This window comes from Pseudonaja textilis, chromosome 1 (assembly GCF_049901715.1).
Source record: "Pseudonaja textilis isolate UNSWEBS1 chromosome 1, rPseTex1.2, whole genome shotgun sequence".
NCBI lineage: Eukaryota > Metazoa > Chordata > Lepidosauria > Squamata > Elapidae > Pseudonaja > Pseudonaja textilis.
Window position 1 is genome coordinate 60,575,014 of NC_141990.1, and position 532,599 is coordinate 61,107,612.

Below are 532,599 nucleotides of genomic sequence, written 5' to 3' on the forward strand. Positions count from 1 at the left end.
CTAACACTGAAAGATGCCACATCATACATTTGTGACACAGACGGTTCCCATGACTGCTATCTGCCACTGCCTTTAATTCTTCTCTGGAGTCTTCAGGTCTGAAAGGCTTAAAATGACCAATTATCGCTTTCCCCAGCAAGCTATAAATCTATATTCTTGGGTTTTTACTATATTCAATTTCCTGGGCCTTGTAGGAATGGTAAGATATAAACAAAAGACATCTGGCTGACTTGGCAGTTTCAACTAGTAGAGCATTTTCTGATCTACCAGGAGGTCCATGGGACAGAAGACTGGGGAGTGCTGACTAAGCCTAAGAATCCTTGAAGGAACACATTTCCTGATGAGATTTGCTTCCTGGAAGATCATTTAGTTTTTGCCACCAAACAATCACCAGTTAAAAGGGACCCCAGCAATAAGATAAACTAGATTCCAAAAGTTTGGATTTTTATTTATCTTGAAGTAGTGCAGCTAGCTTGTCTAGCTCTTGCTTTTTAAATTAGAAGGAAACTGACCTAGGCATTTTGGTGAGAGGTAGGAGTCTTACTGTCTGTGAAAGTATATTGGAAGTGGCCTAGTCTGAATGTGCATGTGCTCCGTACTAAAGCATTTATTTTCAGGATAGGTGATGTCCAAAACTGTCACCACACTGAAGATTGTCCCTGAAACAATGTCCTTTTCTTTCCATGGCCAGGTCTTAGGAAGTAATAACAACAATCTTACACATTCTTTTGAACAAGAAACTTACCTGGCAGAATTAGCCTTATCTGCTGAACCATTCCAAAGTGGATTTGCTCAGTGCAAAGGCAATATTTCCAGAGGAGGCAGCTACATGCGATAGCATCACTGACCCTATAGAAAAAACATGAATTCTGCCTCCCCCACCCAGAGTTAAGGAACAACAGTAAGGTCCCTGTTAGAGACCACATCACTAAAGATCAGAGAATCACTGACAAATCATTGAAGGGTGGAGAAAGATAATTGTAATAGTCGATATAATGTTGAGATGTCCCAGAAGAACCTGGAATCTATTTCCATTACTTGCTTGTCTCAGTTTAATATGAATAGCTTCATTTGGAGGATCATTTTTTTTTAAAAAAGTGCTTCCCTCTGAAAAAGGATAATTCCTGCCATAAAAAAGGTGTTTGTGTGTGTGTGTGTGTGTGAGAGAGAGAGAGATGTGGCCAGACAGTTGGGCTCTGCTATGCTTTGGATTCAGAGGGAAGAAGGGGCTTGGAGGGGAGGGTGTGTATATAACATCTGCCAGCAACTCTTTAAACTGATCCCACTTTTCCTAGGATCCCAGAACAGCTGCAGGGCAAGGAAGCCATATGATTCCAGCAGAAGATGCGGTTGCTTTAAGGAATTGTTGGCAGGTCCTACAAAACCTCACTGCTTGCATCTAAGCATCCTTTTGCCCTCGGACTAAAAGTGTTACACAGCCATACAAGATACCAGCTAGCTGGATACAAATTTGATTGCACGTGAATTGTGGAGTCTTGGTTCCTTGCTCACTAGTGCTGTAACCTAGGAATCCCCCCTCCCCACCAATCATATGGGTAAGAGAAAGTTTAAGGATGTTAGTAGACCTTTGGAAAGGCAGGATAAAAAAGCAGAAAATAAAAGGAAATGCTTATTGGTCATTTCTCAAAATTAGAAAAATTAGAAACTGATACTTGTATAGGTTTAAGACATTCCATGTGATTAATACCTGTTATTTTTTGTAAAACAACAACCCTTTAAAATAAGTATTATTACCATTTGCAAGTGAAAATACTGAGGCTTCAAAAGTTTTAAGAATTGTTGCTGCACCTGCTGCAATTATATATACATACTGGTAGGGAAAAATGGTACAGTTAGTAAGCATAAATATTTGGTGGATAGAAGAGAATTCTTGTAGGGAGGTATTCAAGAAGTTCATATTTCTTTATCATACATAATGGGAATGTTTGAGGATCAAATCAGCTCTGATGTTGTATTTCTCTCCTTTAATCTTTCTGCCTGGACAGAAATAAATACAAGATAGATCTTGATTGTTCTGATAAGTAGACCCTTTACAATGGAAGGGTGCAAAATGTAATCAGGAATTAACCTTGAGGTTGTCCTGCACAGCATGAGAGTGAGGAAATAACTATAGCGAGTCACTCATTCCATGAAGCAGTTTGTAATGGTACTGTATTCATCTTGGCAATCTGTTAAGTGTGTTAGGTCAAGAGGCAATGATTTATCCAAGGCTATAAGGCAAGCAGCATCAAGGCTAAGCGGAGGCTTTGGTGTTCCACTATATGGGTTATCACTTGGCAATCTGAGGCATACTTAGCTGGGATGACACCTATTTCATAGAACTCTTTAATGTTGGACTGTTTGCATGTCACAGTCATATTTTGACCTGATTTTTAAAAGGCAAGTTAGATTCCTGCTGACTACATAGGGACACTAGTATTGTTTTTCTAATATGGAAATAATTTACTGTTTTTTCCAGGGGGGAAGAAAAACTTGCATTTCCCAATGGTCTCCATCCAGATTTGATCCTGTTTGGATCCTCTGAAACCAAAATATATCAGATGTTGTCATCTAAGTGGACTTTAAGAAAAGATGCAGTTTTTTTGCCTGATGATATTCCATTGTTTGTTTTTCCAGGATGTTATTTTAAAAAAAATACTTTCCAGGAACATGCTTAGGAACAGGATTGCAATGCCCATGGTTTTGATATAAGTGTAATCCGCCCCCACCAATTATTTTTAGCTGCCATTTTAAAGGAAAGGGTGAATTTTAGTCCATAGCTCCAGCAGATTGGAAAGGGTTAACTCATTATGCATTATGATCTTTATCTAGGGCAGCATTCTTATCGTGCCTGAAATTTTGATTAAAAATAAGGATTCAAGGGATGTAGAAATGAATTTGAACTGTTTCCTTTTTAGTTTTTTTAATTAAAAATTAGTGTTTACTAATTTTTATGTTTTACTTTAGATAGCCCCATCCTATCGTATCAGGCTCATATTTTTAACTTCAGTGTAAATTAGCCTTATACTGCAGGAATTCCCTCCATGCGCAGACAGCAATGAGGCTCTGCCTTGCATCTTTCTACCTGAATGCAAATGAACCTCCAGGAATAGCATACCTCATGCTGCAAGCAAAGGACAATAGTTACCTTGGGTGGGTGGGGAGCAAAACAGGAGAAAAAAAGACAGCAAAATGGAAACACCTGTTTCTTAAAAGGTAGCATAAACTGCCACCTTAGCTAAGGAGGTATGCTAAATTTAAGTTCTCTGTCCCCTATAAGGGTAAAGCCGCTTGTCACTCTGCCAATAGGCTGATGTTGCCCATGTATCCTGCTTGACTGCTTTCATGAGGCATAAGCAGGGATTAGAGAATGAAAGGAGGTCCTGTCAGGTGGAACTGCTATTCATTCCAAGAGCTGAGGGGCTCCACAGATGGGATCCACCTTAAAAAAACTTCTAGCCATCTATCCATATGACCAGAGGAGATACACTCAAAGCAAAATGTTTCATCTACCATATTCTATAGCCAAGGCAACCTTAACAAAGAACCATCAGCTTTCCCATTTCCCTTCAGACTTTTTTTTTTTTTAGTGCTGCAGCTGGTCTGGAAGTTCTCTCTCTTTTTAATAATTATGTCATTATTGCATCCTTCTTTCATTCAGAGGAAAGGAGGTAAGGAGATGCCAGTGCAAAAGAATGGGCATTGAAACAGAAATGGCTTGAACAAGCAGTGTGTGCCTAGAACAAGAAGTCTTTTTATATTGTATATGAAGTTATACATGGCTCCATTCAGCATATTTCCCTCAGTGTGAGCTGCATGCAGAGAATCAGGCATTCATGACCCAGGGATTACAGCATTGGCATTTCCACATTTTCATGTTAAGCCTTCACTGATTTTTTTTTTGGTTCAAAGAGTCTACTAACACAACTGTGAAAACAGAATCTGAGGTTTTGCCTCCAGGCAGAGAGATCCATTTAGACTGATTTCAATTTGGACCCTTTTTCATTATATTCCTACCACTGCATGTCTACTTTTCAGTCAAGTTGTTTAAATTAATTCTTTTGTATCATCGTTTTATGGAGTTGTCCATGTCTGAGAAAGAAAAGTACCTTGAAGGGCTGCTGCAGCCCAGACTTGCTCTGTATTGATTAGGATTTCAAGGAATGATAAGTGAGTCCATTTGGAGAGCACCAAGTTAGGAAACTGCTTTGACACAAATAGATGAAATTAAGCATTCCCCACAATCTGTTGCAAAAGTGCTGTCAGATGAATTCAAGTTACTCTGAAATATACACACAGACAGCATAATCATGCAATGGAAAAATCCAGGCTGAGACATTTTTCTGCCTAAGATGAATGTCAAATTGGTATGTTCTGACTCTTCCATGAACACAAGCCAATCAGGTGAACAACCAACCATAGGATGTTTTGGGGCATCACACTTAAAGTAGACTAGTTTAAGTAAAGTGGGGAAATCACTGTACTCCTCCTAAGACTCAAGATCTATCTTGTAATGAATAGCTAATTCATGAGTAATTAATGTAATGATTCCTGGGGGTGGTAGTGCAATAGTTAGTATGCAGTATTGCGGGAAATTCTGCCTACAGCCAGGAGTTCGATCCTGACTGGCTCAAGGTTGACTCGGCCATCCATCCTTTCGAGGTTGGTAAAATGACTCAAGATTGTTGGGGGCAATATGCAATTCGAGAATGCTGTAAAGCTCTTTGAATTGGTGTAGAAGTCTAAGTGCTATTAACAAGATTGCAGAAAATAAACAAACCTCTCCCATCTATAGTTTGTCAAGACTGGTAATTTACACTGAAAATTATGACTTGATCATTCAAAAGTTGTTTCTTTATTCTACTAGTGAAAAATTCTGGTTGTCCAAGTACTTTGCAGTAACTACTTGATGTAATTCTAGGTGCCCTCCTTAGTCATTAAAATTTTCCAGGACAGTTATTTAAATCAAGACTTCCAATATCAGTTCACCCTTGTTAATCACTATTTTTTACTTACAATGGTATATTTTATTAGGGTTATTAGATCTGGTTTTTTTAAAAAAAAATCTAGTTGACATTAAGCACTCTTTGTTGTCATCTAGTGGTTGACCAGAATTGTACAAACCCAATTTGGTAAGCATAATTTCATCCTTAAAGTGATAATAGCTTTAATATTAAGAGAAACTTCTGCCCCCACCCAAATGAATTTTACAGCTGCAGCAGTTGAAATGAATCTCAGACCATCTTGGAATAGAAGAAAACATAAGTATGTATTTCACTACAGGAAGCCAAAAGGCGAACAATGTTTCATATTAGCAGAAAACAATCTAGCCACAGATAAGGTTTTTTGAGTTCACTTCATTTTAATAAACCGATTCACACAATACATTAAGAGACATCATTTGAGTTTGGCTTGGCATGTTATGTGAATCAAACCACCATAGTTTTTAAACCATGGTTTAGTGTGTAAAGAAAACACAGCCAGGTGTAATGAACCAACGTTTTATTGGAAGGAGGTGAAGACATTTGAGAAGTCTAAAATGTTGGGAAAGAGAAGAATAAGCTGCAAAGTGGATGGACTTTGGAAGGCAAAATTAGGGACAGCATCCTAAAGAAAATCTATATGATCACTAAGTCAGTACTGACTGATGGCACATAATGAATCAATTAAAATAGGATCTATGAGCTCAAGTCAATAAATTTTATAAACCCTGATTTTTGCTTAGATTGCACCTCAGGTTTATCCAGATGTTACGGATTGAAGCACAAATGTTATTGTGTTTAGAAGAAACCCCTGCACTCCCTGTAGCTTTTCCTTGCTTCAAAGGGGTTGCAACTCTGATGTAGTGTTATAACATGATCCCTGCATTTTATGTCTGCATCAAAGAAATCTCCTTGATTAGTAGTTTTAAAAAATATTGTCTGAGGACCCATGGAGTCCCCCAAGATTCTCTAAGGGCTCCATGAAATCAAAATTATTTCCTAGATATTGAAAATATTTGTGAAAATGCAAAACAGTATCACTCATACTTTTCATTTCAACATGAATGGCTCTTTTTTTGGAAAAAAATATGTTAATATATAGCAGCTTTAATATTTTTTATATGATTCAATAAATAAATAGACTATGAATGCATCCATTTTAATCCTGTCCCGTCCCATTTGTCTCAGAGGCACTGCTTAGGGCACTTCTGGGTTGAAAGGATTAGCTAATGACATCACCATTGCTTGGGGGACACCTGTGGGTAGTCCGTTCATATGTCCATCAAGGAGCTGGAGCGAATGACAGGAGCTCATCCCACCATGCAGCAGCCCTGGTCTCGAAGATGAGCTTGTGAACCTCCAACTCAGCGTCATAACCATGTGAGTCACTGCGCTCCAATCCATTTTAATTTTTAATATGTTAAATAACAATAAATTATACTTACAAAAACTCTTTTGGGGTCTTCCATATGTGTGTGTGTGTGTGTGTTTATTTGGGAGGGTATCCCTTTAGAAGAGCAGGATATAATTCAGAATAATCATTCCTTTGCCTTTTCAATATTCTTGCTTCTTTTCTACTATTATTAGAAAATAATAACATGAACTTCCTTCTCTGGTTGATACATTCCCACTTAAACCATGATATATTTTTGGAGATATTTCCTACATTGGTTTCTTGGAATATAGCCCTGAGCTACAGAGCAGCTGCTGCAGTTTTACTTTTGACAAATGAGTCTCTTCTTCCAGAATTAAGCATCTCCCTTCTCAGTCCAACATGTGAAATTTAAGATGTCTTAAATTCACTATTGTCCCCTCAAACTGCAACACAGAAGATCCACCAGATTAACAGAAAATATCCTTTTGCTATTTCAATCTGTCATTTGAATAGTGACAAGGAACATTTATAATGACTCAGTAGACTGATTCTGGCCTTTTAAACCAATGGTTTCAAAAATATACGCTAGCAAATTCCTCAGCTTACCAGAATTTCTTTCCCCAAAAGAATAACAACAGGGATACTCCCTGCTCATGTTCATCAATATTGATCTCCCCTTGGATGATGCAATTACAAGAAAATATTGAAATGATTTAAGAAGATGGCATTCTCATGAGACAAAATTAAAACCTAGGGGCTTTAATTTCTTGTATTCCAAATGAACCGATTATGGCCTTAGCACATGCCTCAAATATTTATAATCACTGAAATTCCTCCACAGACTAATAATGAAAGAATTCCCTGAAGGCATAAATTCAGATTATTCTTATGTCCTGAATTGAATTGACTAGATAGTCCCAACATTAGAAAGCATCAGAATGGAAAACAAATTATGCCTGCAAGATATGCCTTTGGATGCCAATAAACAATATAAGAATGGGTATGCTATCTTTATTATCCAAGTTATCAATTAATGTTGTCTTTTTAAAATAAAAAAAAACCTTTAACTACACTGCTCAAAAAAATAAAGGGAACACAAAAATAAGACATCCTAGATCTGAATGAATGAAATATTCTTATTAAATACTTTGTTCATTACATAGTTGAATGTGCTGACAACAAAATCACACAAAAATTATCAATGGAAATCAAATTTAGCAATCCATGGAGGTCTGGATTTGGAGTTACACTCAAAATTAAAGTGGAAAAAAACACTACAGGCTGATCCAACTTTGATGTAATGTTCTTAAAACAAGTCAAAATGAGGCTCAGTGGTGTGTGTGGCCTCCATGTGCCTGAATGACTTCCCTACAATGCCTGGGCATGCTCCTAATGAGGTGGTGGATGGTTTCCTGAGGGATCTCCTCCCACATCTGGACTAAAGCATCCCCCAACTCCTGGACAGTCTGTGGTGCAATGTGGTGTTGGTGGATGGAGCGAGACATAATGTCCCAGATGTGCTCAATTGGATTCAGGTCTGGGGAACGGGCAGGCCAGTCCATAGCATCAATGCCTTCATCTTGCAGGAACTGCTGACACACTCCAGCCACATGAGGTCTAGCATTGTCTTGCATTAGGAGGAACTCAGGGCCAACCGCACCAGCATATGGTCTCACAAGAGGTTTGAGGGTCTCATCTCGGTACCTAATGGTAGTCAGGCTACCTCTGGCGAACACATGGAGGGTTGTGCGACCCCCTAAAGAAATGCCACTCCACACCATTACTGACCCACTGCCAAACCGGTCATGCTGGAGGATGTTGCAGGCAGCAGAACGTTCTCCACGGCATCTCCAGCCCGTCACATCTGTCACATGTGCTCAATGTGAACCTGCTTTCATCTGTGAAGAGCACAGGGTGCCAGTGGCGAATTTGCCAATCTTGGTGTTCTCTGGCAAATGCCAAACATCCTGCATGGTGTTGGGCTGTAAGCACAACCCCCACCTGTGGACGTCGGGCCCTCATAATACCCTCATGGAGTCTGTTTCTGACTGTTTGAGCAGCCACATGCACATTTGTGGTCCGCTGGAGGTCATTTTGCGGGGCTCTGGCAGTGTTCCTCCTGTCCCTCCTTGCACAAAGGTGGAGGTAGCAGTCCTGATGCTGGGTTGTTGCCTTCCTACGGCCTCCTCCACATCTCCTGATGTGCTGGCCTGTCTCCTGGTAGCGCCTCCATGCTCTGGACACTACGCTGACAGACACAGCAAACCTTCTTGCCACAGCTCACATTGATGTGCCATCCTGGATGAGCTGTACAACCTGAGCAACTTGTGTGGGTTGTAGACTCCGTCTCATGCTACCACTAGAGTGAAAGCACCGCTGGCATTCAAAAGTGACCAAACTATCAGCCACAAAACATAGGAACTGAGAACTGATCTGTGGTCACCACCTACAGAACCACTCCTTTATTGGGGATGTCTTGCTAACTGCCTATGCTTTCTACCTGTTGTCTATTCCATTTGCACAACAGTATGTGAAATTGATTGTCAATCAGTGTTGCTACCGAAGTGAACAGTTTGATTTCACAGAAGTGTGATTGACTTGGAGTTACATTGTGTTGTTTAAGTTCCCTTTATTTTTTTGAGCAGTGTATAATCTTCAAGATTCCTGGGTTGGAGGCAATCAAAGGAAAGTAAGCATATCCTTAGGAACTCAAGCCTAAGAACCCAAATTATATTCTGTGACCCTGGGAGAAATTCTAGTAGTTTTGAAAGCATTTTCACTGGAACATAGCAAGGGACCTTTATATCCTATCTGATTTGGTCATATCTATACAGCACTGATGAATCAATTCAAGATGTTAGTAGTGCATGGGTTCTTTTATAAGTCACCCAGAATTCTGTAATGCTATACAAAAAGTTATAAATTATTCCCTGGTGAAATATTCCATACGGAATTCTATAACACAGTTGTACTTATGGAAAAAACAGTATCTAGTTGAGTTCCTTTTAACTTCTCTTTGAAGTTTCTTGTTCCATATATATTTCATAAACCCAGAGAGGGGATGTTTAAACTCTCAACAACTCACTTTTAGAAAAGCTTGGGTAGCATTAGACATATAATGGTATATTGTGCTGATTACTATATTGCATACCTACACGTATTAAAAATAAATATTTGCTTAATATTGATATACTGATCGAAAGATGGGAGTTGTTATAGAAGTAGAGCATGGCATTCTTATTTTTTGCAGACTTCTTACTTAATTTTCATATAAAACACAGTTTTGTTCCTTATTAAAAAAATACCTTGATGTAAAAAGTTTAACTAGTTTCTGTGGCAAGTGCATTTTGAATGAGCTAGTCATAAAGTAGCATAACAGCAAGCCTTAAGACTCATGAATTAAAGGTATTTAGTTGAGTATTTTCAAATTCTTTGTAGTTTCTTTTGATCTGGTCATTAATATATAAACAGAATAAAACTTCTTCATGATATTGTGGAGATTAAAACTCTCTTCTTTACAGGAACACAAGACAGAAAATCTCAGAAAACCTGCAGGTTTTTTTTTTAAGATGGGGAAGAACTTTAGTCAACTTTGTTCTTCAATTTATCAGGACATGTTCAATAACTATTTAAAAACTTAATAACTAATTTCTTGGATATTCAGAATAAGAAATATTGTTTTGACTTCTGTGAATCTTATTTATTTGTACTTGCTAGATATGCTTCTTAATCATTAGGTATTTTTCCTAAACTTATATAACATAACCATTGAATAAACCTACATTGTAGGAAGCTCACTCAACATTTATATCAGGATTTTGGAATTTTGCTATGTGTGAGGTTTGTTAGTGTTAATAGCTCTGCTGCTATATGTGCCAAAAAACATGAATACCGTTTCTTTCCCCTTCATTTCCATCAAAGACTAAAATGCAAGAAGAAAATCATTTCTGACACTTTCTTTTTCTGTCTCCTTTGACAAATCTCAAGTAACCGAAATCCCAGTTAGCTACAATCTCACAGCAGTTTTTAATTATTTATAACTTAAAGCACCCTACCCTATCTGCTACTCTCCAGATGAATTTACTCCAGCTTCCAAAATTCCCTGCCAAAATAGGTCTTTTAGGTCTGTAATCCCTTTGTGGGCTTGCTGACTGTGAGGAATTATGTCAAATTCTCAAAGAACCAGGTCACCATTTACAAAGTCAAGTTCACTGTTTTACAAAGTTTATAAAACACACACACTGAAATTGAAATTTCTGAGCAAGGCTCAGCCATTGGGTGATGCTCCTAGTTCCTAAGTTCTTCTTTGAGATCTAACGGGCGGCGGCATGCATTGTAACTGGCCTCCTTCCATCTGCTCCATTTGGTATCAATTTGCGTTTGGAAAAGAGCATTTCCAGCTCCCAGCTGTGCAGGCCTGCCTGCCAGGGCAGCACTGATCGGATTTGCAGCTGTGCTTAACTTCCTTTACTGGTTTTTGCATCTGAGTCTTGTTCTAGGATTGAAAGGGAAAAAGAATAGGAAGATGCAAAGGTCTGTAAGGGAGAAACCGTACCTAGTGAGAGAACTACTTTGTATATTTATAGGTTATTGTTTCACTCTTGCATATATGTAATTCTTCTCATCTTGCATTGCCAATTACTAGCTTAGGTCAAATAATTCTGCTAATCTTTCAACACATCAACATTTATTCTTTAGTCATCCAGACACTAGGCAAGTGTTCAGAATAACTTTCATTGCAGAAATAGTCATGACTTATTAGTTTTCTTATGAAAATAATGGATCGAATAATGGTTTTGGATATATATCTGGTTTTGGATATATTTCATCAAATCCTGATAACAGATATGAAATATTGAGAGATGTTTCCCCATGGAGGCACAGAATAAAGTGCAAAGTCCTTATAAATCAATTTAAGAAATTCACAGAAGGGAAGTACTAACAAAATATACAAAATATATTTTACAGTAATTATAATTATTCAGAAAAAATGATGGTAATCTCATGATAGCAAGGTAAAGAAAAACAAAAACCTAACCAAAGTTGACAGTTCTAGTCCTAATTAAAAAGAGTTTAAGTAGTGATCAGTGGTGGGATTCTAATATTGTTGCCACTGGTTTGGTGGGCATGGCTTGGTGGGTGAGCTTTGTGCACACGCACACACGTTGCATGCACGCGACCGCCAAACATGCACTTTGCGCAGCTAACTCACCTCCTGCAAGCTTGCACGATCCCGGTTGCTTCAGCAGCTGTCGCGCGACACTATTCTGTGCCGCGTAAAGCAGCTGCACTTCAAATTCAGCAGAAAAGTGAATATGGGAGGCCGGGCGGGTGGGCCCAACAGCAGAGTGGCGGAGAGAACCGGTTTGGTTTCTGCTCCTCATCACTCCTATCGGCTCGCCAGAACTGGGCCAAACCGGTCAAATACCACCACTGACTGATATGGATTCCTACTTGTTGAATAAGTAACTAGAATTAACACCACACTTATAGAAATATTACTTGCAATATACTTTTCTTGGTAATATTTTCCCTGTTCAATAATTAAAATTACTTTATAGTATAGGACCCAAAAGACTGTCAAGATTAATTTTTTCCAACACACATTGTCTTTGACAACACCGCTCTATGGATTTCTCTGCTTTCTGTGCTCAAATAGATGGAAACTGTAAAGTTTTCAACTGTGGTACTTCAACTGTACAATACTCATCCAAAATAATTTCATTTGATACCTACTTATGTTTTTCCATACCAGATTAAGACTCCCCTCCCCAACATTTCTTTGATTGCTTTAGTAAGCTTCCTGATTCTACTTTTTAACTTTTTATTCTGGGAATTGATGAGTAATCAATGTATATTTGAGATCTAGAATTGGTTTTATGCAACAAAACTATGATAATGTTTCAACTTTGCTTGTTACAGTATTTCAAAACCTTCAGATGTGTGATGAATCTATTTAAACCATGATTTAATAGTGAATAGTCACCACTGAAATGACTCTCCAAATTTATCTATGATGGGAAAATTAAGTAAATCGGGTTATACTAAGAAACCAAGATTTGAAAGCCAAAGTCATTCAGCCTAAACTTTGTACAAGCCTTCTAGTCTAGCAGACTTTGATCCAAAAAACCCAATATCACCTCATGTATTTTGAAGGGAAAAAAGGATAAATACCTCAGTAAAATCCATTTTTACTATATGCAAACGTTTTTGCTGTTAGATGATCATGATTTATGCAGTATATTATATTTTGGGTGTTTAAAGAACAGTAATTGAAGATATTCAATTCAAGTGATGTTGATCATTATTTATCTTGCCTCTGATTAAATTGTCACGGGTAAACTAATAGTATTGACCTCAAATTCCTATCTACTTTCTAATTGTCTATACATGCTGCATTACATTGGGAAAACGGGTTATAGGGGACTTCTCACCTAGCACTTCAAATAAGATTGCCAAGACTTTTCCAAATGGAAAATACAAAATCAATGTTCTGCCTTCTAATAGAATCTAGAATATCTGCCGTTACATACCTCTGAAGTCAAAAGCGATGCACTTTAAAATACATTATAAAGACACTTTCCCTGGTTATCTCTTTTTACAGCTGAAGATTTAATTGTTGGATAACTACAGGTCCCAGAGAAAATGCACTCTCAGAAAAAAAATATCATAGTGAGAGGCCAGGCTATCATTTTGAGGTCTGAAACAAGGAAATATTTTTGCAGCTAGTTAATAAGGCTGTTGTCAGTCCCAGAAAGCACCAGTAGACCAGATCAGAAAATCAAATCCATGGGAAAGGGAAAACTACTTTTGTTGATATGGGCTGTAATAACAGAAGTGTACCAGCCTGATTGTGCTGTATCCCCTTCCTCCTCTCATAATTCAGTGAATTAGGGAGGCATTTGTCTGAGCTCTTCAACATACCACCTATTTGTTTTGGACTTAAAAAATGCTTCAGCTGCTTTAGCCTGGCTAAATAGTTCCTGCATATCTCCATCCAGATCTCTATTATTCTCTACAATACTAAACTATTGTTTGATCTCTCATGTATTTTTTTCTAATGGCTTGATCACATCTAATGATGAAATTGTATCAAGTTGATATAGAAGTATGCACATGATTCTGCTATTATCCTCATTATTTTCCCTATCAGTAAGACAGTCACTGTTTCCTTGTTTCTAAATTGCTTTCATCTCAGCTCTCTGCATTTTCCTTCATACTACTTAAACAATTATTTCCAAAATAATTTTTGAAGGAGAACGAATTCTCTTTCAAAAATTATTTTGGAAACAATTGTTTAAGTAGTATGAAGGAATGTAGTATTTTATTAAAATTTCCATTAACCAATGCATCAAATTACAAGCTTCTAACAAGGAAGACTTATTTTAAAAAATACTTTGAAATAGTATGCATGTGTTTAAGGTAAGTGCATTTCTGAAATGTAGCTACCATGAAATAAATGTTCAATAAGGGCCATATTTTATATTTTTTGTATGCCAGCTTTCCCCAACTTTGTGTCCTCCAGATGTGTTGGGATTACAATTTCAATATTTCTGAGTCAATAAGACATGTGAAAAATACTAAGTTGAAGAAACTAGTTCCGTATTGTGTACATCACTGTGAAATTATTTGCTGAGAAGCTTTGTGTAAATAATCCATCAGAGAAAAACATGTGTATATGATAAGCACATTTAACAAAGAAAAGAAATTAAATTCACGTGTTCCTGAAGTTACAGTGAATAAGCATTGGAGACCTGAAATTACTAACATGTTTTTGCATTGAGGTTGTTCATGCTGTTTCCTATGGAGAAAGGCAGCTTAAGACACAACTACTGTTGTGATAAGTAGGCAAGACTTGACCTGTAATATAAGTACACGATGTCATATCCTGATTATTAAAAAAAAATGCTGTCACCATTTTTAAAACTAGAGCCATATGGTAATAAGAGATAATAAGAGTAGTATGCTACACACACACACCATATTTTTATTTTGAAAGGGCTAAACTGAAAATGATGTGGGAGATCTTGAACAGGATAGGCAGGGCTTTAAAAGGATTAATTGTAGTGTGTCTGCACGTGCATGCCAGAACAATGGCATCGGGAGTATATTTCCCTCCGTATAATTCCTTGTTCGTTTCCTTGGCCAAATCAGACAGGAGAAGCCGAATGAAAAGGTTTTCAATAAGTTGAGAATGGAGAGGGGAAAGTTTCGTCTAGTGCCCTGGTTACCATCTAGCTAAGGTTCCCTTTCTCCTCCTCCTCGCCCCTGATGTTGCTGCCATTTGCATTTTAAGAATACCCAAGCCTGGACTTCCCGCCGTCAAAAACAGTCCCCAGACCCCGCGGTCTGGTCGCTGGATGGTAGACATTGAAGGAGGGGAAAAAAAAAAGTTTAATATTGTGGCTAACGTTACTTTCGGCTTCGAAACAGCCAGCGCGCGGCGAGATTCGGTGGCGTCCCGAAGGCGGAGAAGGCCCGGGACCGTCTCCGGACCGCGCAGCGTTTTTGTACTTGACAGCAGCCGCCACGCCAAAACCAAACCCCGTGGGTGGAATGGGGGGGGGCGTGGAATAAACCCCAGTCCCAAATTGCTCTATTTAGGAGAAACCCCAGCCGGGTGGGTGAGTGAGGGTAAACGGTAGAATGAAAAAGCCCTCGTTCGCTCGTTGCATAGAATACGTGAGGGGAGAAAAACTCTCTCACCCCCGCGCGTGGGTTTGGCAACCTGCTTGGTGGGCGCCGGTTGCCAGTCGCGTCCGAAAAGCATGAGCTTAATTCTTCCAGCTTGAGCTGAGTCACCTTCGTCCCTAACCTCCCGACGTGCCCGCCTGCACCCGACTCCCATCAAAATATCAAGCGCATGAGGCGGCAGCATCTTTCCAGCCCGAGCAGCTGCTTTCCCGCTCGCGCGGACGCGTCCCTCTCCTTCCCGCCCACTTGGGAGGAAAGCAGGCAGACAGACAGACTCCCGCTCCTCGCTGCTAGGCAGTGCGGACTCTCCACTCTGCACGTACCGAATGGAGGCGGTCTCCGCCTCTTTCTTTCCGCGCATGGAAAGTACCGCGCTGCGCGTGGTGGTCCTTCCCTCCCTCCCTTCCCCCTCCCCTCCCCTTCCCTTTCAGTTGGCGAAGAACTCAAGGGTTGGCGTGAGGCAGGCTGCGGAGAAGGCCCCGCCCGCCAGACAAATGCGGGGCACGGGCTTCCTCCCTCGGAAAGCCGCGGCAGGAGAGGCGATTGGCCGCTTCCCATGGTCGTTTCTTTTTCTTCGGTCGTTTCTTCCCAGTTAAAGATACGGAAATATGTTTCAGCTGTGCGAGAAACGGGGTCTTATACCAAGGGTCCGGAGGCGTCTTATTTAATTGCAAGAGGATTGTGGTGTTACGTTCCAGAAGAAATCTTTGCGCTCAGATGAGCAAATTAGACTTTAATAACCGGTTGACCGAGCTGTAGTTTTTGTTTTTTTGTTTTCACTCTCTCTCTCTCCAAACCACCGACTCCCAATACAAATATGCTCTGGAAACATCATTTCTCTGCTCCGTGCCTGTGAAGTTGCCCTCATCTCCTCCCCAGCCCTTTTCGGAGTGAAAGCTGTAGGTTGCCCTTAGCTGTACCAGTGTTAAAATAGGATTTTTCCCCTTTGATTCCATTGGGTCCAGTAGCTTTTGCAAGGTTAAGCTGTTACAGCAGAGGCAAATCTAAGGGGCTGTTTCAAGCTGAAGAAAATATATCCAGGGTCCTTGAATTCCGGATCAGTTGTAGCCTTAGGGGTCCTTTTCTGGCAATGCATCCTTGTCCTAAGCACACATCTATAGTGTACCACAAAATAACACGTGAAAGTAGCTAATTTACACACACTATGGAATAATGGAATTAATCTGTGGCTACTAGATTTAAACTGCTGTTTGTCAGAATCACATAACAGCACCAAGTCTGCTCAGTTGGCAATCTTGTAAATGGTTTACCTCTCTTTGTGCATGGCACACATAATCAAGACAGCAACGTTCAGTAGTAATTTAGAACAGTTGTCATAGAAGCAGGATAGAGATGAGCAGCAGGGCAGCAGAGTTCACACTAGCAAATCAAGGATGTCTGGGTAGCAGTTTAACTCTGCATGCTGCATGCTGTTTTCTCACCAGGACTTTACAGTGTCATTCAACCTTGTCTTGCACCCGTGTAACACTGTTAGCAGCAACAAAGAGAGGCTTAGTATTGTAGCTATCATATTGTAAAGATGCTCTAAATTCCTCTTGAGAACTTTGATTTAGTGAAGCTTCCTTCTCTGTGATCTCAACAGTCAAAAAGGCAAACCTTACTTCCAATAAATGCAAAGTCTTTTCCTTTATATTCCAGTATCTTTTTCTGGGTAGGATAAATACTTACAGTAGGCCCTCAAGCAGTGCATGAAAGCAAAACAGTTTTCAAAATATGATCCTCTCCCTAGAAGCTAGTATTTGGAAGGCCATTGCTCTTGAGATCCATTTGTTCTACATGTTGTTTGCAATGCAAGCGATGTAAGCCTTGTGTTCCCACGGGCCTTGTGGGTAGCACATCCAAATAATGACAACTGATACAACACCAGCTTTAGAACTGGCAATGAGGATACTAAAGTGATGCTATCTTCTGCCTTTTAGGATTAATCATCAACGGTAAAGGGAGGAGCAGTCAAAATAGCTTTTGGTAGAGCAGCCACAAAGGCCTTGGAAAACAGACTCAAATGCCACGATATATTTCTACCTATAAAGATCAGAACTGTGGAAGTTACAGTTATGTAACTTTCCTGTGACACTTTATGGAAGTGAAATTGCACTTTGAAGAAGAAATATAGGAAGAGTACTGATGCTTTTGAACTTCTGTGATTGAGAAGATTCCTGAAAATACCATGGGCAGCCAGGAAAAGAAACAAATGGATCATTAAACAAATCAACTCAGAATTCTCCCTCGAAGCACAAATGACCAGGCTCAAATTATTCTACTTCAGACACATTATGTGAAGATCTATCTTTTTAGACAACACTCTGATGCTGGGAGAGGTAGAAGGAAAGAAAGAGGAAAATGAGGACAACCAACAAGCAAGTTGGATGGACTCACTTCTAGTGGCAATGAATGCACCAGTGGAAGATATGAAGGACCAGGTTACAGGCATACACTCATGAAAAAAGTCTATCCATATGGTTGCTAGGAGGGGTTGGCAGCAACTTGATGACACATAATCATTTTCCTTTGTATAAGCTTTTGTCTTTTGTGTAAGTATACTGTCATATATACCTATCATACAAGCTTTTCCTTATATCTAGAACGTTGCTTCCAAAAAGATAGAAAAACTAGCTGGAAAATTCATAAAGGGTCAGAACTGAGGGTACTTCAATCTCCATAACATCTTGTGAATAAAGGAGAGTTAGGGCAGCCTGAGTCAAGAGAGAAGCTAGAGCAACCCCAGTTAGAGAAGTTGGGCAGATTGCCGTGAATCTTCATCTCTGGGGATGCAACAATGATAACCGCTTATAGTAGGGGTGTCAAAACTCAATTTCATTGAGGGCTGCATCAGGGTTGTTTTGACCTGGAGCTGGGGGTATGTGGCCAGGGTGCACATGGCCAGCTTGACATCACTCCTGTCAGCGCCTATGGTAGCCTGAGTACTCTGCCAGTGAAAATGGGCTACCGAGCTCCATTTTCCGATGCAATGGGCTGGGGTGAGATGCAAATTTTTAAACTACTGTTTCTGTGGGCATGGCTAGATGGGTGTGGCTAGGTGGGCATGGCCAGGTGGTCATGTGACTGGGTGGGTGTGGGTTGTTGTTTTTTTTGCTTACTGGGCCTCAGGGAAGCCTCCTGGGAGCAAAAACGGGGTGCGGAGGGCCATACAGCACCTCCCCATGCCCTGTTTTTTACCTTCTGGGCCTCAGGGAAGCCGCCTGGGTGAAGTAGTACAACAGCGAGGCGGGGGGGAAATCAGCTGGGTGGAGGGGGAACAGCTGCACCACATGATTTAGATTAACTAGAAAGCAAGAAATCCAATGATTTCCTGCTTTCTAGCTAATCTAAATCACGTGGCACAGCTGATCTTCGGAAAACAGCTGATCAGTGGGAAAAAAAGGAATACCTTGTTCTTCAGAGCTATCAGTTTGCCCAAACTGGGCTGAACTGGTAGAATCCCACTCCTGCAGTGGCCTCCTGCAACCCTCTGCCAGCGAAAACGGAGCTTGCAAAGGCTGCCCACAGCCCTCCCAAGCTCCATTTTTGCTGGCAAAGGTACCCTCCCACAGACTGGTCCTTCGCTGTTTCCAGGGTGGCCCCATGAGCCAGATCTAAGCGCTCTGTGGGCTGGATCCAGCCCCCAGGCCTTGAGTTTGACACCTCTGGCTTATAGGGAGGTAACGGGGTCATGGAAGTCCATACGGCCTATAGAACTCCCACCTATGATAATTTCTCCATATTAGAACATGCTAGAACATGATACAGCCAGTCCTCATTTACTGACTGCCTCATTTAATGATGATTCATAGTTTTGACAATGACAAAAAAATAACTATACAGCCAATCATTGATCTTCATGGATCTGTAAAAAAAAAAAAAGCAGAAGTGCAATAGGAAGTGCAGTGGTTTCACAACTGGGCTTACTATTTGTTTCATGACTAAGTTGGTGGTCCCAATTATGGTTACTACACAAGGACTATGTGTACAAGCTTTGATGAGAAGCATTTGAGGTGAAGTCTAATCCACGTCCTTGAAATGCAATGCATATTTGAACTCCATTTTATAGGCAGCTTAACTTGCGCCACAGCAGCTTTTTAATAGACTAAACAAGTGTATTGTTTCATAGCAAGGACAAACTAAAAGGACTCACTTGTGACACAGTGGAAATGCATATGATGATCCTTTCGGCTCAAAACAGATGTTGGTTGCTATAAATAGAATAGCAAGGTAAAGCAAGAAGAGTTGTAATTTTTAGCTGGTGGTGCCTGATGAGCGCATCTTCCAATGAAGGATTTCCCAGAGGCTTAATTCCCACGAGGAATTCTGGGTTCCTCTGGATCAGGTTGCACCCAGACTTGGCTAAGCACCAGAGAATTTCAGGATTTAAGTGGCTGTGAACTGAACGGTTACAGGCCAATCCACATTAGGCATGGAAAATTAGATTAAAAGGATTGGAGTGATGCAAAGTAAGAACAAAAAAATTTGCTGGGCAGTGCAACAACACAGCACAGAGAATGTAGGAAGTTGCTGGCAGATGTTTTCTATCAATGCATAGGCACAATTGAATTTCACCTTCTATTCCATCTTTCTTTAATTTCCCCATCAAATGTGTTTGACTACCACTTCCCAAATAACTAGTCCTCATGGCTGTTATGTACCACATCTGGTGGGCATCAGGTTAGAAACAACTGGAATATGGGGGAAAATCTATTTGTGTGTCTCCATCCTCCCCCCATCCCATTCTTGTTGGAAGCACCTAAGGTGCTTCTGGGTTGAAAGGATTAGCTGGTGACATCACCGTTGCCTGGGGGATACCCAATTGGGGCTCATTTCATGTTCCCATTAATGTGCCTACTGACTTACCTTTCTACTTGCTTTGCTTTAGAACTGCTAGGTTGGCAAGAGCTGGAGCAAAGGACAGAAGTCACCCACTATGTAGCAGTGCTTGGATCTTGAATGTGGGCTTGCTAATTATCAATCCAGCATCCTAAGCATGTGAGCCACCGCTCTCCCCTTGCATCTCCAATGATAGAAATGCATTTCACAGTAAGTGAGGAGCAGTCTGTTCCAATACCCCAAAACTACTATTTATTTTTTAAAATAATATTTCTGATTTTTTTCCCCTGTCATACAAAATAAGGATGGAATCCTGACCATGATGTTAGATCCCAGCTCCCTACCACTTTCCCCTAAGCCAGGGGTGTCAAACTCAAGACCTGGGGGCTGGATCTAGCCCACAGGGTGCTTAGGTCTGGCCCACAGGGCTGCCCTGGAAACAGCGAAGGACTGGCCTGCGGCGTCTCTGCCAGTGAAAACGGAGCTTGGGAGGGTTCTAGCAGAGAGTTGCAGGAGGCAGTTCTAGCCAAAAACGGAGCTCAGGAGCCCGTTTTGCTGGCGGAGTGCTCGGGACACCACAGGCATCCCAACATGAGTGATATCGAACTGGCCATGCCCACTCTGGCCACGGCCATCCCGGCCCTCCAAGGTCAAACACAACTCCGATGCGGCCCTCAATGAAAACGAGTTGGACACCCCTGCTCTAAGCTCAAGTCATAGGAATCTGCAGTGAATCACTTAACATCCAGTGATTTTTAAATACTTCTGTCTGGCATCAGCTGCAAGTGTGTAAGGGCAGGGTTTGCATCATTGTAATTTTTCTTTCACTCTGCACAGGTGAACAGGCCTAGCTGCACACACCTATGGCTCCAATCATTAGACTTAAATGATATGCTTATAAAAGTGGATTTCAAAATCACAAATTGTGATAGGTTGGCATCATTTGAGTTCTCTTGTATGAAATTTCAGAATATTTGCCATGAGGATTATTGGAAAAATGAACAAAAACAGAGCAATACATCTGTTATTTTCAAAAAGAACCTTGTGATGCCTTGAAGAGTGACAAATTTATTACAATTTTTACTTTCATGTAATAGATTCTAATATCTTCAACGTAGCCATGTAACCATTTCTGCAGCACTTCAAGGTACTTGGGGGCACTTCAAGGTATAAAGGGGACTTCAAGGTACTTGGGGGCACTTCAAGGTATAAAGGGGACAAATCAGCAATGGATCTGTGTCCTGAAAATAACTGATAATTACACTAAACAAATAAGTAGTGGGAAATTTTCAGGAACTAAGAAATCTGCTGCCACAATTACTGTACCAGATAGCTTTGATTTTAAAATCAATTATTTCAGGAGACATCAGTACAAAATTTCATACAAGACACAAACACGACAATTCTATAGCAGCTCTTATTTTTGAGATACATGGATTGGCAGAAAGAATACTTTATAAAAAATGCCCCTATACAAGACAGCATTAGATCTGTTTCAAATTTAAAAAGATATTGGAAAAATATATTGATAAATCATTAAACGGACTTTTGGGTGTGTGTGTGTAGGGGAATTTAGAGATGTTTTATAAGCTGTCCATTGATATTGAATCCTTTTTTTTAAACATTATTTTCAATTCTTTGCTGTCTTTTTAAAATTTTAATTTGCTGTCTGTTGCCCAGGATTGCCCTAGTGAGACATGTGGCTGTCTAAATTGGATAGATTAGATAGACAGACAGACAGATAATTTTTAAATGCCCTTTGGCACATGAACTGTGAGAATGTTTAATAATACTGTAGGAAGATTTTCCATTTTCCATCCATTTTCTTGCTGCAACATTTCTTGTGCCGTTAGTTAGTTTAAATATTGATTTTATGATAGAGCCATTTCTATAATAAGCTCATCGGGACTCATTGGGAACAGTAATGGATAACACACAGTCTTTTGCTACCTGATCATCATAAGCTTTCTTTGGAAATTAACTTCTGCGAATAAAGAAATATTTGAGCAAATGTAATAGTTAAAATGTTGATATCAAGTCTGGTCATTATGGTAGTGTGAGTAGAATCAATTTGAAGTCTTGTGAAAGTATTGTCATGGCAACATTTCCTTCCATTCTCTTTTCTATATTGGGATTGAGTACTGGAGGCACATATGGCATATATCAGATGGTGGGTTTGGTTCAGCCTGCTTGTTCTATGAAATAGTTCAACAATCACTGAAGACAGCTATACATTGTCTGCAATTTTGCTGGTTCTTGATTGTATCCTATGTATAAAAACATGGGTTTTCCCCATGATTGTAGTGGAAACTTCACACTTATTAGTATCAATTTTACAGTGCTTAGGATTAATATTATACATATATCAGCTGCATCCAATGTGGCATGCAAATTATTTTTACTATATGAACTCATAACTTACTTATGCAACCTAGCTGTATCTCTCTCATATATGATATGATTCTTACACATATCTAACTCCCCTCTCCAATTCTCAAGGCATTGTTTACTACTGGTGTATATATATAATTTTAATTACTTCCTACCATTTCATTTAATTATGCTTAAAATTAGATTTGTCAGAATTACCATATTATGGGTCAAGGATTATTATTTGTTTTTAACTCTTAAAAGGAATTGCTACAGAACAGGGAAGAGGAAAATATTTTTTTTTCTCATGAAAGAAATTGTCATCCCTAAAATAAAAATGGCTTTAAAAGACTTTCAATTTGAATTGGAGGATGATTCTTGCTAATGTAACACATTGCAATTTGAGATGGGGGGATGGAGATCTTGTTGGAGGAACTCCTAGGGTTCCCCTGTTTGAAACACTTGATCCCTGTTGAACTCTTAATTTGTTCCAAAACAGAAATATTTCTACTCTGGAAAATCTGTGTAAACGTCTGGATTTTCAGTCCTAAAATAGAAGGAAAAGTCAGTTTTAGAGAATTCTGCTAAAGCAATAAACCATCGTTTCTGAAGGACAATGGAATATAGCCTATGTTATCATAATATCTTTTAATCCTGGGCAGTATTTGTAGAACATGCCTTATATTGTTTTTCAGAACGCTGCAGTTTTGGAGAGCTTATTGAAGATTATTATACTTAGAAGCAGCAGTAGGATCCTACCTATTCCACTACCAGTTTGGTGATCATCTTTTTTAAAGGTATAAGTAAAAACATAGTTATGAATATATGGATACATATAAGAAAAAAAAAAAGAAACAATAGGACAGGGATGGTAGGCATGTTGGTGCGCTTATGCACGCCCCCTACAGACTTCTTAGGAAAGGGGTGACGTCAATAGTAGACAGTCTAAGGTTAAAGTTTTTGCGGTTTGGAGAAGAAACTACAGAGTCAGGTAGAGTATTCCAGACATTGACCACTCTGTTGCTGAAGTCATATTTCCTGCAATCAAATTTGGTGCGATTAACCTTGAGTTTCTATCTATTGTTTGCTCTTGTGTTGTTAGGGTTGAAGCTGAAGCATTCATTGACAGGTAGGACATTGCAATGTATGATTTTATATACTATATTTAGATCGGACCGAAAGTGGCGTAATTCAAGGTTTTCTAGTTCTAGAATTTCAAGTCTGGTGGCATAAAGTATTCTGCAACGAGTAGAGGAGTGAAGAACTCTTCTTGTGAAAACATATGGACTACACAACTTGATCAGGGCAAAACAATAGATACAATCTACATAGACTTCTGTAAAGCCTTTGATTCAGTGGTACATGACAAACTACTACTAAAAATAAAATCCTATGGTATCTCTGGACAACTGCATAACTGGATAGAAGCATTCCTGTCAAACAGACAACAAATGGTCAAAATTGGGAGTGTCCTATCAAATTCTGTACCTGTCAATAGTGGTGTCCCCCAAGGCAGTGTTCTAGGACCAACTCTCTTCATACTCTACATAAGTGACCTCTGTGATCATATTAAGAGCAACTGCGTTCTTTTCGCTGATGATGTAAAGCTGTTCAATACCACAGACAATACTGCTACCCTTCAAAAAGATCTTGACTGTGTATCACAATGGTCAAACAAATGGCAACTTCAAATCTCAACAAATAAATGCTCTGTCTTACATATTGGCAAAAAAATCCGAAAATAAAATACAAGCTGAATAGTCAAGATCTTGTTGATGATCCAAGCTCTGTAAAGGACCTTGGAATACTCACCTCTAATGATCTAAGTGCTAGTGCCCACTGCAACTACATAGCCAAAAGGCATTAAGAGTTGTTAACCTAATCTTACGTAGCTTTTTCTCTGGTAATATCACACTACTAACTAGAGCATACAAAACATTTGCTAGACCAATACTCGAATACAGCTCATCAGTCTGGAACCCACATTACGTATCTGATATTAGCACAATTGAGAAAGTCCAGAAATATTTCACAAGAAGAGTTCTCCACTCCTCTACTCGTTGTAGAATACCTTATGCCACCAGACTTGAAATTCTAGAACTAGAAAACCTTGAATTATGCCGTCTTCGGTCTGATTTAAGCATGGTATATAAAATCATACATTGCAATGTCCTACCTGTCAATGAATACTTCAGCTTCAACCATAACAACACAAGAGCACACAACAGATACAAACTCAAGGTTAACCGCACCAAGCTTGATTGCAGGAAATACGACTTCAGCAACAGAGTGGTCAATGTCTGGAATACTCTACCCGACTCTGTAGTTTCTTCCCCAAACCCCAAAAACTTTAACCTTAGACTGTCTACTATTGACCTCACCCCTTCCTAAGAGGCCTGCAGGGGGCGTGCATAAACGCACCAACGTGCCTACCATCCCTGTCCTATTGTTTCTTTTATTTTTCTTTTATTTTTCTTATATGTACCCATTTCATGTATTCATAATTATGTATACACTTATACTTATTATCTTGTAAACAATTGACAAATAAATAAAATAAATAAAAATAAACTGTGTTAATATCAGATACGTAATGTGGGTTCCAGACTGATCAGTTGTATTCGAGTATTGGTCTAGCAAATGTTTTGTATGCTCTAGTTAGTAGTGTGATATTACCAGAGAAAAAGCTACGTAAGATTAGGTTAACAACTCTTAACACCTTTTTGGCTATGTAGTTATAGTGGGCCCTAGCACTTAGATCATTAGAGATGAGTACTCCAAGATCCTTGAAAGAGTTTGGATCATCAACAAGGTCTTGACTATTCAGCCTGTATTTTATTTTCTGATTTTTTTTGCCAATATGTAAGACAGAGCATTTATTTGCTGAGATTAGAAGTTGCCATTTGATTGACCATTCTGATACATAGTCAAGGTCTTTTTGAAGGGTAGCAGTATTGTCTGTGGTGTTGAATAGCTTTAGATCATCAGCGAAGAGAACGCAGTTGCTCTTAATATGATCACAGAGGTCATTTATGTAGAGTATGAAAAGAGTTGGTTCTAGAACATTGCCTTGGGGGACACCACTATTGACAGGTACAGAATTTGATAGGACACTCCCAATTTTGACCATTTGTTGTCTGTTTGACAGGAATGCTTCTATCCAGTTATGCAGTTGTCCAGAGATACCATAAGATTTTAGTTTTAGGAGTAGTTTGTCATGTACCACTGAATCAAAGGCTGTACAGAAATCTGTGTAGATTGCGTCTATTTCTTTGCCCTGATCAAGTTGTGTAGTCCATATGTTTTTGCAGTGTAAGAGCTGCAGATTACATGATAGTTTTTTCCTAAAACCAAATTGTTTATTAGAGAGTAGGTTGTTGGTTTCTAAGTGGAGGATGATGGGTTGGTTAATAATTGATTCCATGACTTTACAGGTGATGCAGCATAAAGAGATTGGTCTGTAATTTTCAACTAGGCTGGGGTCTCCCTTTTTGAAGATGGGGATGACCATGGCTTGTGACCATAGTTTTGGCCAGGAGCTGGTCCTGAAAATTTTTTCAAAGATTATGCTTAGAGGTTTGGCTATGGCAGTGGGTAGCTTTTTTCAGAAGTAGGCACATATTCCGTCCGGTCCAATAGATAGAGATGGTTTTAGATTGCGTAGTGCTTTTTCAACATTGTCTTCTGTAAACTTAATATATATTAGATTGTTGCAGTTGTCTCTGATTTGACTAGGAAATACTGGGCATGATCCACTGCTGTTTACAAATACTGAGCCAAAGAATGTGTTAAAGAGGTTGGCTTTAATAGTGTCGTTGTTGCAGTCTTTGCCATTAGGTCCTTTCAGGGGTGGGATGGACCTTGAGTCTTTTAGTTTGTTGTTTACAAAATTGTAGAAAGAGTGGGTGGAATTGGTGCGTAGAAGGTTTTCTTCTTGTTTAATGTGATAATTGGTGCATTCGGTCTTTATCTGGTGGCATACATTTTTGTATTGGCTTTTGAAGTTGGCAACATGACCAGATTTGTTTTTCCCCCAAAGTGATTTCTTTTTGGATTGAAACTTCCTTATTGTTATGGGTAATTTGTTTTCTCTGGTTTTGGGAGTTGTTAATGGTACATATAGTTTGATGACTCTTTTGACTTCAAGTAAAAATATGTTATAATGGTCTTCTACAGTATTGCATCCAGTGAATAGAAATTGCCAATCAAGGGATGAGAGATCATTGTTTATAAGATCATAGCTGCCTTTTTTGAAGTTATAATTGGGGATTCCATCATTGTGATGATTTTTGTGTGGACGTATGTTGAGACAAAAGTCAATCATGTTGTAGTCACTGTTGGAAAAGGGTTCTTTAATTTGTATTCCGTAAATTGAATTCAAACTATTGCAGAAGATGAGATCGAGGCAATTGTTAAGTCTAGTGTTGTTGGTTACTAGTTGTTCTAGTCCCAGACTTGTTACTGCATTGTACAAGGTTGCATGTGTGGGTTCAGTTGTACATTCGTTAAGGGTCCAGTTAATACGAGGTAAATTGAAGTCACCAAGAAAGATAAAAGGGTGTGGGCAGGATGCTGCCCATGTTAGTGGTGTATTTAGTTTGTTTGCATGTTCAATGTCATAATCAGGGGCTCTGTAACATAGTAAGAACTGAAGTGTGATATTTAAGGACAGTTCACAGATGATGGTTTTAGGAAGAGCAAGCTCCTGGGTAACTTGGATGTTTTTTTAGATGTAGGGACTTTTTCTAAAAGATAGCAACACCACCTCCTCTACAGATTTCATGAACTGATTGGTAAACATGATAGTCTCTTATTGTGGTAATGGAGTCAGGGAGAGTTGCATTGAGCCATGTTTCACAGACAAATATGATGTCGAATTTAGCCATATTTAGTGAGAGGAGAAATTCAGATATTTTGTTTACAAGGCTTCTTACAATGAGTAGCTTGCAATTAAGGCCAGTTGTGATTGGAATAGTGTAGTTAGGGGAGTGGGTAGGGTAGTTTTCCCCACACTAGCTGCAGTGCCAATCAGCTGAGAGGATAAAGAAGAGAAAAGCACAGGGGAAGGTGGGAGTGCTGATCCTGCGATTTTCTCTTCTTTCTCCTGTCAGCTGATCCTCTCAGTTGGTGGGAGGCTTTTTTTACTATGGGTTTGGCCGACTGGGCTGAACTGGTAGCATACCACCACTGCTTAGAACAGAGGTCCCCAAACTTGGCAACTTTAAGACTTGTGGACTTCAACTCCCAGAATTCTCCAGCCAGCTCTAACTGGAGAATTCTGGGAGTTGAAGTCCACAAGTCTTAAAGTTGCCAAGTTTGGGGACCTCTGGCTTAGAAGGTCTAGAATAGGACATAGCTTACAGATGAATTTTGTGATGATGGATAGCAAACTGCCGTATGTGCAGCTGTTTTTTTCTGTTTGTAAAGTATGTATTTATATGTACTAACCAGTGGTGGTATTCGACCGGTTCTGCCCGGTTCTGGCGAGCTGGTAGCAGCGATGAGCAGCGGAAAACTGGTTCTCTATGTCATTCTGCTGTCGGGCCTATCTGCCCGCCCAGCCTCCCATACTCACCTTTATCCACGGAATTTGAAGTGTAGCTGCTTTGTGCAGCACAGAATAGTCCTGCGCGGCAGCTGCTGAAGCGACCGGGATTGTGCAGGCTTGCAGGAGACGAGTAATAACATCTCTGCACCTGTGCAAATGCCTCTGTGCCTGCGCAAAGTGCATGCTTGGCAGGCACACGTATGCATGCAAAGTGTGTGCACGTGCACAAAGCGCGCCCACCAAGCCGCACCCACCAAACCAGTGGCAAAAATATTTGAATCCCACCACTGGTCCTAACATAAATTCTGAATTAGTAAATACGGTTTTTGCCTGCTGCAAACTGTACTCCTGGCAAGCAACTATTTCCTGTCCAAGTATGTACTTATATTTCTGATGAGTGCTGGCAGGCCACATTAAAATGAATGTACTTTATCAAGAAGAGATGACGCTATTTAAAACCCCACCTCCACATATGTAACATTTCCTACAAGAGGGGGAGAAGAATGGAAAGAAAGGGGCAAACATAGTTGCATGGGAGCTGCTGGACCACAAAGAAACCCCACTCCACAAACAAATTGATTTGACTATAAAATAATTTGTGATTTACCTGTCTAAGTAAGTGTGCTAAGGCTTTCAGACACTGCCTTTTGCAGATTAACTGTTTCCCTCGGGGGGGGGGCTTATTTGCTTCCCTGAGACTCCTCTGGGGCTCAGGAGGAAAAGGGACAGAGCATGGGAGGGGCATGCAGCACTCCTGCAAGCTCGTTTTGGGAGCTTCCTAGCCTCAGAGAAGCCTCTGGGGAGCCTTTTTGCTCCCCCAAGTCTCCTCTGGGGTTCAGGAAGAAAAGGAACAGAGCATGGGAGGGGCACGCAGCACCCCTCCAAGCTCCGTTTTGGGAGCTTCCTAGACACACAGAAGCCTCTGGGGGGTGTTTTTGCTCCCCTAAGGCTCCCCTGGGGCTCCAGAAGGCAAAAAATGGAGTGGGGAGGCTGAGCTCCTCCCTCCATTTTTTGCCTTCCTGGGCCTCAGCAAGAGGAATCCCGGCACAGTTGATCTCTGTACAGCTGATTATCGAGAGGGAAAAAAAGAAATACCTTAGGCAAATGTCAGGCAGGCGGGCGGGGTGAGCGAACATCGGGTGGGAGGACGACCGGGTGTGGGGGAGGCGTGGCCAACCAGAACTTACCACCGGTTCAGCGACCCACGTCAAATCCCTGCTACCGGTTCGCCCGATCCGTTGCGAACCAACCTAATACCACCATTGCTTTGTCTCTTCTCCCAGGATTGCAGTCGACAAGCTTCTTTAACAGAATATATGTTCCCTAGTAGACAAAGCCTATTTTGTCACTAGTTGATGCATGCAGCTTGGGATGTGGTTAATCTTAGCCTGGTGGACTCAAGACTGTCTCTGGGATACCCTTATCGAATGAGGAAGAGCAGCATGGAACCTGGTGGCCCAAGCAGGCTTGATCTCATTTGCAAAGCAGTCAGCAAACAGGTGGTTGAGAGATCTGGCAAAGCAAGCCTTCTCCTCCTAAGAAGCTTCCTGGGGAGGAGGAAAAGAGAGAAGAGAAGAGAGGAGGTGGGTATCAAAAAAAAAAAAAGAAGCAGAAACGAGAAACACGGGAAGAGCAGAAATGGAAAAAAAAGGGTGGGAGAGAAAAGAGTTTCCAGACTACAAAAGTGGGACAAAAATTGAATTAAGGAAAAGGGGAGGAGAGAGAGAACATGCCACCCATTTTTAGATTTGGCTCCCCCCGCGGCTGGCCCATTGCCTCTGGCTGAATATTCCCAAGGGAATGCAGCCCTCAACAGAAAAAAAATATCCTTCCTGTTCTTCAGTCAACTTATACTCATTTTGAAAGTGCTGCTTTATTTCCATTATTTCTTTTCTTAGCTTTACCACCGCAACACGGACATGTTTGTGTAGCCACTTACAGAAGTTAGCTTTCTTTCTCTGTGTTGTTTGTTCCCTCCCGGACTGAACGCCTCCCATTGGAATTAAATTTAAAAAGTAGTGAGAACTACTGAAGAACTACTTCTTTTCTCCCCTTTGCCATCCTTAAGAAGGCAGCCTACTCTAGTCCCTTTCTAAATGGCAGCCGGACTTTCTCCTAGCAGCCTTAACAGTCCATATTGTTGAAGACCAGGAAAGGCATGGTTGTATTAAAAGTGATGCCCAGCCTTCTCTACTTTCATTTCTTGTTTGCTGCCACTTTAAAAAATATATAATTCATATCAAGATGTGTGTAAGTGTCTCTCTGTGTGTAACACACAGAGATGTGAGACACCTCTGTGTGTGTAACAAGACAATATAGGAATTATACAGTTATACTCATCTGCCTGGAATCCACACTGTATAATGGACATTAATACAATTGAACGAGTCCAGAGGTATTTCATGAGAAGAGTTCTCTACTCCTCAGCCCGCAATAGATTATCTTATGCCACCAGGCTTGAAATTTTGGACCTAGACAACTTAGAACTATGCCGCCTACGGTCTGATCTAAGCTTAGTACACAAAATTGTTTGCTACAACATCCTACCTGTCAATGACTACTTCAGCTTCAAGCACAAAAACACACAAGCAAACAATCAATACAAACTCAAGGTAAACCACTCCAAACTCCAAATTGCAGAAAATACGACTTCAGCAAGAGAATGGTCAATGCCTGGAAGTCACTACCTGATTCTGTTGTTACATCCTCAGACCAAACTGTCTACTGTGGACCTCACTCCATTCTTAAGAGGTCTGTAAGGGGGGGGGGCATGCATAAGTGCACCAGCATGCCTTACCGTCCCTGTCCTACTGTTCCCATTTATTTGTACTCCTTTATTATTATGTATATACTTATACCTGTTTATACTTATATGTTTAGATCATACTTGTTTTCTCATACATGCTTGACAAACTAAAGTAAATAAATAGAAAGGAAGATGCTTTCCTTGTTATTTACTATTTTTAGTTCTTCAGGATCATCTGTGAAACAGCTGACTTGGCTCTCTTATCCAAAAACTTTTGGCAAGAAAGAGAAGAACGGAAGGAAAAGAGGCAGAACAGGGCAGGCAAGCAGGCAGGCAGAGCTTTATGTCTTATACTGAAACAACCTGCAGGCGAACAATTTGAATGACACTGCAATGGTATCAGCTCCCAGTGGCCAATGACGTACCAGAGAAATGTGGAGTGATCTCAGACAAAGCTCTGAGAAGGAGGAGGAGGAGGAGGAGGAGGAGTGCCCTAAAGCCCTGACCCTCTTCTGGCAGCCCCATACACACTGCTAGGCGAACTCTGGGAGGTATTGTGAGTGTGCAGAAAATAGTAATCTTCATGCACACAGTTGATTGAAGTTCTCTCTCTCCCTCTCTCCCTCCCTCTCTCGATCTCTCCTCTTCCCCAATTAAAAACTTTCCTGACCCTGAGAAGAAGCTGATGTGTCAGGAGCCTGATAGCTGTAGGCAATAACATACAAAAGAAAAAGACTTTAAAGGTTGAACTGCTGGACTTCTGACTTTGCGAATAAAGCTTCGTTTTTTGCTACAGTTAACTCAAGCAAGAGAACCCAGGAACTGTACTAAATCTTGAGACAAGCAGCTTAAGGCTGGGCATTGTGCAGGAATGTGAAGAGTAACATGTCTCCTAATGTTAGGTTTCTCCTTGTGTGTGGGTACTGCTCACTTGTGGCATCAGCATTCGGAAAATGAGTTCACAGTTAGTGTATATAGAGAACAGGGTTAGAGCAGGGGTCTCCAACCTTGACAACTTTAAGACTTGTGGACTCCAACTCCCAGAATTCCTCAGCCAGCCAGGAATTCTGGGAGTCAAAGTCCATAAGTCTTAAGGTTGGCTGGCTGTGGAATTCTGGGAGTTGAAGTCCAGAAGCTTTAAGGTTGGCTGGCTGAGGAATTCTGGGAGTTGAAGTCCACAAGTTGTAAAGTTGCCAAGATTGGAGACCCCTGGGCTAGAGACTGCCTTGCCCAGAATACTCTCTATCCTTGGCATCCCTATTTAAAGGACTCCCAATAAACAGGACTTGGAAAAGCCCTTGCATGAATGGCAGCTTCCAAAAGAATAGGTCATATTAAATCCAGTGGAGCCATGTGATCTCACTAGTTATAAAAGGTAGCATTTGATCAGCATTTTCTGGCTGTGTCTTTTCCACTTTATATCAAAGGGCAAGGTAATATCAGAGCATTTCACCCTCTCAGAACACTCTATTATAGTTCTGAAAATGGCTGCTTTGGAAAAAATGGTATGATGGTTGAGTGAGAAATTGTTGAAGTGACATACATCAAAATGTCTAGGCAATGCTTTTTAAAAAAGCATATTACAGTTATTAATTGATAGAGTGCTTGTAACCTGTCTCATAAAGCCATCTGCACCTGCATAAACAACCTGTTTTTCCCCTTTCTACTTCACCCTAATTTAAATCTACATTGCCAATCTATGCATCTGATGAAATGAACTGCAGCCAAAAAAGCTTGTGCCTATGACCAAAATTGTATTAGTTGTGCTACTAGATTCTTTCTGATGTTGGGTTGCCATAGTCTTAACGTGTCCTCCTACAGCGTAGCTTTTTAAAAGGCATGTCATTAATGGCAACTTTAACCACAGCTGGTTCTCTAATTGTACATGGAATAAAAACCTTTACATGGGAATGGCACCCCTTATATCACTTCCTCCCCCAAAGTCAGGTGGAATCCATCCACATCTTGAACCATATTATTATTACATGCCTTCTTTTCTTTAGGCAGAAGTTTAAAGTAATCAATCAATCAATCAATCAATCAGAATAGAACTAACTGGAAGGGACCTTGGAGGTCTTCTAGTCCAGCCCCCTGCTCAAGCAGAGAGCCTATATCATTTCAGACAAGTGACTGTCCAGTCTCTTCTTAAAAGCCTCCAGTGATGAAACACCCACAACTTCTGTAGGCAAGCTGTTCCACTGGTTATTTCCTCCAGCATAGGACTTTCCTCTGCATCAGGTTGTAGCTATACTGATATTGTCTTTCTGAACTCTAGATATCCCCTGTGAGAGGACTGAATTTACCACAACATGTAAACTCTCAACAACAAAAGGGGCTAACATAATACAGGTAGTTCTTGAGTTACAACCACAATTAAGTCCAAAATTTCTGTTGCTAGGTGAAACATTTTTAAGTGAATTTTTGCCCATTTTATGATTTTTCATGCCACAGTTGTTCAGTAAATCACTGTAGTTTATTTATTTAGCGTATGGTACATGTTAACCAGGGATCACCGAGGTGGCTGCCTCTGTGAAAGGAATTTTATTGGGTGGTGTTAATTTACCCATAGGATGCCTGAATGCCGGTAGACAGTTGGGCGAGGCTCCTTTCTTGTCCCTCCTCAGTTTAATTGCTCACAGGAATCGAACCACCGAGCTTCCGACCTCAGCAGTGCACAGGCCCAACATCTTACCACATGAGCGACCGCTGCCCCACCACTGTAGTAACACGGTTAGATGAAGCAGGCTTCCCCATTGACTTTGCTTGTCAGAAGGTCACAAAAAGTGATCACATGACCACAATCATCATAAATATGAGTCAGTTGACAAGCATCCGAATTTGGATCATGTGACCATGGGGATTCAGTGTGAAAAACAGTCATAAGTTACCTTTTTTAGTGCTGTTGTAACTTTGAACAGTCACTAAATGAACTGTTGTAAATTGGGCACTATGTTTACTACATTTTTCATATGCCTCTGTAGGCAGTTTGAAATTAAGAGTTAAAGTGAGCAGGCAATAGCTGCTTTGCAACATCAGCAAGGACAACCAACGTTCTTCCTCTAGTTTTACTCCTTGTTATCACTTGTGCAGTTACAATTGCAAGACCTGCAGAAGAATGGGACTTGCATGCAACATACACGGGTGGGATGCTACCGGTTCTGCCCAGTTCTAAAGAACCGGTAGCTTTGAAGAGCAGCAGACACCAAACCGGTTCTGTTTGCTGCTGTTTGGCCCACCTGCCTGCCTGGGCTCTTACCTGACTTTTATTTCCTGCTTTTTCAACCTCAGCTGCTTTGCGCGCAGGGGTGGGATTCTACTAGTTCGCACCTATTCGCTAGAATCGGTTGTTAACATTCGAAGCAGTTTGGAGAACCAGTTGTTAGAAGAAATTACTGGCCTAATCCTGTAAGGAAGGCAGGAAGGAAACATTCTGGTGTTGCTTACAGAAACTGCCTCTCCGTTAACCCTTATTACATTCTTGGCAGGACTAGACTTCCTGTCTCAGGAACTTCTCTGGAGTTTTTTCCCCCTCCTTTGCTGGTACTTTGCTTGTGTGGAGTGATCATTCAAAGTTATAATGGCACTGAAAAAAGTGACTTATGACCATTTTTCACACTTACGACTATTGCAGCATCCCTACAATCAGGAGAGACCAGGCGAGGAGATACGTGCCCCGATGTGGGTGATATTGAGTGGGCTATGCCCAGCCAATAACATGACCACCAAGCCACGCCCACCCAGTCACATGATTACCAAGCCACACCCACAGAACCGGTTGTTAAAAGTGTGAGTCCCACCCCTGTTTGTGTGGCACAGCTGCGGTTGAAAAGGCAGGAAAAAAGAGGCTTTTCAAATGCGCACACACGCGCAACGCTTTTCAGCTGTCTGGGCAGCACAGCTTAAGGTTTTTCTACACACACAAAACATAGTTACCGAACTGGTAGTAACACCGGTTGAATCCCACTCCTGAACATACAAGTGAGGCAATTTGTACTGCCGACTCATAACACATTGCAGCCTGAGTTAGGGCTACATTTACAGGTAGCCCTCAACTATATGACCACAACAGAGCCCAAACATTTTGTTTCTAAGTGAGACATTTGTTATGCGAGTTTTGCCCATTTTACAGACTTTCTTGCCACAGTTGTTAAATGAATCCCTGCAGTTGTTAAGTTAGTTAAGTGTTGTTGAGGGAATCTGGCTTCTCCATTGACTTTGCTTGTCAGAAGGTTACTAAAGATGATCACATGACTCTGGGACACTGCAATCCTCGTTAAATCCGATCGGTTGCCAAGTGTCTGAATTTTGATCGGGATGCTGCAATGGTCGTAAGTATGAAAAACAGTCATAAGTCACTTTTTCAGTGCTGTGTTAACTTTGAATAGTTACTAATTGAACTGTTGTAAGTTGAGCACTAACTGTACTGTTCTTTACTCCTGTTTTTTTCCCAGTCAATATAGAATATATCCAAATGCAGCCTTGTTATTTTGGAAACTTAAAGGCCAGAATAGCACTAAGTACAAGACTTATGTCATTTAACAGCTAGCGTTCTGCTGCCCTTTTATGACATTTCAAGACAATTGTCTTATGGGCTGTGTTGTGCCTAATAGGGCTAGTTCAATTCTTCATGCAGCCCAGGGTTGCCTATCTCTCTGTTCTTTAATGATCCCTGTGGCACATGTACCCGGCTAGGTATTTACATATTTATTTAATAAATATTTAATATAGCACCATTTTTATAGATACAATCAATCGTAGTTGAGAATACAATAAGTTATAAGAAGATGGCATTGAGAGGCATGCAATTTAGAAAGCAGACAGATACAATAGGGGAAGAGTAATGTTTAATCTTATCAAAAGAATTCATAATAAATCCATTGCATTACTATGTAACATCATCAATAGCTGTCTCCTGATCTGACATGCTGTCTGATAATTGGAGGCACAGAGAATGATTAATCGCATTCATTTTGGCCCAAACCCACCAGAAACTAATGACCAATTAAAACTGGAAGCATATACTCAATTATTCAGAACAACAAACATCTCATTTCAAATTGATATTGTGCGATATCATTATCTGATGAGGTGGTTTACTGAGGATATAATGAAAAGCAACACTGTTCTAAAGAGTAAAAGCAGAGGAAAAATATTTGCTGCCCTTAGAATTTAGAATTCTAATTTCCCTAATTATAGACAATTTCAACTCAAGATTGCAGTGGGGTTGGCTGACGTTGGATCAGGCCACTTGTAACACCATATAAATGCCAGTCTGTTCAGTGATCTGATGTTTAATTATATGGCCCGAGAAGCTGAAAGCATATTGGTGTAGATTCTAGATGTTCCTGTCACCCAACTCTATCTAAAGAACGTAAGTGTGGGAAAAGTTGTAGGCTGACATCTCCTGAATGAATTTGAAAATCTAATGTATACTAACAGATGCACGCACAGAAGATGAGATCACTATTTCATAAAGAAAATATTCAGCAAAAGGGACTTATAGAATTGGTGGATCTTTATAATAATGGCTGTCTTGTCTTTGCTAATTCCTACTGCTGATTAACTATCAATAAAAAGCAAATTGCCAGCCAAGAGCTGATAGCTCCAATTTTCATCACAATATGACAGAATACACACACACATACTCTATATATCGATATCTATATCAGCTTACCACCTACTTCCATTCATGTGTTTTTAACAGAATATGAAATTAGTGGCTGTTGCCATAGCTTGCTACAGATACAAAGAAATCATCAAGATTCTTTAAAAGTAAAAACTCAGGATTTTGCTGGACTGGTGTCATTTATTAATTTATTAAATATGTTCTTTTGTCATAAGGTGACTATTTGGCTCATCAAGGCAGCTGCCTGAAGACATGTTGGGAAAAGTGTTCTATATTAACATACTTGAGATCCTGCAATCTGTTTGGCCACCAATACAGCTTGCTGATTGGCGCATTTACCCTCTTCTGATTGGACCATAGTACTACCCTACAATTGGTCCGGCTAGACAGCGGGAGATTCAAGGAGCCGTCATTGGCCACTAGCCGCGAGCAGCCGGCAATAAAAGAGGCTGCTGCGGCTCCATGGTTAAGACAGATTTCAAGAACTAAATAAAGAGCTGAAAGTCACACTGGTCTCCAGTCTCTTTTCCCGTGATCCAACAAAAAGGAACTGTGAAACATTGGATTGGAAGCCAGAACTGATGTAAGTACATGGCTAGTTTCAGATTTGTTCAACTAGCCTGCTGTCCTTAAATAGAAGGCTGAAATTTTTTTGATTGCCAGTAATTCAATAAGATTTAATTCTTCAGTGGAAGGGTGGGAATTGGTGTTGGCCTATTACCTCAGAAAGCAAAGCATTTTGGGCTATGCTGCCTTGCAAAAGTCACAGGCTGGATTGACAAGTGATTGATTATCAAGTCCTTGAAAATTAAATAGTTTATATTGAGGGAACTGGAACAAATGTTGTTTATTAGCCATACAATAAGAACATTATCCTAATGACTTTGAATGTGGACAGGCTATAGTCTGGTTTATTAAATCTATAATGCATTTGCACCAATTCTGAAATCCAAAGCCATATGTGGAAACTAAATGGTGGTTGCCACTTTAAGTAGATACAAACAAATCTCTAGCTAGCACAAGACTAGCTAGAGCTGTGGTGCAGGCTACTTCTGCTGACTGCTGGCAGTTCAGTTCTCACTGGTTGACTCAGCCTTCCATCCTTCCAAGGTCAGTAAAATGAGGACCCAGATTGTTGGGGGCAATATAAACAACTTTCAGAGGGCTGTAAAGCACTGTGATGCGGTATATACAGTAAGTTTAAATGCTATTGCTATCCACTTGACACAGTCTAGGTTAGGATACATGTTCAAAGTTTTCTTTATGAGTACCGTACAGCATTCTTGGTGGCAAGCTAACTTGACTGAATGGGAAGAAAACGTTAAGATTCAAAGCATCGAGAATTAAAGAGTTTAGAACAGCATGCCCCTTTTCTTTTATTTTGGTACCATTCCACACTTGATATAATTCAGGGTTGATGTCATTTAGTCAGATAAATTGTTCAGATGGAAGCAAAAATGGCTCTTCTATAGACTTAGTAACCTGGGGGCCAGTTGGTTGGACATTTGTCTCTGCTTGATTAAGAAACTCAGAAGATTACAAACTGGGTGGTTTATGTACCATTGTCAGTTTGGGCCACATATTTCTGGTTGTGACAAACCTATGAGAAAGCAAGCTGGCTGGGAAATCCTGGGAGTTGAAGTCCACACATCTTAAAGTTGTCAACACAGCTTTAGGAGTCTTCTGCAGGATACTTGCTTTTCCTATAATATGCTGGGCACTTTCATTTATTCCTTATTGGTGGCCAAAACTGTGCCTTTGACATTTTTATTTTGTTAAGCCACTGACTCTCCCTAAAACAAATAGAGAGGTGGCTGGGTGGGGAGAAACAGAACAGAAAACAAAGAAATCATATAAGCCACAAAATTGGCACAGTGCATAAGAACTCAACCCCATGTGATATGAAGATACCACAAACATATTAGATGATAAATTATAAAATCAAAAGGTAAAAATTCCCAGAAATTTCATTCTTTTGTAACCTAATTAAAAAGTCCTAGCTGAAGAAAAGGGTTTCAGAAATGTGTTGTGTTTCTCAGCTGTAGCAAAACTGCTTTCTAGTTTCCTTGTCGTTTACTTGAGAACTTCAATAATCTCAACCACCATACTGTAAACGGTAGTCTGATGTGATGCAGCCTTTTTAGGATCTACAGTACATATATACCTGTTGGTGGTCCCAAGGAATGATTAGGAAGTGTGTGGCTGCCATTGTATCTTGGAGGTTGTATATGTTGTGTGTATAATAGTACTGCAATTCTGATCTCGTGAACTGGGAAAGAAGAGAGTTGCAATTGTCACAAGGCTAATTAATCCGGGCCAGTGATCACAATTGCAAACAAGGAGAACAATTTCCTTCTGTTTCTTTCACAGTGTTTCCCTGCCAAAATGCTGTGTATCTTTATTCATCTTTAAAAGTAATTGCTTCTCTTTCACCTTCAGCTTCCTCCCCTTTGCTACGGGGGCCAGATTAATCTCTTCAGATTTGAGAAATGTCCCAGGTTTCAATAAAGTGCTTTAATGTTTGGTTGGTAGGAATGACAGAACAAAATCATCTTTACTTTTCCCTTCAGTTCAACTAAGTAAAGGAATTTTAAGTTTGCCCTCACTGACCAACTTTCCAGAGTTAATGAAGACCACTGACTGGTATATGTGCAGACTATATCACAACCAATAGAAACTAGCAAATGTAACTCATTTTCATTGCCAAACCACCTTCCCCCGCTCAAATTAAATGAATGTGTGGCACACTGGAATAACACCCAAGGGCCAAATTAGCTGTGGAAGGATTGTCTATGCTCTTTGGAGGAAATATAGTTGCACAAAGAGCAAGTTGATGGTAATGGTGGTGGTGGGAAGCTCTTAGTCAGGCAACCACAGACAAAGTGAATAAGACTCCAGCAAGCAGTCTTTAAAAACCTGCAAGCATGTCCTGATTAAAAATAGAATCTAGCTTATGCTCTACTTATAAACCAAGCTTCAGTCTCTGTAGTGATATAGAATCTCAAAACAATAGATGCTCATGGTGACAGAACATAGCATTTTATTTATTTATTTGTTTTGTCAGTTGCTTACAAGATAATAGGTATAAGTATAAACATATTTATGAATACATGAAATGGATACATATAAGAAAAATAAAAAGAATCAATAGGACAGGGACGGTAGGTACGTTGGTGTGCTTATGCATGCCCCCTAATAACGCATGCCAGTAATAAACTGTTCATCAACTTCTATTCATACTCTGAAAGGCTTGGGAGGCTGAATCTTCATTAGCAGGGTTCCTTCCATTTTTTTTTCACTCCTTTGTACTTTCCCATGTCCTTCCCTTTTTTACCCATGGAAATCAACAAAAGAGCAAGTGGGAAAATGCTTCGTACGGAAATCCAAAATGAGACTTGGCATTCTAATCATCTGATTGGTGTCTCTTGAACCCTTCCTCAAACCATTTCAGCTTCTGAGCCATATTTTGGATGGATGTCCCAAAGGTGCTTAACTATAGATTTTCTTGGGGGCTTTTTTCCCTTGAAAATGTTTTGCTTCTCATTCCTGGGTGAGAAGCAAAACATTTTCAAGGAAAAAAAAATCCCAAGAAAGTCCTGCTGCCTTTTGGAAAAGCACCATGACCTGAATGATTGAGAATCTCCATAGACTTTTTGAATGGGTCTTCTGAAGTCTGAACCCCAAAGTGAAGGAAGATAAATCTAACAAATGAACCAACAAGGAAGAAGTTGGGTTTCCCCGTGGCCTATGTAGAACTATTACCAAGCCAATAGGAAGACTTTCCTGATGTTTCATTACTAATGGCTGGAGGAAACCAGTGTTTCTTATTGCTTAGAAGATTAAAGTGCTTTACTAGCCAGTGAGAAATGTGGGCAAAAATGCTTACTACTCCAGGTGCTTCACTTTTGTGTATAACTCAGAATCTGTAGGCTGCTTGTCTCTCCTCTAGACATTACTTTTAAAACACTGGAAGATATTCATGCAAAATCAGCAGACATATATAAAGTTTTCCTTAAGGCCAATCAAACCTCAAATAATAGACGTGTGTGTGTGTGTGTGTGTGTTGTTGAGTTTCATTCTTCTACTTTTGTATAGGAGAAATATAGAAAGACTGGTGGGAAAAATGGAGCTGCTGCACAAGCTGGAGATGTGCTCCTTCTTTCCAACGAGATAAAGATGAGCTACCCAGCATGAAGATATCTGAAGTGTTCAGTTCATCTTCAAAAGTTTGTCTGCAACTTTCTTCTGAGGAGTTTTGTTAAACCCTTCTGCTTTTTCACTTCTTCAGGCCAATTTTCATTTGGTCACTGTAAGGGTGTTGCACTGTTGGGAGCGGTGAAGTTTACAAAGTAAAGGGGCCCATGAAGTTTTCACTAAAACCACTTTTAAAATAAACCCATGATTGTATTTTGTTCAAATATTTATCACACTTTCTGAATCAAGTCCAAGAAGCAAACAAAATATAGCACATGAAAATACAATAAGGCAGAATTTTAATTCATCCTTTAAAATTAAGAGATACAAAAGGGAACATTAAACAACCTGGCAGATAAAACAAGCTCCATCAACAAACTTAGCATAACTAATAAAACTCCCCAAATCACAAAAATAAGTGAGTTTGTACATCGTGGTGAATTTCAGTTGTGAGAGTTTAGCTATTAATGATTTATCAGTTATGTTTTATGGCTGGATACATTGTGTAGGCCCAGCCCCTTGTGGCTTAGCCAGCAGATCATGGCTAATGATTTGCCAATGTAAGATGAATAACAGTGGTGAATTGGAGAGGTTCTTCTAAATTAGTATTGACAATTTGATGACTCCCTTCCAGATTGCTGCTGGACTGTCACTTCCAGAATTTATTTGTATTGAGCTATCTTGATGAACTTTGCATCCAAGGCCATAGGCTGCTTGTAGAGTGTCCAACATCTGCAGTTGATCTTGTATCTGGTTAATACTTTTTTTTATTTATTTGTTTATTTGTTTGTTTGTTTATTTATTTATTTATTTTGACAAGCAATTATAAGACAAGGTATAAGTATAAACATAGTTATGAATACATGAAATGGATACATATAAGAAAAAAAAAAGAAACAATAGGACATGGATGGTAGGCATGTTGGTGTGCTTATGCATGCCCCCTACAGACCTCTTAGGAAAGGGGTGAGATCAATAGTAGACAGTCTAAGGTTAAAATTTTGGGGGTTTGGGGAAGAAACCACAGAGTCAAGTAGGGTATTCCAGACATTGTCCTCTCTGTTGCTAAAGTCGTATTTCCTGCAATCAAGTTTGGTGCGGTTTACCTTGAGTTTGTGCCTATTGTGTGCTCTTGTATTATTATGGTTGAAACTGAAGTATTCATTGACAGGTAGGACATTGCAGTATATAATTTTATATACTATACTTAGATCAGACCAAAGGCGGCGTAGTTCTAGGTTTTCTAGGTCTAGAATTTCGAGTCTGGTGGCATAAGGTATTCTGCAATGAGTAGAGGAGTAGAGGATTTCTGAAAGGTCTTCAAGCTTTTAGCATAACAATCTTGGTCCTGAAGATAATAGGTTTTTAGAATTATGACACTGTCCTTTTTGGCAGTAATAGTTCGATAACATTTTTAAAAAATGAAACATGAGTGTGAAATTACATCACAGGAAGTTTGATGGCAAAAAATTCATAGCATCCACTTTGCATGTTTCATCTCTTCAAGACTAGAGCCTTATTTGTGGTGGTCCAGTCAATATGGTACTGTTGGACACCCTGTGATAAACCTAGTGGAAAGTTGTCCTGATAGCAGTGGCTCTCCATTTAATTTTCCATTTTGTCTCTGATATAGTGTTGGAGAATTATGTACACTTAAAAAGATAATTAGAAAAAACTGTTTCAGATTTTGAGTGTGTGTGATTTCTCTGCAACCTTTATTAGAGAAGCCCAATATATTTTCAGGTTTTCATAAGAACCTAACAGAAAAAAATCCCCACTTTGAAGAATCTGCTTATTAAAGTTGATGAGACTTTTGAAGACATCACACACCCAAACACATGCAGAGCATATAATGTTCCATGGTCTTGAAAAGTTTAAGAAACCCTGTTCTGTTCTGTTTCACAGGCAACATTATCAACAAACTCCTGCCAAACCCTTGCAAGTTTCATAATCCTCGTAAAACATAGAAAACTTCCCAAATTGATTCTCCCTTATCAGCAAATTTGATCTTAATTCATATAGTCAGTTTCACAATTGCTGTAACATATCCAGCTAGGTTCCGCCTCATTATCTTACACGTATTTTTGTCATCAAACCTGACCTTAATCTTTCTAGTCAAGTTTCTAGTCAGATTTGGATTTCCAATCTCTTGCCTTACCCCACCTCCTAGTCCTTGGCCTTGACCTTCAGCCATCCATTCCTTTCTTCCCAAAGTAAGATCCGTGTATACTGCAACTTACAGCCATGGTTGCAACTGTTAGAACATGCCTGGTTGCAAACCTAAAATGTCATGTCATCAGCATTTATTTCATGAAGTTATATGCAAGAAATACGTTTTGATATCTAAATACCCTCTCCCTTTTTTATTTGCTTCTGCAAAAGAACTAATTATTTGCCTTTTCTGTGTCAAGCAGAATGTGGGGACTGTGGTTATTCCAGGGCTCTCCCTAGCTCAGGGGAAGGGGTATGGAGGTGGTATTCAGCAGGTTCTGACCAGTTCTGGAAAACCAGTAGCGGAAATTTTGAGTAGCTCAAAGAGCCAGAAAATACCACCTCTGACTGGAGATTTTACAGTATCCTTCCCCTGCCATGCCCACAGAACCAGTAGTAAAAAAAATTGAATCCCACCATTGGTATGAACTTAACTATTTTTAAAACAGTAATAATCTTTTGTTAGTTAGGTGGAAGCACAGATAGCTTAAGGCTGTGTTTGCTGGCTCTCACCCATTCCAGGTTTGGTAGAGGTAGAGATGACCAGGTGTATTACACTGAGAAACATCTCCATGACTGCTACTTCCTAGCAGTAAGCTATTTGAACCCAATGCACAATTCTTGCTTGATAACCCAATTTCCAGTAGGTAATCCTTCCTTTTCTTCCCCAGCTTATTTCCCCAACTGTCTCTTTGAACCTGTTCAATTCAACTTACTCTTCCAGGGCTTCTCAATCAGTTATTTACCTACCTACTGTACTTTCTCTGCTAAAATTCCTTCTCCTGTCACATCCTTGGCTTCACCAAACACCAGTTATCTGCATAAGTTGTAACCTTATTCCCACTGAATGCACCAAATATGGCTTTCCTTTCAATATTTCCTAATGTATAACATCTCCACTTGCTCTTTCCAACTTTTAAGGACTCCATCTCCCACATGTATCCAATATTTATTGTTATTTTTTGTTTTCTAAATTGCAAAACCAGTTTGAGATTTTTAAAAATAGGGAGCAGAATATCAATATCTTAAGTAAATCTTAGCAAGATTGAATGAAGAGGACAAAAAAGAAAGAGAAGGAAGAAGCAAACAGATCAGGTGTATTAATATAATACATGTGGCAATATATTTAGAAGTGCTAGAAATTCTTCCTATTTTGTACACCACCAAATAAAAAAAGGCCAGCAAAATGATTAACATTTGTTTATAAGGTCACCAAGACTCAAAACTGACTCATTGGTTTCTAATTACTAATATCACATTCATTTAAAGTAATACTTGTTCTTTAAAAAGCCAGCAGATTGTTAAGCACTTCAGATACACAGCACAACTATAAAGGTTTTGTGGAATCTCTTGGAAATAATATTTCTCTAACTAGTCTGTTCTGCTGTTTCAAAGCAACATCCAGTTGTGGAGGAATATGGCCAAGCAGAAATTGGAAAGGTACAGCTACCCTAATCACTTAACAAAATGTCAATTGACAGAATTACACCTCACACATACAGTATATACAATGACAAATTCTATCAACTATTGTAAGTTTGCACTTTTGAAATTATATAGTTGATATACCATAGAATTTCACTCATCCATTTCTCAAATTCTTGATGATTTTGAAAAGCCAGTTTGCATGAAACAACAACAAAAGTGGAATGGAAGTATAGTTTCATTATATTGTATATGTATCAAAAAACCCCAGCCAATTTATCATTTGAAAGTTGATAAATTGAAGATCTATCGCGATATTTCTCAATCTTAGCAACTTTAAGATATGTGGACTTCAGCTCCCAGAATTCCCAGGCAGCCCTGCTTACTGGAGAATTCTGGGAAATAATAAGACGCTGAATATATGAGGTTCATCAATGTCTTTACAATTTGCCCCAGTGGGTTTTTGAGTGTTCGGTTTGATGTGATTAGTCTCTTTATTTCTTGGAACGCTGCTGCTTCTTTCCACCCCCAAACCCAGGCTGCTTTTTTGTCAAGCAGTCTGTGGAGTGGCTCTGCCACAGTTGCCTTCTGTGGTAAGAATATATGGTAAAAGTTAATGAGACCAAGGAAAGCTTGCAAGTCTGTCTTGCTTGTTGGCCTGGGGGCTTCTTTGATTGCTTAATTTTACTGTCTGTGGGGTGGATTCCTTCACTGTCTATTAAATAGCCCAGCAATTCTAACTTGTCAGCTGCTAGTTGGCATTTTTCCTTTTTTACTTTAAGCCCTACCTCTTTGAAATGGCTTAAGACTTCCCTTAAACATTCGTGTAATTGTTCTTTGTCCTCGGCTGATATGAGAACATCATCGAAATATAGCTCCCTGCAATAATCGTTCCATGCTGCTCTGGAATAGACCCGGGGCAACGCTAACCCCAAATTGTAGGCAGTTACATTTGAAAGCTTCGCGGTGTGTTACGATTGTCTGTGCTTCTGCAGTCTCAGTGCTTATCGGTAATTGCTGGTAGGCTTGTGCGAGATCGAGTTTTGTGAAAAAAATTTCCCTGCTCCAAGGGAGTGTAAAAGGTGCTATACCACTGGGACAGGGTACATACTCTGTTGTAGGGCATGGTTAAGTGTGGTCTGGTAGTCAGCACAGAGCACAGAGACCCATCTGGCTTTATGGGTGTGATGATGGGAGTTTCTCATTTCGCATGGTCTATTGGTTCTAGGATTCCCTGGGAAATGAGCTTGTCTAATTGCTCGTCTATTTTTGGTTTAAGCATGAATGGAACACACCTTGCTTTTAGTCTGATTGGGGCCACGTTTGGGTCTAGGTTAAACGAAATAGGGGATCCCAAGTACTTGCCCAATTTTCCATCAAACACCTCCTGGAATTCCTCCATCAGATCATCTTCCCATTCACTTTCTGCGATGCTGTAGATTCTGGTGAAATCGATTCCCAGCGGTCGGAACCACTCTATCCTCAGAAGGCTTGGCCGGTCCCAGTCGACCATGGTTAATGGCAGGATTTCAGAGTGGTTCCAGAAAGTCACTCTGAATTCACCTATCCTGTTCCCTTGATTGTCCTTTAGAATTCTTTGTTTGCTCAGCTGTTCCTTTTTTAGGTTGGGAATTAGACTTTTGATGGTGTCCCACGACACCATTGACAGAAGAGATCCGGAGTCCACTTCCATCCTACATGGTTTGCTTTCCATCATGACTTGCACATGGACCTTTCTGGTGTTTGCCATGCTGGAGTGGCCCACTATCATAGTCTGATGTGTTTCACTCCTCATTGTGGCTGACTCGGAGTTCCATCAGTTCCAGCTGACCAGTTCCGTCGGTTCTCAGGCTGTCTAGGTTCCTAGGAGATGTGCCTTGTCTCTGCCTTCTGCTGTTTGGCTTGAATGCTTGGCATGCCCTCGCAATGTGTCCTCTCCACTCGCATTGTTGGCAGACTGCATCTCTGAACCAGCATTCTGATCAGAGATGATTTCCCTCGCAGCTGGCACACCAAAATTCCTTCCTCTTCTTTTCTCGGCTTTTCTGATGCCTTTCTGTGTGTAGTTGGCTCACCTCCTTGTTGCTGGTCGATCCCAATCCAGACTTGAGGTCCTCATGGTGAATGGTGGCGGTGTCCTTCTTGGGGGGCTGTGGAGTCTTATTCATCCTCCTCATGGCTGCAGCGGACTGCTGGGATGCTTCTGCAGCTGATGCTTCTTTGGTAGCCTCCTTTAATGTTATTTAAGGCTTGGTTAGGAGATGGCTCTGTAGTGTTAGGTCCCTGAGTCTGAGGACTATGTGATCTTTCATTGCCTCGTCCACATTCAGGAATTCGCATGCCCTGGCAAGGTCCCTCAGGCTCACAATGAATTCGTTGATGCTCTCTCCGTCCTTCTGGTCTCTCCGATAGAACTCATGTCTCATTTCCTCTGCTCTGTAATATTCATCATATCACTACTTTCCAGGAACATTTGGAATCGATCGATGTAGGATTCCCAGTCCTCAGTGGTTGGGTCGAACGGTGCAGGTGGTGTATTGTTCCCGGCCATGTTGAGTTCTTTGTCCAGTCGGTTAGCCATGTGTGCGTGGTCCCGCTTCTCTCCGGATCCCACCTTCATTGCCAGTATTAAATTGTGGGTGAGAGATACATGAGAGACTCCAAATGGTTAATTCCTTTATTGCATCATTCAGAACAAAGAACAGCAGCTGCGGCAGCTCCTTTACATGAGAGCTGCTCGCGGCTAGAACCAGTGATGGCTCTTTAATTTCCCACCATCGCGGACCAACCAATCAGCAGAGGCTTATGTAAATATCTAACAGAGCTGGGTGGGTTTAGCCCTGGGAAGATATGACCGAAAGGAAATATAATAATACTTTGTAATTTGCTGAAAGGATACTACATTGAAGACCTGTTTTTGGTTGTTCCAAACTTTAGGACAAGGAAAAATAATTTTATTTTAGAAGGAAAGAAGGAGGGTTCTGTTTGAACATTAGAAAAAATTCTTGCTATTCAAGTTGTTTGAAAGTGTAATCAAATACCTGAGAAGTGATGGCTCCCTTTTATAGAATGTGTTCAAGATAGTTATTTGGATTCCTGCATGGAGCAGTGGGTTATATTTGTTGGCTTCAACAGCCTTCAAATTCTTTGGATAGACAAATGATTATTGTACAGTTGAGGAAATTTAGGCTGGCACATAGCTAAAAAGTGGGGGGAGGGGAAATTCATTACTTTTGTCACAATTGATGGCATGTTTGCTAGGGATAGAAGTCCTACATTTCTTTGATCTGCTGATTGTTATGTTTCCATGCAATTCTTGCTGATTGCTGAAAAGTGATTGTTAAGTCTCTATTTATTAACCTTTCATACAGGAGAGTCTACTATGTTCTGCGCTAGTTATATTATGTCAGAAATAACTAACATCATCAGGACATTATGCCTAATGCACATTTAAAATATTTTTCTTGTGAATTGAATGCAAGGCTGTGAGGCCTCCTCCCTGAAACAACAGAAAATACATTCAAAAACATATTGCCAGAGAATCACAATCCTCCTCTGGATTCAACAGTAGAGAAGCCTTCAGACCCTTAATGTTGGGTAAAAATGTAAACTTGGATGAGAGTACTGAATGCATGTTCAACTCCTTATTAAATTATAATGCAGGAATCAAATTAAAAGTAGTATCCCCCCCAAATGACATGAAGAATCCTATCGCTATTAAGTTTTATAGTTTGAACTAAATGGCCTCTGAAGTCTATGATTCTATGATTCTGAACCTTTTGGGATTTCTAGTATTCTTGTATTCTTTTGTGACCTGGCTCTTTATCTATTTCTTTATCTATTACTTTTTTGTTTCAGATATTCCTAAACTTTTAGTGTGTCCATATTGACTTTTTGTAATGTGGTCCATTTTATTGGGGTTGCTTGCGTTTGTATTCCTTTAGGAATTCTTACTTAATCTTGAACTTGTATTCCATTAGCTTCTTCACCCATAAGATCCTGCTATTATGGCTCTTGATTTATTAAAATCTGCTATCTTGAAGTCAAAGATATGGCCTATGCTCAGTTTTATTTTATTTTTTAAAAAAGTCAAAACCGGTAGCGTTCTACAGACACATTCCCCCACTGCTCCTGCAACTTCCACACCCTCAACTGAGTTTTTCCTGTTAATTAATATCAAGTCAAGGATAACTAATCATCTTATATCATCCTCTATATCTGAAGGAGAAAGTTGTCCTATGCTTGGCAGAACTTGTCTCCCAACAGATGTTCATTATGACTTTAGTGCCTTGTTTAATTTGCAATTTGATTGGATGGGTGATAGTAGACCTTACCAACAGTATTGCTTTTATTTTTTCCCCTGAACTTATTTTAACCCAGATTTTCTTTATAGCATTGCCAAATTCATTTATTTGATTTCTGAGCAGGATATTTTGAAGATAGCATGCAACTCCTCCTTTTTATTGCTTCTATTCCTTTGGGACAAACTGTAACCTTCATTTATGATTCCTTTATTCCAGCCATTCCATTCAGTCTTCATTATATCTTTTAAATCATATTTATCCTCCTGTATTAAGAACTCAAATTCATCTTGTTTACTTCTCATACTCATGCAGTAGTATCAGGACAATGAAGAGCATGAATTGTATCAGCTAAAAATCTTCCTAATCTTCCCACTGAGCAGCAACCCTCACACTTTCAATAGTTTCAAGTTTTTACTTGAAATTTTTAAGACTTTCTATTTCCATTCCATAGGATTCAACTCCCCTAGCTTACCATGTGTTGGTAAAAACATTTGTGGGGAACACCATCTGGTGCAAAAAGTTTTTCATTCAGCGAACGTGGACTAAGTTCCAGAAACAATTTATGTTATCTTAGAATTATCAAGTAGTGCAGCACAAAGCATTGTCTTGGGTTCTGCTCTGTTCAACCTTTCTTTCAATGGCTGGATAAGGGAATCGGGACATTTACAAAGGTTGCAGATGAGAGAAAGCTGAGAGGGATGACTAATACTTTTGCTGAAATAAGGAAGATTGTAGAGTAGTTGACAATCTTGAACAAGGGGGCTGAAATGAATAGGATGAAATTTAACCAGGAAAAATATAAATTTCTACATCTGGGTAGGGAGAATGTAAGATGGAGAAGACCTAAGCTGGCAACAATATATGTGAAAAGGATCTGGGTGCCCTTGTTGATAACAAGTTGTACATGAACTGGTAATATGAGGCAGCTGTTATCTTAGGTGGCAAATCATAAAAGTTATTGTTCAGTTCTACTGTGGCCTCATCCAATCCTATTTGGAGTACTATATTTAGCTCTGGGCACTCAATTCAAAAAAGTCAGTAACAAATTTGAGTTCAGAGGATAGAAAAGAAGCTCCGTGAGGAACAATGAAAGGAACTACATGTTTAACGTTTAGCCACTAGAAAAAAATTATATAAAGAGATACAGCTAAAGAAGGAAGGCTAGAACCAATGGGTTAAACTACAGAAGCAAGAAGGTTCAGGCTAAAAGGATCTCCCTGATTGTGGATTACTTGGTGATCTCTTCACTACCTAGTCAGGTAATGAAATATCTGCAAGCAAACAACCAAGCTTGGGGACTACCAAGTACTCCATAATTCAGATATGAGGTACAGGTAGAGTAGTCCTCAACTTACAACAGTTCATTTAGTGACCATTTGAAGTTACAACTGCACTGAAAGGAATGACTTATAACCATTTTTCACAGTTATGGCCATTGTAGCATTCCTATGGTTACACGATCGAAATTCAGATGCTTGGCAACTGGTTCATATTTATACGATTGCAGTGTCCCTGGGGTCATGTGATCACCTTCTGTGACCTTCTGATAAGCAAAGTAATAAGTAAGCCAGTTTCACTTAACAGCCGTGTCACTAACTCAACAACTTCAGTGATTCACTTAACAACTGTGGCAAGAAAGATTGTAAATTGGAGCAATTTTCTAATGCTTCTTTTGTATATCAAACTATGCGTTCTGCCCGTCTGTTTGCCACCGGGTGAGCTGGCGCTGTCAGGTCACGTCGTATGCCTTGTTCTGCAAGGAATTGTTCAAAAGCTAAAGCTGTGAACTGTGGGCCATTGTCCGAGACTAATACGTCTGGTAGTCCATGCGTAGTGAAAAGTTTCTTGAGTTGTTTAGTGATGGCTTCAGTTGTTGTTGAACTCATGATGCTGACCTCTAACCAGTTCGAGTAGGCATCGACGATGATTGAGAATGTATATCCCTTGGTAGGTCCAGCGAAGTCTATGTGGATCCTTGACCAGGGGCCTCTGGGTGTCTCCCAGTCAAGGACCGGTGCTGAAGAGGGGGTAAGTCTGGACGTCTGGCATTTATTACATGTTTTTACCCATTTCTCAATGTCTTTGTCTATTCCTGGCTACCAGACGTAGCTTCTGGCCAGGGACTTCATTTTTACGATGCCTGGGTGTCCCTCATGTAACATGTTTAGCACGTCTTCTTGTAATTTTCTTGGAACAACAACCCTATCACCCAATAATATATATCCTTTTTCAATTGACAGTTCAGTTTGCCGGGTTCTAAAAGGTTTAAAACTCTCGTTTTTGTCATTTTCTGGCCAGCCACTCCCCACCCAGTTCAGGATTCAGGCCATTAGTGTGTCTTTGGCGGTTTCTCTTGCGATGTCCGATGCGGCGATGGGCAAGTTTGGTATTGTTTCAATTTGCAGGGTGCGTGTGGTGGGAGCTGGGTCATCGTCATGGTCTGGTAGAGGTAAACGGCTCAGTGCGTCGGCATGGGATATGGCTTTTCCTGGTCGATAGATTAGCTTATAGTTGTAGGCTGCTAGAAATTCCAACCATCGCGTCATTCTTGGTGATAAGATGTTGGGAGTGGCTCTGTCTCCTGCCAGGATTCCTAGTAGTGGCTTGTGGTCGGTAATTAAGGAAAATGTCCTACCATAAAGGTATTCATGAAAATGTTTTACACCCGAGATAGCAGCCAAGGCTTCTCTGTCCAGTTGGCTGTAGTTTCTTTTGGCTTTTGACAGCGTCTTGGAGTAAAAGGAGATCAGTACTTCTCTGCCATCAGGTAGCGTGTGGCTAAGTATTGCGCCTACGCCAAAAGGTGATGCGTTGCAGGTGACAGTCAATGGCAGCGTGTCGCTATATTGGATTAATACTGATTTGGATGTTATTAAGTCTTTAATTTGTTGGAATGCAGCTTCTTCACGTTGGCCCCAGATCCATGTGGCTTTTTTATTGAGTAGTCTATGCAGTGGTTCCGCTATGGTTGCCTTCTGCGGCATAAAAACGTTATAAAAATTAATGAGTCCCAAGAATGCCTGTAAATCCGTTTTGTTTTTTGGTCTGGGTGCTTCTTTTATTGCTCTTATATTTTTTTTTTCCGGTGGGGTGTATCCCTGCTTCACCTATAAGGTATCCCAGGAACTCGACCTGATTTGTGACAAGTTGGCATTTTTCTTTTTTGACTTTTAGTCCTGCTTCCCTAAATCTTTTCAAAACTGCCCTCAGCTGGTCCTGTAGTTGTTGTTTTTTATTTCTGGCGATACTAACACATCATCAAAATAGGGGACCATCCCTTTTAGTCCTTGTAGGAGGCGTTCCATCAGACTTTGGAAAACGCCTGGGGCCATGCTGACACCAAATTGTAATCTGTTGCATTTAAATGCCCCCCATGTGTTACAATAGTCTGCGCCTCTGCCATCTCGGGGTCAACTGGCAATTGTTGATATGCCTGGGTGAGATCGAGCTTTGTAAAAACTTTTCCTCCCCCCAGCGAGTACAAAAGGTGTTGGACTACTGGAACAGGATATGCGCTCTGCTGCAATGCCTGGTTCAGGGTGGCCTTATAGTCACCACAGATGCGCACGGACCCATCTGGTTTCATGGGAGTCACGATTGGGGTTTCCCATCTGGCATGGTCAATTGGCTCTAGCACCCCTTGAGTGATGAGTTTGTTCAGTTGCTCATCGATTTTTGGCTTTAATGCAAAGAGGACGCGTCTGGTCTTTAATCAAATGGGAGCTATGTTCGGGTTTAGGCTAAATGAGATCGGGGTCCCACGGTACTTGCCTAAAGTCCCGTCGAATACGTCCTGGAACTCCTTCATCAGGCTTCCTTCCCAGTCTGTTTCGGTGACATTGTTGATTCCTGTCACCTCGATCCCCAACGGTGCGAACCATTCTAACCCAAGCAGGCTAGGGCGGTCTCGATCAACGATTGTCAATGGGAGGACTTCAGTATGTTTCTTGAATTTTATTTTAAAATGTCCCAGTCCTACTACCAGAATTTTGTTGCCTTGGTAATCTTTTAATGTTAGGCTTTGCTCTTCGAGTTCTTTTCTTAGTATATCCGGTATCAAGTTTTTTATTGTATTCCATGATACCATTGACAAGTATGAGCCTGAGTCCACTTCCATTTCGCATGGCTCCCTTTCTATTTTTACGGTTATGCGAACCTTCTTTGCGTCTGTTGCTCTGGCATTCCTGATGATAATTGGTGTGTGTCTTCTTTCTTGTGGAGTTGTTGACTTCTATTTTCTCGGCTCCAACGGCTACCAGTTTGTTTCTCCTTAGTCCTGGTGTGGGGGGGTGCTGCCTTGTCTTTTAGGACTATAGCTCTTTTTGTTTTGGCAGACCCTTGCAATATGCCCCCATTTTTCACAGTGCCTGTAGATGGCGTCCAAAAAACGGCACTCCGAATGCGGGTGATTTCTTCCACATCCTGCACACTTTCAGGTTTTCTTTCTCTTCTTTCGCGCCGGTTCCGTTCTGACTGGAGCCTATTTACCTCTTCGTCTTCGCCCTCGGTATCGGTTGATGAATCGATATCTTCATGGTGGGTGGTTGCGGTAGTGTGTTTCTGGTTACCTTCCATTTTCTTTTCTCTGCTCTGGCTTGGGCTGCTGGCCGTATTCATTTGTCACATCGTAGCCACTGATTTCTTTGCTGCTTCCACTGCAGTTGCTTCAGCGATGGCTTCATTTACGGTGATATTTGGTTGATTTAGTAGCTTGCTCTGTAAGGTAGTGTCTCTCAAACCAAGAACCACATGATCTCTCATGGCTTCGTCCATGTTGAGGAATTCGCATGCTCCTCCAATGTCCCTTAGTGCTGCTACAAAACCCCCAATATTCTCACCTTCTCATTGATCCCGTTTATAAAATTCGTGTCTTCGAATGAGATTGGAAACAACAGGCATGTAGTGGGCTCTCAGCATTCAGTTCAGGTCCAGCCATGCCATCTGTTTGACATCATGCGGTTTTGCTAACGCCTTTGCCATTTTAAAAATGGTCGGTCCGCAGTGTGTCAGGAATACGGCTCTCTTCCTCTGGTCAGTGATTCCTTGTAGTTCGTTACTCTCCAGGAACATCAGGAACCTGTCGATATATGACTCCCAGTCATCTTCAGCTGGGTTGAACGGTGCAGGTGGCGCGTTGTTGCTGGCCATCTCGTCGATTTCTCGGCGTACGTTGCCACATGCTTAGGGTCTTTGTTCGCTCAATCCCACCTTCATCGCCAGTGTTCTATCGCCAGAACAAAGTAGACTGGAGACAGGAGTTGAAATCAGCTCTTTATTTACAGTCAGTAAATTCAACTAAACTCAAGCCGCGGCAGCCTCTTTTAAGTGGCTGCTTGTGGCTCACAACCAATGGCTTCATTTTAAACCTCCTGGCGTTTAGGTGGCCACTCATAATGCGTTGTTAACTACCAATCGCTAGGCTGTAGTGATTGTCCAATCGGAACATAGTATTACGAGTACGTAAATGTCTATATACAACAAAATGGATCATCCCTAAGGTCTCTTCCAACTCTGATTTTGTTAAAAAACAACACCTGTCCAACTGACGCCATTTTGTATAACCAGTTACTGATTGGCTATATTTTTATTCTCATTTCCAATAGTCTTCTATTCACTGAAGCCTCTTGAGCATTTTTGTTTAGATCTTCTGATTCTATGATGATATAATGGTAACAATTTATTGCTGTATATTTGTCCTCACATATATTATTAGAAAGTAATAACTGTCTGTAGATTTGATGAGCTTTGAAAGTTGTTCGGAAACTTATTCTTGATTTTGGTTCCTGGTAGATAACAGCCTACAGTTGGATGGAATATCTTTTTTTCATTCCTTTCAATAGTAAGTCACTATTGTGGCTTCTTTGCCTTGTTATAAAGCACAGCTGAATCCTCTCTGCTGTTTTGTGATCTATCCTCCCATTTCCTGTTTTGCAGTGTCTCTTTTCCTGTACTCTTTAGAGAGAGTATCTCTATCAGCATCAGTTATGTTGTAATGTAGACTTTCCTTTCTTCGTACTAGGAAATCCTTAATTTTTTTATCAGGTAAAGTAAATCTATTCATGTTCCAAACCTTGGACTTTTCCCAAGGATAGTTATAAATTTGCATTTCCTGAAAATATATGCCAGATTGGTTTTAGTTAGAAAGAGGAAAACAAGCATGCTCCAAGCTTTGCAGCTCACAACTCCAGATTCCCATCTTCTCATGTTTGCTTATTAGTGCACCAAAAATAGTTTTTTTTTTTTTTCATTCTCAAATTCTTAAATTTAACCAAGTAAAGGTTCTGGACTTAGAGACAAAATTTGCTTGGGACTTCCCTGCTGAACTCCTTGGCATACTTTTCTTAATTTATTATTTCTATTAAAATTTGATATATGTATATGTATGTATGTACTGGTATGTATGTATGTGTATGTATATGTGTGTGTGTATGCATGCACATTCAATAGTTTTCAAATACACATCAAAGGCTCCTCAGAAATTGAAGGGATCAGATGTAAGATAAAGATAAAAATTACATTAGGAACCAAAGAAGAGGAGAGGCCAAATGACAGCTCTGGCCTTTATGAATCAGCATTTCTCTTAAACCTATTTAATACTTCAAAAAAAGCAAACAACTCTACTAGAAATGTTATTCAATTCCTGGTTGAATTTAAATAATCAACAAATAAGAAAAGGTTACTAAGGAGTAACAGGAAATATTGATATAAAGTCACTAATCTAAATTAGAAAATAATTATGTGCTATTATTCACATGGACTTGCTTAACGAGCAGAAGTCAAGAAGTGACAGAGTTGCAGAAACATGGACAGGAAGAAGAAGAATAGGCAATTAATTTTTATTTTTAAGCCACAGAAGCTTCTGTAAAATAAAAGGCTAATGCCCCAAATTGGTAGGATTCCTGGCTATTACTTGTTTGCCCAATTGTTGAACTGCATGATGCAAATAAAAATGTGTCTGCACACATTGCTTGGGGAATTTGGGAACACAAGGCAGTAAAGAGCCTGTGAAGAAAGCAGTCATGTGCCTTTTCTCTCTCGTGTGCTAGAGAACTTGTAAGTAACAGTTCCTGCTATTCTCCCAGGAAGATTAGGAACAATTTAAACTCAGGGTTCCCCTTTGTCTACACCCGACTAGGCAAAGCAAAGTCTCATGAAGGTAATCAGATGTTTTCCTTGCCTCAGAGAAATAAACAAACAAGATATTCTTTGCCAAGATCAGTTCACCAGTCCCATTTTGCTATGGCACGAAAATAGGCATGTGAAATCTCTGCTTTCTCACAGAAGGGAGTAAACAAAACATTTCAACCTGGTCCCTTGACTTCAGGGCATGGGACTGTAAATTTTCTGATCACTGTGGGAGAAAATACATCCAATCTCCTTAGGGCCAACAGGCTGGCTGGCTGCTTCTTAATAAAGCCCAGCTGAAAACCCCATCTTCCAGAGTCTGGCAAGAGAAGGCTGGAGCCAGAAAGAGGATTCAGACTTGAGCTTCTGGGCCCAAAGACATTGGGCAATTGTTTTAAAAGCAGATCACCTTCCTTCTTTGTATAACTTTGTTTCAAAAGAGTAACATCCAAGTTGGAATTTAGAAAAGAATATGTTTAGAAGTAAAGAGACTAAGATTCATAGGATGTCCCATTGTCACTGCTAAGGGATGTCCTGGCTCAGAGTGAGGGAAGATGTAGTTGAAAAGACACCACATTACATCTAAAGGGCACTACGATGGAGAAAACTAGTGTAGATATTTTTCCCACCTTTGGTTAAATAAAGAAGAGCATTGGCATGAATTTTCAAAGAAACCGGAAAAGGGATCTAGACCTCCTGCAATGAAAATTGTTCTGCCAAACTCACTTCAGTCATAGGAATTCACTGAGTGAATTTGAGCCAGTCACTCTCTCTCAGTCCAATTCTCCCATGGGATTGTTGAAATGGGGAAAAATAGGAGGAAATTGAGTACAATCTACACTGTCTTAAGCTCCTGGAGGAAGAGCAAAGTACAAATCTAATAAACATGCATAATTTGTAACCAGCAGGAGGGATGTATTAAAAATCAAAATAGACCTGATGCTAACTGTAGGAGTTGCATTCACACAGTATTTTATGAACAAGCCATATTGGCATGGTCAACAATGTCGCATAAAGATACAACAGGGAGAATCATTCTATTCCCAAAGCCAAAATCTAATTAAGCCCCAATATTTAACCCCCATTTTACCCCATGATCATTCAAAAGTTATTCAAAAGCAAAATAGCCAATTCAAAAGTTATTCAAAAGCAAAATAGCCAATTTTAGATACCATGCTGTTTATCTTTGGGGGACAAATTAAAAGTAAAACTGGAGATACTACATCTTGTTTCTACTTTTATACCATATGATCCAACACCTCTAAAGCACAAAAGCTGTTTTGGACTAGGTAATATGATGTGTTATTGGAATGCCTAGGCCTTTGGAAACTAAAATAATTGTGGGTGTGGGATGGACTTGCAACTAGGTCTTCCATTAGAATGATGCTATGGTTAAACTTCAGGCCAATCTTGCTTTAAAGCAAATGTCAGCAGTCTAGGGAGGAAAGAATGGTAGAACAACACAGTGGCCAAAACTCAGTTTATTTAGGTTCAGACATGGCTTGAAGATCTCCTGCCCATTATGCATACATGCTACTCTCTTCCTCTCTTAAGACGTTTTATTCCGTTTATACACAATATGATAAAGCCCCAACTGACTCGTGTATAAAAAAATAACTAAGTCAGATGCTAGTAGAGAAAGCTGTACTGTGATTTTCATTGCTGGAGTTGGCTTTGACCTCTTCATCCTCACTAATTTCGGCTTGAGGAAAATTGGGCAGCCTTCCTAGTGGTGCAGACAGATAGCTTACACACTGAACTAAGTGGTCTTTTGTGTATGTGTTTGTGCAGACTTCATTGTTTGCTTGACTGATTGGTCTTGAATACCATTGTATTTCATAAATTCTCCCATTGCTTTATAGCACACAAATAAACAGTGAAGTGTCCTTGGTAATTAGATTAAGAATTAATTAAATCATTTAAAGTTGAATGAAAATGTTCAAGGTATTAATCATTAAAATGATTTATAAGCAGCAGGGGCATCATTACATGACCAACAGACAGAATTACTAAGAGCCCTTCAGAAAATGATTAAAACAATGGAGCAAATTTAATTTTTGGTGGAAGGCTGTTCTGTAGAACTTGATCCATAACAGAGAAATAGCATGGTCTATTCCTACCTTGGGAATGGAAAATCTCTTGAGTGTTTTTCCAAGATAGGGCATATTGGACAGCTTAGTTTTGACTGGACAAAGCAGTCCAGCAAGTATCTTGGCTCCAAACCAGATAGAGCTGTATAGGTTAGAACCATCATTTTAATGGATCTGGAAAACTTCTGGCAACCCATGGAGGGCCCAAAGCACAGGCTTAATATATCCTTGGTAATGAGTAATAACAAGTAACCTGCTGCATTTTATACCAATTGCAGTTTACAAAAAAGCAATGCACTTTATTCAGGATACAGTTTAACAAGCTCTACTGCAGGGCTATCAAATTCCTGGCCTGCAGGCTGGATGTGTCATGCCCTGACCACACCCATGTCCAGTTTAGCAGAGGGGAAAAAAAACTCTGATATATCATGTGACACTGTGACTGCTGTGACAACTTGAATTTGACACCCCTGCTCTATCACATATTAGAACTCTCTGCTCATTATGCTTTTCTGCACCAATTTCCTAGTCAAATGGCACCAGTGATTGTAGGGCAGACATGAAAGACTACTAAGCATCTAACCACTGAGGAATGGCTAGTAAAATAGAATACTGCAAGATGTTATTAGGAAATGATAGACTATTCTATGTTCTAAGGTGCTCAGTGGCAGTACAGATATATCCTTTGCCTCTAGCATTCTTCCATAGTCTTCACGCTTTTCTTCTTCCTATTGTGGGTGAGATGAATATTCTGCCTGATAGATTAGAACCAGAGATGAGTAACTCAGGAAAGCACTGGAGCAAATAATCTCTTGATGCTTTACTGAATTCAAATTACAGACATCATTTCAAGGATTTGGAAATTACACTCTACATTCTTAAGATTAAAGTGGATCTACTTGCATCAACTGTTTGAAAAAGCTTCAATTTATTTATTTCCTTAACACCTGCTTTCAGTATAAGGGTTCAAGTCTGGGATTGAACAAGTTGCAGCAGAACTCTCCAGGCACTAAAGGAAAAGGGCTCCCAATGAGGAGCTAAAGTGCCCAATTGCCCAGGCTACGGCAACTGAGTGTTGGAGAAAGGGAAGAAGTGGGTCACGCAGACACAAATCAGTGGTATTTTTTAGGAGATGAGAGAGCAGCCAGTATGAATCACCGGGAAAGCTGCAAGACCCTTTAAAGATGCCTTTTGCATTGCATGGTCTGGCATCTTTATTTTTTTATTTATTTTATTTATTTGATTTGTCAATCACTTACAAGATAATAAGAATAAGTATAAACATGAGTAAGAATACAGGAGATAGGTACAAATAAACGGGGACAGTAGGACAGGGACAGTAGACACGATGGTGCACTTGTGCACGCTCCTTACAGACCTCTTAGGAATGGGGTGAGCTCAATAGTGGATAGTTTGAGGTTAAAGGAGTGGGGGTTTGAGGATGTAACTACAGAGTCAGGTAGTGCATTCCAGGCATTGACCACTCTGTTGGTGAGGTCGTAATTTCTGCAATCAAGTTTGGAGCAGTTAACATTGAGTTTGTATCTGTTGTGTGCTCTTGTATTGTTGCGGTTGAAGCTGAAGTAGTCATTGACTGGTAGGACATTGTAGCAGATAATTTTGTGTACTACGCTTAAGTCCAACCATAGGCGGCATAGTTCAAGATTGTCCAAGCCCAAAATTTCAAGCCTGGTGGTGTAGGGTATTCTGTTGCGAGCAGAGGAGTGTAGTACTCTTCTTGTGAAATACTTCTGAACTCGCTCAAATGTATTAATGTCTGATATACAGTGTGGATTCCAGACAGATGAGCTGTATTTGAGTATTGGTCTAGTAAAGGTTTTGTATGCCTTTTTCTCTTGCCTTTCTTTTAGATCAGCTAGGCTGGCTGGAGAATTCTGGGAGTTGAAGTCCATAAGTCTTAAAGTTGCCAAGTTTGGAGACCTCTGTTTTAGATAGTCTGTAGAAGCAATCCTCCCTCCCTCCCTGCCACTTCTCCTTCTGGGACAGGGCCTGTGTGACCTGAAGCCCTGCAGCCAGGAGCCCACTGAACCCCAGGGAAACCATCTTCCCTGTTTTCATTATAAGTAGGCCCTTCACACACTGGGTGCTTCTTTCTAGTCTGTATCCACAGTCGACATCTAAGAAGAATTAAGGATGGGCATTGGGCAAGCTGGTAGTGACCAGTTCCTACATTTCATATCTTTAGGGAAGGTGAGGAAATGATGCATAATGACAAGAGCATGTCACGTTCATAGACAATTCAGGATTTTCAGGGATTTTTTTTTCTGGTTTAAGGAAATTTTTGGAGTTTTTGTTTTGTAAACTAATATGAAGTCTGTTTTTGAGGATACAGTTTTTTTCCCTCAAAGTATGGAGGAATTATGCATGTTTCTTAAACTTGGTGACTTTAAGATGTGTGCACTTCAATTTCCAAAATTCTGGCTTTGAGAATTCTGGAAGTTGAAGTCCATATAAGTTAAGTCTGAGAAACAATACATCAGATTGAGAACTTCCTTTTCCAAAGTTCTGGTCCTGTTTTGGGCATCTTGAGAGATTCCGCCTGCTTATAACTTTCAGTCTTGACTGATGTAAACTCAAAACCTGTTGGTACAACATGACTTGTTGCAGGATTCCTCTTCCCAAACTTGGATAATTGATTTCACTTGTGTCTTGCCTGTTTCCCATCTTCCCCTTCCTAATTCACCGTGTATAACTCTTTGTTTTTGTTTTGTTTCATTTGTAACCAGTTCTTCCTGCAAAGAGTTTTAGGGTAATTTACATCTGGCTTCCAGGTGGTCTCTAATCCAGGGACCTCTCAGAACCAGCCCTTTTCCTCCTTAGCAGTTGAATGGCCTCAAAGATTTCTAACTGGCTCTGGAGTTTTAACAGCCGTGTGACGGTGCAGACGTTTAGCAAGGAAAGCTTCCTATGGAGAGCAACTTCCAACTTCAATTAGCAGTTGCATGTCAGGCTGCTGTTAAAGGGGAAGGATCCAAGCCAATACAAACAGCTGTCAGCCCTGACTTTATCTTCTCACATGCTTTCACATTTTTATAAACCCTTTCTCTGAGAGAAAGCAGTTGTGAGAGCATGGAGGGGAGGATGAGGGGAAATGGTAAACAAAGATGGAAGTAATTAAGAGTATAATAAACGAATTGGAGGCCAAAAAGAAAGAGTTAGGAGTATTATGTGTTTGATCAGGGGAAAGCATAACTGGAGAACTCACACAGTCTCAGTCACCTATATAGCATGTATATATCTTCCTCCCTCCCTCTGTGTGTGTTTGTGTGTGTGTGTGTGTGTGTTCTCTGCTGTGGATTGCAAGTGGCCCTGAAAGTCTTGGGTGCAGCTCCACAGACTATCCAAACATCGCCACCAAGATATAATTGTTCATATCCTAGAAATGCTCAGAAACTGATCAATTCTAACTCCCTTTTAGTTCAATATCAAAACATAACTTAAAGCTTTTGCCCTGGCCCCGTCTACTTCATTCTTCTGGCTCCACATATTTTTGCACTGTGGTTCTGTTCAGTAAATCCACAAGCCGAGTCTCCTTGTTCCATATTCAAGCTGATCTATACTGCCCAATTTCTCTCCCCCACCCCAACAAACCAACTTAAAATGGCCTTTCATGTTTTAGCTTGAATTTAGTAGTCTCTATAATCTATAATCTCTACAACCTTGTTCCTTTGGAACTGCTTGTTCCATATTAGCATGCTTGAAACCATGCATTCCCATTGGTCCATTTCAACTGCTACCTGATTGGACAGCCGGGGCAGTTATGATTGGCTCGCTAAGAGTCTGCCGTGATTGGTCGAAACCAAGCGCAGGAGACTTGAAGCAATGTCATTGGTTGCCAAGCCCTGGCGAGCTATATAAGACTGCTATTCTTTTGAGCTTGTTCTAGCCGAGAAATAAAGAGATGTTGTTACTGAACCGGAGTCTCTCGTCTTTATGAGCCTGACCTTCCGAACTTAACACTCCTCTTTTAAGTGGAACATGGAACTATGTTTTGTTCTCCCACTCTCTTGACCTAATGAGCTTACTTCACTCTTCTTCACTTCTGATAGTGAGAAACCCCCCATTTTATACCAGGTAGCAACTGACCTACCCTATTTTCCTGAAGCCTCTAGAAGCTTCAAGGCAAGCATATTTTGTAACATGGCAATCATTTGGTGCCCCCAGGACATAGTCCAAATGATGACAATAGCTTTGCAGGGCAAACAAATATGCCTCACAGCCTATTTATAGACTTTATTCTAGGTTTGGATGTGCTGCACATAGATAACCACACCAAGCTTGGGTTAGGCAATTTATTATATCTCAACAGTCTGGAGAAACTAACTTTTTCTTCTCTCTTTATATAAACACACACTGAGTCTCTGGAAAGCTCAGTTCTCTCTGTCTTCTGTTTCGGTGATTTCTCCAGTACTATTTTCCCCTTTGCTAAACCCAAGAGTGGATGTGGCCAGCGCATGACACATCTGGGCTGCAGGCTGGGAGTTTGACAGCCCTGGTGTATGGTGCTTGTTAGGAAATAGCATTTCTCACAGAAATGATTGGATTTGTGAATGGATGGGGGGTTATGGGAAAAAATAAATTATATACATATTTTCATAGGAGATGAGGAAATATTTGCCTGTATTTGTTGCAAGCAAGATTGGGAGTTACTTCTTTAAAAATTATTTTCTATATCTTTTCTTTTCTTTTGTAGTTTGTATTTCTTTCTTTTCTGATTACAGTTTGTATTATCTTTCAGTATTGTAAAACTCCTTAATAAAATTTATTAAAATAATGAAATAGCTTTTTGCAGCAACATAAAGGTCTGGGACTGTATAGACAGTTATCAAAAAGTTCCTAATAGCAGAATACTGTATGGTATTTGCCAAATATTTTGTTTTTCTACCACCATCAACCACACAATTCCTCGCTATTAGTAAATTCCCTGAAGTAATTGAGTTGAAATCCTAAAAGTATGAGATATCCAGCTGCCTATCCCTAGTAGCAATCACTATCAAAAATGATTATTTGTAATTTTGGAAGGGAAGATTGACATTTTCACATTTGCCCACCAATGTTTTCAATAATAGCAATAGCACTTAGACTTATATAGCACTTCACAGTGCTTTACAGCCCTCTCTAAATGGTTTGTAGAATCAGCATAGTGCCCCCAACAATCTGGGTTCTCATTTTACTGACCTCAGGAGGCTGAGTCATCCTTGAGCCTGGTGAGATCTGAACTGCCAAATTGCAGTCAGCTGGCAGTCAGCAGAAGTAACCTGCAGTACTGCATTCTAACTACTGTGCCACCATGGCTCTTAAATAAGGATATATAAGGAAATAGGCTTTTCCTGAAACAGTTGAATTAAGTGTGGAATGTCGTTTAGACTATGCTGAAAAATTGCATAGAAATGTAGTTAGTTTTTCCTAGTGGGGTGGAGGTAAAAACAGACAACACCATGACTACATAACAGAAGTCCTACTCCCCTTTTATGTGCATTATGTGCATTATGAGATGAGATACATGTATAAATGGAAAGGGCTCTGATTGGGTAGTCACAACCTCCGTTTTGACTTTTTTTGTCATCCTTTCCTCCCTCCATGAATGTCCCTGCTTCTGTTGCTGCAAATAAAGATAGTGTACTTCTGCTCAACTTGGCTGGGTTTGACTAAGCCATTGTGTTGTTTGTTTGGATTTTGTTTAGCATCTTGTGAAATCAGCTACTGTAGTTTCTCAACCATAATTTATGGTTTAACATATTTTGTGAACCCAGTGACTTTTATAACCTGAATGGCTAATATATCAGATTTTATTCTCAGGTTTCACAACTCTTGATGGATCTGTAAAAGTCTGATTATCATTCGTATGAGGAAAACAAAGTACGAAAAGTTAAATAGTCTTCTTTGAATGCAGGACCCTAAGTTGTTTCCTGATTTAGCTAGTCCTTAAGCCACTACTGGCTCCTATGCAAAAGAAACTCTACAATTTTAAAGAGATCAAGTCTTACTATTGCTTTTAGGTATGAGGTTGTGACAATATGCTTATTAAACAAGGGGAAATCCCAGCTCATAAACAAACCAGATTAAGAGTCCTATCCGTTGCATCAATCCAATAAAAGGCTATTCTGATCAACAGTTATGTCATCACTTGTAGTTGAAAGTTCACTGAAATATGGATAGCATGCCAACACCACAGAATACTATGAATCATTGGACCTTTGCACCTCATAGAATGTTTTTCCTCCTCCAACAGGAGATTAGGATATGCTCTCTAAATAACTTTTTGGAATAAAAAACAACGTGATATAGGGAGATATCCTATAGTTACTTTATATATTTGAAATAAACAAATAAGAGAGATAAGTATGGAATTTAATGCATTAAGCAACTTTTGTATTTTGAGTTTCTCTTCTATAATAGGTGACTTTGTCACCAATGACATCACATGACAATGGACTTGGTAGATAACTCATGGCCTCACAGCCAATTAAATGCAATGATACCACTAGAGGGAAATAGAGCTGCTTAGAATCTCGATTCTTTGATTACCAAAGTTAGGAACCACATTTCTAGTCTCATCTGAACAAAAAATAAATATTCTGCAACAAAATGATGCATTGGTCTTGCTATGAAACACAATCATGTCATATAATTCTTGCATCACACAGGAGTGATCCTGGAGCAAGAAAGTTTGTTTTAGGATCATTATAATGACTCAGTGGTATGTAGTAATCAGTGACTGAAAAACCATAATAAGTAGAAAATGGGGATTTGATGTGTTGATTAGAATTGAATGAAGCAAGTTATACTTGATGAGGCCTGAGAAGTATTAAGTTGAGGTAGTTCTCAACTTAAGACCACAATTGAGCCCCAAATTTCTGTTTCTGTTGCTAAGTGATATATTTGTTAAGTGAATTTTGCCCCATTTTACAACCCTTTCTTACTTCAGTTGTTAAGTGAATCACAAGTTGATAAGTTAGCAACCTGGTTGTTAAGTGAATCTGGCTTCCCCATTGACTTTGCTTGTCAAAAGGTTGCAAAAGTGGATGACATGATCTTGGGACACAGCAGCGGTCATAAATATGAGTCAGTTGCCCTTAGAATTCTGAACAAGAGGTTTCCCCTTTCTATGCAGGTAATCCTCAGTAACAACCACAATTGGGACCAGCAACTTGGTTGTTAAGCACAGCGACCCCACGAGCGAAACTGTGGTTGTGCTTATGATTTTACTTCAGCTTTCCTCTGCTTTACAGTCCTGCAAACATTCATAAATATGAGTGGTTACTTTTTCATCACTCTAGGAACTGCAAATGGTTGCAAAATAGGACAACTGCTAAATGAGGACTACCTGTATGTAGTACATTCCTACTTCTCTGTGTCTGATTTTCTGCCAATGAATAAGAAGATACATATAGCCAGCCCAGAGCTTGACTATCTATGAATTAATGTTTGGGCATTTATATTGAGAACTTAAAATTGTTATTCAAAAATCCTCTAGTTAAAGCTGCCAGGGATGAAGCTAGCATATTATAACAGGCAAAATGATTTAATGAAGTGAAAGAAGACTTTGAATTTAATGAAACCCCAAGGCACCTTCCAGTTTTATGATTAGAATCATAGAGTTGGAAGGCACCTAAGAGATTATTGGGTACAACCCCCTGATTACTGCACCATCCCTGATAGATGTCTATCCAGCCTCTTTTGAAAACCTGCAGCAAAATGGAAGTCCCCTAATCACCTTTGTTGCTCTTCTCTGCACTCTTTCTAGAGGCTCAACATCTTTTTTACATTAGAGTCAGACGAGATCAGTCTGGAAGGTCAGAGTGTAAACAGGGCCTTGAAACCCTCATTTTGAGGCAAAGAACTCCCTAGAAAACTAATGACAAAGTGTATCCATTAGAATGGTATTGATGTAAACTTTATTATATACAGCTTGTATATTTGTAAACATGTATAAATATTACAAATACTACAATTTGCTTTGACCTCACTGAAAAGAAACAAACTGCATGAAAAGTGCTCATGCTCTGGGATTTCTTATTGCTCATGAAATTAGGATATGAGGGTATAACACTAAATTCTCTTATGCCCTTGTATTTCTTTCTATGCTTCAAGAGTAGTTCATATATATATAGCAATTATTAGGGGAATGTTTATGTGTTTGACTTAGAAACAGTCAGAAGATATCTGAATTAGGGCATCTCAAAAATAAGACTGAATCTGAATTTGAACTTCCCCTCCAAAGTTTCATTCTGAAATCTAGAAGGATGCAGAGAAATAATAGGGCATTTCCACATATGCACTATTTCACTCCTCTGAATCTTAAAAATGCTTTTTTAAAACTATCTTTTAATTGCTGACCTTACTGCCTTCCTTGCTATGTTGGGGTTTAACCAAGGTCTATTCAACACTCCCTGTAGCTTATTGATCAGGGAGCATAAAAATCAGAATTTATCGAACTCCCACTTTAAAAAGTTTAATACCCAACCTTTATTTCCAATAAAGCCCATACTGACCTCATTCATAACAAATGAAGCTAATATGGGCTTTTATTGGTTATAGAAATGCCTTCAGTTGTTATTGACCATATCAAGCTGCACATATCTCCAGGAAAATAGGAATCGCAGAACATTTCATTGCCCTTGTGAGAAACTTCCTGGTCAGGAAGTCACAGTCCATACTAGATTCAGGTCAGTAAATCCAAACTCAATTCAACCTATAGCAATAGCACTTAGACTTATATACCGCTTTGTAGTGCTTTCCAGCCCTCTCTAAGTGGTTTACAGAGTCAGCCTATTGCCCCCAACAATTTGGGCCCTCATTTTACCCACCTCAGAAGGATGGAAGGCTGAGTCAACCTTGAGCCTGGAGGGATTTGAACTGCCAAATTGTAGGCAGCTGGCTGCAGAAGTAGCTTGCAGTACTGCACTCTAACCACTGTGCCACAGGCGTATTTATAACCTAAGTATTGATAATTTTGAACTGAATACTGTGGGCAACTATGAAAATGACAAATGGTTCATAGTCCAAATGAAATAATCCAGATTCAAGGCACAAATGACAAAGCTCAAATTGCCATGGTTTGAACACACTATTCAAAGCCTTTATTCCATTGAGAAGTGCATAACGTTAAGAAAAATAGAAGGAGAAAGAAGAGAACAACCGGCAGCAAAGTGGATAGATCCAGTTATAGCAATGCTGGCTTCATTCCTGGAAGATCTGAAAGAAGACAGGTGGAGAATACTGGAGAATAATAAAATAACAGAGTTGGACTATCTACCTTGGAGGTCTACTAGTCCAACCTCTCTCTAGTCCTCTCCAATAAGGGGAAAGTCTACTTATATGATTGTTAAGAGAGGGTTATCGTTTCATAGCAAGTAATAATATAGGTAATCCTTGACTTACAACAGTTAGTGACTGTTCAAAGTTAAAATGGCAGTGAAAAAGTGACTTATATAACCATTTTTCACACACTTATTGTTATGTCCTGAGGACTCAAGGAGTTCTCACTCAGGTCCACTCACTTGTGTGGGCGTTATTCCCCCCATTCCCATTGGTCAGTTCTCCCCAGCAGCCAGCTATAAAAGCAGGCTGCGGGGTCCAACTGGCTGCTGATTGCTGCGAGCCAGTTCCAGGCTTGGCAAGCACGGTCAGCCCTTTATTTGTAAATAAAGTACTGTTGCACTCATGCTCTGGTTCAGCCTCTCATTGCTCAAACTTAACACTGGCGACGAGGATGGGATGGCTACCAGAAGCACCTTGCAACCGCTGAGTCACTAGCCACCAATCTACAGCCCAGAGAGAGCGATCGGCTGGCAACAAGGGAAACGCTGATCCGCAGCCAGAGAGAGCGGTCAGCTAGCGAAACAAGCGATCAAAAAGAGCAAACGCAGATCCGCAGCCAGAGAAAGCGGTCTGAGTCAAATAGTTAGAAGCGTCTGTAGCCGCTTGTTAGCCTCGCTACGGGGAAAGTGAAGCGCTGCGAGCCGCAGCCGCTCTGCATTTGGCGCGAAATTCAAACGGGTGTCATTTGAATTTCGGGCCAGTAGGAATCACAGCACAGCGCTGTAGAGAGTCACTAACGCCCACTTTTTTTGGCGCGAATCAAGACACCTCCAACGGCTAGCAGCCAACGTGGTAACCCAGAGAGAGAGAAAGAGAGGGTAGCAAAAAAACCTCTCCAGAGCTGATATCACTTGTAACTCACGAGCGTTCGTAGTCCCAGAGAGATTTCTCCGCAGGTAGCCCAGCCGTTCCAGCACCATGAGTTCCAATCCAGTATTCCCGGCGTTTAAACCAGACGAAGAGAAGTGGGAATCGTATAAGAACCGTTTCAATCATTACATCGATGCGGTCGGCCTGTCGGATGCGGAGAGCATCGGAAAAATCCTATTTCCTAATCTACTGCGGAGCCACCGTTTACGATACCGCTGCAGCACTCGTGGCGCCGAGAGAATTAAAAACGTTCCGTGGTCCGAGTTGCTTGAGATCCTCACAAACCACTACGCTCCCAGACCTTCACAAATCGCCAGGAGGTTCACGTTCCAAATGAGGAAGCAATCAAGTAAGGAGACCATCAACCAATATATGGCCGCCCTCAGAACAGCAGCCCTGCACTGCGGGTTTGGAACATACCTGGAGGACATGCTCCTCGATCAATTGGTTTGTGGGGCCAAGGATCTCAACCTACAGAGGCGACTGCTAGCTAAAAAGACCTCAACCTCGCGCAAGCGGTAGAGGAGGCCCTAGCAGCCGAGCTAGCTACGAACTCAGCCACCGAAATTCAGGGCCCAAGCGCCAAGCTGGCAGCGTTCCCAGTCCATTCCGAAGAGGTGGAAGCGGGGAAGGCCACAACGATGAGAACGATGTCCATCGCCTCACCAATGACAGACGGTCGCAGGTAGGGGCCAAACAAGAATACACCGGTCCACCCAAGCACATCACCCTGTGCCTAGCCTGTGGGGGATCACATCAAAGGGCCACCTGCAAGTTTAAAAGAGCCGTTTGCAACAACTGCCATAAGAGGGGGCACATTGCGAGAGTCTGCCAAGCCCCCCAAAGCGCTGCACAAAGACCCCCGTCCTCGCACTTGGGACCACAGAGGCAAGTATTAAACTGTCGCACGCACCGCCTTGCCAGGCGTACTTGCCACTCTGTTAGTAAAATTTCTCTCTCCGTTTCCCTAGAAGGTAAACCGTGCCACATGGAGGTTGACACAGGGTCAGCGCTCTCAATAATCTCGTGGAACACCCTCAAGAGACTCCACCCCAGCCTATCTACTACCCGGCTTCAGAGATGCCAGTTTGGTCTGAAGGACTACCAGGGGAAGGCCATTCCCGTGATCGGCAGAGGCAAGTTCTTTGTCAGTTTTAGAGCTTTTAAAGGCCACCTACCTCTAGTGGTAGTTAACGGCAATCTACCCACCTTATTGGGGCTCGATTGGTTTCCCCACCTCGGCCTAGGGTTAACAGGAGTCCATGCTGTCTCAACCTCAGACACTGACTCCTTATTCGCTGACTACGCAGATGTGTTCAGCGAGGAGCTGGGGTGTTATAATGGAACCCCCATCTCGTTCACCGTTGACCCCCAGGCAGTCCCAATCAGATTAAAACCACGTAGAGTTCCATTTGCTATTCGACCAAAACTAGACGCTGAATTGGATAAACTACTAAAACAAGGGGTCATTGAGCCAACAGATTTCGCCAAGTGGGAGACGCCCATTGTCACACCCTCAAAAAGATGGTAGCCTGAGAATTTGCTCGGACTACAAGACAACAATCAATAAATATTTACAAGTTAGCGCCTATCCCGTGCCCGTCATTCAGCACTTATTGCATACATTCGAACCGGGCAGTATTTTTGCTAAATTGGACATGTCTCAAGCATATCAACAGTTCCCTGTTGATAACCAAACAGCGGAACTCCAGACCATCGTCACTCACAGGGGTGCCTTCCGATGCAAGCGTCTCCAATTTGGCGTAAGTGTTGCCCCGGGTATTTTTCAATCCCTCATGGAGCGGATTTTACAGGGCCTCCCTGGTGTAGTACCCTACTTCGACGACATCTTGGTCTCGGCCAGGGACAGACCCCAACTCTTCCAGAGAGTGCGAGCAGTGTTAGAGAGGTTCAGACAGCATGGCCTCAAGTTAAAAAAAGAAAAAATGCGCCATTGCCACTAGACAGGTGGACTTTCTGGGTTATAAAATTGACGCCTCTGGCATTCACCCCCTGGAGTCCAAGGTCAGGGCGATCCACGAAGCTCCCACACCGACCTCCAAAACGGAGCTACAAGCTTTCTTGGGACTCCTAAACTTTTATGCATCCTTTTGCCCCATAAAGCCTCAGTAGCCGAACCCCTACACAGATTACTAGACAAAAAGTCACCGTGGCACTGGGGGCACAAAGAAGACCAGGCGTTTAACGCCGTCAAATCACTACTTACGTCAGAGGCAGTGCTCATCCAATTCGACCCCAACCTTCCTTTAGTACTGGCAGCAGACGCATCCCCTTTTGGAATTGGGGCGGTCCTTAGTCACCGACTCGGCAATGGCGCCGAGGCCCCCATCGCTTTTTCTCCAGGACGCTCTCGGCCACGGAGCGAAATTACAGCCAAATAGACAAGGAAGCCCTAGCAGCTGTTGCAGCCGTGAAAAAGTTTCACAAATTCCTTTTTGGCCACTTCTTGAACTGGTCACCGACCATAAGCCCCTCCTGGGCCTACTGGCGGCGACAAACAGACACCTCAAGTCCTCTCCCCTCGGATGACACGGTGGACACTTTTTCTAGCGGCCTACTCATACAAACTTATCCACCGCCTGGGCAAAACTCTGTCCCACGCTGACGCACTCAGTCGCTGCCCCTTACCCGCTCCGGCTGAAGACCCAGCTCCTGTCAATGCCATTTTTGAAATCACCCAGTTGGACCTGCCCATCACCGCCCTTGACATCACCGCCAAAACCAAGGCAGACCAAACGCTCGCCCAGGTGCTCGACTGGGTGAGGAGGGGGTGGCCGGGAGGCAATGTTGATAACAAATTCGCACCCTTTAAGACTCACATGCAGGAGCTGTCCAGTTTGCAGGGTTGTCTACTGTGGGGCACTCGAGTGATCATTCCGACCTCGCTGCGTACCCGAGTCCTGGAGGCGTTGCACGAGGGACACCCGGCATTGTGAGAATGAAGGCGTTGGCACGCAGCTACGTGTGGTGGCCGGGTCTAGACGAGGACATTGTCAATTGGGTAAGTTCCTGCAGCATTTGCCAGGAATCCCGTCCTGCTCCCCCCATCGCCACCCCTACCAGATGGGAGAGCGCCAGCGCCCCTTGGTCTAGAATCCATATCGATCTGGCTGGCCCCGTGCATGGAAAGATGTTCCTAGTGGTCGTGGACGCTTATTCCAAGTGGATAGACGTGGCGCAGCTATCCACGACCACCACACTGGCAATCACCAACGTGTTAACGCGCCTGTTCGTTACCCATGGACTACCCGACTCCTTGGTCTCCGATAATGGCCCACAGTTCGCATCAGTAGAATTCAGCCGTTTTGCAGCCAACCTAGGCATTCGCCACATTTTAACAGCCCCATTTCACCCTGCGAGTAATGGGTTGGCTGAAAGGGCCGTCAGGACCACTAAAGAGGCCCTCGCTAGGTTTGGCAGAGATGACTGGCACCACAAACTCTCACGGTTCCTGATGAGCCAGCACTCAACCCCTGTGCAGTCACCAATAAGTCCCCAGCGGAACTTCTGATGGGCCGGCGCCTGAGGACTGTATTAGATAGACTGCACCCACAATACTGCCCTGACTCTCCCTCGCTTCCACTTCGGGGTTAGACATTTTATGTTACAGGAGCCGATATTCGCAAGGAATTTCGCTGGGGACCCACTTTGGATTCGGGCGAAGTCATCGCCGTCACCGGGCCGAGATCATATAGAGTCAGGCTGGAGGATGGTCGCGTCTGGAGGAGACACATAGACCAACTCAGAAGGCGCCTCAGCAACCTCGCAAACAAGAATCCAGAGTCTCCAGTCGAAGGGGAACCGTCCCATCCGCCACCCAGCCACATCGCACCCAGTGACCAGTCTGCGCCAGCGTCGTTCCGGTCAGCCCAAACCCGGACAACAGCGCCCAGAGAGTTGATCAACCGGATCCAACCCACGAGAGTTTGACTCCAGAAACCAACCCGGTGGTTTCCGAGGATGCCAGTCCAGAGAGAGTGTTGGCGACACTATGCCAGCTCAACCGTCACAGACTGATACCGAACAGTCAGACAATGTTCCCGAGTTGCGCCGCTCCGGGCCCCAACACAAACCCCCCATCTACCTCAAGGACTATGCGTGTTCGCATCTGGGGGGAAGGGGTGTTATGTCCTGAGGACTCAAGGAGTTCTCACTCAGGTCCACTCACTTGTGTGGGCGTTATTCCCCCCATTCCCATTGGTCGGTTCTCCCCAGCAGCCAGCTATAAAAGCAGGCTGCGGGGTCCAACTGGCTGCTGATTGCTGCGAGCCAGTTCCAGGCTTGGCAAGCACGGTCAGCCCTTTATTTGTAAATAAAGTACTGTTGCACTCATGCTCTGGTTCAGCCTCTCATTGCTCAAACTTAACACTTATAACCCTTGCAACATCCCCATGGTCACACAATCAAAATTTAGATGGTTGTTAACTGACACGTATTTATGCCCGTTGCAGTGTCCCGGGATCATGTGATCAGTTTTGTGACCTTTTGACAAGCAAAATCAATGGGAAAGCCGGCAACCGTGTTACTAATTTAACAACTGCAATGATTCATTTAACAGCTGTGGCAAGAACGGTCGTAAAATGGGGCAAAAATTCACTTAATACGGTAACTGTCTTGCTTAGCAACAGAAATTTTGAGCTCATTTGTGGTTGCTAAGTCAAGGACTACTCATACTAATGTTAATCGTACCTGATTTCCCCCAACAACGCTTAAACTCTCTTCCTAGAATTCAGTTGTCAACCCCCTCCTCCTCCTAATCTTTCTTTTGTAGAAGTGTCCTTCTTCTTAAAATTTGGCACTCTTACCTGGACACAATAACCTAAATAGAACCGGCTTGTGTCAGAATAAAGTCACACAGCTGCATCCTATGAGCAGAACAGTATGCTTTTGTTTTGCTACAGCTTTTTTAAAGCTCAAAATTTTTATTGTATTGTCCCTTTTTCCTTATGGGGCATTCCACTGCGGGACATTCCACTGTTTCTGCACTCAGAAACTTCACACATATATAGATAGAACTACACTGGATGGCATTGCCATGGGGAATGATATTCTTTCTTCTCCTGGACCGGTTGATCATCTGGATGACAGAACTTCCACAGCCCAGCAGTGAAGGGATGTTTCCATAAATTTTAAGCCTGGGGGACCAACAAACAAATCACTTTCTTCATTCAGCTCCCGACTGCCATTCTTCAGGTTCCTTTCCACCGGTAATTCAGTGACCTAGTGATGCTGCAAACTAATCCAGCATTAGTTTTGAAATTGTTACGTTGGAACAAGTTAGAATCCTTGGGACCAAGGAAGCCTCCAGTTTCTCACTGAAAATGATACTTGTGAATCTAGGGCATGTGGCATCAATAGCAACGGAGAAGAGTGAAGAGGCAGAGAATGAGAGGGGGAATGTGCCGGGAGGCACGCACACTTGGTTTTACTTGCACAAAAGCATCAAGGCCAGGTGCAGCCCTCAGTAAAGGGGATAAGCACATGCCATCATCGGTTTCACCCCCTGGCAGCTGATTTGGCCAGCACACAGAAGCCTCAGATGACTTTGCCTTTGCTTGCCAGCAAAGCCATTTCAAGAAAGAGATGTGTGTCGTTTAACACCGGTATACATTACTAACTGCACGTACATGCCTCCAACTCAAGACCGTTTTGGCTGCAGTTTGCATCATGGCTTTTCCAACTACATCGTTTCCTCTGCTTCTTATCTGACGGGCAGCAATATGCAGTTTGCCTCCTGCCTCGTGCTATGTCACCCCCAAATTTCCCAGGATGTGATGAAGGGAGACAGCTGTCTGTCTGGAGAGAGAGAGATGCTCAGGCCATCACGACACTGAAATCTCTGCCAAGTCCATGCTTTCCTCCTGCTTGCCTTTGTCTGATCCCGAAAGGGAGGAGAAGGAGACAAGCTTGTCATCCTAAAAGGAAGCACTTTCTCTGGGGAGCAGCTGGGCTGGCCTTGGCCAGGTGTGTCACATGTCTTGGAACAACCTCACGCTTGGCACTCAAAGAACCCACATAGGCTCTGGTGGAAACCTGAACAGTCCATTTAGTCATTAAATTCTGACAGCAGTTCTGGCCTGAACACATTCATTGTCTCTCTTTCTATGCTTTTGCTGTTGTGAGGGCAATGAAATAATGCATTTGCTGGCAGCTGTGACATGGTGACTTTGGAAAGGCTACAGTTCTTACAAAAGAATCCAAAATCTGGGGCAGATATGTTGAATCCATAATTTTTGTTCCAAAGAGCTGTGGCACACACAGAGCAAGCACATTAGGACAGTTGATAGCCATAAATTACAAGCTGGCAAAGGACAAGGTGGAGATCAAGGATGAAGTAGAGATCACCCTGGTAGATTTTGGCTGGGGGTTCCAAGCCTGGATTTAAAATGGACTGGAGCCCACCATCCTTCTACACAAAAATCTCTGTGTTATGTAAATCAGCCTTCCTCCCTTCACTAGCCTTTTCTTTGAGAGACCTGGAGTCCCCACAATTTCCTTTCCCTAGTTGGGATTAATTGTGTTCATTAGGCTTAATCATTTAGAAAGATTTGGGAGGTCATTTTGTTACTGCTAAGGCTAACTCAGAAATCTTTGGGGATGGATTGTGTAGATCATATTAACCTCTGACCTCTGTTAACTTCTCGAATGCATCATCAGGCCTGCCCTTCAAACTGCTACACTCTCAGATGATAGCCATTATGCCTATTGTGCAAACAGCACTGGGTAGCATTTCTGAGGGTTCCTGCATAACCATCCTGCAGTTTCTCTGAATAAAGTGCTTGAATTAATAACACTCCTTTTCAGGGTATGTGACAGGATTAACAGGAGGTGGAATAGTAAAAAAGGATTTTTCAAGCCATCTGAAACACCAGCAAATGAGGCAGGGTTTCTCAGCCTTGGCAACTTTTAAGTTGTGTGGACTTCATCTCCCATGGTGGCATGCCAGCTGGGGAATTCTGGGAGTTGAAGTCTACGCACCTTAAAGTTGCCAAATTTTTAAAACATGTCCTTTGCACAAAGGACGACTTTATGGTAATCGAGCAGTCCCCATAGCATAGACCAGTGATGGCTAATCTTTTTCTGGATGAAATGGCAAAAGTGTGTGTGTGCATGTGTGATTGTGTGTGTGTGTGCGTGACCTTCCCCCCAAATGCAATGTGTGTGCCCCACTCTGCACATACACCCCACCCCATGCACCTGCTCTGCCCCCACACATGTGTGCACACCGCCCCCACATGTGCCCCACCCCCTATGCATGTGCAGCAAAGATCCAATGACCAGCTGGCCATTGGGAGGCACGCACACATGTGTGGTGGAGCTGAACTAGGGTGATGGCTCACGTGCCCACCGAGAGGGCGCTGCATGGTACCTGTGGCACGCCTGTCTGCCATCACGGGCATAGACCATTGCTGCTTCTCTGGCTCCTGCTATCTGTCAACTAGAAGTGACTGTCTCGTTCTACCTTCGTGGTAAGGCTGGCCCATATGGATTTTTGCCATCTGCTAAAAATCTATATACAAGTGAGTCCAATACATTTTGAAATGGATACAGTTTAAATGGGCAGCAAAGCGATTTCATTTTACTCCGAAGAGTCTCCTGTGTCCTCACACACGCTACACCTGCAGATTTTCCTCTTCCTCTGTATCTCAGAAGTTCATACTTGAAAATTGCTTGCCTGTTTTGGGAGCTGCTTCTTTTTTCTTCACCCCTTTTGCTTTTTAGTACAAGACCAAGGAAATTTGCTACCTCGGAGATTGTGGCGTGATGCAAACATTGTTTTCCATATATGTTCCCACTGTCTCTGTGTACAAATATACAAAAATAAATACAGTCAAGGAAGAAGGTCACAGGCTCATCTGTTCAGATGCTCCAAGATGATTGGTCAGAAAGAGCAAAGAGAGATGGCCAATGCCAGCTAACCTTTATGGGCTGTTGCTGCATCACCTGCCCTCCAAATAGCTTTCAGCTTCCCATGCCAAGACTAGCAGATCCTTGATAAACAGTTTATAAATAGCTACCCCAAGCAAAGACGTCACCCCTCTCTCTCTTCGGGCATCCTATTTTTGCAGCTCGTGGCTGTGTTTGTATTCCAGGGCCTTTGCCAGCTTTCTATCACTCATGTCATTCTCCTTCCCAGGAGAGGGAGAGGGAGAGAGGGATGAGAGGGAGCAGAGAGGAAAGCAATCCCCCGCAGAAGAAAGAAGCCCCTACCTTTTTATTTTTTGGCTGGTGTTGAGCAGAGCAAGGCTGAAATATTGCAGAAGTAGGTCCAGGAAATATGCGAAGCTGGACAGGTCAGTAGGTATGCCGAATCTAGTGAAATGAAGGACCAGGGGTGACATGATAGCAGTCTTCCAATAGTTGAGGGGATGCCACAAAGAAGAGGGAGGTCAACAACCTGTTCTCCAGAAGTACCAGAAGGCAGGACAAGAAGACATGGATGGAAACTAATCAAGGAAAGAAGCTACTTAGAACTAAGGACAAATTTCCTGACTGTGGGAACAATCAACCAGTGGAACTTGCTTGCCTTCAGAAGTTGTGGGTGTTCCATCACTGGAGGCTTTTAAAAAGAGGCTGGACAGCCATTTGTCTGAAATGGTAAAGGGCAGGACTGTCAAATTAGCAGCCTGCGGGCCGGATACGGCCCATGTGGGCCCCGCTCACCCAGACTCTGCAAAGGCAAAAAACATCCTGATATGGGCCCATGATACAGCCCATGATGCTATTGGTCTTGGGCCGTGATAGTGAACCTATGGCACGCATGCCGGAAGTGGCACACAGAGCCATTTGTGCTGGCATGCAATCCCCCAGAGGTGGGATTCAATTTTTTTAACAACCAGCTCTGTGGGTGTGGCTTAGTTGGTGGGCATGGCTTGGTGGTCATGTGACTGGGTGGACATGGCTTGGTGGTCATGTTATTGGCTGGGCGTGGCCAACTCAACATCACTCACATTGAGGCACGCATCTCCTCGCCTGGCCTGTCATAATGGTGGGGATGCTGCAATAATTGTAACTGTGAAAAATGGTCATAAGTCACTTTTTTCAGAGCCACTGTAACTTTGAATGGTCACTCCACACAAGCAAAGTACCAACAAAGGAGGAGAAAAAAACTCCAGAGACATTCCTGAGACAGGAAGTCTAGTCCTGCCAAGAATGAAATAAGGGTTAATGGAGAAGCAGTTTCTGTAAGCAACACCAGAATGTTTCCTTTCTGCCTTCCTTACAGGATTAGGCCAGCAATTTCTTCTAACAACCAGTCCTCCGAACTGCTTAGAATGTTAACAACTGGTTCTAGAGAATAGGTGCGAACTGGTAGAATCCCACCCCTGGGTTACCCGGAAGGGCCCCACTGTGCATGCGCATGTGCCACCCGCCCGCCAGTTGGTTGTTGGGTATCTGGCATGCATGTATGGGGGGCAGGGGTGTGTGGGAGAGGCGTGCACATGTGCAGAGATGCATGGGGGGCACGGTGTGTGTGTGTCGCATGCATGCGCAGAGACACACAGCATGAGGAGGGGTCTCATGTGCATGCACAGAGATCCATGGTGTGCAGGGGGGTCTCGTGCGCATGCACAGGGGGCATGACCCCCCCCGTGCGCATTGCCTTCTGGGTGTTGGCACGTGAGAATTTTCAGCACGGGAGCTCAAAAAGATTATCCACCACTGGTATAGGGTCTTCTGCTAGAGCAAGCGGTTGGATTAGAAGACCTCCAACTTTGATGTTGTTTTAATTGTTTGGTTGGATATAGGAGGAAATGTGCTGCCCTCACTGCTATGAACAAAGCGGAATGGCCTGGAAAAGTCACAGGAAAGCGGAAGGAATGCAGATTTTTAGCTCAAAGAGAACTGGGGAGAGAGAGTCAGACAGTAACAAATTTGGTCTGCCCTGGAATATTGACAGCTTCTGAGCTTCATTTAAGGAAGGGGTAAGCAAATGGGGCTCCCTAAAACCTGTGGACATCAATTCTTAAAATTGCTAAGCAAGCCATGCTGACCTAGATGCCCACCTCTGATTTAAGACTTTTTGCAGAAAGCTTATGAAATTTTCATAGAGGGGTTATTACTGCTTTTTTGCATAACTAGAATCAGATTTTATTTTCCTGATCAATTTTTATTCCTTATAAGGACAGCCAATATAGTGAAAAAAATATGATTAATGAGAAAGGAGAATACAATGATGCTTTCCTCTCCCTGCTGTGCCTCCTCCTCCTGAAGGTGGCTAAAATTTGCAAATTCAGACAGTTTTTGCCTGCTTCAGTTCTGTTTAACAAGGCTAGGCTCCTACTATTCTATTACCAGAGAACAAAGCTCATTGAACGTAACTGGTTTCAATCAGAATAGGCTGCATGTATAGAACTATGCAAAATAAACCAAATTGTATTGAAATCTATCAATGTTTTCTACAGAAAAAAAAAGTGATTCCATAGATGGTTTTCTAAGGGCTAGGGAGAAAAATGAACCAGAAAAAAAGTGGGTGGGAATTGAAAGAATTTGCTACTACTTTATTTGATTTGTTGTTTTGATTCATTGTAAGGAGGCTGCAATCTTACACCTGCTTATCTGGGAATCAGCCATGTTGAATCAAGTGTGACCCACTTGGGTTATAAGCATGTAGAAGAGCAGCTAATTAATCACTGTAACAATGCATATCCCCACAAGGGGTCTCCAGCCAGCCTCTGAGACGATTAGTTCAAGTGGACCAAAATGGAGAATACCTTTTCCTTAGATCAAAGCCCACTTGAAGGCTAATTTAAAAGAGACTTTTTTTTGTTACTACCCACTTTAAATTAGAATGTGGTCTTCTAAGCTTTAGGCTGCAAAGGGCTATAATCAAAGCAAAATGAAGTTGACTCGAAGAAACTAGCTGGATATTTTGCTTTAAGCAGGAGTGGGATCCGACCGATGTAACTACCGGTTCGGTGATTTACGTTTTATGTAATACGTGAGGTGTGCAAGCAAAGTATGCTTTACTTCAGTTGAGGATGCTTTGCACAACTGAGTTTATGCAACTCACCTTTGTGAAGACAGGATAGTGTTGCAACTGGCCTCATCAAGGCATTTTATGGCCTCGAAAGATTGACCAACATTCAGTAGCCATAAGAGGCTTTTGTGCATTTATTCTGGATGAATAGCTTCCAATAGATGATGAAGAGTCAAAAGAAGGATTCTGGGTATGCATGTGTTCATGTGCAGAAACTGCTTTCTGATACTAGAACTGTTGCGCAAAAGGTTCGGACTGACATAAAGAGACTGTGACTATTGCATTATACATCCTTGCAAAGTAGCTTTGACGAGGTACCCTGTGTGTCATCATCATTTTAGTCATTGACTATCCACTGCAAGATGAAGGCCTTTTCTGCATGTTTCCAACCAATACATTACTGAGCTTTCTTTTGCCAGTTGGGCCCATCATACTTGCTGATATCCTCCATCCATCTTGTTTTAGGTCTCTTCTGTGGACGCTTTTTATCAAGTGGGATCCATTCTATGGCTGGCTCGGTCTACCTGCCATCAGTTCTTCTTGCTATGTGACCAGCCCATTTCCATTTGAATTCTTTTGTTCTCTTGATGATCTCATATACTTTCATTTGTTTTCTATTCCATGTACAAGTCTTTCTATCTAGTCTTGGCATGCTGAGCATGTATCTTTTCATGGCTCTTTGTACCTGTAGTTTTTTTTAATTGATTGTCAGGTTGGTATACATGTTTCACTATCTTATGATAGAACAGGTAGCACACACTGATCAAAAACTTTTCAGGCATAAAGGGAGATTGTTCTCACCATATGTGTATCCTCATTAAAGCCGAATATTTCCTCAAAGTATTGCATAGCTCTTAAAATACATTTGGATTGGGGAAATCATATCCCTATTTCTGATTCTGAAATGTTGGCAGGTATGCCATTTCTTTGTAAAAATTACAGTTAAAAGAATATTTTTCAGTGATGTGGCTAGGAACTAGCCTCTGCTTTTCATAATATGTCATATTAATGATCTTCTCAGTTCGCCTTTTTATCACATTTTTTAAATAAATTGTTTCCTTACCATTCCTTTAGCTGTGTGTCCTTTTCTTATCACATGATTTTAATTTATAGGTAGTGCTTGACTTACAACAGTTCATTTAGTGACTGAACTTAATGGCACTGGGAATGGCACTTATGACCATTTTTCACACTTATGACCATTGCAGCCTCTCCATGGTCACATGATCAAAATTCAGATGCTTGGCAATGACTCTTATTTATGACAGTTGCAAGGTTCATGTCCCAGGTTCATGTATAGAGGTGGTATTCAGCAGATTCTGACCAGTTCTGGAGAACCTGTTGCAGAAATTTTTAGTAGTTCAGAGAACCGATAGTGGACATTTTGAATAGTTCAGAATACCACCTCTGATTGGTCCTGCCCCATCTATTCTCTGCCTCCCAAGTCCCAGCTGATTGGCTGGGTCTTCTTTTGTTGCTCTGCACAGGAGAACGGAGCTATAAAGTATGTTAGTGGAGTGGAGAGGGAATGGGATTTTACAGTATCCTTCCCCTGGAGTGGGATGGGAATGGAGATTTTACAGTATCCGTTCCCTGCCATGCCCACCAATCCAAGCCACACCCACCAAGCCACGCCCACAGATCCGGTAGTAAAATTTTTTGAATCCCACCACTGGTCATATGATCACCTTTTGACACTAACGTCAATGGGGAAACCAGATTCACTTAACAACTGCATAACTAACTTAACAACTGCAGTGATTCATGTAACATCTATGGCAAAAAAGGTTGTAACGTGGGGCAAAATTCATTTAACAAATATCTTGCTTAGCATCAGAAATTTGGGGCTCAATTGAGGTCGTAAGTCGAGGACAATTTGCATATCTTATTCCTTCTCTACTTAATGGTGCCTACCTAATCAGAGACAATGTGATGGCTAAATATGTATGTAGGTTTTCTGAGACTCTGAGCAATTTTCAAATGCCGGGAAGAAAATAAAATTTTGAAAAACTCAGTGATAGGGAGTGTATAATTGTAAATTATTTTCAGCAATGAATATTTTGTGAATGTGCAAGTCACTATATTTTTATATAAGTTTCTTTATCTATTCTTATTTGACAAGGCAACCTATACTTCCTAACATCAAATCATGTATAGAGCCATGTTCTCCTTATGCAGAGGTGGTATTCTACCGGTTTAGACCGGTTCTATAAAACTGGTTGTTTTGATTCTGCATCGTTTGGAGAACCAGCAAATCATGCCCCTGGCTAGCCCTGTCCCTCTCCACCCACCCCTCCCCTCCCCACCCAGTCAGTCCTCAAAGTATTTCTTCCCTTCCCAACAATCAGCTGTTTAGATGATCAGCTGTGCCGGGATCCCCCTTGCTGTCTTACTGCTTCGACCTGGAGGCTTCCCTGAGGCCCAGGAGGCAAAAAGGGCATGTGAGGGGGGCGTGGGGGGTGGCAGGAGGCGCTGTACCCCCCATGGTCCATTTTTTTGCCTTCCTGGGCCCCAAGCGAAGCTTCCTGAGAGCAAAAATGCCCCGTAGAAAGCTTCCCTGAGGCCCAGGAGATCCAAAAATGGAGTGCTCCATTTTTTTTGCCTTCCTGGGCCCCAGGGAAGCCTCCTGGGGGCAAAAATGCCCCCCTAGTAGGCTTCCCTGTGGGCCAGGAGGCAAAAAATCTGGGGGGTGGGAGTTGCTGAAAAAAAAGAAGCCACACCCACACAGCCACATGGCCCTGCCCACCTTGCCACACCCATAGAACTGGTTGTTAAAAAATTTGAATCCCACCTCTGTCCTTATGAGAACATACATTGATAAGTATATTTGGGCCCTTCAAATACAGGCGATGTTTACAAGCTAGGAGCAGATCTGTGTTCTGAAACATGTAACCATAGACTTTGGTTGAGACCATAATTCTACTTTTTCATCTAAAAGAAATGGGAGATATCCTTTTTGTATGATCACCACCAACACTGGGGTGCAGATGAAAGAAATCCTTCAAAGTTAATGTGCCTCATGATCAATTCATACAACTACTTCAGCACATTATCAGGTGGATGGTGGAGACTGTTGTATAAAGGGAACTTACATGGAATTCTCTATTCATTTCACCACAACAAATGATTGCTTCATTTCTTTTCGACACAAATTTGAAAGGTTGACAAGTGTTATGAACCATGATTGTTGTATTTATGGTGGCAAGCAAGCAAGCACTTTGGTATGACTAACAATTGCAGTGAGTCCACTAACTTGCATTGTAGCATGCCAGAGTGGTTTTAGTCCTAGAATTCTTTGAAGAGTACAACTGGCCTGAGGAAAAAATAAACATAAAACTGTTTCCTGTGCCTTTCAGTTAATGCTATACAGAATTAGAGATTAGAAGCAGGAAAAGGCAGCTCCTCTGCATTTTTCTTCTGGAAGTGATTTAAGAACACCAGAAGATTGCATTTTACTCAGAATTTGATCTCATCTAGTTTGTTGCTATCCATTTTGGGGATATGCAACCTATGGCAGTCTAGATGTTGCTGATGTACAGGTAATCCTCGACTTATGATCACAGTTGAGGGCCAAATTTCTGTTGCTAAATAAGACATTTGTTAAGTGAGTTTTTTGCCCCATTTTATGACCTTTCTTGTCCCGTTTTTTAAGTGAATCACTGTTAAAACCTAATGCAACCCTAAGTTGCATTAACAGAGGGATACAATCAAGATAAGTGAGGTACTAATACCACTCTATAAAGTCTTAGTAAGACCACATCTAGAGTACTGCATCCAGTTTTGTTCACCACATTATAAAAAAGATGTTGAAACTCTAGAAAAAAATAAAGAGAAGAGCAACCAGGATGATTAGGGGACTGGAGACTAAGGCATACGAAGAACAGTTACAGGAACTGGGCTTGGCTAATCTAGTAAAGAGAAGGACCAGGGGAGACATGATAGCAATCTTTCAATATTTGAGGGGCTGCCACAAAGAGGAAGGGGTCAAGGTATTTTCTAAAGCGCCTGTAGGCCAGACAAGAAATAATATATAGAAATTGAACAAGAAGAGATTTAACCTGGAAATAAGGAGAAACTTTCTGACAGTGAGAACAACCAACCAATGGAACAGCTTGCCCTTGGAAATTGTGGAAGCTCCATCACCTGAGACTTTCAAGAAGAGATAGGACTGCCATTTGTCAGAAATGGTGTAGGGACTCCCGCTTGGGTGCGGGGTTGGACTAAATGACCTATAAGGTCCCTTCCAACTCCGATTATCTGTATCATTGTTAAGTTAGGAACATAGTTGTTAAGTGAATCTGGCTTCCCCATTGACTTTGCTCGTCAGAAGCTCACAAAAGGAGCTCACTTGACCATGTAGACTGAAACGCATAAGTAGTCGGTTGCCAAGCCTCTGAATTTTCATCAAGTGACTGGCTGCAATGGCTGTAAGTATGAAAAAATGAACATAAGTTACTTTTTCCAGTGCTGTTCTAATTTTGAACAGTCATTAAATGAATTGTTGTGAGTCGAGGACTACCTGTACGCATCCTACAGAGGCATAGCTCATAGGGAAGAATGTTGCAAGTTGTAATCCAGCGTCCGTCCCAAGGAAGATGTGCCAATAGTCAAGAAAGTTTTGGGTGACAACTCCTATAATCTGACCACTGGCTTGATTGGCTAGAGGTCTATGGTAGTTATTTTAAAACATCATTAAACATTGCCTAGTCTTCCTTTCATTGACAAACAACAGTTTCCTAAGGTTTCAGTCTAGCATTTTCTTCGCATAAGATAGGAGTAAAAGCTGTCACTTTCTCTTTTGTCTGAATGGTATGTGCTCTACGAATAAGCACCATAGTGCTTTGCCTGCTTGTTTTGCGGTAAAGCAATTGTCCTGAAGCTCTACGACTGCGCAGAAATGAATAAGCTCACCCCAAAGTTAAAAGATAAGGAAGACTCAAAATATTTTACAGTTTGGGAAAACTGGTACAATTGGATAAAGGATAGAAACCTGTGAGTAAAGAGATAGGCAAGGGAAAATATGAAGAGGTCATGATAGAGTATATACTAGATATAGGAACTAAGTATTGGAAAACTGTTTGATTAAAACACACTGTTTAAGCAATTAGAAATGTTTATGTTTTTATGTTTATTGGTTATGCATAACTTTTTGGTTTCACATTTTACAAAATGTTTTGTATTATGTATATATATTTTTAATGTTTAATAAAGTTTATTTTTAACATTAAAAAAAAAGAAAAGAAAAAAAGATAGGAGTTCAAGCTGTCACTTTCTCTTTTGTCTGGATAGTATGTGCTCTACAAATAAGTACCACGGTGCTTTGCCTGCTTGTTTTTCAGTAAAGCATTTGTCCGGACAAAAGCTAGTGTGGGGGTAGTGACAGAGTCAGTCTACACGGAACTAGAAGAACTGGAGGACCCCCCCCCCCACAGGAGGTGTGGGGGGTAAAGCGCTATCTAGAAATGAGTATTGTATGGAGAGTTGGCACCAAGTCTCTGGAGAGTGAGGTGGGTGTTCATGTGTGCCAAGAAACTTTGGGGCCAGTGCTGTGTGATTGCTGTGCCATATCTCTCCATCAGAAAGACGATTGTATTTCAGTGCTGGGAAAAGGAAAAAAAAATATATCAGAGGTGGTGGCGATCGTTCTTTGAGCGTAAACCACTCTGACATGGTGATCCTTGGAGAGCATTTGATGTTCTGCTGCCAGGTGCAGCAACCAGCTAAGGGTAATTAGAGTGGAAATGAAACCAAAAAGGCATCCCCTTTAATGGTCACTGGACTGGTTGCTTTCTCGAGCTGGCCGTTCTCCAGAATCAGAAGGTTATTAGAGTTCTTATTTCTATTGTCCTTGGAACGGATTCTTTAAAGCCATCTGTGCGGCGCCCAGGAGGCGTTCTTTGATCTGATTTGTGAGAAGGCCTTTGCCGCATTACCTTCTGCTTCATTAACACCTCTCCACCTCCTATTAATTAATGCAATAGTAAAACGATGAGTGTTACTGACACTAGCTGAAGCCTTCACTCTGAATCTTCTTGCACTGATCTCAGCCAGGAGATTGCCTGAATGAAGAAGTACACGTGAGACTGTAAAAGGGAAAAAGAGGCAGGATCTGTTATGGGGCTGAGGAGCCTGGAGCTCTGGGTAACATGGGATTTTTTTAGGACCACAAAAGTCACAGATTCACAAGGTGGTTTTGTTCCTTACTGTTAAAATGAGCAATAAAACAAGGTGCTAAAATTAAAGAGGCATAAAGAAGAAATTCAAAAAGTAGTTATACACAAGTTCTTATGTTATTGCAGGCAAGCCTTTCTTGTTTGATCTCTTTACATGCCCATGCACATACAGGTAGTCTTTGACATGGCCATAACTGAGCCCAACATTTATGTTGCTAAGTGAGCAGAATGCACCAAGCACTCTTCATTTCAACCCCGAGCTACAAATATTCTCCTTTATTGATGTGAAATATATATTACTCCACTTCAAAATGTACTCACTAACCCCATTCTATGTGTAAACCTTCCATTCTTTTGAGAGAATGTCTAGGCATCTGTAGATATCAGGAGTGACATGTCATGGTCTTCAAATGCAGGGGTCGTGGCTGACTTTCCTCCAGTCAAGATCCATTGGGAATTTGTCTCCCCTTTGTACCTCCAAGAGCCAATAGGACGAGTGTAATTATATTATTGGGAGGAATAGGGCCATTTAAAACTTTTTAATTTTTTGGTAGGATTAATACAAATTCATTCTGATAGAAGCTCAAGTGGCATACATTGTGCTTCTTCCACCAGTTTTTCCCCACAACAAGGAAAGATTGTTGAAGCAGATTAAGCTGAAGCTGACCAGCCCAAAGTCATTTGCTAAGTTTTCAGGACTGAGGGAAAACATGAATTCAGGTTTCCTCCCTCTGGATCTTAACCATGGTTAGAAAATTATTTTTTTTAAAGTCACATTTAAAATTGCCATGGTTTGTGCTCAGATTTCAGCAGCAAGACTGTGAAAGTGTTGAAAGTGCCAAAAAGTATTTTTGTGGTTGCATATGACCCACAATCTCCCCACTGCTCTAATATAGCTTCCTCAACTGTTTAAAATCCTTCCCAAGAGAGAAATAAGTATGAAGGTGTTATCTCAATAATCTTGTGGTACTTTAGTTTCAGCTGAGAATTTCACAATTCTGCCAACTATGCATGTTTGCTCAGATAAAACGGCCGTTGCCAGGGAAAGTTACTTTTATCCATTACTTATTTTAATTTATTTTTTACAAGGGTTTTTTTTTTCAAGGGAGACAAAAGATGTTTCACAAAGCCAAAATACAATAAATAACATTTGGATACAGTAATAGAAGCGGGGTGGGGGGTGGGGGGTGGTGGGGGGAGAGAAAACAGAACTTCCAGGGCCGGAGGAGAAAAGAGGTAAAGGCTTTTAGGCTTTCGGCCAACAGCTATTCTTGACTAAGATGCATATGATCTACATATCTCAAGCATAAACTTTGTGGCCAGCGACTAATTTCCTAGTGTTTGAACCAGAGGTCTCCAAACTTGGCAACTTTAAGACTTTCGGACTTTAGCTCCCAGAATTCTGAGAGTTGAAGTTCACAAGTCTTAAAGTTGTCAAGTTTGGGGATCCCTGGAAGTTTGAACTACTCTAGCAAATTTGTCTGCTTTGAATATATATACTGTATATACCTTCAGGTCAGTTTTGATTCCTGGTGACTGCCTGGTCTAGTCTCAGCAGTTTTCTTAGAAAGGTTTTTGGGAAGTGGTTGGCCATGGCCTGCTTCCTAGGAAGCATGGCCTGATTCCTGACAGAGTGATTGGCTCAAAGTCGCTCAGCTGGCTTTGTGCTGAGGGAAGACCCCCTTCTCTTAGAAGAATGGAATATTTTGAGCAATATTGAAAAGGCAGAATATTATATTTCCCTGGGTGAGAAACACGCTCTTTGAAAGCAGCCTCCGCCTTTCTTAATTGCCCCAGCAGATATTTTTTTGCCCATTAAGACAGACCGAGCCATCCTATCTACAAAACAAAATACCTTCAGCTCCAGGGTGAAGGGATTAAGACATGACCTTTCAGGACATAATAGGATTACCCCACTAAAACACAGAGCTCAACTACATTGCGCAATCTCCTAAGGACATTGCATGACCCTCAGAAACTTCAGCTAAACTTCTCAGACAACCTACAGAGCCAGCTATGACCCCTGCATAGCCCCATGGGAGTCTGACAACAGCCAATAGAATACATGTTCTTTCACAGGAAGCTCAAGTTCAAAGCCCAAGAGAAAGTATAACCCCCTCCTCTCAACTCCATGTGGCCATCTGCCCAGGACTCATGCTTGGTGGTTCTGCTTCACTATTAAACCATCTTTCCAAAAATATGGAAATATGATGAAGTATATTGATGGCTATTTGTGAAGTTGGAATGAACTAAAAGTAGACTTACCTATGCATCTCTGCATTTTGTATGGGTCTATTTGCCTAATTCTGCAATAATGATGATAATGGCAATAGCAGTTTTAGGTTTGCAATTTATATTTCTAGCACAGTCTCCTAAATCTTTTAAACTTAGAACAAAGCTGTGAACAAATTATTCATATGATTGCATCTCCAGTTCCCATCTCTTTCCACCAACATCTGTTTCAATTTTCAATTAATATAGTAAATTGGGAACATTGTGTTTGTTTTAACACAATGGGATTCCTTAATTCCAAGTTTTCGTGATTATTTTCCTAATAGCTAATTTTATATGCTAGGCATTAGAAATGTTTTAAGGTGCTAGGTGCCAAACAAACAAACAAGACAGCAACCCTCATAAGAGCTCAGTGTTCTTACTGCAGAATCTGGCAGCATTATTGTCTGAAGTGAAACATCAATTAAATTTCATCCCAGTTTTTATCCAGTTATTTTTTCCTTCAATTTGCACTATGCAGAGACACCAAATAATTTTCCACATTTTATCCTATAGTGTCTTCTTGCCATAAAAAGTAAGAATTCTAATTTGTAACAGTATATCTATACTGAGAAGAATTAGAATTCTTACTTTGGAAATATTGAAAAAGTGTTGAATATTCTTAACTTATTTTCAGTATATCACAACGTTTTTTAAGAATATCACCTGATATCACCACCAACATCAGGAAACATCCACTATTCTCTAGGTCTGGACTGGAGGTGACTTCTGACAGATGACTAGAGGTGTCATTTGCCAAATTACATTCTAGTCTGGCCTTAAATACGAAGTCAGCTGGGTGACCTTAGGCCAATCACTTCCACTCAGCCCTAGGAAAGAGAGAATGGCAAATCACTTTCAAAACATTGCCAAGAAATCTGCAGGGACTAGTCCCAGCAGTCACCAGGAATCAACACTGTCTTAAAGGAACTGCAATAAAAGAAGACTTACACTATATATAATCCCCATATATAATCCTTGCAGCTATTGAACATACTGTCCCAATGCCCTTAAGCTGCACAAGCAACTAAACCATGCATATCACTATCCCAGCTTGGTGCATTGTATGCTGCTAGTGTTTACAAAAATAGTGGAATAGCTATTAGCATAGTTTTTTTGGCTACATGCTCTGAAACTATCACCACACTTTCTGACATGCTCCAAAGTATATGAATAGGGCAATATTTGGAAGCTCTCCTTATATGCTTAGTGTTAATAGATAATGGACTTCCAGTAAGGGCACAATGAATTGAAGATGCCCCTGAAGGGCTGACTTTATGACTGAAATTTCCCATGAAATGTCTCAGAAGAAAAGAGACACCAGGAGATCGCTCACATATGCTCCATACAGCAGCTCCTCATAAGAGAAGCTAGAAGGTGTCTTGGTTATTTCCATCTCTCTCCCCCTCCCTCCTCCCCCTCCCTTTCCTCTCCTCTCCTCTCCTCTCCTCTCCTCTCCTCTCCTCTCCTCTTTCCACTTCTCTGGCTCCCAGGTTGCCATAGCCTTCTTGAGGTTTAAGTATTTTAGTGTTAATCAGGGCATGGAGGACAGCTATTTCCCTGATACTTTTTATTTTTGCTTTTCCTTAATATGCCCCATCATGTATATCTGTGATGGAACTGAAGGAAGAGATGGGGGGACGCTACTAATAGTGCAGGGATGGGCCAACATATTCCAGAGAGGATCCTAAAACAAGTGATTGCACAGTCCTGAACTGGATGGAGGAGGAAGGAAAAAGTTTGGGGGTAGTCACACCCTTGAATCTCCAAGAAGAATTTCTAATAGGTTAGTTAGTAAGATACAGCTTTAGTCTGGCAAGAATGCGCCTATTAGATGAAAGCAAATAAAGAACTGGACTTGATTGGATCTCACTATGTTTTCTTTGGGCTTAGGACTGACACTGTCTGAAGGGACTAGTGATTCATGAAGCTTTGCTCCTGGCTAATGAGATACCAGACACTTTCTGGAAGGAATAAGCAGAGGGTCTGTATTCCCACAAATGAGTGGGAAAAAGTGATCACTTGACCTGCTGGAATTATTGGAAAGAAGAATCCCTTGAGTCAATGGCTGATTGTGTTACACATATTGTGGGAAGTGGATCATTTCATTGACGTCAGATAGAACAATCCTTAACCAATCAGATGGTCATTTGAGAGAGATTAGATTAAAGCTGAACTCTCTCTCTCTCTCTCTCTCCATTATCTCTCCACCTTTGGAAACAGTCTTCCCTGGGATCTTACTGATGTACACAGAAGGCCCAATAGTTATACCCCCATCCTTTCTGGTCAATTCTAAGATGGTATTTTATGGATGGATCAAAATTGGCATAGAATTTTCTCGATATAGAGCTCTTTCAGTCCTTGAACAAGTGATACCTAAATTGCTCCTGAACTACACCAGTCTTAAAATAGCATCACTAATTTTCCACTCATTGTTTTCATGGTGGTGAGTTTCAAGGGACTGGTGGGTTTTCTGGGAATGGCAGTTTTCAGATTAGAATAGAATAGAATAGAATAGAATAGAATAGAATAGAATACTTTATTGGCCAAGTGTGATTGGACACACAAGGAATTTGTCTTGGTGTAAATACTCTCAGTATACATAAAGAAAAGGTACCTTCGTTAAGAATCAAGAATCATAACATACAACACTTAATAGTCATAGGGTACAATCAACAATCAAATCATACTAGGAAACAGTCAATATAAATCATACGGATACAAGCAACAAAGTTACAGTCCTACAGTCACAAGTGGGAGGGGATAGGTGATAAGGAGTGATGAGAAGATTAACAGTAATAGTAGTGTACATTTTGTAAATAGTTGAACAATGTTGAGGGAATTATTTGTTTAGCAGAGTGATGGTTTTCGGGAAAAAACTGTTCTTGTGTCTAGTTGTTCTGGTATGCAGTGCTCTATAGCATCGTTCTGAGGGAAGGAGTTGAAACAGTTTATGTCTGGGATGTGAAGGGTCTGTAAATATTTACACAGCCCTCTTTTTGACTCATGCAGTATACAGGTCCTCAATTGAAGGCAGGTGGGTAGAAATTGTTTTTTTCTGCAGTCCTAATTATCCTCTGAAGTCTGTGTCTGTCCTGCTGGGTTGCAGAACCAAACCAGACAGTTATAAAGGTGCAGATGATAGACTCAATAATTCCTCTGTAGAACCGAATCAGCAGCTCCTTGGGCATTTGAGCTTTCTGAGTTGGCGCAGAAAGAACATTCTTTGTCGTGCTTTTTTGATGATGTTTTTGATGTTAGGTTTCCATTTTAGGTCATGTAATATAGTAGAACCTAGAAATTTGAAGGTCTCTACTGTTGATACTGTGTTGTCTAGTATTGTAAGAGGTGGTAGTATAGGAGGGTTTCTTCTAAAGTCTACCACCATTTCTACGGTTTTGAGTGTGTACAGTTCCAGATTGTTCCAATTACACCACGAGGCAAGTTGTATAACTTCCTGTCTGTATGCAGATTCATCATTGTCTCAAATGAGACCAATCACTGTTGTGTCATCAGCAAACTTCAGTATTTTAACAGATGGATCATTTGAGATTCAGTCATTGGTATATAGGGAGAAGAGAAGTGGAGATAGCACATAGCCTTGGGGGGCGCCTGTGCTGATTGTACAGGTATCCCATGTGATTCTGCCTAGCTTCACCTGCTGCTTCCTGTCTGTTAGGAATGTCCAACAATTCTGCAGTCTGTTCCTTCTGTTGTGATAGCCAAACGAAACCAAGGATCTAACCTTATTGGATTGTTGTTGCAGACACGGTCTAGTTAGTACCCAGAACACACCTACCTATTGAGGACACGATTTCTCTGCATAATGTTAGCTAGGAAAGGATCAAATTTTCCAGTTAACAGCACTGCTGTTACATTGTATTCAGTTTGGAAAGCTTTTTTTAAGCAAGTCCACATATTAGTCTCCGTGCCTTATCCCCAGTAATGGAATATTGCTTGTTCTCAGAAATACAATCCCTTGTGAGCTATTTATTTTAAAATGTGGAGACATAACTGAAACAACAGAAAATAGTATAAAGGGCCTCTGAAGGCACTTTATTTTTTGAATCTGCTCACTGATCTTCAAATACCTGATGACGGGTCTGAGATTTATCCTGTGATCTTTTAAGTTTGCTGCTTTTGTGTTGCTCCAAACCGGAAAATGCTTTTGGAAGGACTCCTAGAAGCTCAGAAGTGGGTCATGCTTGAGACTTTTGGAGTGGAACTCGAGAAAGGGTTCTTTGCAGGTTTTACTTTATTTTAACTCTCTGTGGCAAATCATGGGAATGTTAGGGATTCTCCTATGCCTGGAAGAGAGGGAATCAGGTGAGCATGTCTCCAATCTTTGCTCCAGGAGATGATACAGGCAACCAAACATGGTGCACCTTGGCAATAGCTTGTCGCACTTTTTGCAAAGTTGTGATAATGTTTCCTTGCTGAGCATGTCCGTACCACCTTTTCCCCGCTCACCCCAGGGCAATCTGTTTTTGAAAGTGGCACAAGAAATGGCCACAAGCTGCATTTCTTATCCCATGAACGATTGCTACAAAGGATCAGCTGAGGCATTAGAGCCATGTGGTTCTAATGTGGTTCATTCGGTTAGAATGCACTATTACAGGCTAACTCTGCCCACTGCATGGATCCTGACTGGCTCAAGGTTGACTCAGCCGTCCATCTTTCCCAGGTTGATAAAATGAGGACCCAGATTGTCAGGGGCAATATGCTGACTATGTAAACTGCTTAGAGAGGGCTGTAAAAACTATGAAGCAGTGTATAAGTCCAAGCACTATTGCATTACCACCAGCATTAAATTATAATTAATGTGTCCTTCTTTGGTACATCAGAATAGTAATGATTGAAGGTCTCTTGTTGAAGAATGGTCAGTTTACCCAAATGTAGCATTTTTGCCCCAGACAAATCGAACAGTAGTTTACCATTGTCATTACATAGTTGGATGAATTTACACAATAAGAATTTTCTAGACATCACTATGGCACGGCATGGAAGAACTTTTCTTCACAGGGAACTGATCATGTTTGGACTAGTGCTGAGTATCCTTGATGGAAACCACTTCCCAGTCCTCCCCTTCATTTCAACTACAGCTTTTTCAGAGACAGAAACTATCTATATTTTCAATTAAATGACATGATGGATGGCAAATTCTACAAGAAAGAAGAATGGACTATAGAAAATGTGATCGGCTTGTGCTACTGCATCTGCTTGTCAGTCAGTAGTCTACCATTTCGACTGTTGCTCTCATGTACTCTCCCCATAACCCACAAGTCCTTCTAATACTTCTTCTCAGCTTCCCACCTGGTCTGTCTCCCTCTCTCTTTTTTTTGAATACCCTTTCCTCGCCTGTCCCCATTGTGTTTGCCCTCCTTTTACTATCTATCTGTCTGTCTGTCTGTCTGTCTGTCTATCATCACCTCTCTGTGTCTCTCTCTCTCTCATCTCTCTCTCAATATCTATATCTATATCTATATCTATATCTATATCTATATCTATATCTATATCTATATCTATATCTATATCTATATCTATATCTATTAAAATGTAGAAGTATTGGGGCCAGAACCAAACCGCATTTATGCTTGGCATCTAGATTTCTACCACGTACTTTTTCCAAACCCTCTAGAACCCTGAAGAATCTTTAGCTTTCCCTTACAGTGGGATTAATCTTTTCTGAAATATTGTGAGGAAGAAAGCCTCCAAGCGGCTATATTTGGGTGCCAATTCTAGGTCTGTGCTTACTCATCCAGTCTTAATGGTACCACTTGCACTATCACAGATTCAAAGGAGGAACTGATCTGTAACTTTCCTTAACATGACAGCATATTGGAGGCATCCAAAGCTTCTGCTTGGAAACATGCTTTATTGTTATTTCTTCCACACATTTGGAGAAATGTTTCCCTTTCTGGCTTTTGCTTCTTCCTTCCTTGCTCTTCTCTCATCAGAACTACTTTAGTAAAATGTTATTTTCCAATCTGACTATATAGATAGTTTTGTGTTCCATATACAAATTCCTCCTTCCATCCTTCCATCCAGCCCATTATCGTTAATTTATTTGCAGCAATTTTATTTTGCTTTTCTACAAAAATATGCAGCAAAAATATGCAGCTAACGCCATGGCTTATGATTTAAACCTCCTCTTTGTACTATTGTTTTCTTATAAATTCTCTTTGCCAAAGCACATCTGAATTTCCATGAATAGTATATACATGCCAGTACAACTGTAGGAATAAAAAGTCATTTTCCAGAGGAGTGGTACAGGAAACCTATGAACTGCATTTCAACCAATGAGGGACAGCTGCCTTCAAGTTGGCAGACTTTCAAGGTGGAAGAGATGCCTTCAAAGCAGGAGTGAAAGAAAGAGAATGGGGATTGGGTATCCCAGGGGTGGGATGCTACCAGTTCAGCCCAATTCTATAGAACCGGTAGCTGTGAAGAACAGCTGACACTGAACCAGTTCAGTGTTTGGCCCACCCACCGGCCTGGGCTCTAGTTTGTCTTTTATTCCCTGCTTTTCCCTCCTCAGCTTCTTTGCGCGGCACAGCTGAGGTTGAAAAAGCAGGAAAGAAGGATTTTCAAATGCTGCGCACCCACGTGGAAAGCTTGTCAGCTGTCCAAGCAGCACAGCTGATTTTTGCAAACACTGCACACACGCATGTTATGATTTGGAGAATCGGCAAATTGCTCCACTGGCTGGCCCCTCCCTCCCCTCCCACCCATTCCTTACTGGGCAGGCGAGCCATCCAACTCGCCTGGTTTGGTAAGTTGCTATTTTTCCTCCCCCCCCAACCATCAGCTGTTCTGCTCTGCTGCGAGATTTAGATTAGCTAGAAAGCAGGAAATCCTTGGATTTCTTGCTTTCTAGCTCATCTAAAAGCAGAGCAGAACCTTCCTTAGCACTGAAGCTTCTACTTTTCAGTGCAGAGTCAGACTCAGGTAGCTGATCGGAGATAGATAGATCTCTAAATGAATCTGTGATTCTGTGAGCAACTCAATCTGCCTGCCTGCTTTGCCTGCTTTGGGATAAAAGTTGCTCCTTTTTAATAAAAAAATCAATATTTACATCAATATTTATATTTACATACAAGCCATGCCCATCCAATCACATGAACACCAAGCCATGCCCAGTCAGCAAGCCACACCCACCCAGTAACATGACTACCAAGCCACACACACAAATTAGGCCACACCCACAGAACTGGTTGTTAAGAAATTTGGATCCCACCCCTGGGGTATCCCAATATGCTGCTGCTTGATAATAATGAACTTGAAAACTTAGCATTGGTCAGTTGCCTAGTCTGTTTTTTTAATTTTTAAAAGTTTCTTTTAGGCATTCTTTGAAAACAAAAATGGCTCCTGGTTACACTTCAAATCATGATTGAAGACAAGATGTAATCTTGTCTCCAAAACTCAGTTCTTATTGTATGGTCAAGCTCTCAATGAAGATTGTGCTGTTCAGCTGCAATATGAGCACCCATTATGCAGAACAGATTCATTCATTGATTCCAAACAAATATGTTTACAAAATATTATATGCAACCTATCAGAAAAACAGATAGACCTTGAAGAGCAAAATCCTCACTGTTTCCATACAATTAACACACATTTTTCTTTTCCTAAAAATGAATATGTAAACCACGGCGGCAACTCATTTTATGAAGACTCTTGAAGTTCTAAATCATGGCCTCAACATTTCATATGTTCTCAGTAGCCTCAGAAATAAAGAACAGACAATTATAATTACTTGGTTCAAATAACCTCCTGTTATTTGATGGTTAGAACTATACCATCAAGTCTCACAGGTTTTAGTTATGTATTTGGTTGCACAATATAATTTAAAATTGAGAGCCCTAAACAATATATATTTTAGAGACTATGAAGAAAATGGCAAAAAGAATATTTCCCTACATGCTTCAGTTTCCAAACTTTCAGAAGTGGTTTGAGTCATCTTCACTTCTACTGATTTGGTGTATAGAAACAAAGAGTACAGCTCATTTCTTTGTCTTCAGTTGTTGTAGATTCTGCAATAACCTAAATTATTCCAGTTCAAACTTAAGGGAAAGGACACACGATTGGATACAGCTGCTATCAAGCCAGGGAGTATAGATAATGAGATAGTAGATCTACCGAATTTGTCTGTAAAAATAGGAATGTCCATAAATCAGGAAAAACTTGTACTTTGAATGCAAAAGGCCCTAGTTCAGTAGCATTTGTATTTTTAAAATATGGATTGTGGAAGCAATGTTGGACTCAAGAGTGTAATGCCATTTAACCTTAAGCAAGACAGTCCCATATATTTATGAAGGCAATTAATTCATTGATTAATTAAATTTAGATGTCATCCACCTTGCTATCCAAAACTGTTTTGGGCTACAGAATGATATGGCTGATATTCCATCACCAGAAGAAATTTTGATTTTTGTCCAAAAATTTACCTACAGCTCTCTGGGGGGGGGGGGGGGGGGGGGGGGGGGGGGGGGGGGGGGGGGGGGGGGGGGGGGGGGGGGGGGGGGGGGGGGGGGGGGGGGGGGGGGGGGGGGGGACTTCCCACCACTTCTGCCCTGACCTCAAGATAAACAGGTAAAAATTACTAATATATAATGTTCAACCTAATGCTTCCATTGCTTTAGGATTGAATGGAAAGGTTGCTCAGTTGGGTACAGAGGAACATTTAAGGTGGTTCATAGTATGACTTGTGCTTCTGCTCATTTAGCTGCTTATGCAAAATAGCAGAAACAATGGAGATTTTGCTCTTCATTTTCTGTCTCATTTTCTGATGTGTTTAACTTGTATATAAGATGCAAACATGCTTTTTGGAATCAATGAATGAATCTGTTCCACAACATGGATGCTCTTATATAGCTATATGGTACCATCTTTACTGGGGAGCTTGACCATTCAGTAAGAACTAAGTTTTGGAGACTAGATAACCAAGAATAGAGTGAAAACAGATTTAATGGATGTGACTAGCTGGGTTCTGTCTCTTTGTCTTTTTTTTTTAATGCTGCTGTTTGTGAAAGGATTTTGTTTTTATTAGATACAGATATTGGCCTCGGCACTTTATTCCTGATCAAAATAGCAATAGCAATAGACTTATATAAAGCTTCACAGTACTTTACAGCTCTTTCTAAGTGGTTTACAGAGTCAGCATATTGCCACCAACTATCTGGGTTCTCATTTTACCAACCTCGAAAGGATGGAAGGCTCAGTAAACCTTGAGCCAGTGAGAATCAAACTCCTGGTAGTTAAACTAGAATTAATTTGACTTTTAATTAATTAATTAATTAATTAATTAAACAAACCAATCAGCAGAATTAGCTTGCAATACTGCATTCTAACAATTGAGCCACCATGGCTTACAGGTAGAGCAGAGAGTATTATTGTTACTTGCACAATGCATTCAGTTTTGAACAAGTACTGTCATGTTATTATGCAAATTAAACACTTGAATTCCCTATGAATAGATTTTAAAAAGTAAAAACTGATGCATGGGAGGAAATGAATGCTAGGTAGAATAAATATGAAATTACAGTGAATTAAACTAATGTATTTGTTGCCAGTGGAAGCCCATGAATTCTTCTAGATCGCATCTATCGACTGTACTGTGAAGGATTTTGATATTCTACCATTCTTTCAATTTCTTTAATCAACCTTCTAATACGGTATAACCAGAAAAACAATCCTGGTTTTATTCATGTGGTGCATGTTTGCCAGTATAGCAGGTCTTCCAACTCACCAGCTTTTAATCTTAGGCTTCCTGTTCTCTTCCCCTCCTTTGCTTCTTACCAGAGGTGCCCCTTGTCATGTGAGCTGGCAGGCTGCAGAAGCTAGCCTTGAGCATAGTTTCTATTTATAGGAATGCATGCATCTGAGCTCCACGCATTATTCTTAGAAAATAAAATGTTGATTAGATGGGGCACTAGTGAGAAAATGGAAAGGATAGTGGTCTAATTTGTTTCTAATTTGCTTGCTGACAATAACCCATTTTCTCACTAGTCATCATTTTATGAATAGACTGCTTCAGTTGGAGGCTACCATTTTATAAGAATCCTCATCATAAACTCCTAATTCTAAATATGATCTACAAGCATATATATATATTCACCCTAAACAAAGAAAGGAGTTTCTGAAAGTGAACAAACCTACATAAAGTAAATCCAAAGGAGCCTAGGACTTAGTGGGTTCAAGATATTTCTATGGCTTTGTTTAGATAAAGCACAAGGAACAATTTTCATGGGCATCGCCCATATGGGTGTGATCAAAATAACTTGTTGAAATACAGCCCCAGAATCAGTAATTATTTTAGGGTTTTGGGTTTCCTCACAAACTTCCTTGGCTCTGTTGTTTGACTATGACCTAATCAAAATGATTTATTAAACCATCCCCTTGCCTTAGCTTGGCCTGATTGGAAGAAATGACAACTGAATAAACTTTTCATTTTCTACACTACATCATGGAATACTTAGCGCTTGATAAACAATGCTTTTATTATTTTTCCTTTTTAAAAAATTCTAATAAATTTAAAGTCCAAAAGATTAAAAAAAAAGTCATGTCCCTCAGCTTTCTGTAATGGGATATTAATGCCATTAAATACAGTAAATCTTAGAAACATAAGTTATGGGTGCTGGCAATTTGGAAGTAGGAGAGAACACAAATAATGGGACGATTAAAAAATTATGATTGCATACGTCTGATTCTAGTTAGTTCTATATGTTAAGGTCCAGATGGAGTGAACTTATCATTTTTGAAGATGTCCAAGTTTTGTTGCTGTGACATAGCTATCCATCTGGGTGAGCTTACTTGAGAGTTAATGGCCCACAAACCAGCTCTGCTTCACTTATTAGGTATGTACGTTCTCTCAAGAACAAGAAGCAGTATCAGTACTGATTCTGGTTAGTCTCTTTTCAACCATGATGCTCCTATAAACTTGCTGTGGTGGCTGATAGATGGAGTTTTATTCCATAGATACACTAGTGTCAAGCAAAACGGAACATTAAACTTCACCCAATCGACAAAAATACAAGAGCCCAATAGGTACTAAAATAGTGCAAAATAGTGCTAATATAGTGTTTTCACAGGACTGAAATATGAAATAACCAAACAAAGACAAAGTAATGCCAAGAAGTGACATATCCCAAAGTTACTCAGTGATATATTGGCAGCCAAAGCAGAAAAAGATCTAACAGGCCATAAACTTCGGAAGAGCACATACATGCGAAAGTTGCCAAGGTTGGAGATCCCTACTCTAAGTTACCTTTCTGTCAGCTCAGCTTCTCTCCCTTGTTGTTGGAAAAATTAGAGAACAGGGTTTTGTATATATCACCTTGAACTCTTGAAGGAAAGGTAGGATGATGATGATGATGATCTCTCTCACTTGACGCTACACTTGATATTTCTCACATGGTTCAGGAATAAATCATTTCAGTACTGCTTCAATGGAGAGCTATTTTTATGCTTTGTGCCAACTGACATTCACATTAAATTTGTGAGCAACTGTCATCAGCATTCTTAAGAAGTCTGACCTTGGCATCAGGAATTGCTAGAGGCAGACATATGATAATGCAAGAAATATGACTGGGGGATATCGGGGATTCTTCCCTTATCACGTTTTTTTGTGGTATGTCTAGCAACACTGAAAAAAATGAGAAAGCAGTAAAGAAAATGAATCCTGTGCTGGAAGTGTACATTGAAAAGGAAACAACACAACATGGAAATACAAGTCAGTTTTCTAGTGAAAAGTTCAGATGCTAAGATTAGACAAACTTTAAACTAAACTAGAGAAGTGCTTTTCTGTTTACATGGCAACTGTGAAGACAGTATGATTTCTCTTTTTATTCTCTTCTTAGAGAATGCAAATGGGTAGAGTAGTTCTAAGACGACACATAATATTTCAAAAATAACTGTTTAAATTATTTTCTAAATTATTACTGTAGCCTTTTGCCTTTATTTAACTGCCCATTTCAGTATGTGAGGGAGAGAGAGCTTTTTTCAAATTGTCCTCAATTAAAAATAAATTATGGTTAACAGTGCTGCAGCTAAGACCATCATTATCTTTTTTTTCTCTGTAGAATGAACTCTTCTGAGAGCAATGTCATTTGATGATCTCATATCTGTCTTTGCTGCCAAAAAATAAAAGACATATACTTTTAAATAGCCAGAATAAAACAAAACTGGGGCGAAAAGTCCCAGAACAGTATTAAAACTTTCCATTTCTAGAGCTTTACAATTCTTTCTCTTTGGCAGTGAGTTAAAAAGAGAGAAAAGAAAATGAAGAACATTGGTGTTCGGTGTCTACACACAACATGATGATAAGACTTTTAAACAGTGCAATGTCAAACCTGCATCTTATTTACATTAGTTTATAAAACATGAAAAAGATGTGGCACTCCTGTAGTTTGCACGTGAAGTGAATAGCATATTGTCATTTTTTTTCAATTATGAAACATGAAATTGTATATCAAATTTTAAGATACATGATTTTAATAACGCCATTATGTTGATTTTAGTGCCAATGGTTTTTGAGATTGTGTGTCTCTTTAGTGTTTTTGACAAAGAGGGGAAAATTACCCTTATAGGGTGTGACAGGAAATGAACCTCAGAGTTGGAAAAATGCAATATCTCAATGATACAGATGTTCATTTCATATGAGATGATGGCTTTGATCTCACTGGAGTGATAAACAAACCTGTCCCTTGGTTAGATTGCATCATAGAGGATTATTTTCTTATTTCTCCATCATCAGGAGAAAGAAAGTGGGGCAGAGGACAACTTTCATATAGTGAAACAAAGCAAGGGAAGAAAAGAGCAAGGCTACTGACCTTCTCCCTGACACCTAGTTTTCTGCATGCAAAGATTTATTTTGACTTTTGTTTTCATCTGGAGTCAGCCCAAGCACACATTTATTATTTCAGTAAAAACTAGGTCAGAATAATACCTACTGTAGAATACGTTTTGGGCTAAGAAATAAGAGAGGCTGTGAAAGTATTTGTGGAATCCAGTGTAAGAGAAACAGACAGGCCAGAATCTTTATTGGAAGAACAGAAGCAGAATATGATGCGAAAAGGGGAAGAATTGCAATTCTTACCAGCTTGCCATTAGCTCACCACATTTCAGCAATCAAAGGGTGATCTGTGTAATTAATACTATTTAGGCCAGTCTAATAACAACAGAGGGAAATGTCTCTTGTCAGCCCAGCTTTGCCCATTGGCCTTGATTTAGCAACATGAAAGCATTTTTTCCTGATTAAGCGCTCATTGAAGGAGATAAAAGAAATGGCCATGAAATGTTTGCATCAATGCGATGAAAGTTAAAGGGATTGATAGAAATGAAAGAAAAAAAAAATAGGAGTGGGAGAGAAAGAAAAGAAACATGGATATAGAGTAACAAAAGTCCAACAGATAAAGAGTCAACGGTGCTTTGTCCAGAGGTATTCAGAGTACGAGTGTTATCAACAGAAGTGGTAGACATCACGTGGGGGAAACTACTTCAGCACAGTTCAGGGAATATGGACTGAGTTAGATGATGGGAAAGAAAGTACAAGTAGTCCTTGATTTACAACAGTTCATTTATTGACCATTCAAAGTAACAACGTCACTGGAAAAGTGACTTATGGCAGCTTTTCATATTTATGACCGTTGCGCAATCTCTGTGGTCACGTGATTGAAATTCAGATGCCTGGCAACTGGTTCGTATTTATGACGGTTTCAGTGTCCTGAGATCAAGTGATCAGCTTTTGTGACCTGACAAGCAAAGTCAGTGGGGTAGCCAGGTTCACTTAACAACCATGTTACTAACTCAACAATTGCAAAGATTTACTTAACAACAGTGGCAAGGAAGGTCATACAATGGGGCAAAACTTCCTTAACGAATGTTTCATTTAGCAATGTAAATTTTGGGTTCAGTCGTACTCGTAAGTTGAGGACTATCTGTAAAATGATGCTGGCTACAATAGGAAAAGAATGCCAGAAAAACTTAAAAGGGGCAGACCTGTGTGATACATAGACCTGGATAGAATACTTACACCATTGTAATATTATAAACAACCTTTATTTTGAGGAACGTTTTCTGGAGGCGCTCACAGAAGATTAAGTTTGAATCTGTGGTGTGTTGGTCATTTCCTCAGAGATAGTTGGGCTTAATTTCTCAGATCAGATGCTCAGGGTACCTTCTTTGGTTTCATGTCTTAGATCAGGGATGGGGAACGACCTGTGAACTTCAACTCCCAGAATCCCTTGGACAGCATGGGAGTTGAAGTCCACAAGTCATAAAGGGGCCATAATTCTCCACCTCTGTCTTAGATGCTCCTGTAGGAATGTAGTGTTTGAATAGAGTCAATACACACAAAATTCAATATGTAAGGGCTTTGCCTTGGTCTTTTTGCATTCCAGGAAAATCTCATCCCAGCAAAACATATGCAGGAAAGAAATGCATTATCTTGCCTCCAGAATGTATGTGAGAAGGATCTGATCTGGATTTTTGTGTTAATTTAACTGCAGAATAATTTTCCTGGCAACTTACTCAAAATACATCAGGAATTCTTTTTTATATTTTAATGTTTCTTCATTAGGTCCTTTCTAGGCTGCATTTTTTAGGGATGTGATATCTCTATCTTTGGCCAGGTTGAGACAAGGTTGCATTATTTCTTGAATTGTACAATTTTGTCCATGGTGAAGGAAAATAGGAAAAAACTCACACTGTTTTCTTGCAAATCCGGGTGTTTCCTGTTAAGAAATTGTGTCTGATACTTTTATGCATGTTTTCAGTCGTGATTATGAGAGGCAAAACATTTGCTTCCATTCTCCGCATAATTATACTCAAGAAATACAGGCCTTCGACTAATGGATAAATAAAGTCCCCCCCAAATTTAAGATCTTTTGGAGGGGTGTTTCTAAATATGCCATCTCTGGATGCATTTTATGAACGTTGGCTAAAATAATACAGTATGCTGATGTCATGGATATTTCCTAAATGAGGCTTAGTTTATCTCTGCTCTGGATTTTTGTCTCAATGGGTGCCAATGAAATGTGAAAGAGACCATTAAGTACAGCATGGTGGTTTTTCAGAATACTTGCAAGTAATTATTAAGGGGCAACCATTTCACCTAAAGCAGCAGATCGGTCATCTTGAGGTTTATCTTTGTAAACACTTTGCGCCTGAAAACAAATAAATAAGCAGATAAAAATGTCCTATTAACAGGTATTGTCCCATCTGCTAGAGCCAGAGCATTGCAGTCTGTAATTGTCAGGTGTCTATTTATCCTGTAGGTTATTTATAGTTGGCTCAGAGTTCTGAGGAGAAATCTTCACGTCCTAATGTCTGCAGTTTTGTCCCTGAATGCATCCCATGTCCTTTTAATATGAACAGTGATATTAGGGAAATAGGGTGAGGTACAGTGTGTTCTTGGCATTAGCTATCCCGAGAGAGCAGCAAAACCAGAGGTATGCAGGTATTCAGTGGCTGTAAAGCAGCTCACAATTGGGCAACCACATGTGTGCAGATGTAGGGCTTGGAAACATATTGAGCTGAACTTAATGGGAATATCTGCTGAGTTTGTTGTGTCCCCCATTCTTCTAGAAGCTCACAGGAGGCATAAAGAGGCAGTTTTAATAGCATGTCAGCCCAAAGGAAGCCCAGAGGAAGAATTTGTTTTCCAAATCGATTGCAGTGGAATTCTATGGAAAATCTTATTTGTCTCGATCTAAATATTAGACCGTTCCATTTAAGCTGCCATTCCTGAAGTATTTTAAAGGTCAGTCCAGACCATCGATATTTAGGAAACAGCAGCTCTATAAGAGTGGATATTAGCTTTTAATGCTAATCAGAACAGATAGTAAATATGAATTAAACAGATACCATTCCTCCAAGATTACTCTTACAATGTAGCTGTGCACATTTGAAAAGTGGTGCAAAGTGTGGAGATAATTTGGGGAAGGGGTTTCTTTTCTCATATGATCCACATTTCCTGCTGAGATGTGTATCATTCAGTCAGTCTGCTTCATTCATAGAATTTTGCAAGTTGCAAAATCTTGTGGTCTTCCATTTGCATACCTCCTATATTTTTCAATCACTTCTGATAATAGTTCTTATAAACAAATAGTTATGGAAGGAAAGATGAGATAGCTTTTTGACTGTGTTAGGAGCTTTCCCATCCAGAATCCCTTTCTTTTTGTTATAATTGAATTCAAGTGCCCTTTTATACCAAATTGGCAAGCATATGGCTAACAAACCCCTAATTTTGAAATACTGAAATATATAAGCAAATATTATTAATAATCTGATTATGTATCTCATTACCTCTTCAACAGAGCAGATGAAGCTGCATAGTTTTCGGCTAACTCACGCTCTTTACAGTAGTTTGTACTCTTCTACCGATGTTTCATGGGGTATTCCAGTTGCATATGCAAAACTGCTGGTTAAAAAAAAAAAAAATTAAAGTTCATCAAAATCCAGTTGGGAGGGTCCACTGAGGCCATCATGTCCAACACTTTGTTCACAGCAGCAAATCCAAATTTAAGCATCCCAGAAGTGATGGATGTCTACTCTTGAGCTCTTCCAACAAGGGAGTCCATCATTTTTCTGGGTAGTTGCTTCCACTGCTGAATTCCTCTGTTAGGAGGTCTAATCTTCATCTCAAAACTTGCTTTTCTATAATTAATGAACAGGACTTTATATTCTGCACTCTGGGATGATGGGGAAAGATCACAGCCTTCTTTTGCATAATCTCAGGGCCTTGGAATGGGCGGTCATTTCACTTCAAATGTGTCTTTCCCGAAAGCTAAATAATACTCAGTCTCCATCCATTGCTCCTTGTTTTGGTTTTCAGATTTGACATTCTTAATTGTTCTGTTTTGTACTTGTTCCCGGTTTTATTAATCCTTTTTAAACGATGACGCCCAGCACTCAAAATGAGGTCTGACTAATGCAGAAAAGAGCGACTCAGTAATTGGGGAACTATACAGTATTTATATTTATGCAGCCAAAAATTACATGTTGCAGTTTTGGCAGCCATTTCACACCATAAGTCATAATCAAGTTATGATTTACTATAGTTTTAAATCCTTTCCTTTGATACTGCAAGCAAGTCTGGCACTCCTTATCTTGTATTGTGCACTTTCCTATGTGAGTTTTACTCTGCCCCTTGTCCTTAGTAAACTGTAGTATCTTTTTTTCAGTCACTTTTAATTTTTCTACTTAGTTTGGGGTTATCATCAAGTTTACCAACTTATCATCCAACTCAGCGATAATAATTTGTTAAATATCATAAACTATTTACATTATGTATAAAACACACTGTACCAATTTAGAAAACACAGTTTCAATGAACCATTGGAAAAACAGTTGAAAAGGTTGTCTGTCTGTCTGTCTGCCTGTCTGTCTGAAAGGGAAATGCCCATTTTCAAAGAGAAAAAATAAAGGAAAAAATGCCTTCTAAATTATTAGTCATATATATATAACTAATAATTTAGAAGTAATTTTCCCCCCTTTGAGCTACTAAATAGAACAGGAGGATATCCATTAATGATGGGTAGCTTTCACAGTCTGTTTATTTGCACCACATTTGTTGAGTATGAAATATCATCTATCAACTCCTATTCCAGTTCTGGGTGTTATAATCCTTGATCTAAGGATAGTTTCCAAACTCGGTAAATTTAAAACTTGTGGACTTCAACATGGCTGGCTGGGGAATTCTGGGAGTTGAAGTCCATAGGTCTTACAGTTGCCAAGTTTAAAGACTGCCTCATCTAATAAGGCTAATTATAACACGTTAATTTAGAAATATCAGAAATTCCAGAAGAAGCTTCTTAAAGTAAGTTTTAGATTGGGGGATAAAGACATTTTGATAGCTAGCATGTTCTTTTAGCTTAAAACCCCAACATTTAATTTTATCCAACCATAAATAATATTGTGAAAGCTGAAAATATCATTATCTGATATGTTATAGAGATTGTTATTTAGATGTACAGAATAAAGTTTATACCTTAAAAAAACCCCACTAGAATAGTGTTCCATAAATATAGTTTTCTACAAGCCAAATAAAAATGAAAAAGTGGGGTATTTTTTAATTTTCATTCAATATGTATGTAATATATCCTATGTACCTGCTGGATTTGTGAAAGTTTACAGAATAACAGTTAAAATATCTAAAGCATAACATAAAATGTAAACATTCACATTACCACTTAAAATGTAAAGTAATAAACTATCCAGAATGTGTGTAATAAACTGCTCAGTATCTCTAGTACAATAGTTAAACTTATAATGTTAATCATTTTTCAAACACTCCTTCAGCAACACCTTTGCAGCAATTTCACAGGTATGTACAAGCTAATCTCAAAAGCCCTCTGAAAAAGTTCAGGCCACCACTTTCTGGAATGGGAATAATCTGATATTATATGGAATTTATTCCATCATAGCTGAGCTATGATAGAAAAGCATAGTTTCCTGGCTTCTGCTGTCTCTTACTCATCCAAATGTGGATGTTTTTAATGTTCCACTGATGAATATACCTGCAGGGATTGGTTCTGACTGGAGAAGATAGACCTGAAGAAACCATGGTATCAAATTAGTTTCAGCTATGTACTTTGAATTGCCCTCAGAAGCCTATTGGCAGCTAAGGCAGGTACAAATGTAATATGCATGTAGCAGCGAACACCTGTCAGCAAGCAGGTCTTTCATTTTATTTATAGTTCTTATTTATTTAGAGTTATATATCCACTCCCCTTGGCAAAGTAACTGGGTGTAAATAACATTCTAAAATAAAATTAGAAAAGTCAATAAAACATACATTGTTACCCCACCCCACCCCAAAGCTGCTGAAAATACAAGAACCACTAAACAATGTCAACCATCTGGGTTTCACTCATTTCCTGATTCCATGCCAGAGCAAACAGCCCGATTTACAGTAAATTCCAGAAGTCCAGAAGAGTTTGAACCATCACAGTTTCCCAGTGGTCTTCAGAGATAGCCCCATGTAGGATATATTGCACTGGTCAAAATATATGATGATGAGGGTATGAATTAATGTTGCAAAGTCCTCATGCTCCAAGTAGAGCCATAATTTCCCTAGCCAGATCTGGGAAACAGCCCATATAACTGTAGCCTCTACTTGCTCGTCAAGCTGTATCTATGAATTTAGGAGACCTGCAGTAATGGACATGAATCCCAAAGAATAGTGTTTCCTCCTTGAGAGATAACATTGAGGATGAGTAGGATGTTCAGCGAACCAACAAAAGTTATGTCTTACTTAGGTCCAACTTCACTCTGTCTCAACTTATCTGGGTCCTAATAGCCTCTAAGCCTGTAAGTGTATGTGGGAATGATATTGGATATGGGGGTGAGAAGAGATGTTACCTAGGGCAGGGGTGCCCAACTCCTAGTCCACGGACCAGCACTAGTCTGCAGCATGCCAGAAGTCGGGGTGCATAAACAAGAGAAGCCCCATTCATGAGATGCAGGAACAAGAAAAGCCATGACCCCTCCAGCCTGTGGAAATACCTTTCTCCACGGAACGTTTCCCAAAAGGTTGGGGGCTGCTGACCTAGGGAATTGTCAGATAAAAGAGGAGAAAGACTCAGAAGGAACCCTCCCTTCTAGCTTCTTAGAGTGTCAAGGGAACAGTGAGAGACTTGTACTTTCAGAGTTACAAGATTCTGTTAATGTAGCCTTACAGTTAAGAATAATTAGGTCATCCAGTGTATTTCCTTAGTCTAATTGGCAAGACTGATAAGGCCCCAGCATAAAACCACAGTATTGCCAGCTTCAGCTATGGTGATGATGTAAATTGTTGTTTGTTTGTTTATTATGCTATTGTTTGTTTTTATGCTATATACCACACAGAGTACATATACCTTAGGTGCAATTCCAAAACACCTAGAGCAAGTCTGTCACACTTGCATTGTCAAGGCATCGTCATGTGACATATCGTAACTTTTTCCCCCTTCACTAAACCAGGCATGGGTGTGGCCAGCGCGTGACACATCCAGCCCACTGGTCGCGAGTTTGACAGCCCTGATCTAGAGCATCACTTGAACACTATCAGAATTGACAACTCAGTCAATTGCAAAATAAGCTTTATTTGGAACAGCTTACATTCTGCAACAATACTTTTAATACTATCAAACAACAACTTCTGCATATCCCAGGTCCTTGGAAAGGACTTGAAAAGATGTATAAAAATGCCAAATTCAGTCTAAAGATCTAGTTGATTGTGTGACCAAGCATAATGCAGCCCACTGTTTGAAGGACGATCTCCTTAGGACCAATATAAAGAGAGAGAAATGTCGAGGCTTTAAAGAGGCCCATCATCACATGAGCATTAAGAATGTGCACTTCAGGCTAAAGCAGTATCAGCTTAAATCCTTAAAGCATTCAAATCCTTCCCATCAATTTCCTTAAGATTATTATTTAATTTAAAGAAAAACACCTTTCAATAGTTTCACATGCAATATTCCCAAAGTGTACATCATTTTCTTTGTGGAAATGTACTTCTTTGTATGGCCCTCCCAAAGGAAAGCTTTTAGAGACAAGCACTAGCTGCCTGAATGACATTCCTACTTATGCTGTGATATCTTCCGCTTGACAGATCGTGGTATTCTGGTTGAAAAAGTAATCCATAATGGGTTCCCCCCTCCCAATCCTAATGAGTACTTTGATAGCAGGCACAGGTTAATCTTCTCCTCTTTGTGTGGTAGAGATGTATAAAGTCATGTTTTCCATATTGGCAATGTACAGGTAGTCCTTGACATACAACAATTCAATTAGTGACAGTTCAAAGTTACAATGGCACTGAAGAAAAGTGACATGACCATTTTTCACACTTATGATCGTTGTAGCATCCCAGCGACCATGCAATTGTCATTCAGATGCTTGGCAACTGACTCACATTTATGACAGTTGCAGAATCCTGGGGTCAATGGTCACCTTTTTCAACCTTTTGACAAGCAAAGTCAATGTGGAAACCAGATTCATTTAGCAACCGTGTTATTGATTTAACAGCTGCAGTGATTCACTTAACAAATGTGGCAAGAAAAGTCGTAAAATGGGGCAAAACTCACTTAAGAAATGTCTCAGCGAGCAACATAAATTTTGGGCTTAATTTTGATCGAAAGTTGAGAACTACCCTTACGTGGACAATACATTTCATGTAGACCAAGGCCCTTTTATTTTGCTGTTAGTGCATAATTTACAATAGGAGAGATATCAGGGGAAGTGGATTTTGGCAAGACTTATGAAAGACGTAAAAGGGGTAGTATCATCAAAGTGAAAACTACAAATTAATAATTAGGCAGATAAATATCTATGTAAGGAATTACATAGCATCAGCTACTGGATTGAGATCAAGGAATTAGGAGGGGGAGGGATAAGGAGGTCCAGGAAAAAATGGGGTGACTGATAATATTGAAATGCTTCAGACCAGAAACTCAAACTGATACAATAAACTCTCCAAGGTGGCCTTCAACTGATATGTCTATTCATTGTTCTAATCTAATGAAGGTGCAGAAATTTCTATTTTTGGTCATTGTATATTAAGAACATTATATGAGAATCTGCAGCTTCCTATGAATGCCTGGAAGACAAAAACAGTAAAATTATCCATTCACTGCATGCCAAATAATAACTTCAGTGATATTGTTTAACCAGGGAAACATTAGACAGCATAAGATTTGAAGTTTATGTTCTGGGCAACAAACAGAAAAGTAATCAACTTCTATATACATAGCTTGGATCCCTTACTTCATTGGTTCACATGAGACTTTGTCTGGCAATCCTGATATGTTTTGCATATTCCTAGACTAGATTTCTTTCCCCCACCCTCTCTCTTATGGAAGACAGTTTGTTAGGCAGTAGCAGTTTTGAATGAAACTGAGTCTGAATAGAAAAAAAGAAAGTCAGAACTGAACTGAAAAGTCAGCAGGGTCAAGATCGTATTTGCATCTGTTTGCACTTAGAATCACCATTTGGTTAATTAAAGACCCATCAATGTGTTGTGAACTCAGGAAAAATATTTTTCCTAACTTTGGTGGGATGGTGTACCAGATTGCTCACATTAGAAGAGGTGGGAGTGCAACCGGAAAAAAAAAAATGCCTCCAGGAGACAAAGCTGGTTGGTTGGCAACTAACAGTCCTCAGTCAGACAGAATGAGATGGTAATCCCCAATCAGGCTAGATTAACTTATTGTATACATCATAGGAAATTAAGGCTGTCTGCAGTCTCCATGTTTTTTTCCCTAGCACCTTGAACTTAAGAGGAAAGAGCCTTGATTTCTGGACAGCAAATCAATCAAAATAATTAGTGAATTAATCTTAGATGATATAAGAGTAACACCCCACCTTCAACCTTTGAAAAGAGAGAGAGGGGAAAAAAAAAGAGAATGATCACATGCATAGACATAAAAAATTACCAGATCCAGGAGATGAATCATCTTTCTTTTACAAAGAAAGGCTTAAATGTCTGGAGATGTTATCTTGTATAAACTGAATCAGTTTATAAAAGGATTTAGTAAATATATAAAAGAGAAATGCAGCATGGACACAAACAGTGACATTAGTAAAACAGAAATGTGATAGGCACGTATATCTGATTATCATGGCTAACAAAATGAGCTGGAGATTACCTTTCTGCACAGCTTGAGAACTGGAAACTTCTGTGGGCCTTTGATAAAAATGCAGAGCTAAGTGGACTAAGCATGACAAGCCTTAAGTTGATGCTTATATGCAAACTCAGGCATGTCTTCTAATGCTATATTCTGTACATAGCTGGATAAGGCGCTTAGGCATATGAATTCATCAGCCTACAATGGAATTTTCAAAGTAATGGATATACGCAGCCACTGACATGATTCTGATGGGCTTAGTCAAATCCATAATGGCATGGCAAAATGCTGCATGCAAAAATATCCACATAAAGATTTTTCTTCATGCTGGTAGGTTAAAGATCATGTTAAGATCCTGCAGATCATTTAATAAAAATAAAAAAACCCTCTTTCCCCAAACCTCAGAGAGGAAGGCTGCTGTTCATTTTTCCTAATTCAGATTCTCGAATATGAATTGGCTCTATGTCTGAGTCCAGCTTCCCAAATTGCAAATTTATCTGATCCCTTTTTGACACTGGATTGATCACCCAGCATATACTATTGTTGTCTACTGCATACTTCTCTTACATACTCTGTTAGCCAGTCCACACCTCCTTTGCCAGTCATCCCTACAAATTCTAAATTCAAGATTTTTGAAGCATACAAATAAAAAAAATAAGAAAAGACTTCTGCCCACAAAATGTGTAACTATTCTGATATTTAACCAATATGATTAACAGGCAGGAAAAGGAGGGAGGCCTGAAGAAGAGCATGAAAGGTAATGGTCTGAAGGATTTTTGGTAACCTTCAAGGACAAAATGAGGGGCCCTAGAGTTGTTTTTTCCAAAATACCTTGCTGGGATAAAAGCCAAGGGCTTCTTATCCTTTGATTTCTTGCAAGGTGCTGCTGAGGAATGTAGTTGGGAGCATGTGAGTCACAACCACTCACGCACGGCTGCTTTTGATGTTTGATAACACTTCAGCCAGATGACAATCATGTGACATGCCACGCAATTATGACAATCATGTGACATGCCACAGAGTTAGCAGAGAAATTAAAGCTATCTGAGATAGCCTTTCCTTTGGTTTCAGGTCACGTAATGGATTCATGTACGCGAGCCATCGTCAACTTGATCTGCTCCAATCAGCTGGAAGTTTTCCTTACACAAATTGATATGGGGCAAGTATACAGGATGTCATGTATCCAGAAAATAACTGTTTTTTTTTTCTGATGTTGGATCTCATGCACCTTTTAAGCAAAGTTGCTTTGAGGTTCATTTAATGAAGAATCCAGCATTGTACATGCAGAATTTGGGTGGCTCAGAATTTGGGACATCTCTTGCTCTGCCCTTCTGCAATCTGTCAGTATTTTGGGAAACAATACTTGAACACAGTCAGAATTGACAAAATCACCATCAAAAGGCAGCTTTACTAGGAACAACTTACAACCTGCAATGATACCTTTAACACCATCAAACAACACCTGCCTATTGAAAGGTGGATAAAAATGCCAGATCTAGTGTAAACATCTGGCTGCTTATGTGACCAATGATAACATTACCCAAATGGTTCAGAAATCAAACAAATAAATGTAAACTAGCTAATGTATAGAAGAAAGCTTTAACTATTAGAATGCTCATAGAAATGTCATAACTAATTGGTTCAGGCTGTGTGTATGTATTATGGATCCAATCAAAATAATGAACACTTGCCTGTTTTCGTGCCATAGTCAGCACTGTAACCAGGCCTGTTTTATTATGAAAAAATAAGCCATTGCTTTAGGCAGCAGATACTTAAAGGGATGCCAGTTCTCTTTCCAACCTAATCTACCCATCCCAAACTTTTTTCCAAAGTTGTATACAGGCATTATTTGCTTCAGACATGAGTATGTCCATGGCTGCACAGAAAATGATAAAGATTCACAAAGCAAAAGTTATACTGCTTTAGGAAAAAAGGAATGCGAAGAAGGCCAAATGGAAGACACTTCATTTCAGGGAACTTAAATACTGACAAATACATATATTTGGCTTCCCCCTGCTTTCTCCGCTTCAGATGTCACAGTGGTGGTTGCAGGTGAACGCTTAAGGTTTGAGATCAGGTAGCCGAAAGAAAGGATTGTGAAAACTCCTGCCAACTACTGGCTCAGCTGTTCTCATGTCAATGAGGATGTGTTTATTTATTTATTGAAAAGATTAAAAGCCTATCTTAAGCAACTCTGGGCAGCTCACAACAACAGTGAAGCCAATAACTATAAAACAATCATAAAACAGTAAAGCAATAAAACAAAATCCATGCGCCTTGAATGTTTGCACAATGTACTTAAAACATGTACCTGGATTTGTCCATTCTCTGGATTCCTCCAATGTATGGAAGAGAAACTAGCCAACAGGCTGGTTGTGTATAACATGTGAAGAAACAAAAACAAAATGAAGATATCACTGTAATATCTATCCAACCTTAAGCATACATTAAAGCAGTGGTCCCCAAGGTTTCTGGATTTGGGTTGGGTGAGAGAAGGGATGGTTCTATGCGACTGGCAGGTGCGTACACAACTCCATTTGTGGCAGCAGCAGGCACACGCGTGCCACTTGTGCAAATGGAGTTTTGCATGGACGCATAATGGGCCAGGCTTGGTGTGTGTGTAGAGTGCTGTAGTGTGCTGTAGAGAGGAGCTTTATGTTCACTTTATGCCAGAGAACCTTCTGAATGATTTTACATCAGCAACTGCCTCCCAGCTCAACATATATCACACAGCTGTTGTAGGGAAAAACTGGAGAAGGTACTACTGTTTATAACACCATTAGCTCCTGAGGAACAGGCGGGATGTTAATCCAATCAATAAATGCATGCATTAATAACAGGACAAGAGCAGTGTGCTTAAAACCACAAGCTAACAAACATAAAGTAAACCAGTTGAATATTTTCACTGCCTTCTGCCAGAAACAGACTAAGTGTAGTTACTTTTAATAAACACCACAAGCCTTTCCCAGACCTGGTGGACTCCAGATGTAATCAGGTACAGCTCACATCTTCCACAGATGGCATTAACCCTGGCTAGCCAACATGATGAAATTTGTAGGCCAAAATGAATGGAAGGATTCCAGATCAAAGTCACCAAAGTTACAACCTTCATATTGTCTCTGCAGTCATATGATTGCAATTCAGGGCTTTGGCAACCAGCTTACATTTATTACACTTGTAGTGTCTTGCAGTCAAGTCATCATGATTTGTAACCTCCACAGCTACCTACTAACAAGCAAAGTAATGCATATTCCCTTAACAATTGTGTAATTCACTTAATGAACACTTGTTTTGCTTAACAACCTTGGTAAAAATGATAATAAGGATCATGACTCTCTTAATGATTGCATTGCTTAGCGACTGAAAGTCTGATCCCTATTGGGGTCGTACATCAAGGACAACCTTTATAAGCAGCATCATGACCAAATTGTGAAAATTATTTGTTGGAAACTTTGCCAGAAGTTTGGATTTAAGAGTAGCAAAACCTATTGAGAACATTTCAGAAAATGAGTGGGTTAGAATATTATGGGACTTTAAAATTCAAACACATGGGCACCTTGTTCATAACATCCCTGATATAATAGTCATTGAAAAGAAAGAAACCTGGTTCATTGATGTTGCTCAATGTGATGTTAGAATTGAGAAAAAGCAATTGTAAAGACTTACAAGATACCAGGACTTGCAGATCAATGTTGAATGCTTATGGAAAAAGAAATATCCATTGTGATTGGAATCCTCAGAGAAATACCTAAAGAACTTCCTTTATATTTGGAAATTTTGAATTTATCGGACCCAACTTCCCTAATTTTATAAAAAAAACCCCATCATACTTGAAACTGCCTATATCAGGGGTCTTCAAACTTGACAAGACCTGTGGATTTGTCAACTCCCAGAATTCCTCCTCCAGTCATGTTAGCTCAGGAATTCTGGGAGTTGAAGTCCACAAGTCTTAAACTTGCGACGTTTGAAGATCCCTAGCCTATATCTTTAGGCATTATCATAATAGCTTCTTGAGTTCTTGGTGAAGACTTGAATTATTAAGTTTTTCATTCGTCTTAGACCTTGAAGTTAACTGCAGATTACTACTATTACTAATATATTTTTGTTATTTTTATTTCTGTACATGATTCCTCATATTAACCATCTCAAAAATAAGTTGATGTACCTTTTTTTTTTGTTTAGACAGGCTTAATGGAACATTAAGTCAGCAGCAGAGTGGTTAAAAAAGGAATTTTTCTTTGTGAGCTGATGGATGTACATCACATTTTCTGTCTACCAGTGTAAATATGTTTTTTTTTTCTGCCTGAAAGGCCTTTTATATTTGTCCTCATCCTGTGGTCACACTGTTTTCTTTTTCTTTTCTTTTTTTTTCTTTTTAGTGATATTTTAAAACAATCCCAATCTTCGCCAATTTCAGTTCATTTTTATATAGTTCTTGGTGCATTGTAGCATTCTCTAAGTGAAAAAGGCCACTATGAAGAACTTGGTGGAAGCCATCTGTGAAAAGAATGAGCATAGTGATGTCTGTGCCAGTTGTGTTTTGCATGATTTCTACCCAAATGAGCCACAAAATTCTGTGCTGTTGAAACCCCATTAGCAATATGTCACAATGAATTTGAGATCTGGATAGGTCAAGTATGGAATATATACCCATCATATGCTCTACATATAGTTTGGCAAGCTGAGTGATTGCCCTTCAGCAACACTGTACTCATTGAATGATTTCTTCCAAAGGCTGGGCAGCAAAGCACAACTGAAACACATTCTGATTTTAACAAAAGAAGGAAGAGGAAATTATCTTGCTAAACAGTTTGCAGAGAATAACTCCAGCGGCATCTTTAGAAATGTGTCGTAAGCATGTTTGTTTATATCTTTCCACTCAGTCCCTTGATGCTTTATACCAGTTTGGATATAAAGCAGCCAAATCTGTTTTCCATCAGCCTCTTCATGTCTGAGATCAAGCCGTTTTTTCCCCTTGCAGTTATCAACTGGTAATAGCTGGGAACTTCAACTGAAAATAATTGCTACAATTTCTTTAGCTGCATGGCAATGAGATTGATGCCCATTGCATTCTGATTCCATATGAGGAACTGTATCAGTTTGCAGGATTGATCTCAAGCCATTCAACACTTGAGAAACTATGAAAACTAGGGTTTCCCTCGATCTTATTGGTACTCTGTTGCCCATTTTATTCATAGCATGTTTTCTTTTTGAGTCTACTCTTGATTTATGATTGCAGGATCAGAAAAAGATTCAGAGAGATTCTAGTGTAGCTTTGAAATAGCCACAATTAATATTAAAATATTGCTTAATCTTGAGAATTTTGAAGCTTTAAGACTATTGACTGAATGCAAGGCTAAGTCAACCATTAGGGAAAGGCAGGCATCCATTTCGGGTAGCAGCAGGTTTTTTGTCACATATTTTCAAATGTGTCTGTGCCAAATAGAGCACTGGATCAAGACATTTGATGCCTGAAGCAGAAGACAAGATGGTACCTTTAACCATTTCATGTAGAAAAGCCCAGAGGTGGTATTCAGCTCAGTTCAGACTGGTTCTACCAAACTGGTCGTAATGATTCTGCGCAGTTCGCCCCTAACTACCTCAGTTTCAACTACTGCTGGTCTTAAATGCAAGCTACTCAATGCAAAAAGCCTTGTGAATAAAATACCTGAATTTCTCCTCTTACTAAATATGGCTAAATTCGACATCATATTTGTCTGTGAAACTTGGCTCAATGCATCTCTCCCTGACTCCATTACCACAGTAAGAGACTATCGTGTTTACTGATCAGATCGTGAAATTCGTAGAGGAGGTGGTGTTGCTATCTTCTATAAAAAGTCCTTACATCTAAAAAACATCCAAGTTACCCAGGAGTTTGCTCTTCCCGAGACCATCATCTGTGAACTATCCTTAAATATCACATTTCGATTCTTACTATATTACAGAGCACCTGATTATGACATTGAACATGTAAACAAGCTAAATTCACCACTAACATGGGCAGCATCCTGCCCACACCCTTTTATCTTTCTTGGTGACTTCAATTTACCTCGTATTAACTGGACCCTTAACGAATGTACAACTGAACCCACACATGCAACCTTGTACAATGCAGTAACAAGTCTGGGACTAGAACTAGTAACCAACAATACTAGACTTAACAACTGCCTCGATCTCATCTTCTGCAACAGTTAGAATTCAATTTGTGGAATACAAACTAAAGAACCTTTTTCCAACAGTGATCACAATATGATTGACTTTTGTTTAAATATACGCCCACACAAAAATCATCACAATGATATAATCCCCAATTATAACTTCAAAAAAGAAACTATGATCTTGTAGACAACGATCTCTCATCCCTTGATTGGCAATCTTTATTCCCTGGATGCAATACTGTAGAAGACTATTTTTACTTGAAGTCAAAAGAGTCATCAAACTATATGTACCAATAACAACTCCCAAAACAAAAAAAACAAAAAAAACAGATGACCATAACAATAAGAAACTTCAATCCAAAAAGAGATCATTCTGGCAGAAAAACAAATCTGGTCACGTTGCCAACTTCAAAAGCAGATACAAAAATTTATGCCACCAGATAAAGACTAAATGCACCAAGTATCACATTAAACAAGAGGAAAACCTTCTATGCACCAATTCCACCTGCACTTTTTATAATTTTGTAAACAGCAAATTAAAAGACTCAAGGTCCATCCCACCCCTGAAAGGACCTAATGATAAAGACTGCAACGATGACACCATTAAAGCCAATCTCTTTAACACATTCTTTGGCTCTTGTATTTGTAAACAGCAATGGATCATGCCCAGTATTTCCTAGCCGAACCACAGAAAACTACAGTGATCTAACACATATCAATCTTACAGAAGACAATGTTGAAAAAGCACTAGGCAATCTAAAACCATCTCTATCTATTGGACCGGATGGAATATGTGTCTACTTCTTAAAAAAGTTATCCACTGCCATAGCAGAACCTCTAAGCATAATCTTTGAAAAATCTTTCAGGACTAGCTCCTTGCCTAACCTATGGTCATAAGCCACGGTCATCCCCATCTTCAAAAAGGGAGACCCCAGCCTAGTTGAAAATTACAGACCAATCTCCTTATGATGCATCACCTGTAAAGTCATGGAATCAATTATTAACCAATCCATTATCCTCCTCTTAGAGACAAACAACCTAATCTCTAATAAACAATTTGGTTTCAGAAAAAAACTATCCTGTAATCTGCAACTCTTACACTGCAAAAACATATGGACTACACAACTTGATCAGGGCAAAACAATAGACACAATCTACATAGACATCTATAAAGCCTTTGATTCAGTGGTACATGACAAACTACTCCTAAAACTAAAATCTTATGGTATCTCTGGACAACTGCATAACTGGATAGAAGCTTTCCTGTCAAACAAACAACAAATGGTCAAAATTGGGAGTGTCCTATCAAATTCTGTACCTGTCAATAGTGGTATCCCCCAAGGCAGTGTTCTAGGACCAACTCTCTTCATACTCTACATAAATGACCTCTGTGATCATATTAAGAGCAACTCCATTCTCTTTGCTGATGATGTAAAGCTGTTCAATACCACAGACAATACTGCTACCATTCAAAAAGATCTTGACTATGTATCAGAATGGTCAAACAAATGGCAACTTAAAATCTCAACAAATAAATGTTCTGTCTTACATATTGGCAAAACAAAAATCAGAAAATAAAATACAAGCTGAATAGTCAGGACCTTGTTGATGATCCAAGCTCTGTAAAGGACCTTGGAATACTCCTCTCTAATGATCTAAGTGCTAGAGCCCACTGTAACTACATAGCCAAAAAGGCATTAAGAGTTGTTAACCTAATCCTGCGTAGCTTTTTCTCTGGTAATATCGCACTACTAACTAGAGCGTACAAAACATTTGCTAGACCAATACTCGAATACAGCTCATCAGTCCGGAACCCACATTACATATCTGATATTAGCACAGTTGAGAAAGTCCAGAAATATTTCACAAGAAGAGTTCTCTACCCCTCTACTCATTGTAGAATACCTTATGCCACCAGACTTGAAATTCTAGACCTAGAAAACCTTGAATTACGCCGTCTTCGGTCTGATCTAAGTGTGGTATATAAAATCATACATTACAATGACTTACCTGTCAATGAATACTTCAGCTTTAACCATAACAACACAAGAGCAAACAATCGATAGAAACTCAAGGTTAATTGCACCAAACTTGATTGCAGGAAATACGACTTCAGCAACAGAGTGGTCAATGTCTGGAATACTCTACCAGACTCTGTGGTTTCTTCCCCAAACCCCAAAACCTTTAACCTTAGACTGTCTACTATTTACCTCACCCCTTTCCTAAGAGGTCTGTAGGGGGCATGCATAAGTGCACCAACATGCCTACCGTCCCTGTCCTATTGTTTCTTTTTATTTTTCTTATATGTATCCATATCATGTATTCATAACTATGTTTATGCTTATACCTGTTATCTTATAATCACTTGACAAAATAAATAAACAAACAAACAAACAAACAAACAAACAAACAAACAAATAAATCTTGCAGCCACTTCTTCCATCCCTTGCTGAGCCTTGGTCGCTCCCGGAGTCTCTCCATGTGCTCTCTGAGTCAGCAGCTGCTTCTCTCTGCTGCTGTTTTTGCTGGGAGAGCGTCCTGTGCAATTTAGCAGCTGTGAGCCACCGCTTTCCTCTACATCCCATCCGAAAAGTGCTGTGGCTGAGAGAAACAGCATTCAACATGGCTGCTGTTTCTCTGTGCCACAATGCTTTCTGATGGGACTTAGAGGAAAGTAGTGGCTCACAGCTGCTAAATTGCACAGGATGCTCTCCCAGCAGTGTGAAGAGAAGCAGCCACTGCCCCAGAGACCAGAGATGGAGGGGCGCAGGTCCTGAACAGCTCCTTGCTGCATGGCGAAAGCTGTGGACACGTGCATGCACAGAAGCCATGCGTGCACATGCGCACATGCTCACATTTTTGGCGAACAGGTGGTGAAATTATTTGAAATCCACCACTGGAAAATTCTATTGTTTTACATAATGATGGTTTGGCCTTCTCTTTTAAATTGGAATGACATGGTAGCTTAGGGGCTGCACAACACACTGCTTCTTTTATTTTTGGCACCTGCTGCATGACACACTGTTTCATTCTGTGTTAATGATAAGACTTTTCAGGTAAAGTTCATATACTGATGTTGGGATGAAGGGAAAAAAAAAAAATCTCCCCACTGCCTATTTCTCTTCTTGACAGCTCCAAGGAGAAATGATGAAGAAATAGTAGATTGCCTGACTTGGGGGCAAACTACAGTAGTACCCTTCCCTGGGTGTTCTTGTGTCATTTAAATTACAACTTTAATTCCTTTGCCATGTGATTGGCTCAGCTGCACAATTAAAAATAACATTTGGCCTAGCGTTTGTAAACATCTTAAAGAGAAAAAAAATTGGGGGGCGGGAGAATTATGAGCTCTCTATCTCAAAACGTAACTCTTACAGTAAGAATTTTTGCAAGTGAAGATTTCTACCTATTTTTGGTTCAAATGGAATAGATATTTGAAAAACCTGGGGCCAGTGGACACAAGTGCAAAAAGTATTTATTCCCTTTCATAGATCAGTGTTTCTCAACCTCAGCAAGTTGAAAATGTGAGGTCTTCAACTCTCAGAATGTGTTGGCTGGAGAATTCTGGGAGTTGAACTCCGCACATCTTAAACTTACAGAGATGGAGAAACACTGACATGAATAGATAGTTTTTTGATAGAATGGTCTCTTCGCAACATGAACCCTCACATCTTCCACCATTGACCCATGGCCACTGTAATTGAATCCAGATGAATTAATGGAAATAATTAATTGAATTAATGAATTAGCGGAAAGCATTAATGTATAAATTTGACATCAGGACTCAGAAAAAGGAGAAAGTAATATTAACAGAGCATTTTGGCCTGCCAGGACACTCTATTGCAAATGTCAAAGTGACCATTTTAGAATAGCACCATGGATTGAGAGATGCTGAGCTCACATGCATAAAAGTGAGTAAGTTATCTGAAAGATCTCACAAACACAATGTTTTTAGCACATTGCTATTGATAATTCATAAGGTACTTATATGTCTCACGTGTAATCTACATCTGCTTCTGTTCTGTTTGCCCTGACCTCTATTTCTTCCCGTTAGAAATCTTGCATCTGTCTAGCCACCGTATAGATATGATGATGTGAGCTGCAGCTCATGGAAACTTGTACCTTTTAATGAAAGATGCTAAATAGCAAAGGTGCTACCCGACTGTTTCTAATTTTTCAACATGTTTAAAACCCTCTGGCAGGCTTTTAATCTTGAAGATCTACAGAGGAGAATATTAGGGACATGCTGTTGCTCCCACTACCGCTTTACTCAGTCCCTATGCAAGCAGAGGCTGGGAGAAGCTCCAGTCCATAAATCTGGGGAGAAATAAAACTAACCACAGATGCTTCTTTCACATGTAGTTTTTAAATCTATTTAATTTTAAAAGTATAAGAACATGAGGTCTTGTGCTGTTTAGGGGTCAGCCAAAATTAGTTTGCATTTCCACTTCATATTTAAGAAAGACTTAAAAATGTATGCTACCTTTCTTCAAAGAACAACAGCAACAGCAACAGTTGATTAAGATGTAGGATACGTCCTAGGAAAGACCTTGATGTCTGCCTAACAGCATGAATTTCTCTACTTTTTGTTTTAAGTATTACCCAGGCCATCTTTTTACAAAGTGTTGTCCTGCAGAGGTATGAAATGACAGTGCTCAAAATTCTTAGCCAGAATCATCCAGTGGGAGGAAATGAAATTGTGCATGGCTTTACTTTTCACATGGCTTCAAACCACACCCCGGGACCACAATGAGCATGACTTTTTTTTTACTTGACTTTTTGAGTCAAATAGTCTTGAAATAGTGCAAAAATGTCTAATACCAAAATTAATATGTAGAATAAAAAGCATAATGTCTGAACCGTAATTGCTTAATAAACAAAAAAACTGAATCATCAGAAAACCTATTAGAGCAAACTAGTGGTTACATTTGGGGACCAAACATCATTGGGAACACATCTTCTCCATGAATTTTATTTAGTTATACTTGGATGAAAACTATCTTGTTATGCAATGTTTTGTTTGTCAGGGACTTGGGTATGGGCTAAGACTTGCTAAGAGTATCGTTCTCCATAGCTTAGCCTTTTTCAAGCTAGTACCATCCAGATGTGCTGGCCAGAGTATTCTGGGGAATGTTGTCCCAAGAGTACCAGAGGGCACTAAGTTGAGGAAAGCTTTAATGTACTTGGTCTGAACCAAGGTTTAACTAGAACAATGTTCATGGGCAGAGTCTTAACCAGCTCCCAGCTGATGGGTAGACCAAGGCCTGGGATTGGGTCCTGGTACCAATTAGCAGCCTGAAACAGAGGTTATTACAGGACAAGCTCTATTTAACTTAACTGCTAACAGACTGGTTCTGTCAGCTGGAAGGAATCACAGGCAAACAAACTTAATGGCTGCCCGAGGGGAGTGGAGGTGGGTGGATGGTGCTTTCCCTTCCCTACAAAGCCCTCTATTTCATAAAACAGAAATGTAGTCAGCCTTAATAAAACATGTGTAAAGGAGATCCAGAATTATTGAAGCCTATGGATAGTACATATTTGATCATTCCAAATCATAAGAGTCTCCACAGTTGTGGGTTTTCTGAAACCAAGTTCTTAGAATTTACTTCAGCCACTGCAGAGGAGCAAAAGAGGAACAGCTGTTTAATATGGCAACAGCTGGTCTGCTGTACAAAGCAAAACAGAGAGAGAGGGGAGGGGAGCTTTCCAAACATGTGTTCAATTCTACACAGGAGGGAACTATATCAAATTTGAGCTTGAATGTTGGAGCAGACAGAGTATTTAACCCTATTTCTCCATCTCTCCTTATATACGGAGAATGAATAGGCAGAGCTTACTCCTAAGTTATAGTTAGTTATCTAGGCACATTTTGACCAGGCTGGCAACACTTCTCTGACAGAGATTTCTCTCTTTTTCATTCAGAAAATGCTTATCTAAACTGACTTAAAGAGGAATAGGATTAAAAAAGATGCCATATCTTTTTAGTTTATAGGAAATTTAGCGACTATTTCTTCTGGAGAAGAAATAATCCAAACAGATATTTGATTCAAGCTTTCTTATAGTTTCTTCTTTTAGCTGTAAATAATTCAGAATACTGACAAAAGCTTTTCATCTTTTTTTAAACTGCCCAACTGAGATTCCACTATGGTAGCTGCTGTTTTCCCCTCAAGAGTCTTGTTTGTCTTTTTCCATATATTGCTCTACGAATTAATTATTACTACAAGGAAATCTTTGGATGCCATAATATGTCTATGCTTACACAATTAGAACACTGGAATGATTTTCTCTGTGACTCTCTATGGAAGTAGACTTCGAAGAAGGATAGAAAGAGTATTGATTCTTTTGAACTTTGTGTTGGAGAAAGCTCCTGAAAATATTATGCATAGCCAAAAAAATGAACAAAGAATCATAGAAAAAAATAAGCCTAGAGCTCTAGGCTTAAATTATTATATTTTGGGTACATTTTGCAAAGATCTAGCTCTCTTGAAAAATCTATAATGTTGGGAAAGGTAGAAGAAGAAAAAAAACAAGACATTTAGGCACAACAAGTGTCCAAATGAAGTCAGAAATAATGACACGAACTTGTAGTTTTATATAAATAAACATATTTTACATTTATATTTACAGTGGACAAGATAGACAAGGAACACAGAAACATCATGAGGTAAATCTAAACAGTATACAGAGCACACAGAAGAAAAAGGCAGGAAAAAGGAAAACTTCCCTTCCACACCCACAGCAACTAATCATAGTGTAGATTGCCTCATGCATGAAGCAGCACTCTCCAACCAATCAATTACAATTGTGTGTTCTGGCCTTTTGTACACTTTACTGTTCCAGCTACCGAATTAAATATCCTAATGAGTACTGATAGACTCCATTACAGCAGCCATAGGTGCACCATTGGAAGTTTTGAAGGACATTGTTAGGACCCATGATTCTGGAGAAGACATATTTATGTGGTTGCTAAGATGTTGCATTCAATGTTCTGAACTGAATTTTTCAATGTAGCTTAGGATTTCAAACAAATATATATTCATATTTGAGATGATGGCAATCATGTTGATGAGGATGCATTATTTTACCCCTGTATTTATCTGATTTATGTTTTTACTTTATTGGATAGCTGTTAAGTTTCAGAAATGCTTGATTTAAATCCTTCAGTAGTAATCCATCTGATGAATCTGAAAAAACTTGATTTATTGTAGGGCTTGATTGAAGAGAACAGATTTCATAATGTGTTTTGGCTGGCAGCTGGAAGCATATACATATGTATAGCTGGTTTCCAATTAAGGTATTGCTAATAAGTCAGTTACACAGGTTCCCAGTCATATCTCAAAGTGATTCACTTTTAGGCTTTAGTTGCTAATGGAGGTGAGGAGAGTTCAGAAGGCTCATTGCCTAATGGGCATTCTTTCCATAAGGCCTGCTTCATCTTCATTTGGATAGTTTTGGTATTTCGTGTAGGATATTTTTCCTTTAAATATTTATTGTACTCCAGATAGTTCTTGACTTAGAACTGTTCATTTAATAGTCATTCAAAGTTACAACAGCACTGAAAAAAATGACTTATGATAGGTCTTCACACTTATGACCGTTGTATCCCCACAGTCACATGATCAAACTTTGGGTGCTGGCAACCAACGACCATGTATGATCGTTGCAGTGTCATAGGGTCATGTGATCACCATTTTGACCATCTCACAATCAAATTCAACCAGGGCAGCCAAATTCACTGCTGCTTGATTCATTTAACAACTGGAGTGATCTTCTTAACAACCATGGCAAAAAAAGGTTGTAAAATTGGACATACTTAACAGCTGCCTAGCTTAGAAAAAGAAATTCTGGTAGTAAGTGAACGATCATCTGCATAGCAAACTTCAAATCTTCCATTAGCCCAGTGTACTGTTCTTGTGAGTTAATAGAGCTACATAATGTTCCATATTCAAATGAGTTTATAATAAGTGTATAGAAGTCCATTCCTTTCAGTGTTAAATTTACCTGAAAGTAGAGACATTTTTCTCCAAATAACATATATCTAAAATTGGGGTGATGATTTTGCTTCTCTGTCCAATCTCCCTTTTGGGAAGAGGTAGTATGATTGTCTTTCATTTAGTATCATCTTCTTTTTGGAATAATAACGGGAAAAAGTCAAACTTTGCTTTAAAAATATCTATCTTACAAGGATGTCAAATCCTTGATGGATGAGGCTAAAAGGTTCAGAGGTAGCTTTTGGACTGAATATGCCTCTGAAAACTTGCGTGCTAGGCTTCTGAAAAGCTAGACGCTTTTAAAAGTTTGCATCATTTTTCTTCTTTTGTTCCTGACAAAGGGGAAAATTGTTAAATAAATGACAAGAGGTTAATCGTATGAAGTGTACTTAACTTTAATTAAATGTAAATTTAAATCAAATCTAGCTTTGTCCTAGTTATACATGAACATTGGGTGTGCAACCAAAGTTTGACATTCCCTTGATTTAATTCAATGCGCTGCCAGCCAAAAATTTCCAAATTCATCAGCATCTAGAAAACCACAGGATCCCCACCCTTCCTTTCAAGGGATTAACACTTTTCATAATGATAGAAAGGCATGATAAATTCACTAGATTTCCTTCTATCCCATAATAAATTGCCATTGGGTAGATTATGTAGCTTAGTATATGAAGAGGACCATTATGAGGGAGAAAGAAATGTGTCTTTAAAAAAGTGAAGGCAAATAACATTAAAGCAGAAGTGGTATTCATCAGGTTCTGACCAGTTCTGGAGAACCAGTAGTGGAAATTTTGAGTAGTTCAGAGAACCAGCAAATACCACCTCTGACTGGAGATTTTACAGTATCCTTCCCCTGCCACACCCACCAAGCCACGCCCACAGAACTGGTAGCAAAAAAAAATTAAACCCCACCACTGCATTAAAGGCCCTCTCTCTGTTCTGTTCACTTAGAACTGTTTCCCCCCCATCCTTTCCTATTAGCTCAGTTTATTCATGGTCTAGATCAGTGGTCCCCAGCCTTTTTTGTATCACGGACCAGTACAATCCACAGACCGATCCATGGACGGGTACCGGCATCAGCACGCACAACCAAGGCAAGGCGAGCCAAGTGACCGGCCAGCCAGCCGTCCCCCGCTTCTCCCCACCAACTTCAACTCCTCCTTTGTACCTTCTCACGGTCGATGGGCTTTTCGGGCTCTTTCTTAATCTCCTTCTGAGTAACGCGAGATTCCACCGCCATCGGGACGGCTCTTCGTTCGAAGCCGCCCCTCCCTCAACAAAACTAAGGCACGAGGATTCCTTCAGCACCCAAATGTCGCTTTCCAACTGACGACTGACAAGCTCACCTGGAAGCACTTTCTCAAGCACCGTCGAAAAAAGATGGCGGCGCCCAAGCAAAATAGGCGGCCCGGTACAAGATGATCCACGGACCGGTACCGGTCTGGGGCCTGGTGGTTGGGGACCACTGGTCTAGATAGAAAAGCAGCAGTCCCTACACTGTTTTCTGATTTCCACCCAGCTTTTGTACTCCAGCCTGCTCTTGCTTCTTTCAGTCTACAGGGAAAAACTAGTCTTGCATGTGGACTTCGGCTCCTGTCTGAGCCTCTTGTTTTCATCTTGGTGAACTCTGAAGAGAAAACCAGTGCTAGTATGAGCTTCCCATCACAAACTGGCAGAAAATCTAGCTGGCATAATTGTCCTGCCCTTACTGCCAATCTCTATTCTATTTCAGTAATAAGGCTGGTGCTGTCACTGCTGTTTTAACAGGGGTCAAGTTAAAAAATAACAATAATTAATGTATTTACTTGGGTTCATAAAGTGCTGGTCAGGCATTTAGGTAAGTAAATGTAAAGAATGGCATAAAGGAGAAGGTAGCTAGGAGGAACTGGACAGATCTTAGCCTCTCACCAAATCATCTGCATCATCCACCAATCACATCACAGATGAAGAATGATACAGTAGAAATAATGTACACTATCTGTACAGTAGAAATAGTATCAGAAGTAAAATATTAACACTGGAGCAGATAAATATAATTATGCTGTCATAGTTGTGGGAGATGAGATGAAGGCAACACAATAAGCATATGGGGGGTGGGGAATCCCTCTAAACCTATTACTGGGTTATGTTCATACTATGGTTAGAAGAATGTGAGAAACAGTCCTTATATCAACAGGTATTAGCCATGATTATAGATGTCAGCTGAACTCAGGAGGCAAACCTTTAATGCTCAAAAGCAGAAAACCTCCCAATAATACAGTAGTGGCCAGTTTAATGTAATACTGGCCTAAAACCCAGGAAACTGGGAGTTCTGTTTCCTCCTTAAGCATGAAAGTGCTTTGGAGAGATTTTGGAACAGTTATTCTCTCTCAGCACAACCCATCTCAGAGGGGTGTTGTTGTGAGGGAAAAGAGGAGGAGAAAGGGGAACATTATGAATGTTCTCCACCTTGAGATATGCAGGAGGGGTTTAAAAATGTAATCCAAATAAACTAATTACTCAGAGCAAATGCCACACTCCTCTTTACTGGATATATCAAAAATACATTTATTTGAATTCATGTATTTCGCCTCCAATAGCTTTAGTACAGTACCTTTAGAGGTGCCCAGGTTGCAATCTTGCTTTGTCATCTGAGTTTGAAAGCCTCCCAAGAGGTGACATGTGGCTGAGTTCTAGCAATTTTCTCTCGAAAATTTTATTGTTCACCTCTTAAGGAATCACTTGTTTACCCTCTTCTCAAGAAAGTATACTGGACAACTTTTGTCCAGTTTTCAACCTTCCCTTTTTAGGGAGGATTGTTGAGAAGATGGTTGTGCAACAGCTTTAATTCAACCCCTTTCAGTCAGATTCCAGGCTTGGGTATGGGACTGGGACAGCACTTTTGGTTGATCCCATCATAAGTGGGATTGGGATAGTGCATCCATCCTTGCTCTTCTTTCCTCTTCTTTGTCTCTTGGTGGTCTTCAGTACCATTGACTATGGCATTCTTCAGGACAGACTCGGAGAGTTGAGGGTGTATGCTCTCCTTCCTCTGGAGTCAGTTTCAGTTAGTGTTGATCTGGAGCAAGAGGCCACCAGCTTAGCTCCTGCCTCGGTATCCTTTTTGCTCCTTTTAAACATCTATATGAAGCTGCAGGGTGAAATCAATTTTCACTATATATTTGATGAATTAAGAGATACTGTTTATATGCTGTCTCTGGGCATCTTGATGGGGAACAACAGATTTCAAATGAACCCTGGCAAGATTGAAGAGTTTAGGTTGTAGGGACTTCCTGGGATTTTAACCAGTGGTAGGATTCAAAAAAATTTATTACCGGTTCTGTAGGTATGGCTTGGTGGTTGTGGCATGGCTTGGTGGGCATGGCAGGGGAAGGAAACTGCAAAATCTCCATTCCCCACTCCTGGGGGAAGGTTACTTCAAAATCCCATTCCCTCTCCACCCCACTAACTTGCTTTCTAGCTCTGTTCTCCTGTGCAGGGTAACAAAAGAAGACCCAGCTGATCAGCTAGGACTCAGGAGGCAGAGAATAGATGGGGGCAGTCAGAGGTGGTATTTGCCAGTTCTCCAAACTATTCAAAATTTCCACTACTGGGTCTCCAGAACTGGTCAGAACCTGCTGAATATCACCTCTGACTTTAACATCTGTAGTACTGGATGGGTTGACACTGCCACAGACGGACTTGGTGCCCAATCCGTAGAACCTTCTGGACTCAAGACTCCTGGTTGAAAAATAGGTGGCAGTGGCTAGGACGGCCTTTGCACAATGTTATGTTGTGAACCTGTTGCATCCTTTCCTAAATTGAGAGGCCAGGTTCTCAGGTATTCATGCCCTAATCACCTCCTGAATGGACTACCCTAACACAGTTTACATGAGGCTGCCCTTTTAAAATACCCAGAAGGTACCATTGGTACAAAATGTGGCAGTGCAATTCTCAACTATGGACTAGTTATTGGTTACTACATTGAACGCTCTTGCAAATTATCTTTCCTGAGTTGAATTAGCAATGCATTGGTAGGTGTCTTTTTATAAAACAAAGTTAATATACTGGTCTTGGGCTTTATTTTACTTTTCAACCTTTATTTTAGTTTTCAATAATAATAAAGGTTTTCAACCTTTATTTTCATTTTCAACCAGCAGCAAGCCATCAGTAAGGTGGGAATGAGAGTGACCTACTTAGCACACTGGTTGTGAGGATAAGCTAGATAACAATTATAAAGCACTTTCCATATTAAAACTATCTTGGTCCAGCTACTTAATGCAGTTCCCTGCCAGCTGTGAGCTGCCTAAACCCTGCTGGGCTTGGATTAAAAATAATATCTCCTTGATGTCACATGCATCCAAAGTGAATGCTGATCATTATACCAGAGACCAACAAGACCTATTTGTTCCAAAAGCTCCTTTTCATAGCTTTCACATCTTAGTAGATTAGGAATTGTACTAATTATGTGTGTGTTTGGTTGTTAGATTTATATCTTGCCTTTCATTTGGAAGCTTAAAGTAGTGAACACAGTGCTCCTTCCCTCCATTTTCCTTGCACAACCATCCTGTAGTTCCAGATTTTTTTTGCTCTGAGGATGGACTGGAAGGTGGGCTTTCCAAAACCAGTCCAGTACTTTAATTTTTACATTAAATTATGTGTCATCAAGTTGTTTTTGACTCCTAGTGTTCACATTCTAACCTGTTATTTTAGGGCTTCCAGCAGTGCAGTGGTCACCACTGTAATTGAGTCCATCCACTTTGCTGTTGGTCCTTCTCTTCTTCTCTTTCATTTAATGGCAGAGGATGTGAATGGATTATTTGAGATCATTTTATTTACATCTCTGATATGATGTATGCTAATTTCCTTCCATTTTCCTTTCTTTGGTACTCTCCCACCTCTTCAAATTTGACCCCAATTAACCCCAATCTGTCTGATAATCAGGTAGCATAATTAATGCTGCCTCCTTCTGAACTGTGTGTGGAAACATAAATGCAAGCCTGAACAATTCTTGGGGCTGGATAAGTAAGGAGCAAACTGAGCCCGCCAGCTGGTTGATTCAGCTAGAGCAAGTTCACCTGCAGGCTTGGGTGTTGGTTTACTCTTGTTGTAATCATTTTGAAAGAAAACATCCCCAGACAGAAGTAAATGATCTGGAGTGAGGGCATAGCCAAATTATGCAGTATGATTAAAAATAAACATTCAGTTTATCCTCCAAGCTACATTTTTTTGCTTAGAAAAGTGACTAAAGGCTTTGCTATTACATTTCTTACGTTTCTTTTTTTAATGCAACTCATCCTAGAACTTATATTTGTGCAGAGAAGAGGATAATTGATCACACCCGATGTTTCCAAATCCAATGGATTCAGATGATTTTTATGAATGGTAATCAACAATCATAGAGACTATCAGGAGCTCTATTAGCTTTTCCCAGAAAAGGCAACATGGAGTTGTTTGGAACTTGAAATGCAACTGGCCCAAACAAGTTATTTCTTGCTGTTGGATTTCACACTACCAGGGAGCCCTTGCTTACTGTGAACGTACTATTGCATTTGTTATGTAAACACTTAACAAAGTCACTGTACCAGAACACAGCAATGATAATTTTAGTTTTTCTTTCAACATTTTAAAAATGTAGGTCAAAAGAGGTTTTCACACTTCTGATTGCACAATCCGAACAGCTCATGGGCTAAAAATTCTTGCCGAAGTCCACCATGTGCAGAAACATTTGGGTGTGAAGTAACTGTTGATGAAGAAAAGGTATGCTGAGGAAATGTTGGGTAGGTGGGCTAATAACTGGAATGGATCACAAGGACAAAAATGAGCCACATGAGGTTGAATAATGCAACATTAGAAAGCCAGTGTTCTGTATTTCTCACAGCAGCTAATTGAGTATATTGGAGATGCTCACAAACTTGTTTTGGAGAGTATTAGCTTAGTAATCATTTCTCAGCTATTACCGTTTAAGATATACTGCTCATGATTCAAAGGATGGTAAACAACTGTCAATCTTAATAGCAGTTAGTAGCCTGGTTTACCATCAGTTTCTCCAGTCTCCCTTTGAAAAAAAAAATCTAGAGTTGCTGCTATGTTTTACAATTTCTGACAGTCAATTCCACTGTGTGAAAAAGTTTTTTCTTCTGCTGATCCTCCATTTCCTTGCAGTTAGTTAAAATCTCTAGTTCTAACATAGTGTAAAGAGGGGAGGGGATAGTCCTGTGATTATAATAACTATACTATGCAAGATTTTATATAATGTAATCATGACTTCTCTTATCCTTGCTTTTTCCAAACTTAAGGAATCCCAACTACTATTTACTTGCTTCCTCCTTCCTTCTCCTTCCCTCATTTTTTCTGATTCTATAATATTCTTCATAAGGTGTGATGACCAAAGGTATATATAAGTGTGTCCTCAACACAGATTTGTATAAATCTATTATTATCTATTTTTAATTCTCTTTCTGAAGATATCAAAAAAGTACCTGCATTTCTACATCAGTGGACAGCTTAATGAAGATTTCAATCTAGGCTCCAGCTGTTACAAAAAGGCAAACTTCTCAGCAGTTCTGCTGTCACTTCCCTTTCTAACTATTCCAAGCATGAAGTATGCCCTTTGCACAGCCCCACACAGTGCATTAATATTTTCATTCACTGTCCATTGTGGCTCTAAGATCTCTTTCTTAATCCATCACTGGCAATTTGGATCCCATTAATACAAATAACTAATACAAATGGCCAAAGAGGGTTTCCAAAGAAATACAAACAATATGGTTATAAAGATAGACTGTGCGTACTTTGAAAATGATTCAGAAGTGCTTTGAACTGTGAGAACCCAAGCTTTTTTCAGGTTTCATCATCAGCCTGAAAAAAAAAATACTGCTTCTTTAAGAGATGCATTAACTTTAATGCACAGATTCCTTGAAACAGAAGATTTCCGCCCTCCAATTCAGTCTGAAAGAGGTTAGGCTTCTTTAATTGATAAAAGAGAGATATTATGCTTACCTGAGGTCTGGAACACATCTTCTGAATCATTCTACAGCAAGCTCAAAACAAATAATCCCAAGGTTGCCTAATTAGAGAAGAACAAGAACCAGCAGGAATCTGAGAATGCTAATGAACCCATTTAGATAAGCTACTAGAATTAAGTGTAATACCCATGCCTGGTCAGACTCACTCTGTTTAATGAAATGGGAGAATTACAGGGGGAAGAGAACAATCAGATAAAAGGGGGAGGAGACCCTAGGTGACTAACGGGCAAGAAAGAAATTTGCCCTAACTAATTAGATGGTAAAAAGAGATGGCAGGAGAATTGTACTTTCAGAACTCAAAAGATTCTGTTTATGTTGCTTTATAATAAAGTTAAAGATTCTCATAATGAGCCTTATAATAAAGAAGAATGAGATTATCTTGTGTTTTCTTGTTTGGTTTATTTCTGATGATTTTGAGTGTTCCTCTAATGGCATGCTAGGTATCTCTTGTCCCAGAGCATCTCCCAGAGCATCTCAGTAAACCAAGGTGTACCCCAGTGTACCCCTCAGTACAGAGAGAGAGGCCTCATAGGAACTACATGATCGATGTTCAAAGCCACCTGCCATTTGAGGCAGTGATTAGGGTCTTGTTGAACCTCATGAGATCATGAGGAGAAACCCCAAGCTTATTCAGAACACCCCCACCTCCAGGTCCGTCAACCACTCAGGGCAGGTTGATTGGCCTCAGCTTCTTGCCTGGAGGGCTGATACAATGAGATAAAAGCAGGGGTGGGATTCAAATTTCTTAACAACTGGTTCTGTGGGCGTGGCTTACGTGGTGGGCATGGCTTGGTGGTCATGTGACTGGGTGGATGTGGCTTGGTGGTCATGTTATTGGCTGGGTGTGGCCAACTCAATGTCACTCACATCAAGGGGCGCTTCTCCTCACCTGGCTTCTTGTGACTATGGGGTTACTGCAATGGTCGTAAGTGTGAAAAATAGTCATGTCACTTTTTTCAATGCCATTGTAACTTTGAATGGTCACTAAATGAACTGTTGTAAGTCTAGGATTATCTGTACAAAAATACAAAAAGCTTCTTTGCTTGCAAAAAGCTGCCCTAAATACCAATTTTTAGATTAAAAATACCTGCAAGCCAGAGTTACAAATCAGGCAGGGTGCCAGAGCACCTTGAGGAATTAAAATAGTTAAAATGCAATAATAACTATCAGCAGCCAACTCTTGCTCATAAAGTGAAACTCTTTAACAAAGAGGTCATTTAAGCTCTCCAGAAAGAGCACACCCAGGAAAAGTAATCCTTAGAACCATTTGCACCACTTAAAGATACCAGATGGTCTCACTCACCTCACAAAATATCCTAAGGAAATCATCCAGATTTAAGGAAAGGTCACATGCCCCCCAGAAAGGCAGTAAAAAAATTAGTGCCAAGCTTGCATCCTGCCTCTTGGAAGTACACCCCAAAAGGACAGTGCCAGATACCACTAAAGCAGTGAAGGAAGACCCCCCTCCCCAGATAGAAAAAGAAATCATGAGGCAGGAAAAAATCCAAATGCAATACAAATAATTGAATCACAACAGTAGCTGTTGCTTGTTAAACCAATTACCAGAACAAATAGACACAGGAACTAGCCAGATTATTTTCAGGAACAGAGATTAACCTTTTTCCTTTCAAACAAAGCTGAATAGGGAAAATTATCCCATCAATAAACACAGGATTAAATGTCACCAAGGACAGAATTAAACTTCACTAAAAACCAGTTTTAGACCAAAACTCAGAAAGGGTTTGTATACTCACATTTGAATGTCAATCTTTCTAGCTAGCCAAGAAGCCTTGCTGAACGTCACTCATCTTGGCTCCTTGTCATTAAAAGCTCCTTTCTGGTTATTCAATTATTTCTTCAAAGTGCTGATTGTTGCATGTGGCTGGAAGTATATCCAGGGGAGTATCTCCTCCCAACAGCAGTGTAAAAAGCTTAAAATAACCCTTCCCCTTTAAGAAAGTAAAAAAGAAAACCTCCTTTGGAGACAGTAAGTTTAGGCATACTGCCAAGAATGTAATAAGGGTGGAAAAAAACAAAAGGAGATTTCTTCTAACTACTGGTTCTCCAAACTGTTTAGAAAGTTAACAAGGGGTTCTATAGAACTGGTCAGATCCAATAGAATCCCACCCCTGCCTTCTGGACTCTCAGTACATTCTCCCCCACAGCCCTATGTCTGTGTTGCTATGTGTCTTCTGCCCTCTGTGGCCATCCCTTGTCTCTGTAGTATCTGTAGCAGGGGTATCAAACTTGCGGCATCACGGCAGCATCACGTGATGTATCGTGATTCCCCCACTTCGCTAAACTGGGCATGGACATGGCCAGCATGTGATGCATCTGGCCCGCGGGCTGCAAGTTTTACAGCCTTGGTCTATAGTCTTCAATCTCCATACAATGTGTACCCCAAGCCTTGAAACTGCCATAAGGATTTTTACAGCTTCCATGGTTGCCAAGGCCCCTGACACAAACTTTGTGGCCTCTAAGATTCCCATCATGACCTCTGTGACTCTGCAGACTCAAGCCTCTATGCTGTTCTACTTCATGGTGGAACAAGGATCTATTAAAGTCATTGCTGACCTCCTGGCTCACCCTCAATATCTTATGGGTAATTAACCAACCTGGATCCCTCACTCAACAAAACACAACATTACAAAAACATACAAAGGCACAGGAAAAAAATGCAAAGAATTCACAGCCCAACCATGGCTCCATCAATAAACAGCCATTCTGGTCACCATTTTGACCAGGTTACATTCTCACTCTGAGGAAGCCTCTTACACACACACAAACTCATTCCCAGAAAGATTCAACCCTCAGCAATCTGAAACAGATTGAGAAAGAAATGTAGTCCTGAATGACTGCTTAGGGTAAATCCTATATGCTGTATTTTTCCAAGCTTATGTCCTTTAGATGGGCTGAGAATTCTGGGATTTATAGTCCCAATATGGGGACCAGATTGTTTAAGCCAGATGTCATGTGTGAAAAATAGCTCATGTCATAGTAAAGGAATAAACATGTCTAAGTTGTCTAAAGGAACAAATCTTGATCGTTAAAATTTTACAAAAACTCCGCAAAGTTTTTTTACCTGTTTATCACCTACAGAGACAGAATCAAGCAAAGGAAAAAAAAACCCACATTCATAAGAGCAACGAAACAATCTGGTCAAAAGGAGAGAACAAGAAATGCTTCATGATTCACTGCAAAACAGTAAATGTTGGGAAATGGCAAATGTTTTGATTTCTCAGGTTGAGTGAAATGTTTGAAGGCAGAGTGAATCTCAAAAGGATTTATGGCTAAGTCTTAACTTGTAAGCAGGATTTCTGTTATGTTTGGGATTTGCCTTCATTGGCACAGGTTTAATGTGCTTTAAAATTAACATTAATTGACAGTTGATATGCCATAGCCTGCAAAATATGTCATCTAACATAGAATTGTTGGTACTATTGTACATCTGACATGCAAACAAAGTGTAAATAAAAGATCAAGATCTTAGCACTGACCATTTTATCTTGGATCCGCTAGTTCAAGCACAAAAGTGAAGATGCAGCTGCTGTGCATTGTGAGTTATGTTTATGCATCCAGGTATTAAAAGACAGAATTTTAATGTGGATGATCCAATTGACATAGCATTACCTATTGACTGTTTTTCACATTAGCAGCTAGTTTGCCTCCTTATTGAAGGAGTTTATTGGAATGCATATGGGACCTGTTAGTGTTTGGGGATAAACCCCCGAGCTGAGTGCACAGCAGCAGTCAAGCCAGGCAGCCAAATGAGAGAGAGGCTGGGCCCAAGAGTATACACACACTTGAGACAAAAACACTGTTTGTGGTTTTTAAATAGATATTTAATTCACACAGACATTAAGAAGAGTCATTCAGTCCATATGTCAGTATCCAGTTGATCCATCCAGTTACCTAGTCTTTTAAACAGTAAATACAATGTCTTTATCTGCTTGTAAATCTTCTTCTTAAGATACCTTTCTCTCAAAGACAATGCTGAATCCACAGCTCACCAAGCAAACAGTCCTTGTGTTCAGTTGAGAGAAGTATCTTGCACAGTAGACATCTCATACAGGAGGAAAAAATAGGCAGACAGACCAGAGACCAGTAACACCAGGAACCAGGAACCAGACTAGGACAGTCCAGGGACTCGAAACCAGGATCAGAAACCAGGAAGTGTTACGTCTCTCTCACTGCCTCTATATTGCAGCCTGCAACCGCACCCATAATTATGCGATGACATTGCAGTTTTGAAGCTTAAAGCTGCAAACACATAAACCTAGGTTTTATATATTCATTCACCCAAACCAGTTGGAGTATCCATATACCCAACATACTCCCCTTTTGGGTGATATGAATATATAATGCCTTTACAATCTGAACCCATATTTTTCACAACTCTCTAGGTGCTTATTAACACCTTGGGCTTTAGTAAAATTATCAGCTATATTGTCCTCCGACATACAGTACTCTAGCTGTATTATTTTACTATTTACAGATTGTCTTACATTCAGATATCTCAAATCTGTATGCTTGCTCCTAGTTTTAACTGCAATACTTGTGGCCATTTGAATTGCTGCCTGATTATCTTCATGTACAACTATAGGGTAATTTACAGTTATACCCATATCCTTCAACATTTGTTTGTACATAATTAACTCAGTACACAATAACGATAAACAGGAGAATTCTGCCTCCATAGTAGACAAACTTATATGCTGTTGCCTTATTGACTTCCAGCCTATTAATGTCTTACCCAGCATTATGGCTGTTCCTGAAGTCGACTTTCTTGTGTCTCTTTCTGATGCAAAACTAGCATCTGCATAAGCACTCAATATGAGATCACCTTCTGGTTCTAAATACAGTGCATGGTGTAATGTTCCCTTAAGATACCTTAGGATTCTCTTCAATGCTATCCAGTGGCACTGAAGCGGGTCATTATTGTGCCGTGCCAGCTGATTAATACTAAAAGCAATATCTGGCCTTGACCAATTGCTAATATATGATAAGCTACCAATCAAAGATTGATACAGTTCCTTATCACATTTGGGACTTTGTGTATCCATTTTGCAAATATCCTGACTCATTGGAGTCTTTGCAGGCTTACAAAGTTCCATTTTATAATCTATTAGCAATTTAGATATCTTATCTTCCTGAGATATCTTATAACCTTTCTGTGTTCTCAGTATATTCAATCCTAGATATCTCTTTATCTCCCCTAATTGCTTGATTTTTATTTTCTTGGCTAATGATGTAATTATTTCATTTGCTTCATCATTAGTCTTAGTTATCAGAGCAATATCATCAGTAAACAACAATAATAATGATATCTTCCCATTCTTTTCTCTCTTAAACAGACATGGGTCGGCTAAACCAGCTTTAAATCCTATATTGTTCAGTTCCTTCACAATATACTGGTTCCATTCATAGCCCGATTGTTTAAGACCATATAGGCTCTTCTTTAATAACCAACAATCATTATTATTATCACCTTTCAATCCACTAGGCTTTTTCATATATACAGTATGTCTTAGTGGAGCATGCAAGTAAGCAGTTTCCACATCTAAATGGTTAACTATATATTTCTTGCTTGCTGCCCACACTAAGGCTGCCCTTAAAGTTGCTGCTTTCAGACTAGGTGCAAATACTTCATCATAGTCATTTGCACTTTGTCTAAAACCTTGGGCTACTAATCTTGCCTTATGGATTATATTTCCATCCTTGTCAGTTTTTATCTTAAAAATCCATTTGCAGCCAATGGGTTTTACACCAACAGGTAATCTCACATTTTCATATACCTTCATATCCTTCAAGGATTTCAATTCCTTATTCATTGCTGCATACCAATTTTCTTTCTCTTTAGAAGGATACCTTTTAATCTCATCCACAGTAGATGGAACTCTATTTACCTGGCACACTGTGTTAGCCTGGTATCTATCAGGCGGTCTAGATACTCGTGTTGTTCTTCTGGGAATTACAGGGCTTGTATGAGGACTTTTTTGAGTTACTACTTGGTCCTTTTCCTCATCTTGCTGAGCTATTTCTTCTATTTCTTCTTCTATGGGCACTATCTCTTCCTGTACTTCACTCTTTACTTTATTTTTAAAGTTACAGGGATACTTGATGGGATTTCTATAGGATTCAATAACCACTTCTCTATTGTTATCCTGCTCTAACTTATCCCATCCTACGTGCTCTAGAAATTGGGCGTTGGCACTACATAACACTCTAGATGTGCCTTTCTCCCAAAATCTATATGCCCTATGGTTAGCTTGGTAACCAACAAAGAAAAATTGTTTAGCTCTATGTTGCCCTTTACGCCTGAGTTGTGTAGGGATATGCACCCATGCTGGTGCACCAAATGTGTGCAGGTAACTCAGATCAGGCTTCCTGCCATGCCACATGGTGAATGGTATTTCACCAGTGGTTGAGTTAACAACATTGTTTAATAAATGATTAGCACACATTGCAGCCTCCCCCCACAAAGTATCAGGTAATCCAGAATCAGTTAACATAGTACGAGTCATTGCCTGCAGAGTTTGGCCTCTCCTCTCTATAAATGCGTTGTGTTGTGGTCTGTATGGTGCAGATTTTTTATGCTCTATACCAGCTGCCTTTAATCTATTCTGGAATTTGCTATTAACAAATTCCGTACCATTATCTGTCACCAAGGTTATCAGTTGCCGTTTAGCTTTTCTTTCTGCAAACTTTAACCAGTTGAAGAAATGTTGATATGTTTCAGTTTTGCTTTTCATTAGGTAGCAAAACCCATATCTAGAGTAATGGTCCATAATGCTCAGTATATATCGAGCACCCCCCATACTGGGTTTCTTTGGACCAATAATGTTTGCAAATACTACTTCTAAAGGTTCTTTAGTTTTGAAACCATTTAGTCTATTTTCAGGCAATATTTTACTCTTATCTTCACAACAGACATTACAACGCAAATACTTATCACAGGGTTTTAACCTTATTCCTTCAGATAACTCTACTGTACGTTTTAGCATTTTAAAATTTACATGCCCCAAACGCCTATGCAATAAATGGATACATTCATCATGAGGCTTGATATTATTAAATACAGTCTGTGCCTCCCCTTTCTTACTATCATGTAAGACATACAATGCTCCATTTAAAGCTGCAGTTACCTTTTTGTTATCCCTTTCCAGTATGCACTTATTATTCTTAAATGTAACCACATATCCTAGTTTATCTAATTCTCTTACAGAAAGTAAGTTCATTTTTAACTGTGGTACATACAACATGTTTATATTCTGGTTTAAACATGGACAATATGCAATACCTTCACCCTTGGCCTTGAGATGCCAACCGTTAGCGAGTGATATACGTTGAGAGCTTATAGACATTTTTATAAACTTTGTCTTATCTCTCGTGATGCAGTGGGATGCTCCACTGTCCACCACCCATATATCATTCTTCATATCACAGTTGCTGTATGTGGCTAATTCAAAGGATTTCTTTGGCTTCTTTAAATTCTGGCTTTTTCCTTTTTTGCAGAATCTTGCCAAATGTCCTCTGCCTTCACAATTAAAACACTTTTTAATTGTGTATGCCGTTGAAGATAACTTCTCTTCCTTCGGGTGCTTTACCTTGCATAGCTGGTTTCTTTCAGGCTTTGAAGATAATTTCTCTTCATTAGGCTTATCTGCTCTCAGCTGGTCACGTTCACTCCTTCTTGTGGCTTCTTCTAATAGCCTGCCAGTAATCTCAGTTACTGATAAACTGTCTTTAGGCAATACCTCTAAAGCAGTCACAAAATCATCATAGCTTCGATCCAAAGAAGACAGTATAATGTATACTTGTTGCAACTCATTAAATATAAGCTCTTTTTCTTGTAACTCTTGAAAAATGCTTTTTATACAGTTTAAATGAGTTAACATGTCTCCATTCCTCTCAAGATGTGTTCTAAACAGCTTCCGTGTAAGATTTATATGAGCTCCTACACTGTCTCGAACATAAACCTTCTTGAGATTATCCCAGCAATTAGCAGCACTTTCCTCTCCACGAATATGTATCAGTTGCTGGTCTGAGAGAGTCAGTCCTATGATGCACAAAGCTTGTTCATTCTTTTGCTTATAGTCCTGTATCTTTTTGGCATCCTCATCAACAGTAGGATCCAAGTTGGATACATCTGGTGGGTTTGTTAATTATGTCCCACAAACCTTCTCTTCATAGCAGTAAACTACACTTCATTGACCATGAAACATAGTTTGTTCCATCTAGCCTGGATATCATGGACAGACTTGGCAAATTTACTTGTGCCATTGCTCTGCAGAAAAATAACTATTTAACAAACAGTTTGTCTTTACAGTAATGTGTAACTCTTGACCAAACTCTCACTGGTATAACCTGGTTAGCTAGACTGTGCACACTGCTGGGCCCATAACCAATGTTAGTGTTTGGGGATAAACCCCCGAGCTGAGTGCACAGCAGCAGTCAAGCCAGGCAGCCAAATGAGAGAGAGGCTGGGCCCAAGAGTATACACACACTTGAGACAAAAACACTGTTTGTGGTTTTTAAATAGATATTTAATTCACACAGACATTAAGAAGAGTCATTCAGTCCATATGTCAGTATCCAGTTGATCCATCCAGTTACCTAGTCTTTTAAACAGTAAATACAATGTCTTTATCTGCTTGTAAATCTTCTTCTTAAAATACCTTTCTCTCAAAGACAATGCTGAATCCACAGCTCACCAAGCAAACAGTCCTTGTGTTCAGTTGAGAGAAGTATCTTGCACAGTAGACATCTCATACAGGAGGAAAAAATAGGCAGACAGACCAGAGACCAGTAACACCAGGAACCAGGAACCAGACTAGGACAGTCCAGGAACTCGAAACCAGGATCAGAAACCAGGAAGTGTTACGTCTCTCTCACTGCCTCTATATTGCAGCCTGCAACCGCACCCATAATTATGCGATGACATTGCAGTTTTGAAGCTTAAAGCTGCAAACACATAAACCTAGGTTTTATATATTCATTCACCCAAACCAGTTGGAGTATCCATATACCCAACAGGACCAAGCCCTGTTCACATCCCTATTCAGGAGGGAAACAGCTTGGCAGAACAAAAAATGCTCATATGCCACAATCTTGGACATATTTCTTACTAAATATAATCTTTTTCTTTTGTTAAGCAGCCTGCTGAACTGAACTGGAATTGGTGACTGGAGAAGGTAACATTGGCTGTTGGAACAAGGCTTCTTCCAGTGTTCTCCCAGAAATATGACCTAACCCAAAAGTAAGTCCTAGCTTGATTTTTATACATGTACCCAATATAAGCCCTACCCCCAAATAAGCCCTAATTAAGACCCCACCCACTCCAGGGTGCACAGGTAAAAATTAAGCCAAGGTAGGGATGGGGGGTGGTGGAGTTGTCCTACTACTTCCCTTCAGACAGTTGCAGCCAGGACTTACACACTCCAACACTTGCCTTGCTGGCCCATTTCTTCTTCAGCCAGTAAGGCTGGCAATACTTTCCTGAAGGTCTCTTCAGCTGATAACAGAGCTCCGGATTGATCCAGAGCTCTGTTATGGGTTGCAGAGGTCTTCAGGAAAGCCTTGCTGGCCTTGCCCCCACAGAAGAAATTCCTGAAGGCCTCTAGCAGTGAAAAGGAGGCCAGGGGTTACACTCACAAGTGAGGTGAGTCAGTGGACAATATCTCCCAAAAATAAGACCTGCTGCCTTTTTTATGGCAAAAATATATAAGACAGGGTCTTATTTTCAGGAAAACACAGTTTTGGGGTGAATGTCTTGTTTCAATTGGCATAAGATCCCATAATTCTATTATTTGTAGCTTGTGTTGCATTGGCCAAATGCCCAATTCCTCCATTTTTTAAACTTCATTTCTGGATGCTGGAAGTTTCTGCTGCCATTTTTTGCTTTTAGTTCCTGCTTGTAGAAAGTACATGCAGGCCATTTTGCCTGCTACAAAGTAGACCTGGAAAATAAGAAATGCTTATGGTCCCCCCTGCCCCTCAATGAAGCAAAATAGTTCATCCAGAACTTCAGAATGAGCAGCACTAGAGAATCTTGAAACATGGGTTGGGCACAAGAGTAGGATTTACAATATATTTTAAGTTCAATTTACAATCAGTCCCAACTGAACATTCAGGCTCTTTCTAAATGGCTCTCTCCAGATGTATGTTGGGATAGTGACTCCCAGAATTGTTATGATCTTTGGTATATTTAGAGGGAAACATGTTAGGAAACAATGCTAACATGATTGATTTAAGTAAAGTTCTAGCCAAATGACTTTAGGATAGGTTCATGCTTTCATATGTGACAATTTACAACTCGGAGAGCTTTGCTGGGAAATATGTTAAACCACTTACAAGATTTGTGAATGCACGTAAATTGCAAACACTCAGTTTTTCAAATTGTATCTTGTAGGGTCTTTATTATAAACCACCTAGACTACTTTAGGTATTAGGTGGTTTACAAAAAAAAATTTATTTATATTTTGACTTTTTGTGTGTACATGTGAAGTGATTCAAAGTGAAGTGAAGTGATTTGATTCAAAAACCATTATGAACACAGCTAGAAAGTTATTATATGACCCTTTTGATATTTGGGGCATAGGGGCATAGTTTATGACTTTAAGATGAGACTAATTCATCAATATTCTTTCTCATATTTAGTTAACACCTAAGAGATTGCTTTAAAATGGCAGGGTGTCAACTTTTCATGATGGAGATGTAATATAATTGGAACAAATATTCACATTATTGTTAAAATTAATTTGGGAAGATAAATCAAGTTTAATAAAGTTAATCCCATGTTGAAATGTATGCCAAAACCTGGAATGTATTTGATTTATGGTGCATTTTAAAATTATTTAACTTGGAGAATAGTTAACAAGATCGTTTTGCATGGTTGGAAAAAAATTCACACAGGATTAAATGTCCTGGATTGAAAAAAAAAAAGTATTCAGTCTTAGCCTTGAATTGGTTCTCAGCTGAAGTAACAGAAAGACTGATCAATATGATATCGTGTGGCCATTATTTAAAAACAGAGCCAATTTTACAGATTGTTTCTTTTAGTGCAAATTAAGAGGTGTTCTTTTGCACAATCCTACATAATATTTTATGGTATTGTGTCCAGGCTGCTTGACTGTAAGTATAAATTCTTAACTTCCAGCACTACTCTGAAGAGATGAATTCCTGAACATTCCTTTTATTTTGTTTTTAATTATGTTTTCGAATAGCAGTACATTAAACACTATATTTTCATTCTCACAAATGCTGCATTCTTCAGTTCTGTCACCTCGTTCAACACGATATACTAGGTATTACTCACCTAGAAAATAATATCAGATTGGAACAGAGGTGGATTTATTTTTGACTTGCTTGATCTACTGTTGATGAGGTCTCTATAAACTACCAACCTGAACATGGAGCAAAAGATGGATAGATAGAATCGATAGCAGAGCTGAATGGAAGTTCTTTCATGCAAAAAAAGAAAAGAATTAAAAAGTCCATTCCTGTATACAGATTTTTTTTTCCAATTTCAGGAAAATGTTTTAGAAAAAGGATTCATTTTATTGCTTCTAGTGTCAAATGAATGTCAGAAATCCTTTCTGATCTGCTATAAATTACTCCTCGAACAATCAGAAGATCCTGAGTAATGCGAGAGAGAATAATTGGGATTTGCTTACACACAAGTTTCCAACAGCAGTAGTTTCCTTAACCTTATGGAAGAGGCTGACCTGTTTCTATTCTATCATCTTAATTGAGGCTTAATGTGGTACCACAGCCTATTTGAAATACAGCTGACCTAAGCCAGCCATTGCAGGAAGAATTACTGCACCAAAATAATCAGATTTTGCTTCATACAAGCAGCATCCTGGTTCTTTCCTGTGCATACAAGCAGTATCCTGTATCCTGGGTCAATCCAGGGTCTTTTACAATGCCATGCATTTACATGCGGTAGTCCTGCCTAATCCCTTGTCTTCTGATTTATTGTTATTGAACAGGGTTATCCTTAGGGACTTCTGCCCAGCTTTATAAACTATTGTCCAGTATCCTGTGTATTCTAATACCAATTGACACTTATTTTCTCTTATGGATGCAAAATTGTATTCCTCCATGCAGTGCAGACATGGAGGTTTTATCCAGATGGTCAGGAAGCACAGATTCAAACGATCAGTATGGATATAGGGAGAAAAAGAACAGAAACGATGTGTTTGTGATATGAGTTTCACCAATTTCTGTTTTCTTATTAATGGGAAACAAGCACTCCAACCCTTATTAATAAAAAGATCTTTCAGGCCAAGGCTTTGTCTCTGTGCCAGCAGAGCTAGCGTTCATCGGATTAGCTGGTTGCTGTTGCTGCATACTCCTAACTTCATTACTTTCTAAATCCTTACTCTTTCTCACAGAAACCTCACTAGTCTCACTCGTACTGATCACATACATCTCCACTATGTTTCGATGCTGTTGTTTTTGTGTGTGTGTGTGTGTGTGTGCTGCAACCAGGCACTTCTGCCAGCCTGTTGGGGTTGTCATTTGAACCCTGAGTGCAAATGGCTCTGCTCTATCTTCTATGAAGGCCAAGAGGAGGAGAGGGAGCGGGGAGGGCAGGCTTCACTCCTCTTACAAATTTGGTGAGGATGATCTTTCATAAAGCAAGTACAGATGGCCGGAGAAGGAATGAAAGGTGTCCAAGATTATAGGGAGGAATAGATAAAGGAAACTAATGAGGACCAAAAAAACATAAAAATAAAAATCTAATTTAAAGTTTAGCCAAAATGAATTTTGTATTATTTCCTTTCTTTAGCAAGCAGTAAAAAAGAATGAATGAGGGACCGATGATACTTTTAAAATGTCATAAGTATCTCTTCTTGAAGCTATTGTAGAGTTGCAGAAGAACTTTTATACATGTTGTCCAACCAATAATATCATCATCAACATCATCATTTTCAATTATTATCATCATCATCAGTCCTTACATTCCAGTCCTTGTTGCAGTACAAAACCACAGATTCTTATTTGTGTTGCCACAATTCCTCCTACATGCTCTGCTAGTTTCCAAATTTATTTATTAATATTTAAAATCTCTCTAATAATCTCAACAGTCCAACCACAAAGCCATCCTTGGTTCCCCAAAGCACCAAAACACATAGGATCATGAAAAGAGAATGAAAGATCCTTGAAGAGAACTCATTAGGGTAGGGATCCAATTCAGAGCATCTACAATAAATAGATCTCCAGCCAATGCCTGAGCCTACCTAGACACGGGGAGGGATCCCATTTTCATGGGTAATTTGTTAAGAGGCCCATTCCACCCCACCCCACCCCCAATATTCACTATAAAAATATAGCCAGGGAGTTAATTTGTCAAATAAAGATAGCGCTTGGGAAATAGCAGGGCACCAGTTGGAGAATGGCATGTAAGACGGAATCTAAAATGTGGACATCTAAGTAGCAGAATAAGTAATTGAAGCATAATTTCTGGAGAAGGGAAGACATAAAATCATCAAATGAAGTCTATTATCTCATTTCAGAAAAAAGGGCTGTTTTTCTTGACTGATCATGGATTTTTGTTCCAGGCACAGCTTACCTTTAACATTTTCAGCTTTTGTATACCTGTTTCGGCTTTGATCTGCATAGAACCAAAGTTGAGCAGCTGTTTTTCTAATAACCGTAACCCTAAGAAAATTATGTTGCAGAGCAAAAAGCAAATATGCAATTCAAAAGGCAGAATAATGAATGTCGGGCATACCCCCTTTTGGATAATAGCTAACCAAAGGAAAAGTCAAGTAAAGTAGAAGCAAAAGAACCAAGAGATGTAGGAGGAAAGGAAGGGTAGTCTGTAACTGAACTTGACTTGATACGCAGAAATACTTTGCATAATAACAGAAGTTATAAAAAGAATGCATTAGGAACAGATGGAGTTAACTAAACAAACTCAAACTAATTTTTTTAAAATTAGAGGTAGACAAATATATCAGCTTTCTTTTGATGATTTTCTTTTTTTTTTCCAAAAATTGTTCATTTGAACATGTTTCCACTTCACTTTGCATTTTAATAAATAATATACCTGAAATTTCTTCTGTGTTTTATTTAAAATATGCAGCACTGTATGTATTTTTGCTTAATAGACACAATTCTAGAAGCAACACTAGCTGGTGGACATGCATTTTTCTAGATGTAGCTTTCAGGGATTTGCTCATTTTGATATACATACTCAATCTTCTAACATATACATTTAATATGACATCTTGAATGGAGAATTACATTGCAAAACTTAGATGAATTGCAGATAACACCATCTTTAAAATATGAACAAATAAATTTTCCCCAAACTTTATATGGAATTTGGAAGAAAATCACTTGCTTATGCTTGCTTTGGTAACCAAAATATCAATATCATCATCATCATCATCATCATCATCATCATCATCATCATCATCAATCTACCAGATACAATGAGTGTCCAAAGGATGGTTTATTTCCTGTGTTGCTTGAAATGAGGATGCTTCGCAACGGAGGTTTAGGTTAGCTATTATAAATTACTCTTGGGTGTTACTTAATCATAAGAAATCTTTTAATAATTCTTGAGTATGATTAAAGTTTCCAATCTTTGCATATTGCAAAGGAGTACCTACTTTTACAGGACAAAAACAGACAAAGTTACTAAGGTGATGCTAAGATATATACTAATAACATACTTCCTAGGTAGTCTTCCATCATAGTTCTTGACAGAACAAAGTCTGCCCACCTGCAATCATGGAACACCATCTAGTGATGATTGTCCTCTGGTAGAAAAGTTCAATGCTTAACCACTGTACTATCCTTCTGTCTTCTTATGACCTTATTTGACTTCCACGTCTGTCATGTTTTTATCATACTAACTGCCACTGTGCTTTAGTAGCGAACTATTGTTAACTATTTGAGGATCAAAAAGTAACATAAAAATGAAAAGAGTATTACTGAAATAAATGCACGTACTACAGAATGTTCTACTCATCTGCCTTATTACATTCCTTCTCTAATACAGCATTCCTGGAGGAGAAATGATTTCCTCCTAAGCTGAATGAGATCATTTTGCAGGACATCATAGGGACTGAAGTTATCTAATCCTGAAGTTGGATTTTTTTTCAACTGAAAGGTTTCCCCCCCAAAACATATTAATTGTTCCAGATATCACAAGTTAATAAAATATAATTGGCAGATATTGACATTCTTAATTTTGATATCTCATACCTACATTTCTGCAAGGTTTTCTAAATCCCATCAGGTTTCAGCATTCTTGCATTCTCTGACATTTTGATATACTAACAGAAGTTGAGTACAACTTCAATCATATGATTTTCACACGTTTTAATTTTAAATTCTATTAATTTTTAATTTAATGTTGAGAGACATGGATGTATTTCAACCTGCATCTATTGTAATGCCAACTCTGACTTACTCAATCCCCTGTATATGCAGGAAATCCACTATGATTTAGTTGCAATAGTATCAAATCTCTGGACATTATATCCAACCTTTATGGAAAGTTTTGCCATTCTTCACAAATGTTATGCAATACTCCCAAAGAAAACCAGAGCCAAGAAATTACAAGGGGCTGATTATAAAGAGGTTTTCCGGTGCTCTCTTATTTTCTTTGACCCCAACAGTACCAAAAATGTCATATGGAGAAGAACCAGAGGGATGAAGCCCAGAAGGCTTGTTAATTCTTCAGTATCTCAAGAGGAAGTCACTAATTAATGGTGAAGGCCATTGCAAGCCAGTAGGTGGCAGGATAGACCTTTGAGTGAAATTGTCATTGTTCAACCTCCAGGGAGGCCAAAAAGCAATATACCACATTTTAAAAAAGAACAGACCCCCAAACATTCCCACTAAGTTGTTTAATTACTGCTGTTTTTAATTGCATACATATATACTGCTGAACGTGCTACTTTCTTCATATCACATTTTGGCAAACATGTTCATGGATAGGCTGCAAGAATCTGGATGACCACCAGATGGTAGCCATAAGATTTTTTGCTGCCATCTGGTGGTCATCTGGATTTTGCAACCCAGAACTAGTACCTCTGGCTGTGGACATCCTTCTAATGTGACTCTTTGCTTGCCTCTTAATTGTCAGTGAGAGAAGGGGGAATTATTTTAAACCAAGGATTAACACAGAGGAAAGATTACTAAGGGGCAAAGCTCATGCTGAAAAAAGTTTGATTAACATTCTATTTTCCAGACAGTAGCATTTGAAGGAAAATACTAACTTGGGGAAGATTTTCAGCAAGGAAACAGCATGGGGACAGACCAAATACTCTGATATTGCGCTCCCTATCTAGATCAGGGTCTCCCTATTGCTTTATAAAAAGAAAGTTAGCAAATCCTAACTATATTTTAAAAGGACACTTATAACAAAATCCACATTGACTTTAAGAGCAGTCGTAAATTTGATGCTGGTGTTGTTCCCTTCATTCCCTTCAATTGTCCTCCCTTCACTCTGCCAAGAGCATTTGAAAGGGTAGGGGGTGGAAATTTTTTTTTTTTTTAAAAAAAAAACAACCCAGATGGCATGGCTTCAATTGTATGGCCACAGCTGTCATCTTGACTTTTTTGACCAGCCCTGGGGACACTCCCTGCCTGTTTCTGGTCTTTTTCGTGCTCATAATTATGGTCCTTTAGTAATCTGAAGAAGCCTCCATATGCAGTTCCTGCCTTTTTGCCCTTCTCCAGCTGGCTGTTTCCCCAGGCATTTGTCTTCTTGTCTTGCAATAGCTCCAGGTCTTAATCTTGCCTCCCCTACTATGGTTGTAACTGCCCCACTGCTGTTGGATCCCATTTTTAAGAGGTTGCGGGAGATTAAAATCAGAAAGCTTCAGATTGTGGATATTATTAAAACCTCATCCTACCTTTTGTCTTGTGTTTCAAGAGCTGAGTTTTTAAAAACCCTTTCTTATTTTTATTTTTTTTCAAAACAAAGGTGCATATTCAAAAAAAGATAATTAAAATGGAGTTTTAACAGGAAGTGCCCCATACCAAGGATTAACCTGGAAAAGGAAACACATCAAAGACCAAAGCCTTAGTCCAATTCTATGCCTGAGGTTTCCCAAAATAGGTGGCTGGCCTAACATGTTTTACCCTCCATTCCAAATTTCCTTCCTGAGAGAGAGAGAGAGAGAGAGAGAGAGAGGAATGATTTGCAGAAAAAGTTTAGCAGTCCTGGCATCTGATCTCAAAACTCTTTTCTTTGGGATTAGCTGCTGGAAAATGCATGAATGGATTATGGCCTTGGCTGGCAATTGTTTTAGTCTGAGCAAAATAAAAAACAGTCCCAGTTTTTATTTCTCACACTTGCAGCCAGACATCACATCATCAAACGGCTATGAAATCCATCTGGAACTCAATATACTTCCCTGCACTTTGGACTAACTTTTGCACCAACTTTTTATCTGCTGGAATCTGGGGCATATAACACATACATGTTTTAAAGATGAATCAATGGTTCTGGATGGTCAAGGCTCTTCTTCCTTCAAATTGCTAAGGATCCCTGTTCTGCAAAATGTAATTAAAAAAGCTTCAGCCATCAGGAGAAATCATGCTAGTAAAGCCAGCTAGGGACAGTCAAAGATATCTAGCAGGCACCAAAAACTTGGAAAAGATACTGAAGCATTTTTGCATCATCCAGGAAAAGACAGAACACAGACTCGGAAGAAGTTAAGCTACAAAATCAAGAGTCTATACTGTCTATGGTGAAGTTTCATTTCCATTTGAGATTAGTGTACTCTAGCCTTCTGGGCAGGAATGAATGCCTGTTTTATTGGTATATAGTGGAGGGACCAGAGTGCTAAAGCAGCTAAGCAGAGACTGAGTTTTGAAACAGGCATGCATATCAGAAATGGAGCCTTTTATAGGAATCCCCAGCTCCTCATGTTTATGCATGCTTTATTAGTCAGTGATGTAGAGCCACCAGGACTGTACTTTAGCATGTACAGATGGGATATTTTAAAATCTCTCAGCATGACAGCTTTTTTCTATCTTTATCTTGAGTTTTTCTCAGTAACGGCTGTGACTGAGAAAAAGGAAAGGCTGTCCATTCATAGCTGGAGAAAAAGCCTTTTCCTGCTCCAGATGCTATAAACTGCTGACACAGCATGCTAATAATGTGGGTATCTACCTGCATGGATGATCACCGGCTTCTTTCAGAATCTGAGATCTAAATATCTTCTCACTTGTGTGCTGTGGAAAGTATGGAGTCCTACAGGTATCTGTCATCAGCTATCTTTATGTTGAAGTGCTGCCTTTTCCTTCTGCTTAAAAGTTCCACTCTTTCTTTAAATGTATTTATGTACAGGAAAGATAAAAGCTGCAGTAGGACCCATGATAATATAAAGAAGCCTCCCATGAGGATTTTGTACTGCCCTCAAATTAACTAAAATGTTCTAGAAACTTCTAGAGTGTTTTAGTGTGTGCTTCTTCCAGCTTCCTATCTTTTGATATCATGAAATGAAATGCTTATAGCTAATTTGAGATAACTCTTCAATTCACTTGCTTGCTTTTCCTTCTGTTCTCCATGCTAGGTGGTTTCAAGTTTTTGAACCAATCCCTTAGCAAATAAAACGTTAATAGGGTTACAGTTTGGGTTAGGCCCAAAGATGCTTTTTCAGGAGGTAACTGGACTTTCTTATTTTTTTCTTTTGAAGATGTTTCACTTCTCATCCAAGAAGCTTCTTCAGCTCTGACATGATAGTGGGGAATGGAAGGATTGATATTACCTACAGCTGGTAATTTGCATCCTTTTATTTGGGTTAGGGTAAATACTGTACAGGTAGTCCTCGACTTACGGCCACAATTGAGCTCAAAATTTCTGTTGCTGAGTGAAACAGTGGCTCCATTTTACAACTATTCTTGGCACAGTTATTTAGTGAACTACTGCAGTTGTTAAGTTAGTAACGTGGTTAAGCGAATGTGGCTTCCCAGAATCTTGCTTGTCAGAAAGTTGTGAAAAGCGATCACATGATCCTGGGACACTGCAACTGTCATAAATATGAGTAATTTGCCAAGCGTCTGAATTTCAATCACATGATCATGCTGCAACAGTCGTAAGCATGAAAAATGGTCATGTCCCTTTTTTAGTGCAGTTGTAACTTCAAACCAGTGCTGGGATTCAACTATTTTTGCCACCGGTTTGGTGGGCGTGACTTGGTGGGCGTACTTTGTGTGCATGCATACACTTTGCGTGCACGCACGCACCAAATGTGCACTTTGCGCAGGTGCAGAGGCATTCTAACTCGCCTCCTGCAAGCCTGCACGATCCTGGTTGCTTCAACAGCTGCCGCGCGGCACTATTCTGTGCTGCACAAAGCAGCTGCGTTTCAAATTCAACAGATAAAAGTGAGTATGGGAGCCCAACAGCGGAGTGGCGGAGAGAATCGGTTTGGTCTCTGCTACTCATTGCTCCTGTTGGCTCTCCAGAACCAGGCCGAACTGGTTGAATACCACCACTGCTTCAAATGGTCACTAAATGAGTAAGTTCAGAACTTCATCTTCTCTATGAGCTGTGTGAAGGAGGGCTTGAAGAACTAAAACAGAGCTCTAATAACACCTTAGCAGTCCTTACTAAGTAAAAACTCCTGGCTGATCTTGAAGAAGCTAAGGAAGGTGGTGAGATTTGTTTAATACTTGGGGAGGGAGGAGGCATCAGGAAATCTGAGGGCTGAGCCTTCCCTCCCAATTAGAAAGTATGTACCACGTGTTATCTATAACATGGGATGGATCCGGCTGGGTACTGGTGAAGAAAGCATATTTTGGCTAGACATTTGAGCTCATTCTGGACCCTTCCGGAAAATATCCCACCTCAAATAGCCTTGCTTATCAGCTGATATCAACTGCAAGTCAGGCTCTTTTGAAGGATACCTGTGTAAAATATAAGCACCTGCCTCCAACCAGAGCTGATTGTAAGGCTCCTTCAGCGTTACTCTAGAAGAGCAATAAATTACAAAGGAGCATGAGGAGACTTGCAATGTGAAGCAGCAGAGAGAAAGTGGAAGCGAGAGAAGAAAGATTCTCTCTCTCCCAACTTCACATTCCACCCTTCTCGTTGCCAATGCTGGTCAGCTACTGTTCAGGCTGCTTCAAGTTTCTCAGCTAAGGATCAGTTTAGAGTTGACAGGTAAGGGCTGGTTTGAAAGAATTCGTCTCTTCCACTGCCCAAAGCTATCCTTGGATGATAGGGCCCAGGGACAAGATGGGAGGGACTATGCCCTCACCAGCCTAAAATGGCCAATAGGTGCTGGGCTCACCTCACCTCACAGAAGTCACCTGACCGCCCCACCAGCTGTAGAGCTAGTGAAGTGCATTAGATTGTATCTACAGCGAAACCTGGGTCGGGTTAAGGGAAACCTACACGGATGCAACATTTCATTACAGAATTACAACATAAGGCTGCTTCAGATACAGCATGGCTGGGGATCAGATGACACACTTTAATGAGGCCATAGCAAACAAAGTTTGCCAGGGCATGTTTCTGCTGTGGTTAGGCACACAGGGGAAATGGCCTCTAATAAAATGCTTATTTTTGCAATGTAGCCTAAAAGACTTATAGCGAGCAAGAATGCAGAGGTTAGGTCTTGTTCCAAGATGACCATGGGATACAGTTATCTGTAGCGGTACAAGTAAAATGGGGAGACCCTGCAGAGCACGGCTTCTGGAATTCTTTCCGACCCATTTACCAGCAGGGGCTCTATGAAGCTTCTGTATTTTTTTCTGGGTAACGTGGTGAGGGTATTTCTCTTAATATTGCTTCTGTGCATTTATGCATACTGCAAGCCAGAAGGTGGGCTTTATAGGAGTCCTGGTGGTACAATGATTAGAATTGCAGGCTAACTCTGCCCACAGCCAAGAGTTCGATTCTGACCTATTCAAGGTTGACCCTTCCTTCCTTCCTTCCTTCCTTCCTTCCTTCCTTCCTTCCTTCCTTCCTTCCTTCCTTCCTTCCTTCCTTCTGAGGTCAGTAAAATGAGCAGCCAGATTATTGTGGGGCAATATGCTGACATTGTAAACAGCCCACAGAGTGCAGTAAAGCACAATGGAGTGGTATATAAGTCTTAATGCTATTGCTATATACTCCCCTCTGGATCATGTGACCTAGGAGCTTAGGACAGCACAGTTCAAGTTGTTGTCCCATTGCTTCTCCTCAGGAATGCTGGTGGGGGGGATGTCTTCTTTTGCTGATTGAGACCATTTTAAAACTTCCTGTGCCCGCTGCTCTCTCCCATCCTTACCCATCAAATTTGGTCCCCTTTTGTTTAGTTTCCAGAGCACCGTCATGCTAACAGTCTGAAGGGACAGATAGGATCCCAACCACCCGCTATCCCTCTTTCAAACTTTCTTTTCAACATTCACTTGGGCTGGGAAAAATAAATGAAAAAGTTCCATATGATTTAGAAGCCTTGCTTATCCCCGCCCTCCTCCTCCTCCTCCTCTTCCTCCTCCTCCTCCTCCAAGGAGAAAGAAAAATTCATCCTATTTCTTTCTGATGCCTCAGCATTTCTAAAATCTGACCATTTGCCCCCTGTTAAAGCTCAACCAGCTTTCTCTCCCACTCTGTAATACAGCAAACCAGCTAAGATCACTGCCTGACATGAACAGCTGGTGGCTGGTGTGGGTAAATATTTAATCAGTGGGACACTGGAGTGAGGAGGCTTCTGTAAGATTGCAATTATAATCCCGTGGTGATTGACCCAGGAGAAATGTATCATCTTTATTGAGTCTCCGTTTGGGAGTGAGTTAAATGAAGAGTTAAATGTGTTATTCATTTATAATTTTTTTTAAAAAAAACACAATATTGCTGGTTATGCAATAAGGAGGTCATCCTTTAAAACAAAGAAAAGAAAAGAAAAGACAAGAAAAGAAAAGACAAGAAAAGACAAGAAAAGAAAGCCAGGGGCTTGCTGAGGTGCGATTGGCAAACACCTGGGGTGTGTGTGTGTGTGTGTGTAAAACCCCAAATGATGATAATGTCGGCAATCTTCGGCCTCAGAATCAAAAGAACGGGAGAGAATGGCAATAAATAAATGAGAGAAGGCAAGAGGAATTCCAGCCAGGAGCAGATCAAACTCTGTTTGATGCAAGGAGGGAAAAGCTCACCTCTTCCCCCAGCAAAGTTGCAGATTCGTGGAGGAAGGAGAGCAAGCAATATTTCAAGAGCCCAAAGCAGTTTCTTTTCTTTACAATTTAATCATCTGCTCTGTGATTGGCCCAGCAGCTTGTCATCGTGACACACCTCCTGGCGCGGAGCCTCCGACACCCTTCCCTTCCCATTCTGCTGGTGAAAGCTGTGCCTTGTAACAAGTGGGCATAATTACATCATTTACTCACTGGAGCACAGCCCTGTTGTTTCAGAGGTTGGCCTGTGAGAACTGGCAGCCAGATTAAGGGGGAGAAAAGGCAGCATTTCAAAGGACGAAATCATGCTGGGAATTGATCCGTCAGAAGGCCCCCTTTCCTCACTGGATAGTTTAGGATCCTAGGTAATCATGAAGGTACACTTGGCTGCTTTAGCAATGGCCTATTTAAGGCATGTATGTACATGTATTTACACAAAGATAACCTTTGGAAAGCTGGGCCTCACTTAAATAAAAAAGGGCGGGGGGGAAAGGAAAGAGAATAGAATATTATTTTTCAGGAGAACCAAAGTTCAAGGGAACCTGGAAAGAAATCACCAATAATAGTGTGTATGTATAAGTGTATATTTGTTTTCTTAAGACGAACACAATACAGAAGCCTGATGATGGCAGATGAGATTCTGCAGAAACGTTGCTACAACTTTAAAAGCACAACTATAATGACGTGGGAAAATACCTGAACAAAGCTGAATACCATATAAGTGTGTGTGTGTGTGTGTGTGTATACATGTATGCCTTTGTCTATGAAGCTGGAAAGGATTTCTCATGACAGATTATTTTTTTATTGCTTAGATTTGCATAGCACCCACCTCAAGTATTTGACAGTTTGATGTTTCTATGTTTTGATTCTTGCTCATTTAAATTGACTTTATTTCCAGAGAACAACTCCAACTACGTAAATTCGATCTATTCCTCTAACACCGTTTTCTTTTTATCTTAAATAAATTAAGATAAATCTGTTTTTGAAAGTTTAGCAACACTTAGAGTAACTAACTGTTTACACTGTGTTTCTGCTCAAAAGCCTCAAGGGAGTTAACAGATAACTACAAACATCAATGGAATAAAACAATAAAAATAAAACTGCAGCAATACAGGAAAAAAGAGACATAAACAGAGCAATAAAAATGCCAAAGCAAGAGCAATCTGGTCAGCTGAAAAGTCCGGTCAAATAACACCCAGGCTCCCTAGCCCAGAGAATGGCCTACTCTGGTGTGGGGCTTTAGAAAAACCACTGTAAATGAAGTCTCAAAGCAAGGCTTCAGTAGATGATGCAAGAAGTTGATAAGTTCATGCCACCTATACAGGGCTTTGAAGATACAATCAGGATTTCTATTGTGCCTAGAAATGAGCTGGAATCTGGCTCCCTACTGGAACAGGATAGAGATGTTACAGTGGGACCGATTGCCAATGTCCATGATAAAGGATGAAACGATGGACTATGACCCAGGGAAGTTCTGCTTGTGGCCTCCATCTTGACTTCTTTGACTTTCCCTGTGAATTCTCCAGCTGTGTCTGGTATGCCGTGCTACCTTTTACCTGATGAAGCCCTGTTTTGGTATTCTTAGAAGATATGTAGACAGAGAAAGTCTCATATTTTGATATTTGAATAGCTGAATAGGGCTTATGTGCAAGTTGTTGGATGCTGCCCTTTTTCTGTACATTTATCAAAAGGAGAAAAATAAAATGCAAGAGGCCATACATTCACGGGTTATTTTATTAAAATTTGAAGTTACTACTTTAAAACAAACATTAGATAGTTCAGATATGCGGTATGTCTACCCAAATATCCTCTTGTGGAGAATAATCAAAGGTGGTTTGCCAATCTTCTTATCTAAAGCAATTCCACTTCCCATTTGGCTTGTCCATTGATCTTCCTGTGAAAAAGCTATTTTATCTTCTACAAATTAGTCCAGTGTCCTACTTTATATAGGCTAGTCCTCCCTTTGAAGGCATTTTCTGGTTGAAAGGGTGATCCAGCTTAAAGATAAAGAATTGGAATAAGGAGACTATGGAACAGGCACAAAATTCACCTTTTTTCTCACTAGTGTGAGATATAATCCAAGCTACGTGGTTGAACCTAAGTTTGGAAAGTTCCTTCTAAGACTTCATTATTGTTCAGGAAATGATAGTTTAATTCAAGGTGCTGCCAGATGGCGGCATTAAAGTCCTTTCCTCCAGTGTATGAGCTGGCACAAAAGTCTGCCAGCATAAATTGCACTGCACTTATTGGGAAGTTGATTTCCTAATTCACCTCAATACTGAGGTTGGCAAGTGCTCCTAACTTACTGTTTTCATGCAGGACAGGTTAAGAAACATGTTTGATAGATCCCCTTGGCTTTCTTCTACTCCCATTCAGTGTCACTTGCCTGCAAGGGATAAAAAAACCCAAACAAATATGTAACACTATCCTTAAGGGACTGCGACAGGGAAAACTGGGTGGGTGGGTATCATAAAAGCTGGTTTAAGCACCTGTCTGTTTGCTCAACAAACAGGTTGCAGATGCAGAGATGCTCTGCCATTTGAATTGTTTGTGGACATGGATCTAGTATTTTTCTAATATTTTTCTGAAATAGCACTGAACATGTGTCATAATTAGTCCAACTGACAAGCTGCAGATGTTGAGTGGCACCTGCAAGAGAAGAGCGTGGTCAGTATATTCTAGACTTGATTAGGGATGGACTATGGCTGGCAGGACTCAGAAAGACACGATATCCTAGACATGATATCGAGTAGGCAAAATAATCCCATACCCTCCAGAACAAGTAATAAACCCAATAAAAAGTATGCCCAGGTGCAATCTCTGACAGCAGAATCTCTCTAAAATATGTGCTGAGGACAGAACCAACTCTTCATTTCTGATTTAAAATCCATTTTCCATGCATAGCAAATGTGTGCTGGTCTTATCTTTTAAACTCAGATTTTTCACTGCTTTGAACATTTCACATATATTTCATTTTGTAATCATGGTGACTGTCCTGCCTGTTAATAACTGTTTAGCCAGAATATAATTGTGACATTTATTATGCAGTTATATGTATGTATCTATTCTAAAATAAGTTTTATTGAACTCAATGAGAGCTGCTGCCAAGTAAGCCCACTGCATCACAATTGAGTTCAATGGACTTAAAAAAAGCAAGATCACCATGTCAAGTTTGATTCCTGGTTAACTTCATGGATACATTTATGCAATTCTCATGGCAACAGGGCAGAAGTTATTTGCCTTTGCCTTTTTACATGATTTTTGTTTTAGGTGGACAATTCTTGACAGATCTAGACCCCGGTTGTTTCCTGGTGATTTCCCAATCCGGTTTAGTGCTTTGGAATCCAAATTAAGGTCAGCTTGGTGCCTTAATGCAATATTTCTCAACCGTGGCAATTTAATGATTTGTGTGCTTCAATTCCCATGCTGACTGGGGAATTCTGGGAGTTGAAGTCCACAAATCCTGACGTTGCCAAGGTTGAGAAACATTAGTCAAGGTGTTTGCCGATTTCGTGTTTGCAGTGAGTCCAGTTGCCTTTTCAGTTACTTGCAAATATCTTCTCATTCATTCAACTCGATACCACCAGTCACACGATTTGGGAATGCAGTTAATTAGTCCATAAACCAGCCAAGCAGAAAATGTCTTTTCTCTGAGACTGACATGAAACAACTCTAACAATGCAGTCTTGATTTTAAATAAAAGATCAACTGGCCTAATTCAATTGGCATGAGAAGAGCCAGGCCTTAGAAACTTGTCCTCTGTCTCCTTATGCCAGTGCGAGTAGCTTGGCTTTTTAGCAAGCTGAGTCTCCTCTCTTCTCTCTTAACTGTTGCTTTTCCTCTCCTTTAAGTCTCCCATCAATTCTGACCTATTTTGTTCCCTGGGCTTGAAGATTTTGAATTATATATATCTTTAGCTCCTCAGTCATGTCTCAGGCTCCCTCTCCTGTGGCAGGTGGGCTTTACAAGACTGCATAACAAATATATGAGAGGAAGTCAAATAAATACAAAAGTATGTGCTTCCATTCTGAATCTCTGTCTGTCTGATTTGGGGATGTATTAAATGGGGGAAGGGGAAAACAATCAGATGAAGAAAACCGGGTTAATTAAAATACTGTAATTCAAGAGCACTGCACAGGCATTTTGTCTTACTCCCTTATCTGACCCAGAGTCAGAAAGACTGCATTTTAAAGGGCCAGGGAGGGAATGATTATGTTAGCTAATACAGTAAAATATTTTATCAGCATTATTTGTGAAATATGTCATTCCACTTTTCATTCTTTGGCCTATCATTTCCTTTTGTGCTCAGCAATGTGATCATAATCTCTCCTTACTTCCTCTCATCTGAAGGTTTAGTCAAAGCTGGTTAATGGTTTATCCTGGCCCTGTATCCACAGGCAGAAAATCTTGTGAAGGGGAAGCTACAAATCTCATTTTAAAAATCTGTTTAGAAAGCATGTTTTTCTTGGGGAAAAAGAAAAGGATCTTGGAACCCCTCCCTCCCCCCAGCGACCTTGCTGCTCACTTTGCAGTCACTGTTTTTTAAATTTTTCATCAGGTGAGGCTTCATAGCTTTCTTTAACAGAACTTGGCCTTCTATAGAAAATGCTACTTTTACAAATCTCCCCCTCTCCCCCTCGAAAAAACCAGCATGTTTAAAGATAGAGTGACTGCCCCTTAAGTATTTGTGGAACACAATTATGACAGTACTTTTAATAACATTATGCTAACATTATCCTGGTTAAGCTTCTGCTTTGAAGACCAAACATCTCAGGCACTGCCAGTCAAAAATGATTTCAAGTCTCTGAAGCTGTGAGAAGTTCAGGGAAGCCATGTGGTTAAAAAAAATCAGACTAATGGGAAGATGTCCAGAGAAGGGCATTGTGGATGTTCAGGGGATTAGAAACTCAAGTTGTGCAAAGGGAAGTTGAGGGAATTGATGTCTTTAGCACTGGGAATAGAAGACGGGGTGGGAGTTATAGTATATAGGGCCTTCCACACAAAAGATAGTCCTGATCTGTTCTCTGTCAGTCTAGTTTGTCGAAACAATGGTGTGAAGTTGTAGGAATGCAGATTTTGTTTGAATGTTAAACACTTGGGAGGGCCTCTCTTCACCAGATCTCTTTAGAAGAAACTCAACAACCATTTGTTTGTTTAATTTGGATTCTAGCACCAGGCTAGAGATTACATTTGATGGCCTAATTGACCCTCCTCCAGGTCTATGATTCTAAGCGTGATATGGTCAGAAACACCTGGGTGTTTTTTTTTTTTCCATTCTAAATTGCTTTGGCATCATCTGCTTGCCAGCCTTCAGCATCAGCTTCTTCTTCTTTTTAATCTTCTCTCTTTGGAACTTTGTTATTTGGCTCTCTTCCTATCAACATAATTGGAATTTCTGGAATGATTTGGTTCCTTAGACTCCTATAAGTTGCCTTTATCGCACTGAAGAGTCATCAACTGTAACTTCAAGTATGTGTGTGTAAATTTACTGAGCCAGGTATGTTGGCACCCTTTTTTTGTTGAAATGAAAGCATCTCTTAACCTCTTTATGTCTGCCATGGCCCTCTTATACTGAAGAAGTACAAGGAAGTACAAGGAAGACAAGGCAGGGACCATTGTCTACTACAGTATGTTCCATCACTTAAAGCTCGTCATGTCCCATTTCTAATAATGTTTCTGCATATTCTTCTATGTATTCTTCTAACCAAGATGTAATTCCTACCAGAGAGATAATGCAACACCTGTAGAATTGTTTTACTGCTGGTTTTTGCAGTAATTTCATATCAAGTCAGTTAGAAAACATTTTGTCTTACTATTTCCTCTAGGCACACTAACACTTTTTGTATACTAAAAATCAAGGGAAGAATTTTGTTAATTTCAGTGGAATAATTAGGGTCAGTTTTGCATTTCCCATGCAGCCTTGGGCATGACCTTGTGGTAAGTACCTAAAGAAATGTTAACAGCAAATAATCAAGGCCTTTAAAAAAAATTCTGCTAATTTTTGTTTTCTTACACCAGTCGTGTATGCTGTTCTCATACATGGACTCACACTCCATAGTTATAGAATTAGTGCCAGGACATTCTTCTCCTCAAGTACAACTAGAAGAGGTTCTCAATTACTGCTAACATGAGAAATTTGGGGGATAAAGATGTATGAATTATATTGAACATATGTTAGGTTTCAGGGAAATAGATGGTCTGGAGATATATATCCTTTTATTGCTTAATGTACAATGCAGAAGTTTTGAGGGTGTATAAATCTAAGAGACCCTAAGCCTTTTTACTATTCCTAGTCAATAACCATATGCAATGTGAGTATCTAAAGGATAAGGTAATGTGAAGGCATTAAGGAACTTCCTGCCCATGTATGCTGTCAGCTAGTCTACATGAAGTAGTAGGTTCTTTTTTGCTAGCGGTCTTCAAACATATGTTGGATAGCAATCTGTCAGTAATATCCTAGTAGATCCTGCATTGAACAGAACTTTGGATTAGAATACCTAAAAGATTCCTTCAGGTTTTATGAAATATAGTGATGAGTGATATGTTGAAATTTATTCTACATTTTTTTCTGATCAATTCTTAATTTTATGAATGTGAATTTAATTTCAACTTCCTTAGCCATTTTTGAACAGTAAAGCAGTTATAAAGAGGCTTCGGGGAAGAAGTGTAACAAAATACCATGGCGCCTTTGCTACCTTGTTCAATAATAAAGTTAGCACAAAGAGAGGATCAGGAGGGATTCTCAAGCACCCCATAGATAAAAGAGAAAAGCAGAAAACTGCTTTTGAACAGAAAAGAAGCTTCTGAAAAAGTGTAAAATGGACTCTGATAAAGCTTCATTTTTAGGAATAACTTTTGTAAACTGTTTTGAAAATGTCTCCATTCTAAGTTTTGCTTAGACACCATTTACATATGGATTTTATTTTAAAATACACTAAACATTGATTTAATGGATCTTACTGTAAGTAGGCTTTGGGAAAAAATGAAAAAAAAAATCTTTGCATACATTTTATGCTTCTATGCATGTGTAAAATCCTGTTCATCATTTAATGCATTTTTAAAAGGCATAAACTACATATGTGTAAAATTCTATTTTCCTTTTACAGATGCATAAAATCCATAAAACACACTTGTATAAATTGGCATTTGGATTTAACAGACACTTTGCTGTAATAGGCACTCCTTTCCTACTTATCTTGTTGTGTGATTGCATGTCTTTAATTACAAGGTGGCCAGGAAATGTATGTGTGAATGTCTATAGACAGACTGACTGACCTTATCTTGTGTGGTTTTCATAAATGAAAGCCGCTGAATTCCCAGGCTTACATTAGATCCCAAGGACAATATGAAATAATGTCTCCCATATGCCTTTTTTAAAAATAACAAAACCACTGTCACTGCTAAAAAATATTGCCATTGAGAATGTTTTGCAGAATATATCAGTGGTGGGATTCAATTTTTTTTTTAACTACTGGTTCTGTGGGTGTGGCTTGGTGGGCATGGCAGGGCAAAGATACTGTAAAATCTCCAATCAGAGGTGGTACTCAAAATTTCCACTACCAGTTCTCCAGAACTGGTCAGAACCTGCCGAATACCACCTCTAAATAAATCCCTTTCTCTGAGGTGGAAAATGAAGACATTATCTACAACAGGGGACCCCAAACCTGGCTGTATACTGGTACTGGGCCATGGCATGGCAAAAACCAGGCCACACAAACAAGCAAAGTCCTATCTATGGGATGCAGGCAGCTTGTGAAACGATGCCCTCTCCGGTTAGGGTTAGGATTAGAAAAACCTCTCTCCACAGAACCAATCCCTGGTGCCCCAAATGTTGGGGGGTGCTGATCTACTCAATTGATTTTCCTCTAAAATGCTTCCGAGGTTTGAACAGTCTGTTTGTCTGTTTGTGTCCAGTTCTAGAAGACATTCCATGCAAGATATCTAATTCTGTGTGTGCATTTGTGTTAATCTGAAACATAGACTAGAGCTATGGATCTGTCTATTTGTAAGGCATATGAGCATATTTTTCTGCATTTATATACATAGGAGACACAATTCATTATACTTCCCAGACTGTGTAGATTTATGTGAACATTATGCACAATCCCACAAATGCTGTTTTTGTCTATTTTGTTGTTCCTGCAATTTCAGGTGAGGAAGAAACTTCTGAAAGATCCAGATCTGCAATGCTTGTTTTGACATAGCTATGAGAAGAATATTTTGTAAAGGTCTCTACTCAGTTAGTTTTGATATTTTATTTACTGATGGTTCTATAATGTTTCCCATCCAAAGCAATTCCAAATATTTGATATAGACATGAGTGGACATTTTGCATTGCACAACAGAATTGTTGCTAAAGACAATGCTGGCTGAAAGTTATTTCTTATCATTCATGGAAGAACCAAAAGCATATAAAATGTGGGAGGTTGAAGCAGAGTGGTTTAATAGAAAAGCATTCTTGATATCCATCTTAATGTCTTTTTTATATCAATAAAAAACATTCCTGTCTCTCCAGATAGTTCTACTGTTTTGTTTTCAGTTCGATTTTAATTGATCACTCTATTATGAAATAAGGTGTGTTATATGCCGCAATTTTTTCTGTGCAACTTATCCAGTATGTTATATTGCTTTACCTTTTGCTTCTCTTTCACTCAATAACTTTTGAACCTTGTAATGTTTTAACTAGATATATTTAAAAAAATTAACTTGGTTGTCTGTCCCAACCCAATTTTTCTAAATATTTCAAGTAGCAGAACACACATAAATATAACATGGGGAATGGAGGAATGGTCAGCATTAGTCAAGTCTTCAGGTTTGCAGTTCTGCTTTCTAAACAAGAATAGTAACACACCAGCTAGATTGCATCTCTTCTTTTTCTTACATGAGACAGTACTACAGCAAGTTTCATTGCACCCTGCTAATTTGGTGTAGCTTTTGTTGCTTCAATTTGTTTCCCATCTGCAGTATTCTATCTTCATTTTAATGGGATGAGAATTATGCCATTTTATTAATAGTCAGACAAGTCTTTATTTTGATTTCTTGGAGTAAGCAACTAACTTCCTTTGTAAAAACCTTCCCACCCTTTCCCTCAGCAGACATTTATTTGAGGAAGGCATTAACAATTAGATCAAATCAAATTAATAGTAAAATCAGAGTTCAGGAAATCTCATGTTTTCCAAATTAAAATTAATTAAGGGCAAATAGATATCTGCATGTTTTCTTTACCAATTGTTTTTTCATTTGTAATTCATCTGGAGTTACATCCCAAAGTTATAAACTCTTTCAGGGTAAATTAGTGCTTCCTCACTCTTGCTTTACATCCTGTTGTTTCCATTTTCTCCTTGTGCTGATTATTTCATTGGCCCATTTGAAAACAGCTCCACCTTGGAGACAAGGTGTGATGGAAGTGGAAATCAAAGAGATGGGTTCAGAACTGACTGGACAATTACATCCAGTGAGTATGGATATATATCCATGGAAGGAAGTATTGAGTAGCATCCAAAAGTTTTGTTCAACATAATAAATTACTTGAATGAAAGCTAAAAAATATGTCTATCAGATTTGTGGATCATATAAAGATAACAAATATTTTAGAGAACACTTTCAAGATTCAGGAGGATCTGACTAAACATTGGGCAGGAACCAGCAAAATAACTCTCACCGGGCACAAATGCAAAGTCTGTTATTTAAACAGAGAAAAAAAAATGCTAATACAGGTATATTGACTGGAGGAAGCCATATTGGTTACCAGCACATGTGAGAATGATCTGGGTGTCTTGTGGATCACAAGCTGAACATAAATTAACAGTTTGTTGTAAGTGCAAATAAAGCAAATATATTTCTAGAATGCATTAACAGAGTCAAGATGAAGATAAGACTTCAATTTCAATTAGATATCAGGGGGAAAAATATCTAGTGATAAGAGGTAATCAGTAATGAAGCAGACTGCCCAGGAGATGGTGGACTCTGCTACAGTTAAAATATTTAAAATGAGTCTGGACTGCAGTCTGCAGGAATGTTATTGCAGGGAATTCCTGCATGGGGCAGAGGCCTGGACTAGATTCTATCCAAGTCTATTCCAACCCTTAAATGTTATGATTCGTAGGGCTCAAAAGGAGAGCGGTTGCCAAATAGATGAACGGACAGAGAATGTTAAGGATTGGGACTAGAAAAAGTTTTATTTCCTTTTAGGTGCTAGGGAGGGATGGGATACTTGAGTGAGGAAACAGATTTAAAAAAAATTCAGGATCCTTAATATAATGATTAATTGTGGATGAAAACCAAAAGGCCAAAAATACATTTTATTTATTTATTTTATTTGGTTTGTCAATTGCTTACAAGATAATAGGTATAAGTAAAAACATAGTTATGAATACATGGATACATATAAGAAAAATAAAAGAAACAGTGGGATAGGGACAGTAGGTACATTGGTGCGCTTATGCACACCCCCTACAGACCTCTTAGGAAAGGGGTGAGGTCAATAGTAGAAAGTCTAAGGTTAAAGTTTTTGGGGTTTGGGGAAGAAACCACAGAGTCAGGTAGAGTATTCCAGACATTGACCACTCTGTTGCTGAAGTTGTATTTCCTGCAATCAAGTTTGGTGCGATTAACCTTGAGTTTGTATCTATTGTTTGCTCTTGTATTGTTATGGTTGAAGCTGAAGTATTCATTGACAGGTAGGACATTGCAATGTATAATTTTATATACTATACTTAGATTGGACTGAAGGCAGCATAGTTCTAGGTTTTCTAGGTCTGGAATTTCAAGTCTGGTGGCATAAAGTATTCTGCCATGAGTAGAGGAGTGGAGAACTCTTCTTGTGAAATATTTCTGGACTTTCTCAACTGTGTTAATATCAGATACGTAATGTGGGTTCCAGACTGACGAGCTGTATTCGAGTATTGGTCTAGCAAATGTTTTGTATGCTCTAGTTATTAATGTAATATTACCAGAGAAAAAGTTATGTAAAATTAGGTTAACAACATATGGAAAATATAAGAAAAATGTGGTTTAATATTATGTCTTTCCAAAGAATATCCCTTTAATAACTTTATTTTCCTAATGGCCATCAAACCTTCTCTAATATTTTAATGTATATTGGTTAGTAATTTGTAGCAAAATGTTTTACACAGGAGTTCCAGGTTAATTTCTAACAGAAGGATTGCTAGGATGTTATGTGCTGCAGTTCAAGCATTGTTGGGGGAATAACAGAAAGGAAATTAGTGATCTTTTTAAACAGGGAATTTAAGGGAATTCCAATGCACAAATATAAAAGTTTGGAAAAATGAACACAATTAATTTTAACTTGATTCCTGCTAGATTTAAACAAACCGACGAACAAATCCATAATCCGAGAAGAAAAGGAAGCCACACTGCAGATTAGTTAAAAGTATCTAACATTTCTAAAACTGCCTGTTTTTCTTGCAGTTGTAATACTGTGCATTGATATGGACCTTCGAGTACTGTTTATATTTCACAAACTGCCCTGGCCATATCCCACTCATGAAAGGAACTTTGGTATTGTTCCTTCCTAAGAATGTCTTTGTATTCCACCAGTGTGATATTTTTTTTTAAAAAAAAGTTGTTTTAAGGAACATTTAAAAAGGAAGAAAATGTCCTTAATATTGTTATGGGTGGAGTATGAGTTTACTTTGTTATGAAATGTGACTAGTCTTTATTCATTGTGCAAGATTCTTACCAGAACACTGCAGCTTCACCAGCTTTCAATTATTTAATTCTAACTGAAGACAAGACATCTGAAGAAAACTCCTCCCATTGCGCATTTTGGGGTCAGGAAGTATTAGTCACCAGGGGAACCTACAAAACAATGAAGAAAAACATAAAATGCACATACACAATATAAGCTTGAGAAAGATAATGATAAGTTGAAGTGGAATTATAGCAATAGCACTTAGATTTATATACTGCTTCACGGTGCTTTACAGCCCTCTCTAAGCGGTTTACAGAGTCAGCGTATTGGCCCCAACAATCTGGCTCCTCATTTTACCAACTTCAGAAGGATGGAAGACTGAGTCAACCTTGAGCCTGGTGAGACTTGAACTGCCAAATTGCTGGCAGACTGCAGTCGGCAGAAGTAGCCTGCAGTACTGCATTGTAACCACTGCGCACCACGGCTCTTATAATACATTCTGAATATGGAAGTCCATTTCACAGATTAAATAATGCTTTTGGAAAATTTGAAGACACTTAGTGTCTATGCCCTGCCCTGACTTTCGGTATACTGCTTGTTCTTTAAAAAAGAAAGCACAGGGGAAAACTAGGAAGATCAGTGAAAGAAAAAAATAATTTAAAAATGTTTGTTTTTAGATTTTGAACCAACTATCTTCTATTAACAAGGCAACAATTATAGCCATTTTGCTATTATAGCACTCATAGTAAAAAGGAAGCTTTGAAGGATATTAGAGAGAGTGGTAAGTATTGATTTCATTGAAGGACCTCTGCAAAGTAGCCAATGGACTTCCAGGATTAGCTTGCAACAAACTGATGTGAGCTATTCAGAATGGAATGGAACACATGAGGTAACACAATACGGAAAAATGTAATTAGGAAAACACACTCTGAGGTCATTTTGGTGGTGAGTGGGAGGTTAATAAAGGGTAAGATAGCCATTGCTGCATCATAAGAAAGAGTTGCCCACCCATTCTGATGATGGGCAACTGAGCAATATGAATAAGTCATTAGGAAAGTAGATCTATCTTTAGGAAGGGGGTCATACTCAAAGAGGAATGAAGACTTAACAGTGTAGTTGGATCAAAATGTATGCATAGAACCATTGGAAATAGGAACAAATGTGATTCTATAAAAAAAAATCCACCCAATTCTTTTTATTCCTTTTACAAATGGGAATGGCTTCTTCTAAACCAAGAAAACAGAAATCTAAAATGAGACCATTGTTGGTGCATGAGTACTATGTGCCCTCATTGTAACTCTGGGTTTTCATTCTACAGTTTCAAATTTGAAGGGGATGTTTTGAATAAGTCTTAACTCCTGGTTTGATGCCCAAGGTGGGATTAAAACTCACTGTTTCCCAATTTCTAGCCTGGTGCCTAACCAAATTTGCCTTCTAATTGCTATGGGAATACATACATATATTCTTCTGTGTCTCTTGCTAATACTCAGGCTCTTCATCACTCTTATCATGAAGATCACAGAAGGATAGCAATGGAGCATCTATGAGTAACTGATCACTGGTTTTTTTTAAGATAATGATCCCAAACATATCAAAAAGAGGCAGCCTAAACAGCAAGAACGGATGCCTGGATGAGTAGTCTTTCCCAAATACTTGGCAGATTTCAGTTGCTCCATTTATGAAGATAATAGCCCTTCTTCAACTTTTCCTACTGTTTGTTGTATCTCTTTTGGCTTTAGGGATAAGAATATAGAAACATTGAACTTTATAAAGCAAATATCCTTTTCAACAAACCCATAGGACAGGTAGCAGCTATGATTTTATGATTCAATGATCTCCTATAGTTTTAAGCCAGTGTGGTGGTGTAAGATAGAAATTGAACTACAAAATATTTTAAAAACACTCAATTGGAAAAATGAGTCAGAGAACAGTCTTAAAACATTTCCAGAATAATGACCAAGAACCATCAACTGCCAATCACTTAGATGCAGGCTGAGCAGTTGGTACACAGGCCAGCTGGTTGTAATTTTGCCCATGTTCACTATGGTAAGCTATATTTTATGAACATTATTGTCTATATTTCTAACAGTATATCTGCCCATAAAACATATCCACATTGGTGTATTCTTTTGTCTGCTTGATTTGTAAATGGCCACTCTTTTCTCTATTATAACAGTCAAAATTGCAGCAAACCACAATGGCATTGTCATCAAGATACAAATGCTTGTATGATAGAAGAAGAAAGTAATGGCATTTGTGTTATTATTCAAAATGTTGCTGTGTCTTTCATTGAGAACCTATTGCCCAGTTTTTTAGCTTTTAAAGTCACGTTTCATAGCCCCTGGAGAGTACAGGCCCATTAGCAAACAGCTCACATTGAGCTGAGAGATAAAACATTGAGCATTAAAGTATCTGGAGTCAGCCCAGAAAATAATGCTCTTGTGCCCTCCAGTTACATTTGATTGGAAATTATGGAAGGATAGCAAATTGGAGAAGTAATGTATTTTTAAAAAATATATATTATTAAGGCTGGTCTCACAGCCAGATTTTTAGACTGGGTTTGGCATTTTTATCCACCCATCGAGGCCTCCCGTAATTGGCTTTCCTCCAGCAAAAAGGACAGCCAGCTCCTTACTGTACAAGCAAAGGCAAATTGTGCACATACACGATTCATACTTCACATCTAAAAGCTCGTTAAAATCTGTCAGAACCCTAGAATAACCTAAAAAGTTGCCCCACAGCCCTTCTGTAGCATACAGGAGAGAGCAAGAGAATACAAGAAGGGAAGTAAGATAGTTCCCACAGTGGGTAGTAGTGGTGGTGTTCTGCGACAGCCATATGATACAGGTCCTGACTGCTCTCACAGCCTGCATCTCCTTCCACTGCCAACAACCACCCCACCATAAGGATCGGGCTTCAAAAAGCCAAGTCTTTTCAAGCACCAGGCTGTCTCCTTCCTGCAGCCTCCACTATACAGTTTAGCACTGCTGCCTTGTAGAAGCCTCCCAGAAGTCAAGCCTGGCTGTTGCACATTTATGAACCAGCTAGCACTATTGCCTCTGGACTGAGCTCTGTGAACTGGCCAGGTACAGTCTCTTTGCTGATCCAATGAACTACCATATACTGAGCTTCTGCAGGGCATCCACTAGGTTCTTCTGACTGTATCAACCAACTTTGGGTTTGCTGGGCTAGTCCAAAAGAGTTAACTCTCCCCTGCCAAATCCAATCCAGGAGGACCCTGGGCAAATTCTCACCTGGTCTAGGCCTGTGTTCTGTTTGGACCACCCATAACTTCCTAAAAAGCACAAAGAGCTGAAGGTGCTGCATCCATTCTCACCACCTATTGCCCTATTGGGTGTACAACTGACCTGTTCAACCAAGCAACCAACCAACCAACCAACCAACCAACCAACCAACCAACCAACCAACCAACCAACCACAAAGCATGTTAAAATAAGAAATGGATTTGATAGAAAAGTATTTTACCTAATAGCCCTTTTTTGGATTTAGCTGACAATCTGTCCTCGGAAATATTTGCTACTGTATATGTAGTGGCTAAGGTGACAGGCTTTTCTGGATCCTCTTCTTTTTTGAAGATGAAAATAATCTGGTTTCAGAAGAAAAAAGAAAGCTTAAACAAGTGCACTATGCATACATACATGCATACAAGTCTGTTCTTAAAAAAAAAAATCACACTTAAAGCCTTATAGGCCAGGCATGTTTCTTTAGAAATAAATCTCATTTGCAGTATCATTTAACTATCAGGACCACAGGCTAGAATGGGAGTTTAAAAAATCTTAGAAAATAGCTGTGGTACTGAACAGAATAAATAGAATTGCTCTGTTTTGTGTATTCTGGACTAGCGTTTAGCAACTGTAGGCCAAAATCGATTTCTTATTCCCAGGGAACCATCTCCTTTGACCAATTATCATCTAGCTAGTAAGTTAATTTTTAAAAGATTACAAGTTCACTTTAGACCTGCTTTTAGTGTAACCAGGAAAAGAGATTTAGGGAGCTTACTCACTATGCAGATACTCTTTCCCAATGTCCAGGGCAAGGAGTGATGTCATGAGGAAATGGTTGCAACCAGCTGACATGAAGAACATGAACATCTACTGAATTCATTAAACCCACAAGGATATGATTAAACTCTGGCCCTTTTTTATAGGTACAAACCTCAATCATGAGATTGCATCCACTATTTTGACATTTTTTGTCTCTCCATACCTCTGCTCCAATGTGTGCCCATTTTTGACAGAGGCCAAGGTAGTTTTATAAGTTGGTAGAAGTCATAGAATCATAAGGTTGATGACAGAGACCATGGAGGTTTCTTCCAGACCAATCCCTTGACAATGCAGGAATCCTCATACCATCTTGGACAAAAAGTCTCCTGGCTGAGTGCCAAAGCAGATGAAATTCAGAAGTTTGCTGATAGAAACGATGCTAAAAGTTTTTACGAAGCCCTCAGATCCTTGTATGGACCTCAGCCCTCACAGAGTTCCCCCCACTACTAAACTCAGATGGTGCAACTCTCATTATTGAGAAGACTCTGATTCTACAGCATTGGGCTGAGCACTTCCAATCCATACTGAACTGTCCATCTTCCATCAACAATGAGGTGATCAACACAATGCCCCAGGTGGATATCAACCACAGCTGGATGTTCTACCATCAAAGACTGAAGCCCTACAGGCCATCAGCCAGCTGTCCGGTGGCAAGGGCCCAGGATCTGGCATGAGCCCAGTGGAAGTCTATAAGGATGGGGGTGCAGAGCTTGTCGACAAACTCACTCAGCTGTTCCAATACTTCTGGAATCAATGATCCATTCCTCAGGAACTGAAAGATGTGCCCATCATACACCTCTACAAGAGGAAAGGGAATCGACAAGTCTGCGATAATCATAGAGGAATATCACTGCTTTCCATCGGAGGCAAGATCCTCGCACGAGTATTACTGAACCGCCTGACTGATCACCTGGAACTAGGTCTATTACCTGAGACACAGTTTTTGCAAAGTGCATGGCACTGTGGACATGATCTTTGCAGCCTGACGTGTCAAGAGCAGAATTGTGAATTGTACACCACCTTTCTGGATCTCACCAAGGCTTTTGACAGTGTCAGTCACGAAGGTCTGTGGTGCATCATGTTGAAGTTTGGGTGCCCTGGCAGATTCATCCTGATGGTAAGTCAGTTCCATGATGGCATGATGGCTCGTGTTCTGGACAATGGAAAAGCTTCAGAGGCCTTTCCCATTACAAACGGTGTCAAGCAAGGGTTGCGTATTGGCACCAATCCTGTTCAGCATAATGTTTTCAGCCATGCTGTCAGGCACCTTCCAGAACAGTTCCTTGGGAGTTAGCCTGAGATACAGGACTGATGGAAAACTGTTCAATTTATGAAGACTCCAGGTGAAGACCAAGATAAAGGAGACTATGCTATGAGACGACAGTGCCCTGAATGCTGGATCAGAGCAGGAAATGCAAGCCAGTGTGGACAAATTCACAGCAGCATGTGACAGCTTCGGCCTCCTCATTAACACAAACAAGACTAAAGTGATGCACCAGCCAGCTCTGAAAGCCCAATACCAAGAGCCACCATCACAGTGAAGGGACAAAAGCTGCAAGTAGTGGACCAATTTACATACCTTGGCAGTACCCTATCCCACGCAGTGACAATTGGCATTGAAGTTAACTGCAGAATCTCCAGGGCAAGCTCTGCATATGGCAGACTACTGACCAACGTGTGGGACCACTGTGAAATAAGCCTTGCTACAAAGCTCAAAGTCTACCAAGCAGTAGTGCTGACTACCCTGATGTATGCCAGTGAGACTTGGACTATATACAAGAGGCACACTTGGCAACTGAACCACCTCCATGCAACCTGCCTCTGCAGACATCTGAGGATCTGGTGGCAGGATCAGATGCCAGGCACAGAAGTCCACTCCAGAGCAGGCCTGCCATCAGTCCACACCCTGCTGATGAAAGCCCAGACACACTGGGCAGGTCATGTTGCAAAAATGCCAGACCATCGCATCCCTAAACAGCTCCTCTATGGTGAGCTGTCTCAAGGAAAGTGATCACAAGAGGAACAAAGGAAGCAATACAAAGACACATTGAAAGCCTCCTTCAAGTTCCTGGACATTGACACCACCTCCTAATACCAGATCGACATGGTGCATGTTGATCCATCAAGGCTGCCAGACATTTGAAGCACTATTACAGCACAAAAGAAGTGAAAAATCTGCAAAGCCAGTTGCAAATGCTGCAACAATGGTGTTCACACATGTCTGCCTGACATGTGGCAGAACATTCCATCATATAGGCCTTACTAGCCACCTTTACTAGACACACTGTGGACAGCCCACAACCCGTTAAGATGTCAAGGTCCTCTTTGAACATGATGGATGAACATCATCATTTTGTGGGAACAAAAGCAATTACATTTGCATCTTGTCTTTCAGGTAGTCACTGATCATGCTTCAGTTAATCAGCAACCTTTCAAAATCATGCCGTACCAAATAAAGAGCAATCCTCTTTTCAGGGAAAACTACAGATCCGCTTCCATTTTTCTGCTCTGCAAACAGAAAAGGGCTGCTATGGCTTTAGGAACATTAGCAAAATAAGTAAGCCTCATGATCTTTGTTTGTAATTGTTGTGGTATTTTTCTCCTCCAATTTCCTCAATGACCTTTGATAAGAAAATAGTCTGCTGGAATTGGCCTGGATTGTTAGGAACTTGTGTGAGACAGCCCCTTATCTCAACAGGAGAATTCTGAAGTATTGGGGTAAATTTACCTAGGCTGGTATGTTTGCATCCATGGAAGGACTTCTGACTTCATAGGTTTTATCTTCCTCTGCAAAATAAGGGCATTGCTTGAGCTCCTCAGGGCTATAAGCGGCTTTGATGAATCTACAGAAATAGGTTCTGTCAAGTTAAAGAAAAATTAATGAAAAAGAGAGAGACAAAGACAAAATGTTTGGAATACATATTTTTCAAGTGTAACTTTGTTGACTTTGTTTCTGATTGTTCAGGGAGGTGTTTAGGACACTCCTATTCATTTCCAGATAATCTCAGCTTTAGAGGAATTAGACTCCTACTGCACCATATTTACAAAAAAAGAACGATAAAGGTGAAAAGCGTTTTGTTTTCAATTAATCTGATAAACAACAATAACAAAAACATATACAGTGCCCCTTGCTTTATTACTACAATTGGGGCCAGCAACTCTTGCTCACTAAATGATTTATTAATTTTATTATTTATTTATTAGATATTTTTCTATCCTGCCGGTATTACTTTTGTAAATAATTCATTCCAGTGAAGATGCCCAATGCTCTTTCCTTCTGTTTTCTCTACAACTACAACCACGACCTTGTGAAATGGATAGGACTAAGAGAGAGTGACTGGCTCAAAATCATCCACCCAGCTTTGATGCCTAAGGTGGGACTAGAACTCACAGTCTCCTGGTTTACAGGCCAGCACCTTAACCACAGCACCTTAACCACTATACCAAACTTTAGTTGTTAAGTGAGACATCATGCGTCTGGGACTTGTAATGTTACTGCTAGCTTCTCTATTGATTCTGATTGTTAGAAACTGGCTGTGAAGCATGGTGATCAGAGGTGGTATTCAGCAGGTTCTGACCAGTTCTGGAGAACTGGTAGTGGAAATTTTGAGTAGTTCGGAGAGCCAGCAAATACCACCTCTGACTGGAGATTTTACAGTATCCTGCCCCTGCTACGCCCACCAAGCCATGCCCACAGAACCAGTAGTAAAAAAAAAAATGAATCCCATCACTGGCTGTGATGAATGCCAACTGGTTGTGAAGCATCCACATGATTGCAAGGATGTTGTGCCTGTTATGGGAAGTCTACATCCATATAATTATATTTTCAGTGGCATTGTCACTGTGAATGGCACTAAACAATTAAGCAAGGCCTACAAGCATTTGGTCTTTCATAAATAGATGTGATCTGAGCTCAAATTCTCACAAAATATATATGCAAACTGTCTTTCTAGGCATCATATTTCATTAGCTTTGTATATTGTACACTTGTTATATTTTGAAATATTCTTGTAGAATCTTCTTTTCTGAAAATGGGAAAACAATATTAATATATCTCAAAAATATACCACCATGAGATAGAGCAGCAGTCTCGAACCTTGGCAACTTTAAGGCTTGTGGACTTCAACTCCCAGAGTTCCTCAGCCAGCAAAGCTGAAGTCCACAAATCTTAAAGTTGCCAAGATTGGAGACCCAATGAGCTAAAGGTTTGCTGGTCAGGCCTGTATAATTATGAGATTCCCCACATTAGTAATTTGAAGTGCAAAGAGAGAGAGAGAGTATAGAATGGTGATAGGCAGAGAAGTGCAGAAATGCAGATTTCCAAAGTTCAAAAGTTCTTGGGGGTGGGGGGTTATTTAATCTATCGCTTCTTTTGATTGATTAATCTGAAAATGCATCGTCTTTCTCAGATGGCCTTTCTGTTTTAACTTTCCCTTGATGCTGAAATATGTCCAGTGAATGTTTTTGAATTGTGGTGTTGGAGAAGATTCTTGAGAGTCCCTTGGAGATTAAATCAGTCAGTCCTAAAGGAAACTAACCCTGACTGGCCCTTGGAAGCATAGATACTGAAGCTCCAATATTTTGGCCAGAAGAGACCCTGATGTTGGGAAAGATTGAAGGCAAAACGTCCCAAAGGTGATTTTTCAGGAGGCAATTGGACTTTTTTGTTTTTTCTTTTGAAGACGTTTCACTTCTCATCCAAGAAATGTCTTCAGAAGGAAAAACAACGAAGTCCACTTTCCTCCTGAAAAAGCACCTTTGGGACAACCATGACTTGGATGACTGAGAATCTCTACAGAATCGAAGGCAAAAGGAGAAGAGGACGGCAGAGGATGAGATGGTTAGATAGCGTCATTGACGCAGTGCACATGAGTTTGGACAAAGACTCGGAGACAATCAAGGACAAGAAGGCCTATGATCCATGGGGTCATGAAGAGTTGGACATGACTTAGTGACTGAACAACAAAAATGTCCAGTGAAAGAAAACTTCTTGATTCTTTAGACCAAGGATCTTCAAACTTGGCAAGTTTAAGACTTGTGGATTTCAACTCCCAGAATTCCTCCTTCATGCATGTTAGCTCAGGAATTCTGGGAGTTGAAGTCCACAAATCTTAAAGCTGTCAAGTTTGAAGACCCTCGACTTAGACAATCAGTTCCATTGATAAACAGCTCTTACTGTTAGCAGGTTTATCCCAAAGTTTATTAGTTGTGGCCTATATTTTGGAGCAGAAAACAAGACAATTTGATTGCCTCTGTGCCAATCTTTCCATTATTTGAAGACTCTTATTGTGTCTTTGGGTTTGGTGAGAATTTTATCTCTCTCGTCGCTTCAAAAAAAAAAAAGAATTTACCCAACTATGCATAATAGATTAGGTGGGGGGAGGAGGAGTTTTGGAGAAAAAAAAGAAGTTGAAGGCAGAAGACACTGAATGCTTACCCCTTGAAAATGGCTTTGATACACTGAGGGTTTAATTATGTTTGCTGTCCTGTTGTTCTTTCTGACAAGCTCTTCATTCTTAACCACTACATGGCAGTTATTCAAAATATAATCCTCCATGCTGGGAGCAACTGAACCTAATGAATTTGGTAGGTGTAGCTGGATGAGAACTTCCTTCAGTTCATGTTTTGATAACAGCCTATCAGAACAATGTGAACTGAAGGAAGTTGTCATCAGACGGCAGATTTGTTCATAAAACAAATTGGAAAGAATTTGAGGCTTTTAAAAAAACAAATACACTAATTTGGCCGAATCTCAATAATATATTCCTTAATCTTCTTTTCCCCATAGATAAACATGCCCAGATCTTTCAAATGTTTCTTACAGGATTATTTTTTTAAGCACGTACATATATACATACCACTACCTTTTCAGAGTATACAACATTATTCAAAATATAGATGCAATACAAATAGTAAACTAAGGAAATTAATGTTATATGACTGGAAAATAAAAATATACTTAAATCTATACTAGCCAATATTTCTCTTCAGATCCTTACACCACTGCAAACTGCATCTGCAAAGCATTTTTTCTTCTGCATGTTCTATGGTGTAAAATCTGGCCATTCACTTTAGTGTTCAATCCATAATCAAAATTAAGTTTGAAATGGCACTGGAAAAAAGGGTGAAATGGCTTGTGGTTGATAAATAATAACTGAAAGAACAGAGAATTAGGGGAAAAAAGAGTTAAGAAAACAACCATGTCATCAACACAGCCAGCACATAGCTTTCTCATGAAATATATCCCAGAGAGTATTAGCAGATATCATCAAGTTATCACTTTCTTCATAGCATTAGCAACTTTCCCTTAAAAAACTCATCCATATTATGGACTCAGTTTCTGGGGTTATTTTTATATTTAAGATAAATGAGAAGTGTATTAATGTACTAACTACAGGTTAGATGATAAAGGGCAGCCAGGACCTGGAGGTTACTATAGCTCTTTGCTTCCATCTAGTGGTCCTCTGGAGTTTTGTAGCTTATCTGTGTTAGCCCTATCATTCTGAGGGTGCAGCTCTTTTGGTTTTGCATTTATCCCTCTAATCTAAAGGCTAATTTGGGCCCACCTCAACTTATCATTGCACCTATTTCTATGGGCTCTGGGAAGCAAATGTAATTATGGGGAAATAACTTGGAGGGATGTTTAAATTGGGTAGTTCAGAAAAGTGGCAGTCCACAGTGAACTGTGATCAGCGGCCTAATTTTTGGTTCACAAAATGTGTAAGCTAGAAAAGGAATGGAGCCAGTTTGACATGGTTATGAATTCCATTCAGAAAGGAAACACTAAGACAAAGAGGTATTGAGATATAAGCAGCTCTATAATGCTAAAATTGAGAGAAGATGTCACACAAAGGATGTTTAGAAATTTGGAGAGAAAAGTAAACTCTGGGTGCCAAAGAACTTATCCTGAAGCACATGAGGGCCTTACAGGATAATGAAGGGTGGGAAAGTGTGAAGAGCATTTATGACAGCCAGGGATTTAAGATGTGTAACTGGTCTCTGAGATTTAATCCCAGTACAAGAGCAGTTTAAAGAGACACTTTAGGAGCCTAGTTTCATTCAGGTGAAAGGGAACAAAAGAATAATATCCCAGAATAATAAACACTGTAATATGCATCTACTTGGTTATGGAACATTAGACCTACTGAATCAATTGTGTATATATTCACCAAGAGTGAGACGTGCAGAACAGGATTAATTATTACAGCTTTACAGAACTGGCTTTCCTCTCAGGAAACAATTGTATGGCATGCCATTCCTGCATGACCACACAACGAGCAGGTGTTGAGAAATTTGGGGATGATAATGATGACGACAATAACATTTTTGCACTTCTCAAAAAGCAAAGGCATTCAAATGTCTGCAGTAAATCAACGTATTTAAACGTTCTAGCAAATATCACCAAGCTGATCTTAGGAAAGTATTGTGGAAGCAAGGTTTTGTTTTTTTGTTTTTGTTTTGGTAGCAGCAACATCAGTATGGACCTCCTGATTTCAAAAATTAAATTTGCAGATTTTTTTAAGGTAGATGAAGTTCACTTAGCAAGAGGACAAAGGAGCAATTTTAAGGCACTTGCACGCAAATTTTGCTCTGCTCCAGAATACATTCTGATGCTAATGTATATCTAGGTCATTCTTGCTTTAGCTGCAATATTTTTTGAAATTGGGAGGAAAAAACATCCTTTTTGTAACACTGAAGCTCTGCAGATCTTATTAAATGATATGAACTTTTGCTTCTCCAAAAGTGGTTGGCCTTAGGGGAAACACTACTTGGTTCTTGGGCTCTCCATCTGTACCATACAGAAAAATATGATCAAAGATCAGTTTTAAAATGGTGAGTGAAAGGAGTGAAAATTCTATGATGAAAACTCTATGGTGCTCATAGTAATAGTATACTTTACTGATTTGCTAATTTAAATATGTGTTGATACATTTAAGATTTTGGAGACCTGGATTTCAACTATTAATTCTTAATAATGATAAAAATTCTCCATAACAACAAAAAAAACTCTTGGGAATAAGAGCTGTGTGTAAAAACAAACAGCACTGAACATAACACTGGGTACTTCTGACCGTGCCTGATTAAAGCACTTGAGTGCAATGTTTCTTCTCGGTGCAAATGAGAAAAGAGTAAATAAGAAAAGAAATGAGTAAAAACACACATAATACTTGGAATAGACTCTCCTGCTTGAGCAGGGGGTTGGACTAAATGACCTCCAAGTTCCCTTCCAACTCTGTTATTCTATGGAGCAATCTTTTTCGTTTGCCTTCTGTGAGGCAAATTTCATCCCAAAAGGCAAATGAAAGAGATTGTGGTTTTTTAAAAAGTTCTTTTTAAGTTAATCTTTGCCTTTGACACGTGCATCAGACTACCCTACATTTCTATCACGATTTCCAAGCTAAGGCCAAAATACCTGATATTTGGCTTTTTTTCTGAAATTATAGTCACTTTATGGCAGCCTCAGCTAATCTTATGCCTGCCTGAAGTTCTTAAACTACAGATTTCAAACTTATTTGCCCATAGGGTAATGGCCATGTTAGCCTGGAATGCTGAGTCTCTTGGTCCAAGCATATCTAGAGCAGGGATCTCCAACCTTGGCAATTTTGCTGGCTGGGGAATTCTGGGAGTTGAAGTCCTCCAGGCTTAAAGTTGCCAAGGTTGGCAACCCCTGCTCTAGAGTGTCTAGGTTTGTGGAAGAGTGATTTATAGTTACATTGTTTTTTTTACCCCAGCAGGGATGCTACAGTGGGATATAATATTACAATACAGAGTGTAACAATAAATAAACAGAATTTACTCTACCTTCAGATGGCTTAAATTAAGAAATAATTCTGAACACTAAAATAAATAGCAACTGCCGTGACAAACTTGTGCCTCATTTTTCCAGGAAAAATTTAACGACTACAATTTTATTCAAAAACAGTATCAATCTAAAGACAGTGGAATTGCCAAAAGTGTATAAGACATGGAAAGATACATATTGAGAAATAGACTTATTTAGGTATCTTACTAGGTCAGTTATCTCCAGAAGTGTTGGACTACTTCAATCCCTGCCCAGTATAGGTAGTCCTTGACTTACGATCACAATATAGCCCAAAATGTATGTTGTTAAGTAAGAATTTGTTAAGTGAATTTTGCCCCACTTTATGACCTTTCTTGTCTCAGTTGTTAAGTGAATCACCACAGCTGATCAGTTAGTAACCTGGTTGTTAAGTGACTCTGGCTTCCCCATTGACTGTCAGTCGCAAAAGATGATCATATGATCACAGGACAACGGTCATAAATATGAATCAGTTGCCAAGCATCTGAATTTTGATCATGTGACCACAGGGAGGCTGCACAGGTCATAACTGTGAAAAATGGTCATAAATCACTTTTTAAAAGTTCTGTTGTAACTTTGAATAGTCACTAAATGAACTGTTGCAAGTCGAGAACAACCTGTATGAATAAGACCTTTCTGGCTGATGATAGTGATAATTAGATTGTGTCACAATTAGAGAGTATTTGATTGGCCAAGAATTCTGTAGGCTAAACACACTAAGAGCTACTTCCTCACCAGACTTTTGGTCTCAAAAAATAAAAGTTGTTTTTTTTTAATGGGGAAGTAGCTTAATGGGGAAGTAATGTGGCCAGCAAGGTTAGATCAAACTTTTCATAACACATTCCCATTCCCAAAACTTTTAATAAGATAACTTGTGATTAAATAACTTAATTTCCTTCCTAACATTCGTAGAACAGGTTTTGAAAATTATGAGAACGTAATTGGATTTGGAGGTCCTAGATATATGTGTTGCTTGGTAAGTATTGATAAAAAAAGATAGGACAATGAAGATGGATGAGTAATTTGAAAGAAATATTCAATAAAACTCTTTCCTTTCCAATGGTAATAACTTGAAAGGTAACTTAGTTAGATTCCCTGTGTTGTCCCCATTTCTATTTGATGACATTTTTTATGTGCTTTATCTATATTTTTTTCCCTCCAGCCCTGGTTTCAGGATGGATGCCCACTTCCACTGGTCGGAAGTGCACAAGCCAATGTAAGGCAATGTCTCGGTACTGTGAATGAAAATCTGATTTAAGTTCATGAAACAAATAGCTTTGGTATAAAATAATCCAAACTGATGTATTTGTTCTTTCCAAATTTTTAACCCTGTCCTTGGGATGCTCAGTAGTTTTTCATTCTGTAATTTTCCAACACATTCCTGGTGATTCTGCAGTCGTTCAAGTCTGAAGGCATATACTTTGGCCACAGCCTCCACAGTAAGTCTAATACAGGTAGTCCTCAACTTATATTAGTTCATTTAGCGACTGTTCAAAATTACAACATCACTGAAAAAGTGACTTACAACCATTGCAACCGTCCCGTGGTCATGTGATCAAAATTCAGACATCTGGCAACTGACTTTATTTCATCTCCAACCCACCAGGGAGACAGTTTAAGTTTAATGAGCCATGGTGGCTCAGTGGTTAGAGTGGAGTACTGCAGGCTACTTCAGCTGCCTGCCAGCTGCCTGCAATTTGGCAGTTCAAATCTCAGCAGGCTCCAGGTTGACTCAGCCTTCCATCCTTCTGAGGTCGGTAAAATGAGGAGCCAAATTGTTGAGGGCAATATGCTGACTGTAAACCACTTAGAAAGGGCTATAAAAGCAGTGTGAAGATAGTATATAAGACTAAGTGCTATGGCTACGACATTAACCACAATAAAGCTTTAAGGACTGGACCACTTGCAAGCCTTGTTAGCGGGATAGATTAGAGCTTGGCCTACATGGCAGTTTGTTTTTCTCCCAACTCAAGGACACAGAAATTCATAATAATGCAACCATGAGAAAAAGTTCTAAGAGTAACAAAATGATCTGAAGGTTTTACGGATCTACCTAATCATGAAATCTAAGTTTTACTGAGTCTAAAATTTTATGTTTTAGAATGAGAGGCAAACACAGAAGTGCACACACCCACTTGCAGGCATAGTGAAGGACGCCAATGAAACCATGTTAGACAAGTTTTTTCCTGGAAAGTCTCTCGGCTATCACTCTTCCATAGTCAATTATAACCTGGCATTGGGTTGGTTCCCCCTGCCTTAAAACCTGACATCATGTTTCTTGATTGCGTTTCTTTATTTACAGCCAAGAAAGTTTCCCTTCATTTTGGCTTGTGTGTGTGCATGCCTGTAGATAATTTATTTGATCTCTGACATCTTCTTTTCATGTTGCAGATTTACAACTTTGCAAAGCATTCTCCAGCCATTTCTTAGATCATTGCCCATCCTGAAATTTTTGTTTTCTAGAGATGTCTTTGTACTATATTTCCATCATATCCAATTGATTTCATATGCTAGCTGAATGGTATCAGATTGGAGAAGGCTATGATAAACTATGCCAGTTGTTTTGTAGAGAGTTATTGTAGCATATTAATTCCAGTCTTGGGATGGGATCTATATAGTTGATAAAATGGTATAATCTGTTTTTTTTTAATGTTGTAGAAACTGATCTCTCCATTAAGTTATGATGAAGAAAAGATTTAAGACTTAAATATATTGACTGTTAGTTGCAGAGGTTCATAGCATTTCCTAACATTTATTAAGCAGAAAAGTGATTTTTCCAATATTAGTATCAGGAATTTTCAACATATAAATTTCCAACTTTGAAATATGTTGCCTGATTACAAATTCTGATCTCATGAATTTGGGCTCAGAAATAGCCCCCCTTTTTCAAGTGGGCTTCTTAAAAGTTCTTGTACTTCTTTCAAAAAAAAATTAAAATTATTGTTTGAGAGGACAGAGAATGAAATGACTGGTCATATGGAATGTTCATTTGAGAGAAGAGAAAATTTGTTATTACCAGCTAGGAATTCAGATTGCATCCTTGCATTAGACCAACCTTGACAACTTTAATACTTGCTGGTTGGGGAAATTCTGGGACTTGAAAATCACAAGTCTTAAAAATTGCCCCTGCTTTAGGCTATGTACAACTGTCCATCACAGGGGAAAATAGTTATTTCCTGTGAATGCAGCTGAAAAGCTGTCAAGCTGGCTTTCCTCGTGGAAGTCCTGAAGTCCAGGAGATAGGATGAAGCAGAAGTATATCAAACTATTCTAAAAATATGAGTTCCAGGTATAGCTGTCTCTTCTATATATCTATATCTATATATCTGTTGTGGTCCACTGGCAGCTTGCGGAGACGGCAGCAGAATTGGACAGTGGGGAAGAACATGGGCAAGTCTGGGAGTCTGGGGAGGATTCATATTTTGGTCCTGCATCTGATACAGAGATGGGGCCAGGGCCATCTGGGAGTTATGTACTAACCCCAGAGCCTGCAGAATCTGACAGCAATGAAGCAGAGGAACAAGGGGTGCCTGTTCCCAGTGCGTGTGTGTACAGAGCTGCCAGAAGGCAAGAGCAGTTAAGACAAAAGGGGCAACTTGGGAGTAAGGCTTGGAGATGATTGCCCCTCCCATAAGATATAAAGGAAGTGCAAAGGGACATGAACCTTTGCAGGAAGCAATGTTGTTTGCTCTGATCAGTTTGGAACCTGAAAGCTCCATGGTGAATTTGTGCTCTGTTTGGTTTTGAAAGACTAATTGGTACTTTAGTCATTGGCAACACTTCAAGAAAGATAAAGGTGTATTCTTATCAGACTTCTCCCAAAGAACTTTGGCAGACTTCCATGGGACTATTTATAACTGGTTGACACTACGGGCTATGAATGATGATAATTCACAGCCGTTGAACTAAAATAAAAGGGTTTTGGATTTAATATGTGTTTGTTGATGTCTCGGAAATCCTTGGTCAGAACAATATCTATATCTATATATCTATATATCTGTATATCTGTATATCTGTATATCTGTATATCTCTCTCTCTGTGTGTAGATATAGATATATAGATATATAGACATAGACAGAGGGGCAGAGGGAGATTGTGATAGTGATAAAGATAGTAATAGAGAGAGAGAGAGAGAGATGGATAGATAGATATAGATACACCATAGATATAGATATAAAGTGAGAAAGGGCCATGATGGCTCAGTGGCTAAAAATGTTGAGCTTTGCTCAGCTTGTCACCTAGAAAGCTGCCAGCCTGAATTTGAGACCCGGGTGCTGTGCAACAAAGTGAGCTCCCTTTTCTGCCCCAGGTTCTGCCCACCTAGCAGTTTGAAAGCAGGCAAGTGCGAGTACATTAATAGGTACCACTTTGATAGGTAGGTAACAGTGTTCTATGCATCTTTGGTGTCTAGCCATGCTGGCCACATGACCACAAAAACTATCTTTGGACAGCACTGGCTCCTTCAGTCCAGAAATAGAGACAAGCATTGTGCTCTAGAGTCAGACATGAATGAACAGGGAAACCTTTACCTTTTACATTGATAGAGAGCCAGTTTGGCCCAGGGATTAAGGCACCAGGTTAGTTTTTCTCTGGTAATATCACACTACTAACTAGAGCGTACAAAATATTTGCTAGACCAATACTTGAATACAGCTCATCAGTCTGGAACCCACATTATGTATCTGATATTAATACAGTTGAGAAAATCCAGAAATATTTCACAAGAAGAGTTCTCCACTCCTCTACTTGTTGCAGAATACCTTGTGCCACCAAACTTGAAATTCTAGATCTAGACAACCTAGAACTATGCCACCTTCGGTCCGATCTAAGTATAGTACATAAAATTATATATTGCAATGTCCTACCTGTCAATGAATACTTCAGCTTCAATCATAACAATTCAAGAGCACACAATAGATACAAACTCAAGGTAAACCACACCAAACTTGGTTGCAGGAAATACGACTTCAGCAACAGAGTGATCAATGTCTGGAATACTCTACCTCACTCGGTGGTTTCTTCCCCAAACCCCAAAAACTTTAACCTTAAACTGTCTACTATTGACCTCACCCCTTTCCCAAGAGGTCTGTAGAGGGCATAAATAAGCACACCAACATGCCTACCGTCCCTGTCCTATTGTTTCTTTTTTATTTTTCTTACATGTATCCATTTCATGTATCCATAACTATGTTTACACTTATACCTGTTATCTTATAATTGCTTGACAAAATAAATAAAATAAACTCACCTCATAGGGTTGTTATTATGGGGAAAATGGGAAGAGGAAGGAGTTTTATGTATGAACACCACCTTGAATTATTTACAAAAATAGTAAAGGTGAGATGAAACATCTAAGATAATATTTTTTTAAAAAATCAATAAAATGGGGATCTCATATGCCCAAAGCTTATTGAGAAGTGATGAATCCTTATGTGGAAATGTCTCACAACAATTTAAAAGCTGGCACTTGCCCCCCTCAAAAGCTAATTATATTAATATTTCAATACTGCAAATTACCTGACCAGAACATTATTTGAACAGTAATCTTCTTCACACTGTGAAAATGTCAGTGTCAAGGATTTAGCCAGATGTTGCAAATCCCAAAGCATCCCCCATATCCCCATAGACTCAGCTACATTTTTTTATACATCTTCTAATAGTTCTGGAACCAAGTGCAAGTTTTGATGAGATGTCATGGTTATCAAAGAATTTATTACTATATATGTTAGGCTACCACAAACCCGTTATTTCCTTATAAAGGTAAAGCAAACACAGTTTTTAATTTCAAGATAAAATATTTTGTACTCCTGAATACAAGTATCATTTTCCAAACAACAACAAAAAATACTTGGCTGTGAATGCAACCACATTTGTTGAACAGTTACAATAAGAGTCTCCAGTGTTTTCCTGTTATTCTTTCAATTGACACAAGAAGTCTCCTACGTAAGTCATACTAGAATAGAATAGAGTAGAGTAGAGTAGAATAGAATAGAATAGAATAGAATAGAATAGAATAGAATAGAATAGAATAGAATAGAATAGAATTCTTTATTGGCCAAGTGTGGTTGGACACAAAAGGAATTTGTCTTGGTGCAAATAATCTCAATATAATAAAAGAAAGATACATTCGTCAGGAGTCATAAGGTACAACACTTAATGATAGTCATAGGGTACAATAAGCAATCAAATCATACTAGGAAACAGTCAATATAAATCATAAGGATACAAGTAACAAAGTTAGAGTCATACAGTCACAAGTGGGAGGGGATAGGTGATAAGGAGAAATGAGAAGATTAACAGTAATAGTAGTGCAAACTTTGTAATAGTTGGACAGTGTTGAGGGAATTATTTGTTTAGCAGAGTGATATCTTTCAGGGAAAAACTGTTCTTGTGTCTAGTTGTTCTGGTGTGCAGTGCTCTATAGCATCGTTTTGAGGGAAGGAGTTGAAACAGTTTGTGTCTGGGATGTGAGGCGTCTGTAAATATTTTCACAGCCCTCTTTTTGCCTCGTGCAGTATACAGGTCCTTGATGGAAGGCAGGTTGGTAGTAATTGTTTTTTCTGCAGTCCTAATTATCCTCTGAAAATTGTGCAGCATTAATGAAGTGGATTGGTGTGGATAATGGTGAATTTATTGGAGTCCATTCAACCGTCTTCAATAAAAGTCAGAGAAATTCAAGGATAATTTAGAAGGAGCTAAAAAGTTTCCTGTAATTATGAAGAAGAGCAGGTAAGGGTTTTATTCACTTTTAGTATTGATGACATTCTGAATTCATTATCACGGCAGCCGAAAAAGCCAATGCAATCCTAAATTACATTAACAGAGGGATAGAATCAAGATCACATGAGATACTAATAACACTCTATAAAGCCTTAATAAGACCATACTTAGAACACTGCATCCAATTTTGGTCACCACACTATAAAAAACATGTTGAGATTCTAGAAAGAGTGCAGAGAAGAGCAATAAATATGATTAGGGGACTGGAGGCTAAAACATATAAAGAACAGTTGAAGGAACTGGCATGTCTAATCTAGTGAAGAGAAGGACCATGATCTATTAGAAATGGTGTATGGTCTTCTGCTTGTGTATGTGTGTGTGAGAGAGAGGGGGGGGAGGGAGGGAGAGGGAGAGGGAGAGGGAGAGAGAGAGAATTGCGGAATTGCTTAGGAAAATGAAGGAATTTCCCTGTTTTGCTGCTATTCTACGTAGGCAAGCTGTTGTCTATAGGAAGCTATGTGATTTGATGAACTCACAGCTCAGTTTGTCAAGAGCAACAAGCTAAAAGCAATATAATGTGACCAGAGGAGAATGAAAATAATGCCTTTTTGTTAACATTGAAAACTCCTAACAATGCATAAATACATGAAGGTATGTATTAATGTCCCAAGAATATCAACCAGCAGGATCTGTCTAATCCTGTCATTTTCATTCATTCATGAGAAGAGAAACTAAAGGAACCAACACTAAATTGACACTGTTAATTTCAAGCTGACCCAATGTAAAATTTTGTTTTTTCCATAGCTTTGGTTTTGTTTGTTTTCAATTGCTTGATTAGTATGTACTCTTCAGTATGTACTCTTTTCTGCACCCTGAGTCTAGAAATAGTGAAGAAAATAAGAATGAAGATGATTAGGGGGCTGGAGGTTAAAAAATATGAAGAATGGTTGGAGGAATTGGGTTTGTCTAATCTAATGAAAAGAAGGACTATGGATGATGTGATAGCAGTGTTCCAGTATTTGAGAGGCTGCCAAAAGGAAGGGGTCAACTTATTTCCAAAGCACCAGAAAGCAAGACAAGAAACAATGGATTGAAACTAATCAAGCAAAGAACTTTCTGGTTTTTCTTTGAAGACATTTCCCTTCTCGTCTAAGAAGTTTCTTCAGCTCTGTGAGAAGCAAAACATCTTCAAAGAAACACTAGAAAGTCTAGTTGCCTCTTGAAAAAGCACCTTTGGAATAACCATGACCTGGATGACTGAGAATCTCCATAGACAAACAAAGAGAGAAGCAACCAAGAACTAAGGAAAAATTTCCTAACAGTGAGAACAATTGACCAATGGAATGGCTTGTTTTTAGAAGTTGTGGATGCTCTATCACTGGAGGCTTTTAACAACAGCCACTTGTCTAGAACAGTATAGGGGCTCCTGCTTGAGCAGGGGTTGGACTAGAAGACCTCCAAGCTCCCTTCCAACTCTGTTATTATGTTGTTCTCTTATCTAGAAGTCTGCATCTTCTAAATATTGAAAGATGCACCTGCTTATAGGCAGGGATTGAGAAGAGGCGTTTCACTTGACCTGCATTTAAATACATTTATTTTACCTACTAATATGTTAATATCCCTTGAAATGTCCGTTTCTCTGAATCTTACTACTTTAATTAGTGTGTGGTTTCAAATGCCTATGCTCGGAAAAGGTGTGTAACAAAAATAAGTGGGAAATGTCTGTGTTTGTCTTACATGAAGGTACAATGTGGAAATAACGTGGACTAAATGAAACCAAACCAGGTTAAATGTAGGTGGATTTGTTCCAAGATGGACATGGTATAGCAGTCTACTTCTAATTTGCATCAGTTTCTTAGGTTTTCATTTATATGTATTTTGTAATTAGTTTCCACACTATACATAAACTATTTAAGAAGAAATTTTCATGTAGTTTTAAAAATACATATCTAAATAGTAATAATAGTGCCTTTCTCACTATATTTTCACTCAAGGAATGGGGTTTTTAACTTGTAAGCTGAAGTGCAAAACTTGGAGAAGAGTGTGATATGGAAGGTAGAGCTCTTCAAGAATCCAGAAAAAATGGATCAGATAAGTTGTTTTAAAAAATGGAGAAAAATATTAGATAACTTTCTCAAAGTCCATCTTTTCCCTTACCTATTACATAACATCCCTTGCTATTTTCTGGTGGTTCAACTACATGGAACATCTGTAGCTATGTTCCAGCTTATTTTTGGTATACAACTTTCTCTCATTAATGACCAGCTCCTGTGTGTATGCTCTGAATACTAGTATAGGATGCTTCTCAGAAATGTCAGTGGTAGATCTAGATAAGGGGTGGGATTCTACCAGTTCGCACCTATTTGCTAGAACCGGTTGTTAACATTTGAAGCAGTTCGGAGAACTGGTTGTTAGAAGAAATTACTGGCCTAATCCTGTAAGGAAGGCAGGAAGGAAACATTCTGCTATTGCTTACAGAAATTGCCTCTCCATTAACCCTTATTACATTCTTGGCAGGACTAGACTTCCTGTCTCAGGAACATCTCTGGAGTTTTTCCCCTCTCCTTTGCTGATACTTTGCTTGTGTGGAGTGACCATTCAAAGTTACAATGGCACTGAAAAAAGTGACTTATGACCATTTTTCACACTTACGACTGTTGCAAAATCCCCACAGTCATGAGAAGCCAGGCAAGGAGATGCATGTCTCGATGTGAGTGATGTTGAGTTGGCCACGCTCAGCCAATAATATGACCACCAAGCCACGTCCACCCAGACACATGACCACCAAGCCACGCCCACCACCTAAGCCATGCCCACAGAACCAGTTGTTAAAAATTTGAATCCCACCCCTGATCTAGATCCTATTAGATTCTATTATTGATTGAAATTTTAGAGCTAAGTTCTTGCTATATGAGTGCCAGAGTTTCTTCTGCAATGTCTGGCAGATGCTATTATAACCAGATTGTGAAAAGGATACATACAACCCCTCAAACTGAATAGACCACATTGGAGAAATCATATCATTGTGTTATGGAAAAGCATCTGGATCCTTTTTGGAAGTCTGGCACAGGAGAATTCCAAAACAAACAAAACAGAATAGTTAAATGAGGCCACCAAAGCCATTGGTAGTGCAGGGACTGTCCCCCATCCACTGTGTTTTCTGAACAATTACAGAGAGGGTGGAATATTGCCAGAGGTGCCAGATGGGAGGCTGACAGATGTTCTTAACATCTGTTTGGCACCTTAATTTTTATCTAAATTAAAATAGGAACATTTGTCTGGATTCTGAAAACAAATTGGATGGTTTCATTTGTATTATTTTAAATAGCTGCTATGGTGAGAAAGAAAGAACAGATAACCTGAGGTAAGCAAGCACTGCATCCATCACAATGTTTCAAGCCTTGCGGCTTGATTGAAATTTCATCCATGCTGCCCATGCACAGAGGGGAAAACATCTGCCAAAGAGTGTGTATGTTTCATAGCCCTGATTTAGGTGTTGACTGAATAGGAATATATATGGGTACATGTGGAAGCCATATGCATCCTTGTACTATGCATGTATGCTTACATGGCCGAGACAGTAAAACCAATAATAATGTACCAGCAGGGTGGATGAATTATATTTTGATTTATCACTCAATGTGATTTTTTTAATATTGTGATGAGGATGGCTATTTAATGAAAGGTTTCATGAAAATTGTAAAAGCACTTACATTTCTATTCAATGGCTTTCTAGGATATCATTATTAGGTGCAAACCTAAAAGAGAAGGATTCAAAGCAGCTAAAGAAATAAGAGCTGTGAGACAGCGCTATAAGCAGTGCTATAAGACAGGCTTATAAGGGAAAATACTTAAGGTGGAGAAAAATAGAATTCCAATTGGATGTGCGCTGTACTCTTCCACTCAACAATTAATGAGTTCTTGAACATCAGCCACTTTCTTGATTAGAAGAAAATGGATTTTTCCCTAACAAAGCCAAAGAAGCTGGATTTTTCCCTAACAAAGCCAAAGGGGAGGGCAAGAAAAATTACGCATTATTTTCAGCTATCTCATATGCTTTCCCAAGCCTATTTAAAAAAAAGACAAAATCGATTGGAATATATAAAATCATTTATTTGTAGTTTGCATGTTGCCAACTCTTCATTAAACAAAGCATCATATACCTTTAGAAGCAGGAAAGATAAAATTATTTAATGTTTACAACATATCATTTGGGAATCTCTCCTTTGCTATTTAGCACGGATGGACTTCTTTCTGAAGGGCATGTCTTCAAGGTACTATACTGCACAGGACACATTGCTGGCAGGAGCAAGTATCTATTATTAAATGATGACATTAACAATATCCTGGAGAAAGGAATGTCCAAAAGCTGTACCTGCAAGCTGAAATATGGTGAATGGCAGCTTGATTTTGTGTACGTGTTTGGATACCAAATGTTATTTAGATAAATTTCTCCTGTGCAGCAATGCCAGCATTAGTCTTATTCCAGCATATGTTGTTATCAGGTGCAGCTATTGGAAAAATAATTTTTACTGTCATTTATTATAGCGGTATTTGGGAATAGTTGCTAAACAAGGATTACCTGTAGTAGATTCCTGCAGTGGATGGGGATTGGATTAAATGATATTGAAGCCTTTTCTAATCTTTATATATTAATAATTCAACACATCCTTCATAGCAGGAGTGTGCTGCATGGATGAATGGATAGCATTCAGTTCAGAAGGATAGCAGGGTCAATGATATTGAAAGATACCAAGAAAGAGCCAGGATGAGCTCACCACAGTTCACTGACAGCATCACCAAAACTATCTCAATACCATATCCCAGTCTGAGTCCCAACTAGGAAAGGTCCAATAATCCATTGATATTGGTACCCGTAGAGTATTAGTTTCATTTGTTAGGCAGCAGTGATTGGTTTATCTCTCATTGTACAAGAATCCCACTAGAACATTGTAGCTTCACCAGCTTCCAATTATTTAATTCTAAATGAAGGCAAGACATCTGAAGGGAACTCCTTCTATGGTACATTTTCAGATCTGTAAGTATAAGACCACCAGAGAAGCTACAAAACTATAAAGAAATGTGTAATGAAATACATACGTATACTAAATGCAAATTCCAAAATACCACCAATAAACTGAAGAGCAATACATCCCAAACACAAATGCATTATAAAGAACATTTTTAGAAATGGGAAGGCTGTGGTATGCCTTGTCTCACCTGTATTTAAGTCTTTTCACCTAAAAAAAGGGAGCTCACTTAAGATCTTGAATTTCAGAATAGTCTGAGTGCATAGCCCTCTTATTTTTTGGACCAAATCTAGGTACTTTCAGTTTCTAGAAGCCTAATTCAAGTACTGCAAGCCTTTAAGGGCATTCAGAACTCAGAAGAACAGCAATCAAGCATATATCAAGGAAAATTACCCTAAAATGACAGGTGCCATAACTGCTTGCAGTAAACATTCTTAGTTCACAGCCAACAGAATCAGGGTCATCTCTTAGAGTGTCTTTGTGAGTCAGAGGGTATAGTAGGTGGGGAATGTTGTGGCTGAAATAAAGGTTATTTCATTGCCAGACTAGAAATGTCAGCAGCATATTACATTACTATTGACTGCCCTGTCCTTTCCTAATTCATCTTGTCCACTGATTCCACTCATCCACCGGAGTTGCTTAAATAGAAAGTAAAGCACAAATCTCTCCAAATAGATGTCTAGATAGATAATCTTTTTGTCTCTTCCCAAAATACTTAGCAGACTTCAAAAGCCCTACTGTAAAAATAATAACCTTCCTTCTTCCCTTCCTACCTGCTTATTGTGCCACCTTTGGCTGCAAAAGTAAGAATACAGTGAGCTTTGTAAACTCACTCACCTTCAGAGCAACCTCAAGGACAGCCAGCCAGCAAATAGGGAATAGTAATAATTAAATCTGAAGCCTGGTGGAGAAAAAAAGTCAGGTTTTACTTTCCTTCCTATGGTTCTTCCAGGTTCCCTGTTATTTGAACTGGGTAACGTAATATTTTTTTCTTGCAACAATCAATACCATTTCTTGCTTCCTTGTCACTGTTTGTGCCACAAACATGATATGCACACACACAAACGCACACTATAAACATTTTGTAATGCCCACTGAGTTGGCATTTAGGGAGGATGCAGCTGTCTTAAAGGTTATAAAACCAACACCATAAAACTGAGTTGATGAAAAGTATTCCACCCATGATTGGTGTTACCTTTCACTGAGTTACAGTATAAGGCAGGGACCATATAAGGAAGGATGCAAGCTCAGTTAACCCTATTGGACACAGTAACATGTTGGATGGGAATCGTAATTGCTAGGATGATGGTATCTGACTATTATGATGCTGATAGAGAATTTTCTTACATGGGAGAAAAGCAGAGATAGTCTCCTACTTTCTTTTCAGTGTCTGTTTGAAAGTGTCAAACCGCAGCTTAGGTGAGATGATATTTTCCCCCAGTTTCCAGAGGTCTGTCTAACAGTCCTTGATAAGGCCACACTTGGAATACTGCATTCAGTTTTGGTCACCACGATGTAAAAAAGATGTTGACACTCTAGAAAGAGAGCAGAGAAGAGCAACAAAGATGATTCAGAGACTGGAGGCTAAAACATATAAAGAATGGTTGCTGGAAGTGGGTATGTCTAGTCTGATGAAAAGAAGGACTAAGGGTGACATGACAGCAGTGTTCCAATATCTCAGGGGATGCCACAAAAAAGAGGGAGTTGAGCTATTCTCCAAAGCATCTGAGGGCAGGACAAAAAGCAATGGGTGGAAACTAATCAAGGAGAGAAGCAATTGGAACTAAGGAGAAATTTCCTGACAGTTAGAACAATTAATCAGTGCAACAACTTGCCTCCAGAAGTTGTAAATATTCCAACACTGGAAGTTTTTGAAAAGTTGTTGGATAACCATTTATCTGAAGTGATGTAGTGTTTCCTGCCTAGGCAGAGGGTTGGACTAGAAGACCTCCAAGGTCCTTCCAATACTATTTTTCTATTCTATTCTATTTTTGGTGTCCCCAGAACTCATGGTGTTTTGATTAAGTTAAGTTAAGTTAATCCCCTTGTGGGAACTCTCTGTATGGCATGGTTATGAGCTACCCTAGTTCTCTTCTTGCTCCAGAGTGGAATTCCAAGGAACCGATCCATTCACCAGCTAATCTTTCTGTTGGCTCCTATTTCTTTGGAACTGCCTTCAATCTGTCATTGCTTCCCCAGAAGTCCAGGCAATCTCCTACTTTCTCAGATACTCCCATATTTGACAATTTAGAGTCTGGAAGCTCTCACAACAATTTCATGTAGGCAAATGTTGACTCTGGTCCCAATACCCAGCTTTTCAACCATACAACCAGTCAGCTATCCTACATTCCCAGACAGTGAGTTGGTTAGAAAATGCATATTCATGGCATAGTTCTTCCAGGAACTGAATGAATAGTGAGAATAAAATGGTGATAATAAATAATATCAAAAAGTAATTATTTTGCTGAACTGTAATCTGATATTACATCAAATGACAATCCCTGGCATGCCTGTTATGGGTTCCAATTTGAATAAGGAGATGATCTCGGGGGATAAAAATGAGAAACCTGGACAGGCCGGTCAGAGACTGGAGGCTGAAGCAGGACCAGTCCTGGTGACATTTTTGATTTTGTAGTTCTACTCTCTGATCTACCTTCCCAGTGCTGTGAGCAGATTTGCTGCTGCCACTACAACAGAAGAAACAGCAAAGGATGCTAGGTTGCCTGTTAAGCTCCTTGGGGTAAAGATTGCCCTTGGGTGTCAGAATTATGAAGAACATCAGCTGAGCTTGAGAGGGGCCAGCAGGTGACAAACTATAAGGCAATACCAGCATCAGAGACAGTTGCTGGAGATAAATCCATCAAAATCTGTTCTGCTTTCCTAAAATCAAAAGCTTTTTTTTTTTTGAAAATTTTATTTGGGTTTTCACAAAAACAAAATACAAATAAAAGATCTTTTTTGAAAATAGCATGGTCCCAGGTTATCACTTCTTCATACAGACACAAAACTCAATTTCATGCTTATTTTTATATTCTATTCCATATCTTATTACCATTTTATATTTTCTACATATTTTTTCCCCTCTTTTAATTTTCTCAACTTTGTTTTAATTATCTCAATTCAAATCATTATATTTATACTTTTGTCTGTCCTGTTACAATTTCACATTATCTTTTCTTATTAAGCAATTTTTTCCCTGTAGTTACCAATTAGAGTATGACACCTTTATATCCTTTAATTTTATCCATTCAAGCTCTTATTTAAGCTTCAATGTATAGCTTTAAGATTATAGCATTCAATGTAATACATAACTTCCAATCGAATTCTGCTTGGGAACACTTATAAACTTTCCATAGTTAATTCCTTTTTCCCATATTTCTCACTTATATTTTTATAAATCATTACTAAAAATTAAAAATGTTCCCTTTTAATTTTCTCAATCATTTTAATTCATTTATTTATTAACAAACATCCCACTGCATTACAATAAATATTTTATCCATCATCATATTTTCTAAAGCTATTTCTATTTGTAATATAACAAAGCTATCTTATGTACCTTTGCAGAATCCCTTTTACAATTAAATTTTCACCCATTATCTCTAAACAAACTTATGGTTACAATCCTTATATCTTTTCCCTGTTTCTCCATTTCTTGTTTCTGTCTTTTACAATTTATTTTCCTTGCCTTCTTCCCCCTCTTCTTCTCCCTCCCCTTTTTACCCCCTCGTCTCTCTACTTCTAACTCTCTCATCTGTAATCCCCTCTTCTGTTGCTTTCTAATATTATACTTGTCTTTCAAATTGTTCTTCTTCTTTTTGGTTGCTTTTTCTAGTCTTAAACCTTTCACTCTCTTTCCCCCCTTTTCTCCCCCCCCACTTAAAATTATTTGATCATTAAAGATGGCTTCTTCTTTGTCCCAATCTTCTTGTTCTGCAAGTGTTTCTTGTTACTTCTCATAGTTCCAGATCTCCATTTCTAAGAATTGAAACACGAAGCCAAAAGAACTTCTCCCTTCTTGTGCATCTTCTTTCCATTTTTTAAGTTCCATTTTCAGTTCTTCTAAAAGTGATACCATTTTAAAAACTTTTAAACAACCACCCAGTTAATTTTAGTCATCTAGATGCAAAAACCAAAAATCACCAAGTAATCCAAATAATCCAAGGCTGTTTCTACTTGCTTCTTTTTTCAACTTTCTCTTCCTGGGGTTCTATTATTTTGTTACCAAGTTTCCATGAAAATGTATCTTTGAGGAATCTTGTTAAAATTTCACTGTAAGTTCCTTTTAATTACAGTTCCATTCCTTAATTCCAGGCAGTCTCCTCCATTTTTCCAGATCCTGCCCTTCTTTTTTTTTTTTCTCCTTTCCAGCTTTTAAAAACTTTTAAATGTCCAGAAATCTTTATTATCCCCTTGACTTTATTTTCAGCTTAGATGCCTATTAATGTCAAAGTGGATTATTTATTTTTCAGTTTCTTGCTTAAGTCTCTTAGCTCTCAGTATAAGGAAGGGAAGAAAAAAAAACTAATCCTTTCCCTTCTCTCTCTCCTTTGCAGCTTCAAAATCTTCTTTGGGAACAATGTTGTTAAGTTTAAATTCCAGGGTACCTTATTTGTTGTTTTTGCTGTTTAACCCAGTCAACCAAAACTTTCTCTTCTTATCTTCCTCCTGCACATTCTTTTCCGGTTGAGTTCTTTGTGGTGGCCATTTCTACAATCGCCTTCGGAAAAGGGAGTAATGGCCAGCTGGGGAGGAGAGATGTGGCTCTCCTCAACCCTGCAGGCAGTCTCCCCCCTCTTCACCATCTCTACGGGGTGGCTTAGCCCCGAAACCAGCTGGCTCGGGGTGCTCCAGCGGCGAGCACGGATCGAAGCCTCGGAGAGATGAGGTTTCAGTCCGTCACCAAAGAAGCTCAAACCGGAAGCCTAAAATCAAAAGCTTTGATCATAAACTGCTCCTGGTGATTTACTGACTTTCATCCCTTACTAGCTTGTCATACAGTTCTTTTTGGCTTAAACATCTATTTGCTTCTAGCTTTTCAGTTGAGCTGAGACACTGGTTATCTGAATCTTCTTTTTTCTCTTTTAGTTCCTATGCTGTCATAAGACTACAGAATCCACGACAAACTTCAGTAGCATATAAATACAATTTAAAATATCTGCTTTGTATTTAGATTGCACACCTGTCACTGTTAAAATGATGTGTTGGGAAAAGAAAGAAAAACAAATAGAAGAAAAATTCCAAGGAAATTGTCTATATATTTGAGTAAACATAATGAAGGCAATATAAAATGGTGCCTTTTACACTTATACTTTTGAGCTAAAGAAGGAAAAGAGAAATATACAATCACAGGAATGCACAGGTACATGCAAGAAATATAGTTTTGAATCTCTAGAAACAGAGACACAGAAACTTTATTTCAGTCATTGACTAATAAAAAGTTCAATCAATAAAAAGAGTAACGCAAAACTATTCCCTAACAATAAGAACTATTAGCAACCATTTGTGGCAAAATTAGAGCAATACATTTATCTTGATTATTTAGCTGCAAATAAATGTTAATCAGAGTGCCTCGGAAATTTCAATAAAAGAGGGAAAATCAATTGGGGAATGTCCCTGTAGAACTGCCAATATAGAAGAACATGGGCTGTGGTTTCTATGACATGCATATCACAGGGGCAATAGTAAATTTCATATGGGCTTTTCTCTTTTGAGACGGCTGTCGAAGATAAGGCTCTCCTAAATTTGGGAACTGCTTTAGATACTAAAATTTGGTTATGTGCGGTTATGTTATGAAAGACTTAGAAATAGGCACATTTGAACCCATGGTTAAGGAAAGCCTTTTCCTTCCTCTAGGTTCAATGGGCAGGCATGGATGTTTTCTTTCTGCAGAGGTCTTTAAAATAAAAAGGACAAGGGCAGTGCCACTTCAGATTATATTTAGCAAATCCTAGCAAAGAAATAGCATCAGTGCCATTTAAATGTCTTTTCTGATTGCTTGCCCAGCTTAAGACTTGACTTTTCCCTTTACAAATATGGAAAACAATTGTCTAGGAAAAGTTTCATGCTTAAATGTTCAATCAGCATTTCCCACTTTGCTTTCACCCATCCTTTTACTCTGGAATCTTGTTTCTGTCACTCTGCGGTCTGAAACAACACTCAGATGAAAGGCCCTGCCATCAAGAATTTCTCAATACATCTTATTTTTAAACTGAGTACTTTAGACCCAATTCTCAACTTCATCCTAGATCAAGTGCTACCTTAAATTTCTTTTGGGGGAGTTACAGAAATTAATATTTTAGGAGAGACATGTATTTCTATGACTCCTTGCAATTTACAGCTTATCTAGGCCACCCAGAGTCATCCTGAAGTGAAAGTGAGTTGCTGGAAAACTGTACAGACATGACCATGAAATCTTCAGGAGCTGAGATCAACTCCAAATCTTATGCAGCTACCCCTTCCATCTCTTCTTGTTTTTCAGAATCTACTACTGGTAGTCCTCAACTTATAATCTTTTCTTTAGTGACCATTCAATGATACGACGGCACTGGAAAAAGTGATTTATGACCATTTTTCACACTTACAATCATTACAGCATCCATATAGTTGCATGATCAAATTCAGACACTTGCCAGCATGTGTGTATGATGGTTGCAGTGTTCCAGGTTCATGTGATCACTTTTTGCATCTTTCTGACAAGCAAAGTCAATGTTCACCTTAAAACTGTGTTACTAAGTTAATTGCAGTGATTCACTTAACAACTGTGGCAAGAAAAGTTGTAATATAGGGCAAAACTCACTTAACACAACTATCTCGCTTAGCAACAGACAATTTGGGCTCAGTTGTGGTCATAAATTGAGGACTATCTGTAATTGGTTTTGATTTTGGTCTGGACCAAGTGTATTCTCTGTTGTTCTTGCTTCTTGTGTCTGGTCCGCAATCTGTTTATGTTTGAGAAGAAAGTATTTAGCTTTTTCTTTGGAATTCAGTCTGAATCTTCTTTCTTAATATGTGAAGATCACCCCTTCCATTTTCTCCCAATGAAATGGGATCCTTCTCTTTTTTAGAATATGCTATTCATGATCCTGTATCTTATATTAGCTCTACCTCTACAATAATCTTGATAAGGCTCCAGACCTCTTTGAGAATATGTTATTTGCTATGAGGCTTGGTTCATGAGATCTAGATTGCTATCATTGTAAACTTTTGGCCTGGAAGAAAATCTATAACTCTTGTAAGTGAAAAAGATAAAATAGATATAGTCATGATTATTTTGGGCAGTCATAAGGCCTTCCCATTCCTCATGTAATGTCCTTTTGACAACTGAGAGCATTTTATCTCTAACTGCAGCTGGTGATAATGGAATTATTTCAGTGGCATCAGGTAACCTGACCACATTGTAGGCAGTCAGATTTTGTGACTGTGTGTGACTGTGCTCAGTAGTTCCAAACCCCAAGACGCTTGTGATTTCCACCAAGCCAAACCAGATGCCTTCTTCAGAATGATGCATATCATATGACAGGACTGCAGTTAAACACAAATTGCGATAGAATTACCCCTCTGTAAAAGAAAAAGAATGCCAAGCAGTCTTAGTTGGCAAGTAATGTCTTTTTTTTCTTCACATGATGCTCATTTAATATAACAGATTTCTGGTAGAATAGTAAAATAAATTTATATTTGAAACACTGTAAAAGCTAGAGAATCAGATGCCAATTATTGATAAAATAAGATCCCACCAGAAGACCTCCAAGGTCCTTTCCAATTCTGTTATTCAATAATCAAAAGATCTGCTTCTTTGTTTTTCACTAAAATATTCTGCTGTCCTTAGACCAGCTTCTTTTTTCCTGCTCAGATGTAACAGCAGAAAATACTGGTAACTCCTCAAATTGGATGCTTTGTTATTTATTTATTTAGTATATAGTAATGTTACATTAGCCAGGAGACTACAATGCTAATTCGGAGCAGTTATTTGGCTTCTTAAGATTTTTAGCCCATGCTCAGTTCATGCTCACATACTTTTCAAGGTCCACCACAGGTAGTGAGCTAGCTCTGCACCAGAAAGAAAGAAGAATGGCATCCTGTAACATCATCCAGGGCTCTTTCCCTTCACCAAAACTGCCTTGCAAATGGGAATTTCATCCAGGAGGGCCCAGCACTGGCAGGGCTCTGACTGTCTGCATGAAGTGCTGGCTTGTCTTCCCATTGAAGTGGTACTATTTATCTACTCACATAAAGCATGCTTTTTGTTTTGTTTGAGCAATGAGAGGCTGAACCAGAGCATGAGTGCAACAATACTTTATTTTACAATAAAGGGCTGACCGTGCTTGCCAAGCCTGGAACTGGCTCGCAGCAATCAGCAACCGGTTGGACCCCGCAGCCTGCTTTTATAGCTGGCTGCTGGGGAGAGCCAACCAATAGGAATGGGGGAATAATGCCCACGTAAAGTGAGTGGACCTGAGTGAGAACTCCTTGAGTCCTCAGGACATAACACCCCTTCCCCCCAGATGCGAACATGCATAGTCCTTGAGGTAGACGGGGGGGGTTTGTGTTGGCGCCCGGAATGGCGCAACTCGGGAACATTGTCTGTCTGTTCGGTACCAGTCTGTGATGGTCGAGCCGGCATAGTGTCGCCAACACTCTCTCTGGACTGGGCATCCTCGGGAACCACCGGGTTGGTTACTGGGGTCGAGCTCTCGTGGGTTGGATCAGGCTGGTCAACTCTCTGGGCGCTGTTGTCCGAGTTTGGGCTGACCGGAACGACCGCTGGTGCAGACTGGTCGCTGGGTACGATGTGGCTGGGCGGCGGATGAGGCGGTTCCCCTTCGACTGGAGACTCTGGATTCTTGTTGGCAAGGGTGCTGAGGCGCCTTCTAAGCTGGTCTATATGTCTCCTCCAGGCGCGACCATCCTCCAGCCTGACTCTATACGATCTCGGCCCGGTGATGGCGATGACCTTGCCTGGAATCCAAAGTGGGTCCCCAGCGAAATTCCTTGCGAATATCGGTTCCTGTAACAAAAATGTCTAACCCCCGACGTAGAAGCGAGGGGAGAGTCAGGGCAGTATTGTGGGTGCAATCTGTCCAATACAGTCCTCAGGCGCCGGCCCATCAGAAGTTCCGCTGGGGACTTATTGGTGACTGCACAGGGGGTTGAGTGCTGGCTCATCAGGAACCGTGCGAGTTTGTGGTGCCAGTCATCCCTGCCAAACCTAGCGAGGGCCTCTTTGGTGGTCCTGACGGCCCTTTCAGCCAACCCATTACTGGCAGGGTGAAATGGGGCTGTGAAAATGTGGCGAATGCCCAGGTTGGCAGCAAAACGGCTGAATTCTACTGATGCGAACTGTGGGCCATTATCGGAGACAATGGAGTCGGGTAGTCCATGTGTAACGAACAGGCGCGTTAACACGTTGGTGATTGCTAGTGTGGTGGTCGTGGATAGCTGTGCCACGTCTATCCATTTGGAATAAGCGTCCACGACCACTAGGAACATCTTTCCATGCACGGGGCCTGCCAGATCGATATGGATTCTAGACCAAGGGGCGTTGGCGCTCTCCCATCTGGTAGGGGTGGTGATGGGGGGAGCAGGACGGGATTCCTGGCAAATGCTGCAGGAACTTACCCAATTGACAATGTCCTCGTCTAGACCCGGCCACCACACGTAGCTGCGTGCTAATGCCTTCATTCTCACAATGCCGGGGTGTCCCTCGTGCAACGCCTCCAGGACTCGGGTACGCAGCGAGGTCGGAATGACCACTCGAGTGCCCCACAGTAGACAACCCTGCAAACTGGACAGCTCCTGCATGCGAGTCTTAAAGGGTGCGAATTTGTTATCAACGTTGCCTCCCGGCCACCCCCTCCTCACCCAGTCGAGCACCTGGGCGAGCGTTTGGTCTGCCTTGGTTTTAGCGGCGATGTCAAGGGCGGTGATGGGCAGGTCCAACTGGGTGATTTCAAAAATGGCGTTGACAGGAGCTGGGTCTTCAGCCGGAGCGGGTAAGGGCAGCGACTGAGAGCGTCGGCGTGGGATAGAGTTTTGCCCGGGCGGTGAATAAGTTTGTATGAGTAGGCCGCTAGGAAAAGTGTCCACCTTGTCATTCTAGGGGAAAGGACTTGAGGTGTCTGTTTGTCGCCGGCCAGTAGGCCCAGGAGGGGCTTATGGTCGGTGACCAGTTCGAAGAAATGGCCAAAAAGGAATTCGTGAAACTTTTTCACGGCTGCAACAGCTGCTAGGGCTTCCTTGTCTATTTGGCTGTAATTTCGCTCCATGGCCGAGAGCGTCCTGGAGAAAAAGGCGATGGGGGCCTCGGCGCCATTGGGGAGTCTGTGACTAAGGACCGCCCCAATTCCAAAAGGGGATGCGTCTGCTGCCAGTACTAAAGGAAGGTTGGGGTCGAATTGGATGAGCACTGCCTCTGACGTAAGTAGTGATTTGATGGCGTTAAACGCCTGGTCTTCTTTGTGCCCCCAGTGCCACGGTGACTTTTTGTCTAGTAATCTGTGTAGGGGTTCGGCTACTGAGGCTTTATGGGGCAAGAAGGATGCATAAAAGTTCAGCAGCCCTAAGAAAGCTTGTAGCTCCGTTTTGGAGGTTGGTGTGGGAGCTTCGTGGATTGCTCTAACCTTGGACTCCAGGGGTGAATGCCAGAGGCGTCAATTTTATAACCCAGAAAGTCCACCTGTCTAGTGGCAATGGCGCATTTTCTTTTTTTAACTTGAGGCCATGCTGTCTGAACCTTTCTAACACTGCTCGCACTCTCTGGAAGAGTTGGGGTCTGTCTCTGGCCGAGACCAAGATGTCGTCAAGTAGGGTACTACACCAGGGAGGCCCTGTAAAATCCGCTCCATGAGGGACTGAAAAATACCCGGGCAACACTTACGCCAAATTGGAGACGCTTGCATCGGAAGGCACCCCTGTGAGTGACGATGGTCTGAAGTTCCGCTGTTTGGTTATCAACAGGGAACTGCTGATATGCTTGAGACATGTCCAATTTAGCAAAAATACTGCCCGGCTCGAATGTGTGCAATAAGTGCTGAATGACGGGCACAGGGTAGGCGCTAACTTGTAAATATTTATTGATTGTTGTCTTGTAGTCCGAGCAAATTCTCAGGCTACCATCTTTTTAAGGGTGTGACAATGGGCGTCTCCCACTTGGCGAAATCTGTTGGCTCAATGACCCTTGTTTTAGTAGTTTATCCAATTCAGCGTCTAGTTTTGGTCGAATAGCAAATGGAACTCTACGTGGTTTTAATCTGATTGGGACTGCCTGGGGTCAACGGTGAACGAGATGGGGTTCCATTATAACACCCCAGCTCCTCGCTGAACACATCTGCGTAGTCAGCGAATAAGGAGTCAGTGTCTGAGGTTGAGACAGCATGGACTCCTGTTAACCCTAGGCCGAGGTGGGGAAACCAATCGAGCCCCAATAAGGTGGGTAGATTGCCGTTAACTACCACTAGAGGTAGGTGGCCTTTAAAAGCTCTAAAACTGACAAAGAACTTGCCTCTGCCGATCACGGGAATGGCCTTCCCCTGGTAGTCCTTCAGACCGAACTGGCATCTCTGAAGCCGGGTAGTAGATAGGCTGGGGTGGAGTCTCTTGAGGGTGTTCCACGAGATTATTGAGAGCGTGACCCTGTGTCAACCTCCATGTGGCACGGTTTACCTTCTAGGGAAACGGAGAGAGAAATTTTACTAACAGCGTGGCAAGTACGCCTGGCAAGGCGGTGCGTGCGACAGTTTAATACTTGCCTCTGTGGTCCCGCGTGCGAGGACGGGGGTCTGTGTGCAGCGCTTTGGGGGGCTTGGCAGACTCTCGCGATGTGCCCCCTCTTATGGCAGTTGTTGCAAGTGGCTCCTTTAAACTTGCAGGTGGCCCTTTGATGCGATCCCCCACAGGCTAGGCACAATGTGATGTGCTTGGGTGGACCGGTGTATTCTTGTTTGGCCCCTACCTGCGACCGTCTGTCGTTGGCGAGGCGGTGGACGTTGTTTTCATCGTTGTGGGTTTCCTCCGCTTCCACCTCTTCGGAATGGACTGGGAACGATGCTAGCTTGGCACTTGGGCCCTGAATTTCGGTGGCTGAGTTCGTTGCTAGCTCGGCTGCTAGGGCCTCCTCGACCGCTTGCGCGAGGTTGAGGTCTTTTTTTGCTAGCAGGCGCCTCTGTAGGTTGAGATCCTTGACCCCACAAACTAATTGATCGAGGAGCATGTCCTCCAAGTATGTTCCAAACCCGCAGTGCAGGGCTGCTGTTCTGAGGGCGGCCATATATTGATTGATGGTCTCCTTACTTGATTGCTTCCTCATACGGAACGTGAACCTCCTGGCGATTTGTGAAGGCCTGGGAGCGTAGTGGTTAGTGAGGATCTCAAGCAACTCGGACCACGGAACGTTTTTCAATTCTCTCGGCGCTACGAGTGCTGCGGCGGTATCGTAAACGGTGGCTCCGCAGTAGATTAGGAAATAGGATTTTTCCGATGCTCTCCCGCATCCGCCAAGCCGACCGCATCGATGTAATGATTGAAGCGGTTCTTATACGACTCCCACTTCTCTTCGTCTGGTTTAAACGCCGGGAATACTGGGTTGGAACTCATGGTGCTGGAACGGCTGGGCTACCTGCGGAAAAAATCTCTCTGGGACTACGGGCGCTCGTGAGTGATATCAGCTCTGGAGAGGTTTTTTGCTACCCTCTCTTTCTCTCTCTGGGTTACCACGTTGGCTGCTAGCCGTTGGAGGTGTCTTGATTCGCGCCAAAAAGTGGGCGCTAGTGACTTCCTACAGTGCTGTGCTGTGTCTCCTACTGGCTCGAAATTCAAATGACACCCGTTTGAATTTCGCGCCAAATACAGAGTGGCTGCGGCTCGCAGCGCTTCACTTTCCCTGCAGCGGGGCTAACAAGCGGCTACAGACGCTTCTAACTTTGAATCAGACCGCTTTCTCTGGCTGCGGATCAGCGTTTGCTCTTTTTGATCGCTCGTATTGTTGGCTGACCGCTCTCTCTGGCTGCGGATCAGCATTTCCCTTGTCGCCAGCCGATCGCTCTCTCTGGGCTGCGGATCGGTGGCTAGTGACTCAGCGGTTACAAGGTGCTTCTGGTAGCCATCCCATCCTCGTCGCCAGTGTTTTGTTTGAGCAATGAGAGGCTGAACCAGAGCATGAGTGCAACAATACTTTATTTTACAATAAAGGGCTGACCGTGCTTGCCAAGCCTGGAACTGGCTCGCAGCAATCAGCAACCGGTTGGACCCCGCAGCCTGCTTTTATAGCTGGCTGCTGGGGAGAGCCAACCAATGGGAATGGGGGAATAACGCCCACGTAAAGTGAGTGGACCTGAGTGAGAACTCCTTGAGTCCTCAGGACATAACACTTTTGAATAGCTAGGTAGGCAGAAGCTGAGGCAAGTGACAGAGCTCACCTTGCCACATGATGTTAGGACTTGAACTGCTGGAAGAAAGACCTTCTCCAATGTCATGAAGCCATTGAGTTATTGCGCCTTGGATGCTTTCTATCTGGGTTAGACAACCAATGCACTCAATGATTTCTAGTAGACACTGAACACATGAGTATGTGAAGCCAGAACCCCCCAGGTCTATACATGAACCTATTCAAAATCTTTATGAGAACAGACTGGCAGAGCCCACCTTGGGCAGGATTCTTACGAACTGACGGATATTTGCAGCCCCAGCATATAAGAAAGTACAAGAAAGGCATGCAAGGCCACTACACAGAAATGGCATGATTGAAATCTTTAGTTTCTTTTCCCTTAAGCTAGGCCGGGTTTAACCAATTTGTGTGTCGCTTTTGCTAATCTGTGACTGTGGAACAGCCAAACCAAAATATATTTGAGGGAGGGGGAGAAAAGAAATGTTATGAAATCAAAGATCACAGGACTGCAAGCACTTTAGAGGTTCAAACATGCCACACACAAGCTCTGGGCCTGTGGTCAGTCGGAAAAACCAGTGTTTAAAATTCCACAATATCCCTGGTATTTAATCCTCTACTGCAAATTCCCCACACTCTAGTCCTACACCAGCACTGCTACTGTGGTGGCACAACCCAAGCCTTTAAGCCCTTTTGAAGTATGCAAGGGTCCCTGTTTCTCAGCAGGAGGGCTGGAAAACTATGTCAGCAATGCCAAAAATGCCCCTGTGATTACTGTACCTTTCTGAGCAGAAACTACGAGAGCAACCAATTAATGCCTTCTAATCTGTCTAATAAATAAAACCAGCTCTTTGTGGACGCATCGTCTCAGCCGCCTGCGTAGAGGGTGATGGTAGACCACATCTTGATCTGCAGCACTGAAGTGGATATGGCAATATCTTTGCATCAGTTACCATGGATGGATACATTTTTTTTTCCTCCAATGCGCCATGTGACTTGTTAAATAGACCCGTGATTATGATAATCTCTGGCTCATTCAATATGTAATTTCCAACGAATCTTCATAAGGTTGTTTAAATCTGTGATGATTTTTGGTATATGTTCATGGGGGGAAGAAATAACTATTTGGAAAGCAATCTCTGATCTGCCTCAGTGCCCAATTTCAGGATGGGAACATATATAGAAAATAAATGGAGATGAGGCAATTCTGGATTGGGGTGTCTTGTACTGGGTCATTGGCAAAAGGACAGTTTTACCAGTCCTAACTTGTTTAGCTAATATTTCTGGGAATTTTCTACTCATTTATTATTTATATCCTATCTCTTTAGTAAATTAAACTCCAGACAGTGTTAAACAATATAAGAGTTGCCAAACTTTTAAAAAATAAACCCCTGTGTCCACCAATTAGTTGGGTTGGCAATATATAAACCAACAGTGTATGTTTGTAGCTTTAAGACAAAATCACTGTATTGATTTATACTATATTCCGATTGGTTGATTATATTGCAAATTACCATACCAGGGAACTAGAGATCATAGCTTGCTCTCTCTGACATTCTCTCGCTCTGACATTCTGTTGCTGTCTAAGGTTCTCTGATGTATTTATGCTTTGCTTATACTTTGATATCTTTGTTTACTGTAAATGACAAAGGCAACCGGTAAGGATATTCTTTGGACTGTTAAACGTATATGACCTGGACCGTTTATTGGACTGTGCTATTTCTTAAAGTAAACTTTAACTCAATTTAGTGTATCTGTGTTTGGCTGAATAATTATTCGTAACTACTCTCATAAACGTTTCCATGTGCATATCCTTGTTACTCAAGGGTTATTCTGTACATATCATAACACCCAGGAATGCAAATAGCAATAAGATAGCCTTTTCTGATAATCACTCTTACTATACAGGGCTAAAACAGTATCAGATTAGAAAATTAAATTTATATCAAATGGAAATGCAAGAAGCAGTATTTCAGGAATGAAATTGTTTAAAAGCAGGCAGCAAAAGGGTGGTATTGTTAACATGCTACAAGTCCTCTTTCATATTTTTAAAAATATAGTGAAAATGGTCCCAATGCAATAAGTCTTGAGATTTACTGAAACATTGTTGAGATTTTCTTTTCCTTTTTTTTCTATGTGTTACTGTTTATTATCATTTCTTCTTACTCTACTTTGTGGATGCCATTGACAAACTATTGGCCCTACACTGGCATTTGGAAGTCAGAGTCCATTGCTTATGGTTAACTTAGTTTATGACGTCCAGAGGGTTGGTCAATAATTGCATGGATGACAGGGGATTTACAAATCTTGAATCTCAGAATCTATATTCTGATGTTCATAATTTTTATGTCTGACATTAAAATCTCAACTTGACTATTTACAACTACAATTTGCAAGTCTTGCTATGGAATCAGGCATTTTTTTTTTTTTTGCAAAACAGAATATTCCTTTCTCATTCACTGACCCTGCAACATTTGACTATTGATTTTGAAATTTTTCTGGTACAGTTTCAAAAACTGGAGTCATGTGAAAAAACCTCCAGTTAGAACATTTTCTTTCCCTTATAGCCTCCCCTGCCTGCCTCCCTCCTCTGCTTTGGAGGGGAAGAGGCTGCAGGAAAAGGGAAATTCATGCATGTTGTCTTCTGATGAAAGTTTCTGGATAGAATGCATATTTTATTGTATGTATCCACCCCCTTGCCTAGAAGCACATTAGGGTCATAGACTCTTGAATATCGTGAAAAATAAATTGTACAGAGGCTTCAATGTGGCAAATCTCCCAACCGCAGCCTTCTGAAACCTGCCTCCTTCCCATATGTTTTGAGACTATAACTCCATAACACATATGGAGGGCTCCAGGTTGCAGATAGCTATCCTAAAGAATTATGAGTAGTTGTTCTCTTCTTCCCCCACAACTCTTCATAATAGCATGTGTGCAGTTTATTTTATACAACTGCTGAGTCAAGACAGCTATGAGAACCTTCACTGCCCAGTGCCTCCACATTTCTTAGCCTGATTGATAGCACAGAGTAGAACCCCAGTGGAATAACCTCTATTCTTCACTGAGCAAATTCCTTCTGTGAGATGATTCTCCCTTCCTCCCTTCTTTCATGATAACAGCTTTCATGTTTTAAAAGGCAGACATAAGAAAGATGGAAAACAGCTGTGTATAAGGGTCACCTAGGCACTAAGAAAAGTAGCACGGCCTCTCCTCCAGACTTACTCTAACTGTAAGAACAAATGGGCATATTTCCCATGGAAGCCATGGAATCTTTCTCTGGATGTTTCTCAGGGACACTGCTCAAGTTACTTTTCTCAATATAGGTATTAATATCTTCACTGGAAAAAGCATTTAAAATATTATGTACTAACAAAGGAGAATATCTGTAGCTCAGGTCTGACATGAGGGGTCCTTGGTGCTCTCCGAGCTTGCTTGTTTTCTTGCAAATGTTTCATTACTCAAACTAGGAAACAAATGGTAGACAAAATATTATGTCCTGATGGCCAGATAAGGACCTCAGTATTGTGGCAATGCAGTCACATTTTTTTTGTTCATATTTATCCTATGCAGAATATTAATTATTGCTACAAATGTTAAATAGCTTATCTGCTCAGTTCTTCAGATAAAGTTTTAATGAAGGACAGCAATATCTACATAAGCCCAACACTTCAATCAGCCTCTACAGAAATAATAAAGTATGTGGGTTTTTATTTTAGAGTGCAGAGGAAAAGTAACATCATAAGTACAAGCACCAGTCAAAGTACCACTCATTCAGCACTGCTGTAGGGTTAAACAGCCACTGAACAAGTGGTCCTTAAACAAGGACCATGTTATGCTTCATCCAGCCAAGCATTAACTCAGTCAAATCTCCTTACTGATAGTTCTCGTGTTACATAATCATGTTAACAAAATTTTAAAAAATCAGCATTGTTCCCCATCTTTTTTCTAGAGGTGCTAGTATCCAATGGAACCTTACATTAGAAAACACTGGTAAGATTTCATAATCTCATTAACTCTTTGCCATTGGGCAACCAGCAGCCATCGGTATGACTTTGCCACTACCTCCAATTAATGTTTTGAGGGTTGAGTTCTGTCTTAAAAGCCTAGGATTTTCTAACAGAAAGCCTGCTTTTTGAACCATGTTTTAACTCTAACTTTTTCTTGGAGGACTAGACATGCCAAATGGGTTAGTTGAAATTAATGAAGTTGTTCTTATAACATGACTGGGTACAGTTACTATTCAGTGCTGCATCTTTTCTGAGACAGATTGATTAAGGCAATTTGAAAATAATAATTTGGAAGTACTCTTCTGTGTCCTGTATAAGCACACATGTCTCTTTTTAGGTTTCCATGTGGGATCTGGAAAGAAAAAGGTACTAGTTTAATGAATGAAATTGTTAAGGCATTGCCTCTTTAATATGACTGTTAAAGTGGCAACCTTTTATTTCCTGATAGCATGGAACTCTGAAAAAAGTTGTGTGGGCTTTAATGAACAGCCATGAGGGACACTGACAATTGGGTGAACCTGGAGCACTTGTTCAAATAATTTTCAAGCTCTTTTTCAATGCTTGCACAACATATCAACCTGCTTGTTCAGTGGAAAGTGAGGAATTCAAGGGGAAAATTTACAATGGTTTACACTCACATTCAATACTATTTCAGAAGGACTGATTTTTATTATGTATTTTTCCTTTATTTTCATATTTATGCAAGTGCAATCTTATTCCTGTTCCTTCTTTTTTCCCTATTTACTCTTGCACTCATTTCTCCTCCTTGTCTCTGTTGTCTCACTTCATTCAGGAGTTGTATAGGCATTTAGAAGAAACAAGATAGATTTCAACCTAGAAAAAAACTCAGGTCCAGCCAGAACACTTAAAATCGTCCAGCGCATGCCAAAGCGAGCATCTATGTAGGTAACAAATAATATTTTCATATAAATTTTATTGAATTTACAATTAAAAAAATAACATAACAACATTACATAAGAAACAGAGAGAGAAAAAGAAGAAAGAAAGAAGAGAAAGAGAGAGGAAAAAAAAAAAAAACGCTCGGTCTTGCGACCGAGGAGATAACCAAAGATCAAATTGAATACAATTGAATACAAACCAGAGTTCTTCCTACTAGGGATCTCTGATAAACATTTTCCTAAAAAGACGAAATACATAATAATTCATATTCTAACTGCGGCCAGATTAGCATTTGCCCAGTGCTGGAAATCATCCCGTTTACCTACAGATCAATTGGTCATTCAGAAAATATGTGACTGCGCAGAAATGGACAATTTAACCATAGCTCTTAAAAATAAAGAGTCTTCAGCATTTGATAATAATTGGAATGCATGGTATAATTGGTTATATCAGAGATAAACTGTTCAATGAGCATAAATAAGCATAAATATCCATAAATAGCGATAAGATGTGTATATTTAAAGTAAGGTAGGAGAATTGGATCTTGTAGACTGTCAAAAAGAATATTTGTCTGGTTTTAACGTATTTTCTTTTTTCTTCCGTCTCTTTGTTTTTTTTTTTTTTCTCTCTTTTAACAAATAATATTTTCAAGGCTCATGTTGATGAGGATGCCTGTCTGTCTAACCTAGTTGTAGTCTGCTTGTCCATCCATCCATCCATCCATCCAATTTTTCACCAGAGCTGAAAGCAAAAGTTGAATCGGGGCAAAAGGAGATAGCATGGGAACATTGATTAGAGATGATCACCAGTATGATATGCTCCACCTTATACTTTCTCTATTTCTTGCTATTCATTTTGGTTTCTTGAGATGCCACAGAATGTCATGGCTGTATATGTTATCTGGAAATAAAATTGTCTGACCCCATTTAGAAGATTTTTAAAGTAGCCCTTCAGCTGGACTTGCATGGCCACAGTGCTTGACTCTTCAGCAGTAAAAAGAAAGACTCAGTCCAGAGGTAGTAGCTCCTTAGGCTTCCTCTACTTAAATTAGGCTCTTCTGATTGCTCATCAATATTGTCAGAAAGCTAGGAGGACTTCATTCACCAGTTGTGCTGCTTTGCAGAGATACTGCTTGCTCATTTGACCAAGGGCCTTCAGTAAGCTAAGATGGGAGCTGGTCACCGGAACTATTTTAAGAACATTTCACCAGCTCTTGTCTTCTGGTTTAGTTGAGATTTCCAAGGCTCTGGTGTCAAAGAAAAAAAAAACTCTCTCTGCATTGCAGGTGAAAAACTGCAGCCCTCCCTATCCTGATTCAGAACCTATGAGAATGACCATGTGCATTGAAGGCAGCTAAATATAGCAATGCTAATTTTAATGGGCAGACAGATGAAAGGGAGGGAGAAGACTGGAGAGATGTGATAATGTCTCATTGATGAAAGACCAAGGGAATTGGGGGTCCAATGGACGTGACAACATGAATTGTCAGCTTTAAGAGCTTACTATAGGCTCAACCAGTGCTAGTTTTTAGTGGGCATGGCAGACTACAGAAGCAGCTAATTTGAAAAGGCAGCAAGGTGTTTAATGAATGGTCATAGTATGTTTGCATACCAGGAAAAGGCATTCATGAGACTTTTCCATCTCACATGCCAAAATAACTTGGCCAGCCTTGGTTGCTATTATATTCTTGTTTGGAGAAAACACTACTTCTTATTCTACCTTTGAAAGCAAAATATCTTGGGCAGCCTTTAGAATAAACATTTCTATTGTAAATAAATGCCAAGATACTTTTGGAAATCTGTCATAACAAGAAAAATACAGCTTCACATACCAACCAAACCGATTTTCAATAACAAATTCATTCAAGAAAGGTTAGGAATTTGGCTACTGAATTGTGGCTAAATAGTTCTAGTTGACAGGTTTAATATGGAAGTAAGAAAATAAATTTATTCTGCATATAGCGTGAGAAACCAGTATAGGCATTCCTTTGTGATATACTGAGCTAATTAGAAACTGTTCAACAAACAAGATAAGACAATGGATCTTTCAATGAACACATTTAATAGGTATACAGGAGGCCAAATTTGCTGCTGGAGAAGTTAGAAGACAATTCATTCACTTGGTCTCTGGCACCATTCCAATTATGGAAATAAGAAAGGAAAGGAAGAAATTTTCAGGATTTCTAAGCAATTTCAAAGGTATTTTCCAGTGATTTTTGGGATGGTAATATATTTTACTCAAAAATAATTATTTCTTTGCTTAACAAGTCTTCTCTCCTCTCCTCTTTCCACTTTCCCTTCCTTTTTTTCTTTTCCTTTTTCCTTCCTTTTAGCACCAGGGGATATTGTATGTTGATGGTGGATCACTATAGTTTGTATTGTCATTATATTATTGAAGGTTGTGAAGTTATATTGGTGGGAGAAATATATAGGGCAGTGGTGGCTAACCTTTTTGGGCTCCTGTGCACCCAGAAGGCAATGAGTGTGGGGACCTCCCTCTGTAAATGAGCTCACAATCTCTCCTCCCATTGCCCCCTTACCTGCACTGCGCATGCGTGTGCCTCCCAGATGATATTTGGGCCTTTCCAGAAATACAGGAAGTGACAAAATGGGCCTGGTTTTCAGCCTCCAGAGGCTGCAGAGGCTTCCTTCCCTCAAGCCTCTGGGAGGCCGAAAAAGGCCCGAAAATCAGCTGGGAAGTGCACACATGCACAGTGAGGTACGTCTGCCTGGGGCTCGTGTGCCTGTACAAATGGCTCTGCATGCCACCCGTGGCACGTGTGCCATAGGTTTGCCATCACAGATATAAGGTGTCACTGGATGCTGCTGCAGGCACTACTGACTGACAGGGAAGAAGTCTATGAACTTTTTTTTAGAAGTGATTATATTGAGGCCCCCTTCATGGTGACCTGATTAGTTTGCTGTAGCTCAATCAGTGAGCAAAGAAGAAGGTCTTGATGGCCAGATGGGATAATGGAGCAGGCAGGCCAAGGAGCAATTGTGGAGTGGCAAAACTAATAACAACAACTGTTGTTGCACAAAGAGGTTTTAAGCAGAGATGGGGATGCTGTGAATCAACTGTTTGGTGGCAGCAAGATTTCATGCAGAACTAGAGAAACAGCCAATCGGTGGGAAGAATTCATAAGTTAAATAGCTGCTGCAAGCTGCAGAGGTCTTTGGCTGTAAGAAACACCGAGTCTGGTTGCAATTGTTCCCTTGATAATGGTTTCTATCCAAGGTCGGTGATAGGAGTGTTATGAAGAAGCTGAATTTTTTTGTTCTGAAGGGTTTGGGTACTCAGCAGTGTCTGTAAGAAGGATCTAGTATTCCAGAATATCACAGAATAAATGTGAACCACCAGGGTGCTACATCTGCCAAAAAAGCTCTATGCTGCACTGGTCAGACTACCATCTGGAATACTGCATCCAATTATACATTGGATTGCAATACATTGCAATAGAAGACAGATACTAACAAACTGGAAAGAGTGTATAGAAGAGCAACAAAGAAGGTGAAGAGCCTGAAGGCTTATGAAGAACATTTAAAGAAATTGAGTATGTTTATCCTAAAGAAAGGAAGATTAAGGGAAGACCTGATAGCAGGAAGGATTGTTATAGCTCTCAAGAGTGGTAGAAACCTCACAGAGGATGTTCTAAACTTGAAATTGGGGAGAATGTCCTAACTGAGAGAGTTATTAAAAACAGCCTTTAGGAGTCATGAGCACTCTATCACTGGAGGTTTTCAGGTAAAGGCTGGAGAGCCAGATAATTATCTAAAATATGAAAGGGAACTTGAAAAAATATGTGTGTGTCTTGTACCTTGTATATAACTGGAGGTGAAATATTTGGAAATAGGCTCTTATGGGGTTTTAAGGAGGCTTTTTAATGCATCCTTGTGCACATTATTATGGGAAGGTAGAAACCATGAATTTTTAAAATAATGATAAGGTGACCAACCATCCTCCTTGAGGGAGGACAGTCCTCCTTTTGTAAGTTCTGTCCTCCTGCATGTCCTCCTTTTTGATATTTGAAGACTAATCTGTAAATCTCCATATTTGATCGATGCCGATCCGATCCGTTGTGTGTGACGTGATGTATTTGTATTTGACATGACGATTCATCAAGGTTCAATAAAGTACGTCAAGACATGATTATGAGACGCATGCGCTCCACACAGGAGAGAGTGTGTTTTGAGAGAGTGCGCCGCTCGCAAGTGGCTTTGGTTTTTTTCTTCAATTTATATGTGTCCTCCTTCTCATTGTAAAAAAGTTGGTCATCTTAACAACGATGCAACAAAGGCAGAAGCAGTTTCCTAAGTCAATTAAACTGAAGCCTTAAAAGGCATTCTATCTCAATGAGGCAGTATAAATGAGATATGGTTGTTCAGCATTTCAGCTTCAACTTCTGAAGATGCTTCCTGGTGAATGGAGATGAATTCAACTCTTCAGAGCAGCTGTGAGGGGAAAGATGCAGTTACTTTAAGGAGGTGCAAAAAAGTACAACATTTGCCTCATACCATGTTCTGAATTAAATCGAAAATTTTGCACAACCCTCTGAGATATCCAGTAAATTTCCTCCAGGCCTCTAAAGTCAGTGAGTGCCTCATCCATCACTACCATATGTTCAGGGTTATATAGAACTACATTTGAGCACATAAATCCTTTGCTTTGCTTTACTTTGCACATCCATTTGCCAATGTGTTTTCTGACCATAAGGCACTGGAGCCCTACATGTGCTCCTGGTTGCTATTTGCAAAGAATATCTTTGATTAAAGCTTTCTTTGAACATCTGAAATCCCTTTTTTTCTGTTTACATTAATTTGTGGCTAAACATCATCCACATGGTTTGAAGCATACTCATTAGAAGTAATTCTGTTACAACGAAGGTCTCCATCCGCAAAGAGGGTGTGTCAGGTTTTTCGATCCTTGTGTGTAAACAAGGGCACAACAAATGTTGCAAGTATAAACTCTCCAAATTTATAAGACTAAACTCCTGAGACATATTTATGTTTCGGCGTACACAAATCACATTGACTCTCACACTCTCCTATCTTGTTCAGTCACTGGATTTTACAGGCAGAGCATGGGAGGCAGCTGAAACTACTAAACAACATCTTGGGTGCTATGAATGTGTGCCAAATCACAAGGAGGAAGAATCACAATTAAAATGTCAAGCTGGATCTTATTTCCATAACAAAGTTAGAGAGGATTTCCCTCTCTGCAGTTTTTTTCCCCTCCTTTCCATTCAGCATGTTTAGAGAGCTGAGGTTGGGTTTTCCATGCTGTGGTTTTGCAACTATGCAGGACATATACATAATATATTACACATACAGCATTTACAACCTACACGGTATAATTTGTTGAACATACACATTTCAAATGTATAACAGAGTCACCCAAGATTGGTTCAAAAAAATATTAGACAACTTATTTAATCAGAATAGGGCTTTCACTGTTATTCTTTGTTCTTTATCTCTTCCTCCTTCCTCACTTTGCCATTATTTTAATCAACGCTGTTAATGTGTGTGCTTAAACTTTACTTTGGTAGAACTTGCACACATTCCAGGAAAACAGGAAGTGCCTTCTCACTATTTCCAGTGACAGGTTCTGAGAACAATTTGCCATTCTTTTAACAAAACAAACTTGAATGAATGAATGAATGAATGAATGAATGAATGAAGTATGCATTCTTTTCAGGAATCAGAATTTTACATGGCATCTATGTATATGCTGTCTGGCCCAGAACCATTGCTATGACATCACAGCAGCTGTATCAATGTAGTCAATGATATTAGCCCTTGCCCTTTATAGAGTGCCACTGAGTAGCTAAATATGGAATGGCTATTGATTTCTAAGTAAACTCTGAACTGTAAACTCTCAGCTGTAAATTTTCCATGTAAGTATTGGTTTTTATTTCTTGCAAGTTATACTGCACTCTGACAGAGACATGCTTACTCATTTTTCCTAAAAAAGTTATACAGTTCCTTTCTGTCATACTGTTGAATTCCATCATTTATTCTTTATTTTTATTTTATTATTAAATTTATATGCCACCCTTCTCTCTTTCAAGACACTCTGGGTGGCTTACAATGTTATAAATAATGATATAAAACAATTTAAACATCCAAAGATTAAAACATTGGGCATCAAAGTTAAAAATGTTAACAGTAAAGCAAATAAAAGAACTGATGTGTAAAAGGGCTGTTGGTGGGATCTTTACTTTACTTGTTTCTAGATGTTGACAGGTCTGTTTTTTTATTATCTTTTCCAGTATCTTCCCGGGTATTGATGTTAGGCTGATTAGTCTGTAGTTTCTTGGGTCTGTTTTTTTCCTTTTTTGAAGGAAAAGCACTCTCCTGGCTGCAGCTTAAAGGCCATGAAGTTTGGGCAAAATGTGAAGTGTCAGGATAGTTGGCATACACCAATCTTCTGTAATTATTGTTAGGGGAAGACATGAAATAGTTGCAAATTCAGAATAAAAAATATTAAGATACTTATTGTTAGGAATGATAGTCGCCTAACAGTTGGGTTGGAAATATATAAACCAGGATAATCATTTAATACTGTATCTTTAAGAGAATGCTGTAAGTGTGATTGGCTGAGGTTCCTCCAATGGCCATAAGATGGAGCCAGAAACCTGGTTTCTTTCTTCTTGCATTTCTTGTTTTGCCGTATTGCCTGATCGTCGTTCTACTTGGATTCCTGTGAGTCTTGCAACTGTTAGCAAAGTCTGTTTGCTGAACTCTGTTTACGATACTTGACTTCGTTTTTGGATTATCCCTGGACTGATTGTTTTGAATACTAACTGCTTTAACTGTGTATGATTTGGACTGTTTCTTGGACTTTGTTTACCTGTTTACTGGAGGTAAAACTCACATTTTACTATTCAGTGTATCTGTATGCTGGTTGTGTTATTCCTCACCACTCTCACTACATTTCCCTGGATGCACTCATTCTACTAACGGGGAATACCTCAACACATGTTTAAAAATGAACTAATTTAACAGACAATAGGATACTGTTTATGGAAAAATTTGGTCACAGGATAGAAGGCAGATCTCACCTGAGGTTCTCCATCTTCTTCAGCTAAGAGCTATATGTAGCTGTTCCTCCACTATTAAGAGAAGAGAAAAAAAAATTAACTATAAACTAAGATAAGCAGTAAACAGTAATACTAACTGAATAGCCGATAACTATATTACTAAGATAAACAGTTAACTATATAACTGTGAGAAAGAGTAAACATTAATAAAGCATCAAATTATTTATTTATTTATTTATTTTATTTTTTTTATTTGTCAATTGTTTACGAGATAAGTAAAAGTGTATACATAATTATGAATACATGAAATGAGTACATATAAGAAAAATAAAAGAAAAATAAAAGAAACAATAGGACAGGGACGGTAGGCACGTTGGTGCGCTTATGCACGCCCCCTACAGACCTCTTAGGAAAGGGGTGAGGTCAATAGTAGACAGTCTAAGGTTAAAGTTTTTGGGGTTTGGGGAAGAAAGTACAGAGTCGGGTAGAGTATTCCAGACATTGACCACTCTGTTGCTAAAGTCGTATTTCCTGCAGTCAAGCTTGGTGCGGTTAACCTTGAGTTTGTATCTGTTGTGTGCTCTTGTGTTGTTATGGTTGAAGCTGAAGTATTCATTGACAGGTAGGACATTGCAATGTATGATTTTATATACCATGCTTAAATCAGACCGAAGACGGCGTAATTCAAGGTTTTCTAGCAAGGCATGCAAAGCTTGAGGTTCAATCTTCAAGTTCGGCCTTTCTCCGCAGCAACACAAAGTCGGTGACCGGTCAGGTGTACAATGTCTTGGTGAAAGTAGGCTGGTCGCAGGAGGAATCTAGTGACCTCACTATCAGGACCTTGACTTTGTGGATTAATCCATCAGAGCTGGGCAGAGTTTTAGACACAAGTCCCATAAGCTACATGTTGCGATGCACATCCTTGTCTTTCAACAAGACAAGGTGTCAGATGGTGCTCCATTCAAAATTCAAGAAAGAAAAACTTAGACTCTTTAGATTAGAGCAAAGATGTCTTTTACTGAAAATGAATTCTGAATCTGAGAAATTAGGCACGCAGATCACATATACAAAGTATTGGAAATGTTCCCACCCCTCATAGTTCAAATGAGTCTTCCAATTAAAAGTTGTGAATATGATCATGTGGGAACTCCCTCCCTCACTTTAATTTCCTTCCTTCCTTCCTTCCTTCCTTCCTTCCTTCCTTCCTTCCTTCCTTCCTTCCTTCCTTCCTTCCTTCCTTCCTTCCTTCCTTCCTTTTCTTCCTTTTCCTTCCCTCTTCATCCTCCTTTCTTCTTCCTTCCCCTCTTTCCCTCTTTTCCTTCCTTGTTCTCTTCCTATCTTTCTTTTTCTTTCCTCACTGGTGGTATGCTACCGGTTCGACCGAACCAATAATTTTTTAAAAAGCCTCCTGATCAGCTGGGAAGAGGAAAACAAGCTATCAGCTGAGAGGATAAAAGACCAAAAAGCACAAGGGAGGGTCGCTCCAAGCTTTTTGTTTCTTCATCCTCTCAGCTGATTGGCTTGTTAGGGGTGTGCGCGTTAGGGGCGGCGTGCGCATACACGCTCACATGCGATCACCCACTGAACTGGTAGCTACTAAGGTAGTATCCCACTGTCTTTCCTCTTTCCCTTTCTCCCTTCCTGTCCCTTCTTGCATTCTCAAAAGGGAGCACTTTTGCTAGCAGAGGCATTGCGGGCTGGTGCTTTGCTGTTTCCAGGCTGGCCCCGTGCACCATATCTAAGCACCCCATGGGCCAGATCTTGAGTTTCACACCCCTAATCTAAACTCTCACAATTTCCAAGTATTGGGTCAGGAACCTACTGTTTTGTTCAAGTAGAGATATATAACTGGTATCATGACCTCACTAAGCAATTTCATATTGATATTAAACAGAATGGAGGTGAGAACCAAATTCTGAGAACCTCCCCACCAATTATTAAAGAATCCATAAGAGATGACCATCAAATCTCTATTCTAATATCTGCCACTGTGCTGCCTGCTCACTCACACACACATACAGTGGCTTAGTGGTTTTATTAATATTCCCCAGCAGTTCCTTTCACCAAAAAGCCAGAACTGTCCCAATTAAGTCCAGCCAAAAGTAGACCACTGCAAATCCACAGAGCAATGGCCAATGAGTCCAAAAGGCACTTGAAAGTTTCCCAAACAAGTCAAACCCATCAGGCAAAATTAAATCCACACTACAATAAAGTTCATGAGACAAGAAAAGTCCAGAATTCACAAGACATGATCCAAAGTCAAGGCATGGTGTCCAATCTAAAGCAAGGCAGGAATCACAATGATCAGGAAAAAAACAGCTAGAAAATAAACACATTGTTCCCAGCATCATCTCCATCTGTCTGCTATCCTAAATAGCAGCTTCTGATGCATCTCACCAAGAGGGATGAGACTGCCTCCTCATGAGTAGTCAGTGGTTCACTGTTCCTGCCTTTTCTCTGCGTACATTAGTTAGTTAGTTTATTTGTCATTGCACCTCGTACAACGAAATCAAACACCATCTTTGGTGCACATCATGACCATGAAAATAAACACGAACACACATCCTTCACACTCCACACATTGAACTGAAAACCCACAACACTGTATTATACAGTAGAATTCAAAAGAGGTCCTACCCTGGGATAGAAGCTGTTTTTCATCCTATTTGTGCTTATTTTTAATATTCTGTACCGTCTGCCAGATGGTAATAGTTAAAAAAAGGGTGCTCAGGATGAGATGGATCTTTGAGAATATTTTGAACTTTCGTAAGGCAGCGGGAACTATAAAGCTCTTCCAAAGAGGGGAGATGCCAACCAATGATCTTCTGGGCAATGACATTAACTATCTGGAGTGCTTTCCTACGTGCCATTGTGCAATTGGCAAACCATACAGAGGTGCAGTAAGTTAAGATACTCTCTATGGTGCAGCGGTAGAAGGTCACCAGCAGTTTTTCATTCAGTTGTTGTTTTCTGAGAAATCTCAGGTAGTATAATCTCTGCTGGGCCCTTTTGACCAGTGCTGTAATGTGATCAGCCCAGGTCAGGTCCTCTTTTATGGTAACACTCAGAAACTTAAAACTGGCCACTTGCTCCACTTGGTCTCCATTGATAAGCAAGGTCTGAATGTCTGAACCACTCCTTCTATAGTCCACTATAAGCTCCTTGGTCTTATTGGTGTTGAGGACCTAGTTATTGTCTCCACACCATGAAAGCAACTGGTCCACCTCATCTCGGTAGGCAGACTCATCCCCCCTGGAGATGAGTCCCACCACTATTGTATCATCTGCAAATTTAGTAATAGTATTACTAGCGTGAATGGGAATGCAGTCATGCACATAAAGAGTATTGAGTAAGGGACTCAACACGAAACCCTGCGGTGTATCAGTGTTAAGAATAGGGGCTGAAGAGGTATGATTACCTAATCTGACCCTCTGTGAGCGGCCAGACAGGAAATCCATAATCCAAAGGCAGATTGAATAAGAAAGTCCAAGGTCCAGAAGTTTAGAAACTAGTCTATGTGGAAGAATTGTGTTAAATGCAGAACTAAAATCTACAAAAAGCATCCTCATATAGCCCCCCCCCACCCCCACTGTTCTAGATGAGTCAGAGCAGTATGAAGAGTGATGGCTATAGCATCCTCTGTAGATCTATTTCTTCTGTATGCAAACTGATTTTTATCAAATGTGTGGGGAAGACCAGAAATGATGTGCCGGTGGACCAATTTTTCAAAGTGCTTCATGATGATAGGAGTGAGTACCACTCGTCTGTAATCATTGAGGTTATTGATAGGGAACTTCTTTGGCAGCAGAACAATGGTGGAAGCCTTCAAACAAGATGGAATAGTACACTGGGATAAAGACCGATTGAAGAACCTAGTAAAAGACTCCAACCAACTGATCAGCACAGTCTTTAAGCACTTGGCCAGAGATATCATCAGGAATGGCAGCCTTTCTAGGGTCCACAGCCCTCAGAATGCTCCTCATCTCCTGTTCCTCCACAATGAGGTGGGGGCTATAATTGGCTGGTGGTTGTATTTTATCTGTCTCTAATAAAGTGAGCAAAGAAATGATTCAGTTCCTCTGTCAATGAAGCATCCCCTTCAGCAGGGATGACATTGGTTGGTTGATGGTTGGTAATTTGTTGAATCTCTTGCCACACCTGCCTCCTGTTATTGCTATAAAAATGATCCTCAATCTTCCTCTTATAATCAGTCTCGGCCTTCCAAATACCTTTCTTCAGATTAGCTCTGGCAACACTGTATCTTGCCCCATCACCAGACCTAAAGACCTTGGTCCTGTCACACAAGAGACATTGGACTTCCTTGGTCATCCAGGGTTTCTGATTGGGATAGATCCTAATATGTTTATTCACAGTGATAGTATCTGTGCAATGTTTGATATAGCACAGAACAGTTGCAGTGTGCTCCTCTAGGTCAGGGTGGTAAAATATGTCCCAATTTGTATTCCCAAAACAATCCTGAAGTTGTTGGGATCAGGGGCAGAAGGCAGTTCATTTTCCTTATCACTGACCGGCTGAAGTTGTGTGTTTTCCCTACCTGAAATCTCAGAGCTGCATTGGGCTGCAGCCAAAATCATTCTCAGCTGGCTGATCATCCAGTTTCTCTCCCATCAACCACTTCTCCTCATGGACTCACAACCCCTGCTTCAGAGCTATTGACCAACTCCCCTCCTGGTGTGCTTTGGACTGGTTCACCATTCTCTGAACTGACATCTGGAGAGATAGCTCAGGAAGCATCTGGGGGGAATCATTACAGCAATGTAATTTGGGAAAGTTGTATACAAAGAAGTAGGGAGGGATGGTTACATAGAAAAAATATGGACAAATGCATAGAAATTAAGGTAAATTATTTACAATAAATGTGACCTTTTCATTATGAAAAAGTCAAAATCAATGTAACAGAATAATTCATGTGAATTAATATTTGTGTAGACTAGATCTGCAAATCATTAGTATTTATCTTTTACAGTCTCCTACAGATTTAAATACTATAAAGGGAAAAGATATCTCATAAGAACATTAAACTAGCAGAACTCACTTTCTAATCAATTTTTGGAAATGTTCAAGTTAATCACTTTATGAATGTTTGGAGATCTTCATAATGGCAAGCTTAATTTGATTCCTGATAAGTTTTATCTGATCTCCAGATGTAAGAAAATTTTACATAGATTCATAAACATTTAAAATAAATGCAATAGCCAAAAAAAAAAAAAAAGTTTGATCTAAGAAAGTTTTAAACAGATTGAGAGACCAAACAGAGTTGAAATATTGGGTATTTTTGCTGTAAGGTTAAAAAACAACTATATAATTAAATAATATAATCATGGAAAATGACTGGAACAGAACTAAATCCACTTTAGGAACTGAGCCACATAAATGGACACTAGGGGGAACTAAAAGACCAAGCAGATAAGAATTAAAAATGCTAAACTGGGTATAACTTTTTCTTGCCTTAAAGAGTCCTTTGAAAAATGGAATGACATATTAATAATCAGAAAGGATTTCAGACAGGATGCAGATTTCAATGGATAAACTTTTTGAAGATAATGAGAAAAAACTTTTATCTGACACAGAAGTTTGAAGGCATGGAAGACAACAAAAGGAGATTGCCCAAATAGGAGTACAAAAAACTAATCAAAAAAGGGATCTAGACATTGAAGACAGGAATTCCTGGCCAATACCTTTTTATGGGATTTACAAAGTACAGTGGTGAAAGCTTTGAAGACTTTTTTTAGATACCTGAGAATGATGAAAGATCAAATCCTGCAATGCCATGGTAATGATTTAAAGATCAAGACTGTGAGAATCAAAAAGAAGGAATATAAAGTTGGATTGTTTGATCAGGGATAAACTATTTGTTTGAAATTTCTGGTAACTGTTAATGGACTTTTTGCTGAACTATGAATGAAAAGATGGTTTCTTTTTTGAGTATAGATAAAAGTTAGGCTACGAGAAGACGAGTCTTGTTATTTGTAGCTTTAAGGAGAAAATTTAGCATATTATATGTGATTAAAGTTGGAAGCCACATTTTTATTATTATCTTTGTTGCTTTTTTCTTTTCTACGTTTTTCTTTTTCCGTTTTTTCACCTTCCAAACTTTCCTTTTTCCCTTTTCTTCTATTTATCACCCATCCCATGACCACTATGCTGAGAGGAACCTCAAACTCTCTAAATCATGTCCTAATGTTAGCTTCTCCCCTTACAGGAACACAATGACTCTGGAAGTCTGTTAGCACTAAACTCGATGGTTTGAGCAGGACTTGCCATCAGCTACGTTTGCAAATGTGGTTGAAAGTTGTGGACAATATAATGGACAACACTGGTCAGTTCAGTATGAAGCTCCATGGAGCATGGGACCCCTTGAAGTTTTAGCTGGAGTTTTATCTTTTCTTTGATGGGGCATTGGGCCCCTGTGCATTGGATGCTATGCCCTCCCAAGCATTATTCAATTCTGTTCTGTCCTGGGGACCTTTTCCAATTGTGCTGCTGTGTCACAGGTTTTGTTTCCCACTGGCGACCTCTGTAAACTCTGGCAATGTGCCCTTGCTTTCCACAGGCATGGCATACAGCTGTGTGGAATCTGCACTTTGCTCTTTCATGTTGTCCCCCACAGCTTGCGCAGCTCTGAGGGAGTTGCTTGCTCTGTGGAGCATGGCTGTCTGGGTAACTCTCTCCACAAGCGGTCAATTTTATCTCTCTCACTGACCTCCCCCAAGCCTTCTGTAGTCTCTTGGTGGATTACTGGAGGGCTGGTGGGTGTTTTTGGTGGCCGGAGAGTCTTCATGGCCCCTCTGGCAGCCTCATCCACTATGACTTCCATCAACGTGTCTTGGAAAGTCAGTTTCTCCATGGCGAATAGGCGCTGCTATAATTCACTATTATACAGGCTGCAAACAAGCCGGTCTCTGAGACAGTCTTCCAGATCAGGGAACTCATATTGGTGCAAAGCTTGGTGAAGGGTTGTCACAAACTCTGCTGCAGATTCCCCAGATCTCTGTTCTTGTTGCTCGATTGCATGGCGTCAGGTGATGACCAAGAATCTAGGCTCAAAATGTTCCTTTAATTTTTTCTTGAAGTCTGTGCAGGCCACTGTCTCTATGCTTGCTGGTAATACCAAGTTTTCACCGATATCAAAGTGGCTTGTCCACAGACACATAACAGGTTTGCCACCTTCAGGCCATCGTCCGTGATCTGGTTAGCCCAGAGATAGTTGTCTACTCGGGAGCTCCACAGTTCTGGTTAAGTAATGTCAAACTCGTCGAGTCTTCCCAGTTTAGCCATTTCGGGAAGGCCCCTGTGGTGCTAGCTAATGCCTGTACTACTGTGGTTGGAGCTGGGCTGCACTTAGAAGTCCTGGGGATGGATCCCTCAGGTGCATCTGTGCCTCCAGTGTGTCTTACTGGCAGGCAGGGTGGGGAGCATGGTCCCATCTGGGCTCTTTACCTGGTCTGACACCCAGTGATTTCAATGTGCCTCCAGTGTGGCTTATTGGCAGGCAGAGGTGCCTAGTCCTGGACTAGTCCTGCCAGGGCTTCATTACCCAGCCTGTCACCCAGTGGCTTCAGTCTCTTGGTTAGCAGCAGTTCTCTCCCCTGCAGCATCCTACCTTCATCACCACTATTGTGTAGCAGGCTTCAGTAGGCAAGAGCCAGCATAGTTGCAAAACTGGAACTGCAGGCAAATGCCTGTGATTTACACTCTAGGCCCACAGGACTTTAACCAATCATAGAACTAGAAAAAGTCTGCCCAAATATAAATGTTCTAGATTTCCCTCCAAAACAGTTGGAGCTAACAGTTAAGGTCATCTAAAGGTTAATTTCACTTTAGCACAGTTAACAGTTAGGGTCATCTAAAGCAGCCGTCACCAACGGGTGGTCAGTGGACCACTTGTCGTCTGTGAGAAAATTTTGGTGGTCCACATAAATTTTTTTTGCATTTTTTATATTGCATTAAATCAGGGGTCCTCAAACTATGGTCCCTGGGCCAGATATGTGCAATGAACATTTATGTTTGAGTCTCCCCTCCTTGGGGTCTTTTTGTGCGGGTTGGAGGGCAGCAGAAATTTCGACTTAGGGTCTAGCCTCCTGGTGCGGGGCTCTGGGTGAAGGCTAGAGGGAAGTGCCGCCAGTGGCGAACAGCCAGAGGGCCTTGTTCCAGTGGGACTGCATCATGGCCTGGAACTGACTAACTAGCTCAGCTTGCTGAACCTCCAGGCACCAGTACCTGGCCTTGCACTCCTGCAGGTCTTCCCTCTGCTTGGAGCCTATGCTCGTAGTCCCATTGAGGTGCTTCTGCTAAGCCTCCTTCTCAGTCAGATCTAATTTGAACTGAGCCAGCTGTTTTGCCAACTCTTTCTCATGGTGGCTGCTTAGCTCCAACAACTGCTTCCTGTTGGGGTCCTAAGGAGCCCGGGCAGGCAGGCGAGGAGTGGCTGGGAGAGGAGGGGTGAGTCTCTGCTGGTGAGGTGCCCTTTTTGTGACATTGAGCTGGCCATGCCTTCCCAGTCACATGATCATCTAACCACACCCACCCAGCCTGTTATTAGGTAGATTATATTAGTGGTCTGCGGGATTTAAAATTATGAATTTAGTGGTCCCTGAGATCTGAAAGGTTGGTGACCCCTGATATATATGTGTATATATATTTGTTTTCTTAAGTTTTTGCAGGTACTTACATATATGGCATTCAGCTTTGTTCAGGTATTTTCCCATGTCATTGTAGTTGTGCTTTTAAAGTTGTAGCAATGTTTCGGCAAAATCTCATCTGCCATCATCTGCCAATACAGAAGCCTGATGATGGCAGATGAGATTCTGCCGAAACGTCATCACATCAAGACTGCCTTCAAAACAGACAGAAAAATAGCATCCATCCTTAGAAACCCCAAAGATAAAATTGACCTGGAAGACCAAGGCATATATGAAGTCCCCTGTGCATCATGTCCAGCCACATACATTGGACAGACCAATAGAAGAATAAGTACCCACCTGGATGAACACAAAAATGCAGTAAAAAAGCTGGAACACACTTCCTCACTAGTCCAACACATGAAAGCCACAGGTCATAGCATCAACTTCAATGGTACCAAAACCCTAGCCACTATAGAAAACCCCAGCCACAGAATTATCAGAGAAGCCATAGAGATTGAAAAGAGACCTGAAAGCATGAATAGAAGAGATGATTCCACCAGACTGTCAATCATTTGGAAGCCTGCACTCACAGACAAAAAAATCTCCACACCACAAGCCAGGCAAACACCTAGGCACAAACAGATCCCCCCTGATACCTCCAGCTCAAACACACCCCAATCAGGCACCCAGATGAAACCTAGCTTCCTAACAAATGATAGCCGTCCATTTAGTCGGAGCCAAGCTGCACTAAAAGCCTCCAATACAGGAACACAATGTTGCCAGCCGACCAAGACAAAAAAAGCCACAAAACAGACAGAAGATATTAGAAACACCAATCAAGCAGAACACAGCAAGACTCCCAACCAATCAGGATGAAGAAAAAAACCATTCTGGCACAGCAGTAGGCTAGCAACCAAATTTAAAACTGAAACGGCTGTGAAAGCCTGACTCACAGACGAACACAATACACAAGCCTGATGATGGCAGATGAGATTCTGCCGAAACATTGCTACAACTTTAAAAGCACAACTATAATGACGTGGGAAAATATCCGAACAAAGCTGAATACTATATGTGTGTGTGTGTGTGTGTGTGTGTGTGTGTGTGTCCGTCCCTATAACTATATATATTCAATACATAATATAATGCTTGTTTAATTGGTTTTTCTTTTGTACAATAGAAGTTTTCTTTTGATAACAAAAATGCTGTTTCTCACACACTTAACACACTTATGGGGTATTAACTTTAGTTATAAGTTTATGCACTTCAAATATTTACATTGGTTCTCTCATTCAACTTCCTCATATTTTCCATTGGGTTTTTTTTTTCAGCTCTACTCCCTGAAAATCTTTTGGCTTTACAGTTCATGAGCAATCAGTTTTTTAAAAAAAATAAAATTTATAACTCTGAGTTGAATATTTGATACAACCGAAAGGCTATAACCTTTTATAAATTTATTAGAGTGATCCTTTCATAAGGTTTCCAGTGGATTAATAGAAATGTATAGATTTATTGGTTGCTTGAACTAAAGTACATTCCAGGGCTGAAATTTAATTGGAAGTTCTCCAGTACATAATCAGCTTCTTAATATGATGGAATCTAATATTACATTGACCTCCATGAAGCTGAGAAATCTGAATCTTGGAAAACACTCACAAAGTTTGTGTGATAGAATTGAGCAAAGAATGTGGCAAGAATTCTTCAGCTAACAATTATGCCACTGCCCCAAGCCATTCAACCAGCCATTTTATCTTTTGAGCAAATCAGCAACAGCAATGCAAACTTTACCTTTCTCCTCCTCCCTTGTCTGCATCTAGCAGAGTTTTGTAAATAATTGTGTGCCACAGACTGTTATGAAGTTCTAATGTGACAGATATAAATCTCATCAATTAAGACTGTTTATAGCTAAGTCAACTTCATTCTAACTGTTCATTATAGGAACGAGTTACAAAGTTCCAGGGGTCCATTTCATTGCTTCTTGGGTTTTTGCCCAAGATCAAGACAGTGTAGAAGTCAATTTCCAAGTTATTGGGAAAGTCACTTATCCACTGAGTGCAGACTTCCTGCACTAATCTGTCTCAATGAATTCTTGCTACCACTTAGCTGGTTTACAAAGATGATTACAGTTTGCTTTTTACATGTTTAGCAGAGCAAAACAAGGTCATAGCATAAGCTGAGATACGTTATCCAATTCCATTCAGACCAGAACACTGGTAATTTTATCAGTAAACATATTTTAGTTATGGATTATAGCATTCAGAACAAATTGTTATTTGATAAAACATAAAGAAGATTAGCCTTAATATCCAAAACTAACCTAACTCCTCATTTTTGTCAGCAGTCTTACATTTGTCCCTCCTTTCTCTCTTCCCCCTACAACTTTTCTCTAATTCTTCTCTAATTTGTCTCACTCCATCCCTTCTAACCTCCACATCTGTTTCTAATTCCACCATCATCCCTCAAGCTCACCTGCTGCCAGTCACCCCTCCAAGCATTTTTCTGTGACATGGATTAGTCCAGGGGTGCACTGTCAATTTGTTATCAAGGAGCCCTCCAATCACGGAGAGTGAGGGAAGGAGGAATGAGGGAAGTCTTTACTTGGTGGTCTGGAAATCATCCTGTTTCTCTCATTTTCTCTTTCCTGCTGTTCAAGTGGAACTGAATTATTCCAGATAGATGGAAGTGATTAATGTTGCCACATAATAATGAGTGAGCCCCCTTCTCTTAGATCTTTTTCAAACACTCACCTGGCCTCCCTCACCCCCTGTTGAGCTACAACATGAGTGGCACTTGTCTTTTGTCTTTATCTATGTCACAGCCACCAGGCTGTGATGAGGAATACCTTCCTTGACATTCCTCTTGGCATTGCCTGGCCATCCACCAAGGTCACAATGTTAAATTTTATCAAACTATTGTTTAAGCAAGCACCACCCAAAATGTAGTAAGCTTCTGCCAGTGGACCCTAGCACACCCCTGGATTAATTGCTCAAACTCAATTCTCACTAAAGCTAAAGCTATATCTTATGAATTACATCATTTCTGACCATGGAAAATGTGCCTGGTAATGGAATACTCATCCATATCTTTTCCTCCTTTCTCCAAAAACTATCTTATTTATTAATTAAAAACCAATACATTAGATCGATCCTTTCCTTACATAGCTTGCTTTCTATGAGTTGGGAGACTATATTTCTGTATCTCAATGGAACAGTCTCCAAGCATGTGGGGCTTATTATTGGAGAAAAAGCAACAGGCAAATAGAGATGTTTGAAGAATTTGAAATTTCTGATATAAATGGAAAGGATGTGTATGTTTTCTTTTTATTGTAACAATCCAGATTCAAATGATGGACCTTTTTGGTTTTTTTTAAAAAAGATATGTTTGAGATTAAAAAATGCCTGACTTTACTTTAAAAAAATAAAAATTCAAATATAAAAAATACACAATATATTCATAGGGAATAAAAAACAAGCACACTAAAGGAAAATGAACATATGAATGAATATGTACAAAATTGATGTGGATTAGTTATAGGTCCTTATATACCTTTCCCTTAATGAAGAGAGGGATGATTGGGTCTGCCATATTAATAAGTTAGTCCGTTTCTCTCATCCCATTAGATAACAGATCATCAGACTTGGAAGGGACCTTGTAGGTCATCTAGTCCAACCCCGTGCCCAAGACGGAGACCCTACACCATTTCTGACAAATGGCAGTCCAATCTTTTCTTGAAAGTCTCAAGTGATGGCGGTCCCACAACTTCTGAGGGCAAGCTCTTCCATTGGTTGATTGTTCTCATTGTCAGAAAGTTTCTCCTTATTTCCAGGTTAAATCTCTCCTTGTTCAGTTTCCATCCATTATTCCTTGTCTGGCCTTCGGGTGCTTTAGAAAATAGCTTGACCCCTTCCTCTCTATGGCAGCCCCTCAAACATTGGAAGACTGCTATCATGTCTCCCCTGGTCCTTCTCTTTACTAGACTAGCCAAGCCCAGTTCCATTCATTAAAGTGGGCTTCTCCTTGTAAGAACATGAAAGAGACACAGCTACGTGTCAGTTTGCTGTATTCTGCTTCCTGAGAAGACCAGGAATACTTAGGAATTGGGGTCAATTCCTTTGGTCTTGAGCAGACTGTTCTAGGCTGAGAAAACTGTGTGAAACTTTTACTTACACAAAATTGATTTAGAAACCACAATTTGGCTGGTGCTGTGAGCAGCCCAAGAATTGTAAGATTTATGAGTCACCTAGGTACTCATGTTTTTTTACTAATATGGTAAATACAGGGAAGAGATGTTTTTTGGCAAAATTCTGCAAAGAGGTCAGAGATTAGTTCTTCCCAATGAGGTCACCATCCAAACACAAATTCTTCAGTTGGCTCAAAAAATAAAAAGCACAGGAGTTCTGAGCATGGATTATTGCTTCTTCTTCTTCTTCTTCTTCTTCTTTTTTTTTTTAAAAAAATCTATTTTGCCTCTGAGATCTGGGCCTACATTTTGCAATAACTACTTCCCAAAGTTTTAGCCACATAACCAAACATCTTTCCAGCCTGCCAAAGTGTAATAGTTTTTCCATTTCTCACACTAAGGACAGATGAGAGGGAGGTGCTGGGAAGTATTGCCTACGTAAAACAGCTATCTACGGCTATCTGATGTAGCAGTCAGCCTTTGCAAGGGACGGTTCTTGAACTAAAATTAAAGAACCGAATAAGGAATGTGGACAAAATAAGACAATATAATATTAAGGAAAGAGGGCAATCAACACTGTTTCATTTTCAATATAGAAATCCACAAGCTAGTTAATATGAGAAACCAATGCAAAGATGCAAGTGTGATTATTACATGTTATGGTGGAGGGGTGGAGCTAGAGTTAGTAGCGAGATTCCAGTACCATTTAAAGACTCACTTATGCAAAGAAACAAAACATGCTTGAACGGCATACAAAAGAGAGAGAAAATGGTTTTCTTGTATTATATATGAACCAGAGTTAAGAATGTGTTCATTATTTGAAGTTCTCCAATGGTGTCTGCAGCAAACCATGACAACACTGACATGATGACATGTGTGAGGTGATACATTCACACAAATGCCACTATTATGTACTTGTGTGTATCAGTGTCTGCCACCAGTCTGTAAGTCATAAGCCATGGCATTTACATGATGACACTGACACATGTACCTCATCATTTTTCCCTCTTGCTTCCCGCTTCTTGTGGATACTCTGCTGTTAGGTGTCTTATCTTATAGACAAGGGTAAGACGGGACTTTTATGTTATGGCACTCTGGTTCTCATGTATCTAACAAGGAACTTACGTTGTCCTTTAGATGACTAGTAAAAATCAGTCTGTCAGTACTGTGATTTTAGCAATAATGACACTTTTTAAAAATCTCTCACAAGTTTCACCTGCTACAGCATATAATGTGCCATAATGGATATATTTCTGTTTGCAGTTTCCTGCTCCTTGTTATCTTTTCATCCTAGAATAGAGAATCTAAACACTAAACCACTTGAATAAATAATTATTTATGTCTTACGCAGGTTAGTTAGCAATTACAAAGGTTAGTTAATTCAATCAATTAAAGCCAGTCTAATAGTACAAGACTACAAAAGACTGGAATACTTAAAAAAAAACCAACAACCCAAAGTCTATTATTTAATTCCTATAAATCCAGATCCTAATAGGTGATATTTTGGTCTGTTATTACATGGTTTCATATGTAAAATCAGCTGATCCAAAGATGAGTCCATCATGCAAAGAAAGAGCAACATCTTTCTTTCTTCCACCCCATCCTGTGCCCTCTCCATCGGCTTTGTTTTGCATTAACAACTACTATGAACTACATTTAAGAAACTCCAGACTCTAACCTCCCATTACACAGAATTCAAAGGTGAGAGACTGCTAATACCCGGGGTTCTACTGAATGTTTATCCACAGGGCAGGAACAATACATGAGCCACTGTTCCTGGTGAAAGGTGAGGGACTGGAAACACATTAGACTGGAACTAACTATTTGCTCACCAGGTAGATAGAGGCAATGCAGAGGCCCAGGCTGGCCAAAAGAGGGGTCTGACAAACAGAAAGGTGAGAGGGCCTGTCACCCCACTGCACAAACGAAACCACTGTATAATACTGTTCTCTTTTTATGCAAATAAAGAATGAAATCAGTTAAACCCGTATCTTGGTATAATTGATTTTATTCTTTATTTGCATAAAAGAGAACAGCCTTATACAGTCATGATAGTAAGGGTCTATGAAAAGACCCATTTCCCTTTAGAATCTGTCCGGGTTCACGATGAGAACACTGCTATTTTTGGCAAAGGCTTGGTTTTTTTAATTTTATTCATTAGCATTTTGTTTATCTTGGAATTCACTTTTGTTTTGGGATGTTGTTCTACTCTCTGCTCTCCAATTTCCTGATTTTCTGTTTATGCTTCTGGCATGGAAGAAAGCAGGTATCAGGAGAACCACTTGCAAGAGGGCATTTTTTTCTCCATAGTGCCCCATGCGTAATATTTTTTCTAAGACATTGGGGGTTGCTATTTCTCTCTCAGGATGTTCCAGAACAGTGCAATTTTCTAGGTTTCTCTGAAAATAAGAAAGGCTCTTCCTGCTTCTGCAGCTGTCAGAGATGGCTTCTGTCACTATTTCTGGAGGGCTATTGAGAAGAGGTCAATGAGGATAAGATATTTTACTGGGGAGGAATCTGAAGCAACTAATCAGGGTGTTGATGATGACCCTAATGATGACTTTTGGATGCCAGTAGTTGGCATGGGTGGAGTTGATGGATGAAAAACATATAAACCTCACATAGCATGAACTCTATCTCCATCACATAGGCACTTCATAGTGTTTTCATTGACCTCCTGATCCTAATAAGGGATGCTGAGTTATGGGAGGAAGCTATGAAAACGAGGAAGGAATTTGAATGGACAACCATATTATTTTCTCCTGGTGTTGGCAGGACTTCTCTCTCTTCCAGGGCCCAAGGTCTTCTCCCCTAATGACCATTGCTGGAGAGACACCTTAACCTCATGTACCCAGCAATCCGAACTGTTGCTTCTGAATTGAGCGTGCAGGGATACCTTTGCCCAGAAATTAATTTCTTCAAAACCGGGTCAGCATTTAGTAGACGGTCAGAAGTTTATCTGTCCTGGGGAAAAAAGTATGCAGAGAGAATTATTCATATCACTTATTATTTTGTCCAGCCTCAGAAGAATTCTGCCAGGAGGTAGAATTTGAGTGCATGTATATGTGTCTGGGTTGAGGTGAATGAGTGCAGTATGATATTGGTACAGCTTCAACTTTGCCTTTCTGCTTCCTGCATATTTGTAATGCTTTGTAAGTAGTTAGGTACCAATTATCTCTGAAATATACTGTACTTTCATTAATGATATTTTAAAAACTGGACTTGTTTGTGGTCCTTCCAGAATGGAGGTTTCCCCATTTACTTTGGTATTTACAAGCTGTAGCATAACACGAAGTCCTGGAACACAGGCAAATATAAACTCATTCTAAATTGTCCATGTGGTGACAGCTGTGAAAATTCCACCAGCTGGAAAAGCAGAAGCGAAGCCATCCCACCCAGGGTTATCAGTGAGCTCAACAGGCAAAGGAGGATGCAGACAATTGGGAAAGAGGATAAATGGGGAGAAAGCAGGACGCACTAAATTGTTTAACTTCCTTGGCATTTATGACAACAACGACAGCAAAAATCTGATCAAAAAAGAAGTCCCAGAAATGGACTGAAATAGTGTTTCTCAAATTTGGCAACTTTAAGATGTGTGGACTTCAACTCCCAGAGTTAAATTTGGGGAGCTGAAGCTGTGGTGGGTTGTTGGTGTAGTCAGCGAGGTTCGGGTAAATCCCTAGCTGTGATCTTTAGTTGGGCCTACCCACCCGCCTTTGTGCTATGCTTTCCCTAAATAACTAGCTTTTCCCCTGCCCAGGCGAGGACTGCCCTGTTATACTCACCAGAGCTGCCTGTTTAAAGCTGTGTTTCAGCCCCAAAGCGGTCTGTGCATGCACGCTCACAACCAGTGAATCCCTTGCTAATGAAAGTACAGCCCACCTCTGAGCTGAAGTCCACAGATCATAAAGTTGCTCAGCTTGAGAAATTCTGAGTTAGAGCCTTCAGAATGTAATTGATTCAAGTCTTGTCAATTTCAGGCAGCAGAGCAAGTTGGTGGAAGGTCTTAATCAAGGTCACCGAATGGAGCTTGTTAACTTGGGGTTAGCACTTGTTAGGGAAGTGTTGCCAAATGGAGAAAAGTTGCTCGGGACGAGATATTAACAAAACAGACAATATTTGATTTTAAGGCTAGGCCAGCTAGCCAGAGGACAGTAACTCTACCCTCCATAGCCAGTGGTGAGTCATCTCCCAAACTAGCCAACCAATGAGCAATATTTTGCCAAATTTCCTCAGTATATTGCGGAGCTGGCTTTTGGCCCTCCCTGCCATCATGAGTGATTTTGTTGGGTTCCCATTGAGGAAAGTGCTCTATGCTGTGGTTTCAATGATTCTTGGTAGGCTAGTGCTGCATGAAGAGAAGCTTGGTGTGATATTTGGATTTCACCTGCTACTGTTAAAAATTCAGTACAGTTCAGAACTGTTCAAAATTCAGCCTGTTGGTCCTTCAGAACAAAGGGACTTATCTTGCTAAGATTCTTGCTATCCCTCTCCCTGTCTCTGTGCACGTTTCCCTCAAATTCTAAGTCACTGCTTAATGTTATTTTATTTGAGGAATGGGATGTACAACTCTAGAAAATGTATTTTCATAGAATGTCCTTTTTATTATTTTAGCACACAAATGGCATACACTTTGTTTCCCCCGGAAACAGGTGCTTTAGCAGCTTATTTGATTAGACAGTAGATATCATGTACAGACAGGTGACCGTGATCGGCAGTATGTCTCCTATTCAAATATCAAATAAATATTAGAGGAGAAGCTTTGGGGTGACAAAATATCATCTCCTAGGAGACTCTGAAGACCTTGTGATCAGTATACCAATAAGAGCTTCATTTAAACACACTAATTATTTCTCCCTTTGAGTCCTGGTTGTGAAATTAATTACTAGACATGGTTTGCCTTTTCAAGTTGATTGTTAAATCAGGAAATCCAGGTGAAAATAAATTTCTCCCCAAAATACAAATTAAAAAAAAAATCAAAACAAACCAAAAACAGAAAAAGAAAGGGGGAAAGGGGGAAAAATACTATAAAGAAAACAACTCAGTTGTTTAAACATTAGTTAAACCTTAATCAATGATGCCAATGTTCAGAACCCTGAATCTATCCGGGTTCATGCTGAGAACACTGCTATTTTTGGCAAAGGCTTGGTTTTTTTAATTTTATTCATTGGCATTTTGTTTATCTTGGAATTCCCTTTTGTTTTGGGATGTTGTTCTACTCTCTGCTCTCCAATTTCCTGATTTTCTGTTTATGCTTCTGGCATGGAAGGAAAGCAGGTATCAGGAGAACCACTTGCAAGAGGGCATTTTTTTCTCCATAGTGCCCCATGCGTAATATTTTTTCTAAGACATTGGGGGTTGCTATTTCTCTCTCAGGATGTTCCAGAACAGTGCAATTTTCTAGGTTTCTCTGAAAATAAGAAAGGCTCTTCCTGCTTCTGCAGCTGTCAGAGATGGCTTCTGTCACTATTTCTGGAGGGCTATTGAGAAGAGGTCAATGAGGATAAGATATTTTACTGGGGAGGAATCTGAAGCAACTAATCAGGGTGTTGATGATGACCCTAATGATGACTTTTGGATGCCAGTGGTTGGCATGGGTGGAGTTGATGGATGAAAAACATATAAACCTCACATAGCATGAACTCTATCTCCATCACATAGGCACTTCATAGTGTTTTCATTGACCTCCTGATCCTAATAAGGGATGCTGAGTTATGGGAGGAAGCTATGAAAATGAGGAAGGGATTTGAATGGACAACCATATTATTTTCTCCTGGTGTTAGTAGGACTTCTCTCTCTTTCAGTTGTTTTTCCAAATCTTAAAATTTCCATTGTCTTCCCCCCCCCTTTCCTTTTTCCCCCCACCAAAGATTACTTGTTCATTAAAGATGGTTTCTTCTTGTTGCAATCTTCTTGTTCTGCAGGCATTTCTTGTTGTTTCTCATAATTCCAAATCTCCATTTCTAAAAACCGAAATACGAAGCCAAAAGAACCTCTCCCTTCTTCTGCATCTTCTTTGTACTTTTTAAGTTCCATTTTCAGTTCTTCTAAAAGGGGAGCCATTTTAAACAGTTTTAAACAACCACCCGATTGATTTTAGTCATTCAAATACAATAACCAAAAATCCAGAAATCATCAAGTAATCCAAATAGTCCCAAGTTATTTCTTCTTATTTCTTTTTCCACTTTCTCTTCCTGGGGTTTTTGTTGCAATATTTCAGTTAAAATGTATCTTTTGGAAATCTTATTGAGATTTTTCTGTAAGTTCTTTTTAATTCCAGGCAGTCTCCTCCCTGCCAGATCCTGCCTTTTTATTTTTTTTCTCTCCTTTCCTGTTTTCAAAAACTTTTGATTATCCAGAAATCTTTATTATCCCTTTGACTTTTCATTTTCAGCATTAAATGCCTATTAATGTCAAAGTGGATTTTTTTCCAATTTCTTGCTTAAGTCTCTTAGCTGTCAGTATAGGAAAAGGAGAAAAAAAAACCCAAATCTTTTCCCCTTTCTCTCTCCTTCGCAGCTTAAAAATCTTCTTAGGGAACAATGTTATTGGTTCTTCTTAAATAGTTTCAATTCCAGGGTACCTTATTTGTTGCTTTTGCTGTTTGACCTGGTCAACCAAAACTTTCTCTTCTTATCTTCCTCCTGCACATTCTTTTCCGGTCAAGTTCTTCTTTGTGGTGGCCATTTCTGACCACTGCTACAACCACCTTCGGGGAAGGGAGTAATGGCCAGCTGAGGAGGATGCAGCTCTCCTCAACCCTGCAGGCAGTCTCCCCACTCTTCACCACCTCTATGGGGTGTCTTAGCCCCAAAACCAGCCGGCTCGGGGCGCTCCAGCGGTGAGCACAGATTGAAGCCTCCCAGAGATGAGGTTTCAGTCTGCCATTGAAGGGGCTCAAACCGGAAGTCGATAAATCCTAAATTCTTCATATATTGAGAAACATCCATTTTTCAGCATACGATTATGGCACCTCATTCCTCTTTCCAAACTTAACAAAGTTATAGCTATTAAATCTCTTAAACATTAATTTGTAAATTGAAATATTCCAATACTTCATTCCAAAGTTCACGCAAATAGCCAGTATCCATTTTAACGGAATAGGAGTTGGAAGGGACCGTGGAGGTTTTCTAGTCCAACCCCCTGCTTAAACAGGAAACCCTACACCACTTCAGACAAATAGTTATCTAATCTCTTCTTTAAAACTTCCAGTGTTGGAGCATTCACAACTTCCGGAGGCAAGGTGTCCCATGGACTAATGGTTCTAACTGTCAAGAAAGGATGCTTCTCTCCTTGATTAGTTTCCACCCATTGCTTCTTGTCCTATCCTCAGGTGCTTTGGAGAATAGCTTGACTTGTTCTTCTTTGTGGAAGCTCCTTAGATATTGGAACACTACTATCATGTCACCCCCTAGCCTTTCTTTTAAACTAGACATACCTAATTCTAGCAACCGTTCTTTATATGTTTAATCTCCAGTCCCCTAATCATCTTTGTTTTTCTTCTCTGCACTCTTTTTAGAGTCTCAACATCTTTTTTACATTATGGCAACCAAAACTGAATTCTATCTCTCTGTAAATGCAGCCTAGAACTGTATTGGCTTTTTTGGCTGCCACTGCCACACACTGCTGCCTCATATTTAACTGATTGTCTACTTAAGAGATACTACTTTTATTGAGCCAGGTACCACCTACACTATACCTGTGCATTTGATTTTTCTTGTCTAAATTTTAATTTTGCCTAACTTTAGTTATTTGTAAACCATTATATATTTAAAACAATCTAAACAGATTTTCAGTGCTAAATAATAATTTAGGAGCTTTGCTGTTAATATATCTGGTCCACATGAGAAATCAAAATACCTTTTAATTTCATCTACAGTGCTCCATTCTGTAGTTAATAGGTAATCCAAATTACTTCTGTACTCACACTACTGACTCGTATTCCGTTTGTGAACAACTTTAGTTTCAGGAGTCTTTGCAAAAGCGCTTTTTCCATCCAATAACTGTATAGTTGATTGATTTTTGCCTAAACCAATGTTTCTCAACCTTGGCCACTTTAAAATACCTAGAATACAATTCCCATAATTCCCTAGCCAGCACGATTGGCAATATTAAGATAAGATTTCTCAGCCTTGGGAACTTTAAGTTATGTGTTCTTGAACAGTCAACATACCAGCTGGAGAATTCTGGGAGTTGAAATCCTCATATCTTAAAGTTGCTAAGGTCAACAACTTCAGCCCAAACAAATAACTTGACATTGTTAATTCCTTCTACAGTTTGATTTTCAGAGATCATCATATTTCTTCTGTCTTTGCTGCTTCCATTGAAATTGCTGCCTGAGTTTTGCCAACATAATCAGAAAATTATAAGGTACTTTTGGACTATGCCATTTCCTCCTAATATTTAATCATCTTTCCCTCAAATCAGTCCTAATTCTCTCAGCCCACTTTCCAGTGGAGCCTGTTTCTTCCTTCTCGTTGGAAGGTGGAAATGAAATATTTTGAAGTGAAACTTTGTTTTCCATCTTTATATCCTAACAACAGCATTGAGTCCCTTGCATGCCAGAAGCATTTGGTAGAATAAGAATTGCAAATCTATGGATATTGATGTTTCATTTCAAAATGCTTCCAATGCTAACTAAATTCTTTGAAAAACAATTCTGTTGCCCACCATGAGGTTGGAGAATGGGGTAATATACAGCTGGGCAAATTTTTGTTCAAAAAGAATCAGTAGGGAAAGGGGTTGTTAAATATTCTCCAAAGTTCTTCAACTTGAAAGATTAAGGTTTTTTTTTTAAAGTTTTTTTTTAAATTTTATTGGCCAATCCTCATCCAGCAGATTTTTGGGTAGGACTAATACTAAACAGATTTCCCTCCAAGTGAGTTTTTTTAATTAAAAGAAGAAGAATCTCTACTCAACCTTGCCCATTACAGATACTTAGAATTTCTCTTAGAATATTCTGGTTTCTATATCGAGCAAGCAATAGCTAAGTCAGTTCTGGAGGACATAACACCTTTTGCTTATATAATAATCATTTATTACAAAGTGCTTCTTTTTTTAAAAAAAAAACCACTCCTTTTTCAAGAATATTACAGATTTGATCACCAAAGCACAAATGCATAAACATGGCAGATACAGAAAAAATGTTTTTTAAAATTATCTTGTAAGAGATTTCAGTTCACTTGCTTAAAGAAATGCCAACTTTTGTCGTTGAACTGGATGTCATTGTATGTCATTGAACCGGATAATGATGAACTGAATGACTTCATGAAGTAATAGAAAATGGAATGGAATTTTAGAATGAAATAATCTGGGGGAATTAATAAAAATGTTTTAGCCCCCTAAATGAATGCAGATGCTCTGGCCACATATCAAGAATAGGAAGAATTAAGAAACTTTGATATATAACAAGTCTATGTTTATGAACCTGTTGTTGCATTTTATATAAGAATGAAGAAATTCAAACCTTGCATATAACCAATAGAATATTTTTGAAAGAGCCAGGGAAATTAATATATTATGCTAGGTATTGGCAAGGACTCATCTGAAATACTAGTAAAATCCTGAATCCATTCTTACGTCCAGTATCATCATCATCAATCACCATCACTCAGAGAAGAAAAACATTGTTTAGGCCAGGGATAGGCTGAAAGGCATTTCTGAATAGACATCTGAGTGGTTTACAATAGATTGGCAGGAACTTTTGACTCCTGAATCATTAAACACAGGCAACAAGAAAAGTATAATGTCTAATTCCGAAAGTAAGAAAGCTTGGCATGAAATCGAAAATATTGTTTTGCATTAGACCTCTCATTTCTGATACTCAGAATAAATTTTGGGCCCAGAATTTTTTTTAAATTCCAATCTGAAGATGCCTTTTGTGGTAGGCTTTAGTTGGTGGATCTTAAGAGTGTAGTCTTTAAAAAGGTAATCCTCTGAGTCTGAGTTTTGCTGTGCTCTGTACCATACAGATCCCAGTGAAAGAGAAGCTATCTCTCATGCTCATAGGCAGTCTTTACCAACCTAGCAATCATCAGATATGTTGTAATGTAATCCTGATAACCCACCAGCCAGCATCTTTCTGCTCGCATCACTGTTGCAATTTTAATGGTTGGCCGCAGAGGTGATATTCAGCAGGTTCTGACCAGTTCTAGAGAACCGGTGGTGGAAATTTTGATTAGTTCGGAGAACCAGCAAATACCACATCTAACTGGCCCTGCCCCCATCTATTCTCTGCCTCCTGAGTTCCAGCTGATCGGCTGGATCTTCTTTTGTTGCCCTGCTCAGGAGAACGAAGCTAGAAAGCAGGTTAGTGGGGTGGGGAGGGAATGGTATTTTGCAGTAACCTTCCCCTGCCACGCCCACCAAGCCACCCCACACTCACAAAGCCATGCCCACAGAACCAGTAGTAAAAAAATTTGAATCCCACCACTGGTTGGCTTGAACAAATATAAGACATTTATTTCTCTGACTATAAGGTCCAAGAGGACTTTGCTTCAGTGTCTTCCTCTGATCTGGGTCTAAATCCAGTCCTGATACTGGCCTGCAATAGTGCTCTATAGTCTAATCATTTTTCTATCCTTCCAATTGTAAAGTTTGGGCATTGTTTTTTTTAAAAAATGTATGGCATTCTGACCAAAACAAAATCCATCTAATTCTCCTTTTCAGTCTCTGCATATTTTGGCTTTCCCTATTCCCCTCCTTCCAAAAAGAGATCACTGTTCTAGAGAAGCAGAAATCTTCCTTATGTCTGTTATATCTTCTGCGATGACCTAGAATTTTAAAGAGCATTAAAATAAGAAAACATTCAACAACTGAGCCCTTTCTGCAATGCTTATGCTATCTCCTGATGTCAGGCCACCACGGTGACCCAGTCTGAGATACCATAATGGAGGAAAAAGCAACTCCCAAATCCCTCACAAAATCCCTCACTGATAATGTAAAAGAAAAGCCAGCTCAGACCTAGTATAAACAGGAACACCTCAGCCAAAACAAGCAGGCTGCAGAAGGTCAGGCTATCTGAATCATGCTTATCACAAGCAGCTTTGACATGCGCCCAATCTGTTCTAGCAGTGAGAAGGCCAAGAGAAACCTGTATTTCTCTTAGGTTTTTCTCTGGGCTCTGCATGTGTTTGGGAATTGGATGTACAAAGATGCAAAAAAAAAAAAAGTTGATTACAGGTACTCTGCCCCCAGTCACATAACCAGGAACACTGAAATATTGGCACAGGACTTCCTTTCCGACAATTCTTTTAATTTCAGTCTATTATCATTTCAGATAAAGTTGTCATTCTGGGAGCCCTTGCTCAAAAAGCTGTTGCCTATCAGAACAGACAAGATCAAGATGACTGAATGGCCTGGAATAATGCATTTTCAGATCTATATATTTTTGATATTATTAATATTCACCCAAAGCCTTGTACTCAGGTTGCCAGTTCTTTTTTTTAAAAAAAAGAAAACCACTCCAAGATGCTACCAGTTTGAGTAGAGCCATGGAAAGAGAGGTTAAGGATCCCTCTGCAATTTTCCCCTTCATAATTCACATCCTTCCTGCCAATTCTGCCTCCTCGTTCTTTATGAAATTAAACACGGGTTTCATATTTCATAAAACTGAGAATAATTTTTAGCTGTTTTTCCCAACTTGAAATCAAAAACTTCATTTTAGTTATGTATATTTCAAAAATGAAATAAATTTCTTTTATGGGAAGCAGAAGTACTACTTCTTCATTTTCCTCAGAAAGCCCTAATCCAGGGGTGTCAAACTCATGTCATCATGATGGCATCACATTATGTTTTTCCCCCTTTGCTAAACTGGGCAGGGGCAGGGTCAGCATGTGACACGTCTGGCCCATGGGTCGTAAGTTTGACACCCCTGCCCTAGTCCAAATGATTTTTGAATTTTAGGAAATCAAAATCACAAAAACAGTTTACTGGTCACGGAATCACAGACTCTCAGAATATAAGCACTAGATAAAATCTTTGAGATTATGTATCCCAACTCCCTGTCTAATCCGGGAATCTAATCGATAGCCATCCAGCTTTTCTTTGAACACCTGCTGCAAAGAGACTCTACCAAGTTTGCTCCTTTGTTAAATAGCTCTTACATTTAAAAAGTTCCCCCTCTCTTTTTTTCAATCTCTTTCTTGAAGGATCTTCTATAACTATACTGAACAAATCTACCCAATCTTCTGTAGGTCAATCCTTCAGATATTTGAAAGACAGTTGTTATGTCTTTCCATTGTCTTCTCTTCTCTGGGCTAACTATGCTTAATGTCTGCAACTATTCCTTTTTCTTTTTCTTCTGCTGGTAGTTCCTTTATTAGATTGGTTATTTTTATCTGGACATGCTTAAATGTTCTCTATTCATGCAATCATATCTGATAAGGGTTGGTAAAAGGGGTCACCTCACCTGTGATACATTCACTGAAAAGTCAGAACAGAGTCTGTGAACTTGAACTTGTGGAATACACCTCCTGGGAATGTTTGAAAATGGTGGCTTCTGGTCTAAGATGTGAGACAGTCTTCCACTGTAGCCTTATTAGTCATAAAAATGGTGTAAAGTTTTTCTAATGGAGTATTTCTTTCATAATCATTGATACCCTCAAAAATGGCCACTGATATAACCTGGTTCCTTTAAGTTTTAATCAGAGACTTTCATTTAAGTTTTCTGGATATATTTCTGGGTTGTAGAAAACTCTTTTGCCTCTACTGGTAAAAATCAATTGCAATTGCAAGTCTTCAGTTGTTAGTTTTTTGTTATGTTTGACATTTATTTCATTATAATGTCCTCTTTTCTGATTGCTACCCTGTGCATTTTTCAGTCCTTGAATTTTATTCCAGGATTATAACTCATTTTCAAAGGCTCCTTGTGAAGAACTCTTTATCGCAATCCCTAATTTTTTTCCAAGCTTTTTTAGTTCCTCCAGTCTTTATAAATCCTTTCAAAGATGTGAACAAATTAAGCTAATCTAGCTACTTCTTGGGGCCTAGTTCTTACGTTTTAATCTAGCTGAGTGTGAAACTGAGCTCATTTGTGATGTCACAATAAGAGATTCTTGGAACAATTTTTTTCTTAATGCGATTTGTTTATAAGCTCCACAATTATCCATTTATAATTCTCAGTACACATTTTTCTGCAGCTCACAATTGGTGAATTGAAATAATCTTCAGACAAGAGCAAAAACCTGGGTAGTCCGAGGACAAGGAATAAAGTAATATTTTGCTGGGGAGACTTTAAAGCTGTAACCATTTTGTCCTGTGACTGAACAACAGGCCTCTCATTTTGCCTGTGGTTCTTGGGGCTGTGACTGATTGCCCAAAAAACAGCAGCAACAACATGAAACCCAAGTAAAGCGAGAAGTGCTGGACAAGTAGGAAAACCATGATTATGAATCAGTGGCTGCACTTAACATTAACCACACAAGAAAATTTGCTTAGGGAGGGCTTAACGAGAGTGTTTTGCTCTGCAAATATTTGCCTTTCAATCTTCAAAGCAAAAGCTTGATAATTGCCCCTGAACATCTTGCTGCTTCTCTCATATGTCATTTTCCATGCAATAACATATCTGTCAAAATTGTGCTCTGTTGCTGAGAAACAAGCAATAGAGCACCAAAATAACAGAATCCTCAGAGTTAATCCTAGCTACAGAACATTGAGGATTGGTAAGAACCTGGAGATAATGTTTTGATACACTGAAAAATATTAGACGTTGGTAAGATATTTAAACTTGGATCTTCTGTATCACAGTGATGGTCCTCCTTGTTCTATCCTGTACATACACTTCATACTTTTTGTCACCCAGCCAGCCAGCCTTTGCTGCTTTCTTAGATGGAGCTGTGTGCACTTTTACGGGCAAAGAAATTGGGCAGGTAATTTCTTTGAATTTCTACAGATGAATAAATATTATTTAACAATTTCTCAAAGATAGGATTCCCTTTCAGTGCTGATAATAGTGTGACATTCTTGTTGGCAATCTCATAACTCGAGTGCAAGAACATCATGCATTGCCCATGAAAATTTCAAACTGAATGAGAAATGATAGGAAAAATATGTAGATCTTTTTCTGACTATGTTCTTGATTGAACCACTTCTCTCATATATCCTATACTAGCTGGATACGCATGCTTCACTACAAAACTATGTGATCTGGCTTAGTTTTTTGGGAGGAAAATAAGGGGAAAAAATTCTGCCTCTAAAAGCATCCATCAGTATTCATCTGGCTAGCATCCTGTCAGTGTGTGAGAGAGTTCAGGGCTGTTTGGCAACTGAAGCAGTATTTGCTGTGTGAGAAAGAAGGAGACAGCAAGGAGCTTGGGCGTGGCTTAGCTCAGCTGTTCTGTACTAAGGCTGCTTGGTGCTGTGAAGCTAAAACTGAAACTGAAATCCTCTGCTTGTGTTTTGCATTTGGAACATATTTCTTTTCAGGTGGGGCAGGGGAGTAGAACTCCTTAGCATCAAAATGTGTTAATAATAATATAGGAAATACTAATGCTCTGATGGTCATTTCAAAAAAATCCTTTCTTAGTGAGAGCACTTAGAAGCCAAGAAGAACACACGTGCCAAATTTCAAGTTTGTAGGTTTCATGGTTCCAGAGATTTTGTGATGATGCATGAGTGGTATTTCACTTTTATATATATATAGATATTCATTCAAAGTATCTGGAAGATAGCTGCCCTAGATGGAGCAATAAATGATATTTCAACTATTTCTCCATCTAGCCAAGTTAAGGTGCATAGTATCTATCAAAGTGTTTTAGTAGGTGAAGCAGAAAAATGAATGAATGATATTCATTAAAGATAAAGGTCTATAATCAAAGAAAATTACAGAAATTCATCTATTAAACCTACAGGTAGATGAGGATTGTATTTATTTGACAAGTGCTATAAGATGGTCATTTGATCTTTTAAAATGATATAAAAATGACTGCTAATAGCAGTACCTAGCAATCAAAGCACAGATTTAAAAAACCTAAAAAGAAACTTCTCAAGTATTAACTCATAATACTTGGATAATGAGTGAAACTCCTGTTACCCAACTGATTTCTTTCCCCTGGAGAAACACAGAGTGAGCTGAAATATGATTTGATCAAATTCCTCTAAGCCTGTGGAGAAACCATGGAAAATGAAGAACAGTATCCAAATTTGTTCTCATCAGTTGACACTCCTTTTAATCTCCTTTCATAGCTCAGAAGTTAAAAGCTTGTCTCATATATTCAGTCGCTGGCAGGGCCACCACTGTCAACATCAGCTAGATAGTGTAGATCAGTGTTTCTCAAACTTAGCAACTTTAAGATATATGGACTTCAACCCATGAAGGTTGCTAAGGTTGAGAAAGACTGATGTAGGTAGACAATTAGACCAGTGAATTGGTATAATGTAGTATTCTATGGCCATTACCACCAGTCACCCATTGTTGAATGATAAAAACACTGCCTTTAGTACATTTATTTTGGCACAATATGGTTGAATGACTTTAAAAGATACAGTACTATAAATAATTAGTGGAGAAATGACCTACGTTTTTAAGCCTATATGAACTACATGTTAGACCCCAAAGGCCAATTTTTAGAGCTCATAAGTAACTGAGCATCTGGAAAAGCATATTTCATGTTAGAATGCATATGTTACCAAGGATTTATAGCGCAAAGAAGAGATGTGAGAATGCCAAGAAACTGCCAGGAGAATAATAATAATAAATAAGTGCATGTTGCAACAGTAATCTCTTTTTGTGTGGTGATATGTATTGCCTTCATTATACTACTTTCAGAGGAAAAATTCTCTTAAAGAATGTTTGGCACAATCCTGCTGATGTACACATTAAGGGAAGAAGCTGCTTGATTTAAAGTTTCCTGAAAAGTTATGTGTTCTGGGTCAGTTATAACAATTTTGAGATTTATCAGAATTGCTTCTATTTCATTTTCCCTATATAAATGTAGGTTCCCTAATGGAAAGCCATTTATTCCTGTATACTTCACCTTCCATCTGTTTTGGCTATAAGCTCATTAACTAAAAAAAAGCTTAATTATTATCACAAAACAATTTCACAATTATTATACTTGTTCTAGTATCTTGTGTATCTCAGAAACTGTTGGTCCAAACAGTATTGTAGTGATAAATATTCCCATTGAGTTATATCTGATGGATGATATTTGTATATTGGCACTGTGCATGTTAAAAGTGTATCCTTATCATCTATCAATTGTCCAAAGTAATACCTCACTTTTATCCATTGTTTTCCATATCACCATCTTTTCCCCACTTGTAAATGTGGGATTCCTCATAAAGTCAAGGATTGAATTTGTTTTTATTTGACATTATATTTCATAACTTTCTAATTCATATAATACTTTCCATAGATACTAGAATACTGTTGTATTTAGATCCTAATACTGTCCATCCAGTTTCAGAAATTTGAATTCTCCCTTATTAATTGGTCATTGCAATTTTGGTAAACATATTCTCAAAGAACCACATAAAAAATCCTAAGCATAGACTTTTCTGAAGTGTTTTCTCAAAATTTTTCCAATATCAGAACATGAATTCTTCTCAGAATATAAATCAAATTGAGAACAAAAGTTATTTTACCTTTCCTCAAAGGATGAGGTTAGATCATGTCTTCCATCTGTCCATATCTGAAGAAATCTCCTTTTTTCAAGTTAGAAAATGAATGGAATAAAGAATTGAGGTTTGTATATGGCCTAGACAAGAGAATATTTTGACTTCTGGTTGTGGTACCTGTCCATTCCTTCTGTTTTGCATGGTTCACAAACAGCTTGTGTGTTTTTTTTATGATTTATGAGAGGATTGCATATAAATGTAGATTTTGTATGGATAGGTATAATAAAATATGGAACATACTTTATAAAGTAATTTTAAAAAGCATGATAGTTATATACAAGTATACCTACCTTCTAGAATTGTGTGTGTGTGTGTGTGTGCATGTGCGTGTGTGCATTTGTGCATGTGTGTGTATAATATGTATGTATGTATGTATATATATGAATTGTAATATATATATTCTAGAATTATAATTACTGTGTAACCATCTGATACTTTATTTTCATTTTTATAATGCATTTTTCATGTATATTTAACCATATTATTATTATTTTTAAATGTATCTTTCTTTGTGTTTTGTTTATTTTGTTTTTTATTATTTTGTTATTCTTTTGAAAGCAATAAAATTTATTTACAAACTTTAACAATGATTCTTGGTCATTTGGCACAATATGCATAGAATATGTAATTATTTACATCCAATTCATAGTGAATATTAGAAAGTTATAATCTCCACAACACGATTATATTCCTGGTTTATCAATTAAACAAATAACCTTATAAATTGATTTTTTTTTTATTTATTTATTTATTTATTTTATTTTGATTTGTCATTCGCTTACAAGATAATAGGTATAAATATATACATAGTTATGAATACATGAAATGGGTATATATAAGAAAAATAAAAGAAGCAATAGGACAGACCTCTTAGGAAAGGCTGAGGTCAATAGTAGACAGTCTAAGGTTAAAATTTTGGGGGGTTGGGGAAGAAACCACAGAGTCAGGTAGAGTATTCCAGACATTGACCACTCTGTTGCTGAAGTCGTATTTCCGGCAATCAAGTTTGGTGTGGTTTAACCTTGAGTTTGTATCTATTGTGTGCTCTTGTGTTGTCATGGTTGAAGCTGAAGTATTCATTGACAGATAAGTCATTGCAATGTATGATTTTATATACCATACTTAGATCAGACCGAAGATGGCATAATTCAAGGTTTTCTAGGTCTAGAATTTCAAGTCTGGTGGCATAAGGTATTCTACAATGAGTAGAGGAGTGGAGAACTCTTCATGTGAAATATTTCTGGACTTTCTCAACTGTGTTAATATCAGATATGTAATGTGGTTTCCAGACTGATGAGCTGTATTCGAGTATTGGTCTAGCAAATGTTTTGTATGCTCTAGTTAGTAGTGTGATATTACCAGAGAAAAAGCTATGTAGGGATTTGGTTAACAACTCTTAATGCCTTTTTGGCTATGTAGTTACAGTGGGCTCTAGCACTTAGATCATTAGAGAGGAGTATTCCAAGGTCCTTTACAGAGCTTGGATCATCAACAAGGTCTTGACTATGCAGCTTGTATTTTATTTTCTGATTTTTTTTTTTTTTTTGCCAATATGTAAGACAGAGCATTTATTTGTTGAGATTTGAAGTTGCCATTTGTTTGACCATTCTGATACATAGTCGAGATCTTTCTGAAGGGTAGCAGTATTGTCTGTGGTGTTGAAAAGCTTTACATCATCAGTGAAGAGAATGCAGTTGCTCTTAATATGATCACAGAGGTCATTTATGTAGAGTATGAAGAGAGTTGGTCCTAGAACACCGCCTTGGGGTACAGAAGTTGCCTTGGGGTACACTGTTGACAGGTACAGAATTTGATAGGGTGCTCCCAATTTTTACCATTTGTTGTCTGTTTGACAGGAATGCTTCTGTCCAGTAATGCAGGAGTCCAGAGATATCGTAAGATTTTAGTTTTAGGAGTAGTACCACTAAATCAAAGGTTTTACAGAAGTCTATGTAGATTGCGTTTATTGTTTTCCCCAGATCTAGTTGTGTAGTCCATATGTTTTTGCAGTGTAAGAGTTGCAGATTACAAGATAGTTTTTTCTGAAACCAAATTGTTTATTAGAGAGTAGGTTGTTTGTCTCTAAATGGAGGATAATGGTTTGGTTAATAATTGATTCCATGACTTTATAGGTGACACAGCATAAGGAGATTGGTCTGTAATTTTCAACTAGGCTGGGGTCTCCCTTTTTGAAGATGGGGATGACCGTGGCTTATGACCATAGGTTAGGCAAGGAGCTGGTTCTGAAAGATTTTTGAAAGATTATGCTTAGAGGTTCTGCTATGGCAGTGGATAGCATTTTTAAGAACTAGGCACATATTCCGTCCGGTCCAATAGATAGAGATGGTTTTAGATTGCGTAGTGCTTTTTCAACATTGTCTTCTGTAAAATCGATATGTATTAGATCATTGGAGTTTTCTGTGGTTCAGCTAGGAAATACTGGGCATGATCCACTGCTGTTTACAAATACTGAGCCAAAGAATGTGTTAAAGATGTTGGCTTTAATGGTGTCATCATTGCAGGATTTACCATTAGGTCCTTTCAGGGGTGGGATGGACCTTGAGTCTTTTAGTTTGTTGTTTACAAAATTGTAAAAAGCGCGGATGAAATTGGTGCATAGAAGGTTTTCCTCTTGTTTAATGTGATAATTGGTGCATTCAGTCTTTATCTGGTGAAATAAATTTTTGTATCAGTTTTTGAAGTTAGCAATGTGACCAGATTTGTTTTTCTGCCAGAGTGATCTCTTTTTGGATTGAAGTTTCCTTATTGTTATGGGTAATCTGTTTTTTTTTGTTTTTGTTTTGGGAGTTGTTATTGGTACATATGGTTTGATGACTCTTTTGACTTCAAGTAAAAATATGTTGTAATGGTCTTCTACAGTATTGTATCCAGTGAATAGAGATTGCCAATCAAGGGGTGAGAGATCATTGTCTATAAGATCATAGGTGCCTTTTTTGAAGTTATAATGGGATATTACATCATTGTGATTATTTTTCAGTGGGTGTATGTTCGGACAAAAGTCAATCATACTGTGATCACTGTTGGAAAAGGATTCTTTAGTTTGTATTCCATAAATTAAAGTAAAAATATTGCAGAAGATGAAATCAAGGCAGTTGTTAAGTCTGGTATTGTTGGTTACTAGTTGTTCCAGTCACAGATTTATAACAGCATTGTAGAAGGTTGCATGTATGGGTTCAGATGTACATTCATTTAGGGTCCAGTTAATATGAGGTAGATTGAAGTCACCAAGAAAGATAAAAGTGTGAGGGCAGGATGTTGCCCATGTTAGTAGTGAATTTAGCTTGTTTACATGTTCTATGTCATAATCAAGTGCTGTGTAATATAGTAAGAATCGAAATGTGATATTCAAGGATAGTTCACAGATGATGGTCTCAGGAAGAGCAAGCTCCTGGGTAACTTGGATGTTTTTTAGATATAAGGACTTTTTATAGAAGATAGCAACACCACCTCCTCTACAAATTTCACGATCTGATCGGTAAACATGATAGTCTCTTACTGTAGTAATGGAGTCAGGGAGAGATGCATTGAGCCATGTTTCACAGACAAATAAGATGTCGAATTTAGCCATATTTAGTAAGAGGAGAAATTCAGGTATTTTATTCACAAGGCTTCTTGCATTGAGTAGCTTGCATTTAAGGCCAGCTGTAGTTGGAACTGAGGTAGTTAAGGGCTTGCGTGCCTAGTCTTGGGTGATGGTGGATTGGTTGAAGTAGGATTGTGGTTGAAGGTTAAAGCTGAGTTGTGGGTTGTGTGGCTTACTTTTGGTACAGTCAGCACAGTCAATGTACAAGTCCTTCTCTCCATTGTCTAGACATTTTTTGAGTTCTGTGCGGAGTACACAGGAGTGGGCACGTTGCTGTATGGTTAGATCAGGGAGAGAATGGAGGTTCTTATGGTAGGTGTTGCTTTTGGCAAGTGAATTTATAGTATAAATTTTGCAAATGACCCTGCAGAAGCGTTGGCCACAGAGCTGTCTCTGTTTTTGAGCTCTCGGCCAATGCGGGAAATGTCAAGTATTTTATAAATTAAATGTTGCCTTTGTAGCTAATGACAGCTGCTTTCCTGGGAAGCAGGACATTAAGGAATTATTTGAAAAAAATTTGACCAAAATTTTTTAAGAACATTTGGAACTCATTAAAAGAAAAAGAAATCAGCAAAGAGAAGGATGGTAATAAATAATGTCTTAACTAACAGGTCATATAAAAAGGAGAAAATAAAGAAATGGATCCAAAATGATGTCTAATTTGTAACATTCCAGATTTGATCCATTATTTAACTAATTATAGTTTAACAAATGGCTTTCAAAGTGTGAGATGAATCTTGATATTATACAGACTTTGGAACAGTAAATTTGCACTACAGCAAACTGCAAATGCAACAAAAATGGTCAAACCAAAGACTGAAGAAGAAAAATATGGTTCAATGGGGAAAAAAGTAGGTGACAGGGAGAAGACAAAGAAAAGAATCTCAAAGGTGAAACCTGCAAGGACTATAGATTTGAAAGCAGGAATTACATGAGAAAAATCTCCTTTTCTTAGAAAAGAGAGGACACCTTCCTTCATCTTATTTGCAGAGTGCTGAGATAACCCTGGGTAATTAAGTGACTGAACTTCCTGTTTAAAATGTGTTCATAATATAGTTTTCTTGGATGCAGAGTGTGGACATAGACCTTCATTACAATATATTTGAAATAAAGCTAGATTTAAAAATACTGGAAGACAAAATGGCCTCATTTCTACCTAAACTAAATCTTCAAGAGAGGGAAGCCTAACACAAAACTAAGTGACAAACAAAGAAAAACTGTCTATGTATGTGATTAAAATGACAGGCATGGCTAGATGAGTGAAACCCTGCTCCTTTGTATGCATCATTTACATATAAAACAGGATGGGGCCAATTGCCCAGTTGAGACTACCATTTTGACGTTGTTGGCAAAGGATGCCCCTGAACAAAGTAGAGCATACTAAGAGTCCACCCACCAATGTGTCTCACCATTTATCCCAGTAATCAGGCTCATGGGAATAAAGAGATGATGCCTATCTCCAACTCAAACTCTGTGCCCCATTTTTAAACAAGATTTTCTCCCATCTGTTCTCCCAAAAGTCAAAAGGCCTAAAACTACTGGCAAATATCATCAGGGATTTCAAGAGCATCTTCATCCTACCCATGTTCATATTCTGCAACTTCCTGTTTCACCGTTTGTGTAATACGGTAAGCTAGTTTGGGAACATGGGTTTGTGGAAATTGTGTGCACTGTTGCAAGATTTATGAGTTAGTGCCACTTTATCAAAATCCCATTTAAATGTCAAAATAGTATTCATAAAGTCAGTGGTACCTGATCTTTCAGATCCAGGTTTTCTATTCTTAGTGAATTTTAGCAATAGCAATAGCACTTAGACTTATATACCACTTTATAGTGCTTTATAGCCCTCTCTAAGCAGTTTACAGAGTCAGCATATTGCCCCCAACAATCTGGGTCCTCATTTTACCCACCTTGGATGGATGGAAGGCTGAGTCAACCTTGAGCCTGGTGGGATTCGATCTGCCAAATTGCAGGTAGTTAGCTGTCAGAAGAAGTAGTTTGCAGTACTGCACTCTAACCAGTGCACCACCGAGGCTCTAATTTTCCTTCCCCCCCCCCCTTCTGACTTTTCATTAGTCCATTCAGACACAATGCTAAGCTGTGTTTAACAATGTGAACAGCCTTCCTTTCCTTCTCATCATCCTTTGTTTGCATGGGGAAGGAGTTTAAAAGTTCCATTTGCACTCAGAAGTAGCCATTTTCTTGTTACATCTGAACACAAGTTAAAGTGATTTTTTTAAAGCAGAATCCTTCACAAGCAGAAATGTGTTTCTTCCCAAATTGCCTGACAAAGTCTCAGTGAACCTTTCTTTGGTAGCATTGTTCTACAAAGTCTAGTGAATATTTCTAAACTGATATTATCAACATGCAAGAGCTACTTTGGCCATCCTTCAATGAAAAGATGGTATACATTTGTTTAACAAACAATACACAAAGCCCTTGGAAGGACCAAGGGAGACAATGTGTAAACTAGGCTAATGTTCTTGGCCTGTAGCACAGATGTGTGTAACACCCCATTTTTCTTTTTTACTTTTTTGAAGAGCAAAGCTTCATGAAACTTCATTTTTAGTGGAAATGTGGTTGAGTTTTAGACTGTATTGATTTTTTTTTCTCTTCAGAAGCCATTTTTGCTTTCTGAGAAAAGAGAGTTAAAATGGGGGGGAAAGGGTAAAAAGGAAAGAAACACCCCAATCAAGATATATGCATACCTTCCTTATGCATTTATATGCTTTCTAAACAGTTTCTGCAAAAAAAAGTTGTATCTTTAAAAAAAAAATAGATTCATTATTCATTTCAAATGGATTCAGTGTTGCATGACTAAAGTGGTAGTGCTTTCGCATGAGATTACTTCTTAATATTGATGTCTTGTTATTTCAGTCAAGGACTTACTTTGTTTCTTTCTTTTTTGTTGTTGTCAGTGCTGGATGATGATGATAAATGCTGGTATTCAGTATATCTGAAAGACCCAGATTGGGGAACACTTTAGTATGCAAGTTGACTAAGATGAGATGATATATAGATGGTTTTACTTCCTGACCAAGTTTGCTGGTGAACTTTTGGTCATTAATGATTTTGTGAATATAGCACAGATTGTTTGAAACCATTGACTTGCTGGTTTTACTGTGGTGCCCATTTTAAAGAGGGCACGGTAGTTAAATGTTTCCTCTTTTCTTTCAACATGTGGTTTCTTTTTCATTGTTCTGAGTAGGGTCTTGGATTTCCATCCATAAAGTCCGCCTGGATGTACCTATCATTTCCAGGGCTGAGGTATTTTGTCTATTTGTGTGTCTATATCTCTTGCTTTGATACTTTAATACTTTATGAAAAAAGCCCTCAGAGGTGAGATAACGCCGTCAATACAAGCCTATACTGTAGGTTTCACCTCTGATACTTGTTACAATAGTACAGGGATGTCAAACTCAAGGCTCGTGGGCCGAATCTGGCCTGCAGGGTGCTTAGATCTGGCCCTTGGGGCCATCCTGGAAACAGTGAACTGGCCCATGGTGCCTCTGCCACAGAAAACAGAGCTCAGGAAGGCTGGGAGGGGGGGCAAGCTCTGTTTTTGCTGTTTGAGGGTTGTAGGAGGCCATTGCAGCCAAAAATGGAGCTCAGGAGCCCATTTTCACTTGCAGAGCGCTTAGGGCCACCATAGGCACTCCCAACACGAGTGATGTCAAGTTGGCCATGCCCACCCTGGCTTATCCCAGCCCTCCGAGGTCAAGCACAACCCTGATGTGGCCCTCAATGAAATCAAGTTTGACACCCCTGCTATAGTAATAACAAAGAACATGTTCAGAACACAAAATAATTATAATATAATTGCTGCAAGTTGTTTAAACCTACAACTTGTTCTGAATGTTTTGACTCCAGTCAGAAACATGTGAAATAGCTGTAGATGTGGTAAGTTCGTTAGAAATGACCATGAGAAAGAACTACATTTTTCTCATTAAGAATATGTATTTTTTTCAGCTTTTCTCAAACCTTGCTTTCTGTTGTACAGTTCTTTTGTTTTCCAAAAAAGGAAAATAAGTAAACACTTTTTGTAAGCCCAAACTGTAAGGCATTTAAAATGGAAACAGAATGTGTGACTCTGATACTAAACATAACAATCTTTATTGCGGGTGATGAAATGAATGTTAAAGAATGTCTTGCTTTATAAAGAGACACAAATTTGTTCATTACATTCTTTTTTACTTGCATACTTCTGCATAATATAATATAATTCCAGCTTTTGTGTTAGATGCAGTAAGATAGCAGTAAGTATTTATGACATAGTCCAATAAGCAATCCATGCAAAGTAACACTTGAAGAAAACAGTGAATTTCAAGAGCAAATGTATTTATGAGAGATAGCAGTAGAAACCAACGTAATCCTATAGCCTTGGAAGTCTGGAGCCGTTGAATTTCCACAAGAAAACAAATAATTTCCAAGACATATTGCAGTAGTACAAGTCACCATGTTTTTCAGGACATTAATTTATCCATTTAAATGAGCACCTCATTTAAAGGTGTAGCCCCAATAGCTGTGGTAAAAAATAATAATACATCATGCATTAAGATTTTACCTACAACAGAAGAGAAGAATCAAAACCTTGGCTTGAGTATGAACACTCCAAAATGCAATATTTCTCACTGTTGAATATCCCCACTGCTCTACAGAGAGCAACAGGAAACTACCAAGACGGAAAGAATATCTGCTGGTACCTGAGAGGCAGACTGGCCCTTCAGAGGCAGCAGTTTTTGAACACTGTCAAAATGACATTAGTTGACAGTCAGGCTTTGAATCCTCTCATGAAAAACACTTGTGCAAAACTGGAGTTCTCAGAGATGGCTAAACCTGCAGGTGTTGCTCCAAATATCTTGAATAGAATATGTGGATGACCTTGGGGGATGAGGAGAAGAGATGCTGCCTATGAAACGAGGTGACAAGACAAGGAGGAGTCTCCAGTGGCTTAACTGTCAGAGGAACAAACTTAGGTAGGGCCTGCCCTAATAGAGCAAGCAGTTAAAAGTGGCAATAGATACTTTAGACCTCCAGACTTGCAAGATTCCTGATTAAGAGACCTTGAACAAAGAACCAAGGAATTAAGCACAATCTTAAGGGGGAAAGTTACTGAAGATAACTGCCAACCATTTTTTTTAAAAAAAGGCTACAAAAATCTATTGGTGTGGATATTGCTGAGAAGTTTGAAAGAAACTTGCCAAATTAATTAGAAAAATGAAACTAATAGCCCATCTGTCCTCTGTCTCCAAATGCCACCAGTTGCTCTCTTTACACTAAGAACTATTTCTATTTTAAAATTCATCTGATGTTCGGGGAAAAAAAGAGGGGGGGGGAGGGAGAGAGGGAGAGGTGCTTGAATAAAGCTGTCATGATTAAAGTCAATAATGCTTCAATGTAATAAATACAAAATATAATGTTGATTTCCATGACAAGAAATGCAATTTAACAGGGCCTGGCCTCATTGACCCCTGGGAGAATTTAGGTAATTGATATTAACCAACTTATCTCTTGATATTTGCTCCTGCCCTCTGTACAGAATGTAAAGCAAAGAAAGTGTTCATGCTGTCTCTCCTTTTGTGGTGACCTCATGATGAATCTGATTCTACAGAAACAGAGCCTAGCAAAATGGCATCGAGTAAATGTTCTCATGCATAACATTTTGTTCAACCTTTCAGTATGGATTACTGCTCTGGGTCCAGCAGGCTTTGGTATTAATGCTTGCACTTAAAGTTCTCTAGCATATTTCAAGGGAAACTTGAAGATTACATCACCTTGCAAAGATGATATTCGCTTCTATTTCCTAGAATGAGTTTTACTGAATCATGGTTAAAATCATTATTGTATGATTTATAACATAAGAAAAATCATTGCAAAGCAAATGTGCTTTGCTAGCTCTATTACATGGATAAAACACAAAAGGATACCTTGAAACACAACTGTGTATGAGATTGTGTATGCAAATGATAGATTTTGGGATATATATTTTGCACAATTAATTCTGCCTCCATTTCATTTGGCCTACTGTGTTTTTATACATACCCTGAAGAAAAAAAAGCAATTTAGGTAAAGAATATTATAACCATTGGAGGCAGATCAGCACACAGAAAAGAGTTTAGCATTAGACAGGTGTTCTCACATACATTACCTATGTGTCTGTGTATATTTATGTGAATTTGTGTGTGTGTGTTACTTTCGGGGGTGGGAGTAAAGAACTTCTTTTACCAACATTCATTCCTCTTTATTCTTGCAAGTCATCTTTGCTTCTATCATGTCAATTCACTGCTTTGTACATTGCCTTTAAACCAATATTGCCCTCAAATACATTTCTTAATATTGCCCTAAAGGAACATTTCTTTTTCATTCATATTTTTAAATGACCCACTAAAGAGCAAAACTCTGATATATGTCCACCTTTTGCTTAGTACTGAACTTCCCAAATTTTGCTTGTTGTCTCCTCTTGTCTCCTTTTGATCAGAATTCTGTGAAATACATTCCTATGCACCCTAATTAAATTTTCCCCTACCACATTTTTTTCATTTACTCTTCTATCTTTTTATTTCCTATAGAGAATATATAATGATATTTTTCTAGTTGTCAGGTATCTATATGGCATTCACTCTGCATTTCCTCTTCTCCTTTTAATCTAATTCTTCCCTGATCTCTTTGAATGTATTTTTCTTCATATACATTGTATCTTTCTATTCTTATTTTTTGCAGTAGTCATTCTGTTTTATGCATCTGTTCCATCATCCACAAACTAGTTTTCATGGAATCATTCTACCAAGCTTCCTGTTTCTTATTTCCTGCTAGTGTAACTCCTAGTGTTTTCCTGAAAATGCAGGATCTGCTTTTTTTTCCAGATCAACCAACAATTCCTGGTCACAACAGGAACTCAGTGAGCAGTTTGTCACCCAGGCCTGACATAGTGAGCTGAGAGAGAGTGACTGGCCCAAAGTCACCCAACTAGTTTTCATGCCTAAAGTGGGATTAGAAGTCTGGTTTTTAGACTGGTATTTTAACTGCTGGACCAAACTGGCTCTCTTATGTAATGGCCAATATTCCTTTCTTAACACTCATTGGGTAATTTAGAAAACTCTCTCCTATTAGAGAAAGTTTCTCCCCACCATAGGTTCTTTATATTTCTACAAACATTATATTTCTACAAATATTGGAGTTGACTTGAATATATTGTTATCTCCCTCTTGTATGAAGAACATATCATTTTCTGTACAGGTGTTTCTTAGATTATAATGGCAATTGGGATGGGAATTGCTATCTCTAAGTGATGCAATCATAAAGCATGAGATCGCATGATCGTTTAGTGATGACAGTCCTGGTTGTGGTTGTTAAGCGAGGACCTCACATGATTTCCAACTGCCTGCCAGTTTCCCCATTGACTTTGCTTGTACAAAACTGGCAGGGAATGTCAGAAATCTTGATCACATGATCACAGGGATGATTGCAGCAGCTGACCTATGAGGACCCCTCATAAGTACCATTTGTTTATGCGGTTGTGACTTTGAATGGTTGCTTAACAAATGGTCATAACCCAAGGACTACCTCTATGCAAAGGACCATCTTCAGAGAATGAGTTCATCTGAATGATAGCGATACATCTTCTGAATGATGAGGTAGGGTAACATATGAAGTATGTTGTTTTGTTTTCAAAGCTACAGCAAACACTAATTGAAGCCTCAGAGATATGGTCCATCAGGTTTTTGATGGACTTGAATAGGTTTTAATGGAAGTTGCTTCTGTTGTTTATAGTATGTGGTAATATCTCTAAAAGATGCCTTCAAGGTGTGTTGGACTATAATTCCCATAATCCTACAGTTAGCATGACCGATTGACCAGGGGATTTTGATGTCTACTGTCTGGAGGGGGCACCTGGTTGGAGAAAGCCAGTATATAATATTTAAATAGCAGCCAATCATGACCAAAGAAAAGGTCAGTAAATAAAAAAATGTAGCAAGATTATCCCAAGCCATAAATAGACATCTGTTTCTAGCTTCTATGGCCACCTGGCGTCTCTACTGGAGACCTTGATGGTAGGAATTCTAGAGATGTTGAATAATGCAAACATTTGTGTTGATATGAATGGGAACATCTGCTTCTGTCCTGAACTGTTCTTTTCTTTCCCCATTTACATGTCCATAATTACTTAACATTGTTAAGTTTTGCTCACAGCAATATTGGAGGAAAAAGCTATTCTTAATAATACAAGATAGTTTTTTATATAGTACTATTCTTAGTACAGATCTCTATATTTAAGCTGCACATTAGATTCTGCCAAAGCAAATTATGAATTATTCACAGCCCTGCATTTTGACTCTAATACTAATGCACAAGTTTATTGGAAGCTTCATCCAACTTTAAAAAGAATTAAGGATAGAAAACTTTAAACTGTGCAGGCAAGTGCCAATTTGTTGTATCCACTTCTCTGATAACTCCTAGAATTCCCAGGCCTCTTTGCCTTTAACCCATACATAGGTTTCATTTGTTTTAAACAAATTCACCATTATATGATCAATTGTTTTATGCTTAAAAAATTACTGTTACACAGTTTGAGCCTGCTTAGTCAATTTGCACCACAGTTTTGGAAATATGCCAATACTTTTCTCACTAGAATATGGGAAACCTTATGTTGTGTGGTTGTTCTAGTTATGATGGTGGTGGTGGTAGTATCCATTCAGTAATGTCCAACTCTTGGTAGAATAGCAGAGTTGGAAGGAATGTTGGAGGTCTTCAAGTCCAGCTCACTGCTCAGGCAGGAAACCTTATGGTTCTCCATGTCTAATCTCTTCTTAAAAATCGCTGGACTTCCGGAAGCTAGTAATTCCACTGATTAATTGTTCTAACTGTTGGGAAATTTCTTCTTAATTCTACGTTGCTTCTCTCTTTGATTAGTTTCCATCCATTGCTTCTTGTCCTGCCTTCAGATGTTTTGGAGAATAGGTTGACCTCCTCTTCTTTGTGACAGCCCCTCAAATACTGTAATACTGATAGCATGTCACCACTAGTTCTTCTTTTCATTAAACCAGACACACCCAATTCCTGCAACTGTTCTGCATATGTTTTGGCGTCTAGTCCCCTAATCATCTTTGTTGCTTTTCTCTGTATCTTTCTAGAATTCCAACATCTTTTTTATGTCATGGTGACCAAAACTAGATATAATGTGATCTTACCAAGGCATTATAAAGTGGTACTAACAGTTCACGTGATATTGGTTCTATCCCTCTGTTAATTCAGCCTAGACTACATTGGCTTTTTTGGCAGTTGAAGCACACTGCTGGTTCATATCTAAGTGATTATCCACTAGTATTCTAAGATCCCTGTCACAGTTATGATTCTATTGGCCAAGTCTCTCCATAACTTCCAATCTTGCACTATTTCTTTGAGTTGTAAACTCTGACTGCGGTCAGCTTTGATGGTGTCCAGTCACTGTGTTCTTTAGTGGCCTGGTTTTCTTTTATCATTAATTCTTTCAAGCATCATGGTTAATGGGTTTGTGGATAGTTTTAGTCTGGTTCCTTAGTTAAGATTTGTCTGGCTTGGGTGATCCTTCTGGTATACTTTCTGGAGGTATACCTCCAGCATAGCCCTCAACCTCAACCAGCTCTTCTCCAGCAACAAGGGGATATCTACATGGAGGGATCAAGGTATATGACCTGCCTCCAATGTACTTCCTTTACCTGCAATAGTGATTATTATTACTATGGGATCGAAAAAGCCATCAACATTTTGTTCAACCCCAACCCAAAATGAAAATAAAAAGCACTTGCTTAATACAAGAAACAACAATGGATATATTATATCACAGTGAATCTGATAAAAGTTCCATAGCGGTAGGCTGAGCTTTTAACCAGAATAAATTTACTATGTATAACATTACAAAGAAGGCTAATAAAATCTGTAGCCCTGTGATACTTTTTTGTCCCCCATGATAACCACGTATGTTAGAAATCCAGCTGTTGAAAAAAATGCTTTTCATGTACAGAAAAAAATAAGCCAATGAAGACAACATGTTTGCGTAACATGATGCTTAAGAAGAAAGCCCTAGAAATGTTTGACCACATTTAGCAATGGATTTGCATTACAAAACATGACATTATACTCTACAACCACCTGTTTCCCACTAGCTAGGTGTCTTTAGATGGGAATCCACTTTACGTGAAGTTTTGGGGGGAAAGAAACTAGAGTGCAGGAAGAGAAATCTGTAATTTATATTTCCATTGGCAAAATGGCAGGTGAAAAAGATTTCAGTTAAAGTGGAATGTGCCCCAACTCTAGTTTTTTGTCTAAGAAATATTTTTGATTAAAAACATTATGTCCAATTCTCCTCTTCCTTGTGACACAGCATAGTTTTATATCCCATATATATCATCAAAAGCAAATTGCCCCCTAATTAGTATAAGTGATCATAGAAGTGCAGCTAGGTCATGTTAAATTCTTAAACTCTTGAATTTATGCACCTTTTTCTCTTACTTTATGTCATATAACTATGTCTATAATACTACTCTCTCTTGCAGTGTACTGTGGTAATTGAAAAAGTATTTTCAAAATTTCTTTGCAAACAGGAAATGGTGAATTCTTTTATTCACTCTTTAATTAAGTAAATATATTCATAATAATGAATATGATCTTTGACTTGGGTGCCCCTAAATCAAGGTTGTGCCACTTACTTCTAAGAACCACACATATTCTCTCCAAAGCCTTGGGCGAGTTCCCAAAACACTCCAAAACTGACACAAAGTGAAAGCCAAGAGAAAATTATTAAAAACATGAGGACTCACATAATAGCAACATCAAGCTGCTTTGCAACACTTTTGCAAACAGTGGCTATTGCAAGTCTGAGATGGTTCAACATTTTCACAGTAATTTGTCCCTGTGCAAATATTTATATGTATACTAGCAATGGTATACTAGCAACTCTGTTTCTGGAGATACTATAAACAAAAAGACACAAATGTTAGCATTAGTAGAGCAAAGAGGAAGGAGAGTTTCCATTCTTATATATACATATTCATGAAAAGATTCAAAACTGCCCTTTCTATTAAAGGGCATTTCAATCCTGTCACATGTTTTTGGAATAAATAGTTATGGGCTACATGAGAGGAAGCAAGCTAAGATTCAATTTACAAAGAATGCCTAATATTTTGCTCTCTCATGTGAACAGTCTTCAGTTACAAATAGAATAGAATAGAATAGAATAGAATAGAATAGAATAGAATAGAATAGAATAGAATAGAATAGAATAGCAGAGTTGGAAGGGATCTTGGAGGTCTTCTAGTCCAACCCACTGCCTAGGCAGGAAACCCTACACCACTTCAGGCAAATGGTTATCCACCATTTTTTTTAAAGTTTCCACTGATTAATTGTTCTGTCAGGAAATTTCTCCTTAGTTCTAACTTGCTTCTCTCCTTGATTAGTTTCCACCCATTGCACCCTTAGGTGCTTTGGAGATTAGCTTGTCTCCCTCTTCATTGTGGCAAAATACTTTTATTCATTGCCATTTCAGTCAGTAGATCAATGGCTGAATCTTTGTTGAGTTTGAATCTTGAATCAATTTGAATTCAATCTGTGGCCTTCAGATGTCAGATTATATTAACAGTGTTCCAATATTTGAGGGGCTGTCACAGAGAGGAGTGGGACAAACTATTTTCCAAAACACCAAAAGGCCAGACAAAGAGCAACGGATGGAAACTCTATCAAGGAGAGCTTCAACCTAGAAATAAGGAGAAATTTTCTGACAGTGAGAACAATCAACCAATGGAACAGCTTGCTTCAAAAGTTGTGGATGCTTCATTTCTGGAAGCTTTCAAGAAAAAATTGGATATCCACTTGTCAGAAATGGTATAGGATCTCCTGCTTGACAAGGGGATTGAACTAGATGACCAACAAGGTCCCTTCCAGTTGTTATTCACTAAAGGGTTGAATCTTACCATCTTCAAAACTTGAATTTGAGTTAGAACTTGTCTGTTCATTCTATTCACTAATAATGTTAAAGGACATGGATTTTCTGAGAGCTGACTCATGGCATTCATCATAGCACAATTGGCAAGATTAAATAATGTCTACAAGTCATCAATATATATATATATACATCTTCATAGCTATCCAGACCCAATGACAAAACATAGCTTATAATATCACAAAACAAGCTCCACTCTTTCATATTTAATTGTGATGTCACAGACAGGTGCATACGTGGAAGACGTTGACTATGCACATTTTTTCCAATGCCCCTCATAAGCCCCATGCAAACTTTACTTGCTCCTGAGAGCTGTTTTGAAAAGGAACGACCATGTTTGACAGTTGTCTAAAAACTAGTATAAGTAATCCTTGATTTATGACTACAATTGCAACCAGAATTTCTGTTGCTGAGGGTTGTCATCATTAAGAAGGACATAACATGACCATGCATGATCTTGCAACCTTTTTTCCATGGTTAAATAAATCATAGGATTGTTTAGCAATTCTATCTGCCTTCATTGTCTTTGCTTGTCGGAATCTAGCTAGGAAAGTCATAATAGTGATCATATGACCTCAAGACACTACATCCACCAGAAATACATGCTGTTTGCTAAATGACAATGACAATCACATCACTACAGGGACACTGTGATGTCCAGTGAGAACTGATCATAATCACTTTTTCTGGCATCATCATAATAGTCACTAATAGTCACGAAATGAATGGTTGTGAGTCAAGGACTATCTGTAGTAGTATGAATAAGAGATCTAGTCAACTATAACTGTCATGGATTTGATCTTGGTTATAGTCATGACTATTGACAATGAGTCATGTAACTATGTAATTGATTTGATAACACTTCTTATTCAATCTTGCTATGTAGAGGTAAAGGAATCCCTGCAGATTTTACTCTGCTAGTTGTTGTCAACTATGAGCAGTGCTCATCTCTGTTTCAAGGCCATTGAGCCAGCACTGTTCAAAGACATTTCCACAGTCATGTGGCCAGCATGACATCACGTATCACGGTTACCTTCCCACCAAAGTGATACCTATTTATCTACTTGCATTTGCATGTTTTTGAACTGCTGGGGGGAAAAGGATGGGGTGAGGATGGGAACTCATCCCATTATGTGGAACTCAGGTCTTGAACCTCTGTGGCTGGCTTTCTAGCCAACAAGCCCAGCCTCTTAATCACTGAGCCACTGCACTGCCCTTATCTTGCTCTGAAACTTATCTAATATCTCTGTGATTTGTGTGATATAAATACACAGATGTATAGACAGATGACAAATTGATACATAATAGACAGGCAGACGGACAAACATATGAACACAGATATACACATACTGATGGTAATTTGAACTTTTAATTCTCCAATTTTTAGAGTTTTGTTGACGAAATTAATGGTGTCATTGACATCTAAATGCAAGAGACTACACGTATACATAACAGGATGGTTTCCAGAAATTTGATTATTTCCTCTTCCTTCCTTGGCACTGTCAATGTTTCTTTTATATCCTTTCCTTTATTTTACTTGATGATTATTATTTTTCTTATTTTACTGACAGAGAACATTTCCACCTGGATCCGCCTGCATTTTTACAGGTTTTCCCTAGTGACATTCATTTTATTGACATTTATTATAGAGTCTTATACATGCAGCCTGAGTTTCTCAGTTGTTTAAAAAAAAGAGCTAAACTGAAATATTTATTTAAATGGTTTTTTCATGTTGAGTGGAATTTAGCATTGGTTGTTACAGAAAGTAAACCATAGTATTGAAGTATGCACTGTGCTAAATACATTGCGTGCAGCTTCCCTTCCATTTTTAATTAGCTCTAATGTAAGTTGGGATTTGACTCTGCTTGGGACTTCCTTCTTGAAGCCACTTGTTTTGCAAAATCCTCCTTGAAATTATGGGTATAAAATAAATAAGTAAGCAAATAAGTAAGCAAAGCAAACATTAGGGATGAAAATATATAAATTATGGGTATAAAAGAAAAAAAAATCAAAAGAGTAATGCAAAGTGTATACTGTATTTGTAAAAAGCCAGAGAGATGACCTTGGAGCAATTATGAAATGACATTTACAAAAACATACTTTAAGTCCAGGAATGGAGGGAAACACAAAAAAAGACTGAATTCGCCCTAACTCTCTGGTGTATAGAGTGGGGAAGGGGAGAAGTCAGACTTTCAAGATTCTGTTACAAGAGTCATTATCAATAAAGTGGATTTGTGGAGTGCTTCCTGACCTGGTCTACCTCAAAGGGCTGACATCAATGTTGAAAGCCTGACTGAGTTCTCTCCTCCCTTCCTCTTATACTGGAGTAAATTTGGGAGCTTCTTTCTCATACTTTTATTATTGTCCAACTTTTGTTTATATAATCATCACTGCCTTTGTCTAAATTGTTCAGGATTATATCTGTGGTTGTCTACAAGTATTTTGCTATTAGAAGGTCAGAATCTTTGGTCAGGGGCAATCTTAGTTGACCTCAAACACTTATCAAACTTTCAGACCTCATAGAGAAGTTGAGAAGAACTTTAGCAATAGCAAAGCATTTCCATATTGTTGCCAATGAAACTATCCCAACATGTCCAGATAGTCAGTCACCAGGGACTGAGTTCAACTTGAGAGGAACTTTATTTTAAAAGAGCAGAGAATTTTAGTTGATCAAATGCTTCTTGAATGTTTGATTTAGATTCACCAGGTATGATATCATTTTTTAAAAGAAATAGGTTATTATGAAGCAATCTCTTGATTTCTCGTTTCAATATTTTTAGTATAGCACACAATCAGAGAAGTTTTTTAAGTGAGCAAAATGCTTTCCTGGATTTGTATGATAAAGGAATCCATACTGTGTTATATTTATAAACAATGACATTTCTGGTATTTGGGGCTGAGAAAATTGGGCGTACTTGCAAGTACTCCAACAATTCATATTTCAAGCTTTGAGAATATTGACAGGATTGATACTGTGAGGGCAGAGCAAGATGTCTTAAAACAGAAGAACATGGGGTAGGTTAATGCTTGGCAAGAAAGCCCCAATGAAATTAAGCCAAGGCACATGTTTACCAGTTGACCAAGGAGTATGACAAGAATATGTGAGGTTCCCTTGTTTGTTTAATGCATTTATTGATAATTTGGAGTTGTGTTGGCTGGGTTGTGAATGTGTATGTACTTTTGTATGCAGAAAGTGCCTTATTGTCGGTGAAGAGAACTTAAATTGTTTTCAGTAATAGAGTGTTTAATCCCACAGTTTGAAAATGTAGCAAAGATCAAGTAATTGAGTTTGACAAGGAAAATGGAATGCATGATTGAAAGTTATACAAACATTGTGAAAAACTATAGCACATATAAATATGCTATAAACTATAGCAATTTGAGGATCTTGACAGAGTATTGACTAAAATGGGAAAGTGAGTGGAGAGATTTTTAAGACATACAAATGCTGGTAGTGGGTAATCTATTATGAGAAATGAATGTTTGCTGAAAAAAGAGGAAATGTTTGTGTATAAGAGTGAGCTTTTGCCCACCTTGTTACTTGGAAGGGAGAATTGGATGTGTCAGGAGAAATATAAAAGTAATTTGAAACCAGCGGGAATGAAGTACCATAGATTGAATACCAGTGTGAATGATCTGTACAAAAGAAATCACATATGGGTGTGCTCTATAGAGAGAGAGAATGTATGAAGACTGAATTGCAAGAGAAATACATAAAGAGCGATTGCAAGAAAAGGAAGAAAACTCTTGTGGTTGGTGTTATTTTGAAAAAAAGAGACATGAGAAGCTTAAAGAACAAAAAAGTATATGAAGAGTTGAATGATGTGGTGGAAACAAGGATGCTTACAAGCATAGAAAGATATGGAGACATAGCAAACCATGTTAATGCAAATTGGATTTAGCTCTATATTTTTCATTTTTCTAATCTGGTCTTTCATATTTTTGTTTCTTTGAATAATGTTCATTATTTTTTTAAAAAACCCAGTGGTGGGATTCAACCGGTATAACAACCGGTTTGGTGAGTGCGCATGACTCTGGCATCTCCTGGTACAGTGATATCAATAAATCGCATGCTTCGGCCCTTGACAACTGTAATATCTAGCATGTTGTGTTCCAAATAGCAATCCATCTGTATTCAAAAGTCCCACAAGATCTTCACCATCTCATTCTCGACAATCTTTTCCACTTTATGTTCCCATGACCTTTCGGATACATGTAGGGCGTATTTTTTACATAATGACCAGTGGATTAATTTAGCAACTCGATCATGTCTAGCTTTGTAGTCAGTTTGCACTATTTTGCTGTGCTCAAATATTAAGTGTGAAACAGTTTCAACTTTGTCATTGCAAAGTTGTTGTTGTTATTATTATTATTATTATTATTATTATTATTACATGAAACTCAGTCAACTGAACATTTAAAAATGAATGTAATTATTATTAATCATCACACAGTCAGCCAGATGTTCAGACTGGGTTTGACATTTTTGTCTACCTATTGAGTCCTTACCAAGTATCTGGGATAGGCAAAACTGGATATTTGATAGTGTTACAGATATTGTCGCAGGATGGAAACAGTTCCAAGTAAAGCCACCTTCTGCAATTGACTGATGGCAAATTTGTCAGTGCCAGTGATGGTGTTCAAATGGTGCTCCAGTTATTTTGGGACTGCACCCAAGGTGCCTATTACTATTGGTACTACCCTTGCTTGCCTTTGCCATAGTCATTCTATTTCTATTTGTATTTTGTTATCTTCTCCAGTTCTTTCTTTTCTCTTCTGCTGTCTCCAGGCACTGCCACATCCACTATTCAGACTTTTTGTCTTTCTTATCAACAACTGTTAAGTCTGGGATGTTATGTGGCAGATGCCTGTCTGTCTGGATTCTGAAGTCCCAGAGCAATTTAACTTCTTCATTTTCTATGACTATTTCTATTTTATGCTTATAGGCAAATGATATTTCTTGCAGATCTTCCAGTGCATCATTGTTGCTACTTTGTCATGTCATTGCTTGTAGTCAGTTTGTGCAATCTTCTTGCAGTCGCTTACCAGGTGCGCCACTGTTTCTTCACCTTCTTTGCATATGCAGCACTTACTGTCTGTCTGTCTGTCTGTCTGTCTGTCTGTCTGTCTGTTGTTGTTGTTGTTGTTGTTGTTGTTGTTGTTGTTGTTATTATTATTATTATTATTCCCCAGCCAGGTTTTTCAATGGCCAGTGTTGGAATGATGGAAGACACATTAAAATCATCAGGAAGGCACCAATTTTCAGGCTGGTTTAAGGAGCCTGCAATGACCAGATGTGGTGTAAATTAATAATAAAATGCCAGTCTTTGATTTCAGCTTTGTAAACTTGGAGAAAGGTAGGATATACCAGGAAAAAGGAAACAGGAGAGAATGCAGAAGGGCTTGGCAGGAGAATAAATGAGTTTTTATTAGGTGCTTAAATGCAATAACAAGATGAGCCAGCTGGAGATGAGAAGTTAGAGCATTCCACTGATAAGGTTCAACAAACTCAAAAGGTTACACTAAAGTTTAGGCTTTTAAACAAGAAAAGTGCGGAGGTAGCAGTAAATGGCTATATTTATATTTCATTTCTTTGCATGATAGTTCAAATGCAAGGCCCTTTGGAGATTGTGTTCTGAAGCAAATGTGTATTTGTTATAGAAATAATTGAACATTATAATAAATTTTCTAGATCCTGAATAGACAGGAACTGCTGCCTTGATGCCAATGACCAGATTTTCAGAAAATCTCTGCGTGTTGGTAAACAGATTTTAAGTTATTCTGAGAACTTGTCTGCCTTCCACCCTTTGTGCATGTAATATATATGACCTTGGGAGAATTTGCAAAAGAATTATCAAGGTGCTCTCAACCATTATGGAAAGTACCAAGACGTGTTTTGCAGATGATGGAAAAATTAGTAATGAAATACTGAATTTCCCATCTTCAAAAATGGGGTGGGAGAAAAAAACAGACCCAGGAAACTACAGACCAATCAGCCTAATGTCAATAGGATGTTGGGAAGATACTGGAAAAAATAATTAAAAAACTATATCTATGAATATCTAGAAACAAATAAAGTTATAACTAATAGCCAGCATGGATTTGTTAAAAACAGATCATGCCAACAAATCTTATTTCATTCTTTGACAAAGTGACTAAATTAGTAGACCAGTGAAATGCTGTGGACATAATATACTTAGATTTCAGCAAAGCATTTGACAAAGTAGACCACAATCTATTTCTTGGTAAGTTAGAAAAATGTTGGATAGACAGAATCACCACCAGATGGATTTGTAACTGACTGACAAACCATACTCAAGTCCTTAATGGTACTACATCTACATGGAGGGAAGTAAGCACTGGGGTACCACAAGGCTCTATCTTAGGCCCAGTACTCTTCAATATCTTCATAAATAACTTAGATGATGGAATAGAAAGAGAACTCATCAATTTGAAGATGACACTAAACTGGTAGGAATATCCAACACCCCAGAAGACAAGCTCAGGATCCAAAAAGATCTTGACAGACTTGAACAATGGGCCCTATAAAAAATGAAATTTAATATGGAGAAAAGCAAGGTTTTACAATGGGGCAGGAAAAACCAAAATTACAAGTACAGATTAGGTGATTAGTGGACGATCACTTAAACATGAGTTAGCAGTGTGTAGCAGCTGCCAAAAAAGGCCATACCTGGAATACTGCATCCAGTTTTGGTCACATTGCAAAAAAGATGTTGACACTTTTCAAAAAGTGCAAAGAAGAGCAACTAATATGATTAAAGGCCTAGAGACTAAAACATATGAAGAATGGTTGGAGGATTTAGATTTGGCTAGTCTAGAGAAAAGAAGGATTAGGGGGGACTTGATAGCAGTATTCCAGTATTTGAGAGGCTGCTACAAAGAGGAGGGGTTCAATTTATTTTCCAAAGCACCAGTGGGCAGGACAAGAAACAATGGATGGAAACTAATTAAGGAGAGAAGCAACTTGGAATTGAGAAGAAACTTCCTAACAGTGAAGATAATTAACCAATTGAACAGCTTGCCTTCAGAAGTTGTCACTTGTCTGAAATGGTATAGATCTCCAGCTTGAGCAGGGGGCTGGACTAGAAGACCTCCAAGGTCCCTTCCAGCTCTGTTCTGATTAGTATCTATATTTTCTTGGTTCATTGTTCACTTCTCACACCTTGAACTCCTCCTTTTCTCCATTTTAGGAAGAGATTATATTTCCTTTTTATGTCCAGTCCAGAGACTGCAACAAAAATCAGAATGGGTGGGGGTTAATTACGAGATCTATTTCTTTAAAAAAGCAATTAGAGTTTAGTGCAGGGATGAGTATAATAGTTAGGATTTCCTAAGCTGGCCCCAGTGGAAAAACCACTCCAATTCTAGAGAAGTTTTCAAGAAATACAGAGTGCCTTGATGTCTGGCAAAGTTCCCAAATAGAAGAAAAATGAATCCCTCCCCCATTACTTTGAGTGTATGTATTTGTACAAGTGAGATGGCAGTAAGCTGCATGTAAACAGGACCTCATAATCACTCATAGCTCCTGGGAAATGGGCAGCATGTTAATTTAATAAATTATTATGGCTGGTCACACAATCAGCCAGATGTCTAGATTGGATTTGGCATTTTTATCTATTTATCAAGCGTTTTTCTAGGAGTTGAATAGGCAGTTGTTAGTCCTTCAAGATATTAGTAAGCAGTTTCTTCTTCATGAGTTTGTCATACAGATATCTAATGGATATTTACACACGTGATAATAAATACTCCATGGTGTCAAACTCAATCTAGATGATTACATGGGCATATCTGTGTGGTTTTCTTGACTACAGGTCAGAAGTGACTTGTCACTGTTTTCTTCTGAGAATTTTTTGACTTATCAATCAAACCTGCACTTCTGATATTTTCTGATGGTCACACATCCAACTACTAACCAGCTCTAATTCTACTTACCTTTTCTGAGATCAGCCAGGGACATCTGCGTATTGCCAGGAATAATAAACTGGATGAACAGGAAGAAACCAGAGAGATTGAGAAGGCTTTAATGGAACTATATCTTTTATTCTTTTCAAGGGTCTGTGTGTTTTTGTTGTGAAGCAAAGTCAAGTCACTGGAAAGTTCATCTTTGACAGTGATAATGAAAGAACTCATGGATCCTTGTGTACTAAATGCCTCTTGTTGAACATACGTATAGAAATCTAAACCAATCAAGATTTAAATGTCAACCCCTTAAGCCTTTGAGGATTAACTCTTTTTTTTAAAAGCAAATTTTATTAATTTTCAAAGACAGTACACAAACAAACAAAACATAAAATGTAAGAACATAAAACATCTTTTCTAAAAACTGCTTATTAAGTTTTAACCAAACAAATAAAACATTTTGTTTAAGTAACAGCATAGTTCCAAATTATCACATTTCCATACAAACACAATTTAATATGCATCTTGTGTATTCAACTTCATATTTTATTACTCTTTTTCCGAGTTCTCACTATTTTTCCCTTTACTTCTATTCAATTTTATTCATTAAACTTATACTTTCATCTGTCTTATTTACAATTTCATATGTTCTCATCCAACTTTCTTAATTCTCAATAAACAAACATAAACAAACAAAACACGTAACATGAAAACATAAAACTTCTTTTTAGAAAGTGGCTTATCCCCGGGTTACATCTTTTTGTACAGACATAAATCAAATTCATGCTCACCTTATATACTATTTCATTTAACATTCTATATTTTCTATAATGTCTTTTCCCCTCTTTTCCCTCTCTTAATTCTATTTTATTTACTTTATCTCAATTTAAATCATTATACTTGTATCTTTTGTCCGTTCTTTTTCAATTATCTATTTATCTTTTCTCTTTAATACAAAATTTTTCCTGTAATCACTGGTTGAAGTATGACGCCTTTCTATCTTTTCCCCAAATTTAACACTTAAAATAATACATCATTTCCATTCTGATTCTGCTTAGTACATTCTACGTAACATTTTAAAATAAAAAACATAATAAGCTTATAGTATAGTAAAAACAATGTTCCATAACAAATTAATTACTTAAACTCTGTTATTAAATCTTAGACATTTTACACATTCCCTGCAATATTCTATTAACACCTAAAATATTCCAGTTTTCTAACTCTATTTCAAATACAAATACAATACAATCTTATTACTTTTGCAGAATCTCTTTTTAAATTGTATTTTACCCTTTGTCTCTAAAAAACATCTGTTTTTTAACATCTTGCTTTAAGCCTTTATAACTTCTCTTCCCTTTCCCCCCCTCCTTTCTTGTCAAATCTAGCCTTTTTACCCCCCCATCTCTCAATCTCCACCCTCTTAGTCTCCCCTCTCTGTTGTATTCCTCTTTTCTGTTGCTTTCTGACATTATATCGATTTTTCACCTTATTTTTCCCTTTCTTGATTGTTTTTTTAAATCTTGAATTCTCCATTTTCTTTCCCCTTTTTCCCTTTTCTTCCTCAACTAAAGTTGTTTGTCCATTAAAGATGGCTTCTTCTTCTTCGTCATCCCAGCTTTCTTGTTGTTGTATTTCCTGATAAGTAGAAATTGCCATTTCTAAGAAGTGAAAAACAGATCCAGAAGAGCCCTTGCCTTCTTGTTCTTCTTCTTTTAGCTTTTTAAATTCCATTTTCAATTCTTCCACAGATAATGCCATTGTGAGATTTTTTTTAAAACAATCCAAACTTTTTTAGTCTTTCAAAAGATAGTTTGCAAAAGTCCCAAAGTCATCCAGCAATCAAAATCAACACAAACTGTTTCATTTAGCATTTTCTTCTTTTAATACTTTCTCTTCCTGGGGTAGAGTTCAATTACACAATTCCAAAATGATTTTTTAGAAGTTTTATTGCAGTGTAGTCTCTGATCTTATAAACTCCAAGAAGTCTCCTCCAGCAAGGTCTTAGTATAAATCAATTACCTCTCCCTTCCCACTTACAGCAAAAAGATTTTGATTTTTAAATATCAATGTTCAGAAATCTTTAATGTCCCCTTGGCTTTAATTTTTAAAATTAGTTACCTTCTGTTGCCAAAGTGGGTATTTCTGATTTCCATCTGCTATCTCCGTAGGGAAGGAGAGTGGAAGAAAAAACTTTCCCTTTCCACTTTCCTCTGCAGCTTTTTACGATCTTCTTGGGAAGCAATGTATCCTTTAAAGAGCTAAATATCCAGGGTATTCAGATGTTGCTTGTTGTCCCGGTTCAGCCAAAAACTTTTACTTTCTTAACTTCCTCCTGCACAAACTTGTCCGGCTGAAAGGTTCTTTGTGGCAGCCATTGCTGACCGCCGCTCCACCGCCTTTGGAAAAGGGAGTAAACCAGCTGGGGAAGGCGGTTGCGATGCCCCCAGACCCCTGTTTGGATCTCCCTTGTCTTCAGTTATCTCTATGGGATAACTATAGCCTCCAAATCCAGCTGGATCGGAGGCACTCCAGCAGCGAGCGTAGCAGGGATCGTGCACAATTGCAAATTCCTGCGGCCGCTGAAGCCTGACAAACCGGAACTCCAGCCTTTGAGGATTACCTTTGTGTACTTATGGAATGCTTTAGGAAATTTCCATGACTTCTGTATGATATTCTGTATGTATAAATATATGGCTTTCTGGATAAACAAATTATGAGTTATTACAGAGCAATTTTTTTATATAAAGTCTTAGACAATCAAGTATAAAGTTTTATGTAGATCTCTTAATTTGGCATGGACGCCAGATTTCCAACTTTCCTACTTGTGGTGTGAGATGAGAAAATCTGTGTAAAAATGCACAGAATAGTCTGTGACACCCATTGGATTTGGTTGTGCCACCAAAGTTGTCCTTTCAATACCATAAAACTCTCCTTTTGGATACTGAGATGCCTCATATGAGACCCTCAGCAGAATTGGCACAAGCACAACCAAACCCTGGAATCAGCAAAATATATTAACACCAGCTTTCCAATAAACTTTGTTCTGGAATAGCCTGAGGGGCAGATTACTGGCAAACAGCACATCTGCATTGCAACCTGTCATTTGGGCATCTTAAAAGGCAGATTAAATGTCTCTCCCAGGAATATTCTCACATTTGTCCAAACCTTCCTATTATGTAAAGTAAAATGGTTGATTGTGGTTTTCCTGCTGGATGGTGACACTGGATAGAGGGGGAAACAAAACCATGGGAAATCAATCAGACATTGCCCTTAAATTGTCCCACAATAAAGTTGTTGGAACAAGGCCATTTAGAAGTTTCATTATGAGGCAAATTAAAGTTCAGTTGTCAGGACTCTAAAAAGCATAGTTTTATGCCAATCCAAGGAGTGCAAGAATACACATCTCCCTTCAGAGGAGATGGTCATCAAAAAAATTCATGAGTGCACAGAGATGGATAGCCTAACTAAACTACTAAAAAATAACCAAGATAGTGATTACTATAAAACATGGAATTGCTGGTATGAATGGTTGAAGAAAAGGCAATATTTGACAACTGGATAAGTTGTAAAGTTATTGAAGATGTGCATTTAATCATAAAGCATTTTGTGAAACTAAAACATTGAAAGAATGAAGAAGGTATTGTAACAAGGCAGATCACATCATTGGTAAAAAATGTTAAAAAATGTGTAACCATTGCTCAACTTTTGCTGCAAAATGTATATATGTATATGTATATGTATGTATGTATGTATGTATATATCTATATCTATCTATATCTGTTTATATGCTCATTTTTTTTAATGTTTTAAATGTATGATTCTTAAATAAACTTTTTTTAAATTTGAAAAAAAAAATACACATTAATATGGTTGTGTACTAAAACTTGAAATAACAGATATGGCTTTATTTTTCCCTCTGTGTCCTTTATATGTGATAGATAGAAAACTTTGTCAAGTTGTAGGAATGCTACTGGTAGGAAAGTTTAATGAAATAATGATCAAATAATCAAAGCCTATAGATTTTGTATTACCAAGACTTGTGAAAGCTTGGACTTCCCATTTAAAGGTTCATCTTCACCTACAGTATTTTTTTTTTATATATTTTACTGTATATTAATTTGTTGTGTCGTAAGACCTTTCCCATCAATTGATCCATTTCTTTTCTGATTCTGATTCTACCCCCCCCACCCTACGTTTTCTCCCTCCATCAATTCAAGAATAAAGACAATAGATGGAATCTAGAACATTTCAAGTCCCTGTTTTGGAATTTGATTCTCTAGCTCATAATCCTTTCCTGTCATTTAATTAGTACATGTCTTTTCAAACAACGAGAGTTTCTTTTGTATGGAAATGATTATGTTCTGAGTCCATAATGTATTTATAATGTAACATTTAAGAAAAAAAGCCCTTAGCAAGAAAACCAATTATGTGTACCATATTTTATTCATTTCTTACACACAACCACCCATATTGGTTTAATAATTTCATTTCAACAGTAATGTACGAAATTGATTTGGCAGCAGTTCTGTAATTTGTCCAAACTTACGTAATGACCTTTATAACTGAACAGAGGTCTGAGACCAGTGATGGGATTCAAAAAGTTTTACCACCAGTTCGGTGGGCGTGGCTTGGTGGGCATGCTTTGCGTGCATGCAAACACTTTGCGTAGGCGCACATGCCAAGCGTGCACTTTGCGCAGATGCAGAGGCATTCCAACTCACCTCCTGCAAGCCTGCGCTCTCCTGCTCGCTTAAAGCAGCTGCCGCACAGCACTCAGCTGTGCTGTGCAAAGCAGCTGTGCTTCAAAAGCAGAGAATAAAGGTCAGTATGGGAGCCCTGACAAGCACGCGGGCCCAACAGCAGCATGGAGGAGAGAACCAGTTCGGTCTCCGCTGCTCATCCCGCTACCAGCTTGGCAGAACCAGGCAGAACCTGTAGAATACCACCATTCTCTGAGACTCAGCCTTTCCCCTCTCAGTCCAGCGCAGAAATTTCTGTAATTATAAAGTGACAATATGATCTTCCTAAAATACAATTAAAGAAAAAAAAATGAAATGTGGAAACATAGGCCCTAACTTTCAAACTTAGCCCTTGGAGACTACTTGTAAATTAATGGCTGTTAGAAACTGTGAGTACTCATAGAATTGTTGTTATCTGGCAGGTGGAGGAAGATTTTTATATAGGATTCTGACTGACATTACCTTTAGTACCTTCTCTTATAGAACATGTTGAGTCTATGACAGGGATGCAAAGCAGACATCACTGGAAAATAATTGGTCTAGCTTAATTGTCCGAATGAAGGGGAGTCCAAACCTCTTAATAATCACAGTAGAAAAGCCTGAAATAACAGTGTGGCGATATGATTGCATCCCTTTGACAATCACTGTGGGAATTACAAAATAGCAGTACCAATAACATGGATCTAAATATCTGAGATTAGAGATTAAAGCTTCCCCATATAATCCCCGCTAATTCTATGATGGATTAAAGGTATGAAATGCAAATCCAGTTTTCATCTATCTCTTTTATTTTCCTGACCCACAGCAATGAATTGCTAGAACATTGTCCTTTAAATATATATATTTTTAATCAACATATGATAATTGCACAGAAACCCATTCTAAATATTAATTGGGATGTTCTATTTTAGGGGCTTAGTTTTGTTAGCTTTTAGACTTGATGGGAAATTTATGGTGCAATCTTACCACTGCAGTGAATTTGATAGATGTAGAAAGTGTTCATTGTGTTTTTGATCTACTTTATTAACATTTATACCATATTTTTGATTTGAACACCCATAGTGAATCACTACAGTTTTCTTTAGAACTGAAGAGTATATATAGAATTGTTGAATCAGAAAGTAGAATGGAATCATTTAACACTTTAGATTCAATCCATTGCTCTGTGCAGGATAAAGTTTCCTTGACCAGCCTCTGTCCAACTTGTGCTTGAATATATCAACTGAAAACCACCACATATCTTGATAATTAATGTCACTAGTTCTCCCCCTCCCTTAACTGTCAAGTAAAATCTATCTTCTTTTAATTTAACAGCATTATTCTTCCTACACAGATTGGAGGAATACATGATGATCTCCACTTTTCAGAGAACAAGCTCACTGAATAAGAGAGTATTAAAAGGAGTTTGGTTTGGAATCCCTAAGGAGTATTCCTTTTAAAAGCCTCAGAACAGAAAAAAGAGGAAATAAAAGCTTTTTGCTGTTAGTTCCATTAAGAAACAAAAATGAAGATAAATGGACAAGACCATGCTATCCTAATTTGCAATCCTTGTTATATGATTGTGTTCCTGTTTGAAAAAAAAACCAAGCATATATTTGCAACAACTGCAACCTTGCAGCAGTGTTTAAATAAACAATATATATATATATGGATATTTATTGCACCAAATTAAAAGAACACAGGAAGAAACCTGCAGAAGAGGAATGAAGGACCAACTTTTGTAGTGACAATGGGAAGCAAGAATATAATCTAAAGGCCTGGAACTCAGAAAGTTTTGGAGCCTTCATAAAAGAATTAGAATCTGAGCTTTCTATCTTTTTTAAAAAAGTTTTATTCAATTTTCACATATTTAAAAAAAACATCTTTTCTCAGTGAATAGCATGATTCCAGTTTAACACATTTCCATTACAAACTTGACTTTCATTTTCTACTCATCTTTCATATTTAATAACATACCTTAATGTTACTTTATATATTTCATAGATTTCTCCAGTATATTACTTAATCTATTTCTTTAGATTCTTAATGCCTCTTTAAATATCTTCATAATATTTTATATTCTCTTCTGTCAAGTCTGCAATTTCCTCGCCTATACTTAATTCATTATTCCAAGAATTCAGTCTCAATTCAAACATTTAGAAAAAAAAACCACAACAACAAAGAAACACCCCCATTATTGCCAATTTTGAGATATCACCCCTGTGGTTAAAATATTACATAATTAATCCCCCCTAAGATTTCCATAGTTTTAATTTTGAATTAACACTTTAAAAATCCATAATAATAACTTTCTAATGATTACTACATTGCATATGTCTCTTTCAAGTCTGGGTCTGCAAGTTTCTCTTTTAGTTACATAAAAAGTATATCTAATTTGAAAAGAAAGAAAAAAACAACATAATTACTCTCTTCATTTCATCATAAGAACTAATATTGTTCTCCCATCAACCATACCCATACTCCATTTAAATTCATTAAACATTGTTAACATCTTTTACAAAAAAAATAGGAGCTGACAATCATTACAACAACAGAGCAGTATCAGTTCCCATCTCCCATTTTAATAATCTATATTCCACTATTTTCTAGATGATTTATTATTTCTGGTTTGTTTAAACTACCCCTTATGAACTTCAGAATCCCCTTCTTTAAATCTCAATTAGCCATTATCTCTATGCCCTTTAGATAAGCAGTTCCTTTTGATTCTTATTTGCTTACCATATTTCCTTCCTCATCCTGCTTCATTCTTTCCCTCTTTTTATCACCCCAATTTCTATCCCCCTCCTTTTTCACTATTCCCTTCTGGATTTCCTTTTCCTGCTGTTTCCTTTCCTTTTGTTTGGTTTTCAGAGTAAACCCCTTTTTGATTACAATTTCAAACCTCCTATTTTTAGTTTCCTTTCTTTTCCCCCTTTGCTTAGGTTTTTGTTGTTTCAAATGTTCATTTAAGACGGCCACTTCTTTAGTTGGCTCCTTCTTGTTGTTCTCCATATTCTGAAACCACCATTTCCAAAAATTGCAGAGCAAAACCAGACAATTTGCTTTCTTCTTGTAGCATGTCTTTCATATTTCTAAGTTCCAATTTAAGTTCCAAAAGCATTCCTGCCATCTCTAAATAATGTCTATAAAATTTCTCCAATGTTTAACTCATATTAGTTCCTCTTCAGAACATTTCCAGATTAATTCCACATTTCAATATCCATGAGTTAAAGTTTATGCCAAAAACAGCAAACAATCCCATAATTTTTCCTTTGCTTTCAGGTTCCACTTTCCTTTTACAGGGTCTCTATTTTGTAGTATCCTAATTTGGGTTATTTTGTATCAGGTAAATCTTTAGCAGATCCAAGCTTTAAAATAGGAAGGGATAGAAGTAAACAATTCCTTTCTCCACTAGATGGCACTCTTCACTGTATTCAGAATCAATTCTTTTTCTTTTTCCTGACTTTTCCTCTCTCGTTCAGATTTTTAGAATTCCAAAATCAATAAATCCAAATATCAATTTTTAATTTTATTTTCCACCTTGTCACCGTTCAATCCGGTTTTAATTATGCCTGTTTAATGTCAGGGTTATATCTTTAATTAATTCAAACACAAGCTTCTTCTTCTGGCTTCTTCCTTTTAGGATACAGAGCCACTTCAGCGGTCGGATATTTTTTCTTAACTTCTTTGTCCGCCGCTCAAACAATTAACGATTTTGAAAAATTTAAATCTGGGGTAGCTTGTGCCCAAATTCTCCTGGTTTCTATGCTGTCCTCTTCTTCACTGCTTCTGCACTATCTTGTCGGCTTACCTCTTCGGGGTGGCCATTTTATTGGCCACCACTGCAGTCATCTTAGGAGGGGAGGAATTGCCACGCCAAGGAGGGGAGATGCAGCTCCTCTCAAGCCAGCTGGTGGTCTCCCCCTTCTTCACCACCCATACAAGATGGCTCTGGCCCCAAATCAGGATGATCGGGGCACTCCAACGAACAAGCATGAACCGAAACCGCACATGATCACGGATTTTGGTTCGTCTTCAAGGCAGACCAAACCGGAAGTTCAGAATCTGAGCTTTCAACAGGGAAATTGGGGAGCTTATGAATGGGAGACAGGAGTATGGATCTCTGAACTGCACTCTATATGAAAAGTAAAAGGGAATAATAGTTGCAGAGTCACCATTCCTCATCCCACTATGAAGAATACAAACTTCACAAGCAATAGTAAAAGTATGTTTGGCCAAAATATCCATAATCCATTTGGTAAATACCTGAAGACTTACCTCCAATAGAAGGAAGTGGGAATATACCCATAAGTTAAACTACTCAGTAAAAATATTGGCTGATAAAGTTCATGAGCTTTCTGGCCAAATGCTCAGAATATAGAAAATAAACAGGATGAGCTTGAACTCTCAGAACAGAGAAACAGATACAATTTAATAAGTATAGGTCAGTTCTGTGGAATGACTCTCATGATAGGAATGCAGTAATTGAAGTATATTATGTGTTCAAAAGGAACAGAAGCAACAAAAAGGGAAGAGGAAGCAAACCGTGTGTTAAAAGTATCCAGACCTGCTCAAAAACTAATGAATTTGGTAATGATGTGGAAGGTTTATGATAATTGGAGGGGTAAATAAAAGCAATAATCTTACTAGTGTACACTATCACCTGCCTAAGTGAAAGGAAGACATGGCTTGTCCTTTCCAGAAGCAAACTGTAGGTCCTTTCAAGAGGCATAAAATAGTAGCGGTAGGGAAGTCTAATTTACCTCAATATCTGTTGCAAGACAGATTCTGCCAAGTATGGTTTTAACAGGAAATTCCTGGCTTATTTTGCTGACAGCTTTTCTTTTCCAGAGAGTGAAGGAAGGCACAAATGCCTCAACTATCCTTTAATCAATAATCAATAGGGAAGACATCCATGAAATGGAGGTAGCAGGAAAATAAAGGGAAGTGACCATGTAATGTTGGGATTCCCAATGTGAAGAGAAACTAAAGTTAAGTGTAATTTAATTTACATCTTAAATTTCAAGAAAGCAGGTAAATGATCATTCATGGGAGAAATAGGGTTGGGAAATGAGCTCAAAATAGAGGAATTTTCCTTCGAAAGAGAAAATCAAAATTGCAATTTTACAATTGCAAACAATTATGAGGAGACAAGACAAATCAGAAACTAATGTGGTTCCACAAAAGTTCAGGGTCCTTTTTTTACAGGTAAAGCATACAGGAGGAGATCAGGAATGGGCTGCTGGGGGTTTGCAGGGGTTTGGGAGAGCCCCTAGCTAAGATTCTGTGCACTTCTGAGAACCCCCAAATCCCACTCCTGGCTGGCTCCACCCATCCTGCCCCTCCCAGGAGTCCCCACTCAGCCTGTTTTGGATGCAGGTAAGTACATGGCATGCATGGAGGCTTGGGGAAGAGTGAAAAATGGGCCTCCTGGAAGTTTGGGAAAGCTGGAAATGAGAGCCTCCGGAGCCCGGGAAGGCTGTTTTCTCCCTCCCAGAGGCTCAAGGAAAGCCTCCAGAGCCCAGGCAGGGCAAAAACACCCCCCCCTCCATGGTGCAGGAGGCTGAATAGGCCACGCCCACCACACCCACACCCACCCAGCAATCAGGCAGAAAAATTGCTAAAATTTTTGAAGCCCACCCCTGGAGGAGATAAAAAGGGGAACTAGTTAATTAGAACCAACAGCAGTAGCCTGTGATTTTAAGGATGAGGTCAGAATGAAATAAAGTTGGCAAAAGCTGCTAAGGTGTTCCACCAATATGTTCAATTTAAAAGTTGAGAAAGAATTAGTATACCAATTTCTCAGTCAAAATGACAACACGATGATATATAATGAGGAAATGATGGGACTTCTTAACTTCTATTTTAGTCTTTGGAAAAGAGGGCATGTGTTCCACCAAACTATTGTGAATGAAGGAGTACAATTAAAACTTGAGATTGAAAAAAAAAACATGTTCAGGATTTTTTCTGATTGACTTTAAATTTCTAGAACAAGATAAAACCTGGTGATATAGTTACATTTGATAAATCCTAGAGAGCAAGACTGTAGGTTAGCAAATGTCTCTGTCTTCATCTTTGCAGCGGGAAGGATAATTGGGGAACTACAGACTAATCACTCTGACACCAATACTTAGGAAGATTTTAGAGTAGATCAGAAAGAGATTGAACTGTAGACAGCAAGTAGGAGAAGAACAATCTAGCAGTAGTGATAAAACTAAAATAGATAATTCCCATCTGCAACTCATCAGCCAATGAAGCAGTCAATGAGGCATGAATGCACATGGGTCCATGAAATGGCTCCTAGTCTTTTGAGTTGATGGGAACAAGGCAGCATAACACATGTACAAAAGCTACTGACATGGAAAATATCTCACCATGAAAAGCTGCTGTGAGATAGATTTACAGGACAGGTTTACAGGTAATTGTTAATATGTTCCTCATATCCAGGAGAACCAAACATCTATGAGGTCCCTTTAATGGATGTTCTTTTTGCTTAGATGACAGTTCATAAAGTCGGTGCTATATTTCATAGGGCTGCTCTGGACACAGTAGATGAAAAGCTGAAAGACTGTAACCCAAAGCTGGGGACTAAAGCCAGAATGTTTTTCTTCTGTACTGAAGTGACTCCAACTAACATCCAGGTGGACACAATCTGTTCAAGCCCAAGCAGAAAACAAAATGTTCCCTGTTCAAATCTCATCTTGTCTGAAACAAACGAGATTTCAAGCAAGGAATTTATCTTTCGTCTGAAGCAAATGAATTAGTGTAACATCCCTGATACGTTTTCATTATAGCTTCTGAAGACAATGTTATTTTTATTTATTAAAAAAAAAACAAATGAAGAAGAGATAGAGGAGCAGCTGGAATTGCTCAGGGTAAGGTGGCTAATGTTAATGATGTTTTTCCTGAGGCCTCCAAACAGGACTGAGGTCTTTTCATCCTCATCCATCAGAGAAACTAGATGAGATAGACAAATAACAGTGAATATATTAAAAGTTATAGGTTTCACCAGAGGCTAGGTCTTGATTCCCTAGAGAGAGAAAGACAGCAGAAGATGAGTTTGGATCTGGAATTTTTATTTTTGACTTAACTATTTCTGTGAAGGATCAGAATTGGTAAACAATTGTCTTATTTCCCTGCACAAGAAAAATAATATTTTCCAACATGATTGATGTTTTTGCTCATCCTGTGTCAGCAATATTCTCCCACAAATCAGCACAAACCATACAAGCCAATTTACAAGCCTGAATTGAACAGACATTTGTTAATGCTCTCCCTCCCTTACCATATTGTCATACTATAAAGACATTCTAATGAATATTACCATTCTTCTAATCTTTATATAATCAGTTTCCAGAATCACATGCCACTTTCCATTTTTTGTTTAAAAAATGATACAAAAGGAACTTTGAATAACAAATATTTTTTAAAAAGAAATCACATTTGTCCTAGCTTTCTCTGTTACTTTTATTAGTGTAACCATTAATGCTACACTGATAAAGTGCAAACATGGACTGGAAAAAAGTTTTCCCCTTTGGGTCTAGTGGGAAGAAATTATCCATATGACTAGGAGCTAGGAAGAAGCTCAACACACATTGATTCAGCTGAATCCTATTGATTTACTGTACCTGAGTATCTCACTTCAATTGCTGCATATTATTGTGTATAGCATAATATATTGTTGCAGACATAATCTATGACTTCTACAATAAATCTCAGGGACATCTAAACAATGGCATGTGTATCATGAGATCATTGCACAGATACCAAAATTATTAATGACCTTATAATGTTTGATACAGATACATAAGTTATGTTATTTGTGTAATGATGTTATGATACCGATGTTGTCCCCTCCCTGCCATTCTCTGCAGATGTTGGTGTCCAGAACAAATAATTCACTAAACATATAGCACAGATAATAGTGTTTTAAATTAATACTTTGCAGGACTTTTTTGAAACTCTGGAAGTAATTTTATTAATTTAGGACATAAATAATATTAATTATTAATGTTAATATTCAAAATCCATAGAAGTCGCAAATGTAGGAGGAGAGCTGACTTAGTTTACTATAGAAAAAAAAACCACTAGACATAATCTGATATCTTTTCTTCAATTATTCTTAAAGAAATTCCTATTAGAATCTTGCATAAGAGAAAAGGATATTTTCTGAATGAAAGATTAAAGCAAAAAAAGATTCCAATTTCATAGGATAAATTGGAAAGTGTATTCTTATTCTTACAGCACACATTTTGACTGAATTCTTCCCAGAAGGCAAGGAAATTTCTAGAGGAAAAAAAATTAAAGCGGAATTGCAGGGGTTTCAAACAAAGATATCTGATGAGACTACATAAAAACTTAACAGATGCAATCGGAAACTGAAAGGAGTGAATTAGGTGGGGCAAGTATTGACTTTTCTAAAATTGGGCTTGATTATTACAAATGCTTAACATGGAATATAAATGGAGCAAATGTTCCTCAACAATGAACAACGTATTTATTGGGAAAAATTAAAAAGGTATAATAAAGATTTGCATATTAAAGAAAAGGACATAAATTATCTGATTTACAAAATATTTGAATGAAGAATTTACTTCAGGAGGAACTAAAAAAAGAAAAAGAAATGGAGTTGTTTGTGTATAAACCACCAATTAAATTCATGATCATGGAAGATTAATTGGGGCAGAAATTAATGTGCATAGGAATAAGACTTTGATATTGGGAATTTATGTACCAAATGAGGAAAATGTACTGTTCTATAAAGGACTTAATAAAAACATTAACAAGTTTCTCCTATGAAAATTGTTGTTTTATGGGAGTTTGGAATGGAATGATTTCTCCACAATTCAAAAGAATGTCCAAGTAAAATATTAACATCACTCAAGACAAATGACTAAATACTTTCTTTCATTTGATGGATAATTTAAGGCTTGTGGGCATATGGTATCAGAAAAATGACAGTTCAAGCACACTTACTTTTGTGAAAGACATACATCCCTTTCAAGAATAGATATGATATGAATTTTAAAGAATTTGGTTACTAAGTTTTGTAAAGTAGAGATATTACCAAAGACTTTTTCAGATCATAATCTTCTGAGTTTGGTTTGTAAAAAATAAGAAAGCCAATGCAGTCCTAGGCTGCATTATCAAAGGAATAGAATCAAGATCTCATGAAGTGTTAATAACATTTTATAATGCCTTGGTAAGATCCCACTTGGAATATTGCATCCAGTTTTGGTCGCCACAATTATATATATATTGAGACTCTAGAAAGAGTGCAGAGAAGAACAGCACAGATGATTAAGAGACTGCTGGCTAAACATATAAAGAACAGTTGCAAATTATAGAGCAATACCCAAAAAAGATAAAATATATTATTTTACATATTCTGACAGCAGCCAGAATAGCTTTTGCACAAATGTGGAAAGGAGCCAACACCCCACTAGAAGATCTAATTATACATAAAGTATTAGAATGTGCGGAAATTGACATGCTCACATTAGAAAAAGAGAACTCTGAATATTATACAATATGGGACAAATGGTATGAATGGTTAGAGAATAGATATGGAAAGTAGGAAGAATGGATTAATGTAATTAAAATATTTGACCTTAAGAAAATATTATTCTAGACATATAGACAATAAGGTATATAATATACAAGTAATTATAGATACTTATAATAAACCACACAAGATATTTGTTAATGTATAAATAATAATGTATATAATAAGAAGAGATTTGTATTTGTGAAAATGTAATAAAAATGCATTTAAAAAAAAGAACAGTTGCAAGAATTGGGTATGTCAAGTTTAATGAAAAGAAGGACTAGGGTGAAATGATAGCAATGTCCCAATATTTAAGTGGTTGTCACAAAGAAGAGGGGGTCAATCTATTCTCCAAAGCACCTTAAGGTAGGACAAGAAGAATGGATGGAAATTAACTAAAAGAGAGAACCAATCTAGAACTAAGGAAGGAGGAATTTGCTGACAGTGAGAATAATTAATCAATGTAATGACATACCTCCAGAAGTTGTGACATTTCAAAACTGGAGATTTTAAAGAAGAGATTGGACATCCATTTGTCTAAAATGGTATAGGATTTCCTGCTTGAGCATGAGGTTGGATTAGAAGACCTCCAAAGTCCCTTTCAACCTTGTTATTCTGCTATTCTTTTCTGTCCAAAGGAAATACAGATGTTTTAAATGTTGATATAGGAAAAACCAATAGTGGAGCATTGTAAAAGAATTTTAAAAATTAAATTAAATTAATAGTACAAGAAATTTTATTTTAAGATAAAAGATGAAGATTTAGCAAAAGAGATGAAAACAGAAGATCAAACAGAATTGACCAATAACATGGGTTTTAAGATTGAGAAGAAAATAAAATATCTGAATATCATTATGAGAAATACAATGTGTATGTTATTTCAAAATACTACATTAAGACACGGAATCAAGATAAAAAGAGAGAAACTACAACTGTATTGCTGATGAGAATTTCTGTGTTAAAATGAATGGATCTTAGAATGTTGGGGGATTTTTCCCCCAGATACATGTTTTGATAATGTATGTGTCATTTATACAATGGCAGAAGGATGTATATAAGTTTGTGTGCAAGGGGATAAAAAGCCATGAGGTAAATATAAAGGTGTTCTGGCTGCAATGAAAAGAGGAAGATTGGGTTTGCTTGATTTGAAATTGTATTTTTCAGCTTGCTGTTTGGTTTGGATGAAAGAGTGGGTGTTGCTGAAAAACAGAAGGCTTTTGGAGTTAGAATGACCTGAGATTTAGTGGCATTGGTATCTGTGGTAGGGATAATGTCAAGGTTAATGGGGATTTTAAAAATTATTAGGTTACATGTGGCATATTGAGAATATGGAATAAATCCAGGCTGTGCCTAAAAATACCTTTGTGGGTCTTAGCACAAGAAACATTTTAGAGAGAAGAATTAATAGATAAACACAAGTGGCTAATGTATCATGATATACTAGAATTTTGACAAGGAGTTTACTAAATAAAATGAGTTGAACTGGTCACAGAGGGACATAGTTGTCCATGGTTTTCATATTTACAGCTATTGAAAGATTTAAACCAAGCAAATATTTTATGGTTTTGAACATTTTAAGGATGAATTTGATATGAAATAATGCACAAATGAAGAACATGTCATTGCTAAAATGTAAACTCCTATTGAAATTTGAAACAGAAGAACCACAAGTGAAAGAGTGTATGATAAAGTGAGCTAAATATTTTGGTAATATTTGGAACAATATGAAAATATGTGCTTGAAAGGATTGAAATCTACACCATACTTTAATCTTAAAGAGGATTTTATAAATCTCTTTAAGATTAAATATTATAAAAATGGCACATAATTTTATAAAATTATAATTTTATAATGTTTGTAAAATTATGTACCATTAATTTATGTTGCCAAAGAAATGGACCAGAATGTATAAAGCCCCTTTATTTATGTAAACAACAAAGATATTTTGTCATGTTTGGTTCATATGTAAAAAGCTAGAAAATTTTGGATTCAAATATGTATACTGATTCAGAAGATTTTAAGAATTAATATACAATTAAGACAAGAGGACTTTCTTTGGGGATGATGGACAAAGAATTGGACAAATTCTCTTCTAGTTGAAAAAACGTTATGGGGGTTTATTTTTGTACATGACAACTGCAGTGAGATTATTGTATGTGCAAAAATGGAAAGATTTGGCAATACCTGCAGTGGAATGACCAAATTGACTTCTTTGATTAAAGACAATATCTTCATTTATTCTTAACTGGAAAGCCCTTAAGGACTTTTTACAGAAAACAGGAAAAAAATTTTTTATAGCTCTGGTGATTAGACAAGATAGATTATAGAAAAAAGAGAGATGTATTATAATTTAATGGGTTTTGCCATTATAACAATCAGCAGTTAAATAACATAAAGCCAAAATCTTAAGTAGCATGCTTGGATAGTCTCTTTAACACTTTCTTTTAATTGTGAAATATTTCTTTCAAAGAACAATTAAAGCAGAGCTGCTGGAAATATAAAACATACTTTAAAAACTAAAATAAAAGAAGAAAGTTTGCATTTTTTCTTGTAAGGTTTCCAAGGTTTACATTTTTTAAACATGTATTCTAAAATGCATGTTTTAAAATTGAAGTATATCCCATCCTGAGTCTTTCTTTGGTGAGGGACTTGAGAATCAGAATTTATTTTACTAATCAGAAGTAAGCCCACTGGGTACAATGAGAGTTACTCCCATAGTATGTTGGACTGAACAGAAGGACTGTTAACCATTTCGTGAAACCATTTATCTTCAAATGATTTAATGAATATTTAGTTGAGTCACAGATTCTCCTCAGCCATACTTCACAGCAGCATCATGGTTCTCCCTTGCTACAGTATTTGGTTCACGCATGTCAACTGTTCAAGGCAGGAAAAACTGAGGCCATCTTAACCCATCTATTCTATGCTTGATTTGTTCATAAAAGAGTCAAAAATCACATTGCTAAAAATGCTGTTTGCTTTACTGCTGGATTTCAAAGCCAAGATCCTGAGAAATTAGGAATAGCAATAGCACTTATATGTGTATATCGCTTCACAGTGCTTTACAGCACTTTCTAAGTGGTCATCATATTCCTCCCCCAACAATCTGGGTCTTTATTTTACAATCTGGGTGCTGGCTTCGGAAGGATGGAAGGCTGAGTCAACCGTGAGCCAATCAGGATCATAAAGGAATCAAACTCCTGGCAATGTGAGCAGAGTTAGCTTGCAGTACTGCATACTAACCACTGTGTCACCAAAGCTCTTGTTACAGCATGGGCCTGGAGTCCACATAAACCCACTTACTTGGAATTGCCCATTCTTCGTATAAGAATGTTTACCCTAAGGATGAGTAAATAGCAGAAACTACTACTATTTTCAAGTCCATGTTCATTCCTGCAGTTTTCTTAGATTTCAGAACACCTCCTTCTGAAGGCTGAGAAACAGTGAATGGCCCAAAGTCACTCAGCTGGCTTTGTGCCTTAAGGCGGAACTCACAGTCTCCTGGTTTCTAGCTTGATGTTGTCGACACTTTGCTCTCCCTATCAAACACACTATCATTATTATAAAGGCAGCAGGCAGACTACATCGGGAGTGAGACTTACAGGGTTTACTTAGGCTGAATATTTGAATTATCAAAGTGAACTGAGGTATGATAATACTAATCTTGCCTATTTATTTTTGAGACATTAGTATTGTTTATGTGCAACTTTTTAATAGTCCACCTTTTTCTCAAAGTCTTTTGTTCTGCTTTGCTTATGGAAAAGAGAATCCTTTTAGTTTTATTCTGATCTCTATGTCACTATGAAGCTTGATGGGTGGAAAAATACCCAAATTATCTTCCTATGGAAATAGGGATGGAATCATTTTATATCCCTAATCCCATTATCCCAACGGGTCAGCCAAGAGAGAGTTACTGTTGTTCAAAATGCCTGCTTTATTTCAATATTATCTTAGACATTTTTTAAAAATGGACAGTTTATAAAAACAAAGTAATCTTTGTACCAGATCACAACTTTACAGTTAAATAAAGTATTTAGGCATCCATGGTTTATTATGCTATGATCCAGTGACTTGTTTGCATTTCCTCTTATCAGCTGTACAAATGGAGGTTAGTTGTAATCACCAGTGGAGGTACAATATTCATCACAAGTCTTGGAGACAGTACAGAGGGGGCTCATCCTTGATGAGCTGTGAGAGAAAAGATGAACTGTTTTAAAGCAAATAATCATCCCTTGAGATGTTCAGACAGTCCTCAGTTGATCTCAGAGTCTAGGGATCTGTTAATACAGTTCACACAAAGTAGTCAGGACGCAAATGCCTTTCATGTTGCATTTGTGAAAATCTGGGATTGTATTAACAAACCCTTGTTGTATAGAAGGCTTACGTAGCAGGGGGCAGTAGATTTACTGCCTTCTCCATGTGGATGTGGGGAGATTTGTGACAGGTAATGATTACATGGAAGCAGAGTTGCATCTCACGCTTTTGACAAACGTTTATTTAGTCTCTCGTTGTTGTATCTAAAACAGCTGCATTTTCAGGAGAAGCTAGATAGGTGAAGTTTTTCCTGTCCTTGTTGTTGTTAAAAGTGAAAACCCAGCTAGAAAAAAAATCTGATAAAACTTTCTCTTGGAAAGGCAGTTGTTTTTGCTTTTTAGTATAGATGTAGTTTAGATGTTGCAAGAGCCATTAGAACTATAAAAGTGGAGACTTTCAGTGAAGAGGTATGGATGAGTAGAGGTGCTGAACTCATTCGTGGCTTTTTGCTACCTTTTCTTGCTGTTGGAGCGACCCTCAGGGGTGCACGTATCCTGTAGAGGAACATGCCAGTGTGGGGAGACTTGAGTTGCGATGTGGAGAAGGTGACTCTCATCGCAACGTAGAGAGGCCCTGTAGAGACCAACAAACAAGAGACCACCAACCAATAATGGAGATCCTGAAGTCTGAACTGTCACCTACAAGAGGAAGCGAGTGAGAGACAGACTGTGGTGAACGGAGAAGAGTGTGTGTGAGGAAATTCGTGATCCTGATAGAGTGTGAAGCATTGGAGAAGTCCCATAGATGACAGTAACAACAGTTGGATTGGAGCCCAAAAGAAGCGGCTAAGAAGCGGATGCGAGTGGCAGTGAAAGTGAAAGGGCTCAAGAGACGGAAGATGGTAAGGACGCAAACGATCGGACAGAGAAGATAAGAATGCCGGAGAGGTTTTTTTCATTGATACCAATGGGGGAAAAAGTTTAACATTTGGAAAGTGTGAGCGATTGGATTGCTTTAATTCGGGAAGACTGGATTAATAAATTGGAGATGGGAGGAAGATCGGAAGTGGTGAAGTAAGCAAAGCTACTGTATTACTATAGACGATACTTAACAATTCACTTGAGTTTTTTGGACTATCAATTTGGAGGTGTAATATGTTGATGAAATGTGTTAATTGAAGAGACTGTATTAGATGATGAAATTTGGAAGATTTGACTGTAAGAGATTTGAGTGAAAGGAGGAATGGCTATAGCGGAGTGTGCTGTGAGACTGTGAAATCAGAGACATTACTCAGCAACTCTTCACTTCTGGTGTGCTTGAAGATAGAACTTTCTAACTTCAGAGACGGAAAGTTGAAGAATTACATTAAGATACTTCATGCCCTTTAATCTCTGCTATTTGGATTAACAATCCTTTCTATATCAATTTTCTTCTTTTTCTTTTCTTTTTCTTTTCTTCTCTTAGGTACAGATAAAAAAGGAAGATAATTGATCGTGGTAACTGTGATGCCTATCTGACTTAGTTGATGTATTAGCAATACTGAGGTTTATATCTCATTTAAATATAGAGGGAAAACAAGGGAAATGATAATAGCAATAAGTATCAATTAAGTAATAATTATAGTTAATTAATTAATTATCAATATTTGAATATACCTGTTGATTATATTATGTTAAATAATTGTGAAATTTACATTTTAAATAATTAATTATTGTATAGTGAGGTAAACTTATTTCTACTTAGACTTATAAACATTCAAAATATTACTTTATAATATATATGTTTGGATTAAGTATTCCATAGTATTCATAGATATTTGGATTATTAATATTTAGAATTTAAGTATAGAGATTTTGATAGAAGTACCAGATTCTATATATTTATATATCTGATTTAGAATTTAAATTTGAAATTACCTTGGATAATTACATTTATAAGAGTGACTAGCCTACCAATATACTAAGGAAATCAGGAATTAATAGATAGAGAAACCAATCAATTAGATTAGTGGTTACTCTCACCTGATATTATTGAATATTGAATGCTAATTTGGGATAACTTATATAGCATAATACAAAAACAGAAACAAATTCTCAAAGAAATGACTTCTACAACTACTACAATGATTAAAACTGGGAAGAAGACTATTCCAACATTAACAACTGTGGCGGCATCACCCTCAATGATAGCACAAAAGACAATTGAGGAAACATTACCAGGGGAGAAGCAATCCTCTATCATGAAAGCCAATATCCAGTCAACACTCCTCACCTTACAAGAATCTATGTTGAAGCTTCAAGAAATAATGAACGAAAAACCATACTGAGACAAGAGCTAATACTAAAAAAAGAGATGGGGAAACTAAAGGCAGAAATGAAAGTAGATATCTCAGAGTTGGATGAAAAAAATGGAACAATGCAGGAGGCATTAGAGAGAAATGAATCAACAATAAAAGAGATAGAGAAAAGGACAGAACAAACTGAAAAGAAACTGGAAATGGTTGATGAACATCTAAGGAATGTGAGCAAAGAAATGGAAGACTCCTGTCATGCCCCTGGTGGAGACTGACTCTGAGGAAGAGGAAGAACAGCCAACAGGGAGTAGAAGTGTGGTGGAAGAGGTGGTGGAAGAGGCTGGGGAAGGGCAGAGGCTGGCTGAGCAGTCAGAGGAGGACCCAGGCCCATCCCTATCCATCCTAGGGCATGCAGGGAGGAGAGTATCAGGGTAAAATGTGGTCTATTCGGGAGGAGAGGGCCATGATCCTCTTCATGGGCTGCAGGTGTGAGATCTGCATAAAAGGTTGGACCTGCATGCTAACAGATGCTGGAGACAAATTAGTGTTTTATTTCTAAAGAAGGTTTATCTTGGTTGGTGCTCTTCCAATGGACTGTTCCTGGTTATCTTCCTGAAGTTGGCAATGATCTATCCAGGTCTTGTTGAGGAACTTTACTCAATACAGTTTGTTTTTGGTTTTTGCTTTGTTATCGGCTCTTTGAATGTGAACTGTGTTTCTTGCCTTTGAAATGTTATTTTGAAAATAGTTTACTCCTCCACTGTGAACAATTAAACAGTGAAGCCAAGTTGAAGGCATTAAAGGACTTTTAGTTACGTTTTGGATTTTGTTATATTTCTGATATACTCTGGGTCATCACAACTCCCTGGTCTACTTGGAGATGGATAAGGCTGCAGCATATCTGACATTCCAGAATATAGTGGAATCAAAAGAAGAGGATCTGGAACAGGTGATAGCAGAAATATTAGCGGAAATGTTGGAAAAAGACAAAGATGATATCTTGAAAGAGTTGGATGAAGTTCATAGAGTGAGTACAAATTATGCAAAATGCCACAAATGTCCAAAAGAAGTCCATGTAAAATTTTCTAGAAGAAAGGTCTGCGATATTATATATAAAATATCCAGAGAAGAAATAATTACATATAAAGATTAAAAAAAGTCTTGATGCTTAAACAAATCCCAAGAAGAGTGAGAGAACAAAGACGAGACAATTAAACCAATTAAACCAAAAAGGTATTGTATTTAGATGGCTAATCCTAGAAGGGATGTTAATTTAATGGGAAGAAAGGAAAATTAGAGTAGATTCTATGGGAAAACCCAAGAATTTTATGAACGACTGGTAGAACTATAAAAGTGCAACAACACTCCACTTTTTTAGTTAGAGGTTCAGACTGGGCTAGACTAATTATTTTCAGAATCTCCCAGCTTGGTAACTTTGGGATGAGATTGGCATATTTCATTCATAGAAGAGGTTGATGGTATGGGATAGGATCTGTCTAGGTCTTATTTTGGCCACTCTAGATGATGTGGGCACACCCTTCCTTTCCTGGGCACTATCTTCCCTGGCCTGTTTGGCTTTCTCTGAAGGAGACACCAGATGCCTAGACACATAGTTCTCTGACTGGCACATTTTCAGAGTGCATGATGTCTGCATGATGAATACCTAAGTTCTCAGATCCTTGGGGAGGGGTCAATTTTAGCTCAGAAAGAGACGTTTGTTCTACCAGCTATGGGTTGTTGGTTCTTTCATCATTACAGATTTTCTGTTGCTTCTGCAAAAAAGAGTTTTTAATTTTTTAAAAAATTGTTACTATTTTGTGAGAGAGATAGACTTTTTGGTCTGCCTATTTATAATTTTATAGATTCAAATTTGCTATTTCTTAAAATGGCTCTAGTGTGCTAGAGTCGGGTTAAGAAATAATCTAAATGTCAGGCTATAGGCAAAGAACACTTCTGTATCTGTGACTTGGCCCTCAGACAAATGGTGAAATATTCCATCCCAAGAAATTACCTATACTCGCCCAAGCCCATCCCACCCCAGATAAATCATCACCACGATTGGTGGCTGCTTTTCCTCTTAGCAGGAGATGCTTGTCAGTTGGGAAATGACAGGTCAGACAATGAATCACTTTCCTTAATTTTTCTTGTAGGACAGCAGCATCACAAGCCAGTCTCATTATTGCAACACAATAGGGATAAATATTTGGGGCAGTACTATTTTTCTTCTAATTCAAAGACTAGCACCATGTGCATGAATGTGGCTATCTACCTTTTTTGAAAAGGAACACTGACCAGCGCTGAATGACTGAATCATACAGCTTCACTTGTTTTTCCTTGATTTAAGGGAAGATAACAGTAGCAATTTTCCTGGGCAATGCACATGGGGAGTTATTTAGAGTGAGAGTCAGTATTTAAAATAATGGTTTCAATCCATTTTTTTTATTCAAGAAAGTAAAATTGAACAGTTGAAATATAATCTCAAGAGTCACTTCAATAGTTCGGCTTTTCTACACATAAGAATTTAATGGGCTTCAGACTTAAAGGGAAAGAAAACCAGTGGGAAAATATATAAATATATAGCATGAATATAATGGACACACACACACACACACACACACACACACACAAGTGCTTAAATGTTTGTGAGCCCATTTGAATTTTCAATATTTCTACATAAATATGATCTAAAAAGTGATCTGTCCTTCACATAAATCCTACAACTGAATTAAACAAATGCGTCTGAAGCATATACTTCATTCACTGATTCATTGCAGAATATGATCCATATTAGTATTTGAACCTCTAGGATTGTCAGTTCACAAACATTTAATTAAGCACCATCTAGTATAAATTGAGAAAAAAATAGGGGCTGGAGTTAAATGAATAACTTATCTATTTAAGTTTCTAAGAATCCAAAAACAGCTGTGCTCCTCATTTGGAAGGAATTCTCTTATATACTATAACTTTTTACAGGGATGGTTTTACATGCTGTAACTATATAACTCATGCCATATAAAGCAGATAGCATTGGAAATAGAAAACCCAAGAATCAAACCTCAGTCAACCATGGAGCTCCTTAAGTAGCTCCGAGCAAAAGGTATTATTCTGAGACTGACATCTTTTATCATGGTTGTCATGATAAAAGGAACTTTTTATTTAATATATGCTCTGCTCAGAAGTGTGGGGTTCAATCTGCTTAATACAAATGCAATGAATGTTAGGGGAGAAATGCTGTCCCATTGTTCAATTAACATAAAAAAGGTGGTGAGTTCTTAAAAGGGATGTGAGGGGCAGCAACTGAAGCCCAGTTGCCTTTATGTGGTATCAGGCACAGCAAGGCTATTTGCTTCAGTAACCAGGAATGGATATTTGGAACCAAAGTAAATGCTCAAGTTGGGGTTTTGTAAAGAAAGGGCTTAAGGCCTTTTATTCATAAGGCACCTTTCATCATGGAACTCTCCAGAGCTGTATATAATGCCTGAAGGGATGAGATAGGATTCTGCAAAATATTGGTCTTTGAAGTTATACACTTCACATAGCAGTTAGAGATGAACTGCTGACTTGGAACCAGAGGTAGAGGTGAGAGAAAAAGTCAAGGGTAGTGGTTAAAATACTGGTCTAGAAACCAGGAGACCTGAGTTAGGCATGAAAGCTGACTGGGTGACTTTGGGCCAGTTCCTCTCTCTCAGCCCAAACTCAGCCTCACAGGGTTATTGTGGGGAAATAGGAGGAGGAAAGTGTATTGTTATGTTTGTTGCCTTGTATGTTTGCTGTATATGAATGAGTGATGCAGTGGCCTAGAGGCACAGCTGTCACCTCACAATCAGGAGGCTGTGAGTTCAAACCTAGGTAGAAGCAGATATTTATCTTTCTGGGAATAATGAGACTATATCTGTCAAACAAAACTCCACAATGGTGACAGGAAGGCATCCGGCCATTAAACACTCTGCTAGCTCCATTCAGTTGCCCAGACCCACCCTGCAAAGGATTATGGGGTCGTTAAAAGATGATGATGTTTGCTGTATATGATTCTGCTTCAGAGGTGAGTCAGGATAGCCTACTCTCTTTAGGTACCCCAGTAAGGGAATCCTTTTCATTTGGCTCCTACGACAATGCATTCCAGCATTCTATACATTTTAATTCTGCTCTTTTAACTGTGGTTTTTATAAAACACAAACCATTCTGGAATTAGAGTAATAATAGGAGATAATTTAATTATTCCATTAACTTCATTGGTTTATTTAAAATTTGTATATTAAAGAATAAACATTGAACTAATTCGGGTCTACATCATTTCTGCTGGAAACTTCTCTCTGCTCTTTCGGGGTGGAATGGCACTTGTGTGTTTTGTTTGTCCATAGGGACATAGAGTAAAAGCATAATATGAATATTTCAATGAAACGTAATCCTTCCCCCTCCTTAAAAATTTATTTTAAAAGGGCTACTTTAATAAGTAAAACTAGAAAATAATACTTGAAATTTGCTCTTTCATCTCCCACACTTATTTCTCCCTATTACCATTATGATTCGTTACACAGTGCCAAAGATGAAAAGCAATTGAAAAACAACAATGACTCCAAACTGTCTGTTTAGCCAGGCCATTTCCAACTTTCATTTGAGTCGACCTCACAGTATTCCTTCGGGGGGGGGGGAAAGGTAGAATTTGCTTGAATGAAACCTGAATGTTTGGCAAATGGAGTAAAATGGCAAATGAATGTTTGGCAAATGGAGTAAAAAATTTCCACAGGTAAAGCTTTGTGCTGATATTTCACAGATCAACATTTTATTTCTGAGTCCATGTCTCAGAAGTTGTCACAATGCTGTAAAGAAATTCCTCACCTTCTTCTTATTGATGACAAAATTGCTGGCAAATTTCATGCCTGACACCACCATCAAAAAAGGCAACAGGAGAACTAGAGATCAATATTTTTGTTCTGGTGTTAGGGAAAGATTCTCTCTAGTCTGCCTTGAAATTACTGATCTATTGTGTCTATCATTAAGGGACTGATGTTCCCTGTTAATTCTTAACTGAGGCTAAGAATGGGCTTCTTTGTCTTGGCTTTAAGGATGATCTTCATTCTCTCAGCTTTCCCGTTTCACTTCTCTGATGCTCTTGGCTTCTTGAGACAATACTGCAGACAGAGAACTGTGATCTGATTCAGACTGTCTATGTTACATTATGCACCGTGTCTGGCCTGATCCTGATTTAGAGAATCCTCATATGTTACTTTTCTTTCTGCTAAGAGATTAGCATTCTGGATTTTTCCAGCATGCCAGCTGGCTCCAATATTGGTGTACTTAATGGGAAAACAAACAGTGGTGCCTGCCATGCTCCCAAAGAGAGAAAGAGACAGTGCATATTTTCTCCAGGGCAGGAAGGAGGTCACTTTTGAACTTGGCCCTGAATCGATCTTTAAGTCTGCCAAAGACCTTTTCAGCTCTGATACACATGTGTTTCTTCAGAATCTTGGTCTCTCTGTGTGTGTCTATGTGATTTAGAGCCTTTCCAGAATTGTTCTTAACTTAATGGGAAGAAAGACCAGGCAGCAAAGTATCTGAGGCAAATAGCTGCTAAAAGCACATTTACCTAACCCTGAGGTCCCAGGAGGGGAAAACAGTGGTCAGTATTTTTTTAATAAATATTTTTATTGGGTTTCAAAAATAAACATTAACATACAAACTGCCATAAAGAGAAAGGGGGTGGGAGTAACAAAACAAATTAAAAGTGATAAAAATACATCAAACAAATATTTTGCTATAATATCGAGCTACTTGAACAACCTTTGACACGTTGTGCAGAGATAGACACCAAATGCTTCTTTCTGTTGTTGGGAAACTTTGTCTCCCTGGTTTTTATCCCCTGGTTTTGTCTCCCTGCCTTTTATCTCCTGCTGTACATGCTGATTAGCTTTTGGGAATGATTTTCATGGAAAAAGCTATTACTGGACTACAGAGTAAGAGTGCGAAGAGATCAGCCAATTGACTCAGATTGCTGAATGTAAGATCACCAACACGTGTAAATATTCCAGGGAAAATAGAATAGGGTGTTGCCTTTGCAAATGGTTTATTTTGTAAGTTTGTTCATTTTTGCTTACATCAGGATATTTCTAGAAAAAGTAGGGAATTATTAAGGAATGAAGTACACAATATTTCATGAAAGTTGGTGCTAAAGATGTTAAATTATAGCTTTTTTAAAAAAAAATCTTAATATTTTTAAAGTGTCATTAGCTTGTAGGCTTGTTTGAAAATGGAATGTGATTACTTTAGAGTAACAACAGAACTGTAGTGCAAAAAATCTGTGGCAACTTTTGAAGAGTAAGAAAGGATTGCCTTTTCTGAATGTAATGGAGCTGATTGGTTTTTGTTTTTTTTGAAAATGTTATTGATTTTTAAAAACAAACAAAACATAAAACATAGAAACATAAAACATCTTTTTTGAAAGCAGCATGATCCTGGGTTACATCTCTTCGTACAGACACAAATTCAAGTTCATGCTCATTTTTATATTCCATTCCATATCTTATTACCATTCTACATTTTCTATATAGCTTCTCCCCTCTTTTAATTTTCTTTATTTTATTTTATTTATTTCATCTCAATTCAAATCATTATACTTATATTCTTTGTCTGCCCTGTTTCAACTGTCTATTATCTTCTGTCATTAAACAAAATTTCTCCTGTAATCACTGATTGGAGTATGGCGCCTGTATATCTTTCCCCTAAAATTATAACACTTAATATAATAATAACTTCCGTTCGGACTCTGCTTGGTACATTCTAAAACTACACGCTATATTTTTTAAAAAGAAAGAATTATAAATATATAATATAATTAAAACAACAATCCATACCAATTCAATTCTATCATTAATATTAATATTCATTTAAATCTTAAACATTTTACACATTACTTTTCAAATAAGTATCATACTTCTATGGGAACACTTGTAAACTTTCCATAGTTACTTTCCCCCCACTTCACTTATATTTTATTAAAACATTGAGTAGTTAAAATGTTCCCATTCCTTCCCAATTCAATTCTCTCATTTATTTCATTTCATTTATTTTGTTCACAAAAATTTCACTGAACTACACTGACTATTTTATCCCACTTTTTAATCATGTTGTTTCCAATTTTCTAATATTATTTCTATTACAAATATAACAATACAATCTTATGTACCTTTACAGAATCCATTTTTCAATTAAGTTTTCACCCATTATCTCTGAATAAGTCCTGTTTCTTTACATCTTGCTCCAAACCTTTGTAACTTCTCTTCCCATCCTTCTTCCCTTTCTTCTTTTCTCTCCCCTTTTTAACCCCATCTCTCCACCTCCATTTCCCTCTTCGGTATTCCCCTTTTCTGTTGCTTTCTAACTTTATATCTACTTTTCACCTTGTTTTCCCCTTTTTTGGCTGTTTTTTTAAGTCTTGAATTCTCCATTCTCTTTCCCCCCTTTCCCCTTTCTTCCCCAGATAGAGTTACTTGTTCATTAAAAATGGCTTCTTCTTTGTCCCAATCTTCTTGTTGAGCAGTCTTTTCTTGTTGTTTCTTGTAGACACAAATCGCCATTTCTAAGAATTGAAAAACAGAGCCAAAGGAGCCCTTCCCTTCTTGTGCTTCTTCTTTATATTTTTTAAATTCCATTTTCAGTTCATCCAGATGTGATGCCATTGTAGAATTTTTTAAACAACCACCCAAATGTTTTTAGTCATTCAAATATCATTTCCAGAAGTCCCAAAGTCACCAAGCAATCCAAATACACACAAGCTGTTTCTTTTAACACTTTCTTATTTTTCATTTTCTCTTCCTGGGGTTACTATTTAGTTGCAAAGTTCCAGTTAAAATGTGTCTTTTAGTAGTCTTATTAAGATTTAACTTTATATTCTTTTGAATTCCAGGCAGACTCCTTCCAAATCCTGCTCTTATTCTTTTCCTCTCCCTTCCCACTTATAGCAAAAGAAGGATTTTTTAGTGTTCAGAAATCTTTATTGTCCCTTTGGCATTTTATTATATTTCTGGTTTAATTACCTGTTGGTGCCAAAATGGATTTTTCTGATTTCTTGTTCAGCTCTTCTCATTATCAGCATGAGGAAGGAGAGTGTGAGAAAAAAAACTTTCCCTTTTCACTTTCATTTGCTGCTTCCGACTCTTCTTTGGGAGCAATGTTATCTTTTATAAAATTTAAATTCCAGGGTACCTTAGTTGTTGCTTTTAGTTCCAGTCAGCCAAAACTTTCACTTCTTAACTTCCTCCTACACTTTCTTTTCTGGCTGAGTGCTTCTTTGAGGCAACATTTCTGACCGCCGCTCTTACCGCCTTCAGGAAAGGGAGTTTAGCCAGCTGAGGAGGAGAGATGTGGCTCCCCTCAACCCTGCTGGGTCTCCCCCATCTTCACCACCTCTACAGGGTGGCTTAGCCTCGAAGCCAGCTGGCTCGGGGTGCTCCAGCGGCGAGCCCAGGCAGAAACTGCGCACGATCGTAGATTCCTGCCTGCCGCCGAAGCCCTGCAAACCAGAAGTCGTAATGGAGCTGATTGTTGAGGACTAAAAGCGGGAAAAGATTAACTCATCAATTATCACCCATCACTTTCACTAATGGAAATTGTCATTAAGTCATTAAGTTTTTCTAATAGAAAAAAGCAATAATTTACATAGTGCATAAAACAGAATCGTACAATTGCTGAAGGTGAGATAACTAAGAAGCTGTGAGTAAAATATTACAATATCTGTGGAGATTCTCAGTCATCAAGGTTATCGTTGTCCCAAAGGTGTTTTTCGAAAAGGCAACTGGATTTTATTTTTCCTGGAAAATATTTCTCTTCTCGTCCAAGAAACTTTTTCAGTTCTTCAGAACTGAATAGAACTGAAGAAGCTTCTTGGATGAGAAGTGAAAAGTCTTCAAGGAAAAACAAAGTCTAGTTGCCTTTTGGCAAAACACCTTTGGGAAAACTATTACAATGATTTCACATTTTGCAGGATGCTGTGATTTGGTCTGAGGGGATACCTTTGTGGATCCCAATGATTTGTTAGTCAAGAAATCCATTATTTCCCTTTCTTCTTCTTCCCACTTTTGTTTTACATAAATAAAAGCACTCTCTCCTGTCCCCCCTCCCCTTTTGATACTTTCTGTGATGCCTCCATTTGCAATGGGCCAGAAATGGAAGAAGCTCTAAAGCAACATTGTCTCTCATATTAATTGAATTCAGTTATAGATCCGTCCATCTCACTGCAGATTTAGTTTTGCCCACTTTCAGAGCTTAACATTTTAACCATGGTATCCCTGTCTTTTTCTTTTTAATTAACATTTTTATTGAGTTATAAAGTATTATAAAATACAAATAGAAAAGCAATGGGGGAGAAGGGGCAAGAGAAATGAGGAAAGATAAGAAAGAAAAAGAAGCATTGACTTCTGACTCTCTCTGTTACAGTAAAACAAGGCATTAACATCAAATCACAACGTTTAGCTTTTTTATAAGAGACCACTTCTGAATTTCGTGCTTGATGTTGAGAAGAATGAAACATTGACTTTGGGTTTTACTGATTAGACTGATAGAATTTTTATAGAAATGGCTTGTTCATATCCCTGTCTTTTTCTATCATTTTTAACTCAACAGAAATATTGGTGGATGTGGTTAGCATCAGTAGAGCATTTGGAGACAGTTGCGGCAACCCTTCTTATTAGAGAAGACGTTTATTTGGAAAAGAAACAAGCTAAGTCCTACCTGTTTTCCACACTGCCAATATCAGAAGTCCAAAATAATGATTTGTGCAGCTGATCTTAATTTGAACAACTTTCCCTCAGTTTTAAACATTTGTGCATATTGGACCCTGACTGAAATGTTAATCCAGATGCTCAACCGGTGTCAGTGGGCATTGTTTTCCCTATTAGGAAGTAAACTGATTGATGCCAGATGAACATCTGGTCTTAATTATTCACTTGGCATTGTAACATATAAAAGAAGTCTCTTTCTCTTGCTAGAAGCACTTCCAATAATTGCTACAAAATAGGTAAGATTATCCTTTTTTTAAAGAAATTGGGCTAGCACCCGTTTTGTGTAAGGATAGGCAAAATCTTCCATGAGCAAACATTGGTTTAATAAAGCAGACATCATTTAAACAAACTTTGTATTCCTTGTTCTTGGAGGCTGAGCAACAATAACTGTTTATACCAAACTGATAAAGGCCACAACCATTTACTGTCTTTATCTTGTCTTATTTGGTTTGGGTTGCATCAAGTTACATCATTGTTGCTACTCAGCATTGCATCCATAATTTCACTTGCAAAGCATGATAAATTTGCCGATATAGAAGTGGAACTTGTAAATATTCTTTTGTGTGTATGTGTGCAGGGAAACAACCACCAAAGATGTCCTTGGCCTTACTAGGTAAAGGAAGCAGACCAGAAGGAAAGTTTTTTCTTTCTTTGTGATTTCCTCAGCCATATCTTTGTGACCATTGCACAAGATCCAATGCTGGAATTGATCTACTTAATGGAGCCAGTTAAATAATGCTAAAACTATTTCTCTAACTGGAAGCTAATGAATACATTAGAGGTACTGCAAGGATGCTAGATGGGAAACTTCATAAAAATGAGGCTTCTGTTACAATTCATGCTTAGGAGCTTTTGATTCTTAAAAAAATATATCCAAAAAGTGCCACCATCTTCTTGTTCTCCAAAGCTTTGTAAAGTACTAAGTCATGATGAGGAACAGAGGCTCAGGTCATATTAATCCCTGTCTTTCTCTTATGCCAGCTTCCTGTCAAAGTTGATTGTTTAAACAAGCAAGGGTAAAGTCCTAAAATCTGAGTTGAAGAGAACATCCTTGGAACTGTAGTTACCCATTGTAATCCTACATGTATAGGATTAATTTCTGTGTCATTGTTGGGATTCCTGTAATAATAATAAAAAGCAACAAGGGAAGCTTAACCAGCAGGACAGTTTGCCTTCAGATGTTGTATGTGCTTCATCATGAGAGATTTTTAAGAAGAGACTGGATAGTCACTTGTCTGAAATGGTATAGGTTTTCCTGTTTGAACAGGGCTTGGACTAGAAGACCTCCAAGGTCCCATCCAGCTCTATTCTGATTCTGTCTATAATAAGGACTTCCACAGCCATGCTAGCACTTTGGAGGCTGACATTTTAATGACTTTCCACAAAGGAAGGGAATAAAAGTTACCAATTTTCCAATAAAATATATTTTAATAAATATTGATGTATATCTAGAAAGCTGATATGAAAAATGAGTGTGTATTGCTTTATTTTAAAAATAACCTTGAAAGATAAAAGAGAAAGAGGATTGCTGACTTGTACTGTGTGTTTCATTTACCAAGATTTCTTGATAGGGGAAATGTAGTTTCTTGGCTTTACATTTCCAACTATAAAAGCTCACGCTGAACATATGAAGGTACTTCCTTTGACCTGTAATATGTGGTGTGCAGTCTATGCAACTGTGCAATTGCAGCCAGCTTTTATTTGGATGAATACACACACACACACACACACACACACACACAAAACACAAAACACACAAGCATATATACAAACAAAATCCAGAGTAGGGCAGCGATGCTGTATGGCTGGGGAAACATCACTGGACTTTTCTCTCTTACTCAGAAATTAAAAATAGAAATCTCATTTGTAGAATGACATAGATATATGAAGAAAAAAGAATTGCTCATCAGACAGGATCAATGCAAAAGTGTTTGGCTCTGTCATGTGAGTACTTACTTGAAGTCACAAAGGACTTTGCCATGATGCTTTTAGAGTTGAGGAATACTGAGTCGAGATGTCCTTGGGGAGAGCGTACTTCTACTGGGTCCTCGGTTTCTTTCCCTTAACCCCATTCCTGGCATTTCTATCCCAAACTTCTTCCCTGTCTGTCCTTTACTCACACACCCCACCTCCAATAACCTTGAAGCAAAGCACAAGTCTTTCTCTCTCCATTTCTCCAGAGGGCCTCTATTGGATTTGGAAAGATGAGACATGTACGGTACTAAGTTTAAGAATACTTCTCAGATGTGCAATCAGGATCAACTCTACTGTTGGGCTACTTGTGACTGGGGAATTAAGGATCCTGTAAAGGAGTTGTACTATTTCAAGAATCTAATCCCACACCATTGCCTGGTGAGTCACTTGTCAGCTGGACAAGTGACTTGACCTATGCAAGTATTTTGGTTGATCAAAGCTTCAGTGCCCTTTGGAAGTTCACTTTCACAATACTAATGCTGAATAAATTCACTGTCTCTAATTGCCAGCATATATTTTCATTCAAACAGAAAGCTGTTACAAATTAACAATAACCAATTTGTATATATATTATTGAACATTTAAAAACACTTAATTTGAAAAGGGAAAATAGATCTGTAGAAAGAAGAGGATAAAAGTGGAATCAGGTGAATTGTAAGCATTGATTTATAAATACTATAACAGATCGTTTTTCAATGTTTCATTAAGTGTATGTGTATATTTCATCTTTTTAAACACTTGAAAATTGCCATTAAACTTTAAGCAGCATAGAAAGAGCATGGACAACAGACAGATTCAATCCCACCATTTCTTTGATATTAGTGTAACTCTTATCTAATTATCCTGTGGCAAAAGGGTTGCAGCAAGTTGCCCTGCAGTGAGTTGGCCGTGGCAAGTTGGCTGAGGCGAGTTAGCCATTTGTGAGTTGGCCATGGCACGTTGACTGTGGTGAACTGTCATACACACAGGTGGTATATAGTATCCTTGCAGCAGTTAGCATGCATAGAGTGAGATCTGTGTGTGAATATATAGTTTGGTAAAGTTTAGTAAGAGTATTATGCAGTGGTGGGATGCTGCTGGTGTAACAACCGATTTGTTAATCATGTGCTTTGCACACACACGCTTTGCACGCACACATGCAGCTTTCAAAATTGCTTGCCTTCAATGTTACTTTGGGGAAGTAACACAGGCTGAGGTGCGGCAATCTGCTCTGCTGTGCGAATCAGCTGAGCAGATATTGGTGAGTATAGTCAAGGGATGGGTGGGCTCACATGATCATCAGAGCAAACTGGTTTGGAGCCAGCTTATCATCAGAGCTAGGAGTTCTCCCAAACCATTCCGAACTGTCAGAATCCCACCCCTGGTATTATATCTTGAAAAAGAATTTAATTTTTAAAATTAGTTTCATTCAGATATGGAACATTTTCCAGAATTGTTGACCTTTACAACATTGCATTACATATGAAAGTATGTAACCTTTTTCACACCTTTTAGAACATGATAGTGTCATGCCCCTGGTGGAGACTGACTCTGAGGAAGAGGAGGAACAGCCAACAGGGAGTGGAAGTATGGCTCCAGATGTGGTGGAGGAGGCTGGGGAAGGGCAGAGGCCGGCTAAGCAGTCAGAGGGGGACCCAGGCCCATCCCCTATCCATCCTAGGGCATGCAGGGAGGAGAGGATCAGAGAGAGACATGGTCTACTGGGGAGGAGAGGGCCTTGATCCTCTTCATGGGCTGCAGGTGGGAGATTTGCATAAGAGTTTGGACCTGCATGCTAACAGACGCTGGAGACAATTAGTGTTTTATTTCTAAAGAAGGTTTATCTTGGTTGGCATTCTTCCAACGGACTGTTTCTGGTTATCTTCCTGAAGTTGGCAATTACCTATCCTGGTCTGTCGAGGAACTTTATTCAATGCGGTTTGTTTTTGGTTTTCGTTTCATTATCGGCTCTTTGAATGTGAATTGTGTTTCTTGCCTTTGAAATGTTATTTTGACTCCTCCACTGTTAACAATTAAACAGTGAAGCCAAGTTGAAGGCATTAAAGAACTTTTAGTTATGTTTTGGATTTTGTTATATTTTTGAGATACTCTGGGTCATCACAGATAGCATCTGTTTTAGTGATCACAATGGACTCATATACCAACAATAAAACATCTTATCCAAGTACAATATTTAGTGTAAATTAAATATTTTTCTTTTAACATTCCCATTAGGCATATCTATTACCATTTCTAAACTCTGCATCCATTTAGTCATGCAAGCTTTAAGTTGTTTGATTTTTGAAATATATTTTAGCAAGAGTTTACAAACGCCTAGCAAATGCTCTAAATTGCAATGACATGCTTTTCTTTTTTCAAAAAAAACTTTTTGAAGTTTTTAACAGACATTAAATATTAATACAAACTAAAAAAAGAAAAGAAAAACTAAAAGTTCAGAAGGTGCTGAAGAAAAAAAGAAAAATGTAGAAATGAAAAAGAAAAACACATTGAAGATCTTCCAATCTTCATCACATCAAACAGAAACTAATGTTGTAACTTTTCACTTTCTATTAAGCTTGAAAATAAAAAAGAACTCCTTTCCCCAGAGCCTAACTTTTATTTATATGCAATCCAGAAATTGTCATTCAAGAAAAAGTTCATTAGGAATTACCAGAAATATCAAACAAATTTATATTCCTTCCAAATGTTTCTGATCTTCCAATCTATTTAAAACTTTCTTAAATCAATATTTTTTTTGCTTTTTGCCAATTGTATATTATTTTAAACACTTAAGTCTCTATTTACAACTTCTTAAATCTAAAAATAGTAAAACTTACCAGATATCAAATTAAGCTTGCTATTCTGAAGGTCTCTAATATCCATAAAGTGTTTAAATTGAACTTTTCCAAACATGATTAGAAAGTGAGTTTGACTGGCTTAATGTCCTTATTAAATGCTCTGCCACAGCAAAGATGTTATCATCTCTGCTCCTGGACTTCAAACCTTCAAAAAAATGGTTGCTTTATGGAGCTGCCATTCAGGGCACTTGTGGGTGATGTCCTGATTTTTCCTTCTCTGGAGAGCTTCAAAGGACTGGTCTACTTCCATTCTCTTGCTGGTGAAACAATGAAATTGTGGAGACCTCTCTCTCTTTTTCTCTTTCTGACTTTTATTTAAGCCAATGCAATGATAGAATGTTAAAGCTGCCTTTTATCTTTCTTTTACCAGACCATCAATGAAAGGTAGTATAGTAACTCTTCTCCTGCACAGATGGAGTGTTGAAAATGAAGTCCAATGACTACCATAGCTAACATGAAACTAATATTGACTATCTAGTAGTCTCATCCAAAGACCTAGCCCTGTTGATTACAACATAGTGCTTTCTCTTGTAAAAATGTTCTGTGTTTTAATAAAATTTCAAATGAATTTTACATAGTCCATGACTTTCAGGTGATGGTGATCTGATGGTTGACATCTCTTACAGCCCAATATCCATTTGATACTATATTATTAAGCTTTTTTTTCCCCATGCTTTGATACAACCAAGAGATAAAATGATGCCTGAAAGACTTTATTCCATCTACACAAATTCCTCAGACAAGTCAGCTTGATTTGGTTATTCTCTGCTGCTAATTTAAACAATGTCAATGCATATACAGTTCTGTAATTTAAAAGAAGCAGTTTTAATGGTAATCAAGGATTGTTTCTTGAATCTTAGCACCAAGTCTGCGTCTAGGTCAAATTCACAGTCATTGACAATATTTGCAAAAGGGAGACTTGTTCCTAAGCTCCAAATAGGACAACTTGACTTTTTAAAAAGTCAGATCACATTTCCAAAGTGCTACATAGAGCATCTGTCTAAACTATGAGGAACTGGCAAGTATAGGATATGATTTCAGCATTGGCCCATTTAATATTAGGGGTGGGGATTGCTTTTCCCCAGGGAAAATCATCAACTAAAGCAAAACCAATGTAACTTTAGTCCAAAGATGGATAAAAAAAGCTATGACAATTATTGCAACCATCAATTAAAACAATTCCCTTTGATGTCATTTCTTTAACCCTCCATTTATATATCCAATCACAGAAACATAACCCTCTTTCTACTTGCACAGAAAATTTACGATAATAAATTTTACTGTCTTGAGAGCATTTGGCAGCAACCTTACTGTGCAATTAACCATGATAATTCATCATAGTCAGAAAGCATAAAGGAATGAATATGATTGCCCTTTTGTAAAGTCTGAATTTAAGAAAAAATAGGAATTAAACAAAAGATTTTTATAGACAGATCAGACCACTACATGGGTTGCTTGTCACCATCCCAACATCTGGAGACTATCATGGAATTATTTTATACATGTCCTTTTCTCTGGAATTTGCAGTACTGTATTCACTCACGGAGGGCCATGGTGGCTTAGTGGATAAGACACTGAGCTTGTCGATCAGAAGGTCAGCAGTTCAGCGGTTCGAATCCCTAGTGCTGTATAATGGAGTAGGCTCCCATTACTTGTCCCAGCTTCTGCCAACCTAGCAGTTCGAAAGCACGTAAAAAATACAAGTAGAAAAATAGGGAACACTTTGGCAGGAAGGTAACAGTGCTCCATGTGCCTTTGGCATTTAGTCATGTCAGCCACATGATCATGGAGATGTCTTCGGACAGTGCTGGCTCTTCGGCTTAGAAACAGATATGAGCACTGCTGCTAGAACTGGAAATGACTAGCACGCATGTGTGTGGGAACCATTCTCTTTACCTTATTCACTCATGGACAGTTTTTGGACACTTCAAATGATGTCCAACTCTGATGGTTTCATGGAAGGAAGAGAATGTTGCAGTCCAAAAACCACAATTATGACTAGAATTGGTATGACAGGAGACAGGAAGATGGCAAATACACAAGGGGGACCAGCAATTAAGTACAGGTCTTCACTTCTAGCCCTTGGGCTAGGAAGAAGATTGCTGAATACATAATTCTGCCTCAGACTCCTTTTTTTTAAATAAAAGTTTTATCTAAGTTTTCACAAAACATACAATACAAATAAAATATCTTTTTTTGAGAACAGCATGGCCCCGGGATATCACTTCTCCATACAGACATAAACTCAATACATATTTATCTTATACATTCTAATCCATATCTTATAACTATTTTCACAATTTTTTTCAATAGCTTTTCCCTTTCTTTACTTCCCATAGCCTTATTTTAAATTATCTCATTCCTTTTTAAATTCAATTACACATCTTTTTCTAATTTTTAAAATCTTTCCAATCAATGTTTTTATACTTTCGTCTGTCCTGTTCACAATTTCATATTATCTTTTCTCATAAAACAAAATTTCCCCTGAAATTACTAGACTGGAGTTTAACACCTTTGTATCTTTTTTCAAATCTTATTTAAAAATGTAAGTTACATCTTTACAGTTAGAACGTTCATTTTCTAACCTCTATTTAATAACACATACTTATTTTCAATCAAATTCTGCTTGGTACATTCCCTTAAAATACACACAAAATTCTTAAAAGAAAAAAGTATATATGTATATATATCTGTGCATATATGTATAACAATAGTAAATGGAATAATTATTCTATTCAAGTACAGCTCTGCCATTAATATTAATAACAATCTTTTACATTTCTATTTCTTTTAACAAACATTACCTAGTTATATCTGTTGTCTTTCACTTTAATCATCTATATTTCATATTTTACCTATTACTGTCTTTAAATAAAAAAACCAAACAATAGTTATTAACAGTAGTCAATAAATTTATTATTCTTATTCAAGTTCATCTTATCAACTGATAAAAATCTTCCATGTTTCTTTTCAGTTTTTTTTAAATGTTCTTTTTAAATCATTGAGAGCCTTATTCTGTTTACAAACAAATATTCCATCAATAGAAATTTTTTCTATCACTTTAATCATCTAACATATTTTCTAACCCTTTTCTATTTCTAATATAACAATGCTATCCCATGCACCCTTGCAGAATCTTCTCCTTAAGTTAAATTTTAACCATTGTCTCTGTGTCTTTTAAATAGGTTTATACCTTTAATTCTTGTACATTTTTCGTGTACCTCTATATCTTGTTTCTGTCTTTTGTAGCTTCTTTTCCTTTCCCCTTTCCCTCTCTTCTTCTCCCTCCCCCTTTTATTCCCTTTTCTATCTGATTCTCCCTTCTGTGACCCTCCCTTCTGCTTCTTACTGATATTATGATTACTTTTCAAATTACTCTTTTTTTTGGTTGTTGCTTCAGTGCTTAAGTTTTTAATTCCCTTTCCCCCTTTCCCTTTTTTACCCTGCTTAAAATTGCTTGGTCATTAAAGATGGCTTCTTCATTGTCCCGCCCTTCTTGTTCTGCCAGCATTTCTTGTTGTTTTTCATAGTTCAAGATGTCCATTTCTAAAAATGGAAATACAAAGCTAAAAGATCCTCTGCCATCTTGTGCTTCTTCTTTTTGTTCTTTAAGTCTCATTTTTAACTCTTCAAGGAGTGATGCCATTTTAAAATAAAATTGAACAACCCCCAATTGATTTTATTTTATTTCATTAGGATCCTCCATCCAAAGTTCCAGGAATCATCCAATAATCCAAAACTGTTTCTTGCTTCTTTTCTCACTTTCTCTTTCCAGGGGCTTTGTTCTCTTGTAACAAAGTTTCAGCTACAATGTATCTTTTGCAAGCCTTGTTAAAATTCCACTATCATTTTTTTTTAAGTTTCCAGATTCCACCCTCTTTTTTCCTTTTTCCCTCCGCTGCTTTCTTTCTTTTTTTAAAGAAAGTTTTTAAATTATCCAAGAATCTTTATCCTTTTGACACTTTATTTTCAGCTAGAAATAGCCTATTAATGTCAAAGTGGATTAGTATTAATTTCTTATTTGAATCTCTTCTTCTTAATGTTCCAAGTCAGTTAAAATTGTTGATGTTAGAGGAAAAAAAGCCAATTCTGTTTCCTTTCCCTGTCTCAGCTTAAAATCTTTTTTAGGAATAGTATTAGTCTTTAAAATTCAAGTTCCAGGTACCTTAAATAGATATTCTCCATTCAACCTGGTCAGTAAAACTTTCTCCTTTAAACTTCCTCCTGCACAATCTTGTTGGATCGGGTTCTTCTTTGAGGTGGCCATTTCTGACCACCGCTGCAACCGCCTTTGGGAAAGGGAGTAATGGCCAGCCAAGGAGGAGAGATGCATCTCTCCTCAACCCCGCTGATGGCTCCCCCTTCTTCACCACCTCTACGGGGTGGCTTCAGCCCTGAATTTGGGAGGCTCAGGGCACTCCAGCGGCGAGCACAGATCAAAACCGTGGATGATAGCAATTTCGGTCCATTGCCAAAGAAGCCCAGACTGGAAGTCAATTCTGCCTTAGACTCCTGTTGTTGAATATAAGTTCATTTGCAATATTCAGCCACGATTGCTGATGGATGAAAGCTGCTTTAGCAATACAGTATCTGCAGGAGTGGGATTCAAATTTTTTAACAACCAATTCTTTGGGTGTGGCTTAGTTGGTGGACGTGGCTTGGTGGTCATATGATTGGCTGGTAATGGCCAACTCAATATCACTCACATTGAGGCACGCATCTCCTCGCCTGGCCTCTCGTGACTGTGGAGATGCTGCAATAGTTGTAAGTGTGAAAAATGGTCATAAGTCACTTTCTTCAGTGCCATTGTAACTTTGAATGGTCACTCCACACAAGCAAAGTACCAGCAAAGGAGGGGAAAAATACTCCAGAGATGTTCCTGAGACAGGAAGTCTAGTCCTGCCAAGAATGTAATAAGGGTTAATAGAGAGGCAGTAAGCAACACCAGAATGTTTCCTTCCTGCCTTCCTTACAGGATTAGGCCAGTAATTTCTTCTAACAACTGGTTCTCCAAACTGCTTAGAATGTTAACAACCGGTTCTAGCGAATAGGTGTGAACTGGTAGAATCCCACCCCTGAGTATCTGTATAGGTAGTCCTTGACTTAGGATCATAATGGAGCTTACCCTTTTTGACAGTGGTGCAATTCAAAAAGTTTTACCACCGGTTTGGTGGGCGTGGCTTGGTGGACATGCTTTGCATGCACGTGTGCACCAAATGTACACTTTGTGCCATTGCAGAGGCATTTGCGTAGGCGCAGGAGCATTCTAACTCATCTCCTGCAAGCCTGCATGATCCCGGTCGCTTTGGCAGCTGCCGCACAGCACTCTTCTGTGCCACGCAAAGCAGCTGCACTTCAAATTCAGAGGATAAAGGGGAGTATGGGATCCTGGATGGGCGGGTGGGCCTAACGGCAGAGTGGTGGAAAAAAACGGTTCAGTCTCCGCTGCTCATCGCTGCTACTGGCTCAGCAGAACTGATCCAAACCGGTAGAATACTACCACTGCTAAATGATCATATCATGATGGTTGCAAAGCTGTAAGCCACACGACTGACCCAATTCTGCAACTTTTTTCAGCAGTTGTTAAGCAAACAATATGATCATTATATAAATCAATTATTTACTAATTGTTCACAAAAGAGGTTGGTTGGCACTTTCTTGAGGGCACCTCAAGATTTATCCATCACCCACAGTTTGTTATTAGTTATATGAAGCCTCTGAGAGACTCATCCATAAATACAAATATGGTATCATCAGAATGCTTCGCCAGGGCTGGACTGAGTTGGAGATTCTGTTGATGGATTGTGCTAGCGGTGGAAACTGTTGCAAATGGGAAGAGGCAGGATGATATTGAACCCAAGGATCAAAACTAATTGTTGCTCACAGTGTTGTCTCTTGTTAAGCTAGATTCATTAATTGCTGATTTAGCATGTCAAAACCATATCTAGGGGTCAGTGCACAAGTTCAGCTGAAATGCAAATTGTAGCCTATCACTAGCAGAAGGAACTTGCCATGATAACACATGATCTCTTCATATTGGCTTGTTCCAAACTGATTTCATTATGCAAGATATTGCAGAACATCTCTAGACCATTTCTAGATAAATGGATGCTGTCTTGCTTTAAATATGTTATTGGATCATGACCATTGCATTGTTAGTTAAATTAATGTCCTGGAAATATCTTTATTTCGACAATGTATTTATAACATTGTCTTCATCTCATTCCTAGCCCATAACTGAGTCGATTCTAAGTTATCCATGAGTGTACCAATTAAAGTTGTATTTTCTCTTTTCTTCTGTCATCATTCAAGAGTAGCTTTAAGATATATAAAATGTATCAGACTTTGTCACCCAGCAAGTTGAAGGGAATTCTGGTGATTGACACTGAATGGGAATTGAAGCAGAAGTGATTGGATTATAATAAGCTAATTTCATACTGATTTCTGACAGTTTAAGAATAGGCGGTGGCAGTTCATTTAAGGAAAATACTTAAATTACCTTTTATTCATGTTCATATTTCAATGTTCATATTCATAAATCTGATGCATGTGTGTAGTTATGACATTTGTGGAATGCTATCTCCATTGAAAGAGAGCAGTTGAAACATTTTTGCTTTCTTGTTTTACACTTTCTCAAAATAGTTTTATAGCAATGCTTATGCAGTTGCTATTCAATGTTACCTTTTAATTTAATTTACCTTTTATGGCATTGGCCACTCCAGGTCACTGTCAAAAAACTTTATAAGGACCACTATACATTCAGTTTAGTTTTAGTTTACTTTATTGTCATTGCACCTCATACCATGAAATCAAACACCATCTTCAGTGCACATCATGACCATGACCATGACAATAAACACAAACACACATCCTTCACCCTTCACACATTGAAACAGAAACCCCCAACACCACACCAACACTGCACTATACAGCAGAATTCAAAAGAGCTGCTGCCCTGGGATAGAAGCTGTTTTCAGCCTGTTTGTCCTTGTTTTTATTATTCCAGAATAGTTCAAAAAAAGGGTTCCCAGGATGAGATGGATCTTTGAGAATGTTTTGAACTTTCTTAGGGCAGTGGGAGCTATAAAGCTCTTCCAAAGAGGGGAGAGGGCAACCAATGATTTTCTGGGCAATGACATTAGCCCTCTGGAGTGCTGTCCTATCTGCTATTGTTCAACTGGCAAACCATACAGAGCTGCGGTAATTTCAGATATTCTCTATGATGCAGAGGTAGAAGGTCACCAGCAATTTGTCATTCCATAATAGACAAAAGCAAACATGCTTTGCTTTTATATGTTTCTATAAGCAGAAGGGAAATTACATTATTGTGATGTAATTTAATTTAGTTTATTTAATGAGTATTTGCTGCTGTATTATTATTATTATTATTATTATTATTATTATTATTATTATTATTATTGTTGTTGTTGTTGTTGTTGTTGTTGTTGTTATTATTATTTAGTTTAATTTGTAAGATGCCCAAAGTGGCTTTTGACAAACAAATAAAAGCAACTTAAATAATAGAAATAAAAAATAATTTAAAAATCATCATTGATAATTTCACAGAAATAAGTGAGGCCATCCTTTTTTAATATCATTCAAACTACAGCCCTGAAGGAATAAACATATATTTGAGAAACATTAAAACATTTCCCAGAAGAAGCACATGAATGCTTCCAAACAGAGAATCTGACAAACTAGTACAGAATGTTCCATGTTCTACACTCTCAGTAATATATGTTGAAAAAAATCATGATGCAAATGACATCCCATAACACTTGGGAGAAAGATCCACTAAAGACCAAGTAATTTTTCTGTGAGTAAACGTGAACAAAATGGTGCCATAAGATAACTCTCCTTTTCCCAGAAGTTTTGTTCTCTGTTTGGCTTTAAAGAATGGGCTCAAAAAAAGGAGTTGATGAAATAGAGCGTGATGCTCTTGCTCATACCCAAAGACCACCTGTTGCCATTCATTTCTCCTAAGGTTTTCAGGAGGTTCCTGCAATATATGGAGCTGGGCTGTTGCCAAGTTGGCATGGTATTTGCATTAGTCCTTTACACTTTATGATCTTGACATAACCAAATCAAAATAACTGAGGTTGTGTACAGCTGCAGCCAAACTTGGTTGAAAGCAGCATCCATTATCACAATAGTTGGAGATAAATCAGCTCTCTACCATTGAACTTTCTAGAAGGGGAGGTGAATGAATTTATGCCAGCAACATCCATCCATGCCATGGTCGGCTGTTTCTATACTGGCTGTTGCATTTATCATAGTACGTTCCAATCGTAATACACCAGAATGAACTTTCCATCATGAGATCATGAGCTTTCCTATGGTTGGGAACACAGTAATCCAAATTTCATTGGACACGGAAATGACCTCCAAGGTCTCTCCCAACTCTGCTATTCTGTTATTGTGACCTGAAGAATTTACCAAAATAAGGGTAGTGGAACTGTTGGCCAGTAGAACATCAGATAGAAAACTTGACATTTGCCCCCAGCACAAGCTACTTGGTTTGAAATTCTGCCTTTCAGAATGACATTAGCCTAAATTTGGTTTTATGGATCATCCATAACTTTCCCTAGTAATAGATGTGCATGGATGTAGGAAGAAACCCTGCTTGATATACAGCGAGATACACGGTAGAAATCCCTTGGTAATTGACTTGGAAGAATTTTAATTAATGCAGAATTTTAATTAATGCAGTATTAGAATGCCCAGATTTGTTTATATTATCAAGCTTAGAGATTGCATTGATTGTGCATATTTATTTCCATTACCAAGTCAAGTGTTAGTTCTTTCCTTTGAGTCCTAAATAGTTGTTCTTGTTCTTGAATATCATTTTATTATTCTGTCTGATTTCCAGCAGCTCTGAAACCCAAACATCCAAACAAAACATCTTAAAGCCACCTTCCCAACTTTGAACCTTTTGCCCTAGAAAAAAAACAGAATTGACAGGTCTCTCTTAAAATCTTCCAGGTCTTTTCTGAGTAGTTTCCTTAGACAACTACAAACACGATCCTTTCTGAAAGGGGGCAAGTTTTTGGAACATTCACTTAAAGAAACAAGAGTGTTTTATAGTGTTTTCAGCATCATATTATTGTTTACTTATTAATTTGCCCAATCATTTTTAATGGTTAATTTTGCTCTGTTGCGTTTAGCATTTCATCTGCCTATTGTTTATTCAAATTGTTTATTGTGTTTAAATTAATGTGATTCACTTTATTTGTAACTCTGCCTTGGAGGCCATATGGCTGAAGATGTTTACAAATATTATAAATGAAAAGCAATAAGCAAATTTTCAGGCAAAATGTACTTATGGCCATTGTCCATCTTGTAAGAACCGTCAACAATAGACAGAATCTGATAGCAACATGAGCAAGCTTTGGTACATGTCCCATTTTTTAGATGGGAAAGTATAATGTACATTTTAAGCCATCTCATTAAAACACAGCAGAATTACAGCAATGAAGTTAACCCTTTATTAGCAAAATAATCCATGAAGGAGTCACTAAGACCACTTGAAGGACTTGTTTCTGGTATTGTTCATGGCTACCTCCACTGTTTGTCCTCACAGTTACAATAAATATAAATAATTTCAGGGCAGAATAGAGCCCTATAGCAGACAAAGATCCCTAGAGGTCCACTATAAATTAGTATGAACTAGCATAAAATAAATGCTTTGGAATCTATGTTTTGGGATTATCTTCAGAAAGGGGAAAAAGGGGATGCCAAGGAAAATTGACAGACATTATTAAATATTGGTATATATCAGCAGTCCCCAACCATTTGGGGTGTGTGTGGGGGGGATGGTTTCACACACATGCATGCTGCTTGCACAAATGCAGCTTCGTGTGCTCATGCATTCACCGACTGCTTGCCCACCCTGGTTCCCCACAGGCTGCGGCCTGGTACCGGATGATGGATCATGGTTGGGGACCATGGTATATATTATACTAGTCAGTATGTAAAACAACATTTCAAGCCAGTTATTTAAGAAATGAAACTTTAAAATTTACACAAACTAAAACTAAAGGCAGCAAATACAATTCTTTAAAATGGGTGAAAGAAATTACAACAAAGATTGCTGCAAAGGGTTGTCATCTAATCTAGTATCCAAAATTTCTTGATGTTTCCAGTTATTCTCAATAAGTTTGCTAGAAAAGAATTTTTTTAAAGATTTATTTTCCAAAGGAAAAGAAAATTTTGGTGAAATTCTGGAAGCAGCTATCTAAGGTTCTAGCTCTTTATCTAGAAGTGGTTAACAGGTACCTATTAATGTTCCATTTCTCATTGCTCAATTATCTTTCTCACTCCCTTGCTAGCCATGCTATGATTTGAATTCAGACAGAGGACAGCATGAAGGAATTTTCAGATAAGGAAAGAATCTACTGAGGTTTAGATAAACTGAATACTTATGGAAGAATTTAAACAAACTAGAGAGAGATGAAAGAAGGGTAATGGAAATAATCAGAGAACTAGAAACAAAGCTCTACAAGGGCAAAATGAGGGAATTAGGTTTGTTGACCCTTAAAAAAACCATCACCCAAAGGAGATAGTATTCTTCAAAAATGTGGAGTTACGTCATGAGACAATAACATTTCCCCCTCATCAACACAGAAGTATGTCCCAGAGTAATGGTCTTAACATATAAAATGAATGAATTCAGTTAAGAAGTTAAGAAACATATCCTTACAATTAGGATAATCTGACAATGAATCAAATGAGTGATATGGTGGGTTCCTTTGGATTGTATTCAAGGAGAGCCTGAACGAACACTTATGACACACTGATGCTTTAATTTAATTGTAATTTATATTATGAGCAAGGACATGAGTCAATATGAAAAGACTCTCCAATTCTGTCTTTCAATAACAATTGGGGCAGCCAAGAAATCATAAAATCATAGAATGTAAATGTGGCCCAGGATCTTGGAGAACATCTAACCCAAACCTATGTAAGAAATCACTACCACAGTCTTTCCAACAAATGGCCCTCTAGAATTTCTTAACCATGTCCAGGGACACTATATCTTGAAGCAATCTATTCCACCAGTTCTGAATGTTCAGATTTTGTTTCATTACATCCAACCATAACTTATTTCTTTGTACTGCTCTCATTTCTGGAAACAATTCTGAATAATTCTGCTCCATCCTCTATATGACAGCCCTTCAAATTATTGAAGTCTGATACCATGTTTCCCACTAGACTTACCTAGCCTAACATTTTATAAAGGCACATTAATTGCTCTACTTAATTTAAGGTTTTGTTGTTTATGTATATATTTCAATTATTTCCATTTTTTTTTCTTTTGAACCTAACTACCATGGTTTCTGATACTTATTTTATCATACATTTCCCCTAAATCAATAATCATTGCTTCTCACAATCATATAATTCTCAAGGACTAAGTAAGGTGCCCAATAAAATCTAATTTGCAGGAACTGCATTGGCAAGCAGTAGGTTTTTGGTTCCTTTTCAAGGAGCTAGTGATTACCTACAAGCCCTGTGGAACTTTCTTCATCTTTGTACAAAAATGCCTGCCCTGCATGGTTCTAGAGAAGAGAAGATGCTGTAGATGCCCACTCTAAAAAAAGATCAGGACATCTAAAAGATGGAGAATGGCATTTTCAGAAGTAGTTTCCTCTCTCTAAAATGGCTTGTTCTCTAAGGTCAAAGAGGCCCTTCCTTTATACCACTAAATGGTTATTTTATGGAATACTATAGCTGAATATATTATAAATTGTCCTGTTTTAATACTTGTACACTGTCCAGAGTCACCTTGTGAAATCATTAACATGTAAATAAAATAACTAAGTCATTAGAAGACATTTGGCATATACATGGATATACACAAATAAATAAATATTTGCATTTGTAAGAAACAGACCACTTCCTAAGCTGGATGAGATTGCAAAGTGAAAGCACATTGCTGCTAGTGTTTTCTTTAAAAACCAAAAACCAGATATTTGGCAATCATTCTCATTTATTCTTGCATCTCTATGTGGCCCAAAAACTTTTTCTGTACTACTATCTCGCTCTTATTCAAATACTCATCTCACATAACAGAACATTTCCCCCCAGTTGGATTCTTTCAAGGTCACACAACCTTTTCCTTAAATGCATTCTGAGTTCTTTCCTTTCAACATTCATTGTAGCATGACAGGCAAGTATCACCAACTTGTAGATGCTTACTTTCGCATAAACAAAAACCAAGATGATATTAATTCAAATTTTTAACATGTGTTTTTGTCCTCCATTTTTAATTAAACCTTCACCTTCAATTGCAACTTTTCCACTCCACAAGTTTTAACTGCCTTCATTCAGATGCAAATACATCCTTCTTTCTTTTTTCTTTCTTTCTTCCTTCCTTCCTTCCTTCCTTCCTTCCTTCCTTCCTTCCTTCCTTCCTTCCTTCCTTTCCTTTTCTCTTTTTTCTTTTCTTTTTTTCTCTCCACTTGTAACAGCTTGCAGGAAAAAAATATTTAGGGTGGGGTGTGTGGAAGGAGAAAACTGAATAAAATACAAAGGACTGATATCAAGTTCGTCATTAATTTAAAAAGATTCTCATCCACCTTCCAGTTTCAACATGTCTCAAAACATAGGTTGCATTAGCAGAGTCTACAATAGCAAACTAGAAGCACAAATGTACCGAAAAACCACCCATACCAGGCATGTTTTCATTTACTTAAGTAATAACCCAGCCTCTTGTAAGAGAAGCTGTGTAAGAATGATATTCAGACAAGCACAAACACTACAGCAACCCTGAATAGCAGAAAAAGGAAAAAGATCATCTATAAATCCAACAAAATTGATAATCATGCAACTTAATTAAAAGTGCCTGACCACTCAACCCAATGTAGCGCAACCAACACGAGGTGTAAAAAGGATACCACTGCCATACATCAAAAATATATCAGAAACCACCAACAGACTATAACAACTACATGGAATCAGCATGGCACACAAAGCAACTAAAGCCCTCCAAAACATCCTATGTAAATCACCCAGCAGCCCCAAAGGAAAAAAAACAGGAGTCACCAACAACATATAATGCAAAGACTGTAACAGCCACTACTAGGACAAACAGGCAGAAGACCAGCAGAACACATCCATGAACACTAACTAGTAGTCAGTACATATATGGGCAGACTTAACTATAGTTTCAACTGGGAAACTATGGCCATCCTAGATCAAGCCAAGTCTAAAAATGCTAGAGAATTTCTGGAAGCCTGGCACTCTGATAAGTTGGTCATCAATAGACACATAGACATAAGCAACATCTACATACTGTGCAAAAAGAGACAATCAACAAGTCAAAAATAGAACAAAAAGACCAAAACATTTCCCCACACCAGCAATCAACACCCAGATGAGCATAGATTAACACCAAGATTAATATCAGACCAACAAGAAGTAAACAATGCCCCAAGCAAGGAACTGCCAAACAAGCAAATAGTAAAAGGCCCAACCAAAGAAACCCCAAGACCACTCCCACCAATACTGACAGAACAAACCATTCGAATATAAACTGAGAGCAAGTCCCACTCCTTCCTAGCAGTGATTTTAGCAGAACTGAATAACAGAGTTGGAAGAGACCTTGAAGGTCTTCTAGTCCAACCCACTGCCCAGGCAGGAAACCCTATACCATTTCAGACAAATGGTTGTCCAATCTCTTCTTAAAAACTTCCAGTTAATTTGGTAGTGAAGCATCTGCAAGGAAACAACTAAGTGTAGATATCACCAAGCACCCCTCATTTCAATCCTGAGTTACAAATATTCTCCTCTGTTGCTAGGAATGTATATTAGATGAATAATTGAAAAGGCTTTTTTGATGACAGCTGCCACCTGCTCCTTCAGCAGGAGCTGTGAGTCCAAGATGACCTCATTTTGTGTACTTCATCCAAAACTATATCTGGAAAGTCTCTTGAACAGGATTCAATCTTATCGGGAATGAGATTGTCCCTCTTTCTCTACATTCAGAGCTGAACAACCTCCAGATAGTAGATCAGGATATTGACAAGATTACCCAGGTGGTTTGTGGTCAAGTATATAATTGGATACCATCTGCATGCTAATAATACTGGATCTCAAACTGACAGATCACACACACACATACATACACAAGCAATTTCATGTAGATGATAAACAGTTTCTGAATGAGATGGTTAGCTGAGATTTCTGCCGTCCACATCTAGAAATTCCAGGTTAGAGCTACTTGTAGAACTACAGCTCTGTTTCTATACAGATTTCCTGTCTTGTTATGAACTTACAAATGATCTTTGGAGTAATGTAGAAGTTTTTGAGGAGGGAAAGCAGTCTGAGATAATTGAGCAAGAAAAGGCGAGCATTACACAAGCAGAAGGGGAGACTCCAGACAAGATTGAAGTCATTAGGAAAATTTTCATTCTAGCTATTGGCATTAAATGCCACTTGCGGTTTTAACAAAGCACTTTGCCTTTAATTCTTGCCAACTTTTTCAAGCTATGATACCAATATGGAATTACCAGAAGTAAAAAAGCACCAGGCATCTGGAAATGATTTTAGTACAATTCAACAAAGATGTGTTTCTTTAAGTGGACAGAGTGGTAGTTCAAGTAATATTTCACAAGATGTGTGACATGCTAAGTGAATTAGATTACAAAGTTACAAGAGTAATCAAAATTTAAAACTTGTATTAAAAATATCCACCATTACATTATATAATGGCAAGTTTTAACCAAAAGGACTGATAATAAATGCAAGGAGACTACAACATCCAAGTGATTGTGTTTCATTCTTTAATGTAATGGGCAAGATCAATCTTTTGATTAAAATCCCTGTGGATTTCAAAGATCCCTTACTGGTATATTACTCATTGGTATGATAGACTGATCAACAGATCACCTCTGGAAAAAAAGATGATGTCATTGCATACTTCCAATGTTTCAAATTTTTAATAACCTATGAACTGATGGATTGATTGGGTGACAAATTAATAATTTTAAAATAAATGTACCTCATATATTTTGTCTGAAGTTAGTCTCTCTCTCTCTCTCCCTCCCTCCCTCCCTCCCTCCCTCCCTCTCTCTCTCTCTCTCTCTCTCTCTCTCTCTCTCCTTCCTGAAGTTCTATCATCTGCCATGTTCTTGGCTTCCTGAAAGTTATTAAAAATAGAATTATTCTGGACAGCATTTGGGAAGTGATGTTTTGTCACTGAATTCTTGGTTTTGTACTGGTCTAATGTTAATAGTGATTACTTGTTTTTAGTTCTATAAGATGTACTATTTTTTAAACATTTCTTCATTAGTGGTTTTCTATGCTGCTGTATCCTGATAGCTCTGAGGAATTTAATTGCACTGAAATTTTAATTTTACTTTTTCATTTATTCCATATACATTTCATTGTATTCTTATAGATGTATTTGTGAATAATTGAATCTTTCCAGTTGTGGTTGGCATAAATGGACTCAACCAACTAATCAACCATCCAATCCATCCATGACTTAAGAGAGTTGTAATGCAAAACATCTAAATTGCACCATTTTGGGAACTCTGGTGCAAAACCTAGGTGGTAACCATATCAAGGATTCTACTTGGCCATTCATTTCATAGCTATTTACAGTTGGCTTTATAAACTCAGAAAATATGGGATTAATCTTGGATCCATTTTATAGTTATATAAAACTCCTGATATATTTAGGGATGAGTTTAGTCATTGAAGGAGGATGCACATTCAGATATAGTACTACAAAATCTAGCACTCTATTTGTATCAGACAAACCATTATCTGGATGTTGCCTTCACAAGTTTAATGCTTGTTTTTCTTTCTTTTTTATTTTTGCCATTTACTTCAGTAAATAGCTTTTACAGCAAATAAAAACCTGGCCACAAAGAGGTTATATATAGTAAACTCTATTGAAAATTGTAACCTTTCTTAGACATTGCTCTCTGTTGCAAAAGACCTGCTCAGGGCAAGATCCCAAGCCTGCATAGAGAGGAAAAAAATGAATTATAAATGAACATATTCTTGCTTGAAATCTTGGCTTGATACAGTTTGATTTCTTTAGCATTTAATTCTCATTCTGGCAGACTTTTTTTTTTCATTCCAAGGGCAAGCAAGTCTCCTTCCCTTCATTTTGATTAAGTCTTAGATTTTAAAAAATGATAATAAACTTGGTGTACATTTACACACATTCATAAAACTAAAAGGCCTAATTAATTACAGAAATGACTGATCCTTTAAAGAAGCCAGAGTCAGCTGTTTCTATACCTTTATTTTGTCAACAAAAGCTTACATATCTCATTATCTTAATAGATAATTCAGAATGTCCTTCTAATCTCTGAATATAAGCAGGTGCATTCTTTAATGCCAATAGAATTTCATTTGCATCAGAGAGTCAAACCAAATATAAACTGAAAACCAGTCCAGATCTTTTTTTTTTCTTGATCCAGAATAGAATCGGTTACTATTGTTGAAAATCTCTAAATGGGAACAAAATTAGGGGAAAAAAAATCAGGATATGGTTCAGAATAATCCTAATGTAGTTGGTTCACTGGCTTCAGCAAAATCAGATCTATAAATGGAAGAAACATATAAAGTAAAAAAAAATGCTCAGATCTTTTCTATTTTTTTTCTTTCTAGAAAAACAACATAAATTTTGGCTCGATTATGGTCGTAAGTCGAGGGAATAGAAGATAAACAAACAAAAATGAAGGCAGGCCTTTTACACCAATGGGTTTTTTTCTTCTACAACCCTCAACATTAATATTTTCATTCCAATGGAATGGAAAGAAAGGACAATAATGACTGTAGAGAAATTGAGGAATCAACCTTACCATATGATATTCCAGAGTCCTCAACTAGGTCAAAGGATTCACACAGATAGAAGGACATCTTCCAACCACCAATGGTAGATGCTGATTCTATCTGGCATCTGGCAGGATTTATATAGTTTGGGTTTCTATATCCTTCTTTACACTCTTTCCTGCAAAGGCTGTGCCACAGCTTCCCCTTTTTGATAGCAGCTGATCAATTTATAGGTTACATCATCTTAAGTTTAAATCAGCCGAAAATACAGAATCTCGACATTCCTCAATCACCATTCTGTCTTTATATTCAGTGGCAAGGAAGTATAATAAGTAAATGTTGAGGTTTTATTGCTTTTTTGTTTGCACTAATCTAATGTCCACAATGTTCTGGCCCAATGGAAGATAAATTTGCACAGGCAGGTTTCACAAACTTTTATTAATCAATAACTCAGTTATGTGAAGATTGCATAGATAGATACACCATTATTAATCAACAACTCAAGTATATGAAAATTGCATAGATATATAATGTAGAATGCATTTGAAGATATTCCTGTTGTGATTATGACATTGGGTACATGAATTTACTAAGATTGTCACCAAAGAGCTGAAATAAGTGGCTAAAATGCACTGGCAGGCACAGGTTTCACTGGCAGGCAGGTGAAAAAAGGAACAAGAGTCGACGCTGAATACGTTTAGTTGCTAGATTTATATCCTACTTTACTTTCAGGAAAAACCCATGAGTTATGTGGAGCTCTCTTTTCATTTTACCCTCCCCCCAGCTCAGTGATAACAACAGCACTTAGACTTATATACTGCTTCATAGTGCTTTACAGTACTTTCTAAGTGGTTCACAGAGTCATCATATTGCTCCCGACAATCTGGGTCCTCATTTTACCAACCTCAGAAGGATGGAAGGCTAAGTCAACCTTGAGCTAGTGAGAATCAAACTGCTGAACAGCTGGCAGCTTGCAGTCAGGATAATTAGTCTACACTACTGCATTCTAACCACTGTGCTACCATGACTCTTGATGTAGGTTGAATTAAAACAAAATAAATGTCATGAAGTCACCCATCAAATTTCCCTGGCTCAATGTGGATTTAAACCTAGGTTACTCTTGATCACTGGCCCAACTGGCTCTTTGTGTTATGTTTCTGGACAAAAGAGAGAATCGGAGAGCTGAAAATACTGATTTGCCATATGTTATACCTATTTCACAAGATGCATAAAAATTGAGCACCACATAAAACAGAACATAGCTGTTATAAGCACCTTGTGCAATACCAATTTGTCCCAAAAGAAAAAAAAGTCAAATAGAAAAAAGAATAAATATACACATTTGAGTTTCCACTAAACCCAGGCCAAAATTGTGCACCTATTGTGCGAAGAACATGAAAAGAGCCTTAATATGTCAGATCAAAAGGACAGGAATTACCATGTGTGTTATTTTTCTTTTTAATAATATTGCCTTTCAAACAAAATCACACATTGTTTGATAATATTAATTAAACTGAAAAATAAAAATCAAGATTCAAATGCATATTTATGTGTATTTATTCTTTGCGTATTTTGTGCCCCTCTTTGGCAAGTATTCTTTTCCATTGAAAACTGCAATATTGCATGTACATTTCTTTATAAACTCATTTTATATATACTCATGCATTTGCCTGTTGTTGTTGTTTTGCTGAGTTGAGAGTGTGATGCAATCTTTTGACTTTGTGTTTGAGTCCTTTGCTTTATCAATGAGGCATGAAACTGGGTCCTTTATGTTAAAGTACTGCAGACATCCATTTCTCCATCCTTGAATTCTTATCCAATTTTTAGTTTCTTTTATTTCCTGTAGCATCCTATGCCATAATGAGCAACTGGATCTCTTGAAAAAAGCTCAGGAGTAGCATATTTAATAAGAGGATCAGAATGATGAAAGCAGCATTGCGGGGTTGCCACACAAACCCCACCCCTTTTGTACATGCATTGTGACATTGCACACATATACAAAAGGAGCAAAGCTGGCATAGCAGAGACTTGACACTGATGTTGGCAATGCAACAGAACATCATTATTTGGTCCATAGCAGCAACATCCTCTGCATGCCTCTGGTCATCAGCACCACAGCTCTGAACAATCATTCCTTGTAGAACAGGGGTCCCCAACCCCCAATTTGTGGACTGACAGGGGTCCTCAGCATGCCAGAAATTGGTCTGCACAAACAATCAAAGCCCCCATCTATGGGATGTAGGCAGCATGCAAAATCACACCCCTCCAGTCTGTGGAAAAACCTCTCTCCCTGGTGCCCAAAAGTAACCTGAAAAGAGGATGCCTTCAGGGTGTGGCAACAAAATCAAGATGGCAGCTAGGACAGTGTGATTGAAACACCACCTGTTTTTTATGTGCATGGGAGACAAAGTTAGAAATTTGTTTATTAGCTCTAATGCTCTTATGAAAAAAAAAGTGACAAATCTACCTGGCCATATGAAATCATGATCTGGGATTAAGAAATACCCTGTCTATTCCAAAGCTGATTTTGTTTCCACATCCAAGACATACAGTACTGTATGACAGAGTAATATAATACAAAACATGAGGCAGTTCTGCAATTAACTAACAAGTCATACATTGCAGTTCTTATTGCCTGCTACCAACAATGCCCATAATGAGTGGGGATGAAGATCACACATGGAAAAGGCTACAGTAGCATAATGTTCATTAGATAAACTATTCCACATGTGGCCTTAAAGCTTTATATTCCTGTAAAATGCATTTATAATAGAAATGTGAGATTGCTAGGACCTGATCAACTAGAGAAGGTAATGATTTTTACAACAGATGTCTCAAAGGGACTGTTGCTGGCAGACTTTGTGAAGTTAATTCTGGATCCAGAAGCACTTCAAAGCTAAAAACCATGAGAAATAAGAAATAATTCCAGGAATGTCTAGTTTTCCAGCAAATGCCAGTTCACTGGATCTGCCAATCCTTGTTACATAAACTTTGGCCCTTTGTGTTCCAAAATAACCTTTCCAGACAATGGCAATGGTAATGCTAACCAACCAACAGAGGAAAATGGCATTGTGTCAACCATTTTAACTGAAGTAGTTCCTTAGGGTTTTAGAGAGCTAAATCAATTAAGCACTATTTTGAGAAGTACATCACTATGGAGGGGTTTAGAATATGAGAGGCATGCTCCTCTACCCTTCTGGTTCTTCTTTGCCCCAAGACTCAATGTCTGATTGTTTAACTTGTTTCATATTTGGAAAAATAAGAAAAAATAATCACTTCAAAGTCAAGCTCAGTTTCTGGTATATAAATGGAATGTCCGTGCAGTTTTATTGGAAATCGCATGAATTTTTTATTGGAAGTTTTATTGGTTTATTGGAAATCGCATGTTTTCCAGTGCCATATTCTACAATGTTTTTCAACTTCCTACTGGAGCCTATAGCTCAGGATCTCCTCGGTGGTCTCCTATAAAAATGTTGGCCAGGTCTGATCTCACTTCACTTCTCATCCAATGTCAACCAGGCACTGTCAATTGCTTAGGTATAAATTCAATGTTTAAACAGCAGGATGATGATGATGATTAAACCACATCTGCCTACCCCAAATCCTTGGGAAGGACTCAACAGATGGACAAAAATACCAAATCCAGTCTAAACATCTGGCTGATTATGCAGCCAATTGTAATATATTAACTTTATTTGCCACCTGATTCTCAGAGACTCTGGGTGGTTTACAAATTGTTAAAAAAAATCAAAACAAATAAGAGTACATAAAAAATCAGAAAACAAAACAAAACAAAACCAGAATATCATTAAAATAAATTCAGATGCAAAGAAGAAGAAAAAAGCCATTAATCTTTCTTGCCAAAAGCCTGGGTGAAAACCTATGTTCTCAAGGCCTTTGAAATGCCAGTAGCATGAGGGCCATTGAAATCTCGGGAGTGGGGCAGGGTGCTGCAGTCATCATTGCTTGCTTGGTCCAGTTCTTACTTTTTCACTCCCAGCCACACCAGTTGAAGCAGGTTGGCTGTTTGACCACTTGGCACTTGTCTGAGAAGAAGAGTTGATCTGCTCTCAGCCAAACAAAGGAGTGCATTGTTGTTGGAGTTAGCAAGCTAGTTTAGTTTAGGATGATGGACTACAAACTGTCAAGTCATGAATTCTACTTTCTCTTTAGGCCCCGTTGATTGGGTAACTCTGGATCTAACCTAACTCACAGGGTGGGTATTGTAGAGAAAATAGGAAGAAGAATTATATATGCCCCTTTGAGTTATGTAAAATAAAGGTGGGTATAAGAAGTCATAAATAAAGCCAAAACTGTTGAGGCAGGATGCAACACCAGAAGATAGAAGAAAGGGATTCCTTTCAAGGATTTTTTGCTAATATCCGTCTCCCCTACTTTATCAGGACTTTTGGTTTGGTCTCACTCCCAGGATTCTTGTTAAGCACATATAAAAGAAGTTAACACTAGAATAAAAAATGCAAAAGAGAAAGCTTACAATTAACAACAAACATAATTTCTCTGCCAGAGTTTCTTTACAGAAATTCCATCTGAGAAGTTCACATCAACATTTACTAAGAAAACTATTAAAACACAGATACAGCAGGTGGCAAGAGAGAAAACGTTAAAATACAAAGATAAAGAAATTGTGGTGCTGAAACAGGTACCAAGAAGAATAAGAGAGATGAGAAGAGAATACTTATTCTTGACCAAAGAGTTACTTAAAAGAGGAGTAAACTACAGATGGTTGATACCAGAAGGTCTCTTGTTCACCTGGTAGGAACAAAGGAACAGAATTGATACAGCTGAAAAAGCGGAACTATTCTATCTAGAATATCTTAGAGGAAAGGAGGAAGATACAAGAAAAGAAGAGTCGCTAATTGAATTTCAAGAGGAGTGTATAGCAATAATAGAAAAAGAAAAAGAAGAAGGTGCAGTAGGTGGTGCACCCAGAGAGCAATGAGAAATAAGATCTACTAGAGCAACAAAACCCTCTTACAAAGTTTAATATGGATGAAAGAAAATTGATTACGATTAACATAAATGGACTTAACAGCTACTAAAAGAAGAAAAGTATTTCATAAATTAGAGAAATTAAAGTTTGATATAATCTTCCTACAAGAAGTACATATTAAAAAAACAACATGAATATATATTGAAGCAAAAAAAAAATAGGGAAATTATTCATGTCATTGACAGAATGTAAAAAAAGAGGCGTGGTTTTATATATTAGAGATACAATTCTGGCAGAACTAATCTATACAGATGATGATGGAAGGATTTTGATAGTGGAAATAATGGACAATAATAGAAACACTTTTAATAGCAATTTATGCTCCAAGTGATAATCAAGAAGAATTCTATAGAAAATTACATATGAAAATAATTGAACTGGACTATGTTAATATCTGTATGATGGGAGATTTCAATGGAATAATTAATTAGGAATTGGATTATAAAACACAGATATCAACAAAGAAAATTAGAAAGACATTACCAAAATCCTTTTTTCGAATGATAGAGGAAACAAAACTTAAAAGATGCATGGAAAGAGAGAAATGTGGAAAACAAGCAATATACTTTTTATTCAAATAGACATGCATCATGGTCTAGAATAGATATGATATGGATATCAGCAGAATTACTTTCTAATATACGAGAAATTGAAATAAAAACAAGCACTTGGGTAGACCATAATCCCAATGACGGTTACTTGGAAAGGACAAAAGAGGGAGATCTAGATGAATTTTAAATAATACGATATTAAAGAAAAAGACTTTAAACAGAAAATTGAGAGAAAATTAGTTTTCTTTTTTAAAGAAAATAAAAATTAAAATAAAAAAGAGGATACATCTTTACAGAATCTCTGGGACGCGATGAAGGCCTACACAAGAGGTTTGATAATAGAATACACAAAGAAAAGAAATATAAAACAGAAAAAGACTTTCAAAATACTGGAAGATGACTATAAGAAATTGGAAAAAGAACTACAGAAATTTCTGCAAAAAAGACGTTAAAATTAAAATGGACATAACTAAGCATAAAATGGGACTAATGGAAAAAGAGGAATTAGCACAAAAAATTAAAAATGCTAAACAGAATTACTTTGAAGATGCAAACAAACCAGGCAGATGGTTTGCTTATAAACTGAGAGAGGAAACAGAATCAATAATAGATGAAGAAGGACATGTTTGCTATAGAAGTGAGGAGAAGAAAAAAATTATACAAGACTATTATGGAAAACTGTATTATCCAGAGAATATTCAAGAAGAAAAAATTAAGCAACATTTACAGAAAGCGAAATTACCACAGATACCCAAAGACATTGAAACAATGTTAGAAGGGAACCTAACAATGATGGAATTAACAGAAGCCTTAAAAAAAACAAAATGTTGGAAAAGCACCAGGCCCAGATGAATTGTCATTGGAATTTTGTAAGACTTTTAAGGAAATACTGAATCTTCAATTATTAGAAGTCATGAACGAAATTATGTCAAAGAAAAGAATACCCAAAACATGGTCAGAAGCATATATTATACTTATACTGAAGAAAGACATAGATCTACAGCAAGTTAAAAACTATAGACCTATTTCCCTATTAAATTCAGACTATAAAATTTTTGCTTCAATTCCGGCAGAAAGATTAAAAAGATATTTAAATAACTTTCTTCATGCTGGTCAAAATGTATTTCTGCCAAAGAGACAAATTAAAGATAATATGAGAATAAGTCTGGATACTTTGGAATATTATGAGGCACATCCTGAAAAGCAAATGGCCTTGATGTTTCTAGATGCTCAAAAAGCCTTTGACAACATGAGTTGGAGATTTATGTTATTGCAACTGGTACAAATGGGCTTGGTAAAAAATTTATTCAAGCCATTGAAACCATATATCATAAACAAACTTCAGGGTTATGATAAATGGAGAATTAACAGAGTCTATAGATATAAGAAAAGGGACTAGACAAGGTTATCCACTGTTGCCTCTGCTGTTTGTGTTAACATTAGAAGTGCTGAATAGAAATATTAGAGAACAAAAAGAAATAAAAGGAATGAAAATAAAAAAGGAAGAGTATAAATTGCAAGCCTTTGCAGATGACCTGATAGTTATATTGGAGGACCCATTGGAAACAGCACCCAAATTAATAGAAAAGATAGAAGAGTATGGAAAAGTAGCAGGTTTGAAAATAAATAAAGATAAAATGTAGATATTAACAAAGAACATGTTAGCAAGATGAAAGAAGGAGTTGGAGGAAGTTTTAGAAATCCAGGTCACAAATAAGGTTAAGTATTTAGGGATATATATTACACCAAGATTTAGTACATTGAAGGAGGATAACTATCTTACACTCAAACAACAGATTGTGACAGACTTGGCAAAATGGGAAAATTTACAATTATCATTGATTGGGAGAATATCTACAGTTAAGATGAATGTACTGCCTAGAATTTTATACTTATTCCAGACAATTCCAATCGGATTAGGGAAAGAGTTTTTGAAGACTTTAATAAAATTGTGTTGAAATACATATAGCAGGGAAAGAAAGTGAGAATAAAACTTAAACTGCTACAAGATGCATGAATAAGGGGAGGGTTCACTTTGCCCGGCTGGGAATTATATTATCAGGTGACAAATCTGATGTGGGTAAAGGAATGGATAACATTAAGGAACAGTAGATTATTGACTTTAGAAGGACATGACCTGCTGTTGGGATGGCATGCTTTCCTCTGGTATAAGGGAACTAAAACACAGGGGTATTTTAGAAGACATTATATTTGAGAGGCATTGTTTTTAAATTGGGAGAAGATCAAAAAGCAATATTATTTAAAGATCCCATTATGGATATCTACCATTGAAGCTTCTTCTTATCCAATAATATATAAAAAGGAACAAACAGTTAGATATGGTGAGATATTGAATGAAAAGGGTGAACTTAAATCTATGCAAGCGTTGGAAGAACAAAGTATAAAAATGAATTGGTTTTCATATTTGCAAATACAATCTAGATAAAGAAATTAAATTAGAAGGTATTTATGATAAGCTGACTGATTTAGATAAAATCTTGATAGGTACTGATGAAAATGTAATTAAAAAACTTTATGGACATTTACTAGAATTTAAATTGGAGGAGGAACAAGTTAAAGAAATGATGATTGCTTGGGGGAAAAAATTTGGATACGGGATTGATTTAGAGAAATGGCAAAAATTATGGTCTTAAAAATTATCAAATGACAATGTCAGCTGCTTACAAAGAAAATTTGTATAAGATTTTTTACAGGTAGCACTTACTCCCAATCAGAATTGTGAGAATGTTTAAGGATAAATGGGATAAATGTTGGAAATGTCATCAGATACCTGGTTCGTATTACCATATGTGGTAGATGTGCTTGGATGCAAAAAGATATTGGAATAAAATCCACACATGGTTGGAAAAAATGATAAAACAACATATAGACTTTAAACCAGAGATATTTTTATTGGGAATTATACCAGAAATGTACAATAAAGAATTGAAATATTTGATTGTAAATGTTTTGACAGCAGATAGGATTGTATTTGCTAAGAATTGGAAAAATGAAAAAAATACATATGTAGGAGGAAGTTATTAAGAAAATTATGGACTGTGCTGAAATGGGTAAATTGACATTTGAAATCAGAGAACAAGAAGATAAACAATTTTACATGATATGGGATTTGTTTTATCAATGGTTGGATAAAAAGACATGGTAGTGTAGTATACTAACAAATTTTGTAATAGAAGTTTAATAGATCGATATAAAATATAATACAAATATATATAACCATTGGATGAAAGTGTAATACGAACTTTATAATAAAATCTAGAGTATCTTGTATAAATGATGGAATAAATAGTTTAGTCATGAATGATTAATAACTGATAAATATATAAGCACACGTTAGATTGACAATGTGAGAATTTATATAAACTGTAAGTGGTGACTATGAAAGGATAGCACAAAAAATTTGTAACCAACTGGTACACTGTATGTATATAAAATGGAAGATGGTTTTTTTTTTTCATGTTTTGTTTGTACATGTTTGTCTTAAAAAAATAAAAATCTTTTTTTAAAAACAAAAAGAAATTCCCAGTGTATACGTGTAAATTCATTGATTTGGTGAACAGAACCTGTACATTTACAAAAGGCAAAATGCCTTTGTAGTAAACTTTGCAAAAAAAATAAAGTTGTCGTTTTGTGTGGCCAAAATTTATAGTAGCCATTAAAAAATGAATGGATATCAGAGAGAATAGTTTTATAAACAAGCAACTGCCTGATGTTTTTGAAGGATTGTTCAAATACAAAATAGCATTATAGAAATGGTACTAGGAGAAGATAAGAAAACTGTTCAAAAACTGCAGCCCAAAACATAAAATAGAATTTGTCCCACATACCATATAGACAAGATTCAAAGATTTTTTTTTCTGAATTATAGTTATCATTCTGGTCTTATTTTTTTAAAGTTGGAATGAAAATTTCAATATAGCCTCTGCAACTGTGACTATAATAATATACTGCATTCTTTTCTCAGTTCTATTTATTTATTTTACTGCTAGTCCCAGCCTAAACTTCGATGGGCTCTGCTTTCTTACACTCTGCCAGTTCACTATTAATAAATTGACATTTCCATGAACACTTGAAAGTAGAAGTTACACTTGTTAAAGTAATCTAGGGTGGCATTCTGCAATAGCTACTTGCCAAATTGCCTTCCTCTCCATTACCTATCCCAGGAATTTCAGATTATTTTCATCAAACCATTGCTTTATCCTATAAATTGTGCCAATTTTCTGCTACTAATATGGGATACTGGGAACTGAAGATGGGATGAGCCAAGTTTCTCGTTCTTTAACTGCCAAGACAGTCCAGTGTCATGTTTCTGAAACTTGGAGACTTTAAGATGCATGGACTTCAACTCCCAGAATACCCCATCCATCCAATTCTGAGAGATGAAGTCCACACATCTGAAAGTTGCCAAATTTGAGAAACACTGGTATTGTGCGACATAACCTCTTGCAGCCAGATTCAGTGCATAACAGGGATAAACTCCCACGCCAAACACTTAATGTCTGGAATGGAGCGTCAATTGTCTATTTATCATCGTGGAAACTGCACCACCATCTGGAAGAGGTTTTGAGAATGTTTCGCCACCTCCTTTTGTAGGTTTCTGAATTAGCAAGCTACTAAATTCGCTAAGGAAATCATAAGTGATCAAGCATTCACAATTACTTGCAGATTTTGGAATTTGGGGAAATCATAAGTGACCAAGCCATGATAAACTGCAGAATTTACAGTCTGGGAGAATTAGGCTAGGCATTGAAAAAGTCTAACTTTCATTTTGTCCTGCATGGACACACAAGTAAAGGGCAATGATTTAGTTCAGTCCTAATTATCCCATCTATTCTTACATTGTTACAGAACAAAATGTCTCGCTGTCTGCCTTTTAAGGGGCAGGACTGAGACTACAGTATAACCCAGTTCCTTCTTGGGTGAGGTTTGAAAAGGGAAATCTTCCTGAATTTCGTTTCAAATATTAATTGGCACACAAATATTTCTGTAGAACATTCCCTGTATTGAAGCCAATCTAATCATAACTAAAAGCAGGCTGAGGCATGAACATGGTGGGGCCAATGGAATGAATGTTTCATGGGCAGAATAAGATGTCCAATAAGTGACATCTCTTCGAAAATTAACAGATTGTGTAGCAGACAAAACTGAACATTTCTTCCCAGAGCACTGCGGCATTGCTGCCTGTTGAAGCAAATCCTGGATTAGATATAGCGTGCCTACGGTCACATCCTTTGAAGTTCCTTTCCTTTAACTGAGCTCCTGTTATAATGAAGCCTAACATCATTTTTAGTGGGTGATACTTCTCCCATTTGCTTTCCCTCCCTCTGAGGTCTTATTTGGTTCTTTAAGATTAAATAAGCTTCAAGGCTGAACAGAAGGGACTTTCATCCTCTCAAAGGATTCTGAGCATAAGATTTCTCAAATTCCTGGCCTCAATATTTTCTTTAAAGAGAATGCCATTGATGCAATACCTACAAAATCCTGGCTGCAGAAACTGGAACTATTGTTTCTTACGTCAGAAAAGCTAAGGAACTTATTAGTAACTTCCTAGAGTAAACAAACAGCTTTACCAAATAAGCTTCAGCATTCATAAGGTGAATGTTTAACATTGACATGGAATCCGGCTGTCTGCACTGTATTCCAACTATCAAGTGCAGCAGAGATCAAACAAGTATAACATCTGAAGGGTTGGAAATTGAGTACATAAACTCAATAGAGAAGCATTCATTTTATAATGCATGATTGGCAGCTAAGAATAGGTGGATCAGAGCCTGTTTCACTCAGGTTCTCATTTTTCCAATTTTTAATTTGGTTTTGGCATATTTTTGTACCATTAAGCAAATCATTACTTTAAAAAAACACATTAAATTGCATAGCCCCCTCCTCCATACATGTCATGTAGGAAGCACAATAATATGATGTAACACCATAATCAATCAGTACACCATGTGTCAGAGGTTGAGAAAGATAATCCCATTTTAAAATCAGTTTTTGTTTTTTTTAAAGCTGAAAACAAAATAAAAAAATAACCATTCCAAACCAACTAAATCAAAGTATCAATAAAGGAGAACCAAACTAACACGATTTTCTAATACTACAGGCGAAATACTAGAGGAAACAACCAAGTCTTTAATATCTTATGAAAGAACATTAGGTTCAGGGTTATCTGGATCTCTGGTTAGATGTGGTTCCACATGCAATAGAAATAGAAAATGCTGTAATAGACAATGCATGATTCTTAGATTCCATAGGATGGCATTGCTTAATGGAAGGAACCCAGAGCATGCTATCCCAATGGCTCAGGGAGGAGTTGACAAACATTCCTGCAACTAACCTGGCTCTGTGCAGTGCCACACCAAGAATGGGGATGATGGGTCTGCTTAGGCAGTAAGGGGGTGTCACCAAAGATGAGGAGAAGCCTGTCTGGAGGGTTAATAGTAGCAGTGGTGGTATTCTACCAGTTCGGCCAGATTCTGATGTACCGGTAGCACCAAAGATCAGTGGAGACTGAACCAGTTGTCTCTGAGGAGCTGCTGTTGGGCCCACCTGCCTGGGTTCCCATACTGACCTTTATTCCCTGCTTTTTGAGCGCAGCTGCTTTGCAGGGCACAGCAGATTGCCATGTGTCAGCTGCTGAAATGACAAGAGTGCAGGATTGCAGGAGGTGAATCGGAAAGCCTCTGTGCCTGCACAAAGTTCGTGTTTGACATGTGCGTTTGCTAAGTGTGTGTGCACACACGCAAAGTGCGCCCACTAAGCCACACCCACTGAACTGGTGGTAAACTATTTTGAAACCCACTGTTGTCCCCAATTCGGGTCTGAGCCTGATGCCAAAGTCAATGATAGATGCCAGACACCAGGTGCAGGTTTTCTGATTGTTTTTTTTATTGGAGTACTCCAAGGAAAAGGGCTCCTGGTCAAAGTGCCAAGAGCCAAGAACAAAGGACTGAGCAAGTTTTATACATTTTCACTAAAGGAAAAGGTGGGACAAACTGAGATAATAAGACATATCATCTAATAAACATTTTAATAATAATTCTACAATTTGTTCTATTGGTCTCTAGCTGTCCCTGTTCCCAAATCTTAGCTAATGAATGCCCTGGGAGTTATCTAATACTCATTTGATTTGCTGCAGGCCATCTCTATCCGTGTTAGCTGAGACCTGCAAGTTGGCTAACTCGTGTTACTTTTATCAGCTTTCCAATTAGCCAGGATTGTTACAAGATTTACACATGCATATCTCCTGTGGATAAGCATTCTTTGTTCTTGCCAGACAGACTCCACAAGTACAGGCTTCCTGACTTACTTTGAAGTGTGTGCCATGACCTGCCTTTATTTTAGCAGATGGCCCATCACCACCACTGGGCCGTTCTCTACCTGTAACTTCCATTTAATGGGTATATCGATAGGTAGTAATTAAACACAGGATTCCAAGCACTTGCCTGCATTAACCCAACCTCACTATGACCCATGTTATGACAATTGCAAATACCTAATAAATTTTAGAAAATTTAATCAACATAGTTTGAAAGAAAGCCATGTTTCCAACCTCCTGGAAAAACCTCCTGGAAACAGCACCTCATCTCATTTTAATCATTACAGTTCCAAAAGTGGTTTTCACCCATTTTAGAGCTTAAAGAGGATTAGGATACTCTGTTTATACTTTGCTATAAACATGAATTGATCTTAAATATAGCAAGACAGGGAAGGATTGACTTTAACATAATGAAAGTTGTGTTGATCCAGCCAATCCCTTACAAACTCTGGGTCAGAACTTTTCTATCATCTAAGTCTTGGATGGAGAAGTCCAGTTGGCCATCAGTAGTATAATGAAGACACTGTACCGGGAACCACCATATTATTTCCTCCAATATGTGAGTGTTAATGGGTGTAAACGTTAAACCTGGCATAACATGCAAATCTCCCATGCACATTAACTGGAAAAGTCCTTATGAGAAGGAATGTTGCAGTATAGTCCCCCAAGTGTCAATCCCTGAAAGTGGCCCAGTAGGATATTGTGGTGAATGGTATCAAAGTCCACTGGGAGATCTAACATAAATTTTTAACTGGATTTAAATCAAGGCAAATCATTTCTCCTGAATCCAAAGTTTCTGCTGCTGGATTTTCTTGATCTTCCTGCTTTCTATTCTTAAATTCACTAAAAAACTTTGCACAACCTCTGCTGTGGTGGTCTGCCTTTAGATTCAAGCTAACTTCCAGAAAACAACACTTGTGGCTACAGAAGTCCTAAGTCCACATTAGCCAATCTATTGGGCACAGGCACAGAGTGATCTCACTGCTTTTTAATAGCATTTCACTGTGCTATTGCCTAACTGGGTGGCAGGAAAGCCCATCAGATAAGGAGAAAAATTAGATTAAGCTCATCTCTGGGAGGCACTCCAAAAGAATTAATGCTCAGGGGATCTATGGAGTCAATGGGATCACACAAGATTATAATGCGGCAACCTAAGCATAGCTCTTCCCCCCACTGTGTAGTAATATAAACAAATAATTATTCCCACCACAAGAGTGATTCATATTAATTTCTAAATAAAAGAGGTTGACATACATTTTCCCCATGCCTGTGTGGTTCTATCTGAGGAACAGATGTTTATTTATCCTGCTGTGTTGCTTGGAACATATTAAGAAATAAATTATGAGTGAATTAGCGTGCAGGTAAGGGTATTTAGGATTGCAGTTCTTACAGCACAAGCCTGTGAGCATTGATGTAAGCATTAAATTCCATGTGCGTAAGGTTACAGCTAAGGCATTAGATCCAACCTTTGGCTCCAGACCATTTTTTACACTGGCGAGGCTGGGCAGACTTTTGGAATACTTACAATGAGAGAATGGACTGAACAACTCATCAAAAGACAAAATCCGAACATTATTTGAATTAGCAGAATGAGACATCCCTGTGCATTACCTTGCCAGAGAATTAGAAGTGTGATAGCACAATCCCCAGACAAATAGGGAAATTGCACAGATCAGTGGCCTATGTCACACTGTCTTCTGATGAATTTGTCATGGAAAAAACAACACAGCAGGCAATTTACAGAGCCAGGTGTTTTAAAATGTCCATTATAAAACTTGTCTGGGAGAGAATAAATAAAAGAGGTTCCCGGGGAAGCTAGGATATGAAAAACTAAAAATAGAAACTGAGTAAGTAAACCAGTAAATGTGTATTTAAAAAAACTACTTGCACAGGTGACTAGTTAGAATGTAACAATAACTCTGATAAAAGGGACTCATATCCTGTGAATAATCTTTATAAGGTACATGTGCTTGGCAGTTTTCCATGCTCTAAGTATTACTCTTTGCTAGGTATGCTTTGAAAATGATGTAAAAGTTCTCACATGAACAGTTTCACTCTGCTATTCTAATAATAATAAGGCTTTATTGATTAGCCCTTGGGCCACATCCAAGGGCAAAGTTCCAGCAATAATTTGTTACTAAAATTTAATAAAAGCAATTCAAAATGAAATTTGATAAAATACTATTTAAAATGGAAATTGATAAAATACAATTTAAAATGAAATCTAGACAAAATACGATTTAAGATGAAATAATAAAATAATACAAATACAATTGTATTTAATAAAATACAATCCAAAATAAAATTGTAATAATGTACAATAATTTAAGATATAGATAAAATATAATAACATTATATTTCGGAGTCACCCTTGCAATCTACCCCAATCAATCCCACATATGCAGATCAAGGGCTAATCAATAAAGACTTATTATTATTATTATTATTACTCTGCTATTCATTAAATCAGACTGTCTTTTCTGAGATTACCCTTTGAGTTGCGGCTATTTGAGGGAAGCCTAGGATAGGGCCACCAGTGTCCACCAGTTCGAGGGGCTGGGATATACTTGTTGTTTGTCTTTCTGTATACAAAACTTAGGGATAGTATCAGAAAAATTTAAGAAGGAAATAATGTATCTACTAGTACATGTATTGAAGGCGGCTAGAATATTATATGCATAATATTGGAAAAATGAAATCATACCTCCAGAAACAGAAATAATAAGAAAAATTATGGCATGTGCAGAATCAGGTAGGTTAACTTTAGAAATAAAAGACAAAGGAGAGTCTAAACGTGATAAAACATGGAATAAATTTTATCAATGGTTGTATAGCAGAAGACAAGTTCAAAATATTAGTCGTTATGATTAAATTAATAAGTAATTAATATATTAAATAAGGAGATTATAAATGGTGAAGTAAAATGTATATAACAAAGCTAAGTTGGATGTATTGTGTTGTATTCTCATAATTAAAATTTTAAAATGAATTTTAAAAAACCTAAGGGGGGAAAAAAAGCAAAGCAAGCTTCTTTCTGCTATAACCTGATCATGTGCCACCAGAATTCAGTAGCACAATTTTGGGAGTCCCAGGGATTGCAAAAGTGCAGCTGGAGACTGTGAGTGACCTATAGACGAACTGTTGGCCTCTTCCCCCGTTGCCTAATTTTTATTAACTTTTAGGAAGAAGTAAATATCTAGAACAGAGGTGGGGAACTATGGCCTTTTATGACTTGTGGCCTTCAACTCCCAGAATTCCTGAACCCTCACGGCTCAGGAATTCTGGGAGTTGAAGTCCACAAGTCATAAAAGGACCATCGTTCCCCACCTCTAATCTAAAGGAACAATAATTGAGCAAGACTTATGAAGCAAATTCTAGAATCTTTTCCTCTGGAAAAGGACAGATTAATTGTAACTGTTAATTAACAACATTTTCCTGTTTTAATATAATGGTTCCAACTGTCTTACCCACTGGGCACCATCAAGTTTACTATAAGAGTTGAACAGGGCAGTGAAAATTTTTTAGGATGTTTTCAATTCTACAGAGATGGCTCTGCTTAGGATTAATAAGAATATAAGAATAGCCTTGTCAGACTGTTGGCCTTTCAGTCCAGTACTTAGTTTCTCAGGAAGCAACTAGATGCTTCTAATCCAGATATGGTGATATTTCTCTCACACATATTTTTAACTTTCCAGCTGCTATCCTCTTGCACAATCTGGAGGTAACACTTAAAACTAACAGTCATTGGGAGAAATATTCACCCAGAATTAACCAAATTACCTTTCAGAACCAATCAATCTTAGTAGTCATCATATTTTATGATTTGTCATTTGAAAGATTATGTGTTATATAAAATACTTTTTTGCCTGTTCTAAAACAACAAAGAGACTAAAACAGTTGTCTAAAACAACAAAGGGGACTGGAGGCTAAAATATATAAGAACAGTTGCTGGAATTATGTATGTCCAGTGTGATGAAAAGAAAGACTGGGGTGACATGACAGCAGAGTTCCAATATCTTAGGGGCTGCCACAAAAAAGAGGGAGTCGAGCTATTCTCCAAAGCACCTGAAGGCAGGCCAAGAAGCAATGGGTGGAAACTAATCAAGGAGAGAAGCAAACTAGAACTAAGGAGAAATTTCCTGACAGTTAGAACAATTAATCAATGGTACAAGTTGCCTCCAGAAGTTGTGAATGCTCCTGTCAGCTTTGAAATTCAGCTGCCACATTTTTTTTAAAGAGAGTTGGAGGAGTTGAAAAGTTCAAGGTTATTCTGTATGTCATATTAAGAAATTCCAGTTGCAGTTAATTGGTGCTCATGATTTATGAAGTGTAGAAGTGGGAGGAGAGAAGGTGGATTCTGTGTAACATGCGAAAAATTTTCACTTTGGGAAATTGTTTTAGACATACCATGTCTGTTTCTAAATAAATCAATTGGAGAGAAAATGTCTCGGAGTGATTGATATCATGGATACTTTCTGGATGCCTTACATTTATTTCCCAAAGTCCACGTTTATCTTTTGAAGGGGCTTGGCTGATACCCTGTAGTTCTTTTCCCAGAGATGGAGAAAGATCAACAATCAGCCAAAGTTGGAGATGTGCAGGGGGCAGCATGTGGGGGCCCTCCCTCCGAAGCATTAATTGAACCTGCCAGCCCTTGTTTGATGATGATGGATGCTTTCAGGATGACAGTAGGAGAAAGAGATTTGGGAGCTATACTGAAGTGTTTCAACTCAAGAAGTTGTTATAATCCAGATGTAACCCAGCTGTCTGAAGAGAAATCTTTCTCTAGCCCCAAGCATACTGCTATTCTGTCAGATTGGAGGGAAGAGAGACAATTGGGATTGGAATTCTCTCAAGAAGACAACACCCAGATTATTCCTGGAAGTCCATCAAGGCAGATTTACATCAACAGTTCCAGAATTTAAAGGTGACAGGTTTGGTCTCACAGTCTGTTTAGACAGGTGGAAGCTTGAGACCACCCATATTCACTTACCCAAGTATGATGAGGAAAGAGGAGACTATACAGATGCCAATTGGAGGAAGCCAGAAAGAAGCATAAACTGACAGAGGTATGTTGCAGCCTCCAAGGCAATTCCCTCATTTTCCAGAAGGAATTTTGCCCCCTGCAGAGAATATCCCTCCAGGGTGGGGATTTTATCCAGACCAGGGGTGGATTCAGTGACAATGGCAGCCAGCACCAACACAGCCCTGGTCTGAAGGGGGGTTGCCCAGACAGCAGACAGCAGCCACTTCCCCTCCACCTGACCAGGGAACCAGGCCACACTCATCTTCCCCCTGACAACCACAATTGCAGCCCCAACCGGCAGTGAGGCCACAGGGATCTCTATTCCAGAGAGGCACCACCCAGCCAAGATTCAGGGGGCCTACCCAGCCTACGTACGCCACCTGGCCTGTTCCTTCCATTCCAGTACAACCTGCAGGGGCCTGGCATGTGCCACCTCCACAACCATGACCCAGGCCAGACCAAATACCTTTTGAGGCTGTATTCGATGGTCGCCATGAACATTTCAATTACTTCCTCACTCAAATCCGATCCATATAGAACAATTTGGAGATCAATACGCCACAGAGTGCAATTTGGTAATGGCCATAACAAATGGGAAGAATGAAGGGGATGCTTCAAACTGGATGGCCCAACTACACAATGAACAAGCCTCCGAATTATACGATGTAAACAGATTTATTCAATTATTAAGACTCAGATTTGAAAATCCAGACAGGGTAGCAGAGAATGAAGAGAAGTTAATGGAAATGAGGCAAGGCAAGCAACCCTTGTCAGAATTCATTTGAGACTTTAGAAGGGTCGCAAGCCACCTCATGGATTGGCCTAAAGAATGACTTTACACTGTTTTTAAAAAGCCATTGATCCAGAAGTAAAGAAGGCCTGTGAAATTAGGGGAATCCCAGAGACCTTACAATCGTGGCATGCTGCCTCCCTCAGCTTAGCTCACAGCATCAACTCACACAGGAAACCCCTTCCGGCAGCCCCGACTAAGAGAATTGTGGTGAGGAGACTACTGACTGAACCAGCTGAAACTGCTCGTACCTGACCCACCAAGGTGCTGAAATGTTACTGATGTGGCCAAGCCCGTCATAGGGCAGCAGACTGTCTGGCCCCTGCTCCTGTACCACAAGCTCCGCAGTTGAAGCCTAATACAGTTGTTAGAGGTTGGAAGAATCAAGGAAGACCTCCAGGCAGGGGCGGGTTTGGCAAACACAGCTGGGAAAGCCCCTCTGCAAAGATGGGAGCAACAGACCACCGGATTGACACCACGTCCCCAAGAACCCGAACTGCGAAGATGACCCAATGGTGAGTGATCCCATCATACCTTTTACAGTCAAGGTCAAGTTAGTGGTACCAATCATGGGGGGAGGCCAGGGAGTTAGAAGCTGTCATTGATACTGGGTGTTCTAGATGTCTTATCGGACTCCCCATCATTGAACAATTGGGCATAAAGACTAATCCGCTAAAACGCCCAATCAGATTTGAGTGAGTGGATGGAACCTTAATGGGGGGGGCAGCCACTGAAATGACAGAATTGATCAAGCTGGCATTAGGGCCCCATTGCGAACTCATACGCTTCATAGTGGTCCCCAAGATGTCAGAATCAATCACACTGGGACTTGCTTGGTTAGACAAATGGGCCCCAATGATCAAATGGGAGGATGGATTCAGAAAAATCCTCATTGGACCGGGCCAATTTCCCCCTCTTCCACCCACTACAAAGCCACCAGTCAGCTTGAACCCAGAACCTGAGCCAGCATCCATGGCATCCCACCTTCTCCCAGATAACCCCCAGGTACCCGACCAATACAAAGACTTGCCTGAAGCATTCAGTGAAGAAGAGTGTAATATTTTACCTCCCCATCGAGCCACTGATTGCACCATAGAATTAGAGTCCAGGGCGAAATTACCAAAACCAAAGTTTTATTCCATGACACCTGTTGAAATGACTGAATTAAGGAAATACATCAATTTGGAATGAGGTTTTATTGAGCCTGCCTAATCAAGATTAGCTGCCCCCATGTTGTTCAAGGAGAAGAAAGATGGCAGGTTGATATTGTGTGTTGACTGTAGAGGCATGAATGCCATATGCATCAAAAACATGTTTCCTCTCCCTCTTATGAAGGACTTGTTGAACCACCTGTCGAAGGGCAAAGTATTCACCAAGCTAGATCTCAGGGAAGCTTACTACTGGGTCCACATCAAAGAGGGAGATGAGTGGAAAACTGCTTTTAACTGCCCTCTGAGTAGCTTCCAATTCAAAGTCATACCTTTTGGACTTCAGGGGACTCCTGCAGTGTTTATGCAGCTCATCAATGAGGTGCTACACCCACACCTTTACTGGGGGCTCCTCATGTACCTGGGTGACATCCTTATCTTCAGTGAAACCATGGAAGAACATGTTCAATTGGTTTGACAGGTTCTAGAAAAACTACTTAGGTTACCAAATATCCAACCAGACCCCAGAAAGGTGAAAGAGGTGCTGGACTGGCAACCCCCCAGAAACCCAAAACAACTTCAAAGTTTCTTGGGGTTTGCCAACTTCTATAGAGAATTCATTCTGTCCTTTGCTGAAGTTGCCCTCCCATTGACAGAGCTATTAAAAATGGGCCCGTCACTCACCAAACCAAAGCTGAGTCAAGCCCTGGCTTGGACTATGGACTGTCAGAAAGCTTTTGAGACATTAAAACGCCTTTTTGCAATGTAGCCCATCCTCCAGCACCCAGACATGACCAAGCCTTTTATTGTCCAAAAAGATGCAAGTGATATAGCAGTGGCAGCCATTTTTCTGCAAAAAGACTCTCGAGGCCAACTGATGCCTTGCGCTTATGTGTCCAAAAAGCTGACAGACTCAGAGTGAAGGTGTGTGGTCTGGGAGAAAGAAGCATTTGCCATACAATGGGCTTTATTGACTTGCAGGCATTTTCTAGAAGGGGCGCCAGAGGCCTTTGAGGTATGGACTGATCATAAGAACCTTGAGGCTCTAAAGACCCCTAGGAGATTATTGCCCAAACAAGTCTGCTGGGCCCAATATTTCAAGCGATTCAATTTCAACATTAAATATATCCCCAGAGGGAAAGATGTACTGGCGGATGCTCTGTCCAGAAAACCTCAGTTTCCAAGAGGAAATAGTACAAGCCTTAATTTCAGACACTCAATTAGCAGGCCAAGTGACCACTCAAGCCCAAGCCAACCACAACCCCAAACTCCTGGAAGATAAGCTGACTGTGGAATTGAAAACGGCCCTATTGACCGATCCTTGGTTTCTGGACCATCGAACTGAGTTGACAATGAATGATGGACTAGCTTGGAAAGGGACTAAGCTTTATGTACCCCAAACCCTAAGACTACTGGTACTAAAGTGTAGCCACGACTCCCAGCTGGGAGGCCACTTTGGATTCCTAAAAACCTTACATTTACTGAGAAGACAGTTCTGGTGGCCAAAAATGAAATCTGATGTCGAGGACTATGTAAAAAGTTGTTCAATTTGTGCCATAATAAAACACAGAAGTGGAAAAACACCTGGCCTCCTGCAACAAGTTGCTCAACCAACCCAAGATTGGGAAGAAATCTCAATGGACTTTATTGTTGAATTACCTAAGAGTGAAGGGAATATGATCATTTGGACTATAATTGACTTATTCTCTTGACAGGCCCGTTTTATAGCCTGCAAAGGACTTCCATCTGCGAAAAAACTTGCAAAGCTGTTCGTGAAACATATCTATAGACTACATGGAGTATGTCGTAGAGTTATATCAGACAGAGGGGTACAATTTACTGCAAAATTTTGGAGGGAATTTCTGAAATCCATTGGTTCCTTTCAAGGGCTATCCTCAGCTTTCCATCCTGCTTGTAATGGAGCAGCGGAGTGGGTTAACACCATGACTGAACAATACATTAGATGCTATGTAAATTATCAACAAGAAAATTGGGCTGTGTTATTACCTTTTGCAGAGGTTGCTTACAATAATGCAGTACATAGCAGCACGGGATTGACTCCATTCCAAATCAACACTGGAATGGATTTTGTGCCAATGCCAGAGTTATTTAGATAACCTCTCTCATCCATGTCCCTAACAGAATGGATGAACTCATTAGAGAAAAGGTGGGAAGATACAAAAAAAGCTTTGAACAAAGCTGCAAAAAATTATAAAAAACAGGCGGATAAACAAAGATGCCTTCAACCACCTTTTAAAGTAGGGGACAAAGTATATTTGTCGACCAAGTATCTTAGGTTGAAACTGCCCAGTAAGAAGCTGGGTCCAAAATTCTTGGGTCCATTTCCAATTTCAAAGATAATCAATCCAGTCACTGTCCAATTAAGCCTTCCTCGACTATTGGGGAAAATTCATCCAGTGTTCCATTGTAGTTTACTAAAACCAGCTACTACATCAATGATAAGACCACTGCCAATTGCTCCCCCTAAACCATTAATGGTACCGGGGGAAACACATTATGAGATTCAAACATTTTTTGATTCTAGATTACACCATGGCCAATTGCAATATTTGGTCTTATGGAAAGGATACCCCCTCTCAGATGTTAGTTGGGTAAAGATTTGGGATGTTCATGCTGATCAATTGGTTAACCAATTCCATGAGGATATTCCCCACAAACTGAAGGGTCCTCATGGAGGGGGGGAGAGGGGGTTAAGTAATGTATTAATCCCTGTATGTGTTTTTTTTTTCTTTTAGGAGGAGGAGTTTTCAAGGGGGACGCCTGTCAGCTTTGAAATTCAGCTGCCACATTTTTTTAAAACAGTTTTTATTTTTTACAACAAACATACAAACAAAACATAAAACACTCTTTCAATTGTATACATACAGTGTGTCAGTTGGTTAGCTGCCACATTTTTTTTAAAGAGAGTTGGAGGAGTTGAAAAGTTCAAGGTTATTCTGTATGTCATATTAAGAAATTCCAGTTGCAATTAATTGGTTCTCATGATTTATGAAGTGTAGAAGTGGGAGGAGAGAAGGTGGATTCTGTGTAACGCGCGAAAAATTTTCACTTTGGGAAATTGCTTTAGACATACCATGTCTGTTTCTAAATAAATCAATTGGAGAGAAAATGTCTTGGAGTGATTGATATCATGGATACTTTCTGGATGCCTTACAGTTCCAACGCTGGAAGTTCTTTAGAAGAGATTGGACAACCATTTCAACAACCATTTTCTGCCTGATCAGGGGGTTGGACTAGAAGACTTCCAAAGTGCCTTCCAACTCTGTCATTCTGTGAAAGTTCACCCTCTTACAGTCATCTTCACTGGATGACCTTGATCCTAATCTTTTCAGAGAAGGTTAGGATAGATGGCTTTATAAGCCTTTATTATGCTGCCCCCACTCAAGTTTTTCTCTTAAGGAAATGTTCAGATCCCTCTGATCATTTTGATTGCCCTCCTCTGGATTATGATGTTCAATTAATACTCTAACTGACCCCCTTTATTCCAGTTAGAACAGGGTCACTATTGAATAGACAAGGATCATCAATGCTTGAATGTGGTATTACACAAAAATATGATCAGTACAATAATTAAGAATACATGTTTTAGTTCTTATGCCATGTCCATCAATACAATTGTAAAAGAGTTGTGTAAACAATAACTTCTCAAAGTACACATCAGGGCCCTGTACATTCTTTTTCCATTGTTTCTTCTTGCCACATTTTTCACTTTTATTGTTGGCACAAGTGGCAACTGTGAGAGGTTATGTGCCAGGTAATTAAACTCTAGGAGAGAAGGAAAAGAGAAATATAAACTGCAAAAGCAAATGGTATGATAAAATCAAATGATCATCTTATGCAATTCAGTTTATCACTTGCATTTTATCACGGATATGGAACATTTAGATTTATTTATTTTTTAAATTGATGTCACTATGAATATCTTGCTAAAACAGTTAGATCCAATATTACAGTTTCAGCACGTGGAGCACGTGGAGGTACATAAGAAGGATGAACTATTCCATATATCTGAACCCTTGTATTGTTTTATAGGAACCGCTTTCAAATTCATCATGTCATAGGACTATTGTCTTTTCTCATCTCATGATTTCTCAGCTAGCAAATCATTAGCCAATGTCTCTTTTCAGCTGAAATCTAAACTCAAAAAGACATTTGTCCTCTGTCAAGGCCAGCAAGACTATTAAAAAAAACATTTTCCCCCAGTACTCAGGGCTGTGTAACAACAGCCAACAAGGATTCTCCACCCTACTTTTACAGATAGAAAAATTGAGAGGGGGCATTTCACTGTGTAATGGGAAAGTATTCAGCAAAGATACTTTAAAGGGAGTCCCAGGGTGGAGTGGGTTTGTTTGACATGCTTGACTCAATTCCATGTGCATATACAGTAGTTCTATTCAGGAACAAGTCTTGCACCCTGTAATCAGGAAGGTTTGTAGAGAATAAAAGGTTGTGTTGATGTGGCAAAAGAAAAGAAGATGACATTTTGCTAATTAGAAACCCTGTTAATGGGTAGGGGTGTCAAACTCAAAGCATCACATGATGTGATGTATCGGGACTTTTTTTCCCCTTTGCTAAACTGGGCGTGGGTGTGGCCAGCACATGATGCATTTGGCCCATTGGATAGGAGTTTGACAGCCCTGCAATAGGGTAACCAGGAAGCCTAGATGTGTTGGGAAGAGGTAGATCAAGTGAACTGGAGGCTAAAACATATAAAGAACGGTTGCCAGAACTAGGTATGCCTAATCTGATGAAAAGATGGACTAGAGGTGACATGATAGTAGTGTTCCAATATCTCAGGGCTGCCACAAAGAAGAGTCAAGCTATTTTCCCAAGCATCCAAGGGCAGGACAAAAAGCAATGGGTGGAAAATAATCAAGGCGAGAAGCAACTTAGAACTAAGGAGAAATTTCCTGACAGAACAATTAATCAGTGGAACAGCTTGCCTCCAGAGATTGCGAATGCTCCAATGCTGGAAATTTTTCAAAAGAGCTTGAACAACCATTTATCTGAAGTCGGTTTCTTGCCTAATCAGGGAGTTGGACTAGAAGACCTCCAAGGTCCCTTCCAGTTATATTATTCTATTCTATTATTCTTCCTTGGTAAATAGTTGAATTAGAGTGCACAAGGACGTCTTATCCAAACGTTTTCAAATCGAACAGCATCACTGCTCATCTAACATTTCATTAACATTTCATTTCCTCAAATATGCTTGCTAGCAAAGTATAATCTAAAGCTAGGGTTTTTTTTTAGATAGCTAGCACAGCTGGGAAAACTCCCGATGATTTCTTAGCATCAATAGAAGCTGCCTTCTATGAGGTCAGGTCATTAATCCAACTAGTCCAGAAATGTCAACACTGATTTGGCAGTTGCTCATAAGGATTTAGACAATAGTTTTGTATCTTTCCACTTGCTCATATATCCACTTTTAAATTGTTGGTACAGAAAGCTCCCAGGTACCAGATTGGCTTCTTTGCCCATCTAAACCCAGGATCCCTCATTGGCAGTGGCTCTCCAGGGTACTGAATCTGGGACCCCTGTATGCAAATATCTGCCACTGAATTATGGAATGACATTAGGGTTCATTAGGCTGATAAAGAATGTGAGAAGTGGTTATCACTGGCAATGCTGGTTACTACAGTAGTTCAGGGTGGTCAGAATTGCTTCCCTAACTTCCACTCCCTTTAATGATATCTAGCCTCATAACTTTCCTCCCATAAGAAAGAATACTGGCTGAAATGAAACTTGAGCAAAAAGGTGCAAAGAACATTTGAGAATATTAAACCAGTCCAATACTTTGGTATGCCCATTGGGAAGAATTATTGTGTGGCACTTCACCATTTTGGGGGGTAACTCACCTATGTAAGGGACAATGTAGTTGATGCTGATGTATAATGTAAAGGGCAGAAAGTCAATAGAAAGGTTCATACTATCTCCTAGAACACAGTGGGAGTTCTTTAACAGGCAGTAAATCACAGTGACATTACACTGTGGAATGTGCCTGCTTGAGAAGGTAACACACATGTTATTGTTAGGTAAATGCAAGTGATAGGCAAGAAGACTATTTATGACATAGAGGATATCAGCACTGCCAGGAATGGCCTGTAAATCTTTAGACCCAAGCGTCCAAATGCCATCAACACTCTTGTAAATCTGGGGATCTCCTTAAGCTCTGGAGATTTTGCTTTCTTTACATGCCACAGAAAAAAAAATGCTGGGAAAGTTAAGGCTCCAATCAATTACTTCACCTTTAACACATGTTGGAGCAAAATGTGCTATACAAACTTTCATGTTCGTTTTTGTAAGAAATGCTGAATGATTCACCGCAAAAGAGAACAGCCATGTTTTTTCCTCTTGAAACCAAAGAACAATTAAGGCCTGAAGACCATCAAAGAACTTTACAGGATAGCGCCAATGGCTGTGGGTGACCTCAGCCCATTTCAAGAAATGCACACATTTATTCAGAATGTGTTAAGGATCACAGAACAGCTGTGTTACAGCAGCCTATGAATCTATTTAGTGTAGCCTTCTGTCTTTAGAGAGGTCAGCCAGATGTTTCTAGTTAGGCCATAGGCACTGAGGGCAATAGCATTCCCCCCGCGGGTGTTCCCAACCACTGATAACAAGAAGCATCTTAATGGAATTCAGCAGATCTTTATTTCCCAATAATTGTTACAAACTCAAGCTTATAGTAGAAATATACTATAAATGTAACTGTAGAATCAAGCAAAATAGCAGCCAGGGAAAAAGATATTAATTGCTCTCATTTTGAAAACCAGTTTCTCTTACAATAGCACCTATGGATTTCTTTATGGACATGGAAGCTATTGATGATTAGGTAGGACAAAATTTAATTCTTGCAAGTAGAATCACAGCCGGCATCACAATGACTTATCTTGCTTCTAAAACTGGACTACCCTTGATCTCTTTAATGTAAAAAATATGTTCTTACCAGAATAGAGAATTATAAAGATAACACTCAAGGCAGTGGTGGTGTTAAACTTTTTTTACTACCGATTCTGTAGGCGTGGCTTGGTGGGCGTGGTGTGGCTTGGTGGGCGTGGCTTGGTGGTCATGGCAGGGGAAGAATATTGTAAAATCCCCATTCCCTCCCCATCCACTAACCTGACTTCCAGCTGTGTTCTCCTGTGAAGGGCAACAAAAGAAGACCCAGCCGATCAGCTGGGAGTCGGGAGGCAGAGAATTATAAAGATGGGAGCAGGCCCAGTCAAAGGTGGTATTTACCGCTTCTGCAAAATTTCTGCTACCAGTTCTTCAGAACCTGTCAGAACTGGCTGAATACGACCTCTGACTCAAAGGTACTTCTTGGTTAATGTTTTTTTTCCCCCTGGTTTTCTTTAAACTTTAATCTTCAGTTCTTGTATCCCCCAATTTCATGGACTCTTCTTTCATTTATCATAACACAATAATCTGAAGGTGTATGGTACAGATATATTACTGAAGTCAAGCTGGTTTTGTTTTGTAGGACTGTCATGGAAGATTGCTTGAAACCACATGCCAGCTAGAAGATAGAAAAAGAATTGACTTTAGTTATTTATTTTTAAAATATTCATTTTGCCTCCTTCTTCAGTTGGAAAGGATCCTATAACTGTTTACTAAATATGATACTAAAGCAGTTCTTATGCTCAGACTACAGAACACCTATATTTCATCCAGCCCAAAAGGCAAAGTTTTAGGACACGAGAGAAATGAAAGTCTGATAGTAGATTTTGGTGGCAAAGTTGTGCTAATGATCAGTTGAGGGAGAAGCAGTTTAAGAAGAAGTGAAGCTGAAAACTTCTCTTCTGTCAAATAACAGACGGAGATAGCCTAATGAAATGACTGCTGCTGAGTTACTTGAAGGAGACAGGAGTCTAATGGAAACAATCTTACTGCAGAACTGACGCAGAAGTCTCTTGCTTCTCCATTTCCCATTTGCTACAGAGGATGGTAAATGTCTATGGAGATTCTCAACCCTCCCAGAACATGGTTGTCCCAAAGGTGCTTTTTTCAAGAGGCAACTGGACTTTCTTGCTTTTCTTTAAAGATGTTTTGCTTCACATCCAAGAAGCTGAAGAAGAGCTGAAGAAGCTTCTTGGGTGAGAAGCGAAACATCTGCAAAGAAAAACCAGAAAGTCCAGTTGCCTCTTGAAAAAAGCACCTTTGGGGCTTGTAGGTAAAGTAATAAAGTATGATGAAGGTTTAAAAGAGGAACTTTAGGGGAGAGGACCCAGTCTTCCAACTGTAGCAGCTGTTGTGTCCCAGTATAGATAGTGCTTGACTTACAACTACAATGAAGCTCAAAATTTCTGCTGCTAAGTGAAACAGTTCCGTGATTTTTGTCCCATTTTACGAACTTTCTTGCCACACTTGTTAAGTGAATCAGTGTAGTTGTTAAATTAGTAATCAGGTTCTTAAGTGAATCTGGCTTCCTCATTGACTTTGATGATCAGAAGGTTGCAAAAGGTGATCACATGACTCCAGGACTTTGCAACCATCATAAATATGAGACAGTTGCCAAGCATTTGAATTTTGATTACAGGACCATGGGGATAGCAGTAGCACTAACACTTAGACTTATATACCCCACCACAGTTCTTCACAGCCCTCTTTAAGCAGTTTACAGAGTCAGCATATTGCCTCCAGCAATCTGGCTCCTCATTTTACCCACCTCAGAAGGATGAACGGCTGAGTCAACCTTGTTGCAACTCCTACCCTCAAAACGACGCTATAGAGCACTCTACACCAGAACAACTAGACACAAGGATAGTTTTTTCCCAAACGCCACCACTCTGCTAAACAAATAATTCCCTCAACACTGTCCAACTATTTACAAAGTCTGCACTACTATTCATGTTAATCTTCTCATCACTCCTTATCAATCATCCCTTCCCACTTGTGACTGTATGACTGTAACTTTGTTGCTGGTATCCTTACAATTTATATTGACCTTCCTAGTATGATTTGATTGCTTATTGTACCCTATGACTATCATTAAGAGTTGTACCTTTTGATTCTTGACTCTTAATAAATGTATCTTTTCTTTTATGTATACTGAGAGTATTTGCACCAAGACAAATTCCTTGTGTGTCCAACCACAATTGGCCAATAAAGAATTCTATTCTATTCTATTCTATTCTGTTCTATTCTATTCTATTCTATTCTATTCTATTCTATTCTATTCTATTCTATTCTATTCTAACCTGGTGAGAACTGAACTGCCAAACTGCAGTCCTCCAGCAGTCAACAGAAGTAGCCTGCAGTACTGCATTCGAACCACTGCACCACCACAGCTCATGCTGGTCGTAAGTGTGAAAAAGGGTCGTACGTCACTATTTTCAGTGCTATAACTTTGAACTTTGAGTCACTAAAAGAACTGTTGTAAGCCGAAGACAACTGTAGTACTGCTATTGGGGAAAGGGGGGGAAAAGGAACAGTACTTTCCACTCTTTCCTTACTGTGAAAGATACATCACCCTTGGTATGTCCTCGAGAAAGACAAATATTGAACAGAAGGCAGGAACTGAATGCTGCCAGGGAACTTATGCTGCTGGCTATGTGGTATAGTTAAGGACTAGAGAGATGTTAGGTTAGCTTGATAGAGATACTTTCTTTTACGGAGTCAAACATTCTTCATGGTACCATAGTATTATATAACTTTCACGTAGGAGGGATTGAATTCTCTTTTGACTGAGAAAAACAACCAGTCCTTTGCATCGCATTACTCTGAGGTAAGTTAAATACAATACAGGTGGTCCCCCGACTTACAACAGTTCATTTAGTGACCGTTCAAAGTTACAACACCACTGGAAAAAAGCGACTTATGACCCTTTTGCACACTTACGACCGTAGCCGCATCCCCATAATCATGAGATCAAAATTCAGACAATTGGCATACTGACTCACATTTATGATGATTGCCGTATCGTGGGATCACGGGATCCCCTTTTGTAACCCTCTGACCAGAAAAGTCAATAGGGAAGCCAGATTCACTTAACAATCGTGTGACTAACTTAATGGCTGCAATGATCCACTTAACGACTGTGTCAAGAAAAGTCGTAAAATAGGGCAAAACTCACTTAACACGTCTCACTTAGCAACATAAATTTTGGGCTCGTTTGTGGTCATAACTTGAGGACTGCCTATACATGTTTTACTTTGCTGTAAGGCAGGGGTTCCCAAACTTGACAACTTTAAGACTTGTGGACTTCAACTCCCAGAATTCTCCAGCCAGCATAAGTTGCCAAGTTTGGAGGCCTCTGCTGTAAGAGGTCAATGAAATGGTGAGTGAAATGCAACTACAATATTCCCAGAAATAATTTTGAATTATAACAAGCTCTTTCTTTCCTATCTTTGTGATTTAATATAACTGCAAACAATACAAATACGCTTTTTTGAAAAAGTGATCTGTCTTCTGAAAAGGGCTCAGGTTCTTTAACAAGAACATTGGTTAAGAGCAAGTTTTAATTTTAAATTGCTTGAGGTTTAAAATATCATTCCCTGTTTTAAGTCACACTGACTTTTATTTTATAAATGAAAGGAGAAAGACAAAATAGAGAAAAGGAAAACTCATAAAAATATGCAGCTCTGATTTATATATTCAAGTTATGCAGCTAAATTATTACTAGTTAAATCAATTTGTTCAATAAGATTTAAAAAGGAAATTAAACTATAAATGAATATAAGCAGTCCAAATTTCTATATAGTCCACTGTGTCTATGGTAAGTTTTTATTCAAATAGAGAAATGATGTTTTTTAGAACATTGAAGATTTTACTTCAAGACACAGCTAGGAATTACCTGCGGATACTCATCTGACTGCATAATTCATAGCCTGACTCCAATGGCAAACCCAGCACTCATTTTATAAGTGGATTCTGGGTGTGACTTTTCTGCTTCAGGTTAGACCAGGGGTGGGCAGCTATGGCAACTTCATCACCTCTGGGCTTCCTGAGCTGGCTCAGGAATTCTGGGAGTTGAAGTTTACTGGTCATAAAGATGCCATAGTTGCTCACCCCTGGATTAAACAATCATTTTCTGGGGATCTGATAAACCAAAACATAATTCAGAAGTTTGCTTGTTTATATGACCAGGCTGCTGATGCCTGTGGGTAAAAACTGATGGCAGACAATATTCATACATAATTTGTTCATATTTCTATATCACGAGCACCTGCAAGGGGTGAGGTAAGGTTGCTCATAACCCTGCGATCAAAACTCCACACCTTTTTTGTACATCATATGTGCAATAGTTTTTTTAATAAGATGTGGAGTTTCAATTTCAACACCCCCCCCCTCTCACACACACACAGATGTTCCTGATATTTGAGCCTTTCTTTAAAAAAATTGAGGATAATTATGCTAGTGGTCTTACACCACACATTAACTGCTTAGATGTAGGAGATTCAATTTTTCAATGGTGCCAGTAAACAGCAACTATCTGACTAAATCAGTAAACAGGCCCGAAAGAAAAATGAAGATTTATTTACAGTGAACTGCCAAGCCTGTAGATTTCAGGGGATAAAAATATCCAGTGGGGGGAAAATGCGTGTGCCTGTTGAAAGGTGTCAAAATGCCTTGCTTCCGAGGATTCAATTTTCCTGCTGGGAGAGCTCCGGCGCAAGGATACGGACAACTGCATGAAAGCTGGATCTTTTTATTTTTCAGGAAGGTGGTGGACAGTGAGAAGTCTGCGTTCCTGGGCTAGCTGGCTTCTTATGGTAAGTCCCTGGTTTTTATACCCTTTTCTCCCTTTGTGAATTGATTTTGTGTGAATGTTCGTATTTGTGCTTAATGTTTCAAATCCTGTTTGAGTTTGTCTTTATTCCCACTGGAGGGCAAACTCTGTGGGGTGGTTAGATTGTATTATCGGTTTTTTTTCCTAATCTCTTTTAGCTTTATAATGGTTTTCTTTATATTTGTTTTGTGGCAATCTCCTGTCTGTCTCTTTTGTAATTTATATTTTTTGTGTGTCTTTTGTCCATTTGTTTTGCTTATTTGGTATGTCCTGTGTTTGTAAAGGATTCCTTTTCTTATTTGTCTAGTTTTCTTAATTACTTAGGCTTTTGTCTATAGGGAATTTTTAATACCTTTTATTTGATTCCTTTTCCTATGTAAGTTTGTTTTATGGCTGGCCTGATCTTCTCCTTGGGCTTTTCCTGTTTGAGTGACACTACTGTCTTCGTGAAGTTCCCTTTCCACAATCCTTCATTTTTATTTTTATTTTTTTTATTTTAGAGGGTGATCTCTGATTGAGTGTCTGGGTATACTTGGTATTTGTGATCAATCTGGATCATCATCATGGCCTCCTGTCTCCCCTTCGATTTTCTCTTCTGAGAGGGAATACAGGCCTTTAGGCAGTTAAGGCAGGGTGGTATGCATCGACAGAGGCAACACATGAGGGCTCCAAAGACACAAATAGTGACTATGGTTGTTGTAAGGATTTTGAGCCAATGGAAATCTGGCATCCATGAGAAGAGCCATGAAAAGTCCAGGAATGATTGCTCATGACCAATATTTTGAGCTAGCTCTTTCAGGTGGTGGATGTCCCTCCCTACGAGTCCTGAGGTTTCATCTAGATTGAAGCAACACATCCCGTGGAATGTTTCATAGCCATAATTATGCTTCAAGAGGAGGAAGTCTATTGCTGCCCTATTCTCCAGGGTGGCTTCTCTGACCTCCCTCAGTTTTCTGTTAGGGCATCCAGGGCATGGGAGGTCGAATTCAAGCCTTTTGCTAGGGTACATGCTAGGCTATTCAAATTTCTAGAATTTCGCACTGCCAATCCAGGTACCCCTACCAGGGATATTGCCAATGAGACATATTCTGTTTTGGTGGGAAGGGAGACTTTGGAGTCACAGTCTGAGTCTAGAGTTTGGAAGGCTCTCCTGTGCCGTCTTTGTAAGGATGGCATAAGCATGGTTAACCTTCCCAAGGTGCAGGGGCCATTGGTGGCATTTGCAGGAAGGTATGAGTAGGCTTTTAAGCCACAAAGGAAAAACCACCCTGGTGGGAGCTTTAGGTAACTATATGAGAATGATATGGTCTCTGTGTAGTTGCATTTTAGTTCTGTGTTGCTAAGACTGGTGCATTCTGTGACCCTAGGTGTGCTGCACATTAAAGCATCTCTCAGAGGTGGTTACTGCAGCAATGTGTAGGGTTTACATGGTGTGGTCCTTGGTTTTTGTAGAGTGGCCCCAGCTAAAAATGCTTTCGTAGGAGTGAGGAAGGTTTCTAAATGTGGTATAGTTAATGATGTTATGTGGCCTAGTTGCCACTCCCATTAGGCATGTGGTTAAGATGTCCTTGACTGATTTCCCTCCTGCTGAGCAAAATTTAGTGGTGTTGAGTATTTCTCTTGCTAAATATTCTCATACGTTTCCTTTCTCTGGGATAAACTTTGGTTCCAGGAACGCAGTTGCTTGTGTTACAAGTGTTACAATTGTTACAGATAATAATACATAGTATATATTGCATTTCATGTTTCCCATTGCTAGATTCCTTTTCTTCCCCCACCCCTCTTTTTTTTTGTACAATGTAAAAAAAAAGGGTAACAATGTAAAAAAGGTATAGATCAAGTATCAAAAATTACTAAAAGGTATGGCTAAAGTCTCTTCCTTGTTACAAAAGGGAAAAAGAAGAGAGAAAAAATGGAGAAGGTGAGAATTTTTTTTAAAAAAAATTAAAAAATAAAAATAGAGTTTTATAACTCAGCACCTGGGAGTCCAGTTTTGTGTAATTCAACGTTTGCACTTGGTTCCTCAAAGTTGTGTGGTTCAGTGGTGTTGAAGAATGCTGCAAGTGTCCATTGATCTGTTTTCTTGAGTTTGAGTGGGATTGATTGTGGTGGAGTTTGGCTATGGTCTATGACTGCTGGCTTTGCAAGTGTCCAATGTATCCAAGAGTCTCCTTCTGCAACCTTTATGGCGGTGTGTGTACTTAGTAAGACTTGGTAGGGTCCTTTCCACTTGGGTTGTAAAGGTGAGGTTCTGGTGAAGAACTTGATCCACACCCAATCTCCTGGCTCATATGGATGCAGGGCTTCTTCTAGGGCTAAGGTCTGTGTCAGCGCACTCTGGGTCCAGAGGGTCTGTAGTCTCTTTTGCAGGGCTGTAAGATAAGAAGAGAGAGCCCTATCCCCCCTATCTAAGCAAAGGAAATGAGAATCTAGGCCTTGTAGGGTATTGGGGGGCCGACCAAAAAGGATCTCAAAGGGGGAAATACCTATGTCCTGTCTTGGTCTAGTTCTGATATAAAAGAGGGCAATTGGGAGCACTTGTGGTCAGGAGAGGTGTGTCTCCTGACAGAGTTTGCCTAGTAGGGTCTTCACCTCTTTGTTTGCTCTCTCCACGGCTCCTGATGATATCGGAGAATAGGGCACATGGAGGTTTTGGGTAATGCCCAGGACCTGGAATATATGTGTGAGGACTTGTGCTATGAAGTGTTTTCCCCTATCCATGTCCAGAATGGTGGGGACCCTGAACCTAGGCACAATGTCTTTGAGGAGATGTCTGACTGTTTCTAGGGCAGTAGCATGGCGACATGGGAAGGCCTCTACCCAGTGGGTTAGTTGGTCCTTGTAGACAAGAGCATATTGATACCCATTTGCCTTAGGTAGCTGTATATAATCCATTTGGATCTTTTCAAATGGTTTCTGTGCCCAGGGTCTTCCTCCTTCATGAATTGCTTTTCTGGAGGTGGTATTATTTGCTTGGCAGGTTTGGCATGTTGTGGCTATTCTTGTAGCCTCACTATAGGCTCCAGGTGCATACCATACCCTCCTGATGGCATCTACCATAGCTTGTGTGTCACAATGTCCCTTTGTATGTAGTCTTTGGCAAATTAACCTCAGGAGACGTCATGGGGCTATGGGTCTGCCATCTGGGACTCTCCAAAATCCTTGCTCAAAAACTGCTGAAAACTTTTTTTCCATTGTTCAGATTCCCCTTTATCTAGAAATTGTTTGTATGGTAGTTCTGGTTTAGTTGTTAAGGCTGGTGTCATGATGGTGTGAGGTAGAGGTTTGGTTGCCACCCATTTGGCTGTTGCATCTGCATATTGGTTTCCTTTTGTTATTGTAGAGTCATCTGTTTGGTGGGCTTTACAATGGATGACTGCTAGCGCTTGTGGTAATTGGATGGCTTCTAATAGTTTGGCTACTAATTGTGCATGTACTATCTGTTGTCCCACTGAAGTTAAAAAAAACCCCATTGTTTCCATAGAGCTCCTGTTGCATGGCAGACTCCAAAAGCGTATTTGGAATCTTTATAGATGTTAGTAGATCGGTTCCTTGCACCTTCGCAAGCTTTACTTAAAGTTATAAGCTCAGCTGCTTGGGCGCTGTGGGAGCGGGGAAGGGGGGAAGCCCAGATGATTTCTTGTAGGGAGACTACAGCTGCTCCTGTTACTCTTTTGTTCTCGTGCATGTAGGAGGAACCATCCGTGAAGAGTTCAATGTTGGGGTTTTGTAGCAGGGTATCTGTTAAATCGGAGCGGGGTAGTTCAGAGTCATGCACTAAATGGAGGCAATCATGGAGATTACCTTCCTCCTGTTCTGTGGGGAGGAGGGTAGCTGGGTTTAGAGTATTACGTCTCTCAAGCGTAATGTGATCAGAGGTAAAATGTTCAGCTTCATATTGAGCCAAACGCTGCTGAGTGAAGGCTTGTGTCTGGCTCTTTAAGAGAATCGCAAAAACTTCATGGGGGACTTTCAGCAATAGTGGATGTCCTCGTACTAAATCCTTAGATCGTTTCACAAGTTCAACTGTAGCCACCACAGCTCTTAAGCAGGGGACAGCCCTTTGAGCTACTGGATCTAGGGTTACAGAATAGTAAGTGACTGGTCGATGTGTATGTCCAAAAGGTTGTGTCAGAACGCCAGAAGCAACACCTAATTTTTCATGGATGAATAAGGTTTCCTATAGTCAGGTAGTCCAAGTGCTGGGGCTGATGCCAGGGTTTGTTTCATGGTCTGAAGTGTTTTGTCCAAAGGTTTGGACCATTCAATGGGGTCAGGCATGTTTTTGCCTGTTAGTTGAATGAATGGTCAGGCTAATTCCCCAAACAAGGGGATCCATGGGCGGCAGAAGCCCAGTACTCCCAGTAAGGCTCTTACTTGTCATTTTGTCTGGGGTGGTTTCATGGCTAAAATGGTCTCTACCCGATTAGGGGCCAATTTTCTAATTCCTGGTGCAATAATGTAGCCCAGATATGTTATTTCTTGTTTTAAATATTGTAATTTGGAAGGGGAGGCTTTGTGCCCTCTTTCTGCCAGGGCTGCAAGTAAATATAGGGTGTCTGTTTTACATGCTAGCTTGGTCTAAGATGCCAGCAGTAAATCATCAACATATTGGATCAAAGTGGACTGCTGTGGTAGGGAAATGGAGGAGAGGTCTGCCCTTAATATTTGTGAGAATAGGGTAGGGGACTCAGTGTAGCCTTGTGGCAATCGAGTCCAGGTATATTGTTGGTCTTGCCAAGTAAAGGCAAATAGATATTGGGATGCAGAGCACAAATCTATGACAGAAAAATAGGTGGCTGAGGCTGGCACCTCAGTGATTATAGTTGATGGGTTAGGCACTATGGGGGCTCTTGGTATCACATGGTTATTTATGAGCCGTAAATCATGCACAAATCTAAAGATGGGGTTTCCATCTTTGTCTACTGTAGATTTCTTCACAGGAAAAATGGGGGTGTTTCAGGGGAGAGGTACATTTAATGAGAACTCCTTGCTTTAGGTATGCTTGTATTAATTTCTTTATGGGGTGAATTGCCTCTGCAGGGATTTTATATTGGGGCACGCATGGTGGTCCATGCTTCACTTGGATAGTAACAGGTGTTGCTCCTTTAAGTAGTCCCACTTCTGATGCATCCCAGCCCCATAAGGAGGGTGGCAAGCTTTTTAAATCTTCATGAAGCCCTGTGTTGCTGGTTATCAGCATGATTGTCTTGTGTGTGCCTTTTCCTGGGATCTCCAATTGTAGCCCCTGTTTGCCACCTGTTATGGTAGCTCCCATTTTACGTAGGAGATCCCTTCCTAGTAGGGATAGTGGCAACTAGGGGCAAATAGTGAATGAATGGTCTACTGTGAAAGGTCCCAGTTCTACTGTTACGTTGTGGGTAAATTCTACAGGGATTATTCCTCCCCCCACTCCCATTATGCTATTCCGAGTCCCTTCAGCCACTGAAGCTTTATATGGTGGTTCAGTAATTAATGAGGAGGTGGCTCCAATGTCAACTAAGCAATTGTATTTTTTTTCTCCTATAAGAATGGTGACAATGGGTTCCCCTTCAGGGCCGTTTTTTTAGGGGAATAGCCAGCCTGTTAAAGGTAGCCATGAATTCAGTGTTTTCATTCTCATGTTCTAGTCAGGAAAGAGGCAGGTCATTTTCCCTTCTTTGCTCCCATTGAGGTCCATTGTTATGATTTATTTGAGGAAAAGGAGCACTGGGTGGTGCATGATGATTAAAGCTTTGTTGTTCAGTGTAATGGACTGGATTATTGCTTGGCTTCATGTTTCTAGGTGGTGGGTGATACCAGTTGCGAGAAAGGTGTTGCCTACATTGCCTGCTGAAATGCCCTTCCTGTCCGCACCTACAGCAATGCTGGCATTTGCCTTGCGGCCATCCTGCTTTATCACAATGCCAGCATTTTCTTGAATTATAGGGGGTTTTACCTGGCGTTTGTCTGGCATCATGTTGCATTACAGCAAACATTTTTAAGTCCCATGTCTTTCTATCTTTCTCCTCCTGTTTCACTTTGTCTCTTTGATCATAGACAAAGTTAGCGATCCTGCGCAACTCTGCTATTTCTAAGGTTGGCCAGTTAGAGACAAAACGGTGGAAATGCTCTTTGATATCCATGGTGGACTGGTCCACGAAGGCTGAAGCTAAAATCCTTTGGTCCTTCAGGCAGCTAAGGTCTAGATGGGCATATGCAATAGCTGCTTCTGACAGGCAGACCCAAAAGGCATCAGGGTTTTCCTTTTCTCTTTGTGTTGTTTTTTGAAATTCTTACCAGTTTAAAGGCTTTTTACCTATTTCCTCTAAAGCTTCTAGTAAGTTATTTTTTGCTCTTGTGTATTCATCCCAGTGATTGGTATCATTGTAGTCCCAGTCAGGGCGATGCACGGGCCATGCGATGAGGGCTAGGGCTGCCTATCTTGGGATAGTCGGTAGTTTTGCTATTTGGTCTGTTTTTTCAAATAGTTTTAACAGTTCATCTTTAGTTAGAAAGACTTGTAGCAGCTGGGTCATATCACCCCAGGATGGATTATGGCTGTCTATGATAGATTTCAGGGTTTGAATTACTGTTTGAGGATCAGCCCTGAAAGCTGGGGTATCCTTTTTCCAGATGACCAAGTCAGAGGCAGAGAAGGGAGTGTGGGTAAAAACGTATTCTAGTTGTCCCCTATTTCTGCCTGGCACTGGTTTGCTTAAAAGGGGAGCCATAATCCATGCCTCAGTCTTTCCTTCCAGGGAATGGGTTTCAGGTTTTTCCTGATCTTTTCCCTCAGTCAGGTCTTTGGTCCTAGCCATTTCAGCCCAGCAGTACCAATAGGGTATTTGGCTGGGTTTAATGCGTGTTTTAAGTGCTTTCAGGGTTTTATAATCTAAAGTACCGCTATCAGGCCAAATTTGTCTACCAGTGTCATCTCTCAATAAAGCCCACTTTTTGCAAATTCTTTTTGCTTCTTTTATGCATTCCAGTCAGGACAGGCACTTGCCTTTCATCCCAAGCCTCAAGCAAGTTATCCAAGGGGTCTCTTCCATTGCCCTCGAGCTACAACTTCCCATATTCCCTACCTGATATGGGGATTACTTTGGTTTAGCCGGGCTATAGCGGTCAGTTTTCAGACAAAAAAGGTTTGGAAAGGACTTTAGTTTCTCTACACATGGAGTACGGGCCCCTTTCTTTTAGGAAAACTCAGCTGTCAGTTTTAAGACCCCCCCCTAAAAAGCAGGGATCTCGGAGGACCATCTGCCCCCTAGCAGCTACGATACAGGCCCCTCCCTACACTCATCCGTCAGTTTTCAGATGTCCCTTAAAGGGGATCTGGAAGGACCTTCTCTGCTTTTTAGACAAACTATTTCCAATTTTGTTTGCCAGCAGCCGGTACGGGCCCCTTCTAAATGCACAGGGCTTTGCTTGCGGGATGCACCGGGACTATTTTTCCTCTGCTTTTTATTTATTTCCTAACACCAGTTCCTTTTGCAGCCCACTCGGTTTTTCTTACATTCTTCAGAAGGAGTCACACTCTGTGATCACCCCTTGCATTCCCAAATCCAGCCAGCCACGGCTTGTGTTTGAGCTAGCAGCTGGCTGGGGTGTGGCTGGCAATCACGGAGGAGGTGAGGTCCCACTGTTTCCGCAGAGAAAACCCACAATCACACACCTGGTCCACTCACGCTTCCACTCCCCTCACTAGTAAGATTATAAATTTGAAGCGGTACTCACCTGCTTTCAAGCAGCTGTTGAGCGGAAAAGCCCAAGGATTCCCTTTACTACGCTATATCTTCCGGGCTGGGTCCGTGGATGTTGTCCCTGGACAAAGGAGGTCCATGCTGGCTGGGTTTGGATCCGCAGGCCCGGTCTGGTGGCAAGGTTGGCTGGGAAACCTTCATGGTCGCCAATTGCTGAAAGGTGTCAAATGCCTTTCTTCCGAGGATTCGATTTTCCCGCTGGGAGAGCTCCGGCGCAAGGATACGGACAACTGCTTGAAAGCTGGATTTTTTTATTTTTCAGGAAGAGGGTGGACAGCGAGAAGTCTGCGTTCCTGGGCTAGCTGGCTTCTTATGGTAAGTCCCTGGTTTTATACCATTTTCTCCCTTTGTGAGTTGATTTCGTGTGAATGTTCGTATTTGTGTTTAATGTTTCAAATCCTGTTTGAGTTTATCTTTATTCTTACCAGAGGGCAAACTCCACGGGCTGCAGAAGGCAAACTCCACGGGGTGGTTAGATTGTATTATTGGTTTTTTTCTTAATCTCTTTTAGCTTTATAATGGGTTTTTTTTAATATTTGTTTTGTGGCAATCTCCTGTCTGTCTCTTTTGTAATTTATATTTTTTTGTGTGTCTTTTGTCTGTTGTTTTGCTTATTTGGTATGTCCTGTGTTTGTAAGGGTTTCCTTTTCTTATTTGTCTAGTTTTCTTAATTACTTAGGCTTTTGTCTATAGGGATTTTTTAATACCTTTTATTTGATTCCTTTTCCTATGTAAGTTTGTTTTATGGCTGGCCTGATGTTCCCCTTGGGCTTTTCCTGTTTGAGTGACACTACTGTCTTCGTGAAGTTCCCTTTCCACATGCCTAAGTAAAATATTAACCAGGGTGGAGCATGGTACCAGAACCATGTGCCCTTTTCGTGGAGCACATTGATTCCCAGGCCTCTGCAACCGTTTGGCTGTCAAGAGCCAGTCCTTTGCTAGTTGTAACTTTGCCTTTTATTTCTCTTTCCTGATCATAATTACTGTAAAAAAATCTCTGCAGGTGAAGCTCATTCCATCTGGGAATAAAAATTGTTTCAAAAGTTGAGTCTGAGCAGATGCTGGCCATGCCATACCCATCATGCACTAACTTGTGCTGGAAATGAATCACAGATTGCCATTTACACGTAAAGTGCACCTTACGCTAATTGTACAATCCGCACATAAGTACATGGGCAAGCCCATTCCAGAAAGAAGGAAAGAAAATGGGTAGCTTCCTGCTTTTCACAAATCCTACTATTACCCAGAGGCTTCACTTCTCTGACAGTCATTTCACCACAATATAGTGGGATTACTGTAGGTAGTATTACCTCTTATAAGTATCTCAGTGTAGTATGTAATCAGTGTAATTAGAACATGCAGATGTCTGAAACAAAGATCAGGTAGGCGTAAGAAACACACCCTGGGAAGCTAGTCTCACCCCTTTTACTCCAATTCTATAAACCTTTACTCAGAAGTAAGTCCCACTGAGTTCAGCAGGGTTTATTTCAATTAAAAGAAGTCAGGATTGCAGCCTTAATTGCACACTTCTACAATCAATGCATTTAATTACTATGGATTATATGAAGGCAACAGTAGATCTTATGGGAAAGTCCTGGACATTTGATCCTACCAACAAAATAAATGTCCACCCAGAAGTGTTGGGGGCGTAGTGATCAAGGGGGAGGAAGATGAAAAAGGAGCATTGTGCTCTCATAATGCAAACTCTGCTTCTTTTGTGGTGCGTTATGACATCAGACGGATGTAAAAGGGGCAGAGCTGTATCTCAATGATCCAATGCTATTTTTGGCATTTTGATCAAAGCATTGGATTCTATAATGTCTCTATCTATTCCCGCCTTAGGCATTAATAACTAACCTATGGTGTATTGAATTAACTCAGATGTCTTGATTCTCACAATGCACTGAATTAGAAACTAGCCAGATTCATTTTAGTCTAGCGTGTGGCATAAATCAGTCAACTCAAATGTCTGTGGCAGGGGTGTCAAACTCACGTCGTCACAGCAGCGTCACATGACTTTTTCCCCCCCTTTGCTAAACCAGGCATGGGCATGGCCAGTGTGTGACACATCCGGCCCACTGGCCAGGAGTTTGACAGCCCTGGTCTATGGAGATTTTCAGTCATCCAGGTCATGGTTGTCCCAAAAGTGCTTTTTCAAAAAGCAACTGGATTTTGTTTCTCCTTGAAGACATTTTGTTTTTCATCCAAGAAGCTTCTTCAGTTCTGGAGGAATGAAGAAGCTTCTTGGATGACAAGCTAAACATCTTCAAGGAAAAAACAAAAACCAATTGCATTTTGAGAAAGCACCTCTGAGAAAAGTCAACTCAAACACTTCCAATGGAGCAGTTAAATGTTTCAAATATGCAGAACTGAGAAATTAAGTTAAACTAGACAAATTAGAGCTATTGACAATCAAACCCACTCCTTCAAGAGTTGATGGTCTATTTTTTACTTTCAGCAATGTCCAAAAACTGTGTGTTTGAAGTGCTCTTCTACTTCTTCCTAACCCAAGCAAAGAGTCAAAATAAAGATTTTAATAAGGCATTGTCCAATTTTATGCTATCTGGATTTATATATTGCATGAAACAGTTGTTTAAACCAACCGATCTGTTTAATAAAGAGTAGTGGAGTGCACAAATTTTGCTAAAATATTTTACCAATCTAATAGTTGTTAAATTAATTTTTAAAAAACCAAAGATAAATATGTAGCTAGCACATCTGCTATTTCTATTATTTCATTTGAATTATTCATTCATTTATTTATTAAAATTTGCATTCCTCTCTGTTCCAAAGAGTTACTAACTTAGATAATAAAATAGAAACAATAAAGTGACATGATGCACAGAAATAAGTCTTTAACACTCAAAATAATAACCTAGTAATAAGGTTATAAAAAGAAGATGCCAGTAATACATGGTATTTAACTATATCTAAATATTGGAAATAACTTTCCATTGGCAGTCAGTCAATGCAGGTTTCTCACCACCACCACCACCTTCTCAGTCTCTCTCTTTCTCTCTCTCTCTCTCCCTCTCTCCCTCTCTCTCTCTCTCTCCAGCTGATCTGTCATTATCACTGTGACATTTGTTTTCGCTTTGAGTTTAATTATCGTTCGAAAGGAACAAAGGTTCAAATCAGGTTGAGATAATAGGAAGTCAATGAAGCTGATGTGTGTAAGAAATAGTGACACCAGGCATGTTGGTGTGTAGAAGCTGACCCTCTGGGATAAAAAAACAAAGGCCAAATAAGGGAGAAAGCGACAAATCAATCATTTGGGAAGCAGAAAGATGTGTACAAAGGTGTGTGGTGTTTATATCTGTATCCCACCTGGATGGCCACAAACAAAATATAATCTACTTAAATTCCTGTGCACTGGAGCAAAGCCCCACAGGAATGCAGGGAAGCATCTGGCAATGTTTCTCTAGACCAGGAATAAACATGGAGAAATTAATCAGGTTACAAGGCACCTCAAGCATGGCATAGGATTTATGACTGATAAGGGAATAAATCATTTTTCTCAAAGAGGGAACTACCGACCACCAACATAACCCATCTTCATTGCAGAAGGAGCTATTGCTATAGCTAATTGATGTTGTGTACTAAAAGACACAATTGAAATAGTGCCAAACAAAATAGGCCCAAAGGCCACAATGTACACAAAGACAGAGATAACAATTGGGCGGAAAAAAAATTTCAGAAAAGAAGAAGAAAGAAAATGTAGAGACTCTGAAAAGAGTGCAGAAAAGGGCAAAAAAGATGATTAGGGGCACGTGAAGAACGGTTGTGGGAATTGAAAAGTATGACTAGAAGAGATATGGTAGCAGTGTTCCAGTATTTGAGGGGCTGCCACAAAGAAGTGGGGGGAGGTCAAACTATTTTCCAAATACTTCAAGAAGCAGGCTTAATTACTCCCAAGGTCAGGATTTTATTTTTTATTTTCAAGTTTGGATCTCCCTTGGTAAAGCTGCCAACCAGTAGTTCTTCTCCTATACTTAGTCTATATGGGGAATAAATCCACACCCTCTATGACAGCCCTTCAAGTATTGGAAATTTGTTGCCATGTGCCCATCTAATACATCTACTTATCATAAAATAACAGACAAGAATGAGAGCAAATCCCTGTTCAGGCATTTTAAATTAAAGTACCCCTAATGTGATCTGCCCAATCCTGTTTTTGAACACATCCAACAGAGTGAAACATCACATCTGTTAAAGGATTCCCTGCCAAATTGCCATTCCTATTGAGAAGGGGTTTTTCCCCTAACTATTAAGCAAAACATGCCTTTTGGTAACTCCAGAACATTATTTGATGCTCTGCATTTTGGAAACAATAGACAACAGTTACCCTGCATACCTATCTCTTTGGATAAACTAAATCAACAGGACCGGATTTCAGGGGATAATTTGTTCCTGCCAACAGAACTAAATAAATGGTAGCGTATTTCTGCCTCTTTGGCAGGCATTGTGGACTTCTGTTTGAAAATCTTTTGCACTCTGGCATGTTCCTAGCATCATGAAAGCCTTGGTTTTTGCCTTGGCATTGAGAAAATGGTTTTGCAGCCAAAGTCGTTTGTTAATTTAAAATTTTTCTTCACAGTCTATGCCTTGTTGTCATTGTGCCTGCAAGTCGGTATTGACACCTGGTGACTGCTTGGAATAACCCCTGCAGTTTTCTTGGCAAAATGTTCAGAAGTGGTTTACCATTGCCTCCTTCCCAGGGATGGGAAAGAATGGCTTGGTAAAGGTGACCACCTGGTTTTGTACCTAAGGCAGGATTAGAACTAACAGTTTCCTGTTTTTAGCCTGACACCTAATCACTTTTAATAGCTATCCATCCAGAGTAATGAATTTGAGATAGGTAGCCATATCAGTTGGGGTGGTGTGGTGGCTCAACAGTTAAGCTTGTTGGCTGGAAAGCTGGTGGCTCAGGTACAAAACCCAAGTGCCATGCAACAGGGTGAGCTCCCCTCCTCACCCCAACTCCTGCCAACCTAGCAGTTCGAAAGCATGTGAGTAGATAAATAGGTACCATTTCGGTGGGAAAGTACAGCACTCTGTGATGTCATGATGGCCACATGACTACAGAAATGTATTTGGAAAGTGTTGGCTCAATAGCCTTGATACAAAGATCGGCAGCACCCTGTACAGTTGGCAATGATTACTGGAGTAAAATCCGCAGGGACTTCTTTACCTTTAGCATACTTGTTTGTTCATTTATGCATGCATTTATTTATTTAAAATAAAGCTACTAAGAAATGTCATGCAAATGTGTATCATGGAACTCACAATTTCTGACTTCCCAAAATCCATACACTGCTAGTGAAATTTAGAAGAATGGCTTCTTGATGATTGATGTATGTTCTGAAACAATTTTTTTCCTAGAGTGTCTAGCTCCATTCTTGAGTACCTCCTGCCAGAAGGTGAGATCAATTTTATACAAATAATTACTGATTCCCTAGTACAGCTTGGCAGCATGCCACTAGTGACCACACTGAATTACCAACAGCAGTCACATATAACTTTCACCCACAAAATTTTCCAGTAAAACCTGCCATATTGTCTGCATGGAAAATAGGAGATTATTTGTTTGCTGGAAGACTATAAAATATGGCTGCTCCACATCTGACCATGCTGTGAATGATTGTGTGATGCTGGTGTGGGACTAATTCCCCCAAGGTTGCTGAAAAATAGCCAGAAAGATGGAATGATCCCTTTAGATTATCAAGTCAAAGTTTCTGTTCAGTATAAGAATCTAAACTGAACCATTTGAACAAATGGATGTCAGGCATCCATTTGAACACACTGAGCTAAAAGTACTTACTTTCCCTTAGGAACTGCACAAAGGTCATTAAAGATTATATTACATAAAGTATAATGCCAGTCTACCCTCATGAACAGGACAGTAGGTCATAGCTAGATGGTTTGTTTTATTTTTTCCACGATTACATCATTGCCCTTTTTCTATCTCTCTCTTCTCCTCCTTCAGGACTGGGAAGCCTTACCTACATTTAGATGTTAAAAGCTACAGTGAGCCAATGGGCTGCCTATTTGAGGTTGGCTAATGTCCAACTTCCTTTTAGCCACTTTAAAAATATTAGTCTTGTCTCACAATCGTATGGAGGAGTGTTCTGGTCATTTTACAGAAATGATTGGGGTTTTGTGATCCTGAACTGATTCACGACACAAAGAAACTTCCTATTGCCTTTATACCCTTTCTATAACATGTGCATATTTTAAACTAATCACCTCTTCAGGGAGTAGCAGCATATACATTCTTCCATTCCATTCCATTCCATTCTAGTGTTCAGGAGTAAACACTATTAGTAGGGTAGTATGAAGCAACCATTTTGAAAGGGTCTCTGGGACAAATAATGAATTAAATTCAAGTGCGTATCCACTGCCCACTTGGGGCATAAAACCACCAAATTAGTTTGCCATCCTCACTGACCAACCTTTTATGTGTTATTCTATAAATGGCAATATCAAATTTCATATATTTCCCTTCCTGCCACTTCATTCGTATTGACTATTTCTGCTCCAAGCTTTGGCTGGCTCATGATTCAAAAAAAGACCAGCAACCGCAGAGTGGGGGGAAAGGTATAACTTATGCACCAAAAGAGAGAACAAAACCAAATGAAATTTCAGAGGGCACACTTGCAGTTCACCTCAGAACCTACCTTTTAGACAAATTTTCTAATTCTAAGGCGGTAATCCAAATTTCATTTCAGATGCACAGAGATTCCCTCATTTCCTGAATATTTGATTGAGGAACTGGATACAAATGCCTTTTTGAAATTTTCCACCAAACTTGTGGGCAAATTTTATTTCCCCCTTTTTAGGGGATGAAAATTCAATTTCTGAAAAGAGGAATTTCCCTTAGTGAGGACAATAGCACTGTTACATAAGACAGTCCAGTCCCTTAGTATGTTTTATATACTGTATGCTTTTTGTAATGACCCAGGGTGGGACACAAAATAAACCCAGTCACAATAAACAGATGAAGCCCCTTTTATTCCTTCACTTTGCGTCCAAGCTCCAAATATCCTTGACTGGAGACAAAAAAGCTCCCACACAAGCAGTTACAAGAGTTAAATTATAATTTAACTTAAATAATTAAATAATTATTAAAGTTAAATAATTATTTAAATTATAAAAAGTAAAAAATAACACAAACCAGGCAAGATAAGGATTTGAAGACGTCCATAGATCAGAACACACAAGGATGCCAAATTCAGAGAGGAACAATAAACTAGAGATATTTCCATGCTTTGTTTCCAGCACTCGCCCATACGCATGTCCGTCCTCTTATCCAGTTGTCACAGCTGCAGCCCGTGAAGAGGATCAAGGCCCTCTCCTCCCCAGTAGACCATGTCTCTCCCTTATTCTCTCCTCCCTGTGTGCCCTAGGATGGAGAGGGGATGGGCCTGGGTCCTCCTCTGACTGTCCAGCCGGCCTCTGCCCTTCCCTAGCATCCTCCACAACCGCCGGAGCCACACTTCCACTTCCTGTTGGCTGTTTCTCCTCTCCTTCAGAGTCAGTCTTTGAAATGTAATTGAACAGCATGTCTATGGAGATTCTCAGTTATCTACATCATGGTTATCTCAAAGGTGCTTTTTCAAAAGGCAACTGGACTTTGTTTTTCTTTGAAGATATTTTGCTTCTTATCCCAGAAACTTCTTCTGAAGCAAAATGTCTTCAAGGAAAAACAAAGTCCAATTGCCTTTTGAAAAAGCACCTTTGGGACAATTGAACAGCATGAAATTGTTGCCTAATTCATGGACATCTCATGCTATCAGGTGGATATTCAGAAACTGCCCATTCTGAATGTTCAACAACAACAGCACAAAATAAAAGAAGGAAGGATGAAATAACCCCATAGTGACCCTTGACTGGTAGTGGAAGGAGTCACCTCTCTAGAAGCTATCTATTATTTTATAAATCAAAGGGAAGATTAGGTGTTCCTTTCCCCTTTTTCACAAAGTTGGGGCTATGGCCCTATTTGCAGCCTTGTCCCCTGTGGTGTCTGCCCATCCCACATGCTTTGTAGATTGGGCACACTGTGGGTCCCTTCCTTGAAGCATTGTCATCTGGTGGAACTCGGGAGGTTTGCCTTTTTCACTGTCACACCTGCCCTCTGGAACAATATCTTTCTGGATTTTATAAAGGTTGAAAAACCTGGTTCTTTCCTCTCCTGTTGATTAGAGTTCCTGCCTATAATGTTAATTTGGGTTTCCAACTTGTTGTCTTTACTGTATTGTTTGCTTGTTTCTTTTTTTTTTTAAATAAAGTTTTATTTGGGTTTTCACACATACAAAATACAAGTAAAACATCTTTTTTGAAAATAGCATGGTCCCGGGTTGAACTTCTTTATACAGACACAAAACTCAATTTCATGCTCCTTTTTGTGTTCTATTCCATATCTTATACTATTCTACATTTTCTATATAGTTTTTGCCCTCTTTTAATTTTCTCAAATTTATTTTGATTATCTCATCTTAATTCAAATCATTATATTTATACTTTTGTCTGTTCTGTTTCAATTTCATATTATCTTTTCTCATTAAACAAATTTTCTCCTGTAGTTACTAATTGGAGTATGACACCTTTATATCTTTTAATTACATCCATTCAACTCTTATTTAAACTTCAATATATACCTTAAGGTTATGACCTTCAATATAATACATAATACATAACTTCCAATCGAATTCTGCTTGGTACATTCTTACAATACACACTAATTATAAACCCTCATTCATTCCAATTCAGTTCTATCATTAATAATCATTAAAATCTTAACATCTTTAGCACTTCTTTTCAATTAAATATCATACTTCCTTAAAGACACGTATAATCTCCATAATTAATTTTTCCCTTATTTCTCTTCACATGTTTTGTAAATCATTAAATATTCATTTTGTTACATTTGTTTATTGACAAGCATTCCACTGAATTACAATAGCTATTTTATCAAACATTTTAATCATCCACTGTTTCATATTTTCTAAAATTATTTCTGTTTCTAATATAACAATACTATCTTATGTACCTTTGCAGAATCCCCTTTTCCATTAAATTTTCACCCATTATCTCTAAATAGGCCCTGTTTCTCTGTACTTTGTTTCCATCCTTTATAAATTCTTTTCCTTTCTTTCTTCCCTCTCATCTTCTCCCTCCCCTTTTTACCCCCTTGTCTCTCTACTTCTAATTCTCTCTTCTGCATTTCCCTCTTCTGTTGCTTTCTGATTTTATACTTATTTTTCACTCTATTTTTTTTTGGAGTTGTTTTTCCCAATCCTAAACTTTCCATTCTCTTTCCCCCCTTTCCCTATTTTCCCCCATCTAAGATAACTTGTTCATTAAAGGTGGCTTCTTCTTTGTCACAATCTTCTTGTTCTGGAGGCATTTCTTGATGTTTCTCATAATTCCAAATCTCCATTTCTAAAAACTGAAATACGAAGCCAAAAGAACCTCCCCCTTCTTGTGCATCTTCTTTGTACTTTTCAAGTTCCATTTTCAGTTCTTCTAAAAGTGGAGCCATTTTAAACAGTTTTAAACAACCACCCAATTGATTTTAGTCATTCAAATACAATAACCCAAAATTCAGAAATCATCAAGTAATCCAAATAGTCCCAAGTTATTTCTTCTTATTTCTTTTTCCACTTTCTCTTCCTGGGGTTTTTGTTGCAATATTTCAGTTAAAATGTATCTTTTGAAAGTCTTATTGAGATTTTGCTGTAAGTTCTTTTTAATTCCAGGCAGTCTCCTCCCTTCCAGATCCTGCCCTTTTATTCTTTTTCTCTTCTTTCCTGTTTTCAAAAGCTTTTGATTATCCAAAAATCTTTATTATCCCTTTGACTTTTTATTTTCAGCATTAAATGCCCATTAATGTCAAAGTGGATTTTTTTTCCAATTTCTTGCTTAAATCTCTTAGCTGTCAGTATAAGAAAAGGAGAAAAAAAACCCAAATCTTTTCCCTTTTTTCTCTCCTTCGCAGCTTAAAAATCTTCTTAGGGAACAATGTTATTTTTTTTTAATAGTTTCAATTCCAGGGTGACTTATTAGTTGCTTTTGCTGTTTGACCCAGTCAACCAAAACTTTCTCTTCTTCTCTTCTTCTCTTCTTCCTGCACATTCTTTTCCAGTCGAGTTCTTCTTTGTGGTGGCCATTTCTGACCACCGCTACAACTGCCTTTGGGAAAGGGAGTAATGGCCAGTTGAGGAGGAGAGATGCGGCTCTCCTCAACCCTGCAGGCAGTCTCCCCCTTCTTCACCACCTCTATGGGGTGTCTTAGCCCCAAAACCAGCCAGCTCGGGGCACTCCAGCGGCGAGCACAGATCGAAGCCTCACAGAGATGAGGTTTTGGTCTGTCGCCAAAGAAGCTCAAACCGGAAGTCCCTATTGTTTGCTTGTTTCTTGTATGTCCCCAGAATTACAATTATTCAAGTTGGATGTCCATATGAATTTCAGAAAGAAATAAAGAACTATTTTAGGGCAAAACTTCATCATTGTATAGCATAAAATCAAAATTGCATTTAAAAAGCACATAGCATTTCCAAGAAATGCCTAAGCTTCTTACAGGGAAGGTGCAAAAACAAGAACAGAGTTTAAGTTTATCCTGGATTTTACAAATATATACCTCTATTTTTAGACCTTAAGAATGACTACTTTAGTTCAAACAAATCTTGTCTTTGAAAAAATTGTGACACATACTGTTCATAGATATATGAATAGTTTTGATGATTTCAATATTATACATTCAGAAATAACATAACATATTGTTTCAGGTCTGTTTTGTTATAAATAAACATGTTTTATAAAATCACTAGGGTTCTAAATTATCACTTTTTTGGTGTATTCTAAGTATGTTTTAAAGAGGTATAAAACTTTGAGGGTTAGAAAAAGCTAATGCAGTCAGGCATCTCTGCTTATTCAAGAGAAATCTAGAAAGACAAGGAGGCTCTTGAATTAAGTTTATTCACTTACTGGCAGAAAAAGGGAGATATGATAGGAATTAGAAAATAGGTTCTTGAACATTCCACTTCATGGAAAAAGTGACATGCAACTTAAACATTCAAAATATTTTAGTGAAAACTTGTCAAATCATTGGATTTAAGCAAATGACAAAGGCGGGAGTCTCAGCCAATCCTCTTACTTCAATGGGCTTATTGAGAGTGTAAAGAGCATTCCAATAAAATGGGAGTGTTGGAATGTGGGGATTCTGCTTTTAATAGAATAGTTGTCAGGATATAGGTACCCAGGAATAAAAGCTTGTTGTTGTTGCTGCTGTTGCTGCTGCTCCTCCTCCTCTTCCCTCTTCCTCCTCCTCCTCTTCTCCTCCTCTTCCTCCTTTTCTCTTTCCTCTTCCTCTTCTTAATCATCCTCTTCCTCTGTCAAAGGAGATACAAAGTTTTGGTTCTTGTTCTTTTCAGCAGCCTCAGCCATTGTTATTTGATTGCTGTTATAGTGTATCTTTGATGTTGTTGTCTCACTATTTGCTTCTGGGTCTACCTTGTGTTCTTTGACCTTCTCTTTTTGTGCATGTCTTGTATGGAATGGAATCCCAAGACATCCTCTCCAAGCGAGCAAACCACTATTCATTGTTTTTGTATTTAGTTTAAAATGATTTTTTAACCAGAAGATAAGTGTTTAAGGTTTTTCTGCTATTCTCCCTGTTTCCCAGGAATATTACAAGTCATTCTGAGATGGCTATTGATCTGTTGATCTTTCTGGGCAGTTGAGCACACTATGAAACAAAACACCAACCATTTTTTTTAAACGCTAACAAAGGCCTGTGAGTCCAATTGTGGTGCAGAGAACTTTTAAAGATTAAATTATATGTTGGGAGCTGGCATGTTGCTTTGCAGTATTACACCCACAAGCACATATTCATTCCAACTTGTTTAACTTAATCTATATTACAAGAGGGATCGCTGCCAACACATCTGGTGCCCATGGGCACCATGTTGACAGCCCTAGCTGTGGTGGCATTTCTGGAATACGTGAACCTTTGCACTGGACCAGTTTAGAAAAGGTGTGAGTAATATGAGGAAGAGAGAAAAGATATGCAAGGCTGGTCTATAAATGGCAAATGCTGTAAAACATAATAGTGTTTCCTTTTAAACCCCCAACCTGCTTGCTTGTACTAAAGAATATAAATATATATACTATTGTCTGGAAAAAATCATAGTTTTTCCTAATATTTTATACATTGTTTTATATTTGCTACTCTGCCCACTGAGGATGACTCAAGATGAAAGCAGGAAGTTTGAAGGAGCTCATTTTTTCATATGAGCAATGACTTAGTTTGAAGGCAACATTTATTTATATTATTTTATTATTTTTATAGCCATCTATTTCAGATAAGTGACTTGATATGGAATGTAGTGCTAAATTCCTTAAGGCTACTTTCAACATTCCTTTAAAGATTCACATTTTCCTCCCTTTATAACATTCTGTCCCATTCCAATTCACCCATTGAAAAAGATTACTTGGACAATGTATAGAAGAGAGAAGTTACACAAAAATATATATTAACTGATCATTTTCTATATCATTTCCAGAATTATGCTGGTTCATTGAAAGAAAAACCAAACCAGATTCGATAGCATTTAGCTGTAGTTAAAAATTACAAATGCAGATAATGAACACCTGCACATATCAATCCATACATGTCTATCAACAAAGTATCTCTATACTTGTCCACCTGCCATAAAGCTATGCTACAATTCCAAAGAGAAAGAAATCAAAGAGCATTTTAAAATGCAAAATGCTGATTTAGAGATACCAGGGTTATCAAAAATTCATTTGTCTAATCTGCATATAAACCCACACAAATATCTTTCTATAATAACATATTTGTTGGCATTGTGGTATAGCAAATGCAGAGTTATTCTTTCTCTGTTGCATGCTATTTAAATATAGGGCTTCTGTTGGGCTGATATTTTCCCTGTATTTCTGTTATTAGAAAAATGACAATTTTTTGCTTATAAATTCTATGATCATGACTACACTTTTCATGATAACCTGTTCTATCACAATATTACTAGTAATCAGCAAGCTGTCTCTCTCCCAGTGACAGTATCATACATCATTACGATGACAGTATCATCATAATCTTTGTTGTTAGACTTGTTACCTCAGCCCATTTTAGGAGTAGTGCTCATGTTATCAAAGTTTTATTCTCTGAAAATAAAAAGTGTATTTTCTTTGGTGGGTCATTTTTCCATCTATAGGAGTGCCCACATTTCCTGGAACATGTGGGTTATGCAGTGCACTTCAGATATACTTACAAAAAAAGTAGCATCTGAGAGCATAACATTCTTTAAAGCAGCAAAATCTTTTCTTGAGATGATATAGTTCCTTGCAGCTGCCATGTCTTTTTTTGTTTACCCCATCCCTATTCTCTCTCTCTCTCTTCCCCCCTCCCATTTTAGAATCAAATTCATTTTGACCCCATTAAGCCAATGCATCAACAATCACCGGGGCAAACCAAAAGTCACTTCATCTTAGAAAGCACTAAGAGATTGGTTGGAAGGGGAGGGGAAGTCTTTGGCAGGCCTTCAGGTCTGTCCAAATATATTTGTGAGCTAGACATGGAGGTGGGCTGCATTAGGTCAAGAGGCTGGCATGATCTCTAGAATATCATAAACAGGTGAGCAGTTTTATATAGGCAGAAATGTTCTGTTATATGCAAACTATGATTTCTTTATAGCAAGCAGACTCTTGGAGGCAACTTGAGCTTAACTGGGCATAGAGTTATTCAATCAATTTGTGGCAAGATGCCCAAACATCATCTGAGTCTGATATAGAGTCATTTGGCATGGCACAAACCAACTAAAGAAGAGGTATCACTCTTTCTTTGTCACTCAAGCAGTAGTCATGGGAGACCACCGAAAATAATTTAACTTTGAAGCTTGTTGAAACAAGTAAAATCATTGGATGGGTTACTTTTGCTTCCAAGAATGTGCAAAAGGACTTTACATGAACTACAGTGATTCAAGGGCATGTGGGGAGAGTGAAGCTGAATGTGTACACATGGAGACATTTGGAATGAACATAAAATCGTGATGACAGATCGGAGCAGGCACATCCAGAATCTGTGATGCATGGCTGTCCTTGACAATTAGCCTTCTAATCCTTCCCCTCTGGATACCCTCCCTAGCTATTTCTGCTAGGTGAAAGCCACTCTGATGCAATTAACTAGATACAATTAATACAAGGCTGGATATTTTACTCTCACCCACTATATGTGTGTTTCCATCCAAGTACAGGCAAAATTCATCAACAGTTCTGCTATTTGCTGGCACATGAAGTGTGCATGCCTAATTGGAGAAATTGGGGGAAACACTAGCGAATATTGCTAAAGCAATAATTGCATATTTCAGGATATACAGGAGCCCAGTTTTAATGTCAAATATCATTATTAATATGTCCCCCAAACTATTTTTTGCTGGCTTAGATATAATCAGTTCTTTTGCATTTGAACCGCCAACATTGCCACATCAAGTACCAGTGGCCAGTTTTGCAGATCTTTTAATGTTACATTTCTTATTTTTTGAGTAATTCACATAGATGGGTCTGAAACTGTGTGAGATCTTCGTGATGCCTATACTGTAACATTTTTAATATTAGTTTCAGTGTAATTGCTCTTGGCTGATTTGAAATAAGAGAGATTGCTTGCTCACTGTTCAATCCCTGCATCTTTGCAGTATTCAGAAATGAGTCCGTTGAATCTAATGGGACTTAATCCCAGGTAGGTGAATACAGGGCTGCAGCTGCTCAGATAAGTAGCTTCTGATAGAGAATATCTTCTCTAATTGAGTCAACACTGTCTCTTGTTTCTTTCAGATGTTTATAAGTTTGCTGTCCTCCCTCCACATCTAAATCCCTTCTATTCCTGGCTGTGTTTGTTTTGAGTAACTGAGTCGAGGTATTTCCAACTATCTTTCTGTCATGAGTGCTTCTGAGAACTGCAGCTCACTAAGATAATACAATAAGGGGCTTGCATGTTGATCAAATATTTATTAGTGAATATTTGCCAGCATCAGAAGCCAACAGAGGACTATTGGGAAAGAGATGAGCTTTTCATAATCATTAACCAATAATGTTTGCAATCCATGGGTCAATTCTTAATCTTATTTCCCTATTCCCAAAACGTAGCTCATGGCATCAATTGCAAGGATGATGAAATGGATAGCTAAAGCAAAGTTTGACATGTGCATCACTGAGAATTATAGCAGCTTAAAAAATTGAATGTCAACTTTGTATATAATCTTTAAAAGATTTTTATGGAACTCTTCACTAGGACATTGGGCCCCATTGCAAAAAATATCTTTTTTCTGCAGCAATGGACCATTACCTAATGTATTGCTTTTATGCCGAATTAAAGCATACGTTAGTGAAAAGTGAGGTACAAATAATATTGAAATCCTGGATTAAACCCTGCACTTAGGATATCAAAGTCTGAAGTTCAGTATACATATCAGAACTGAACCAACTACTGAAAGATTTTTGCTTGCTTGCTTACTTACTTGCTTGCCAGGGAAACTGCTTTTAAGGTTTCCTACTCTGCCGCTGCCATCATACACAATGAGATAAACTGAGGTGAGGATTTCTCAATGGAAATTGAAAGCCAGAGAATCTATATGATCATTATGAGGCAAAAGCAGATTTCATTCACATTGGAATATGACTGTATGCAAAGCTACATAACATTGTGAAAATAAATGCCCAGTGCAGTTAGACAGTACTAAAACCCCATAATTCTTCTTAGATAATAATTTCTTTCTCTGCCAGTAAAGTACATATAGTCTCACCCTGTTTATATCATGATTGCCCAACCTTTTGACCTGCCTGGGCTGCACTAATTGAAGAGGAATTGTCTTAGGCTGCATATAAAATATATGATATAGCCAATGTATTTAAATAACAAACTTTATTTTTAATATATGTTATTACCTCATTGGGGTTACATTACTAGCTGTCTAGGGACCACAGGTGGCTCATTGGCTACAGACTGGACATGCCTGATTTACACCATACCTTGCATTATATATGTGAAATTAATATTGTTAGTAATTTAAAATGATTCTATAACTGAGTTAAACTAATATAAATCCAGTAACATTTGCCACTGCATACTGTCTGTCCTGCGATCTTCAGTGATGATCTCCTAAGAACTCCTATCAATTATGCAGAAAGCTTCAAAATGACTTGAGGGAACCATCTGTCCTCAGTTGTTTATACCTATCGGATCTGCTCAGGAAGAATGGCCATGCTTTAAGTCCTGTCTGCTAAGCAATGCCAGTTGGCGGGACCAAGAAGGCATGCCTTTTCTGCTGTAGTAGTGCTTGCTTTACAGAACACTCTCCCTCCAGAGATCAGGATGACCCAACCCTGCTGGGTTTTTTGTAAAACCCATGCTGTGTGCCTCTGCCTGGGCTTGGGGCCTTGAGTGTGTGCAGGGACCCATTTCTTGGTTCACCTAATCATTACTAGGGGTGTTTCAGTCACAGCTATGATGTATTTTAATGTTTGCATTACCTTAACTATTTTAACTTCTTAAATTTTGTTCACTGCCCAGAGTCACTTGATGAAATGAGTGATCATACAAATTAATGAATTGATTAAATAAATAAATACATACATACATACATACATACATACATACATACATACATAAAATGTCTTCCTCTCTTATGTCACTTTCTTATTACTTTCAGAAATCCAGTTGTTTCTACAAAATAAATAGTATTAACCTACTCACTTTTCCCCCCATTGTTCCAGAATCCAAGAGAGGCAAAGCATATTTTGCAGAAGAAATAGTATGTATTGTTTTACATTATTTGAGATTTTTCACTGCAGAACATGGCATATGTTGGAAATATACATTTGTCTTGCAGGAATAGAGAGGACTCATTTTTTTAATGCACATGGCCATAAATTTGCCTGAAGTGAATACAGAAACTGGATGGATGGATGGATGGATATAAAGTGTGGGCATGAATTCTCCAGTAATACAGAGTAATTGCTAATGAATTTTGAAAGAGAATTCTTGCTTTGAATTCCATTTGGGGAGGAGTTTATCTGTTAATGCTTTATGCAATAACCTAATTAATTATGAGTGCACAAAAACACTTTTAGTTAAGAATACAGTTCTCAAATGGTGTTCAGTGGAATATACATAAATTAAGCATACTGACAGGTCCAGACCAAGGAAAGGGAAAGAAAGGATTTCCATTCCAACATGAAACATGTTTTTGTTCAGTGACCATAATTTTATTGAATAAAGGAAGCTGATCTGGTACCAGAATGGTCTTGTTTTATATCGTTCTTCCTATCCTTATGTGGCTTAATTGCCATTGGCCAACGTAGTACACATAGTATATTAATGAGTTACGTATATTTTTGTAGATAAACATACTGAGACGTCCTTTTGGGCAGCATACAAATATTGACTCTTCTATGAAAACTTTAGCCCATCCTTCTGTGCCATGGCTCCAAACTGTGATTCCCACAAAGCAAAGGCACATGGGTATGTTCGCTATTAGTGGCTACTGTTGAAACAATATATAGACATTAATATGTGAGAAATGAGATACTGATGAGTGGGAATGATAGAACCTCTTATTGTCTGGAGAGCAGAGTGTTAGTGTAACTGAATTTTGTTGAGACACAGGTTGATTGTCTCATCCCCACAAAGATGGATGAGATTCACGGCAGTTACATTTAAAATATATCTATATCATCTTTCCCTTGTTTAGGAGAAACTGAGCCAGTATGAGATGTTTACTTTGTTGAACCAGGATTAGGGAAACCCAACTTCAAGTCCACCCTGAAGTCTACCCATGGTAGCATGAGTGGTTTTGGGTACTTTTCTCAGAGATGTTGTGAGAATGTAATGAAGAGAATCCTTGTATAAGCAGCATTTGAATTGCACCCAGAATCCTGCTGGTAGTCACTATAGTTCACAAACCATCAAGGTACACTTGTAACTATTCAGATTACTGCATTCTGGATCAGTTGTAGCATCTAAGAAGTCTTCAAAGGCAGCTGCATATGGAGGGCATCATAGAAGAAGAAGTCAGAGAAGTGTCAGTTGGACCTTCAAATCCAGGGTAGGCCATAATGGGTGCACAGACTGGTTTTCTTCAAAGGCCTCCAAGCAACAGCTGTCCCCCTATTTCATTTGACAAAATATCTCATGACAGTCTGATTAACAAACTATTTAAATAGGGACAAGATGGCATTTTTGTTCAGGGATCCATATCTGGTTTGAAAACTATATTCAGAAAATGTTAATTAATCTTCCACAATGTTTGTCTTCCAGAAACTGGAATATGATATTAAGTTTGGGGCCAAAGCGAAGCGAAGCGAAGCGAAGCGAAGAGAAGAGAAGAGAAGAGAAGAGAAGAGAAGAGAAGAGAAGAGAAGAGAAGAGAAGTCTTTATTGGCCAAGTGTGATTGGAGACACAAAGAATTTGACTTCAGTGCATAAACTCTCAGTGTACATAAAAGATATAAGTGATGAATCATGATCATAGTCATCATAAATACATTCATCATGACTCATAAGATACAACATCAAAGGATACTAAATAAGCAATCAAAATCATACTAGGCAACTAAATAAAGTTTAGAGTTTGATCTTCCACCTAGTATTCTAATGTACTTTCTCTTATGCCTTGGATCAAAAGATAGAGGGATTGCTTATCTAATTTTCAAAAGGAATAGCTGGATGGGAGAGCTGGTCTTCTAGGACAGGGGTTCCCAACCCCTGGTCCAGAGACTGGGACCGGTCCATGACTTGCCAGAAACTGGGCCACACAAACAAGCAAAGCCCCATCTGCAGGATGTAGGCAGCACACGAAACCACTCCTCCCCACTGGTCCATGGAAAAAACTCTCTCCATCAATCCCTGGTGCCCAAAAGGTTGGGGACTACTGCTCTAGGAGATAAATAAAATTCAAAATATTCATGCTAGTTAGAAAAGTGGGGTGAAAATAACAGAATTAAATTCAACAGAAACAAATTCAAAGTTTATCACTTAAAAAAAAGAATCAAGTGTGAGAGTGAAGAAGGGGGATGTCAGGTTTGGAAACAGTACTTGTAAAAAAGATACTGAAATTGTAATTGAACACATATTGTATGAGTCTGTAATATTATTGTAGCCTTTGCTTGGTGCAGCAGAACATAGTTGGCTGCATCATCAGCAATTACTGAATGTGCACAATACATTGAAGAACAATTCAACAGTGAAGTTGTATGGTCATAATAGAATTACAGAAGTGGAAGGGGTTATTTACACCATGAAATCCAACAGTGCAAAAATCCAACTAAAGCATCAGGTGTCTGTCAATAAATCTATGTGCCTTCTTTGGCTGTTAGAATAGAATAACTGAGTTGGAAGGGACCTTGGAGGTCTTCTAGTCCAACCCCCTGCTTAGGCAGGAAACCCTAAACCATTTCAGACAAATGGTTATCCAATCTCTTCTTAAAAACTTCCGGTGCTGGAGCATTTACAACTCCCGTAGGCAAGTTATTCCATTGATTAATTGTTCTAACTGTCAGGAAATTTCTCTTGTTAAAACAATGGGAGTTAGAAGGTGTATGGTTACATATAACACTAACTAGACTTGTGGCAGTAACAAACTTAATGTCTTGCTCTGGAGCAAACTTCAACACACAAATCACCACATCTTGATATACCACCAGCATTGTTTGGTCATTCCACTTGTTCAGTGTAAGGGAACTTATTACTTTAGTGGGTAATTGATTCCATTGCTGAATTGCTCCTTGTTGAAACACCCCCAAACACCAATGCCTATATATAAATTTTCCTCTTGTGAGTTCTGCATTTGTGTGACAGGAAGCCAGGAAGATGTAGTTGATACTGTTTCCTCTACTGTCTGGATCTTAACTCCTTAAATGAGACCAATATCCTGGAGCTGGAGTTTTGTGATTAAATACTTTGGCTTTGGCTATATGTTTCTGACTATCCCAATGAAGTTAATGGGGAAAATCCTTTGCATTAGAACTTTTCCAAAGAATGTGACATGGCTATTATAATTATATTCAGTTCTGATACAAATGCTTTCCTGTGTCTTACACTTCAGTATGTTCCAGATTGATTTTTTTTCACCAATCTGTTACTAAAGATCAGTTACTCTGATTGAATAATCCATTGACTTGTCTGGACCAGTATCATCCTCATTCGAGCAGAGTATTTCAAGCCTCACTAAAATAATGAGACTTAAACCAAATTATGGTGGAACTCAAGCATAAGTTTGTCTTTTTACATGGTCATACAATATATGTTCTCAGTTCATATACCACAGGGGAGCAAAGGAAAGCAACTGATTCATAATTTCCTACAATACCATTTTGCACAAACCACTTCTTTCTTGCCTCTGTGTTAAATACCTTTGTTGGTTCACACATGATGTAGCATCACATACTGAATGTGCTCAACCACTAGATTCATAAATTAGAGCTAATATTAATTGTGCCCCATTAAAATATTTATTATTTAGATACTGCCCACCACAGCCACAGAGTGAGAGTATTTTTATGTGGGGACCGTTAAATTTTTTTTATTATTTATTTATTTATTTTTGTCAATTGCTTACAAGATAATAGGTATAAGTAAAAAACATGGTTATGAATACATGGATACATTTAAGAAAAATAAAAAAAAATAAAAAAACAATAGGACAGGGACGATAGGCACGTTGGTGCACTTATTTATGCCCCCCTGCAGACCTCTTAGGAAAGGGGTGAGGTCAATAGTAGACAGTCTAAGGTTAAAGTTTTTGGGGTTTGGGGAAGAAACCACCGAGTCAGGTAGAGTATTCCAGATTTTGACCACTCTATTGCTGAAGTCTTATTTCCTGCAATCAAGTTTGGTACACTTAACCTTGATTTCATATCTATTGTTTGCTCTTGTGTTGTTATGGTTGAAGCTGAAGTATTCATTGACAGGTAAGATATTGCAATGTATGATTTTTATTTAGATCGGACTGAAGGTGGTGTAGTTCTAGGTTTTCTAGGTCTAGAATTTCAAGTCTGGTGGCATAAGGTATTCTGCAACGAGTAGAGGAGTGGAGAACTCTTCTTGTGAAATATTTCTGGACTTTCTCAACTGTGTTAATATCAGATATGTAATGTGGGTTCCAGACTGATGAGCTGTATTCGAGTATTGGTCTAGCAAATGTTTTGTATGCTCTAGTTATTAGTATAATATTACCAGAGAAAAAGCTACGTAAGATTGGGTTAACAACTCTTAATGCCTTTTTGGCTATGTAGTTACAGTGGGCTCTAGCACTTAGGTCATTTGAGATGAGTACTCCAAGATCCTTGACAGAGTTTGGATCATCAACAAGGTCTTGACTATTCAGCCTGTATTTTATTTTCTGATTTTTTTTTGCCAATATGTAGGACAGAGCATTTATTTGTTGAGATTTGAAGTTGCCATTTGTTTCTTTTTATTCCATGATCAGTAGACCCATTTGTGACCTGTGTGATCAGCTTCAGAAAATAGAATGTCAAGTCAAAACATTGTCAAGCCATACACTTCCAGAAACTGAAATGGGATTTAAGTAATCATAAAATCAATCTGCTGCTTGCTGCACATAGTCTCGCTTGGCTCAGTTGCCATTCAACTCAGTGTTTATTGCATTTAGTGGTTTGGCACATCCTCATGTATTTTTGGATCAAAACCTAAGACCAGTTAAGACAAAAGGCCCTGGAATGAAGCAGAGAGAAGACTCCAGCAAAGTGGACTATTTATTTATTGTTTTAAAAATAGTTCAGCCAATCTCTTAATTGTATTGATTTTGGCAAGAGAATAGTATGATTTTCATTTTATTTTTGCAATGCTCCATTTTAAACAGTACATTAAAAAATAGTAGACAAAATTTTGGTAGACACACACATCAGTGCATTCTGTTTTATTTTTATTCCTTACTGAATGTGTCCAAGATGATAAATTTGGAGCACGGGGGTGGTCTGCTATCTTTTCTTTAACTCTTTTCAATTTCCAACCTTATTAAATTCATTCTCTCACCTTTTCCTTTGTCTCTCATCAGTGTTTCAGTTCCCTTAACAACCTCCTTCTCCTCATTTACATTTTGTCAAAAGACTATAAACCTCTTCAGGGCCCTGTACCTTTCTAGCTTGCTGTTTAATGAATTGGCCAAATAATCAAGTGAAATACATTTTAAACCCTACCATCCAATCTTTAAGGACATTTTTAGAATTTAACCTACTGTGTGTAAAGGGGCTTATTCGGAAGTAAGTAGACATAAAATTGGAATTTTAGAGGGGCTTGGGGGGTAAGGGTAGCTGACTTAAACAGTGTTCTCATTTGAACTTAACACAATGGCACTAGTCTCACGTATGCAAGTGATGTTTTTATGCCACAACACAGAAACCAGGATAGTCATCGTTTCCTAACCTAATCACTGGAGTATTATGGGAGTTGAGGTCCAGCAGAACTTCAGGTTGTGGGAAAGTAATTCTAAAAAGCGTGAAGTATATACAAGTCAGAGGTGTATAAATGGTTTCAACATCCAAAATTATAACATCCATGGACTTGTTGGAGGGCCAACAATTTTAATTGCAAAACATTTTGCATACTTCTAACAGTTATGCAAATGCAGTATTTGTGCAGATACAATAGAGGTAGGCAAATGCAAAATACAATACAGTACACTGTTCTATTTATAGTACTTCTATTTAAGCCATGTATTTGATGTGCCTTAAATGATCCTTACAGGTCTATCATGGTCACGCTGTTGAATTTTGGCACTGTGATTGTTAAAAATCAGTAATCTGATTGTCCCCATCCTGGATTTTAAAATAAACACTAAACACATTCAATATTAAAGCAATCCCTCCCAGAAACAGAATTATTTGGAGTCTCTCAAATAATTAAGTGCCAACCTGCAGTCACCTGAAGTATAAAAGGTTTTTCAGTAGACTTCAGGGGCTGCTGCCAATGTTCATGAAATACTTACAGATTTGAAGCCGAGTTTGACTTGTAATCTTACTCTGAAAAGTCAGGTAATGAGATGGAAGCCTGCCACACTTCACAACTCTGCTGCATGTTCTGGTCAACCAAGCAATTGTTCTTCTACTGAACAGTTTGTTCATTTCACTACAGTGCATTCTAGTTAGTGTCACTGTCTATGCATAAGAATGCAGAGCTTGTCTAGTTCAAAGATGATCTTTACATTCTAGAGAAAATTGACTGTGGGGCCTGTTGTCCAGTAACTCGAAAGCAGGTAGGAAGGAGTCTAAGCAAGCATAGGAACTTTCCATCGATTTGGAAGGCTAATTACAAGGAGCCAGTTTCTACTTTTAAGTAACTTCAGTCTATTTAATCACATGAGTTTGAGAATGAAAGAGTGCAGTGAATTTCAAATTTGTTTTGCTAAGCAGTTTAATATCTCTGAAGCAGAGCAAACACAATGGCTACATTAGTGTGACACATTCAATTCAGTCAGTTCCTACTTTGAGTAAATGATGTACTGGCAGAGACATTCAATAGAATTCAGAGTAATTCCCAGTAATATCTTAGCTCTTTGCAGGAAGGTTCTGTAGTCACACTTTGACAAATAACAAAAAAATAAATAAACATCTATGTCAGCCTGATCAAAGAATATCAATCCTTAACATCTATTTCACTCACATTCCTCCAAGTGCAACTGCAGCAATGATTTTTCTTTTTAATCCCTTCTGTAAGGCTATTCTCAGCACTCATCTCTCTGTAGCCAATTAGAAGACATTAATCCAGGTTAAATCTCTCTTCTGGAATGGCTCACCACAGGATTGTTTTAAGTTAAAACTGTCGCCCTGCCCCCCCCCCCCATCCCGATGTTCTGGATTTTCTTGTTCACTTAACCTCATCTTTGTGCAATATGATGGATGTGTAGGAATTCTGTATCGTGTAAAATTTAAGCAGTACTGGACTTAGGAAACATGGCTGGAATCCAAGGGTTATTTGGGAGTGTCTGGGTGTGTTCACCCAATCTATTTATCTAGGGATTTAATTCAACTTTCTAAATTCACACAATACACTGAATCATAAATTAATCACACCGACTGTGTTTGCACAACATTCAATAATGGAATGAATGAATGAATGAATGAATGAATGAATGAATGAATTAAAGAAAGAAAGAAAGAAAGAAAGAAAGAAAGAAAGAAAGAAAGAAAGAAAGAAAGAAAGAATGCAACAAATATCATACCTCTATACCATCTGAGGGGTGGCAATTGGCACAGCCAAGTACAAACTCCGCCTGGCTTTGCCTCAATCTAATCAGCCCTCAATTTATAATCCAGTCTGATTTCTTTGACACTGTGCTCAAGTTACCAGTTTTCTTCACAGCTATTTGAACTACATGCAGAGAAAGCTGCATTTGATATAAACAAAGAAAAGAGAAGACTTTTCTGCTTTGCCAATTAAAAGAGCTTAAATGAAGGGGGTGGGAAAAGAGGGTCCTTTAAAAGGTTATATCTTCCAGTCAGGAATACTATTTGCAAAGTGCGCCTACTGGAAGATCACATTTCCTGCCACCCTCGGCATTGCTTTTGTTAATGATCATTAGGAGCCAGCACTCAGCCCTGGAGTCACATGTCTCTCAGTGAGAGACAAATTCTACCACTAATCCTGGTCTCCTCTCCCATTATTGTTCCATTGACTATTGTTGACTTACTTGAGAGGCTGGAAATCAAGGATAAATGAGAAATTGGGGCAGGGTTTCCTAGCCAATATTGCAACAGGCAAGTAAAACAAATAAACAGAAATTCACCATTTATCAACAGCCGTGAGCTTAGGTCTATTCAGGGTCATTGTGCACATATGCCTCGGATCTCATATGGTGCTCTAAACCTCCCTGGTTTTAGATTTCACTTACCTCCCTGGTTGCATTCCATTTGCTCTGGTTCCTGCTGCTTCTTTACCATTAGTTTAATGGTGCTGGCACATGACAGCAATGGGTTTAAAATCCTCTTAAAAGTGTCAACTAATTCCATGGCAATATTTCCTTTCTTTGACTACCTCTCCTCATTAAGAGAAGGTCTCAGTGAGCAATTAGCTGGTTGATTAGCAGAGCAGAGCAATGGTATGGTTAAGAAAAAAAATATATAATTCTGCTTTCTATTGCTTTAAAGAAAACAACTTTCATGGGAAAAGTAGATGCACATCATTGACTTTAGCCATTGGTTTTGGCAGTTCAGATTTGAAACACGCCACTATATAAATCCACTTCCAGCTACACTTTAAGAAAAATGTTAATAGTGTACTAAGGGCTTATCTGCATATTGTGTTTGCCCCCATGCAAAGATATCCCACTAGCCATTTGTCAAGGACCTGGATGCATAGCAATGGGGTAATGAGTTCCAACGGGGTTGAATTAATGTGGAGTTACTGAAAAGTGAGATGTAAGCATGCTTGGGGAATTTCCAAGATTCTCTCACTAATATTGGAGAAGAAGGAATCAGGCAGCCACTACTGATAGATGTATAAAAATAACTGAGGAAATTAAAAAGAAAGATGGGAGGAAATGACTGGAAGGGAACGTTATGATGGAGGGCATAGATGTCTAGTTGATTGACTTGTGTTTTGAACAGAAATACTGTCTGACAAGAGGTGAATATACACTGCAATATATTGTTCTAGACCCATTTGGCTAAAATATTGATGGTTAAGCAATCTCTTAGACTTGCTTAAAAGGAGATGAAATAAGGGTTTCATATTGGAATTATTTTTAGTACACTGAAACAATTTCAAAAATTGTTTGAAGGAGAGCCAAATATTTCAAAGTTAATATATATTTAGATAGAGTTTAGAGTTAAATTTCTTGTGTTAATGAAGACTGTTATAAGGCTACCGTAGCATTCGGTTCATGTTTCTGAGTATAAGCATGCCTACATCTGTCTCACATTGTACTCTACCCCAAATCATGTTATTTTTAATGGTCCAGATGTGCATTAATATTGAGAGTGCTGTCAAGCAGCATTGTTCTCCATAGAGAATGAACAATTGATTGTGGATTTCTCTAATTGTACAATATATTTGCACTAACTACTTCATCCTAGCATGGTCTGAGGGTTAGATATTTCCAAAAAGTTCAGAAAACCTGCTATGAATATAGGAGTGATTTTGCTATCCAGACAAGATCTCATTGCTTGACACAGAGCATTATCATTGAAAACCATTTAAACAAATGCCATATTTGTTTTTTCTTCTGTCCATCTTTTCAAACTGCATTTAATAGGAATGGCCTCTGGACTGGAGAGTATTTGACACCACCATTTGACATCCAATAATTTGGGATGCTCACTCAACCTTTCTACAGTACATCATAGGCAGCAGTCAACACTAGACAGTATCTGTCAACAGGAATGCACAACAACAGCCAATGTTAGCCATGATCTTATATATGCAACCGAGAACCATGGAAAGCTTTTGCTATCCAATAATCCCATGAAGCAAAATGATATTCTATTAGAACAGAGGGGAAGGGTAGAAATAGATGGGGAGGGGAATACTGACAGACTGAGGCTTAGCCACAAACTTCAGAAACAGACATGTGATTCAGAGTTCAGATGCCAACTTGTGGATGGTGAGCTGTTGAGTTGACTTAGTATGGGTTGTTCAAGAGACCATAGTTAAACAAACAATGACCTAGCATCCTGTTGAAACCAGGTCATAAGGATAACTCAAAGCAGTAATAAAATATAATTCTCAAAGTATCAAAAATGTTCTAACATAGTAGGTGTGCTTTAGAGGGAGAGGTGATTATAAGCTGGCTTTTCATTTGTTCAGATCCATAGAGCGATACAATTCTAGATTCACATAGGCAGCAGCCAATGTAGCAGCTTAGGATTGCCTAGTGCACAAAATTGCCACAAATCAAAACATGCGTGCTCACTGCATTTATTTTCAGATACTGGAACTATGGCCTCCCTCTGTGACCAGCTCAAATGAGGTCAACCAGTACCCATTTAAGGAGAGAGATTCTTAAGAAATATAACTGCCAAGCCATGTTTCCAAAAATGCAAAACCACTTTCATCTGCCTTTCTGGAAAAAAAAGGCAGTGGCAGCTATTTAAGGCAGACAGGTTCTTATTTTATAACTGGAACTCTTATATAGCAGTGAATAACTGTCATGAATCACCATGGAGGATCTGTTAAATGGATGTCATGCTGAGGCTGAAAAGCAGGTACTTACCAACATTTTAGAATCAGAAATAGGAATATGGATATTTCATTGTGCAGAATTGCTCCATTTATTTCTTTTCATTCTTCCTTGCCTGTTAACATTTATATTCTTGCTTCTTGAGCCTCAAAAGGATACTCTTTGCATTAGTGCATCCAAAAAGGATATCCAGATCATGATTTATTTATGTTTATTTCTTATATTTACACTTTACCCAGACCAATTCTGGGAATGACTTCAAAAGCTGTATTCCAATTTTGAAGAGGTCAAAGTGAAAGTAAATAGAGATAAAAAAGAAAAGGACGAAGAGAATTCCAAATGAACAAGGGTTTCAGCTGCATAGACATTTCTTACACAGAGTTTACTACTCAGAAGTAAGCAAGGGTTTTCACTGAAAGCTGCTCCTCAAGAAAAGTGAGTCTGATTAGATTTAGTGTAGCTTATTCTCAGGTATGTGTGTATCTGCAGCCATGTTGATTAGAATCAAGTAACAAAATTGCCAGATAAACCCACACCAGGTTCTCCTATTCCCCGTTTTTTCCTTGACCATAATATACCTTTATGGAAGGTGGAAGATTTTCTATGGAGCTGTTGGTCATCGGCCGTTCAGGTCTGAGACCAACTGAATTCAGAAATATTTATTTTCAGGAAATAAAATTCTTTCTTTTAAGAAAGAATTAACAATTTCTTCACCTCTGTCTCAGCCAGACCTGGTTGCCACAAAATACAGACAGGAAAATATCTTTATTAAATGTATAAATAATTAAATGTCTATTCTGTTCATCTCAAAGTCCAAAGTGACTCTGGATGGTTTACAACGCAATCAATACAATGCCATCTTTATAGGTTGTAACCTTTCTTTCATTCATAATACTTGCATGGAAGATAGGGAAACTCATTTCCACTTCTCACTATTTGCTTCTAGCCATTGCACAAGTATACAGTGAAAACAGGCAGACTTCAACTTCAGGGAGAAGGACACTGTTGAAAGCTTGTTAATATACAATTTCTGCTATCATCAGGTTGTCTTTGGCTTTAACTGGTGCAAATGATCCTGCTTCTTTGAGCAGAAGTATCCATTGATAAAACGGGTGTTCAGTGAGCCAGCCCAGAGTAAGCCTGTAGAGAAAAGGAGAGAAGATAAGACCAAGACAAGACAATGTGAGCTTGACACAATCAATGTGGACTAGACCAGAGAAAGCTTGATTTCAATTACTGAAGGTTTCTGATTCTACTGTGGCAAAGTTTTGTTTTTGGATTAGATTTTCAAAAACATCCAAGCCTTGGGAATTCATGAGAGTTGATAGGTGTGAATTGTAATAACATAAAACATTGGGCATCCATGGGAAAGGAAAGATCAAGGGATCAAATGAATGTAATAACATCTTGAAAATGGCATGAGTTTGAATATATGTGTGTGTGTGTGTGTGTGTGTGTGTGTGTGTGTGTGTGTATGTATATGTATATGTATATGTATATGTATATATATATGTTTTCTTAGGTTTTCACGGGTACTTACATGTATGGCATTCAGCTTTGTTCGGGTATTTTCCCACGTCATTCATGAACACTATACAGAAGCCTGATGATGGCAGATGAGATTCTGCCGAAACGTTGTTACAACTTTAAAAGCACAACTACAATGACGTGGGAAAATACCCGAACAAAGCTGAATGCCATATATATATATATATGTGTGTGTGTGTGTGTGTGTGTGTGTGTGTGTGTGTGTGTTTGTTTGTTTGTTGTGGCTTCGATTCCCGAGCCTGTGCTACTAGAGGAAGAGGACTTGGAAGATGAGGAGAAGGAACTGGGTATGCCTTCCTCCCCAGGACCTTCCTCTCTGGCAATGCCTTCCTCCCTGATAATGCCTCAGGTTTCATCAGACAACTGAGAGGAACAGCCTGAGATTAATCAGGAGGAAGGCATATCGGAGCAGCCCCTGACAGGGAGTCAAGAGGAAGAATGTTGGCTTGATCCTAGGCAGCGTCATAGGGAGAAACGTGAGCAGCAACGTAGGAGGCGTGGGAGGGTCAGAGAGTGAGCTGAGTCATTGAGCCATACCCCACAGGGGATAAAAGTGGGTGTGTTGTCGGCTGGAACTTTGTACAGGACAAAGTTTGATCTTACTTCAGGTTTTCTTTGGGAATGATTTTTGTGGTCTGCCTTGTAATTTTCTGTAAGTAGCTTTTTACTTGTTATCAGTTCGGACTTGGCCGGCAGAGCACGTTGGAATGCCAAGGACATTATCAGTTCCAAAGAATGTGAAGTCCGAGCCAGCTGCCTACCTGTGTTTGTGTGAGTTTGTACGTTTTCATTTTTGGGGAAAGAAGAAAGGTGAGACAGAATATGTATGTATGTATGTATGTATGTATGTATGTATACGTTTTCTTAAGTTTTCGCGGGTATTTACATGTATGGTATTCAGCTTTGTTCGGGTATTTTCCCACGTCATTATAGTTCTGCTTTTAAAGTTGTAGCAACATTTCGGCAGAATCTCATCTGCCATCATCAAGCTTCTGTATAGTGTTTGTCTGTGAGTCAGGCTTTTACAGCCGTTTCTGTTTTAAATTTGGGGCTAGCTATCAGCTGTGCCAGAATGGTTTTTTTCTTCATCCTGATTGGTTGGGAGTCTTGGTCTGTGTTTATTGGTCTTGGAGTTTGCTGTGTTCTGCTTGATTGGTGTTTCTAATATCTTCTGTCTGTTTTGTGGCTTTTTTTGTCTTGATTGGCTGGCAACATTGTGTTCCTGTATTGGAGGCTTTTAGTGCGGCTCGGCTCTGAGTAAATGGACGGCTATCATTTATTAGGAAGCTAGGTTTCATCTGGGTGGCTGGTTGGGGTGTGTTTGAGCTGGAGGTATCAGGGGGGATCTGTTTGTGCCCAGGTGTTTGCCTGGCTTGTGGTGTGGACATGTTTTTGTTTGTGACTGCAGGCTTCCAAATAATTGACAGTCTGGTGAAATCATCTCTTCTATTCATGCTTTCAGGTCTTTTTTCAATCTCTATGGCTTCTCTGATAATTCTGTGGCTGGGGTTTTCTATAGGCTAGGGGTTTGGTGCCATTGAAGTTGATGCTATGACCTGTGGCGTTCATGTGTTGGACTAGTGAGGAAGTGTGTTCTAGCTTTTTTACTGTGTTTTTGTGTTCATCCAGGCAGGTACTTATTCTTCTATTGGTCTGCCCAATGTATGTGGCAGGGCATGATACACAGGGAACTTCATATATACCTTGGTTTTCCAGGTCAGTTTTATCTTTGGGGTTTCTTAGGATGGCTGCTATTTTTCTGTCTGTTTTGAAGGCAGTCTTGATGTGATGCCTGTGTATTATCTTACTGATTTTGTCTGTAGTACCTCTTATGTAGGGCAGGACAGCTGTTCCATAGGTCTGTTCATCTTCTAGGTCTCCATTATGTCTCAGTGTGTTTTTGTGGATCAAGCCAGTGATTTTGCTTTTGTGGAAGCCGTTAGCTGCCAGTACTTTAGTCAGGGTGCATAGTTCAGTCTTTATGTGTGTCTTGTCTGCCAGATGTTTGGTTCTGGTGATTAGTGTTTTGACCATGGAGTTTATCTGTGCTATGTGGTGGTGGGATTGGGCATTGAGGTAGTGGTTGGTGTGTGTTTTCTTCTGGTATATGGTATGTCCTAGTGTGCCATCTGTTTTTTTGTAGATTAGTACATCTAGGAATGATAGTTGTTTGTTTGTTTCCGTTTCCATGGTGAACTTGATTTTGGGGTGTGTGCTGTTTAGGTGTGTTAGGAAATTGTTTAGGTTTTCTTTTCCATGGGGCCAAATCACAAATGTGTCATCGATGTATCTTAACCATAGTTTGGGTTTGTGGGTGGCATTGGCCAGGGCTCTGGATTCAAATTCTTCTATGAACAGGTTTGCACATTCAAAATCAAATCCCACAACAACCACAACCACTACCTCAACTACAATCACAACTACAACTAAAAATAAACACCAAACCACAGCCACAAACAATTACTATCCCATCAAATAATTCCACAAATAATATCTCCTTACTCATCAGAGACCCATGGAACATGAACAAAAATGTCCAAATGCCATCTTATTTGGTCTCGAAGACACCAACGAATCAGATGACATCACCAAAGTTCATGAAATCATAAGCAACTCAAATACAACAAACATCTCTCCTGAAGATATCATTGAAATAACCAGAGATGGCCATGGGTACAAATACAATGACGGCTCTGTGGCCCCAAGATTTTGTAGAGTTGCATGCAAAAATGAGTCCAGCAAACGCTTATTCATTCATACAATAAATGCCATTGTAAAAACCAGTCCCAACCACAAAAAACTTTGCTCAAGACGAGACTTATCCATACTGCAAAGAATCTGCTCCCGTGAAATCCGCAAGGAACTCAAAAACTGTCTAGACAATGGAGAAAAGGATCTATACATTGACAACCATGCTGATTGCATCAAAAGAAATTCACACAACCCAAAACTCTGCATCCAGCCCCATCCCATCCAATCCAACATCACTCAAAACCAAGCATGCACGCCCCTAACTACCTCTATTCCAACCACAACTGGCCTTAATTGCAAGCTACTCAATGCAAGAAGCCTTGTAAATAAAATACCTGAATTTCTCTGCCACCAGATGAAGACTGAATGCACCAATTATCACATTAAACAAGAACAAAACCTTCTATGCACCAATTCCACCCATGCTTTCTACAATTTTCTAATCAACAAACTAAAAGACTCAAGGTCCATCCCACCTCTGAAAGGACCTAATGGTAAAGACTACAACAACAACACTATTAAAGCCAACCTCTTTAACACATTTTTGGCTCAGTATTTGTAAACAGCAATGGATCATGCCCAGTATTTCCTAGTCGAACCACAGGCAACTACAATGATCTAATACATATCGATTTTACTGAAGACAATGTTGAAAAAGCATTACGCAATCTAAAATCATATCTATTTATTGGACCGGACGGAATATGTGCCTATTTCTTAAAAATGCTATCCACTGTCATAGCCAAACCTCTAAGCATAATCTTTGAAAAATCTTTCAGGACCAGCTCCTTGCCAAAACTGTGGTCACAAGCCACGGTCATCCCTATCTTCAAAAAGGGAGACCCCAGCCTAGTTGAAAATTACAGACCAATCTCTTTATGCTGCATAACCTGTAAAGTCATGGAATCAACTGTTAACCAATCCATCATCCTCCATTTAGAAACAAACAACCTACTCTCTAATAAACAATTTGGTTTCAGAAAAAAACTATCCTGTAATCTGCAACTCTTACACTGCAAAAACATATGGACTACACAACTCAATCAGGGCAAAACAATAGATGCAATCTACATAAACTTCTGTAAAGCCTTTGATTCAGTGGTACATGACAAACGACTCCTAAAAATAAAATATTATGATATCTCTGGACAACTGCATAACTGGATAGAAGCATTCCTGTCAAACAGACAACAAATGGTTAAAATTGGGAGTGACCTATCAAATTCTGTACCTGTCAACAGTGATGTCCCCCAAGGCAGTGTTCTAGGACCAACTCTTTTCATACTCTACATAAATGACCTCTGTGATCATATTAAGAGCAACTGAGTTCTCTTCACTGATGATGTAAAGCTATTCAACACCACAGACAATACTGCTACCCTTCAAAAAGACCTTGACTATGTATCAGAATGGTCAATTAAATGGCAACTTCTAATCTCAACAAATAAATGCTCTGTCCTACATATTGGCAAAAAAATCAGAAAATAAAATACAGGCTAAATAGTCAAGACCTTGTTGATGATCCAAACTCTATCAAGGATCTTGGAGTAGTCATCTCTAATGACCTAAGTGCTGGAGCCCACTGTAACTACATATGCAAAAAGGTGTTAAGAGTTGATAACCTAATCGTACGTAGCTTTTTCTCTGGTAATATCACACTACTAACTAGAGCATACAAAACATTTGCCAGACCAATACTCAAATGCAGCTCATCAATCTGGAACCCACATTATGTATCTGATATTAACACAGTTGAGAAAGTCCAGAAATAATTCACAAGAAGAGTTCTTCACTCCTCTACTCGTTGCAGAATACCTTATGCCACCAGACTTGAAATATTAGACCTAGAAAACCTTGAATTACGCCACCTTCTGTCCGATCTAAATATAGTATATAAAATCATACATTGCAATGTCCTACCTGTCAATGAATACTTCAGCTTCAACCATAACAACACAAGAGCACACAATAGATAGAAACTCAAGGTTAATCGCACCAAACTTGATTTGCAGGAAATATGACTTCAGCAACAGAGTGGTCAATGTCTGGAATACTCTACCTGACTCTGGTTTCTTCCCCAAACCCCCAAAACTTTAACCTTAGACTGTCTACTATTGACCTCACCCCTTTCCTAAGAGGCCTGTAGGGGGCGTGCATAGGCGCACCAATCGTGCCTACCGTCCCTGTCCTATTGTTTCTTTTATTTTTTTATTTTTCTTATATGTATCCATGTATTCATAACTATGTTTTTACTTATACCTATTATCTTGTAAGCCATTGACAAATCAAATAAATAAATAAATAAATCTGGTCAGGTCTGCAGAAGTAAGGAATTAAAGCAGATACTACAATAGCTGCATGAGGGATGCTGAGTGCATAAGTACTTGAGGAAGTACTGAAAGAGGACAAACTGACCCAAGGCTATCTGGCAGCAGGAATCCTTCTCATCTCTTTCAATTAACTCAATTCTGAATGAATAGCATGGAAGAAAGCAAGAGAGAGAAATGGCGTCTGTGTTTTTCCAGAGCAGGAAGAAATGGTTTTTCTTGCCCTATCCTGCACTGATGAGACTGGAGAACCCCTGGTTATCAAACTGGCAAAACATCCCTGCCTGGGAGAACTTGCTTGGTGTGTTGGATCTGATAATCTCTAAGATTTAGAGGCCCCTGCTTCTGAAATTCATTTCAAAGAGAGCTGGATAATAGTCTGACTGATGAGGATGTAAGCTTCATTATTGTCTTTGCTTCTGTGCCTTTAACAACAATCTAAGATACAGAAACCAAATGGAGGAAGTTATGTTCATCAGTTTATCTCCATGATCAGAAAAAAATGTTACCAGTAAAATGCTGGCAGCCCTTTGGAACACAGAACATAACAGAGAGAACAAAACAAATCGTTTTTACTGAATTCATTACAGAGAAAAACTTTTGAGTCTATGTGCAAATATGGGAGTTTCTGCTGTTTCATTATCACTGGATTGATCGTTATTTTCTAGCTCCCCCACCTTCATCAACTAGCTTGTTGGCTGGTCTGTTAAAGGATCTGGGATATTAATCTCTGAGCCTTCTTTGACATCTTAAAACAATGGAATTTAGATGGGAAGGTGTATCGTTACATGTACCACTAACCAAACTTGTGGTAGTGACTAAATTAACTTCTTGCTCTGGAGCAAGCTTCAACACATAAATCACCACATCTTGATATACCACCAGCATTGTTTGGTCATTCCACTTGTTCATATTTCATCTCCTTGCACTTTGGAGAGAGGAAACACTGGTTCACCTTTTGGCCTTTTCTGCATAAATGTGTCATGTTACTATGGTTACCTCCCATGGGAGGACATGCTCTTTAGAGTTCTGTTAATGTCTGCACTGATTGACAAAGAGGCCCTAAAGATATCTTTCTAATACCCCAACTGGTTGTTGAATAGATTTTGACAAGTAAAGGTCAGGGTTGAAACCTGTTCATTGGCAGCATTTAATGGACATTGATTTATTTCCCCATATTTTGGGGCAAAACCAGAAGGGTTCCACAATCAAAACTGCTGGATGATAATTTCAAACCATGCTAAGATATGATGAATGTTTAGATTCATCATATCTATTTAGGATTGAAAGATTAACAATTCACATTCATTTAGTAGACACTTGTTCTTTAAGCATCATATTAAAGATGTACTGCTTTAATAGCTTGGTGTTGCTATCAAGGTATCAGATTAGAAACTCAGAATGTGTAAGTTCTAGTTCCATCTTAGGCAAAAAGTCAGCTAGGGCCAGTCACTCTCTTTCAACCCTAGAAGGAGGCAATAGCAAACTACCTCTGAAAATCTTGCTAAGAAAACTGCAGGGACTGGTCCAGGCAGTCATTGGGAATCAAAAACTGACTTAAAGGTACAAAAACAAAAAATAAACGTTAATAAATCAGTGGATCAGAAATCTGAAACTCAATAAATAAATTAAATAGGAGAGAAGCGCTATATTTGACCAAGGTCCAAATCAGTTTTCCAAAATAAATAAATAAAATAAGCAAGCACAGTCCTGTTTACTCCTTTTTTGAGATGAAATGCTAGAGAAGGCTCACAAAGAGAAAGGGTTCTTTAGGCATTCTGTCTCTGTTGCCATGTTACTTTCTATCTCCAGCTTACAGCCATACAAGATGGTGATAAACAGCTTTAATTCCCTAGACTGTTCACAGTGGCACCAGCACTGATCAGCTCCCTGTGGGGTGTCCCCCCCCCCACACACACACACTTTGACAGGTGAAAGAGGAAGAATTTCAAGGTCCTTTACAGCAGCTGGGAAGACTGAATCTCATCAGACTCACTCAACAGTCCATATACCAGGGGAGCAGCTAGCTGGGTGAGCCATCTCACATGACAAGGCAATGCTCTTTCTTTCACTCATGCAGTAGGCAGGATATAGAGGAGCCAGTCTGGTTCCACTTCTTTTGCCACACTTAAAAAAAGATTCTACATCTAACTATTTTCAGACACTAAAAAATAGCCAGGGTTCTCATCTTCTGTTTCTGCCCCTCCTTCTTTTTCTGAGTTTTGAAGCAGCTGCCAATTTATTTGGCATTCTGTTTGCACAAAATTTGGCCCTTTAAAGATTTCTCCCCTGTGCATTCTTTCAGCAAAATCATGCAAAAGCAACTTTAAAAAAAAACATATACCAATCCATCGTTCCAGTATTTCTACAGCACACGATTGAAGCTAAATTTGTTTAATGATAAACATCCTTCTAGTCTCATGGTTTGGAACAACCATGACCTGAATGATTGAGAATCTCCATACATATTTAGCCAAACATCCTGCTTCTTTCCCATTGAGAAAGCTTGTTCTTTAAGTTAATTTCACAATAGCATCATATAAATATAAAGAAAAGTGAAACTGAATATATACACACACGCACACACACAGAGAGAGAGAGAGAGAGAGAGGGAGAGAGACATAATCTATCTATCTATCTATCTATCTATCTATCTATCTATCTATCTATCTATCTATCTATCTATCTATCTATCTATCCAATCTATTCAGTTTCACTATGTCTTCTTTTAGAGAGGTAAGGAACTTTGTTCATGCCAGCGTGCCCTTCAGTTCTAATGTAGACTCTAACTTCTTTTGTTAACATAAACTGCAGTACCTCTCTTGTAAACTTGGCACACAACTAACTTTTATTGTAAACAAACAAGAATTTTTAAAATGGGGAGGTGGTAATACAAAAAGAGGAACAAATGTGTCCCTTACCTAGAGACAATTTAATCTATCATGCGGTTTCCTTTTCTTTGTATTCTGGAATTTAATAGATTTCTGCAATGAGAAAAGTGACATGAAAATGATAGGAACTGAAGGATTAAAAATGGAGGATAATGACATCTGATTTCCCCTCCCCTGTAATCTGAATTTCAGACAAGGCAAATATATATCAAAGAGTCATCTAGAAATACTTTATAACATTTTTTTGTATTTTTCCTGCATGCAGATAAGATAAAACAGTACAGTACAGTTTGAAAGTTTGAGTCTGGTAAACTAGGAGTTTAAAATGTTCCAGAAATGCCTGATAGAGCTATCTCTAGAATTTTGTGATTTCTTTGGAAAAATACTAATTGTATTCTGCCCACAGGTATATGAATTCCTAGCATCAGAAGTTAAGAAATTTTAAAGGGCAAAAAGTTGATCTTTTAGAAAGCACTTTTAATATATTGACCAAATTGATACTTGTATAGATAGCCATAGTTCTAAATTACATAGGTTTTTTTTTAATTGCTGATCTTAGTTCAGTTTGGATTTTTCCTGAAAGGAGAATAAGAATTGTGAAGTTGTGCATCAAAAGGCTCAATGTGGACTGAAGAACCAGCATCTGTTCAAGCACATGTTCCTTTTGTGTCCTTGTGTGTCCAATCACACTTGGCCAATAAAGTATTCTATTCTATTCTATTTAATTTAGATTAGTCCTCCCCACTCTCACCCAATCCTTGAGGCAATTCATATACTGTAAAGTTTTTGCTTCAAGCAGTTTTTTTATTTAGCTCCCACCCCCCACCCCAAAAAATATTTTTTACACTAGATAGGATAATAATGCACAAGGTGATCATAGATATTTCCCAGCTTTCTTTTTCTTTCTGTCTGTCTCAAATTGTTTTTGGACTTTGTTTTTCACTTCTCATCCAAGAAGCTTCTTCAGTTCTGACTGAATGGTGGTGAATGGAAGGATTTATATTCCTTGCAGTCATCATATGATGAATATATGAAGAATATAAATCCTTCCATCCTTCACCATTCAGTCAGAACTGAAGAAACTCCTTGGATGAGAAGCTAAATGTCTTCAAGAAAAAACAAAGTCCAGTTGCCTTTGGAACAATCATGACCTAGATGCTTGAGAATCTCCATAGACATATGCCTGTCTGTCTGTCTGTCTGTCTCTTGATCAATCATCTGTCATCTATCTATCTATGTATTTGTCTGTCATTGGTCATCTATCTATCTATCTATCTCTCTGTCTGCCCGTCTGTCTATATTTCTATATATCTATCTTCCTACCTATCTACCTACCTACCTATCTACCTACTCTCCATTCCATGCAAGGCAAAGGTGAGTGAAAGAGTGACCATGGATGGATTGGAGCCATAAACACCTCTTGGCTTTCCTCCTCATGATGTGATTGAACAACACTTGAAACTGTTAAGAATTGGATTTATTTATATAAGGATGGACTATGCCTGTTTTATATTTGTACAGTAGATATCAGCATTGTGTTTTGTTTTAAATGGCTTGATATTGGCAAGACTTCCATTTTCCTCATTCTTTTTGCCTAATTCACTTTTCCAAAGGTTACTTAGATTATATTTTTCCTGTTTTCAAGAGTTTGTACAATCCCACCCCCACACCCCCATCCCCTCCGGCTTCTGCTTCCATTACTGGCTTTGTAAAGAAGATTTTCTCTGCAGTCCTTGGATTTGTAGTTTTTAAAATAATCCCTCTGGACCTGAGCGGACTTGCTTGCTTCCTGGTACAAATTGTATTATTTATCAAAGCCCTGTTGTTTTGTTCTGCTTAGAATAATTGGATTTGGACCCAGCTTGGCCTAACAATAGAGCCTGTGCTTCATCCAATTCTGTGCTACAGCTTACCCAATTGGCTTGTGTGGTCACTGAATGTCACTATCAGTTATGCAATGACATCTCCTTTTATTTGCTTTTTAAATTCCATTTCATCCTGTCCATTTATTCAGTCTTCTATTTTTAAATGATATGCCTGGCTAAGGGTGCTACCCTTACTCTCCATATGATTCATTGGCAAAGCTACTACTTATATATTTCATCATTGTTTTCTTCTCTGGTTTTGTAAAGTGGCTCCAAGAATCTTTTCTATGTAAGTTCATTCACATGACCTTTATTCACAAATCATGACCACTTGCCCCATTTTTAAACCACTTGGTGTATGGAGTGAAAGAGCCTTCAGGCGTATTCATTTTATTTATACATTTCCTCCATGCAATTACTAACCTGTGGCAGCCATTGGCATCCCTGGCCAGTGCTGCTGTGGGTTTGAGGGGTCAGGGCCATCTGGGTGACATCACTAATGATCTCAGGTTTTTACAATGCTCAAGGAGATATCAAGCCATTGAGGGATGCCTTGGTAAGGCCACACTTGGAATACTTTTGGTTGCCATGATGTAAAAAAGATGTTGAAACTTTAGAAAGAGTGCAGAGAAGAGCAACAAAGATGATTTGGGGACTGGAGTATGATGATTGCTGGAACTGGGTATGTCTAGTTTAATGAAAAAAAAGGAGTAGGGGTGACATGATAGCCGTGCTCCAATATCTCAGGGGTTGCCACAAAGAAGAGGGAGTCAAGCTATTCTCCAAAGCACCTGAGAGAAGAACAATAAGCAATGGGTGGAAACTAATCTAGGAGAGAAGCAAACTAAAACTAAGGAGAAATTTCCTGACAGAACAATTAATCAGTGGAACAACTTGCCTCCGGAAGTTATAAATGCCTCAACACTGGAAGTTTTTTAGAAGAGATTGGATAACCATTTGTCTGAAACCAGGGGGTTGGACTAGAAAATCTCCAAGGTCCCTTCCAACTCTGTTATTCTATTCTATTTTATTCTATTCCATTCCATTCCATTCTATTCTATTGCCACACTTCTCACATTGGAAAATAGGACTGCCTATAAGAGGTGTCTATGTGTTTGTGTGCATGTTCCCATATCTGGAGTGTGTGTGTGTGTGTATGTGTGTGTGTGTGTGTGTAGATAGATAGATAGATAGATAGATAGATAGATAGATAGATAGATAGATAGATAGATATGATAGAAATAAAGATGTATGTATGTAAGCGTGTATTATGGACATGTCTCTATAGGGAGTTGGCAATTTACCATTCCAGGATTTTCTTTTCTCACTTCTAGCATGCAACCTGTGGTTCCTAATGGGTGTCTCTTGCAAATACTAATTGGTTCCATGCCGAAACACAATTGTAATACAATGAAACTTACAGTTGATTAAATGCCCACATTGTCACCTGGTGGCAAAAGAATATTTCTTTAGGTTAGGCAGATTGTAAAAGAGATACCATTTCCAAAAAGATCTCCTTTCTTGTCGAGACATCCAAGAACAAGAAGCACCTGGTTAAAAGCATCTCTATAGAACCCCTATAAAATTTTTGCAATCACAGAAAGACTAATATGAAAACAGAAACAAACTCCTTCACATTCAGTCTCTTTTCGCATTCAACTATTTGAAACTTTAATTTTGAAGTCTGTCCTAATACACTCTTTTGCAAAATGCAATCTAACGTTCAGTGCATTTGGGACCTAATACCTAAGCATGATATTGGCTACATACAAAATAACAGGTACACTCGCATCTCTAACCAACATACCTCCAATGTCACTACTTGTATTCCTTACCCATTTCTTCCTAAATACCTGAAACAATGAAGAGATCATAGCATAAAGTTGTCTTCTTTTCTCCTTGAACCTTCATTAAGCATTTCATTTATTTTTAGCCAGGCTTAATTTCCTTCTTATACTGTATTTAGCAAATTCAACAACAAAATGTCATATTCACACACAATTCAAGCCTATTAATTTCATCATGTGCTTTCAGCACATTTACAATAAATTTGTTTCTTTGTCACATTAATGCATTTCTCAGTAACTTACTGCACAACAAAAATCTGATTTGCACACACTCACACAAATGTATACATGCCCCTCCAGACAACTCTAGCTGCATTTACACCTCTCTTAAGCTTTTAGGTGAATTCTATCAAATGTCTTCCAAGGTAATTACAAATCTTGTGTAATTTTTTGTATTTACTTGTGCTACCTTTCCTTTCCTATATGTACAGGAATAATTACAGCATTTTTCCAGTCATAGGGCACAGATGTTATTTTACCACAAACAGGTTACATAAGTGATTCCTATGCAAGCTAAAAGCATATTTTAATTATTTCTTTAGTTAATTCATGGACACCTGAAGTCATGCAATGTTTTACCATTTTTTTTGCATTGAGAACTTCTTCATCCTTTGTTTTCCTTATGCATCAATATTTGTAGAATATTCTTTTTTGAAGATTAGAATTCTAATTCTTTTATTGAAATTAAACCTTAATTTTCTGTCCTTTATAAACTAAAGTATTCTTTGCTCTCCTTGACCACATTCTTTCTAAATATCTCTCATTATACACCTAATACAATATATTGCTCTAATTATTATGTTTTTGCAGGAAACAACCATTATAATAATTCTCCTTATCCATAGAGTGTTTATGTCCTGCTTATATTATTTGTATGAATAATTCAAGGCAATGAACATATCTATTACTCTTTTCTCCTCTTATTTTCTCCACAACAACAATCGTATGTAGTAAGTTGGGCTGAGAGAAAGTGGCTCGACAAAAGTCACCCAGCCACGTTTCATGTCTAAAATGGAAGTAGAATTGATTATCTCACAGTTTCTAGCCTGGTACCTTAACCACTAGGCCAAACTGGCTTTTCTTATTTCTAATTTCGTTGTGTATTTATTACTTTAGTTGTTTATTTATTATGAAGAACTGTTGCAGGATTTGGGTTTGGCTAGTCTAGAGAAAAGAAGGACTTGCGGGGAACATGATAGCAGTATTCCAGTACTTGAGAGGCTGCTACAAAGAGGAGGGGGTCCATTTATTTTCCAAAGCACCAGAGGGCAGGACAAGAAACAATGGATGGAAACTAATCAAGGAGAGAAGCAACTTGGAATTGAGGAGAAACTTCCTAACAGTGAAGACAATTAAGCAATTGAACAGCTTGCCTTCAGAAGTTGTAGGTAGTTCATCACTGAAGGTTTTTAAGAAGAGACTGGACAGTCACTTGTCTGAAATGGTATTGAGCAGGAGATTGGACTAGAAGACTTCCAAGGTCCCTTCCAGCTCTATTTTGATTGATTGATTGATATCATCATTCAGTATTATTCCATCATTCTATAAAGTATCCTTTGTCCTATTTTTCTGCTTAGTTTAATTCTATGCCAGGGACAACCATGGAGGAGGGGGGAAGCCATAAAAACAGTTTAGATGGCTCTCATAGCAATAGCAATAGCACTTAGATTTATATACCACTTCACAGTGTATTACAGCCCTCTCTAAGTGGTTTACAGAGTCAGCATATTGCATGCAACAATCTGGGTCCTCATTTTACCAATTTCAGAAGGATGGAATGCCAAGTCAACCTTGAGCCTGGTAAGAATTGAGCTATTGAACTGCAGGCAGGCAGCAGGCAGCAAAAGTAGCCTGCAGTGCTGCATTCTAACCACTGCGCCACCATACTCTTACCATGCAGTCAAAGCCTTGGCTCATATCGCATGCACGTAGAAAGGGGCAGGGCTTTTATCATGCAATTGAAGACTTTTTCATCCCCGCCTCTCCACAAAGGCCACTGCTTCCCACACTTCAGTGACATTCAGAAATATAATTCATTTCAATTTCTTCAAGCAGCTTCTGTATCCCCTCTTTCTGTAAATCCATTTAGCATTGGTTCTGTTGGGAGATTAATCGATCTTCCCACTATGTATTTGGGAAGGAAAAGCATTAAAACCTTACTTAATTTTGGCATTGTTTAATATACATACAGTTTTGTTTGCTTTTCCCTCTGTTTTATTTCTAGTTTATTTAACTTTGATATACAACATCCAGAGTTGTAAGATCTATTTAATATATTAAATAGATCCCCCCCACCTCACACCTTACAGGATTCTTCCAGCAATTCATTTACTTTTGCTCATTTGTTTCATTTCTTTCTTTCCATATTTATTTTTTCCTAAGATTCATTCTTGACACTATCAAAAAATGTTCTGTTCCGCATTCAGAACATTATGTCTTTCATTACATTCCTCAGTCTTTTATCACAATCAAGTTTAGTCATGTTTTTAGATTTACAATGTGAGAGAAAGTTTGTGAACTCTTTACAACTATCCATAATCCCGTAGTACTCTGGCCTACAATGTATTCTGAGATTCCCATGAATAGATAAAGTGAATAGATAAATAAAATAAATTCTGGTTAAAGAATTTAGAAGTTAAAGAAGTTAAAGAATTGCATAAGAATATATCTTGTCATGTTGCTATAGAATACAATGAGCCAACAGTTCACTGTCTGTGTTGAAAAAAGTATAGGAAGTTTTAGATTTGCTAACTGGAGAACTTTCTATATTAACATATGGATCCTTTGATCAATTCTGCACACCAGCTTGGAGATATTTTAGCCAAATCCTCTTTACAGAACTGTTTCAATTCACTGGTCTTTTGGGACTATTTTTATGAATAGCCAACTACAGGTCTCATCCTAACATTCTAACTGAGTTAAGTCAAGCCATCAAGTAAGTCATTCCTAAACATCAAATTTCTTCTGCTTCAGCCATTATGCTGTAAATATATTTGTGTATTTAGGAACATTGTTGTGCTGCATGATCCACATAAGTTTCAGTTTATGAATGGATACTTTAACATTCTCCCACAGAATTGTTATTCAAGTCTGGAATCCAATGTCTTCAATTCCTGTGAGCCATTTAAACAGTGTTAAACCATGATACTCCCCATGTAAAACAATTCCATTTTTGTAACAAAATATTTTTCCATCAGCCTGCTAAAACATCCAGGAATTCTTTGACAAACCAGAGACAGGTGGCTGTGTGCTTTCTGGAAACCCATGGTTTTCCTTCTGGTATCTTCCCATGCATACCATTTTTATGGTGGATTCTTAAACATTGACGTCAGACAATGCAAGAATTGGCTACAAATATTTTTGTCTTTATTTTAGGGTTTTCTGTGTCCTCCTAGAGTCTTGAACTTTTGTTGTTGTTGGATAATCACTCCTGGAAAAATAACAGTGGTGTTGTATTTTCTCCATTTGTACTCTATCTGCCTAACCATTTGATTAGTGATTTGAAAAATTATAGCCAAATAATTGTGTAGACATTGCTTGGTCCCCTGAGCATAGTCCTGTCCTCTTTCTGAGGACTACATAGATCTCTTTTGATAAAGACATGATTCATTTCCATAATTCCATGAAGTAAAAACTAGACTATAATGATTATGTCTGTACATGTTTTTATAGGGCAGGACCCCGGAAATGCACACCTGATTGCCATCCCACTGGTTGGAACATCTAACCCAACTTAGTCTTTTAAGAAAACTGTACAGTAAACATTGACAAACTTTTCAATAAAGATGACACACTGCACTTGGAGGTGGGGTTGTTTGGTTAACCAGAAAATTCTTATTAATAGAAGTAGACAATGTTTTAATCACAATGTAAATCACAGAAGTTCAGGCTTACAGACAGTTCTATAAATTCATACAATTCATCTTATTATTGTATATTCATTCTTTTCTCATGTATATGTATGAACACACTTATGTTTAAAGCACATAGTAGAAATAAACATCTTTCTGGGGCTACCAGTAACATTTTCATTCATCTTGGGGTCCCCAAATTGCCAATTATTTTTTTCTGTCATCCCTTGTCTGATTCCCATCCATCAACTAGTAGAATAATGCCCTATTGCTGCAAAACAGCATTTACTGAATTCAGAACATTCAACATTTTCTCTAAAGCTCATGCGTGGTTCTTCCATTATCACTTGTTTGGAATATAATAAGCAACTATCACTAGACTGAGGATTCCTGCTTTCATTGAAGCCACAGAAATCTAGGTAACACCAATTCACAATTTCCAAATAAGTTTTAATCCTCTAATTTATCATTATATCTACACTTTCATTTGATATCATTTTTATCCCTTCAGTTACATACTCCCCATTATCTCCAAAGCACAAAATGTATTTATTTTCTTTAAAAAAAAAGATAATTCATTTGGACTTTTTTTTAAAAAAAAGTTTTTTATTTTAACAACAAAACAACATAGACATACCACATAAAACATAAAAACATCATCCTTCTTCATAAATTTACAAACAGTGCATCGGTTGGTTTACCACTTTTTTTTTGTGCATCCATTTCCTAGTCACTAATATAATTATATTACATAATAGCTCATATTATCAATCAATAATTGTATAACCTAATATCATCACTAAAAAAAACATTTATCTATAATTTTATTAATTCATACTTTAACGAGATAACTATAGTTTACTTAATTTATTTTGCAATAAATCATAAGATCATACCAAATCTATCTTGGTAATGTTTTATAAAGATAATATCAAAAAGAAAAAGAAAAAAAAATTATATGCTATATCTGAATGTTCTATTATTATGTTTTATTATCTAACCATTGATAAAAAAAGATCTCAAACTTCATAAAATTGTTTATCTTCTTGTTCTCTAATTTCAAATGTCAATTTACTCATTTCAGCACAGTCCAATATTTTCTTAATAATTTCTTCCTCTGATGGAGTTTTCTCACTCTTCCAGTTTTTAGCAAATACAATCCTAGCCGCTGTTAATACATTTACAATCAAATACTTCAAATTTTTATTATATATATCAGGTAAGATTCCCAATAAAAAAATCTCTGGTTTCAAGTCTATATGTGTCTTTGTCATTTTTTCCAACCATATGCGAATTTTTGTCCAATATTTTCTAGCATCCTCGCAAGTCCACCACATATGGTAGTATGAGCCAGGTATCTGATGACATTTCCAACACTTTTCAGATTAATATAAGAAGAGGCACAAGACAAGGATGCCCATTATCACCTTTGTTATTTGTATTGACTTTGGAAGTGTTGAATAGAAACATTAGAGAGGATCCAAATATAAAAGGAATGAAAATTAAGAAGGAGGAATTTAAATTGCAAGCCTTCGCAGATGATTTGGTTTTTATTTTGGAAGATCCTCTAGGAACAGCTTTAAAACAATTGGAAAAGATAGAGATGTATGGTGAGATGGCGGGTCTAAAAATAAACAAAGATAAAACGAAGATCTTGACAAAGAATATATTACTAAAACAAAGAGATGAACTGGCAGATTTACTGAAAATTCAAGTTACGAATAAGGTTAAATATTTGGGGATACATTTGACGTCAAGATGTACTACATTGAAAGAGAATAACTATATTAAACTTAAACAACAGATAGCATCTGATTTGAAGAAATGGGAAAACCTACAATTGTCATTGATAGGTAGAATTTCAACAATCAAGATGAATATTTTACCCAGAATTTTATATTTGTTCCAAACCATACCAGTTAGGCTTGGTAAAGATTACTTCGAAGAATTAAATAAAATCGTGTTGAAGTTTATATGGCAAGGTAAGAAAGCCAGAATAAAATTAAAACTTTTACAAGATGATAGAATTAGAGGAGGATTTGGCCTTCCGAATTGGGAGTTGTATTACCAAGCTGCAAATTTAATGTGGGTTAAAGAATGGATAACATTAAGAAAGACTAGATTGTTGACATTAGAAGGACATGATTTATTACTGGGATGGCATGCTTTTCTGTGGTATATGGGAACTAAATCGCAGGGCTATTTTAGAAGGCATTATATAAGGGAGTCTTTATGGTTGAATTGGGAGAAAATTAAGAGAAAATGTTATTTGAAAATCCCAGTCTGGCTATCAACTATTGAAGCCTTTTCTTATCCTATAATATATGAGAAGGAACAAACAGTTAGATATGGGGAAATATTGGATGAAAAGAGTGAACTTAAGACAATGCAAAAACTAGAAGAACAAGGCATAAAGATGAATTGGTTTTCATATGCGCAAATACATTCAAGGTATCTTATAGATTCTAAAATGGAGGGATTTTATGACAAATTGACTGATTTAGACAGGATCTTGACAGGTACTGATGAAAAAGTGATTAAAAAATTATACAGTTATTTGTTGGAAATTATATTAGAGGAGGAACAAGTTAAAGAAACAATGATTGTTTGGGGGGAGAATTTTGGATATGGGATTGATTTGGAGAAATGGGAAAAATTGTGGTCTCAAAATTATAAAATGACAATGTCAACAGCTTATAAAGAAAGTTTGTATAAGATGTTTTACAGGTGGCATTTTCCCCCAACAAGAATTGCAAGAATGTTCAAGAACAATTCATTTGGACTTTAAAGAATCAGGATCAAAAGAGTACTGACACTTTTCAACTTTGGTATTGGAGAAAATGCCTAAGATTAACTATGATTAGCCAAGAAAACAAACCAATGGATCATTGAACAAATGAAGAGAAGGACAATCTGAAGAAGGTTCTAATGCCAGAAGTGGTGGAGGGAGAGAAAAGTACAAGCAATAGATGGCCTCAATTACAGTGACAATGGAAGACATGAAGAACCAGGTCAGAGACAATTCATCAAGATGGATTTTTTTTAGATGTAAGGACTTTTTATAGAAGATAGCAACACCACCTCCTCTACGGATTTCATGATCGGATCGGTAAACATGATAGTCTCTTACTGAGGTAATGGAGTTGGGGAGAGATGCATTGAGCCATGTTTCACAGACAAATATGATGTCAAATTTAGCCATATTTAGTAAGAGAAGAAATTCAGGTATTTTATTTACAAGGCTTCTTGCACTGAGTAGCTTGCATTTAAGGCCAGTTGTAGTTTGAATTGAGGTAGTTGGGGGAGTGCATGCCTAGTCTTGGGTGGTGGTGGATTGGTTGAAGAAGGTTTGGATGCTGAGTTGTGGGTTGTGTGACTTTCTTCTGATACAGTCTGCATGGTAATCAATGTACAGGTCCTTCCCTCCATTGTCTAGATGATTTTTGAGTTCTGTGCGTAGTATACAGGAGCGGGCACATTGCTGTAAGGTTAGGTCAGGATGAGATTGGAGGTTTTTATGATTGGTGTTGTTTTTGGCAAATGAATTTATAGTATAAATGAATTTACATTTGCTTAATTCATTTTTGCAATTGACTCTGCAGAAGCATGGGGCCACAGAGCCATCTCTATTTTTGAGCTTTCAGCCAATGCGAGAAATGTCAAGTATTTCATCAGGGGAGATGGTTGATGCTTGATAGTCACAGATGATGTTGCGGACAATTGTGATATCATCATTGTTATTGATGTCCTCCAGACCAAATAAGATGGCTTTAGGACACTTTCGTTCCGCACTCGACAGCTTCTCTGACAAGGATTGGGATATCATTATTTGTCTTCTGATGAATTTTTATTCATAGATCATTCACAGTTGGTCCTGGATTTTTGCTGAGGGCATGAGATAATTATGCCAGGAATTGCCAGTTGTGGTAAAGAAAATAGCCAACAGCTTCTAGCAAAGATAGAAGGCAACCATTTTTTTCTCACACACACAGTTATAAGAAAACAAGTAAACAGTGTTCAAGGAAACCTCTAGACCTAGAGCCAAAAAATGTTCTTCAAGCCAAGCAAAGGAATGACTCAAGATAATATGCCTCAAGCCTATCTTTTGCTTTGTAAAAACACTCTAGGCTCTCTTTGGGTTGGAGTCTTTCCTAATTCAAATATTAAAGTCACAGATTGGTCTAACTTGGCAATGGTCACCTAGAGGAAGCATGCAGAATATTAAGCATCCTCTGGGCATGTGATCCCAAGACCCTTGGCTTTTCCCCAACAGATTCATATTCTCATGGCATTCCTTGGATCTCTCCCAGCCACTGGTCTGAGAAAGTTCTTAGCCTTAGTATACTTCATTGTATGGCCTTGGGTGCTGTCCCATGTTCTGAGTGACCACTGCATGTGCTTGTTGTGTGTATCCTTCTAAACAGACAGCTGACGAGACTGAGACAATTCCTGTGGAATGCATTTGTCTTCAGTAAAATACCACATGAGTTGATTAGCAACTTGGGTCAGGGATTTGTGGCAGGAGGGGTAAAACTTTTAGGGGGTGGGTTTAACTTCTGTCTGCTTCTTCCACCCAGAATCTTTTCTAGAAAGGTAATTATGCAAATGCTTCTGAGAAGTATCCAAGAACTGCAGGAGAACGGACCAGATGGAGTTCCAAAATGATTCATCAAGCATATTAAGAAGCAAGTGGCACCCAACAGAGTATTTTGTGTTATTGTAAAACACTATGTTTTCCCATGGATATACACTATTTTTGCTTTGGTTTGGCTGGAAGAACTTCCTTCCCAAATATTTGAAACGAAGATCTTAAAATTGCTCTGTATCCATTTTAAAACACTGTTAGAGATATGTTTAACCTCTCTCTCATCTTCTGGTAAATATCAGTTCTTGGGAAACTACCAGAAACTACTACCAGAAGATGCAAGTAGTTTCCCAAGAACTCATAATAATAATACTTCATAATCCCTTTTTTTAAACAAATCTGTTGATTCTTACATGGGCAAGAAGTATGGAACTTAATGGAAGAAAAAAACCTTAATTCCGTGCACTGAGCTGTTCAATAATCAGGGGAATTTATGTGACAGCATTGGCAGACTCAGCCAAGAATGGACCAGTATTTTCTCCTACTTCTTCACTCTATAAACTTACAAGTGTTCCATTTCCCCAGTCTCTGCATTATTACTCAGTTCTGCATCAAAATCGTTTCATTAGCATGAGATGTATCCTAATTGGTAGATGCTTTGCACAGGCCATTCTTTATATTGTTTAGTCATAGTCATTTTCTAATAAAATCCATTGATTTTGACACAAATGCCTGCAATGCATTATTCATAGCTACTGTAAATAGTGAAGAGCCAACCCAGTGGAAAGATGGGGATGGAAAAAGGACCAGGCAGCTGCTTGGAACTTTTCAGAGATCAGCATTGATTGAACAGCAACATTTGGTCCACTGGTGGTCCGTGAGAAAATTTTGGTGGTCTGCAGAGAAATGTCACTCCCAGAGCACCCCCAAAGCAATTAATCCAGGTTGCATGGGAACACAGACTGCGCCGCCCACATGGCCTGTGGGAACCGTCCCTGCCCACTCACTCCTTATCTGGCAAACTTGCCTGCTAAGTTGCTATTTTCCCCCTTTTTTCCCAAACATCAACTGTTCTACTGTGCCAGGAGATTTAGATTAGCTAGAAAGCAGGAAATTATTGGATTTCTTGCTTTCTAGCTAACCTTTAGATCTTCAGCTCTGCTTTTAAGCACAGCCAAACCTCCCTTAGGACTGAAGATTCTATTATTCAGTGCAGACTCAGGTAGCCGATGGCAGAAACACAGATCTCTAAGTGAATCCATGATTCTATGAGCAACTCAATCTGCCTGCCTGCTTTGCCTGATTTTGGGTAAAAGTTGATCTTTTTTAATAAAAAATTCATATTTACATACATGGTGTGTTGTGAGTTAATTTTGTGAGTTTGCTTGCTTGCAAATTTTATGTGACAGACACAGGTGGCCGATGGCAGATAGATAGATCTCTGAATGAATCTGTGATTCTGTGAGCAACTCAATCTGCCTGCCTGCTTTGCCTGATTTTAGGTAAAAGTCGCTCTTTTTTATAAAAAAATCAATATTTGCATCAATATTTATAATATTACATACAAGCCATGCCCAGCCAGTCACATGACCACCAAGCCACACCCACAAATTAGGCCACACCCACAGAACCATTTGTTAAGAAATTTGAATCCCACCCCTGCCTCTGTGTGTGTGTGTGTGTGTATGAGAGAGAGAGAGAGAGAGAGAGAGAGAGACAGAGACAGAGACAGAGACAGAGACAGAGACAGACAGAGAGGTTAGATCAGATCTCTCTCTCTCACTCTCTCTCTCTCTCTCACACACACACCAACGTCAGCAAGCCACCATCAATCAAAATTCATATTAGTGGTCCCCAGGATTTAAAATTGTAAGTTTGGTGGTCCCTGAGGTCCAAAAGGTTGGCGACCCCTGACCTAGTTAACTTCCCTGAGAAAATCTGAGTTTTAAGGTGGGCATAAAGTTATCTAGTTCATGTGCCATTCCAAATGCTTACATGAAGTAACATGGTCTGATAGGTATTTACAATCTTATCAAAATCTCAGATAATCATGTAATCTGCACATTCTAGTCAGCATATTTTCTTGATAGTTTCTAAACTTGAAAAAGTAAGATTTTTTTTCAGTTAAATATAGATTTTAAATTTAAGAATATAGACAAGGCAATTTTCAGTGAATCTTACATGTTAATTGTTCTAAACATGATACAATTTGAGTATATCCTGAGACTAGTACAGATATTTCAAACACATTCCTGTACAATTCACTTTGCTTTAAAAAAGAAAAGAAAAAAAATGTGTGTACCTGAGAATACTCACAACTTCTCAGCAGCTATTTCCATCATGATTGTAATATACACAAAAATGTGAACTCACATGTGCCAGTTCGTTAGCTGCTGTTGGGCTTAAGATGCATCAAATTCTTTTTAAAAATCTAGGATGTCATAATGTCTTGCCGTAGTATATGTGTGGATCCAAGCAGTATGGCCTTTTGTAATTGACAGATTGAAATTTTGTCAATGTGCAGATTTTCTAGGTGCTGTCTAAGATTTTCTTGTACATTATCCAGTGTGCTGATAACCACTAGACCATCATGGATGGTTTATGTCATAATCTTTCCATTTCAATTTTCAGATCTTGATACTTTATGATCTTCTCCAATTCTTTGTCTTCTATTATTTCCTATGTAACTATATCAATTATTCACATTTTCTTCTTTTCAACCACAGTGATATCTAATATGCTGTGAGTCAAGACCGTATCAGTCTGTATTTGGAAATCCCACAATATTTTAACCTGCTCCTTTTCTATTATTTTTCAGCTATATATTCCCACCATTTTTTAAACTGGGAGATGATAATTTTTACAGATGTTCCAATGAATCATTTTAGTGACTTATTATGTTAATTACAACCAGTTTGTGTGATCTTCTTGTATGAACAGAATTTATGATCTACTATTTCTTTTGCCCTTTTGACAATCTGCATTTTGAATAATTTGATTATTTTTTTCCAGTTCTGGCCTGGACTGCCTTAGTATGAATAACTTGCTCTTGAGAAGACAAAATCAAGCCTTTGGTTTCTTTTTAAATGTTCCAGTTCTAAGCCATTGCCAGGTTTTATTTTTATTCATTTTCTTCTCAATCCTTTGTAGAAATTGACCATAAATTTTTTTTCTTTGCCAGCATTCTGATAGTGGTTTTATTACATTATTTTGTATTTATTTTTTCTTTCCTAGTTCTTTCCAGGTACTGCCACATCCACTATCCAGACTTTTTTGTTTTTCTTATTGATCATTGTTTAGTCTGGAATGTTAGGTGGCAGGTGTTTGTCCGTTTGAATTCTGAAGTTCCAGAGCCTCTTCATCTCTATTACTTTGTCTGTTTTGTGCTTCCACTAGTTCTTGCTTACTAATAATTGGTTTTTCTTGCAGATCTTCCAATGCACCATTGTTTGCTACTTTGTCCTGTCATTGTTTGAAATTAATCTATGTGATTTTGTATTATTATGGTTTGTTGCTGTCAACCAGATGTTTAGAGTGGATTTGGGATTTTTATATACCCCATTGTATCCTTCCAAGATTTGGCATAAGTAGATGTTGCTGCTTGATATTATTATGTAAATGTATTAGCTACCCAACTTCAGTGGACTCTATGATTCCCAGTGGGTTGGCTATCTCTAAAAATGCATTTCCATGTAGAGTATCTATGTTACGAAATTTCTGAATACATATTATTACTATAGATTACTGAAAATTATGAGAAGGAAATGATTTCTCCAATGAATGTAAATATCTATGATATAGCAATCCAAATCAATTTATATTTATTTTGAAATATTTCTGTGCCACCTATCATCTACAACATATCTAGATATATTTTATTTATGTTAAATGAGAAAAGTTTTTCATCAGTGTGTGCTACCTGCTCTAACATATGCCAGTGAAACATGGACACCAACCTCACAATTGATACAAAAGCTTAGTATGGTGCAAAGAGCCATGGAAGATACATACTCAGCATCACAAGACAAGATAGAAAGACTTGCACTTGGAATAAAAAACAAATGAAAGTATATGAGATCATGAAGAGAGTAAAAGAATTGAAATGGAAATGGGCTGGTAACATAGCGAGAAGAACTGATGGCAGGTGGACCAAGGCAGCCATAGAATGGATCCCATTTGATAAAAAACATCCACAAAACAGACTTAAAACAATTGAAGCGACACCATCAGCAAATATGGTGGGCCCAATTGACAAAAGAAAGCTCAGGACACATGCAGAAGACGCCTTCATCCTGTAGTGGATAGACAATGGCTAAAATGATGATGATGATGATGATGATGATGATGATGATGATGATGATAACATTTCAGATCAGATTTTAAGTGATAAAGATATAAGTCATGTGGAAATGAAGAATTCAAAATAAAATAAATCTTTTTTTGATATTGTGTGAAAGAATTACCATGATTGCAACAATCGTTGGTTGACAGAGACTTTTTCTCCATCCACCTGGAGAAGTCTAGGTGTATCACCCAAAAGACAAAACCTCACTGTATGTGTCAGTGAGAGTGAGAGGGGAATCATGCATACACATTTCAAAAGGGTCAGCAGAAGAGTGAATAGAGAAAGTAGAATGACGTCTGGAGAAACCAACAGACGTCAATATGCAACGTAGTTGAATAGCATAGGCACAACACAAGGGCCCTTTTTCCTCACATTGAACAAGGACAAATTTTAATTCTCTCCAGTATACTTCATGAGGTAATGTCTCGGTGTGTGTGTGTGTGTGTGTGTGTGTGTGTGTGTGTGTGTGTGTTTTAGAGGAGTGCACTACAGCTTAAGACCATTTGAATGGTGCATTTTCCCAACCATTCATTCCACTTATGCTGAATGCAGGCTACTTTTCAAGCCATTGACTAATATATTCCCAAGGAAATAGTTTTGAAAGGGAGATATTCAGAGAAGACACTGCTGTTACCTCTATGACATGAGTGAAACAAGCTCTGCTTCATGTAGATGGGACCTCATTTTCCTTCCAAGCTTAAGAACCTTCAGGCCTGCTATATGAAATGCCATTACAAAGTTTTAAAACTCTCATCTATACTTGAGAAATATGAATAGTCAAAAGAGAAAGAGCAACTGGAAACACTGGACATATTGATGAGCTGTTAACACAGGCTCATAGATGGAATGAAATAAGAAGGGAGAGGGTGTGGGTGGGCAGCCAGTCCCTCCTGTCAGTTCCCTGTCTTATTTTTTTTAAAAAAGCATGTAATTTGGATTTCTCTTTCTTGTGATCTGCAGGCCAAGAAGAGGGAGAAAAGATTGTCAGGAACTATTTCTTTTTGTTTCAGCTTTGCCTATCATTTGGCCATCAACCTAATAGCATGAGAGAATGAAGTCCTCAACAGAAAGAAAGAAAACAAGCTTTAAGCAGTTATCAAATGGCTTTGGGTAGCGAGACGGGCAGCATATAAATTTAATACACAAATAAATACACAAATCAATGCAGGCTAAAATTGTCAAGTTCTGAGACACAATGCTTGCATTTAATCAAGATATCCTAGTGCTTGCAGAGATATTTTTGTGCTTGCTGTTGTGTGCCTGAGAGTCAGTCCTCTGAATGGTCCCTGCATGTCTAAAGCTGGTTGGACTGATCCTTCTTATTCACAAGGAATCACAAAGAATATATTTACTTGTATGCATCTAAGTCTCACAGGAACCAATGGAAATTTGGCTGTAATTGCTGGAGCCTACTTCTAAATATAATTGTTTGAAGACTGAAGTCTCAGTCTCCCTTTATTACCCAAGGAGAATTTCAGGTTTGAATAGTTTTGTTTTAAGCGAATTAGCCAACCAATTAAACACATAGAAGCTGATGTTTAACGTCAATTAAAATGCAAACTAAACCAATTAATCTATGTCAAATATTTGCCCAAGCATTCAAAGAGGTGCAAATTTGAATGTGACTGCTTGTCAGTTTGTGGAAGGGGGAACCCCAAAACTGTTTAACCGCATTTATTCAGACCTCCCAGAATCAGTCCTCTGTATACCTAAGCTAGTTTATAATCTTCATTGTTGCAGAACCCAAAACATTGAAGTGCCTGCACAAAAGAACTTGCATTGTCCTTGAACTAGATTAATTTACTTGAAAAGCCCTCTGCTACAGAGTCTGACGGAAATGGCTTTTAGCATTTCACCCCCTTATTACCAATCATATATGTTGGATTATATTCTCTAAAATCCAAAACCCATTTTTCATTTTGTAAAAAGCCTTCCAAACTCTCCTTTTTTATTGCTTACTTTTGTTTTTCTTTATCATATTTTAATAATCGCAAGCTTCAGAAAAATAAAAAAAGAAGTCTGTATTATTACTAATCTTAGTGCCCACCTGATTTTATATTGGAATTTGGACTTTGATTCAGGCAGTAGCTTTTAACTAATTACAGAAATCCAAATGAAATTTATATTCAGGACCTACAATCTGGCCCAAGAAAGAAACAAATGCAGTAAACTTATTGTTTCTATTCTATACCAAGTAGATATTTTGGTCTGTAGGATTTTTTCTGAAGAAAGAAAGAAAGAAAAAAGAAAGAAAGAAAGAAAGAAAGAAAGAAAGAAAGAAAGAAAGAAAGAAAGAAAGAAAGAAAGAAAGAAAGAAAGAAAAGAAAAGAAAGAAGTCAGTCTCTTTCAGGTTCTCTATGATCTTTGCCAAGCATTATTCTGGAATGGGGGAAGGGAGACACTGCTGAACATGATAATGTTAACATGATAATGTTATGTACTTAATGTAATATATAGTTTAGTGGTTACCCAAAGTTTTTTTTCATTGTGGTGACATTGGCTTCTCCAATCTGACATCTTCCAGAAGTTTTGGACATCACTATCTCTATATTTGTACTACAATCTCCTGTGTGCTCTGCCTGGATTCACATGTCATGTTAATAGTAATATTACATATAATATTATATATAATACATACATATTATATACATATTATATATATATATATATATATATATATATATATATATATATATATATATATATATATATATATATATATATTTTCTGAGGTTCTCGGGTATATATATATATATTTGGCATTCAGGCAAGTTGATGAAGTCTCATGTTCTGAAGCCTGAAGATGATGAATGAGACTTCATCGTTGCAGATACTTCAAATCTTCGCGAGAAACCAACAAAGATCTAGTTTCAGTTTGTTCTTTTCCACGCATTGTTGTGTTTAGTTTAGCATTTTGGCAGAATCTCATCTGCCATCATCAGGCTTCTGTATAGTGTTCATCTGATCATATAGTGTTCATCAGATGAACACTATACAGAAGCCTGATGATGGCAGATGAGATTCTGCCAAATGTTGCTACAACTTTAAAAGCACAACTACAATGACGTGGAAAATACCCAACAAAGCTGAATGCCATACATGTAAGTACCAAAAACTTAAGAAAACAAATATATATATATATATATATATATATATATATATATATATGTATATGTATGTATGTATAATTTTCATTCGTAGATTTTCACAGGTACAGGTATGTAGATCGAGGTGTGTTCAGGTCTTTTCCCGTGTAAGATTAAGAGTATCTTGGTGACGTTTTGGCAAGGTCCCACTTGCCATCCTCAGACTGGTGTTTTCAGCTTCGTGCCAGTGCAAACAGTTCGCACTGCCTGCACTGGCACAAAGCCGAAAGCACCAGCCTGAGGTTGGCGAGTGGGACCTCTCCGAAACGTCGCCTAGATACTCTTAATCTTACATGGGAAAAGACCCAAACACACCTAGACCTACCTACCTACATACATACATACATACATGTCTAGGTGTGTTCGGGTCTTTTCCGAATGATATAATATTTGTTTTCTTAAGTTTTCGCGGGTACTTACATGTATGGTATTCAGCTTTGTTCGGGTATTTTCCCACGTTATTATAAAAAAAGCACAACTATAATGATGTGGGAAAATACCATATATATATATATAATATTATATATAAATATATAATATTATACATTATATATACTAATAATAGGTTTGAAAGGAAGCTACAACCACCTATCTCCACAGCCCACATTTCAAACACACCAACAACAGCCAAGCCTCCTACAACTGGCCCCAATACATTGGGTTCACAACCTCTGGTGATCACAGAAAAAGAAGTGCAAGATCTATTACACAGACAAAAGCCAGGAAAAGCACCAAGTCCAGAAAAGATAGATCCTTCTTGCTTAAAAGTCTGTGCTAACCAATTGGCCCCCATCTTCACCCAAATCTTCAATAGATAACTAGATATGTACTATGTTCCTTCCTGCTTCAAACAGTCTACTATCATCCCAGTGCCAAAGAAGCCTCATCCAACAAGGAACTGAATGACTACAGACCTGTTGCTTTAACACCTGTAATTATGAAAATCTTTAAAAGGCTTGTGCTGTCCCACCTGAAAACCATCACGGATCTGCTGTTAGATCCCATGCAGTTTGCATACCGACCAAATAGATTGACAGATGATGCTGTTAACATGGCTCTGCATTACATCCTTACAACACCTTGAATCTCCAAATACCTTCACAAGGTTCCTCTTTGTAGACTTCAGTTCAGAATTCAATACCATCATTCCAGAAATTCTTCTAACTAAAGTAAACCAGCTAGCAGTAACTGAACACACTTGTAAGTGGATCATAAGCTTCCTAACAGACAGGAAGCAGCCAGCAAAGCTAGGCAGAATCACATCTGATACCTGTACAATTAGCACAGGGTCTCCCCAAGGCTGTGTGCTTTCTCCACTTCTCTTCTCCCTACCAATGACTGCATCTCAAATGATCCATCTGTTAAAATACTGAAGTTTGCTGATGAAACAACAGTGATTGGCCTCATTTGAGACAACGACGAATCCGCATACAGACAGGAGGTTATACAACTTGCCTCGTGGTGTAACTGGAACAATCTGGAACTGAACACACTCAAAACCATAGAAATGGTGGTAGACTTTAGAAGAAAACCTCCCATACTGTCACCTCTTACAATACTAGACAATACAGTATCAACAGTAGAGACCTTCAAATTTCTAGGTTCTACTATATCACATGACCTAAAATGGACACCTAACATCAAAAATATCATCAAAAAAGCACAACAAAGAATTTTCTTTCTGTGCCAACTCAGAAAGCTTAAACTGCCCAAGGAGCTGCTGATCCAATTCTACAGAGGAATGATTGAGTCTGTCATCTACACCTCTACACCTCTATAACTCTATAACTGTCTGGTTTGGTTCTGCAACCCAACAGAACAGACACAGACTTCAGAGAGTAATTAGGACTGCAGAAAAACAATTACTACCAACCTGCCTTCAATTGAAGAACTGTATACTGCACAAGTCAAAAAGAGGGCTGTGAAAATATTTACAGACCCCTCACATCCCGGATATAAATTATTTCAACTCCTTCCCTCAAAATGACACTATAGAACATTGCACATCAGAACAACTAGACACTAGAACAGTTTTTTTCCTGAAAGCCATCACTCTGCTAAACAAATAATTCCCTCAACCCTGTTCAACTATTACAAAGTCTGCACTACTATTACTGTTAATCTTGTCATCACTCCTTATCACCCATCGCCTCCCACTTGTGACTGTATGACTGTAACTTTGTCGCTTGTATACTTATGATTTATATTAACTGTTTTCTAGTATGATTGATTACTTATTGTACCCTATGACTATCATTAAGTGTCGTACCTTATGATTCTCGACTCTTGACGAATGTATTTTTTCTTTTATGTATACTGAGAGTATTCACACCAAGACAAATTCCTTGTGTGTCCAATTACACTTGGCCAATAAAGTATTCTATTTCTACTCTTCCCTCCCAAAAAAATTGCATTTGGATGGCTTAGAATAATATTTAGCCTCAATTCCTCTGTGTGTCACTAAACCTTTCATTATACTGAATGTAAAATCTACATAGTAGATTCATTATGTGTGAAACAGTTCTGAGTCCTTTGAGTAAAATAAAACATCCATCCATCCATCTATCCTTTTTTATTTATATTTATATTCTTCTCTTCTCCATTTGTGATGTTAGTCTACATTTGACATTCATTTTTTCCCACCAAAAAATAATTTGTGAGGTGAAGACAGAATGATTGGTCCAAAGTTATTTAGCAATTTTCCATGGTTTAGGGTAATCTTGAATGTGAGTTTTGTTAGTCTTTCATGACACCTGTAATCAGGATTTAAAGGCAATAATCTATCTCTGATATTATCTCCAAACAATTAACTTTAGTACCATTGGAACTCTCTTCTCCTTGAATTTGTATGGTCCATAGTCACACTTAATTTAGATCCTCTCTTGGCTGCAATACATATTGTTTTGTTAATTTACTTGACTGGTAAATTACAGCCATCAGAATGAGTTTCCCTCTTAATTTCCCTGTGAGGTAGTTAGGCCAATGCTTACCCAAAGAGCTTCGTAAGTGGCAAGCATTTGAATATGGACATGACCATCCCAAGGCATATTTTTTATTCTTTCATTATTGTTTCATGAAGTTTTCCTTTGGATGAGGCTTTAACAATTTAATATTGGATTGACTGATTAGGCTTTAAGGGTGTGTTTATGGATAAGAGACTGGATTTGCAAAGAAGAGGTGATTGGTTGTATTGTAAGAGAAAATGATGCTAAAATTATTTATACTTGTCATTTAGGGAGAAATAATTTATTTATATTTTCTTTTCTACATTCTTATATTTTCTTTTCTTTTTTTGCACTTTCTATTTTTTCTTTTACTTTGTATTAGTAAATTACTATTACAAATGGAGTTTTCCTTTGACAGCTGCAACTGGAGTAGCAACTCTGTAACCTTAGCATAGATTCACCTCTCCAAGTGTCTTTTCATATGCAAGTTTCCCTGCATATTTTGGGTCCTTTAAAGCAGCTGCAATTTCTTTTTGTAGGCTCCCTGCCAACTTCTGCTCTGCCCCCACACACTGATGATCTGAAAGAAGCATCTACACCTGCATCTCTAAAGGAAGAGCTATCCCAGACCAGGTCCTCCCCAATCTTGTTGGCTTTCCCTAAGAACATAAGTTTAAAAGCTTTGCAGCCTTTTGACAGTTCTTCATTTTTCTTGTGTCCTGGCACATTATGTACTGTCTTGTGGTTTCTCCTCTTCATAATGAGAGACAAATGGATCTTGCTACACTTGAAACTAGAATCTGTTCCTTCCCAGAAACTGGAATTGGTTTACACTAAAACTGTTATGTTATATGGACCATTTGTCATGGGAGTGTCCAATGAAACCGTGGGAATCTCGAGCACTGACAAAACCCTAAGAATCCATAGATATTAATTAAGGGAGTTATTTTTGCTTAACTATTGGCAGCAATTACACAATGGAAAGCACACACACTTTAGAGACTTTTAATCGTTTTAATGCATGAGATACAGCCCGGCCCCTGTGATGTTGCCTGTAGATAGAGGGAGCAGCAATTGGCCCTGCAAACAGCGCTGAGAAACAAATGCCTCTAAACAACAGAAACTCAACCATTGGAATCGTCTTTTCAAACTTTGCCTTAACTAATACCTGGGCTTTCTTGCTGATTTTTAAGCTCTTTAAGAGCTCATAAATTAGACAGCCAAAATGTTGTCTTCTTTTCTACACTGTTAGATATGGGTTGCTTTTTGCTTTTTGGATATAGCACTGTATAACTGTTGACTATAATCATGGCCTTTCACAATTGAACCAAGAACAGTTAAAGTGTTAGAGAATAGGGGCACCGACTTTGAGGATCAAAGCAAATGGGTGTTTTTTCTCTCTCTCTTAAAAAGAGGTAGAGATTTAATCCATTCTTGATAGATTCTAGAGAGTTTTAACTTGGTAGGGAATACCGGAAAATGATCAGTTCTGCTGAAACTATAAGTTAGATTGTGCTGACTCTTACCTGATCATTCCGTAGGAAGTGTCTCTTCATCCACTCTCCCAAGGTCTTTTCCATATATATTTTACAGACTGGATTACTACATTGAGATACTTTGGGGGCCATGATTTAATAGACTCTGATGAGTAACAACTGACCTGTGAGATCAGCTGATAATTCCTGTCAAAGCTGGAATTGCAGCCTAGATGGCACACTTGCACCGTCAAGTATATTCTTGTCAGTGTGCACAGGAGGCTGACCTTAAGTGGCACAGAAATATTTTAAAATTATGTTTTAAAAATTACATATTACCCTTCAAAATTAAGCCTTCCCAGATACAGCTTATGCCTGTACTTATTAAGCAAATGGAAGACTACTTGAAGAAAAAAAGAAGCATCATGTTAATTGATATTACCTATTTCAGCACCCTTAGCTCTCTCATAAAACAGATTTCAGTTTGCGGCTTGTGAGCAAAAGTCATGGATGGTGGGATAAAGGATATAATAATAATGTATTTTGATTTTCTTTCATTTGGGGTGAGAGATGATTTGTCCCTGAAGAACTAACAGCTGATTGGGCAGGTCATGGGCTCATTATTTATAAACACTGCTAGTCCTGAATTTTTTTTAATGGCCATTTCCTTAATAGATTGTAGGAATGCTGTAAATATTTGGCAAAATATTTGATGGCAGACTGATCAGCAAGACATTTAAGTGGAAGGGGCACAGCAAGTCGATACATATAAAAGCAAGCTCACAACTATTCAAATTCCAATTAGTTGGAATGATGCATCCAGCAAGGAAATCTTACTCTTAATCTTAGTTCAGTTTTAAGTCCTCTTCAGTATTTTTATTTGAGTTTGAAGCATTCATATTAGTGTTCCTGAGAGCAGAATATAACGCGAGCAAGGATTAGCAAAGAATAAATTTCCTTTATATCAATAAAGGTTAAGTTTAGTATTGTTGGCTACTAGTTGTCAGCCTTCAAAATCTTCCTGTTTTCCTTTGCTTCTTTCTGGCTGCCATGAGTAACGGGGGGTGGAAGGGGGAAATGTATGGGATGTAAGCTGCAAATGTTGCGAACTAATATTATATAAACTGGGGAGGATTTCTCATTCCTGCTTAGCTTTCTCTTTTCTGCACAACTGCAACCCTTTATCTGAGTAAACCAAGGTCAAGTAATCATCACCACCTGGAGATGTCCGCATGATGTAGTTCACAACTTTAAATTGGAAAAACCGTTTGAACTGTTGGGGGTGGGAACATTTCATTCCCTTGATATATGTGATGTGCGTGCCTAATTACCCAGATTCAGAATTTCTTGTTGCTACCATTGACTTCCAGTAAAAGACATCTTTTCTCTAATTACAAGAATCTAAGTATTTCTTTCCTGGATTTTGAACGGAGCACCAATGTCAGCTGGTGCTCCGTTCAAAATCCAGGAAAGAAATACTTAGACTCTTGTTATTACAAGAGACACTAGTCTCTTGACACTGACACTAGTTGTTGATTGACTTTTGTCTCAGCATACGTCCACACACAAATCATCACAATGACGTAATCCCCAATTATAACTTCAAAAAAGGCAACTATGATGTTATAGACAACGATCTCTCATCCCTTGATTGGCAATCTCTATTCACTGGATGCAATATTACAACATATTTTTACTTGAAGTCAAAAGAGTCATCAAGCTATATGTACCAATAACAACTCCCTCCCCCCACCAAAAAAAAACCCAGATTACCCATAACAATAAGGAAACTTCAATCCAAAAAGAGATCACTCTGGCAGAAAAACAAATCTGGTCACGTTTCCAACTTCAAAAGCCTATACAAAATGTTATGCCACCAGATAAAGACTGAATGCACCAATTATCATATTAAACAAGAGGAAAACCTTCTATGCACCAATTCCACCCATGCTTTTTACAATTTTGTAAACAACAAACTAAAAGACTCAAGGTCCATCCCATCCCTGAAAGGACCTAATGGTAAAGACTGCAACAACGACACTATTAAAGCCAACCTCTTTAACACATTTTTTGGCTCAATATTTGTAAACAGCAATGGATCATGCCCAGTATTTCCTAGTCGAACCACAGAAAACTACAATGATTTAATACATATCGATTTTTACAGAAGACAATGTTGAAAAAGCACTACACAATCGAAAACCATCTCTATCTATTGGACCGGACGGAATATGTGCCTACTTCTTTAAAAGGCTACCCACTGCCACAGCAGAACCTCAAGCATAATCTTTGAAAAATCTTTCAGGACCAGCTCCATGCCTAACCTATGGTCACAAGCCACGGTCATCCCCATCTTCAAAAAGGGAGCCTAGTTGAAAATTACAGAACTATCTCCTTATGCTGTGTCACCTGTAAAGTCATGGAATCAATTATTAACCAATCCATTATCCTCCACTTAGAGACGAACAACCTACTCTCTAATAAACATTTTGGTTTCAGAAAAAAACTATCCTGTAATCTGCAACTCTTACACTGCAAAAACATATGGACAACACAACTCGATCAGGGCAAAACAATAGATGCAATCTACACAGCCTTCTGTAAAGCCTTTGATTCAGTGATACATGACAAAGTACTCCTAAAACTAAAATTTTATGGTATCTCTGGACAACTGCTTTCCTGTCAAGCAGGCAACAAATGGTCAAAATTGGGAGTGTCCTATCAAATTCTGTACCTGTCAACAGTGGTGTCCCCCAAGGCAGTGTTCTAGGACCAACTCTTTTCATACCCTACATAAATGACCTCTGTGATCATATTAAGAGCAACTGCATTCTGTTCGCTGATGATGTAAAGCTGTTCAATACCACAGACAATACTGCTACCCTTCAAAAAGACCTTGACTATGTATCAGAATGGTCAATCAAATGGCAACTTCAAATCTCAACAAATAAATGCTCTGTCTTACATATTGGCAAAAAAAATCAGAAAATAAAATACAAGCTGAATAGTCAAGACCTTGTTGATGATCCAAGCTCTGTAAAGGACTTTGGAATACTCATCTCTAATGATCTAAGTGCTAGAGCCCACTGTAACTACATAGTCAAAAAGGTGTTATGAATTGTTAACCTAATCTTACATAGCTTTTTCTCTGGTAATATCACACTACTAACTAGAGCATACAAAACATTTCCTAGACCAATACGCGAATATAGCTCATCAGTCTGGAACCCACATTACGTATCTGATATTAACACAGAAATATTTCACAAGAAGAGTTCTCCACTCCTCTACTCATTGTAGAATACCTTATGCCACCAGACTTGAAATTCTAGACCTAGAAAACCTTGAACTACGCCGTCTTCAGTCTGATCTAAGTGTGGTATATAAAATCATACATTGCAATGACTTACCTGTCAATGAATACTTCAGCTTCAACCATAACAACGCAAGAGCACACAATAGATACAAACTCAAGGTTAACTGCACCAAACTTGATTGCAGGAAATACAACTTCAGCAACAGAGTGGTCAATGTCTGGAATACTCTACCTGACTCTGTGGTTTCTTCCCCAAACCCCCCAAACTTTGACCTTGGACTGTCTACTATTGACCTCACCCCCTTCCTAAGAGGCCTGTAGGGGCCGTGCATAAGTTCACCAACGTGCCTACCGCCCCTGTCCTATTGTTTCTTTTATTTTTCTTATAGGTACCCATTTCGTGTATTCACAACTATGTATATACTTATACCTATTATCTTGTAAGCGATTGACAAATCAAAATAAATAAAAATAAGATAAAATAGATAGGAAAGCTTAGCATCAGTCTAGTGACAACCTATCAAGGTGAGAATTCAAGAGTTAGTTTTGTGAACATGTGTATCTGGAAAGGAAAGTAGAAGGAAGTGGCTCAAGATTATCTTTTAAACAAAAACCAAATAGAGTGATAGACAAAGAAGAGGCACAGAATAAATCCTAAACTCTATCTGCACCCAATTTCCTCTTGGGGTACCATACATCAGAGACTGTTGAAGAGCCAGTGTCATTCAATTTGGACCTTCAACACCCCTTCTCACCCTCTCATACTTTGTTCTATAATTCCCATCTCTAGAAGAGTGCAATGTCAGCTTCTGAGCAAAAGTTTAGTAAGAGAATCTGTCAGGCTTTCTAGAAGGGCCAATACTTCAGTTCAATAGTTCATCTTCTTCAGCATTTCACACACAATGATACACATTTTCCAATGCAGCTTTTATTTACAGTAAATACACTTGAAGTTTTTCAGGAAGGAAGAAAAATATTCCATAAACTTCACGCTTGCAGTTTCGGTCTCCTATCCATTGATCATCACTTTTAGTTCCCAAAGGAATTATCAATTGAAGGGTTTTATTTCTTCTTGTTGCCTATCATGTTAACTAAGTACAACCTAATTGCTCTCTTCCTTCTGTTAAATCTCACTTGAAGTAAATAGACTTTTTACATTCTCAAACTCTTGAGACTTGCATATGTTAACACAATCATGAATCACTTTCAACCTGCTTTTGAGAAATTGGAGAATGGAAACAGTAGTAGTATGTAAATGGCTTCGTCTGTAATACTCTGGAGTGGCTAGGGATAAGCAGAACAAGTTGGAGTCCCATTACATCGATCATGATACAGCACTCATCATATATTTCAGGATGAAAATCTTCAGTACTTAATGCTAAAAGGTGATATGGGAACAAATCAAAATCCTAGACTAGAGATATGAAAAATCTGCAGCTCTAAGCAGTTTCCTTCAGCATGATCAGTGTTGAAGGATGTTAAAGTGGCCAATCAGCAATTTCCCACTTGCCACAAGTTCCCATCCTGTGCCCTACAGAAACATAACAAATCTGGAAGATATTATTGCGTATATTAGGGAAAGGTGTAAAATATAATGATAGCTATTCCAATCCATTGCTTTCAAATACCAGTCTGTCTCATAAAGTGATGAGTTTTCCTTTGCAAGAAGCCTTGAACCAGAAGCTCTGTCAGGGATGCATTCTGCACTGGACAGGGGCTTGGACTAGATTATTTTGAATTTCCCTCCCAGCAAAGGGAAAGGCTACCAGATGTAGGCCATAGCAATATGAATGACCACAGAATAGCAGAAAACAGAGTGTCCTCTCCCTCTTAGTTGTTGTCTATTCATACACATTTTGGCAGCTCAGACCTGGTATCTGTTCTCAAGTCATGTTGGTCAACTACTTTGACTCCTAAGCCAGTAAAAACATTAGAATGGCAATTCAACACCTCCAGAGAACATTAAATTGGGAGAGGCTGCTTGGTTAGGACTGATCTTTTAAAATCTGTTTTCTCTTAAAATCTTTCATTCACTATCCTAACAAGGGAACAAAGATTTTCAGTCTCTTGGATTTCCATCAGGAAATTTGGCCAACCAATCCATTAATGTTCATACAGCATTGAAGTGATCACAGTATGTTTCTTCTGAATTACCTTGTGAGCATCAGTAAACTTCCTCAAATCACCAGAAAAAAAGTAAATTGTTTTGGATTGCCAGTGGAGAAATGTAAAGATTAAGATATCCCTTTTTAAATAGTTTGATCAGTTTTTACAAAAAATAAACAGGATACTTATTATTTCCTTCTACATTGTTTTCCTGCGGTATGATAATAGAAATTTTAATTGAAATAAATATTAAACTAGAGTATTTAAATTTTAAATAGTTATTAGGTTGCTTATTATTGGAAGATTCTCAATGGCTCCTTTGGCCATAAACTGACTGAAGGAAGTTTGATGGCCTTGTATTACAGATGAAATTCAAAGCATGCCATCAGGATGCACTTCTTTTGAGGACTAAGTCCAGGTTTTCCCAACTGCATGTGTTGTCACTGTGCTGCAAATCAAGATCTTAAGCAAAAGAATAGTAGCGAAGGATAAGAATCAGAAGTCTATCACGCTTCAAAAAGCAGTGGAATTAAGAGAGCCAATTCTCTCTTGCGCTGAAAGCAAAATATAACACGGAAGAGGAATTATTAAAATTTGTAGCTTATAAATTATCTCTTTCTTTCAAATATGCCATTGATTAAAGTCATTTTTAAAATAAATAGTTTAAGAAGTATTTATGGTACTACTATAAGTATAACAAACACTGATTCTTACGAAGATGCATGTTCTTTAGTGCAACCATTTATCCTAATGTCAAACTCAATAAGGATGATGATGATGGATATCCAAATCAAAGCAAGGTGTTGTCAAAATAGACAAAATCTCAACAGGAACCTTTTGCAAACAGTTTGTTACTTGGAGTACATAAAAATGCCAAGATATGGTGATTATGAAATCAGATTAATTTCTTCCCAAGCCCTCTAGCTGATATAATAAGGACTGAGGGAGAAGGCAATGAAGCAACTAGTTTGTAGTTACAGTGAATAGTGTTGCAAGAGTTCTCTGATCATCATGGTTTGAGAAACAAACATAGAAGCATAATATATTACACAACTCTAATGTGCAATACTGTTTGCCATTTTAAAAACCTTTGGTAGAACCTGAAAAAAATTACAAACTCCTAGATATCTACACCCTGCCTCCCCTATTGTTTCCTGCTCATTCATCAGTGATTCTTAGATTTGTTATTGGTGTCAAATGAACAAACCACCTTTCCTTTTCTCTCCCTTCCATTTGTGCATTACAAATCCTCTTGGTGAAAATTGTTGACTTGTCCCTTCTGCTAATGTGGCATCCTTTTATCCTTGAATACAGAAAAGGAATGGTGCTAAAGTGACTTGTTTTTTATAGTCACATTCTCTTAGAGGTTTTCATCATAGCAATAAGCAGTGGGCTGGGGGAACCATATGTTTAATATTTTTTATGTGCAATGAGGTTTCTTTCAGGTTCATCTTTCAGGACCAGCTCCTTGCCTAACCTATGGTCACAAGCCACGGTCATCCCCATCTTCAAAAAGGGAGACCCCAGCCTAGTTGAAAATTACAGACCAATCTCCTTATGCTGCGTCACCTGTATAGTCATGGAATCAATTATTAACCAATCCATCATCCTCTACTTAGAGACAAACAACCTACTCTCCAATAAACAATTTGGTTTCAAGAAAAAACTATCCTGTAATCTGCAACTCTTACACTGCAAAAACATATGGATGACACAACTTGATCAGGGCAAAGCAATAGACACAATCTACATAGACTTCTGTAAAGCCTTTGATTCAGTGGTACACGACAAACTACTCCTAAAAATAAAATCCTATGGTATCTCTGGACAACTGCATAACTGGATAGAAGCATTCCTGTCAAACAGACAACAAATGGTCAAAGTTGGGAGTGTCCTATCAAATTCTGTACCTCTCAATAGTGGTGTCCCCCAAGGCAGTGTTCTAGGACCAACTCTTTCCATACTCTACATAAAGGACCTCTGTGATCATATTAAGAGCAACTGCGTTCTTTTCGCTGATGATGTAAAGCTGTTCAATACCACAGACAATACTCCTACCCTTTAAAAAGACCTTGACTATGTATCAGAATGGTCAAACAAATGGCAACTTCAAATCTCAACAAATAAATGCTCTGTCTTACAAATTGGCAAAAATAAATCAGAAAATAAAATACCAGCTGAATAGTCAAGATCTTGTTGATGATCCAAGCTCTGTAATGGACCTTGGAATACTCCTCTCTAATGATCTAAGTGCTAGAGCCCACTGCAACTACATAGCCAAAAAGGCATTAAGAGTTGTTAACCTAATCCTACATAGCTTTTTCTCTGGTAATATCACACTACTAACTAGAGCATACAAAACATTTCCTAGACCAATACTTGAATACAGCTCATCAGTCTGGAACCCATATTACGTATCTGATATTAGCACAATTGAGAAAGTCCAGAAATATTTCACAAGAAGAGTTCTCCACTCCTCTACTCATTGTAGAATACCTTATGCCACCAGACTTGAAATTCTAGAACTAGAAAACCTTGAATTACTCCATCTTCGGTCTGATTTAAGCATGGTATATAAAATCATATATTGCAATGTCCTACCTGTCAATGAATACTTCAGCTTCAACCATAACAACACAAGAACACACAATAGATATACAAACTCAAGGTTAACTGCACCAAACTTGACAGCAGGAAATAAGACTTCAACAACAGAGTGGTCAATGTCTGTAATACTCTACCTGACTCTGTAGTTTCTTCCCCAAACCCCAAAAACTTTAACCTTAGACTGTCTACTATTGACCTCACCCCTTTCCTAAGAGGACTCTAGGGGGCGTGCATAAGTGCACCAACATGCCTACCGTCCCTGTCCTATTGTTTCTTTTATTTTTCTTATATGTACCCATTTCATGTATTCATAACTATGCATACACTTATACTTATTATCTTGTAAACAATTGACAAATCAAATAAATAAATAAATAAAATAAATAAATAAATAGATAAAATAAATAAATAAATAAAACGTTAAAGGGATTTTGTTATTCTGAGCCCTTGTGGTTACTTGGAGATGGGCATTAATGAACAATGTCATTTAGACTCCTATTGGTCAACAACTTCAATCATGTTGATTTTTGCATATTCTCAGATGTCAAGGTCAACATAATTGAAGATAATTGCAGATAGATTCAATTACTTTCGAAAGGTTGCAAATCAGAAAAAGTGGCAGAAGAGTCTATAAGTAGAAGAGGTTTTAACCTCTTTTTCACATTCATCCAGAATTCCTTAATCTTTGCATCACTTCATTTGAAAATTTGCGAGATCACAGTATGTTTCTTCTGAATTGCCTTGTGAGCATCAGTAAACTTCCTCAAATCACCAGAAAAAAAGTAAATTGTTTTGGATTGCCAGTGGAGAAATGTAAAGATTAAGATATCCCTTTTTAAATAGTTTGATGAGTCTTTGCAAAAAATAAACAGGATACTTATTATTTCCTTCTACATTGTTTTCCTGCGGTATGATAATAGAAATTTTAATTGAAATAAATATTAAACTAGAGTATTTAAATTTTAAATAGTTATTAGGTTGCTTATTATTGGAAGATTCTCAATGGCTCCTTTGGCCATAAACTGACTGAAGGAAGTTTGATGGCCTTGTATTACAGATGAAATTCAAAGCATGCCATCAGGATGCACTTCTTTTGAGGACTAAGTCCAGGTTTTCCCAACTGCATGTGTTGTCACTGTGCTGCAAATCAAGATCTTAAGCAAAAGAATAGTAGCGAAGGATAAGAATCAGAAGTCTATCACGCTTCAAAAAGCAGTGGAATTAAGAGAGCCAATTCTCTCTTGCGCTGAAAGCAAAATATAACACGGAAGAGGAATTATTAAAATTTGTAGCTTATAAATTATCTCTTTCTTTCAAATATGCCATTGATTAAAGTCATTTTTAAAATAAATAGTTTAAGAAGTATTTATGGTACTACTATAAGTATAACAAACACTGATTCTTACGAAGATGCATGTTCTTTAGTGCAACCATTTATCCTAATGTCAAACTCAATAAGGATGATGATGATGGATATCCAAATCAAAGCAAGGTGTTGTCAAAATAGACAAAATCTCAACAGGAACCTTTTGCAAACAGTTTGTTACTTGGAGTACATAAAAATGCCAAGACATGGTGATTACAAAATCAGATTAATTTCTTCCCAAGCCCTCTAGCTGATATAATAAGGACTGAGGGAGAAGGCAATGAAGCAACTAGTTTGTAGTTACAGTGAATAGTGTTGCAAGAGTTCTCTGATCATCATGGTTTGAGAAACAAACATAGAAGCAGAATATATTACACAACTCTAATGTTCAATACTGTTTGCCATTTTAAAAACCTTTGGTAGAATCTGAAAATTTTTTTACAAACTCCTGGATATCTACACCCTGCCTCCCCTATTGTTTACTGCTCATTCATTAGTGATTCTTAGTTTTGTTATTGGTGTCAAATGAACAAACCACTGAGTCCCTTTCCTTTTCTCTCCCTTCCATTTGTGCATTACAAGTCCTCTTGGTGAAAATTGTTGACTTGTCTAGAATCTCTCCCTTCTGCTAATGTGGCATCCTTTTATCCTTGAATACAGAAAAAGAATGATGCTAAAGTGGCTTGTTTTTTATGGTCACATTCTCTTAAAGAGCTTTTCATCATAGCAATAAGCAGTGGGCTGGGGAAGCCATATGTTTAATATTTTTTATGTGCAATGAGGTTAAAGGGATTTTGTTATTCTGAGCCCTTGTGGTTACTTGGAGATGGGCATTAATGAACAATGTCATTTAGACTCTTATTGGTCAACAACTTCAATCGTTGATTTTTGCATATTCTCAGATGTCAAGGTCAGCATAATTGAAGATAATTGCAGATAAGATTCAATTGCTTTCGAAAGGTTGCAAATCAGAAAAAGTGGCAGAAGAGCCTATAAGTAGAAGAGGTTTTAACCTCTTTTTCACATTCATCCAGAATTCCTTAATCTTTGCATCACTTCATTTGAAAATTTGCAGGTTTCATGCCTAGGCCTTCTTCTAGGATGCATGTAATTTTCATCAAAATTACCAAAGAAAGGAGCAGGAAAGGAAAGAAAGCAAATGCAGAAGAAGGGTTCAAAGATAAATCAACTTTTACCACAGGAGACTTATCAAAACCATTTTCCAAATCAAAATGTGATTCTCAGTATGTCTCAGTACTCCTACTTTGTGGAATACAGTCAGCAGTATGTTAGCTTGCAAGATAAACTCTTGTTAGGAGATCGTAATAGGGAGTGGATGGCCTGAGAGGAAGGGAAAGGATTCAGGAAATTGGATAAGAAACTCAAAAAGAGAGAGATGAGATTTTTAAAAGAATGAAAGGTAATGCATGACTTACTATGGACATTGCAAAATAAAGGGTGATTTGCAGAAACAAAATGGTGTAAAGGATATGTAACTAAATTCTCCTTCTCCTTATCTCATTTTTAATTGCTTTGGGGTACCAGTTCTTATCTTTTTTTCTGCTTGTTGCATATCTCTTACCCTGACAAGGAATAGGATGATTTATAGTTTTATGTATCTATGTATACAGATTGTTGTTATTTAGAGACTGCCTTGTTTAACAACCATTTGCAGTTACAAGGGTGATGAAAAAATAACTTTACAACCTTTTTTTTTTACATTTAGTACCTTTGCAGGTCTGTAAAGCAAAGGAAAGCTGAAGTAAAATGAGGTTTCACCTAGCAGCCACTTTGCTTAATGAGTGAATTGCAAGTCCCAATTGTGGCTGCTAAACTACATATAACTCTGATACAATCATATGAAATGTGGCATGAGGATTTGCCCCAATTTTTCCAGTAAATTTCATCAAGGTCTTCCAATTATTTTAAAAAAACATAAAAAAATCTATGTGCTTAGTATAAAACAATGATATCTATGTTATTTCATAACAGAAATATTTTCCTATAAATATCCGGTTTTGTAAAGCAGTTAAAAATCATAATCAATAGGAAATATAGATTCAGGTTTCACACTAAGTATTGAAATTCTCCCAAACTGCTGAATCAGATTACAAATCAAATCTTGTGGTCTTAAACATACCCACTTTGATGATTCTGAGCCTTCTACTAGGCCACAGATCTTTGGTATCCCTTCTTTTTGCCCATGTACTGTTTTTATTTCTCGAACATACCAGTTTTTGAATACCTGGTATGAGGATGTGGGAATGTTATACTTAGAGATGGCGCCTACTGCTGTTGCTATTTATAACATTCTTCTAAAGTTCAGCCAGGTTAGGCAAAGAACAGCTAACAGGTCATCCAATGTTTACTCTGGTCTTTTGAAGAACAGACCAGATATTTACTCCCATTCAACCCTGGTTTATTTCATGACATAAATGAGCATAAATAACACTTGAAATCTTCCTTTTTAAAGTTGAGGGTTATTTGAAGGTAGAAATGGCTAATGTTGACTCATGAGAACACAAACAGCGGATGACAGGATGCAGTGTGTCAATCTTCCCATTGTAGCTGAACAGGCAAAGCAGACCTTACATTTGTCTTTGGACAATTCCTAGAATTTTAGAATTAAGCTTAAAATAGGGTACTGTAGCTCAACTACATAGTCAGCATTTGTTCAACTAAGTTGGCCTCAGAAGAAGTAGGATTTCTTCAGTTTCTCTGGATAGACAAAACTATTTACATTGGCTAAACTGAGGGATGTGGCTTTTCAGAAGTTGTTGATTCCCAGCCATCTCAGTCAGCCTGGACTTGTTAAGGGTTGCTGATAACTGTCATAGAAAAACATATGGTGTGCTAGAGATTTTATCCTACCTTGATCTGAAACAAAAATGTACCTACACAGCAATTAAAGGAACACTATCTCCATCTGGTGCCTTTCAAATGTGTGAAGACTAGAGTACCTCACCGGCTGGTAAGTCTATGAATTAGGAAAGTTGATCTTAAGTGATGATCCTGATCACCTGAAATGTCATTACAGCTGACTACTGAAGCTTTGCAAAGCATTACTTCCAGTCGAAGAGATAACAGGATTTCCGCTAAACAAGATCAAAACCTGAAATAACACCATAGAGACCAGACATAAAAGGTGATTAATCTAAAGGTCAAACAGTACTGAACAGACCAAAAGATTAAAGAGTACAAAAGCTGTTAGACATATTTATGTCTGCTATTAGAATCATAACTAATTAGTAATTCGAACAAATATTTCTTCCATAGTCAGAACAAAGTTCAAAAACTTATACACTATCCCCTTGGCTATCAGGACAGTTCTTTCAGCCATTAAACCACTTTGTCCTAAGAGCATCTCATCGCTGAAGAGATCTCTCTTATGTACAGCTGCAGCAACAGGGAAGCCAACAAGAAAAGCACAACTGATTGCTGAATCTATTATTGAAATAGTGGATTCAGGGAACCTTCCTTGTGAAGCCAATGGCTATCTCTGATGCAATATGAGATACAAGACTAGGTTTATACCCTATACTAAGTCATAGTTAACACTATCACCTGGATAATCTGAAGTTGTCTTTCATATTGCATACTAAAACAAAAACTAAATCCAAATAGGTCATGGAATCAATTATTAACCAATCCATTATCCTCCACTTAGAGACAAACAACCTACTCCCTAATAAACAATTTGGTTTTAGAAAAAAACTATCATGTAATCTGCAACTCTTACACTGCAAAAACATATGAACTACACAACTCAATCAGGGCAAAGCAATAGACCCAATCGACATCGACTGGATAGAAGCATTCCTGTCAAACAGACAACAAATAGTCAAAATTGGGAGTGTCCTATTAAATTTTGTACCTGTCAACAGTGGTGTCCCCCAAGGCAGAGTTTTAGGACCAACTCTTTTCATACTCTACATAAATGACTTCTGTGATCATATTAAGAGCAACTGCATTCTCTTCGCTGATGTAAAGCTATTCAATACCACAGACAATACTACTACCCTTCAAAAAGACCTTGACTATGTATCAGAATGGTCAATCAAATGGCAACTTCAAATCTCAACAAATAAATGCTCTGTCTTACATATTGGCAAAAAAAAAAAAAATTAGAAAATAAAATACAAGCTAAATAGTCAAGACCTTGCTGAGGATCCAAACTTTGTCAAGGACCTTGGAGTACTCATCTCAAATTATCTAAGTGCTAGAGCCCACTATAACTACATAGCCAAAAAGGCATTAAGAGCTGTTAATCTAATCCTATGTAGCTTTTTCTCTGGTAATATCATACAGAGCATACAAAACATTTCCTAGACCTATACTTGAATGCAGCTCATCAGTCTGGAACCCATATTACGTATCTGATATTAGCACAATTGAGAAAGTCCAGAAATATTTCACAAGAAGAGTTCTCCACTCCTCTACTCATTGTAGAATACCTTATGCCACCAGACTTGAAATTCTAGAACTAGAAAACCTTGAATTACTCCATCTTCGGTCTGATTTAAGCATGGTATATAAAATCATATATTGCAATGTCCTACCTGTCAATGAATACTTCAGCTTCAACCATAACAACACAAGAACACACAATAGATATACAAACTCAAGGTTAACCGCACCAAACTTGACAGCAGGAAATAAGACTTCAACAACAGAGTGGTCAATGTCTGTAATACTCTACCCGACTCTGTAGTTTCTTCCCCAAACCCCAAAAACTTTAACCTTAGACTGTCTACTATTGACCTCACCCCTTCCTAAGAGGCCTGTGGGGGGGGGGGTGCATAAGCGCACCAATCATGCCTACCATCCCTGTCCTATTGTTTTTATTTTTCTTATAAGTATCTATCTCATGTATTCAAAACTATATTTATTCTTATACCTGTATCTTGTAAATGATTGACAACTCAAATAAATACTAAATACTAAATCCAAATAGATGACATAGTGACCTAGGAATGCAAAGTAATAGAAGAATGCATTTTAAGCATTGAAGTTACAACTTCAGAGTCTGCTCTCACATCAGACAAGGTATTTAAAGTCATTGCCAAGTTAATGAATTTTCTGCTTTTGAGATCACACAAATGTCCACGTTTGCCTAACCCAGATATTATGTCAGGTATTATTATGTCTTCAACACAAGAAATTTTGATATTTACTGGCCCCACTACTGTTTCCTTCCTCCTTCCTTCTCTACCAGCATGAAATGTACAAGATCCAGCTCTTCCCATGAAATGTACAAGATGGCAGCAGCAGTAGAGGCAGCTTGAGGAGCTCCAGCAGGCACAGGCAGTGCCAAGGTGACAAGCCCTCTAATCCCTGCAGGTGCAACCAGTGAGGTGGAAAGCCTAACGCCTGAGACTTGCCAGCAAGCCAGAAAAGAGCTCCATTCAATTCAAAAGTACTTGGAGATCTCAGATTCCTCCCATCCTTGATCAGCATCCCAGTAAAGAATTCATTCCTTGGTGGGCACTAAGTTCGGGAGTGCTCTATTCAAAAGCGCTCAATGATCTGCGACTTGACCCATCCTTACTAGAAGGTAAGGTAGTGGGGCTTGCCAGTACCGGGGGGATCAACGATCATCCTTGCAGGGTGGTGAGACGGTGAGATTCATCCCATCCTTGCAGAGCGGTGAGCACCAGGAGCTGTGAGTCAGTCTTCAGATGTTTGCAGCCAGGGTGTGAAACAGACTGCTTCCCCCTGCTGCCCCTCCTTCCCTCTTCCCTCTTCACCAAATTGCTAATCCAGACTTCCTCTTTAAAAGGACAGTAATTTTGGACTTTCAATAAGCAGGGAGGTATTGTTATAACTGAACTCCTGTGAAGATTGGAAGCAATTTTATTTCCTGTGATAGAAGCAGAAGTATATTGAAGCCAGGAGCGAATGCTCAATACAAATCTGAGTCTACATAGTAAAAATATAAACTATTCAAATTGCCAGTGCAAGACTATTTTTCTTTCTCTTTCTCTTAAAAGCAACAAACTTTGAAAGTGTATTTAAATTAACTAGGAAGGGGCCAGAAATCCCATTCATCAAGGGGAAAAAAAACAAAGTTTCCTGTTGCTTCCCAGTGAATTGTTCTGTTTATCTCTGCTGAAGAAGGGGCCAGAGATCCCCCCTTCAACATCTCTGCATCTTTACTATCTCAAAAACTCAATCTACAAAACAAGAAAGAGAGTGTAAACCCTTGCTCATTGATTTTTTTCAAACAGCCCAGGAAAAGAGACCTCCTGCTAGTTTATCAAGGGTTATAAACCTATTCTTAGATATCAGCAACAGCTAAGCAAAACAAAGCAAAGCAATAACCTGTTACTTACCAACTCTCAATACTACTACATACTACTTCATTACTTTCATTATCTCAAAAAAATCAATTTCTTTAAAATAATTAATTTTTATCAAATGATCAATTGATTTATTGTTTTTATTGCTTAGTGTGATAGCATGTATAGTGTAATTACTGAATATCTGATTAGTAAAATCAGTGATTCACTGAATTTAATTGACCAGTGTGATTGGTCTCCATTAATATCCCCCACACAATTTTCCCAGAGCAACATCAGACAGCTGGCAGGGAGAAACAAGGAGGGAGGATAGAGAGACCAAGTGTTTAAGGAGTTTTTCAGTCCTTTCTTGATCAAAGTCAGGTGCATGTTTTGCTCTTATTTCAGTGTGTTCAAAAGCAAGGTTATAAGTAATCAGATTGCCCGAATCCTCTACCTGAATTATTTTCTCTCTCTGAGCCACAAACTTTTTTTAAATTCAAAGAGAAGGGGACAGAGATCCCCCGCTTCAGCATCTTTGCATCTTTGCCATCTCAAAAACTCAATCTACAAAACAAGAAAAAGAGTGTAAACCCTTGCTCACTGATTGTTTTCAAGAGGAAAGAGGAAAACAGCTTGTGTAGGACTTGAAAATGTTTCCTCCGTTCATGTTTTAAAACCTGTTTGACACAAAGAAACTGCTGTTTCTCCAGCCCAGGAAAAGAGGCCTCCTGCCAGTTTATTAGGGGTTATAAACCTATTCTGATATCAACAACAACTAGCAAAACAATAACCCTTTACTTGCTGACTCTCAATATTATTTCATTACTTTCGTTATCTCAAATCTTATAACTTTCTACCTCAAGACCTATATCAAAGATTAGATAATGATGTCTCCAAATCAATTTCTTTAAAATAATTAATTTTTATCAAATGATTAATTGATGTATTGTTTTCATTGATTAGTACGATTGAGTGTTTAGTGCATATTACTGAATATCTGATTAGTAAAATCAGTGATTCACTGAATTTAATTGACCAGTGTGATTAGTGATTAATGTAATTAATTAGGCTGTTTGTTGCTTAGCAAAATTATTTGATTAGAGTGATTTGAATAATCGATTGATTGATTGATCGATTTTTAGTAATAAGTAACCTTACTTTTGATTTGTTCTCTAACGTATCAATTAACATTTATTATTTACCAACATTCATTAAGTAACTGTCTACCTATCACATTAACTAGCTATTGTAATTGCTTACTGTACTATTGCCATTGACCATGCCAGCCAAAAACTCCAAACCAAAACAAATGAAAAATAGCTCTACCAATAACCTCCCAGACTCCTGCACATGTTTCAGATGTCTTGAAACCATCAGTGAAAGCAAAATTAACATCAAATGCCACCTATGTGACAATCAAGCCCACCCTGCCTGCTTAAACTTAAACAAAACTCTAGCTGATATGGTTAAAAATTCAGATACATTCTTTTATCTATGTCCATCATGTTCTCCTAAGCTAAACAAACTGAGTACCCTACCTGACAGAATTGAAAGCATAGAATCACTCATTCACTCAATAGAAGAATGCTTAGCAACACGTTTTGAAGCAACTATACAAGCAAGCCTAATTTATCTTGGAAAAAAGATACAGCACAGATAAGTGAGTACCTATCAGCTCAGAAATCAAATCCCACAACAACCACAACCACTACCTCAACTACAATCACAACTACAACTAAAAATAAACACCAAACCACAGCCACAGACAATTACTATCCCATCAAATAATTCCACAAATAATATCTCCTTACTCATCAGAGACTCCATGGAACATGAACAGAAACGTCCAAATGCCATCTTATTTGGTCTCGAAGACACCAACGAATCAGATGACATCACCAAAGTTCATGAAATCATAAGCAACTCAAATACAACAAACATCTCTCCTGAAGATATCATTGAAATAACCAGAGATGGCCATGGGTACAAATACAATGACGGCTCTGTGGCCCCAAGATTTTGTAGAGTTGTATGCAAAAATGAGTCCAGCAAACGCTTATTCATTCATGCAATAAATGCCATTGCAAGAACCAGTCCCAACCACAAAAAACTTTGCTCAAGACCAGACTTATCCATACTGCAAAGAATCCACTCCCGTGAACTCCGCAAAGAACTCAAAAACTGTCTAGACAATGGAGAAAAGGATCTATGCATTGACAACCATGCCGATTGCATCAAAAGAAAGTCACACAACCCACAACTCCACATCCAAGCCCACCCCATCCAATCCAACATCACTCAAAACTAGGCATGCATGCCCCTAACTACCTCTATTCCAACCACAACTGGCCTTAAATGCAAGCTACTCAATGCAAGAAGCCTTGTAAATAAAATACCTGAATTTCTCCTCTTACTAAATATGGCTAAATTCGACATTATATTTGTCTGTGAAACATGGCTCAACGCATCTCTCCCTGACTCCATTACCACAATAAGAGACTATTATGTTTACCGATCAGATCGTGAAATCCATAGAGGAGGTGGTATTGCTATCTTCTATAAAAAGTCCTTACATCTAAAAAAACATCCAAGTTACCCAGGAGCTTGCTCTTCCTTAGACCATCGTCTGTGAACTATCCTTAAATATCACATTTCAGTTCTTACTATGTTACAGAGCCCCTGATTATGGCATTGAACATGCAAACAAGCTAAATATACTACTAACATGGACAGCATCCTTCCCACACACTTTTATCATTCTTGGTGACTTCAATCTACCTCATATTAACTGGATCCTTAACAAATGTACAACTGAACCCACACATTTTATTTTATTTTATTTTTATTTTTCTTATATGTATTCATAACTATGTTTTTACTTCTACCTATTATCTTGTAAGCAATTGACAAATAAAAAAATAAAAAACAAATAAAAATCATGGGAAAGTCTTCTCAATGTGAAATATGCCTCTGTTCAGACAAGTACTGGTTCAATTATAATTCTATACAGAATTTGTGGAGACCTATTAATGATATTTTTTGTTAGTGAAATGTATTTCTCCAGTTACACAGGATTTCCTTACAGTTTATTGTTGTTGCTGCTGCTGCTGTTATTGTTTTGCATTTATTGTTCTTTTGATATAAACCCCCTAAAGTCATTTTTTGAATCAGGTGACTTCTAACTCTAATAGACAAATCTCTGAAAGACACTATGCATATTTGTGTTTATTCGCAAAGCAATGCACTAGCCAGCTTGTAAATTAGCATTTGCAAGTAATTAAGAATATATTTCTAGGTAGGTGGGTCAATCATCTACCTCTTGAAATGGAATGTCTTCAAAAACAACTGAGGCAATGAAGAAAAATCACATGATTGGCATTCAACCTTTTTAAACCTATTTTGAAAAGTAATTTATCTAAAATATTTATACATAAAGAGCTCCAAATGAGAAAGTGCTACATACAATAGAAAAGCAAGATTTATACAAATAAATAATCATCCAAATAATTATAACAGTAATCATAACAATACCTACCATGTTTGCTTGTATTTATTTGTTTTGTTTTTAATACAGGAAAGCAATGACAACTGTAGGTAGACTATTATGACTAGTACTTGATCAGCCATGAATTTGCTAACATTGAAATATCTACAATTTTCTTGGACTTACCACATTTACCGCATGCTAACATTCAACCCTATGACTGGTCCATCTGTTATTTCTTCATGAAACTATAATGCAGAAAAATAACAGTATTGTGAGCTAAAACACATTCATTCATTCATTCATTTGCAAAGAACTTGAAAGAGAATTTTAGTTGTGGTTAACTTAATCTTTGAACATCCTTAAGTTTCCAGAATAATAACTTTGAATTAATGAATAGTCAAAAGCCATAACTTAGCATTTTCATCCTGAAATTCCTAGTTAATAGCAAAATTTCTATAATATATAGTGAAGGACACACATATGGGCCTTCGCACACACACAAAAATATTAGAGAGAATCATTAGCAAGAACAATATAGCTAGGTTGATGTAGTACAGGACCTGCATATAATTATTAAGGTGATCCATAATATTTTTCCATCTGCTTGAACCACCCTTCTTTTGTTTTCTTTAACAAAATGCTTCAAATATATACTTTCATTTTGGAAAAGTACTTTATTCTCCCAGTTTCCTAGGATAGGAAATAGTAGCATAACATATGTGGATTTATTTGATTGATTGATTGATTGACTTCAAGGTTGTACTCTAAAATCTTTGATTGATTGATTGATTGATTGGGTATCACAATTCCAAAAAGATGCCAATTAACTTACAAATTTAAAAGAATACATAATATACAAAAGAAAACATAAAACATGAATTAGATTAAGGAGAATCAGCACAGCAGAAAAAATTCTCTACAACCTTTTTCCACTCACAAATCCATGACAAACATGGTAACAGTACAACATACTTTCCAAGTTTTCTTCCAATCCTCAGCAATATAGGGATGCTTCAGTAATGACAATTCTCCTACCTCTCCATGAGTGGGTCTCTGCCAAAAGCAAGCTTGTGGTATAGATCTAAACATACTATTATTCAGGGAGAAAGGGGGCAGGGAGTCAGTCTATTTCTAGGCTATTTCAGATTCACATTTTACCCACAACTCCATTGTGTCCTAGATTTAGTCTCTCCAACCCAATGGAATGTTGGAAAGAAATTATGTAAAGAGACCCAGAATTTTGTCTATCAATCCATCAGCAAGATAAGTCGCTGAAAACTGAATAAGCAGTATCCAATTTGGTATGGCAGGGAAATGCAGCAAAAGTTTGAAAATGTTTGAAAAGTTCCAAATGCTTGAAAATGGACTAGATCTATCCAAAAGTTGAAGGGAAAACATTTCCCAGGAGAAAAAAATCCCATTCCCCATCCCCACATTGTACTTCTATGGGGGATGTGCACTCACCCACCCACCCAAATGCAGAAGCAACACATAATAACAACAGTTGTAGCTGTTGTTGTTTACTAACTGTAGCTTCTGTGCTACCCCAGTCAAAACAGGCTTCAACTTATTAGTATTCAACTTATCCATCCTGTAATTCAGGTAATATAAGCCATATAAACTCATTTTAAGAAACCAACATCAGAAATATCCCTCCTACCCACCACTGCAACTGAATTGAAGATGAATTCATGCTACATTCCACCCCATTTGTGGTCATCTGGAAGAGCAAGATCTTCACAGCTCTCTGAAACTCTTAATAGGGTTGTCTCTGGAGTCATGATACTCCAGAGGAAGGTCTGAAGTCAAAAAGGGAAGCTCATGGGCTCCCCCAAGAGTAATACTACCCCAGATTAAACCCCAGGAAGTAAGTGTGCTCACATGTACAATGACATACTATTTCATTACATAGATTTCTTCTTGGTCCACTGCTGGTAAAGGACTTGAAAGTTCTTCCTCTCTGTGCTTTCCTTACCTTGTCATTCTTTCCAACCCAACAGAATGTTGTGAAATAAATTTGTGAACAGGGTAGGGGTTTCCCCTGTTACTCCATAGGTACAATAACTCTCCAGAAATGATCAAATTTAGAGTAAATGGAGAAGCTAGAAAGGGAAATATCAAGTTTAAAATTACTTGGATCTGACCAGGGACCCTAGAGAGAGAAAAATAAACATTTCTCCAAAACATTCCTATCCAAAAGGAAAATGCCTTTCAGCCATGACTTCGATTTCTGCCAATAGCTCAATCTAAAGCCCTCCTCCTTTCTTGTTATGTCAGCCAGAGAGGAACTGCTACTAAGGGACCAGAATAAAGATATGATGTGCATGCTTTCACTAATTTGTGATATTCCTCTCCACTTACAAAAAAGTCATATGAAAATTTACCACTTTACACTAAATTATTCATTTTAAATACCATTTTCTACAAAACCTATCAGTGTTCACATTATTTATTGCAGAGAACCACATTGAAAAATTGAAAAAGAAAAGAAAAGAAAAGCCAAACTCTGAATGATAAATATGTTCCATTCTGCATAGACTTCAGCAAAATCAACCTCTATTCAAATTTGTAAAGAACCAGAGACCTTTTGCATGCTAGTCATGTCTTTAGTGGCTTCCCATCCTTTTTGCTTCTGTGGTCATGAGGATGACAGAATGAAAGAAGATAAGCCATGGGAAACATGGCCTGCATCATCCTGCACTGTTAATTATTTCATGAGAAGCATGAACATTTCATCTGTCCCTCAAGCTCTGGAGCACCCAGCTATCTTTCCTTCCTCAAGGTCTACCGTCTCAGTTCCTCAAAATGTTGGTAAAGGGAAATTTATCCTCTGTACTTAATCTAGCCCTGCTCTAAATAGGCTAAAAATATTGGGGACATTAAACCAGCTACTACAATGAGGAAGAATTTTAATTTGAGCTGGAAATATTGTAAAGGGTTGCACTAACTATGTTATAGTTGATTCAAATAATATAATACAAACTGTTAGGATTAATTATTGCAAGACAAAATGGGATATGAAATAATTAATCAAATATATTAATTCCTAAAAGGAATATTCTAGATGATTGAGTCCTTTCCTTACAATTTTAAAATGATATTGTAGCAGCTGAAGAAACTTGTTGGATAAGCAGCGAAATATCTTCAAGGAAAAACAAAGTCCAGTTGCCTTTTGAAAAAGTACCTTCAGGACAACCATGATCTGGATTACTGAGAATATCCATAGATAAGTAAGTAAGGGCAGATTTGTACTGGGATGTCACTGGGAACATTCCAGTTTGATGTCTTAACCACTACACCAAACTGACTCACCAATTTCTCAATTACTGTCAGTTACTGTTTATGGATCATAATTTTATGATCCATAAAATTATAAATGGAAATAGGCTGCCACAGATGACAAGTTAACACCTTCAATTGGCTGCCATGCTACAATTCCATGCCAACCAATACTGAGAATTTGAAATAAGGTTCTCTATGATTGTGAGTTCCTCCCTTCAATAGGCTTAATTGTCATTATTTTTCTTCCTTTTCTTCTGACCTCATTCCTCCATGCTAATCTTGCTCCACACTCCATAGAAACACAATATCTTGCTTTGTACTTCAGCATGCAAAAATGATTTATTGCTTCCTTGCTCCATTGTTGGTAGAAAACATATCAAATATTATGGGTGGAAACATTTGATAAATGATAAAGATATTCTCCATGTTTTGTTTTGCTTTGTTGCTCAATTACAATCACATTTGAATATGCAGCTAACATAACCTTTTCAAGCCTTTTTTGTAAGAATATTTTACATTTTTTCTTAATGACTCCTAAAGCTTCATAATTATCAGATTTTTTTTTCATCTCTGTTTGCTACCTCATGAAAATAAATAAATTTGCTTAAGTTGAAAATAAGCGTTATTTTTAGAATCTAGTTTATCAAGCAATTTTCATGTTCTGAAGTATTAGTTCCTCTGTCAGCTATTGCTGAGTTGATATTAGTGGGATTTGAGATGCAGCCAATTTTCTTTCATATCTTTATTTCACATATGTTCTTCTCTTTTGGCCACTGTTCTGAAAAGTTGGTGAAACTGCAAGTTTAAATCATGCTTAGTCTTGTTCTGATGCAGAGAACGAAAGGACACCATCTCATCTTTCACTCCCTCACCTTCATTTCTTGCTTCCTTCCTGGCCTCTCCTTTGATGGAGGGAGGTGAGGGGGCTAAAGACATAAATCACATTCAGGTTGTTCAGTGCTGAAGCTTGTGTAGACAGCTGCTTTTACCAAAGCAGGTGAGGAAAAGCAAATACAACCATGTTCTCTTTTGTTTGAGGGAAAAGATCCTGTCACAAATATAGATCCCAGAAAAAGGTGTGTGTCAAATTGTGGACCTGGAGTCACAACAGGTTTCCTGGATCCTTGTTGTCATATATTATACAAAATGACCAAGTGATTGACAATGACTTTGGAGTCATATAACAAACATATTTATGCTTACTCAAGAAAAAAAAGTTCGATTTTATTTCTTCATGTGGATATATTGGATATTTATGCATGTCAGTGTATAAAATATTCAACTGAACAAGGTGTTCTACTTTCTCAATGACTTTGTATATTTTAGAATGACAAATGTTGAAATCTGGACGTGTGCATACTTCATTGCCCATCATTTTTGTCATAATATAGATATAAAGATTAACATAGAATATTTGTAGATTCACCTTCTTTGATGATCATGTCCTGGTCCCAGAATTGTTTGTATAGAACCACTTTGAGATATATTCACAAATGCTTATCAAAATCACCTCTATATTGTGAACATTGTTTGGGCAAACAAGTTCTTTCCGCTTAAATAATTAGTTTTGGGAAGGCACACCCTCCACCTTTAATGAAATACTTGTTTGAAATTCCTGCCAATAGTTCCAATCAACTTCTTAAATACTACTTCAGACCCACTCTTAGCCCCAGTTCCAGTTATTGTTTCATGCTGAGAAGCTTAAACTGATTGGTGACAATATCAGGTGTTGGCATGCTAATTTTTAAACTCCCTTAGCCTACTTCATCTTTGTGGCTAGCAACTAAGAGAAATCACAGAAATATCCTTCAAGTTGAAAATCCACCAGGCTTAAAATTGCCAAAGTTGGAGAACCCTGATGTAATTCATGGGAACTCTTGAGCATTCTTCACCATCTAGCTAAGCTTGGTGGGATTTGTAGTCTAGCACATCTAAAGGAAAAGGAGAAATAGTCGACAGTGACCTTTTTGATGTGACTGGATTATAACCTCCAGCCTCCTTCATTGCTGCCATGCTAAATTGAGCAGCTGAGAGTTTTGTTTTCCTCCTTAAGCTGAAATACCCAGCAGGAGCATCCTTCAGAATGAGGAGAAGCAGTTCACCAAGGAGATTTAGAATTTGCAAAAGAAAGTACATAATTAACTTGTACAATTCATAACCCGAAAGCCACTAACTTAGACTGCTTTTTAAAAATATTAGATAAATTCATAAAAGAGGGGCCTATTTACCCCTCCAGTTTGAGACTGTGCATCACCATATACTGGTTCCAATTCAGAAGCAATTAGTGGGGATCAGTGGTGGGATTCAAAAAATTTTACTACTAGTTCTGGGGGTGTGGTTTGGTGGGCGTGGTGTGGTGTGGCTTGGTGGGCGTGGCTTGGTGGGCATGCCAGGGGAAGGATACTGCAAAATCTCCATTCCCATCCAACTCCAGGGGAAGAATACTGCAAAGTCCCATTCCCTCCCCACCCCACTAACCTGCTTTCCAGCTCCGTTCTCCTGTGCAGGGCAACAAAAGAAGATCCAGCTGATCAGTTGGGACTCGGGAGGCACAGAATAGATGGGGGCAGGGCCAGTCAGAGGTGGTATTTGCTGGTTTTCCCAACTACTCAAACTTTCAGCTACCGGTTCTCCAGAACTGGTCAGAACCTGCTGAATACCCCCTTTAGTGGGGATGCAGCCCGATCACCACCATTCACTAGAAAAGAGGTGTAGGGAATCTGCCTTTTCTCTTTCCATATTTTTGAAACTTTTCTGAAGGAATCATGGATGAATCAAATATGATGATTGCTGCTCCAGCAAAATCCTAAGTCAAAGAGGAAGATCCATTGGTTAGCTAGAATACTGTCCTAATTTGGGCAGAAAGTTGAAATCAAAATGACAAGCAAAAGATAGGTCACAATACTAGCTAAGCAATCAGGATTGGAAAAAAGATCAATTAAGGTCATCACTCCAAGAGATGATAACAGAGAAGCCAAATATTAGGTAGATACTTTCAGACAATAGACAGAAATCAAGAATCCAGGAGTCCAATAAATGAAGCACAATGAAGCAGCGAAATAGCCAGTTTCTTGCTGTAGCAGGGATGTGTAAAACATTGTGGGAACCAGGTAGAAGAGCAGTTCACTGGCTACAAAAATTATGCTGCACGTCCCCAAAGTACAGATTGTGAAAAGAAATTTTTCAAAGCAATCCTGTCTTAACCAGCTTGTTATGAGTTTGCTTGGGGGATTACTTTTACAGTTCACAATACTATATTGTGTTTTTACTCTAACTAGGATTAAAAATGTCTTGCTGAAATCCATGTGATTCAAAAGGAGTAAAGTCTGCAACACAACATTTCAATAGACTTTTCATCATTCCCCCCTCTCCGCGATGATCAACTGAGATCATAAATATTATATATTGTCCAGACAGTCTCATTCACTCCATTAAAAAAAATAAACTGAAAAAGGTGGTTGATAACCTGATTAAAAGATTAAAGTGCTGTGATTGTGTTGGCTAATTCTGCCACTTGTTTTCCCCCTGTGATTGTATCTTTTATGGATTTGGGTAGGGTAGGGTTTCATATTACTATGGCTTGCTTGCCTCAGATAGTCACAAAAACCAATAATAATATGATTTGCTGATGTGTATTTAAATAGTAAAAAAAAAAGATGGCCTGGATATCAACAGAGGTTAACATTCCATTTCAGCTCCTTATAAAAGAGTTCAAACAGATAGATGAATGTTGGTTTTTATTAGATCCTTAAGATCCAAAAGCTAGATTTAAAAGATAGTTGTTTTAAAGTGAGGTATATTCTTCAAATTAAGAAATAAAGCATGGAATTTGTTTTCAAAATTGGGCTCAAAGCTTGTTTTATACATATATACAATATTTTCTTTGCTAGCTCTTCATTTCAATATTGTTTTTTTGCTATTGTATCAATCTTCTGTCCCTCTCTACTGGAGGCAACCTATACTTAGTCACTGAATTTATATTGTGGTAAAGCTAATTTTTTTTGTCTTACCATTTAGTGTGAACTTAGGCACAGTGGTTTTTTAACCATGATTTATGACTTAGTATGGTGTATAAACATTGTGGTTTCTTTCACATTGTTATTTATTCAGCAAGCAACGACTTAAACAAACCATGGCTTAGCACAATGCATAAAAATAAATCCTGCTCAGAATAATTATTACAAACATTATTGAGAAGTGGCAGTGTGGATTCCAGTTTTGCCAGATTAGCTTGAATCTTCCAAATGAAAACAATGAGACTTTATGATGGGCACGTTTTAGAAGCCAATGCATTTTTTTACTTTCTTCAATAGCTCAAGATATGTATATCATAGTATTGTCTAATTTGTTATGCTTATTGTTAAATGAACTTTTACCCAAACCACAGTCATGTATTTTTTTTTCCAGTCTGAATTGTTTATTATTAGAAAAACTGGTTATTTCGCAAAACTTTATGGAAGAAAAATGTGACCTTGGACAAAGCTTTGTCAGATTTGCAAAACTAGGGGAAATGTTGCATAGCACCCATTACTAAGTGACAACTTACCACCTTGTTATGCTTGGGATTCTTTCAAGAAAAATAACCAAGAACGTTCATGCATTCCTAAAGAGACCTGATCTTTGTAATTTTGGAAGCTTGCTCCTGGTAGGTGAAATGTTTCTCAATTTCCATTCCTCAGATCATTGCTCACGCCTCTGAGTTGAAGGGCCATCAGAAATAGGTGTGTATTCCAGGAGGACATGGAATTTAACGTTTTTAAAACATGCATCTGTAAGTCTTCTGGAATGCTTGATATGGTACATTGAGGGAGACAAAAAATGGCTCCAGAATGCCCCATAACAAGGCCACCCAGAGTATCTCCAAGCTCTTCGAGCATTGTTAGCTTCCACAAAATGGCATAACCCATTTACTATAATCATGGTCACTATTTCATGATCATAAAGCCACAAAAATGATGTGAAAAACCACAAAATATGGGAAACTGTGCCTCTTGCCACTTCTCCAAATTCAGCAGGAAAAAAAGAAGCTGGTATGGGGCCAATATAACATTTTTTTCTTTATTTGATAAATATATGCCTAAATGTTTGTCCTAAGAGCTCATTATGGCATATATAGCCCTCCTCCTCCCATTTCTTCCAACAGAACTCTGAGAGGAGATAAATAATAATAATAACACAAGACTGAACCTGTGATCCCCAGTCCTGATTCAACACTTTAACTGTTGCAACAAACTTCCTTCCCTATTTAAATAACTGATTTGAAGTGATGAAACCAAATCATGTGGCTTAGACATATTGAAGAAACAATACAAAAGATGAGTTGGGGTTCTGACATTTTGAATGCATTGGAGTTAATTTTCATGGAAAAGGAATTTTTTTTCCCCATATTAACCACATGTTGGAAGTCAGTAAAGAAAAATAAATTAGCAGGATCATCCAATGGGGTGAGATGCTGGGATTTATAGTTCAGAAATCTTTGGAATTGCCACAGATTCACCCTTGACAATATAAACACAGTTATTCCTCAACTTATAACAGTTCATTTAGTGACCAAAGTTACAATGGCACTGAAAAAAAGTGACTTATAACTGTTTTTCACATTTACGAGCATTGCAAGCATTCCCTTGGTCACATGATCAAAATTCAGATGCTTGGCAACTGGCTCATATTTATGACAGTTGCTGTGTTCCAGGGTCATGTGAGTGTCCTTTGTAACCTTCTGACAAGCAAAATCCATGGGGAAGACAGATTCACTTAACAACCGTGTTACTAACTTAACAACTTACCAGTTAATGAATATTTCAGTTTTAACCTCAACAACACAAGAGCACACAACAGATATAAACTTAATGTAAACCACTCCAAACTTGATTGCAGGAAGTACGATTTCAGCAACAGAGTGGTCAATGTCTGGAACTCACTACCTGACTCTGTTGTCACCTGCTCAAACCCCCACTCCTTTACCCTCAAACTAACCTCTATTGACCTCATCCCATTCCTAAGAGGTCTGTAAGGGGCATGCATCACAAGCACACAATCATGCCTACCATCCCTGCCCTATTGTCCCCAATTATTAGTTCCTATTTCTTATATTTAAATTTATGTTTATTCTTGTTTCTATTGTATTGTATGCTTTTGACAAAATAAATAAATAAATGACGGTGATTCACTTAACAAGTGTGACAGGGAAGATTGTAAAATGGAGCAAAATTCATTTAACAAATGTCTTGCTTAGTAACAAAAAATTTTAGGCTCAGTTGTGGTTGTAACTCAAGGACTACCTGTACTTAATTTTCAAAATGGGAATTTGGACTCTTTGTAAGAACTGGTTTTAAAAGTACGTTGAAACAATCATTTTAATGAAATGTAATTTTTCACTAAACCAGTTTATATTCTTTAAAATTGTAGCAGGCCACCAACTCAATCTCCCGTAGGATATTTTAACAGCCATTGTGCTGTGCTTTCAGGATTTTCATTACTAATAATTGGAGAAAGTAAAAAGCAGGAGAAACCATGCCTACCTAAGATAGCCTATGCTCCTGTCACATGTTTGGAGATGAGTCAGGCTAATACTGAGGCATTTCTGTCACATCAGATAGAGAGGTTACATTAGACTATCTGTCCATAGAAATCTGGTTCAGAGACTAACAATCTATTAAAATATTGGTAGAGCTGTCTGTAATCATTCTTATTTAACCTAATATAACTCACATGTTTATCCTGAGGATAACTTGACATCATTTGTCTATAGCCACTTATGAGGAATACCTACACTGCAAGGCATACAGATCTAAGCCCTTAAGCAGTGGGGATTTCCAATTTTCTTTAATCAGAATACAATAACTTAATGCCCTTCCCTAGAACAATGCCATATCTTACATCATTTCCTGTCTTAAAATAGCTCTCAGGTGTGTCTTTCTCTTTAACAAGCAACACAGGATATATGATTCAGCCAGGTTATGCAATAAACAGCGAGTGAAAATAAGTATAAAAATTGGTCTTTGTTGAGATCTCTGTCCTTTTGTGTCCTGTCACTTATTTTTGTTTATTAGCACCTGAGCTGAGTGGGTAAGGAAGAACTTTGGAGCATGGCTGCTTACACCTCAAATAAGAGAAAGCATGTTATAGCAGGACTTGCAGCTTGACAGTGCTGTTGTTCTTTTACAACGAGGATCCACATGCAATGAGTATGTAGCACATGACCTCAGGATGTCATTCTGGCAATGCATACTTGGAATAGATTAATCTATGCAACTACTGTTCAAGGGTCACTCGTATAACTATGGAGCAACTGATATTTTGTCAGACTCTGTTTTACTCAGAGTGAGAAAGATCAAAACATATATCAAATGACATTCATAAGCAATTTCTCTGATGGGATATATTCAGTATCAAGGTCTCATTGCCCAGATGCATTTGAATGACATGAGCTGTTAGCTGTAGGTAACAGATAACAGATCATCAGAGTTGGAAGGGACCTTGTAGGTCATCTAGTCCAACCCCCTGCCCAAGCGGGAGACCCTACACCATTTCTGACAAATGGCAGTCCAATCTCTTCTTGAAAGTCTCAAGTGATGGCGCTGCCACAACTTCTGAGGGAATGGTGTTCCATTGGTTGATTGTTCTCACTGTCAAAAAGTTTCTCATTTCCAGGTTAAATCTCTCCTTGTTCAGTTTCCATTCATTATTCCTTGTCTGTCCTACTGGCGCTTTAGAAAATAGCTTGACCACCTTCCTCTCTGTGGCAGCCCTCAAATATTGGAAGACTGCTATCAAATATTGGAAGACTGCTCTGGTGATGAGTCCAGATTTCAGCTCCTCAAACTCTTCGCTAATTATGAATGTCTGGCTGTTAAATTAAGAAATCTTATTTATTTGTTTGTTTATTTATTTATTTATTTGTCAAACATGTACAAGATAACAAGTATAGGTATGAACATAAACATGAACAAAGGAAGTAAATACAGATAAATGGGGACAGTAAGACAGGGATGGTAAGCACGCTAGTGCGCTTATGCACACCCCCTTTAAGGACCTCTTAAGAATGGGGTGAGGTCCATGGTAGACAGTTTGAGGTTGAAGTTGTGAGGGGTTGAGGCTGTAACAATGGAGTCGGGTGGGCCATTCCAGGCATTGACCACTCTGTTGCTGAAGTCATAGTTTCTGCAACCGAGTTTAGAGCGGTTTACCTTGAGTTTGTAACAGTTGTTTGCCCGTGTATTTTTGTGATTGAAGCTGAAGAAGTCATTGATGGGCAAGATGTTGTAGCAGACAATTTTATGAATGCTTAGATCAGACTGCAGGAGGCACAGTTCAAGATTGTCCAAGCCCAAAATTTCAAGCCTGGAGGCATAAGGAATACTATTGTGGACTATCTGGACTAGTTTGAAGGCAACCTACCATAAACAGGAAAAACAACTTTTACTACGTTGGTTTTGATAATCCTGTGACTTTTTTCAAAAATACAATTGCAAGGTTTACTTTAGTTTAAAATCTTGTTCTCCATGCCATAGCCTGAATACCCTTGAAAAGCTATGGATTGAAATGCAAATAAATACAGAGGATAAAGTGATGAATATAAATACATAATTATATGGGTAAATGATTGTACAAGAATGCTGGGATTGATTAAAGCAGTGAAGAAAATCTCTACATCTATTTTTAGGCTGATGATAAGCATTTTAAACAAATATTGTTTAAAATATTTTAAACAAATATTGAATCCTTCAAGTTAGGCAAGGATATAAATAATATTCCTTGCAATTTACCAATTAAAAAACTATTTTTCATGCTGAATCGGCTGCTTATTTTAGAAAGCTCATTAGTTGTTCTCAAGAGTAGGAACCTCCTGGATTCTAAGCAGTTGGTGTGTAATAAAAAAAAAGCTGACCTTTTGTCCAGTTGAATGATGTCATCAGGAAGGGGCAGCTCTGTGAAGTTTGTTAGAATAAAGGACTTGGAAAAATTACGTCTATATCAGCTATGTTAAGCCAAAAAGTATCAGCTTGGCAGGGCTAACTCTAACCACAAATCAGATTTGGTAAATTAACAGAAAGACCATTAATGAGATCCCATTCTAAGAAAAAGAGGAGAAATGGGAGAAAGAAAAGTTTAGGCAACATTTGAATGCAATGCTCATTTACATATTTGAACCTATTTCATAAGAAAGTGATATGTAGACAAAAGCATTAGTTTTCTGTTTTAATGTGTGATGTTATAAAGGAACAGGCAGTTTTGAATGACTGCTATAAGGTCTTTAAGGAAGGGGGGGGGAGTTAATATATGCAAAAATAAATAAGTTCCAGTAGGTAGGTAGGTAGGTAAGTAAAATATAGGTAGGTAGGTAGGTAGGTAGATTGATTTTCTCTTGGCAATGATCTCTCCCTTATAATTCAGATGAACTTTTCCCCATATGTCATTATTACCATGAGCCCTAGAGACATAATAAAGTGAAACTAACTTTAACTTTTTAACAAGGTCAACCCATCCCTTTTCAGCCTACCCTACTCACATATCCAATCTGAAGTAGAAAGAAATCCTCCATCGGTTTATGTGATATAAGGAAATGAAAGCCTATCATAATATTCCAACAGTCCCCATGACTGTGAAGAATGTGAGTACTGAATTCAGCAAACCTACAATTATAGTACAGTTTTCATTAAGGCAAGATTTTTTTAATATAATAATGCAGGTAATGGTTAAATAGTAAATTAAGAGGAGTCATTGACACCTCCCCAAAGTATTGAGAAGCCTAATACTGTATAATTTATGATGTAGAAAAGTTTTGAGACTGGGTTTACCTTTATCCCACCCATGGTCCTCTGTTGCAGCAAAATAAATGGGAAATGCAGAAAACAAAAAATAATGCTAAATCAGAGAAAGTACACTCAAACTGCATTATTCATACAGGTCAAAGCTTTTCTTGCTATAAAAAAATAGACTGCCTGAGACTTTTTTTTTTTTTAAAGGCAGCACACATAGTCCCGATGTCAGTGCGTGATTCTTTGTGAGTCATTATCAGAGATATTCATGCTGAGATTTCCTACAATGTAACTGAGAATAGGTGAGGCCACTTTCAGCATGATATAATTTAAGTTGACATATAGATTCTAATGATGTGGTCACCTGAAAATAAAAGTAGCATGCAGGATTATAGTCGATAGACTGGCAAGAGGAAAGCCATTTCTAAGTATAACCCATCAAGCCACAAGAGAATTTGCAAAGCAATTACTGGAACAAACTGTATTTTAGTTTCAAGCATAACAACATTAAGCCGCCAGATATCCCCTTCAGTACAAAAAGAAAATATAACAAAAACTAACTGTCCCTGTAACCTCCAAAGGAAAAGTCTAATCCTTCTCTTGAAGAATGTCTGCATTCTTCTAGTTTTAGTTGTTCTCTGGAAGTTTTTGTTCACTGATTTCCATCTTCTGTAGGAATTAAGGTCCAAAACAAAGTTTCGCTGTGCAGAACAGCTCTCAAAAATTGAAGATTTTAATACAGGTGGATGACTAAATTCTCACACACTTTCCCCAAAACATACAAGTTTTCCTGATGATAATTTGAGTATTTATCCCTGATATATTGAAGTGAATTAAAGGAAATTCAATACTCCATTTTTTTTAGTTGTTCACATGGGTTGGAAGTCTTAATTCCTATGGATTACAGTAGTATTCAGTTCTTACTGTAGCTTTCTTTATTGCAGTTCCTCTTAGGAAGGATATATCTGCTTGTGTGTACTTTGTAGGAAGCTTCTCATAGACAGAATCCTACACATCTCGTTAAATGATCTGTTGTCTTATATTAACTTGTATGTTCTAATACACTGCATTTTTTTGTATGTGTGCATATGTGTATGCACATGCACATACACATGCATATATATGCATATATACTTAACATTACCCTCACAACCAAAATAACAAATTGATTTAGCATTTTAGTTTAGTCCCATTTGGGTTAAGGGAATGAAGTGGGCATAATTTGATGCTCTGTTGTTGTTGGAGGGGGGGAATGAAAGTATGACCTCCGTGATATTCATGATAATACAGGTGAAACTCGAAAAATTAGAATATCGTGCAAAAGTTCATTTATTTCAGTAATGCAACTTTAAAAACGAAACTAATGTATGAGATAGACTCATTACATGCAAAACAAGATAATTCAAGCCGTGATATGTCATAATTGAGATGATTATGGCATACAGCTCATGAAAACCCCAAAGCCACAATCTCAAAAAATTAGAATATTTCAGAAAGGTTCAATATTCTAGGCTCAAAGTGTCCCACTGTAATCAGGTAATGAAGCCATAACACCTGCAAAGGGTTCCTGAGCCTTTAAATGGTCTCTCAGCCTGGTTCAGTAGGAAGCACAATCATGGGAAAGACTGCTGACCTGAACAGTTGTGCAGAAAACCATCACTGACATGCTCCATAAGGAGGGAAAGCCTCAAAAGGTAATTGCAAAAGAAGTTGGATGTTCCCAAAGTGCTGTATCAAAGCACATTAATAGAAGGTTACGTGGAAGGGGAAAGTGTGGAAGAAAAAGGTGCACAAGCAGCAGGGATGACCGCAGCCTGGAGAGGATTGTCAGGAAAAAGCCATTCAAAAGTGTTGGGGACTTTCACAAGGAGTGGACTGAGGCTGGAGTCAGTGCATCAAGAGCCACCACACACAGACGGATCCTGGACATGGGCTTCAAATGTTGTATTCCTCTTGTCAAGCCACTCCCGAACAACAAACAACATCAAAAACGTCTTACCTGGGCTAAAGAAAAACAGAAGTGGTTTGTTGTTCAATGGTCCAAAGTCCTCTTTTCTGATGAGAGCAATTTTTGCTTCTCATTTGCAAACCAAGGACCCAGAGTCTGGAGGAAGAATGGAGAAGCACATACTGCAAGATGCTTGACGTCCAGTGTGAAGTTTCCACGGTCTGTGTTGATTTGGAGAGCCATGTCATCTGCTTGTGTTGGTCCACTGTGCTTCATTAAATCCAGGATCAACACAGCCATCTACCAGGAGATTTTGGAGCACTTCATGCTTCCTTCCACAGACGGGCTTTATGGGGATGCTGACTTCATTTTCCAGCAGGACTTGGCACCTGCCCACACTGCCAAAAGCACCAAAGCCTGGTTCAATGACCATGGGATTATTGTGCTTGATTGGCCAGCAAACTCACCTGACCTGAACCCCATAGAGAATCTATGGGGCATTGCCAAGAGAAAGATGAGAGACATGAGATCAAACTGTCGTATATCTCATACGAACAAAGGACGCGAGTCAGTGACTTGGTTCAGCTCATTTATTAGGGTAAAACACAAGTGGGGAAAGTGGGGAAGAAGCGCGGCTTAAAAGCACTTTCTGCCAAGTGCTGCGGCCAATCGGGTCGTTTTGAATCGGCTCAGCCAATCGCGGTCGATTCCAAACGACCAATCAGTGCCGCGCACTCAGCCAATCCGGTGGCCGTGCGCTTTAGCCAATCCGGGCTGCCGGATTTTGAGTATGCAAATGTCTGTACAGAACACCCCTCCCCTCTTGGTTTGGTCCTACGTGACGTAGTCCCGTAAGTAGGCGGGGCTCCGTATTTTCCGACTAGACTTGCGCTGGTCAGTTGTCTCCTGGCTGTCGGCCGGTTCGGGTGGGACTCCTGTCGTTCTCCGCCTCGTTGATGGAACCGCCTGGAAGGGTGAGTCAGGCCTCTCGCCGCGGCTCCCTCCTGGTCTCCCCGGGTTGGTCGAGCTGCTGGCTTCGCCGCTCCCGCTCGGCTTTTCCGGGCTGGTTGAGCTGGCTTGGCTGCTCCCGCTCGGGCTTCCGGGGCCGGTTGAGCTGGCTCGGCTGCTCCTTCCAGGTGAGGCTTCAAGTGGGTCGCTCTCCGGTTCTTCAGGTGGTGAGTACTGCTGGTTTCTTTTTGGGTGGGTTTGTTCTTTTTGTTCTTTGGGGCCTTCCCTCCCCTCTTGGTTGGTGTTTTGCCGGTTCCTTTCAGTGTCTGGTGTTTGCGTGTCGGTTGTATTTCCGCGGTGGTTCTTGATCTCAATTGGTCGATGTGGCATTTCCACGCTCGTCCGTCCGGTAGTTTGAAGGCGGTGCGAGTGTGGGCCTGTTGCTTGGGTGATCGTTGCCGGTATCCAGAGGGGTCCCGGTAAGGTTTTTTGCGTAGACCCTGTCTCCCGGTGCGAATGTTCTGCGTTTGCTGGTGGAGTCAGGGGTCTTTCCGGGTTGTATGTGGGGTGCAAGCGGTCGAGCGGTGATCGCAATTTCCTCCCCATTAGTAGCTCCGCTGGGCTCTTGTTCGTCGTAGTGCTCGGGGTTATGTGCTGAATTAGTAGCACCCGGTTTATTTTGTCTTGTATGTCCCCGGTTTCGATTTTTTGGATGGTCTTTTTTGTGAATTGGACCATTTTCTCCGCCCTTCCGTTCGCCGCCGGGTGCGCCGGTGCCGTTAATGCGTGTCGGATCCCTCGTTCTGCCAAGAATTTCTCGAAGGGTAGTGCAGTGAACTGGGGGCCGTTGTCTGACACGATGACATCGGGAAGGCCGTGGGTTGTGAAGAGCTTGCTGAGTTCTCTGATGACGGCGTCTGTGGTAGTTGTCTTCATGTTGCTTACCTCCAGCCAGTTGGAGTAATCGTCTACGGTTACCAGGAAGGTGTGTCCTCTGGTTGGTCCCGCGAAATCTACGTGGATCCGGGACCATGGCCCCCGAGGGATTTCCCATTCCAGGATCGGGGCAGCGGGGGGATTTGGTCTTGATTCCTGGCACTGTTTGCAGGAGGCCACCCAGGCTTCGATCTCCTTGTCCATCCCTGGCCACCAGGCGTGACTTCTGGCCAGGGCTTTTGTCCTAACGATGCCGGGGTGCCCTTCGTGCAGCATGCTCAGGACTTCTTTTTGCAATTTTTCTGGGACTATGACTCTGTCCCCCCACAGTAGACAGCCTTTCTGCGTTGATAGCTCAGTTTGTCGGTTCCGGTAAGCTTTGAACTCGTTGTCCACGTCCTTCTCCGGCCACCCTTTTCCCACCCATCTTAGGACCTGCGCCAGGCGTTTGTCTTTATTGGTTGCTAGGGCAATGTCTGACGCGGTCACGGGTAGGTTGGGTAAGGTCTCGATGCTCAGGGTGGATGTGGTGGGTGCTGGGTCAGCGTCCAGGGTGGGCAATGGTGTGCGGCTGAGGGCATCCGCGTGCGGGATTGACTTACCGGGGCGGTGGATTAGCCGGTAATTGTAGGCGGCGAGAAATTCGGACCACCTTGTCATCCTTGGGGAGAGTATGATTGGGGTGGCCCGGTCTCCCGCCAGTATTCCCAGCAGCGGTTTGTGGTCCGTGATTATGGAGAAGGTCCTGCCGTAAAGGTATTCGTGGAATTTCTTTACGGCTGCGACGATTGCTAGAGCCTCTTTGTCCAATTGGCTGTAGTTTCTTTCGGGTTTTGAAAGGGTCCTTGAGAAAAAGGCGATGGGTGCTTCTTTCCGGTCGGCGAGGGTGTGGCTGAGGACGGCCCCTACGCCGAAGGGTGATGCGTCGCACGTTACCGTGATGGGGAGTGTCTCGCTGTACTGGATGAGGACAGCATCTGATGTGAGAAGGTCCTTGGTTTTGTTGAAAGCGTCCTCTTCTCGTCTCCCCCACGTCCAGGTGGCTGCCTTGTCGAGCAGCCTATGCAACGGTTCCGCCATGGTCGCCTTTTGGGGCAGGAAAACATTGTAGAAATTAATCAACCCCAGGAATGCTTGTAACTCAGTTTTGTTTCTGGGTTTCGGGGCTTCTTTGACGGCTTTTATTTTGCCCTCGGTGGGGTGGATTCCGTGCTGGTCTAGTAGGTACCCCAGGAATTCGACCCGTGCCGTGCGCAGTTGGCATTTCTCCCTCTTAACTTTTAGTCCTGCACTTTGGAATCTTTGCAGTACTTCCCTTAGGCGGCCCTCCAATTGTTTCTGGTCGGCCGCGGCTACCAGCACGTCGTCAAAATAGGGTACTACCCCTTTTATGCCCCGGAGGAGCCTCTCCATTAGGCTTTGAAATACCCCCGGGGCTACACTGACTCCGAATTGGAGCCTCTTGCAGCGGAATGCCCCTCGGTGTGTGACTATAGTCTGCGCTTCTGCGGTTTCCTCGTCGACCGGCAGTTGCTGATAGGCTTGGGCCAGGTCGAGTTTGGCGAAAACCCTGCCCCCCCCCCAGTGAGTGTAGAAGGTGTTGCACTACTGGGACGGGGTAGGCGCTTTGTTGTAGTGCACGGTTCAGGGTGGCCTTATAGTCCCCGCAGATTCTCACCGACCCATCTGGCTTTATCGGGGTGACTATAGGGGTCTCCCATCGGGCATGGTCCGTTGGCTCGAGGACTCCCTGCTCGATGAGCTTATTTAGTTGTTCATCGATTTTGGGGCGGAGGGCAAAAGGCACTTGCCGGGGTTTGAGGCGGATAGGGGCAATGGTGGGGTCAAGGCTGAACGATATTGGGGGCCCCGGTACTTGCCTAGGTTTCCGTTGAAGACCTCTTGGAACTCGAGCACGAGCTGCTCCTCCCAGTCCGTCTCGGCGACGTGGTTGGTGCCGGTCACTTCTAGTCCCAACGGCGCGAACCATTGAAGTCCCAGGAGGCTGGGGCAGTCTCTGTCTGACGATGGTTAGGTGTAGTATTTCGGTGCGCCCTTTAAATGTGACCTTGAAGTGCCGGTCCCTACCACGGGATGCGATTCCCCTGGTAGTCTTTGAGGATGAGCTTCTGGCTCTCCAGCTCGTGCCGTTTCATGGAGGGTACTAGCCGCTTAATTTCCCGCCACGCGACCATGGATAGGTAAGATCCGGAGTCGACTTCCATTTTGCAGGGGCGGTCTTCGATGGCGACCTCCACGTGGACCTTCCGGCCATCCCAGTTGGAGGAATGGCCAACGATGACCGTCTGGTGCGTTCCTCGCTGGCGGTTTTCGTTGAAACGGCGGCTCCTCGCTTCCCGGCTCCAACGGCTCTCGCTATCCCGGTCGCGGTTCCTTGGGGGTGTTGTCGCGTCTGGTATTGTCGCGCCTCCGTGGGCTGCCGTCTCGTGGCGGGGCTGTGGTTCCGCTTTGAAACGGCAGACCTTGGCGATGTGGCCCCGCTTGTCGCAATGCCGGCATATGGCATCAAAGAACCGGCATTCCGACCGCGGGTGTTCGGCGCCGCAGCCGGCGCATTGGAACTTTGATTTTCGGTTCCGTTGTTCTCGCCGGTCGCGTCCCGTCTGCAGTCGGTGGATGTCCTCCTCGTCATCTTCTGAGTCGGAGGGGGATTCGAGATCGCCATGATGTGTGGAGGCGGCTGCTCGATGGTCGAATCCGGACTGGTTCTCGGGGGTTGCGGTCGCTTCGGTCATGGCGGGTCGCTCTGCGGTGCCGGCTTGCCGCAATTGGGCCGCTGATTTCTGGGTCGCTTCTGCTGCGGTGGCTTGGGCAAGGGTGTCGGCGAGGGAGATGTCTGCCATGATCCGGCTCTGCAGGACGGGGTCCCGGAGGCCGAGGACGACGCGGTCCCGCAGGGCTTCATCGAGATCGGTGAACCCGCACAGGCCCCCGAGGTCTCTGAGGTCGGCCACAAAGTTGCTGACGCTCTCCCCTTGCTTCTGATCGCGGCGGTAGAATTCGTGCCGGCGGATGAGGGTGGGCACGGCGGGTGCGTAGTGGCTCCTCAGCAGCGGTTCGAGATCAGCCCAGTCCATGGCCTTTACATCGAGCGGCTTGGCGAGGGCTTTTGCCATTTTAAACACTGCGGGCCCACAGTGTGTGAGGAAGACGGCCCTTTTCCTCTGCCCGTTCGCGTCCTTGAGGTTGCTGCTCTCTAGGAACATGAGGAATCGGTCTATGTACGATTCCCAATCTTCCGTAGCTTGGTTGAAGGGAGCGGGTGGCACGTTGCTGCTGGCCATGCTGCCGGTTGCGGTTCCGTGGGCCACGTGCGGTGTGGGACTTGTTTTAAAATCCCACCCTCGTCGCCAGTGTCGTATATCTCATACGAACAAAGGACGCGAGTCAGTGACTTGGTTCAGCTCATTTATTAGGGTAAAACACAAGTGGGGAAAGTGGGGAAGAAGCGCGGCTTAAAAGCACTTTCTGCCGAGTGCTGCAGCCAATCGGGTCGTTTTGAATTGCCCACGATCGGCTCAGCCAATCGCGGTCGATTCCAAACGACCAATCAGTGCCGCGCACTCAGCCAATCCAGTGGCCGTGCGCTTTAGCCAATCCGGGCTGCCGGATTTCGAGTATGCAAATGTCTGTACAGAACACAAACAATGCAGAAGAGCTGAAGGCCGCTATTGAAGCATCCTGGTCTTCCATAACACCTCAGCAGTACCACAGGCTGATAGCTTCCATGCCATGCCACATTGAAGCAGTAATTGCTGCAAAAGGGGCACAAACCAAGTACTGAGTACATATGCATGCTTATACTTTTCAGAGGTCCATTATTGTTCTATGTACAATCCTTGTTTTATTGATTGCATGTAATATTCCAATTTTCTGAGATTGTGGATTTGAGGTTTTCATGAGCAGTAATCATCTCAATTATGACAAATCACGGCTTGAACTATTTTGCTTTGCATGTAATGAGTCTATCTCATATATTAGTTTCACCTTTTAAGTTGCATTACTGAAATAAATGAACTTTTGCACGATATTCTAATTTTTCGAGTTTCACCTGTATTTATTTTTATAACAAACTGACCAAATAAAATTATCACACAGTCCATTGAGATTTATTCCAATACTGTCAAAAGTTGATTCAAATAACTGATATACTTTATTCAGTGTTCTCAGGAAACTGTATTAGTCATTGAAATAGTCAAAGTCTACGCAGTAGCTCAAAAGCCAATAAGGGTTTTCTTCTTATTCAAATATGTGGCAATGCATGCAGGTTTTCATTCTGAAGAATAGTGCTGATGCCAATACTCCAATGTTTGTAGAAAGACTCTAAAGTTTTTTTGCAGTATTATTCCTTTAGTTGTGGCATGTGGCCTCACAGGATGAAACTAATTAATTCAAGAGTTGTGAAGAAGGGCATTAAAACAATACAAGCCTTTGTCACTCTGTTGAATGCCAGTAGTGTAGTAAATTCTGAGTTTATTTATTTGGTGAGCGGATATATATAGGAAAAATAGAAGGTTAAGGAGATAAAGGAGATAGAGAAGATCATGGGGACATTTAATAATATGACTCAACGCAAAAAAATCGGGGAAATCTATTCAATCAGATATTCTTCTATATCATGAGATAAACAACAGCATTAAGGTTAGAGAGTAGCTCTTGGAAGTCTACAGGTTCATTCCACCTCTAAAATTAGAACTCCGAAATGCTTACTTCTTGTGGATAATGCAAAATGCAATTTGTTTAGTAGCCTATTAAAAATTGCATCACCATTTGCAGTTCTTAACCTTAACATTGGAATCCAAGAGAAAACATTATTTTGAATCCTAGAATAGACTTCTGCAGCTAACTGCAATGATAAAAAGGTAATGCTTTGTATTAGATGGAATACTTTATATTATATTGTTATATTATTTTCCCCAAAATAAGACCTATCCCAATAATAATCCCTAGCATGTTTTATGTGTGCACCTAATATAAGCCCTACCCCCACCCCCAAATAAGCCTTATTTAAAAGCCTATGCAGCTGGCTGCCCACCCATTCTGTCTGATAGCTCATGTTGCTGTGGCTATGAGACAAGGTATGGAGGTGGAGTTGCCCCACATACCCCACATCAGCTTACCTCAGGGCCCCCGCAGCCAGGCTATCCAAACCCTGACAGCTGCCTCGTGGCAACAGCATCAGCAGCCATGTGCACCAGGAGGCCATATGGCCACTGGTCCACTTCTGCTTTCTTGCAGCCACAACAGAGTAGGAAACCAAGTGATGTGCTGCTTCCACAAGGTGAGACAGATGTTGAGACATGGATGGTCTGGCTGAGGGCCCTGAGATAAGCCAATGAGGGTGCATGGGGCAGCTCCACCCTCACCTTGTGGCTGCGAGCACTTACACACGATTCCTTCTCCTGCTCCATTGTGGCTGTGAGCAAGCAGAAGAAGTGGGCCTCCCATACATGGAAATAAGAAACCCACTGAAAAAAAGCCCTAATTCTTATTTTGGGGCCCAAAAGAAAATAAGATCCAGTCTTATTTGGGGGGAAATACAGATAGTTGTATCCACTTAGATTCATCATAGATCATAAACAGTTAACTGGCGGAAATAGTGATGGAGTTCTAATCCACTTTATTTATTAAGAAGTAGAACAATGTGAATTTTCTCTTCTATTGGAACCACATATGGGCATCAAATGCTTCTGAAAGCATACAAATAAAAGAAATTTTGGTGTAGAGAAATCTCCACCAAGGAAGAACTACTCGTCCTCCACAATTGCTATGACAGCAGACCCCCCACCTTTCTCTCTCTCTCTCTCTCTTTCTCTCTCTCTTTCTCTCTCTCTCTCTCTCACACACACACACACACGTCAGATACAAACCTCCAGTAAACTCAGGGCTGGATGGAAAATAGTTCAGCAAAGCAGCCAATAAAGTGATATGGCTAATGATAAGGGATGCTCAACAGCAAGAGATTCCGCACTTACAAGATGCATTACTTGCTACTGGGAGGAGCTCAAATCATGAGTTATATATTTGCAATAAAGGCCTAATTGACTCTCATTGAGGCGATAAACCTGAATTTGGCCTATACCATGCCATTATGGAATGACTCATTTTGTACAAGAGATTCTTAGACACATGGGAACTGTGATGTATATAATAGTAACTAAACAATCTGTAAACAATAACAATAAATAGTAATTTAAGCTGAATGCTTAAGCTTGTTAGTTTTCTGCCTGGAGGGAATGTTTGCTATGGAGACATACAATTAGTTATATATCTTCAACCTCCCTACCTGCCCAATCTTTCTAATCGCTTTGACAACTAGCATTTAAATTGCAATTTAGATTGGAGGCAGAGAATGAGGATGCTTCCAGATGCATGAGTTATAATGTTACTAATCCAAAATATTTTGCAGTTTTTCTCCTGGGTGGATTTTTAGAGCCCTTTCTAAATAGTTTGTTTCATAAAGCTCTTCAGCTCCTTTTTTTCCCTCTCACATGGGTGGAAATTAAACCTTCATTGGAAATATTGAAACAATTCAAAATAATAAAAATAATTGACTTTACATATAAAATGAATATTTGAATGCCAAAATTCTAAGAGATTTGTTTGGCAACTTTAAGATATGTGGACTTCAATTCCCAGAATTCCTCACAAGCAGGCTGGCTAGGAAATTCTGGGTCTTGAAGTCCACACATCTTAAAGATGTCAAGTTTGAAAAACACTAAACTAAACAGACACATAATGGCTTGATTTGTGAGCAGAGTGGGCAAAGTTGAATAATATCTAAGGAAACCCTGGTTTTAAAGTGATGGACAGTTTATGGTTGCTTCTGTGGCTGAAGCATCATTTGCTGCCTTCTTAATTCTTTTCACCTCTTTCCACATTGTGTCCCCCCCCCCCCACTTAATTCTTCCTTAGTGTTGAGTGTTCAGCCATCCTCTGAGGAGGGTACTTGAAAACTCAGCACTGAGGAATTGAGCAGAGGGACTGAAAAATAAGAGTTGTATCAAGCTGCTTCTTACATAAGGGGAAGTGAGTGTGGTGGTGAGGCAGTGCTATCTCCTACGTAAGAATGTTTCCTTTCTTAGATTGCCGGTGGCCAAACAGATTTTCAGTATGTTTGTAGTACTGCAAAGCTACCGAACCTGTTTATCTCAGCCAAAGATGGGATAACCACACTTGCCCTGAGCCATGTTATCTCTTTCAAAGTACAAACCACTGTGGGGGAAAAAGCAAACAAGAAGCCTTTTAGTCATCATAGCCTTAGTTGTTAGTAAATTCATTTGGTCTGCCCTATTACTACCTCCATATGTTTCATAACTTTCGTTCTCCAATTGTTAAAGCATCTGAGCAATTTTTATTTAGGTGTGGAGAAATAAAAAATTGACTCCTTGTAATTCCAAACTCATATGGTAAGGCCAAGCAAGCTAGAAACAGACTGCCATGAGAAATAAGAGGGAATTGTCAACATGCTTAAAGTTTGTAAAAGTACCCCCTCCCCTATTGCTAAGCCTTGCAGAGGCATCAAATCACATTTCTTTAAAAAAAAAATCTATCAGCTCCCAGAGTAGATTGGTTTCTCCTGTTCGTTTGAAAAAAGGGTTCTTGTGCAAGGCTCAAAGCATCTTCACTCTTCATTTGTGATCCAACTAGTCCCTCCAGCCAGGAAAATGAATGTGGCCCTTGCTGTAAGAAAGTTGCCCAACCAGGTCTTAATAGAAGATATGCCTGAAATATTCCTGTGAGAAGGAGAATTCAGCACAAACACAGGCCCCAGGCATGGTCTGTTATGACCTTCTCCCTGGCGTGCTAAGCCTAAATGAACTGTAACTGTTCCATTTGTTTTCTCTGGGTTTCCTTCCTGACAGATCCTGCCTATGAAGTTCATTCCTCCAGATTTTCTCCTTGTTATGTTTGAAACAAGAAATAAATGGCATTGTTTTGATCGCTTGAATCTTAGTAAATATGTATGCTTGAAAAGTTGTGTGCCAGCTGCTGATAACTCATGCACTTGGCATCATTGATTCAATTGATTGAATACAGAACAATTGTATCTCCTTTCTTCAGACAAACATTGGAGACCAAGCAAGAATGGCCTTGCTTAGAAGGCCTCTTGGTATTTTAACAATGCATAGATGCCCTGTTAAATCAGGTGGGACAGAAAGAGCTAAAACATATAAATTATTTCTGGCCTGTTTGATTTCAGCGTACGGTGTTATTGTTGAATGTGGTCTGTATTAACTGGAAGACTTGGTGCTTGGATTGTCAAAGACAATCAGCCCTGCCCAGGGCAAAGGCACTTATAAAACAACTGCAATTCTTAGATACAAAAGAACAGTGAGAATGAACGATAGCAATAAAACATCATACTTCAGGAATGTTAACACAAGCCAAAGCAATAAAGGTAGAACCACTAGATGGATTTAGGCTTCTATCATCTATACCAGGAGACAATGACTATCTGAAAACCAATCTCCAAAGACCAGCATTTTTATTTCAAGCACCACCCAGAATAATTAATTCTTGGATATTATTTTTTTCCCTGTGAAAAAGTTTTGGTGAGAAATGTGTGATGGGATGTTGAAACAACTCTAAATTCAAGTAGATTGTGGATTATTAATGTTGTAAACTGGGACCTGAGTGTGGGTTGGGTGGCAATATATAAATGTTTTTATTAAATAAATGCAATTTATTGTGCATTTTTACATGAATTTCTTTTCAACTTTTCTGGGGGGAAATTCAGATCTCTAATGACATTCAGTTAGAAGCTAGCAAGTTATTTTTTTTGCCATACATCTGAATATTTAATTTCCTTACCTATCTAATTTCACATTTTCTCAAATACATGGGCAAAAATAACTTATCATTTTAAACATGTAGCTCTGAAAATTTTTCAATATAGTTCCCACACAAAGTTTCATGGGTGCATACAAAAGAAAAATCCAAGCCAAAATGCATGTACTGCATTCATAAAAGTAACAGACGAGCATGATTATATTGGGAAAATTAATATATTGCAAAAACTGTCTGAATAAACAAAATAGCAACATATTCATAACAATTTTAATGTAAACATTTTTTTTTCTTTTTAAAATATAATTTCTAACTTCTAGATTGCAAAATTTCCTGCTAGGCTACTGAAAAAATTAATGATAGGCATTTTTGGTGTCTTGTTGCAGCTATTTGGTCAGCATTCATTTTTAGAAGCCCAAATCTGGGAACCTAATTAATAGGAAGATTCTAAAAGATCATGAAAATAAAATGAATTGATACTATAAAGAGAAAAGGAAGATATTGAGAGAACTGCAAATTACAGATTTTCAAAGCAGAGAAACAGACTGCAAATTGTTTTCCTTCAAACTCCAGATGGAATCAAACTACACGTTTGTGCTGTTTGTAAACACTGATGTCATGAAATATATATTTTTGGTCCTGTTTGATGCATCTGCATCTTGGCAGCTGAAACATAAATTCCAAATACAGTTAATACATTCTATGCTTCTTTTGTTTCTTTGCAAAAATAAATATTGCGTTTGGGCTAAAAATTGTTCAGGAAAAAGCTCCTCATCTTAGGGGTTTCAGAGTACACATCAGAGGTGGTGTTGAGCAGGTTCTGACCAGTTCTGAAGAACCGTTAGTGGAAAATTTTAGTAGGTTGGAAAACCGGCAAATACTACCTCTGGTATTTTACAGACTAGAGATTTTACAGTATCCTTCCCCCACCAAGCCAGGCCCACAGAACCGGTAGTAAAAAAAATTGAATCCCACCACTGCTACACATCTGTCTTCTACCACAACATTATCTTGGACACTTATCTTTTGCTTCTCTTTTGACAACTACCTCTCTTATTTCTTTTTCTGCTTTCTCTTATGACCTGACTATGAAGTCAAACATCTTTCTTCCTCTCATATATGCTACAAGTTTAAAAGCACAACCATAATGACGTGGGAAAATATCTGAACAAAGCTGAATACTATATATATAAATACCCGTGAAAACTTAAGAAAACAAATATGTATGTATGTATGTATGTGTGTGTGTGTATGTGTGTGTGTGTGTGTGTGTGTGTGTGTGTGTGTATAACAAGAGTCTATTTATTATGATTTTCTGGAGACATTCACACACACACCACACACATATTACAAATATTACAAATATTTCAGGAATAAGTCTGGCATATAATAAGCAATATTTTAATAACATATGGATTTAAAAGCATATGTTTAAGAATATAAGTATATGTATATGTGTATGTGTGTATGCATATATATATGAATATGTATATGTATATTTATTTAACAATTTAGTTGTATCCAACTCTTGACAACTTTATAGGCAAGTGCTCTCCATGCTATCCTGTCAAGGACAGTTTCTTTCAATTGTTGGATGTTTATCTTTGCATCAGTTTTGATGGTATCAGCTTTGATGGTATCAAGCCAGCGAGTTCTTTGCTTGCTCCTTCTTGTTCCATTAACCATTATTACATAATTCTAGTTGACATCAGGAATTAGGAGAAATATATCATAAAATATAAATCCTCAAAATAAAGACCCCAGAGCCTCTGGCCTTCTGAGGGAGATGGATGGTTAAGAACTGTGAAATATAAATAAATAAATACATAATCCTTTTTGAAACTAAATATTCATTCTCTTATAACAGACAAATAAAAAATAAAAAGTAAACTTGTCAATGCAATTTAAACAATTCAAATGTGTACATAAATATAGATTAAATAATATGAAGTGATAGAGCTTGTTTAAAAGAAAAAGAAAAGGGGGAAAATAGAAAAAAGGGGGAAATTAAATTTCATTAAATTAAATTAAATTAAATTTTCTGATTTACCATTATTGCAGAATAACAGCTTCCTTTTTTCAGAACATCACAAGGAGGATTGTAAATGACACTTATCATGGTCCAGAATAGATATGATATGGATGTCAACAGAATTAATATCTAACATTCAAGAAATAAATATTGAAAAAGTACTTGGGCAGATCACAATCCAATGACAATTAAATGGAAAGGACAAAAAAGAAGACCTAGATGGACGTTAAATAATACTATTTTAAAGGAAAAAGACTTCACACAGTGGATGGAGAAAGAATTGGCTTTTTTCTTTAGAGAAAACAAAAAAGAAGATACATCAATTCAGAATGTATGGGATACAATGAAGGCATATGTTAGAGGCTTGATAATAGATTATACAAGGAAAAGGAATACTATGAAAAGGCTAGCCTCTAAGGCATTAGAGGATGAGCATAAAAGACTTGAAAAAGAGCTACAGAAAATGCCACAGAAAAAGGACATCAAGCTAAAAATGGATATAATTAAACACAAAATGGGTCAAATAGAAAAAGAAGAATTAGCACAGATAATTAGAGGTGCTAAACAGAACTACTTTGAAGACGCAAACAAACCAGATAGATGGTTAGCATACAAATTGAGAAAGGAGAAAGAATCTCGAAAATATTGCAATTAATAGATGACAAGGCCAAGTTTGCCATGGTAGGAAAGAGAAGAAGGAAATCATTCAAGACTTCTATGGGAAATTATATAAGCAAGAGAATATTGATGAGGAAAGAGTTAAGCAGTACTTACAGAATGCTAATTTACCCCAGATACCTAAAGAGACTGAAAAAATGTTAGAAAGCAATATAACGATGATGGAGTTAACTGAAGCACTCAAGAAGTAAAATAATGGAAAGGCACCAGGCTCAGATGGACTTCCGGCAGAATTTTATAAAACATTACAAGAATCGTTGAATCTTCCATTGCTAGAAGTTATGAATGAAGTTATGTTAAAGAAGAAGATACCTAAATCATGGTCAGAAGCCTATATTACACTTATTCCAAAAGAGGAGGCCGACCCAATACAAATTAAGAACTATAGACCCATTTCCCTACTAAATACAGATTATAAAATCTTTGCTTCAATATTGGCAGAAAGACTTAAAAATATTTAAATAATTTTATCCATCCTGATCAAAATGGATTTCTGCCAAAGAGACAAATTAAAGACAATATGAGAGTAATCTTGGACACCTTGGAATACTACAAGGCACATCCTGAAAAACAAATGGCTCTGATATTTCTAGATGCACAGAAGGCATTTGATAATGTGAATTGGCGATTCATGTTATTACTGTTGGAACAGATGGGTTTTGCTAGAAAATTTATTCAAGCAATAGAAGCTATTTACTATAAGCAAATGGCAAAGGTAATGATAGAGGGAGAACTGACAGACTCTGTTAATATAAGTGTGGTGGTCTCTCATGGAAAAGATGAGACACGAGCGACTGTTCTCGGGATGAGAGCCCAGAGCAAATTCCAGTGCTCCCTTTTATTGAGATTTTTAGCATAACAAGTATAGTCACAATGTGGATTACAATAATTAGATATAGTACAGACTTGTTTACAGTTGTCTGAGCTGCTTGATTGTTTCTAGTGTTTGTTTTTAATTTCCTTATACTATCTCAGTGACCTTTAAGCAAGCATGTATGTATAAGGTCTTAGACTAATCATTACCCAATACCCAAGTCAAAGTTTATTCCTACATTTCCCCTGTTTTAGTTTTTGATGATCGCGGATGCCTCGGTAGCTTTTCGCCATCTGCAACAGCAGTTCTCCTTCCGTAGGCTTCACCCGACACATTCCTAAAAGTCCAGGGAGACATTGGATACAACAGCATACACAGAGAGAAAATATAATAAGCAATATCACTCCAACAATTAGGTGACGAATCCATGAATCATCTGGCAACCAGGACCATAGTGCAGACCACACGTCCAGTCCCTCACCCTCCGATTGTAATGGATTCTCCTTCAAGGTTTGTTCCATATGCTGTATAGTAGCTGTAATGTTTGGAGAATAATCAGAGATATACATGCAACAATACGTATGAACCACAGCGCAAACTCCCCCTTGCGCAGCCAAAATAGTGTCCACCGCAAATCTGGTTTGCAGGACAAAGTCAAGAATTTTGCCTTGTTCTTCTTCAAGCAGCTTTAGCATTTTAATGGTGTCTTTAAACACAGTAACTGTTCAATTGTTTAAACAATGTAAATCTCTATAGTTCATCATGACTCCTAAAGGGGAATAACTCCCCTTGATATTTGTGTCCAGTAGTCATGGGTCAAAACAGAGTTTACTTCCGTTGCAGAACACGCATTGCGGATATGAGCAGTCCCCAAAGATTTTAAAATGACATGAGATGGGATTACTTTCCCAAAGGTGCAGACCCCTTTCCATCGTGCTGGCATGAGATCATAGGCCATCCGTCCACACAGCAACCATAGATTTGCTCCCAGGAGCTGACCAACCTTATTTGGCTCAGCATAGATTAGTTTTGCAAAGGACCCCATTAACATAGCCAAATAAGTGGACGATGGTGCATTATTCCCATTTGCACATTTAGGCAGCTGGTTTTCTTTCGTGGTGGGACAGCATGTGGCAGGAATATATGGACAGCCATTTTCATTGATCGAAGATATGATATCAAAATAAGAAATGTTGTGTACAAAGTAAGTAAGATTTTTGTTTTCATGTCACCCGAATAAACCCGACTTCCATTTTCAATAACAATTTTTTTTTGTTACAAAATGGATATGTTCCCAAGTAAGTCATATTCTCTACCATCTCATTGTGGGTCCAGCAGATACCTGCCACCTCTTGGATCCGGCTTCCAAGGTGTAAGGTATTTATGTTACTTGTAGTCCAACTGCTAGACCACGTCCCCAAACAACCATAGCATTGTTCCTTATACCAGTCACCTTTGGCCAGAGGTACTGCAACCATTGGAAGCCCTGATGTTTTGTGAGTTGGCATGTGCATAGATACCCAACAATCAGTTTTATTATGAAGGTTTGCTAGCTTCTCCATGTCCTGGATCAACGTGTTTCTTTTCCATTCCCCCAAATCCACCTCCTTGCCCCTTTGGCTGATGATAAGGACGCACACAGTGAGCAGGAACCCAAACAACTGTCCCCTCATCTTCAATGGCAGCGTATCCTCGGCCCCAAGTTATCAGTGGGACAGGTACTCTCCACGTTGGATCTGGCAGTCTCCTATACCAAACTTTCAGTCTTGGTGTACCTGCAGAAGGGGAGGAAGCAAAATGCCTACTGGCTGCCATAGCAGCAGGGGATCCTGTCATGTTTAAAAATTTTAAAGTGTATAAGGTAATATTAAGAACGTTTGTATGTAAGGCAAACCATATCCATCCACTTCCCCCGTTTTTGTTTTTATATGAAGGAGTGTTATACGGACTAGAAGTTGGCTTAATGTGACCTAATTGTAGCTGCTCAGCTACCAATTGATGTAAAGCTACAAGTTTTTCCTGTGGAAGTGTCCATTGGTCAATCCAAACTGGCTGAGAGGTTAACAGTTGTAACTTTTCCATTATCCAATAACAATTTTTGTGCGGAACTGTGACAGCAAATCTCTACCCCACAAGTTTATGTGCAGGGGCAACACAAGAGGTTGAATCCTTGCGGTCTCGCCAGTTGCTCTATGCAACGCCATCAACCAATGTACACTACTTCTTGCAAACTGCATACCACCTACACCACGAACAGCCGGAGAGTCCTCAAGCACCCATTCATTTGGCCATTCCTTTTGGCGTATCACAGAGACATCTGCTCTGGAATCTATAAGGCCAGAAAATGATTTTCCTTGAATTTCAATTGTCATTTTTGGTTGGTCTGTAGTCAAATTTTTTGTCAGTGCTAGCAATTCTGCAGCAACTGGAGAACTGGCCATTTCAGTGGACCCAAAACCGCCAGTTTGTGGGATCCCAATTAAAGGATTCATAGGAATGTATGGAAGCAATAATAACTGGGCAATAGATTCACCGGCCATTAATGATGCAGGAGTATCAGTGTACAATTGTATCTTAATAACCCCTTTATAATCTTGATCAATAACCCCTGGAATAACAAAGAACCCCTTTTTTGATGCAGAAGACCTGGGAAGTACCAATCCCACTGTTTTTTCTGGCAGTGGCCCATGCAAATAAGTGTCCTCAATGGACACTTGATTAGGAAAAGTCACATCAATCGAGTGCAACATTTTTAAACACAAACCTGCATTCCCAGTAGTTGCGGGCGATGCCTTTGTAACAGCCTTGGGAGTGGGGCTAGCTGCATGCCCCAAATTTAGTTTCCCAAATTTTGGTTCTGGTCAGAGCGACATTGATTTGCCCAATGAAACCCTTTTTTGCATTTCGGACAGACCGACTTTGGGCGGATGTCCTTATTTTTGTTTTTGTTAAACGCCATTCCCCCCCCACCCCAGGTGCTCAGCACTGGGCTTTAAAATGGCCAGGCTTCCCACAATTAAAACAGTTCCCTGTAGGATTCATCCCTCTTTGTAATGCCATAGCCAAAGTCTCCATGTTGTAAGCCTGAGAACCCACCACTGCACATGCCTTTAACAGATCAGCCAGAGTAACCTCACCTCTAGCCACCAAAGGCTGTAAGATACGCTTGCAGTCAGCGTTTGCATTTTCGACTGCCAATCTCAGCAAAAGTTCCTTTGCTGCTTCCTCATTGGAGATTTGCCAGGTAATAGCCAATTGTAGTCTTTCCACAAAATCGTTATAAGACTCAGATGCTGTTTGCTTAATTTGAGAAAAAGACCGTGCCGGGGTTCCCACATCCTGGATGTGGGACAACGCCCCAAGGACAGCTGCCATAACCACGGGAAGTGCGTGATCAGGCAAATTAGTAGCTTGATCAGCAGTGGATTCAAACAAGCCTGCCCCATAGATTTGGTCTGGCGTATACAGCCCCCCCGAATTTCGTCCCCTAGTGATAGCTTCCCTTTGGTACTCTGAATCAAAAACCACATACTGAGTAGAGCTCAATATCATTCTCATTAAATCTTTCCAATCATTAGGAATCATACGTGAGGTAGCCAAACTTGTCAGAAGACCCTTTGTAAAAGGACTTTGAATACCATAATCTTTAACAGCTTTCTTGATTTCCCTAAGTACTGCCAACGGAATTGGAACCCATTCCGCCTGCATGTTGCCTTGAGCATCCACTTGCCTATTAACTGGAAACAAATTCATCTGGGGAATCTCATCAGGCTCTAATTTCCCCTCATTGAAAGCCTGATGCATCATTGCTTGAACTTTTCCCATTTGTGGCTGGGGTTTCTCATCCACAGGCGTAGGCGCTGTTGGGGGTGAGAAAACATACTCCAGCTTTGGAGTCGGAGGGTGCAATACAACTCCTTTATAAGGAGGAAGTTCTGCTAAAGGTTTTAAAAGAGGTTGTTGCTGGGTCTCTAAAGCAGTCATAACAACCTTCCAATATGTCAAAATTTCAGCTGTTGCCCATGCCCTATACCTGTAGTATGGTCCAATATTTGAATGGCAACAGTTATTTCAGATTCTTTTATACATTCTTGATAACTAGACCGTGTTTTTTTTTCAACATGAAAGAAGAAAAATTACACTGATGAATGGCACAGTGAGAAGAAAGGAAGAGGGTGCAGAAGATGCTCCAATAAGCATTCTGTCAAGTCTTTAAATGCTCTGTTCTTTACCAAAGAGCTGAAGATGCTTCTTGGATGAGGAGCGAAACATCTTCAAAGAAAAAACAGTAAGTCCAGTTGCCACTTGAAAAAAGCACCTTTGGGACAACCATGACCTGGATGGCTGAGAATCTCCATAGACCAGAGGTGTCAAACTCACATCATCACAGCAGCATCACATGACATATCGGGACTTTTCCCCACTTCACTAAACTGGGAGTGGGCATGGCCAGTGCATGTTGCATCCAGCCTGTGGGCCAGGAGTTTGACAGCCGTGCCGTAGACACTCTGTTCTGCAGTATAGCTTTTTTTTCTAACTGTACTCTTCAAATAAATTATTAATTAAGGTAACTGTTCCTAATTAAGATAAATCAATAGAACACTATTATAACAAGGCTTTTATTACAACAGCCAAGGTGACAGTAAGTGTCTTTTTCTGGTACACTTGATAAATTGGCAGGTATCAAGCCCTTTCTGCTATAATCTCATTGCTAAAGTTAAACACGTAAATAAATGATAAATTAGATTATATCATATATTTGGAAGAAGCTACTCATGCTCATTATGGTCTACTATATTGTCCATGACCTACCTAGGCATTTTAATTGTCTGTATGGTCACTTTTTAAAACTTTGCATTTCTGGAAAATGTAAATCTCAAAGTATAACGGTTGGTTGCAGCAATTATCTCTATATTCCTTTCACCCTCCCATCTCAATCTCTTCTGCACGATTGTGTTTTGATCAAAGCTGTCAATGCAGCTTTAATGTCAGAGATTAGCAAGAAGTTGGAGGAAGCTGTGTTGAAATTTTCTTTGTTAAGTAAACTTTCATGTGGCTATGCAAATGTCAGATCATATCAGTACTGCCTTATTGTAAAAATTTGATTATATCATTATCATTATCATTGATTATATGTCTTCAGAATGGTGGTGATGTGGAAGTGCATATTATTTGTTTAGCAGGACAACAACAACGTTATTTTGCTTTTTTTTTTAACAAAGTTTTAATTTTTTACAATATTCAAACAAAACATAAAAACATAAAAACCTCTTTCAATTATATACATACAGTATGTCAGCTGTGTACAATCTTATGTGCTATCCCTTTTTTTACCATTACTCACAAGTTATATAAATTCTCACCTTATCGGTCTAGCTTGTGCTTATGTAACAAGCACAATTTGACTATCGTGCTTGACCATTTGACTATTTTTCCATCATTTTGTACGAGATATTCTAATTTTCATTATGATTTAATCTTATACATTCATCCAATGGTTATATATTTTATACTGTATTTTTTATCAGTCTATTAACTTTTATTGTAAGGTTTACTAATCTATTCCTTTACCATATCTTTTTATCTAACCATTGATAAAATAAATCCCATATCATATAAAATTGTTTATCCTCTTGTTCTCTAATTTCAAATGTGAATTTACTCATTTCGGCACAGTCCATGATTTTCTTAATAATTTCCTCCTGCATAGGTATTTTTTCATTTTTCCAATTCTTAGCAAATACAATTCTAGCCGCTGTTAAAACATTTACAATCAAATATTTCAATGCTTTACAATATTGTTCTGGTATAATTACCAATAAAAATATCTCAGGTTTAAAGTCTATGTGTTGTTTTGTCATTTTTTCCAACCATGTGTGTGTGGATTACAGTCCAATATCTTTTTGCATCTGAGCATGTCTACCACTTGTGGTAATATGAACCACGTATCTGATGACATTTCCAACATTTATCCGATTTATTCTTGAACATCCTCGCAATTCTCGTTGAGGGTAAGTGCCACCTGTAAAACATCTTATACAAATTTTCTTTGTACGCAGTTGACATTGTCATTTTATAATTTTGAGACCACAATTTTTGCCATTTATCTAAGTCAATCCCATATCTGAAAAGTTTCCCTCATGTAATCATTGTTTCTTTTACTTGTTCTTCCTCTAATTTAACTCTAGCAAATGTCCATAAAAATTTTTTATTACTTTTTCTCAGTACCTGTCGAAATTTTATCTAAATCAGTCAACTTATCATAGATACCTTCTGTTTTAACATCTTTTTCAAATCTAGATTGTATTTGCAAATATGAAAACCAATTCATTTTTACACCTTGTTCTTCCAACACTTGCCTAGATTTAAATTCACCCTTTTCATTCAATATTTCACCATATCTAACTGTTTGTTCCTTTTTATATATTATTGGATAGGAAAAAGCTTCAACAGTAGATAACCATAGCGGAATTTTTAAATAATATTGCTTTTTTATCTTCTCCCAGTTTAGAAAAAAAGCTTCTCAAATACCCCTGCATTTTAGTTCCCTTATACCAGAGGAAGGCATGCCACCCTAAAAGCAGGTCATGTCCTTCTAAATTCAAAAGTCTAGTATTCCTTAGTGTTATCCACTCCTTTACCCACATCAGACTCGTCGCTTGGTAGTATAATTCCCAATTGGGCAAAGCAAATCCTCCTCTTATTCTTGCGTCTTGTAGCAATTTAAGTTTTATTCTCGCTTTCTTCCCCTGCCAAATGTATTTTAGCACTTTTTTGTTTAAGTCTTCGAAAAAATATTTCCCCTATCTGATTGGAATTGTCTGGAGTAAGTATAAGATTCTAGGCAATACATTCATCTTAACTGTAGATATTCTCCCAATCAGTGATAATTGTAAATTTTCCCATTTTATCAAATCTGTCACAATCTGTTGTTTAAGTTTGAGATAATTGTCCTCCTTAAGTGTGCTACATCTTGGTATTATATGTATCCCTAAATACTTAACCCTGTTTGTGACCTGGATCCCCAAAACTTCCTCCAATTCTTTCTTTCGTCTTACCAACATGTTCTTTGCTAAAATCTTTGTTTTATCTTTATTTATTTTCAAACCTACTACTTTCCCATACTCTTCTATCTTTTCTATCAGTTTAGGTGCAGACTCCAATGGATCCTCTAATATAAATACCAGGTCATCTGCAAAAGCTTGTAATTTATACTCTTCTTTTTTAATTTTCATTCCTTTCATTTCTTTTTCTTCTCTGATGTTCCTATTCAGCACTTCCAGTGTTAACACAAACCACAGAGGTGACAGTGGACAGCCTTGTCTGGTCCCTTTTCTTATATCTATAAAGTCTGTTAACTCTCCATTTATCATAACCTTTGCAGTTTGTTTATGATATATCATTTCTATGGCTTGAGTAAATTTTTTACCAAAGCCCATTTGGTCCAATTGTAATAGCATAAAATGCCAATTCACATTATCAAAGGCTTTTTGTGCATCTATAAACATTAGAGCCATTTGTTTTTCAGGATGTGCCTCATAGTATTCCAGTGTATCTAAAATTATTCTCATATTATCTTTAATCTGTCTCTTCGACAGAAATCCATTTTGATCAGAATGAATAAAATTGTTTAAGTATCTTTTCAGTTTTTCTGCCAGAATTGAAGCAAAAATTTTATAATCTGAATTTAATAGTGATATAGGTCTGTAATTTTTAACCTGCTGTGGTCTGTGTCCTCCTTTGGTACAAGTGTGATATATGCTTCTGACCATGTTTTGGGTATTCTCTTCTTTGTCATAACTTCATTCATAATTTCTAATAAGTGAAAATTCAATGTTTCCTGGAACGTCTTATAAAATTCCCCTGGCAAACCATCCGGACCTGGTGCTTTCCCAATGTTTTGCTTTTTTAAAGCTTCTGTTAATTCCATTATTGTTATATTACTTTCTAACATTGTTTCAATATCTTTGGGTATCTGGGGCAAATTTGCTTCCTGTAAGTATTGTTGAATTCTTTGTTCCTGAACATTCTCTTGATGGTACAGTTTTCCATAATAATCTTGACTGACTTTTTTCTTCTCCACATAGCATACATGTCCTTGTTCATTTATCAATTGATTTATTCTTCTCGAGTCTCTTTCCTTTCTCAATTTATATGCTAACCATCTGCCTCATTTGTTTGCATCTTAAAAATAGTTCTGCTTAGCATTTTTAATTTTTTATGCTATTTCTTCTTTTTCCATTAGCCCCATTTTATGCTTAGTTATGTCCATTTTAATTTTAATGTTCTTTTTTGTGGAAATTTCTGTAGTTCTTTTTCCAACTTCTTGTAGTCATCTTCCAGTATTTTAAAGATTTTTTTCTGTTTTATATTTCTTTTCCTTGTATAGTCCATTATCAAACCTCTTGTATAAGCCTTCATCGTGTCCCAGAGGTTCTGTAATGATGTAGCCTCTTTTGTATTTTCTTTAAAGAAAAAAGTCAATTTTCTCTCAATTTTCTGTTTAAAGTCTTTTTCCTTTAATATTGTATTATTTAAAGTCCATCTATATCTCCTTTTTTGTCCTTTCCATACAAGTGTTATTGGATTGTGATCTGCCCAGGTACTTGCTTCTATTTCAATGTCTTGTATGTTAGAAAGCAATTCTGTTGACATCCATATCATATCTATTCTAGACCATGATGCATGTCTATTTGAATAAAAGGTGTATTGTTTATTTTCTGCATTTCTCTCTCTTCATGCATCTTTTAAATTTATCTCATCTACCATTCGAAAGAAGGATTTTGGCAATGTCTTTCTAGTTTTCTTTGCTTTATAGTCCAATTTGTCATTTATTATTCCATTAAAATCTCCCATCAGACAGATATTAGCATAATCCAGTTCAATTATTTTCTTATGTAATTTCCTGTAAAAATCTTCTTGATTATCATTTGGGGCATAAATTGCTATTAAAAGTGCCTTTAGATTATTGACCATTATCTCTACCATCAAAATCCTTCCATCATCATCTGTATATATTTGTTCTGCAGGGATTGTATCTCTAATGTATAACGCCACTCCTCTCTTTTTACAGTGTGTCAACACTGTAAATAATTTCCCTAATTTTTGTTGCTTCAATATATAATCATGTTGTTTTTAATTAGGTAATTCTTGTAGGCAGATTATATCAAATTTTAATTTTTCTAATTTATGAAATACTTTTCTTCTTTTAATAACTGAATTAAGCCCATTTATATTAATTGTAATCAGTTTTTTCTCATCCATTTTAGACTTTATAAGAAGGATTTGTTGCTCTAATAGATCTTGGTTCTTGTTATTCTCTGGGTACACCACCTTCAGCCCCTTCTTCTTTTTCAATTACTGCTGTACATTCCTCTTGAAATTCAGTTGACTCTTCTTTTCTTGTATCTTCCTCCCTTCCTCTAAAATATTCCAGATAGAATAACTCAGCTTTTTCAACTGCATCCATTCTGTGTCTTTGTTCCTGCCAGGTAAACATGAGACCTTCGGGTATCAGCCATCTGTCATTTATTCCTCTCTTAAGTAACTCTTTGGTCAAGAATAAATATTCTCTTCTTATCTCTCTCACTCTTCTCGGTACCTGTTTCAGTACCACTGTTTCTTTATCTTTGTACTTTAGTGTTTTTTCTCTTGCCACCTGCAGTATTTGTGATTTAATTATTTTCTTAGTAAATCTGATATGAACTTCTCTTGGCAGTTTATTTCTCATTGCATATCTTGTATAGACACGAAAAACCTCGTCCATTCCACCCATCATCTTCTCTTTAGTTACCGCTAATGCTTCTACCAGGATTTCTGTCATCATTTCAGCAAGGTTTTCACCCTTTTCTTCTTCTATATTTTGAAATCTAAGATAGAAATCTGATCTATCAATTTCCCATCCCAATGATTGCTTTTTCTTTATTTTGCTTTTTTTAACTGTGTGTGCATGTATGGGTTGGATTTCAACACTTCTGCTGAAGACCACTGTGAATAGATGATTTAGAAGGATAAAAATCAATATGTATTTTGTCTGCCTCGTTTTATAAGATACATATCTATTCAAAGTTTCAATGGATCTTGTATTGTCATGTATCTGGATATATCATTGATTCCTACATGGAGTTATACAGTAATCTTACTTATCATGTTGCTGTCAGCTAAATAAGAATAAGCTGTTATATGCATTATTTTGGGGGGGAAACTAATATGAAATGGAGCATTTGCTCCATTTTTCCTCTCCATTCTGTGTGTGTGTGTGTGTGTTTTGTTAATCCTCCCTCTTGGAAACAGCAGAAGAAAAAGCAAGGGAGTTTCCACTATCACATTTCCCCTTCTGAAGTTGGAGGGGTTTTTCCCCTAGTCTTTGGCTCTTAGAAGTCTCTTAAAAATCATAGGATTGAAACTTTAGCTGACTTTTCTCAATGAACTAATTTCATAGAAATAAAGGATTCTCTAGCAGTTTATCTGACATTGCATTGGACTATTGAATTGGGCTGTCTTCTTCCCTCCATTATGTTAACAAGTCTCCATATTTCCTGTTGAACATTGTTATGTCTTTTTTTACCTACATTAATTCCATTTAATTGTCTTTATTCCCCGCTTATTTAGACAACTAGTCCCCTGTTTTCTCTGTAGTTTTAACCAGGGATGGGATTCAAATTTTTTAACAACCAGTTCTGTGGGCATGGCTTAGTTGGTGGGTGTGGCTTGGTGGTCATGTGACTATCAATCTACCTCATATTGACTGGACCATAAATGAATGTACAACTGAAACCATACACGCAACCTTCTACAATGCTGTTACAAATCTGGGACTGGGACAACTAGTAACCAACAACACTAGACTAAACAACTGCCTCGACCTCATCTTCTTCAATAGTTTGAATTTAATTTACGGAATACAAACTAAAGAACCCTTTTCCAGCAGTGACCACAATATGATTGACTTTTGTCTCAACATACGTCCACACAAAAACCACCACAATGATGTAATCCCCAATTATAACTTCAAAAAAGGCAACTATGATCTTATAGACAATGATCTCTCATCCCTTGATTGGCAATCTGTATTCACTGGATGCAATACTGTTGAAGACCATTACAACATATTTTTACTTGAAGTCAAAAGAGTCATCAAACTATATGTACCAACAACAACTCCCAAAACAAAACAAAAAAAACAGATTACCCATAACAATAAGGAAACTTCAATCCAAAAAGTGATCACTCTGGCGGAAAAACAAATCTGGTCATGTTGCCAATTTCAAAAGCCGATACAAAAATTTATGCCACCAGATAAAGACCGAATGCACCAATTATCACATTAAACAAGAGGTAAACCTTCTAAGCACCAATTCCACCAGTGCTTTTTACAATTTTGTAAACAACAAACTAAAAGACTCAAGGTCCATCCCACCCCTGATAGGACCTAATGGTAAAGACTGCAACGACGACACCATTAAAGCCAACTTCTTTAACACATTTTTTGGCTCAGTATTTGTAAACAGCAATGGATCATGCCCAGTATTTCCTAGCCGAACCACAGATAACTACAATGATCTAATACATATCGATTTTACAGAAGACAATGTTGAAAAAGCACTTCGCAATCTAAAACCATCTCTATCTATTGGACCGGATGGAATATGTGCCTACTTCTTAAAAAAGCTACCCACTGCCATAGCCAAACCTCTAAGCATAATCTTTGAAAAATCTTTCAGGACCAGTTCCTTGCCTAACCTATGGTCACAAGCCACGGTCATCCCCATCTTCAAAAAGGGAGACCCCAGCCTAGTTGAAAATTACAGACCAATCTCCTTATGCTGCGTCACCTGTAAAGTCATGGAATCAATTATTAACCAATCCATCATCCTCCACTTAGAGACAAACAACCTACTCTCCAATAAACAATTTGGTTTCAGAAAAAAACTATCCTGTAATCTCCAACTCTTACACTGCAAAAACATATGGACTACACAACTTGATCAGGGCAAAGCAATAGACACAATCTACATAGACTTCTGTAAAGCCTTTGATTCAGTGGTACACGACAAACTACTCCTAAAAATAAAATCCTATGGTATCTCTGGACAACTGCATAACTGGATAGAAGCATTCCTGTCAAACAGACAACAAATGGTCAAAGTTGGGAGTGTCCTATCAAATTCTGTACCTCTCAATAGTGGTGTCCCCCAAGGCAGTGTTCTAGGACCAACTCTCTTCATACTCTACATAAATGACCTCTGTGATCATATTAAGAGCAACTGCGTTCTTTTCGCTGATGATGTAAAGCTGTTCAATACCACAGACAATACTCCTACCCTTCAAAAAGATCTTGACTATGTATCAGAATGGTCAAACAAATGGCAACTTCAAATCTCAACAAATAAATGCTCTGTCTTACATATTGGCAAAAAAAAATCAGAAAATAAAATACAAGCTGAATAGTCAAGATCTTGTTGATGATCCAAGCTCTGTAAAGGACCTTGGAATACTCACCTCTAATGATCTAAGTGCTAGAGCCCACTGCAACTACATAGCCAAAAATGCATTAAGAGTTGTTAACCTAATCCTACGTAGCTTTTTCTCTGGTAATATCACACTACTAACTAGAGCATACAAAACATTTGCTAGACCAATACTCGAATACAGCTCATCAGTCTGGAACCCACATTACGTATCTGATATTAGCACAATTGAGAAAGTCCAGAAATATTTCACAAGAAGAGTTGTCCACTCCTCTACTCGTTGTAGAATACCTTATGCCACCAGACTTGAAATTCTAGAACTAGAAAACCTTGAATTACGCCGTCTTCGGTCTGATTTAAGCATGGTATATAAAATCATACATTGCAATGTCCTACCTGTCAATGAATACTTCAGCTTCAACCATAACAACACAAGAGCACACAATAGATACAAACTCAAGGTTAACCGCACCAAGCTTGATTGCAGGAAATACGACTTCAGCAACAGAGTGGTCAAAATCTGGAATACTCAACCTGACTCTGTGGTTTCTTCCCCAAACCCCAAAAACTTTAACCTTAGACTGTCTACTATTGACCTCACCCCTTTCCTAAGAGGTCTCTAGGGAGCGTGCATAAGCACACCAACGTGCCTACCGTCCCTGTCCTATTGTTTCTTTTATTTTTCTTTTATTTTTCTTATATGTACCCATTTCATGTATTCATAACTATGTATACACTTATACTTATTATCTTGTAAACAATTGACAAATAAAATAAAATAAATAAAATAAATGAGTGGACATGGCTTGGTGATCATGTTATTGCCTGGGCATGGCCAACTCAATATCACTCACATTGAGATGCGCATCTCCTCGCCTGGCCTCTCATGACTGTGGGGATGCTGCACCAGTCATAAGTGTGAAAAATGGTCATGTCACTTTTTTCAGTGCCATTGTAACTTTGAATGGTCACTCCACACAAGCAAAGTACCAGCAAAGGAGGGGAAAAATAACTCCAGAGAAGTTCCTGAGACAGGAAGTCTAGTCCTGCCAAGAATGTAATAAGGGTTAACAAAGAGGCAGTTTCTGTAAGCAACATTGGAATGTTTCCTTCCTGCCTTCCTTACAGGATTAGGCCAGTAATTTCTTTTAACAACCAGTTCTCCGAATTGCTTAGAATGTTAACAACTGGTTCTAGCGAATAGGTGCGAACTGGTAGAATCCCACCCCTGGTTTTAACCTACGGTAATCATGACTAATAAAATCTGGGAATTCAAAATATACCCAAAGAAATAGCTAAAAAATTTTCAAGTTTGCTTTTGAAGCCACATATAGTTTCATGGGAAAAATTATACTATTACAATGACTATATATAGAATAATTGCTAGAAGTACAGTGCAGTTATGCATATTTCCCTAGCAATGAAAATTGTGGATACAAACAATTTGAGCTACTGTTTTATTGAAGATGAATTTGTACCATGCAACCAAGAAATTAACTCCTTCTTAGAAAAAAGAAAGAAAAATAGTAGAATTCTTCTGGTACATAGAATTAAAAGTATACCAATTGAAATCACAATAGAAAAGTGGGGAGAGGTGGAACCCAGTTATTTTGAGTTATAAGAGTTCCAGTAAGGAGAAACACTAGCATGCTGAAATTAGCTCCAAAAAATTATAGGCTGTGCACCACAAGCAAAGTTAAGAACCAGTTAAACAGTTTTGTTGTCAATGCTACATACTAGATAGTGATATTGTAAAACCAGAACTTCTATTCTAACTCTAGATGCCTGATGCAGAAATTCTGACCCTCTGGGAAGAATTTGTTCTTATTAATAAGGTCATAATTCTCAATGATTTCTTATTTGTAAAGAGACCTAATTTTCTGTTGGGCTTAATTTCCATTTATCTGCTGAATATTTCTTGCAACTTGTTAGTACTCGATTCTTGACCTCAGAAAGACTGATACATAAACTCACAGCTTCTAAAAGTGCTGGATTCCTGACTCTAGAACTGAATTACTTGAAGTTGGTTGCCCTTATAAGATACTTTAGTTTAATTTGATGTGAAGTGAAGATTCTTCCAGAGGTACACAGTGGGGATTTAAAAACAAACAAAACTTTAAAACTTGTGGTATTACCATATTCCCCTGAAAATAAGACCTATCCCCAAAATAAGCCTTTATCATGTTTTCTTCACATGTGCCCAATATAAGCTCTACCCCCAAAATAAGCCCTACTTAAGGACCTGTGCACCCAGCTGCCTGCCCATTCTGTCTGGTTGCTTGCAGTGCCATTGAAATGATGGGAGGTGAGGCTAGCGGGGAGGGTGGAGCTACCCCACGCACCTCCGGGCCCCTGCCACCAGGCCATCCATGCCCCAACAGCAGCCATATGCAGCAGGAGTCTATGTGGCTGCTGGCCCACTTCTGCTTTCTTGATGCTACAATGGAGCAGGAGGCAGAGTGAGGCATCAGTGCCATGGCCATGAGGGGAGGATGTGGGGGCCCTGAGGTGAGCTGATGCAGAGCATGTGGGGCAGCTCCACCCTTCCACACCTTGCAGTGGCAGGTCTCAAAAAAATAAATAAGACATCCTCTGAAAATAAGCCCTGGTGCTTATTTCTGAGCCCAAAAGAAAATAAGACTGTCTTATTTTTGAGGAAACACAGTATCAACACAGAATTTTCCCAAAGGATTGGCAATTTGTGAATAGGAATACATGAAGCCTTCAGACACGTAGCAATCTATGTAAGTTCAGAATCCCAGAATATTACTGGGTATTTCTAGAATTCATTTTAGAATTAATATCATCCTGCACTGTTTGATCAGGGATTAACTATCATTAAATGTGCAGTTGGCAGGACCTGCTTGTCTTCAAACTTCAAGTAGAACCTTGATGGAGTAGCTGTTTGGGAAATTGGAAAAGGTGGCTCTCGATGTATGTTGGATCCAGACCATGTTGGGCTTTAAAGATTAAAGGTATATTTTTGGAGCTAGAAATCAGCTGGAAGCCAGTTAAGGGCCATAATATTGGATTAGAAATAGTGGGTGGAGGCCCCATCCAGATTTAGTTGCAGTTTTGAAATTCTTCAAAGCAACCCTATGTGGAGTATATTAAAATAACTTCATCTAGATGTCATTAAGGCATGAATTACCATGGCTACCAGCTTTTTCATTCTTCCCCAGGAAAGGGTGTAGCTGGTAAACCAGCCCAAGATGAAAGAAAACTTTCTTCGGCCCCACCCCATGGGAGAATTCAAGAACAGTACCAGATCTAAGAGCACACCCACAATAAATAAGCCTGAGTTTTAAGGGGATTGTAATGCTGTTAACATTGGCTATAAGGCTCTTATTGATTCAATTTTACTTCAGCATTACTTCATTTAGTCAGGAAGAAGTTTTCATTTTTTTAAAATTGTGATCTGGTCCCTCTCTAGTCAATATAGACACGGATCATCCAGCAAACCAAACTAAACCAAATCAAACATATTTGTTTTGCAGTATCAAATTACCCGTACAACCTACAATGACATCTTGGGCATCTAATTTTATATATGCATATGTACTTAAAATGCAGTAATGCGTTAATGTTTTATTAATGAGTCCCTACCACGTGTTCCCATTCTGTGTTTCTTCCTGTATGGTTTCCAAGACAAGCTATCTGCAAAGCCATGAAGTTGTCAGCTGATTCATCTCTGTTATGTTAAATTTATGCAGGTTGTACACCAAGTCTGTTGACTTCAATTGATCTCAATTTAGAACCAGACTCAGTCACACCTACTGGGATGTAGCCCACTCAAGCCAAAGGAGAAAACCCAGGGTTGTGTGCTTTCTAATGGTTACTCCAGGCTCTCCAGATATAGCATTAATAGGTCAAGGGCCCATGATGTCACTGCAATATTGTCAGCAATCTAACCACTAAAGACTAACACCCCCAAACCTAACAAGCAAAGGAAGTAAAAGAAAAACTGCAATTTATTTTTAAGCAGCATGAGACGACGTGGAGGGAAGAAACCACGCTAGGTACAACAGAAGTTTAACTTTGAACAATGTGGCTGTAGTTCAATATATGTTGAAGTGAACCAAAACCTGAAATAGATGAAGTGAGGCTGGCAGGAGTTATTTTAAAGTTTTGATTTGTTCTCTGTTACATATGATCACGGGATGGGGGAAAAAAGCCATTAAAAAACCAAGCCAGATAATATGATTTTATCAGGAAGGATTTTGCTATAATCTTACCACCAATGCATGCAAAGTTATGTATGTATGTAGGCATGCATGTATCAGACACTGTTTCTCACCATCCTATAGGGAGAACTTATATTACTGCTGAAGATATGGCACAATGATCTCTGAACCTCCCATACAATGAAGAAAGATGGTCCTGAACACCCAGTCAGATGCAGCTGCAGAAAAATCAGCCAACCTGAGTAGTTCACTGTGGGGAGAAATGGACTTCCCATTATATCTCCAGATCTTTGCTTTCCACTTTCTCAATAATAATATTAATTAATAATTGATACCTTGAATGCAATCCCAAGACAACTGGAGCACCACTTGAACAGCATTGGCATTGACAAAATCGCCATCAGTCAATTGCAAAAGGTGGCTTTAGTTGGAACAGCTTACATCCCTAAAACAATATCTTTAACGTCATCAAACACCTTCTCCCTATCCCAGGTCCTGGAAGACAAAGCTTTTCTGTGTTAGTCACTTGAGTTTAGCCATTATTATCACATGTGAAAGGTATAATCACTTACTTCCTACAACACATTACATGACTAAAACTTTAATTATCTGCCTCTTACAACATAATTTTACAGATATAACTTTTGGTAGGAATATATCCACACATTGTTTGGCATCACCAAACCACTTAACGATGAAGGTGCTCCAGCACAAACATAATCAAGCCTAATTTGGGAAATGAGGTTGGAGGAGGCAAACCTCTGATCACAGGATAAACTACCCCCAAGCAAATTGCCAAAACTGTCCCACATCACTTCTCTTCTGGAGCTGGAAACGACTTAGTCATCAGTACTATCATCCGGATTTGGTTCTTCTGTTACCACTAAGAATATTCAAATTGTAGGCAGAAAATCAGAAGGTTCAAATAGGTTTAAATGTATCTCATCATGGATCACATGTTTTAATGAATGGCAATTACCTGCCAATCTGTTTACTTATGATTTATCTAGTATATTTTAGAGACAATCAAGATAGCTCAGCAAGAATTAAAAAGTATAAAAATGAACATTGACTAAAAACATTTACAGAACAAGCAAGCCTAGAAATATAGAGTTGGAGATTAAAAGACCCAGAAAAAAAAGTTTAGGCACTAAAAGGCAGTAAAATTACACCAAAGATGTCTGCACTATATGGTCCCTTTGAAGAATTTCCACAACTGGGGCAACACCATTTGGGGAGAAAGTTTTGCCAGAGACAGATATCTCCCTCAACAAATCCAAAAACCTCTACTAAAAATCTGATCACACCTGAGTGAAAAAGAGAATGGTTCAAATCAGTGATGGGATTCAAATTTTGTTACTACCGGTTATGTGGTGGTGGCTTGGTGGGTGTGGCATGGCTTGGTGGGTGTGGTTTTGGGGCATGGCAGGGGAAGGATATTGCAAAATTTCCATTCCCACCCCGCTCCTTGAGGAAGGTTACTGCAAAATCCCATTCCCCTACCCCCACCCCACTAACCTGCTTTCCAGCTCCATTCTCCTGTGCAGGGCAACAAAAGAAGACCCAGCCGATCAGCTGGGACTCAGGAGGCAGAGAATAGTCGGGGGCAGGGCCAGTCAGAGGTGGTATTTGCCGGTTTTCTGAACTACTCAAATTTTTCCCTACTGAGTCTCCAGAACTGGTCAGAACCTTCTGAATACCACCTCTGGTTCAAACCTTGAACAGATGCCTTCAAGGAATAAAGCTTGTTTATGAAAGATGCCACTATCAAACATTTAGCAATTTATCTTCTCTGTTGTCCATATCACTATCCACCCTTTTCAAGTGAAACCACCAACCTACCAAGGAAAGGTGATACAAATATCATTTTTTTGCTATTCCTCCTTTGTCAGACAAATCATATATAATTTATGTCAGTTTTTGCCAATGCAGGCATCAGCCCCTTTCTACCCACTCATTCAGGAGACAAAAAGGAATGTGGATTTTATGTGCATGTCCTATATATTATGAACGTGGTGGTGCAGTGGTTAGAATGCAGTATGCAGGCTAACTCTGCCAACTGCCCAGGAGTTCGTTCCTGACCAACTTAAGGTTGACTCAGCCTTCCTTCCTTCTGAGGTCGGTAAAAATGAGGACCCACATTTTGGGGGGGGGGAATATTCTGATTCTGTAAACCACTCAGAGAGTGCTGTAAATAGTATATGAAGCAGTATCATACGTCTAAGTGCTATTGCTATTTTCAACATTGATTAGATATAGTACAGCATACAAGGACCTCCTTTTGACCCATATCAGTGTTTACCTTTATTCTTACCATAACAAGACATCAGGTTTTTTCCTCAAATTCCATTTTCTGGTTATTTAACTAAGCAAGCAAACAGTTCTACAGTTCTTTCCAATTTTCATCTTTCCAGTGTCTGCCTTCTGAGGAATGTGAAAAATAATTAGTATCTTTATGGACTGAATGTTCTACCATTTCAGTTATCTATATACTTGCCAACAATAGTAATACCCTGATAAAATAATAGTGTGCCTATCCTAAAATGTAGCCACTTCAAAAATTCCATCAAAGACTTACAAAAAGCTTTGGTTAAAACTTAGATGGCAACTTATCATTATTCAAAAAATGTGGATCTTCTTTTTTGTGATTTGGATTTTCTGCTCCTTTTGATATCGGTAATTCATTATTAATAATAATAAGCAAACAGGAAACAATTGAGGTTTAGAAAGTTCTATGTGGAAACTCAAAAAGACTACATAATAAATATGCTGGATATATAAAAGAATTTGAAGATGAATTTAATAAAAATCAAATGAAAGAACTAATAACAACAGAAATGATTAAAAATCAAATAAAAAGGATTAAAAACTGGTCATCCCCTGGAAATGATCAATTGTTTGGCTTTTGGTTCAATATCTGACTAGCTAATAGTCATTATAGTCAATTCCTCAAAACATCAGGGAGAAAGGAAATAACAATAAAACACGGGAATGGCTTACAACTGAAATTTTTTTTTTTTAAAAAAAAGAAACTGAAGGCTTGATTTTGGCTGCTGAAGAACAAATTTTTGAAACTAATAATATCAAAATCTGAAATGAAAAATTGTCAAATTATTCAAAGTACAAATTATGCAAAGACGCAAAAAACAGTAGATTATATATATATATACCTCATGCAAAAGATTGCACACACAAATTATAAACAATGATATAATAAAGTCACCAACATAGTTTATTGGAAGATCTGTAAAAATTATCATGTACCAGTAATGAAAAATTGGTGCAAACACACAGTTGAAAAAGTAGTTGAAATTAGTAGATTAAAATATTGTGGGGGTTTTGAACACAAGCAGATAAATTCTTGGCTCATAAGTTACTAGATATAAACATGACTGAAAAGAAGTAAGTGTGGATCATTGACATGGCAATACCAGGAGATAGTAGAATAGAAGACAAAGAATAGAAGAACATAAAGTACCAAGATCTGAAAATGGACATTTGAAAATTATGACATAAACCACTCATAGTGGTTCCATTGTGGTTATCAGCACACTGTGTGCCATATCAAAATATTGTGGGCAGCATTAGAAAATCTGCACAGTGACAATTTTTCTGTCAATTGCAAAAGCCACATCTGCACATATTCTACACCAATGCCTTATGACATCCTAGGTTCTTGTGAAAGACTTGATGGGTATAAAGGCCAACACCAACTAAAAAAAGTGGCAGCGGCGATTTCACATTGCTGTGTATATAATAGACAGAGTCAGTGTTGCATCATCCTCCATCTAAGCCTATGCCGATTTGTTTTTGTTTTTTGTGAGTAATTTTGGAAGCTACATCCTTTCACACTCTCATAGTGGGATTAATTTCGACCTTGCTTGGTAGACATTTTCCTTTTTTCCTCTCTCCCCAACTGTTTAGTCTATTTCAACTTCCCAAGCTGTCTGTGAAATTCTCTCTGTGAAATCCCTTTCTCTTCCTATCTGATTTTCAGACTCCATTTATTATCTACAAGCATCATTTGTATGTCTGGGAAATCATGGGATAAGATGGCTGACAATGTTTACATTCGCTATTCTTTTAGGTGCTAACAAAATAGAGATTTTGTATAGATGCCCACTTATTAAAAACATTATAATTTCTGCAATAAAACTCATCCTAGGTTGGCTAGGATATGAACATGTCTTCAGTCACTTACGGCCCTTTAACTTTAACAAGAAATGATTAGCTAACACTTCAGACCAAGAGCTGCCTCAACATGAACATTGGTCTCTGTAAAATATGGCCTATTTATACAGAAGTATTCTAAATGTTAACCCTTAAATAGTTCCTTTAATGTGGAGAACATAATATAAAAATACAGAATGTGGAATCAAATGAATCAATAAGTTGTTTGTTTTTTTTGGTAAGAAAGGGCATTTTATGTGTTAGCAGGTGCTTTGCTGGAGTGATGCACTTAACAATGTGCCTTGAATCCTAGATCTTTTTATTCATTACAACATTCAGTGAGCAATCTGTGCTTGCAGAAATATTGTAGAAATATGGTGTTAATTCTACTCTTGACATGAAGATCAAGCAGAGTTGTCAACACATATTCTTGCCTTTAAAACATTCCTCTTAATTTGGAATCTTCCCTCAGACCAACATATTGGATTCCTGCCAGTGGGATTCTGTGCTGCTGTATACCCTTTGGCCAAATTCATTTTAGTATGCTCCAACAACAGGTGCAAACAACAGAGGTATACATGAGGCTCAGAAGGCCACCTGGACATTGAGTACAGGATGTGAATTACAATGGATTAAGAATAATTGTTCATTGACCGAGAAGAATGCAGTGTTAAATGTTTTCCCTGATGCAGTAGTAATGACCTTTACACATTTACTTTAGAATTAGAAATCAGCATAAAACAGATTATTTTAGAGGAAATAAATACAATAAAAACAAACAAAGAACTATGAGCTAACATCTGAGAAAAGTGCCTGTACTGTATGGGATCCCTATTGAAATAAAGCCCATCAGAATTTCACCTGTAACGCACTGAAGGGTACAATTTTCTACAGTTGTAGAATCTGGAGGCATCCTATGCATCTTTCCTTAAATTAGGTAAAGCTTTGATATAAATTGCCCAGGAAGTTTTAAATTATTTTCCTTGTCCTAACTTTAAAAATAAAATTTCAATAATGGGAGCTGTCTTTTTAAGTATCAATGTTTCTGTTTCATGCAACATTTTTTCCCTACACACAGCTTTTTGTACATTTTTCCTTCTGGGAAAAATGCATACCGGCAACCATTATTATGGTAATGTATACCCTACTGCAAATGATGGAAGCCTTTTAGATCTTTCCACTTTGACCATTTGCTTGAAGTGATTTAAGATTTGTTCTTTTCCAATATTATGTGGCAGGTGAATTCATTTTCTGTCCCTCTATATACTAAAATAAATCTTTTAAAATGATCACACTTAAGGAGGACTGTTGACAAAACCAGAATAAGATGACTACAGCTTTTAAAATATTGCTTGACTTGTCTGAAGTTTTGAATATTATTGACCATCATATCTTCATAGACCTCCTGTTAGGATTGGAAGTGGGTAGAGTACACCATATTACAATAGTTGTCCTTCTTCCTGAAGTGTAATTCTACTAGATAAGGGCTGTCAAACTCCCAGCACATGGGCTGAATGTGTCATGTACTGGCCACAGCCATGCCAGGTTTAGTGAAGGGGGGGAAATCCCGATACGTCATTCGATACTTCCATGATGAGTTTGACATCCCTGTTCTAGATGAAGGGAAGAGTTTAAGCCAAAGACCATTTCAAAGATTCAACACACTTCATTCTGGGAAAGGCTATCAATCATAAAAGGTTAAACATTGTATCTAAACCCAGGGTCAAAAAGATGATGAGTACCTGTAGTCTATTAGAGTCTGGATGTGAAAAACCAACTAAAGCTAAATCCTAGGAAGAAAGGCGGCATATGGTGAACAAGCCATGGAATTTTAGGGATATTCTACCTTTAGTCTGGGATGAGGATATGCATACAATGCCAAACTTGAGGGAGGGATACTTGAGGGAGGGTTGTGTATGTCATGTCTCTCAGCTCCTGCTTGAGGAACTTGGCAGCTTTGGCGAAAAGACCCTTTGTACAATTCCATTTAATGTGGCAGCTATGACCTTTCTTGGATGGGACACCCTTCTTTATTCATTCATCCCTTAGTGGTTTTTTTTTTTCTTTGAAGTATTGCAGTGGGCTCTACATGGGGTTAAAAACCACACAGAATCTACAGCTAGTTCAGAATGCCGTAGCTTAAGTAGTAACGATTTGACCATGTGACACCACTACTATCAAGATAATCACATTCTCTCAACCATTTCAACCTGTGATAAGATCATACAGACAAGGAGCTCTGCTCAAGTCCTTTAACTCAGGGATTGCCATCATTGATTGGTGTCAGATGATGTCATAGTAGAGTCTTTTTCAATTGCTGCCCCCTTTCCTTGGGACATTATTCCCTCAGTAGATGACTCCTATTTTACTGAATTTTAGAAACTCCATCAAAAACACTCTCCCTGTGCTGTCCAAACAGTTTAGAGTTAATGGGATTTGGGATAGTTACTTAGGAATTGTGAACTGTACCCTTAAGGGAATGCATCATGGTAAATGTAGTTAAAGGTATCCTGGGAAATGTAGTCCATGTCACGTGACCACAACTGTAATCCTGATTGGTCACTATATTGACCCTTGTTGGGTTGGGGGAGGCTCCCTCACTCTTACCTGTAACCACCATACCACACCATGCTTCAATCATCATGGGGTTGAGACCTTTTTATCTTTCTACACTATAACACAGATATACAAAGGATTGGACATTAAGAAGAACTTCATCACAAATGTGAGTTATGAGGATACCTGATGAACCAATAAAAATACTTTGTTATGGATGCTTTGTGGAGTTACACTGTCTGCTTTATACCATCCAGAGAATAATAAGCAGAACACTCCCAGTCCTGATATCAAAGTCTGACTAAGTCCACATGGCTGTCCCATTATATCAAGCTTGGCTTTACTATTAATAGTGAAGTTGTGGGAGCACCATCACTTGAGACTTTCAAGAAGAGATTAGACTGCCATTTGTCAGAAATGGTGTAGGGTCTCCCGCGTGGGTAGGAGATTGGACTAGGTGCTCTACAAGGTCCCTTCCAACTCTGATTATCTGTTATCTGTTAATAGCAAAGCTACACAGTGGCGTCTCTGCCAATCATTTTTATAAAACTTTTACATAGCACTTTGATGTCTGTTTGGCTCAGCACAAGGTGCTTAAAAAGTGAGAAGTTTATCTTTGCTTACCCCTGTTACTTTGAATGCCCGCTAAAATCTCTCCTGTTTACTGGGAGCAGCCTATGAAGAATTATAGCACAAAGTCAAATATTTAATATGCTTGTCCCCTTTTGTTAAATGGCACAATTATGCAGCTTAACCTTGTTCAAAGACCAGCTATTGGACAGATATTTTTCCTTACGCCAAGCCATCACAGTAAATCAGTTGCACTGTAAAATATTTAATGACTGTCATAAACTGCTTCCATAAAAAATAAATATGAATAATTGTGATAAGAAGGGAATGACTGCTCAAAGCTTCTTGTAAGTTTCTTATAAGGGTTCATCCCAGTGTCAACACTGAAGTGAACCTTGCTGAAGCCATCTTTGAGGCTTCAGGGTTGCCACAAGGAAGAAGGGACATGGCTAGGGGTTTGTAGTCAAAATAAAAAGTTTTCCTGTGGGAACCAAGGTCATTCCAACAGGTGGCTGGGGAGAGGAGGAGTGGAGTAACAAAGCAACCAGCCAGCACCTCTATTGAACAATGTGACTGATGACTTGGGGGAAGAGGAAACTTTCACTTTTTAATCTGGTGAAAACCACAGGAACTTTCAGAGTCGGTTTTCACCAGTTGTGCCAAAATGTACATCCAATAAATCATTCCTTGAGGAACCTACCTGCCTCAGAGTTCAGCTTTCTTTGGGTGCAACACTTGGAATGCTGACACCCAACATGTTTGTTTCTTTTGGAGCCTTCAAACATCTTTGGATTGACATGCAATGCCCCCAGAATTTCTATTCCAAGAACCTTCTGACCATTTACTTAGGAATTTACATTGACATCCTCTTTATTTAGGCTGAAGTAAAATCCTCTGTAGAAAATTCTTAATTCCATATTTCAGTAAGAGCGCAGCGGTCAGAATGCAGTACTGCAGGCTACTTCTGCTGACTGCAGGTTGCCTGCTGTTAAGTTCGGGTAATGAGAGGCTGAACCAGGGCATGGGTGCAACAAATACTTTATTATAATAATAAAGGACTGAACGTGCTTGCCAAGCCTGGAACTGGCTCGCAGCGATCAGCAACTGGTCGGACCCCGCAGCCTGCTTTTATAGCTGGCTGCTGGGGAGAACCAACCAATGAGAGGGGGCAACCGCCGCCGCAGCGTGAACGGACCTGAGTGGGAACTTCTTTAAGTTCCAGGGACATAACACCCCTTCCCCCCAGATGCGAACACGCATAGTCTTTAAGGTACGCGGGAGGCTTGTGCTGGCGCCCAGAACGGCGCAACTCTGGGGAGTTGACTGGTAGTTCAGAGTCTGCAGGGGAAGGTTGGACCGGTGGGATGTCACGAACGTGTTCCTCGGTCAGTGCCGGTTCGGGACTCATAGGGCTGGTTACTGGGGATGTGCTTCCGTTGGCTGGTTCGGACTGGTCAGCCATCTGGTGGTCACGATTCATGTTCGAGCTCCCCGACTCGGCTGCAGGCGTGAACTGGTCCCCGGGATTGGTGCTGATGTGGGGTTGATGCTGAAGCCTCGCACCGGTCTGCAACCATGAGTCACTGCTGATGTGAGTGCCTTGGCGTCTCCGCAGCTGATCCAGGTGCCTTCTCCAGACCCGGCCATCCTCCAGTCTGACTCGATACGACCTGGGTCCAGTGATGGCCTCGATCTCGCCCGGGATCCACAGAGGGTCTCCAGTGAAGTTCCTCGCGAACACGGGTTCCTGTAAGACAAAATGCCTAACCCCCGACGTGGAAGAGAGGGGAGAGTCAGGGCAGTAATGTGGGTGAAGCCTGTCCAATACAGTCCGCAGGCGTCTACCCATCAGGAGTTCAGCCGGGGACTTATTAGTGACTGTGCACGGGGTTGAGTGCTGGCTCAGCAAGAAACGGGAGAGTCTGTGGTGCCAGTCTTCCTTGCTGAACCTAGCTAGGGCTTCTTTGGTGGTCCTAACGGCTCTTTCTGCCAATCCGTTACTGGCAGGATGAAAGGGAGCCGTGAAGATGTGGCGGATACCCAGGTTGGCAGCGAAGCGACTGAACTCGGCCGATGCGAACTGGGGGCCATTGTCGGAAACAATTGAGTCTGGAAGCCCGTGCGTTACGAACAGGCGAGTTAATACCTTGGTAACCGCTTGCATGGTGGTTGTGGATAGTTGTGCTACGTCAATCCATTTAGAGTAAGAGTCCACGACCACCAGGAACACTTTGCCGTGCATCGGGCCCGCTAGGTCGATGTGGATCCTGGACCAAGGTGCGCTGGCGCTTTCCCACTTGGTGGGTGTGGCAATTGGAGGGGATGGACGGGATTCCTGGCAGGGATGGCAGGAGCTTACCCATCTGATGATGTCATCGTCGAGGCCCGGCCACCATACGTAGCTTCGCGCTAATGCCTTCATCCTGACGATGCCAGGGTGGCCCTCGTGCAGTGCCTCCAGAACTCGGGTACGCAGTGAGGTCGGGATGACCACTCGTGTGCCCCACAGCAAACATCCCTGCAAACTGGATAACTCCTGTAGGCAGGTCTTAAAAGGCGTGAATTTGGTTTCAACATCACTGCCCGGCCACCCCCTCCTCACCCAGTCCAGTACCTGGGCGATCGTTTTGTCTGCCTTGGATTTGGCAGCAATGTCTAGGGCAGTGATGGGGAGGTCCAGTTGGGTGACCTCAAAAATAGCGTGGACCGGGCAGGATCCTCAGCTGGAGCAGGCAGGGGCAGCGGCTGAGGGCGTCTGCGTGAGACAATGTTTTACCTGGACGGTGTACGAGTCTATACGAATATGCTGCTAGGAAAAGAGTCCACCTCGTCATTCTAGGAGACAGGACTTGAGGGGTCTGTTTGTCACCTGCTAGTAGACCCAGGAGAGGCTTATGATCCGTGACCAGCTCGAAAAAGTGGCCAAAAAGAAATTCATGGAATTTCTTCACAGCTGCGACAGCTGCTAAAGCTTCTATCGATTTGGCTATAATTGCGCTCTGTTGCAGAGAGCGTCCTGGAAAAAAAAGCGATGGGGGCTTCGGAGCCATTGGGGAGCCTGTGGCTTAACACTGCCCCAATTCCAAAAGGGGATGCGTCCGCTGCTAGCACTAATGGAAGGTTGGGGTCAAACTGAATGAGGACCGCCTCCGGCGTGAGTAGTGATTTGACGGCGCGTAAGCGGAGTCTTCCTTGTGTCCCCAATGCCAAGGCGATTTTTGTCCAAAAGTCTGTGCAGGGGTTCCGCCACAGATGCTTTATGGGGCAGGAACGCAGCGTAAAAGTTCAATAGCCCCAAGAAGGCCTGAAGTTCCGCTTTGGAGGTTGGAGTGGGTGCCTCGTGAATTGCCTTAACCTTGGACTCCAGGGGTGAATGCCTGAGGCGTCAATTTTATAACCCAGAAAGTCCACCTGTCTAGTGGCAATGGCACATTTTCTTTTTTTAATTTGAGGCCGTGCTGTCTGAACCTCTCTAACACTGCTCGAACTCTCTGGAAGAGTTGGGGTCTGTCCCTGGCCGAGACTAAGATGTCGTCGAAGTAGGGTACTACACCAGGGAGGCCCTGCAAAATCCGCTCCATGAGGGATTGAAAAATGCCTGGGGCAACACTTACGCCAAATTGGAGACGCTTGCACCGGAAAGCACCCCTGTGAGTGACAATGGTCTGGAGTTCCACTGTTTGGTTGTCAACAGGGAACTGTTGATACGCTTGAGACATGTCCAATTTGGCAAAAATGCTGCCAGGTTCAAAAGTGTGTAATAAGTGCTGAATGACGGGCACTGGGTAAGCGCTAACTTGTAAAAATTTATTAATTGTGGTTTTGTAGTCCGAGCAAATTCTCAGGCTACCATCTTTTTGAGGGTGTGACAATGGGCGTCTCCCATTTGGCGAAATCTGTTGGCTCAATGACCCCTTGTTTTAATAATTTATCCAGTTCCGCATCTAATTTAGGCCGAATAGCGAATGGGACTCTACGAGGTTTTAGCCTGATTGGGACTGCTTGGGGGTCGACTGAGAATGAGATAGGGGTACCGTTATAACACCCCAGTTCATTGCTGAATACGTCTGAGTAATCAGCGAATAAGGAGTCAGTGTCAGAGGTTGAGACAGCATGGACTCCTGTTAACCCTAGGCCGAGATGGGGAAACCAATCAAGCCCCAAGAGTGTGGGGAGATTTCCGTTAACTACTACTAGAGGTAGGTGGCCTTTGAAAGTTTTAAAATTAACAAGAAACTTGCCTCTGCCGATTACAGGAATGTCCTTCCCCTGGTAGTCCTTCAGGCTAAACTGGCACTTCTGGAGCCGGTTTCTGGATAGATTGGGCTGTAGTCTCTTGAGGGTGCTCCAAGAGATAATTGAGAGCGCTGACCCCGTGTCAACCTCCATGCGACAAGGTCTACCTTCTAACAAAACGGAGAGAGAGATTTTACTAATGGCATGGCAAGCGTGCTTAGTATGGTGGCGAGTACGACAGTTCAATACTTGCCTTTGGGGTCCAGAATGTGAAAAGGAAGGGTGCCTTTGTGCCGAGTTGTGAGCGGCTTGACAGACTCTAGCGATGTGCCCCTTTTTGTGGCAAATGTTGCAGGTGGCTCCCTTGAATTTGCAGGTGGTCCTCAGGTGAGATCCACCACAGGATAGGCACAGGGTGATGTGCTTGGGTGGACTGACGCTTTCTTGCTTGGCTCCTACCTGCGGGTGTCTGGCGTGGGCGAGGCGGTGGATGTCGGCTGCATCGCTGGGGTCCTCTTCGATGACCACCTCTTCAGAGTGGACTGAAACTGCACTTTGCTTGGAAACAGGCCCTTGGATTTCGGTGGCTGAGTGTGCTGCCAGCTCTGCTGCCAGGGCTTCCTCGGCGGCTTGCGCGAGGTTGAGGTCCTTCTTAGTGAGTAGGCGCCTTTGGAGGTGAAGGTCCTTGACTCCGCAGACTAGCTGGTCGAGGAGCATGTCCTCCAGGTAGGTCCCAAACCCACAATGGAGAGCTGCAGTTCTGAGGGCAGCCATGTACTGGTTGATGGTCTCTTTGTCTGATTGCTTCCTCATTCGGAAGGTGAACCGCCTGGCAATCTGTGAGGGTCTAGGAGAATAGTGGTTAGTAAGGATTTCTAACAGTTCTGTCCAGGGAACGTTTTTTTAACTCACGTGGAGCCACGAGTGCTGTGGCAGTATCAAAGACGATGGCTCCACAGTAGATCAGGAAATATGATTTTTTTCCGGTGCTCCCCTGCATCAGCCAGCCCTATGGCGTCGATGTAGTGGTTAAAACGATTCTTGTATGACTCCCACTTCTCCTCATCCGGCTTGAACGATGGGAAAGCTGGGTTGGAGTTCATGATGAGAATCTCGTTGGATAATCTGTTGAGAAAATCTCTCTGGGGCAGCAGCAGGAAGGTTTTTTGTGCCTAAGGCAGGCTAGTGATTTCAGCTCTGGGGAGGTTTACACAACTCTCCCCCTCTCTCTGGATTAACACGAGGTTAGGCTGCAACGGCCGTTGGCAGCGTTTTGAAATTCGCGCCTGCGTGGGCGTCAGTGACTTTGAAATATAGCACCGCGCTGTATTCTTGGGCGGAAATTCAAATGACAGCCGTTTGAATTTCGCGCCTAAAGAAATGAGCGGCTGCGGCTCGCAGCGCTTCACTTTCCCTGTAGCTGGGCTAACTAGCAGGCTACAGACGCTTCTCACTCTCGCTGTTTGCTGACCGCTCTCTCTGGCTGCGGATCAGCGTTCGCTCTCGTTTGCCTGCTGATCGTTCTCTCTAGCTGCGGATCAGCGTTTGCTCTTATTGCCTGCTGATCGTTCTCTCTGGCTGCGGATCAGCGGCTAGTGATTCAGCGGTTGCATTGTGCCTCTGGTCGCCATCCCATCCTCGTCGCCAGTGTTAGGTTCGGGTAATGAGAGGCTGAACCAGGGCATGGGTGCAACAAATACTTTATTATAATAATAAAGGACTGAACGTGCTTGCCAAGCCTGGAACTGGCTCGCAGCGATCAGCAACTGGTCGGACCCCGCAGCCTGCTTTTATAGCTGGCTGCTGGGGAGAACCAACCAATGAGAGGGGGCAACCGCCCCCGCAGCACGAACGGACCTGGGTGGGAACTTCTTTAAGTTCCAGGGACATAACACCTGCAATTTGGCAGTTTGAATCTCACCAGGCTAAAGATTGACTCAGCCTTCCATCCGTCTGAGGTTGGTAAAATGTGGACCCAGATTGTTGGGGACAATATGCTGACTCTGTAAACTGCTTAGAGAGGGCTGTAAAGCACTGTGAAGTGGTATATAAGTCTGAGCACTAGTGCTATTGCTATTACAGGATGGCAGCCAATACTTACACTAGGTTGCAAATGACATCTTTGATTTCTTTTATGGTATTTTTAATTTTTAAAACATAATCACAATGAAATAATATGAAAGTTTTTGTTTATGTTTAACATTCTTTTTTTAAGGGGGGGGGCAATTCTTTCCCCCAAATCCTAACTCCATTCATTCACCAGGACAATAAAACCACAGAGACAACTTTTCTCAAAATTGAGATTGGGAGCTGCCCAGAATTGATTATAAGATGAGCAGATATATAAATATTTTAAGTACATTAATTAAAAATACCATTTTTAAAAAAATATGAAAGTATTGGTTGCGGCAAAGTCTCAGATGGTAGCAGCCCAGTTATTTTTATTATTATTATTATTATTATTATTATTATTATTATTGTTGTTGTTGTTGTTGTTGTTGTTGTTGTTGTTATTTCAAATATGTCCTGAAATATTGGGTGGGAAAACAACATTTGCCATAAAATAAATTCACATTATATTTCTCAGTAGCAGTGCTTTAAAAATCAAATACTTGTGTTATAACTACGGTATTTCTATGTAAAATTACATGGGTTTGCAAAAATAACAATACTTAAAATACAATTGATGTTATTCTTACATTTTGCTTTGGATCATTGTCTGAAAAAGTGAACATCTTGGAATTTCACTTAACACCCTTGAAGCATGTCTAAATAACCATGTTTTCCACAAGGAAATTGCTTCCCACTTAACTGCAGGACTACGCCTTTTCCAAACACATTGTGGTGAGCTATGTCTGCCAAATGCAACCAGACCAGCTTGAAAACTCAACCATCCCATGATGGTTTCCTTATCAGTACAGCATGTCTAATTTGATGTCCTAATAAATACCCTTCAGATATCCAGGAATAAAATTATTATTACATGTCAAGTGCAAGAACAATAGCAAAATTTCAGTCTGAGAAACTTTACTTGGCATCTTCAAGTAAATAAAACTTAGGTATAATTCTACAGATCCACTGTTTGTTTTCCTGCTGCTACTGACATTGTAATAGTTAATACACGGTGTTGTAGTTTCATTCTCTTACCTGGAAAAGGCTGGTTGTGGGTTGAGTGGTATAATGGGATCTCTGACAGTGTTAACGAGTAGGTTGCCAATGTGTTTTTTATCTCATTAAATTCTGTGCCTAATACTGAAATAACAATTCTATTTTGAACTTCATTCATTTTCTCAGTTCTCAGTTTCTTTAATGTACTTAGTCACAAATCTTTGTTCTTATTTTACTCTTGTGCTAATGAAATGTTATACACTTCTATCCTGAAGATGCCAACACAACTGGAAGGGAGATCTACTCAAATCTTAGCATTTCCAATCTTCCTGCACATTCTGGATCAAATCTGACTTTTCAGGGTGAAGTCTTGCATAGTCTTGAAAATGAATGAATGGGTACTAGGCCAAGAATAAGGGATGACAAAGTTATGAACGCCAGTTTTTTCATATTGGATTTATTGCAGGGGAAACCTTGAGGTTATCCAGCTGATATCTACCTGAAACTCTAAAGAGTTCATAATCTCTGCCATTTTCTTATCACCCCACCAGTGGGTTTTCCCCATTAAATTATGAACATTTTTTTATAATGAGTTCCAAACTTCTGGAACTTCTGAAATTGGAGGATCTGAAGTCCTGATATATTTCTTTTAAAAATGTTATTGAAGTCCAATTTGCAAATATGTAATCTTATACACCCACAACAATTGTTGTATCATATGGTTAACAATTTTAGCTGACGAAAGAAGGTGTGGATTTGAATTAGGAGTATTTCCTCACTAACAACCAATCAGCCTAACAAATTATGATGCAAGTTTTTTTTTATTATTAATAGATTCTTGAACAGCTTAGCTTTCCATTTCTGACAGAGGGAGTTTCCTGCATATTTTTGTGTCCTGGCAGTTTGTCAGAACAGTTAGGCATTAATTTGTGTGGTTTGATAATTACTATACATTCACTAGAGATTAGAAAGAACATGCATTTATGGCATAGCTGTGGAATGTAAAATGCTCAAAGAAAAGTTCTTCCAGTCAATACCGGCAGAAGATCATGTGAATCCCATGTGTGAGCCAGGAAAGGATTTCAGATAAGATTTGGGGACAGCCAAATTGTTCCAGTAGCTCACCTGCCATGGACAACCACATTAATTGCCTTCTTTCTCCATATGAGGTAACAATCTGGAGAAAGACCTTTTATGCAAAGAAATATACAGGATCCAATTTGGATCAGTCACTGGGATCAGAGTTTTAGTCTTCCGAGCTTTCGGACATATGCTAGAGCCCAAGTCCTGAGGAAAAGGTGCAGCCTGAGTCTGACACCTCAGAAGACGAAACCTTTAGTCCCAGTGACCAATCCAGATCGGATCCTACAACATTATCCTGGGACACCTATATTTTCCTTCATTTGTAAAGGAGTATATCCAAATATTAGAGATTTATTCGTCTTCAAAACAACAATATGACTAATCTCAGGTAGAAATAGCCTATTCTTACACAACCCCATACACAATGTCTCTAGCATCGTTTGCTTAACCAAGGATGTATTTTCAAGGAATCGATGCTTAGTAGAGGAAACCATAAACCCCGATGTATTCTAATTTTCTTTGATGTTATTAATGCTGTCGCCTGTCAAAGGAAGGCAAGGTGAAGAAAATTTAGAACCCATGGGAGTTTTTAATCTATAGCATTCAGGATGACATAATAGACACAAATCTTAATCTTCAAGAAAATAGACTAGTGGATATGGTAACATTACATAGCAATGTTGACAATAATTAATAATAGTATCATTTTAATATTAATTCCTAAAACACTGATAATATGGAAATCATTCTAGAAAATATCCAAGCAAACCAGAAAAAAAAAGAATTATTTAAAAGAACAACAATAAAAATTTCACTGGAGTCTTTCAAGAAGAGATTGGACTGCTTTTTGTCAGAAATGGTGTAGGGCAGTAATGGCTAACCTTTCTGGCACCGAGTGCTCAATGCATACAATGCAGGGGTGGGATTCAAATTTTTTAACAACCGGTTCTGTGGGCATGGCTTAGTTGGTGGGTGTGGCTTGGTGGTCATGTTATTGGCTGGGTGTGGCCAACTCAATATCACTCACATCTGGCCTCTCATGACTGTGGGGATGCTGCAACCATTGTAAGTGTGAAAAATGGTCATAAATCACTTTTTTCAGTGCCATTGCAACTTTGAATGGTCACTCCACACAAGCAAAGTACCAGCAAAGGAGGGAAAAATAACTCCAGAGAAGTTCCTAAGACAGGAAGTCTAGTCCTGCCAAGAATGTAATAAGGGTTAACAAAGAGGCAGTTTCTGTAAGCAACACCAGAATGTTTCCTTCCTGCCTTCCTTACAGGATTAGGCCAGTAATTTCTTCTAACAACCAGTTCTCCGAACTGCTTAGAATGTTAACAACCGGTTCTAGCAAATAGGGGAGAACTGGTAGAATTCCACCCCTGATGCAATGTATGTGCATCCCCTGTACATGCGTCCCACGCCACACATGCACACATGTCCCCACATATGTGTCCTGAGCATGCACCCCCAAGCATGTGTTTGCATCCCCATGCATGGCCCCAGTGCATGCGCATGCCTGCCCTGCATGCACCCCAAACCCCCATCACATGCACAGCAGAGTCCTGAAGACAAGCTGACCGGCAGGAGGCATGCGTGCATGCACAGCACAGCTGAGCTAGGACAACAGCTCACATGCCTGCATGCTACCTCTGGCACACATGCCATAGGTTCACCATCATGGTGTAGGTGATTGGACTAGATGACCTACAAGATCCCTTCCAAGTCTGTTAATCTGTAATCTGTAATTAATATCAAACATTCCTCTTAAAGGTACTATAGACATCAATGCCGTTCTCCTAGGGAAGCAAGGCTCATCCCCTTGCTCCTCAGATGATAGCAAGGCCAGCTGCCGCTTATATTGCAAAACTGCATTTACCAAGCAAGAACTCTACAGGCAAGGGGTATCCATTCAAAGCAGTGAATAGCCCCATACCCATGAGTACTTCCCTTCGTTTCTCACCCTAGCAACCTCTTTCCAACCCAGTGGTCTGAGACCAGCATGATCAGTTTCTACATGCATTCCAACCCATGGAAATAAATTCTTGTTGGCATTCCTAAATTCGCCCACATAACACCACTATTGTAGGAGTGGCATTGGTTGCCAGTTAGCTTCCAGGTGCAATTCTGGATGTTGGGTTGTCACCCTTCATTTCATTCCTAGATCCCGATGACTTTTCTAGGTTGATCCTGATGACTTTTCTAGGTTGAGTATGTCTCTTCAGTAAATGCTGGGCCGGAAGGCTTCTCCATTGATAGTTAACTCTTCTCAGTAATGCCTTCTGTCTGTGAGACAGCTTGTCCCCAGATACCTCTTTGCTCCCTTCCTATTGGGCTTCCAAGCAGCTGTGGCTTTTTGGAGGCTCTGCATGGCTTTTCAGGAAAGTCTTGAGGGGGAGGGCAATGTAGTTTAATGTATTCCCATTAGATGGCACTAATAGTGGATGTTGGTGTTATACTGTAATGTTTATTCTTTTTAAACCCTTCTTGCTGTTGTTCACCCTCTCATCACATTGAGGAAAGTAGTGGAATTTTGAGGGGGCCTTACTGCCAATACAAACATAGAAATGACACAGAGGAAGGGGTGGGATTCAAATTTTTAACAACCGGTTCTGTGGGCGTGGCTTAGGTGGTGGGCATGGCTTGATGGTCATGTGACTGGGTGGACATGGCTTGGTGGTCATGTTATTGGCTGGGTGTGGCCAACTCAATATCACTCACATCTGGCCTCTATGACTGTGGGGATGCTGCAATGGTCATAAGTGTGAAAAATGGTCAAGTCACTTTTTTCAGTGCCATTGTAACTTTGAATGGTCTACACAAGCAAAGGAGGGAAAAAAACTCCAGAGACAATCCAGAGACAGGAAGTCTAGTCCTGCCAAGAATGTAATAAGGGTTAACGGAGAGGCAGTTTCTGTAAGCAACACCAGAATGTTTCCTTCCTGCCTTCCTTACAGGATTAGGCCAGTAATTGCTTCTAACAACCGGTTCTCCAAACTGCTTAGAATGTTAACAACCAGTTCTAGCGAATAGGTGTGAACTGGTAGAATCCCACCCCTGCACGGAGGGGTGATGTCATATCTACATACCCTGTTGGATGTTTATGAACTTCACAAAATTGTAATAGAAACAAAAATGGCCAAAACAGCTCTGATCAGTTCTGGGTATATAACCAGGATTCCTAAGCACTAGAAGATGCCAAGGCTGGCTGGCTGGCTGGCTGCAAGAATCCTGAGTCTCAGCTTGGGACAGATGTTGAAATTCTCTAAAACAGTAGGAGCTTTACTGATCAGTAAAATGTAAATGAAAAAAACAATATTTTCAAACAACATTTAAACTTTGATGAACATAAATAAACATGGTGCTGCATATTTAGGTATGCTCTTTGGCCTTTACTATGGATGAAACAGTGTGGACTGTACCTAACAGCATCTATCCCCCAAAGTGTAGGAAATTTGTTGCAGTTTCATACACAGCATGCACTAGAAGAATACTATCTGGTGGTGCTAAAGTCCCACAGTTTAGAAGTATTCCTAGCTGTGAGCCCTTCAGAACATCAAGTGATTAGCAGGATTCAGGAATTCACCCAGATTATTAATGTGATTTGATAGGAGCAGCATGACCCTGTCCAGTACAAACACATTCATGATCTCAAGACTTAATAGTTCTTCATCCATCAACATTTTGTGTTACTTGTGTTATACCTGTTTGTCCTTCCTTATTCTACGCTAAGAGAAGCCAAATACTGTTCCATGGAAATCAGCTCCTGATCCAAATTAAAAGAAACAGAATTGATAGTCATCTCTGTTAATCGTTAGAAGTGCCTGTGTGTGGAGTCTCTGTGTGTGGAGTCTCTGTGTGGAGAACACCTTGCCTCATGAGGCCCTTGGCTTTGTTCAAACATATTGTGAAACCGATTTTGTTTCAACAGAATTTTGCCTTGCCAAAAGGATGACAGTTTTAAACACTGATGGTGGTCTTGTCTGTCTCCACATGTTTGTGTGTATATTACTGTGTTGTGATTTTAAATTGTAAGCTACTTTGAGTAATGCCATAGCATTACTCAGAAGTGAAGGATGGTGGTTTTTTACATAAATAATGGAACATGACTGAGCCCTATTTTGATTGCTTCAAAATAACTGTAAGACAATTGATATTAGTATAGTGGTAGGATTCAAAAATTTACTACCAGTTCTGTGGGCATGGCTTGGTGGGTGTGGCTTGGTGGCATGGCAGGGGAAGGATACTGCAAAATCCCATTCCCACCCCACCTCACTAACCTGTTTTCCAGCTCCATTCTCCTGTGCAGAGCAAAGAAAACCCAGTCAATCAGCTGGGACTCGGGAGGCAGAGAATTGGTGGGGGCCGGGCCAGTCAGAGGTGGTATTTGCTACTCAAAACTACTCAAAATTTCTGCTACTGGTTCTCCAGAACTGGTCAGAACCTGCTGAATAAACCACCTCTGTATTAGTATCACCATGTAGCTGGACTTCAGTCCTGGACACCTTCAGGTTACAGGTAATTTCCTGTATCATTTAGATGTGTATTCAAGAAGAGTGTAGATTAGGAATTCAAATATATATTCTTCTTGGATATCCATCTAAATGACAAATAGTAAATAAAATTATAATGCAAAACATACCCTGATATAGTTCAAGATATTTAAGTACAATTGTTAGTTAACTGAAAAATGTGAACTATTTTAAAACTGACAAAAGTATGGTTGTTCATCTAATTCTAGTCTGTGTTAGCAGCAAACGTGAAGCCATAAACTTTAAGGTCAGCTTGGCATATCTGTCATTACATTACTTGCAAGATCCTGACAAGCAACTTTATCATACAATGAGGTGCCCTGTTCCTTCAGAAGGAAAAGAATAATGCATAAGGAAATGTTTGACTTGTTCTACAGGTTCATGAGGCAGAAAATGTCTCAGAGCCAAGTACTTCTGAAATATGCTTAAATAATTTTGTTGTGTTAAACTAATTAACACAAAGGAGTATAAATACCTATAGTTGTACAATGCACAATGTAATTTCAAAGTAATAGCAACAATAATCAAGAATAAGAAATAGAAAGGGACAGGAAAAGTATGTTACAAGCAGAATGAAACACAATGCCTTATTTCTCCCAAGTTTTCATCCATGATATTTGGGGAAGAAGGAAAATCATATTTCAAATGTTCCCAAACAGCACATATCAATAAACTATTGCTGCAAATCAGGTGTAGATTTGTCCTTCTAATGTTATATGTATGATAATTTGTTTAACATATCTCCAAACTTAAAACTACTATACTTCTTGAAATCCTGGAAGATTGCAAACATTGGAAGTATAGCCAATTAGAACATGTGCATTTTAACACACAGTGAGTGATTCCAAGTCATATTAATAATCCGATCACTGTCCATTAAAAATGCAGCAATAACAGGAAAAAAACTGTAAATTAAGATTACCCTTTCAGAGCTGAATCTCCAACAGAAAGAGATTATACATAACTATTTCATTAAACCTTTTCAGAGACTTTTTTTTGTAATAGCCTCATTTTAAGATAATAGGAAATGGATTTCACATGGCTTAAACTGACTCTCCATTTATTTAACAGTGTGGGATATTGAAGTATGTTATTTTAGAGGTCACCTAAATAATATCAATTTCATCAACTTTCTTCAACTTCCTATAAAATCGGTTACCGACTTAGGAGACAAGACTGCACGGAGGCAAAACATAATGAAACAGAATTAAAACTTTTAGAAGAGTGTTTCTCAAACTTGAAGCTTTAAGATATATGAGCTTCAACTTTCAGAATCCCCCAACCAGTTCTAAGGAGATAGACTGGGTTCTTTTCTCTGATGATCTGTTATTTTGTTTCCTTGATTGTCACAGTATTCTCAGGAATCTTCTCCAATACCAAAGTTCAAAGGCATCAATACTCTTGATAACCGGTTTCTTTAAAGTTCAACCTATCCTTCCAACCTTCATACACAATTATACTCTCTGTAGGTATAGACACATCACTTTGAATATCTTTTCCAAGGCCTTTTTGGCTTCTCTGCTAAGTGCCAGTCTGCATTATATTTCTTGACTGCTTGTTTCCTTTACCTTTGATAGTTGATCCTAAAAGGTAGAAGCTCTCCTTTTATCTTCATTTTCAGTTCCAACATTAATTGTTCTACTATTGTCATTACTTCAGTCTTTGTTATATTTAATTTTAATGCCACTGATCCCAATCAATGTTGGAATCAACAGAAAAGGGTTAACTCCATCCTTGCTAATAAGAAGAGGGGCTTAAGTTTTCTTCTTGTTTCATGGAGCAACCCCTCCTTCACCTTTAATTCAGCCTTCTAAAAAAAAGATAAAGGGGAGGAAGTGATGATGATATAGGAGACTTTACTGGTCACTCTTGGATGACCATCACTATCACAACTGAAGTCTACACACAATAGAGGACAGCATGCTGCCTCCAAAGCAAGTAGTTTAGCCGCTTTGTATCACTTCACACCTGAGATGAGCAGCATATAAACTTGATAAGCAAACAAACAAACAAAAGGGGTTCCAGTGGTATGAGTAAAGCCTCAATTTGCAACGCTGAAGAGCCTGGAGGAAGTGGAGATCCAGGTCCCCCATGAAAAAACTTCCTTCTGACCCTCAAACCAACTTGTTAACAAATTGGCCACACGATCCTGTTTTAAGGCTTTTCAATTTTGGAAATTCATATTGTGTAAGCTACAATTTCATAGCTTCCCAAAAAGAATTTGAAATATGATTCTAGGTTGTTCCCCTTCTTGCTTCTTTTGACAGGCAGCTACTTGCAACTTAGTTGCCGTAAGCTTCCATAAGACAAATTGCTATTTATCTAATGTTCTTACAGAAAGCAAAAAGATAGATTTGAGCTGAGATTTTTGAAGATTATGATAATCTCCCAGGTTGCTCTGCAATGCAGTTTCCTACACCAGTGGCACGTAGACCACCATTATGAACAAATTTTAACTTAGTGATAAAGCAAACTACAAATTAGATTGCTTGGTTTATTGTGTGCTGACTTGCTTCGCATTGGGTGGCTTTGGTCCTGAAAAGCTGTTTGTAATTTATAATAGTTAAATAAATGATGCACTAATTATCTATGTGAAATAAAACTAATAAAATGTTTAACCATGTCAAACAAATAAAATGGTAATATGCTGTAAATCTTTTTGTAATATTTATGGTTACAGTGTTTGATGTTAACTAAAACTTGCTATGATTTGTAACAAATGCTTTCCACCTCCCTTCTCCTTCTGACTATCCAAAATTCCTTACAGACTCTAGAAAAAAAAAAAGAGATTGATATTTGCTGGATCCAACACAGAAATTTGAGTTGATTCTTGGACTTTAGCTCTCTCTCCTATTCATAGTTCATATGAGAGATTCTCGGTTATGCTGCTTGGTTTTCATGACCTCCTGTTTGTCTCACCTTTGATCGCAGCCTCTGTTTACTCTTCCTCTGTTCAGGCAAGAGTTGTAGCTTGTAAGAATTTGCTGAGGGGGTAAAGGTAATCTCCCGCTCAGACATCAGAGACATTTAGAGAAGAATATACTATTCTAGTGCGACACTTCTGTGCAGTTCCTTCCAAGGATGGTGGTGCCTAAGAACTGGCCAGGATAAACCCAAAGTGTGATTTCCCTGCCAAAATAGGGACTTTAGCTCCAGTGGTTTTGTGGACCCAAGCCAGGAAGTTGTTTCCTGCTTTCTATGTTCAAAGAAGCTACTGCCCTTTAAAAAGTTAAGATTCCCTTCTGTTTGCACTTCAGAGGGAATCTCAGTCATCTCACCCGGCAGAAAAAACAAAGTGATTTTGCTCTGCCCAGAGGGCAGCTGATGGAGGTTGGATAACTGCAAAGGAAGTCCTCTGTGTCTATGGTAAGGTGAGTATGAATATAGACAGAGAATACAGAGGCATGAGATAACTTTTGGTTGGTGCTTTGGCAGCAGTTGGATAAATTCTTAGTCACCAGAAGGGATTGCAAAAGGTGAGTCATTCAGCTGTAAAGAGACTAAGGAACTAGAGCAGCAATGTTGGAAGACTCTTTGGGTTCAAATTGCTGAATAATTCAGAATGTATCATTTTGCTACTGTTGCCCATTTGAAAATCAGGAATACTGACTGACCTCCTGCCAAATCACCAAACTCGTAGTAGTGGCATCATATCTCTAACCACACAAGCAAAACCATGGAACTTGTTAGGTGAGAGTATGCAAAATATTCCAAATGTTTCAAATTCAAAACAACATTTTCTAATTCTGATTTTCTTCTAAGCTCTGGACAAAGGAGGACCATTTCCAGTGGTATTGTGTGAACAATTGTAAGAATCTCAAATCTGGTGATTGGCCTGCTTCATAAGTTGTGATAAGCTCAGTTTAAGTTTTTTTCAAGCGCAGTCGGTGAAGTAGCACGAATAGCTTTGTCTCTTCTGCAGTTGAATGAGACTAGATGAATGAAGAAAAAGGTTGAGGTGAAAAAAAAAAACAGCAGCAGATATTTAAGCCATTTCCTATTCATCCCCCAGTTCATTAGCTCACTTACATGTCTATGGACATTCTCAGTTATCGAGGTCATGGCTGTCCCAAGGGTGCTTTTTCAGAAGGCAACTAGACTTTCTTTGTTTTTCTTTGAAGATGTTTGGTTTCTCATTCAAGAAGCTTCTTCATTTTTGACTGATCAGAACTGAAGAAGCTTCTTGGATGAGAAGCTGAATGACTTCAAGGAAAGACAAAAAAAAACTCCAGTTGCCTTTGGGATGGATGCATCGCACACAGGCCACACCCACCCCAGCTTGGCAAAGGGAAAAAACCATCACGAAACATCATGTGATGGCAACGTGATGGCGCAAGTTTGATATCTGTGCTTTAGGAGGAGCCTTCAACCTCTAAGCTTAACCCCCTTATATTATGTAGTCTCCTAGGAAAAGAGAAAAAGCAGGCTAGTCCTTTGGCTAAGTTAATTCAACCATTTTTACCTCTGAAATAAGATACATTATAGCCAAAAGTTTACAAGATTTAGAGATACAGGTAATTTCAGATGCTGTTGCTACTCTGTCAAAATAATTGGCATGCTTCCAGTCACCACTATTCCTGGTAGTGAAACCAGGAAAAGAACTCTGCTTATCTTCCATTTCACTTTCCAGGATTCTGATTTGCTATTATATGCAAATTAGAAGTGATACTTTAATCTCTGCTGCTCTTTGTCTGAAAGGAAAATTACCTATCTTGGAATGTTTAAGTAGCTTGCTTAACTAAAGTCTACTTTAAACCACAGTTTCTACTTTAATAGCAAATCAAGAACCAGAGCAAGTGAAATTCAATTTTGCAAGAGCCCTCTCCTAGTCACATTGGACAAAGAAAGGGGTGGGTGAACACCTGAGTTGAGTATTTTGCTCAAGCTTTTCAGAGGCTAATTCAAATAGTGTTTAACTCCAAACAATGTAAATGAGTCTAAATGCAAATAAAGCCAACAAGTGAACTCCAGGTCCACAGTCTTATTAGATGATAGATAGATAGATAGATAGATAGATAGATAGATAGATAGATAGATAGAACACTAGATAAACTTGGATTTCTTGGTGAGAATGAAGGATCAACTGTGCAATTGCACAGGATTTTAGTATACTACTGTCCAAAGATTTGAAAAGAGAGATGCTAATGAAACTGAATTCTGTGTATCAACTGGGAAAATTAATTGCATGTATGCCCATATTTTGGTATGTAAAATATGATACAGTCAGCTAGATTGAAGTGGATAAATAAATGATATATAGACAGACAGATGGACAGACAGATAGAGAGACAGATACAGTAGATGATATTGAACTTGGACTTCTTGATGAAAATGAAGGATTAACTTTGCAATTACACAGGACTTGTGTATGTGTGTGCATGCGTGCGTGCACATGTGTACTGAAATTCTATGTAATTGAAAAGTTGATCCTTCATTTCCACTAAGAAAGTGGCATTTATCTAGAGTTCCTCTGTTTATCTATCTACACTATCTATCTATCTACAGTCTGTCTGTCTGTCTGTCATCTATGCACTTCAATCTAGCTGACTGTCACATATTTTATATAACAAAATGTGGGCATTCATGTGATTAATTTCCCCAGTTTATACATAGAATTCAGTTTCATTAGCATCTCTCTTTTTAAATCTTTGGACAGTAGTAAATATCAATTCCTCATTGTTAAGAGCTGTATGAGTGTGCCAGAGTCATATATTTATTGAATTCTAAATTCCACCCTTTCTTAAGAATTATCATAAGAAATATAATAATATTTTCTCTTCTTTCCCCCTCTTTTTTTATCTTCACCATTACCCTGAAATGTAAGTTGGGCTGTGAAAGAATGACTTGATCTATTGAGATCAAACCCATTGTGATTCATAGCTGCTCAGGGATTTGAACTAAATATATCCTTGATCCAGATCTGGCATTTTAACTGGTACATTACTCTTGCAAGTTCATTGTTAAGTTGTTAAAATATCTGTAGACAGTGTGGAATCAATCTAGTAGTACCCATAGATAGCACAAACTCATATTTGGCCCATTTTTATAATTTCTTTTGGGGGGATGTTTTGACAAGAAATGAAGAGATGCTACAGAGCATTAATACAGTACCTCTATTTTCTACTTTGGGATATTTTTAAAAATGCCTCCAAATTGTTACTAAATATTTGTGCTAACCTTTGGAGCTTTGATCAGGGAATCTCTGCAAAAAATGAGACTGAGGACCACAAGAATAGGTGGGGAAGTATGAAAAAAACAAACCCAAGAAGGGAACAAACACCAAGGTGCTAACTGGAACTTCTGCATTAAAAAAAATAGGAAAACATTTGATAGTATAGCTTCAAAAGATTGAACTATTGTACAAAAATGATGTTATAAACTATAATAGGAGAAGTATAATAATTAGTGTATGGGAAAACTGACACAAAGTGTTTTAAAAATTAACCGTTCTCTCCTACTGTCCTTGTTATAGTCACAGAAAGTATCTCATGGTTCAATTAGTTTTCCCAAATGTCTTGCCGATCAGCTAGCTTGCTCAGTTTCCTCAGATCTCACTCACTTAACTTTTCAGCCACAGAGTCACATTTAAGAGAGTGAGAGAAGAGGGAAAGAAACATGGCCAATTTCATTAACTCCCACAACTCTTAATGATAGAGCTATAATCCTAAAGAATCTATGGCATTTGCAATAAATGAAGATAAGTGAGGTTTTCTTGTGATTTCCAAATACCCTAGCAGTTCTTTGAACTCTTCTGACCTGCTGGGCCATCTGGTTTTCTTGCTACTTAACTATTGCAGTTGGATGACCCTCATTTTAATTGGCTCTCTTTTTCTTTCCTTTCCTTTTTTTAGTGGACCTTACCCTCTTAATTCAAAACATATTAATCATAGACAGAACATTGCGTAATGGATATTAATTTCAAATCTGACGCCTTACCATTTAGCGTTTCCCTTGTACTGTTGTTCTAGTAAACTTATATCTAACTGAATGAGAGACAGAATGATAGCAAATAAAAAAATAGAATTGGTTCCAACAGGATTGACTAGGTTGGCAGTGTCCTTTTATTATACTATGCTGATTTCTTTCATATTAACCATGTTCAACTATATTTGAAATAATATTTGGGGTTCTTAGCCTAGGAATGCCTATGTTGTAGATATAAACTGTTTTGCAACAGAGTTGAATTCTCGCAGTTCCATACCCAAGATAAATCTTGGGAATACTTATATTGTTATGAAAATCAGGCTTCTCCAAAGATATAGTTGTAGTAATAGCTGCAAAAGATATTAACAGTACTGATACTATTAAAAAAATATTCGAAACTACCTGAAAGCAAAATTAATTTGGGACTTTTTTCAAGAAACTTCACATGTAGAAGAAAATGTCTGGAGAAATTTTAAATTTAACCAAAGTTTACCAATTCCACCATCCCCCGCCCCCCCCCAAAAAAATGTTTGATAAAATGTCTTTTATTAATGAGGCATGAAACTAATCCAATGAAGCTGCAGAAACAAAAAACAACCGAACTGTTTTATCAGCCCAAAAGGTTTAGCTTGGTGCCTAAACAAAAATAATGGAGATGTCCCCTGAATCAGTCTTATGTCATGCCAGAATGAAGGCGCCACCACTTAAAAGACCCATACTATATTGAGTAAGGCATGCTTCATATTCTCAAAATAAGCTGTAACTTTCCTTGTTAGGTTTTACCTCCAATAACCTTCTCTCCACCCCTTTCTTTTGAATTCAGCTCTTATTTTAAACATGCATAAGGTGACATGTAGAAACTTTTTTTAGGAAACACTCATAAAAATGCAAAGAAAGACCCAATGGAGAGCTGAAAATTACAGTGTCTGGGTCAGTATTTACAATAATTATAATTATTATAAAGTACAATAGAGTATAGTAACCCATAATTCTCATGGTACTTTCTGACTTTTAGATCTATCTTTAGAAAGCACACACAAGAACAAGAGGCATAAAAAATATTATGGAATCACTTTACTCCATGTGCCAGTGTTAATGGGAGTACCAGGGAAAAGAGAAAATATTATGTCTAAAGTGAGAAAATGAGGCCCAGTGTGGTCTTGAGGACACAGAGAAGATAGACAGGATGACTTGGAGTTGGTTATCTGAGATCAGGCAATAGACTTTCTCACAGTGCTGGAACATTTGCCTGCATTTAGTCTCATTTGAGAATTGCCTGATGAAGACACTTCAGTCTTACTGCTATTTCTTCAACAGAAGGATCACAGACATGGAGGGAAAAAAGTGGTAAATCTTTTTCATTATTATTATTATGCCAGTAACTTAACACCAATCAGAATTTATCTTCAGGAGCAGAGCACAGGCCATTTTTCAGACATCAGAAAGACTCCTTCAGTGCATTTACTTCCAAGCCACTTGCTGAAACAATAGGTTAAAAAAGCCCCTGCGGATTTTACTCCACTTGTCATTGCCGTCTATAAGGGGTTGATGCTCACCTCTGTTTCAAGGCCATTGTGCCAGCCCAGTCCAAAGACATTTCCATGGTCATGTGGCCAGCATGACCTCATGGAGCGCTGTTATTTTCCCACCAAAGTGGTACCTATTTATTTACTCTCATTTGCTTGCTTTCAAACTCATAGGTTGGCAAGAGTATAGAAATGGTATTCAACCAGTTCTGACAGTAGTTCAGAGAACCAGCAAATACCACCTGTGACTGGCCCCGCCCCCATCGATTCTCTGTCTTTCAAGTCCCAGCTGATCGACTGGGTCTTCTTTTGTTGCCCTGAACAAGAGAATGGAGCTGGAAAGTAGGTTAGTGGGGTGGGGAGGGAATAGGGATTTTACAGTATCCTTCCCCTGTCATGTCCACTAACCACCAAGCCATGCCCACAGAACCGGTAATAAAAAAATTTGAATACCACCACTGCAAGAGTATAGTAGGAAAATATAGTAGACAGGAACAGGAGTTCATCCCATTTCTCGAAGCTCAGGTCTTGAACCTGGGCTGTCGGCTTTCCAGCTGGCAAACCCAGCGTCTTAACCACTGAGCTACCATGCTACCCAATGAATCAATAGGAGATCTGTTTTATTATTTCTACAATGTCCCATTTACTATAACTCCACCAGTCTTGGGGTTTTAGTTTTTGTCATATGATTGCATGGTTTATATAATTGTTTTTGAGCTGCCCAGAATTATTTTAAGATGGGTGGCCATACAAAATCTATTAAATAAATAAATAAACAAACAAACAATCCCATTATCTTTTCAGCTTTCTGCCTCATTATTGTTCTGAGCTAACTTGATTTTTTTAAAAAAAAATCTTTTTTTTTCTGCATTGTTGCTTTACTCTTCTTCAGTGTGGGCAAGTGATCTGATTCTTTTAGTCTTGAGTAGTGGCTGCGGCCTAAAGTATGTACTTGATTTATTGACTTTTTGTTCTTGAAGATCTCTTACAGTTGTTAATTGGCAAGGTACTTGTAATCTGTCTCACATGTAACCTGGTTTGCCCTCATTTCCTCATCCACCCCACATCACCCTAAGATTAAATCCTACTGTATATCAGCCTAGTCACTCTGGACATCTGATCCATGAGCTGCAATTCACAAAAGCTAATGTCTTTTAATTCAAATTTTAGTGCAAAAAGGTGCTGCCAGAATCCTGTATTTTTTTTTATCATCCTCTTAGACATCCACCATGTTAGATCAGGTAGATCTCTTCCCACAGAGACGTGAGACCAAAAGTGATCATTCAGCTCTTTATTGAGTATACAGACCAGTACAAGACCTGCGAGCCGTGGCAACCCTTCATATAGGAATTGCTCACGGCTCAGCGGCCAATGACAGGGCTTTGAATCTCCCGCGATCGGCTCGGCCAATCGCGGTTGATTCTTAGCGTGCCAATCACGGCCGTTTAGTTGTCCAATCAGGTTGCGGGCCGTGTGGACCAATCAGGATTCAGGGTTTGAAGTATGCTAATATAGAACAACCCTCCCCTCTTTGTTTCGTCTGACGGAGCGTGGTCATGTAGTCGCGCAGGTAGGTGGGGCTATGTATCTGTCTAGTTGACCTGCGCAGTTAAGTTGCTGTTTGGTCTTCGACCAGTTCGGACAGACTCTTCGTTGCTCCTGTTTCCCTGGATAGAACCACCTGGAGGGGTGAGCTGGGCTTATTCCGGTAGTTCCCTCCTGGTCTACCCGGGTTGGTTGAGCTGCCGATTCCGCTGTTCCCGCCTGGTCTTTCCGGGCTGGTTGAACTGGCTTGGCTGTTCCCGCCAGGTGAAGCTGCCATTTGTTCGTCTGCTACGGGTTCGTCATCTACCGGTGAGTAAGGCTGGTTTATTATGGTTTGGGGCTGGTTTATTCTGGTTGGGGGGTATTCTGTTTGCGCTTTAGGATTCCCTTCTTCTCTTTGCTTATGGTTTGAGGTTCCCCGGTTTCTTTGTTAGTTGTTGTTTGCGGTGTTTGCGTGCTGTCAGTGGCTATTCTTGACCTTAGCTGGTCGATATGTCACTTCCAGCTTCATCCATCGCTGGTCTGTAGCCGGTAAGACTGGGGGCCATTTATCTGGATTATTTGTGCCAGTACCCAGAGTGGGTCCCCTGTAAAGTTCTTGGCATAGACGGTATCTCCTATGTTGAATATTCGGTGTTTGTTTGATGAGTCTGGGGGTTTCTCGGGGTTATATATGGGGTGTAGTCTGTCTAATGGGGATCTTAGTTTTTTGCCCATGAGTAATTCTGCTGGGCTTTTGTTTGTGGTTGTGCTGGGTGTGATGTGTTGTATTAAAAGCATTTTATTTATTTTCTCTTGTGTGTAGCCAGTTTCGATTTTCTGTATGGTGTTTTTTGTGAAAGGGACCATGCGTTCCGCCCGCCTGTTCGCCGCCGGCTGAGCGGGCACTGTTAACGCATGCCGTATACCCTGCTCTGCCAGAAACTTTTCAAAAGCTAGTGCAGTAAATTGTGGGCCGTTATCTGACATTAGCACGTCTGGCAGCCCATGTATGGTGAAAACTTTGTTTAGTTTTTTTATGACAACCTCTGTGGTTGTGGTTTTCATGGTGCTTACCTCCAGCCAGTTGGAGTAAGCATCGACGGTGATCAGGAATGTTTGTCCCTTGGTAGGCCTGGCGAAATCTATGTGGATTCTAGACCAGGGGCCCTGGGAGTTTCCCATTCCAGGATTTGTGGGGGGGGCTTGGCCTGGTTTTCTGGCACCTTTTGCATTCGGATACCCAAGTCTTGATCTGTTTGTCCATCCCTGGCCACCAGGTGTAACTCCTGGCCAGGGCTTTCATTTTGACCATGCCCGGGTGCCCCTCATGCAACATAGATAATACCCTTCTTTGCAAAGTCTCTGGAATCACAACCCTGTCCCCCCAAAGTATGCAACACTTTTGTGTAAAGAGTTCAGTTTGCCGGTTTCTGAAAGTTTTAAAATGTTCGCTGCCATCGTTTTCTGGCCACCCTTTCTCCACCCAGCTCAAGACTCCTGCCAGCCGCTTTTCTTTATTAGTCTCTCTGGCAATGTCTGACACGGTCAGGGGTGGGTTGGGTAATGTCTCAATGTGCAGGGTTGTTATTGTGGGTGCCAGGTCGTCCTCCAGGTCTGGCAGGGGGGAACGGCTCAACGTGTCTGCATGCGAGATGTGCTTGCCGGGCCGGTGTGTCAGCTGGTAGCTGTAGGCGGCAAGGAACTCGGACCACCTTGTCATCCTAGGTGACAGGATGTTCGGGGTGGCCTTGTTCCCTGCCAGGATCCCTAGTAATGGCTTGTGGTCAGTAACAATTGCAAAGGTCCTACCGTAGAGATACTTGTGGAACCTTTTCACGCCGGAGATGATTGCTAGGGCCTCTTTGTCCAGTTGGCTGTAGTTCTTTTCTGGTTTGGATAGTGTTCTTGAAAAGAAGGCGATGGGTGTTTCTTTTCCATCTGGCAGTGTGTGGCTGAGGATGGCCCCGACGCCAAAGGGTGACGCATCGCATGTCACAATCAGCGGCAGGGTCTCGCTGTATTGGATAAGGATTGCATCTGATGTTAGTAGGTCTTTGATTTGTTTGAAAGCGTTTTCCTCCCGCTTCCCCCAGGTCCAGATGGCTGTTTTATCCAACAGCCTATGCAAAGGTTCCGCCGCGGTTGCCTTTTGGGGTAGGAAAACATTATAAAAATTAATGAGTCCAAGAAAAGCCTGCAGTTCCGCCTTATTCCTTGGTCTAGGGGCTTCTTTGATGGCTCTGAGCTTTTTCTTGGTGGGGTGGATTCCGTGCTTGTCTAGGAGATACCCCAGGAATTCAACCCTCTCGGTGTACAGCTGGCATTTTTCTTTTTTAACTTTAAGCCCAGAGTCTTTGAATTTTTGTATTACCTCCCTTAGGCGGTTTTCCAATTGTGTTTTGTTGGTGGCTGCCACCAACACGTCATCAAAATAGGGGACCACCCCTTTGATCCCTTGGAGCAGTCTTTCCATTAGGCTCTGGAAGACCCCTGGTGCCACGCTGGCTCCAAATTGGAGTCTGTTACATCAGAATGCCCCTCAGTGGGTTATGATAGTTTGCGCCTCTGCAGTTGTAGCATCGACCTGCAACTGCTGGTAGGCTTGTGCCAGGTCGAGCTTTGCGACGACCCGGCCTCCCCCCAGTGAGTGCAGGAGGTGCTGTACTACTGGGACGGGGTAGGCACTCTGCTGCAGTGCATGATTGAGGGTGACCTTGTAGTCATCGCAAAATCTTACGGACCCATCCGGTTTGATTGGGGTGACTATGGGGGTCTCCCATTGGGCATGGTCAATTGGCTCTAAAAAACCCTGTGCGATGAGCCTGTCTAATTGCTCATTGATCTTGGGCTTGAGAGCGAATGGCACTCGCTGCGGTTTAAGGCGGATTGGGGTAACGTTTGGGTCTAGGTTGAAAGAGATTGGGGACCCCCGGTACTTGCCTAGGGTGTCGTCAAAGACCTCTTGGAAGTCCCTCATGAGCGTTGCTTCCCAGTCCAGCTCGTCGATGTGGTGGATGCCCGTCACCTCGATTCCCAGCGGTGTGAACCACTGTAGTCCCAACAGGCTTGGGCAGTCTCTGTCCATGATGGTGAGCGGCAGCACCTCGGTATGCCCTTTCAAAGTTATTTTGAAATGTCCAGTTCCGACTACAGGGATATGGTTTCCCTGATAGTCCTTTAGAGTCAGCTTTTGATTTTCCAGCTCGTGGCGGCGGATGGTAGGCACCAGGTGTTTGATTGTGCACCAGGAAACCATGGAGAGGTAGGATCCGGAGTCCACCTCCATTTCGCATGGTTGATCCTCGATGCCTACCTCCACGTGCACCTTCCGGGCGTCGATGGTCGAGGAGTGGCCGATGACGACTGTCTGATGGGACTCCTCTCTCCGCCGCGCCTCGCTGAGACGCTTGCTCCAGCTGTCTCGGCTCCACTGGCTCTCAGTGTGGTGGTCTCTGGTCCTGGAGGGGGTGCCGTCTTGTCGCCGGGGGCTGCCGTCTTGTCATCGGGGGCTGTAGGTCCACTTATTCCAGCATACATTGGCGATGTGCCCGTGCTTGTCGCAATGCCGACAGATTGCATCGAGGAAATGGCATTCTGAGCGGGGGTGACCTCCTCCACAGCCAGCACACTGGAACCCCGACTTACGACTTCTCCGCCGGTCACGTTCCGCCTGGAGTCAGTGGATTTCTTCCTCCTCATCTTCAGTGTTGGAGAGGGAGTCGATGTTGTCATGGTGGGTTGTGGTGGTCGCTCAGTGGCTGGTTTCTGTGTGCTTCTCTGGTGCTGGGGGTGTCTCAATGGCTGCCGGTCGGTCCACTGCATTCACCAGCCACATCCGAGCTGCCGATTTCTTGGTTGCTTCAGAGGCAGTTGCCTCGGCGATGGCTTCGGTGAGGGAGATATCTGCCCTTGCCATTAGCCGACTCTGCAGAATGGGGTCCATGAGCCCGAGGATGACGTGGTCTCACAGGGCCTCGTCCATGTCGGTGAACTTGGACATGCCTCCGAGGTCCCTCAGCTCAGCCACAAAGTCACTGATGCTCTCACCCTCTTTCTGGTCCCGCCAGTAAAACTCATGCCATCTGATGAGGGTGGGCACGGCACGGGCATAGTGGTTCCGTAGCAATGGTTCGAGGTTGGCCCAGTCCATTGCCTTCATGTCATCGGGTTTGGCTAGGGCTTTAGCCATCTTGAACACTGGGGGCCCACAGTGTGTCAGGAACACAACCCTTTTTTTCTGTCCATTGGCATCTTTTAGATTGCTGCTTTCCAGGAACATTAGGAATTGGTCAATGTAGGATTGCCAATCCTCGGCAGCCTGGTTGAAGGGTACAGGTGGCGAGGTGCTGCTGGCCATTTTGTCAGTCGTCTCGTGCCACTTTGCCACGTGCTTGGTTGGTCTCTTGTCTCAAGATCCCACCCTCGTTGCCAGTGTTAGATCGGGTAGATCAGTTCCCATAGAGACACGAGACCAAAAGTGATCATTCAGTTCTTTATTGAGTATACAGACCAGTACAAGACCTGCGAGCCGCGGCAACCCTTCATATAGGAATTGCTCGTGGCTTCGGTGGCCAATGACAGGGCTTTGAATCTCCCGCGATTGGCTTGGCCAATCGTGGTTGATTCTTAGCATGCCAATCATGGCCGTTTAGTTGTCCAATCAGGTTGCGGTCCATGTGGACCAATCAGGATTCAGGGTTTGGAGTATGCTAATATAGAACACACCATCTCCTGACTATCTTCCACAACTTCATATTCACACCTTATCATCCAGTTACAGATTTCTCTGCTGAATGGTTCCATCTTGGCCAGGGACAATAATTTGTTTCCTCATGTTGTACGAAAGTGATTCAAAAGGTACCCTGGCCAAAAGTGATCTGTTATCTACTCTATCACAGTGAAAAGAGGGCTCTCATGATGTATGGCTGCATATTAGGAAGGTTTCCACACCCATAATCCCCAGCCGGTGTTCTGTGCCCTCATATGCAATGTGGTTTTGAGAGAAAGCAGTCTTCTTCTCACCCTGTTCCCTACATTGAGAAATGCCCTGGGCTTGGACTCTATTCACGCGTTTCAGGATAATTAAATAGCAGAGCCAGTCAGAGGTGGTGTTCAGCAGATTCTGACCAGGTCTGGAGAACTGGTAGCAGAAAATTTGAGTAGTTCAGAGAACTGGCAAATACCACCTCTGTGACTGGCCCTGCCCCTATCTATTCTCTGCCTGCTGAGTCCCAGCTGATTGGCTTGGTCTGGCCCTGCACAGGAGAACAGAGCTGGAAAGCAGGTTAGTGGGGTGGGGAGGGAATGAGGATTTTGCAGTAAACTTCCCCTGCCACACCCACCAAGCTATGCCCACCAAGCCACAACAAGCCCACCAAGCCATGCCCAGAGAACCAGTAGTAAACAATTTTGAATCCCACCACTGGAGCCAATACACTATTATATATTAAAAAGAGAAAAATGTCCTTCCCATTCTTCTGAATTGCAAGGAAGAGAAATGAGGTTTTTCCCCCACATTTCTGCTCCTAGTTTGTCCTGTGCTATCAACAGAAACTTTTGTTATGTAGAAAATTGAACATGCCATTAATAGATGGCACCAGGAAGTGGAATACAACTGCTCCCAGTTTAAACAGTAATGGAAGAATATTGCCCTGGATTCCAGTGCACCCTCATATAGCACCCAACAAAACAGATACAATTTTCTCATTCGCTTGAACTGCAAGTTTTAGACACACCAATGTCAATTATATTGAAAGAGTCAGGATAGGGTAAGCAATGGGCACAATCTATTTCATATGTCAGCATTTATAGGAGGCTATCAGTCTCCAAAATGAGAGAGAGAAAAGGAAGACAGACTAATCTGCAAAGTCAAAACTAGCTTTAAATAGGACTTTATGGCACTTGATATTAACATTAAGACTTGTTGAACTATTTCTGCATTATATGCTAACTGTAAACCGCTTAGAGGGGGCTGTAAAGCACTGTGAAATGGCATATAAGTCTAAGTGTTCATGCTATTATCCAGTTGGTTTCTCCCCTCCAATGCATGACAATAGAACAAAATAAGGTTTTCCTTTGTGTTTACTAAATGTGAAAGCTGAGGCATCAGTTATTTAAAACAGTACACTGAGAAAAGGTGCACAAAAGACGAATTATGGCCCTATCTTGACAGACAGACAGGTAGTCCTCAACTTACGACCCCAACTTATGTTGTTAAGTGAGAAATTTGTTAAGTGAGTTTCCCCATTTTACAACTTTTCTCGCCCCATTCGTTAAGTGAATCACTACAGTTGTTAAATTAGTAAAGCAGTTTTTAAATGAATCTGGTTTCCCCATTGACTTTGCTTGTCAGAAGGTCACAAAAAGGGATCATATGACTCAGGGACACTGCAACTGAGTCAGTTGAAAAGCATCTGAATGTAAACCATGTGGGGATGCTGCAACAGTCAAAATGGTCCTAAGTCACTTTTTTCACTGCAGAGAGGATGAGGAGGATGACAACAACATCTGTGGGGTCCATGGTGCTCTCTGAGCTTGATTGTTTCCTTGCAGACATTTCATGACCCAACTAGGTAACACCATCAGTGTTAGAAGGAGTGGAGTTGGAGCAGAAGGAGGAATTGAGACACTAAATGAACACTAAGTCAAGGTCTACCTGTACTTTATCATTCGGTGAGTAAATGGGGTAAGATACTGCAATGTGCAGGGAATTGGCAGAAAGGGTTGTGTGTGTTACCTTACATTGCGTCAGCAAATTTAGAAAGGCCTGTTATAGCTAATCTGATATCAAATCACAAATTGTGAATCAAGAAATTGCTTTATTTATCTTTTCTTATGTCTTCCACAGAGAAATTAATTGTTGCTCTTTTGGGGAGACCAGTGATCAGAGGGAATCACAGTCACACCTAGAATACTAAGGATACGTTTCTTCTCTTTGCTTTTAAATGTATAGTAGCAGAATTATGCTGAGTAGAAACCTAATTACCTGTTCTGATATGTGTTGCCACCTCACTGGACAGAATCAGTAAAGTTTAGTTTTTCCTTTTTTCCACCTTATGGTATAAAATGTGTTTTTGCTTAGCAGCTACTCAAAGTTACAACAGAGCAGTCAAAATGTATTTAAAACCAAGTTCCAGAGTTATGACAGATAGCCCTACTCTCTTCATGGTCACATGACTGCATTTCAGGCACTCGGGAACTGGTCTGCATTAACAGCCATTTAAGCATCTCATGGGCATGTGACCACTACTTACAACTTTTTTGTTGAAAACCAGCACCAACTTTCAGTTTTCAGCAAGAATGGCCCATAGCAAACTATGAGTTTGCTTAACAACTGCGGTGTTTGCTTGACAATCGCCACAGAAAAGGTTGTAAAAATGAACCCAATCATGTGGTAAACCCACTTTAGAACCATCACGATCTATGACCATAATGGACAGGCTCCATTATGGGCATACGTTAAGGACCAGTGGTGGGATTCAAATTTTTTTACTACAGGTTCTGTGGGCGTGGCTTGGTGGGCATGGCAGGGGAAGGATACTGTAAAATTTCCAGTCAGAGGTGGGATTTGCCGGTTCTCTGAACTACTCAAAATTTCCGCTACCGGTTCTCCAGAATTGGTCAGAACCTGCTGAATACCACCTGTTAAGAACTATCTGTATTTATTGCTCTCAACCTGCTTGGAAGACTTTATCTTAAAAGGGGAAATGGAGCTTCACCCAATCTCTCACTCTCTGGGTTTACATTGCTAATTCAGAAATGCCACTAGCATCTGACAGGCAGCCTATGGCCTACAGCCAAATTCTCTATACTCTTGACATTCCGGGTTCATTCCTGCTTTAGCATTTTTAAAGCACTGGTCTGCATTTCTCACCAGCAGTTCCTTCTTCGTTCCAGCAGGGAGAGCAATATTCTCGAAACGAATCAGTAAACTTCAATAGCTCTGGCCCTTTCTTAGGGATAGTGAGGCTCCCATGGGACATTCTGGAAATAGGTTTGCTTTCCCAGCGCACTGGGGCAACTCTGATATCCCTCTGTTTGCTTGACATAAGAATAGATGAAGACTTGTAGGATAAAATCACAGCATCAAAAATCCCATTTCTCTTAAATAGATAGGAAAATCACAGGTGTGACATGAAGGCTCTAGTTCTCCACTGAATGTTGATGTTCTGCCACTCCAGTTCCATGTCACAGATAATAGCTATCAATACATCTATTTTCTATGAAGTTTTTTTCTGATCACATATGCCAGGCATGCACTGTGCAAATGCAAACCTGGATACCCAATGTAACCATCTTCTCCAATCAGGCATCTTCTGATTCTGAAGTCTTCAACTCCATTAATTCCTTGTCAAGGCATGAAAAATGTAGAGAGCTGAGATCCGTACAAGAAGGAAGGAAGGAAGTCTAGGTTAGGCAAGGGTATCTTAAACATTTCAAACTATTATAGAACAGTTTTGTAGCTCTAGTACATTTGCTTTTTAAGAAATGTGACTTTTACAGAACATGTTCTAGTCTTTTTCTTCCGTTAGTCTTAACTGTATGGGGAAGAACACAAATTTTATTTTCTAATTCTGTTCTTTAGGAGAAATAAAAATACAATTTGCTTACGGTGGGAAAATTTTTTTAATTCTTCTTTAATAATTCATCTCTTCCTTCTGTCTCAAAGGTCAACATCATTTGCTGTTTCCCTCTCTCTTTCCACCCCACCCCCTGTTTCCAAGACCTTGGCTCCTTGTTTAAGAGGCTTGAAATCTCAACAACATCTACATTGTTTTGCTCATGTGTGAGAGTTGAAGGCACTTCGTATAGCTAAATACTGGGGCAAAGGAGAATACTAAAAGAACAGCAAAGTTCTACTTGGAATAGTATATACCTCATTCAGCTACATTCACAGGCCTTACTTATTTATAAAATTTCTAATATTTGACCAGTATAAACTCATCTAGCAAGAGTTCATTAAAAGTGCTTTGCCTCAAAGTAGATTGTGATTCTTAGCATTCATCTGGCAAACATTTAACGTGCTTTCCTCCATTTGTGCGTGGCACAGATGCATGCCAACATTATTGCTCTGTCTTCCCTCTAGTCTACTTCAGGGATTAAGCTGGCTCGTAGAGTTGTCCTTTCAAACTGCAATGAGAGACAAATTAAGAGAAGCGATTGGTGGCTGGCTTTCCCTCCCAGTGGCTTTCCTGTTTCATCACAGTGTGGGAAAACAAACAAACAAACCCTGACATTTGCTTTCCTTAATCTTGTGGTGGAGTGAAGTGGGTTTGCCTGATCTGAGAATTAGAGACCAACCATTTAGCTATTCTTAAACAGAGGTCTAGTGCTTTCTTACAGAAGTGTGCTGAACACGCATTTTAAAAGAAGTCCAGTGCTGTTTTCCAAGAACAAATGAATGCATGTTTACAAACAGCCTGCATAAAACCTGATATTCTTTCAAAATTACCAGAGATTTTGTGAAGGGCTCTTTGGGGAATCCAGATGCCAGGTCAGTCCATAGCACAAAGCAAAAATGGCCACAGAGTACAGTGTCCAGGGGAAGGGCAAATACACTGTATCCCAAAGAACTAAGAACTGGCAGTCCTTATCCTCCCTGTGGTTATTGTTGAAGGACAAGAAATAGCCAAACTATGATTGAAAGAGGATAGTAGACATCACTTTAACCTTGGATTGTTTTGCACATGTGCCTTTGAGTCAGTTTTGGTTCATGATGACTGCCTGAACTAGATCTTGCCATTTTCTTGCCATGGTTTTTGGAAGTAGTTTACCATTGCCTGCTTTCTTGAGCTGACAGTGAGTGACTTGCCCAAGGACACACAGCTAGCTTCATTCTTAAGATGGGATTACAACTCACAGCCTCTCAGTTTCTAGCTTGGTACCTTAACTGTTAAGTTGCGGGAAAGATCGACTCAAGACCAGTGTGACTTCAGCTCATTTTATTAGGCTCTGTGAAAACTGCTCTGCTCTCTCTTATAGCGGCTGCTCGCGGCTCGCAGCCAATGACGGCTCTTTGAATCTCCCGCCGTCTCACGGGCCAATCACAATGTAGTATTCAAAATTCAAATATATAACACCCCTCCCCAAGTGGTTCAGTCCAACCTACGTTACGTAGTCACATAAGTAGGCGGGACTTTTATGGTTCCTACTTGACCTGCGCAGTTCAGTTGCGGTGTTGTCTTCGGGCGGTTCGGATGGGATCGCTGTTTCTCCCGTCCTTCTCTGTGAAACCTCCTGGAAGGTAGAGTCAGCCATGCTGCTCCCGCCTGGTCTACCCGAGCTGGTTGAGTCGGCTCGGCTGCTCCTGCCAGGAGTGGCTTCATGTTGACTTTCTGCTGCCTGCTCCCTTCTTCTGAAGTCATCTTCAGGTAAGTGATTGTGATTTCTTACCGGGGCTACTGGTGGTGTTGGTTGGTGAGTTGTTGTTAGGGTTTGTTGCGTTGTTTCTCATGTTTGTGGAGGGTCTCCCCCTCCCCTTTCATTTGTGTTTGAGGGGTCTCCCCCCTTTCTGGTTTGGTTATTATTATTTTTTAATGTTTGATGTGGTTCTTGTGTGTGTGCGTGTTCTTCTCCTTTGCTCCTAGGGTTGTTAGTATTTCTCAATAGTGTTCTTGATCTCAGTTGGTCTATGTGTCTCCTCCAGTTTCTTCCATCCTCTGTCTCTACTCTGTATGACCGGGGTCCTGTTAACTGGGTTATTTTAGCTGGTATCCAAAGTGGGTCCCCCGTGAGGTTTTTTGCATAGACCAGGTCCCCTGTTCCAAATGTACGGTACTTACTGGAGGGGTCTGTTGGCTTTTCAGGGCTGTATGTGGGGTGTAATCTATCTAGGTGCGACCTTAATTTTCTGCCCATCAATAGTTCTTCTGGGCTTTTATTAGTTGTGGTGTTTGGTGTGATGTGCTGTATAGTTAGCAGTTTATAGATTTTTTCCTGGATGTCACCCATGTCTAGTTTATCTAGTGTCTCTTTAGTATACCGAACTATGCGTTCCGCCCATCCATTTGTAGCCGGCTGACCCGGTGCTGTTAGGGCATGCCTTATGCCCTGTTCAGCGAGGAATCTTTCAAATGTCAGCGCCGTGAATTGCAGCCCGTTGTCTGACACCACTAGATATGGTAACCCATGTGTTGTGAACAGTTTCCTCAGCTGTATGATTACGGCTTCTGTCGTTGTGGAGTGCATGACGCTTACATCCAGCCAATTGGAGTAAGCATCTACTACTATCAAAAATGTGTGCCCTTTTGTTGGTCTTGCAAAATCTACATGTATTCTCGACCATGGGCCCCTCGGTGTTTCCCAGTCGAATACAGGTGCAGAAGGGGGTGTAGGCCTGGATTGTTGGCATTGTGTGCACGTTTCCACCCATCTCCCAATATCCTTATCCATCCCTGGCCACCATACGTAACTCCTGGCCAGGGACTTCATTCTTACAATACCTGGGTGTCCTTCATGCAACATATACAGTATTTGTTCCCTCAGTATTTCCGGCATGATTACCCGATCCCCACATAGTATACATCCTTTTAAAATTGAGAGTTCTGTTTGTCTGTTCCGGAATAATTTAAAAGTCTCGTCATTGTCGGTTTCTGGCCACCCTTTACCTACCCAATTTAAAATCCGCGCCAGCTTTTTGTCTCTTGCGGTTTCTTTCGCGATATCTGATGCGGTTATTGGAGGGTTTGGCGATGTCTCGATTTGCATGGTGGTGCCAAATCATCCTCTAATTCAGGTAGTTTATCTAATTGTTCATCTATTTTTGGTTTTAATGCGAAAGGGACTCGCCTTGCCTTTAGCCTGATTGGGGTTATGTTAGGATTCAAATTAAATGAGATAGGGGACCCTTGGTACTTGCCCAGTTCTCCATCGAAAACGTCCTGGAAATTCCTCATCGGGTTCTCCTCCCAGTCTGTCTCAGTGATGCTGTTGATCCCGGTCACTCCGATTCCCAGGGGTGCGAACCATTCGAGTCCCAGTAGACTGGGGCAATCCCGGTCTACTATTGTCAATGGAAGGATTGTCGTGTGTCTTTTGAACTTGACTTGGAAGTGTCCGAGTCCAAGTACGGGAATCCTGTTCCCTTGGTAGTCTTTCAGTGTTAGTTTTTGACTTTCTAATTCCTTCCTCTGCACATCTGGTATCAGGCTATTTAGGGTGTTCCACAATATCATGGACAGATATGAGCCGGAATCCACCTCCATCTCGCATGGCTATCCCTCTATGATGACTTGTATGTGCACCTTCCTTGCATCCGTTGCGCTCGAGTGGCCAATGATTATTGTCTGGTGTGTTTCTTCTTTTCTGTTGGTCTCGTTGAACCTCCGGATGAGGCTTGAGATGGTTGGTGCATAATGGGCTCACAGCACTCTGTCCAAATCTGGCCACACCATTTACTTCATGTCCTGGGGCTTTGCCAACACTTTGGCCATCTTGAAGACTGTGGGCCCACAGTGGGTTAGGAAAACGGCTCTCTTCCTGTTTTCGGATATCCCCTGTAACTCATTGCTCTCTAGGAACATGAGGAATCTGTCGATGTAAGAGTCCCAGTCCTCCATCGCTAGGTTGAACGGTGCGGGTGGTGAGTTGCTGCCAGCCATTTCATCTTTGCTTGGTTCTTGTTGCCACGTGCTCAACTGGTCTCCTTTGTCTCAGTATCCCACCCTCGTTGCCAGTGTTAAGTTGCGGGAAAGATCGACTCAAGACCAGTGTGACTTCAGCTCTTTTTATTAGGCTCTGTGAAAACTGCTCTGCTGCGGAGCCGCGGCAGCCTCTCTTATAGCAGCTGCTCATGGCTCGCGGCCAATGACGGTTCTTTGAATCTCCTGCCGTCTCACGGGCCAATCACAATGTAGTATTCAAAATTCAAATATATAACATTAACTATACACTAAACTGGCTTCTAACTTATTATGTGACTTAATAAAATAATCTTTAAAAGGCACAACTCAGATGTAGCTGATTTTCTATCCTCTTCCAGAATCAACTCTAAATATAATCAAATACTTTAATGTATTTTTTTTTCATACTGGTCACTCAACTTTTATATTCAATCCACACTCCTCTTGAACTCATCTCTTTTTCTCCAATCACACAAAAAACTTAAGAACCCCATTTCCAGTGTAATCACATTACATTTACATTTGTCTCCAGATAATTTCACCAGGAGGATGTGTCATGCATGTCTTTATGAGCTCATCATCATCTAACTTAGATGAATCATCTAATATGGTTCATCTGTAGGTGAGATGTCTACATTGAAATCAGTGTTTGTCAATTTCAGCAGCTTTAAGATGTATGGACTTCAACTCCCAGAATTCCTGGACTTCAACTCCCAGAATTCCTGAGACAACCATGTTGAAGTCGACATTTCTTAGAGTTGCTGAGGTTAAGAACACTTATTTAAATAGGACAGATGCTCAGGGATGGGACAAATCATGCAAACTTTCTCTTATGATACCCTCTTTGTATGAACAGCACATAAAGGGAGCTTTTAAACTGGAATTTTGCCCACCCATTGTTATTTGGCATGCTCCTCCTCAAAAAAACCCCTATTGGCATTGTTACACATTTCTGAGAAACTATTTGGAATCAGAACAAAAAAAAACCCTGATTACAATATATCCTTTAGCATAGGGATGATTCATCCTTGAAATCCAACCAGATAAAGGGAAAAATACTGAAACTCTTTGGAAAAATGATATCAAGATGTTGACATACTAATGTCTTCCACATAAAATATAGATTCCAGGCTTCAAGGGCTTTTACTTTCACTACTTCTCAACACAGAAAGAGCCATTGCCAGAACCCAACAGAATGAATGATGATGGAAGTCAGCTGCAAGCCTCTCCTAAGAGCTGTTAGGGAAATTACAGCAGAGGTCCTTTGAGATTCACCCCGGGAATTAATTATTGGAAAGGGTTGACTATTTGACAACATTTAATACAGACTGAAATCATACACTGTATAAAGATTCCCTCTTTCTCTTAAATCTACCTTCTACCCATTTTCTTGAATGAGTCAGTGTGTGGAGATGGAAAAACAAATGTATAATAATTTCCCATTTATTCTCTCTGGACTTATCCCTCCCTCACCCATTTCCAGGAAATCATCTTTTTTTCTCCACTTTTTTTGACTAATGTTTCTATAAACCCAGCAAATGGTGTCTTGGCGCTAAATCGAATAGCTAAAGTTTTCAAAGCTCTGTGGTCTCATCTGAACCACAAATACCCAAATTAAATTCTTTCTTGAAATCTGGGGTTTTTAATAGACATGTGGGCCTTGGAAAATCATTCAGGAAAGCTTCTGAGACCAAACCATCCCTCAGGTAATGCAGAACAAGTAGTTTGCTAGTGACATTGATGGAATTAATATAAATGAAAGTTATGCATCACTGAGATTTCCGTAATGCCAAAAATGCCCCTCTTGGGAATGATTATGATTGAAGAATACTGACAAAAAATGCAGTGTCATGGTTTTGTTCTCAGAAACAAAGCCATGTTAAATACAGCTACACTAAAACTCATACAGAAGCCTTAGGAATAAATGATTCCCCAATGATCTGAGCTTTTTAACATTGAGCAAATCTCTTTATGCATGTTACATTCAACTATATTTATCTATTTGTAATGGTCAAAATGTAAATATTCATTTTTGCATAACATTTAATCAAAGGTCATAGTGAGCTACTCTGATTATACTGTATGCATGTGTGTGTGTTTCCATGTTTGAATCAGCAAGTAGATTGCCAAATTTGAAATTATGCAGTCCAAGTATTAACTTAGTTCTAATAACTGTAGGAAATATGAATAAGGCTCCATCCATTCACCCTATTATCCTCTCAAATCTCCCCTGATATTCCTTAATTTGTAACTTCATGGTTCTCTTTATGTACCTTTCTGGTTTGACAAATATTTAACAATTGTTTGATCTTGCTTGCACAATAAGATCACAGACCATGGATCTGAATCACCTCATCATGTCATAATATGCTTCCTGCTGTCATTTATTTATTCATTTTATATTTCATCCATTTCACAATCCAGCGGCTCTGGACAGTAAATAAATAAGTAAATAAATAAATAAATGCATTAATATTGCATTTTAGAAGACATTTTATACCCAGTAAGTCATAACTGATTTTTCTAACTTTGATATTTTTCATGCGGTCATTCAAGGAGAAATTGAAACTTACCATACGCAAAAAGGAGCATCTCAAAGTGTAGATAACTGAAAGTGCCCCTCCCACTGGTTATGGCATGTGACAATGACATCTGAGTAAACATTGCTGATTATTGGAGAGCACAAACCAGCTGAGAATCATAGTGGGAGAGACAACAAATAAAAGCAGCCAAATGACAGCCCAGTCTCTGACAACCTTCAATGTTGTAGGTAAGGAGGCAAGCAACTTTTGCACATGTTCATGTTAAAGTGTGATCCACCCATCCTTCAGCTATGAAAAAAAGGATGCCAATGTAATACTTGCTGCCCTGAACAATGCAGTCCTTTTGACTCAGCAATCCACAGGTTAGAGGAGGCTATCAAAGCTGGGAAGAAGCAGAAATCAACCTTTTAATGCCTGTCATCGGGTCCATACAACAGCTGATAGGTAGAGGGAAGGATGTTGCACAGGCCAGGAGCAAAGATTCCCACTTCACCCCCTTACCTCTGCCAATGATGGACAGTTGTTGTTCTTCTGTCTCTCCCACTATGATTCTCAGCTGTTTTCCAAGCTACTTTGAAAACAGTTTCCCCAATAAAGCTGAATTAAAACCATTTAGACAAGCTTAGTAGTAATCCAAAAAGTCATTTAGGAAGCCATCTCCTAAAGACTTCCAGCCATTGCTAGGATTCAAAAATAAGCCTTACATACATAGTGGAAACAATATTCAAACCTTCTTCTATCTTTTTATCCTATATCTTCCTATCCTATATAAAAAGCTACAGGGGCCCTTCTGGCCCGTTTCCATCTCTCCTTTGTTTTTGCAAAGGTCAGGTTTGCTCTTATCTTGTTTTGTTTTTTTTTTACTGACTGCAAGAATTAACTCTCACAAATACCTTTAGAAACAGCTATAATACCTTGGCAAACAGAAAAACAAGTATGGGGGAGTACAGCTGCTACATACCATGGGCAAACTATTCTCACTTCAGTTCATACCTGCTTGTGTGAGCTGTTTTTCAAGCTATTTTGAAACATGGCTTTGGCTCTCTTCTGAGAAACCCCTGCTTAAAAGCAGTGAGTGGTATGATTCAACCGGTGTAACAACTGGTTCGATGAGTGTGCACTTTGTGCGTGCATGCGCACAGCATTTAGAAAAGATCATTTTTTGCTATAATACTTACCTTCTGCTACATTCCCGATGAGTAAAACAGCTGATGCGCAGGCAACTGCTCTGCTGCATGAATCAGCTGTGCTCAAAAACAAGGAAATAAAGCATAGGAAAAGGGCCAAACTACTGGTTCGCCCAAACCGTTCCGAACCAGTAGAATCCCACCCCTGCTTAAAAGTAAACCAAGGAATAGCTGAAAAGCACTGGGGGTGGGCATATTGTGAAACTGTTTCTCTCCTACTTTAATTCACTATCTCTCTTTCCCACTTATCAGCTGCTTGGGCTGTTAATTCCCCAGAGAGAAATTGTATCATGCCTTCCTTCTATCCACAGAAAGGATCTGTGTTCTCCAAGAAGCAACAATAGCTCTTAGTTCTGAAAAGTAACAATTATATTAATCAAAGTGGCAAAGATTATGTTTACCATGTACATAGTGCTTGCATTCTGTCTCTAGAACTGGCAATGAGTCTCATCTAATTCTCATTAACATAGTATATACTTTAAAAGACTGTGTTCTATTCCCACACCTCCTTTTTAAAAAAAAATCACATTCCACTATTTTTTTTATCACAAAATCAGCTCAGTAGGTCATACCCAGTAGGTTCTGTCTATTCTGTTTCTATTTGATTTGTGTGAAGTCACATCAGCTTCTCTCTAACAACAATACAATTCCCAATACATGTCATTTTTCATGTCCTACTGATCTTAATTAGTTACTGTACAATTCCCACAATTGAAAATGGACAGGAGTGAAGCCCAGAATAGTGACGTTTTCAAATAATGTTCAACAAAATTGTAAAATTAGCTGAAAAGGTGAAGATTCAGCCATTTAACATTTGCAATATCACCTAATTTTGATGTTCTTACTCAAATTCTGCAGTATCTCATGCAAAAATACAGAAATTGCACAGAATTTATTTAAGGAAAGATTTGGGGATCTTGACGTCTGACTGTGGACTCACTGGAATTATTTCCTTCTCTGGATTAAGAATCCCTCTATACATTTCATGTATACAATCCATGCATTCTTGAGAATTTTAG

The 532,599-nt window shown here is 38.9% G+C and overlaps 3 long non-coding RNA genes across 7 annotated transcripts in view; 2 read left to right on the forward strand and 1 right to left on the reverse strand.

Moving 5' to 3' along the window:
* Positions 1–6,345, forward strand: part of LOC148127634 (uncharacterized) — a 7,306-nt gene extending 961 nt beyond the window's left edge. For 2 of the 3 annotated variants that reach the window (XR_015743975.1, XR_015743974.1), the window contains exons 2-3: positions 1–199; positions 1,296–6,345. The exon at positions 1–199 is cut by the window's left edge and continues 8 nt beyond it. This is a non-coding gene — a long non-coding RNA (uncharacterized LOC148127634). The remainder of the gene's footprint in view (positions 200–1,295) is intronic. The other variant, XR_015743976.1, reaches the window with a different exon arrangement.
* A 77,771-nt stretch (positions 6,346–84,116) lies between these two features.
* Positions 84,117–252,584, reverse strand: LOC148127635 (uncharacterized). Of its 3 annotated transcripts, XR_015743979.1 has the most exons (8): positions 252,308–252,584; positions 250,633–250,699; positions 190,721–190,908; positions 190,211–190,274; positions 171,530–171,659; positions 168,224–168,344; positions 164,786–164,904; positions 84,117–84,346 (listed from the first exon to the last, which is right to left on the reverse strand). It is a non-coding gene; the product is annotated as an uncharacterized LOC148127635 (long non-coding RNA). The 3 variants fall into 3 exon arrangements; XR_015743978.1 differs by lacking the exon at positions 84,117–84,346 and having other exon boundaries at positions 163,425–164,904; XR_015743981.1 differs by lacking the exons at positions 84,117–84,346; positions 190,211–190,274; positions 190,721–190,908 and having other exon boundaries at positions 163,425–164,904; positions 252,312–252,584.
* Positions 204,320–347,576, forward strand: LOC148127636 (uncharacterized). The gene is made up of 3 exons (XR_015743982.1): positions 204,320–204,409; positions 207,552–207,660; positions 347,530–347,576. It is a non-coding gene; the product is annotated as an uncharacterized LOC148127636 (long non-coding RNA).
* Positions 347,577–532,599: the final 185,023 nt, after the last annotated feature.